The following is a 562,969-nucleotide window of genomic DNA, read 5'->3' as shown; positions in this document are numbered from 1 at the left end:
GAACTGGGAGCCATTCGGGAATGTTCAGCAGACGATTGTGGAGCCATGGAGGGAAGGTTCAGCCATGGCAGGAATTGTGGAGCAATGGAGGGAAGGTTCAGCCATGGCAGGAACTGTGGAGCAGCCTCCATCAGGTTGAGGAGCCCAGACTGCAGCTCTGGGCTGAGGAAAGGCAGCAGCCCTGAGGGAATCTGGCTGGATTGGGCAGCAGGGGCAGAGCTGGGGGCAGACCTGGCTGCCAGGGACTGCTCAGGAGTGAAGGAAAGGGTTTCTCACCGGGCCCATTAGCAAACATCTGGGCTCAGCAGTGCCCTGGAATGCGGCTGGGCAGCGGGGTGCTCCTCTCCTGCCCGGCCGGGAATGCAGCTCCTGCAGCTGCGACTCCAGCCAGCTGCTTCCTCTAATCCCATCAGCCCTGCCTTGCCCTGCCTTCCCCTCTGCAGAGAGTCCCATTCCTCCCCTGGTCACTGCCATTCATGGTTTCTCTCTAGCGCTGTGCCAATGCATTGCGGGGCCCTGGGGCAGAGTAAAAACCTTCCCCTCCCATCCCTGAGCGGGTCCAAGTGTGTTCAATCACTCCATTTCCCACCTTGCCCAAGCACTCCCCGCTCAGGCACTCCAGGCCCCTCCATCCCTCCCTCCTTTGCTTCCCCAGCAGCTCAGGCCGTGCAGAATCCTCCTCTCATTCACTTCATGTCTGCAGGGGCAGTTCTGAGCTGTTGGGCTTCATTTGCAGGTGCCCTCATCCCTACGAGTTCAAACAGCTTTTTTTCCTTTCTACTTCAAAAATAACCAGTTTCCTCCACCTCCATCACAACCAGTTAAATCCCCTCTGATAACCATCTTATTCTCTGCTGCACAACTTCCCCCTGCTGCAATCACTCAGGACCTCTTATTAAATTAATTATTTTTCTTGCAGCGCTGCCTGCAGGCCCCAGCCAAGCTCAGGCCTCCTCACAATAGGTGCTTGTGTGTGCTCAGAGACACTTCTGGCACCAAAGCTCCTCCAAACTGTCAACCAGCAGGACAAACTTAGAACATCCACATGTGTGCAGGGAACATTTTGCACATTACTGAAAGGAAACCAGCGCCCGCCTGAAACGGGGTGACTCACAGAGCAATATTGCACTGCTCCTGCATGGGAACAGCCTCATGCACAAACTCCCTGGCCTTGAAGAAAAGCACCCAAAATCACAGACCTTAAAGTGCCAGTTTTTCAAAATCCTCCTACAGCAAGCAGGATTTTGAAAAAATGTTGTTTAGAATTCTAAGTGTTGTTTAGAATTAGGATGACTAAGAAAAAAGAATATATCTGCATTTGTTAGCAGATTAAAGCCCTCAGCTCACAATCCCCCCCACCTTCCAAAATACAAATGTAAATACTATTCTTAAAGTGTGATTTTCATAATTTAAAGGGTCTGGTTCATAACATCAGAAATGTGGGACCCTGAGAAATCTGCGTATTGCATCCCTCTCCTCCTCCCCTGGAGCAGGATTGGGATTTTTGGTACCATAACTGCAGCTGATGAGGAATAAAATGAAAGTGGCCATGAGTTCTCAGCTTATCCCAGCTTTCCTGAACAGGCTGCGACATCTGTGTCAGACCAGCTTTGCATCATTCAGGTTTTAATTGTGGCAGCAGTGGCTGCTGCAGTGCACAACAAGAGTTAAATGAAATAATCGTGGGCTCATCCGGTGCTCGGAGGAGTCACAGTGACCTTGCCTCTATCTGCCAGCCTACCTCTATTTATACCTAATATGGATATAAAATCCATGACTCTGCAGATAGTAAACTGGAGCCTCCCACAAGCATGTGGCCTGCTAGGATGCTCCCAGAGATTTAAAGGAATTATTTCTCAGGCCTTAAAAGAACCCAGTGCAGTCACTTTGCCTGCCCAGCCTGTGTGCAAACAGCAGGACCATGTGGGCTTTCCCTGCAGCCATTCCAGCACCTCCACTCCCATCCCAATAACCCCTGCAGCTCCAGCCCCAGGCCTCCATCCATCATCCAAAAATGTATTTATTGACATATGAAATATTCATCTCTTGACAGATTATCTAGGGAACCATGGCATCTTCAGAGAGAACGAAACAGAAAATGGGCCCTGTGCCTGGAAAAAGGAGCGAGGGGAGCTCGCACCCTCAGCCATTCCCTCAAACAAACCCAAGGAAAACAGTCCAAAAGGGAGGAGCTGAGGAACAAAGCAGCAAGAACAGCACAGAAATAGGTTGTGCTCCCTCTGAGCTCCACAGCAGGGACATCTTCAGGGAGTGTCTAACAAGCAGGGTCCTCCAGCTAAAAACACTCTGCCTTTAGTTCAGATTTAGCCACGGGACAGAGAGCAGGAATTCTGCAGGCAACCTTTGTGGCCTTACAAGTTTCAGAGAATTTACGGCCAACAAACACAGTTGGATCATCAGATCTGGGTCCATGTGTGTTACAGCCATTTGATTTCACCCAGTCACTCCCAGGTGGAGCTCAATAATTTCCATTTAAGACCTTTGGAGTTGGAAAATCCTCCCATGGCTCTCCCAGCTCATCCCAGTCTGTAATTCGGTGCCTCACTGTTCATCTGCAGGGGTCAAGCCTCAGCCTCCAGCGCTTTCTTCTCACTGTGCTCTCCCTGTTTGCATCAATCCCTTCAGCTCCCAGGGCTCCATAATCTCTGAGGCAGTGCCATCTCCAGGTATTATCAGTGTTTGCTGCACCTGGATGCTGACCTTCACATCTGTCTGGGCCAAAACCTACATTGCCCCACTTTCTTTTCCACTTACACAGCATCCCAACCAATAGCAGTTATTTGTCTGCCACCCTTTTGTATTTACTTCCAGATAATTAGTTAAAATTACAAACACAGCCTGCTCTATTGCCTCCCCACCCTCACAGGGTAGAATTCCTTCCCAAGATCCCATCCAACCCTGCCCCCTTGTCCTGGCACTCCAGGCCCTTGCCCACAGTCTCTCCTCATCTTTCCTGTTGGCTCCTTCAGGCACTGGGAGGTCACACTTAGGTCACCCTGGAGCCTTCTCCAGGCTGAACAATCCCAGTTCTCCCAGCCTTTCCCCACACTGGAGCTGCTCCCTCCCTCTGGTACCCTGGGTGCCTCCTCTGGGCTCTCTCCAGCAGCTCCAGGTCCTCCAGTCCAAATCCAGAGGGAACGCAGAGCTCAGGGGGGCAGCCATGGGTTTGGGTTCAGCTGTTTATCACTGCTAACAACTTCAAGTGCAGCACTGAGGGGGAGGAAGAATATCCTCTAAAACCTCTAAAAAGAAACACACTCCTTTGCATGATTTATGAACTGAATTTGAACTGATCAGGGCGTGACCTTTTCCAGGAAGGGGCATCCACTCCTAACGCAGAGCTGGAGGCTTTACAAGCACCACCAATAAAGCCTGGAGATGAAGAGTGATTTATTAGTCACCAGCAACTTTCTAAGCATCTTTATAAGCTCCAGGAGTGGGTATCCAGCACCATGAGGAAAATGCAGCTCCAGCAGCCTGCAGTGCTGTACAGCAAAGTGCTGACAGCCAGAAGGCACAAGAGCACGGCCATCCACAGCTGAATTTCCATAAACTGTGCTCCCATTTAGCTTCAGTCTCAGGGAAGCATTTCGCTGTGGGTGGGCTATAGGCTGGACTCTCAGAGCACTACAGACACACTGCACATTGCATCCAGCTGCCTCCAGAGCTGCCATGCCAAAATTTGCACCAGTCCTACTTCCAAAGGCAGGAGTGGGGTGGGAGACAGGGAGAAAGTTTATTTCTTACAGGGGGTGTGTGTGGTGTGGGGGTAGGTACCAAACCCTGCCAGCTCAGAGTGAAAGAAGGGTCAGAACCTGCTGGGAAATGGGCTTTTCCCAGCAGGTCACTCATGGATCAGGGGTTCCCCAGCTCCACAAGCCTCTCCACAGCTGCAGCATCACCTCGTGGCACATCACCACCACAACAACCCGACACCTTCAGTCCACTTGTGCACCCACTGTTTGCATTTGCAAACCAGCACCTTTGTAATTTCTTTTGCATTGCTCCCAAGCTCAGAGGGAAAACCCAAGAAAAACAGGAAACCAATTCCTCCTCCTTTGGAGAACCATCCCTGTGAGCTCTCTGGAAGAGTTGGATCACTGCTCTGTTCCCACTGCTGGAGAGGGACTTTGGACACGGGCCTGGAGTGACAGGACAAGGGGAATGGTTTCAAACTGGAAGAGAGCAGGTTTAAATTGGATACTGGGTGAAATCCTTCCCTGGGAGGGTGGGCAGGCCCTGGCACAGGTGCCCAGAGCAGCTGTGGCTGCCCCTGGATCCCTGGCAGTGCCCAAGGCCAGGCTGGACAGGGTTTGGAACAACCTGGGACAGTGGAAGGTGTCCCTGCCATGGCAGGGGTGGCACTGAATGGGCTTTAAGGTCTCTTCCAGCCCCAACCACTCCATGATCCAATGGTACTGGAATGCTGCTGTCTCCTTGATCCTCCCTCTTTCTCAGTCTGTTGCCTAAATTCATATTTAATGTAGATTTACTAAGGCATTGACTTTCTCCTGTATTTATGTTCTGATAACACAGCAGTGTCCATGAGGCACAAAGGACTGGGAATACATTTCAGTATTTTCTCAGTTTATCAGATTCAGATTATCACCAAAGTCAATATTGAGGATCACAGTGGTTTACACCTACTGGTGATTCCATATCAGCCTCTGGACAGTAAAACATCGTTCCCAACTTTCTCAGGGATTTGCCAGTAAGAATTTGGGGCAATTTGAAAACAGCAAAGGGTGGCACAAACACTTTTGGAGTCTCCCAGTCTGTGAAGGGCAGCCTTCCCCTGAGACTCCACCACCACGTGAAAAACCAGTTGGGAAGGATGGGCAAGGATGGGCAAGGCTGGGCTGCTGGACTGCAGGCAGGGCCTGGCTGCACACCACATTCCCTGCACCACTTCTCCCTGACCTTGCCTACAGCTTCTCCCATCTCCAGAATGGGAATTCCAAACCCTCCTACCTCCCTGCAGCCCATCTGTTTGGTTTGTAAATTCTCCAGGGCAGAGGCTGGTTTTTATTTGTGTGTACAGCACCACATCCAGCCAGGTCCTGCTCTTGGCCACGGCTCCAGGCAGGACTGGAACACAAAGCAATGACGGTATCTTGATCAAACATGAACAACTCGGGTAAACAATACAAAAGCAGCTTGATATTTTTTTCCCCGCTGTCTCTGCTTTTCCGTGACTTGTTTATTCATCTCAAAGCCTCAGCAGACATCTAATCAAGCTGTTAAAGAGGCAGATTTGTGGTCAGTCGAGCACTTGGGGAGTTGTTAAACGTTCAAAACCAGTTCTAGTCAGCAAACAGCTTCTTTTTTTTTTCTCCCCTTCTCCTGGGTAGTGATTTGGTTTCCTTACTCACTGCAGACTCCAATTACAATTGGGATACAAGTTCTCTCCTAAAAGCTCTCATTAAGTCTGGGTAGGGACACCTGCCTTTTTCAGCCCTATCTTGTTTGCACTTTTTGGTCCTGATCCAAATCACGCCACAGATGAAGCAATGATTTCAGCAGGCTTAAGAAAGAAGGAAAAATGTGATAGTTTCCAGATGAGTGTATTATACTAAATTTAACATGCCTTTTGGTACTTAGAATTTCCACTTTTCCCCCTTCCATTTATGCAATTAGAAATTAAGAGGCAGGAAACCATTCCTACTCCAGCCTCAGCTGGGAAGGGCACAGGCTCCTTCCCACAGAAGGAAAAAGGAATATGAAAAATATGAATTTTGCACAGCTTACATGGACAGGTTCAAAAATGGGTTTGTGATAATACATCTTTAATTAAATAAAGCAAAATAAATACAGACTCTTCACGTGGTAGTTATATGTGCATATACATATATATATATATACATCAACACAGACAACAAGAAGCAAGGCAGCTGTGAAGAAAACCAAAAAGTTAAGCTTTTATCCTATTTAAAGAGCAATGACCAATTTAAATTCCACTTTTAGAATTGTGCATTTTTTCCACAATCACCCATGTTGACTTGATCACCTTTGCTCTGACTGTTCTCACTCTAGCAGTAAAGGACACACTGGGATTGATATCTGCCATGGGTATCTGTGAGTTCCAGGGCCTGCAGAACCACCTGCTCACAGGCCAGAGCAGCCCACAGCAAGAATTAACTCTGGGAAGTCACATTTGGGCTGGAGCAGAGCATGTAAGGGCAGGGTGACTCGTTACCAGGGACACCAAATAAAAACTGAACTCATCATCAGCCTGGAGGACAGAGCAGGAGCTGAGGTCTCTCTGCACACTGACAGTCACTGTGTGAGGTGCTGCCACCGCCTTTGGTTCTCCTGGGTCTTGCCCAGGCTGCTGCTCCTCTCTCCAGCTGATCCCACTGGCTTCCCAGGCTGCAGCACACACACAGAACTCAATAAAACCCCTTTCCAAACCACAGAGGAGCCATGGCTCCAAAGTACATAGCTCAAATTAAAAATTGGGGCTGGATAAAATGATTCAAAATTGGGAAGAAAGCAAGATATCCTGTTTTCAATAAGCTGTTTTGACCTGACTGATGAATGCAGTCCGGCAAGGGAGGAGGTGGAAAAACAAGGACATGCTGGAGCAATGGTCCTGGATGGTATCATGCTCTGACAATCTTAATGCTGCTCTGGCACTGGAGCTCTTTGATTTCACAAGTGCTTTGCTCCAGGCGAGCTCCTCAGTCTGTTGACTCTGGGCACAGCTCAGCACGTTCCTCAGAGCGCAGGGCCCAGAGCAGCGCCCAGGAGAGCTGGGGATGCAGGGCTGCAGCAGCACCCACACCTCAGGCTGGGAGATCAGGAGTTTCTCAAGCCCTCTGAACTCCAGCTTTCCCCTCAGTCCATCCCCTTCCTTTCCTGGCACGGTTTGAAAAACAACTATCACACAACTTGTTTTCCTTTCTCCCATTTGCTGTGCAAAACAGGAGGAGCTGCTCTGTCACTTTCCCATCTCTCAGCACAACAGGCTCTGAGTGCAGGGAGGTTCTGCACCAACCTACAGCACTGCCCTTCCCTCTGGAGACACACACTCACTCCTCGTGCTACATGGACAGCACACAGTGTGGGACAAAGAAAAGAGATCCTTGAGAGGATCTCCAGAGCTAGGAAATGGTGCTGAGCAAAGCAGTGCAGACAAGCTTGGAGCCAGGGGAAGAGCAGCAGAAATGTGCCAAAAAGGACTGGGGGGGATGTAAAGAAGGGAGTGCTTGGAGCAGTGTCTTTCCAAGGCAATGCAGAGCTTTAAGTAGTTGTGAGCCATTGCCAGACACCCAAACCTCTCTGCTGTCCCCCAGAAGAGGGGTGCAAAAACAATCAGCCTGAAGGGTAAGCTGAGAGCCAGATGGCACGAGGATGTGTTAACTCACCCACTGTCCTGGGGAGCTTCAAACAGGGTCACTCCATGACCCAAAGCTCCAAGAGACAGCAGGGCCTTGCTGCATCCGTCACACAGTTTGGATTCTGCCTCTTCTGAGAGGACAGAATTCCAATTTTAAAGGGCAACTGTACAAACAGGACATAGGAGTATTTATATTCCTCTCCAAACAGCGACACAAGCAGCAGGGGTCTAGTGGTGATTTATGAGGTGGGAATGCTTCTTTGAACTGGATGTGGATGGGGGTTGCTCTCAGGACTGGGAGGAGCAGGCCAGGCTGGCTTTGCTGAGGAGCTCTCCCAGTGGCCCAGGTGGTCCCAGCTGCTGGCCACTCCAAGTGAAGTTCTCTCCTTCCATTCTCCCTCTCTCTCACTCACATACAAAGTCAACACACCAGAGAAGGCCATTTTTCTTTTATTTATTTCCCAGAAGAGCTCTTCCTTGCACTTTTCAGACACGATACAAAACAAGCAACAGATCTTTGTTTCATAGACAGAAACAGTTTGTTGGAGTATAAAGAGTTACTGGTGATCGTTACTGAAGAATGTTGGCTTATTCCAGGGGCACTTCAGTATTCCTGAGGAATAATCATTGATTTCTCCTTCCTTCCCACTGGGATAGTCTTAGCCATTAGTCACTGTTCCTGTAAAGCAAGAAGGCTTAGATTATTAAAAAGCCATTTGGGTTCCTTACATGGAAGGTGCTGCAGGATGTATAGCAAGTCAGGGAGCTCTGAAACATTTCCAGAGGGTAAGGGAGAGTTTCACCCTTTGCTAAAGCAAGAGGTTGTACATGGAGGAATTAAGCAGCTGTTTTCATGCACAACCCTCCATTCTGATAAACTGGGTACTTTAAAAAACCCCACATTATTGGTCAGGTTAACTCTTCACAGGCTGAAGAGAAATCAGACTGAAATCAAAGCCACAAAGAGCAACAGGAAAGGCTGCAGTTGCCTTTTGTGTTCTTGCACATCAATATAAATCCACATTCCTATCAAAGCACAAGATGGTGAGGTTTGGGTGATAATACAGGCTAAATAACCTGAAAACAGGATATTCTCCATTTTGCAAGGAAATCTAGGCTGTGTAATTCACAGCCATAGCATTTTAAGCCTTGAAATAATTGTGACACGTTGATTTTAAATCCTGCTGAAGTCACAGTGAAAACCACTTGATCAAATTACTTAAAAAGCCTCAGAATATTCTGACCACAAATTAGAACTCTGCTGCACTCTTAAGTATTCTTTTGGTCTAGATGAATGGCTCCTGCACTGGGGCTGTGGTTTCATGGTGGAATTTCCAACCCAAAGGATGGGCAGTGTGATGACCCAAGTTACAACAGCTGCAAAGTCACTGTGACATCTCCTGAATATTCAGTATCTTGAATGTGCTCTGTCCTCTCTCATTCTGACTCAGAATTAAGAACTTTATCCTGAAGAATCAACAATCCCAGCTGAGTTACCTGCTCTGACCTCACAGCTAACCATGAGCTCCCTGAAGTCCTTTCCAACTCGAGTTCTCCTGTGATCCTGTGAACTTGACAGGCTCAGAAAACTACAAATCATTTTGACCAAGTTAATCCATGGTACATTTCCCTCTAATAAAGGCAATTTTCTTGCAGATTCTATCATTCTGTTCAAGTTAGCATTTGAACAGAACTCAGTTTTGTAAAGGAAATCCTACAAAGTTTAGTTATAGCAAATTTTTCTAGGGAAAAAACCAGATGAGTGATAATGCAACAATATCTTCCATGTTCCTAAGCGAGAGAAATGAAATAATTGTGTTGTAATAACCCTGGAGCCATTACCCATGACATGACATTTGGGAGGGAATTAATGACATTAACCATTAGATGGCTTCATCTTTGTGCCAGAGAAAGCCATGGAGACAGTGCACTGGAAACTGTTTGTCCTGTGCCATGCACATCCTTGCAGTTAGCTCATGCTTCCAAGGACCTCCCTGCTCCAGATTAATCCTTAATCCAGAAAAAATCCTTTCCTAGGGTGAGCAGACACTGTTTTGGGCTGCCCAGAACCTCCCTAGGAACAAGCATCCCTGAATGAGGCTCTCAGAACATGTGAGCAGTGCATTCAGCACTCACATGAAGCCACAGACTTGTCACTCCAGCTTTTTTTTTGGAGGCATAAACTGGAGGAACACCCTCAGGATGGTGTGCATTACTAACACATTTTAATGTTAACACATCCAGCCAGAAGAACTACAGATTTTTTTATTTTGGGCAGTAGCTGGCAATGCTGATCAGCTGCATCCAAGGCAGTTTCTCTACACTGCTCTCCAAGCATTTTATTTGTTGGAGAATCTCGTTACTGTTTCCCTTTAACAGGCAGCTGGAGAGAACATTTGCAAGCAGGTATTTCTGGTGGGGCTGCAGGAGGCTGGCCAAAGCTCATCTGCAAAAAAGTAAAAAAGAAGGACTGTAAAAAAAGTAAAAAAGCTTATCTACAAAAAAAGTGAATCAAGGAGGACTGGGCTCAACTTGAGCTCTACAAGCACCAGGAGAAGCCTGGAAATGCCTGGAGGCCTCCTGAGCAGGCAGAGGAGTCACACAGGAGGGGTTTCTGCACTCTGGGCCCTGCATGAGAAACACCTGGCACAATATTTTACCTTGGTACTTTCTGAAGTATCTTAAAGTTACTTGAAATAACTGTAAATATGTCCTGGTGATGCCCCTGCACCAGAGGCACTGAAAGCTTTTAACCAGGCCATGGCTCTGTGGATCCAAACCACAGACTCACACAGTCCTTTTGTTTCCAGGTGCCACAGGGATAAATTACCATGAGAACAGCCCCAGCTCTGACACATGAAGAAATTAAGAAAACACTAATGGAGTCAGTTTGTGGACTGGTGCACTGCAGCCAGTTTGTCACTGCACAAATGGTTCCAAATTAATCCATTCTTAAAAATTTGGTAAAATATTTTAAAACATTTTACTTCAGTGTTAATACTGAACTCATTGAAATGATTCTCTTCAAAACTGTACAACTACTGAGTTAATACTGAACTCATTGAAATGATTCTCTTCAAACCTGCTTACAGGGTACAACTACTACATTACTGTGCAGACAAACAAGCCACAGAACTTACAAGTGATCAGTGTCTTCATATTGAAAAAAACAAACCCAAAACCCAACAGAAGATCAAAGATCTGCTTCCACAGGCAGATCTACCTGACATGCCTGATGTGACTCTCAGTTTCTTCCCAGCTCATCTCTTTTAAGGTCTGAAGAACCTTAATACCAGTTTAGTTTTTCTGCTTTTCTGACATGTATTTTTATTGTGCTTTCAGGTTGTGGGAAAAGCTACCTGCAGGATCTGTTCAATTAATTCCATGTATTCAGTGTAGTAAATGCATTGTTAAACACAGCAGATATTAAAGACCAGGGGAACATTCCAGCTCTGGCAACACAAGTTTCTTCCCACCAGCACTGCTCTGGGAAAGGCAGAGGAACATCCCTGTCAATGGATAATCTGACCTGTAATAAAGCAGTCACCAAGCAATGGCAGCAGCACTGTGTGGTGGTTTTGCACAGCCTGGTTTGTGGCAGCACAGAGGTGGCTGCTGTGAGGAGCTGTGGAAGCTTCCAGCATGTCCAGCAGAGCCAGTCCCTGGTGGCTCTGAGGATGGACAGGCTGCTGGCCAGGGCTGGCCAAGGAGAGATGATGGGAATGCCTCTGTGGTAACAGACTTGAGAAAAACACAACAAAGGTGCACAGCTTTTCTTCTAGCCAGAGGAGAGGAGGAGGTGAGAACATGTGAGGGAAACAACACGGAGACACCAAGGTCCGTGGAGAAAGAGGGGGAGGAGGGGCCCCAGGGGCTGGAGCAGAGATTCCTCTGCAGCTGTGGTGAGGCCAGGCTGGAGCAGCTGTGCCCCTGGGGATCCAGGGGGGATGCAGAGATCCACCCACAGCCTGTGGGATCCAGGGGGGATGCAGAGATCCACCCACAGCCTGTGGGATCCAGGGGGGATGCAGAGATCCACAGGGGATGCAGAGATCCACTCATAGCCTGAGGGGATCCATAAGGAATGCAGAGATCCATCCCCAGGCCCTGGGGATCCCTGAGGGATGCAGAGATGCCCCCACAGCCCATGGGGATCCCTGAGGGATGCAGAGATCCACCCACAGCCTGTGGGATCCATGAGGGATGCAGAGATCCATGCACAGCCTGTGGGGATCCCTGAGGGATGCAGAGATGCCCCCACAGCCCGTGGGGATCCATGAGGGATTCAGAGATCCATGCACAGCCCATGAGTCCCCTGGGGGATGCAGAGATCCCCCCACAGCCCCTGGGGCTCCCCAGGGGATGCACAAATCCATGGGGGCCATGGGGACCCCTGGGGGATGTACAAATCCCGCCCAGCCCCTGGCAGAGGTGCCCACACTGCAGAGGGTGGGTGCCCGCAGGGGGCTGTGCCCATGGGGACAGGGCCCTGCTGCCAGGCTGGAGCTGCCTGTCCTTGCAGGGCTGCACCCATGGCAGTGAGCCAGGCTGCAGCAGGGCTGGGAGCACTGTGTGCCCATGGGAATGGATCCATGGAGAGGTTCATGGAGAAATGTCTCCTGTGGGAGGGACCCCAGGGTCTCACGGGGGAGGGGAAGGGAAGGGAAGCTCAGCTGATGAACTGACCAAGATCCCCACCCTCCTGCCCCCTGTGCTGTCAGTGGGAAGGAGGGGGGAGCTGGGGAAAAAAGGTGTTTCAAGGCCTCATTTTACTTCTCATTATCCTCCTCTAACTTTGTTAGTAATAAATTCACTTTGCAACTTGACTTGTTTTGCCCTTGAAGTGTTTTTCTCCCGGTCCTCATCTCAACTCATGAACCTTTTGTTATGTTTTTCTCTCTCCTCTGCCCAGCTGTGACAGGGGAGGGGAACCCAGGCTCTCCTGGGTGCCTGGCACTGGGCAGTGCCAAACCAGACACGCTGATACTTACTTTTACAAATTTACCATGGAGAAGATATGGAGACTGGAAGTCGTGTTGACAATTGGAATAAGCCATTCCTAACCCCATCCCTGACCCAAATGCAATAGGCCATGTCCTTCCTGTGGGAGAGGCAAGCACAGAGCAAAATGTGAAGTCAAGGAAAGCTGATTGTTATATATTGTTCTGTAAGCACCAAGAAAAAACAAATTACTAGAAGATGAATTCTAGTTCTAAAATCCTCCAAACCAGCCCACTAAGAAGAAGAGTAACAGTAACACATGTTTAGAATTTAACAGAAAGTAATGTGTGAATTCAAGGTATTACTGGAACTGATTCTGTTTAAAGCCCTGGTGAGGCTGGCACAAACTGATGTCTGGGCACAGCCCCAGTGATTTGGCTCAGGCCCAGCCATTCCAGGATCTGAGCTGAGCACAGGAGGAGCTCAGGGAGGTGCCACGGGTAACAACCCTGTTACACAACAGCCAGAGGTTTTGGGAACTCCATTTCAATGGGAAAGACAGGCCAAACAATGGCACAATTGGTCCAACAAGCTGATTAACTTCTATTAAGGCTCAAAGGCTTCTAGCTGGACCTGCAACAGATGGACAGAGGGAAGCCAGGCAGGCAAGATTAATGCAGGGTACTTACTCTTGAAGAAGATGACTGAGAAAACAATTCCTAGTCCAAATCCAGCACCTGTAAGAAGAAATGCAGCAGGTGAGGACAAAAATAAAGCAAAGTCATGGAAAAGGATTTAGTTCTTTACAGTAAGTCTTGATTCCAACTCAGGAATATCAGACTATGACTGTCCAGCTACATGTTATTTCAGCACACCCAACCAGAGAGTTCTTACATAACAAATCTGAAAAAAACAATTCTTGTTTTCTTAAGTAACTGTGAGCAGCTTTAGAATCCCACATATGTAATAAGTACATTATCAGAAATCCCAACATATGAATAAGTTCACATTAGAATCCCAACATATGTAATAAGTCCATAATGAGAAATAGCTGGGGAAAAAACCAGACTCTTATCCTAGAGAAAGTTCCTGAATTTCTGTCACCATCTCCAATGTGGAATTAAAATTTATTTGGCTCATTGTCAGCAAATGAGAAACACTTTAAATGAAAACTTATTGTGTCCTTGAGCTTCAGATTGTGCAGATGAATATCTCATTGTATTTGGTTTATCTCACTCCTTTAAGTGCTTCAATGTGTGTCCCCAGGGCAGCAGAACTTTGAAGCTTTGTGTTACCCTATACCTTACAAAGAAAGCTCCAGGCTGCTTATCTTTCACATCCCCAACATTCATTATGGAGCATATTTAAACACATTAGGAATGAATGACTTTTCACATCCTTATATTATACACAGAAAGAACTGCAGCGGTTCAAACAAAATTATTCAGCGCCACTAAAAAAACTCAGCATATTTAAAAATAATCTTTCACTTTCCTTGGAAGGTGAGGTAATGATTTTGTGTAAGATGTCAGGCAAGTCTGCAAAACTCCTCTCAGACCCAATAAATATCATAGGGAAAACTTGCAGCTGAGTGGGCAAATTCTACCTTTAATTATGTCCAGTGAAGAGAAGAATTTTAGATAAGGCACAGAAGTACAAAAGTTTGAAGAAAGAAAAAAAAAAACAGTCCTGCACATCCTCATTAAAAAAACAAACCAACAGCTTCAGGTTTATTGTGCAGCAAACACATCCTGTTAGAGGCTTCAACTCTCTCCTTTCAATACAAAAAATATTATGAGTTTGCTAATTAAAATACGTCATTTTTTTATATTCCTAAAAGCACATGGTGCTGTTGAATGCATTAGTCAGTGGGTTGAGTACAGAACAATGCCAAGGAATCCTGTACTCTCATGGCATATGGGATGCTGCTGCTTCTTTTTCTGTTTCCTTGTGCTCTTCAATTTTTTTTCCTTGTAAAAAGTACATTGATAGTTTCTAGTGAAGAACTAATTACTCAAAGAACACTTGACATCCTCAGTAATTAGGATGCACCACCTTGTACAATAACTAAGCATCCCACGGTTTTTGTTGATGATAAAGCTCTGAATATCAGGACAGAGGTAAGCAAACATGATCTGAGCAGAGCACCCCACGTTCACTCTGTTAGCACTGCACTCTGTATTTACTGAGAGCTGGAAAAAGGTTTGCAAACCCTTTTCATTTTACTACAGATCTGCAGCTGTGCCAGAGGGAACTGCTTTAGCAGGTCATGGCAGCTCTGGAGTAGCTCACAAAACACGCAGGGAGAGCTCTGAGTGCCTGCCCGGCAATCCTGACATAACCCCCCAACATCCCAGAGCCCAGCGCTGCACTGAAGGTCAGGCTTTCACCCCGATCACTGCACAGCTCAGGGAAACTCTGGGGTGCTCAGGTGTCTGCTCAGAGCCTGGGGGTTTGTGCCCCTCACCCAGCGAGGGACTCCTGGAGCAGCTCATTCATGGCCATGCACTGAGCAGTGCTCACCCTGGAACGGGCACCAGGCACAGCTCAGCCTCCAACCCAGCAGAGCCCTCCTGCCCTCCCTGTGCTGGCACTCCCAGTGGTTGTGCCACCCTCCAGGAGCCACCCTGCTTGGTGCCCTGCATCCTCTGCCAGCCCATCCCCACAGCCTGAGCTGGTTTGCTTTGGGCTGCTCAGAGATCCACAGGGGATCCTGTGATGAGGATCTGCTGGGGGATTCTCTGCTCACACAGCACCAGGACTGTCTGAAGTTCCCACCTCAGCTTTGGGTTGCTCAGAGCTGATGAGGATTTTCTGTGGGCATTCTCTCTGCTCGCACAGCACAGGACTGTTTGAAGTGCCCAGTTCAGTTTTGGGTTGCCCAGAGCTGATGAGAATTTGCTGAGGGATTCTCTCTGCTCACACAGCACCAGGAGTGTCTGAGGTGCCCAGCCCAGCTTTGGGATGCTCAGAGATCCACAGGGGATCCTCTGATGAGGATTTTCTGTGGGCATTCTCTCTGCTCACACAGCACCAGGCCTGTCTGAGGTGCCCAGCCCAGCTATGGGCTGCTCAGAGATCCACAGGGGGATTCTCTGCTCGCACAGCACAGGACTGTTTGAAGTTCCCACCTCAGCTTTGGGATGCTCAGAGATCCACAGGGGATCCTGTGATGAGGATTTCCTGGGGGGATTTCTCTGCCCACAAAGCACCAGGACTGTCTGAGGTGCCCAGCCCAGCTTTGGGTTGCTCAGAGCTGATGAGGATTTTCTGTGGGCATTCTCTCTGCTCACACAGCACCAGGACTGTCTGAAGTGCCCAGTTCAGTTTTGGGTTGCTCAGAGCTGATGAGGATTTTCTGTGGGCATTCTCTCTGCTCACACAGCACCAGGCCTGTCTGAGGTGCCCAGCCCAGCTTTGGGCTGCTCAGAGATCCACAGGGGATCCTGTGATGAGGATTTTCTGTGGGCATTCTCTCTGCTCACAGAACACCAGGACTGTCTGAAGTGCCCAGCTCAGCAGCCCTGCCATGAGGGAGCAATCCTTGTCCGACACTTCCCGTCCCTGCAGGATCCCCTCTGCCAATCCAAACAGCTTAGCTAATCAATGAGAAATGATTTACAGGATGACAAATCCTGCATCATCTCCATGCAGAGCCTGGGCAGTTTCTAATGTCACCACATTTTCCATGTCACCAGTCAAACCCACACTCTTCTCACCAGCCTGGTGCTGAACTGCTTCCTGTCTTGTCTTAACACAGCCCTGCACTAAGGAAGCAGCTATAATTAATACAGTTTATTTCCATTTACTTCCAGAAATTATCATTATCTTGTATTCTCTTCACCTCCTTCAGATGTTCTCTGACATTACAGCCCCTCACGTGCCATCAATGCTGCTTCCTGTTGGCCATGGGGGAAGCTACAGGATACACTTAAAAGGTGAAGAATTTATTATTTATGTCAACTGCAATTCAGACTAAGTCTAAAACACAAACTAGGCCTTCCCCCACACCAACACCACTGCTAAACAGATGTGGTCCAGCATGACTGGCTTAGGAAAAGCTACTCTGCCTTAAGGAAGCTTTTTCTGAAGCAGCTTGTTTGAAAGGATTGTTCTCCATGCAAATGCATTTTTGTGTAATTTTAGAGGCTATCGCTGCACTTTATTCCAGCTGTGAGGAGTCTACACCAACAATGAGTACCAAAAAATGATGGGAGGACAGCTAAGACCTTGCTTTAGGTAATGAAAATGCTACAGAGAAGTGAAGGAGGAGATCTGAGAGCTAATGGGTTCTGGCCTTCTGTGCAAGAGGGCAGCTTGAAAACAAAGGCAAAAAAGCACCTGAGCTTTCCTAAACTCACAGGCAGCTTGGGTCAGCCCTGTCCTGAGGCACAGCCTGTGATCACAACACCCTGGCCATGAGGGACACAGCCCTGCCCTCACACCTGGCACTGCATGCACAGCTTTTGCTCTTTTCTACTTGTGTTCAACAGTTAGGAGTTGGTTTTAACTTGAAACCAGAGCCTTCAGCTACATTTAATTCCTCAGCCTGTCTGGCTAAGAACCTCTTTCTGTGGGAAGTTTGTCACTCATCTTCATTCCACTAGAAAGTATTTGTGGTTATGTGGTCATTTCCTGTGTCTCCAAGACCAAGGGGGAGCAAAACCATCTTGCCTCGGGAGCAAAGTAATGCATTTCACTTTAATTCTATATAAAGTTACAGCAGAGATAAACAATGGCAGAGCTGCTGATGAGTTTTACAGGTTGAAGTTCTCACATGCTCCATTTCCTCTTAAAGAGGCAACATGTCTCTTCAAAGAGCCTCCCACCTGAGCAGGGGATGCTCCAGCTGTTCCTCCTAGAGATCAGCACCTCCAGGCCAGCCTTTAACTCCACAACAATAAAACATGAAAGGTTTATCTTACAGTAAAAACAAACGAACATGGCAAAGCAAAGGGCTTGATCCACGCCAGGCACATTTCCCTCCCTTTCTTGCCTGACAGACTCTTTGGAGGAAAAGGCCACAGGAAAGAGTACAAGCCATTTTTCACCTTCTCTGACAGTTTAAAATGTTTAACTAGAAAAACAGCCTCTTCCACCCCCCATTCATCACTGCAGCCTAAACTCATTTACAGTGTCAACAGGGGACAGGACACTTGTGTGGACACCTCAGCCCTGCTCCCCCCATGCAGCACAGCCACATTGAATTGGCATTAGGCAGCAAGCCCAGGCACCAAAACTTTTTCTTTCTCCTTTTTTGGCTCCTCCACCTTCCAAGAAAAACCTCCCAGTACCTCCAATCAATCTAACACGCAGGAGAGCACACGCTGTATACCCAACAGGACATCATAAAAGTGTCTCAGAGAGAAACACAAATCTTCAGGATGGGCTCCTGCCCCGTAAGAACATCTGGGAAAAGCTTTTTCTATAAATTTAATCAGCAGTCACTCCAGCAGTGATACTACACGGTTCTTCCCTAGGCTACCCAAGTAGCTGCAGGCTGAGGCAGCCACTAACACAGCCACACCTAGATGTACTTTGCTTCAATAGCCTGACACTTAAAATAGAAGGATTAAAATCTGCTCACTGACATCTGGCAGATGTGCTGCTGTTACTATAGCAGCTGGAAGCTTTTCAATTACTTAATCCCAAAATGAAAACTGTTCTTTTCCTTTGCCATTCCACACACACCAATACAAAAGTGAGAGCTTCAGCCTCCAATCCCACTCTGACAAGATCCAGAAAGAATTGCTTTGTAAAATGTGGAGGGAAGCTGCCTTCGTAACCAGGGCCCTCACAGGGCAGCACTTAGCACCAGTTAGAAATCCAAGACCATGAAATCACTTATTTACGGAGAGAATTCATTTTAAGCAGAGTCTCTGCAAGGTCTTAGTGGCAGGAATCAGATTTTCTTCAAACACCAACTCTGAAGCTTTCATTCCCATCTCCCCTGTGGTGTGGATTGTTTGCAGAGCAGACAGAAAAATGAGCATGGACACGAGAAGAAAACACAGTGAAATTATAAACCAAGTACCCAAGAAAGAAGCAGAAAAAAAGAGAGTTTTGTTTTATACCAGCAACTGACTGTAGTAACAGAGAAAAATTGGAATAACAAAATATTAATATCCAAATATCATTATAATCAAAAATCCCAAGTTGCTTTCTCCCTGAAGCACTCAGGGTCAGACCAAGTGCTGCTCAAAGGCAAACCCTGGGTAACAAACACCAGCACTGCTGCAGGGGCACAGGCAGCAGCACCACGGGACATCTGGGATGTCCCAAGGGACACCAGAACTCCAACCTCACCCCACAGGGACACCAGAAACTCCAACCTCACCCCACAGGGACACCAGAAACTCCAACCCCACCCCACAGGGACACCAGAAACTCCAACCTCACCCCACAGGACCCTGCACAGAAACTCAACCACACACAGACTCACCTCACCCCACAGTGACCAGAACTCCAACCACCCACAGGACACAGACATGTGACACAAATTTCTCCCTCCTTTAAAAGGGGAAGGGGACAGGAGTGCACTGCTCTCACCCAGGGCAGCTCCCTGTGAAGGTGGCACACATTTCCCAGAGAAGCTGGGACTGCCCCATCCCTGGAAGTGTCCAGGCCTGGGTTGGACTGGATGAGCTTTAGATGCCTCCCACCCCAAACCTTTCTGGGATTCTGTGATCAGTGATGCACCAAGCTTTTAGACAAATCACGGCTGTGCTTGCTTTAGAAGCTCCTGGATAAGAAATCAGCAATTTTCTCATAACACAGAAAATACTCCTCTGACAGGAACTTTACCTTATCTTACTGCAATCACATGTTCTGCTAATAAAAACAGCAACATTGCTGAACAGAAGGATTTAGCAGGAGTAAACTCCACTCTCAGGGCTTTTGCAGCCCAGCTGGGAGGGCTGGCAGTGCTGCTGCTTCACACCCACCCAGCACAGGCTGGCCAGCACTGACGTCTGCTGGCCCAGCTCAGAACAGAACTGGGAGCAAGGAGACTTTCAGGGGTGTCTCACTGGCAGGAGCGAAGGGAAAAGGAGCCTGATCCTTCTCAAACCTCCCCCTGATCATTTATTGGCACCAAGGATGTGCCAGCAGCCCTGAAAGGATTTTCTCAGAAAATTGTTTCTGATATAAAAAACAACAAAGTCTTGTTCCCACCTAGAGCTGTGAGTCCTCAAGGAGCAAACTCCAGGATATCACTTGGCTGCAGTCCCTGGTGTTGGAATTCATAAAATTCGAGGGTTTTTAAGAAATGCTTAAAAAAGAATAGGCTTCAGACTGAAGTTTTGTTAGCATTGCATGTCTCATGTCACTAGTCCAAACTGCCCTGTTCTGTCCATAATCAGACACAGTTGCCACAGCAAGTAAATTCCTCAGTAAGTGTAAAACATTTGACACCTGTCCCCTGGCACTGCCACTGCACGCCACCCCCACAAAGGGCACAGCTGGCACCTCACCAGTGCTGAGGTTCAGGAAGTTGGGGTGTTCTGGGCTCATTTCCCTGGAGCAGAGCTCAGGTTTGGGCTTTGCAGAGGCTGCAGGTGCATTGGCACAGCTCCAGGGCCACCCAGAGCAGGCTGGCACAGCTGGAGGGCACAGCCCAGCAGGGCACACCCAGAGCCAGCCAGGGCAACAGCAGGGCACAGCGCACTCAGGGGACACCTGGGCTCCTCAAGAGTCTCCTGTCCTTTCCTTCCAACAGGAGATAATTCCCTAATTTGTAAATGGACATTGCATTCAGAGCTCTGTAACAGCATTACTAAAAATTGCTGTCAGATTTTGGACTAAAAGCCTGTTCTCAGAACAGCACTGCCCACCTCTTCCAAGGAAAACATTTTTTATTGTCTGTGCTGCCTCCCTGCACAGCCTGAGCCATGAGCAGTTCATATTTACACTACTGGCTCTGCTGCAAGACACAACCAGCAGAGCTGGATCTTCTGTGAGAAAAGAAAAATAACTTGGGGTTCCACCAAAGCTCACCCAACAACGCAGCTGTGTGCTCACAGAATTTCCATGCTCTCCAGCAATACAACAAAACCCCACAGGAGTTTGGAACAAACCTTCTGGCCTGGTAGCCAAGACTGGATGGCCATGACACAATTGCCAAGCAAAAAAACACTTCAAAACAGGAATTTCAGGATTTTTGTATATTTAGACAAAGTCTAATCCAGTTTTCAGAAAGTGTAATCAAGTTTTATCATTATATAGACTGACTTTATCCTACTCATAACCATGGGAAGGATTATTTAAAAATACTGACATTACAATCCATACAATGATTCTTTCTGAAATATCCAATCTGTGCAATGACACAAACAATACAATTTCATCCCTGCCATTAACAGAACAGCTATTCAAGCAGACCAGATGATGAAAGGCAGAAGAAATCATGTTAACAGTTGCAGAATTCAAAGTGCCCTTTTCTTTTAAAAAAATCCCTATTAAATGGAAATTAGAAGCATTTTATTTTCAGATGTCAAAACAGAGGATTAGAGGAAAATGAAATCACTACACTGAGTTATTTACAAGCTTCCAGGCTGAATTCTGGTCAATCACAGACATACATCAAAACATTTCTGTCCTGAAAAAAAATGAATTTCAACACAGCAACTTCACACACACACAAGTCAAGAAGCAAACAGCTTCCCTAGGATTACCTCCAGTATCAGGAAAATTACAGCCTTCAACTCATTTAAAACAACAACAGCTTCAAAACAGACCAAGGCATGAGGGCACACAAACCTCCCTCTCTTCCACACTGCTCTTTATTGCCTCTCTGGCCCCTGGAAACAGCACATAATAATAATTTGTCCAAAATTACAGCCTTTCAACCAAAAAACACCTCTGTCAATCTTCTGGGAGTAATTGTCCTTCCAAAGAAACAGCCATGAACGATCAATCAGTTAAACAAACCAACCAACCCTTTGAACAGGGCTTGCAGCCTGCAGGGTGGAGGAAGACCATGGCAGTGTTTACTTCATCAGCCTCCTCTGCACAGCTCTGCTGAGGAAAAGGAAGAATTGGCTGTGAAGGCTGGAGAGGACACAGGGACTGAGGAAGGTTTGCAGGCTGGGAAGGAAAAGAAAGCCAGGCCAGTTCAAGTCTCTGTTCCCACCTGCCAAACAACCAGGTTTTCTGTTAGAAAGTAACAAGGAGTTTTCTGCATCAAAATCAGAATGACAAAAAGGACCAGAAAGTTAAATTATTTAAATGACTGCTGGGTGAAAAGCCCTGAGGATGGTGCAAAGGCAGCAGGACCTGGATTGGCTGTCAGAAACCCCTGGGTGAGCTAAGAAAGCTCAAACCAGCCCTCTGCACACAAACACCGAGCTCACAGCTGTCCGGTTTTCGGCTGTTTGAAGGGCCTGGAAAGGCCCGGGGTGGCCTTGGGGCAGCCCGCGTATCAAAGGACGAGAAGAGGCTTCAGTTCTTCTTTCGGTCTCTGTGTTTATTAATTGTTTATCTAAAAGATTTTCTTTCGGCCCGACAGAGCTCTGCTCAGCAGTCAGCCATGAGCACACTGTGTAGCCCTCCGGACAGTCACCTATCTTTATACCCATTGTTACGTGTACAATATTTATCATTTTTCCCCAATACCTTTTATTCTTATTGTCCGGTGCACTTTCAGTAATGACCAATCCCAAAGTGCCACCATCACCACAGAAGATGGAGGAGAAGAAGAAGAAGAAGAAGGACAGGACACGCCCCAATTCCTCCATCTTACTTCTCTAAACCCCCCTGTACAGAAATCCTAAACCCTGTGTTTCCCTCTCTAATTAACTGATCCCTTCACCATTCACCCCGGTGAAACCCTCCTATCCTCATACAGGTGTCGTCTCCCGTGTAGGGTCAAAGTCCAGCCACCAGACACTTCTGGCAACATTCCAGGACTCCCGAGCCCCCCAAGGGTGCTCTCGGTGGCTCGGCACCTCAGGACTGAGATGCTGAGATCCCACACACAGCTACCTCTGGAACGGCAGAGGAGCAAAACCCCCTGGATACAGCCTCATCATTAGCAAAACAAATAAATATCATGCTAATAAAAACGAGGTGACCACCAGCTCCATGTAACAATGGCTCAATGTTCTGAGCAGGCATCAAAAGGTTCAGCTCCTCTTTGAAATGAAATCCTGTCCTAACAACGCCTGACAACATCCTCTGTTTGGAGCTAACAGGAAAAAGTTAATGCTAAATTACAAAATCCACACAGGTAGTGACCAAGAACTCAAAACCATAATACAGCATTTCAAAAGATGCAACACAAGATAAATATTTATTTTGGAAGCTTTAGTGGCAGCAGATCAAGTTTTTTTCAGGAGCCTGGTCTCCAACTAAAACAGGATTGCACAACTCCAACCAGAGCTGAGGACAAACCCTGCCTTAGCCAGGGAATCCTGATGGGCTGAGGACAGGCAGCACAGCCCCAGCTGGAATTTAAAGCACATTTTTGCTTTAAAATAAAGCCAGCCTGGGAGCTCTGCCTCCCCTTCTCACCCTTTTCTGTTCCCCATGTCCCACCAGCCCTCAAACCAACCCACAGCTCTCACAGACACTGGGAAATGCTGTGCATGCACAGCTCCAGAAATGCAGTGATTTATTTAGAGGATCTGCAATGGGAAACACTGGGCTAATCACAATGTTTGTTTTTCCTCCCTGGCTGTGGCACTTGGGAAGGATGTAAAGGGGTGTTTGGGAAGGGAATTGTGGCCACCAAAGGGAAAAGGCTGACCAAGTTTACCAAGCACTGTAACAACTAAATCCTCAAGTAAAAAATTAATTTCTTTCCTTCCTTCTTTCCACCCTTGGTAATTTATATTGGAAACTCCAGCAAAGTTTGCAGTAATATTACAAAACCAATCAAGCCAACCACTCACAGTTTTAATGTCCCTGCAGAGAAAACAATCATTCCCACTGGGATGCCACAGAAAAATGTGTGTTGTCAGCACACCATTCATGCAGGAGGCTGCCAGCACAAATGCTGCAGCTACTGATCCATTGTAAAATCACACAAACCAGGAAAGTGCCCTGACACAGAAGAGAACCACGTGTGTGAGCCCACGAAATAAAGAAATAAAGAGATGCAGCACAGGTGACCCTTCTGGGCAGCCTGCTGGAAAACAGCAATTTCACTGAGATCTCTCCTCAGCATCCTCGTGATGCCAACACTGGGAATGCTCAGAGCAGAGCCCAGAGCACAAGGCAAAGCAGGTTCTCGTTCTTCTGCTGCCCCTTCAGGCTGGAGGAAAACACCAAATCCAAATGAAAGGCCACAGCAGAGCCAGGAGTGCAGGGACAGACACCAGGCTGAGGGCAGGGGACAGACACCAGGCTGAGAGCAGGGACAGACACCAGGCTGAGGGCAGGGACAGACACCAGGCTGAGAGCAGGGGACAGACACCAGGCTGAGAGCAGGGGACAGACACCAGGCTGAGGGCAGGGACAGACACCAGGCTGAGAGCAGGGGACAGACACCAGGCTGAGAGCAGGGGACAGACACCAGGCTGAGAGCAGGGGACAGACACCAGGCTGAGAACAGGGGACAGACACCAGGCTGAGGGCAGGGACAGCCACCAGGCTGAGGGCAGGGACAGACACCAGGCTGAGGGCAGGGACAGACACCAGGCTGAGGGCAGGGGACAGACACCAGGCTGAGGGCAGGGACAGACACCAGGCTGAGGGCAGGGACAGACACCAGGCTGAGGGCAGGGACAGACACCAGGCTGAGGGCAGGGACAGACACCAGGCTGAGGGCAGGGGACAGACACCAGGCTGAGGGCACGGGACAGACACCAGGCTGAGGGCAGGGACAGACACCAGGCTGAGGGCAGGGACAGACACCAGGCTGAGGGCAGGGGACAGACACCAGGCTGAGGACAGGGGACAGACACCAGGCTGAGGGCACGGGACAGACACCAGGCTGAGGGCAGGGGACAGACACCAGGCTGAGAGCAGGGGACAGACACCAGGCTGAGGCAGGGGACAGACACCAGGCTGAGGGCAGGGGACAGACACCAGGCTGAGGGCACGGGACAGACACCAGGCTGAGGGCAGGAGACAGACACCAGGCTGAGAGCAGGGACAGACACCAGGCTGAGGGCACGGGACAGACACCAGGCTGAGGGCACGAGACAGACACCAGGCTGAGGGCAGGGACAGACACCAGGCTGAGGGCAGGGACAGACACCAGGCTGAGGGCAGGGACAGACACCAGGCTGAGGGCTGCACACACCTGAAGGCCAGGGCTATGCAGAAGGAGCTGGGCAGGCTCCAGGAGGGGCCCACAGGAATCCCATGAGGAGGATTTCCCTGCAGGAGGGTCAGGACAGCCCCCAGGGCCAATCCAGGCTGAGGGATGAAGAGATCAGGAGCAGCCCAGAGAGGAGGAGCTGGGGGAGCTGTGGGTGAGAGCTGGGCACGACCCAGGCACAAACTCCCCGTGCCCTGGGTGAGCCCCCAGCGTGGGCAGCAGCAAAGGGGGTCCCTGCCCCTCTGCCCCACTCAGGGGAGGCCCCAGCCCTGGAAGGACCTGGAGCTGCTGCAGAGAGCCCAGAGGAGGCACCAGGATGAGCAGAGGGATGGAGCAGCTCTGCTGGGAGGAAAGGCTGAGAGAATTGAGATTGTTCAGCCTGGAAAAAAAGAAGGTTTTGGGGTGACCTCATTGCAGCCTTCCAGTACCTGAAGGGAGCTGCCAGCAAAGAGGGAAAGGAACCTTTTGCAAGGGTCTGGAGAGACAGGACAAGGGAAAATGGCTTCCCAGTGACAGAGGCAGGATATGGCTGGATAATGTGAAAAAATTCTTCCCTGTGAGGGTGGGCAGGCCCTGTGAGGATTTCCCCGAGCAGGCTCCCCTGGATCCCTGGCAGTGCCCAAGGCCAGGCTGGAAGGGGCTGGGAGCAGCCTGGGACAGTGGGAGGTGTCCCTGCCATGGCAGGGGTGGGACAAGATGAGTTGTAAGGTCCCTTCCAGCACAAACCACGCTGGGATTCTGTGAAATCAACCCTGCATCCACTTCCTTCAGCCTCCAGGGCAGAGGATGCACAGGATCCTGACATGTACAGCTGCGGCGTGGAACAAGTTCTTGTTTATAATTTGGCATACTTAATATTTTATGATAAAGCAACCAATGCTATGGAAACATAAACATGTCCAGATATGTTTGTCAGACAAACCTGAGTAGAATTTCATAAGGAAAAACACTGCTCCGGAGCACTTGACACTTTTCAAAGGTCTGCTATAAACAATGGAAGTTTCAGTTTACTTAAAATTATTAAACATCTTTTCTAATGGAAAAGTATTAGGCAACTAAAACCCCTGAGCTCCTCATCAGCTTTCAAGCACAAGGCCCCTGCAGCCTCAAGAAATAAACATTCACATTTCCCAGATATTATTTATGGTTTTAAAAGAGACATCTGCACCAGCATGGAACGACACGTTGTGTCAGACACTGCATTTGAAGATTTGGCTTTGTAAACACATTTTGTGAAGCCACAGGCTGTGCCTGGTGTCACTCTGCAGCCGGTCACAGGGTGAGCGTGGTGCTGCCACCACAGCCACCACCACCATCCCCGCACCTCACAGCGCTCAGGGAAACCTCGGCAGTGCTTTGCTGCAGACAGCTGAGGCACGTGCATAACTCTCACTTTAAGGACAAATAAATACGGGAAAAAACACCAGAACTGTTCCCCTGCTTGGCGAACAGGCAGAGCTACAGGGCTGGGACAGGGACGGCGCCTCTCAATGTCACACTCCACACGCTGTACAAGTGACACGTGCCAAAGCCCTCAGCGTGTCACGCTGCCTATTGCCTTCAATAAACGCAGCCCCTCGCACACGGAGCGGGGTGAGCAGCTCCGCACACACCGACCCAAACCCACCGGAGCGGGGGGAGCAGCTCCGCACACACCGACCCAAACCCACCGGCGCCGCAGAGCCGGAGCTCGGGCACGCCGGGAGCCGCGGGTGCCTGCCCGCCGCTCATTCATTCCGCCCAGATCTCCTCGGATCCCGAATTCCCGCGGACACCGCTCGCCCTCAGCACCGGGAGCGGCCCCAGGGCAGACCCGGCCGGAGCGCGGTAAGCCGGGGCCGGGCCGGGGCACAGCAATGGGAGCGGGCCCGCCAGGGGTCCGAGCCCGCGGCCAAGGTCACCTTGCCAGGCCCGCGGCCGCCGGCTCTGCCCGACGCCGGGGGCAGCCATGAGGGCGGATCCTCCGGACACCCCGAGCCCCTCGCGGGCTCACAACCGCCCTAAGGCGAACCTGGGGCGGCGGGGGACAGCGGGCCCCGCGCCGCGGGGACACGCCGGCGGCGGCTCTCCCAGGTTCGGGGAGCCCGGGGGGACCACCACCGCTCTTCCCCGGACCCTCCCGCTCCGCCGTGTCCGCACCGCCCTTACCCAGCTTGACGGCGGAGTCTGCCACACACCGGTCCCACTTCCTGCCCAGGTCGCCCTCCGACGCCATCTTGCCCGTCCCCTCACCTCCTCCCCCGCTCAACTCTCGCGAGAGCTCGTGCTCCACCTATCGGCCGCACCGGCAGATCTCGCGAGATTTCGCTGCCGCTGCCATGGTAACCAACCGGAGGGTGTCATGGCCGCCGCGCCCGACCTTGGGCTCGGCCCAAAATCCCCTTTTTCCCCGTAGGATCCGGCCCAAACGCCATTTGCCCCCGTAAGACCGGGCTCGCCACGTCCCCAGCTCCATCTCTCCGTCTAGAGCTCCCGCTGTGTCCTTGTTAGCCCTCGTCTCCCTCAGGCTATGGCAGCATCCCTCCCTCCTCGCAGGCGCCTGTGCTGGGCCCGCGCCCGCCGTGCCCCTGCCCGCAGGGCTCTCGCCTCAGCCATGGTAAGAGCCGGGCCGTGCTGCAGGGCCGGGTGTTCACTGCAGCGGTGGGTACAGCACTGCACACACACTCCCGGCAGGGGTTCCCTGTCCTGCACAGCTCCTGCGTCACCTCAGCAGGACAATGACACCCCGGGAGGGTGGCGGAGCTCCGGACAGGTGCGCAGGGAGCGGGGGAGTCTCCCTCGCTGGAGACATTCCAGGCCCACCTGGACGCATTCCTGTGTCACCTGCCCCAGGTGTGCCTGCCTTGGCAGGGAGGCAAAAATGAGTGATCTTCAGAAATCCCCTCCAGCCCTGATAATTCTGGGATTTTGACTCTCTGGCCTCGGCTGCTCTTCAGGGCCTGAAATGAGGTGCAGGTGTGTGACAGCTGGTGTCAATCCTATCAATATCCCAGGAAGAGCAATCCCCCACATTCTTGTTTATTTGAGAAAAGAAGCCAGATAATTTCAGGAAGATCATTCAGTCCCATTTAAGAAGTTATTCCACACGATAGGTTGATAATGAGAATCACAGAATTGCAGAGTGGTTTGGGTTCATCCAGTGCCACCCCCTGCCATGGCAGGGACACCTCCCACTGTCCCAGGTTGTTCCAAACCCTGTCCAGCCTGGCCTTGGGCACTGCCAGGGATCCAGGGGCAGCCACAGCTGCTCTGGGCACCTGTGCCAGGGCCTCAGCACCTTCACAGGGAAGAATTTCACCCTTAGGTACATTTTTATATTTTTAAATTTCACTCTCTAGGTATAAATACCTGTATATTTCCTAATAAGTGCCTAAATATTTCCTAATTTTGGGGGAGGAAGTTGTGGGAAGAGTTCCCACTGACCTCTGGGGCTTCAGCCCATCCTGTTACAGCTTTGTGGAGCCAGCAACAACTCTGGAAGTCTCTAAACCTCCTAAAGTGAATTCTTGTGTTGCAAATGGTGTGTAGGCTGCCTGGCAGGCTCCTCCAGAAGCCTTGTGAAAAAAACCCAGGGTGTTTGTTGAGTGCTGATGTCCCCATTCACACTGGGAGGCAATTTTTAGCTGTGATTACTTGTTTTGATTTCTGCAAGTTCAATTTTCTTTATGGAGGTGGAGGAGGCTCTGCTGCTTCATAAAACTGGAAGTTCTTTTGCAAGTCAATTACTGACTAAAGCCACAAACAGAAGTGAAAAATTCTTGAAGTTGGCAAAAATTTCATTAAGTTATTGTTGGTATAGGTCTAATTTATCTTAAAAGTACAACTGGTTTTGATCTAGGATGGAAAGGTTTTACTTTTCATTGGTTTGGTTCAATTCCTTCACATATCACAATCACAATTAACCAGTAAATTATTTTCTCTTCCTTCTAAAACCAAAATGGCTTTTATAAATTTATCTTTGATCGAGGATGGAAAGGCTTTACTTTTCATTGGTTTGGTTCAATTCCTTCACATATCACAATCACAATTAGCCATTATTTTCTCTTCCTTATAAAACCAAAATGGCTTTTATAAATTTATTTAAAGGCACTGTTTAAGTGAGCCCCTGGGGGTTCAGGGGGTTTCCCTGGAGAGGGCAGCCCTTGTTCTGCAAGGGGATCTTCCTTTTCTCTTCCTCCCCCTGCAATTTGCTGAAATCAATCTGCACTGCTGCATAGCTGGTATCCAAAATAGAACCACTCATCGAGTTCCTTATAAAAATACCAACATGATCCAGCAGTTTTTTTCCCCAAATAGCTCCAGAAGTGCTTTCTGAAGCCACTGCCCCAGCAGTGCCAGCTCCACCCTCCCGTTTCCAAACAGCTCTGGAAAATATCATCAGGGGAAAGATAACTTGAAGCCTCCAAAATAATTATTTCATTTGCATCCTGAAAATTAAATTCCAGAAGGCAGTGTTTAAAACCAGCCCAGAAATGTGGTCTTGTGTTGGCAAAAACAAATGCTCAGTGCAGGCCAGTGTAGTCTCACTTCACACTTACTCATTTTCAGGCTGCTGGGTCCCTGGAAAATGCAGATTTTTGGGCTGAAGGAAGTGGTGAGCAGCTGCATTGGGAGGCACTTCATAAAGGCTTGTGTTGCTGGGTCTCAGTGGATCCTGACAGCCTCACCTCAGGACCTGGTGCATTCAACCTTTCCAAGGGGATGCAATAGTTCAGGGTCATTGTTTTGAATGTTCAGCTTCCTTTGGAGAATTCACTCTGCTGCTTTTAAATCCCAGAGTGATCAGAGGGGGCTCTGGAAAACGTTATCCATGAAGGATCTAGAGCACATTCTCTGTACCCCTTCCCCACCCCAGGGACAAATTAAGGCAGGAGGGAATGTGTCCAAGGCCAGGCTTTTCTTTTCATTGCTATAGTTACTTGGCAGTGGGGCCCTTGCAGTGTAATATCAAGTATTTATTATTGTGGGACTCCAAGGTGATGTTTGGAACATGTGGTTTTGAAAAACCTTCCTTGCATTTTACAGCCCAGCATGGGCTGTCCCAGGATCCCTTCCCTCCCTTGTGCTCTCCTCTCCTTTCTTTCCAGTAAATAAGTGTAGGAATAAATGGAGGAAATGAAGCCAGAAAGGTTCAAAATGAGCCCTGGATTTCTCTGGTGGAAGTCACCTTCTGGTTGAAGCAGGTTCAGCCCTTGGATCCCCAGTTTAGTTAACAACACCTGGCTTAAGAACTGCTCACTGGGAGTTAGGCACAGGCTGGGTTTGCAGCAGAAGGCCATCAGATAAGGCAGAGGCAGCACTGGGGATCTCAGATGAATTAGCACCATTATTATTATTCAGATTGCTGTTTCCTTGGTGTCCTGTGGAAGATCCATGCAGAGGGATGCTGTGTCCAGTTCTGGGCCCTCACCACAGGAAGGACCTGGAGGGGCTGGAGCGTGTCCAGGGCAGGGAATGGAGCCCCAGGAGGGGCTGAGGGAGCTGGGCAGGGGCTCAGCCTGGAGCAAAGGAGGCTCAGGGGGCCCTTGTGGCTCTGCACAGCCCCTGACAGGAGGGGACAGCCCAGGGGTCGGGCTGTGCTCAGGGAACAGGGACAGGAGAGAGGGAACGGCCTCAGGCTGGGCCAGGGCAGCTCAGGGTGGGCACCAGGAGGAATTTTTGCATGGAAAGGGGGCTCAGGCCTTGGCACTGCCCAGGGAGGCTTGGAGTGCCCATCCCTGGAGGTGACCAAGGAACACCTGGAGGTGGCACTGAGTGCTCTGGGCTGGGGACAAGGTGGGGATTGTCACAGCATGGACTGGATGGTCTGGGAGGGCTTTTGCAGCCTCCATTGCTGCCTTGGAGGTGAGGAGCTCCTCTGGAACTGCACAGCTGGAATTCAAACCCTTTCCACAGAACAGATTTCCTTTCAACTCTTACCTCTGGCTTGTCCATAGGGCCGGATGAGTTTTTGTTACAAAAGTTCCCAGCAAGTTTCTTTTAAATCTTGAACCTTCCCCAGCATGAGAATATCACCTTTTATCCTATTTTTCAAGCATCCCTTGTGTCATTTCCCCACTGGATACCAACACACTCTTGCTCTCCTCTTTTCCAAAGAATACACATGCAGCTTCTCCCATAGATTTAAATAACATGAATCACCTCCCACACATCTATTTTTTATTTATTTTTCTGCCAAGATCTGCACGGGAAGGCAGCAGTGTAGGAGTTATCTGCTTGTAATGGTTGACACAGGCTCAGTGTGGGCCCCCACTCCCTGTTTCCTGTACTTCCAGAACAATTCTTTCGTGTTACACAGAGCTCAGACTGGGTGGGAACCTCCAGCTCTCAATCTCCACTCTGCTGTGCTGGGTTTTTCCTCCAAACATAAAGCACATTCACCAACAGACACTGATGCTTCTTTCTCTCTTTGAAAACCTTTTAGCTCTCTGAGCAACAAAAAAAGTCTGAGGAGAAAGAAACCCCTCCTGAGCAGGACTTTGCCCTGGGATGGGAAAGGTGCCAGCAACTCCATTAAGCCTCCTGTGCTGTCCTTATTGATTTTCTGTGGGCAGCACGTGGATGCTGTGGGGTGAGCAATGCTCTGAGGCTGAGCTGAGTGCATCAGCAGGGACAGCCTGTGCTGCAGTGCAACATCCCTCCTGTCACAGGCATCTTTATGGAAAATCCTTCCCTTAGGGTTTTTCCTCCTGAGTGCAGGAGCGTTGGGGGTGGGATGGTGGGGATGGATGGAGAGCAGAGATCTCTGCAGCCAGGTCAGGAACTTGGGGTTCATTGCAAAGGGCCAAGTGCAGGGCCCTGCTGGGAGCTGCCAAACACAGCTGGAGCAGGGCTGGGAGAAGAGAGGGAGAGAGGATGAGAGGGAAAGAGCAGCAAGAGAGGAAAAGGGGTAAGAGAATAAACAGGGTAAGAGGCAAGGGAGCAAAGATCCTGTTACAATACAATGAATTATCTTCTGTGTTGAATATTCTGATTCTCTCTAACCAATCTAGTACAAGATACAAATCTTACAGCATTTCCATACAGCCTATAAAAATCACTACATTGCCACACTGTGCTAAATTTTAAACCCTAAAAACTCCTCTTTGGGCCCCTTCTGCCAAGCTGTGGGGTCTGCTCTGACCCTTGGTCTTGCTTGCAAGCAGAGGGTGTTGTTCCATCAAAAGGGGATCACCTTCAGCTGGCTACACTATTGTTTTCCAGTTGTTCAGTAACTGAGGGATCTCAAATCTTGCTTTCATTTCAATCTTGGTAATAGTTTCTATATTCTCAAAATCTTTTACCAGAATAAGGATTTCCTGTTTCATCTTCCCCAACACTGAGAAGCTGAGAGGCCTCAGGAACAAAATGTAAACATTGATTATCTGCTGCTGTGGAATGCAACAGGTGCATCTGGGATTGGTCTCATGTGGTTGTTTCTAATTAATGGCCAATCACAGTCAGCTGGCTCAGACTCTGTCTGAGACAGAAGCTTTTGTTATCATTCTTTATTATTCTATTCTTAGCCGGCCTTCTGATGAAATCCTTTCTTCTATTCTTTTAGTATAGTTTTAATATAATATATATCATAATAAATCAAGCCTTCTGAAGCACGGAGTCAGATCCTCATCTCTCCCCTCATCCCCAGACCCCTGTGACACCGTCACACCCCCAGGCTTTGTTTGGGGCCACACCACGTCCATGAGCAGGGTCTGTGCTGCTGCTGCTGCATTCCCACCCCACTCTGTGGGACTGTGTGTGCGCTGCTGTTCCAGCTGTCAGGTGTGGCTGCTCGAAGCAGAACTTGGAGAAATGGGACAAGATGTGGCACAGCTCCTTGTGCTAATTCTGCTCCAGGCTGCTTTTGCTGTGAACATGAGCTTTGCCCCACAAAGCTCAGCAGGAGAGCACTTGCATGGAAACCCTGACCTGAGTTTTTGCCAGCTCTGAAATTCCAGGCAAAAGCAGTGCTCTGACATTTCATGTCTTTATTTTCTGTACTATTTTCTGATCATTTTTTAGAATAGTAGAAAGAGAAACCTTGTGCTGTATTGATGAGGTTTTCTAATGAATCAGCCCATGAACAAGTGCTGGGTTTTAGCCTTGCAGTATGTTTTTCCATTCTTCCATGTCTCTGGCTAATTCCACACAGATTCTAACTACTGAACCATGACCATTGTATTAAGAAAGAATCCAGGCAGGCCCTTACAATTCTTTTGGCTGGTATATTAGCAGGCTTCAAATGAACTGCAACGTGTCAAGGAAAAAGTAAGGGAATGGAAAGTTTTGTTTCTTTCTGCTGTGTTTAATCAGCTTCTCCTTGATTCTTTTTTAATGAAAAGCCACAGACATTATTGCTAGTTAATGACCAAGTTTGACAAGAATGCCCTCAATCCTCTCTTTGCTCAGGGTAAAGCCTGTGTCTGTCAACTTTTCTGAGCTGGAAATGCAAAGTTAAAGGAGCAGCTGCAAGAAGAGGAATGAGCAGTGTCCTGGGAGCTGCAGCTAAGCCAACCCTGCAGTCCTGCAGTGCTTGGACACCTTGGGTGCTGCTGGGTTTATCCTCTCCATTAACCAAAGGAGCAGATCTGCTTGGGTGCTGCTGGAGTGGAAAAAAGTCAGGTTCAACATTCTTAGTGCAGGGAGGGGAATGCCTCAAACCTCCCACCAAATGGGTGAGATGTTGTTTTTCATTCAACCTGGTATTTGCAGTTACTCATCAGTTCGTGCAGGAAATGGGGGAACTCTAAAAACTTTAAATTCCAAGAACACGCTCAGCAAAGCTGCTTTGGATTCAGGATTTTTTATTGTTTGTGTGCTATTTTGACACTGTGTACAGAGATCTCCATAGTGAGAACTATCTGTGGCTTGAACATAGAATTCCAAGACATTGGGTAGTGTTGGAGGTACCTTTTTCCTCTATTAGTTTCCAAGAAACACTTGGTTTTCAGCCTCAAACCAAGTGATGCTGCTGTTTTACTGACTCTGACTAATAAAACCCAGCAAGCTAAACTTTACCATTGCTGGAAGACTCTTGCAGCAATAAATTCAATTTATGAGAACTCCTAATAAAAGTTTACATATCTTTCAAGTGCCATGAAAGAAAATGGGCAATCTGACCAAAAAAAAAAAAAAGAAAAAAGTCAAGATGTTGCTTTTTTTATGACAAAAAATGATTATTCAGTGAAGCATGAAGGTTTTCTCTCAGACCCTGTTCCTCAGCATGTTCTCACAGTCACCCTTGGTCCTGGATAAATGCTGGAATAAACAAAATAAATAGCATTTCACCACACATGCAGGAGGATAAAATAAAAACCACATCGTGCTGGACCACAAATGCTTCAGGAAGTTCTGGCTGCATGTGAAAAGCACTTTGTAATGCTAATAAGTGTTTATCCTTTTGCTTCCTCGAATGTAATCAAACGTACAGGGAAAGCACATGGCTTTCAGAGCTGCTGATTGCAGGATCAAAAGCCTGGTTATTAATTGCACATGAATGTGATGTTGTGGGGCCGTTAAGATGTCATCTGACATCATTGTTTGCTTCCTTTGTTTAGGGACCCTCCTTCCAGAGAGGGCAGTGCCTGCAGAGCCCTTTGGGAGCTCTTTGCTGGAGTGGCTGATCCATCCCCAGCTCTGGGAATGCTTGAGGCACAGGGAACTCAGCTCACAGCTTGGATTATGGAATATCCCTGAATTTGCTGTCAACCCTCTATAAATCCCACAGAAAATGGGATGGGGTGACAGTCATGGACCTTCTTCCTGCTGGGATCCACTCCCCCCAGCAAACTGCAGCAGGCTGGCCCTACATCTTAATAAACAACAAAAAATCCCTGAAATTGGCCTGCTCTAAACAAGCAAAGCAAACAGCTGCTCCTCATTTGAAAAAAAAGATGTGACATCCATTTCCAAATGAATCTGCAGATCTTCTTAATGCAAATGTTTTTGGGAAAACAAAAAGCAGCTGTTTATTCTTCTTTATACCTATTAGCAGGAGAACAAAATCCAGGATGCTTGTGTTTCTTCCACTAAGAAAAACATCCTCTTGGCCTCTACATTCATTTAGAGCTCAAATTGTTTGAAATACACTGGGCTGCCTAACTCTGCTATTGCTGTGCTGCTCCAGCCAGCAGCTAGGAGCTGTTTGTGTTCAAACTAAAAGCTGCTACAAGTGGAGTTGTCATGGAGTACTTTGCATGAATTTTGTGACAGAAAGAGGGAATTTTAGAACAGGCATTTCCAAATTGATCAGTTCTGGCCTCCCAGCCCTGAGGAGCATTAGATGTGTGGATCCCTGGAAAAAGAATGAATAATTTGGCCTGTAATGAACAGGCCAGATTTGCTTTTCTGAATTACTGCTGGGAGGCAGCTCAGAGGGAATGCAAGGGCTGGAGGAGGATCTGGGAGCTGCAAAACAGGAGCCATTTGGGATTGCTCCATCTGACAAAGCAGAGTGAAGGAGGTTAGGCTGAGGAGTGGTGGCAAAGAGCTGAATTTGGACTCTGTTGAGCCCCCTGAGGTCATGGGGCTGCTCTCCCAGATGGGGAAGGATAATTTCCCACCTTTGGGGCTGTTTGGTTCTGGCTCTGGATGGAGTTTGATGTGCTTTTGTGTTTCTGTGCAGTAATACAGCTCCTGTTTTTCCTGCCATCGTTCTCCTGTTTTCTCTCCACCCTTCCGGGCTCGTTTTGTTGCTGCCACCCCTGAGAGCTGGTCTGTGTGCACGGGCTCCATTGTGGTGCAAATCCGTGTGTTGCAGGCCCGCCTCTGCCTTTGTAACCCGATCGGGGCCATCTGTGTGCTTCCCTGGGAACGGGGCTGCTGTGACACCCGGGGACAGGCTGTGTGACACCCCAGTCTGTGACAGCCAGGGGACAGGCTGTGTGACACCCCAGTGTGTGACACCAGGGGACAGCCCTGTGTGACACCCCAGTCTGTGACACCAGGGGACAGCCCTGTGTGACACCCCAGTCTGTGACACCCCAGTCTGTGACACCCAGGGGACAAGCTGTGTGACACCCCAGTCTGTGACACCCAGGGGACAGCCCTGTGTGACACCCCAGTGTTTGACACCAGGGGACAGGCTGTGTGACACCCCAGTCTGTGACAGCCAAGGGACAGCCCTGTGTGACACCCCAGTGTGTGACACCAGGGGACAGGCTGTGTGACACCCCAGACACCCAAGGGACAGCCCTGTGTGACACCCCAGTGTGTGACACCCAGGGGACAGGCTGTGTGACACCCCAGTGTGTGACACCAGGGGACAGCCCTGTGTGACACCCCAGTCTGTGACACCCAGGGACAGCCCTGTGTGACACCCCAGTGTTTGACACCAGGGGACAGGCTGTGTGACACCCCAGTCTGTGACACCAGGGGACAAGCTGTGTAACACCCCAGTCTGTGACAGCCAAGGGACAGCCCTGTGTGACACCCCAGTCTGTGACACCAGGGGACAAGCTGTGTGACACTGTCATGGTTTGAGCCTGGCACAGAGCCAGTGCCCCCCATGAAAATGCCTTCACCTTGGTGTCTGCTGTGAGATGTGACCAGGAATAAGCAAAACAGGCTCTAACTTAAACATAAAAAACCACTTTATTACCTAAACTACAGGGAAATAGGGAAAGACTATAAGGAAAAGAAAAAAAAGAAATTGAAAACCTTACAAAAAACTTTCCTCCTCCCCACTCCCTGACTTTCCCAATCCGATACATTCTCCCAAATCAACTGCCCAGCCTTGGCCCCACACTTTAGTATACTCAAACTGCAGTTCATGAAGAGGAAAGGAGTCCTTCTTGTTCCATAGGCTTCTGGAAACACACTGAAACCTCGTGTGCTTCCCTGTCACTTCGGCACCGCCCGGAAAAAGTCCTTTTGCCGCTTGTGACATCTTCCTTCCATGCCCAGTGCTCTCACCACTGACGCATGGACCAGAACTGCTTTTAGGGTTGTCTTTCAAGGATGCCTTGTCTCACTCCAAAAAGGCACAGTCTCTGCTTTTGGGACAACTGTCCCCCCCATATTTTTCCAACCCCCTGGGGCCGGGGGGTCCTCACGAATGAACCCTCCTGGTTTTGAGGCACTGCCTCCCCCTAAATGCAGTCTGTGTCACAGGAACAACTGAGTCCATGGCCACAAGAAAAGTCCAGCCAAAAGGCCACTCCAAATCATCTCTCCCCATCCAATCATCTCCACGTTCTTCGGGCCAGGTCCTTGTCTCATCTCATCTCTTATCTCCCTTCTTATTCAGCTTCGAGGAGGATTAGCATTTTTGCAAGGCCCCAATCATGAAAGAAAGGGTTAAAAGTTTTCAGTCTCTGTCTATCTCAGAATGCTGGTAGAATGCTGGTACTCCCACAGGTGCTGCTGCTGCTGCGGCCGGCTGGGCTGCGCCCTTCCCCCCCTTTCTCCTCCTGGGCCGGCTGCTATCACCGCCGACTCTCCCTCTCTCTCCCTCCTGGGGGGGGGGGAATGGCTGCCCGATGTCTCTTGGGGCTCCTCCACCCTTCCATCCTTGAAGGCTTTCTCACCCCCATCTCTGTCCAGGCCCCGGGCCTACCGCATGGCTGCCCCTCCCCCCGCCCAGCAGTAGAGGCTGGACGGGGGAAGAGATCTGACCTCTTCAAAGTGACGTCCCAAGAGAGAGTGCCAAGGCCAGTGCCCTGCTTTTTAACCCCTGTGTATTCTCGGAGGTGTGTCCAAACCCCACTGGCTACACCAGGTGTCAGTATGAAACTCAGAACATCCATTGGTTTGACCACAGCATCCCAGAATTCCCACTCCTTCCTGGTCAAACCACCACAGACACCCCAGTCTGTGACACCAGGGGACAAGCTGTGTGACACCCCAGTCTGTGACACCCCAGTCTGTGACAGCAGGGGACAAGGTCTGTGTGACACCCCAGTCTGTGACAGCCAAGGGACAGCCCTTTGTGACTGCTGTGTCTGTGACAGCCAAGGGACAGCCCTGTGTGACTCCTGTGTCTGTGACACCCAGGAGACAAGCTGTGTGACACCCCAGTCTGTGATATCCAGGAAAAGCCCTGTGTGACACCCCAGACACCCAAGGGACAGCCCTCTGTGACACCCCAGTGTTTGACAGCCAAGGGACAGCCCTGTGTGACACCCCAGTCTGTGACACCCAGGGGACAGCCCTGTGTGACACCCCAGTGTTTGACAGCCAAGGGACAGCCCTGTGTGACACCCCAGTCTGTGACAGCCAAGGGACAGCCCTGTGTGACACCCCAGTGTGTGACAGCCAAGGGACAGCCCTGTGTGACACCCCAGTCTGTGACACCCAAGGGACAGCCCTGTGTGACACCCCAGTCTGTGACAGCCAAGGGACAGCCCTGTGTGACACCCCAGTCTGTGACACCCAAGGGACAGCCCTGTGTGACTCCCCAGTCTGTGACAGCCAGGGGACAGCCCTGTGTGACACCCCAGTCTGTGACATCCACAAAAAGCTATTTTTCCACCCCATGTTGGCATTCCCAGCTCCTACATCAAACCCAGGGAAGGGCTTTTGGCTCCCCAGGGCCCATGTGCAGCACAGAGGCCCAATGGGGTTTTTTTGGGGTCCTGGCAATAAAACTGGGGTGAAACCCGGCCTGACCTGTTCCAAAAGAGGCTGCAGAGGAGCTGTTGGTGCTTAATGGATTTTTATGTTTTCCTGGGATCATTGTCTGGTGTAGCTCTGAGATTCCCATACTGAGGCCAGGTCAGGAGTCTGCAGTTGGGATGTCTTACCTGAAATCACTGTAGTGGGAATCACTCCAGTAAAAGGAAAAAACGCTTTATTTTGGGGCAGTCTGAGCAAAACAGAAATGTCTTACTAGTACATATACCCTGATTTTGCAGATCCTGCTTCAGGTCACCCCCAGGGGACTCTGCCTTGGTGGGGGTTGGATCAGATGTCCCCTGGGGTCCCTTTGTGCCCTGACAAATCTGAGATCCCGTTATCCCTGGCACAGCAGCCTGTGTCAGCACCTGCCTGCCGTCCAGCAGGCACCTCCCAACCAACACACATCCTTTTAGAAATAACTAATAATTTCTTTTAAAATAATTCATCATTTCCTTTTAAAATAATTAATAATTACCCCTGGCCTTAAGCAGCTGGAGGCTGCTCATTCTTCCACATCACTTCAGACCTGGCAGATGCATTACAAGCATGTAAAGTGCAGTTTACCTGTGTAAAACGCAGCTTTAGGGTTACGAATTTGCTACTCGTTACCTCTTCTGGGCGGCGTTTGCCGTGCAGCCCGCCTGCCTCGTGCTGCCTTTGGTTTAAACTTCAACAAGTGCGTTTAAGGGAGCGATGTTCCCGCGCAGAGGCTCCGGGACCGACTGAGGGCCGGGCCCGAGCTGCGGGCGCGCCCCCCGCAGGCCCCGCCCCCGGGCCGGCCCCCGGGCTCTGATTGGCCGCCGCGCTCACCCCCGCGCCGCAGTTGGTGCCGCCGTGCGCCGCGTCCCCCCCGCGCCAGTGGCGTGGTTCGCTCCGCCCCGCCCCCCGCCCCGCCGCCGCGCATCCATACTTGGCGATGGCCGGCGAGCCGCGCGCTGATTGGCGGGGAGCGGTGCGGGGGCGGGGCCGGCCGCGCTGACCCGGATGTTCACTGCCGGGCGGCGGCGGAAGCGGACGGGCCGCGGCGTCGAAGCGACAGGGACGGACCGGGAGGCGCCGCCGTTCTACCGCCCCGCGCACCCGCCCAGCCGACATGGTGAGAGCGGGCCGGCCCCGCGCCCCCGCCCGCGGCCCCCGCTCTTCCGCACCGCCCCCCGCGCCGGGCCCCGCGCCCACACCGCCCCCTCGCACCGGGGGGCCTCGCCCGGCCTCCTCCGGGCGGCGGGGACGGAGGGAGGGACGGCCCGAGCGGTGCCACCGGGACGCAGAGAGGGCTGACCCGGCTTGAGGGCGCTGCCGGGGGGGGCTGGGGCTGGAGGAGGCTCTGCCCGGCGCTCCGCAGGGCCCGGGGGCGGGGGGCTCGCCCGGGGCTGCGCTACCCGGTCACTGCCAGCCCCCCGGTGCCGGTACCGGGCGGTGCTTCCAGGGGGAGGGATGTGGAATGACACGGGCAGTGCTTCCGCTTTGGTGGAGAACGGTGCCGCCCGGGGCGCTGGGAGCGCTGGGCCGTGGCCGTGGCTCCCCTGCCCACAGCAGGGCTGTGGCTCCCGAGCCCGTGGCCGTGGTTCCCGTGGCCGATCCCAGACTGTGTCCCCCGGCGGGGCCGTGGTTCCCGTGGCCGAGCCCAGGCTGTGTCCCCGGCCCGTGGCCGTGGCTCCCGAGCCCGGGCTGTGTCCCCCGCCCGGAGCTGCCCCTGCCCTGCGTGTGCCGGGCTCGCAGAGGGGCTGCAGCCCTGGGTGCTGCTCCTCCACCGGGCTGCGAGCTTTCCCTTGCCCCGGAGAAGCCCCGGTTTGCTCAGCCGTGTGCACTGATCTGTCCCGCGGTGTTTCCTGAGTGGATTAGCCCGGGGCACGATCCCTCTCGATTCCCCTTTGGTGCTGTGCAGAGGGAGCAGCCTGCAGCCGCTGCCCGGGCCCTGCTCTGCTCCCTGCCTGGTGCTCAGGGGCTGTTCCCGAGCCTCCTCAGGCACTTGGAGGGAATCACATCACTTGGTGCTCATGGGGATTTGTGAGTCAGGGTTTCCAGCAGGACAATTCAGCAATGTTCAAATGTGTTTAGCTCACAAAGGAACAACCCAGAGCCTGGCTCTACAGCAGTTTAACCACACCAGTGTAATCCTTTACTTCTTGCCTTCATCCGTAGGAATTCCAGAGGCAATGCCTTATGTTCTTTCTCTGGAGCTGGAGCCAGCTGTGTCATGCAGGATAAAGATTTGAATGTCAGGTGAAAGGTGAAGAACAGTTATGATCAAAGTTCTGTTCCGTGTTGGTTCAGACAGGAGCAGGTGCTGCACCTGAGTCCTGGCAGCACAGAGCATCTCATTCCAGCTGTGGGCCTGATTTTAACCCACTGACCTCTGTGTGTGCAGGACCTGCCTTGGAATCTCAAACTGGGATTCCAGCAAACTCTCCTAACTTATGCCACTGCAAAAATTGTCACAGGAAAAGAGCTCGAAGAAAGCAAGGAGGCTTCCTGGAAAGTAACAACAGTGGTACCAACTTTGAAGGGGATATAAAAACATCCAGTCAGGGTTTAAATGTAACTGTGCCAGTTGTTTGGAGGAGGTACAGCACAAATCCTGTGGAAATTTCCTGAGTGTCATCAGGTTTTGCTGCCTTCTGGTTTTTTCCTATTTAATTGTGGAGACCACTGGGCAATAGGAGAAATTGGATCAGAACTTCCAACACTCTTGTGGTGGTTTCCAATGTTGAGTGGACTCCAGGGATGAACCTGCAGCCTCCAGTTTCAGCTCATGTGCAAACCCAGTGTTTGGGGTTCTTCCAGGAGCTTTGCTTTTGGTGGTCTGAGAGCAGGAGTGGAGCATTGAGAGGATGGAATGGCCCTTCCACTGCAGAGAGCAGGTGGTGTGGTGCAGGATATTGGGTGAAACACCTGCCTGGTACCTCAGGGTTACCAATATTTGTGTAGAGCAGAGCTGGGAGCCTCTGTCTCCTTGGAGAGCTCAGAGCTGTGCCCACATTTCAGTCAGGTGCTCAGGGAAACAGGGCAGGGCAGCACATGGAGCTTGGAAACTGCCTGGATGGATGGATGGATGGATGGATGGTGTCTCCTGTGCTAAAAATAAATGGAATGCACTGTTCAGGACAAAGCAGCACTTGGGAGAGTGGATCTGCTGAGATTTCTGGAATTGTGGGTTATGAATGGATGGGATCCAGTTACTCTTTGTAAAAATAAAACCCTTCATTTCCAGGTTATGTAAACTGGCCTGATCATGTTAGCAAGGATTTCTTCTGCTATGCAACTCTTGGGGAAAAGGAGGACAATTTTAGCAAAATTTATGATTTAATCATCCATAAATTCAGGCTGTTTAGTGCAGTGCTGGGTGGGCATCATCCATGTAGGATTTGTGAGGCAGATAAGGAGCAGTGAAGCCCAGCCCAGGCTGTGTGATGTGACAGTGACACCAACACAAACCTCCTGTGCTGCTCAGGGTCACTCAGATTTTCAGGACAGGAGTTGTTTGTCTGGAATCAGAGCCCATCTGTGACCTGGTCATGTCCTTTTTGGACCTCCACCATGTGCTGGGGGGGTGTGGGGATGTTTTCAGTACCCACAGCAAGTCCTGTGCACCTCGTGCCTTTGAGAAACACCAACTTCAGCTCTTTTGTAGAGTCTGTGTTGGATCAGGCAGCCAAGTGTGTGAGCTTAGCTCAGTGTTATCTTAAACTGCAAATACCCAAAATAATCAAGTCAGAGGGCATCTCTGGGAGGGGGAATGCTGCCCTTGCAGTGGTGCTTCAGCTGTGCTTTGCTGGGCAGGGGAAGCAGTCAGCAGCTGGAGTTGTTCAAACAGGATTTCCTCATATGGTAAATATACATGCTGATAGGGGACTAGTTCACATCTGGGAGTGAAACAAAATGAAAGTGCAGCTCAGCTCTTTTGGGGGACTATTTTTAGTCCTTGTTAGTGGAGTTGAGTTGAGAAATTACTTTCTTTGGAAAAGTGACAATGCTGCCCTTCTCCATTTCTGCTTCCACAGCTGTCAGCTTTGCTTTCCATCCATCCCTGCCTTCCCTGGTGAAGGATGGCTGGGGTGCTCATCATCATCATCATCATCCAGCACTGCCCAGTGCTCTCTGCTGCTCCAGTTTGCCATTGGGGCATCAGAGAATGTGGAATGGTTTGATGTGGGAGGGACCTTGAAGCCCATCCCAGTTCCATCCCTTCCACTGTCCCAGGCTGCTCCAGGCCCTGTCCCACCTGGACTTGGACCTTGGGCACTGCCAGGGGTCCAGGGGCTGCTCTGGGCACCTGTGCCAGGGCCTGCCCACCCTCACAAGGAACAATTCCTTCCTTCCCACCCATCCCTGCCCTCTGGCAGTGGAAGCCATTCCCTGTGTCCTGTCCTTGTCCATAGTCTGTCACCATCCTTCTCACAGCTCCTTCAGGCACTGGAAACCCCCAATCAGGTCACCCCAAAGCCTTAAAATTCAAATTTAGGCTCAGGATACTTCTGTAGCAGTATCCTGTGCCCCTGTTGGTCCTTGTGCCTGCCCTTTGTGGGGGTGTTTGGTCAAATCCAAGCAGCTCCTTACCCTGCAAAGTGAACTTGTAGAGAAATGTTTTGCTGCAATTTGAGCTGGTTCACACCCTGACAGACCCACCTCAAGGTAAAATAAAACTCTTCTCAGTGCCTGCTGAAGGGAGCAGCTTTACTGGGGGAATGTGAGGTTCTGAGAGGTGCCTGTGCCTGGTTTAGGGCTGTGGAATCCCAGGATAGTTTGGGTTGGAAGGACCTTTAAGGGCCATCTGGTCCAGGCTGCTCAGAGCCCTGTCCATGCTCAGCCCTATTTTACCCTGCTCTCATCCAATGTGCTTTACTAACCTTTCTTTCCAGGTGAAGGAGGTGATTGCACAAGTAGAAGATGCTCAAAGGAGATGCTGATCTTCTGTTTTTATCAATATGTTTTAGTCAATCACTTTCTAAAGTGATTCATAAACTGATTTTTAAAGTGCATGATAAAATTTCCTGCTTTCCCACTGATGCATGCTGAGAGTCCTGAAGAATTTCAAAAGCCTCAAGCAAACAAATCTTTGTGTCTCTCCTTAATGCAAGGAGAAAGGCCCAAAGCTTGTGGATGCTTCAGTTCTTCCTGAGCCTTTGCCATTTCCAGGAATAAGGGCAAAAAAACCTCACTTAAAAACGTGGGATTTCAAATTTGAATTTCTTTGCAGCTGAGGCTTCATCCCTGAAGGAGTAATTAATATATCTGACCAACACAAGCTTTTCCCAGACTTCCTGCTCTTTCTGGTTGGGCTTTAGCCCAAATTATGTTTGCTGATAGGTTGTGATAATTAAAAAGCTTCTCTAAGTTGAAGATCAGGAGCTCAGGCCAGTGCAGTGGGGGTGGGGCCACTTCATCTTTGGTGTGATGGCTTCTTAAATATTCAATAGTCTGTGACTGAGGGGTTCCTCTGAGCAGTGACCAAGTGCTGTAGTGGGAACCTGGTTAAGGTGTGAGTGAAGCACTGGGAGGGTGAGAAACTCTTGTGACTTGAGCTGAATAATTCAGGGGTCCTGGACCTGATCCAGGGGCCAAAATTCCCTTTTTAGTCCCTTGTCCTAAGGCAGGATGGGAGCAGATGTTGCAGACAGGCTGTGCTGGGGAGTTGCAGCTCTTGCCTGTGTGCTAGATGAGACATTTGAGACTTCCTTGGTGAGCACGAGGGGAAATGTGGTATTGAGGAAGTTTTAAAGCTCTGGTGGTTATCTGAGAGGGGTCATCGTTTGAGGAAGGAGCTTGGCTTGTTTCTCAGCTAAATCATTGTAATTCTCCCCTGAAATGGCAGATGCAGGGGAACCCTGTCCTTCTCTTGTGTTTTTGATGCAGTGAAGTTTTGAGTGAGGCTCTATTCTGTTGTTTTGTGCCCAAAATTATCTTCTATTTAGAATGACTTTAGTTGCATTAGGTACCACCTGGTGCTGTTTCCTGGAGTGGTGGTCTGAGCCTTGGCACCCAGCACCAGATTAATTTCCTTGTATTCTCTGGTGCTGCTGTTTTGCCCTCCCTCCCTCTCTGAGGCTTTAGAAGGAAATGTGCAGCTTGCTTTGAGCTCCTGCTCTTTGTGCCACACCTTCCAAGCTGGCCTGAAGAATTAGGAAATGGATTTGCAGGCACTTGACTTATCTGGCTGCCCTGCTCAGAAGTTGCCTTCTTTATTCCTGCTCTGTGCAGATTAAACCTCACTAAGTTCCTATTTCATCAGTGGAGCTGCATTATTCCAGTGCAGGGTTGCTTTGGGAGCCCTGGCTCTGGGTTTAACCCCTGGGGACAGGAGGGGCAGGGGTTGCTGCTCTGCTGCAGAGCCTCCCTGGCCATGAAGGGGACAGGACTGTCCCTCCCTGGCTCTGGAGGGGCTCTGTCCTTCCCTGGCTGTATTGGGGACTGTCCTGTCCCTCCCTGGCTCTGGAGGGGACAGGACTGTCCTTCCCTGGCTCTGGAGGGGACAGGACTGTCCCTCCCTGGCTCTGGAGGGGCTCTGTCCTTCCCTGGCTCTGGAGGGGACAGGACTGTCCCTCCCTGGCTCTGGAGGGGACAGGACTGTCCCTCCCTGGCTCTGGAGGGGACAGGACTGTCCCTCCCTGGCTCTGGAGGGGACAGGACTGTCCTTCCCTGGCCATGAAGGGGTTCTGTTCCTCCCTGGCTCTGAAAGGGACTGGACTGTCATTCTCTGATCTGCAGGGGACTGTCCTGTCCTTCTCTACCTCTGAAGGGAATTGTCTTTCTCTACCTCTGGAGGGGACAGGACTGTCTTTCCCTGGCCCTGGAGGGGCTCTGTCCCTCCCTGGCTCTGGAGGGGACTGGACTGTCCTTCCCTTTCTGTAGAGGGGACAGGACTGTCCTCCCTGGCTCTGGAGGGGACAGGACTGTCCTCTACCTCTGAAGGGAATTGTCCTTCCTTGGCTCTGAGGGGACTGTCCTGTCCTTCCCTAGCTCTGAAGGGGACAGGACTGTCCCTCTCTGGCTCTGGAAGGGACAGGACTGTCCTTCCCTGGCTCTGGAGGGGACTGTCCTTCCCTGATGTGTCCTTCCCTGGCCCTGAAGGGCTCTGGAGGGGACTGGACTGTCCCTCCCTGGCTCTAGAGGGGACTGCACTGTCCTTCCCTGGTTCTGAAGGGGACAGGACTGTCCCTCCCTGGCCCTGGAGGGGCTCTGTCCCTCCCTGGCTCTGAGGGGACAGTCCTGTCCTTCTCTACCTCTGAAGGGGACTGTCCTGTCCTTCCCTGAAGGGACATCCTCCTGACAGAGTGGAGCCCAGACCTTTCCTGCTGCTCTGCCTTGGAATTTCAGTCACGTCCTTGTTGCAGAGTGGGTGTGTTACGAGCCTGGGTGAAAGCAGAACTCAGGAGCTCTCAGTTTTAGCAGCATCAGCTGAAACAAGGCTGAAAACAGCACTTAAGTAAGAGGATTTTGTGAGGAAGGAGAAATGTTTGAGACTGCTCTAAAGGCAGAAGCTTAGTGGTTGCCTGAAGCCACCATAAATAAAATACTCTTTATTCTCTCAGGGAGTTCTGTTTGTGTTTCTTTAGGTGATACTTTTTCTCTTTTCCATTAGACAAACTGCTGAGTTTGACAGTGATGTCGTGTTACCTGCCTTCCCTGGACATTTTTGCCTTGGTAAATACCAGGATTTAAAAAGCTCCTGTCAGGCCTGGCTGCCAGCCTGGGCTTGCAACCTGAGACACCTCAGGAAACAAGAGCTGGGGCTTTTGGTGTTAATGCAAGGGAGGAGAGAGGCATGAAATGGAGGAATGAGGTACAATATCAGCTGCATTGTGCTGACTCCAGCTGTATTTATCCACCAGGTGCTGCCACCCCTCAGAGAGAGGTTTGGGTGTGATCTTGGCTCAGCATTGATGCTGCTCCTCTGGGTGGCCAAAAGCAGCTTCAGGTAGCCATGAGTCCAGGCAGGGCTAATGCAGAGCTTGGGAAGGTGCAGAGTGCCAGGTGGAATAACTGTTAACTTCAGCAAAAACCTGCTGGGGGTTGAAGCTGGCACGGGTGTGCCAGGTGGGCCCTGCTGCCACAGAAAGGGTCACCCTGCTGGGAATGGCCCCAGAGCCTGCTGGAGCTGGCTGCAGGTGGGCTCAGAAGTGATGAGGAAGGCATGAAAAAGCTGCAAGGATGGGCAGGTCTGGGAATTCCAGCCAAGGAAGGAATTGTGGCAGGTGTGAGTGTGTTGTTAGGTGTGATATTTCTATGGCTATAGGTGTGCAAAACCAGGAGCTTCCTGCTTTAAAGCTGGAATCCCCGGGGCAGAACTGGGCTGAGAATCCCTTTGCTGCAGCTGGGAAAGGCCCTCAGCTGACCCTGTGGAATATTTGGGGTGTCCTGAGGCTCTGACCCAGCAGAATCTTTTTCTCCCAGCTGGGAAGGGCCCTCAGCCAACCCTGCAGAATATCTGGGGAGTCCTGAGGCAGAATCCCCATTCCCCAGCTGGTCAGAGCCCTCAGCCCACCCTATGGAATATTTGGGGTGTCCTGAGGCAGAATCCCCTTTCCCCAGCTGGGAAGATCCCTCAGCCCACCCTATGGAATATTTGGGGTGTCCTGAGGCAGAATCCCCTTTCCCCAGCTGGGAAGAGCCCTCAGCCCACCCTGTGGAATATTTGGGGTGTCCTGAGGCAGAATCCCCTTTCCCCAGCTGGGCAGAGCCCTGCAGGGCACTCACTGAGGGATGCCATGTGTGGCCCAAGCACAAGGCATATTAACCTACTTTCCTGACCTTTGAGGAATGGCAGAACTTTGAGGGAAGAGGGCTAATGAGGGATCCTCTGTCCCCTGCCTGCCTTGCCAGGCATCCGGTTACTTGCCAGAGTTATCTCCTGAATTTACAACCCTGGCTGCAGCCTCCAGGAGCTGCAAAGTGCTGAGTTTGCACCTAAAGCCAGGCAGCTGTTGGCTCCACAGAGAGCTGGGATAGAGCAAATCCTGAATTTGGGATGTTGACACTGTTAGTTCTGCTGTCAGTAAGCACAGTCACCTTCAGACACAGTGCCTGCTCCATAGTGTGTATTTTCTCAAATGTTTTTGATGTGATTTCTCACCAAACTGCATTTAAGTTGCAGTTGACTGCAAGGAGAACCTGGATCTGCCAGGCCAAAACCAACTTGCCCAACTTTGCTCTTTCTGCACAACAAAAAAACTTCTCAATTTTAATTGAGCAGGTCTAAAACTTTTGTGACCAGCCTGATTGGAACATGAAGCAAACAGGAGTGCATAGAAGAAAAGAGCATTTGAAAAGGTCATTGAGCATTAGCAGGATTAAAAGAAAGCATCACAAATGACATGTTTGCACATGGTCAGGATGGCAAATGGCAGTGCTGAATCTCAGAGCTGCTGTATTTGTTGTAATTATGGTTTCAATTAAAAAAAAAATGAAAGAAGTGACCCCTGTAAAAATTAAGCAGCCCTTCTCTAGGGATGGACTGGGGCTCTTCCTCAGAAGATTTGAGTGGAAGGCAGGAAGACAGTGTGAAAAACAGGTCACCAGGCTTGTGAACTGACTCAGACCTACTGCATTGGGTGATTTCAAAACATTTTGGGGCACAAACACATTTGTGTTCATCTCTCCTGGTAGTGGAACCAGGTGTTGCAGCTGCCTCAGGAAGAGTTTGCAAAATCAGGCCAAGTTCTTTTCTCTCAGTGCTGTGCTGTAACAGGTTATTTGCATTTTGTTTAGCTAAGATTTCCTATCTCTAGTCAGAGCTAACAAAGAAAATGTTATTTTTGTGAAATCTAGACTTAAAATGGGGAAAATCCCCCAGTGTGCAGTAACATTAATCATAAAACCTGTTGGCAAAGTTGGTCAGTTCTACAGGCAACTTCAATGTCTTTAACCCATTTATTAGAAGTTTAGCATGGTTTTTATTGCAATCTGTGCAACTTTTATCTGCAGCCCCACTTTCCTCTTTCATGTGGGGCTGGCAGATTGCATAGTCACTCACTGCCACGATTTATGGGGAAGTGACTTTTTGCAAACTTTATGCTTCACAGGAATTCTTGGCACGAGATGAAAGCCAGTAAATTGCATTGTCATGTTCAATGACAAGTTTAATAAATAAAACATTGTTTCTGTTACCCAGAAGACAAATGCTAGTGCAGAAATCATTAGTGATCCTGGCAAAAGGTCGGGATGAGAAGCTGTTCCCAGAGAGCCTTGGTGCTGCTCCATCCTGCTCCTCTGGTGGTGTGTGATGGCACATGATGGAGACTTGTCCTGGATTTGTATAAACTAAAGGGATGCATTCGTTTTGAGAGTAGACCCAAGTTTGTGCCACCTGGAAATGCATCCTTGCTGGGAAGGAGGTGCCAAGGAATTGTTAATTTTTCTCTGTAGATGTGCTAACAGGAACTGCATCTGGTCAGAAAACACCTTCAGAAAACACCCACAGCTGCAGAATGTGCTCCTGGAGATGCCTGATCCTTACTGGTAACAGGGAATTGCAGACAAGTGCCCTGCTCCAGGCTCTCAGGGGTTGGAGTTCCTCCTCCCTGGGTGTAAAATGTTTTGAACATTATTATGGATTATTTAGAGGCTCACAGATGGGAGTGCCCTCAGTGTATTAGAACTCACTTGATGATTGTTTTAGAGTTGGGCTGGGGTGTTTGGGTTTGTCCTGTGGGCAGGGAGCTGGCCTGGTTTGGAGGTGGGGATGAGGAAGGGAAATCAGGCACGGGATGCTTGGAAGAGCTGCTGGAGCCTAAAGGGATCCCCAAGATTTGGCAAAACACTGATCCTTGAGCTTGTGTGAGGAGGAGGAGATCTCTGTGGTGGCTGCCCTGGGAGCCCATTGCTGCTCCTTTAATCTGTGCAGGACCTGCCCAGGCTGGGCTGGCAGCCTGGGATGGTGGGAAGTGTCCTGTGTCAGCAGCCCTGGTGCCAAAGACAGTGAAGCTGCCTTGCCTCCCTCCTGCCCATGGATTATTTTAGTTCCTCCTCACGAGGCTGCAGGGCAGATGTGTGAGCTTCTTGTTCCTAGAGAACCTCTTCAAAAAGGTCCCTCTTGTCCATCTGAATTTCACCTGAGTTCCATTCCTGGAGCAGTGGAGGACAAAAGCTGCTCAGTGTTTTTGTGGGTTTTTGGCTGTGTTTGCAGTGTCTGCAACACCAACACCTGAGCTCAGGGAACAAGTTGTGAGAGTGTGTTGTCATTAATCGGGGCTGGTGCTGCTCAGCTGTACTCAGAAGCTGGAGCACTGCAGAATGAGGTGAATAATGTGCAGGAGAGCATCTCCAAGGAGGATCTGCTGACTCAGGAGCTGTGACGTGACTGGTACAATTGCTCTGTAAATAAATACAGATTACAGGGGACCTGGGGCAGCCAGAGCACAGCAGCCTCTGCTAAAGCCTTCTGATCCATCACTTCTTGCTTTTATTTTAATCTCTAATCCTTCTCACTTGGTATTCCTGGGGCTGTTTGGGTTTGACCACAGCAAATTGGGCTGAGCTGGTTCCTGAGCATTCCATGTGCTCAGAAGTGTTGGAGATAATAAAAACCACTGCACACCCCAACCAAAACCAGACAAAGGCAAAAGTGGCTGGAGAGAAGGAGAATGAGGTCTGCATCAGTGTCTTGTTTTTTAATAATCTTTGACCTTTTATGACAGTCCACAGCAGAGTCTGTGTTCAGGTTTTATTACCTTTGATTGTTTCCTAACTGTGCTATTGCTGTTCCTCCCCAGCACACCTTGCTGTCACAGAGCTGTGATTTATGAGTCCATTACAAATGGTTTTAGATAGGATCTGCCAGAGGAGGGTTAATAGTCAAGGGAAAAGTCATATGGAAAACCAGATTGCGAGGAATATGTGCAGCTGATGGAAATGTCACGAGTGCAGAACTTCTCCGTGCTTTCCCAGGTCAGACAGTTCCCATCTAATATCCTAAAAAGTGAATGCTGACAGATGAGAAGGGAACCTTGCAACCTAACATACTACTGTGCTTTTTATTACCCAGGGGTTACAATAATTCAAGCCTTGCTGCAGCTTCCAGCACTAATGCTATCCTGTTGTGTCATTGGAAAAGGGAATCTTCTGCCCTTGCAGCTCTGCAGGTTGGCAGGGATTAAAATGACAAGCAGGAGGGGAAGCTGGGTATCTGTTTCAATTAAAAAAACTTAGTGCTGTAGTACCACAAAGCTGAGATATTAGTCAGACATTCCTGTTGGGAGAACTGACAGGAAATATGTGATTTACAATCCTGGGTATGTCTGCAGCTTGAGAGGAAGGAAAAAGTCATTTGCTGGTTGTGTCCTTCTGGCCCTGGATTAATTTACAGAGATATTTTGCCTGCAAACTGACCAGTGACCAGAGTGCTCTGATGTGTGGCTCCTTTCAGTTGCGTGGCACTGAGCAGATGTTCTGCTTGCTGTCTCTCATGGGGTTTTTACCTTCTATTTTTGCTGTCTGAACATTCAGATGCTGCTTGTACTTTGAATTTGGGTAACCTTTCAAATGCTGCTCTTGACTGGAACTTGGGTGTGAATTGTCCCAAGATGTTTGTCTGTCACATCAGGGGTGGGGCTTTTTCACTCGAGTAATTTCTGGGTCCCTCAGTTGTTCTCAGCTGATACCTGAGATGGAAAAGGGAGTTGGGAGCACCATCATGCCTGCAGCAGAAATGCTGTACTGGGTTTGCTGGTGGAAAAGATTAGGTGGCAACAATAATGATAATAATAATAATAAGATTAATAGATTATTAATAAATTAACAATATTTAGATATAATTATATAAATATATAATTATATAAAATTATATATTATATATAACACTAACTATTATATATAATATAATAAAATGATGGAATTATTATTATTATTACTACTACTGCTGCTATGCTGGTGGAAAAGATTTGGTGGCCCTAATAATAACAATAATAAATAATTAATGATAATAATTTATGTAGAATATAACAATTACATTACTATTACTATTATTATTATTATTGCTACTACTACTACTATGCTGGTGGAAAAGATTTGGTGGCCCTAATAATAACAATAATGTAATTGTTATATTCTACATAAATTATTATCATTATTATTATTATTATTATTATTATTATTATTATTATTACTACTACTACTGCTGCTATGCTGGTGGAAAAGATTTGGTGGCCCTAATAATAACAATAATAAATAATTAATGATAATAATTTATGTAGAATATAACAATTACATTATTATTATTATTATTATTATTATTATTATTATTATTATTATTATTATTATTATTATTATTGCTACTACTACTACTATGCTGGTGGAAAAGATTTGGTGGCCCTAATAATAATAATAATAATAATAATAATGTAATTGTTATATTCTACATAAATTATTATCATAAATTATTATTATTATTATTATTATTATTATTATTATTATTATTATTATTATTATTATTATTATTATTATTATTATTATTATTATTATTATTATTATTATTATTTTACTTTTTATTATTGTGGAAAATATTTGGTGGCCCAAATTATTATTTTTATTTTTATTTAATTAATTAATTTATTTCCCAGGAAGGGCTGAAGTGGGAGGAGCTCCCACTGCTGCAGCACTGGGCTGTCTCAGCTCTTGGCTCAGGGAGTTGCCAGTGGGGCTGGTACAGAAATAGAGCCCAGAAGTGAAGCCAGTCTGGGTTTTTGTTTGAAACCCCTGCCCAGCTCTGTCTGTGCTCAGCAGGCTCAGATGAGCAGGAGTGTCCCAGCAGAGGTGTGGAGGGAGATTCAGTCCTTTGTGATCAAGGGAGCAAATTCCTGCAGATTGCCAGGCCAGGAGCTTTAAATGAGTCTTGGAACGGCCTTGGGAGAGCTGCAGGTTTGTGTCAGCCCTCCTGGGAGGTGGAATATGGGTGAAGTTCAGGTAGCTGGCAGGGGAGAGCTGTCCATTGCCACACTTGGGGATGGAGCCTGTGGGTTTCTGTAAGTGTGTGCTGGCAAAAGCACTCGTAAAAATATTTCAGAAATGCAGAATACCTGCAGTGACTCAGCCAAGTGCTGGTGTCTGCTGTAAAGAGCAAACAGGTGAACACTTCAGGGAAGTGTGCCCGCTTCTGCTGGAGAGGCTCCGGGTGTGCCCCCTGGAGCAGGAGAGCTCCTTGGGCAGTGCCAGGGCTGTGCCAGGGCTGCAGGTCAGGGCTGCACGTCGGGGTTGGTGCCAGGGCTGTGCCAGGGCTGCAGGTCAGGGTTGGTGCCAGGGCTGTGCCAGGGCTGCAGGTTGGGTTTGGTGCCAGGGTTGGTGCCAGGGCTGCAGGTCAAGGTTGGTGCCAGGGCTGTGCCAGGGCTGCAGGTTGGGTTTGGTGCCAGGGTTGGTGCCAGGGCTGCAGGTCAAGGTTGGTGCCAGGGCTGTGCCAGGGCTGCAGGTTGGGTTTGGTGCCAAGGCTATGCCAGGGCTGCAGATCAGGGTTGGTGCCAGGGCTGTGCCAGGGCTGCAGGTCAGGTTTGGTGCCAGGGCTGCAGGTTAGGGTTTGGTGCCAGGGCTGCATGTCGGGGTTTGGTGCCAGGGCTGTGCCAGGGCTGCAGGTCGGGTTTGGTGCCAGGCTGCAGGTCAGGGTTTGTGCAGGCTGTCCAGGGCTGCGGTCGGGTTGTGCCAGGGCTGCAGGTCAGGGTTTGGTGCCAGGACTGTGCCAGGGCTGCAGATCAGGGTTGGTGCCAGGGCTGTGCCAGGGCTGCAGGTCAGGGTGGGTGCCAGGGCTGCACGTCAGGGTTGGTGCCAGGGCTGTGCCAGGGCTGCAGGTCAGGGTTGGTGCCAGGGCTGTGCCAGGGCTGCAGGTCGGGGTTGGTGCCAGGGCGGTGCCAGGGCTGCAGGTCAGGGTTGGTGCCAGGGCTGTGCCAGAGCTGCAGGTCAGGGTTGGTGCCAGGGCTGCAGGTCAGGGTTGGTGCCAGGGCTGTGCCAGGGCTGCAGGTCAGGGTTGGTGCCAGGGTTGGTGCCAGGGCTGCAGGTCGGGTTTGGTGCCAGGGCTGCAGGTCAGGGTTGGTGCCAGGGCTGTGCCAGGGCTGCAGGTCAGGGTTGGTGCCAGGGCTGTGCCAGGGCTGCAGGTCGGGGTTGGTGCCAGCAGCAGCTCTCTGCTCCCAGCTTTGGGAGGGTTTGCTCAGCTCCTGTTTGCTGGGGGTTCCAGCACACCCTGTGCCCAAGGAGCTCTGGCCTTTGGACATGGCAAGTGGGAGTCAAAAGGAGGTCCAGCCTGCTGCCTGTTTCATTTTTTGGGATTTCCATACCTGTAGTAACTACCTGGGATTTTTTATTTGTGTTTTCTGCACTGAATGACATCTGCCCACACTCAGCCTTTAAAATTAAGGTGCACAGCTGTGGCCCTTTACAACTGCACATTTATACAATTTTTTTTAAATTTTTCAGCACATTTGAGTTTTAACACACAGTGCCCAGATGACCTTGGCTGTTGTGAGAGGGTTTCCCTTTTGTAAATAAGCTAAATACAGCAAAGAGAGCAAACAGAAGAGGAGGTGCAGACAAAGGAAGCTGTAAAATAACCAGCACAGACATCCTCATAACCTTTTTCCCTGGGGCAGTGCCATGGGAATGCTGTAACAGGTGCTTAAGTGGAGATCCTAGATAGGCAAACATCTTTAAAGGAAACTTATTAAAGAGCTTTCATCTAAGCTAATATTTTTAGTCTTTTGAGATTCCTATGATCTCTAAATCCTTCAGTGACTTCAGCTGTAATAAAACCTCATTTGGAATTTCTGTCTGAACTCCCTGCTCCTCCCCAGGAGGGTCTGGGCTGGATGGAGCAGGAATGGTGCAAAGGGACCTCCTGTCAGGTGAACACTGAGCTCATGGAGCGCTGCAGGCTCAAGGGCTGCGCTGTGGGAGCAGCCTGGCTGATCCCTGCCCAGGGAGCTGCAGCCTCTCCTGGGGAAAGGCAGAAATTCCATGGAAATGTTCTGTCTGCAGGCCTGGTGAGAAACCTGGTCTTCATCAGCATGGGGTTTTACAGAAGAATTAAGCAAGTGGGAATCCAGGACAGGTGAAGTTGAGAGAAGTAGTGGGGTGTGGGGGTGTTTGTGGGTCTCAGGATGAGGGAAGAGATGAGAATATTGACTCAGAAGGATTATAATTATGTTATATTATAGTATAGCATAGTATAGTATAGTTTATTACATTATAGTATATTATAGTATATTATATTTCATATAATTTCATAACATTATATCAATAATATATCTATTATATCATATATCATTCATATCATTATCATATCATTCATCTATATTCTCATACTATATCATACTATATAATATCAGTCATATCATATCAATCATATATCAATCATATAATATAATTACTGTACTATATTATATATTATAATTATGTATTAAAACTGTACTAAAGAAAGAGAAAGTATTATATATTATATTATATAATAGGATATAATATAATAGTATGATATAAATATAATAACATAATATAACATAATATAACATAATATAAATAATATAATATAACATGATATGATTATATACTAAAACTGTACTAAAGAAAGAGAAAGGATTTCATCAGAAGGTTAGAAAAGAATGAATAATGAAATCTTGTGACTGTCCAGTGTCTTGACACAGCTGGACCATGATTGATCATCAAGTAAAAACAATCCACATGAGACCAACCAAAGAGGCACCTGTTGGTGAACCATCTGCAGACCACATCCCACAGCCATCAGAGTTATTGTTTGCATTTATTTTCTGAGGCTTCTCAGGAGAAGCATCCTAGTGAGAGGATTTTGTGTCAGTGACAGTGGGGTTTGACATGTCCAGAGTTCCCCAGAGCCCCTTCCTCTGCTGCTTGTGGGGGACTCTGGGGTTTCAGCTCCTCTGATCCAGTGCCACTGCCAGAGCTGCAGCACAGGCTGGGGTTTCACCCTCTGTGACACAGAGTGTCACTGTGGGCTGCTGGCACCTGATGTGCTCCCTGTCCCTGTGTGTCACTGCCTGCAGCTGGGCAGAGGCTGGGTGTGACCCCACTCCTGCCTTTAAATCCTCACCTACAGAGAAAGAACCAGAGCAGAGAACGGGTTCATTCCCTGCTCATTCTGAGCTGGGATGTACCCAAGGTACCCACTTGCTCTGTGATTGTCACTTGTGTTGCCTTTTTGACATTCCAGCTGGGTTATGCATGGATTAAATAATGGATTTAAGGACACAACTGCAGCAGAATGTCTTTATTTTGTGTCTTTAGGAGATCGCTGGCAAGCTGTTAATTGCCTGAATGCTCTGTGAGACTGGGAGTCTGTGCCTCAGCCTTGCTTTTCCCTCCTGGGATTTTCACCCTCTGTGACACCAGGAGCTGTGGGCTGCTGGCACCTGGGGTGTGCTCCCTGTCCCTGTGTGTCACTGCCTGCAGCTGGGCAGAGGCTGGGTGTGACCACACTCCTGCCTTTAAATCCTCACCTACAGAGAAGGAACCAGGAGCAGAGATCCTGGTTCATTCCCTGCTCAGTTCTGAGCTAGGATGTACCCCAAGGTACCACTTTGCTCTGTGATTTGTCAGCTTGTGTTGCCTTCCTGACCATTCCAGCTGGGTTTATGCTGGATTAAATCATGGATTTAAGGACACAACTGCAGCAGAACCTGTCTTTATTTTGGTGCTTTAGGAGATCTGCTGGCAAGCTGTTTAATTACCTGAATGCTCTGTGAGAAGCTGAGGAGTCCTGCTGCTACCAGGGAAATGCACTGTACCAGGCACTGTATGGGCCTGGATATTTTTGTTTTTCCATTGCACACAGCCATGGATGTCAGCTGTGTCTGAACCCCTTGGAGGATCTCTGCCTTAAACAATCCTGCTCGTGTCTTTTACAGCTGTTACTGAATATTTTGGGTAAAAATGGTCGCTGCAGGTTCTCTTGGTTAATCCATAAACACTGCAAGTGTGCATTCTCCTCCATGCTGTGTACTTTATTTTCAGTTTGCCTCCCTGTAAAATACTCACTCTGGGGTTGCAGCTTTAGTGGTGGTTTTTAACATCCTCCTCCAGGCTTTTTTGTCTTTTAAACAATTCCAGCTGGCAGAGGAGGGCAGAGCACTTCCCTGAGTGTGCCCATGATCCAAGTGAGGAGCAGGACCCTGTGGCAGTGTCTGTGGCAATGCGCCAGTGTCCTCGCTGGGTGAGGGGACAGCAGGAGGTGCAGACAGTGCCTGGGAAGGGAGATCCCTCCTGGCATGGCTGCACAGCTGGGCAGGCACAGGCCACCTCCAGAGCCTCTGTCCTTGTGGTCTGGGTGTTCAGGAGCTAAAAATTCCCTTCCCATGGCCATCTAATGAACAGCTTCCTAATGGATGTCCCCAAAATTCCCCCTTCCCTCATTCCACAGCTTTGCCTTAATTGCAGGAAACTTGGCTTCCTGTTTCTCCCTGTCCTGGGGGCTGCTCTGCTGGATAATGTGATAATGGAACTGTGTTAGTATTGGAGATGTTGTTAAATAAGACTTTGGGAGCTTGGCACAACACGGGAGGGTGAAATGAAACCTCAGCTGGTGGGATTTGGGTGGCTGGAAATGGCAAAGAGAAAAAGGAGGGGAGGAGCAGTGAGAGCAAACTGGTTGTGCTTCACCTGACCTGGGATCAAAGGAACTTGGGCAGGTTTTGGTGCTGTTAGGTCAGCAGGAAAGTGTCTGTTTGTGTCTGTTGGTGGAAAGGACAGCTAAAGGTTATGTCAGGACCATGGTTCAGCTCCTCAAGTGTCTGGGGCACATTTTATAACACTGAAGTGGAGTTTAAGGTCGTTCCTTTGTGTCAGAATTGGTGTGAGAGCAGCTACAGTGGGCCCTTTGCAGAAAGCTGCTGTGTTAGCTCTAAATAAATAACTGATATCCCTGATTTCTTAGATACAGGCAGCTCTTGGTGTGTGCTTTGTAGGAAGAAGGAAAGAACGGATAATGCTTTATGTACATATTTCACTCTGGTTTTCTGATAAAGCTGCAGGGCAGAGGGAGCTCTGTGGTGGAACAGAGTTTGTCTTGGATGCTGGTTATCTCAAGCTGATCAGTGCAAAGGAGGAAGTGTTAAACCTGCCTGGGGAGAAGGGACTTTCAGTTCTCTAACCCAGGTTATTATTGAGACAGTGTGGAAAAACAACACATTAAACACTTTCAGAAACATTGGACGGAGTTTGGTGAGGTAAAGACTGCCCTCCTTTCTATCAGCTGCACGGTGTTAAATTGCCAAGTCAATAATCCACAATCAAATGGAGTGAATTTTACTTGTATTAATGCAAAGCATGCTGCTGCTGGAGCTGTGTTGTGTTTCCTGCCCACCTTTGACCAAGGGCTCTTCTTTTCTTGTTCCTGCAGAGTGACCAGCAGCTGGATTGTGCCTTGGATTTGATGAGGCGCCTGCCTCCACAGCAGATAGAGAAGAATCTCAGTGACCTCATTGACTTGGTGAGTGCTGGCTGCTTCCCAGGGAGTGCCTGCTGACAAAGGCTTGGATGTAAAAACTTCTCTGGGGCATCTGGAAGGTCTGGTGTGGTATTTTCAGGGTCCCCAGGACGAAGGAGAAATTGAGAATCTGACTCCATGTTCTTAGAAGACGAATTTATTACTACATTATATCAATCACATTATATCAATCACATTATATCAATCACATTATATCAATCACATTATATCAATCACATTATATCAATCACATTATATCAATCACATTATATCAATCACATTATTATATCACATATCTGTCACATATCTATCCCATCATATCCCATCACATCTCATATTATATATTATTTGTCATATTATATATAATTATATATTATATTATGCTATATTATATTATACATCATATTATGTACTATATTATGCTATATTATATGTTATATATTACATTACGCTATATTATATTATGCTGTATAATGCTATATTATGCTATACTAAAACTATACTAAAGAATAGAGAAAGGATATTTACAGAAGGTTACAAAGAATGATCATGAAAACTCATGACTGCTGCCAGAGTCCCAACACAGCTGGCTGGGATTGGTCATTAAGTCAAAACAATTCACATGAAACCAATCAAACAGCCACCTGTTGGATAAACAATCTCCAACCACATTCCAAAGCAGCCAAACACAGGAGAAGCAATCAGATCATTGTTATTTTCATTTTTCTCTGAGGTTTCTCAGCTTCCCATGAGAAGAAATCCTGGCAAAGGGATTTTTCCAGAAAATATGGCAGTGGCAGTCTGGTGATTTGTCTGTCCCTTTGTCTTTGGGCAAGGCTGAGCAAACAACCACTGGCCAAGCAATGTCAGGAATGCAGGGGTTGTTGGGGCTGTGTGTGCAGGGACACTCAGTGAGTGTGAGCAGTCATTAGCAGCTCTCCTAATGAGCTCAGCCCAGGTGCCAGCTTGGAGGCTGCTGTTGGGATTTGGGACAGTGAGTGCAGGTGGGTGCAGGCCTTGCACCTGGGTGTTATCTCCTGATAAACAACGTGCTGTGTGCAGCTCTGGGAGCTGCAGTGGCTGTGCTGCCCCACAGGCTGCAGAGACACTGCTGAGAAGGGCTGGGCATCTGGAGAACACCCAAATCTATTTATAATTTGTGCTCTCTCAGATGTTCTGCAGTCTAGTGTCAAAAACCAAACCTGGCTGACCATTTTGTGTCTGATATCTTTTATTCTGGAACTTTTTGTTGTCCTTTACACGCTGCTAGGGAGGAATTCTGGTGTAAGAAGGATTTCTAGGCTCCTTACAAGTGGCCCATCCTGTGATGCACATTTGGGCTGTAATAACCTGGTCAGTGCCAAATGTCCCTTCAAACAGAGTGGGGCACAGTTGCCGCTGAGTAACTGAAGGTGTTACTGAAATTTGGATTTATTCTGTACAGAATCTGCTAGTGGGAAACCTGTATTCTATTGTCCAGTCCAAATACATTGCTTATTTCTAAGCTTCTAAATTTGTGCAGAAGAGCAGCTGCTCACCATGTAGAGGTTTGGTTGGGAAGTGCTTCTAAAGCTGGTGTTGGTAAGCTGTGGTCAAAAAGTTGTGGCTGACTTCAATTTATCAAACTCTAAACATTTCTTTTACTTATGTAAGCCAAGGTACAGGTAAGAGAGCTCTGGGGTCAGGAGAGAAATTATTCCCTGCAGGAAAGGATTATTTCTCTCTCTTGAAACCATTTAATAGTTGGCTACATCTGTGCCCCCAAAACCCTTGGCAACCTAAAGCATCATTTTTGTGGCTGTGGCTGGAGGTGGGACACAAGTAACTAAATCTGTGATCTGATCTGGTGTGACATGGTTGGTTTTGTGATGAAATTGGGAGCACTGAGCTGGTGTTGGGGTCTGAGCAGCTCCCAGGACCACTCCAAACAAGGAGTTGTTTGGTCAGCCATGGTAAGCTTGATGTGTAATTGGTCTGAGGTTTTTTAATGACTCAGAAAATTGCTGGGTACCTCCAAATGCTGGAATTACTTTTGGATGGTGCTCATTAGTGCTCTACATGCTTTCCATCAGCAACACACTCCCTGGGCTCCCTTTCACAGTGTAACATGAACCAGAGCAGGTTGGGGGCTGTTAGGAGGAGGGTCTGTGTCCCCCACATGAGGCATTGCAGCCCCTCCTCTGGGGCTGGGATGAAATCATTTATTAAATCCAGCACAGTTCCTTTATTGCTGAGACACCTGTGGAGCTGTTCTGCAGCCACTCTCAGCCTGAGCTCCTGGAGGGTGCCCTGGTTAGACAAGAGCAGTGTGTGCTCTGCCACCTGTAATGGCTCCAGGAACACCAGGAGCCAGACTGGAATAAATAGATTTTTGACCTTTTTTTGGCAAATTTCATCCCGACCTTGACATGTGTCATTTTGATTCTGCTGCCTGTGCCATTAGCAGGCAAGAACCTCCTTGAGGAGAAAGGGCAGACTCCAAATGCTCAATGAGCATGAGCAGGTTCATTAAACTGAGGGGAAGAGCTGTAAAACGTGGCACCCTGACTTCTTGGCTCCCTTGTGCTGGGTTTCTGTCTTGGTGTGGAAAAACAGGTGTCTGCTAAGGAAGGCAGGAGCCTCCCCTGAAATGGAGAATGTGAACCCTCCCCACCCCTCCAAATTGCTGTAAATGTTAAATTAAGGGGCTCTCAGGCAAATATATGGGAGCAGGAAATAACAGTTCTTTAATAGGGAAAAGATAAAAAAGATAAAATAAACAATGCAGTGCACTAGAACAACACTGACAGAGCCAGAACCCAACCTGACACCCTGTGGGTCAGGGTGTTGGTGGCAGTCCCATTGGAATTGTGGCTCAGCCCTCCTGCAGTGTCAGGGCTGGTTCTGCTGGAGCAGGGATCCTGTAGAGAAGGATGGATTCTTCCTCTGAAGATCCAGTGGAAGGAGAGGCAGCTGCTGTTCCTCTGGGGAATCCCGTGGAGAAGCCGTGCTGGTGTCTCAGAACCTCTGGATTATATCTGGGTAGCAATGCTTGGCTCCTCCCTCTGGATTATATCTGGGTAGCAATGCTTGGCTCCTCCCTCTGGATTATATCTGGGTAGCAATGCTTGGCTCCTCCCTCTGGATTATATCTGGGTAGCAATGCTTGGCTCCTCCCTCTGGGCTCACATCTCCCAATGGGATGTTGTAGTTCTTATCAGCCATGCAGTGACATTCAATAGTCTGTTATCAGCAATGTCCCCTCCCCAGGCAGGTGTGAATGTGGTCACTCCAAGAGAGAGATAAGGCAAACTGCCCACTTGACCAAGGTAATCTGCCATACAGATGGTAATGGAAAACAACTTGCATTGCAATCTTCAACAGTTTCCTTGCTCAGTCCACTGCCACAGTGCAGGAGGTGGGAAGCAGAGGCTCATGTCAATATTTGGGGTGAAGTTCAGGGTATTACTTGAAGTCTGAATGGGCTCAGTGTACCATGGTGTTTTCATAGGATTTAATCTCCGGACTGATGGTGGTTGATTGCTTAAGATCCACTGAAAGGAGAGAAGATGGCTCAGAGATGTCATTGTGTGTAAGGAGTTTCCCAAAACTGACACAGTAAGGAGCAGGCATCTCCCTCCCAGAGTCCCAGAATGGTTTGTGTTGGGAGGGACTTTAAAGCTCATCCAGTCCCACCCCATGCCATGGGCAGGGACCCCTTCCATGAGAGCACCTCGCTCCCAGCCCTGTCCAGCCTGGCCTTGGACACTCCAGGGATCCAGGGGCAGCCACAACATCTCTGTGCCAGACCCTCACAGGAAGGAATTCCTTCCCAGTATCCCATCTATCCCTGCCCTCTGGCAGTTTAAAATCACTCCTGGGCTGCTGTTCCTGCTGGGAAGGATAACCACACCAAGCTCCCTCCCTGAGGTCCCTCTTACTCCATCCATGTTCTGCTGCCTGTGGCTCATGCAGGAGCATCTTGGTACCCAGCTGAATTCATGGAGTACATCCAGGGCTGTCCATGACTGCCCCCAAGTGTCGTGCTGACAGGGAAATGGCCCAAACTTGAACAGAAGTAAAAGGGTGGGTGGAAAAAGAGAATTTTTGGGTCACTGGCCCTCATCAGCCCAGACACTTTTCATTCATTAGCAAAACAGTTTGTGGTTTGCCCTTTCACCACATCTGTTGTTGGGTTTTTCAGACTGCTGAGGCTTCAATTAGAGTTCATTAGGGACCTTGTCAATCACAGCCCTCAGAAGTCTGCCTGAAAGAAGCTGTGCATGGTGCTGGGAATGGGCCTTGGCATGGAGTGCTCTGCTAGGGGTTCAATTAGTCATTATTTGTAAATGCACTGCTCAGAGGCTGTCAGAATGTGCAAGAGGACTTCAGAATCTCTACAAAGTTTGCTGTGGGCACATGCCTTTTTAAGGACAACTAATTTAAACTGGAATAATTTTCCATGGAGCTCCTCTGGGAACTGGGAGCCTTGGAGCAGCTACCTGTGGGCCAAGTCCAAGCTGAAAGGAAGTTCCCAGAAGAGGAGAGAGGAAGGTGGTTGCCCTGCTCTTAAATGGGTTTGTTGTGAGGATGCTCCAGGTCAGAGGTTGGACTTGATGAACTTCAAGGTCTTTTCCAACCTAAATTATTCTGTGTGTAGTGACAGCACTTGGAGCATTAGTTCAGATGTTAAATGTGTCACAAAAATGCTGTGTCACCTCCTTGCTGCCTCACATTGTCCAGGAGCTGCTGATTCACTGTGCTCCCCAAGGAACCCTGCTGTGGATCACATCTGTTCTCAAAACCTGCTGGAAAGGGGACTCTGAGGTGTTCTCTGCTTGGAAATGCCCTGGGATCAGCTGAGGGAGGTTGGTGTGGCTCATGGAGTCACTGTGAGCTGTGAGGGAGGGAAATGGCCTGGGATCAGCTGAGGGAGGTTGGTGTGGCTCATGGAGTCACTGTGAGTGTCAGGAGCTGTGAGGGAGGGAAATGGCCTGGGATCAGCTGAGGGAGGTTGGTGTGGCTCATGGAGTCACTGTGAGAGAGGGGAATGTCCTGGGATCAGCTGAGGGAGGTTGGTGTGGCTCATGGAGTCACTGTGAGCTGTGAGGGAGGGGAATGGCCTGGGATCAGCTGAGGGAGGTTGGTGTGGCTCATGGAGTCACTGTGAGTGTCTGTGAGGGAGGGAAATGCCCTGGGATCAGCTGAGGGAGGTTGGTGTGGCTCATGGAGTCACTCTGAGCTGTGAGGGAGGGAAATGGCCTGGGATCAGCTGAGGGAGGTTGGTGTGGCTCATGGAGTCACTGTGAGCTGTGAGGGAGGGGAGCTGGTGGAGCTCACTTTGAGTGGCCAGCAGCTCACCCTGGAAGGTCAGAGCAGTCCATGGCAATTGCTCTCCTGCTTCCTTCCCTGAAGGTCAGCTGCACAGAAAGTCAGCCCTCTGTGCTTTTAGCTGGGCTCTTTCCAGGAGAAATCCCACAGAAGGATCAGCTGGGCAGTGCTGCCATGGAGGCTCCCTTGCTGGGACAGCCCAGGACAAGGTGGGTGAGGTTGTCTCCAGAGTCCTTTTGGGGTATTTTCTTCACACAGCTTCAGTGACATCTTTGAGGGCTGAGGTAGTAAAGGTGGAAGGAAAGTGGAATTGTTGTCCTCATGGGCCATGTGCAGCACATCACAGATCTGTGACAGGATTGCCTTGGGGCTTTGACTGGAGTGTGGAAGTGGATGCACTCTTTGTGATGGTGATCACAGGGGTCCGAGGATGAGGAAAGAGACAAGGATCTGACTCCATGTTTCAGAATGCTGATTTATTATTTTATGATATATATTACATTAAAACTATACTAAAAGAATAGAAGGATTTCATCAGAAGTCTAGCTAAGAATAGAATAAGAAGGAATAACAAAGATTTGTGGCTTGAACTCTCTGTCTGAGCCAGCTGACTGTGATTGGCCATTAATTAGAAACAACCACAAGACCAATCCCAGATGCACCTGTTGCATTCCACAGCAGCAGATAATCAATGTTTACATTTTGTTCCTGAGGCCTCTCAGCCTCTCAGGAGGAAAAATCCCAAGGAAAGGATTTTCCATAAAAGATGTCTGTGACACACTCTTAGTCTTGGTGAGAGTTAAGCAGGTTCCCTTAGCAAGTACAAATTTCCTGCTGAGTGTTTCATTTGGATGTTTGCCTGGGTGTGTATAATACAAATTAGATGGAGAATCTAGCTGACTCAGGAAAATCAGCTGCCTGGTATGAAGTGGGGACAGAAAATGATCCTCACAGGATGGACAGGCTGGCCAGGGGAAGGAGGGTGGGTTGCTCACAGCCACAGCTTCTCCCTCTCCTCCCCCAGTAAGCTGGTACTGGAGCAGCAGTCATTCCCAAAAGTGGAAGCTTTCCTGAAGAACAGAACCAAGCAATGCTGCCATTGAAGAATTAAAGTGAGAGCTCTTTAAAGACACAGCACTCATAACTTTGCTTTGGTTATTTTTGAAGGCTCTGTTTGTAATTAAAGATCTGGGAGGTGATCAGCTCTCCTTTCTCATCACAGGGGAATACTGAAGTGTTTTTAGTAGAATGTGTTACTTTTTAGAAAATCCTGGAGTGATGAATCTTAAAATGTATAAACTGATGATTTTGAAATATTTGAGCACAGTTCAGGCTGTTGCTTCATGCGAGCTCCAGGCAAGTCCCAAATCTGCTTGCATGCCTTCAGTCACTGAAGATATATGAAGCTACAGAACTTACCCCCAGGCAAACTGCACTGCTTGGGCTGCACACACCATAAAGAACATGAGAATGTGACTGGAGCTTTTTGTGTTTGGAGTCCAAGAGCCTGAGCACTGAGCAGCATTGCAGGGAGAGATAAAATAATTGGATGCAGATGGCCAGCTGAGCGTCTGGTGAGGCTGCAAGATGTTTTAAACAAAAAATCAGATCCAGTGAAAGCTGAAAAAGAGGTGGTGGAAGCAGAAGTGCTTTGACAGCCCTGTGGGCTCAAAGCTGAGTCTTTGACCTGCTGTTCTGCCTGGACTTGCTGACCTGTGGGATGAGCTCCCAGCAGCCAGGCAGGTTTCTAACACAAGGATTGTTGGCTAAAGAAAGGGGCTCTGGCTCTCTGAATAAATGTATGGTGGTTGAGAGCCAGTTTTTCCATTTGGTGAGTGGCTGTAAGCAGGAGCTTTTCCAGCCAGCAAAGATTACCTTGAATATCTTGATGGTAGTTGGAGATAGCAATTAATATATGTAAACTGTTAATGTGATGCTTGGCTTAGAGCTAGCAACCCCATTTCCTGGCATGAGATTGGAAAAGGGAATTGCAATTCTGGCCTTATATCACTTATTCTTTCTATTTTTAAGCCTTTTTGTCTTCCAGGCTCCTGCTGGTGTTAGAGACACTTAAAATATCAGTTTAAATATCATTGGAAGGGAGTGTGTGTGAAGATGGAAACCTCCCTAACCTCTCTGAAGGATGGAGGGGAAAGCTGGGATAGAGAAATACTCACTGCAAAGAGAATGTCCTGCATATCCCTGAATTGTTGCTGATGTCTGCAGCCCCAGCTGGACCCTTCACAAACACTCAGGACTTCCCAGGACACTGATACCCTGTGATGGCTCCTGGGGCTGGTAACAGGATCCAGGGGCTTCACCTGCAGGTCAAGGCACAGCCCAGGGCACTCAGCTGTGCCTGCCAGATGGCTGCCTTTGTTCCACAAGGGGGATCCAGCAAAAGCTCTGTTTTATCCTGCAAGGCACAGGAAGAAAGCCAGGGATCCTGTTTTATGAATGGTTCTCACCTTTTTAAATGGAGTTCCTTGAGCTGAATTAAAACATTGTGTAATTAATGTGATGTGTCTGCCATGACACAGTTAGCTGGACAAACCTGGATTTGCAACATCTGTCTTTCCAGAGAAGCTCATTTGGTTTGATTTTGGTTTTGCCAGTTCTTGCAGTGCTGGAATTCAATGCAAGGACATGAATAACACTGAGCTGTTTCCAGAATCAATTATATCTTGTCTGAACACAAAAGTCCATTTAAGTGTCATTTCCTAAACAAAGCTTGATGCTTGTGTGGCCTTTGGACCTGTGATGGATCCAATTAAGGTTTAGCACTGTGTGGATTTGTGGGAGTGACTTCACTGGTGGCGTCAGGCCCAGGATGAGTGGAGCCAGGCTTCCTTCTCGAGCTCCCACAGCATTCACTGGGCTGTGCCTGCCTTCTGCAGGAACAGGAAACTCTGGGGCTGTGCAAGGACTCTGAACCATCAGAATAATGCTGTATTAGAGGAAGGATCTGGGCTGGAGGTGTGCCAGAAGGGTTCTTTTGTGAGAGGGTCAGGGAGCTTCCACGGGCTCTTCTGTGTTTGAGTGGTTTCCCCAAATACAGGAGCAGCTCTTCTGACTTCCTTTAATGTTGAAAATTCACAAGTGATAAAAATCCTCACCTTCCTGCTGGGATGGGGCTTTCAGTTAAAAACTGCTCTCCTGACAGGCATGTTCAGATTCAAAACAGGATGGATCTGAGTGGCTCCTTAGCTAATTGAAGTTTGTCTCATCTTCTCAGAATTGTAGAAATGTTTGTGTTGGAAGGGTCCTTAAAGCTCACCCAGTGTCCTCCTGCCATGGCAGGGACACCTCCCACTGTCCCAGGCTGCTCCAAGCCCAATGTCCAGCCTGGCCTCGGGCACTGCCAGGGATCCAGGGGCACCCTGTGCCAGGGCCTGCCCACCCTCGCAGAGAATTTCTTTCTAATTTCCAAAGTAAACCTAATCTCTTTCAGTTTGAAGTCATTCCCTCTTGTTCCTTCAGCTTCTTTAAGGGAAATAATGTATAATTAATTTTGCTGCATTTAGCAGAGTTTTCCAGTGTGTAAGGCTCCTGTGGAGGTCAGTAAGGCTGACCTCTGAATAAACATGGGAAAATACTTTTTCTTAGGACTGGTACACCAGGAGTGTTCCTGTTTCAGTGCTGGATGTGGTACATTTCAGTCAGGGCTGCAGAAGAAAACAGCCCCTGGGTGTGCTCAACTGGAATGGACACAGCCAACATTGGCTGTCCTGAGTGTGTGAAGTGCAGAATTTGATGCAATTCAGTGTGGTCAAAGCAAGCATGGGGGCTGTGTGTCACACGTGCAGAGCTGAGGTATTACTCCTCTTTCCTCTTGGAATTTGTTTTTAGATATTGTTTAAAAATGCTTTTAAAAATAATGCAGAAGCAATTGTTTAATTGCTAATAAGCTCCTTGAACCATGAAGTGAGTTCAGAAGGAATGACTGAGCTTAGCTACTCCAAAAAGGGTATGGTTTCCATTTGGCACAAGTGATTATTTGTCTTGATAGCAGAGCAGTTGCCTTAATTAAAACACTGTCCACATACCTGGGCAGCTCTGCAGGAGAATTTGGTTTCACAGGACAACAGGATCCTTGTTCGACACGTTTCCCTCACTTTCTCATCCAGGTTTTCTTTCCTCTGCACTACACACCCTTTGTGTATCTCCTTGGAAAAAAATATCCCCCAAACACTGTGCCCTGTTCATTCTGAATGATGCTGCTGTTCTTCAGGCTGAGCCCCAATCTCCTTTTTTCCTTTCCAGTTTACCCTGAGGGTGGTCTCACTCCCTGAGTAGCCAGAGGAGATGGCTGAGAGCTGATCTGGGGGACAGGGGTGCCCTCGGGCCAGGTGACATTGATGCTGGCCTCTAGCTGCAGATACAAGGTGCAGATTGTGTTCTGCATGTGACCTTGCAGTGCCTGGAGTGGGAAGAGATTGTGTGAGAACAAAGGTGGGAGCCCAGGCTTTGCTTTAAAAGAACCTCAGCCTGCAGTGTTTGCAGCACAGTGACATTTATTTGTAGTGCAGTGATGAATGGAACCAGATCGCTGCTTTGCTGTTTCAGTTTGCCCTGAGCAGTGGCTTAATTGTGTTTCTAAATTGAAGTCAAAAATCCACAAGTAATGACTGTAGAGAAGTGCTCAGGCACCTGAGTGAGTTCTGGCTCTTCAGTTAACACAGAACAACCTTAACAAGAAAAATTAACAACACAAGTCCACTGTTTGAGCTTGAAAACTCAGAGCATCAGATGCCTTCCAAGCAGAGTTGCCTTTGCTGGGATCAGAAAATAAACTGAATCCTGCAAGGGTCTGAATGTGCACAACAGTAATTGAAATGTTTTAGTAAGATTCAGTTTAAATGTTTTGGCAAGATTCAGTTTAAATGTTTTGGTAAAATTCAGTTTAAATGTTGTAGTAAGATTCAGTTTAAATGTTTTAGTAAGATTCAACACTCGACATGGAAAAGAATCCAAAGGACCTAAATTCAGAAGGAATCATAATCTCATGAACATAAACCTGAAGTGTTTAAAGCTGCAAATTACCTTGTTCAAATTACTGCCTTTGCCTTGTAAGCAATTTTCAAGAGTAGAAGAGGAAAGGCAGTGTGCATAAATTGTAAATTCATTCTTGGGAAGTGCAGTTGATTTAATAAATGGTATAAAAATAACATTCTGAGGGTAACTGTACCACACTTGGGTGCTTTTGCAATAATTAGAATTACACTAATAGTTCCATCAGCTGGAATATCTGTTGTTTTTATAAATACTGTCAAAATTTTCTAATATTTCCAAACTAGATGAGTGGGTTTTCTGTGTTTTATTCTGAAAGATGAGAAGGGAAAAGAATAGATTGCCTGAAGTCCTGTGGAGTGTCTGTACCAAGGAGATGGGGTGTACAGCTTGCTTTACAGTGGAGGTTATAATACAGTGCAGTGTTATATTGCAGTAAGTGTGTGATATAATGCAGTCACTGTTATGGCTGCAGGAATAACCACAGCCCTCAGAAATTGGGAAAGACCCTGCTCACGAATATTTGTTACCAAATCATCCACAGATAAGTTCAGTTCAGTAGATTGCATCTTACAAAAACAATGGGTTACAAGTTCCTTCTAGTCAATATGGGATTGTGCTCTGAGCCCTGCAGAAACCCCACTCCAGGCATGTGCTGTTCTTAAAAGAGAGTTAAATCTAAAAGTTACTTGTTTTTTATAAGGGTTGTAAATTCAGCTTTTCTGCAGGGGAATCAGCTCAGCCTGGGGTTGGGGTTTTTGTGAGAGGCTTTGTGTGGGTATTTGGGGTTGGAGGAGTGCACAGTGAGGCTCTGCTGCTCCCTTAGCACACGTGGGGTGTGGGCTGTGCCCAAAGAACCAGAGGGGAAGCAGAGGCTGGGGAAAAGCCACTTCCCCCAGCTGTGTTTCCATCCCTGCTGCTCATGTCAAAGGCAGAATGTGCCCCTGGGCATGTCCCTGTGCTGGGGGCTGCTGGCCAAGGGATGTTCCACTGTCAGCTCTGCATCAGCTGCAGGGCTGGGCTCTGGCTGAGGCCAGGCAGCCACACTGGGATGCTCTCAGCCCAAAATGAATGGTCAGTGGGGAGGAGAGGGAAGGGACAGAGGGGATTCCACTGTGGGATCTCAGCACCTCAGGACTGAGGTGTCACCGAGAGCACCCTTGGGGGGCTCGGGAGTCCTGGAATGTTCCAGAAGTGTCTGGTGGCTGGACTTTGATCCTACACAGGAGACGACACCTGTATGAGGATAGGAGGGTTTCACCGGGGTGAATGGTGAAGGGATTAGTTAATTAGAGGGTGAGACACAGGGTTTAGGATTTCTGTACAGGGGGGTTTAGAGAAGTAAGATGGAGGAATTGGGGCGTGTCCTGTCCTTCTTCTTCTTCTTCTTCTCCTCCATCTTCTGTGGTGATGGTGGCACTTTGGGATTGGTCATTACTGAAAGTGCACCGGACAATAAAAATAAAAAGGATTGGGGAAAAATGATAAATATTGTACACGTAACCATGGGTATAAAGATAGGTGGCTGTCCGGAGGGCAGCACAGTGTGCTCATGGCTGGCTGCTGAGCAGAGCTCTGTCGGGCCGAGAGAAAATCTTTTAGATAAACAATTAATAAACATAAAAACCGAAAGAAGAACTGAAGCCTCTTCTCGTCCTTTGATACGCGGGCTGCCCCAAGGCCACCCCGGGCCTTTCCAGGCCCTTCAAACAGCCGAAAACCGGACATTCCACCAGGTGTGCTCACAGACACAGACTGATCATCTCACCTGCCTTGTGCCCACACTGCTGGTTTGGATCAGCCCCTGTTGGGGTTTCTGGTCTCAGGAAAAGGAAGAATTTCCCTAAAAGTTGCTGCTGCTGCTTGTCCACTTGTGTTTACCCAGGAATGTGTTGAGGGTTTGAGGCCTCATCAGCCAGGCCTGGTACCAAAGGAGGAGCTCTGAGAGCCCCGAGCTGGGTTAAACCCTGAACTGCCCTGGGCTCTGCAGGTCTCACTCAGGGCCATGTTACAGCCTGTGGAGACCAAAATAAAACACTCAGATGAATATTGCAGCTTTTCCAGCACTTTACCAACCATGTCTTGGTTTGCCTCTGATTTTTTGTGTGATTAAGGATTGATTGTGGGGTCAGGTGTTGCATCACTTGCTGGTCTCATCTTAGAGCCATGGAATGGTTTGGGTTGGAGGGACCTTAATGCCCATCCAGTGCCACCCCTGCCATGGCCAGGGACACCTTCCACTGTCCCAGGTTGATCCAGCCTGGCCTTGGACACTTCCAGGGATGAGGCAGCCACAGTTTGTTTTGTCATTTCCATTTAGGATTTTTAAAATTATTTTTCATAGTCACATTGGTTTATGTGTGTCCCTGCTCACTCTGCCATCCTCTGTGTGTTACTGCCTTGTACTTGGGGTTAGGAATGTTTTTGTTCCAGGCAGTTTGATCTCCTCTGTCCTGTCTGGTGCATTAAAATCATTTCGGGGCTGTTGCACCCCAAATTTGTTTTTTCTCCTCCAGGCTTCTTTCCTTTGAAATGGTGCTAAGCCATTCACTGAATCAGTGGCTTGAAGAGAAGAAAGCACATTTCCATGTTTTCTTTATTCCTCCCTCCCTCCCTTCCTCCCCTTTTCATTTCTTATGAGTTGTGAATTCATCACTCCATGATTAATTTTGCCCTTGATTGCCTTTTGTGCTCATCTCTCAGTCAGGTTTTCATCTCTATGATGCAGAGTGATCTGTAGAAGACATTCCACACTGCTTATTCATTTCTTGTTTTATTAGCAATAAATTGTTGTTTTATTGTTACCAATCTGTTCAGAAACTTACCAGTTGTGCTGTGGTGTCACAGACATCTTTTATGAAAAATCCTTTCCTTAGGATTTTTCCTCCTGAGAAGCTGAGAGGCCTCAGGAACAAAATGTAAACAATGGTTATCTGCTGCTGTGGAATGCAACAGGTGCATCTGTGATTGGTCTCATGTGGTTGTTTCTAATTAATGGCCAATCACAGTCAGCTGGCTCGGACTTTGTCTGAAACAGAAGCTTTTGTTATCATTCTTTCTTTTTCTATTCTTAGCCAGCCTTCTGATGAAATCCTTTCTTCTGTTCTTTCAGTATAGTTTTAATGTAATATATATCATAAAATAATAAATCAAACCTTCTGAAGCATGGAGTCAGATCCTCATCTCTCCCCTCATCCTCAGACCCCTGTGACACGGTCACACTGGTCCTGGTGTGTTGTTGGGAAGGGACATTTTGCTGCAGTTCATTTCCCTGGCAGTGAGATCTGGGCTGTGTTCCTGCAGGATTCACAGCTGCCCTGCCTGTTTGGGGGCAGCAGTGATGGGTGCTGGTCCCTGGGCTGGGGCACAGGGTGCACATGGCCTGAGCTGTGTGCAGGACAGGGAGCCCATGGCCCTGCAGGGCATCCCAGGCCCTGTGCCAGGCTGGGAGCAGAGCTTGTCTTTGTCCATGGGCAGGGCAGGGGGGCAGCTGCTCCTGGATGCATGGGGGGCTGTGTGGGATTTGACATGGGCACACACACACAGACATGTTCATTCTCCTTAGCCAGTCTGGTCATCCTTGGCTACGGGAAATGCTCTGAGAAATGGGAGATGAGCTTGGGGATGGTGGATTCCTTCAGCAGCTCCCTCGTTCCCACTGCTCTGTAAAGATTTACCTTTATCCACCAGCCCTGGACAGTCAGTGCCCTGGGTGCCTTGGCACAGAGTGAATTGGAGTGTGTGTGTGTGTGTCTGTGTGTCTGTCTGTGTGTGTGTGTGATTGTATCTGTGTCTGTGTGTGAGATTGTATGTCTGTGGGTGTGTGATTGTATGTGTGTGTCTGTGTGTGTGTGATTGTATGTGTGTGTGTGTGATTGTATGTGTGTATGTGTCTGTGTGTGAGTGTGTGTGATTGTATGTGTGTCTGTGTGTGTGTGATTGTGTGTGTGTGTGTGATTGTATGTGTGTGTGTGATTGTGTGTGTCTGTGTGTGTGATTGTATGTGTATGTGTCTGTGTGTGATTGTCTGTGTGTGTCTGTGTGTGTGTGATTGTCTGTGTGTGTCTGTGTGTGTGATTGTATGTGTGTGTGTGATTGTATGTGTGTCTGTGTGTGTGTCTGTGTGTGTGATTGTATGTGTGTGTGTGTGTGATTGTATGTCTGTGTCTGTCTGTGTGTGTGTCTGTGTGTGATTGTATGTGTGTGTGTGTGTGTGTGTGTGTGTGTGATTGTGTGTGTGTGTCTGTGTGTGTGTGTGATTGTATGTGTGTGTCTGTCTGTGTCTGTCTGTGTGTCTCTGTGTGTGTATGTCTGTGTGTGTGTGTGTGTCTCTGTGTGTATGCGTCATGTGCGTCTGTGTGTGTAATGTGTGTATCTGTATGTGTGTGTGTGTGTCTGTGTGTGTTCAGGTGTGCAGGGCCACACCAGTGCTTTGGTCATGACACCTGCAATTACTGGAGGTGGGAGCACATGGATATGTTGTGAAATGATTTCTTGAAGAGTTTTGGCTTTGGGACAGGTGTGGGCTGTAAATGACAGAATCTGTTCTTAGCGGTGCCAGTGCCTTCCAACGTTAACGTGCTGCCCTCTCTCCCCTCCCTCTGCCTGTCCCCTCCTGCAGGTCCCCAGCCTGTGTGAAGATCTCCTCTCCTCTGTGGATCAGCCCTTGAAGATTGCACGGGACAAGGTGGTGGGGAAGGATTATCTATTGTGTGACTACAACAGAGATGGGGACTCCTACAGGTGAGTACCCAGAGCTGGGGCTGCCTGCTGCCCTCTGAATGGCACCCATGGACAGGCCCTTCTCCCTCTTCTTTTCAGCCAAAAAAATATCAGTCATTTAAAGATTTACAGCCCCAAATGTGGTAAAGGGGGTGACTGATGGATTTCTCTTTGTTTTCTGTGTTCTGGATTGAAACCAGTCAATTCTCTAGCAGAAATGGCCTTGGTAGGAAATGAGACCATTGCAAAGTTATAAAATCTCTGGAATGGATAATGACAGAAAAGAGATGATGCAAGCTGTGGGTTTAAACAAAATCATCTTCAGCTTGTACAAAACAGGGTGGATTTGCCAGCTGGGAGAGGCTCTTTCACTCCATATTTTACAAGGAATTGACTGACTTTGGACTCAGTGTCATTAGTTCTGTTTGAAAATCTTGGCCCAAGTTTTTACCCAAGAAAAGGAATCCCCATCTACCAAAACAGCTGCTGTATTCTGAGCACTGGAGACAAAACCAATGGAAATACTTGAACCCTATGAGCTGTGTATAATTATAATTAATTTTGGAGCAGGAGGTGCTGCAGTACTGGAATGGTACAATCAGGTTTCAGTGTTTTGGCTGCCACTTTGAGCACAGTCTCTCTTTTAATGTGTTTTCCTCTACCTTGCCATTAGGATGATGATTTTCATTGATGTTAAAATCATCCCTTCCCTTTCTCACATTGCTGACTTTCCTTAATGGCTGTAGTGACACTGGCAGAGTTCCAGGTATTTAATATAAGAATAATGAGTTTACAGGCCAGAAACCTTTGTGACTCCTGCAGCACTTTTATTCTTCCCCTTAACAAAGGGTGCTGGGCTGTCAGGTAAGGACCCCACTCATCTCCTGCCCTGAATTACCAGCTCAGCCATCCTGCTGCTTCTGGGGATGATTCTCAGGCTTCCACTTGTCTCTCCTTTCATAATTTACATTTTAGTGCTTGGAATTATCTCCAGGAAGAATCTCACTTTGCTCTGTGTAGATTTGATGTGGTGTTTTACATTCATCTGGCCAGAATGTTTCAAGAATTGTGTTTCAAAGTGGAGATTCAGAAAATATTTTTTAACAAATCTTTTTTCTTTGGCTCAGCATCACTGCAGAAGCAGCTGAGCTTGCAGAGGATTTGAGATGAATTGGTTCAGTTGCTGAGAGTTGCAGGGAAGGTCCCTCTCTAATGTGAAGCACGTGTGTGTGGATGATTTACACAGAGAACATGCTGAGATACATTTTGTCCTGGAAACAAGAGATGGAGAATGGGAGTGGATGCAGAGTTTGACAGTGCCTCTGGATTGTGGCTGAGTGTAAATCCTATTGAGTTTTTAAAATATAACCTATTGCAGGGGGCCAGCCAGTGAGCAGGACCCAGAGGTGGAGTGTCACTCGTGTGCTTTAGGGCATGAATCTCATATTTAGAAACAATTCCAGCCTTCCACAGAAGAGCCTGGTGCCTTCTATAAAAGCATTTTGCATTAATTTTATGTGCCCCAGCTGTTAGATCCACATTAGCAGCCACTTGCATGTTATCAGTTCTGAATTAGTGAATAAAATCAGAATTCAGAGCTGCTGCCCCCCATGAGATGCACCCACAGCTGCAGCCCCTCTGGCAGATGCAGGAGGGGGAATTAAATCCTGAATTTCTTGCTGAAGCTGTGATGTTTCTCCCTGAAGCTGTGATGTTTCTTGCAGCCCCTTTGTGTCCTGCTCAGGCTGCTGATGTGGACACAGGAAAGGCACTGGTTAGACACTAATGGGACATTGTGCAATCACTAATGACCCCTGTGTTTAATTAGGGCACATGACAGCCCTTCCTCTAAGGTCAGTGTCACTCTTGCCTCTGAAATTTGCTCCATCTCTTTCTCAGAAGGTATTAAATAGCTGCAAGGAAGCAGGAGGAATTTGGGTTTTGAAATCACTTTGAAATTTTCGGGACTTATTAAGTAATGAGGTTTCAGAAAAGCTCTTTCATTTGTTCCTCCAGAACAGGCACCATGTGTTAATTGCTGGCAGGGAAGAATCCTGCTCCTAAGGCTTTTGATTCAGGCATTCTGGATTGAAGTGATTCTTCCTTCTGGAATTGATTGGTCCCAGCTCTGATTCATGGAGTAAATTCTTTCCTTCAGCACACAGCAGAGGCCTTTGAAACCCAGCAGCACTGCCCTGTGCATGTTAATCCCATCCTGTGCCTGTGTCCAGACACTGCTTCACCTCATCAGATCTGCACTTGTTACTGGGAAGTGCCTCTTACACTAATTTAATCAATTAGGCCAAGGTCTAGGAGGAGCTCACTGGGCTTTTAAAAGCTTTTGATATTCCCACAGCCATTTTCCAGAGCCACACGCTCGATTAGAAGTCCCAGGGAATGTTTTTCCCTGCCTGACACGTGCTGCATCCCCAGTTCCTGCACTCTCACAGCTGAACACCTTCCCTTCCTATTGGACAGATGGCTAATTGCATTTCTTTTAGCAAGAAATATTTTTAATCCAGGTATTTCCAAGCACTCCCTGGTCAGCTGAGCCTTGCTGTCCTTCAGCAGGAGAGGTGGGGCTGGGTGCTCAGACTTCCTCATGGGATTCCTGTTTTATAGGGCTGGCTTTTTCCAGTGCCTTTGCAATTTGCCTGGAAAAAAAGCTGCTGTAGGAAGTGACTATCCTAATGCTTAGCCCATCACAGTTTAGTCTTTCCTTATGTTTAGACAGACGTGGTTTGCTCCATGTCAAATGTGGATCAGACTAAAAGGTGGATTTTGGAGTCTCCTTGAATCTTCATAAATAGATAATTTTTATTTTCTTCATATTATTAAATCCTGCTTGTGGGAGTCTCACAGGTACTTCTGTGAGTGCTCCTGGAATAACAAAGGTTTCAAACAGTCATGGAATCCACATTGTGAAGGCAGAGCTTTTATTAATTTTATTTTTTTAATATTAGACTTCAAGGTCCCTGACTTTGTCCATACATTTCCACTCGAAGTGTGTTTGATCACTCTGTTAAATGGAATCCTTATGGGGAATTTGGGGCCAACAACACTGAAACCTGTTAGCTGAAACACAAACCATTCTCTTTTGGGGAAATTAGAGGTCTGACTTTTGAAATTTAAGTGCTTGTCCATCTGTCTTTCTTCAAATAGCCTCCAGTTAAGTGTTTAAATGTGTTGTGAGTGCATTTCCACCAAAATAAAAAATACAGGGCTGTGTTAGGAGGTTTTTTTGTTGGTAAAGCTGCTGCTGGCTCCAGCTGGAATGGGATGAAAATGCCACAAGCTGCTGGCTGGCAGGGTCTGTCCTGGCTGCCATTGTGCAGCCAGGGAAGAGTTTGGTGTTTGCACTTGGAGCATCTCCCAGGGGTTCTGCAGGAGCTCCTGCCCACCCTGTGCAGCACCAGGGGGGGTTTATGTGAATCTGCCCCAGATCTCAGAGATTTTAGGAGTGAAGAAAGGGCTGAGAAGGGAGCAGCTCATCCCTGTGGGTCCCTGTCTGCAGGGAGGGCTCTGAGCAGGCTCTGCTCCCTGGGACCAGAGGAACGGGCAGGGACTGATGCAGGGAGCTCCAGCTGAGCATGAGGAGCAGGAGCTTGGCACACTGTGGGCACAGTGCCCAGCGAGGCTGGGGCTGTCCCTGCCTGGGGATGTTCCAGACCCGTCTGGGCTCAATCCTGAGCTCTGGGCTGGCCCTGCTGGAGCAGGGAGCTGCCACCAGATGAGGCCCCGTGGGCCCTTCCAGCCTGACCCAGCTGGATCCTGTGGCTGGTGACTCCTCTCCAGAGCAGCCACGTTTTAAGCAGCTGTTTAAAATCACAAAACCCCAGAATTACTGAGGTTGGAAAACTCTCCGAAACCATTGAGTCCAACCTTGACCAGTCCCCAGCCCAGAGCACTCAGTGCCACCTCCAGGTGTTCCTTGGTCACCTCCAGGGATGGGCACTCCAAACCTCCCTGGGCAGTGCCAAGGCCTGAGCCCCCTTTCCATGGGGAAATTCCTGCTGTGCCCACCCTGAGCTGCCCTGGCCCAGCCTGAGGCCGTTCCCTCTCTCCTGTCCCTGTTCCCTGAGCACAGCCCGACCCCTGGGCTGTCCCCTCCTGTCAGGGGCTGTGCAGAGCCACAAGGGCCCCCTGAGCCTCCTTTGCTCCAGGCTGAGCCCCTGCCCAGCTCCCTCAGCCCCTCCTGGGGCTCCATTCCCTGCCCTGGACACGCTCCAGCCCCTCCAGGTCCTTCCTGTGGTGAGGGCCCAGAACTGGACACAGCCCTGAGATAGAGCCATGACCTGAAAGCATCACTTGGGTGGATGTGACACAACAGCTCCACTTTCCCTGGTGTCACCTTTCCTGTCAGGTGTGGTTGGCAGGAGTTGTGGCAGCAAAGCAGGGGCTGGGCTTTGTGCCTTGCACCACACAGGTGCCAGACCCCGCTGCCTTTCTGAGAAATGAGTGACAAAGAGAAAAAACCTTTCCCTGTGGCCAGCACTGGGAGCTGGTGCTGCAGCCAGGGGCTGGGAAAAGGCACAGAAAGGGTAGAGGAGCTTTTCTCTGAGCCAGCAGTGTGATGTGTAAGTTGGTTACTCCAAGGGGAAATGAAAAGCAAAATGCAGGTTTCTAGAATGGGAGTTATAAAAGCCTCAAGCAGATGGGCAAAGGGTTCCATTAATCTTTTAATACCAAATCTTTCATTAAGAACACAAAAATCTCTTCCACACCTGCAGAAATTGTAGTAAAACCTGCAGCTTTACAAACCCTGTTAAATCCTTCAAACTGTTCAAAGGGTTTCCTAATGTTATACTAAAGGTAGAGTTTATTTCAAAGCAGAGTAGTGGAGGAAAATGTGGACCTTAATCATAGCCAGCAGTGTTTGGCTCAAATGCTGTCAGATCCCAAATAAACTACACAATCGATTTGTATTTGCATGAAAACAGTTTTTAATATTTAATGTTCAACAGCTGAAGCCTTGTTGTTGAATAATATAAGAAGGAACAGATTGAAACCTGATTTTTTTAATATAGAAAACCTGAAGCCAGGGAATGGCCCCCAGGTGAGTTCTGAGGGCTCAGTTCCCCCTTTTTGCCAGTGTTGGAAATGGCTGTGGAGAGTGCAGCTCTTACAGGTAGATTGCTCTGGGCACATTTTGGGTTTTTGTGGAAGTTCAGCATCTGTGGATGAGCTCAGACCCACCAATATTAAACTTTCAGAGCCATGGCATACCCTGAGCTGGAAGGGACCCCCAAGGACCATCCAAGCCAACTCCTGACCCTGCACAGACACCCCAACAATCCCTGGGGGTGTTGTGCAGATGCTCCTGGCAGCTCTGGCAGCCTTGGGGCCATGAGCAGGCTCTGTCTCCTTGTCTCAGTTTGAACAGCCAGGTGTCTGCTGAGGAAGGCAGGGGCCTCCCCTGAAATGGAAAATGTAAACCCCCTCCTTCCAAATTATTATAATTTTGAAATTAGGGGACTCTCAGGTGAAAGATATGATGGCAGTAGGAATAACAGCTCTTCACTAGGAAAACTTAAAATACAAATGTTATAATACAAATAATAAAAAAAAACCTATTGTCAGAGTGAGAATCTGATCTGACAGCCCCATCCATGGGGGCTCAGCCCTCCTGCAGTGCCAGCTGTGGCTCTGCTGCAGCAGGGATCCTGCACAAGGGGGGAGTTTTCCTCTGCAGCTCCAGGGCTGCTGCAGATGGGCCTGGGCTCCCTCTGGCCATGCAGGGAGCACAAAGCTGCTCCTCTGGCAATGCAGGGGGCAAAGGCTGCCCTGGTGTCCCAAAGCTCAGATTGGATCCAGGTAGGAATGCTTGGCTCCTCCCCTGGGCGGAGCATCTCCCCATGGGATGCTGGGATTGGATCAGCCCTGCAGGGACACTCACTGGCCATGGACAGCAGAGATCTCCTGGAGGGAGGATGGGCTGTGGAAGAGATGAATTAAAACTGCCCAATGGACAGAAGATAACTGCCCCACAGATAGGAATGGAGCACACAGCTGCATTTCCAGCCTCAAACACTGCTGTCTGTTTTCCTGTCCCCTGGTGTGTCGCAGACATCTTTTCACTAAAAACCTTTCTTAGGATTTTTTCCATTCTGAGGAGCTGAGGCCTCAGAAACAAAATGTAAACAATGGTTATCTGCTGCTGTGGAATGCATCAGGTGCATCTGTGATTGGTCTCCTGTGGATGTTGGGATTTGGTGACCAGTCACAGCAGAGCTGGCTCTCACTCTCTGTCCGAGCCACAAACCTTTGTTATCATTCTTTTCCATTCTATTCTTAGCCAGCATGAAGCCTTCTGAACATGGAGTCAACATTCTCATCTCTCCCCTCATCCAAGACCCCCTGTGAGCACTGTCCCCTGTGTGACTGTCCCTGCCTTTGTCCCTGCAGGTCACCGTGGAGCAACAAGTACGACCCTCCCCTGGAGGACGGTGCCATGCCCTCGGCTCGCCTGCGCAAGCTGGAGGTGGAAGCCAACAATGCCTTCGACCAGTACAGAGACTTGTATGTCAGTCCTACCCTCTGGGCCCTGTCTGTCTGTCTGTCTGTGTCCCCTGGGGGGAGGCAGTGCTGGTTTGTGATGCCAGACGTGATGAAATCTGTCAGCTGGTGCTGAGGTGCTTTCCCACCTCCTTCCCCCTTGAACAGATTGATGCTGTCTCTGTCCTGGCATGACCTGGCTTCTCTTTGATCTCTAAGTTCTGGCTTAAACCATCTGCATTTTCCATTCCCTCAAGGCTGTACTCTTAAAAAATCTCTGTGTGCAGCAGCAGCTCTCACATGTCCCAGTGAAAGGACAGGCATGAAGGGCAGCAGCTGGGCAGGGATTGATGTGCCTCTGCTGCAGGGTGCTTGTTTCAGGCCCTGTCCTGTGAAAGAGGTGTAAAACAAAGGAATTAACAGAGCCTCTGTGGGGTCATTGTAGATTGGGCAGTGGCTTTTTAAAGCAGCACGAGGAAGCTGGCTGGGTGAGTTTTCACTTGAACAATTTTTCTGTAAATTGGGGCTGTGCTGGTCCTGCACTGCACTTACCTCCACATCCTTGGGATGGGATCAGGTTCACCCGTGGGCTCTGTGGTCTCCTGAGCTAGGGTGGAAAGTGATGCTAAAACTGCACAGCAAGTGAGTGTTGGAAAGCAAAATGAGCCAGTGTGTCCTTCACTGGGACACACTTAGGGAGGTGCCTAAAGCCCATGAAAAAAGTGAACAAACTTCATTGCTGCTCTTGTTGCCTGAAAAGGGAGATAAAACACAGCCTTAGGTGTAGTTCATCGTGTTACAGTGCTGACAGAAGCACATTAAAAGGGACTTTTCCTGCTGGGTTCTGTGGCTCAGTGTAAATGCAGCCTGTCCAAATGTGTTAAACATCACACTTCTGTTACAGGTATCAGATCTTTACTTTTCATGCATTATTTTCATAGCTCTCCAACTTCTCTTGTAAGTAACACTTGTTATTGGTATCTGAACTGAGTGGAAGAAAGGAATTTTGCATATTCAGCAAAGCCAAATTTGCAGTTACTCCCCTGATGCAGAACAGAGCAGGTACCAATAAGATTTTTAATACTCTGAGACAGAAATGGGGAGGTTTATGGAACCAAGGTTGTCTTTTTAAATCCCTCTCTGCTCAGATGACCATGAAGTCATGGCTGGATACAAAAACTTCTTTAAACAGCTTGGATTGGCTGAAAGGCAAGCACAGGGCAGGTTTGTGACTGAGGTGAATCTGCTGAGCCCTGCTCAGCGTGGGGTACAGCAATATAATCTCCATGTATTGTGTGGAAGGGAAAGGTGGGATTGTTCCAAATTCCATCTTTCTGTCTGTCAGTGCAGGTTTTACAGGCAGGGATGGCCACAGGGGGCCCAGGAGGGATCACAGCCAGGAGGACAGGTCAGACCATGGGCACAGGTGCCAGCACAGAACCCTTCAGTGCCTGTGGTGATCCCAAAAGTGGAGGAGGAAAAGAGGACAGGGGTGGATTAATGTTTGGCTGAGCAGTGTAAGAAAATTGTGGCATTTGTGGAAAGAATTTGCAAAGTTAAGGAAACTTAACTTCAGTGTCTGAAGGGTTTGTTGTGCTTAAAATCAGGATTTGTACCTTACCTCCAACAGAGATGTGGAAACAGGCTTTTGTTCTTGCAGTTGGGCACTGCAGGTTTCTGAACAAGACAATTGGATTTTTGTGTTTTGACAGCAGAAGCTTAATTTTTGCTTGGAGATCAGAGGGTGGAAATTCAGAGGTGACAACAAATGCCAGCTTCCCTCAGTGCTGCTCTTGCCAACAACACCTTGGGTTGGGAATGGCTGCAGCAATTCCTCATGGAGCAGTGCTGGAGCTGCCTGGTGGAGAGGTGGCAGTGGCAGGGATGTCACTCCTTGGGTGGCAGGGCTGGCAGTGGCAGGGATGTCACCCCATGGTGGCAGGGATGTCACCCCATGGTGGCAGGGATGTCACTCCATGGGTGGCAGGGATGTCACCCCATGGTGGCAGGGATGTCACCCCATGGTGGCAGGGATGTCACTCCATGTGTGGCAGGGATGTCACCCCATGGGTAGCAGGGATGTCACTCCATGAGTGGCAGGGATGTCATTCCCTGGGTGGCAGGGATGTCACCCCATGGGTGGCAGGGATGTCACTCCATGGGTGGCAGGGATGTCACCCCATGGTGGCAGGGATGTCACTCCATGGCTGCTGGAGCTGCTGGAGTAATCTTGGTTATCTGTTTTACCAAAATCCACCCTGGGCAGGGCCATGGTGGAGGGGTGGCAGTGGCAGGGGTCACTCAATGGGTGGCAGGGATGTCACTGCCTGGGCAGGGCTGGCAGTGGCAGTGGCAAGGATGTCACTCCATGGGTGGCAGGGATGTCACTCCATGGGTGGCAGGGATGTCACCCCATAGTGGCAGGGATGTCACCCCATGGGTGGCAGGGATGTCACTCCATGGGTGGCAGGGATGTCACCCCATGGGTGGCAGGGATGTCACTGCCTGGGCAGGGCTGGCATTGGCAGTGGCAGGGATGTCACCCCATGGGTGGCAGGGATGTCACTCCCTGGCTGCTGGAGCTGCTGGAGTAATCTTGGTTATCTGTTTTACCAAAATCTACCCTGGGCAGGGCCGTGGTGGAGGGGTGGCAGTGGCAGGGATGTCACTCCATGGGTGGCAGGGATGTCACCCCATAGTGGCAGGGATGTCATTCCCTGGATGGCAGGGGTGTCACTCCATGGGTGGCAGGGATGTCACCCCATGGGTGGCAGGGATGTCATTCCCTGTGTGGCAGGGATGTCACCCCATGGGTAGCAGGGATGTCATTCCATGGGTGGCAGGGATGTCACTCCATGGGTGGCAGGGATGTCACCCCATAGTGGCAGGGATGTCACTGCCTGGCTGCTGGAGCTGGCAGCTGCCCCTGTAGAGCAGCAGTGGGGCTGGGCCAGGCTGGGTCCATGGAGGTGTCCCTGCCCTGGCAGCTCCTGCAGCTGGGCAGGGAGGGCTCAGGGCATCCTGGGCCAATGTTCTCCTTCCCAGCTCCAGAGCCAGGCACAGCAGAGCTTCTCCAGCACGGGGAGATACTTCAGGCTCCTTGATGGATTGATCAAAGAGCTAAGCATGCTGGCAGCCCTCAGGACTGTGTTTTTTGTGGAAATTCTGGTTACTGTTAAATGGGGAGATCTGTGCCAGGTTCACCCTGCAGGAACAGGGATCAGTCTGTAGGCAGTGTGCAGAAAATCTACATTTTGACTTGACCTGCAGGGGCTTTCATTGTTTCTGCTCTCTCTGGTGAGGTTGCCTGCCCACACAGACCCTTCACAGGGGACACCAGGCTAATTGATACTTTACATTACAATTTTTTTTAAATACCAGTTTAAGTGCAGTGGCTGCAGATGAAGAGGATGAAAATGGTGCTGAGGGAGAAGCCTCACATCTGACACATGAGCTCCTCACCAGCAGTCCCTTAAGATCATCTTCTGTCCCTCTGTGGGGCAGAGAATGGTCCTGAGCTGCCTCTGTAGCCACAGCTGCTGTTTTATGAAAGAGAGGTAACAGTGAATACAGAATTAATCACAGCACTCACAGGGAGCACCAGATCCAGCCTGCCTGAATTTCCTGGGCTGTTCAGGCTTTTTATTCCTGTAATGAGAGTTTCTGCTGGGTTTTTCAGAGCAAGTAGTGCCTTTGTGTCCAGACTTGCTGGACACCTTCCACTGTCCCAGGCTGGTCCCAGCCCTGTCCATCCTGGCCTTGTGTGGGATCTCAGCAGCTCAGGACTGAGGTGTCACCGAGAGCACCCTTGGGGGGCTCGGGAGTCCTGGAATGTTCCAGAAGTGTCTGGGGGCTGGACTTTGATCCTACACAGGAGACGACACCTGTATGAGGATAGGAGGATTTCACCGGGGTGAATGGTGAAGGGATCAGTTAGTTAGAGGGTGAGACACAGGGTTTAGGATTTCTGTACAGGGGGGTTTAGAGAAGTAAGATGGAGGAATTGGGGCGTGTCCTGTCCTTCTTCTTCTTCTTCTTCTCCTCCATCTTCTGTGGTGATGGTGGCACTTTGGGATTGGTCATTACTGAAAGTGCACCGGACAATAAGAATAAATGGTATTGGGGAAAAATGATAAATATTGTACACGTAACCATGGGTATAAAGATAGGTGACCGCCCGGAGGGCAGCACAGTGTGCTCATGGCTGGCTGCTGAGCAGAGCTCTGTCGGGCCGAAAGAAAATCTTTTAGATAAACAATTAATAAACATAAAGACCGAAAGAAGAACTGAAGCCTCTTCTCGTCCTTTGATACGCGGGCTGCCCAAGGCCACCCCGGGCCTTTCCAGGCCCTTCAAACAGCCGAAAACCGGACAGCCTTGGGCACTGCCAGGGACCCAGGGGCAGCCACAGCTGCTCTGGGCACCCTGTGCCAGGGCCTGCCCACCCTCACAGAGAGGAATTCCTTCCCAATATCCCATCCAGCCCTGCCCTCTGGCAGTGGAAGCCATTCCCTCTTGTCCAAGGTGTCTCTCCATCTCTCCTGTTGGCCCCTTCAGGCCCTGCAGGGCCCCACTCAGGTCACCCCAGAGCTCCTCTCTCCAGGCTGAGCAGCCCCAGGTCTCTCAGCAGTTCCTCTGCACAGGGCTCACTTCCCTCCTGAGCTTCCAAACACGCCTGGTGCAGCTCATCCCGGCATCTGTAGATAAATGAGCATTTTGGGAACATCTCCATCCCACTCTGCTCTCCCCCTGTGGTCCCAGCCTCCCCTGGATCAGCTCCCCTTTAACACAGAAAGTGCTGATATCTCACGGAATTCATCTCAGGCCTCTCCCAGCACTTGAGATTGCTTCAGTTCTTCCTTGTGTCAGTCCCACTTGGCCCACACACCTTTCCTTTTTAGATTTCTCTTTTCATCAGGTGTGGTAAGTCTCCACCTACGTTCAGTGAGTCACTGCATTGTGTTTGCCATTTCCCAAGGGGCTGGCACCTGCTGCTGTGGGTGTTTTGAGGGAAACAGCCTGGTGTGGGTCTGTTAACAGTTTGTGTGCAATAATCCACTCAGATTTGCCTGCTAGAGACCTTAATATTCAATTTTGTCCCCAAAAGCTTACTGGCCACTGAGTGACTGCAGTGTGAGAATGAGTTTGGGGAAGTCTTGTTGTACTGCATGTAATAAAGTCATGAAAGATGGAGAATTATAATACTGCTGAACCTTCAGCTGTGAACCAGTGTTGAATTGGCCTTAAGTGTCTGTTTGAGTGTAGATACTACCTTTAGTATCTCTGGAGTTTCCCACCTTTCCTTTCTGGAGCTATTTGGTTTAAAGAGGAATTACACCAGGGTTCAGTTCCCTCTCTGTCCTCTGTGTTAAACAACAAGCATGTTTCTTGGTTATCTGTTTTACCAAAATCCATGTCACTTTCCCAAAAAACAACTGTTCCGTTTCCATCTCCTGCTGCCAGCTTTAACTCCAGCAGTGCCTGGAGCTAATGCTCTGGCATGTTTGTGTTCAGTAGGTTATTATTCCCAGATGGAAGTCTAATATCTTACACCACTCAGTTAGAGCCTTGGCTTTCCACTTCCAATATGGTGAAGATAATTTCTTCCAACACATGGTTGTAATTTATTGCCCTTTGCTTGACGTGTGTGTGCTTGATTGAAATCAAAGCATAATGAGGACCAGGGCAGCTGCTTAAATCTCTCTATTTTAGATTCTGCCTTCCCTTGTTTTGGGTTGGAGATAATCAGGCCTTTAATTAAGTAATCTAATGGCTCTTTGTTGTCTGGAAGAAATAATTTCTGAAGTGATTAAATAGACCTCCCCTGGGAAGGATGCTGCTGATCTGTCTGCAAACAGGATGAGTTTTGGCAACTTTGGACTGGTTTAGTGACTGACATACATTTAGAAAGCTATTCCTCCTTTTTTTCTGTGGCTTAAATTGGATTTATTGGTCTTTTGATTTTTAACAGCTTTAGAAAAAGATAAAACATCATCTTAATCATTCTGTTCCTGGAAAATGTTTGCATTGATTAAGATTTTGAGTTTCCTCAACAGAGTGAGAATGAAACCTTTTGAACTTCTGCTTCTGTCTGTGTTTTGATGTTGATCCATTTTCAGTTTGTTATATTAGAGCTCTGGACCAGGAATTTGGTAGGAGTGGAAGGAGGTCTGGGAGAGGATTGACCTCTGCAATGTCTTTGTTGTGTGTAATCCTTTTATTATTGAATTTTGATTGGAATCTGGTGCAGGACAGTTATTCCAGTTTTGGACAGGGTTAGCAGTGCTGAGGTGGCACCCAGGGCTGTGCTCTTTGCATGGGGATGGAACCCAGGGGTTCTGTGCAGCCAGGTGAGCTCCCAGAGCCTCTGCCTGCTCTGCAGGAGGAATTCCTGGGCCTCAGGAGTGTGTGGGTTTAGCAGTGATGTCCCAGTGACAGATGAGTTTGCCCTTTCGTTTCTAGAGTGCTCAGGGCTGAGTGTATTTTTTATTTTTATTACTGTGTTGAATCTTGTGGAACAACCTGGCTTTGCTGGGCTCAGGGCTGTCTCATTTTGTGCCATCATCTGCACTGAGCATGTTCAGATGTCCCATAAACTGCTGGATAGGGTAAAAGCAGCTAAAGAAAGTTGAACTTTTTCCTGGTTTATTTTGGATTGTGTGCCTGAACAGCCTCTGGCACTGCCTTAGTCCACTTGTCCTGATAGGAAAAAATGGAAACCTCTGTTAGTGCTGCCCTTGGGCTGTGGCTGTTCCTGAGATCTGCTGTGGTGCCATTGGAGCTCTCCTCCCTGACAGACCCCAGGATTCTCTCAGAGGAGCCCAGGCCAGCTCACCAATCCCTCTGCACTGCTCCCAGGGTTTGTGTGAGCTGCTGCATCCATCTGTGACCAGCTTGGCTGTGCTTTGTGCATGAGCAGCCCCAGCTCCACCAAGCAAAGAGCAGATGTAAGAGGTGTGAGCAGGGGTTCAGCACAGCCTGGCCTGGCACAGGGTGCCCAGAGAAGGAAACTGTGGCTGCCCAAGCGCTGGAAGTGTCCCAGGCCAGGCTGGAGCTCACTGTGAGCCCTTTGTGAGCCCTGTGCCTGTCTCAGATGCAAACCTGGGCTGCCTGAGCTGGAGCCCCTGCAAGGCTTTGAAGTGACTTTATTGCCATCAGCTCCCTGTTCCTCATTACTGCTGCAGCCTTTGTGCTGCCTTTCTCCTGGGCATGGCAGTTCCTGGGGCTTGCATTGAATCCAGATGGGTTTGTTGTGCATCCCAGCGCTGAGGAAACTGCCTGGGGATGTGCACCATGGGCTGGGGCAGCAGGGGAGATTCCTGCCTTGGGCCAGCCTAATAAGGGTGAGATGAAATCTCCTAAGACAGGTCTAAACCACCAAGACTTTCTCTGCTTTCATGTCTGTGTGCTTTTACAGTTACAGCCATGCTGTTTTCCCAAGGAAATTATTTTTCCTTGGGTTGGGATCCCCTCCTCAGCGTGCCCATGGGCAGCTCAGAGCAGAATTAATATTGAAGTTGTTGATAAATATTAGAGAATCTTCTTAGAAAGAGGGGAAAATTAAATGTACTGGCATGCTGGAAAACGAAATCAGTTGCTTTTCATCTGATTTTTCTTCTCTGGGAGTTCCATTTTGGAGCAGCTCTGCACACACTGCATTCTTATCTTCTGAATCCGAGATGTTGGGTGGAGGAGGAGTTTTTCCCTTGGGTTCCCAGGGTTCTCTGTAATTACATAAAAACTGAACACTTGGATTAGGAGGTCAGCACTGATGCAGCACTGTCCTCAAACACTGCTCTCTGAAGGCTTTAAATCCCTAGGAAGGAATGACTTACATTCAAAAAGGAGATGAAATTTTAAACTGTCAGTTTGTTGTGAGCTGGAATTTTTGAACGGGTTGTCTCTAATAATGAGACAAACAGTATTGTATTTGTATTGTGTGGACAGAAATTTACCTCATGCCCTCACAAATGTGCAGTTCTTTAATGGTGGAATTTGAGGACAGAGCAACTTAAACAGCAGCAGCCTTCTTGTGGCAGATCTGATAGAGGATTCCATCACAGAATTGATGCCACGTGAGATCTGCAGCCTCCAAAGATTTTGCCAGACTTAAACCACGACACAGAAGATTTCTGCTGTCTGTTGCCTGCTGTCCACGTTTGGGTTTCAGCAGACAGAGTGTGGGATGGGGCACACTGGGGCTGGGGGGCAGTGTCTGTGCTGCCCAGGTGTAGTAAACCCCTCAGGTTTAGCCAGGGCCCCTTGGAGAACAGAATGCTGACACAGCAGCAAAGAAGTTTCCTGTCTCCAGGGACATCCGCCTTGTACCTTATCCCTATAGCCATGGAAGGCAATATTGTGTTAAACCCTACTGTTGGTCACTTATGGTCACTCTAACACCTTTGCCATTGGTCAGGATTGGATCCAGGCCAAGGGTATAAAAGTAGCACACTGTACCCTTACTAACTCGGAAGAAGAAGAGCTGAGACCCTTCACGGACCCTACAATAAAGCCATACTCGTGGAACAGCCAGCGTCTTCTGCTTCTCCTCTCTCTGCCGTCTGCTGAAGCCTTAGGCCAAGGGAAAAGCTACCTAGCAAGCAAAGCTGAAATCACAAGAGCTGCCAAATCACTAAGAGCTGAATATCTCCCTGCTTGCTAGGGCTGACCCGCGGCCTTGGTCTGAGAGCGAGCTGGCTTCTGGCACCCAGTCCCCTTGGGGACTGAGCTCTGGAGCTGTAACAGCTTGCATAGGATACGACCAAGCAAGGCTCATTTACCCAGGGACGGCCATGGCAGAAGGGTTTGGGAGCAGGGGGAGATTCCTGCTGGTGATGGGCTCTCCCTCCTGTGGGCACGTCCAGAGTGACCCCTTGTCCTGCTCATGGAGCAGTTTCCAGGTGACTTCTCCAAAGGGATTTGCTCATTCATTTCCATCTGCCAGGAGCAGTGAGATGGGAAGGAAAACATGAGCAGTGCACATTCATTAAATAATGAAAGGTGCTAGAAAGCACAAACTGGGAACTTCTGGGAGACTTTTAGCCTTCAGGATCCCATTGTTTGGGTACTTTGTCCTTCCTTGCAGAGTTCCTGCACTTCACAGCTCTGCTGAGCACTTTGAGTCATCCCACCGTGGTCCAGATGTGCTTTTAAGTACAACTGGCATTGAAGTTACACATACCTAAGTGGATTGGTATGTTTGCTCCAGGGATTTTTGCACCTGTGTATGCTGGAAAGAATTCCTGTAAAATACCTGTACAGAGCCCCCAAGCATAATTTGGGCTGAGTTCATCAAGTGGGGTGCAGAACCCCTGGGCTGTGCACAGACATTTTACCTTCTTCATTTAATTTCTGGGTGGGATTGTGGAAAGGCTGCAGAGTTGTGCTCCTGGGGCCAGGGAAGGAGAGGGGAGCTGTAGATGCCCTGGGCTCCCAGCAGTGTCACATCCTGCTCATTCCTGTCCCCTCATTAAAGGATCCTGAGCCTCAGCACTCACAGCTGGATGGAGGCTACAATTACTGAGGGACAGCTGATCTCCTGAAGAATCTGTTCCTGCTCCTTGAATGTGAGCTTGCAGGGCATTTGTTGAACACCTGAGCAGTGCTTTGGGTTTGATGAAAGGTGGGTTGCTCAAATTTGCCACTTCCTTCATATTTCAGTTGTGATTCCTGTGCTGGCTGGAGGTGACAGGGTGGGAGTTGTCACTTGGCACTCCAGTTCCTGCTCCCAGGAGAGCTGGAATGTGCTTCCTCACCTCAGCATTTAGGAAATGTTTTGGGTTGCTGTGAGACACCAGCTGCTCACGCTGTGACTTCAGTCATTGTCACTCTTGTAAAAACATGTGAGCTGAATGCTCAGTATTTTCCTTTGGGGTAGGATTTTTAAATGCCAGTTTTCTTGGAAGTCTGTTGATGTAAATAGCTGGAGACTTTTCCCTTTCTGTGCTGAACTTCTGGAGCTGGAAGAAATAACTAGGTGACCTTTAGGGAATAAAAGAAAATATATTTTTCTGCTTTAAATAAGGCCAGTTTGAAACCCTGTGCAAGCTTTGGGAAGGTTTCAGAGCCAGGCTGAGGTTCCAGGTGCTGGTGCTTTGGCATCAGGGGGTTGGGAGAGCCATAAGCCACAGACTTTTTGTCTCTGGCTCTCAGCTGCTTACTGGAAAATACACAAATGTTTTTATGGATGAACGATTTGGTTCTGAGGTGTAATTGAAAGTCAGAGCTTGTTTTTATTGCTGTGTGGTGGAAAGTCATTTTCCCCACACAGTGGCCAGGATCTCCTGGTGAGGCTGGGAGGGAGGGATGTTACCAGGAGGGTCATGGGGCCTTGCTGGGCTGTCCTTCAGTGCCAACCCAGAGTGATTGATGTGCCCTCCTTCCCTGAGGGCTGTGCTGGCAGCTGGGGGTTTCCTCCCCTATCACATCCCTCTTGAAGCTGCAGCTTTGTTCTGGCCACAGCCTCTATTTCACGGGCCCAGCTCCTGCTCCTCAGACAAGTTTCCATCCTGTGTCTCCAACTTCAAACACTTCATAAAGCTTTGGATCACTCTTAGCTTAAATATTTTCTTTTATTCTTGCATTTGTAAAGTAGGTCAGTCTTAAGTGTGACATTTTTTGTATAAAACAGCTTTTTCCAGGAGTTCTGTGGTTGATGAGTAACAGATATAAAACCTCAGTGTTTGATCATGACATTAAAACTATAATTGATTTTGAGTGAACTGCTGTTCTGAATTCTGTGAAGAGAATGAATGATTACTTTGGGCCTTTTGCCTTTTAGTCACCTTCCTGGGCAGCCTTATAAAAAGTTATTTTCCCAGAGATGGAGCACTGGCTGTCCTCTCCAAGGACAGGGATGTCACTTGGTCTTGATCATCTTTTGAGGTCCTTCTAACTGAACCCAACTATGATATCATTTATCATAGTTATTAACTATGATATCAGCGTTTTTCTTGTTAACAAATGGATATGACAACCATAAAACAAATTTTCCATTGTTTTATAACAAAGTTTTGTCTGTAGGTGAAGCCTGATTGATCTTGATTGAAACACCCTGGGCTGATGGGTGTCCTTGGGCAGGGAGCAGTGATTGCTCTGCTCTGGAGCTGTCCTGTGAGAATGGTTTGTCCCTTGGGGTGTTTCTGAGGCACCCCAATAGGAATTGCTCCTACTTGAGGCCTCCTGAGCATCCCAAAAGCATCTGCTGGTTGTTTTGGGAGAGTCAGTGCATCCAGGTGGGGGTCGGTCTCTTCTCCCAGGGGATGAGAGGAAATGGCCTCCCAGCTTGTGCCAGCTCCTGGAGGTTTAAGTTGGGTATTAGGGAGAAAAATCAGAGAAAGGGCTGTAAAGCATTGGAGCAGGATGTCCAGGGCAGTGGTGGAGTCCCCACCCTGGAAGTGTTCAGAAAGCCTGTGGGGCTGTGGGTTGGTGCTGGGCTCAAGGTTGGGCTTGGTGACCTCAGAGGGCTTTTCCAGCCTCGAGGATTGTGTGATTGCAGCTCCCAAAGGAGACAGATTGCCTTCTCCAGGCACAGCTGTGCAGGAGGGTCAGGGCAGGGACATCTCAGCAGGACACTGAGGCAGGAGCTGTGTGTGACCCTGGGGCTGTGCTCTGCCTTCTCCATCTGTTTCTTTAACAGAGAAGGTCCCAGTTTGTGCCTTCCCGGGGCCTTTCCCAAGCTGGTTCCTCTCCTGCTTGGATTTTAGTGTGTGCTGCATTTCAGTCCATGGTGAAGGGGTTTCTTGGAGGAAGCCCAGCCCTCCTGTGGCAAATCCAAATCCACCAATGTCAATTTAAATTCCTCCCAATCTATCATCCCGTTTTCTATTATGGACCAATTAGCCTGTGGCACCTCTTTATTTTTATTTAAAAAAAAACAGGAATGTTCCCTCATATCCAGCTGTGACTTTCAGAGGTTCAGAAATCCCACTCCAGTGCTGTTTGAAGGTGAAAGGCAGCACAGTGATCAGTTCTATTTATTCCCTCCCCATGAAGGAGGAGGGGATTTGGGAGCCTTTGGATAATGCATCTCCTGGCGTGCCTTGGATTCAGTCACTGGCATTGTTGCTCCAGCCTCCAGTTCCTGGGCCTGGCCATGGCAGAGCAGCTTTATTGGAAGTGCATGTTGGTATTTAAAACAATATTAATTCTATATTTGATTCATTAGATCTCCAAAGGCACTGAAAGCGTTTCCATGTGTGCGCTGTTGGTTCTGGCGGGAGGTTCCTCACATGGCTTCATGTGGTTTCAGACAACATTTTAGCACATTCTTAAAATACCCACAAAAGCCTTTATGTAAAATCTCATAAAGGTGAACCACATAAAAATGATTTTTTTCCTGTTTCATGTCATTAGGATCAAAGTACAGTAGGTAAGAATAAATTTCCCAAAACCTTGTTTCGGTCCCTCTCTTAATTAATGTTTCATGCTCGTAGCAAGGTCATAAAGTGGGTAATGGGGAAACTGTCTGTGCACACTGCAATGTTCTCAGTGACTGCCAGCTCATTTGGAGTGAATTCACTGATTCTGTAGATGAAAAAGGATATATTATATATATTTTTTGAGAGCAATCTGCCTCTGAGAAGGGACAATAGCTGCTTCTCTCTGGCCTCTGATTCCCACTGCTGAAGGAAGGGTGGCTTAGGTTGGAGCTGAGGTTCACTGCAGGACTGGAATTTAACTGCATGAACCAGAATCCATTTGTGAATTCCCCAGGGGGTGTAAAGAGGCTGTTTGTTGGTTTGTTAGGTTGGAGTTGCCTGCTGGAAGCCTGGCTTCAGTGTGGCTGGGCTTTGCTTTCCCAGTGCTGTGTTACCAGTGCTTGGCAGTGCCCCAGGACAGTGGGTCCTGAGCTGCCTGGGCTGGGCTTGGCCAGGAGAGGCAGAGCCACCCTTTTATTTATTAGAAATAAAAGGCTGTGCTGAGTTTATAGGAAATTATTTACCTGCCCTGAGGTCAGCATTGGTTTGGGTAAAGGTTTGGGTGTCTGCAGTTAAAGGGAATTGGGGCTCTTGGGTGACTCTGCCCTCTGGAAGCAAGGGATTGAGCTGGTCTGTGGGTGCAGGGAATGTGCTGGAAGTGTCACTGGAGTTCACTTGCAGTGCCTTTTCTCCTGCCTGCTGGCAAGGGAGGGGTTGGTGTGCTGTAATCCATGTGCTTGGGGGTAATCCATGCACTCCCAATTGCACTCAGTTGCCTTTTAAGCACCAGTCCCACCTGGAAGGCCCAGGGTTAGGAAGGAGGAAGCCCAGAGTGGGAAGGGCTGATGATTTTTTCACGAGGGATGATTTCCTCTGTGGCAGAAGGAGTGATGGTCACTCCAGGTGTGTGTGACAGGCAGGATGCAGACAGGTTAATCTGCACTCCTGGCTGCTCCTCGTGCCTTTGGATAATGGGATTTTGCCCTCCTGCAGGCAATGAAAGTCTGACTACCAACATTTGGTGTTGTTGATGAAGTTTATGGAGTTTCCTCTCCCCCTTTCACATGATCCTTGTGTGCCATGGTCACCCCTGAGATGTGAGAGTTGTGTGCCATGAAGGAGTTTTTATTCTTCCCTTTTCCTTCATCCTCCTCATGGCTTTGCTAACTTGAGAATGGAAGGGATAAAATGCTGTGGTTGCAATTCCAGTTTTCTAGAAGACAGAATTCCTCCTCTCTTCCAACAGATGGGTTGTTTACCATTATTTTATGAAGTGCATTTCCATCTGCACCAGTGTCACCCAGAGGGAGTGGGGCTCTGCAGATCCCATTTTTCGTTGGTTTTCTGAGTTACTTTCAGCAAAAGACACCTGAGATTGAGGCAGTCTGGCTTTTCTCTAGTTCTCCATACCTGCTGCTGGAATAATAAAACCTCAACAGCATCTCTGCATTTCTGAGATCCTGCTTCCAGTTCAGCTCCCTTCGCAGTAAATCAGTGTCAGCTTCACACAGACTTTGGAGGCAGCAACATAAAGTTACTTACTTGCTCCCTTTTGTCTTAATTAGTGAACTTTGCTGTAAAGAACTTCCAGACTTTGCCAATAGCAAGGGAGAAGAGGGGAAAAAGACCAGATTGTAAAATAAAGCCTTACTCTGAGCCCACTTTGTAGCTCGTGCTTTTACCAGCTGTTGTAGGTAATTGGAATCAGAGGAATTGTTTGCTCAAGTCCTGTAGAAATCTGTAAATAGCTCTGGTTCTCCCCAGACCTTTATTCTCCTTCAGAGACATGTGCAGTTGTTTTGTAATTAAAGTCTGCATTATGAAGTGATTTGAAGTGCTGTGTTTCTGGGTGTGTAACTGGGAGAGTGTGCTGTCCTGAAAGAAAAAACAAATCTGGATTAGGACTTAGAAATTCTGCTTATTTAAGATGATTATTATTGATATCTGACTCTCCTGCTTGCTTTTAACTTGCCTCTGGGTTGCCTCCTGCAGGTATTTTGAAGGTGGAGTCTCCTCTGTCTACCTCTGGGATCTGGATCATGGCTTTGCTGGGGTGATCCTCATTAAGAAAGCTGGAGATGGATCAAAGAAGATTAAGGGATGCTGGGATTCCATCCACGTGGTGGAGGTTCAGGTACAGCCTCTGGGGAGCTGATACACCCCAGTGAAAACAAAACCCAGTTAATTCCAGACAATTAAGGAGCACAGGTGTTCCACTGAACAATGCAAGACTGTGTCAGGCCTGTAAACTTCTTTCCCTTGTTAATTTTTGAAAATGCCCCGAAGCAATTTGGACAGAGATAAGTCAGGGCTGTAATCAAAAAGAATCCCAGAAGAATTGGAAGTATGTTACTTTCTGTGCATGTGATCCCGAGATGTGGGGGTTTTTTTAACATAAAGAGCTACAGATAAATATCACTAATTAGGTAATAAAAACAAGGTATTAGGAGAGTGAATTGCTCTAACTAGATTTGCTTTTGAAAATTAGAGGAGTGAGCACACTTAGAATTGTCTGTAAGAGCCTGTGCTGCATGAGGGGGGTTAGACTTACCTGGCCTGTTGTTGTGGGGTGTGCCAGCCCCCATTTAGCTTTAGGGGGGATTGTAACCTCTGTCTCTGTCCCTCTTTGTGCCCTTGCACGTGCAGGAGAAGTCCAGTGGCCGCACTGCCCATTACAAGCTGACCTCCACAGTGATGCTGTGGCTGCAGACCAACAAAACTGGCTCTGGTACCATGAACCTGGGGGGGAGCCTCACCAGACAGGTAAGGCTGTGTCCTCCTCTCACCTGGGCAGGCACAGAGCCCTGCCTTTGGGAGGTGCTGCACAGACATCTCTGCAGCCCAGTGAGATGGGGAATGCAGTGGGTGATTGCCAGAGAGCCCCCTGAGCTGTGCTTCACACACAGGGGCTTGAAATTAAAAATACAAAACATCCAGCAGGAGTTCAGGCTTGCTGGTAAGTCTCAGTGTGTCTTTTGGTATTCCTGAGTTTTTATTCTTCCATGTGTGTTGCAGATTTTTTTATCTGTAAGATTTGCCCACTTTCTCACTGGAAGATTCCAGCAGGAATATAAAAATACAGGATGACTTCTTTTCTTACTCTCTTTTAAAAGCCAGCTAAACCACTGAGAACAAACCTGTATTTTGCACTGACAGTAAGATTTTTTTAAGGACATCAATTACATGATGTCTTCCTTTAGTGCTTTCTCCCTGCAGTACCAGAACGTTGATTTTAAAAAATCTAAAAAAGTAAGAGAAGTCTGTCCTGAACATCTGGGGGTTTTGTGCCAGCATTAATGGCTCTGTCTGCCTCCTGAGAGCTGCTTTGCAGCAGGGAGGTTTCAGCAGGCCCTGGCAGGCAGGATGTGCTGAGCTGGGTGCCTTGGCTGGGCTGCTCTGCCCTCACCTGCCAGGGCTTCTCCTCCCGCTGACGGGCTGGGCTTGCTCTGGGCTCTGCAGAGTAATAAATGTGCAGGACAGGAGGCACATTGTAAGGTCAGGAGTGACTGGAGAGATTGGCAGCAGCTGAAACTCCTTTATGAGCCTTCCCAGGGCAGGCTGGGGCTTTCCATACAAAGGACAATGCAGACTCTGTTCAAAACCTCCTGGTTCTGAGCAGCTTTGAGCCAGGTGAAGCCAAGGAGGGTCTGGGATTGCAGAGAGGGACTGAAGCTGGGTTAGTCTTGCACAGCTTGCCCCAGCCTGGGTGATTTTTCTTTCCATGTTGTTGACATTGAAGATGTTGATGGAAAAGCAAGTGAAGGAAAAAAGGCATCTGGAGACAGTTTTGAGCCTTTTGTTGACTCTTTTTGCAGTAATTACACCCGAGTTATGGTGACCCGGACAAATATTTAATCCCAGCCCTGCTGATGCTGGAAATGGGAGCTGTGAAGTGCAGGCCAAGGGCTTGACTCTGGCCATGGCCCTGAGCACAGCTGGGCCAAGGCAAACAAGGGCTGTGCACAGGGCTGTCCTCAGTGCACCTTGGCCTGAGTGCTGGCCCTGCTTTGCTTTGACTTTCCTGTCCAGGCTGCAGGGGGACATTGATGCCTCTGCCATCCTTCCACAGCAGAACCTTGGGTGCAGATGTGGTGCAGATGTGGCAGGAGCAGTGCTGGGGGAGGATGCACAAACAGGGGCCTGGGGCACATCCCAGCCTGGGCTCTGACAGGATCCTGCAGGGCACTGGGGACTGGAACTGCAGAAACTTCACCTTTCATTACCTGCAGAAACTTCACCTTTCATTACCTGCCCTCTCCACACTGCCTGCAGCTGTTCTGGGTGAGGAGGAGCTGTTTGTCCCCAGCTGAAGTTCACCTGCAGCTGGACTGAGCTCCTGAGTGCAGTGTCACCCTGGTTTTTTAAGATTTTCTAAGCCTTCTGATGTTGACATTCTTGTAGTGAACTTTCTCACTTTACACTTTCTGTAAATAACTCATTGGTTTGCATTCCTTTATGGAGGAGGAGAAAGTGGATGGAGTGTTGGTCTGTCCAGTGTCATTGGAGAGGTGGCACTGTCACCCTCCAATCCACTGTCACTCTTAGAAAACTCTAAATGTTAGAGTCAGAAAATAAACTTCCCTTTTTTCTTCACCTTGAGAACAGCAGTGTGGGCTTGTGTTCTCTCATGTCCTATAGTGACAGTGCAGGGTTTGGGCTTGGCTCTAAATCCAGTGTGCCACATCACCCATGCTCTGCAAGTTTTACTTCTCCTTTTCTGATCAGCCTTTCATGCAGCCTGCAGCAAAATGAGCCACCAAGAGTTGGTTTTAGTTTCCTCTTGAACTGTTGCAGTTTCACTATGACAGGTATCAGTGATGTTTTGATAAAACTTTGTCCATGATAAATTTACATCATGGTTTTGGTCACATCAGCATTTGCTTGGCCACCTTTGATCGTAACTGAGAGCAGCAGATGTGTCTGTGCTTGGGAGGAAGCTGTTGAGGTGTTGCTCACAGGGGATGGCACAGCAGCCTCAGGGCTCTGCTCAGAGCCAAAAGCTTTGGTTCCTCCACACCCCCTGTGGCCTCCTGGCTGCAGGCAGGGCATTGCTGGGTTTCCATCCAGTGCTGAGGGAGGATTGACTGGCCTGGTGGCCAGAGGAGCAGCTCAGGGGGTGCCACGTGCTGGGGCTGCGCTTGGAGCTGCAGTGGGGCTCTAGGAAAAGCTTTTCTGCAGGTGAGATTGCTGCCCTGCACCCACACAGGGGGTTCTGTTGCCTTTGTCAAGGCCATTTGGAAAAGCTCTGCCTGTAGGGCTCCACTTGGGCTGTTCCTAAATGTTGCACTCAGTTTTGAGAAGGATTTTTCCTCTCAGGGCCCTGTGTTGTTGCTGTGGCTGCCCCTGGATCCCCAGGGGTGCCCAGGCCAGCCTGGATGGGGTTTGGAGCAGCTGGGACAGGGAAAGGTGTCCCTGCCATGGCAGGGGTGGCACTGGATGGGATTTGATCCTTCAACCCAAACCATTCCAGGGATTCTCTTGGAGTGTTCCTGCTTGGGGCCCTGTGCTGGTCCCTCCTGGGCAGATACAGAGCTCACATCCCTGGCCTGTGTCTGCTTTATTTTATACACTGGGAGTTGACATCTCCCTTCCAGTGCCTTGAACTGCTTTCCCTTGATTTCCCCAGTTTTTGTCTGCTACAATAAGAGTTGTCTCTGTTTCTAGGAAGAAACAAACATTTTACATTTGTCAGTGGAGAGAATAAGGAAAGGGGGAGACATAGAGGATTCAGTTTTGGGAAGCTGAAAACTCCCCTTGGTGTAATTTTAATTTAGTTGACCTGGTGCATTTTGGAATTTCAGGCTTTGGCTGTATCAGTTCAATTACAGAATTTCAGATTCTGTCCTGATGCAGTAGAGCAGTGGGTCTTTATACACACACAGGGGTGTGCAGCACAAACCCTGGGTGCTGTCACATCCACTCCTTTGTACAATTTACCTGTATAAAGGTTGATACAGGTTTATACACACACAGGAGTGTGCAGCACAAACCCTGGGTGCTGTCACCTCCACTCCTTTGTACAATTACCTGTGTGCAGAATTGCTTCATGTGTGTGCAGGGATTCATTTACCTGCAGGGAGTGAGATCAGTTCTTAGCCAGCTCCAGGCACTCAGGATCCATGGATTGTAATTCTGCCCTGAAAACTTTGGGACAGTTAAAGCTGAGGTGACACTGGAAGCTCATTATGTCCTGGCTGCAGAGTGTGGCAGAGCCTCCCCTTTGCCCAGGGGGTTTGGCTGGAATTTTTAGGAAGAAATGTTGTTCTACATCAACAGTGCCAGAGAGGAGCAGGGCTTGCAGGGAAATGAAACGTGCCAGCAGCTTTTCAATTACCTTGCAGTTCTCTGGGGACTGCAGGTACCTCCCAGCCCTGCTGATTGAGGCCAGATGTGTGGCAGATGTTGTTCCCTGGCAGCTCTGTGTGTGCCTTGGAGCCGCTCGTGTCGCTCACACTCGGGGCTGTCCTTGGGCTGCCCTTTGTGGGGGCAGAGCAGCTGTGGGATCTGCTTGCCCTGTGCACAGGAGGTGGGGAGGGTCCCCTTTCCTGCAGGCTGGCAGCCCTGCACTGTGCTGAGGGCTCTGCAGCCCCTCCTGGCAGCAGCAGCCCCAGCAGGTGCCTCCCCAAGGTGTCCCTGCACAGAGCCTGGCTCTGAGTGTGTGAGCAGGACCTTGGCTCCATCCTGGAGTTTATTTACGTGGGGAGAGCTGGGAAAGGGAGGATGTAAAGTCACAGGGAACTCAATAGAGGAACTGAAAGAATCCATTCCTGAGGACGGTGATGATGAGGAGGAGGCTGATTCCTGATTGCTGGGATTTGGGATGGAGGCAGCACAGAGGTTGATTTTTGAACTTAGAACACTCTCTAGTGAGGGCAGAAGGTTTTGCAGAGCTGGATGAAGGCTGGACTGTGCAGACAGAGCAATCCCTGGCCTGGCATCTGCTGCTGCTCAGTGAAACCCCAGCAGAGCCATTCTCCATTTATCATCCAGGAAATCCCTGTGCTCAGCAATCAGGACATCCCACCGACTTCCAGATGTTGTAACTTTGTTTTTCCACCACTGGGATCTTCTTGTGATCCTTGAGCTCCCCCTCAGCAGCTGCAGTGCCCTGGAGTCTCTGTAGTGCAGGGACAGCAGGGATGTGCTGCCAGGGCCTGTCCAGGGAATTATTTCTGCTCACTTCTCCATCATGAGGGTGGGCAGGCCCTGGCACCCCCAGGCTGCCCCTGGATCCCTGGCAGTGCCCCAGGCAGGCTCAGAGCCACTGGGACAGGGGAAGGGGTCCCTGCCACGGCAGGGCTGGCACTGGGTGGGCTCTGAGCTCCCTGTGGATCTCACAGAGGTTCAGTTCTGTAATAAATGAGAGGAAGGGAGCAGAGCAGTGAGGGCAGGTGAGGTTGTGCAGCATGCCCAGGTTTGCCCATGGTTTTGCCTGGACAGATTGGCAAAGGGAATGGGAAATTTGGTTACACTGGTGAGAGCAGATCTCTCTGGAGGGGTGGGCTCAGTCCTCAGCTGATTCCTGCAAAGCTGCAAGCCCTGCAGAGATCACAGCCTGCACTGACTGCGTGTAGTTTGAAATGAGTGCTGGAGGGGCAGGCCACATTTTGCCTTACTGATATCCAAATAATTCCACATATTTTCCACCTGGAGCCTTCAGCCTGCCTGTGGCTTTGGGAGCCCTTGGCACACATTGCTGTTTGTGTTTCATTAAAGGGATTTTCACTCTGCTCCGTGGCCAGAGCAGCTGTGGGTGTTGTTGGCTTTCCAGAGCAAAATGAAGGATGAGTTCCCTTCTACCTTTGCTGGTATTTTCAGACACTTTCACAATGAAACAAAGTGTTTATCCAGCTTAAACGTCCCTCTTCATATTATTCCTCCAAATAATGTTTACAGAAAGCCCAGGCAGCTGCTTCATTCCGTGCAGGGAACATCCCAAGGGAGCAGGGAGCCCAGAGCAGTGAGATTAGTGAGGGTCCCTGTGGGTCAGCCTGGAGCAGAGGGCTGGGGCAGCCAGGAGAGGAACCAGGGCCTGGGGCTGCTGCAGGAGAGCTGGGACTGGGCTGGGATAGAGCTGGGACTGGGCTGGGACTGGGCTGGGATAGAGCTGGGACTGGGCTGGGATTGGGCTGGGACAGGGCTGGGATAGAGTTGGGACAGAGCTGGACTGGGCTGGGACTGGGGCTGGGCTGGGATAGAGCTGGGACTGAGCTGGAACTGGACTGGGATTGGGGCTGGACTGGGCTGGGACTGGGCTGGGACTGGGCTGGGACTGGGCTGGGACTGGGCTGGGACTGGGCTGGGACTGGGCTGGGACTGGGGCTGGGACTGAGCTGGGACTGGGCTGGGACTGAGCTGGGACTGGGCTGGGACTGGACTGGGATTGGGCTGGGACTGGGCTGGGACTGGGCTGGGATAGAGCTGGGACTGGCTGGGAGAGCTAGGGACTGGCTGGACTGGGCTGGGACTGGCTGGGACTGGGCTGGGACAGGGCTGGACTGGGCTGGGATGGCTGGGACTGGCTGGACTGGCTGGACTGGGCTGGACTGGGCTGGGACTGGGCTGGACTGGGCTGGGACTGGGCTGGACGGGCTGGACTGGCTGGACTGGGCTGGATTGGGCTGGGACGGGCTGGACTGGGCTGGGATAGAGCTGGGACTGGGCTGGAACTGGGCTTCTGCTGGGTTTGGCTGAGCCCAGCAGGCAGTGGGCAGTGCCAGAGGGAGGATGAGCTGATGTTCCTGGGAGGATGAGGATGAGCTGATGTTCCTGGGAGGATGAGCAGCTCCTGAACTCAGCCTGCAGAGGGAATTTCCCCTCAGAGCAAGCCCAGCTTTATTTAAGCAGCAGAAATGCTGCTGCTGCCTGAGCAGTGCCAGCCACAGGAAGGAACCTTTAAAAACCCCAACAACTCAACAAAACCCAACTGTTTGTAGGACATGGCTGATCCTGACTCTGCACTCCATTAAACAGCCTCTTGTAACATCTGGCCTTCCAGAGCACATAAAAATGTTTTCCTTCTGGCAGCAGTTTTTATGGAGATGTAATAATATACGGAGGTTTTTATTAAAAAAAAAAATCTATTTTCAGATTCTGCTCCTTAAGCAGAGCTGGGCCTGCCCAGGTGTGAGGAGGCAGGCAGGGAGCCCGTGGCAGTGCCTGCCCCTCTGCCCCAGACTGGGGCACTTTGCTGAGGGTTCCAGCTCCCCATGGGTGTGTTTGTGTGGGTCAGGTCTGCACTGTCCCTGCAGTGCTGCTGGAGCCTTCTCCAGGCAGTGTCTCCATTCCATGGAACAGTCTGAAGGCAGAATGAAACGTCCTGCTGCTCCTTCTCCCCCTCTCCCAGGTTACCCTTTGCCTTCAGGGGTCCAGTTAAATTACACGCTTCCCCAAGCCTGTTCCAGCCTTGGCTTATTAGAACAAACCCGTGGCTGGCCCAGGTTTTAAACTGTGCCCTGAGGGAGGGATAGGAGCAGATGGATGAGAGAATTCAGTGGGATTAGTGAAACCCTTTGAAGAGTGTTCTTCCCGCTGCATTTGTCTCCCAGTTTTGTTTTCTTGCTGTCTCAGCAAATCCTGCTGAGGTTCCTGATGTTCACAGTTCAGCACTTGGCTGTGTCCTGGCCACAGGGGCTGGGCAGGATGGACTGAGCACACTGAGGAAACCCAGAGCAGCACAGGAATATTTGTGTGTCTGTGTCCTGACCCCCAGGGCAGCACTGACTCTGACCCTCATCCATGGAGAAAGTCTCCCAGACTTCAAGATAGACTGGAATCCACAAAAGTGGGAAATAGGTTATAAAGAGCAGTGCAGGTGTATCACTGGGTGAGAAATTGAGGTTTTGGGGTTTTTAGTGTGTTGTGGATGGCAGCAAGATGGAGGGCACAGGGTGCTGTCCTGGGTTTCTTCTTCCTCCTTCTCCATGGGTTTGGGTGGCATTTTGTAATTGGGCAGAAAAGTTCCCACTGGGGGCTCTGTGGGATCAGTTATTGGGTTAAAAGGGAAAATAATCCAGGTGTCAGTTCTTAATTGGACAGTTTAGTCTTAAAAGCCCTTGTACCAAGAGATTGTTGGCCATTTTGTGCCTTCTAATGAAAAGCTGCTGAACTCACAGTACTGAGACTGTTTCACTGATCAGAAATTATAATAAACACCTGAGTGTGAACATGAATTACTGACCCAAGTGCCTTCAATGCAGAGGCAGGGAAGCCCAGCACTGGTGCCCCCAGAGCACACAGGCCATGGCAGGGCAGGGCTGGGGCTCCATCAGGCACAGCCAGAGGGAACCAAGGGGATGCAGCAGCTGCAGCTCCCAGTGCTGCTGTTGGGCTGGGAGATCTCAGCTGCCTCAGAGCTGGCTCCTGCACTGGGGCTGTGCTGTCTCTGCACTGCTGAGTTGTCCCAGCTCTGAATTTCCCCTGCAAAGGACACCTGGCTGTTCTGTGGTGGGGAGGGGGTGCCTCTTGTGGCCCTCTCTGCAGCAGGGGCTCTTTCCATTCCTGGCTTTCCATTCCCCACATCTCCCCTGCCAGCCTGTGCCTGTGGTGGGTGCTGGGGTTTCTCAGCCCCTTCTGCTGTGTGTGCACGTGGGGCAGGGGGTGATTCCCCTGTCCCAGCCCTGCCCTGCCCAGGTGCCTGTTCTGGATGGATCTGTGCTTTCCTTTGCAGATGGAGAAGGATGAGACCGTGAGTGACTCCTCCCCACACATAGCCAACATCGGCCGCTTGGTAGAGGTGAGTGCAGCTTCTCTGCCCACAGCTGCTCCCATTCCTTGAGTTTTGTTACTGATAACTTAGTGATTCCTGTTGTTGCTGGGTGTGTGGTGGCTCAGTGCTGCTCCTTCCATCCCCCCCAGCTGTCTGTGGGTACAAAGCCACCCCAAAGCCGCCCCTTGGCTCCTGCTCAGCCCTGCAGTGCTGAGAGAATGGGTGTTCCCTTCCTGAGCACCAGCGAACAACTTCCTGCCCTCACATTTGCTTTTGCAGCCACTTCTGGGGGGAATTGAGTCAGGTTGCTACAGCACTGTCCCTTGGGCTGGAAGTTCAGTGTGTGTCAAGTGCTTATGAATCCCCCTGGAACTGGTTTAGTTTTGGGTTTTGTGGCAGCTCTCAGCCCTGAAGCTCAGCACAAGGAGTGCTGAGAGCTGCTCACAGGGTGCAGCACCATTTGCTGTTTCACTGCCCTGTCCTGACTGAGGGTGTTCCAGATTTCCTTCATTGTTATGGCCAAGAAAGGAGGAAATTCTCAATTTTGATGCATTTATAAGGAACTGGGAAATTAAAGAAAGGCAGCTGCTTATTTTTTAATCCCTTTTTAAAATTGTTTGCTTGAGTGAAAGCAATGAAAAAAAAGCTGCTTTGTTACAAGATCTCTCTCAGAGCTTGTAAAGAACAAGTCAAGGATTCCGAGTCACCCTGAGCACAGAGCTCTGGGTTATCCTGGAGGACTGGCCGGGCTCCTGCAGCCGTGCAGGGCCAGGGCAGGCTGGGCTGCTGCATTTCCCTCTGCAGAGCTGGGCAGAAGCTGCCCTCTGGTGGTGCACGGAGCTCCCATCGCTGGGGAGAGCAGCAGCACAGCCCTGAGGGGTTTGCTGGGCCCCGGGACCAGGCAGGAATTGAGAATCTGACTCCATGTTCTTAGAAGGCTAATTCATTATTATATGATATATGATATGATATATTATATACTATATTATTACATTGTAATTATATTATATTATATTAATTATATTATATTATATTATATTATATTATATTATATTATATTATATTATATTATATTATATTATATTATATTATATATATCATATATCATATCATATTATATTGTGTTATATTGTATTGTATTATATGCTAAAACTATACTAAATAATAGAAAAAGGATACAGACAGAAGGTTACAAAGAATGATCATGAAAACTTGTGACTGTCTCCAGAGTCCTGACACAGGTGATGGTGATTGGTCATTAATTCAAAACAATTCACATGAAACCAATCAAACAGCACCTGTTGGATGAACAATCTCCAACCACATTCCAAAGCAGCCAAACACAGGAGAAGCAATCAGATCATTGTTATTTTCATTTTTCTCTGAGGTTTCTCAGCTTCCCAGGAGAAGGAATCCTGGCAAAGGGATTTTTCAGGAAATGTGGCAGTGAGAAATCCCCAGTGCTGGGATGGGAGCAGGGGCTGGGCCAGGGCTCTGTGGGCTCTGAGAGCTGGGATTGCTCAGAGTGACCCCGGTGCTGCAGCAGCCCAGACAGAAATCTGAGGGCACTGAAGAGCTGCTGTGCTGTTTTCTTTTCCAGGACATGGAAAACAAAATCAGAAGTACACTGAATGAGATTTATTTTGGAAAGACAAAGGACATCGTGAATGGGCTGAGGTAAGGGACCTGCAGTGGCTGGGGACCCTTTGCATCCCTGCAGGTTTTCCCCTCCCTGTGCTCTGGGACAGTTTTTGTTGTGTGGAGTTCAGGGAACTCTTCTGTTGCAGAAATCTGAAGCAATGTTTTAATCCCTTGTTTCCTCACCAGGAGCCAAACAGCCCAACTAACACTTGTATTTCTGGATTATTTTTCATTTGTTTTATTCTTCACAGTCCTTAAATTCTGTCTTCTCTTTCTACTGTCCTTAAAAATAGTCCCAGAATTAAGTCATGACACGAGTGGTTTGTGGTATTTAGAGTTTGTTTTAAATTCTGTCGTTCTCTCAACACCACTGGCCAAAATACAGTGTATGAGAAGAGATTAAATTCCCTGTGCCTTTCTGTGGGGAAACTGTGCTGTGCTGTTCAGCCCCTGCTCATTCCTGGACAGGAACTGGCCATGGAAATCCCAAGCTGGTGATTCTTATGCTCACAGAGGAAATCACTGTGATGCCAAATCACTTCATTCCAAAGTACAGAGAGAGCTCCCAGCACAGTGTGGTAATGTAGAATAACCAAAGGGCACAAATAAATAGGGCTCTGCTCTTCCCTCACACACTGAGATGTGGAAGAAGAGAGAAGAATGGTGTTAATTCAATACTGGTGCTGCTGTAGGGGCAGAGCAGGACCTGTGGGAAGGTTCTGGGCTCTGCCCCAAGCCCAGGTCAGACCAGCCTCAGTTTCCTTTGTGCTGAGCAGGGTTTAGCCAGGAAGCTTTAATCACACCAGAGGGAATCTGTGATGGAGCCTTTCTCTTGTGAGTGTTGCCTGGAGCTGCTGTGGTTGATCTCTGCTGTGTCCCCATCCCTGTGTGCAGGAGCCCCCAGAGCCCCTCCAGCCTTCCCTGCTCCTTCTCTCCTGTGTGTGTGTCCCCTTCTCCTCCCTGCAGCTTCCCAGGCCCCAGCTCTGTGTTACCAAGTTCTTCTGACTGTTCTTTTCCCTGTTTGCTCCCTGGTTTCCCACTGCTCTCTGTAGATCTATCGATGCTATTCCTGACAACCAAAAGTATAAGCAGTTGCAGAGGGAACTTTCTCAAGTGTTGACCCAGCGCCAGATCTACATCCAGCCTGATAACTAAACCAATCCAGGTACCCCTGCTGCCTGTGAGGTGTGAGCCAGCACTAAACCAGGACTCACCAGCCCAGCCCCTGCATGGTAACGGGAAGAACTAACCCCTAATCCCACAGGGAGCAGCCAGCCCGGCCTCCTGGGGCTGCCTCAGTGCTGGGCTCTGTTTTCCGTGTTTCCTCCTCCCTCATGGAATCCTCCTGGGGCTGCCTCAGTGCTGGGCTCTGTTTTCAGTGTTTTCTCCTCCCTCGTGGAATCCTCATGCTCGGAACTGGGGCAGGATTTCCCACTTTGGCCTCTGGCTTGGGAGCAGGAAAGGAGCACGTGGAGTGCTGTGGGATTGGGCTGATTCCATCCAGCATTCCCAGGCCTCTCTCCCTTGGGCACCAGCAGTTTTTACACCTGTGGTATTCCACTTCCATGAAGAAATTCCCTGTAATCCCAGTGTGCTCCCTGCAGAGTGAAATCCTGGGAGTGTCACAGTTTGGAAATAAAAAGATTCTGGTTCTTGCCATGAGTTCAGAGTAAAGGTGTGCTCACCCACACACCTTCCCCGTGAGCCTGCTGGGTTTGAGCTGCCCTGGAGCTCAGTCCTGCTCAGGCTCACTCGGCCATGGGCAGCCTCCCCTGCTCGTGCTGTGCTCGTTGCTCTGGAGCTCTGAGGGTCAGGGCAGTGACTAACCTGAGCCTCCTTAACCTTCCACTCCCATTCCTAACAGTTCCAGATGTTCTTTCATCTGACAAAGGGGGAAACTCACTATTTGTTGGTAGTGGCCAAGAACCACTTCTTCAGCCTGTGACAAATGCAAATATAAATGTCTATGGTTTTATTAAAGCAGCAGAAGTCTCCAGAGACAAGAGAATGGAAATACTGTTACAAAAATGGTTGGAAAATCACCACCACAAAGAGCAGCCTTGTTTACAGGAGACAGCAATCAGGGAAAAGGAGGTTGCTCTGAATCACAGAATCCCAGACTGGTTTGGGTTGGAAGGGCCCTTAAAGCCCATCCAGTTCCAGCCCCTGCCATGGGCAGGGACCCCTTCCACTCTCCCAGGTGCTGTAAAGGCTGTGAAATGTGATTTAGGTGGGGAGAAATCCTGCCCAGCTGCATCCTACCACTTCTCTGTGGTGGCCACTCTGGAAAAGTTTGGTCCTGGATAGAACCCATTCTATCAATTTATTTAAGAGGGGCCTTTTTAAAAGTGGAAATTTCTCATTGTCTTATTGAAATCAGAGGTTCCTCCACAGGCATCTCCCAGGGCAGCGATCCCAGGTGATTCCTGACAGGTGGAGCTGTTCCTCTGTACTTCAGGCAAAGGGAATCCCTGCAATAACCCTGTGCCAGTGTCTCTGTTCTTCTTCAGCTGCTTTGATCACTCATTCCTTGGGGAAGGTACAAACAAGGCAGATTTGAGAGCAGAAGCTCCAGCTGCCATTTCCAGCGGTGCAGAGGCTGCTGTGGGTTCTGGGGTGGCCCTGGGTGAACAGAAGGGTCAGAGCTCCCCAGCCTGGCCCCTCTCTGGCTGGGGCTGGGTTCCCCCTGGCCCTGGGGGCAGCAGGAGCTGTGACCCCGTGGCTGTGTGGGATGCTGGGCTCTGCAGGCTGGGACAGAACCGTGGGACTCTGCTGCGGCAGCCGGGGCTGAGCGGAGCTGCTGGGGCAGCCGTGGGTGCCTTCCCAGAGTGAGTTTGGCTTTGTGTTCCCAGTGCTCATTTCATCTCTGCTTCCCGGCTCCAGCAGGAGAGCTGAGCCTGGCTCAGGGGCTTCTCCTTCCTCCTGACTCCAGCTCTGCTCCCAGCCCTGCCCTGCCTCTGACCCCCTGTCCTTCCTCCCACAGGTCTGTGCAGACTTTTGCAGACAAATCAAAACAAGAAGCTCTTAAAAACGACCTGGTGGAGGCTTTGAAGAGGAAGCAGCAAAGTTAAAGTCCTGTCAGTGCTAACCAGCCATGCCATGCACTCGTTAGATTCCTTTCCTAGAGAATCATCCCTGCCCTTTTCTGTTGGTCACGTCACGATTTGCATCCAATACTCTCCATGCAGCGCCATCCTCTCCCCATGAATAAAGCTGTACAAACTTTTTCAGTCTCTGAGGCCTACTTTGCACCACATTTTACTATTAAACCTTAGGCTATGTTCCTGTAGAAGTCCATGTATTATTTTTTTTTTCTCCTCCCCCCTTTCCCACCCTCCCCCATTTATAAGCATCACCACAGATCACTGTCTGTCTTTTCCTCCCTCACCCCCTCCTGCCTTTTGTTACATTGGTGTAAAAAATGTAAAACAAAAATTTATTAAATACTGTGGTGTGTGAAAGAGGAAGAACTGGAAAAACAAAAAAAAAAAGAAAAAAAAAAAGAAAAATAATCTATTCCACGTATGTTTGGGGGCTGGGCACAGGGGCTGGCTGGAGGGAGGGAGGGAAGAGAGGCTGTTCTGGGGGTTGTACAATACTGAGTAACCCAGATGTGCAGGAGATGGTGATTTCGAGACCTGCTGAAAGTTCTGCTCTTCTATAGCCTGGTTCCAAGGCGCTTTTCTGTCAATTTTTATGGAATGCAAAAGGGGTTTTTGTTTTGATTTTTTGTTTTTTTTGTAAAGCTTAAATTGAATCTACATCTGATACTTGAGCCTCCATACTAAAAAATGGAAAAAAAATAAAAGGAAAAAAAAAAGACTAAAACAATAAAAACAACAAAAAAAATCCCAGGAAGATGTTTGTGTGATCGTGTCCTCTTTGTTTCTCTTTCCCTCCTTGTGGGGTTCCTTGGGGTTTGGTTTTTTGTCCCACTCCAGAAATGTTTGTGTGGAAGGGGGTGTGATGTCCCCTTCCACATGATGTTTATATTTATATATAAGTGTATATATAAACAAATTCTTCCTTATGGCAGAGATTTTTTGCCCAGGTTTAGGAAAAGCCAATATGTGATAATTATTCAGTGTTGTGAGTGGCAGAGATGAGGGATTTGCTCATGGTTTGGATTAAAACAGGATCTGAATTGTTCCACAGGACAGGAAATGCTGCTGCTCCAGGATGAGGTGAGCAGCCCCTGTGCCTGTGAATCTGGAGGGGCAGAATTGTGAATTCTTTTCTATTGCCAGGGCAAAACCATCCTGCAAACCCACTTTCAGTTTCAGCCAACTGAGTTACCTTGCTGCACTTTCTTGCTTTGGTTTTCAGTAATGTATATATAAATGTGGATAATTGGAAAAAGAATTAAAGGGGAGAAGTCTTACAAATTTCCTCAACACAGGACCCACATTTTGTTGTCCATCCTATGCAGCTGCCTGAGATAAAGGCTGTTTGCAAAGAGAGATGTGGGAAATGTGAGGTTTGCTGACTCTTGAGCAGGCCCATAGAAGTGCTTGAAATGTGAAGAGAAAATGCCCTGAAATGTCTGAAATCCTGCAGCAAACTGTTCCTGAATTTTGGAGGAATCTTTGGAAAAGTGCCATCTTCCTAGACTCTATCAGTCTCCTGGGGAACAATTTGGCCCTAAAACAGGAACAGCCCCTAACCCCAACACACGTGCTGGGGTGCAGGGTGGGTTTTTGGGATCCCAGCACCCAGCAGGGCATCCCCACCCAGAGCTCTCTCCCACCTGCCAGGTTTAGGAACTGGCTCACCTTTGGTCCAAGCTCATCCCCAGGAGCTGTGAATTAACCCAGTAAAAACTCACTCACTTGTTTCAAAGGGAGAGTGTAAAATCCATTTCCTTTCTGAAGACAGCTGGGTCAGCCCCAAGAACTGCCCAGTTTGTGTTTCCATGAAGCTGCAGCTGCAGCACTGAGCAGCTGAAATCCCATTTATGTGAGATCCATGGATTGGTGTCCTCAGTGTGAGGACAAGGCAGAGGAACTTCCTTGGGAAGGACAAATGGCATGGACTGGCTGAGCAATCATAAATTAATGATAAAGCCAAAAGGGACACAATGCTGGATATCAGGAGGGGAGCTGGAGGGGAAAGGGAAGCAAAAGGAAGAGCTGATAGGAACTGCAGGAAAAGGAAAGCTCTGGTTTTCACAAGCTGTGAATGTTTTCCTGAAGGGTCTCCAATCTTTGGTTGCTTTTCCTCATTTTCCCAGGGAGAATGAGCTGCTCATCCCCAGCAGAGGAGCTCAGCCCAGAGGGAGCCTGGCTACAGCTCCACTGTCTCCTGCTGGGCACACAGCTCCTCCCAGCCCTGCCCAGCCTGCTGACCTCCCCTGCTCCAGGAGGGAGCACTGGCTGAGCTCAGGGCCCCCAGAGGGGATAAACCCACCAGTGTTGCAGATAAACTCATCAGTGTTGCAGATAGACTCAACAGGTTGAGGATAAATTCATCAGAATGAAGAAAAATTTATCAGAATGAGGATAAACTCATCAGACTGAGGATAAATGTGTCAGGTTGATAAATTCATCAAGGATAGAGGGCAGGAACTGAAAAGCAGAGTGAGCAGCTCTGCTCTTCTGCTGGGGAACAGCAATGGAGCAACTTCCCCAAGGAATGCATGCAATTAAAACATGGGTGAGGCAAAGAATGAGAAGTCAGAGATGTGGGACTGTGAGACTCATTAGGAAAGAGGCAGGAGCTGCCAAGTAAAGCAGCAAAATGAAACCAAGGCAGGCAGGTGGGGAAAGATGTGTTTTATAGATGGGTGAGCCATGCTAATTAAAACAGGTGTGGACTGAAGACTTTGGTTCTGCTGCTCCTTCCCCACTGGATGCAGCCCTGTGTGTCTGCAGAAGGAGCTGAGGGGCAGCTGTGAGGCCGCAGGGCTGTGTCTGTGGCAGGTCAGTCACTCTGTCCCCTCCCCACGTTTTCCAGCACCAGGGAAGCTCCAGATCAGCCCTGGCAGACACAGCAGTGCCCAGGCTCAGCTGTGGGGCACTGCAGCAGCAAGGAGCAGCTGAGGTATCCAAAAATTCCCTTTTATCCTGAAAGCATCATTGGTATGCAAGAGGCACCAGGTGTCCCAGCAGCATCCTCTGCCACCGCCTTGGCAGCACAACGTGTCACCCAAGGCTCAGGGCCTCTTCTGCCAGGAGCCACCAGGATGGAGGGGCTGCTCTGGCCAGCCCTGAGGCACGTGCCTTCCTCATGTGCATCCTCCTCCTCCTCTCCATGCAGGGCAGGTCCCTCTGTCAGCTCTCTGGGCTCTCCTCAGGCTCCCCCAGCAGAGCCCCCCTCTCCTCGAGGCTGCCAGGCCGTCCTTTCCTGTAGGCCAGGAACTGGAAGGAGATCTGGGGAGAGGTCAAGGCTCTGCACACTCACAGGGGGAGCTGGGGATGCTCTGGGGGTCAGCACCCCGAGATTGTGCCAGGAGAGGTGGGAACAGCACAGGGAGCTCAGTGCAAAGCAGGGGCTGAGCATTTCCCAGCCAGAGCAGCAGCACAGATCCCCAGGGAGCAGCAGCACAGATCCCTAAAGAGCAGCAGCACAGATCCCCAGGGAGCAGCAGCACAGATCCCTGAGGGAGCAGCAGCACAGATCCCTGAGGAGCAGCAGCACAGATCCCTGAGGAGCAGCAGCACAGATCCCTGAGGAGCAGCAGCACAGATCCCTGAGGAGCAGCAGCACAGATCCCCAGGGAGCAGCAGCACAGATCCCTGAGGAGCAGCAGCACAGATCCCATGGGAGCAGCAGCACAGATCCCCAAGGAGCAGCAGCACAGATCCCTGAGGAGCAGCAGCACAGATCCCCAAGGAGCAGCAGCACAGATCCCTGAGGGAGCAGCAGCACAGATCCCTGAGGAGCAGCAGCACAGATCCCCAGGAGCAGCAGCACAGATCCCTGAGGGAGCAGCAGCACAGATCCCCAGGGAGCAGCAGCACAGATCCCTAAGGAGCAGCAGCACAGATCCCTAAGGAGCAGCAGCACAGATCCCTGAGGAGCAGCAGCACAGATCCCTGAGGAGCAGCAGCACAGATCCCTGAGGGAGCAGCAGCACAGATCCCTGAGGGAGCAGCAGCACAGATCCCAGGAGCAGCAGCACAGATCCCTGAGGAGCAGCAGCACAGATCCCTGAGGAGCAGCAGCAGATCCAGAGCAGCAGCACAGATCCCGAGGAGCAGCAGCACAGATCCCCAGGGAGCAGCAGCACAGATCCCTGAGGAGCAGCAGCACAGATCCCGAGGGAGCAGCAGCACAGATCCCTGAGGAGCAGCAGCACAGATCCCTAAGGAGCAGCAGCACAGATCCCCAGGGAGCAGCAGCACAGATCCCATGGGAGCAGCAGCACAGATCCCCAAGGAGCAGCAGCACAGATCCCTGAGGGAGCAGCAGCACAGATTCCCACCACCCTCAGCACCACCCTCCCTCCTGCCCAGCCCTAAATCCCACTCCCTGCAGGATGGATCCAGCCCAGGGGAAAGGATACAGCCACATCCAGGGCCAGCACGCCCAGGCTGCCCACCAGCCAGGGCAGGTGGTGCAGGATGTAATCACCTTGGCCCTGGCCTGGCTCTGGGTTCTTCAGCAGCACACTGAGCCCATACAGGGAATTGCCCAGCATCACCAGGGCAAAGAGAGAGTAGGACACCCCACTGGTGGATTTCCTCTTGTACTGGGAAAAGAGGGAGAGGAGAGGAGCTTGGGTGCAGCTCTCCTAAATCTCTCCACAACTATTAATTTAATCATGCTATTAATCATGCTCACCCCAGCAGTAAAAAAGAGAAGTGGTGACTCAGTGCTGGGAGTCTTTTAGTTCCCCTTTGGCTTGTAAATTAGACAAAATGAAAGCCCCACCCTCAGAATATTGCTAGGTTAAAGGGAGGGGAGAAAAATAAATACAGAGAAGTGGTCCCTTATGGAATGATCAGAGATGGGGCCTGGGACCTTGGAGCAGAGAGGAGAAAGGAGAACTTTCCCCAGGGAGAAAGGAGAGTCCCCAGCCCCCAGGGAGGGACGGGTGAGGAGCCCCAGGCTGGGCACTCACGTTGGTGCAGATCTGGGGCACTCGGGAGCACAGGTAGAGCACGGAGGAGACGGAGCCGATGGTAAATCCGATGATTTCAGTCCTGGAGAAAGGCTGCAAGGCAGGGGCGGGGACAGGGACAGGGACAGCCCCCGTGCTCAGAGCCCAGCACGGCCACTCCCACCCGCGTGTGCCCCGCTCCCCTCCTCTGACAGCCCCTGATAATTACAGCTGCTAATTAACATTTCACCGTGCCACAGGAAAACACCCAGGGCAGACTGTTATAACGGGAATTGGGTTTATTTGCTTTGCTCAGAATTGTGAATTCTTTTCTATTGCCAGAGCAAAACTATTCTACAAACCCACTTTCAGTTTCAGCCAATTGAGTTACCTTGCTGCACTTTCTTGCTTTGGTTTTCAGTAATGTATATATAAATGTGGATAATTGGAAAAAGAATTAAAGGGGAGAGGTCCTACAAATTTCCTCAACACAGGAACCACATTTGTTGGAGACTGTCTATCCTATGCAGCTGCCTGAGATAAAGGCTGTTTGCAAAGAGAGATGTGGGAAATGTGAGGTTTGCTGACTCTTGAGCAGGCCCATAGAAGTGCTTGAAGTTTGAAGTGAAAATGCCCTGAAATGTCTGAAATCCTGCAGCAAACTGTTCCTGAATTTTGGAGGAATCTTTGGAAAAGTGCCATCTTCCTAGACTCTATCAGTCTCCTGGAGAACAATTTGGCCCTAAAGCAGGAACAGCCCCTAACCCCAACACACGTGCTGGGGTGCAGGGTGGGTTTTTGGGATCCCAGCACCCAGCAGGGCATCCCCACCCAGAGCTCTCTCCCACCTGCCAGGTTTAGGAACTGGCTCACCTTTGGTCCAAGCTCATCCCCAGGAGCTGACAGCAGAGATCTCCCTTTGAAGGCCCCTGGAGCCTCGGGGCTGGCACTGCCCAGGAGGGAGAGGCTGGGCAGGGCCCCCACGGAGAGGAACACGAAGGCTGCATTGATGGGAGCAGGGACTGCAGAGAGCAAACAGAGCCTGCTCAGGGAGAGCCCAGCAACCCCAACAGCCCCGGGGCTGCCAGGACCCTCCTGGGCTGAAGAAACCTCCAAGCTCCCCCTTATCTCACCAGGGGACTGAGCCACCTCTGATCTCTCCCTTATCTCACCAGGGGATGGGGCAGTGGCTGCTGTGGGTGCTGGTGTGATTTATCTGCCAGGGATGTGCCCAATTTGTGCCTTATCAGGGAGGAAACTGCTCCTATCTTGGTTTCTTTGGGTTTAGGGCTCTATAGAATCATCCCCACTAGATGATTTCACTGTCTTAAATTCACTCTCAAATCCTTGCCAGAGCAGGGATTCATACTCCTAACCCTAGCAACAAATAAGCCCTGCTGTGGATTATTTGTTAGTAGCAATTTATTATTTTTCAGTAAATTTTAGTGATTATTTTCAAGCTCCCCAGCTTAACAAAACCATGTATCTGATGGGTCAAATACCAACTGGCAATAACTTTATATGTCTTTACTAAGTTAAACAATCACCCCAGTCCCAAGGAGCCTGTTTGAGGTTCAGCAGTGATGGAAAGGGGATTTTCTCTGTGTGTTTAAACCCTGCAAGAACTGCTCAGGTTCCCTTTTCACTCCAGTTGAACAGACAGGAACCTCCCTGTCAAGGCAGGAGCACTGACCCTGAAACAGTGGGAAAACTTCCCCATTCCCTTCCAGCACTGCCCGAGTCAGGAGTTCTGTGATTCCCAGCTCTGAGGTGGAATCACCACGTAACTGAGGGGGATTTATTTAATTCTGTGCCCCCTGAGGCTCAGGGGGGGTTGTTTGCAGCCTGGACACTGTGGGTGGGTGGGGGTTGCAGGGCCTGCAGAAGCCCCAGGCCCAGCCTGTAGGGGTTTGTTGGCTTTGCCTCTCCTAGGGGCTCAAATTATCCAAGGAGAAAAAGAAAAATAAAACCAAACCACCAACACAGCAAGCAACAAGAGGCATCATCTGCTGACTGTGCCTGGAATCTCCCAGGCTCCCAGAGAATCCCCCCTCTCTGCTCCCAGTGCCCAGGGGAACAGACCCCACCCCGTGCCCCAACTCACAGGCTCTGCCCCTGTTCTTCACCCGGTAGTAGCAGTACAGGGACAGCATGGCCAGGTCTGCCAGCACGTAGTAAATGGCCGTGTACACCTGTGGGGAGGGGAGGGGACAGGCTGGGGACACCCACGGGGAGCTGGGGGCTCCCACAGGGCTGCTCCCTGCCCTCCTGGGGTCCCTGGGGGAGAGGGGGCTGTCCTGGGGTGAAGGGAGAAACCCTGTGAGAGAAGGAGGTCCTGGGGTGGAGGGAGCAACTCCAGAGGCAGGGAAAGGAGGAACTCGGGGGTGAAGAAGGGAGCATCCCTGGGAGAGAAGGGAAAACACCAAGAGGGGGAAAAGGGAGCATCCCCAGGGAGGAAGGAGGGAGCAACCCCATGGGGGAAGGAAGGAGGGAGCATCCCTGGGGAGGAAGGAGGGAGCAACCCCAGGGAGAGAAGGGAAAACACCAAGAAGGGAGCATCCCTGTGAGAGAAGGGAAAACACCGAGAGGGGAAGGAGGGAGCATCCCTGGGAGGAACGAGGGAGCATCCCTGGGAGAAAAGGGAAAACACCAAGAAAGGAAGAAGGGAGCATCCCGGGGAGGAAGGAGGGAGCATCCCTGTGAGGGAAGGAGGGAGCATCCCTGGGAGAGAAGGGAAAACACTGAGAGGGGGAAAAGGGAGCATCCCTGTGAGAGAAGGGAAAACACCGAGAGGGGAAGGAGGGAGCATCCCCACAGGGCAAGGACGGAGCATCCCTGGGAGAGAATGGACCACACCCGGGGGAAAAGGGAGAAAGTCGAGGATGAGAGAGGGGAGCATTTCTAGGGGGCAGAGGGAGCATCCCCGGCAGTTTTGGCTCTGCTCTGGACACAGCAGCTGCCAGCCCCTCCCTCCTCCCTGGAGCTGGGCTGTTTGAGAGCCAGCCCCGGTACCTGCAGGGGCAGCTGATCGGCCAGGAAGGAGCCGATGAGGTTGAGGAGGTCTCCGCCCAGCCATCCCAGCAGGAAATAGATGGAGAGAGCCTGGTCCATGATGCCCGTTCGGCAGGCCTGGTAGAACTGCCTGCAGGGCATTGGGCAGGGGAACAAACATCACCTCAGAGCGCTACCTGGGAGCCATGCCCAGGATTCTGCGCATCCCAAAGCAGTCATGGGAGGAAAGGCAAGGTCACACGCTGCCCTGGCCCCAGGGACAACAACTGAGCCCCACTGAGAGCCCTGTGGGAGGAGCAGGAGGATGATCCCAGCTGCAGGATCCTCCCCTCCGGTTGCGAAAGAGCCGTGACTCCTCATGTGCCTGTCTGCCACCCCTGTGTCAGCACTTCCAAGCACCCCAGGGCTCCTGGGGACGGGACATTCCTCCCGCAGCGTGACCTGTCCTGCCGGCCCTGCACGTGCCTGACGTGGGACATTCGGGCACGGCGACAACACCGCGGCCACCGCGGGGCTCTGGGGCTGCGCTGCTCCGGGGCTGTGCTCCCCTCACCCTGCCGAGCCCTCGCTGCTTGTGCCGCGGGGATTCAATGATTGTGGCACCTTGTGCTTGCCAGAGGGTGTCTGCCATCCCCGGAAGGGCTGCCCGGAATGTGGGGGCGATACTCGGGGATTTGGGAGCGGCACTCGGGGATTTGGGACCCATACCCATAAATTCGGGAGCAATTCCCCATAAATTCGGGAGCGGTCCCCATAAATTCGAGAGTGATACTCAGGGATTTGAGAGCGATACCCAGGGGATTTGGGAGCGGTCCCCATAAATTCGAGAGTGATACTCAGGGATTTGAGAGCGGAACCCAGGGGATTCGGGAGCCTTAATCAGGGATTTGAGAGCGGTCCCCAGAAATTCGGGAGCGGCACTCAGGGATTCGGGACTGATACTCAGGGATTTGGGAGCGGTCCCCGGGGATTCGGGAGCAGTACTCGGGGATTTGGGAGCAGTCTCCATAAATTCGGGAGCAGTATCCAAGGGTTTGGGAGCGGCAACCATAAATTCGGGAGTGGTCCCATAAATTCGGGACTGATACTCAGGGATTTGAGAGCGATACCCAGGGGATTCGGGAGCCTTACCCTGGGATTTGAGAGCGGTCCCCATAAATTCGGGAGAGGTACTCAGGGATTCGGGAGCGGCACCCGTAAATTCGGGAGTGACACTCAGGGATTTGAGAGCAGTCCCCATAAATTCGGGAGCGGTACTCAGGGATTCGGGAGCGGTACTCAGGGATTCGGGAGCGGTACTCACGGGAAGGCTGCGGCGATGAAGCAGGCGATGGAGCCCAGCCCCAGGACGATGCTGGCGACATCCCGGCTGTCCTGGGCACACTCATGGAACACATCCATGATCCAGCGGGAGCCGTTGGGACAATCGGAAAGATTCCCCGAGGGGAGACCCCTCCAGCGCCGCGCAGCCATGGAACTGCCGGGATAACGCTGGGGAAAAGGGAATAACACAGGGAAAATTTAATAACAATGGGGAGCGAAAGATCTGCGGGAGGGACAGGTCTGGGGATGCTCCGGGTACTGGCTCATGTTGGAAAAATGCATCGTTAGTGGATAATTCACCTTTATTGGGTTTGCTGCCAGCATGGCAGCGTCTGGCCTCAAAGGAGAAACAGAAGAAATGAAAGAAGAAGAAATAAAGAAGAAAGGGGGAAAAAGGAGGAAAAGAAGGGGGGAAGGGGAAAAAATAGTAATAAAAAAGAAACAAAAAAGAAAAGAAAAAAATGAAAGGAAAAAAAGGAAGAAAAAAAAAAGAAGCAGAAGAAAAGGAGAAGTGAAAAAAAAGTGGGGGGAGAATAAATAAAAGAAGCTGAAATCCCAACCTGCCCCGCAGCACCGGCACTCGCCTCTTCACCGACGCGGTTCGAAACTGTATTTTTCCTTGAAAACCCGCTCTTTTTGAAACTTGGGCTGTTTTTCTTTGCGAATCCACAACTCCTCAGACACCCGCCGTGTTTCCTTCTCCGCTGTCCCAGACCCTCCCAGTTTCCTTCGCTGCTCTCTCAAACCCTGCCGGGTTTCCTTTAACGCTGTCCCAGACCCGCCGCTCCTCCGCCGCTTTCTCAGGAACCTGCCGCACACCGGCAATTTTTCACAGTGTGAAATCAGCGAGCCTTTTCACAAAGTTGCTGCATTTCCCCGCGGTTTCCCAGCCCTGCCTTTCCCAAAGTTGCTGTTTTTCCCCGATCTCGGTTAGCCCGGTCCCGGCCCCGCCGTGTGAGGGGCCGGGCGGGGCGGGGCCGCGCAGGCGCGATGGCGGTGCGGGCGGTGCGGGTGGCCCGGGCAGCGATGGCGGCGGTGGCGGGCGGCGGGGCCCGGCCCGCGGTGGTGCTGGGCGCGATGGAGATGGGCCGGCGAGCCGGGCCCGAGGCGAGCGCCGAGCTGCTCCGCGCCTTCCTGCGCCGCCGGTACCGCCTCGTCGACACTGCCTTCATGTACGCGGGCGGAGAGTCCGAGCGCATCCTGGGCACGCTGCTGGCCGGCGGCACCGAGCCCGGTAGGGCGGCGGAGGGCGGGCTGCCCTCGGGGGAGAGGGGCTGCCCTGAGGAGAAGGGGCTGCTGTGCCAGGCTGACACTGTCCTTGAGGAGAAGGGACTTTGCCAGGACTCCTTCTGTGAGGGGAGGGGTCTTTCCTGAGGAGAAGGGATTTCCCTGAGGAGAGGGGACTTGCTGGGAGCCGCGCCCTGAGGAGAGGGTCCTCCCTTGAGGAGAGGGGCTCATCTCTTCTGCCAGGCTGACACTGTCCTTGAGGAGACGAGCCTTGGCCAGGACTCGTTCCCTGAGGAGCAGGGTCTTCCCTGTTAGACTGTGCCCTCCCTGAGGAGATGGGACTTCCCTGGGTCTTCCCTGTCAGGCTGTGCCCTCCTTGAGGAGATGGCGCTTCCCTGGGCAAGGAGAAAGAGAAGGGTCTTCCCTGCCAGTCTGAGGCCGTTCCCAGCCACAAGGGCACTCCCCAGAGTCCATTCCCTGAGGAGAGGGATCTTCCCTGCCCGGCTGATTCCCTCGTCAAGGAAAATGGACTTGCCCCAGGCCCATTCCCTTAGGACATGGATTTTCCCTGCTGATGCCATGCCTGAGGGGAAGGGACCCCTGTGCTAGTGCTGACCCCCAGACCTTGAGGAGCAGACTTTCCCTGCCTGGGGCAGATCCTCAGTCCCTGCAGAGAAGAGCCCCCTCTGCCAGGCTGATGGGATTCCTGAGCAAAGGCACCTTCCCTGAAACCCCTCAAACACTTATGTCACTTATCCCCACTCCCCTCCTCAAGGTGGAAAGATCCTTGCTCATTCCTCCTCTCTCTGCCAGTGGAAGTGGCCACCAAGGCCAACCCGTGGGACGGGAAGACGCTGAAGGCGGAGAGCGTGCGCTCCCAGCTGGACACGTCCCTGGAGAGGCTGCAGAGGAAGAGTGTGGAGCTCTTCTACCTCCACGCTCCTGACCACGGCACCCCGGTGGAGGAAACCCTGCGTGCCTGCAACGAGCTGCACAAAGAGGTGAAGTGCAGAGTCCAAGGCTGGACAATCCTTGATTCCCTCCTTCCCACTGCTTTTTTTAAACCAGGGCTGCTTGTTGTGCCCATCTGAAGCTCTGGGTTTGTGCAGCTCTGAGAAGGGGAGCAGAGCTGAGCAGCCACTGTTCTTTGTGTGCTCACGTGGTGCACTTTGTTCCCAAGAGCTCTTGGAACATCTGGACTTTGCTTCCAGCCCTGTTAACAGTCTGGGTTAAGATTAGTGCTGGTAATGGGTAAAGAATTCCTGAGTTTTGTTTATCTGGTTATATCATTTAAACTAGAAGGTGTGAATTCCAAATGAACAGAAAATGGGGAATATTTTTGTCATGTCTTAATAATTCATGGTCTGTCAGAAAAGGTGGACAGGAATTAACCCTTCGGGACTAAAATTTGTGTCCTTTTCACTGTACCCATCTTGTGCTGTCTGGGTCCAGATGAACTTTGAAACACTGGCTGTGAATTCCCTTTTATTCCTCTGCAGGGGAAGTTTAAAGAGCTTGGCCTGTCAAACTACGCCTCATGGGAGGTGGCAGAAATCTGCACCATCTGCAAGTACAACAACTGGGTGATGCCAACTGTGTACCAGGTGAGGGAGCAGGGAGGCTTGGATCTGGGCTCCCCAAATCTGGCCCCAGTGTGTCAGATATAAACACAGAAGGAATCTGCTGCAGTTAGTCTGGGAAGTCACAGAGTCACTGAGGTTGGGAACGACCTCCAGTCCCAGCTGTGCCCAGTGCCCACCTTGTCACCCAACCCAGAGCTCTGAGTGCCACGTCCAGGCCTCCCTTTGACAACTCCAGGGGTGGGGACTCCAACACCTCCCTGGGCAGCCCCTTCAAGGCCTGAGCACCCTTTCAGTGAGGAAGTTCAGGAAGCTGAGCGAGGTCACTGCTCAGAAACAGCTCAGTGTGTTCATTGCTGGAGCCAGCAACTCCCCTGCCATGGAACTTCAATCATTGGCAGCCCTTCAGTGAGTCTGTTCCTAAACAAATCATCACCTTGTGGGACCTGAGGCCGCTCTCTGGGGTGGGCATTGCCAGGGAAGGGTGGGAAGGGGCAGCTGCTGTGCCCTGAGCTCTGTGTGAGGCCTCTCCCACCCCGTGCAGGGAATGTACAACGCGACCACGCGCCAGGTGGAGACCGAGCTGTTCCCCTGCCTCAGGCACTTCGGGCTGCGCTTCTACGCCTACAACCCACTGGCAGGTACAGGGCCAAGGCTTGGGACAGAGCTCTGAGGAGTGGGGGCTCTGCAGAGCCAGCCCAACCCCGAATCTGCTGCTCCCTTCCCTCCCAGGGGGGCTCCTCACCGGCAAGTACAAGTACGAGGACAAGGACACGCGCCAGCCCACCGGGAGGTTTTTTGGGAATGACTGGGCTCAGGCCTACAGGGACAGGTATGTCCTGAGCTGACAGACAAACAGCAGTGGCTGCATGAAAAAAACACTCTGATAGTCAGCTGAGAGGGAGCAGAATTGACCAAAGCTTGGGGTTGTGTCAGCACACGTGGTTGGGGCTGTGGTGTGACTGAGCTCTGCAGGGTGGGCTTTAGGCTCGGCTTCCTCACAGCTCCCAAGGGAGACTGCAGAAGTCCTCAGAGGCTACAAAGAGTTGTATGAGGCTTCTGAAAGCCTTTTGATTGGAATATAGATGTACCACTGACTGGAGATCCCAAGGGCAGTTACAATGATTTTTTTTTTGGCAGGTACTGGAAAAAACACAATTTTGAGGGAATTGCACTGGTAGAAAAAGCTCTGAAAGACGCTTATGGCTCCACTGCACCCAGCCTGGCCTCTGCTGCTCTGCGCTGGCTCTACCACCACTCCAAACTGCAGGTGAGAGCTTGGCTGGGCACTGCTGCCATGACCCACAAACAGGGAAATTTCAGCATAGGTGTCTTTTAATCCCATGGCATTGTGGCATTCCAGAGTGAATATTGCTGTACAGACCCTGCCGGGCAGCGGGAGTGAGGCAGCTCTGAGCTGGCAGCTCTGCCTTTTCCCATGTGATCAGAGCTGGAAGCTTCAAGTGGAAGATTTTAGGTGCCAGTTCCTGGGGTCTTGGCTTCCCTGCAAGGAGAGGACTCACCTTTCACTGGACTAGGAACCTCATGCTTAGAATTCCTGATGTTCCCTAAATGTTCCTGTAGCCCATCATAAAGTAGGATTTGGCAGCTTCTGAGGATTTGGGGTGCCTTGGGCATGTCCTGGCCTAGTGAGCAGAATTTGTGGTGTCAGTTGCTTAATTCCATCAGAGCACCCCACGGAGATGGGTGAGATCAGCTCCAAAACCCCACCCCAGGTTCCTGAGTGGGTTAATCTGAGCTGTTTCCACTGGAAAGGGAAGGCATTCTGCAGAAATCTGGGGGCTTTACTCAGCCTTTGAACAGCACAAGGACAGAAGGAGTTCTAGCCCCAGCCCAACAAGGACAAAGGTGTCCCTCAGTTTTCTCCAGCCCCAAATGCAGCTCTGTGTGTAGCAGTGTCCCTCAGGGATCCCAGCTGCACAGCAAACCCCAGCCTGGCCCTGCTGTACCTTTCTTCAGGAGTCCTTTAGTGGAAAGAAATGCTTTGTTTGGCCCACGGTACTCGGGAGATGAACTTCCTTTTGGGATCAGCAACCCTTGCCATGTGTTCCCAGGGTTCTCTCGGAGATGCAGTGATCATTGGCATGTCCAACATGGAGCAGCTGGAGCAGAACCTCAACTACAGCGAGGAGGGGCCCCTGCTGCCGGCCGTGGTGCAGGCGTTCGACCAGGCCTGGAACCTGAGCGCCCACGACTGCCCCAACTACTTCCGCTAGGGAGGGAGGGTGGCACACCTGGCACACCTGGCACAGGCTCAGGACAGCTCCTGCCCACCCTGCCCTCCCACCCACGGCTGGAGGGCTCTGGGGGTTTCCTCAATCAGTGAAGCTTTGTAGGATCCACGCCCGTGCCTTGTCCTCCCTGGCAGCCCCTCACTCGGCTCCCCCAGCACAGCCCGTGATTCAGGATGCAGCTGATCAGGAAAATGAACACCTGAACGAGGTGAAGCCCCTGTTCTGCTTTAATGTGAAATCTTAAATGATTACATAGAAGAATAAAATCTCTTTCTAGTGCACAACCCATCTCTGACCTGTGCCTGGAACCTGGCATCTCTTTGGCAGCACTTGGGACTTTGAATCACAGAATATCAGCAGGGTTTGGGTTGGACAGTCCCTAAATCTCACCTTGTTCCACCCCCTGCCAAGGGCAGGGACACCTTCCACTATCCCAGGGTGCTCCAAGCCCATCCAGCCTGGCCTTGGGCACTGCCAGGGAAAAGGCAAAATTCCAAGGGTTGAGCTAAGGATCTTCCTCCGTGTCAGAATAACAAACCTCAGCATCTTTCCCTTTGTGCTCTATCAAAATTCCATTTCATTTACACCCTTCCTGCCCAGTTTTCATGTCTGAGCTGGCATTTCCTCAGATCCCAGGCTCCACCATCACTAACAGGAGCAGCAACAACCAGCTGAAGTTTCACATAGATATTTATATAAATATAAAAAAAGCATAGGTAGGTCATTATAAAGATCATGCCAGTCCAGGTGTACCCAGGGAAGGGAAATATCCTCCTCTTCTTGTCCCTAAAATAGAACTGTCTGGTGACCAAGCTGTTAGTCCTCATTGCTGTCATCATCATCATCCTCCTCTTCTTCCTCCTCCTCTGCTGCATCTCCCACGAGCTTCTGGAAGTCTCCTGTCTCAGAATTCCACAGAAACTTCATGGTGACTTTAAATTCTGCCATCTCGTAGCCAAAGAGTTTCTAGGAGAGGACACAAATCCATCATTCCTGCTTTACTGTCTCTGTGCCCAGCCCAGCAAAACAGTAAATCCTGCTTCCAGGGGGGAAGTGGAGCAAAGCAGGAACCAAAATAATTGCTGCTGAGTTTTAGGAGATGTGTTAATGAATTATTTTGTGTCAGGGCTGCTGTGTTACTCACCAGCACTCGGGCCTGTTCTGGGGTGAGAACATCTCCTTCCTTGCACACTTCATAATCCGACAGCAGCGTCACCACTCCTGCAAGCAACACCCCTGAAATGGGACCCCAGGCACTGGGGGACCCCTGAAATGGGATCCAGGCACTGCTGGGGCTCCCCTGGAAATGGGACCCCAGGCACTGGGGGACCCCTGGAAATGGGACCCGAAATGGGTCCACTGCCCCGAAATGGGATCCAGCACTGGGGCTCCCCTGGAAATGGGGTCCCAGACACTGGGGCTCCCTTGGAAATGGGATCCCAGGCACTGGGGGACCCCTGGAAATGGGACCCCAGGAACTGGGGGATCCCTGGAAATTGCATCCCCTGGAAATGGGATCCCAGGAACTGGGGCTGCCCTGGAAATGGGGCTGCCCAGTCCCAGCACTGGGGCTCCCCTCTGGTGGAAATGGGATCCCATGGCACAGGCAGGGACCCCTGGAAATGGGACCCCAACCCCAGGCCAACTGGGTGCTCCTGGGGTCCCTGGAAATTGCATCCGGGCCATGGAAATGGGGTCCCAGGCACTGGGGCTCCCCAGGAACATGGGGCAGAGCCAGCAGTCCCTCCAGCACCACCCACCCCTTGGAGCTGACACCTTCCCATGCAGCATCAGAGCACCCCAAGGAGAGAGATCAGCTCCAAAACCCCACCCCTGGTTCCTGAGTGGGTTCTGAGCTGTTTCTGCTGGAATGGGAAGGCATTCTGCAGAAATCTGGGGGCTTTACTCAGCCTCTGACATGACTTTGGGAACAACAGCACAAGGACAGAAGGAGTTCTAGCCCCAGCCCAACAAGGACAAAGGTGTCCCTCAGTTTTCTCCAGCCCCAAAGCTGCTGTGTGTGTAGCAGTGTCCCTCAGTGTCCCCAGGAGCACAGCCACCCCAGCCTGGCCCTGCTGTACCTTTCTTCAGCGCCGTGGGCAGCCCCAGCTGCCGCAGCTGCGGCTCCATGGAGTGGGGGAACTGCTCCAGGGGCCCCGTGTCCAGGCTGACCCCGTAGGGAGCCTTGTTCCCAGCACGGGCAAAGTCCAGCTCCCGGAACCTGGAGAACCACCTGGGACACAGGGGGGCAACAGGAGCTTCAGCTGGGGCAGGAACAGCCCTGGGCTCACACAGGGACTGGGGCACAGCCTCCTGTGAGAGTCTGTCTGAATTTTCCCTCATCTGCCTCACGATTGTCATTGGGGCACCACTGAAGAGAAGACCCCTCCTGTCTAGAATATGTGGCTCTGAAGGAGAAAAGTCACACGCCAACAAGGCCCTGAGACCTGAAAGCTCAGTGTTGAGCTATTGTTTTCACAAGTGTTGTTTGCTGTATGCTAAGAAGGGGCACTGTGCCCTTTGTGCAACAGCAGCCTTGGGAGCTGTCCCACCTCTTGGCCTGGCTGGACTCTCCTGAGTTCCAGGTGGTCTCCCACAGAAGACCCTCACCTGTTTTACAACCACCGTGACAGACAGACTGGGATGTAAGGAGCCTCTCCATCAAGGACTGAGACATGAAATCCCTATGTGAAAAGGCCCCTCTGCTCCTTCCAAGGACTGGGACTGAAACCCCCAGCCCGGGGGAGGTGTGTGGGGGACCAAAGCTGACCAAAGCGAGATGTTGGCCTGCAGGCTGTGACCACTGGAGCAAGAAAACAATGGCTCTCACTCACTGCTGAGAACATGGACTACCTGTTACATCTGTCCCCTATTGTATCTGTTTCACCCCCCCTCATAATTTTCAGTAATAAAAACCTCTGAGTTAGCTAGAGCCTTTGAGATCTCCCCAGCGTAGCAGGCAGACCCTCGGCTGGACTGGACCAAAGGACTTTGTCTCTGCGTTGGTAGCTATATCCTCTCCCTCACTCTCTCTCCCTCTCTCTTTTTCTTTCCCTTAATCCCTCTATTGCATTTCTGCTGTGGCTATTTCAATAAAACTGCATTTGTTTTGATTATCACTGCAAACCCCCTTGTACCGTGTTGGTTTTTGCATTCTGAGATCACTCCTACAAACCATCAGGTCATCTGGTCACTAGGACAGACCCTGACACCTCCCCAGGGTCTGCTGCTGCTTAGGGAGGTTGTGCTGCCCCTGCATCCCTGGAAGTGCCCAGGGGGGTGGAATGAGATGAGCTTGAAGGTCCCTCCCAGCCCAAACCCTCCCATGGTTTCTGCTGTCACAGGAAGGGCTGGGAAAGGCCCATGAGAGCATCCCTGCTGTAAGGGAAGCAGCAGGGCTCATTGGGGTTTTGTGGCAATGAAAAGGCTGTGCCAGGCTGGTACTCACTCATCCACCTCGTCCCTGGTGCGGTTGGTGAAGAGCAGCCCCACCTCCCCTCTGAGGTGTTTGCTGACCTGGAAGAAAGGAGCATGCATGGGGACAGGAACAGCAGGGACTCACTGCAGGGCTCAGCCCTGCACTGCTGCACCCAACAGAGCCCTCCTGGCAGGGCATGGATGGACCCAGTTAACGCCCCCACAGAAAGGTGACCCCAGGATGTGATTCCAGGATGTTCCCCAGGATGGGGAATGCAGCAGGTGAAGCTCTGGGACACCCAGAGGAGCTCAGCAGGTACCTTGTGCAGGTTCTCCTTGTACTCGCTGCTCGGCTCCCGGCCCAGCGCCACCATCATCACCTTGTTCTTCCCGAAGAAGATCCTGCCCAGCAGGAGGAAGAGGAGGAGGAAGATCAGCCCTGGAGCTCCCCCCTTGGGCATCCCCACCCCGCAGCACCCCTGCCCACCTGCTGTGCTTCCAGGCGTTCCGCACATCCTTCAGCTTGTTGTTCCTCATGTTGGCCACCGAGAACACGAAGATGTACTTGTAGGTGTCCACACAGCGCCGCAGCTGCGGGGGAGCCGTTACCGGGACGGGCACAGGGCACGGGGGGAACGGGCAGGACAGGGGGAAGGGGACGGGGGAGAGGGCTCGGGGCCAGACTCACCTCGGCGATCAGCGCCTGCTTGGCTTCCAGCCCCTTGCGGGGCGTCCGCGTCAGGGACACTGCGGGGACAGGGGCGGAGAGAGCGTCAGGGATGGAGGGGGAATGGAGGATGAGAGAGGGGACCGGGAGGGGATGGTAATGGAGGAGGGAACGGAGATGGGCAAGGAGATAGGGATGGGGTAAAGGACAAGGGAAGGGGACGGGGAGAGGGAAGGGGGCGATGGATGGGGCCGAGACATGAGGAAACAACGGAGAAGGGGACGGTGAAGGGGGTGAGGAGAGGGATGGGGGAATCGAGGAATGAGAAAGCGACAGGAAAGGGGACAGGAGTAGGGCAGAGGACAGGAATGGGGAGGAGAGGGATGCGCCCCTCAGGGACTCGGTACAGCCCCGCTCCGGCCCCGCTCGCACCTTTGCGGTCCCGCTTGGACTTGGGCATGGCTCCGCCGTGCTCCGAGGTCCCCGCGCCGCGCGCGGGCTGCCGGGAGCGGCCCGGGCTGCCCCGCGCGCTGCCTGCGCGCTGCTTACTCGCTTCCTGCGGCGCTGGACGCCCTTTCCCCGCTCAGGCGGCGGCGCGGGCGGCCCCGCAGCTCAGAAGGCCCCCGGGCCGCTGTCATGGCGGCGGCGCTGCAGCCCGTCCTGCTCCTCTTACCTTTCCTGCTCCTGCTGCCCTTGGCCGCCGCCGTCTATGAGGACCAAGTGGGCAAGTTCGACTGGTGAGTGCCGGGCTCCTGCCGGGTTGGGTCCCCGCTCCCGCGGACAGGCCCCGCGCCCGCCGCGCCGCTCTCGTCCCTGTCCCATTTCAGCGTTGCTGCCGTTCCCTCTCGCAGGAGGCAGCAGTACGTGGGGAAGCTCAAGTTCGCCTCCTTGGAGGCCTCGCAGGGCTCGAAGAAGCTCGTTGTGGCTACGGAGGAGAACGTGGTGGCCGCCCTGAACTCGCGGAGCGGCGAAATCTGTGAGTGGCCGCTTTGAGGGTCCCTGCGGGTGCCGGTGTTTAACTCTGAGGGTCCCTGCGGGTGCCGGTGTTTAACTCTGAGGGTCACTGCGGTGCCGGTGTTTAACTCTGAGGGTCCCTGCGGTGCCGGTGTTTAACTCTGAGGGTCCCTGAGAGGTGCCGGTGTTTAACTCTGAGGGTCACTGCGGTGCCGGGGTTTAACTCAGGGTCCCTGTGGGTGCCTTTGGTTTAACGCTGCCGTGCGGCCCCGGCGGGCGGGAGGGCTCGCCCGCTGGCTCACAGCCCTGTCTGAGGGCCGGCTCCGTGGGCAGCCCGGTTTAATCCCTGTCTGAGGGCCGGCTCCGTGAGCAGCCCGGTTTAACCCCTGTCTGAGGGCCGGCTCCGTGAGCAGCCCGGTTTAACCCCTGTCTGAGGGCCGGCTCCGTGAGCAGCCCGGTTTAATCCCCGTCTGAGGGCCGGCTCCGTGGGCAGCCCGGTTTAACCCCGTCTGAGGGCCGGCTCCGTGAGCAACCCGGGTTTTACCCCGTCTGAGGGCCGGCTCCGTGGGCAACCCGGGTTTTACCCCGTCTGAGGGCCGGCTCCGTGGGCAGCCCGGTTTAATCCCCGTCTGAGGGCCGGCTCCGTGGGCAGCCCGGTTTTACCCCGTCTGAGGGCCGGCTCCGTGGGCAGCCCGGGTTTAACCCCTGTCGGCGAGGCAGGAACGCCTCTGCCGGCACAAACGCCTCTGCCCTGCTCTGTCTCTCGCAGTGTGGCGCCATGTGGACAAGGGCACCCCGGAAGGAGCCATCGATGCCATGCTGATCCACGGGCAGGGTAAGGCTGTGACAGATGAGTAGTGCCGTGATTGACGCTCACAATTAGCAGAGAAATGTCATGTATACATGCTAAGAAAAGTTTTATAGATTTATAGTTTTGCCTCTTCATGTGGTTATCAAGGGAGAGCTGGGTCTGGGACATTTTGGGGGGGGTTGTCACTATGGAACACCTGAACTCAGTCAGGATTTGAGGAAGAGATCTTCACCGCGGGACAGCAAGGAAGGGGTCGATGGACAGAACTTTGGGAGGGGTAAAAGGGTTAAAAAGCCAAACCCCCATTGTGTGGGTGAGCACACTGTGGGGAAAATCCTCTGCTCCCAGTGCTGTAACCTTTTCCCTATTCAGCCTTCTGTTGTATTTTTGATGAGGTTTAATGAACCTTTCTCGGTTTTTGCAAAGTGAGTGTCTGTTTCTCACAGTGCCAGGGCTGGGGGGGCTCCTGGGGTGTGGAGCCAACCTTGGAGCACAGGCTGGGCATGCAGAGCCCGTCCCTTTGCTGGTCCCTGCTGGGTGCCAGCCCCTGTTTGTCCCTCCCCTCCTCCCCAGATGCCATCACTGTGTCCAACGCTGGGCGGATTCTGCGCTCCTGGGAGACCAACATCGGGGGCTTGAACTGGGAAACCTCCCTGGACACGGGCAGGTGGGAGCTCCTGTCTGCAGGGTTTGCTCTCCTTGGAGGGCTGCTCTGGGAAGGAAAAAATGGGTCATGGACTCAATCTGGGCTTGCATTGTAGAGAAAGATTAGTCAGATGTAAAGGTTCCAGAACAAATTTTAGGTGAATTCTTTGTGAATGGCTGAACCTTGCAGGGAATCACTGAGGTGGGAAAAGCCCTCCCAGATCAAGTCCAAGCTGTGACAATCTCCACCTTGTCCCCAGCCCAGAGCACTCAGTGCCACGTCTAGGACACCTCCAGGGATGGGCACTCCAAGCCTCCCTGGGCAGTGCCAAGGCCTGAGCCCCCTTTCCATGCAAAAATTCCTCCTGGTGCCCACCCTGAGCTGCCCTGGCCCAGCCTGAGGCCGTTCCCTCTCTCCTGTCCCTGTTCCCTGAGCACAGCCCGACCCCTGGGCTGTCCCCTCCTGTCAGGGGCTGTGCAGAGCCACAAGGGCCCCCTGAGCCTCCTTTGCTCCAGGCTGAGCCCCTGCCCAGCTCCCTCAGCCCCTCCTGGGGCTCCAGCCCCTTCTCAAGGGTAAGATAGGAAAAGAATTCCCTAACTGCTGGTGCCTGTGCTCAGTTTCCAGGGGGCTGCCCTGGTGGGGCTCCCTGAGGCAGTGAAGTACGTGGCAGTGCTGAAGAAGGCAGCCCTGTCCCTGCACTACCTGTCCAACGGGCACCAGAAGTGGGTGGAACACCTGCCTGAAAGGTGAGAGCACCTCCAAGGAGAGCTGTGAGCCCCTGGCACGGGGCTGCACCTGCCTTGTGCTGCTGCAGTGTGAGTGGGAGGGGGATGCTTCATGGCTGCTCCTGTGTTGCAGTGAGAGCACTCAGTACGAGCTGCTGTACTCCCGTGGCACTGGAGTGATCCACGTGGTTGGCATCGTCCCCCAGAGCCACCTGAGCCTGCTGACCTTCAGTGTGGAGGATGGGGAAATCACCAGACAGGTAGGGGAGCCAGAATGCTGCATGTAGGGGGATAGAGTATAAGTAAATAAAGGTAGTATAGAAAGTAATCTTACCCCCTAAAGAGTTGCTGCTGGGTTAATTATTGAGGATTAGGAGCAGGCCTGATGTTAACAGGCCACAGCTGTAGCCAATAAAAGAGTGTTGTAAAAGAGTGGATTGGTTGGTTGAGGGGACTGGAATCAGTTTACTGTAGGGACAAGGAAGAGTCAGTGCCTAGAGGAGCTGCCTACAAGAAACATCAGGGAGGTGCAAAACTCTGGCAATGTGGAACCCTTGCAATGCAGTGACAATAGAACTCCTGCACTATAATGACAACAGCTGGATTTGATGTGAACAAATGCACTTCCAACCCTGTGGTGGGCAGAGAAATCAATTGTTGTGCCACAGAGACCCCTCCCTTCCCTGAGGCATTGCCTCCACACCAGGGATTCCATGGCTGACTGCCCTGGAAGCCAAACTGAGCCAGGCTGGCAGCTGTTAGCCAAGATTACCCACAACCCTCAGGCTGACAGGTAGCTTTTCTCAGCTGTGGCTAAAAATAACTGACTTGCCTTGCCTGTGTGTGCCCGTGGGTGCTGTGCAGGCTGTGTGCTGTGCAGGCTGTGTGCCCTGAGCTGGCTGTCTCTCTGCAGGTGAGGGTGGCAGCCCCGTGGCTGGGGGCTCTGCAGGGCCCCTGTGCCGTGGTGGGGGAGGCTGTGCTGGTGTGTGTGGACACAGCCACACGTTCCCTGCACGTCTGTGCCCTGGACACGGAGCAGGACATGAGGAGCATCCCCCTGCAGGTGAGCACTGCTGGCATTCCTGACCCAGCTGGAGCTGGTTCCCTGTGGTGACAGCCTGGTCACAGAGACACAAAGCTAGATAAATAAATAAGTTTTCCTGGAATCAGCCTGGGAAATGTGAGGGAGCTGGAGAGAGAGAATTCTAAACAATCTACACCTGGTGTTTGTAATAAGCTGTATTGCCCATAGGTTTGTTCACCAAAGGGTGGCTTCTTCCCATTAGCTAATGGGATGGTTTTTTGATTAAAGGACCAATCAGGTCCACCTGTACGAATTAGGATATAAAAAGCACTGGGTTTCTTAATAAAGTGAATTACCCTTTTGTGAATGTCTTGAGAGTCTCTGTCACTCTTTACCTGGTCCTGACCCGTTATGGTGGCATCTCCCCAGTCTGTTGGTGAACTGGGGGGTGATTGGAGGTGGGGGATCATGCTCTGTAAATTGAGGGAGGGTGGGAAAGCTTTTTGTCTGTTCTTCCTTCTGGATCAATGTCTTCTGAGCTTTGCTCCAATGGAGCCTCAGCCTTCCCTGCTCCTGCTCTGCCCCCTGACTCAGGGCATCTCTGCCTGCTGCTGAGGGGAGGGAGCTGTTGGTCCCACTGCAGGATGGCTCCCCAGCAATGTGCTTGTCTCCCCTGCAGTCCCTGGAGCTGGAGTTTGCAGATGACTTCCAGGCCAGGATCTTGGCCACTCAGCCCAGCGTGAGCGGCGCCTCACGGACTCAGTTCTTCCTGCAGCTGTCCCCAAGCCACTTCTCCCTGCTGCAGTACAAGCAGGGGCTGCTCAGCCACCTCCGGGACTTCCAGCAGGTGAGAGATGGACCAGGGACAGGGCCAGGGGCAGCTGAGCATCCTTCACCCTGCTGGGCCAGAGGGCAGGTTCTGCAGGTCTCAGGAACTCTGGGCACCATGGCTCAAAAACCTTTAGCAGGTTTTTGCTCCCATCTTTAGGAGAAGTAAGGTTTTTCCTGTATATACAATTTTAAATTTGGCTGTGACAGTTCACCTGCTTTTAATTTCACTATGATTTTATTTACTTCACAAGTACTTTTTCATGAGGTTTAGGGGTTTCTTGAGGGTGTTTTTTAATGATTTCTTTCATTTTTTTCCTTTTCCAGGCAGCTCTAGTGAGTTTTGCAACGACTGGGGAGAAGACAGTGGCTGCTGTGCTGACATGCAGGAATGAACTGGTGAGCACAATTCCTGTCCTCTGGGAGCAGCCCAGCTCTGGGGCTGGGCTCCACTGGGGTTTCACAGGCCCAGGGATGGGGAGCCCCTTGAGGAAGAGGAGGAGTTGATAAGTTTCAGTGATAACACAGGGCTCGATTATGTCCAGCTGAGGCTGTGCCTGGCTCAGTGAATATCCTGTGGAAGGTGGGGAAGTGCCAAGGAATTGGCTTTCCTGCTCCACAGAGGATTTCATTTCTTGGGGATATCAAACATACTTTATTTTTATCAGGACAGGCCAGAGCTGTTTCCTGCCTGATATCACAGGCAAGCTGAGATTTGTCAGGCAGTTGGAAACCTAATTTTTTTATCCTTTACTGGTGTCTGAAGCCGTGTTACATTTCCTCTCATCCTCATTTCAGAAACCTGGACTCTCTGATGGCCTCCAAGCTGGCAGCACTCTGGAGGATGCCCGCAGGCAGGTATGGGGTGCTCTTGTTCCCAACTTCTTGTCAGTCCATTTTATTCCTTCACCTGCAGGAGCAGAATGACAGAGCTCTTACACCACCTGTACAGCCTAAAAGCACAGCCTAAAAATATCCTGAAGCCCCAGTTTTTGGTGGGGATGGAATCCTGCTGCAGGATTTGGTGTGGTGTGGGTGTAACCCCTGTTTTCTGCCCACTGCTACAGGATTCCTTAACCTGCTCCAATCAAACCTACAACATAAACCTCTACCTGGTTGAGACTGGGCAAAGATTGTTGGACACCACAATCACCTTCAGCCTGGAGCAAGGAGGGGCCAAGCCACAGCAGGTGAGCAGGGAGGGGTTATTGCAGTGCTCCCCCTTCCCTGCTTTGGCAGCCAAGGGGAAAAGCATTCCAGGGATCTTGGAATTTTTCCAAGGCAAAAAGCATTCCAGCATTCCAGCATCTCTTTGCTCTGGTTTCACCTGATTTCTGCTGTCTTCAAGGAGATGATGTGATCATTAATTTTGCTGTTTCTTTGCCTTTGTTTTGTTTTGTTTCTTTCCCAGCTGTACATCCAAGTTTTCCTGAAGAAGGATGACTCCGTGGGCTATCGAGCCTTGGTGCAGACTGAGGACCACATGCTCATGTTCCTCCAGCAGCCAGGTGACTCCCAAAAACAGCTTCCCCTCTTTGTAACAGTCACCAGGAGAAAATTCTGTGTTCTCAAGGATTGTATTTCATCATTACTTTCCTTGGAAGCTGAAAAAAATCATTTAACTCTCCTGAGTCCCACAAAAGACACAGGAGACTCTTTCACCCTCACCTGGACAGACAATTCTGCACTGCTTTGTGTGGGCAGAGCCTTTGGATTTCAGGGGTTTCTGCAAATTTCAAAACTCTTTTTGTAGGATGAGAGTGTAAGTTCTGTTGTGGATCTTCCTCAGAGATTTTCAGAAATCTCATGGCAAAAATGTTAATTTGCAGAAAGGATTGAAAGTCTCATCTCAGTGACAGGAATTTTGTGGGGCTCTAAAGGAATCCAGGGGTTCACACTGTGAATCTCTTGTTCTAAATAGACTCAGTGACTGAACCCTTTTAAAGCACCAGATTGCTTTCACTGATCCTGAGGTTTTCTTCCTACAAGTGGCTCCTGTTGCATGAAGTATTTATCTTTTATGAAATAATTAAGTTAATTATAGTAGATATTAATACACTTTTTGCATTTTATTTCGAGGTGATTGCATTTCAGGGTTGCACTGAAAGATACTCTAATACTGAGTGAGTCGATTCCCAAATATTGAGTTGATTTTTCCAATATTCTGCTCTTATTTCTTGGCAGGAAAAGTTGTGTGGAGTAGAGAGGAGTCACTGGCAGAGGTGGTGAGCTTGGAGATGGTGGATCTGCCTCTGACAGGAGCACAGGCTGAGCTGGAGGGAGAATTTGGAAAAAAAGCAGGTGAGTTTAACAGAATTACCTCTGTGAGTTTGCTTTCCTTCCTAAATAAATGTGTTTATTGTTTTTTGTTTACTCTGAGCTGAGAGATTAATTTAAATCTCTACTGATGCCAATTAAAATGAGCAGAAATAAACCCTTTTCTGTGTAAACTTTGGAAATCCAACCCAGATAACATGAATATATTACATTGTTACATTTAAAAAAAAATCAGCAGCAGTAGGAGGGATTTTTGGTCATGTCTCCTGACTGTTTTTTGTGGCTCTTTCTGGAAGATTTGTTTCCAATAGGTTTTTTTTTGCTTTCTTTTGTCTTTCCTTGCTATCCTGGATGCAGCCATCCAAGGTAACCCCACCCTGCATGGAGTGTGCTCTGCTCCTGCCCAAAGCTTCTGGTGCCACTGCTCCCCTCTGCTTGCTCTCCTCAGGGGCTGAAACAGAGTTGGAATCTGGTGTTTTGGTTAAGACTTTGAATACAAACCCTGACTGGGCAGAATTAAGGATTTTTAATTGCTCAGAGGGATTTCTGTAGAGGTGGGGGAGCTGTAGGTGGGCACAGTGAGAAGGAACACAAAATCCTCTGCATGAAGGTTTGCTTTCAGTTGATCAGGGCATGTTTTGGAATGAGTGTGGAGTGGGAAAGGTTGGTAAATGCCAGAATCTGTGACAGAAATGGCAACTGTAACTCAGTGCAGAGGGGGAGGCCAGGAGCCAGCCCAGGTCTGTGCATGGCAGCGTTTGACAGCACAGTTTCAGCTCTGGGGTGGGGTGGGTGTGATTTCCCTCCTGCTCTCACTGTGCTGCCCCTTGCAGATGGTTTGCTGGGAATGTTCCTGAAAAGACTCTCATCCCAGCTCATCCTGCTGCAAGCCTGGACTGCCCATCTCTGGAAGATGTTCTACGATGCCAGGAAGCCCCGGAGCCAGATTAAAAACGAGATTAACATTGACAATTTGGCCAGAGACGAGTTCAACCTCCAGAAGATGATGGTGATGGTCACTGCCTCGGGCAAGGTGAGGAGGCCAGGGCAGGAATCTGTTTCCAGGCTGGAGCAAAGCTCTGAGTTGGGCAGAAATGATGGGAAGATGCACAGGATGTTTGTGGTGGCTTTAAAGGGAGACCAAGGCTCAGCTTTCTTTGGGATATGACAGAGAAGGATGTCATGCTTGAATGGGAGAGATGTTTCCTAAACTTTGGCTTTCCTGTGTTTCCCATGTGTTTTTCCTCAGCTTTTTGGCATTGAGAGCAGTTCTGGCACCATCCTGTGGAAGCAGTACCTGAGGAATGTGAGACCAGGCTCCTCCTTCAAGCTGATGGTGCAGAGAACAACAGCCCATTTCCCCCACCCTCCACAGTGCACTCTGCTTGTCAAGGACAAGGTGAGGCCCTTTCCTGCCCCTCCATGGGCATGGACAGGGCAATAAAACCATCTTCTTGGGCATCACCTGCTTGTCAGGGATGTGGGGATGGCAGGGGAGAAAGATCTGGAGGGAAGCAGACACAGAAGCCTTGGTATGATCGTGGCTGTTGTGGACAAATACAGGATAAATGTTTGGACAAATGTGTGTTTCCAAACAGAATATTTTCAGGATGGAGTAGCTGAACACAGAGTATGAATAGTCAACAACACTAGCAAGTAACAGTTAAAAAACTACTCTTTTTTTGGTCTTAAAAAGAGGCAAAACTTGCCCTGTTTTTCAGGAAACCAAGATGAGTTTTCTGTACGTCTTTAACCCCATCTTTGGCAAGAGAAGCCAGGTAGCTCCTCCTGTTCTGAAACGTCCCATCCTCCAGACTTTGCTTCTGCCCATTATGGATCAAGACTATGCCAAAGTGCTGCTGCTGATTGATGATGAGTACAAGGTAAATTGCTTTGCCTGGAGGCAGTTTTCTTTGCATTCAGGTTAATTATTCCTTTCCCTTTTGGAACACGATGGAAAAAAATGCCATTGAGCCACATTTCACACAAAACTATGAGGTTATTCTGGTAAGACAGACCTTATCTTGATAAACACGTTAGAAATGATCTTTCTGGTTCATTCTGGGGTGGGGACTTTGTCTGTATCAGTTGTTTTTAACTTAGTTTTTCTTTTCCAGGTTACACCTTTCCCAGCCACTAAAAACGTCCTTCGCCAGCTGGAAGAAATAGCCCATTCCATCTATTTTTACTTAGTTGATGCTGAGCAAGGAAAACTCTCTGGATTCAGGCTGAAAAAGGTATGGGAGGCCCCTTGCACTCACTTCCCTGAATGCCCTGTGGATAATGGCAGATCTCAGTTCCCTTCGTGGAGCTTTGCTCAGCTGAACCTTCAGCCTCAAAACACACCAAAGGAATTGGGAAATCCCAAAGCAAGGGGAAATCTGCATCCTGCTGGTGGAGATGGTGTCCTTGGGAGGTGAGATCCAAGCTCCCACATGCTTTTCCCCTGCAGGACCTGAGCACAGAGGAGAGCTGGGAGGTGGCCATCCCCACGGAGGTGCAGAGGATCGTGGCTGTCAAGGGGAAGAGGTCCAACGAGCACGTGCACTCCCAGGGCCGCGTGATGGGCGACCGCAGCGTCCTCTACAAGGTGCTGCTGGCTTTGTGTTGGGGGTTTATCCCATGGGAGGATCCCAGTACCATTCCCTACATTGGGATGAGCTGCCCTGTGGTAAATGAGCCTTGCTTGGTCGTATCCTGTGCAAGCTGTTCCAGCTCCAGAGCTCAGTCCCCAAGGGCACTGGGTGCCAGAAGCCAGCTCGCTCTCAGACCAAGGCCGCGGGTCAGCCCCTAGCAAGCAGGGAGATATTCAGCTCTTAGTGATCAGGCAGCTCTTGTGATTTCAGCTTTGCTTGCTAGGTAGCTTTTCCCTTGGCCTAAGGCTCCAGCAGACGGTAGAGAGAGGAGAAGCAGCAGACGCTGGCTGTTCCACGAGTGTGGCTTTATTGGAGGGTCCGTGAAGGGTCTCAGCTCTTCTTCTTCCGAGTCAGCAGGGGTACAGTATGTTACTTTTATACCCTTGGCCTGGATCCAATCCTGACCAATGGCAAAGGTGTTAGAGTGACCATAAGTGACCAATGGTAGGGTTTAACACAATATTGCCTTACATGGCTATAGGGATAAGGTACAAGGCGGATGTCCCTGGAGACAGGAAACTTCTTTGCCGCTGTGTCAGCATTCTATTCTCCAAGGGGCCCTGGCTAAACCTGAGGGGTTTACTACACTGTGGTGCCAGTTTTCTTTCTGGGCAGCAATGTCTCTGTGGAAGAACGCTCACTTTGATATTTTAATGCAGCAGTTAAGTCAGTCAAAGTCTGAAATTGTGGAAATAGCAGCTTGATTTCTTGAGGTGATTTATGCTAATTGGTTCACAACGTGCCCAGTGCCAGATGAAGAGAAGGAAGGAGGTGTCTGTGGCACTGACAGGGGGTCTCAGCTGTTTCTCCTCCATCCCTAGTCCCTGAACCCCAACCTGCTGGCCGTGGTGACCGAGAGCACGGACACGCACCACGAGCGCACCTTCATCGGGATCTACCTCATGGACGGGGTCACGGGCAGGATCATCCACTCCTCCGTGCAGAAAAAGGCCAAGGGGCCCGTGCACATGGTGCACTCTGAGAACTGGGTGGTGGTAAGCTGCTGCTTCTTTGGGGTGCCCCTAAAATCACCTGCTGGACAATGGTAGGGTGATAAAAAGCAGTGACCTGTAATGAAGGTGCTTCATGGTGCAAATATGACAAAATATAATGGCAGATCTGACAGTTCTGTAAGTTTAACAAATTAGTATGCTGTCACAGTTTGACACTGGCACAATGCCAGTGCCCCCATGGAAATGCATTCTCCCTGGTGTCTGCTGTGAGATGTGACCAGGAATAGAGCAAAGCAGGCTCCAGCTTAGGAATGAAGAAAAAAACTTTATTAATCTACAACTATATGTAAAAAGAAACACACAGAAGAATATTCAAATCTGAGCACCTATTGGTTTGACCACTGCATCCCAAAAAACTCACTTCCTCTCAAACCAGGACACATACTTAAAAATCATCCAGTTAGAGGGACAGTGAATGAAGTAATCCCTCCCTTTCAATTCTGCCCCCTCTAAAGCCCCCCTTAGCTTCTAGCTCCCCATTTATTATGGCTGTGATAGAGAAATGAGATGTCCTTGGTTCACAATGTAGCAAAGACTAAATAAGATTCCAGCAAGATTTGCTTATTGTTCTAAAATCTAAGGGAGGGGTAGGAAGGTGCAACAGTTACTTAAGGAGCTATGTAACTATATAATAATAATCTACAGAGCTACAAATCCATGGAAAACATATAAAAAGCAAAAATCTTTGTGGCATGGAGGCAGTTTAATGTGATTATTGGATATTCCCTGATCCCCCTGGAACTCCTGCTTGCAGTACCAGTACTGGAACACCAAGGCCCGGCGCAACGAGTTCACGGTGCTGGAGCTCTACGAGGGCACAGAGCAGTACAATGCCACAGCCTTCAGCTCCCTGGACCGCCCCATCCTGCCCCAGGTGCTGCAGCAATCCTACATTTTCCCCTCTGCCATCAGTGCCATGGAGGCCACCATCACTGAGAGGGGCATCACCAGCCGCCACCTGCTCGGTGAGTGCCTGCTCGGGGACAGGGGAGCTCTGAAATCCAGCAGAATGCACTCTGCTGCCACAAAGTCCTGCTTGGAGTTGTGCTGGACTCATGGAAGGGCAGGGATGAGCACCAGGAGTGTGTCTGTGTTGGCTGTCAGAAAATGCTGGCAGGAATGGCCAGAAACTAAAACCCAGTGAGCTTCACCCCAACACAAGGAACAGCTTTTCCTTGGGGGTGGCAGAGCAGTGGCACAGGTGCCCAGGGAGGATCTGGAGCCATTCCAAACCCACCTGGATGCATTCCTGAGTCACCTGCTCCTGGTCACCCTGCCTGGGTGATCCCTAGAAGGCCCTTCCAACCCTGGCTTTTCTGGCATTCTGTGATTTTTGAGATGCTTTTACTTTAATGCACAGTTGGGCTTCCCTCTGGGGCCATCCTGTCCCTTCCCAAGGCCCTGCTGGACCCTCGGCGCCCGGAGATCCCCACGGAGCAGAGCAGGTAGGGAGGGATGGGAACCTTCTGGGCTCTGGGGAGGGATGAGAACCTTCTGGGCTCTGGGGGAATGAGAATCGGTGGAGGAGAAACGTTCTGGGCCTGGGGAGGGATGGGAACCTTCTGGGCTCTGGGAGGAGGGAACTCTGCTCTGAGATTGAACCTCTTCTTTTCTGGGCTCTGGGGAGGAATGAGAACCTTCTGGGCTCTGGGGAGGGATGGGAACCTTCTGGGCTCTGGAGAGGAATGAGAACCTGCTCTGTGGGATGAACCTTCGGGTTGAGGGGATGGGAACCTTCTGGGCTCTGGGGAGGATTGAGAACCTTTTCTCTTGCTCGGAGGGTGAGAATTTTCTGGGCTGCAGGGGATGGGAACCTTCTGGGCTCTGGGGAGGGATGAGAACCTTCTGGGCTCTGGGGAGGGATGAGAACCTTCTGGGCTCTGAGAGGGATGAGAACCTTCTGGGCTCTGGGGAGGGATGAGAACCTTCTGGGCTCTGGAGAGGGATGAGAACCTTCTGGGCTCTGGGGAGGGATGGGACCTTGGATGGAAGAGATGAACTTCTGGGCTCTGGAGGGGGATGAGACTGTGGGCTTGGAGGGATGAAACCTCTGGCTCTGGAGGGGATGAGAACTTCGGTCTGGAAGGTGAGAACTTCTGGGCTCTGGAGGTTGAGACGGGTGGAGGGATGAGAACCTTCTGGGCTCTGGGGAGGGATGGGAACCTTCTGGGCTCTGGGGGGGATGAGAACCTTCTGGGCTCTGGGGGGGAATGAGAACCTTCTGGGCTCTGGAGGGAGCTGGATTTGTGTGAAAAGGAACAACCTGTCCTGCCTGGACTCAGAGGAGTCTTGGCACAGAATGAAGGGAAGCTCCTTCAGCTCAGAGGTTGGATTTGATGATCTTGGAGGTCTTTCCCAACCTGAAGGATTCTTTGTTTCTGTCCCCAGTCTGTGGTGATGGTTTGCATTTGTCTGTGTTACAGCAGGTCAGTGGTTAAACCAGCCTGGTGTCTGTATTCTCAGGGAGGAGCACTCAGAGGAAATGGATTTTTGAGTTACACTTACTTGTAAAACTTAACCTGATACATCTGATTTTCATCATGCAGCAGTAGTGTATCTGCACTGGGAAAAGCTCCCAGATTTGCTGGTTTAGGGTAGCTTTTGGTAATCAGGAGACAGTGGTGGCCTAGCTGGGGTTTGATGTCTGGTGGTGCCTTGCAGGGAGGAGAACCTGATCCCCTACTCACCAGACGTGCAGATCCACGCTGAGAGGTTCATCAACTACAACCAGACCATCTCCAGGATGAGGGGCATTTACACAGCCCCCTCTGGCCTCGAGTCCACCTGCTTGGTGAGTGCAGGGGGAGGGAAGGTGCAATTTGGGGGTGATCTGAATTCTGTAACTCACATATAACCATCACTCCTTCCTGTTCTGTCACCCTGAGGGGATCATTTGGGGTTTTATGCTCCAAGCTGCACTCCCAACTCCTGCTCTCCCCTCTGCAGGTTGTGGCCTATGGGCTGGACATCTTCCAGACCCGGGTGTACCCCTCCAAGCAGTTTGATGTGCTCAAGGATGACTATGACTACGTGCTCATCAGCAGTGTCCTCTTTGGGCTGGTCTTTGCCACCATGATCACCAAGAGACTGGCCCAGGTGAAGCTGCTCAACAGGGCCTGGCGCTGAGGGAGGGATCCCAGCCCCCCCAGGGATGGACCCACAGGCCTCTGCTCCACTGGGCTGGAAGAGATTTGTGAGGAAAAGAGATTTGTGAGGAAAAGCTGCTGGAGGAACGAAACCCACGCTGCCCACGTGTGTCCTGCAAGGAGAAACGGAAGAGATGAAAAACAGAGACTTTTTAAATCTGGTCTGACTGAAAAAGGAGCTCCCAAACCTCCCTGAAAGCCCCTAAATCAGTGTCTCCCTGGTGTTGGTGAAGAGAACCCTGAGGATGTGTGTGCTGCTCATTCTCAGCTCTCCCTTGCTGCCAGCTGTGCCCCACATCTGGCAGAGAGAGGAGGGTTGTTTGTGCCAGCTGTGCCCCAGATCTGGCAGAGAGAGGAGAGTTGTTTGTGCCAGCTGTGCCCCACATCTGGCAGCAAGGAGAGTTGCTCCTGCTGTGAGGAACAACCTTGGGTGATTTCTGTAGGAAAATGTTGGAATTTGGGTGTCTGGCACTGGGAAACAACCTCGTGGAGCCAATGACAAAGCGGCAGAGCAAGGGGAAGATTTTGTAAAAGCCTCTCCATGTTCTTTATTTATTATGACAACATCAGCGCCTTCCCATTTGTTTCTGAATTTTCCTGCATTTTTTTGCGTCCAGAAATGATGTTAAGGTGGGGTGGTTCGGGGGCAGGAGCCTCTCAGCGTTTCCATCGGGATCACAGCTCTGAGCACTGTAAATTTTAGTTGTTAAGGTCCAGTTTAACATCGAGTTTGTCCCCGGGAGTGGCCGTGCCCCCCGCACCCCCAGGGTCCAGATCCCAAAATAAAGCTGCGGAGCAGGGAGCGGGCTTGGGCTGCTGAAGTGTTTCTTGGGCTATTTGAGGGGTTCGGGGGCTGTTTAAGTGGGCATTTGTGGCTTTTTGCGTGGGTTTGGGGGATATTTAGGTGTTTTTTAGGGATTACTTAGGTGAGATTTTGTGGGGATGTTTAGGTGGGGGTTGGGGGTTACTTAGGTGGATTTTGGGGATATTCAGGTGGGTCTTGGGGAGCTGTTGAGGTGTTTTTTGGGGACCATTGAGGTGGGTATTGGGGCTGTTAAGTGGTTTTATGGGGCTATCTCGGTGGGTTTTGAGCTACTTAAGTGGAGACTTTTGACTGTTTAAGTGAGGTTTTTTAGGTATTTACGTGGGGAGGGAGTATGTCCTTATTTAAGTGTTTTGGGGGACTCCTGAAGCGGGTGTGTTTCGCTATTCGCTGTTTTGGGGGTTTTTGGACGATCCCTGAGGCCGCTCCGAGCCCTCCCTGCCCCGGGGCAGCCGCGGGGGCGGGGCGCGCGCACTACGCATGCGCGGAGCCCAACCCCGCCTTCCCCCCGCCGCGCACGCGCCGCGCGCCAAAAGTTGCTGACTCACGCAGTGCGCACGCGCCCGCGCCGCGGGCCAATGGGGCGGCGCGACGTTGCGCGGTCGCCGCCCCGCCGGCAGGGGGCGCTGTGCGCGCCGCGGCCCCCGGCCCAGCGCAGCCCAAGATGGCGGCGGGCGGCGCGGGGGCCGCGGCCGGGCCCGGCTGGGACGTGGCCGTGCGGCCGCTGCTCTCCGCGTCCTACTCGGCCTTCGACATGAAGGAGCTGCCGCAGCTGCTCGCCTCGGTCATCGAGAGGTGAGCGAGCGCGGGCGGGGGCTGCCGCCCCTCGGGGTCGCCCGCTCGGGGGCAGCGCCGGGGGTGCCGCTGCGGGAGCGGCTGAGGGGCGGCTGAGGCGGGGCCCGGCCGGTGTGAGGGGTCTGGTGCTCGGTGCCCGGTGCCCGGCGGGGCTGCGGCTGCCCGGGCAGAGCCCCGAGCTCCGTCCCCGGCTCCTCCCGCTGTCCTGGGGCCGGCGTTCCCGGAGGTGCCCTCGGGCCCCATAACGGGCTCAGGGTGCTCGCCCGGCCGCAGCACCTCGGACCGGCGCCCGCCGAGAGGCTTCGGGACTGTTCTTGTGGTTTTGCTTTTGTCCAGGCGTGTCACGGTTTGCCCGCTTGGGCCGGGGGAAGTGTTGGCTCACCGGGCTCGGGGGTGACCAGACTTCCCTCTGAGTCTTTTCCACTGCAGTGCTTCTCCTGTTTTAAGTCGAAATAAAGCAGAACCAAATCAAGTCTGCCTTGTCTTAACCGCACAGGTTGGAGTCAGTGCATACGAGTACCCACTGCAGTACTTAATTCAACTTACAGCTTGTTTTATGAGCTAAAACACGAGATGCGAGTGCCACAGCACCATGCTCAGTTACAGAGATATAACCCCGGCCACAATAAGTTGTTAGAAAACATAAAATAACCAGTCCACTGAGGAAGGTGGTAAAATAACGCCTTGAGGTGTTTTGTTTGATGCACAATGGCTGAGTGTGCAGTGGGTGATGCTTCAGGTTCAGAGCGCGTTGCAGGAGTTCTGTGCCTGCGCACAGAGCAGTTGTTCCCCCGGGAGCTGCACCCTCGGTGTCGATGGTTTGGGCAGTTCTTTGGTCATTCTTTGCTTTAGGGACCATTCCAGTGTCACTTTTCCCCGGCAGCTCTGCTGTCCCTGTGCCTGAAGCTCATCAGTGGAGTGTTCCATCCGAGTATCCCAGGGACACTGGAGTGGATCCACTTGAGTTCTGGGAGAGGGCTGTTTCCTCCTTCAGAGGCAGCCTTGGCTCTGTTTTCCACTTGAGACAGCAGTTTGTGCCTCCAGGCAGCTCTGCCTGGGGTTGGGGTTGTGTGTCTGGTGGTCTGGCAGGATTTGGATGGTATTTTCTGTTTAATGCCTTGGTGGGGTATGCTAAATGACAAAGGAATAAATACAACTCTTCTGGAGCTCTGCCTTTCTGTGCTGAACAAGAATCTATCTTTAGATTTCTCACAGAAAATCTTTTATGTGCTCAAGTTATTTTTAGGAGGCAGTTGTTCAGCTCTTGATGGTGTCAGCCAACCCAAAGTGGCTGGATTTCCCCTTAAATAAACTTGGTGCAATGACAGGGAAATCACCAGTGTTACTCTTTTCAAAATAAACAATAAACTCCTTTTTTAACTACTCTGGTATTTCATTTATAAGTTTAGGCACCATGGAGTTAGCAGGTGTTATCAAGGAGGAATTACCAGTTAGAAGGTGTTACTAACTGGCAGAAATTTGGCCCTTATTTGACATAAATGATGGAAATTCTGGCTTGGAAAGGTGCAGTGGAGGGGAGCTGCAGGTCTGTGAAGTCTCTCCAGGCTGGTTTTTGGGGAAGGGGGAACTCACCTGGAGCAGTGCCTTCCTGAGGAGGAGGAGAGGAGGCTGCTTTGTGCCCCCTGCCCCAAGGACAGGCTGTGTGTGGGGCTGTCAGGGCTGGGGACAGGCTGTGTGTGGGAATGGGGACAGGCTGTGTGTGTGTGGGGCCGGGCTGTGTGTGGGGATGGGGCAGGCCGTGTTGTGTGGGGACAGGTGGTGGGCGGACAGGCGTGTGACTGGGATGGGGACAGGCGTGTGTGGGGCTGGGGACAGGCTGTGTGTGGGGATGGGGACAGGCGTGTGTGGGGATGGGGACAGGCCGTGTGTGGGGCTGGGGACAGGCTGTGTGATGGGGATGGGGAAGGCTGTGTGTGGGGCTGGGGACGGGCTGTGTGTGGGGAGGGGGCCAGGCTGTGTGTGGGGATGGGGACAGGCTGTGTGTGGGGATGGGACAGGCTGTGTGTGGGCTGGGGACAGGCCGTGTGTGGGGATGGGACAGGCTGTGTGTGGGGTGGGGACAGGCTGTGTGTGGGGATGGGACGGCTGTGTTGGGGATGGGGACAGGCTGTGTGTGGGGATGGGGACAGGCTGTGTGTGGGGATGGGGACAGGCTGTGTGTGTGGGGCTGGGGACAGGCTGTGTGTGGGGATGGGGCCAGGCCGTGTGTGTGGGGATGGGACAGGCTGTGTGTGGGGATGGGGACAGGCTGTGTGTGGGGATGGGGACAGGCTGTGTGTGGGGCATGGGACAGGCTGTGGTGGGGGCTGGGGCCGGGCGTGTGATTGGGGATGGGACAGGCTGTGTGTGGGGATGGGGACAGGCTGTGTGTGTGGGGATGGGGCCAGGCCGTGTGTGTGGGGATGGGGACAGGCTGTGTGTGGGGCTGTCAGGATTTGGGCCAGGCTGTGTGTGTGGGGCTGGGGACAGGCTCTATTTGGGGCTGTCAGGGCTGGGGACAGGCTCCATGTGGGGCTGTCAGGATTTGGGCCAGGCTGTGTGTGGGGATGGGGCCGGGCTGTGTGTGGGGCTGGGTGCAGGCTGTGTGGGGATGGGGACAGGCTGTGTGTGGGGCTGGGGACAGGCTGTGTGTGGGGCTGGAGACAGGCTCCACGTGGGGCTGTCAGGATTTGGGACAGGCTGTGTGTGGGGCTGTCAGGGCTGGGGAGCAGAGCTGGGAGCTGATTAACGTGTACAGTGACACTGAGACTTCTCTCACTTCTTCCCTGGGAAGCAAAACCCCTCCAAGCAATAAAGCACAGTCCAGAGGCTGAAAAGTCATCATTAAAGCTCACGTGTGCTCAGAATAACACTCCAGCACATCCCAGATTGAGCTGTTATCTTCTGTCCATGGTTATTTGCAAGGATTGATGGTGACTTGACTGCTGCCTTCCACTTTGCATTATCATAACATCCACAGTGTGTTTAACTCCAGCCTCCATTGCCCAATCCCTATCTGGTGCTGGATTCTGCACCTCTGTGTTCTTTACACCCTCTGGGCACTGTGTGGTGCACAGCTTGACCTGTGCAGTAATTTAGGAGCTGTCAGCCTCTGCTGTACTCTGTTATTCCCAAATTGTTCTCATTTGTTCTCCTGACAATGCTTACATACATCTGCTGCTGCCTTGGAGCTGGGCTGAGAGGAGGCTGAGCACAATGAGTGTGTGAACAGAGAGAGCAGAGGCTGCTTTGCATGATCAGAGCCTGGGCTCCTTCCTCACCAGGGCACTTCTGGCAGGGAGGGTGAGCTCAGGCCTGAGGTGTTGGAACTCGTGTGTGACTCTGCTGAATATATTCCACTAAAGCCTCTCTTCATTTTTTTATTTTTCTGTTTGTATCTCAGCCTTTTAGGCAGACTAAATAAAAACTCAGACCTAGGAAATCAAGCTGCAGCTGACAAGTATTTATTTCTGCTCGTTTTTGTGGAGAAGTGGTTCTGATCCAGAGTTGTTTCTGTTGTAGCTGCACCTCCTGTTCCAGCTGGGAACCATGGCTTAGGGTGCATGAAGGGAAGGTGACTGGGCATAAACTGGGCTTTGTTCAGGTCAGCAGGGAATGGTGAAATCGTGGCTGGAGCTGGGTACAGCCTGTGCCAGGGGCTGCTGCCCTCCAGCAATCACCTTTGGCCTGGAGGGAGAGAAGCCTGGCTGGGCTTGGAGAGGGAAAGTGACTCTGATAGTCTGTTCTTGCAGCCTGCTTGTTTCACTGCGTGAAAATGTGAAAGAAAGTAAATGGATTGATTAGGAGGCACATATGCACATCCCATAGTCTTGTCACAGGAGAAACAAGAGCGAAAAGTAGGTGAGGGTGCAGAGCAGTTTGTGTTGTGTGTCTGTGCAGCTGGGATGTGGTGGGACACCGTGAAGTGTCACCTCTGCCATGGAGGGCTGATCTCTGAGGGCAGGGGCTGTAGCTGAGAAGCCTCAGGGACTCTGCCTTACCTGCCCAGATTGCCCAGCTGCTGCCAGGTGCTGTGTGTGTGTGTGTGTGTGCTGTGGGTGTGTGTGCTGTGTGTGTGTGTGTGTGCTGTGTGTGTGTGTGTGCTGTGTGTGCTGTGTGTGCTGTGTGTGTGTGTGTGCTGTGCTGTGTGTGTGTGCTGTGTGTGCTGTGTGTGTGCTGTGTGTGTGTTGTGCTGTGTGTTGCTGTGTGTGCGTGTGTGTGCGTTGTTGTGTGTGTGTGTGCTGTGGGGTGCGCTGTGTGTGTGCGCTGTGTGTGTGCGTGTGTGTGTGTGCTGTCGTGTGTGTGTGTGCCTGTGTGTGTGTGCGTGCTGTGTGTGTGTGTGGTTGTGCTGTGTGGTGTGCTGTGTGTGCTGCTGTGTGTGTGTGTGCTGTTTGTGTGTGTGTGTGCTTGTTGTGTGTGCGTGTGTGTGTGGTTGCTGTGTGTGTGCGCTGTGTGTGTGCTGTGTGTGTGCGCTGTGGTGTGTGTGTGTGTGTGCTGTGTGTGTGCTGTGTGTGTGTGCTGTGTGCTGTGTGTGCGCTGTGTGTGGCTGTGTGTGTGCGCTGTGTGTGTGTGCCTGTGTGTGTGCGCTGTGTGTGGTGTGTGTGTGTGTGCTGTGTGGCTGTGTGTGCGCTGTGTGTGCGCTGTGTGTGCGCTGTGTGTGTGTGCGCTGTGTGGTGTGTGCTGTGTGTGTGCTGTGTGTGTGTGTGTGTGTGTGTGTGTCGCTGTGTGTGTGTGTGTGTGTGTGTGTGCGTGTGTGTGTGCGCTGTGTGTGTGTCGCTGTGTGTGTGTCGCTGTGTGTGTGGCGCTGTGTGTGTGTGCTGTGTGTGTGTGTGTGTTGCGCTGTGTGTGTGGCTGTGTGGTGTGCTGTGTCTGTGTGTGTGCTGTGTGTGCGCTGTGTGTGTTGCGCTGTGTGTGCGCTGTGTTGCGCTGTGTGTGGCTGTGTGTGTGTGCTGTGTGTGCTGTGTGTGTGCGCTGTGTGTGTGCGCTGTGTGTGTGCGCTGTGTGTGTGCGCTGTGTGTGTGTGCTGTGTGTGTGTGTGTGCGTGTGTGTGTGCTGTGTGTGTGTGTGCTGTGTGTGTGTGTGCGCTGTGTGTGTGTGTGCGCTGTGTGTGTGCTGTGTGTGTGTGTGTGTGCGCTGTGTGTGTGCGCTGTGTGTGTGTGTGTGTGTGTGTGTGTGTGTGTGTGTGTGCTGTGTGTGCTCTGTGTGTGTGCTGTGTGTGTGCTGTGTGTGTGTGTGTGTGTGCTGTGTGTGTGTGTGTGTGCTCTGTGTGTGTGTGTGCTCTGTCTGTGTGTGCTGTGTGTGCCGTGTATGCTGTGTTTGTGCTGTGGTTCTGCTCTGACCCCTCTGATCTTCAGCCCTGCCCAAGCTGCAGTTGGTGCCATGCTGGGGAGGGCATTCCTGTGCTCCTGGCCTGGCAATTCCTGCCAGCCTGAGCAGAACACTCAGTCCAGGCTCTCTGGGCAGCTGAGTTTAGAAAAACTGAAAGGTTAATGAGCCTCTGGCAGGGAGTGTGGCTGGCGGAGCCTGACCTGTTGGTGCTGTGGAGGAGAAGCACTGGCAGCACAATATTTCCTTCCAGTTCCTCTGTGGGCAGGGGTGCCCGTGCCGTGGTGTGGCTGCTGCTGGAGCACTCAGCCCTGGGGACACGAGGGTTGTGTTCCCAGAGCTGTCACCTTGCCCTGCCCCTGTCATGGGGCACATTGGGGTGCTGGGTGCTGCTGCTGCTCTGCTGGGTCCTGCTGACCTCTGTCCCCTTCTCCCTTGCAGTGAATCTGAGATCCTGCACCACGACAAGCAGTATGAGCCTTTCTACTCCTCCTTCGTTGCACTTTCCACACACTACATCACTACTGTGTGTGGCCTCAGTAAGTGTTCCTTTGCTTCTCTTGCTCCTGTAAAATGACTGGATGCAGTAAAAGTAAATCAGAACTGTTGATTTTTGTATTTGTTTTTTACCCTCTTGCTGAATCAGACCTTAGGGCCAGCATTGCTGCCTTTTGTACCATGAAATGTCAGCTCTGATGGAGAGGGAAGCTTGTTGATGGGAGTGTTTGGCCACCAACTCCTGGACAGCTTTGCCTTTTTGGCTGCTTATTCATTGACCTGACTGAAGTTTTGGCCAAGTGTTTAAATCAGTGTTCAGGCATTTTAGATTATCCTTCAGCAGTTAGAACACTGCCATGGTTATTTGCAATCCCTGGAAATGTCCAAGGGTGGGTTGGATGGGGCTTGGGACAACCTGATCAAGTGGAAGATGTCCCTGGCCATGGCAGGGGGTGGGACAGGATGGGATTTAAGGTCCCTTCCAACCCAAACCATTCTGTAGTTACGTTACTGTGTTGGAGTTAATGATCAAAACATTGTGACTCCAAATATTTTCTGTTATTTTGGCTGACAATTTAGCAATTTCAACAAAAAAATGGGCTTTGTGAACTTGTTTCATGTTCCTCAGAGCTTCTGTCAGCATTAAATAATGTTGCTGGGGAAACTGCTTTATCTGTCTGCATTCCCCTGTCTGGGAGTAGGAATTATCCTCACTTTGCTGACATTTCTTGGGTTACATTGTAATGAGGCTGAGTTTGTATTGCATCTGTGTTAGGCAGGAGAGATTGAGTGTGTACCCACACTGCAGAGCATCCTGCTTTATTGACACCATTGGGAGCTTATTACACTGGGCTGGTTTACAACTTACTGTGACTACAAGGATGTGCTTTTTGCAGTCCCCAGGAACCAGCTGCAGTCAGTGGCAGCTGCCTGTAAAGTCCTGATTGAGTTCTCCCTGCTGCGGCTTGAGAACCCAGACGAAGCTTGTGCTGTTTCACAGGTGAGACAGGGCTGGGCCTCAGTGGGAGATGGACTTTGGGCTCCAATTCTGAAATACCTGCTCTGATGTTGAATGCATAAAGCAAAATTAATGAAACTCTTAAAGTAAGGTGTACACTTTGGTAGACTCTGATTCCTGCCCCTCTGCATTCTATGAATGCAAAGCTGTGAATCAAAGCTCGCACACAACTCGAAATAAAGGTGACCTGAAGCCTTGGTTAATTCAGTTTGTTTCCTGCACTCTGGTTTGGTTTTGTGCAACAGCCTGGGTCACAGCTATCTGTAGAGTTTTTAAAGATGTTTTTTGCCTGCTTGTATCTCTGTCTTGTGGGAAAGCTTAAATATATTTGAAAGAGGGAAGACCTGTGAGGAGTGTTCCCATAATGTTGTGTCACAGCAGAGAGAGCTGTTCCAGGTGTTTCCCATGGAACACAGGCATGTCAGTGACCTGGATTACCTGCAGTCAGGGATGTGTGTCCATCCTCGAGGGAGATCAGAGTGGCTCAGAGCTGTTGCAGTGGCCTCACCAGCTGAAGTTGCATTACTCTTAATCCATCTGCTTAGAGTAAATGATATGGAGGAGGGATTGGAATTGGGAGAGTTTAAATGGTCCTTGATGTCTCTGTTTTCTGCAGAAACACCTCATTCTGCTGATCAAGGGGCTGTGCACGGGCTGCAGCCGCCTGGACCGCACAGAAATCATCACCTTCACAGCGATGATGAAATCAGCCAAGCTGCCTCAGACTGTCAAAACCCTCTCTGATGGTAGGGAGGGGCCTCAGCTGTGTGTGTTTCACTGCAGCACTGGAGTGGGGCACAGAAAATCTGAGGTTTGCTCTCTGAAATGGGGGTTGGTGTTTTCCCTGCAGTTGAGGACCAGAAGGAATTGGCCTCCCCAGTGAGCCCAGAGCTGAGACAGAAGGAAGTGCAGATGAACTTCCTCAACCAATTGACATCAGTCTTTAACCCCAGAGTCTCTTCATCACCATCAATCACAACAGAGACACAGGTAAAAAAACCTCTTAAAACAGAAGCAGTCTGAATTTCAACATTATTAACACAGTGCAGGGAAGGACAGAGGGCTCTAAGTAGTGCTTTTCAATACAGGTGTAAAGAGAACCTTCCTTAAGTACATAAATCCTGCTTGCATGGGATAAATGGCAAACAACCAAATACTGTTTGTGCTGCATTGGCAATACTGGATTTGTTTCCTCATGGAATGCAGCATTCAGTGACATCCATGGTTGTTTGGAGTTGTGCTGCTGATACACCTTCATTCTGTATCAGAGACTTGGAGAAATACTTAGAGAAATTAAGATTACTTAAAGAAATGCTGTGTATTTTTAGTGCTTCCATAATATATTTAGTATGTGCTTGCTTTAGGTGGAAGGAGAGAGCGAGGATCAAGCTGCCACAGATCAAACCTCTGCAACAAAGACCAAGAGCATATTCATTGCTCAGAATGTGGCCAGCCTGCAAGAACTTGGTGAGAATCAGCTTTCTAGCTTGAGGCCAAAAATGTACTGCAAAAATATCTCTCCAGTGTTACATCTCACAGCTCTGAGTGGGAATAAACTCTCTGAACTAAAGGGTTCCCTGAGTTGCTTAGTCACTCACCAAGGGAGGTTGTGGCTGGAAGGGAGTTTTTATTGCAGTGTATTTGTGTTTGGAGGGGTAAATTAGGTGGACAGTATGAAATACCTTATGGGATGGATTGAGTAGATGTGGATTAGAATCACAGGATTCTTAGAGACCTTTGGGGTCGTCGAGTCTGTGGACAGTGTCAAGTGTGGGCTGCAAACTTCAGCAGCTGCTGTCGCAAAGCACTCTGTCCTATTCCCTGACCTCCAGTGGCATTTTCTCACCCCCAAGAGCTATTAAGTCAGTGACTGAGGGCCCTTAGGGCTGGCTGAAGCAGTGACAGCCCCTGTTCTTGGCAGGTGGCTCTGAGAAGCTGCTGCGCGTGTGCCTGAACCTGCCCTACTTCCTGCGCTACATCAACCGCTTCCAGGACGCCGTGTCCGCCAACTCCTTCTTCATCATGCCGGCCACCGTGGCCGATGCCACGGCCGTGCGCAACGGGTCAGTGCCACCCTGCCTGGGCTGTCCCCTCGTGCCAGGGGGAGCTCACTGGCTCTGCCCAGGGCTCACCCTGTGTCCTGCCCGCAGGTTCCACTCGCTGGTCATCGATGTCACCATGGCTCTGGATACGCTGTCCCTGCCCGTGCTGGAGCCCCTGACGCCCACACGCCTTCAGGATGTGACTGTTCTTGCTCTTAGCTGTCTCTATGCAGGTGAGTGGATCTCCAGAAGTTTTTTGAAGCTTTTGGCTGTGCTTTGTTACCTGCATGTTCAAGGCTCAGCCCACAAGCAGCCTTTATTTCTCATGAATTTGAAGCTCTGCAGCACAGTGTGGTGATCGGGTTAATACTGAAGCTGTTACTGATGTGTTCTGCCCCTGTTCCTGTCAGGATCTAAGAAACGACTGAAAGAATGACTGTTCCTGTCAGTATCTAAGAAAGACTGACTCAACATTTTCTTAACAGCCTGTAATTTCTGCTCTTTCTTATTATATTCAGAGCATAATACATTTTTACTTTAGGCTTCAGCTTCATTTGTCATAGCCCCAAATCAGCCTTGTTTCCCAGGAGTGGTTTAAGCACACCAGAATCCTGAGTGTTTAATTAGTATGGGGGAGACTTTAAGGAGCTGTGGCACTCGAGTCTAACAATTGTCTTAGAAATGGTATTGAACTACATGGTAAAACATTACCTCCTTTAACTGCTCCCTTGTGTTTCTGTAGGGGAAAACTTCACTCTTTTGAGGGTACTAAAGATTTTTTATTCTTTTGCTGTAATACTGAGCATTCCCTGCTCCATCAAGTTGATGGACACGTTCAATACACGTCTTAATGTGCTAAGTAGGAACATTTTGTGCCAAGACTGGCTCTTCCTAAGAATGTCCCTGCACTTGTTTTCCCTGAGGTGTGAGCGTGGCCACCTGCATGGCCATCCTGCACGTGGGCAGCACCCAGCAGGTACGAACCGGGTCAACGAGCTCCAAAGAAGAAGATTATGAAAATGATGCTGCTACTATTGTACAGAAATGTGTAAGTGAACCACAGGGTGTTCATTGTTTTCCTCCTCAGCAAGTGAAGAGCACAGAATTTGTGTTTATTTGCATTGCAATACACAGCTATGATTTTGGGACATAGCCATTGCTGGTAAAGGAGTTAAAGGGGTAGAGGATAAAATACAATTGCATTTGGAGTTTTTATTTTTGTTGCTGTCTGGTGAGGTGCCTTACTATGGGTTTGGCTTTATTTGCAGCTTGAAATCTATGAAATGATTGGACAAGCCATCAGCAATTCACGCCGTGCAGGGGGGGAGGTAAGATTTCCATCTCAGTACCTTTTTCACCCTTTTTGTGCTGGTGTCCTTTGGATTGATGGTGTTTTGTCTTTTTGGTGCTTTTTTCTCCCCGCTTCCCCACGACTTTGGGCACGATAGCATTATCAGAACTTCCAGCTGCTCGGGGCTTGGTGTTTGCTGAACAGCCTCTTCCTCATCTTGAACCTCAGCCCCACGGCCTTGGCTGATAAGGGGAAGGAGAAGGATCCCTTGGCTGCTCTTCGAGTCAGAGACATCATTGCTCGCACTAAGGAGGGCGTGGGGTCTCCCAAGCTGGGACCTGGCAAAGGGTGAGTGACTCCCCTGCAGGGAGCACTGGCCAGGGGTCTGACCAGCCCCAGCAAGCAGCTACTGCAGGCTCTTGTTGGTCTTGTGAAGTTTTACCTCTATTTGCAATTCAAGTGACGTGTCTTGGAAAGAAGAGAAATTGTTGTCTCCAGTTTAGCAAAACAGTCACTTTATTGAATATTTATAATTTTCCCCCTGAAATGACATTCTGTCCTTTCTGTCTCTGCAGGCATCAAGGGTTTGGGGTGCTGTCAGTGGTGCTGGCAAACCATGCCATCAAATTGCTGTCATCTCTTTTCCAAGATCTGCAGGTGGAGGCGTTGCACAAGGTATGCAGGTAGCACAGACATTGTCCTGACACATTCTGCCTTCTCCACTTATGCACACTTGGAATTCTCCTACCAATTTATTTTTCTGTCAATTCAATTTGAAATTCTGTCCTCCAGGGCTGGGAGAGTGATGGCCCTCCAGCAGTGCTGGATATCATGGCTCAGAGCACGTCCATCCAGAGGATCCAGCGGCTCATAGACTCTGTGCCACTCACGAATCTGCTGCTGACTCTGCTCTCCACTTCCTACAGAAAGGTAGGAACTGGCACACAGCTAGAGAGCTTCTGGAGCTGAGCCACTCCAGATGGTCAGCACTTAACAAATGGGCTGTGCTGAGGACATCAAATTCTGCTTTCAAAAGTCATCAGCCAGGGCCTTTCTCTTTCCTCTTTTCAGAGATGTAAATTTGGCAAACTTGTGCTAGTGGAAATGCACTTTTTTGTAAGTTCAGTGGTACTGGTGGTTTTAGTGGGAAGATGAAAAGGCTGCATTGGTAACAGATAATTTTGCATTAGAGCTGTTACTTCAAGTGTTGCTTATAAGCTTGGTGTGGATTGTTTATTTTCAACCATCCTGTGTATTTTTTAGTACAACTTAAACCTTGAAAAACTCTTAATAAACTAGTTGAGACAGATTTGCTAGAAGAAACTTAAAAGGCACGAGGAAGTTACTCTTATTTTCAAATGACTCTATGTTATAATCCCAGACTTGTGCTGGTTGTGCTGTTCTTTAGGCCTGTGTCCTGCAGCGCCAGAGGAAGGGCTCCATGAGCAGCGATGCCAGTGCCTCCACTGACTCCAACACTTACTATGAGGATGATTTCAGCAGCACTGAGGAGGACAGCAGCCAAGGTAGGAGAGTTTGCAGCAGCTCAGGATTTTACACTGCTTTTCACAGTTAATGGAATGTGAAAAGCAATGTGCTGTTGCCTTCTCAGACTCTGACCTGCAACACTGAGAATCCAGAGCAGTTTGTAAGGTCTGTGTGCAGGAGTAGTGCTGACTGCACTCTTTTGTGTAAACTGAGGCCTGAGTGGCTGGGATTTGACAGTATTTGCTTAAGAGGAGAGTGGAAATAATTTCATTGTGTAAATTCCTGCTGGACCTCTGTGAAAGGGCTTTGCCTTGTGATTTGGACAGAAGAAATGAAGCAAGCAGACACCTTAAGGCTGCTCAGTGAAATTCTGTTTTAGGCCTTTCTCAGGCTGGGTAATTTTGTGAAATATTTGCTTATAACAGTATGGGTTTGTTGTTCCTGCCCTGTGTGCCAGATGACGACAGTGAGCCAATCCTGGGGCAGTGGTTTGAAGAGACAATCTCTCCCAGCAAGGAGAAAGTGGCCCCACCACCACCCCCTCCACCCCCTCCTTTGGAGAGCTCGCCGAGGGTGAAGAGCCCCAACAAGCAGAGTGCTGGGGAGAACGGGAACATCCTGGCCAGCCGCAAGGACCCCGAGCTGGTACGGCCACAGCCTGCCCTGGGGCTGGGGGCACTGCTGGGCTGGGCACCCTGCTGCTGCTGGGCACTGCTGGGCTGGGCACCCTGCTCCTGCTGGGCACTGCTGGGCTGGGCACCCTGCTCCTGCCAGGCACTGCTGGGCTGGGCACCCTGCTCCTGCTGGGCTGGGCACCCTGCTCCTGCTGGGCACTGCTGGGCTGGGCACCCTGCTCCTGCCAGGGACTGCTGGGCTGGGCACCCTGCTCCTGCTGGGCTGGGCACCCTGCTCCTGCTGGGCACTGTGGGCTGGGCACCCTGCTCCTGCCAGGCACTGCTGGGCTGGCACCCTGCTGCTGCCGGCACTGCTGGGCTGGGCACCCTGCTCCTGCGGGCACTGCTGGGCTGGGCACCCTGCTCCTGCTGGGCACTGCTGGGCTGGGCACCCTGCTCCTGCCAGGGATTGCTGGGCTGGGCACCCTGCTCCTGCCAGGGACTGACTGCCCTGGCACCCTGCTCCTGCCAGGCACTGCTGGGCTGGGCACCCTGCTCCTGCCAGGGACTGCCCCTGGCACCCTGCTCCTGCCAGGGACTGCTGGGCTGGGCACCCTGCTCCTGCCAGGCACTGCTGGGCTGGGCACCCTGCTGCTGCAGGCACTGCTGGGCTGGGCACCCTGCTCCTGCCAGGCACTGCTGGGCTGGGCACCCTGCTCCTGCCGGGCACTGCTGGGCTGGGCACCCTGCTCCTGCCAGGCACTGCTGGGCTGGGCACCCTGCTCCTGCTGGGCACTGCTGGGCTGGGCACCCTGCTCCTGCCAGGGACTGACTGCCCTGGCACCCTGCTCCTGCCAGGGACTGCTGGGCTGGGCACCCTGCTCCTGCCAGGGACTGACTGCCCTGGCACCCTGCTCCTGCCAGGGACTGCTGGGCTGGGCACCCTGCTCCTGCCAGGGACTGCCCCTGGCACCCTGCTCCTGCCAGGCACTGCTGGGCTGGAACCAGCAGGGGCTTCTGCACTGCTCAGGGGAATCGGGGCATTGTGGCTGTGGAGAAGGATCCCTCTCCCCTCTCCCCTCTCCCTCTCCCCGGGAGTATCTCAGCAGTTTTGCTGCCAGGGAAGCAGAGGCTGGAGATTGTCTCTGTTTGGGTTACAAAGGGAGAGGGAAAATGGGGGCATTCCATTGCTGATGGAATGCTTTTAGCTCCACCTCCATTGGGTAAAGACAAAAATAAGAACTACAGTGGAGAAGTTGGAGGCCTCCAACCTTCTCAGAGAGTTCTGAAGTCAGTCCTGGTGCAGACCATGGTGCAGGGAGCTGGATTGCCATGAGTGCACCTTTCCTCCTCTGCAGGGGGGTGAGCTTTAAGGGGCTTGATTTATTTTGCTGATGGTTTAGTTTATGTTTAATATTGTCCCTCTGCTTTTGTTGTTTCTATAGTGTGTTTCTCTTTTCTTTTCAGTTTTTGAGCCTAGCTTCAAACATTTTGAACTTTATCACTTCTTCTATGCTGAACTCCAGGAATAACTTCATTCGCAACTACCTGAGCGTGTCCCTGTCGGAGCAGCACATGGCCACGCTGGCCAGCATCATCAAGGAGGTGGACAAGGATGGCCTCAAGGGTGAGTGAGCAAACCTAGCTCTGGTATAGCCCACAGGTGTCTCTTTTTTTTTAGTTTCATGTCAAAGTTTTAGATACTGGAGAGCAAAGGTGGTAAGGGCTCTCGATCCCTGTCTTACAGGCACGTCAGATGAGGAGTTTGCTGCTGCTCTGTATCACTTCAACCATTCCTTGGTGACCTCAGATCTTCAGTCCCCTGCCCTGCAGGTGAGCTGGGGTTGAATGCATAAATAAAATGAAGAAGTGTTGGTGTCTGTTTATGCCTCTATATGGATTCTCCACACCCTGAGTAGTGTGTTGGTTGTTCCATTTGGCCTTGAGTATATTCTGCAAAAACAGGTTGGAGTATCTTGAGTCCCATGATTTGAATGACCTTTGCAGTCATCCAGCACAAAACATCCTGCACAGTGTAAACTTAACATTTATAATTCAGACGAATCCACTGGACTTTGAAGGTGATGAAAGCTGAGAAGGAAAAGAGTTTGTGTATTTTGTCTTGTAGAGTTGCCTCTATCCATGAGTTTATCAAGAGACATTCCTACAGATTTGCTCTGATGTCAGGACTCATGCCAAAAGGCCTTGGAATTTCTCAGGAGAGAATCAACTTAATTCTTTTGCTTTCATGTGCTAACTTTGTAGCCTCTAGGTTTCTTTGCTGGGTCATGGGCTGACCTGAGTTAACCCTGTCGTGGAGGTTATGAATCTGCTTCACCATCACTGAATTCAACCCATATACTTTGTGGGCTGTTTTCTACTGCATTAAAAACACTCTGTTGTTTGTTAATTTTTAAAAGCAGTTGGACTTTTCATCCATCTGCCTTTTTATTACATTTGAAAAGAAGCAAATGTTGCTGTGATCAGCCAAAGGGCTGTTTTTGCAGATTTACAGGTTCTGAACACAGTAGCATAGTCCCTCCTGCTCTGATATTGCAGTGAATGAGAAAAACTCATTAATACCATTTTTCTGCCTTGGTGTTGAGGCTTTGTTGTGTTTGAAGTGACAGCTTTGGGTGTCTCTCAGCAGCTCTGCCCTGTGTCTGAGACAGGAGAGGCATTGCTGTGTGAGCAGAGCTGAGAGCCCTGCTGTTTACTGTCAGCTGTGTGCTCAGATCATACTTATAATTAATTAAAGCATCAGACAGGACTTGCCCCTTTCCAACAAGCCTGTTTTGTTCCAGAGCACCCTTCTCCAGCAGCTGGGAGTTGCCCCTTTTTCTGAAGGTCCGTGGCCTCTCTACATCCACCCTCAAAGTCTGTCTGTGCTGTCCCGACTGCTCCTGATCTGGCAGCATAAAGCCTCTGCCCAGGGAGATCCTGATGTTCCAGAGTGCCTTAAAGTCTGGGAAAGGTGAGATCATTTCATGTTAAGCTGGAAATCACTCATCTCTTACCTCTCATTTCCTGTCAAGTGAGAATTCTCTGGCCCCAGCATTCCAAGTGAGTGTGTTCACTGATCTGGGATCCCTGGGGGGAGCAGAGGGTCAGTCTGCTGTGCTGGGAATCCTTCACCCAGAGCCCAGGAAATGATTCCTGCACTCAGGAGCTTGGTGGGAGGAGGCTGAACTGCAGCAAGGCTGGCTGTAAAAAGGGAAGGAGGATCTCTTACTTTTCAGCAGGTTTCTGATGGGTCCTGTTAGGAGGGTGCTGAGATTGTTCCCCTCTGCCATTACCTGGCTTTCACTGATAGGGTTTAGGTGGTTTAAAGCTCTAATGAACAGGTTTGATTCACCCCTTCTCCATTTGAGTGATTGTTCCTGTTCTCCACTAAATATATTTGCCACTGATTTCATTTCTGTAGGTTTTACTGCTCACACAGTCTCATTCCAATACATAATTTGTGAAATTGCCAGTATTAGAACAGTCAGCAGACAAACAAAATTATTTCTAGTTAAAGAGATTTTAAAGAGGGATCTAAACTTGGCAAACTTCCTCTCCTGTTGCCAGGTTTGTGGGCACCCTGAAGCAGAACGCCTTGCAGGGCACTCTCCCCGGTGACACAGAGGATCTGAATGTGGAGCATCTCCAGCTGCTGCTGCTCATTTTCCACAATTTCTCCGAGAGGGGCCGCAGGTCCATCATGATGCTCTGTATCCAGACCATCGTGGAGCTGACAGCAAACATGGAGAGCCAGCAGTGCTCTGTGCCCCTCCTGGTGGCACGGCTGCTGCTGGTGTTTGACTACCTGCTGCACCAGTACTCCAAGGCCCCCGTGTACCTGTTTGAGCAGGTGAGGCTTTGACAGCTGGGTATTGAACTGCTCACCCAGCAGGGATCTGTGATGGGCACTCATTTGGTGTGTTCCCTCCATGACCCTTGTGGGTAAATCAGTTTTGATGTTGTTACCAACCCTCAGAGTTCAATGAATGGTTAATTAAGTTCCTAGCAGCAGGTTCAGTTGGAGTGTAAATTCCTGGTGTGATTGGTGTCTTAATAAATCCTAGCAAGGATAAGATGATTGTCCCACCATATCTTTAATATTTGGCTGTTTATTTCATTAATACCTTTTGTAGTTTCTTTGGTTTGATGTTTGACCATGGAGGTTTTTGGGACTGTCCTCATTAATGGGACAATATGGTGCTTTGTGCCTGGCTTTTCCAGCTGTGGGAAGCTTGGCCATGGATTTAAACTGCTCAGTCCAGAATAAAAACCATCAGGGAGGGTCCAGGGCTTCCCCCAGGAGAGGGGAATATTGTGTTTTGAGTAGGACTGTTTCTATTTTGTGTTTCTTTCCCTGTGGGTGGTGTTTTCCCCCTGCCCCTCAGTGACAAGGATGCCATGGGTGAGTTTTTGTTTGGTTTTTAAATTCAGGTACAATATAATTTGCTGACTCCACCCATTGGCTGGGTGAGTGGATCCCAGGACAGCAGCAGACGAACATCTGTCCCACTTTATCATGGCTTTAAAGAAGTGGAAGAAAACTGGACCAAACACTGTTCATCAGGTAAGAAGGAAAATGTAAGGAATTTTTTATTGCAAGATTTGCTTTTATAAATAAATGAGATCCTTTTCTGTGCCTTGGTTTGGGCATCTTTTCCTGCTTTTAGTGGCCATAGTTACAATAAAAATACATGTCATAATGCAAGAATTGTTTTATTAAACAAAATTCAAAGTTGTTCTCTCCTAGGAGTATGCAACAAGTAATTAAAAATAAGTGTGTGTTAATTTTGCCAGGATTGTGGGAGTAGGAAAGCTTTGGCTGCCTATCCCACAGCTTAGAGCACCAATAATGGGTCATGGAACTCACCTGGGACCTGCTAGGGGTCATACAATGGTTGTGGGCATGGAGGAGAGGCTGTAACACAGTGTGGCCTGTTGAAACTGCCACTTGAAGGTTATCTTTTGTTCTCACATTGCAGACTCTGCTCCACAGCCCAGGTTCTACTGCATCCTGTCTCCAGAAGCTTCTGAGGATGATCTGAACCGTCTGGATAGCACGGTATGGCACTGCTGGCAGAGACTTTCTGCTGTGGTGTGTTCTTAAGTTTGTTAGTTTGCTCCCCCATTTTCTGTATTAAATGGTTTCTTCCTTTCCCAGGACCCTGCCAGTTAGGTTGCTATGGAAATGAAACTGCTCTCCCTGTTTCTCTTATAAAGTGAAAGTTGTTTCCTCCTTGGGCTCAGTCAATCACTCCTTTTCTCCTCCAGGTTTCGAGAATTTTCTTTTCTCTGGGAGTTATGGTTGGCTGTAGCCCCGGAGCCCTTCCTATGATTTATAACAGTTGGTTACTTTAGTATATCAGTTATGTTTCGTACCTCCAAATATGTATTCCTATTGGATAGCCGGGTTTCCCTGCCTTCTTCCCCCCTTTTCCTTAAAACCCTCTCCTGCCCCTGTTCGGGCCATTTGCTGGGTGTTTCCCCTCCTTGTTGGTTCTTCTGTAATAAACCCACAGTTTACCCCAGCAAGCGGTCGCCTCCTAATTCTCTCTCACCGCGCTGCTCCGAGCTATCCCCAGCTCAGCCCGAGGCCAAGCCGCCGAGGGGGGCTGTTTTCTGATGCGCAGGGGCCCTGGCCTTCGCCCCTCACCAGACAGCCGGATTCCAGGGCCGTGGTCGCCCCCGCGCAACTTTCTGCTGGGCCATGGGGGTTTGCCAAGTGCCAGGGAAAGCAGACAAGAAGGGAAGACTTGATTAAAAAGAGGGACCAGGAATCTTTCACTGAATGTGTAAAAGAAGAGTGGCCACATAAGATGACATGGGATTCCTTCTTACCCCTAGCTGGATGTCAGAGCAGTCACTGTGCAAAATCTGTGAAGATCTGTTGTAGTACTTGCAGGAATGTTTGGGATTCAGACAAAGACACATTTAGAGTTGTTTTCTCATCACTACTCCAGCTTCTCCCTGGGTTTTGTTGCCATCAGGGTTCTGGGCTCTCCTGCCTGCTCCTTATCCCCAGTCCATTGATCCTCAGTCCCAACAGAACCTCTCTCTGAACTTTATTTTGCAAGATTTTGGGCTGTGGGTGTTCTGAATGCTTAAAGAGCTTTGCAAAGCAGGGTCCTGGTTTCTCATCTCTGCAGGTGTGTGAGGTGCTTTTCTCCAGGGCTACGAAGTACGACGAGCTCTACGCAGCCCTCACCTCATTGCTGGCTGCTGGCTCCCAGTTTGATACACTCAGGAGGAGGGAGAACAAAAATGTCACTGCACTGGTAAGACTGTCTGGCTGCCTGTGTGGAAGAATAACAAGTTTTTAAACTTTGTGTTTTCAAGCAAAGTATTTAACCGAAGTATTTTGGACTGTGCTTGGAGTAACGAGGAATTTAAAAATCTCATAGCTGACCATAGTGTTTGTGGTGGCTGCACATCTCTTGAGCTTTTAATTCATAATGTGCTTCAGACTTGCTATAAGTCTGTGGTAATTCCAGGAGGTGTGGCTAGAACATGATTAAAAAGGAGAAAAGTGTATAATTTTTCCTTTCTCTTTTCTCACTCCTGTGTTGCATATTTTATTGTTTAATATGTCAGAAACTCAGTCCAGAATGTGTTCATCTGGTTTGGCACATCTGCAGGAGTGTGGAGCCCCTGAGGAGATATTTCAGTAGCTGTAATGATGCAGACTGCAATCTTTCTGTACTAATTTTTCTGCTTGTTCCTCTGTTTAGGAAGCCTGTGCCCTTCAGTACTACTTCCTGATCCTGTGGCGCATCCTGGGGATTTTGCCTCCCTCCAGAAGCTACATGCACCATCTGGCCATGAACACCCCTGAGATGAGTGACTGTGACCTCCTGCACACCCTGCGCTGGTCCTCCCGCCTGCAGATCCCCTCCTACGTGGTGTGGATCAAGGTACAGCCTCAGCTCATGGGCTGGTGACAGTGACAGTGACAGTGACACTGACTGCACGTGGGATTTCTTCTGGGGGCACTTGTTCCTGTCTTTTCTAAACTGGTTCGTTCCAGAGCACTGCTCAGGTGTGATGGATCTGGGTTTTGGCATTTGTAGGATCACCTTATCAAGCAGGGCATGAAGGCTGAGCATGCTACTCCTCTCATTGAGCTGACCTCCAGCAAGTGCATCTCAGTGAAGTACGACGTGGAAATAGCAGAGGAATACTTTGCTCGACAGGTGAGGTGTGGGAGTGCAGCTGGACCTGCAAACTTCTGTTTCTGTGGGATGATCTGCACTTACTGCTCCATCTTCTGTGTTTGCAGATCTCTTCTTTCTGTGCTGTTGACTGCACAACCATTCTCCAGCTGCACGAAGTCCCCAGTTTACAATCCATTTACACCCTTGATGCTGCCATCTCCAAGATCCAGGTTTCTCTAGATGAGCACTTTTCCAAGTCAGCTGCAGAAACTGATCCCCAGAAGTCCTCAGAGATAACCAAGAACCTCCTCCCTGCTACACTGCAGCTCATTGACACTTATGCTACTTTTACCAGGTACAGTCCTTGGGATTTCCAGCAGCAGTACAATTTCCTGCTGTGCTTTGGGCTTCCTCTGCATTTTGTGTGTTGTTTTCTTAGAAGTGCCTGGGAGTTTTATGGTCTGAAGTAATTACTTTGTGTCCTCTAGAGAGTCCATTGCTTTAAAAGAAGAATAGCAAGTAGCTTCTCAAGCCATGCATGGGACTTTGTTGTTTCTGAGTAGCCTCCTTGTCTGATCTTCCAAGGCTTCCTTGCAAGTTTGCAAAACCAGTTTTTCCTCCAAAGATAAAAACCACCTTCTAGGATAGTGCTACTTAAGGTTATTTCTCTGGCATAGTACTGAGTGCTGTCAGACCATCAAGAAAGAGAAGGGGGAGTTAATTCTTACATTAAAAAAAATCTAAATTCTTCTAAACTCTCGTTAGAACCTGTGTAGAAGAAAGCAAAAGTAAATCAGCTTTTTCTTTTTGGGCACTTCTCCTGCTAAGTAGCTTAGAGGGGATAAAAGCTCACAAGTCCCTTAATGGTGTGAGATGAAGTGGGGGGCAGAACTTGAGAAATTTGTGTTTTATCTGTCACTCCAGTGACACACTGAGCTGTGAGCTGCAGAGCTGAGGTGAATCTCTCCCTCCCTCCCTCCTGCAGGTCCTACCTGCTGCGGAGCCTCTCGGAGGAGGCGAACTCGGACAGCAGGGGCTGCGAGGAGAAGCTGCGGGGCTACGCTGCCGTGCTGGCCATCGGCTCCGGCCGCTGCAAGGCCAACACTCTGGGTGAGGGCTGGGCACCCCGTGGGGGAATCTTCCATTGTCCGGTTTTCGGCTGTTTGAAGGGCCTGGAAAGGCCCGGAGTGGCCTTGGGGCAGCCCGCGTATCGAAGGACGAGAAGAGGCTTCAGTTCTTCTTTCGGTTTTTATGTTTATTAATTGTTTATCTAAAAGATTTTCTTTCAGCCCGACAGAGCTCTGCTCAGCAGTCAGCCATGGCACACTGTGCGCCCTCCGTACAGACACCTATCTTTATACCCATGGTTACGTGTACAATATTTATCATTTTTCCCCAATACCATTTATTCTTATTGCTGGGTGCACTTTTAGTAATGGCCAATCTCAAAGTGCCACCATCACCACAGAAGATGGAGGAGAAGAAGAAGAAGAAGAAGGACAGGACACGCCCCAATTCCTCCATCTTACTTCTCTAAACCCCCCTGTACAGAAATCCTAAACCCTGTGTCTCACTCTCTAACTAATCCCTTCACCATTCACTCCGGTGAAACCCTCCTGTCCTCATACAGGTGTCGTCTCCTGTGTAGGATCAAAGTCCAGCCACCAGACACTTCTGGAACATTCCAGGACTCCCGAGCCCCCCAAGGGTGGTCTCGGTGTCTCGGCATCTCAGGACTCAGATCCTGAGATCCCACATTCCATCACTCTACAGCCACCCCCAAACAGACATAGAATTAACCCCAGAACTGCCTCCCACCAAAAAAACCCAAACAAAAATACAAACCGTGATGATAAATCATCGACCAACCCCCCAGCAAATTTTACGTTCTTGTAGCTTATAGAAAGCGTGACGCTGAAGATGTCAAGATGGCTGCCACACGCACCCAAGGACAAAAGACAGTCCTAACCTTACTGTTAGTTTTTGCTAGGTATATACAAAGCACACTGCAAAGTCTCTTCAGTATCCTACCAGCTGAACAGTTGGGCAAACCTTGAAAGGATCATTATATTGTGAGCTCCTCTGGATCAGTGAAATGTTTTTGTAACCATATTGGAGCTGGTGGCATGGAATAACAAGGGGAACTAGGAAATGGTGGTGTGCTGAAGACTTCTGTGAATTAGTATTTGTGCCATGTTTTCTGCAGTTTTAATGAAGTGAATGAAGCTGGGATGCTCTTAAACACTTAGGGATGATTTTTACTTGTAAGCTTTTGAATTTATTCAGTGCCTGATCGTTCTGTGTAACTGCAGGTCCGACCCTTGTCCAGAACTTGCCATCAGCTGTGCAGACCCTGTGTGAGTCCTGGAACAACATCCACACCAACGAGTTCCCCAACATCGGTTCGTGGGTGAGTCCATGCTCAGGGCCTGCTGTGGTGTGAGTGCAGCTGCAGGCACTGCTGGGCCTGGGGGCAGTGTGTGTGCCCCTGTCCCAGCTCCAGGCTCTGATCTCTGTGTGTGTGTGTGTGTGTGTGTGTGTGTGTGTGTGTGTGTGTGTGTCCCTCCCCAGCGCAACGCCTTTGCCAACGACACCATCCCTGCCGAGAGCTACATCAGCGCCGTGCAGGCTGCTCACCTGGGCACCCTCTGCAGCCAGAGCCTGCCCCTGGCAGCCTCCCTCAAGCACACCCTGCTGTCCCTGGTCAGGCTCACCGGGGATCTCATCATGTAAGTCAGGCCTTGTGTTACCCTGGCTGTTCCTCCCACTGCTGGGTGCTTTGCTCTGTGTCTGTGCAACACTTACTGACATCAACCTTCCAGTTCACAGCTCCAAATACCAAATGAGTGACAGACAGTCTTTCTGTCTTCTATGGTATCTCCAAAAGTCCAGCTCTCTGAGAGAAACCTTTTTGTCAAATATGGACTTGAAGAAAGGGGGATATAAACTGACACGATAGGGATCTAACTAATTCATTTGTGTTTTTTTATCATTCACTTGTGTGAAGTTTTTCGTGTTTAAGGAAAAGTAAAATGCCATTTTTTTTTCCAGGGACTTAATCTAAAGTACTCTGAAACCAAAAAGTAATTGTTGACACTGCAGGCAAGCCCCAAAGCCAGGATATATAATAGTGAGACTGTCTAGGCACATGCTGTAACTGTATATATGCGAAAGTAACATGTAGAATTTTCCAAAGAGTGACTTTTTTTCTGAGGGGGAAAATAGCTGGGCCAGTTTTTTTATCCCACCTTTCATCACCAACTTCCATCCAGAGTTGTGCCTCACGTAATGTGAATTCTGGTTTCCAGCAGGGATGATCTGTGCTACACCATGCAGAGAATTAACTTGTGTCCTTTTCTTTTCAAGCTGGTCAGATGATCCCAACCCACCGCAGGTGATCCATTCCCTGCTGCCCCTCCTTCTGGAGAGCAGCACAGAGAGTGTGGCAGAAATCAGCAGCAACTCCCTGGAAAGGATCCTGGGCCCAGCAGACTCTGACGAGTTCCTGGCCCGTGTTTATGAGAAGTTGATCACAGGGTGCTATAACATACTGGCCCATCACTCTGACCCAAACAGGTAACAAAGCTGTGTGCAGAGATTGGCTACAGCAGGGATGCTTCTGGAACAGAAAAAATCAGCTGGTTTTTATCTGTTGAAAGCTTCTGTACTTGTATACTTTAAATATGAGATATTTCTTTCACATTATCAGAACTGTGGAGTGGGGGTGAGAGCTAGAGAGAATGGGGAGGAGTAACAGTAGAAGAGACTTAAAGTGTAAAAGGAGCAGCTCTTTATAGGAATTTGTGTGTGAGGTATCAGAAAGGTCTGGGTTATTTTAGGTTTCTGACTGGGACTTGCTTTACAGCATCATTTGTCCCTTTGTTCTAACTTGGTGGATTTGTTGGTGTTTATGTAAAGTTGTTCATCAATTGTTTTTCTCCTGTCTGTTGGAAGAATTGTTCCACTTTCAATTAGTGGAACAATTACTGGAATTGTAATGGCAAATAGATCACTTCTGGCCTCTCAGAACTGTTGTGATTGTTGAAATTGTTTTTAGATGTTCTTTTTTCATCCTCATGTATTTGATCCTTATCTATTCCTCTTTTAATCCTCAGTGGCCTGGATGAGTCCATCTTGGAGGAGTGTTTGCAGCACCTGGAGAAACAGCTGGAGAGCAGCCAGGCCAGAAAAGCCATGGAGGAATTCTTTTCAGAAAGGTGAAGTCACCATAGAAGTTGTATTCCAAGGACTTCATTTCTCATCCTTGCTCTGTTAGCTTGTCAGTGTAGAGACCAAGGTGATGTTAATGCCATTGTGCAGGAAAATACAGACTCTGTAGAGCCAGGATATCCTTCAGGCAGTTCAGGAGAGTGGGAAGAGACTCTGAGGGGGAGAGGACTTGGATCTTTGTCCAAATGAAATACTCAGTGAGGCCTCACAGTATTATCGGTGGGGAATCTTAGAGGATGGTTGTTCTGCCAGAGCAGCTTTCTGAGGGATGCTGCTCCAAGCTGCAAAATCCCAAATTCTCTCAGTGCTTCTGTGGGGCTACAGGTTGATAATTTTAAGAGTGGGGAGGGAGGTTAGAACCATAAAGATAAATTGTGCTGGCAGCAGCCTAGAACAACTGTGATAGAAACAGCCTAGCACAACCACAGAGTTCTGAATGTGAGGTGAGTAAGAGGAAGGGCTTTCTCCATCAGAAAGGTGACCATTGCGTGGTTTTTCTCTCTACCTGTTGAACAGTTCAGAATGAAAGCAGCCTGGTGGCTGTACATTGTTAGTATGGAAGGGAAAGATAAGCAAGAAGGTCTTTTGAAGCCAGTTCTTTTGTGACTGGATATGTAGAGAACACTGAGGTGCTACTGAGGAGCCCATTTCTGAGTTTTGATCTGGGCTGGGTTTGCTCTTTGCCTGAAAGCAGTTTCTGTGGTTTGGCTGCTGAGCAGTGCTAACACAAACTCCTGCCAGTCTGAAACGTGAGGGTGGAGAGAAGTGGAGCCAGTGGGAAAGGGGAATGGGCTGCTCTTTATAAAGCTGATTTAATCCTCCCCTCTGTACAGTGGAGAGCTGGTGCAGATCATGATGGCGACGGCCAACGAGAACCTCTCAGCCAAGTTCTGTAACAGGGTGCTGAAATTCTTCACCAAGCTCTTCCAGCTGAGTAAGTGCCAGTAGGATCCCCTCCCTGCTGCCTTTTCCACTTCACACTGTTCTTGTATTGCCTGAGCTTGGAGGTGCTTGGAAGAAAATCTGTGGGAGGGAGTGGGATCACAGCTTCACGCTTTCAAGGAAAGCCATTTCCACACGTGTTCCTTGGAGCATCTGTCAGTGACAGTCCCTTTCCCCCCAGCTGAGAAGAGCCCCAACCCCAGCCTGCTGCGCCTCTGCGGCTCCCTGGCCCAGCTGGCCTGTGTGGAGCCCGTCAGGCTGCAGGCCTGGCTCACCAGGATGACCATGTCCCCACCCAAGGACTCGGACCAGCTGGACGTGGTGCAGGAGAACAGGCAGCTGCTGCAGCTCCTCACCACGTACATTGTGCGGGAGAACAGGTAAAGCACAGCTCTGGTCCTGTCCTGTGTGAGCTCTGAGCTCCTCTTGCTCTCCAGAACAATCTCGTGTGAGTTGTTGCTGGTTCTTGGTGGGACCTGTGTGAAACTCTCCTGTTTTTGCTCAGCCAAGTGGGGGAAGGCGTGTGCACTGTTCTGCTCAGCACTCTGATTCCAATGGCAACGGAGATGTTGGCCAATGGGGACGGCACGGGCTTTCCTGAGCTGATGGTCGTCATGGCAACTTTGGCCAGTGCAGGACAAGGGGCAGGACACCTCCAGCTCCATGGGGCTGCTGTGGACTGGCTGGGCAGATGGTAAGAGTGAGCTCTGTACTGCTGAGGCTTCATTTGTGGGGGGGTTTTATTTCTTTTCTGGTGTTTTGGGGACAGAAGTTTGCATTTACAGATAATCCCTTCTCTCTTAGTTTATTGCTCGTTGTTTGGGATACAAAGTGTCTGAGGGAGGCAGATCTGTGTCCATCTGTTCCAAACAATCACATTTTGTTTCTTTACTCTGGATGGTTTAGTTACTGCAATTATACATTCCCTGTTGTTAATCTAAAGCAAACTGAATGCTTGAAGCAGTTGGTCAGGAGTGAGTTTATACTTCCCAAAGGCTGGCAGCTGGAGTGAGGGGTTTTGGACTCCCCATCCCAGGAAGTGTTCCAGGCCATGTTGGACCGTGCTTGGTCCAGCCTGGGATAGTGGAAGCTGTCCTGGCCCATGGCAGGGGTGGGATGAGATGGGCTTTAGTCCAGCCTGGGATAGTGGAAGCTGTCCTGGCCCGTGGCAGGGGTGGGATGAGATGGGATTTGGTCCAGCCTGGGATAGTGGAAGCTGTCCTGGCCCGTGGCAGGGGTGGGATGAGATGGGCTTTAGTCCAGCCTGGGATAGTGGAAGGTGTCCTGGCCCATGGCAGGGGTGGGATGAGATGGGCTTTAGGATCCCTTCCATCCTGAACCATTCTGTAGTAATTCCCAGTGTTGTGTGTTGCAGCAAGAAATACCTGTCTCAAAAGAACGTGGTAGAGAAAATGAATGCCAACGTCATGCAGGGCAAGGTAAGGCCTGTGCTGGTGCTGTGCTTGCAGTAAGGACTCCCAGGCCTGGGTTCAGCTGTCCTGGCTTGGTGGGACAAAACCTGGTGGGAATTTTAAAGCAATTTGCCCAGGGGGTGTCTGTAGTAAACCCCTCAGGTTTAGCCAGGGACATCCGCCTTGTACCTTATCCCTATAGCCATGTAAGGCAATATTGTGTTAAACCCTACCATTGGTCACTTATGGTCACTCTAACACCTTTGCCATTGGTCAGGATTGGATCCAGGCCAAGGGTATAAAAGTAGCACACTGTAGCCCTACTAACTCGGAAGAAGAAGAGCTGAGACCCTTCACAGACCCTCCAATAAAGCCATATACATGGAACAGCCAGCGTCTTCTGCTTCTCCTCTCTCTACCGTCTGCTGGAGCCTTAGGCCAAGGGAAAAGCTACCTAGCAAGCAAAGCTGAAATCACAAGAGCTGCCAAATCACTAAGAGCTGAATATCTCCCTGCTTGCTAGGGGCTGACCCGCGGCCTTGGTCTGAGAGCGAGCTGGCTTCTGGCACCCAGTCCCCTTGGGGACTGAGCTCTGGAGCTGGAACAGCTTGCACAGGATACGACCAAGCAAGGCTCATTTAGGTGTCTGTCCTGTATTCATGCCCTGTAGCAGCTGCTGTGAGCTCTGTGGGCTGATTTTCCTTGCCTTTGCTCCCTAGCACGTGACAATCCTGGAGTGCACGTGCCACATCGTGTCCTACCTGGCCGACGTCACCAACGCCCTGAGCCAGAGCGGCGGGCAGGGCCCCAGCCACCTGTCTGTGGACGGCGAGGAGCGCGCCATCGAGGTGGACTCGGACTGGGTGGAGGAGCTGGCCGTGGAGGAGGAGGACTCCCAGGCTGAGGACTCGGTGGGCAGCAGGCACAGGGGGTGTGCAGAGGACAGGAGGGCTTGTTTGGCACCTCCCAAATCACTCAGTTTATCAGCTGAGAGTTTGTGTTCACTGAGCCAAGGACCCAGCGTGTCAGGTCTGGAGGAGAGAGAGGATCTGTCCTCCCTGACTGGATGTGTTGGCTTCGGGATGTCAACAAAAATTTAATATTTATTTTATAAGTATTATGTATTTTATTTCATTAATATATTATTTATTATATATAATGAACATATATATTTGAATAATTTATATTATTATATTATATTATAATTATATATTAATATATAGTATAATAAAAATTAATATATTATATTATAATTTATATATAATATTATATAGTATATAAATTATAATATTATATATAAATTATAATATTATATATGAATTATAGCATAATATAGAATATAATATAATATTGTGTAATATAGTATAATATAGTATAATATACTATAATATAATATAATATAATATAATATAATATAATATACTATAATATACTATAATATAATTTAATATAATATAATATAATATAATATGGTGTATGATATAATATATATTATAATATAATATGATACAATGTATAATAATATATATAAACCACATATATTTATAAATATTATATATTTATTTTCAAGAATATTCATAAATTTTATTTATTTAAATAATAGTTGTAAATATTATTTATTTAATTTTTAATTAAGTGGAAGAAATTTAATAAAATGGGTTTGTTCCTACTGGTTGGCTGGCAGTTACTAGTTTTTCTATCAGCGAGCAGCTTTGATTAGTACTTTAAGTGCTGTTGGCTGGGGAAAAATAGCTGTTAGGATATGTTTGTTTTTTTTTTTTAATCAATATTTCTATTACTGTTTCTTTTTCTTGTTAACCATTTCACATTACTACAATGTGTCTCCTCTCTCCATGTGGTTTGATACCAGCTGCTTTCTAGCTCTGTTGCTAAAATTTGCTGTTAAAATGTACCTTTGGTTTCCTGGGAATTTATTCTGTCCATGTACTTCACTGTAGCTGCCGTTATGACACCTTCCTAAAACAGTTTTCTTCTGGATAGGATGAAGATTCTCTCTGTAACAAACTGTGTACCTTCACCATCACACAGAAAGAATTCATGAATCAACACTGGTAAGAATCTCAAGCTTGTGTTGAGAGTTTCAGCCTGGTATTTCTGGCCATTGGGAGGGAAAGCAGTGTAGTTTGTGAGCCTCAGGGCACTGCCTGTCAAAACTCACCTGGCTTATTTTGGGCAGGTACCACTGTCACACTTGCAAGATGGTTGATGGGGTTGGTGTTTGCACAGTTTGTGCTAAAGTTTGTCACAAGGATCATGAGATTTCTTACGCCAAGTACGGATCCTTCTTCTGTGACTGTGGAGCCAAGGAGGATGGCAGCTGCCTGGTAAATTCTTTATGTCTTCAGATTTTCAAGTCCTTTTCCATTCTGCAGTAAGTTATGTCAGGATTTATGTATGCAGGAGTGTTAAGACTTGAAGGCTTTGACTTTATGATGAACCCTCAGAATTTACAGCTTGCCTGGAAATTAATTTTTTTGCACCAAATAAGAGCATTGGTAAATCTGTGTCCTAGTGACTCCTGGGATTCCACCTGCCTTTACAGAATTTGCTGCACAGCAAAGAACACATTTTCCCGTGTTTTCCACTAGCAGCAAATGAAATCATTATATCTTAAATATGGAAAGTTTTTAATCCTTGGGTGGAGAGTCACATGCAGGATGTTATTTCTTTAGAACTGTGCTCAAATTGCTGCTCTTACAATCTGTGTTCACTTCATCAGTAGCCAGGTTGAGCCTGGTTTGGGATTTTAGTGCTCCTGTGTCCTTCCCAGGCGCTGGTGAAGAGAACTCCCAGCAGTGGGATGAGCTCCACCATGAAGGAATCAGCGTTCCAGAGCGAGCCCCGCGTGCCCGAGAGCGTCATCCGGCACGCGAGCACGTCCCCAGCTGAGAAGGCCAAGGTCACCATCAGCGAGGGCAAGGGCCCTGATGAGGAGAAGCCCAAGAAGAGCAGCCTGTGCAGAAACGTGGAGGGCTGTCGAGAGGAGCTGCAGTCCCAGGTATAATTGTCAGCTGCTAAACAGGGATGGGTTATCATGAGGAGCTGGGACAGGCTGGGTTGGCTGTGAGCTGAGATGAGAGGGTCACAAAGGGGTGTCAGGCTTTAAAAAGCAGTTTATGTGCAGCTCCCATCAGGAGCATCTTGTTCCTCATTTGTCTGATCTGTTTCTTGTAGGCCAACTTCTCCTTTGCACCTTTGGTGCTGGAGATGCTGAATTTCCTGATGGATGCCATCCAGGTGAACTTCCAGCAGGCTTCAGCCATGGGGAGCAGCAGCCGTGCCCAGCAGGCTCTCAGCGAGCTCCACACCTTGGACAAATCAGTAGAAATGACGGATCAGCTGATGGTATGAACAAAAGGAATTAACAGAGTGTGGATGGGGGGAGTGGCTTTGGAACAGAGACACTGCAGTGACACCCTGTGGATGCTTTCCCTGGCTCAGGTCCCCACGCTGGGCTCGCAGGAAGGCGCCTTTGAGAACGTGCGCATGAACTACAGCGGGGACCAGGGCCAGACCATCCGGCAGCTGATCAGCGCGCACGTGCTGCGCCGCGTGGCCATGTGCGTGCTGTCCTCGCCCCACGGCCGCCGCCAGCACCTGGCTGTCAGCCACGAGAAGGGCAAGGTGAGCCAGGGGAGCCCTGGGCTCCTCCTGAGGGAGGGGAACCATGCTGGGGCTGCTGGGCTCCCATGGGACATGGAGCAGTGCTGGGGCTGCTGGGCTCTTGAGGGAATGGGAGCAGTGCTGGAGCTGCTGGGCTCTTGAGGGAAATGGAGCAGTGCTGGGGCTGCTGAGCTCACATGGGAAATGGAGCAGTGCTGGGGCTGCTGGGCTCTTGAGGGAAATGGAGCAGTGCTGGGGCTGCTGGGCTCCCACAGGGAATGGAGCAGTGCTGGAGCTGCTGGGCTCCCACAGGGAATGGAGCAGTGCTGGAGCTGCTGGGCTCCCACAGGGAATGGAGCAGTGCTGGAGCTGCTGGGCTCTTGAGGGAAGGGGAGCAGTGCTGGAGCTGCTGGGCTCTTGAGGGAAATGGAGCAGTGCTGGGGCTGCTGGGCTCCCACAGGGAATGGAGCAGTGCTGGGGCTGCTGGGCTCCCAGGGGAAATGGAGCAGTGCTGGGGCTGCTGGGCTCTTGAGGGAAATGGAGCAGTGCTGGAGCTGCTGGGCTCTTGAGGGAAATGGAGCAGTGCTGGGGCTGCTGGGCTCTTGAGGGAATGGAGCAGTGCTGGGGCTGCTGGGCTCCCGCAGGGAATGGAGCAGTGCTGGGGCTGCTGGGCTCTTGAGAGAAGGGGAGCAGTGCTGGAGCTGCTGGGCTCCCATGGGACATGGAGCAGTGCTGGATGCATCAGATTCCCAGGGAAAAGGAGCAGTGCTGGGGCTGCTGGGCTCTTGAGGGAAATGGAGCAGTGCTGGGGCTGCTGGGCTCCCACGGGAAATGGAGCAGTGCTGGGGCTGCTGGGCTCCCATGGGAATTGGAGCGGTGCTGGAGCTGCTGGGTTCCCACGGGACGTGGAGCAGTGCTGGATGCACCAGATTGCCAGGGGAAATGAAGCAGGGCTGGAGCTGCTGGGCTCCTGAGGGAAGGGGAACGGTGCTGGAGCTGCTGGGATCCCACAGGGAATGGAGCAGTGCTGGATGCACCAGGTTCCCAGGGGAAATGGAGCAGTGCTGGGCTCCCAGGGGAAATGGAGGAGTCCTGGAGCGCCTGAGAGAAGGGGAACAGTGCTGGATCCACTGGATTCCCAGGGAAAGGGAACAGTGCTGGGTTCCCAAGAGAAATGGAGCAGTGCTGGATCCCAGGGTTCCCAGGGGAAATGGAACAGTGCTGGATCCTGGGATTTCCAAGGAAAATGGAGCAGTGCTGGATCTGCTGGGCTCTCAGGGAAATGGAACCGCACTGGGTTCCCAGGGAAATGGAGAAGTGCTGGATCCTGGGGTTCCTGAGGGAAGTGGAGCAGTGTTGGAGCTGCTGGGTTCCCAGGGAAAAGGAACAATGCTGGATCCTGGGGTTCCCAAGGGAAGTAGAACAGTGCTGGGTTTCCAGAGAAATGGAACAGTGCTGGATGCACTGGATTCCCAGGGAAAGGAAGCAGTGCTGGATCCTGGGGTCCCCAAGGGAAGTGGAACAGTGCTGGATGCGCTGGGTTCCCAGGGAAAGGGAACAGTGCTGAGGAACAGGCAGGGCTGTGGTTTGTTCTATGCATCTTGAGATCTGGTGTGAAGTGTTGTGTAGCTATGGAGAACCTCTTGTAGGGAAAATCGTTAAGGAAAAAGAGTTGCTGCAGCAGGAACAGTGAGAACAGCTCACTGCCATCAGCCACCTCACTGCAGCCACCTGAGAGGAGGCTGGAGTCAGGTGGGGGGCCATGATTCAGCAAAAGGACAAGAGGAAATGACCTTAAGGTGCACCAAGGGAGGTTCCAATTAGTTACTATAAACAAAAATTTGTCTGCAGGAGTGGTTGGTTAGACATTGGAATAAGTTCCCCAGACAGGTGGTGGAGTCACCAGCTCTGGAAGTGTTCAGGAGGTGTCTGGACATGGCACTTGGGGATGTGGTTCAGGGGTGGTTATGGTGGTGCTGGGGTGATGGCTGGACTCAGTGATCTCATGGATCCCTTCCAGCCTTGATGATTCTGTGGTTCTGATTCAGAATCAACTGAATAACTGAAATGCCTGACTCCCTTCAGTTACAGACAGATAACCAAGTTCAGTCTGTGGTTCTGGTTCTGGAACTGGGATCTGGAACTGGAATGCCTGACTCCCCCCAGTTACAGAGTCAGATAACCGAGTTCAGTCTGTGGTTCTGGTTCTGGAACTGGAATGCCTGACTCCCCCCAGTTGCAGTCAGATAACCAAGTTCAGTCTGTGGTTCTGGTTCTGGAACTGGAATGCCTGACTCCCCCCAGTTACAGAGTCAGATAACCGAGTTCAGTCTGTGGTTCTGGTTCTGGAACTGTGGGATCTGGAACTGGAATGCCTGACTCTCCCCAGTTACAGAGTTAGATAACCAAGTTCAGTCTGTGGTTCTGGTTCTGGAACTGGGATCTGGAACTGGAATGCCTGACTCCCCCCAGTTGCAGTCAGGTAACTGAGCTCATTCTGTGGTGCAGATCACAGTGCTCCAGCTCTCAGCCCTGCTGAAACAAGCTGACTCCAGCAAAAGGAAGCTGACCCTCACCCGCCTGGCATCGGCGCCCGTCCCGTTCACTGTGCTGAGCCTGACTGGGAATCCCTGCAAGGAGGATTACCTGGCTGTGTGTGGGCTGAAGGTGAGTGCCTGCCTAGCCCTGTTCCAGGGAGCTGCAAACATCAGCTGAAAGCCAGCTGTGTGTGTTTCCTCTGAGGAGTTAGCACGGAGCTGCCTCTGTCTGTCACTAATTCAGCTCCTGATCCACTTTCCTACTAGACAGATAAGGTAAAAGAAGCAGGACCTGGATGAACAATATAAGTAATGAGACAGTGCCTCAAAATAGTATTTCTTCCCCTCAAAATATTATTTCTTCCCCAAAATAGTATTTCATCCTCTCCCATGTATTTAAGCTGATTTTGTTTTAAGACAAGAGCCAATCTGTAACAATTAGTGTTCTTTGGCAAAGACTCCTCTTTTTTGTATTTCCCCAATTTTAGATTCAGTTTTCCCAGTGCAGAATCTACAGATGTGTTATTTAACTGAGAAAAAGCTGGGCTCTCTGTGGCTTTTTCTTTTCAAATCTTCATGTTATTTATCTTCGCTGCCGGAAATTGAGATTTAAATTCTCTGAATCATTATTTGCTGTAAGAGAAATGCTGAGTTTTAACTCCATTCTTGGCTTAAATATTTGTGAACACTTTGTTTTAATATTTAACCAATTTTCTCCATTACTCCAGGATTGCCATGTGTTAACATTCAGCAGCTCTGGATCAGTCTCTGATCATTTGGTGCTTCATCCCCAACTGGCCACTGGGAATTTCATCATCAAAGCCGTGTGGCTGCCAGGATCCCAAACAGAGCTGGCCATTGTCACTGCAGACTTTGTGAAGGTATGTCTGGCCATGAGCTGCTGATGATACAGCTTCTGGCAGGCATCAGGGTCTGGATCCTCAGGGAGTTGCATGTGGGAGAATGTGGTGTTATTCTTAGAAATGAATTGGAAATATAAATTTGGGATATTTCTTGCCAGGAAAAGCAAACCCAAAGTACTTAAAGAGAAAAAAAGCCCCAAACTATAACATGTCATGGGGATTCCCTCATCTCAGCTCTTGTTCATTTGCACTGTTTTGTATCATAGCAGTTAATTACTGCCTTGATAATCATTGTGGTTAATTATTTCCTTGGTTCTTCCCACAGATTTATGACCTCTCAGTAGACGCCTTGAGCCCAACTTTCTACTTCCTCCTGCCCAGTTCCAAAATCAGGGATGTCACGTTCCTGTTCAACGAGGAGGGGAAGAACATCATTGTGATCATGTCCTCTGCTGGCTACATCTACACACAGCTCATGGAGGAGGCCAGCAGTGCCCAGCACGGGCCCTTCTATGTCACCAACGTGCTGGAAGTCAACCACGAGGACCTGAAGGTGCTGGTGACTTCCCTTTCTCTCTTTTTTTGCATCTTCCATTTGGAGGCAGAAGTTTCCTTCTTTTTTTCCTTCTCCTTTTAAGCCCCCTGATCTAGATCAAGGAGCTTTCTCATTCCTCTAAAGAGAGAAATATCCTTACAGTAAAAGGAGGTGGGGGTGAAAATTAAACCCCTTGATCCTTTCATCTAGAAAATGGAGCATGTTTTCCATGGCTGGCTCTGAAGTCATGCCCAGCAGGATTTCTCAGCAGGGAGATGGCTTCAGAGCAGTGCTGTTCTCAGAGCAAGGCACTCCAAAGGTGCAGGAGCAGAAGGGATAAATCACCATGGCTGGGGCTGGAGAGCTGCAGTCAGCTTTTGTTTCTTCTCTCGAGGATGACCTTTAAAATCTCTCCAGTGTTTTTACCCTAGCCTGCTTCAAAACAGGAATAGATGAGAAGGAGGCTCTCAGGAAGGTCTTTTATGAGCTGGGCATCCAGGGGATGCTCCATGTGACACTGTCACACAGAGCTGAGGCTCACAGCTGCAGGAGCTCAGGGTGTTACCTACAGCCTCCGGGTGTGCAGGCTCAGCATCCCCTCCCAGAGCCTTTGAAGTGTCTGATGGATGAGTTCACCCAGGAGTTCAGCTTAGAAAATTGTCATTTAGGGCTCTGTTCTCTCACTGCTGGGGAGGAGGGGCGGCTTTGGGAATAATTCCATCGCAAATGTAAAAGCCTGACAGAGTGTGTGGGGATATTTGTGTTTGTGTTAAATGTTGGCATTTCTCTGCATCCCCCAGGACAGCAATGGCCAGGTGGCAGGAGGGGGGGTGTCAGTCTATTACTCCCACGTGCTGCAGATGTTGTTCTTCAGCTACTGCCAAGGCAAATCCTTCGCAGCCACCATCAGCCGGGCCAGCCTGGAGGTGCAGCGCCTCTTCCCAATAAACATCAAGAGGTGAGGATCCTGGGGAACACTCCCTGCATTTTTACTGCTTTCTTTTTATAATAAATACTGCTTATTATTAAACATCCCAGCTCTGAATGGCCAAACTGTGTGGTGAAAATTCCCTGCTGGCTGATGATTTCTTGCTACTTTTCATGGTCCTTTTGTCCTAATGGACTTGGATGATCCTTGTGGGTCAGGAATTCCATGATATCCCAGTTGCAGGATAATTAGAAACCAAAGCTGGCTGTTTCAGCAGTGGGCCATGCATGCATTTTGTCCTGCCAGCAGGATTTCAGAGCAGAAAGGTGTCTGCAGAGCAGTGGAGCTGCCCAGAGCGAGCTGCCCGAGGTGCAGCGCTGGAACCGATGGGATTATCCCGAGGAGGGAGCCTTTGTTTCCTTTCAGCACCACTGCTGCAGTGCACCTTGTGCATTGTGCATGTTAAGGCTGATTTTCAGACTCCCTTGAGGGAAACCCATCTCTTACTCTATGAATGTGGCAAGAAAAAAACAGTTCTATTGTGTGTTCTGCTATGCAGTGCTGGGCACTCAGGCCACAGACTCTCCACTGGCCTGGCACAAAGCCACTGTCACGAGTGGGCTCTGAAGGAGGTCAGGTTCCAAGAGCTCCTGAACTCCAGTTGAGTTTGGCTTAGTCTTTTTGCAGCTCTGTTTCCACTTTTTCCAGTGAGCAGACACTTACTCTCCTGCACTGATCTTTGCTTATTGCTGCTGGGTGTGTTGAAACAGGAAACTGTTCATCCATTCAGATAAAAACATTGCTGAAAGCCATTTATAAATTGCCTCCTTGATTTGCGGCATAAAATGCAACTCTGAGCCAGTTTTTCGTTGAGTTTGCAGGGTAGGGATCAGTGCTGAGGACTGGGGTGCTCGTGGTTTCTGCCCACTGTGGTGACTGTTTCAGGTTGCTCACCTGTAAACCAGACACTGTTCATTGATGCAGTGCTTGAGCCCTGCTCAGGACAAAGCTTGAACTGATTTGAGCACAATGAAATTTGTGTGGTTTTCCTTGTGCTGCTCCTGAAATGAATGCCATTGTGCCCTTTGTCTCTCACAGTTCCAATGGTGGCAGTAAGACTTCTCCAGCCCTGTGTCAGTGGTCTGAGGTGATGAACCACCCTGGCCTGGTGTGCTGTGTCCAGCAGACCACGGGTGTCCCACTGGTGGTGATGGTGAAGCCAGACACCTTCCTCATCCAGGAGATCAAGACCTTGCCAGCCAAAGCAAAGGTTAGTCAGGGTTCCCTGTATTTCTGACTCTTAAAATTTGGTGTCTTGTTGTTCTATCAACCAGATCTCCAGTCTTGGCAGCTTTTCTAATACAAAGAGTTTGTTCCTCCAAGGGAGAGTTGCCAAGCCCTTGCCTTGCCTTGCAGATCCAGGACATGGTGGCCATCCGTCACACGGCCTGCAACGAGCAGCAGAGGACCACCATGATCCTGCTGTGTGAGGATGGCAGCCTGAGGATCTACATGGCCAACGTGGAGAACACGTCCTACTGGCTGCAGCCCTCCCTGCAGCCCAGCAGCGTCATCAGCATCATGAAACCCGTGCGCAAGCGCAAGGCGGCCGCCATCAGTAAGGGCTCCTCACATCTCCTGTGTCACTCCCTGTCCTGACTGCAGGATAAGTGTGTGCTCTGCCTGCCAGCTGTTAGAGGTGTGGCAGTTAGCTCCTGGTAACAGAGCAGGATCAAGGCACCAAAATCTGTCTTGGGTTGAAAAGACAGGTGTGTGCTGAGGAAGGCAGGAGCCTCCCCTGAAATGGAAAATGTGAACCCCTCCCACTCTGAATTGTTATAATTTTGAAATTTGCTCTCAGGCAAAGATATGGGAGCAGGAATAACAGTTCTTTATTAGGGAAGGAAATAAAAAATAATAAAATAAACAATACAGTAATACAAAACAATACTGACAGAGTCAGAACAGGATCTGACCCCATGTGAAACCCTCCCCCCTCTGAGTTATTATGATTTTGAAATTAAGGGGCTCTCAGGCAAAGATATGGGAGCAGGAATAACAGTTATTAGAGAGAATAAAATAAAAAATAATAAAATAAACATTGCAGTAATACAAAACAATACTGACAGAGTCAGAACAAGACCTGACACCCTGTGGGTCAGGGTGGTGGCACAGTCCCATTCCATGGTGGCTCAGCCCTCCTGCAGTGCCAGGGGTGGTTCTGCTGGAGCAGGGATCCTGTAGAAGGGTGGAGTCTTCCTCTGAAGATTCAGTGATTACATTACATTACATTACATTACATTAGATGGGTCTGGTCATCCTCTGGCAATGCAGGGGGCAAAGGCTGCCCTGGTGTCCCAAAGCTCAGATTGGATCCAGGTAGGAATGCTTGGCTCCTCCCCTGGGCGGAGCATCTCCCCATGGGATGCTGGGATTGGATCAGCCCTGCAGGGACACTCACTGGCCATGGACAGCAGAGATCTCCTGGAGGGAGGATTGGCTGTGGGAGAGATAAAGAAAACTGCCCAATGAAAAGAAGATAACTGCCCCACCTCTAACAGATGGCAAATAGAATACACACTTATCTTGCAATCCAGGGCACTAATGGAGATGTAAAGATTGATCTACATCATCTAAATACTTACAACACTCATTCTGACAATTACTTAAGTACTGGCTAAGTGGATAAAATGTTTCCATAGATGGATGTTGGAACCCTGGTTACTGAGAATTTTCAGCTTTCTGCATTGATAGGCACTGACCCTCAAGAGAACACTACATTTGACCTGAAATCATAGAGAAAGCTTCCAAAATTAAATAATAAAATTAAGATTATTAGTGCATAGTTTAAGTAAAAGTGTGTTATTCGTATAGTAGAAAATTTAGAGTTTAAAGTTTTAAAATTCAGTAATATATATAAACAAGATAGAAGTTTTAAGACAGAGACTAGCCCTTCTTTTTCACCTTCTTCTTCATAAGTTTGAGTAGTGAAAAATCCAATAGATGCATACAGAAATACTTTCCAGAGGAGGCAAGTTGTTTCTGCAGGTTTTTTACCACAACTTTGCCTGTTCAGAACATCTTTTGTCATAAAGATCTCTTTCCCCTTCCAGCAACTCGCACATCCAGCCAGGTGAACTTCCCCATTGACTTCTTTGAGCACAACCAGCAGCTGACAGACGTGGAGTTCGGGGGCAATGACCTGCTGCAGGTGTACAATGCCCAGCAGATCAAGCACCGCCTCAACTCCACGGGCATGTACGTGGCCAACACCAAGGTGAGTGGGGCAGTCTGGGGACTCTCTTGGGCTCCTGGTGACATCACTGTTCATGTTGTCACCGTGCCTTGCCTTAAGGAGTCTGCTTTGTTCAAATGACCCCGCACATGTGCTGTACCTGGGGGTGCTGGGTGACAACAGACTGAGCATGGGCCAGCAGTGTGCCCTGGTGGCCAAGAAGGCCACTGGCATCCTGGCCTGCATCAGGAATGGTGTGGCCAGCAGGAGCAGGGGGCTCATTCTGCCCTTGTACTGTGTCCAGTTCTGGGCCCTCAGTTTGGGAAGGACGTTGAGACACATCCAGAGGAGGCAACGAGGCTGGAGAGGGGCTTGGAACACAAACCCTGTGAGGAACAACTGAGGGAGCTGGGGGTGCTCAGCCTGGAGAAAAGGAGACTCAGGGGTGACCTTATCACTCTCTGTAACTCCCTGAAAGGTGGTTATAGTCTGGTGGGGTTGGTCTCTTTCTCCAGGCAGCACTGACAGAACCAGAGGACACCGTCTCAAGCTATATTGGGGAAATATAGGTTGGATATTAGAAAAAAGTTTTTCACAGAAAGAGTGATAAAATATTGGAATGGTCTGCCTGGGGAGGTGGTGGAGTCACCATCTCTGCATATGTTCAAAAAAAGCCTGGATGTGGCACTGGGTGCCAGGGTTTAGTTGAGGTGTTTAGGGCATGGGTTGGACTTGGTGATCTTTAAGGTCTCCTCCAACCTGGTGATTCTGTAGATCGGTAAACAGTGGGGTCACCTGTCCGGTTTTCGGCTGGTTGGAGGGCCTGGGAAGGCCCGGAGTGGCCTTGGGCAGCCCGCGTATCAAAGGAACAGAAGAGGCTTCAGTTCTTTTCTCGGTCTCGGTGTTTATTAATTGTTTATCTAAAAGATTTTCTCTCGGCCTGACAGAGCTCTGCTCAGCAGCCAGCCATGAGCACACTGTGCTGCCCTCCGGACAGTCACCTATCTTTATACCCATGGTTACGTGTACAATATTTATCATTTTTCCCCAATACCTTTCACCCTTATTGTCCGGTGCACTTTTAGTAATGACCAATCCCAAAGTGCCACCATCACCACAGAAGATGGAGGAGAAGGAGAAGAAGAAGAAGGACAGGACACGCCCCAATTCCTCATCTTACTTCTCTAAACCCCCCTGTACAGAAATCCTAAACCCTGTGTTTCCCTCTCTAATTAACCAATCCCTTCACCATTCACCCGGTGAAACCCTCCTATCCTCATACAGGTGTCGTCTCCTGTGTAGGATCAAAATCCAGCCACCAGACACTTCTGGAACATTCCAGGACTCCCGAGCCCCCCAAGGGTGGTCTCGGTGACTCGGCACCTCAGTCCTGAGGTGCTGAGATCCCACAGTCACCTCTGTACGGTGTCCTTGGCTTCAGAGGCAGTTTTTGAGGTGTGCTTTGTTCTCTGCAGCCCGGGGGTTTCACCATCGAGGTGACCAACAACAACAGCACCATGGTGATGACGGGCATGCGCATCCAGATCGGCACGCAGGCCATCGAGCGAGCGCCCTCCTACCTGGAGATCTTCGGGCGCACCATGCAGCTCAACATGACCCGCGCCCGCTGGTTCGACTTCCCCTTCACCCGCGAGGAGGCCCTGCAGGCTGACAAGAAGCTCACCATCTTCAGTAAGGCCGGGTGCCCTGCTTGCTCTGAGCAGCTGTGGGCTGCTGTGGGTGGGATGGAGCTGCTGCACCTCACAGCTGGGAGCTGCCACAATCCATTCCTTTGTCCTGACTGTGAACCCAGTCTGAGGCGGGAGCCCTGAGCATTTGGTAACTTTATTTATGGCCCAGTTTTGTGCTGCTGTGAGTGAATGTTCAGTAGTTCAACTCTATGATTTTTGCTGAGGTGAGAGAAGGAAAGTGGCCTTGCAAAGGAGATGGCACTGTCTGTGCTGGTGTTCACAGGGGTCTGAGGGTGAGGGAAGAGACGAGGATCTGACTCCATGTTTCAGAAGGCTGATTTATTATTTTATGATATATATTATATTAAAACTATACTAAAAGAATAGAAGAAAGGATTTCATCAGAAGGCTGGCTAAGAATAGAAAAGGAAGGAATAACAAAGGCTTGTAGTCTTGGAAAAAGAGTCCGAGCCAGCTGACTGTGATTGGCCATTAATTAGAAACAACCACATGACACCAATCCCAGATGCACCTGTTGCATTCCACAGCAGCAGATAATCAGTGTTTACATTTTGTTCCTGAGGCCTGTCAGCCTCTCAGGAGGAAAAATCCTAAGGAAAGGATTTTACATAAAATGTGTCTGTGACAACTGTCAGTGGCTGTGTATTAATGGCAGTGTAATTGCTGTCCTGGTCCTGTGAAACGAGGCTGGTTTGTATCCAAAAGCATCAGTTCTCTCAGTTTTTAAGAAATTTCTCTCATCACTACAGTTGGAGCTTCTGTGGATCCTGCTGGAGTCACCATGATGGATTCCATCAAAATCTATGGCAAAACCAAGGAGCAGTTTGGCTGGCCTGACGAGCCCCCCGAGGATTTCCCGTCCGCTTCCGTGAGCAACGTGTGTCCCCCAAACCTCAACCAGGGCAATGGCACTGGGGACACCGAGTCAGCTGCCCCTGCTGCTGCCAGTGGGACTGTCCTGGAGAGGTATTTCCACAGTCTTTCCCTTAATTCTCCTTGGAAATGGGTTCTTGTTGTTGTTGTGGTGGGCACTTGGGTGCACTTGTGTGCTTTTCCTGACTTGGACAACTGGAGGGAATTAGTGAGTTGTTCTCACTGCCTTACACAGCAACAGCTGAAAACAGGGGTTGATGATCTTGGTAGGAGGGTTTGTGGTGGCTCTTGGTTGATGTGGTGCAGTAGCTGGGTAGATCTGTGTGCTTGCTTGTGCTGCCTAGTTCATGTTTCAGCAGTGTTGAGGAGCTCAAAGCAATTCCTGCTGCCCTGGGACATTCTCTCATTTCAGCTTGGCCCTTTTGTGGTCTCTGGAGCTCACAAAGGTCAGGCCTCTCTGAAGCTGAGCTCAGTTTTGAGGAGGGCTTTGAGTGTGACCCTGCTTTAGGCTTGTGGCTCCCACAACTCACCTTGTAGCCCACGTGCCTCAGGCTGAACTGTTGTGCTGGGGAAGGTGTTGGGCTTTCCCCTTATCCCTGCTGAGAGCCAAACCCCAAGGGTGACCTGGACATAAATTTAGTGAATAAACAGAACTTGTGTTCTTTCTGATGTCCATGCTGTGTTTCCTTTGAACTGATACAGTCTGTATCTTAAGGGTTGTAAAAACAGCAAGGACAGGAGGGAAGCAGCTCAAAGAGGAAGTGGTACTGCTGAAAAATGAGCATTTCAGAGGAAACAATCACTGCTCAGCTGTGAGGAAGTGCTGGTTAAGTTTGTCTGACTGAAATTCTCTGGTAGAGGCTCAGGGCTTGAAGTGCCACTTAGGCCCAGTTGAAGGACCTGTTCAGCCATCCTTTAATATTTTGTCTAATAGTTCATGGGATTTTTTCCTGTGTTTATTTCCCTCTCCTTCCCTCCTCTGCTGTGACATCCCCACAAGATGTCCCTCTCAGCACAGACACGCTCTCTGGTTTTTCAGAGCAGTGGGATTATATTCTAAATATTCAGATACGAAAAAAAAATATTCTTCCTATTTGCTGTTACTTTCTGAAGGGCCTCTGGAGTAGGAACAGCTGATGGCAGGCAGGAGGCAGCTTTTCTGTCCAAGTGTGGTGTCTGCACTCCAATTTAAGCCTGGGTGGTGCTTTAAGTGGTGCTTGGCTTCTCTGTGTGAGGTGACCTGGCTCATCTCTGTCTGTGTTTTGCTCCAGAGCAGTGTGTGCTGCCCAGGCAGAGACCCTGCTTAGACTGACGCTCCCCCGGCTTCCTGATTTCCCCATTTAATTTGCCTTTTGCTTAGAATGTGTTCTAGGGAGTTTTTCTGTGAGCTTTACACATTTTTATTTTTTTTTCCTTTTTCTTTGCTCCCCCAAAGTTCTGACACTGAGTCCCTAACCACCCTGGACCGGTTAGTATGGCATCCTTTTCTCTGCACGAGTGAGTGTGTGTCAGAGACAGAACACATGGTGTGGCTTTTGGTGACTGGGGTTTTTTTTTGTTTTCCAAGTGACATTTGCTTCTTTACATTCTGGTCATTGCATGGCAGATGGTTTAGCAAATGTAAAGATGAGGTGGTTTGCAGATTTTTGCTGTACACAGCATAACTGTTGCTTATTTGACAGATTCCTCTCTGCTTTGTTCCTTCCTTGTGCCTTCTTATCCCACTTCTGTTCCCTCCAAGCTTTATGAGGGTGCCTGTGGGGAGGGGGATGTTATTTATCACCACCAGACCAGACAATTGTTCCTTCTGCCTTCCAATCCTACACTGCTATTTTTCCCCTTAATGCTCTCTCTTCCCTGCTTTTTCCTGTATCTTCCTGCTCCTTCTGGTGTGTCAGATGGCATTTCAGGTAGTTCCACCTGGGGGCATGGAGTGCTGCTGCAGGGACTTTGCTGCCACTTGTAAATCAGGTTTTCCCTGGGGACAAGTGTTTTCCCAGCCTGCTTGAAACCTCAGCATCCCTCGCTTGGGGGTCACACCCAGTGCTCTGAGTTAATTCTCCTCTGGAATATTTTGTGCTGAAACTCCAAATTGGAAAGAGCAACCTGTGTGAAAATAGCAAGCGAGTAGAGCGTTGCTCCCTGAGCAAAGTCGGTTCCGCTTTTTCCCATGTGTCATAGCCAGCCTTGATCTGCAGTCATCTGTACGTCTGGGGGCCATGGTGAATTGGGACTGTCAAGACAATCCAAGTTATCCCTGCTGCAGGCTGCGTAAGGAAATGTTTTATCCTCTTTGGGAGAGAAAAGCCCCTGTCTTTCAGCTGTGGATTATTAAAGCAGTCCTAAGTTTGTCTGTGAGCGTGAGCCAGGTTTAACTCTGGTCTGTAACACAATGAAATGATATGCATGGTGCCTGTGGCAGGTTTTATCATGCTTTGATTTTGTACTTGGCATTCGTTAGCTGTCTCTGAGCTACTCATGACTGTAGCCCGCATAAAGCAGAGTGCTAAGGAGAGAGAAGGGTTGCTGTACTCAAGCCTGCTTTCCTCTCTCCCTCCAGGCTAGTTGTGAGTTCTTTAGAAGCGCTGGAAAGCTGCTTTGCTGTGGGACCAGTCAACGAGAAGGCAAGTAACTTTCTGAATACATTGCTGAGCTTTGGAGCCGGGGGAGGAGGGGCCAGCTCAGCTCTACCTCCTGCAGCCCCGGGGGCCTGATAGGAGCAGAGCCGCATCCCTTTTGCTCAGAGCACTGATCTGAAAGTTGCCTTAGCCAAAAGCGTTTGAAACTAGTTTAGGATGACAATTGGCATTTGCATTTAGCGCTGGTGGGCTTTTTGTGCTGCGGGAGTGACCTCGTTTACAGAAACAGCAGGGTGGGAGCCCATAAATCTCAAAGGGGCTTTTCTTGTGGAGACATGTGAAGTGTTCCCTAAATGTCAATAGTAAATGGAGGGAGGCCATCAAAAGGGTATTGAGGGAGGGGAGCTGTAGGTACACTGGGTGATGGTAAATATACTGAATAATGAGGTTTGTCTGTTCTTAGGAGAAGAATAAGATTGCAGCTCAAGAACTGGCTACAGTGCTGCTGTCCATGCCAGCCCCTTCCAGCGTGCAGCAGCAGACCAAGAGCCTGCTGGCCAGCCTGCACACCAGCCGTTCAGCCTACCACAACCACAAGGTACTGCCCAGGCCATGGAGCTGGGGCTCCTGCAACCTGCCAGGCCATGGCTGAGGTGCAGCAGGGCCCTGGAGAGCCCTTCCTCCATGCAGCACAATCCTCCAGTCTCATCTCCCTTTATCTCCTGCTGCCTGCCCTGCACCAGGGTTGTGTGATTCTGTCACCCTTTAGCATTGGTTGCCCTTCCTTAGATGAGGAGTGCTGGATTTCCCCAGGATCTGAGCCCTGGTTGTGCTTCAGCTGCTTTCAGTGCTGCAATCAGTTGTTTTTCTTTGTCTGTGTTATCTCTCACTTTACAGGATCAAGCACTGCTAAGCAAAGCCATTCAGTATTTGACCTCCTCAACCAAAGAAGGGAAGGACCTCGATCCTGAGGTGTTCCAGAGGCTGGTCATCACTGCTCGCTCCATTGCTATCATGAGACCCAACAATCTGGTGCACTACACAGAATCAAAGCTGCCACAGCTGGAAACAGGTAGATAAGTCTGTAATTTTCTCTAAGTTTCTGTTGTGGTAATTGGAGCTGTGCTGGGGTGTTGGGTTCAGAGTGGCAGAGACTGTATGTGACACATTTGGTAGGTGTGTGATATCCTGCTGATGAGAACATCAAAGCCTCTGGAAAAAGCCATTTCAAATAAACTTGCTGTTACCCTCATTAAGGTTTTCCCCTGCACATTTCTGAGAGGTGTTTTTTAATCTGTGCAGAGAGTGAAGAAGGGCAGGAGGCCCAGAAACACGTGGAAGGAGAGGGCTGCACCTTCATTACCCAGCTGGTGAACCACTTCTGGAAGCTCCACGCATCAAAACCCAAGAACGCCTTCCTGGCCCCTGCCTGCCTGCCAGGTGGGAGAGCTCTTCCTTTGCTGTTGGCAAGCCTGTGGCTTCTGAAGGGGCCTGTTTAAGTTTGTAAGCAGAGAATGTGACTTTTCAATGCTGCTGCTGCACTGAGGGCTCTGTGATGTGCAGATTCTGCTTCAAAGCTTCTGTTCAGGGCCACGTGTATTGTGCCAGGAAGAAGGGACTGATGATTGATTTACCCACATTTGTCCTTGTGGGTGGTGTTAGAGGATATTCAGTGGTGCTGCTGTATGGAGTTCACAATATTCCATCAGACAGACAAGACTGGCTCAGTCTGGATTGAAAATCAATGTGTTTGTGCTGTTAACATTGTGCCTTGAAGTCTGCAAACAAAAGATGCTTCCTGCAGTGCCTCACTCTGTGCTGAAATACAGAGAGAGCTGATTTCAGTCCTGCTTTTATTCCTGCCAGGTCTCACTCATGTTGAAGCCACAGTCAATGCTTTGGTGGATATTATCCATGGCTACTGCACGTGTGAGCTGGACTGCATCCATACTGCTTCCAAGATCTACATGCAGATGTTACTTTGCCCAGTATGTCACCTTGTTCTTCTCTGCCTCAGCCTCCAGTTGCACCAGGGGAGGTTTAGGGTGGGCATCTGGAAACATTTCTTTGTGGAAGGAGTGTTCCAGCTTGCCACAGGCTGCCTAGAAGTGTGGCTGTGCCACCTGGGGACATGGGTTAGGGGGATTGGCAGTGTTGGGTTTGTGGTTGGACTTGATCTCAGAGGGCTTTTTCAACCTAAATATTTCTATGATTCTACAGTGGGGAAAAAATGAAATGTGGGCAGAATGGGAATACATAGCACAGATACAAAACACAGCCAAAACCACCCAGCCAGAAGTGAATGAAGGAGAATTCTCCCTCGTGTTCTAGTGATGTTTGTCACGTGCTGCATGTGGAATTACAAGTGTTGCCTTGTGGGAGGTGACTCGTGTCCTACATGAACCATGACTGACCAGAGTCACAAGTGGATTTTTGGCCATTTTTCCAAATGCTGTGTAAAAGGACCTAGAGCTGAAGGAGTGTAATGCTGAACTGTTCACCCTGCAGGACCCAGCAGTGAGCTTTTCCTGCAAGCAAGCTTTGATCAGGGTGCTGAGACCCCGGAACAAGCGGCGCCACGTGACCCTGCCCTCGTCCCCCCGCAGCAACACCCCCATGGGTACGCCAGGGACCCTGCTGAAACCAGCAGGGCCTTCTCCACTGGGCAGAAAGGACAGGAAAATAAAGTGGTCTTGAGGAACAGAGACTAAAAAAGACTAAAATCAGCCTTTTTCCTTTCTTTTGCTCTCCCTTGCCCCCTAAATCCCTTTTATTTAATAAACTCTCACCTTTTGGTTGATATTTGTGAATCCCAAAAGGAAATCTCTCTGATGTATTCCCTTTCAATGACAGGAAAATCTGATCATTTTATCTAGAGAGTAGTAATCTAGCATTAGTATTTCTATGCATGTTTTCAGGTTCTAATAAATTAGTCAAAGATGTGTGCACATCAAAATCATCAGAGCACCATCCAAGAGAGGTTTTGAAGTAAATTGTAGGTGTCAGGAGTTCTTGGTAACTGAGGGTAGTTTGGGTTTTTTCCCAGCATTAGCAGCCTGGTTTGGGATGGGGTGAGGAGCTGTGCATTTATGAACTCGTGCTTTGCCACTCAGGAGATAAGGATGATGATGATGATGACGATGCAGAAGACAAGCTGCAGAGCTCTGGGATAGCAAATGGAGAGCACATCCGACAGGAGAGCCAGGAGCAGAGCGAGGTGGATCACGGGGACTTCGAGATGGTGGTGAGTCCTGAGCTTCTCCTTGGAGCCTTTCAAGTGTGCCAGGACTTAATTTAGTTCTGATGAACCTTGCAGTGCTCCCTTAGTGATGATGATGGTCTGGGGAAAGCTCTCACTGTGTTTCCTCTCCACAGTCTGAATCCATGGTTCTGGAGACTTCTGAGAACGTGAATAATGGGAATCCTTCTCCTCTGGAGGCTCTCCTGGCTGGGGCAGAGGGATTCCCTCCGATGCTGGATATCCCTCCAGATGCAGATGATGAGACAATGGTGGAGTTGGCTATTGCCCTGAGCCTGCAACAAGATCAGCAAGGTCAGATGTGGGCACTGTTGGCAGGCAAAGCGGGGATGGAAACTGGGAAAGAAATGAGGCAAAGCTGTTGGTGTCATCACCAATGAACCAAAGATAGCAGAACTATGAAATGTACAGAAAATGCCAGAGTTCACTTATTCTCTCAGAGAAACATGCCCCTAAGTTGTTCTCTGCTTGCAGGGAGCAGCAGCAGTGCCCTTGGGCTGCAGAGCTTGGGGCTGTCGGGCCAAGCTCCCAGCTCCTCCTCTCTGGATGCTGGAACACTCTCGGACACAACAGCATCAGGTAACTGTTCACTGCAAGGCAGCTTCTTTCTCACATTCTGACCTAAGTAATGCCTTAAAATCGGTTTGGAAGAGCCAGTTGTTACTAATGGCTTCTTGTATATTTGAGAGTGTACTTACAGCTTTTTCCTGCTTTGATTGACTCTCACTGTAGACTTCTAAGGAAGTCATTTCTGCTCTTTAAACTAAAGCAGACACAACAAAGCATGTGCTGTATTTCCCTTGCATTTATAAACAACCAGACATGGTTCTTTAAGTAACTGTGCATGCCTGTGTGTTTGATAGAGAAACTTTCCTCTCGGGATATCTCCCCTGCACTGCTTTAACTGTCCTGCTGGCCACCCCAAGCTCCCTTTCCCTTTGTAGCCATCCCCAAGCCCAGTCCCTGCAGCCTTTCCCTGGTAGCGACAGCGTCGTTTGCAGTTGTTCCCAGGCAGTGTTTTTACTTGTAACAGCTCTCTTTATTCTCTTAGCTCCAGCCTCTGACGACGAGGGCAGCACGGCGGCCACGGACGGCTCCACGCTGCGGACATCGCCCGCCGAGCACGGCGGCAGCGTGGGCTCCGAGAGCGGCGGCAGCGCCGTGGACTCGGTGGCCGGGGAGCACAGCGGTGAGTGAGCCCTGCTGCAGCCTGCCTGCTGCATTGCCTGCTGCATTGCCTGCTGCATTCCCTGCTGCATTGCCTGCTGCATTCCCTGCTGCATTGCCTGCTGCATTCCCTGCTGCATTCCCTGCTGCATTGCCTGCTGCATTCCCTGCTGCATTCCCTGCTGCATTCCCTGCTGCATTCCCTGCTGCATTCCCTGCTGCATTGCCTGCTGCACCCTTCCTGCTGCACCCTTCCTGCTGCATTGCCTGCTGCATTCCCTGCTGCAGCCTTCCTGCTGCATTGCCTGCTGCAGCCTGCCTGCTGCATTGCCTGCTGCATTCCCTGCTGCATTCCCTGCTGCATTGCCTGCTGCATTCCCTGCTGCACCCTTCCTGCTGCAGCCTGCCTGCTGCATTCCCTGCTGCACCCTTCCTGCTGCATTGCCTGCTGCATTCCCTGCTGCACCCTTCCTGCTGCATTCCCTGCTGCATTCCCTGCTGCAGCCTTCCTGCTGCATTGCCTGCTGCACCCTTCCTGCTGCATTCCCTGCTGCATTCCCTGCTGCATTGCCTGCTGCATTGCCTGCTGCACCCTTCCTGCTGCATTCCCTGCTGCAGCCTTCCTGCTGCATTCCCTGCTGCATTGCCTGCTGCACCCTTCTTGCTGCACCCCCTGCTGCAGCCTTCCTGCTGCATTCCCTGCTGCATTGCCTGCTGCATCCTTCCTGCTGCATTCCCTGCTGCATTGCCTGCTGCAGCCTTCCTGCTGCATTGCCTGCTGTACCCCTGCTGCACCCTTCCTGCTGCATTCCCTGCTGCATCCTTCTTGCTGCATTGCCTGCTGCACCCCTGCTCCTTCTCTGCTGCACCCCATCCTGCACTCTTCCTGCTGCATCCTTCCTGCTGCATTCCCTGCTGCACCCTTCCTGCTGCACCCCTGCTGCACCCCTGCTCCCTCTCTGCTGCACCCCTACTGCAACCCCTCCTGCAGCCCCTGCTCCCTCTGTGCTGCATCTCCTGCTGCATCCCCTGCTCCTTCCCTACTGCATTCCCTGCTGCAGCCCCTGTGTGACGGTGTTCACAGGGATTCTTGGATGAGGGAAGAGACGAGCATCTGACTCCGTGTTTCAGAAGGCTGATTTATTATTTTATGATATATATTACATTAAAACTATACTAAAAGAATAGAAGAAAGGATTTCATCAGAAGGCCAGCTAAGAATAGAAAGGAATGATAACAAAACCTTGTGTCTGAGACAGAGAGTCCGAGCCAGCTGACTGTGATTGGCCATTAATTAGAAACAACCACATGAGACCAATCCCAGATGCACCTGTTGCATTCCACAGCAGCAGATAACCATTGTTTACATTTTGTTCCTGAGGCTTCTCAGCTTCTCAGGAGGAAAAATCCTTAGGAAATGATTTTTCATGGAAAGATGTCTGTGACACCCCCACTGCCCCTCTGTTCCTGCCCTGCTGCACCCCCTCCTGCACTGCTGCTGCACCCCCTGCTCCCTCCCTGCTGCCTCAGCCTTGCCCACCATGGCAGCACGTGGGTGACCCCTGGCACTGAGGGAATCTCAGTTCCCAGTGGTTGCTGCCATCTCTCATTTCATGGGTTCTGCCCCAGTGCCCACAGATGGGATGTTGTCTGCTTTTTGTGGTTCTCTGGAAGTGTGGAACGTGCAGCAGATTTTGCTGGGCTGTAATAACAGAATCATTGAATCCCAGAATGGTTTGGGTTGGAAGGGACCTTAAAGATCATCCTGTACTGACCCCAAGGCAGGGACACCTTCCACGACCCCAAGCCCTGTCCAGCCTGGCCTTGGGCACTGCCAGGGATGGGGCAGCCACAGCTTCTCTGGACAACCTGTGCCAGGGCTTCACCACCCTCTGAGTAAAGAATTTCTTCCTAATATCCCATCTAATCCTGTCCTTGCTCAGTTTAAAGCCACTGCCCTGGTCCTGTCAGTCTCTCCCCATATAACACAGTCCCTCTCCCTGCTTTTCATAAGTACCATGAGTACCCAGTACTCTGTAAGATATGGGAGGCCACAGCAGGGTCTCCCCAGAGAATGCCTAGAGCAAACTGAGACAATTCACTATGCTGCTGGTAAAGTTTGAATGAAATAGGATTAATTGCACTCTTTTTGGTTCGGGACTGATACCCAGGTAAAATAATCACAGACTCTTATTTAAAAAAGTTGTCTGACTGTCCACACTGCCCATCCAAGCATTGTCTGACTGAGTTTGAATAACTGCTGTGGGACCAGTTCAGTTTGGGCCACAGAGATGAGGGTGGCAAAGAAAAGATTTCTACAAAAGCACCTTCAGCCTCTCTGTGGCTTTCAGAAGAGAACCAAAGCCAGCATTTCCTTTGAACCACAATTCATTCCAAAGTGCAGCTCAGCTGGGCTGGTGGATATGAAGGAGGCAAAGTGGCAAAGTGCCTGTTGGGTTGCTGAGGTTGTGTGTGTTTCCCTGTTGAATCACTGAGGCTGTGTGTGTTTCCTGTTGAATCACTGAGGCTGTGTGTGTTTCCTGTTGAATCACTGAGGCTGTGTGTGTTTCCTGTTGAATCACTGAGGCTGTGTGTGTTTCCCTGTTGGGTTGCTGAGGCTGTGTGTGTTTCCCTGTTGAATTACTGAGGTTGTGTTTCCCTGTTGAATTACTGAGGCTGTGTGTGTTTCCCTGTAGAATTGCTGAGGCTGTGTGTGTTTCCCTGTTGAGTTACTGAGGCTGTGTGTGTTTCCCTGTTGAATTGCTGAGGCTGTGTGTGTTTCCCTGTTGAATTACTGAGGTTGTGTTTCCCTGTTGAGTTGCTGAGGCTGTGTGTGTTTCCCTGTTGGGTTGTGAGGCTGTGTGTGTTTCCCTGTTGAATTACTGAGGTTTTGTGTTTCCCTGTAGCGTTGCTGAGGCTGTGTGTGTTTCCCTGTTGAATCACTGAGGCTGTGTGTGTTTCCCTGTTGAATTACCGAGGCTGTGTGTGTTTCCCTGTTGAATTACCGAGGCTGTGTGTGTTTCCCTGTTGAATCACCGAGGCTGTGTGTGTTTCCTGTTGAATTACTGAGGCTGTGTGTGTTTCCCTGTTGAATTACCGAGGCTGTGTGTGTTTCCCTGTTGAATTACCGAGGCTGTGTGTGTTTCCCTGTTGAATTACCGAGGCTGTGTGTGTTTCCCTGTTGAATTACCGAGGCTGTGTGTGTTTCCTGTTGAATCACTGAGGTTTGGTGTTCCCCTGTTCCCCTGTGTCCCCAGTGTCCGGCCGGAGCAGCGCCTACGGGGACACGGCGGCCGAGGGCCACGCGGCGGGGCCGGGCAGCGTCAGCTCCAGCACGGGAGCCATCAGCACCACCACGGGCCAGCAGGAGGGAGAGGGCTCCGAGGGGGAAGGGGAGGCGGAGGGGGACGTCCACACCAGCAACAGGCAAGAGACTTTGCTTCCTCTTGAGGTAGAACAGCTCTGTGCTCTGGGGATGGTGGCAGAGGAGGGGGCTGCAGTGTGGGAGTGGGATTTGTGACTGCTGGGTAACCAGAGTGGGAAGTCAGAAACACAGACTAGAGCAAGCTGCCATTGCAAAATCATGGAGTGTCCTGAGGTGGAAGGGACCCACAAATGGCATCCAGTCCAGCCCCTGGCCCTGCACAGACATCCCAGCAATCCCACCCTCTGCACCCCAGTGTTGTCCAAACACTCCTGGAGCTCTGGCAAGCCTCAGGGCTGTGCCTGTTCCCTGGGGAGCCTGGGCAGTGCCCAGCACCCTCTGTGCAATCATCATGTGGTGTGATAAACACACCCAGTGTGTGTCCCACAAAACTGCTGCCTCTAGGAAGTGATGAAAAAATGCTGCATGAGTCTAGTTAACACGGAATCACTGAAATCTTGGGAGCCTGTGAAATTCACTGTTAGGACAAAAGCATGTGCCAGTGTCCTTTGGGAACATGGGCACTTTTCATTGTGTGGGAGCAGGTGCTCAGTCCCCTCTCCAAGCAGTGTGGGGCTGATTTGCAGGGTGTTCCCATGCAGTTGCAATCCCAGGTGGCCAGGCTGGGCAGTGTGGCTCCATTGTCAGACATGCTCTGCATCTTTGGCTTCTCTCCCCTGTGAGGTCTGAGCCAGTCCTGTCCCCCCTGGGAGGATTGGATGGCTTAGGGTTTGTGGGGCAGATTGCAGTGCTCTGCTGGGGACCCTGCTGGCTGTGGGGTGTTGTGGGCTGGCTCTGATTGCTGATCACTGGCTCCCCAGGCTGCACATGGTCAGGCTGATGCTGCTGGAGAGGCTGCTGCAGAACCTGCCCCAGCTGAGGAACGTGGGGGGGGTCCGGGCCATCCCTTACATGCAGGTGAGTGAGGAGGGCTCACAGTTAAGCCCAAATCAAAAACAGTTCAATCACTGATTTCTATTTGCATGTGCTTTTCTCCTTCCTGCCCAGTCACAGTGTGAGTCCATCTGTTGCACAGCATTCTTTACCCACAGGTTTTTGGACTTGTGCCCTTTCTCAGTGTGACTTTACAGCTGACTGAGGAGCCTGAGGGCTCCAATCCTTGTGTTTGGGAAGGTCTTGTGGGTTTATGCTGAATGTTCATATTAGGATGTGAGGCACAGGCTGGATTTGGGAAAGAGCACATATAAATCAAGATAAAATCAGTGCTGTTTCATGAAAGATAAATTGTTATCTTGATAATGTGGAACCTGCCCTCTAATAATTCTCTGACTGCTTTTCCCAGGTTATTCTGATGCTCACAACAGACCTAGATGGGGAGGATGAGAAAGACAAGGGAGCTTTGGATAACCTTCTGTCCCAGCTGATTGCAGAGCTGGGCATGGACAAAAAGGTAAAGTGCAGTGTGGGCTCATGCTCTGAGTTTGCTCCTTCTCAGCAGAGTTTATTTCCTTGGAGGAGTTAAATGCTTGGGAGTCACAGAAACATTGCTGTGTGCATGTGGTCAGGCAGTTCATTCCTCTTGCCTCCTTTCACATAAGGTGGAAAATGACATGAGTGGAACTCCCACTGTTTCCTGGGTCTGACATCCACAAGTGAGCATGAAAATTTGTTTTGCTGGAATTAAACTCTGAGAAGAGCCATGATCAGTAAATGCATGATTGGCATATGTGGCTTTTCATTTGTGTGGGACTGTTCTCTGGCAGCCAGGCCACTGCCTACCCTCCTGTTGAGGCATTTGTGCTGCTTTTTCAGTCTTACTGCTTGAGCTTAAATTAGAAATGCTTCCTGAGGATCAGAGCACTGAACTTGAGAGGCCTGGGGTGCTGCTCAGCTCAGGGTTGAGCAGCAGGATGTGTCTTTGCCTGCAGGATGTGTCCAAGAAGAACGAGCGCTCCCCTGTGAACGAGGTGCACCTGGTGGTGATGAGGCTGCTCAGTGTCTTCATGTCCAGGACCAAGTCAGGATCCAAGACTTCCATTTGTGAGGTACATTCTCCAATTTGCTTTGTCAGGGCATGATTTTCTCCCCCTTTACTCAGCTCTCACAAGGTCCCACGTGAAGCACTCACACACAATTCCAACTCATGGAATTGTTGGAACAAGGGCAGAGCAGGCCACGGAGAGGACTTGAGCACCTCCCCTATGGAGACAGGCTGGGACATTGGGAATGCTCAGCCTGGAGAGGAGAAGGTTGTGAGGAGACCCCACAACACCTTCTATGGTGTAAAATTGACTGCAGGAAAGCCAGAGAGGGACTTTTCATCAGGAGCTGGAGTGACAGGACAAGGGGGAAAGGGTCAGGCTGAAAGAGGGGAAATTTAGATCAGATATTGGGAAGAAATCCTTCCCTGTAAGGGTGGAGATTGCCCAGAGCAGCTGTGGCTGCCCCTGGATCCCTGGCAGTGCCCAAGGCCAGGTTGGACAGGGCTTGGAGCAAAGTGGGACAGTAGAAAATGTCCCTGCCCATGGCAGAGGGTGGAATGGGTTGAACTTGAAGGTCTCTTCCAACCCAAACCATTCTGGGATTCCATGATGTGCTTGGGGGCTTTTGTTCATCAAAAACAAAGCTGCTCACTGAAATAACAAGTGTAAAACTGAAACATCCTTGAGAGGGCTTTGGTAAAATTTATAGGGAACCTGTAGTGTTACTGAACTCTTGTGGAAAAAGAGTTTTGAAACTGGGGCTGGAGGAAGCAGCCGTGGAAAGACAATTGGATGCTCTTGTTTTGTGCATGGTTCCAGACTGAGCTCAGGGCAGCACATTAATGATGGTGCTTAAAACGGTCTGGCTGATTTCTCCCTTGCATCTCACCAGTGCTGAAGGGGTTAAAGAGGATTTGTAATGTGATTATTGGAAAGCAATATGCTGCTGTGTCAACGTAAAAGTCGCTAAGAGGATTCCTTAGATATTTGTTGCTAAAAGGTACAGTAATAAGGCATAAAAAGCAGTATGTGTGGTGGGAAGGAGATTAATAAAAAAGCATAGAGGTTAAAAAATTTAGTCTGAACTGCATCAAATTTTAATGAGCTTATGAGCTGTGGGGTTTGTTTGGATTTACAGGGCTGCTTTAATAGTTTTATTTACAGTAGCTTTTTCTCCAGCCTTTGTTACTCACTTGAGCTTCCCACAGAAATCAAAGCTGCTCGTCTTGCAGAATGCAGGTGGAGCAATACCTGGGTGGAGCAGAGCCTGTGAGAGGCAGCTGCAACAGGGACTCTTTCTCTACCAGGATTCACGCCCAGCTGGCCAAATCCCAGATAAACAAATAGAAATCCCAACTTAAAACCAAAAAAAAGAAGGGGGAAAAAAAGAAGGGAAGAAAGCCCTAGCCGTCTAATCCACAGCAGAGTGGCCTCTGGCACATGTGTCGAGGGGAGATTAGACTTAAGAGGAGATTTTATTTGTTTTCCTTTACTAAGCACTTGTTCAAAAGAGTCTCTGTAAATATTTGAGTTGCTTTTTATAAACGCACAAAAAAAAAACAAACCAAAAAACCCCAACCTCAAACAAACCCCAAACTTAAAAGCTGCCTGCAAAGTTTCATCCAGACCTGCTCTCTTGCCCACACTGTCAGCAGGTGCTCAGGGCTCTCCCAGGTGTGTTCCTGATCCAGCTCCTTCCCTCTGTTCCAGGCTTCCTCCCTGATCTCCAGTGCCACAGCAGCTGCCTTGCTGAGCTCTGGTGCTGTTGATTACTGTCTGCACGTGCTCAAGTCCCTGCTGGAGTACTGGAAGAGCCAGCAGAACGACGAGGAGCCCGTGGCCACCAGCCAGCTGCTGAAGCCTCACACCACCTCCTCTCCCCCTGACATGAGCCCCTTTTTCCTCCGCCAGTACGTGAAGGTGAGTCCTGCCCTGTGCTGGCAGCTGGGCAGGGCCTGCACTCAGGGGAGGCTGCATGGAAAGCAGCCCTGCACCACGAGTTTGCCCTTAGAAGAGCAACCAAAATCCATCTTGTGGCACAGAGTTACAGCTGGGAGTGCTCAGAGTTCTCTGGGCAGCCCAGCTCCTCTCCCATCTCTCCCTGCATCCCTTGGTGCACTCCTAACCAGGAGTTCTCTGGAGCTGTTCTGGAGGAATTGTTAATCATGCTGAAGGGAAGCTGCTCCAGCCCGTGACTCCTGTGCTTGGCAGGCAGAATTCCTGAACTTAGTGTGCCAAGGTGTCACAGAGAAAATGGGCCTTTGCTGGGGAAGCCATTTGTTGGTGAGGGGAGACTCAGACACTCAATATGAGTGATAAGCAAATTCCGTTTATTGAAGAGAGCATCAGACACTTATACAGCAAATATTAAGCTTATGAATATTCTGTAAGCCAAGCAATCTATTGGTTAAACTATACCATGAACTCTTCCTCATTCCTTAGGGGTTACATCTCTCTTTTCTCATGTCTCTTTCACTGTTTGTTATCCTACCACAGCTAGGCCCAAGGACATACTATCAACACAGATACAGGACTTGGAATTAGCCATGGTTTTGTACTTTTCCATTTTCTAGCAGCTAAATTCCCAACACCAAGGAAGTGGAATGGTGGATGGGAGTTTCCACAGTAATTCCCAGGCTTGTGGTGCCATTATGCCATGGTTTGGTGTTGGCACAGGTGCAGTGCAAAATGATTGAATGTAAGAATGTCTGCTAAGCTGAAAGCTCCTGAGTTGAGCTGCATTATCACTCCAGACTAGCTTAGTGCACCCTCACAGCTGCCCTGCAGTTCAAGGCCTTGTGCTGGTTCTTATTCATCATCTGGGAGCATTCTTTGTGCTGCAAAGGGGCAGAAATCCCTTGTTTTTATAAAATCAGCAAAAGCACCCTGTCATTCATCATGGCACCACGCTGGGTGTGCTCAGAGCCTGAGGGATTGATTTCTCTTGCTGCCAGGGTCACGCTGCAGATGTTTTTGAGGCCTACACTCAGCTCCTGACAGAGATGGTGCTGCGCCTGCCCTACCAGATCAAGAAGATTGCAGACACCAACTCCCGCATCCCCCCGCCCATCTTTGATCACTCCTGGTTCTACTTTTTGTCTGAGGTAAGCAAGAGCATGATACACCTGCAGATTTCCACAGGAAAACTCCAATAATGATTTCTTGCATGGGAGAGATGAGCTTTTGCAGAGCTGATCTCAGCTCCATCTTGTATTTTTAATCCCCTTGAAAGAAGGTGAACTGTTGGCTTTGTGCATTCCTGTTGAACTGGAATCTGTAGGAAAACATACATGAAAAATGAGGTTGCTGTTATTTCTTGGAACTCAGTGGTTGCTGCCACAAAGCTTAGAGAGAAAACCTGCTGTGAGATGGAAAATAATGTAACATCATGCTCAGCTGTTGGTACTTGGGCCTTAAAAAAGAAATCAGGAAGATATTTGGTGTTTGTCTTCTCAGTCTGCTTCCTACTTTACATAACAAGTTATCTTACATTTACACAAGTATGAGTTGGGATTTCTTAATTAGCCTTGCTTGGGTGTTTATTTGAGGTTGGAGATGATTTCCAGCAAGTGGTGCAGTGCTGCTGTGCAGTGTCTGTTCTGCCTGGGACTACAGGATTAAAGCTGGGTGAACTCATCTCCTATCTGTTTGCCTTTTGGAAGAAAACTCTCATTTTTGGTGCTGATCTCACTGTGCCCTGCAGTACCTGATGATCCAGCAGACGCCGTTCGTGCGGCGCCAGGTGCGCAAGCTGCTGCTGTTCATCTGCGGCTCCAAGGACAAGTACCGGCAGCTGCGGGACCTGCACACGCTGGACTCGCACGTGAGAGGCATCAAGAAGCTCCTGGAGGAGCAGGGCATCTTCCTCAGGGCCAGCGTGGTGACAGCCAGCTCAGGCTCTGCCCTGCAGTACGACACCCTGATCTCCCTGGTAAGGGCAGCAGCAGGGAAAGGCCTCGGGGCGCTGTTGGTGTGACAGGAGTGCTCTGATCCCACTCTGATCCCATCCCTTTGTGCCTGCAGATGGAGCATCTGAAGGCTTGTGCAGAGATTGCCACGCAGAGAACAGTGAACTGGCAGAAATTCTGCATCAAGGATGACTGTGAGTTCTGTCTCCCAGGGTTTGGGGAGCAGTGCTGTCGTGGTTGGGATGGAGGTGGCTCAGATGGGGAAGCTCAGCACAGATGAGGGTTTTGATAGGACTGAACTGATTCCAGTACTCATTATCCCAGTGCCCTAATTGCATCTGGTCCTTGGCTAAAGAGCAAGATGTGGTGTCATGGATAACTTAGAGGAACAGGAGATCTGTGTTCTCTTGCTTGTGCTGCCATTGTGCCAGGGAGTCATTGGGGATGAGCCACTGCACCTGGTGTACCCCAGTGTTAGGCTTCTGTGGTCCAGGGACAGGACAGTTCTGGGAGTTTCCTTCTTGTGTACAAAGGCTTTTGGTTTAGGCTGGGTGGTTTTTTTTCTTTTTTTTTTTTTTTTTCTTTTTTAATTCAGGTTTAGTGGCATGGAGCTGTGTCAGGGCAGGGTTAGGTTGGATATCAGGGAAAGGCTCTTCCCCAGAGGGTGCTGGCCCTGCCCAGGCTCCCCAGGGAATGGGCACAGCCCTGAGGCTGCCAGAGCTCCAGGAGCATTTGGACAATGCTCTCAGGATGCTCAGGGTGGGATTGTTGGGGTGTCTGTGCAGGACCTGGGTTGGATTCAATCCCTCTGAGCCTTTTCCAGCTCAGGACATCCCATGATTGTGTGATTCAAACATTTTCCCCTTTCCTCTACAGCTGTTCTCTACTTCCTGCTCCAAGTCAGCTTCCTGGTAGACGAAGGAGTGTCCCCAGTTCTCCTGCAGCTGTTGTCTTGTGCTCTGTGTGGCAGCAAAGTGCTGTCTGTGGCTTCATCCTCTGGAGCTTCCAGCACCTCTTCCAGCTCTGCTCCTGCAGCATCAGGCTCGGGGCAGGCGGCGGCGCAGAGCAAATCCTCCACCAAAAAGAGCAAGAAGGAGGAAAAGGAGAAGGAGCGAGAGGGTGAGGGGCAGCTGGGCCCTGGCCTGTGGTTTTAGGAGCAAGTTTGCTCCTCACATGTTGGAGTGTCGGGGGTGGGATGGTGGGGATGGATGGAGAGCAGAGATCTCTGCAGCCAGGTCTGGAACTTGGGGTTCATTGCAAAGGGCCAAGTGCAGGGCCCTGCTGGGAGCTGCCAAACACAGCTGGAGCAGGGCTGAGAGGAGAGGGGCAGAGAGGATGAGAGGGTAAGAGAGTAAAAGGGGTAAGAGAGTGAGGTTCCCATCACAATACAATAAATCTTCTGTGTTGAATATTCTAATTCTCACTAACCAGTCTAGCACAAGATACAAATCCTACAGCATTTCCATACAGCCTATAAGAATCATTACATTACCACACTGTGTTACATTTTAAACCCTAAAAACTCCTCTTTGGGCCCTTCTGCCAAGCTGCAGGGTCTGCTCTGAGCCTTGGGCCTGTCTGCAAGCAGAGGGTGTTGTTCCATCAAAAGGGGATCACCTTCAGCAGCCACACCATTGTTTTCCAGTTGTTCAGTAACTGAGGGATCTCAAAGCTTGCTTTCACTTCAATCTCACTTATAGTTTCTATATTCTCAAAATCTTTTGCCAGCCAATCATATTTATAAGGCTTTCCTGTTTCATCTTCCCCAACACTCACAGCCTTTCTTACTCTGTTCAGAAAGAGCTGGATGATAAATCCTGCTGTTGGGAAAGGGTCATGGCTCATGGCAAGGGCACCCACAGCCACAGTCAGGAGAGAGGAACAGTTTTCCCATGTGCAGAGGGGACTCAGGTGAAGCAGAGTGTCCTGAGAGTTGGGCTGAAGCCACGTGCTGAGAACATCCCAAACTCACTGTGTTTATTGCCTTGAGTGGCTTTGAAGTTGTCTAATGGTGTTACCTAACCTAGTGATGAAGCAGCTTCCACTTAACTTGCCTGTCCTGGGTTGTAGGAGGCTGAAAGGCTCACGAGGATTAAAACAAGTCCTGGGGATGCACACCCAGTTAGCTGTGCTCTGCAGTGATTGTGTTCAGACTTGTTTCCTCTGGCTGCCTTGGAAGCTCTGCTGGAGCCAGAGCTGCTGCTTAATGAATATCCACAGTCCTGGGAAAGTAATTAAGCTTCCCTATAAAAGTCACGGGCATAAATTCTCTCTTGGCTTTCCTTCAAGGAGCCGCTTTGGCTTTCACCATCAGATGGTTCTCTGTGAGGCTTTTCATTGCCTCATGGTCAGTCCTTTCTTTTTATCAGGATGTGTAGCACATTTCTCACGTCCTCACTGGCAAGCTTTCCTGCAGTTTTTTTCCTGTTAGTCAGGAGTGCTGGGTTATATTTCTGAAAAAGACAGGAATATTAAACTTCCTTGTTACCTGAAACATAATAATTTGTCCCCATGATCCTGACTCTTTGAAATAGGAGGGTAGCCTGCCTGTGAGGTGCTGCATTTATCTTGCCCCTAAAGCCTTGCCTGTGTCCCTAGGGGAGGGTTCAGGCAGCCAGGAGGACCAGCTGTGCACGGCCCTGGTGAACCAGCTGAACAAGTTTGCTGACAAGGAGACCCTCATCCAGTTCCTGCGCTGCTTCCTGCTGGAATCCAACTCCTCCTCAGTGAGGTGGCAGGCCCACTGCCTGGCCCTGCACATCTACAGGTGAGCCTGGGCTGCCTCAGGCCCTGAAGGACTCTGGAGCCTGCAGGTGTTGGGTTCCCCTGGAATTGCCCTTGTGGTTTGCATTACTGGGCTGGAGGTGAAGTTGTGACTTACCCATGGTCCATCTCAGTTGTCACCTGCAAGGAACTCTTCATTTCTGCCTGCAAAATCTCACTCCTGTCATGGCCAGGAGCCAGTGTTTGTGGGCAGAGTGAATTTCTGAGGAAATCACAGAAATTCAGATCCAGACTCCCACTGTGAAAAGTTGGGAGCTGTGTGGGGAGAGGAGTGCTTTAGGGAGCTGGGCTACTTCAGAGCTCTGTTCAGCTATTGCAGGACAGCTGCTTTTGTTTTGGAGTGCTGGAAAACAGAACTGTGCTGGTGGGATTCAGCTCTGTGAGCTCTGCAAGGTGATGGTTTCCCACTTTGGTGCACTGGAGCTTGTTCTCCTTGTGCACAAGAGCCCTGATTGTCTGTAATCCACCCGACAGGAACTCCAACAAGTCCCAGCAGGAGCTGCTGCTGGATCTCATGTGGTCCATCTGGCCAGAGCTGCCAGCCTATGGAAGGAAGGCTGCCCAGTTTGTGGATCTCCTGGGATACTTCTCCCTGAAAACACAGCAGACTGAGAAAAAGGTACAGTGACATTCCAGAAGGGAGGTACAGCATCCCACGTGCTCATTTATGATACAGCTGGCACAGATGAGCTTCTGCTGGAAATTTCTCATGTTATTAGAACTTCAATGTTAAAAAAAGCAGGATCCTTAAAGAATTTGGAAGTGTGGATTTTTGTTTTATTGTTTTGGGGGTGAAATTGTGCTGGTGAGTTTATTTATTGAGAAAAATACCTCTTTCCCACAGGAGGCTTTTGTGGATCTGGCAGCTCCAGTTTTTAGATTTTTGATATTGCAACTCCTAGAAATCTTTTGTAACCATGATTTTTGAACAAAGGAAGCTGTGGCCTCTTTTAGGGGATCAGTGGGATTGAGAACAAATAATTTAGACCCATTGATACTTGCATGAGTATGTTTAAAGAGTGGGGCATGCTGTACAAATCTTGGCAGACATCTGCTGGGATTGACTGAGAAACAGCACTTATTGTGTCAATCTCAAATTTTAGGATCAATTACAGTCCTGGGTAATGATTTAAACATAAATTCCTGTGGGTGTGGTGTGTACTTCTTTTGGGGCACCTGGAACACCACAAGATGAGGATATTTGTGTCTGTGTAGCAATAAAAGCATTGTTTTGAAGACTGACTTTGCCTGGTTTTATTTCAGCTGAAGGAATATTCCCAAAAGGCCGTGGAGATCCTCCGGACCCAAAACCACATTCTCACCAACCACCCCAACTCCAACATCTACAAGTGAGTCTTTGTGCCTTGGATCCAGGGCTCTGCAGGGCCCTCCAGCTGAGCTCCATCCATGGTGCTGGGGATGGGCCCTGCTGAGGTTTGTGCCTGCTGGGCTTGGGAGAGCAGCAGAATCCTCCTGCCAATGCAAGCCTGGCTTTGGGCTCTACCAGCAGAGCTTGGCTTGAGCTCTTCTGCTCAATAAATGTTATAAAATCTTAGGCCCAGCTGGAAAATAGAGATTTGCAGTTTTGAGTGTTCTTGGTCCCACCTTGGCCATTGATAATTAGAATAAAAGTGCTTAATTAAAAGCTGTTATTTCCAGTGTGATTTACACTGTAACAGTTCTGTTACACACTGGGACTGGGAAATGGGGGAAGTTAAAGTGATTCTGGTTGAATGGCTGAGTTTAAAGCAGCAAATGCCCAGATCCATGTGTCAGTGTTGTTCCCTCATTCCAGCACATTGTCTGGGCTCGTGGAATTTGATGGCTACTACCTGGAGAGTGATCCTTGCCTTGTGTGCAACAACCCCGAGGTGCCTTTCTGTGTAAGTAACCCTGGAATCACACAGCCATGGAATGTCCTGGGCTGGAAAGGGCCCACAGGGATCAAATCCAGCCCTGGCTCTGCACAGACATCCCAGCAATGTCCTGGGTGTCACCTGGAGCTCTGGCAGCCTCAGGGCTGTGCCCATTCCTGGGCAGCCTGGGCAGGGCCTGCACCCTCTGGGGGAAGAACCTTTCCTGAAATCCAGCCTGACCCTCCTGACACAGCTCCAGCTGCTCTGCATGACACCAGCACTGACTGCAGTTATTAAGTCCTTTCCAGTGGTGGGATCCCAACCCTTTCCAGATGTGGTTTCCTGTACCCCTGAGGTTTTGGGGTGCCCTTGCTTTGTCTCCCCAGTACCTCAGGGATCTCATTCCTTGGTTTCCTGTACCCCTGAGGTTTTGGGGTGCCCTCAGACAGGCACTGCTCCCTTGCTTTGTCTCCCCAGTACAGCAGGGATCCCAGCCCTTGGTTTCCCCTGTCCCTGAGGTTTTGGGGTGCCCCCAGACGGTCAGGGTGACCTTTCCTTTGTCTCCCCAGTACATCAAGCTGTCGTCCATCAAAGTGGACACGCGCTACACGACCACGCAGCAGGTGGTGAAGCTCATTGGCAGCCACACCATCAGCAAGGTGACAGTGAAGATTGGGGACCTGAAACGAACCAAGATGGTGAGAACCATCAACCTCTACTACAACAACAGGACCGTGCAGGCCATCGTGGAGCTGAAGAACAAGTATGTTCATCAAGTTTTGTGTGCAGTCTCTGAATCAGATTCGTTCCCTTGGCTTCTTGTTTTTCCCCAAGGTTCCTCCTTAGACTGTTACTCATCGCTCTCAGCCCACATTGGGTGGGATTGTTCTGAATCCCCTACAGTTGTTGAAGCAAAGATCCAGATTTCCTCTGAAGCTTGAAGAATGTCTATAAAATTTGTGGATTCTGATTTTGTCCAGGCTCGCTTTAAAGCACCTGACTTAATTGTGTGGGAACCAGCAGTAATTCCGAGAGCACTTCATGGGTAGTTTGACTCCAAAAGGGATTTGGACTTTGCAGCATGTCCAGGAATGCTGAAAGCATTAACATTGTTTCTTTGAAGCCATAGAGTAGAATTAAAATTAGAAGTTGGATGGTCTCACTCTCAGCTCTGCTTTACCTACCAGAAATGGCTCCTTTTCAACACACTGCTCAGTCTGGAGCCAGTCCTGCTTATGTGCTTCCCCTTCTCACTTCTTGAGATGTTCTCACCAGAATCAGATCTCTCTGGCTTAGGGATTAATCTGTGCCTGCCGCTTATTGCTTATTTGAAGTCTTAATCCTCTGTGACATCACAAGTGGCTGCTGTGGAGAGGATTATGATGTCACAAAGAGAGGATTCTGACTTCAGGTTGAGAATAAGCAGTGGGAGCAGATGAGATCTTTAAGAAATAAATATCCTGTTTTCATGCAAATGTCCTTACTAATAAAAAAATGGAGGTGAAAATCCCTAGAAAATGTCTGTAGAATTAAAGTTTTTCCATGAGGCATCAACAGCTCTTTAATCCCAAACAGTCTCTCTCTATGAAGAGGATAAAGGCTTAAAATGTATTTCTGGCTACATATCATGTCAATACAGAAGCTAAGGAAACGAATCCTAGAACTGCTCCCCATTCATCCCAGTTAAAGGAGATTTGGAGCCGAGACGGTTGCATTTGGCTTTTCCTCACACGTGGGTGGGGAGGGAACTTCCCTCTGGAAAACCTTTCTTTCCTTTCCCATCCTTTCCCATCCTTTCCTTTCCCATCCTTTTCCTTTTCCTTTTCCTTTTCCTTTTCCTTTTCCTTTTCCTTTTCCTTTTCCTTTTCCTTTTCCTTTCTCCTTTCCTTTCTTTCCTTTCCTTTCCTTTCCTTTCCTTTCCTTTCCTTTCCTTTCCTTTCCTTTCCTTTTCCTTTTCCTTTCCTTTCCTTTCCTTTCCTTTCCCTTTCCCTTTCCTTTTCCTTTTCCTTTCCTTTTCCTTTTCCTTTTCCTTTTCCTTTTCCTTTTCCTTTTCCTTTTCCTTTTCCTTTTCCTTTCCTTTTCCTTTCCTTTCCTTTCCTTTCCCTTTCCCTTTCCCTTCCCTTCCTTCCCTTCCTTTCCCTTCCCTTTCCCTTTCCCTTCCCTTCCCCTTCCCAAACCTTCCCAAACCTTCCCTTCCCAAACTTCCCAAACCTTCCCTTCCCTTCCCAAACCTTCCCTTCCCAAACCTTCCCTTCCCAAACCTTCCCAAACCTTCCCTTCCCTTTCCCTTTCCCTTTCCCTTTCCCTTTCCCTTTCCTTTCCCTTTCCCTTTCCCTTTCCCTTTCCCTTTCCCTTCTCCCTTCCCCTTCCCCTTCCCCTTTCCCTTTCCCCTTTCCCCTTTCCCCTTTCCCCTTCCCCTCCTTTCCCCTTCCCCTTCCCCTTCCCTTTCCCTTTCCCATCCTTTCCTTTCCCTTCCCTCCCCTCCCCTTCCCAAACCTTCCCTTCCCAAACCTTCCCAAACCTTTTTCCTTCCCTTCCCAAACCTTCTCTTCCCGTTCCCTTTCCCACCCTTCCCCTCCGTCCCTGCAGGCCGGCTCGCTGGCACAAGGCCAAGAAGGTGCAGCTGACGCCGGGGCAGACGGAGGTGAAGATCGATCTGCCCCTGCCCATCGTGGCCTCCAACCTGATGATCGAGTTCGCCGACTTCTACGAGAATTACCAGGCATCGACCGAGACCCTGCAGTGCCCGCGCTGCAGCGCCTCGGTGCCCGCCAACCCCGGCGTGTGCGGCAACTGCGGCGAGAACGTCTACCAGTGCCACAAGTGCAGGTGTGTGTCACTGTGTCACTGTGTGTGCCCCCAGAAAGGCTACCAGTGCCACAAGTGCAGGTGTGTGTCACTGTGTCACTGTGTGTGCCCCCAGAGCCACTGGGTGTGCCCACAGAACGGCTACCAGTGCCACAAGTGCAGGTGTGTGTCACTGTGTCACTGTGTGTGCCCCCAGAACAGCTACCAGTGCCACAAGTGCAGGTGTGTGTCACTGTGTGTGTGCCCACAGAACGGCTACCAGTGCCACAAGTGCAGGTGTGTGTCACTGTGTGTGCCCCCAGAAAGGCTACCAGTGCCACAAGTGCAGGTGTGTGTCACTGTGTGTGCCCCCAGAGCCACTGGGTGTGCCCACAGAGCCACTGTGTGTGCCCAGAACGTCTACCAGTGCCACAAGTGCAGGTGTGTGTCACTGTGTGTGCCCTGAGTCACTGTGTGTGCCCCCACAACCACTGTGTGTGCCCCCACAACGTCTACCAGTGCCACAAGTGCAGGTGTGTGTCACTGTGTCACTGGTGTGCCCCCAGAACGGCTACCAGGGCCACAAGTGCAGGTTTGTGTGTCCCCAGTGTCCCCAAAATCACTGTGTGTGCCCCCAGAGCCACTGGCTGTGCCCCCAGAACGGCTACCAGTGCCACAAGTGCAGGTCAGGGTATCACTGTGTCACTGTGTGTGCCCCCAGATTCACTATGTGTGTCCCTAGTGTCACTGTGTGTGCCCCCAGAACATCTACCAGGGCCACAAGTGCAGGTCTGTGTGTCCCCAATGTCCCCAAAATCACAGAGTGTGTCCCCAGAGTCACTGAGTGTACCCCCAGAGTCACTGTGTGTGCCCAGGGTATCACTGTGTGTGCCCCCAGAACGTCTACCAGTGCCACAAGTGCAGGTCTATGTGTCACTGAGTGTCCCTGTGTGTGTCCCAATGTCCCCACAGTCATTGAGCGTGCCCCCAGAGCATCTACCAGTGCCACAAGTGCAGCTCTGTGGTGTGTCCCCAGTGTGTCATTGTGTGTATCCCCAGGGTGTCATTGTGTGTGTCCCCAGTGTCCCCAGAGCATGTAACAGTGCCACAAGTGCAGCTCTGTGGGTGTCCCCAGTGTCACTGTGTGTGTCCCCAGAGTCCCTGTGTCCCCAGAACATCTACCAGTGCCCCAGGTGCAGCTCTGTGGGTGTCCCCCTGTGTCCCCAGTGTGCAGCAGTGCCCCAGGTGCAGCTCTGTGAGTGTCCCTGTGTGTCCCCATTGTGCAGCAGTGCCCAGGTGCAGGTGTATGTCCTGTGTGTCCCCAGTGTGTAGCATGCCCCAAGTGTAGCTCGTGGTGTCCCTGTGTGTCCCCAGTGTTAGCAGTGCCCCAAGTGTAGCTCTGTGGGTGCCTGTGTGTCCCCAGTGTGTACATGCCCCAGTGCATGTGGTGTCCTGTGTGCCCAGTGTGCACAGTGCCCCAGTGCATGTGTGGTGTCCCTGTGTGTCCCCAGTGTGCAGCAGTGCCCAAGTGCAGTGTGAGGTCCCTGTGTGTCCCCAGTGTGTACCAATAACCGTGAGGTGAGTGTCCCCCTGTGTCCCCAGTGTGCAGCAGTGCCCCAGGTGCAGGTGTGAGTGTCCCTGTGTGTCCCCAGTGTGCAGCAGTGCCCCAGGTGCAGGTGTGAGTGTCCCTGTGTGTCCCCAGTGTGCAGCAGTGCCCCAGGTGCAGGTGTGAGTGTCCCTGTGTGTCCCCATTGTGCAGCAGTGCCCCAGGTGCAGGTGTGAGTGTCCCTGTGTGTCCCCAGTGTGCAGCAGTGCCCCAGGTGCAGGTGTGAGTGTCCCCCAGAGCCCTCCCGGGTGCCCCACACCCCCTGCCATGTAAATCCCCCATTCTGGTTAATACAAGCACACAATCAAATTAGTGGGGAAGTATAAAACAGGCTTACAGGGATTTAATGTAATGCAGGCTAACAAAGGGAGCCTGGGAGCACAATTCTCAGCCAGCTGAAGTTTCACATCCAGCCTCGAAGTTCACAGCACAGAATTCCCTGGAGCTGGTTATTTTTGGCCTGCCTGGGCTGGAGGCTGGAGTTCAGCTGGGGGATTGCAGGGCTTCCCCCAGGATCCCTGCCTGGGCTGGACAGACAGTTCCATTCATGGCTTTGTTGTGCTCTGCTCATTCAGAGCAGGCTCAGGGGTAATTTACTGTGTGCTATTCACACTTCTACTACAGCCTTAGAAATCCTTCTCTTTTGTCACTTTTGTCTCCTTATCTGATATCTCTTTCCCCTTATTGTTGTCCCTATTCCTCTGTAATTCTCATGGGATTCGAGGTGTTTGGGAGGCTCTTTCCTGGTGATTGCTGGTGTGTGGAAAGGTTTCCACATCCCTTCTGGAGCTCTGGGAGCCATAAATCAGTTCTGTCTGCTGCCCTGCTCTGCAGTGGGGAGAAGTGCAGTCAGTCCCAGTGCAAAGGCCAAACCCTACAAACCAGAACAGTTCCTTCATCTTTGTTCTCCTAAAGGACACAGTGCCCCAGCCTGACTTTCTGCTGGGAATTACTGTCATTAAAGTGGAAGTGTTAGGAACAATTTGCTGCTTTTTCCAGCCAGAACATGGCACTGCTGGGAGGACTTTCTTTATTGCCTGATCTGTAGGTTTTGATTCTCAAGTATTTCCCTTCCCCAGAGCAGTCTGGTCACCGAGGTGTTTTAAGTCACCCAGTCTGTTCAGTTTGTTCCATTGCCTGGAGCTGCAGGTTTTGAGCTGCTGCCTTCCTTGCAGGTCCATCAATTATGATGAGAAGGATCCTTTCCTGTGCAATGCCTGTGGCTTCTGTAAATACGCCCGCTTCGACTTCATGCTCTACGCCAAGCCCTGCTGCGCCGTGGACCCCATCGAGAACGAGGAGGATCGCAAGAAGGTGGGGCTGGCAGGGCATCCTGGGGCTCTGGGACACTGTGGGGACAGCAGGGCTCCATCTCCTCTGTGGGCACAGCAGGGCTCCATCCCTGTCAAAATCAGGGCTCCATCCCCTGTCAAAATCAGGGCTCCATCCCCTGTTAAAATCAGGGCTCCATCCCCTGTCAAAATCAGGGCTCCATCCCTGTCAAAATCAGGGCTCCATCCCCTGTCAGAATCAGGGCTCCATCCCTGTCAGAATCAGGGCTCCATCCCTGTCAAAATCAGGGCTCCATCCCCTGTCAAAATCAGGGCTCCATCCCTGTCAAAATCAGGGCTCCATCCCCTGTCAGAATCAGGGCTCCATCCCCTGTCAGAATCAGGGCTCCATCCCTGTCAAAATCAGGGCTCCATCCCCTGTTAAAATCGGGGCCCCATCCCCTGTCAGAATCAGGGCTCCATCCCCTGTCAAAATCAGGGCTCCAACCCTGTCAAAATCAGGGCTCCATCCCTGTCAAAATCAGGGCTCCTTACCCTGTCAAAATCAGGGCTCCAACCCTGTCAAAATCAGGGCTCCATCCCTGTCAGAATCAGGGCTCCATCCCTGTCAAAATCAGGGCTCCAACCCTGTCAACATCAGGGCTCCAACCCTGTCAAAATCAGGGCTCCATCCCCTGTCAGAATCAGGGCTCCATCCCCTGTCAAAATCAGGGCTCCATCCCTGTCAAAATCAGGGCTCCATCCCTGCCAGAATCAGGACTCCATCCCTGTCAAAATCAGGGCTCCATCCCTGTCAAAATCAGAGCTCCATCCCTGTCAGAATCAGGGCTCCATCCCTGTCAGAATCAGGGCTCCATCCCTGTTAAAATCAGGGCTCATCCCCTGTCAAAATCAGGGCTCCATCCCTGTCAAAATCAGGGCTCACCCCATTCAGAATCAGGGCATACTGTCAAAATCAGGGCTCCATGCCTGCAAAATCAGGGCTCCATCCCTGTCAAATCAGGGCTCCATCCCTGTCAAATCAGGGCTCCATCCCTGTCAGAATCAGGGCTCCACCCTGTCAAATAAGGGCTCCATCCCCTGTCAAAATCAGGGCTCCATCCCCTGTCAAATCAGGGCTCCATCCCTGTCAAATCAGGGCTCCAACCCTGTCAAAATCAGGGCTCCATCCCTGTCAGAATCAGGGCTCCAATCCCTGTCAGAATCAGGGCTCCATCCCCTGTCAAATCAGGGCTCCTTACCCTGTCAAATCAGGGCTCCAACCCTGTCAAAATCAGGGCTCCATCCCCTTGCTCAGAAATCAGGGCTCCATCCCCTGTCAAAATCAGGGCTCCATCCGCCAGGGCTCCATCCCTGTCAAATCAGGCTCCTCCTGTCAAAATCAGGGCTCCATCCCTGTCAAAATCAGGGCTCCATCCCTGTCAGAATCAGGGCTTCATCCCTGTCAAATCAGGGCTCCATCCCCTGCCAGAATCAGGGCTCCATCCCCTGTCAGAATCAGGGCTCCATCCCTGTCAGAATCAGGGCTCCATCCCTGTCAGAATCAGGGCTCCATCCCTGTCAAAATCAGGGCTCCATCCCTGTCAAAATCAGGGCTCCATCCCTGTCAGAATCAGGGCTCCATCCCTGTCAAAATCAGGGCTCCATCCCTGTCAGAATCAGGGCTTCTCCACTATCCCCTGTCAAATCAGGGCTCCATCCCTGTCAAATCAGGGCTCCATCCCCTGTCAAATCAGGGCTCCTACCCTGTCAGAATCAGGGCTCCAATCCCCTGTCAGAATCAGGGCTCCAACCCTGTCAAAATCAGGGCTCCATCCCCTGTCAGAATCAGGGCTCCATCCCTGTCAGAATCAGGGCTCCAACCCCTGTCAAAATCAGGGCTCCATCCCCTGTCAGAATCAGGGCTCCATCCCTGTCAGAATCAGGGCTCCATCCCTGTCAAAATCAGGGCTCCATCCCTGTCAAAATCAGGGCTCCATCCCCTGTCAGAATCAGGGCTCCATCCCTGTCAGAATCAGGGCTCCATCCCTGTCAAAATCAGGGCTCCATCCCTGTCAGAATCAGGGCTCCTTCAAGGCTCCTCACTGACCGATGCATTCTGAGTTTGCCTCCTGCTCCACCAGACAAGTAATTCTTCCAAAGGCATCATTCAGTGCCTCACTTATGAGCTGACTGCATCTCCTTGCCTTGCTGTACAAGGGAATGGATTTGGGTTCTTCTGTTGGCTCAGTGTAGTACACAGGGTGTGCTCGGTGTAGTACCACAGGGTGTGCTCAGTGTAGTACCACAGGGTGTGCTCGGTGTAGTACCACAGGTGTGCTCAGTGTAGTGTCACAGGGTGTGCTCAGTGTAGTACCACAGGGTGTGCTCACTGTAGTACCACAGGTGTGCTCGGTGTAGTACCACAGGGTCTGCTCGGTGTAGTACCACAGGGTCTGCTCGGTGTAGTACCACAGGATCTGCTCGGTGTAGTACCACAGGGTGTGCTCAGTGTAGTACCACAGGGTGTGCTCGTTAGTACCCAGGGTGCTAATGTAGTACCACAGGTTGTCGGACTCAGGGTGCTCGGTGTAGTACCCCAGGTGTGCTCAGTGTAGTACCACAGGGTGTGCTCAGTGTAGTACCACAGGGTGTGCTCGGTGTAGTACCACAGGGTGTGCTCGGTGTAGTACCACAGGTGTGCTCAGTGTAGTACCACAGGTGTGCTCGGTGTAGTACCACAGGGTGTGCTCGGTGTAGTACCACAGGTGTGCTCGGTGTAGTACCACAGGGTGTGCTCAGTGTAGTACCACAGGATGTGCTTGGTGTAGTACCACAGGGTGTGCTCAGTGTAGTACCACAGGTGTGCTCAGTGTAGTACCACAGGATGTGCTCGTGTAGTACTACAGGGTTGCTCATGTAGTACCACAGGTGTGCTCGTGTAGTACCACAGGTTGCTCAGTGTAGTACCACAGGTGTGCTCGGTGTAGTACCACAGCTTGTGCTCATGTAGTCACAGGTGTGCTCAGTGTAGTACCACAGGTGTGCTCGGTGTAGTACCCCAGGGTGTGCTCAGTGTAGTACCACAGGGTGTGCTCGGTGTAGTGTCACAGGGTGTGCTCGGTGTAGTACCCCAGGTGTGCTCGGTGTAGTACCACAGTTGCTCATGTAGTACCACAGGTGTGCTCGGTGTAGTACCACAGGTGTGCTCAGTGTAGTCACAGTTGCTCAGTGTAGTACCACAGGTGTGCTCAGTGTAGTCACAGGTGTGCTCGTGTAGTACCACAGGTGTGCTCATGTAGTGTCACAGGGTGTGCTCAGTGTAGTGTCACAGGTGTGCTCAATGTAGTACCCACAGGGTGTGCTCGGTGTAGTACCACAGGTGTGCTCGGTGTAGTACCACAGGGTGTGCTCGGTGTAGTACCACAGGTGTGCTCAGTGTAGTACCACAGGATGTGCTCGGTGTAGTACCACAGGGTGTGCTCAGTGTAGTACCACAGGGTGTGCTCGGTGTAGTACACAGGGTGTGCTCAGTGTAGTACCACAGGTGTGCTCAGTGTAGTACCACAGGTGTGCTCAGTGTAGTACCACAGGGTGTGCTCAGTGTAGTACCACAGGTGTGCTCAGTGTAGTACCACAGGTGTGCTCAGTGTAGTACCACAGGGTGTGCTCAGTGTAGTACCACAGGTGTGCTCAGTGTAGTGTCACAGGGTGTGCTCGGTGTAGTACCACAGGTGTGCTCGGTGTAGTACCACAGGATCTGCTCGGTGTAGTACCACAGGTGTGCTCGGTGCAATGTCACCTGGTGTGCTCATTAGTGTCACCACAGTGCTTCTCAGGGCAGAACCAGCTGCAGGGTCACAATTTAGTGATTTCCCCCCCCAAAAAAGGCAAAGGACAAGACTTGGAGCTTGGTGGTTGCGGTTCTGAAAATGCAATGAGTTTCCTTTCCTTTTCTTTGCCTGGGTAGGCAGTGACAAACATCAACACTCTGCTGGACAAGGCTGACAGGGTGTATCACCAGCTGATGGGACACCGACCGCAGCTGGAGAACCTGCTGTGCAAGGTGAACGAGGCAGCCCCTGAGAAGCCCAGGTACAGGGGGGTGCAGTGCCAGAGCTCAGGTGGGCACACTGCCAGGGTAGTCCTTGCTTGGTGCTGGCAGCTTGCCTTGCTCTGCTGTCACAGATACCAGGCCTTGTCGGGGATGAGCACGTTGTCGGTGAGGGCACTAGGACACTCAGTATGAGTGATGAGCAAATTCGTTATGTAAGAGAGCATCGACACTTATACACAAATAATAAGCTTATGAATATTCTGTAAGCCAAGCAGTTACTGGTTATAACTACATGAACTCTTCCTCATTCCTTAAGGGTTAATCTCTCTTTCTCATGCCTCTTTACTGTTGTATCTACTACAGCTAGGCCAGGTAACGCTATCTAGCAGGTGCAGGGCTTGGAATTAGCCACAGCTTTGTAATTTTCCATTCTCTAGCAGCTAAATTCCCAACATCTGCCCAGGGCAGTCCTTGCCTGGGTGCTGCTCTGCTGTTGTCATTTTTGTGTGGAGCCTCCCTTTGTGACTCCTCTTTGCTTTCCCCTTCCAGGACGAGTCTGGCAGCAGTGGAGGGATCAGTTCTACCTCAGCCAGTGTGAACAGGTACATCCTGCAGTTAGCCCAGGAGTACTGTGGGGACTGCAAGAACTCCTTCGATGAGCTGTCCAAAATCATCCAGGTACAATGGCTTTGCTTTGGATTTGGGCCAGGTCTTTATTGGGAAAGAAAACCCCCAAGATGTTGCCATTCTTCATTTAATGATATCATTAACAGCAGGTGATCAGCTGCATGTTTTCAGGGAAATAATAATAATTTCTAAAAGCTAGGTATTAATTACTAAAATTTCAGCTAGCTTGTGAAACTGTTTTTCTCAGCAGCTCCATCATGAATAGCAGGAGACTGAACAGATGGTTAATTAAAGAGAATTGAATTTTTGCATGTATCAAGTGTTTGAAAACACACCAGTCTGAAGGGTGACCTAGAGAAGTGTTTTATAAATTAAATATGTTTATGTGTGCTCAACAAGTCACATAAACACTGGGAAACCTGCTACATCATGAATGTCCTTTTGGCTGTGATATTTAAGCATATTAAATAATTAGTTCTCTCTATAAATAATAATTTACTCTGACTTCCTCTGCCAGTATTAATAGTAGTTAATACTATGGATTTATCACATTCCCAGCGTTACATTGCATGTAGTGTGAACAGCAGAGAGGATGAAGTGATAAAGTTCTGGAATGTTCTGCCTGGGGAGGTGGTGGAGTCCCCATCCCTGGGTGTGTTTAACAAAGCCTGGATGTGGCACTGGGGGCCAGGGTTCAGTTGAGGTGTTGGGCTGGGTTGGACTCGATGATCTTTAAGGTCTCTTCCAGCCTGGGGATTCTGTGAATTCTGTGATAAATGAGAGTTAGGCTGATATTCCTCATGGATTTCCCAAGTCTTCTCTTGCCATGAAGGATTTCAAGTTTGGAAACACTTGGTTGAAAATGTCAGGAAAATTAATCCACAAACACCAGAGGTTTATGTCTAAAAAAGAGACAGAAGAATCCTTTTAGTTAATTCAAATAAAGGGAGAGGCCATGGGGCACTCACCTGGGACCTCTCCAATTTTTGGAGGATGCAGCCTCCTTTATATCCTAACTTCTCTTCTCTCTTTCCCTATTTCTGAGATACTTGAGAGGTTCAGGCTTCCCAAAATGCCTGATCCCAAAGATTCCCCTCTAATGTATAACCCTTCCTTTTAATTTTTAATTCTTACAGAATTTAGGGGCTTTTCTTTCCCACTGTTTATTTCATCTTTCAATATCCAATTTCATTGGATAAAGTTTATTTGTAGAAACAAATATCTTTTTCCAATCAGTAGAATCCTTCCCATTGTTTCTTTTATCTCTCAGTGCTGGTTTTATCTACCAGCTTGTTTATAAAGACAAATCCCTCATTCCTCCTAAAAACATTTCTCCCCAAAATACTCAATGAAAATGTTAGGAAAATTAATCCACAAACACCAGAGGTTTATGTCCAAAAAGGGGACAGAGAAGTCCTTTTACTTACTTTGAATAAAGGGAGAGGCCATGGGGCATTCCTCAGATTTGTGGAGGACCCAGCCTCCTTTTTATCCCAATTTCCCAGCTGCATTTCCCTTCTCTCTTTCCCCATTTCTGAGATACTTGAGAGGTTCAGACTTCCCAAAATGCCTGATACCAAAGATTTCCTTCTAGTGTATAACCCTCTCTTTTAATTTTTAATTCTTACGGAATTTAGGGGTTTTCCCCATTGTTTCTTTATCTTTCAGTATCCATTTTCATTTATCAGCAAACGTAAAATTTATTTGTAAAAGCAAATATATTTTACCATTGATAAATCAGTGGAATCCTTCCCATTGTTTCCATGATGTCTCAGTGCTAGTTTACCTACCAGCTTGTTTGTAAAGACAAATCCCTCATTCCTCTCAAAAATATTTCTCCCTGAAATACTCAGTAAAAATGTCAGGAAAATTAATCCACAAACACCAGAGGTTTATGTCCAAAAAGGAGACAGAGGAATTCTTTTTGGCTGTATTTGAATAAAGGGAGAGGCCATGGGGCATTCCCCTGGGGTCTCTCCAATTTTTGGAGGATGCAGCCTCCTTTATATCCTAATTTCTCTTCTCTCTTTCCCTATTTCTGAGGTACTTGAGAGGTTCAGACTTCCCAGAATGCCTGATACCAAAGATTTCCTTCTAGTGTATAACCCTCTCTTTTAATTTTTAATTCTTTTTCCAATCAGTAGAATTGTTTCTTTGTTTCCATGATGTCTCAGTGCTAGTTTACCTACCACCTTGCTTGTAAAGACAAATCCCTCATTCCTCTCAAAAGCATTTCTCCCCACAATACTCAGTGAGGATAAGCTGTGCCTGGTGGTGGCATTGTGCTGGCTGACAGTCCCCCTGTGTGTCCCCAGAAAGTGTTTGCCTCTCGGAAGGAGCTGCTGGAGTACGACCTGCAGCAGCGCGAGGCGGCCACCAAGTCGTCGCGGAGCTCGGCGCTGCCCACGTTCACGGCCAGCCAGTACCGGGCGCTGTCGGTGCTGGGCTGCGGCCACACCTCGTCCACCAAGTGCTACGGCTGCGCCTCGGCCGTCACCGAGCACTGCATCACCCTGCTGCGGGCGCTGGCCACCAACGGCGCCATCCGCCACATCCTGGTGGCGCAGGGGCTCATCCGCGAGCTCTTCGACTACAACCTGCGGCGCGGCGCCGCCGCCATGCGCGAGGAGGTGCGGCAGCTGATGTGCCTGCTGACCAGGTGAGAGCTGCTCCGGGCAGCGCCGTGCTTGGGGTGCTGCCTGAGGGCTCCAGCTTTTGTGTTTGCTGTGTATTTTCCATGGATTTGTGACCTCCAAACCCCACACGCAGTGCCAGCTGCTGTTCTCCCGTTTTGGGCACACACAGCAATTCCTCTCCATCCTGGCAATCAAGGACACCTCACTGCCTCAGGATTTCATATATTCTTTATTATTTGTATTTAGAATTTGTAATTTGTAATACAACCTTGCAGTTCTTTAGTGTACAACTCCAGACTCCACACACAGTGTCAGCTGCTGTTGGGGCAGACACAGCAATTCCTCTCCAGGCCTGTTAATCAAAGACACCTCACTGCCTCAGGATTCCATATATTCATTTGATATATTCTTTATTATTTGTATTTAGAATTTGTAATTGGTAATATAACCTTGCAGTTCATTAGTGTGTAACTCCACACAGCTGTTCTCCCGTTTGGGGCAGACACAGCAATTCCTCTCCAGGCCTGGCACCCAAGGGTGTGACAGTGTCACAGGGGTTTGAGGATGAGGGAAGAGATGAGGATCTGACTCCATGTTTCAGAAGGCTGATTTATTATTTTATTATATATATTACATTAAAACTATACTAAAAGAAAAGAAGAAAGGATTTCATCAGAAGGCTGGCTAAGAATAGAAGAAGAAAGAATGATAACAAAAGTTTCTGTCTCAAACAGAGAGTCCAAGCCAGCTGACTGTGATTGGCCATTAATTAGAAACAACCACATGAGACCAATCACAGATGCACCTGTTGCATTCCACAGCAGCAGATAACCATTGTTTACATTTTGTTCCTGAGGCCTCTGAGCTTCTCAGGAGAAAAAATCCTAAGGAAAGGATTTTTCATAAAAGATGTCTGTGACACAAGGACACAGCTTCAGGATTTCATATGTTCATTTAATACATTTTTTATTATTTGTATTTGCAGTTTGTAATTTGTACTATAACCCTGCATTTCTTTAGTGTGTAACTCCAGACCCCACACGCAGTGCCAGCTGCTGCTCTCCCGTTTGGGGCAGACACAGCAATTCCTCTCCAATTCCTCAAGGAGCCCTCACTGCCTCAGGCCCCCAGAGATTCAACAAAAGGGAGCTGGGGGAGCAAACTTGGGCTAAATGACTTCATTAGCTGAAGCTGGAATTGGAGGATTAACCCCCAATATGCAAATGGACCAAAGTTATAAAAGTGTGAAAACCCGTGGCCCGTTTTTGTGTGCAGCCCCTGGGGGGCTTCATCTGCCCGAGATATACCTGAGGGCCCTTCACTAAATACTTATTATTCCCTTAGTTTTGTCTGGCCTGTATTTTAGGGTAGTCCCAAAAGGCATCAGGAAAGGCCCCTAAGGAAGGGAAAGCCTCACAGGGAGAGTTACCTTAGAATCTCAAATTGGTCTGGGTTGGAGGGACCTGAGTCCCTCCCCTGCCATGGGTGTGTTGGACAGCAGCAAAGTGTAGCCCCCAACTCCCTGTGCCTTGGTACCAGCTGAGCTGGAATCCCAGGAGCTTTTGGCATTTAGTACAAGCTGAACATAACAGTGTTGTCTTTTTCCTCCTGGAATCAGGGACAATCCAGAGGCCACACAGCAAATGAATGATTTAATCATTGGGAAGGTTTCTGCAGCTCTGAAGGGACACTGGGCAAATCCAGACTTGGTGAGACACTCCAGTGTTTTCTTGTTTCTTTGTTCTGCTTCTCTAATCATTGCATCTTCTCTCTCATGGTCTGTTTGTATGAAAAAAATTGAGTTTCAATAGGAAGTTATGGGGAAGGGGGATACCAGTCATTGGTTTTTTCTGGGTCTGGATTGAAGGCACTGGAGACAGTAGCTCATATTCACACTCAGGTGTTTATTATTTCTGAAACAGTCTCATTACTGTGAGTTCAGCAGCTCTTCATTAGAAGGCACAAAATGGCCAACAATCTCTTGGTACAAGGGCTTTTAAGACTAAACTATCCAATTAAGAGCTGACACCTGGATTATTTTCTCTTTTAACCCAATAACTGATCCCAAAGAGCTGCAATGGGGACTTTTCTGCCCAATTACAAAATGCCACCCAAACCCATGGAGAAGAAGGAAGAAGAAGCATGGAGAAGAAACCCAAAACAACACCCTGTGCCCTCCATCTTGCTGCCATCCACAACACACTAAAAACCCCAAAACCTCAATTTCTCACCCAGTGACCCACCTACACTACTCTCTATAACCTATTTCCCACTTTTGTGGATTCCAGTCTACCTTGCAGTCTGGGAGACTTTCTCCATGGATGAGGGTCAGAGTCAGTGCTGCCCTGGGGGTCAGGACACAGACACAGCAGACACAGAAATATTCCTGTGCCCTGGGTTTGCACAGGAAATGACATAAATGTCAGAATGCAGCACAGAATTTTGTGCACAGTCCCTGCTGAAGCTTCCTCAGGCAGTTCCCTGCCTCGGCTTTGCCTGTACCTCTCCAGCAGGTCACGTCCCCCCAGTGTGCATGGCACTAAGCTAACCTAGATCCATGTGTTTTGCACCTGAGTTGGTTAAAGCTGGGAGGGCAGCAGGGAGTGGGGCAGCCCAGGAGCTGGAGCTGTGTGTGTTGCAGGCCAGCAGCCTGCAGTACGAGATGCTGCTGCTGACAGACTCCATCTCCAAGGAGGACAGCTGCTGGGAGCTGCGCCTGCGCTGCGGTGAGTGTGGGCACCAGCACGGGCAGCATTGCCCCTCTGAACCCCCCTCAGTGCTGCCCAGAGCTCTGCCAGGATAATGAACAGCCCTCTCTTGCAGCTCTCAGCCTCTTCCTGATGGCAGTGAACATCAAGACCCCGGTGGTTGTTGAGAACATCACCCTCATGTGCCTGCGCATCCTGCAGAAGCTCATCAAGCCACCTGCTCCAACCAGCAAGAAAAACAAGGTACTGCCCTGAGGCTGAGCAAAACCTTGAGAATTTGCTGATTGGAGTGTGGCACGCTGATCTCAGTGAGGAATTGGTTTGTGAGGAAGGCAGGACTTGATTTTCTTGGTCACTGTTCTAGGGAAGCACGAGCCCTGTGACTGTTCATTACACACTGCAAATTACAGATGACTACTTTCTGTTTTTCACTGGGTTTTGGTGACTTTGACCACAGCTGTTGAGGGTTTACTGTTTTCCCCTCAGATCTGAGGGGGATAGACCTACTTCAAAGCCACAGCTTAGTTATTTTGGGCAGGCTTTAGGCTTTCAGCAGCTTTGTAGAATCGAGTACCTAAATGTGAAAGAATTAAGTACTTTTGACTCAGATTTTTAAATACAGAGCTACAGTTCTCATTAAAATATATTGATTGATGGCTGTTGATTTTCATTTAGGGTTAGATTTGCAGGAGAGAAGGTATTTTTCTGCTTTGATCTGCCTGTCTGATAATCACAGATGGATGTCAGTGATGGGTTTATTGATATTTCAGTAGGAATTGGAATATCTCTCTTAGTTCACCATTAACAGACACTGCATTACCCTGCTGCTGTCCAAGAGCTGCATTTGCCTGTCCCAGCCCCAGGGGTTGCTCTTTGGGAGCAGACTGTGGCTTTCTGAAGAATCACTGAGCTTTTTTTATTTGTTAGGATGTGCCCATGGATGCTCTCACCACTGTGAAGCCTTACAGCAATGAAATCCATGCACAGGCTCAGCTGTGGCTCAAGAGGGACCCCAAGGCATCCTATGAAGCTTGGAAGAAGTGCCTCCCTGCCAGAGGTGAGCCCTGTGCCCAGATTTAATAGGAATATTAATTTAATAAATCTGTGTGTCCCCAGATTTAATAAGGAATCTGCTTCTGTGGAGTTGTGTTGGCTTCTGTCCTGTGACATCTGATTCCATCCTCACATTTAGTCCTTAGAGCTGTAGCACTGACTTTTCTGGGCTGTGTGCCTCAAACCCTAAACAGAAAATGCTCTGTGCCCAAAGAGAATCAGGGACTGTAAAAAATGAAACTTGTTGCTTACTTAAATTGATAGCAGCCAGCTGGAAAGCTGATGGGATTCCTTGAGAGAGGCTCTGGGATTTTCATGAGGTTTGGAACTGAGCATGGCTCTACAGGAGTGCAAATGGCAGCAGGAGGAGATGGGGAGCACTCAGTTCCCAGCTGGAGTTTGGCGAGTTCCAGTAGGAAGACTGGAATAAATAAAATGAAAATCCTCTGGCAGTTTGCAGCTCATGACTGCTGACAGCTCTCTTGGGCTCTGCTCAACATTGCAGGTGCAGATGCCAACGGGAAAACTCCCAGCAAAGCTGAGCTTCACCAGCTCTACTTGTCAGAAAAATACGTCTGGAAGTGGAAGCAGTTCATGAGCCGCCGTGGGAAGAGAACTTGTCCTCTGGATCTCAAGCTGGGACACAACAATTGGCTGAGACAGGTAAAGGTGGGGAGGGCTCAGTCACACACTGTGGGTGTTTGCTGTCTGGGGAGGCTGGCACTCACTGCCTCTGTTCCCAAGTCAGCTTTGCAGCTGTGCTCCCTCAGAAATGCTGCACCAACGCTGATCTGGGAGTCTGTGGGTTCTTAAACTCTGGGCCTTTGATTGCCATGGTGCTCCTGTGCCTGATGAGCTGCCCCTCTGAGGGTCCTGCAGCAAAGCTTTGCTTCCTGTGTGTGTGCACCGGCAGCTCCGTGCACTCTTGAACACTTTGGTGCTGAGCAGAGCAGGAATTGTCACAGAACCAAGAAAGCGCTGCCACCATGTCACCCAACAGCCCCTGTGTTGTCCCTTCCTGTGAGCTGTCACAAGTTCATCTGTGCCCATGGGTCTGACCTGGCTTTTCCTGCCCCTGGCCCAGGTGCTGTTCACTCCTGCCACCCAGGCTGCCCGGCAGGCTGCCTGCACCATCGTGGAGGCCCTGGCCACCATCCCCAGCAGGAAGCAGCAGGTCCTGGATCTCCTCACCAGGTACTCCTGTGCTGCCACTCCTGGCAGCTCCACCAGTGTTTGTCTTCAGTTCCCAGCAGAATCTCTCCCTTCTTGCAGCTTTTCTCACACCTCTCCCTGTATACCTGCAGTTCAGGGCTCTTTTCGAGCTGGATTTTTTACCTTAATTAGTTGGGAGGGTCTGGATTTAGGGAGAGTTGGGGTTTGCTGCCTGGCAATGAGCTCTTGCAGTCTGTACCTTTTCCAGAAGTAAGGATCAGCTGTTCAGCTCTGTGGCCAACATTTCCCCCTCTTCAATGGCAGAATAATGAGTGAACTCTGTTCCAGCTGCTGTGACATAACTTACCCAGCTCAGGCTGATGGCACAGTCAGCTCCTTTTGGGGACAAATACTGATTTAGCCAGCAAGTGATGAATATCAGTGATGCTGTTAGCAAGGAGACCTCAGTGCCTCAGGAGGGGATGGATGGATGGATGGATGGATGGATGGATGGATGGATGGATGGATGGATGGATGGATGGATGGATGGATGGATGGAATGGATGGATGGATGGATGGATGGATGGATGGATGGATGGATGGATGGATGGATGGATGGATGGATGGAATCCATGGATGGATGGATGGATGGATGGATGGATGGATGGATGGATGGATGGATGGATGGATGGATGGATGGAATCCATGGATGGATGGATGGAATCCATGGATGGATGGAATCCATGGATGGATGATGGATGGATGGATGGATGGATGGATGGATGGATGGATGGATGGATGGAATCCATGGATGGATGGATGGATGGATGGATGGATGATGGATGGATGGATGGATGGATGGATGGATGGATGGATGGATGGATGGATGGATGGAATCCATGGATGGATGGATGATGGATGGATGGAATCCATGGATGGATGGATGGATGGATGGATGGATGGATGGATGGATTGATTGATTTCTGGAGGCTTTTTCTTCCTTTCCACACTGTCCTTAGGCTGGAATGTCAGCTGTGTTTCTCTTTGGGTTGTCAGCCTGTGTTTCTCTCTCCCAGCTACCTGGATGAGCTGAGCATTGCTGGTGAATGTGCTGCTGAGTACCTGGCCCTGTACCAGAAGCTCATCAAACCTGCCCACTGGAAGGTCTACCTGGCAGCCAGAGGGGTTCTGCCCTACATTGGCAGCCTCATCACCAAGGTATGGGTTTGTGTGCAGGAAATGACCTGTTAGCTTGGCTTTTTTTTGCTTTTGAAATTCCATCCCTTTGTTCTGTGCCCTGTTGCTGACCCTGCCAAGGCTCTCAAGTTCACACTTCAGTGCTGGCACCTCTGAACAGAGGGAGCCACGGGGGTTTTAGCCCCAGCTGGAGAATTCTTTAATTCTTTAACACTTTAATTAACTGCTCTGGGATTGTCAATATTGCTGCACTGCCTTGGCACTGTTGTGCAGCTCCCAGGCTGGGCTCTGAGGGCCCCTGGGGACAGAGAAGGATCAGGTGTGCTGCCATTGCTGGAGAAATGGAATTACAGCCTTTGGAGGAGCAGCACTCTGGGTTTACAGTGTTCAGAGTGGTGGGATTTTCTGTGGGGGTCCCTGCACTCCAGAGGGGCAGGTGGCTCTCTCCATGTCAGTGGTGGCTCTGAGTGCTCCTGGAGGGCCACTAGAGCCAAGCAGTGCCAGCAGGGAGAAAATGAAGGGATATTTGTGGCAGCTTTCCTCTCTTTTTCCCTTTTCCTCCCTGCTGTTGCAGTTGTGCTTTCATTTTCTGAGTTCTTTGCACTCTGTGTTAGACACCCCAAAGGTTATTGGCATTGCAGGGCCATCTTGGCCTAACAGGCTGTTAATGATTTTAATTATTTGCAGGAAATAGCTCGTTTGCTGGCCTTGGAGGAAGCAACTCTGAGCACGGATTTGCAGCAGGGATATGCCCTGAAGAGCCTCACAGGTATTCAGTGGGCCTGCAGCAGGGTTAGAGCTGGGGATCATTGTTCTCTAACAGCTGTGGCAGAATTTCAGAGAGATCTCATTCAGCTGTGTTGCCATTGTCAGCACTGGATTTTTGCCATCGATTTAGCACTTAATCTCTAAATGGATTTTTCCATAATTTTTTTGTGGTCAGTAAGAGTTTTTAGCTGAACTGTGGTAACACACCAGGCAAGCTTCATCATTTCACTTTATTACATAATCCCTGGCACCACTGTAAACACTGCTGCTTTATTCCTACCTGTTGTTCTTGCCTCCCAGTTCTATGGGAGCTTTGCTTTTATCTTCTAGGGTGTACACCCTTTTACAAAAATGTGTTGGAAATGGAAATACCTCATGAACTAGATCATTGTTTTTTGTATCCTCTTTCACATTCTTCAGCCATTAGTGGGTGAATCCATAAAGCCTGGCTTCTTGCAAGAAGCAGCATGTTGATCAGTGTGTCATGGGAAAGAATCCTTGTGTTTGCTGATTCTTTGCTTTATTGTAGGAGTGACCAGTTTGCTGATGTCACTGATAACTCATTTCACATCACCAGAGGTATTAGAAGTATGACAAGAGGAGCAGTCATCTGCTTTTGGAATAGCTTGTGACAGGAAAATGCCAGAGAGTGCAGAATTTTGCATCAAGCACACAGGAAACTCCTTAGGCTCTTTCCTCATTCCCAAACTGGTTTTCATGTGTTACAATTTGCAAGCCAAGCCAAGGCTTTTGCCTGCAACCACCCAGTTCACAGGAATGAGCATTAAACCCCAGAGTGATGGGAGCTGGAACAAGCCATTTTTGTGATACTGTGCCCTGTTTGCTGCTTTGAAATTTAGAAATCAGATTCTCTCCCACCTGCCTTGTGGGGGTCCCAGTTTCAGGGTACCAGTTGTGGGTTTCCCCAGGTCTGGATTGAAAGCACTGGAGACAGTAATTCATGTTTGGACTCAGGTGTTTATTGTTTCTTATCAGTAAAACAGTCTCACTACTGTGAGTTGGGCAGCTTTTCATCAGAAGGCACAAAATGGCCAACAGCCTCTTGTTACAAGGTCTTTTAAGACTGAACTATCCAATTAAGAACTGACACCTGGATTATTTTCTCTTTTAACCCAATAACTGATCCCAAAGAGCTGCAATGGGGACTTTTCTACCCAATTACAAAATGCCATCCAAACCCATGGAGAAGAAGGAAGAAGAAGCATGGAGAATAAACCCAGGACAACACCCTGTGCCCTCCATCTTGCTTCCATCCACAACATACAATTTCTCACCCAGTGATACACCTACACTGCTCTCTATAATTTATTTCCCACTTTTGTGGATTCCAGTCTATCTTGAAGTCTGGGAAACTTTCTCCATGAATGAGGGTCAGAGTCAGTGCTGCCCTGGGGGTCAGGGCACCCCAGAACAGACACAGAAATATTCCCAGTGCCCTGGGTTTGCACACTGCCTGAATTTCTGTGTCTTTCCAGGTCTCCTCTCTTCCTTTGTGGAGGTGGAGTCCATCAAGAGGCACTTCAAGAGCCGCCTGGTGGGCACGGTGCTCAACGGGTACCTGTGCCTGAGGAAGCTGGTGGTGCAGAGGACAAAGCTGATTGATGAGACCCAGGACATGCTGCTGGAGATGCTGGAGGACATGACAACAGGTAAAACCACCTCTGTTCCATAAATCCAGCTTTAGGATACACCAAGGTGGAAAAGCAGAGCAGCCGCACAAAGAACTTGTCTAAATGACTGCTGTGATCAGGGGGGTTTATGGCTTCCAGTATTTTCTGTTGGCACAGAGCAGTTGAACAGCATTCCTGGTCACCTCTTATCTTCCAGGAATCTCAGCCTCCTCATTTTTATGGGGCTGTTTTACTGCAGCCCAGCCATGCAGAGTAACCCTACCAAAGAAATACCTTCCATCTTTCACAGAGTGGATTCACAAAAGGAGAGAGCACCAAATTGTGGGGCTGGCTGCAGAAGGGTTTACTGCATGTGCTGAGTTAAAGGGGAATCTATAAAATTGACTGCAGTGTCCATTCTAAAGCTTCCTTTTGTTGGCAGGCACAGAGTCAGAGACCAAGGCGTTCATGGCTGTGTGCATAGAGACTGCCAAGCGCTACAGCCTCGACGACTACAGGACCCCAGTGTTCATCTTTGAGAGGCTCTGCAGCATCATCTACCCTGTGAGTGGGGCAGGGGCACACTGCCCACACTGCCTGAGCACAGCCCTGAAATGCTTTGGGAAGGGGCTTCAGGATTGTCCATGGCAGGGACACCTTCCATGATCCCAGGGTGCTCCCAGCCCAGCCGTGGGCATTGCAGGGGTCCAGGGGCAGCCACAGCTTCTCTGGGCACCTGTGCCAGGGCCTGCCCACTCTTCCCAATATCTGACCTAAATTTCTCCTTTTTCAGTTTGAACCCATTCCCCCTTGTCCTGTCACTCCAGCTCCTGATGAAAAGTCCCTCTCTGGCTTTCCTGCAGTCAGTTTTACACCATAGAAGGTGTTGTGGTGTCTCCACACAACCTTCTCCTCTCCAGGCTGAACATTCCCAATGTCCCAGCCTGTCTCCATAGGGGAGGTGCTCCAGTCCCCTCCATGGCCTGCTCTGCCCTTGCTCCAACAATTCCCTGAGTTCTCATGTTGAGAACACCAGAACTGTGTGCAGTGCTCCAGGTGGGGTCCCATGATAGAGGAGGAGAATCAGCACCAAGCACCTCTAGCACCCCAGGATCTGGTTCCTTTTCCCAGGAGCAGCTGTGTCTGCAGTCATGATTCACCATTAGCCAGTGGAGAGCTGTGCCCCAGTGATTCCCTTGGGGGGGTTCAGGTTCCCTGAGGAATTTGGTTGCTCAGTGATCCTGGCCATCCTCAGTGTGGCATGCAGAGCAGATGCACCAGTGGGGAAAGGACTGAAGGTTTAGGAACATTCTCCCATTAAAATGCAGCAATGGGAGCATGGCTAGGGAAAAACTGACTCACTGTGTGTCTGCTGCTGCTCTTTAGGAGGAGAATGAAGTCACTGAGTTCTTTGTCACCCTGGAGAAAGATCCCCAGCAGGAAGATTTCCTGCAGGGCAGGATGCCAGGGAATCCCTACAGCAGTAACGAGCCTGGCATCGGGCCCCTCATGAGGGACATCAAGAACAAGATCTGCCAGGACTGTGACCTGGTGGCTCTGCTGGAGGATGACAGTGGCATGGAGGTGAGAATTTCTGGAGGTGGGGATTGCTTGCACAGACCTGTGGGATGCTGGTTTTGGGCAGCTGGTGGTTGCTGGGGTGGTGATGTAACAACCTGAGCTTGTTCTTGACTTGTTCTTCTCTCCCTTTCAGCTGTTGGTGAACAACAAGATCATCAGTCTGGATCTGCCTGTGGCTGAGGTCTACAAGAAGGTGTGGTGTCCCACAAACGAGGTGTGTGTTACCTTTGTTCAAGTTAACAGCACAGAGCAGCTGTCCTTCACATCAACAAAAAAAATGAGGAAAAATCAAAACCACACGCGTCAGGATTTATTTCCTGGCATATAATTTATTGGGTGTAACTGCTCAGCAACTTTTGGTGCTCTGTTAGGACAGATTGTGCATGGCCCTGCAACGTGAGTGATTGCAGAGCACTGCCCCAGGTGAGCTGTGTCCTGTGTCACTCGTGACTCTTCGTGAGGAGCAGCTCTCCCTGTGCTCCCCTGGGGAGAGCTGAGCCTTTCAGTGCCTTTCAGAGCACATTTCACACTCCATCTGCACACAAAAGTTTTGTGTGTGTGCACACAAGGACACCAGACTGCTCCCTCAGTCTGTGCTTTGGGGGTGAGCCCAAGTTATTTATGCACAGAGCATCCAGTGCTTCTCCATATTTGCACTTCTGCTCTCATGTTTTTCATCAGGATCTCAAGCACTTGGCAGATTCATCCTTTTTTTGTTTTTCATTGTATGTGTTGTGTGTTTTTCACATGAATGGACCCAGCAGAATGGGTCCAGTCCACCATGTCATCCTGAGCTTGTTCCAGAGGTGGATGTGTCCAGATCAAGCTCTTCCCTTCTTTCCTTGTGACCATTCCAATAACTCCCACTGAGACCATCAGGCTCAAGCCTGCCCACTGCAAATATATTTTTAGAGGCACTTGAGATCATAAAACGAGACTGATTTGTCCAGCATTTCTTGGTCATTCCTCATTTCCTCCTGGCCTCAGATCACCTTTGAAACCTCCATTTCTGAAGCCATTTGTGGGAACTACTCAAACAAAGTGCCAGTTAGCAGTGAATGATGATAAAATGGGTCTCATTAAGCTTTATTTCAGGAACAAAGCCTGCAAAATCAAGCCCAAACCTTGTGACAGTGATAATTTTTTAACTTGGAAAGGGGGACGAGGTGCTGGTGTTAATCTGTGAGCTCTGATTTGAATCCTGACCGAGTGCTGGTGGGATGCTCCCCATGCTGCCCCTGGAGGAGCTGTTCCCGTGGGATGCCGTGCAGCTCTCCCGGAGGGAGGCAGCTCAGCTGCTGAAAGGCAGAGTTTGCTCAGCATTCCTGGGGATGAACAGCTTTCATCTGTCTTCCTTTGTGAGCACCTCCTGGAGCCGCAGCTCCCGTTCCCTGGGAGCGACAGGCTCACAAGAAACGCAACCTCAGGCCCCTTTTTGTTTCCCTTGTCTCTCAGTGGCTTTTTTTGTTCATCTGCCGTTTTACCAGGGCCCCTGTGGTGTTAATTGCTGGTCGCCAGCGTGGCCTTTGAGCAGATCTTCCCCCCGGGGCTTTCCCTGTGCTTATGTATTTGCTGTGACATTAAGCACTGCTTATTCCACATTAGGCTTAGCACGATCCCTGACAGGTTTTCTCTTGCAAGGTCTCCTGCTCCCAAATCTGGGATTTTTCTTTTCTGCTTTTTATTCAGACCTATGGATTAAAAATGGAAAGTTTCATGATATGCTGTCAGTATTTCCAGCTGGAAATGCATCTGGAAAAGTGTCCCTTTCTCAGGGTAACAGCACAGCTTCTTGGCTGTATCAGTGATGTACTGTCTTACTGAAAGCTCATTAAATTGCCTTTTACTCCTCTTCCATTTGCCATCACTGCAGATTTTATCTCTTTGAAAGCTTTCATCCAATTAGCCTGTCCTGCTTCATTTCCTGGGCTGTGCCTGTTCCCTGGATTTCCCAGGTATGCTGTGCCATAGCCCAGAGGAGAGGTTGCCATGGAAAGCAGGTGAACCCATTTTCCATGGCTGCATCTTTCACTGGTGCTGAAGGAAAGCTGGAGGAGATGGAAGAGACTGTTTATCACCAGTCTGTCAATTAACTGGCAGTGCCAAGAAAAGCTGGGCAGACCAAGGGATGAGTTACTGATGTTTTTGCAGGTGGCTCTGTTGTTTTTAATTCATCTCAGGAACAGGAAAATGAGGGAGTGAAAGATTTCCCCGTGCTACCATCAGCAGGTGGAACAGCACGAGGGAGAGCTGGGGCTGGAGTGTCTGCACACACTGGAACCAGAGCCAGGCTTGTGTCCAAGTGGCCAGAGACAGAATGAATAAAAAGCTGTGCTCTTGCAGGGGGAGCCCATGAGGATCATTTACCGCATGCGGGGCTTACTGGGAGATGCCACGGAGGAATTCATCGAGTCCCTCGACTCCACCACCGGTAATGCATTTGTCTGCTGAAAGCTGGGATTAGATTTGAAATCTGAGGTTTGCTGCAGAGCAATGACATTATTATCCTCACAGCAGTGAGCTTAAAGTTGATTGACGTTGCTTTTGCTGCTTTTACCTGCTTCACCTCGAGTGAAGGAGGATTTTACCAGCGCTTTAAAGCTGTGCTTCAGATGTGAGCACTTGCTTGGCACGGGGACCATTCTGCCCAGCCCTTCTTCATATCTCTGCTCTTAATTCTTTTTGAATTCAATACAAGTGAAGTGCCTGGAATTGCTGGGAAATGTGTGCTGCTCTGCTCTGCATTTCTGCGTGTCCCGCTGTGGCTGCTCCTGTCCTCACCACTGTGTCTGTCCTGCAGATGAGGAGGAGGATGAGGAAGAGGTGTATAAGATGGCAGGGGTGATGGCCCCATGTGGAGGCCTGGAGTGCATGCTCAACAGACTGACTGGCATCAAGGACTTCAAACAGGGCCGGCACCTCTTAACTGTGAGTGTCCCTTTGGCACTGGGGTCAGGAGTTATGGGGAGGAAAATTCCACAGACATCCCTGAGGTTCAGACAATCTCCCTTGAGCTGGAACAGCTCTTTTCCTCTCCTGTTCTTTTTGGGTAACAATTGCTTACAAGACTTGAAATGTCTAGAGCCTGAGGAGTTGGTAAGACTAAATCCTGTCTTGCTGGAGGAATTGTTTTCTGCCTTGGCCATATCTGAAAACCAAAGTTGTGCTAAGAGATATATATACACATATATATTTATGTGAAAATCTGGGGGTACTGTATCCCAGCAGTCTGCATATCAGGTCTATTATTATATTAAACTATTACTTCAGTTTCAGCAAAATCTCCCCTCGTTGTGAAGTCCCACAGAGAATCCCTTTGTGTATTTTGCAGGTGCTGTTAAAACTCTTCAGTTACTGTGTGAAGGTGAAAATCAACCGGCAGCAGCTGGTCAAGCCAGAGATGAACACTTTGAATGTCATGCTGGGGACTCTCAACTTGGTAAGGACAGCCTTGACTTCCACAAGTGGTTTTTCCATGGATTCCAGTGAGTTTAAGCTACTTCTGCCTGCCCTGCTGCCTTGTGACAGCTACAGGAGATGGGAAACATTGCTGTGCTGGCACTGCTAATTATCCTTTGGACATTCCTTATCTGTTATGGGTGGGAGTGTGGGGCAGTTAAACCAGCTGGTGTCCCAGTGCCCCTTCCCACTTTAAACCAGTGACTGCTGGTGTTCCAGTGCCCATCTCAAACCAGTGACTGCTGGTGTCCCAGTGCCCCTTCCCACCTCAAACCAGTGACTGCTGGTGTCCCAGTGCCCACCTCAAACCAGTGACTGCTGGTGCTCCAGTGCCCCTTCCCACCTCAAACCAGTGACTGCTGGTGTCCCAGTGCCCCTTCCCACTTCAAACCAGTTACTGCTGGTGTTCCAGTGCCCACCTCAAACCAGTGACTGCTGGTGTTCCAGTGCCCCTTCCCACTTCAAACCAGTGACTGCTGGTGTTCCAGTGCCCCTTCCCACTTCAAACCAGTGACTGCTGGTGCTCCAGTGCCCCTTCTCACTTTATACCAGTGACTGCTGGTGCTCCAGTGCCCCTTCCCACTTTAAACCAGTTACTGCTGGTGCTCCAGTGCCCCTTCCCACCTCAAACCAGTGACTGCTGGTGTCCCAGTGCCCACCTCAAACCAGTGACTGCTGGTGTCCCAGTGCCCACCTCAAACCAGTGACTGCTGGTGTCCCAGTGCCCACCTCAGACCAGTGACTGCTGGTGCTCCAGTGCCCCTTCCCACCCCAAACCAGTGACTGCTGCTGTTCCCTGAGCACTGCCATGTCTTGCAGGCTCTGGTGGCTGAGCAGGAGAGCAAGGACAGCGGGGGAGCAGCAGTGGCAGAGCAGGTGCTCAGCATCATGGAGATCATTCTGGATGAATCCAACGCGGAGCCCCTGAGCGAGGACAAGGTGAGTGGCTCCTTTCCCTGGATTCAGGCCTTGCACAGCCCTGCTCACAGGGATGCTGAGCTGAGGAGCTGGAGGGGAGTGCTGCTGGAGTCTGACCCTCGTTCCACTTCTGGCAGGTCTTGGCAGGCCCTGGGGAAGGGCTCGAGGAGGGCCCTGAACCAAAAGCACAGCGAGGCTGCGTCAGGATGAGTCTTGCATGGTTGGGTGAGGGTTGTTAGGCACTGCTTGGATCCTTTCCTGCCTGTTTTGGGCCACGGGCCAGTGAGAGACAAGAAAAGACACAGCTTGGCCTTGTTTTTTGGAGTGTTTTTGTATGTGTTGAAAACATGATTGATTTTCCAGCTAATTGAGAATAAAACTGTTTCTCATCTAGAGAACAAGAAGAGCTTCTCACTCATCTTTTGAAGCTGTGGGTGAACAGGAATCTGGTGTGCTTCGGGTTGGAATTATTAGACTTTTGGCTGGAAAATGCTTTAACAGCACGTGGAATAAGCCAGGAGTTGGTGCAGCCATTCCACGAGACCTCTGGGAACGAGACTAAATTTTATTTTTATCAGTGACCACCCCTTCACAACAGGAGCGGCCCACCAGCTCCCAGAGCGAGAATTTCCTTGTAGATTTATTGACTATAAATCCTGCTGCTTTTGCTTCACAGGGCAACCTCCTCCTGACAGGGGACAAGGACCAGCTGGTGATGCTGCTGGACCAGATCAACAGCACCTTTGTGCGCTCCAACCTGAGCGTGCTGCAGGGGCTGCTGCGCATCATCCCCTACCTGAGCTTCGGCGAGATGGAGAAGATGCAGATCCTGGTGGATCGCTTCAAGCCCTACTGCAACTTTGATAAGTATGTTGGCACAGCTCAGCTAAAAGCACCTGAAATGGTTTTAGTGACACATCTCTGCCTTCATCTCCTCGTTGGTGCTACTCCAGTCTAATGCCAGGTGTCGGGTGCAGGGAAAACTCGGGGCTTAATATCAGTTATTAGCAAGTTCTGTTTATTGAAGAGAGCATTAGACACTTATACAGCAAGTAATAAGCTCATGAATATTCTGTAATTTACACTGTTTATTGGTTACACTACAACATTAGCTCTTCTCTGTTCTTTAGGGGTTACATCTCTCTTTTCTCATGTCTCCTTCACTATTTGCTATCATACTACAGCTAGGTTTCAGGACATGCTATCTAGCAAGTGCAAAACTCAAAATAAGCTACAGCTTTGTACTTTTCCAATCTCTAGTCAACTAAAATTCCAACAGCCAGGCTTCAGCTTCATTTCCTCTTTCACTTCTGAGCCATTTTTGAAAGAAATGTGTGAGCTCTAGCTTGAGAAATGGGTCTTTAGAGATTATTTTGAGGTGACAGGGGCCTGAATAGCTTTTTGAGCTGGGGCAGGTACACCATTCAGTGAGAATTGCAGGCACAGTTACCATCTCTTCTCTTTGTTCAGGTATGATGAGGAGCACAGTGGAGATGATAAAGTTTTCCTGGACTGCTTCTGTAAAATAGCAGCAGGAATAAAGAACAACAGCAACGGCCATCAGCTGAAAGATCTCATCCTGCAGAAGGGGATTACACAGAATGCCCTGGATTACATGAAAAAGCACATTCCAAGTGCAAAGAAGTAAGAGTCACTATTTAATGTGTGTGGTTAATGTGTGTGACTGCCCTGGACATCCTCCTCATCCCATCACCACAATCTCCCAAGAAACCCATGAACAAGGGAGCATTCAGAGCTGTGATGCAGAGTTCTGGTGAGGCAGTGCACGTATAGGGATGACCTAAAAACCCTGAAATCTTCCCATTTGATACCCATCCAAGCTGATTTCTTGGATATCTCAATCCTTGTGTTTCCTGCCTGTCCCCTCCTGTTGCACAGCAACAGAGTTTGTGCTGTTGGTAGCCAGCTCATGAACACAAATCCCCAGGCTCAGAGCTGGCACCGTGGCCGTGCACAGCGTGGGAGTGGGAGTGTGACTGTCCCTTCATTAATGGGCTGAGCAGGGACACGGGGGAGGGAGCCATGCTGCTGGCTGGGACACTCCCCCAGCTGCTGCCTCTTGTGTTCCATGCAGTTTGGATGCAGACATATGGAAGAGGTTCTTATCTCGACCTGCACTTCCTTTTATCCTGCGCCTGCTCCGAGGCCTCGCGACGCAGCACCCTGCAACACAGGTGAGCCCAGGGCCCTGGCACTCTGCTCTGGGGCTGCAGCTCAGCAGAAACTCCTCTAAGAGTTGGCTCTACACTCATTTTTGATGGGTTTTGTTTTGCCATCCTCATCACAGTTGGAACAGTTTTGCTCACAACTTTTTTCCGCCGGAAGGTTTTGGTTCTGGTCTGAAGGGAATTCTGTTTGGGGGATAAAGCAGAGAGAAGATCCAGTTCTCCTGGGCTTACCTCTTATAAGAATGTGAAATTCTTATAAGAATTGTTAATTCTGTTTGGAATCTCAAAGTAGGCATAGGTGTGGAAGCTGTTCAAGTATTCCCTGGGCAAGTTCTGCCTTTGTAGAGCATCCTCTGGGTTTTTTGTGTCACATGACAAGATTGGGAACATGACTCTGTGTCTTTGTCTTGGTGCCTTGAGCCTCTGCTGGGCAGCTTCAGGCATCATCTGGAAAAGTCAGAGATTCTGATTTGAATATTTCCTCCTGCTGTGTGGTGTGAGATTGACACACCAGTGTGAAGAGAAGGTAATTATTGATAAGCTCCCCAGGATGTGATTGTTGGTGTTTGAAGGCATCAATACAGTGTCTTACACAAAATAAACATTTTATCCAACATCCCCATCTGAGCTGGTAATGACCAGTGCAGAGGCAAATTGCCCCAGACTGACACACAGTTTTTAGGGCCCAGGAGCATTAAAAAAGGAAGGAACAGTGGTTGCAGCTCAGTGCTGTGCCCAGCTGTCCCTGCAGGATTAGGGGGGACAGTCACTGTCCCGAGTCCCCTCCTCCTGAGCAGTGCTGTGCTCCCACCCCCCAGGTGCTAATAGGAACAGACTCCATCTCCAACCTGCACAAACTGGAGCAGGTGTCGAGTGATGAAGGCATTGGGACGTTGGCAGAGAACCTCCTGGAGGCTCTGAGGGAGCACCCCGAGGTGAACAAGAAGATCGACGCCGCGCGGAAGGAGACGCGCGCTGAGAAGAAGAGGATGGCCATGGCCATGAGGCAGAAGGCCCTGGGCACCCTGGGCATGACGGTAATGGCTGGGGGCTCTGCTCCTTTCCTCCAGGGGCTTTCCTTCCTGCCCTGCTCAGGCTGCCTCAGCAGGAAATGTGTGATTTATTGATGGATATTGCACAGCTCCAGCCTCCCCGTTTGCCTGGTGCTGCCAGGAGGGAACAGAGGAGATGGGATGGGCATTCCAGTGCCAGTGGTGGGCATGGTGTGGTTTGTCATTGTTTTTAACCTGCTTGAGCTTTTCTGTCTTCCAGACAAACGAGAAGGGCCAGGTGGTGACCAAGACTGCGCTGCTTAAACAGATGGAGGAGCTGATAGAGGAGCCAGGACTGACCTGCTGCATCTGCCGGGAGGGATACAAGTTCCAGGTACTGGGACCTAAAAGTTCTGCATAGTGGGAGCTAAAAGTTCCAGGTACTGGGAGCTAAAACTTCCAGGTCATGGGAACTAAGAGTTCCAGGTCATGGGAACTAAGAGTTCCAGGTAATGGGAGCTAAAAGTTCTGCATAGTGGGAGCTAAAAGTTCCAGGTACTGGGAGCTAAGAGTTCCAGGTAATGGTGATGGGAGATTGAAGTTCCAGGTGAGGGGAGACACATTTTCAGAGCCCTCTCAGCTCCTAAGGGGACTTGCCACTCTCTGGTTGCACAAGTGCTGGCACTGGAGGATCAGGAAGTCTCAGGGCTGGTTCTTCAGATCAGTAATTGCAGAGGTGGCTGGGGAAGGGAAGTGTGTTTTCAGTGAAAGCTGAAAAAACACAGGGCCAGTTTAAGTTTGAGGTTGGTATCAATGCAAGGAACCCCAAAATGGGGACTAGCATGCTCTGACTCTGTGATTCAGTTGAACAAATGCTTTATTAAGCTATATAATATTATACTACATACTATACTATACTAAAGAAAAACCTGTGACCCTTTCCAGCAGTCACGACACAGCTTTGACCTAATTGGTCAATCAGTCAAAACAACCATCACCAGTGTCCAATTAACAAATCCCTTTTCAGCAAACAATCTGCATAACACATTCCCACATGTGCCAAACAACAGATGCAGCAAGTGAAGATAAGAATTGTTTTCTTCTTTCTCTGAGCTTCCTCCAGCAAAAATCTTGGGAGAGAGAATTATGTCTCTGTTCAAAGAATGTGTGAATACGACAAGGTTGGGAGTGGAAGAGGTTCAATTCAGTGTGGGGTGGAAAGAGCAGGAGAGTTGCAGAGCTTGCTAAGGGAGCTGTGGGGTGGAAAGAGCAGGAGATGAGTAGCAGAGCTTGCTAATGGAGCTGTGGGGTGGAAAGAGCAGGAGAGTTGCAGAGCTTGCTAAGGGAGCTGTGGGGTGGAAAGAGCAGGAGATGAGTAGCAGAGCTTGCTAAGGGAGCTGTGGGGTGGAAAGAGCAGGAGATGAGTAGCAGAGCTTGCTAAGGCAGCTGTGGGGTGGAAAGAGCAGGAGATGAGTAGCAGAGCTTGCTAAGGCAGCTGTGTGTCCTTGCAGCCCACCAAGGTGCTGGGGATTTACACCTTCACCAAGCGCGTGGCGCTCGAGGAGTTTGAGAACAAGCCCCGCAAGCAGCAGGGCTACAGCACCGTGTCCCACTTCAACATTGTGCACTATGACTGCCACCTGGCAGCTGTCAGGTATGTGCCCACAGCCACACAGCCCCTCTCCAGGGCTGGAGGCCTTTCCAGGTGCTTTGGGATCGCTGTGGGACTCTGGGTGGGCTGGGTTGGGTTGTTGATCGCTTTGCAGGGCTTCTCCATCTCCATGCCTGCTTTAACACTGCTCAGCCCTGGACTCTGCCAGGTCCAGCATTGAGAGAAGCTGTGGAATTGTCATTTTGGGGGTGTTTCCTTAGACAAAAGCTTGCATCCTGCTGACTTGCCTGGTGTGCTCTGTCTCTTTGTGCAGGCTCGCTCGGGGCCGCGAGGAGTGGGAGAGTGCAGCCCTGCAGAATGCCAACACCAAGTGCAATGGGCTCCTGCCAGTGTGGGGGCCCCACGTGCCAGAGTCTGCTTTTGCCACGTGCTTGGCACGGTGAGTACAGACAGGTTCTTCCCCAGCTGGTTGCATCTGGCTGAGTCAGATCCTTGCCACACACTCCCCTGAAATCCTGGGATCAGAGGTGGTGCAGCTGAATCTTGGTGAAACGGAGCCATTTCAGGTTCTACCATCTCCTAAAAAAGTGCAGGTGTCTGTTTGCTCCTTGGCTTCATGTAAATAATGTCAGAGCCTCCTTAGCCCCCAGTCACAGCTGAAGATGCAGTGTTGATTCATTTGTGCCCAGTGAGCCCCTACTGTACAAAAGAAACCTTCTGACACAGTGGATTCCCTGGTGTAGATTTCCAGACTTCTCTTGGATGGTACTGAGGTAATTGGGCACCTGTCTGGAGCAGATGGAGATGCTGATGTCAGGATTCTGCTTTACCTTGTGCTGGGTTTGTAATGTCATATTAGAAATTTTAAACCTGACAAGGGGTAGATTTAGATCAGATATTGGGAAGAAAGTCTTCCCTGTGAAGGGAAGGCAAGATGCTCAGAGAGGTTATGGGTGCCCCATATCTGGAAGTGTCCAAGGCCAGGGTGAGTGGGGTTTGGAACAACCTGGGACAGTGGAAGGTGTCCCTGCCATGGAAGGGGTTGGGACTGGATAATCTTTATTGTCCCCAACTGAAACCATTCTGTGGAATCAACAGTGGCAACATCCTGGAAGCATTTCAGCCAGGAGCTGTATCCCAGGTCCTGGGCATGGGAAAACAGTATTGATGTGTGGACAGATATCTGCAGCTGGAATTGGATTTGAGTGAGCTGAAAGCCTCCCTTTGGGGAGGTTACTCCAAGGTAGCAGGGCTGCCTGTGTGAGTTTCTGTGCCATGCTGGCTGTGCTGGGGCAGCAGCAGCTCTCTGAAATCCCCCTGGGTTTTTCAGCCCAACACAAACCTGCAGGAGGGGCTGTGCTGTGGCAGGAGCAGCTCTGAAATCCCCCTGGTGTTTTCAGCCCAACACAAACCTGCAGGAGGGGCTGTGCTGGGGCAGGAGCAGCTCTCTGAAATCCCCCTGGTATTTTCTAGCCCAACACAAACCTGCAGGAGGGGCTGTGCCCTGGCAGGAGCAGCTCTCTGCAATCCCCCTGGGTTTTGCAGCCCAACACAAACCTGCAGGAGGGGCTGTGCCGTGGCAGGAGCAGCTCTGAAATCCCCCTGGTGTTTTCAAGCCCAACACAAACCTGCAGGAGGGGCTGTGCTGTGGCAGGAGCAGCTCTCTGAAGGCCCCCTGGGTTTTGCAGCCCAACACAAACCTGCAGGAGGGGCTGTGCCCTGGCAGGAGCAGCTCTGAAATCCCCCTGGTGTTTTCAAGCCCAACACAAACCTGCAGGAGGGGCTGTGCTGTGGCAGCAGCAGCTCTCTGAAGGCCCCCTGGTGTTTTTCAGGCACAACACGTACCTGCAGGAGTGCACGGGGCAGAGGGAGCCCACGTACCAGCTGAACGTGCACGACATCAAGCTGCTGTTCCTGCGCTTCGCCATGGAGCAGTCGTTCAGCATCGACACCGGGGGCGGCGGCCGCGAGAGCAACATCCACCTCATCCCCTACATCATCCACACCGTGCTCTACGTGCTCAACACGTCAGTGCCACCCCTGCCACCCTCCCCCAGCTCTGCACGGGCCAGCACAGATGGGAAATCACATCCAGTTTTGGGAGGGTTGCGCATCCTGAGCGGGTTGTTAAGGATTTGCATTGTTGGGAGTGAAGCCTGGACATGCCGGATAACAGGGAACCTATTGAGTAAAAGCAATTGGGAATTAGCTTCTCTTTCCATTCTAGATGTAATTATTACCTCTGGGGTGAGCAACAGGGTTATTACATTAAAGAAACTCTGCCAGCTTAATTTTCTCCTGAGCAGGCAGAAGAGACACTGCGATGAAATAATTGTTAGTTGAAAACTTAACCCTGATACAGTTTTATTCAGTGTTCAAATAACACAGGTTTGTTTCCAGATTTGACATCCTGGAGGAGGGTTCAGGTCCACCAGATTTTCCTGATATTTTCAATTTTTTTGGGAGGTTACCATTATTATTTTTGCCAATCAACAGCAGTGCATTGGCACTGCACTGAGGCTGTGTGGCCACATCCATGGGCACCCAGATGCTTTGGAATACATGAGCTGGTTCAGATCCTGCAGAAATGGGCTGCCCATGTCTATCCTCTACTGGAGGAGTTAGATATTAGTAAGTAATACTAATTAGATGAGGATATAAATATTAAAATACACACCAAGGTCACTCCAAATGCAGTGCAGTGAAATCCCTCTCACTTTCCCGCCTGGAACTAATCAAGGTTTTGGCTGTAATACAATTTGTCTTTTGTTTTTAATATCTATCTCCAGATCCCTGTGCTATTGTTTTCCCAATCCTTTGGGAGACAAATAAATGGAACTATTTGTTTCATCTTGTTAGGCTGCTGTTGGCACCACAGAGCCCAGAACCCGCTGGGCAGACGTGGAAAAAAAAGCCTTCTGTACTTCCCAGACAGAATTTTTAATATTAAATGGAGAAAATAAAGAGCTACTACTTGGCTCCCAGCTGCATCTTTTAGCAGATGAAAAGGTCACACAGCCCTGACAGCTTCATCTGCTGGGATGCTGCTTGATGCCTGACAGGGAGGGTTTATCTCACTGCAGAGTCACAGGTCTGGCCTGGCTGGCGGCCTCTGCCTGCTGCAGGAGAGCCACACATGTGGCAAAGGGTGATGCAGCTTCCCAAAGTCTCCTGTGACACGTGCTTTGCACTGTCACCCCTGGGCTGTCAGGACTCCTGGGGCACTGGAGCTCTGAGGGAAAGGAGGAAAAGGATAAAATATTTATATAAGCTGGCAGTAAAGTGCAGTGTCTTTAGGTTTGAATTTGGCCTGTGTCTTCCCTGGGGTTGCTTTTGCAGTAGAGGAATTTTATAAATGGATCCAGGTGTGGCTGCAGGAGCTGCAGTGGCTGTGGGGTGTCCCATGGGAGTTGGCACCACTCATCTTTTTCTCAGAAAAGGGGAAATATTCCTCTACAGTGGTGTTACCTTCCATGGGGCACTGGCAGCTGTTTGGCAAACCTTTAGTGCCACCCACAACTCCAAGGAAAATGTGTTTGCTTCACTGGGAAAAGGTCCTCAGCCAGGGAGGAGTTTGGAGGAAGCTGGTGGTGCCCACTGGGAGAAAATCTTTAACCAGGGGAAGAATTTAGGAAAAGCTGGTGGTGCCCACTGAGAGAAAATCTTTAACCAGGGGAAGAATTTAGGAAGAGCTGGTGGTGCCCACTGGGAGCAAATCAACCAGGGATGAGTTTGGAGGAAGCTGGTGGTGCCCATTGGGAGAAAATCCTCAGCCAGGGGAAGAATTTGGGAAAAGCTGGTGGTGCCCACTGAGAGAAAATCTTTAACCAGGGGAAGAATTTAGGAAAAGCTGGTGGTGCCCACTGGGAACAAAGCCTTAGCCAGGGGGTGGATTTGGGGTAAGCTGGTGGTGCCCAGCTGTCTGCCTGTGCAGGGGCAGCACCCAGGGCTCCAGGGGGGCAGAGGCTGAGCCCCTGGAGCTGAGCCCAGGCTGAGCCCCTGGAGCTGAGCAGAGGCTGAGCCCCCTGGAGCTGGGGAGCACAGGCTGAGCCCCTGGAGCTGGAGCTGAGCCCCTGGAGCTGAGCCCCTGGAGCTGGAGCTGAGCCCCTGGAGCTGGAGCTGGGGAGCACAGGCTGAGCCCCTGGAGCTGGAGCTGAGCCCCTGGAGCTGAGCAGCCTCTGAGGCTCTCTGTGTGTTGCAGGACCCGGGCGACGTCGCGGGAGGAGAAGAACCTGCAGAGCTTCCTGGAGCAGCCCCGGGAGAAGTGGGTGGAGAGCGCCTTCGAGGTGGACGGGCCCCACTACTACACCGTGCTGGCCCTGCACGTGTGTCCCCCCGAGCGCTGGCGCGCCATCCGCGGGGACATCCTGCGCCGCCTGCTCGTCACCGCCCACGCGCGCGTGGTGTCCCCGGGAGGGGCCAGCAGGTCAGTGCCACCCCGGCTGGGCACAGCACGGAGCACCATGGGCACTGGAACAGGCACAGAGCCACTGGGGTCACTGTCACAGAGCCACTCGTGTCACTGTCACAGAGCCACTGGGGTCACTGTCACAGAGCACCATGGGCACTGGAACAGGCACAGAGCCACTGGGGTCACTGTCACAGAGCTGCTCGTGTCACTGGCACAGGGCTTATGTCACTGGCACAGGCACAGAGCCACTCGTGTCACTGTCACAGAGCCATTGGGGTCACTGGCACAGAGCCACTCGTGTCACTGTCACAGAGCCATTGGGGTCACTGGCACAGAGCTGCTCATGTCACTGTCACAGAGCCCCATGGGGCACAGGCACACAGCTTGTGTCACTCAGAGCCACTCATGTCACTGGCACTGGCACAGAGCCACTCGTGTCACTGTCACAGAGCCCCACAGGCCACTGGCACTGTCACAGAGCCACTGGGGTCACTGGCACTGCCACAGAGCCACTCGTGTTATTGTTACACCTGCCCATGTCACCGTCACAGAGCCCCACGGGGCACAGGCACAGAGCCACTCATGACACTGACACACCCACTCATGTCACCGTCAGAGAGCCACTTGTGTCATTGTCACACCCACTTGCGTCATGTCGCACCCACTCATGTCACTGTTACAGAGCCACTGGGTCACTGTCAGAGAGCCACTTGTGTCACCATCACAGAGCCACTGGGGTCACTGTCACACCCACTCCTGCCATTGTCACAGAGCCACTTGTGTTACTTTCACAGAGCCACTCGTGTCACTGTCACATTCACTGGTGTCACTGTCCCACCTGTTCATGTCACAGCCCCACTCACAGCCGATGGAGTGTGTGTAGTTTACACCAGGTTTTAGCCCCTCTGAGTAACCTTTGCACTCAGGGTTGTGGAGCTGCACAGTCCCAGCCTGGCTTGGCTTGGGAGGGACCCTGAAACCCCCTCAGTGCCACCCCCTGCCATGGCCTGGGGACACCCCCAGAGCCCAGGGACACCCCAACAGCCCAGGGACACCAGCACAGCCCAGGGACACCCCAACAGCCCAGGGACACCCCAACAGCCCAGGGACACCCAGCACAGCCCAGGGACACCCCAACAGCCCAGGGACACCCCCAGCACAGCCCAGGGACATCCCAACAGCCCAGGGACATCCCCAGCACAGCCCAGGTTGCTCCCATCCCTGCCCAGCCTGGCCCTGAGTGGCTGCAGCTGCCCCCCAGGGCTGCTCTGAGCAGGAGATTTCCTTCTGGAGTGGATCAATGAGCTGATCCATGGAAATGAAGCTTTTCCCTCTTCCTCCCCCAGCTCAGCACTCAGCCATGAGCTGTCTGAGCTGTGCCTCATCCCTGTTTGCCTCCCTAAGGAAGCTCCTTCTGGGCCCTTTTGATCAGTGCTCCAGCCTCCCTCAAATAGAAAAATAGAAATAGAAGTCAAATGGCATTGCTTTTTAAAAAGAAAAAAATCAATAGCAGCTGTCAGGCACTTGAAGCACAAGAATAAGTGTCTGTGCCTGCCTGACAAAGGCACAATATTGCCAGAGAGGGAAAGGGAATTCCAGTTTCTGAAAGGATGATTTGAAATAGCTGTCATAATTAGGAATCAATTCATTATTATTCTAAGTCGCCTTAAAGGGCATTTCTATGCTGATGACATTAATTAGGTGTTTGATAAAGTCATTCCATTGTAGTTGCACAAACCCAGCATGAACCAGTGCTCGTGGAAAAGGCAGAGAGCCCTGGAAGGGCTCCTCCATTGATCCCTGTGCTGCTTTCAGCCTCCCCTGGCTGCTGTTTCCCATTTCCTGGGGGTCTGACAGAGCCAGGGCATGGCCTGGAGCCTCAGGGGGTGCAGCAGAGCTAAGGCCAGGGTGGGTTTGCTGCTTTTTAAACCTCCCTGGATGTTCTGTTCCTTCCCCAAGCACAGGTGCTGCAATAAAAGCACACTGGAACAGGCAGAGCCTGGAACTTCCAGCTAAAGCATCCAATGTCTGGAATTTCAGGGGAGCACACTCAGAAACAGTGCTCAGGAATTATGTCAAGGTTTATTCAAGGGCTTTCTTTAATCTCTGCAGACTAAGGGAGCACAAAGCCTCCCTCTGATAAAGCCTCTCAGAAACAGCAATATGGCAGTTCTGATTTCCAAGCTCTGTGCTTATTTATTCTTGTGGAAAATCAGGAAGAGGGTGATGGATGGTGAAAGGCTCTGCAGATAAGTGCCAATATCTTGAATTTGTAGGCTGAGGCAGAGAGGAAGCCACTGCTCTGACACCAGGGTAATGTCTGCATGCAAAGCATTAAAATTAGCATTCCATGTTCAGGGTGTTGGCTGGGAGCAGCTCCATTCCCAGAGCACTGGGGTGAGGGCTGGGGACACCCAAGGACTCACTGCTACCTGTGCATCTTAAAAAGGGACAGGAACCACTGCAGGAACCCCAGAGCATCTTAAAAAGGGACAGGAACCACTGCAGGAACCCCCAGTGCATCTTAAAAAGGGACAGGAACCACTGCAGGAACCCCAGAGCATCTTAAAAAGGGACAGGAACCACTGCAGGAACCCCCAGTGCTTCTCCAAAAAGCTGAGGATCTGCTGATCTGAACCCTCCTGTAAATCCTGGGAAAGGCAGGAAGGCTCTCGTTCCCTCATCCCAAGGCAGCAAATCCCACCCCTGGGGAGGTGCCCATGCAGCTCCTCAGCTGGGCCAGCCAGGGTCACAGATTTGGGGAGAATTGAGCCAAAAAGGGCTTCTGGCTCTGCCAGGAGGGTGGAACCACAGGAACCAGGGGGAGATGTTCAGCACCTCCCTTGTTTTGGAAATACTTCCTATTTAAACCCAAAGATGAAATTCCCAGAATGGATCCCAGTTCTGGGATTTTGTAAATACAATTTACAGATCCCAAAGAAGTGATTCATGCATTTATTGTTACTGAACCACAAATTCTAGCTAAAAAATGCTGGTTTTCAGTGTAGCTTTCATCTGGAATTGGGAGGAAAAGCCCATTTTGGTTGTTTTCCCTTTGCTCCCCACTGTGCCCTCTCTCACACACCCCAGAGGGAAGGCAGGCTTGCCCAGAGTGTGGCTTTGTCTTTGTCCTGTCCAGCTGCAGGAGTGAACCCAGCAGCTCCTGCATGGAGCAGCTGCTCCTCAAGGTAACTCCCAGCCCTAACCCACAAGGGCCTTTTAGTTTTCAATTAAAGGAGCAGACTGCAATTAGATCAAACCCATTGACATGAAAGGAGAAGTCTGGCTTGCAGGATTTGGGAGGCCAGAATTAGCCTCGCTCAGAATTCTCTTCATCCCGTGGAAATTTAGTCACCTTTACTAATTGGTTTTCCTTTAAATAATTAAGCTGAGCTGCCTGAGCAGGCTGCCACCTACTCAGATGTCTGTTTTAAGGCACACACACACAAACTGAGCCTTTTAATAAGAGCAGCACAGTGTTCATTTTTTCCCCTGGAAGAGCCCAGGCTGGGGCAGTTGCAGTGGGAGCTCCTGTTTGTGTTGTGACTCCTGCGTGCACAAAAAATGGATTTTTGTTTTTCCAAAGCTCTGGAGTGTTGAGCAGGAAGCAGCACATGATGGGGCAGATGTACCTGAGCAGCACAGGCACAGAAATTCCAAAGCCATGAGAGCTGCTGGCAGGAGGCTCCTCCTTGCCAGAACCTGTTTGTGATTAATCCTGCAGACTTTGGGAGCTGCTGTCCCAGCACAGCTCTGCACCTTTTAGGGCATTCCTGCTGCTCCAAACCCAGGTGCTGGATTTCCAGAAGTCCTTTCCTGGCAGGAGAATAACCAAGGATATATTAAATGGAAAATCCTCCATTTCTTCTAGGACAAGAGATTTCCCTCAGAGTCTTGCAGAAATGCTTTTATGAGTTGGAAGCACAAAGCTGTTGTGTCATTGCTACCCCCTGGATTTGGTCATTCCTTCAGGAATCTGCTGCAGTGACACACAAACAAGGGCTGTACATTGTTTTTTCCCATTTTGCTGTTGATTTCCTGTGTAGTCTCAGCCCTTCAGTTCCTCTGTGCTCGTTTCCCTGCTTGGAAGGGGGTTTGGCTGGCAGAGCTGCCCTGGAGCAGAGGGGGAGCCCAGAGAGCCCCAGGTGCCCAAAGCTGCCTGGAACACCCAGCCAGGCTCACTGAGAGCCCTCCCTGCTGTCACTGCTGGGCTCTGGCTGCTCCAGGGGGTACCAAAGCCCCATGAGCTTGGGTTTGTTGTTGCTGGAATGGCTCCCAATGTATTAGAAAGTCTCTTTTTCCCAGCCCCATGCTCAAAGAAAAAGTCGAGATTCCTCAGCTCTGCTTTTCAAGGTTGTTTATTTTCTCTTATCTGTTCCATTCTTTCTCTGACCTGCTGAGATCTGTCCAGCAGGTCAGTTTGTGGCACAGTGACACCCTTGTGGTGGTGTTGGCTTTTTATACTAAGAACTACATGTACTTAATTTACAATAATTTTCCAATACCTATCACCTATGTTAGACAGTCTGTCTCTATTCTAAACAAATCAATCAGTGTCACCATCCCAGCAGAAGATGGAGGACAAGAAGAAAAAGGAGAAAGACAGGACATGCCCACATCCCTCCATCTTGCCTCCTGAACCCCCATTCTAAATCCCACAAAATTCTATTTTTTCACCCTGTGATAAACTCACTATCATTCTACTCAGAGTCTTGTGGCTTGTAACTCCTCACACAAAGTTGGTGATTGTTTCCATGGGCTAAAACCAAAGGCACGGGTGTTTGTGACTCTGTGCCAAGGTCTCTGAGCCCCTGCCAGGGTCTGGAGCCTCCAGGGCAGCCAGAGGGGTGCCCTGGGTTCCCCACCATGACAGAATGGTTATCTGAGTGATAACTGGCCTGCTTTCCCTCCCCAGGCTGACAGACAAGGCAGTGAAGGAATACGCCACGTACCGCTCGGGGCTGCTCTTCTGGGCCCTCGTGGATCTCATCTACAACATGTTCAAGGTAAGGAGAGCCTGCAGCTCCTCTGCAGCACCTCCAGCTCAGCCCCACTTCAGCCTTCCTACCTGAGCCATGCCATGAGCTTGGAATAGAAATCAAAATTTGAAACTCTGTTCTCCAAGGTCCTTGGGAACGAAACTTCACAGGATCCCAGCATGGTTTGGGTGGGAAGGGACCTTAAAGCCCATCCAGTGCCACCCCTGCCATGGCAGGGACACCCCCACTGTCCCAGGCTGCTCCCAGCCCTGCCCAGCCTGGCCTTGGGCACTGCCAGGGATCCAGGGGCAGCCCCAGCTGCTCTGGGCACCTGTGCCAGGGCTGCCCACCCTGCCAGGGAAGGGTTTTTCCTTCTTTTCCTTCTGCACCTTGTAAAAGCAGAAAGGCCACCAGAAGCTGCCTGTGCTCATTGCAGCCCTTGCAGTTCAGTAGCTGAAGAACTGAGAGGCTCCTCCAGCTGGCAGCACTCCTGTTCTGTGTATTTATTTACTTTTCCTGTTCATTGTTTATGGAAGGAAGGACATTCCAGGCCGTGCCAAGGTAATGGGTGAGAAGGGAGCCAGGGACAGACAGAAACCTGCAGCTCGCAGAGAGGGCTCAGTGCTGAGGGTGAGAGAATGCCTGGGACCTTGTTTCATCCTGCAGAAAAGGATCATGAAGTTGCAGTCGGGGAATTTCCTCCTCTCTTGGTTGTTTGCAGGAGCCAGGGATGGAAATCCAGGAGCAATGAGAGAAGGCACCAGGGTTTGCAGTAATTCTTTTTTTAATTAACTCATTCTTTTGGCCTGATTTGGTGTGTTTGTGCCCTGCCAGAAGGTGCCTACCAGTAACACAGAGGGAGGCTGGTCCTTCTCTCTGGCTGAGTTCATCAGACACAACGACATGCCCATCCACGAGGCTGCAGACAAGGCCCTGAAAACCTTCCAGGAGGAGTTCATGCCAGTGGAAACGTTTTCTGAGTTTTTGGATGTGGCTGGTGAGTGTTTGCCTGACCTTTTATAGGCTGCCTTGTGCAGCTGGTGAGTGCAGCCAGCAGCATTCCTGACACTGCTGCAGCTGCTGGGGAGGGGAAGGGAGAGGAGGATCAGGGTCCCAAACTGCTGGGACACACACCTGAGGCAGGAGAACCTCCCCCTGCCCTGTGACACATCTGGAGCACAGCTGGAGGCTGGTTTGGGGGTTCTGGGGCTGCTGAGCAGATGGGACCTGCAGCAGGTGGGTGCAGCCAGAGCTGCTCCCCCTGGCTTTTGGTGCCTCCGGGAGTCAGGAGATGCTGAAAACCTGCAGGGAAGCTGGAGCTGCTCTTGCCTCTCTCACAACCTGCCCCAGGCCAGTCTGTCACTGCCCAGCACAGGGAGCAGAGCTGGGGAGCCCCAGAGCAGCTCCACGTGGATTCAGTGCTTGATTCAATTCACATTTCAGTCCCTCCTGCTCGTGCACCCAGCAGGGTCTGCCCTGCTCGTGTCCAGCCCTAAAATAACCCTGCAGCTGTCAGTGCCTCACACAGGGCCCAGCACAGATCCCTGGGCAGGACCAACAGGGGCTGATCCTTCTCTTTTGCCTTCTTCTGTTCAAAGGACTCTTGTCAGAAATCAATGACCCCGACAGCTTCCTGCAGGACCTCCTGAACTCCATCCCCTGAGCTGCCAGCACGGAGAAGCTTTGGGCACTGCTTGCCTTCCACCCTCTGTGTCCCTCCTCGTGCAGTCTGTCCCTTTCCCAAGGAGTGCTGCAGTTTTTTGTTGGAATATTTTTTGTTTTGTTTTCCTTTTTTTTGTTTTGTTTTGTTTTTTATTTTCTACAATTTTTTCTTCATGGAGTGATTTGAAATTTAGATTTGTTTTATCTTGTGTTTCAGCGCTTCTATCTGTAAAGCCTTGTGCATTCAAAGCTGTTTGAAAGAACTTGTACAGAGAGGAATCCAAACCAGTAAATCCTAATGCTTTAGTGTGCACCTCTTTGAAGTTAAATAAACAGAACAAATGGGTAAGATGGGCTTGAGTAGTGCTTGAACCAGGAGTGTCAAGGTGTTCCTCACATTTCCCTGCAGAGCTGCTGCTCTGTCCAGCCCTGGGAGCCCCAGGGAGCAGCTGGGCACTGCCTGCAGCCCTGGCAGGGTCTGAGTGGGGCTGGAGCCTCAGGGCTCTGCAAGGAGCCTTCCCTTCCCTTCCCTTCCCTTCCCTTCCCTTCCCTTCCCTTCCCTTCCCTTCCCTTCCCTTCCCTTCCCTTCCCTTCCCTTCCCTTCCCTTCCCTTCCCTTCCCTTCCCAAACCTTCCCAAACCTTCCCAAACCTTCCCAAACCTTCCCAAACCTTCCCAAACCTTCCCTTCCCAAACCTTCCCAAACCTTCCCAAACCTTCCCAAACCTTCCCTTCCCAAACCTTCCCAAACCTTCCCTTCCCAAACCTTCCCAAACCTTCCCAAACCTTCCCAAACCTTCCCAAACCTTCCCTTCCCAAACCTTCCCAAACCTTCCCAAACCTTCCCAAACCTTCCCTTCCCAAACCTTCCAAACCTTCCCTTCCCAAACCTTCCCAAACCTTCCCAAACCTTCCCAAACCTTCCCAAACCTTCCCAAACCTTCCCTTCCCAAACCTTCCCTTCCCAAACCTTCCCTTCCCTTCCCTTCCCAAACCTTCCCTTCCCAAACCTTCCCTTCCCAAACCTTCCCAAACCTTCCCAAACCTTCCCAAACCTTCCCTTCCCAAACCTTCCCTTCCCAAACCTTCCCAAACCTTCCCTTCCTCAGTTCTGCTGACACCTGGTGAGGCTGCAATCCAATAAAGCTTCCCTGGCTTCCTCATCTCTGTTTGAACTTGAATTCCCCAGCACAGCCCTAGCCCAGAAATAACAATAATAACAATGATAATAATAATTTAGAGGCTGAACAACTCCCCAGCCCTTTGGTGCCTGGTGTTGGTGCTGGGATTGGCAATTAGCAGAGGGGTGAAGGTGCAGTGTTTGTGTTCTCACCTCTGGGCTGGTGTCACCCCTGGCAGCTGCAGCTGGGCAGGAACTGCCCCAGGGCTCTGCTTGGTGCCCACAGGGGCTGGGGCAGGGCAGGAACTGCCCCAGGGCTCTGCTTGGTGCCCCAGAGGGGCTGGGGCAGGGCAGGAACTGCCCCAGGGCTCTGCTTGGTGCCCCAGAGGGGCTGGGGCAGGGCAGGAACTGCCCCAAGGGCTCTGCTTGGTGCCCAGAGGGGCTGGGGCAGGGCAGGAACTGCCCCAAGGGCTCTGCTTGGTGCCCACAGGGGCTGGGCAGGGCAGGAACTGCCCCAGGGGCTCTGCTTGGTGCCCACAGGGGCTGGGGCAGGGCAGGAACTGCCCCAGGGCTCTGCTTGGTGCCCCACAAGGGCTGGGGCAGGGCAGGAACTGCCCCAGGGGCTTTGCTCAGTGCCCCAGAGGGGCTGGGGCAGGGCAGGAACTGCCCCAAGGGCTCTGCTTGGTGCCCACAGGGGCTGGGCAGGAACTGCCCCAGGGGCTTTGCTCAGTGCCCCAGAGGGGCTGGGGCAGGGCAGGAACTGCCCCAGGGCTCTGCTTGGTGCCCACAGGGGCTGGGCAGGAACTGCCCCAGGGCTCTGCTTGGTGCCCGCAGGGGCTGGGCAGGAACTGCCCCAGGGCTTTGCTCAGTGCCCCACAGGGGCTGGCAGGGCTGGAACTGCCCCAGGGGCTTTGCTCAGTGCCCCACAGGGGCTGGGCAGGGCAGGAACTGCCCCAGGGGCTTTGCTCAGTGCCCCAGAGGGGCTGGGGCAGGGCAGGAACTGCCCCAGGGCTCTGCTTGGTGCCCCAGAGGGGCTGGGGCAGGGCAGGAACTGCCCCAAGGGCTCTGCTTGGTGCCCACAGGGGCTGGGCTGGGCAGGAACTGCCCCAAGGGCTTTGCTCAGTGCCCCACAGGGGCTGGGGCAGGGCTGGTGCCTCTGCCTGGCCCTGGGAGTGCAGGAGGGGCTGCTGTGGATTTGGCTCTTGGAGCAGCAGCCCTGCCCCTCTGCTGCCCTGAAGCACAGCAGAGAGCAGGCACAGCTCTGGGGGAGCCCTGCAGAGCCAACAGAACCTGCTCCAAACCGAGCTGGGCTGCTCAGGGTGGCTGGGACAGCGTCACTGGGGCAGCCTGGGCAGTGCCAAAGCCCCCAGAGGTGCCCCCGTGCTGGGAGCAGCCCCCAGAGCCTGGGCTGTGGGGCTCTGCTGCCCAGGGCTCTCAGCACGGTCAGGACTGAGCCCTCACCGTGTTCTGGCTCTGCCGTTTGTGGAACAGGGCTGGGGAAGGTGTGGGAGCTGCAGGAGCACCAGGCTGCCTTCCTGCCTCCCTTCCTTCCTGCCAGAGCGGCTCTGGTGCCTGCAGCCACAGTCTGGGGGTGCCCAGGGCAGCTGGGTTGGCTCCCTTGGCTCCTGCCAAAGGAAACCCCCTGAGCAGCCCAGGGGCTTTGGCACTGCCCAGGCTGCCCCAGTGATGCTGTCCCAGCCACCCTGAGCAGCCCAGCTCGGTTTGGAGCAGGTTCTGTTGGCTCTGCAGGGCTCCCCCAGAGCTGTGCCTGCTCTCTGCTGTGCTTCAGGGCAGCAGAGGGGCAGGGCTGCTGCTCCAAGAGCCAAATCCACAGCAGCCCCTCCTGCACTCCCAGGGCCAGGCAGGGAGCCCAGCACAGCCCAGGCTGGGAATCCACTTGTGGCTGTGCCCTCTTGTGCTGGCCCAGATCTCCTGTCGGATTCAGGAGCTGCAGGAGCTCCCAGCAGGCAAACCCAGGGTTCCTCCCTCAGCTGGGGCAGAGCCTCAGAGCTCCCAGCAGCACAACCTGGGCCCTGCTCAGCATCAGGGACACTGAGGAGGCAGCACCTCAGAGGCAGCTTTGGAACTGCTCTTGCCAAAGCTCCCCAGAGCTGTCCTGGGTGCTCTGCAGAGGCCCACAGATGGATTTTGGATAATAAATGGATAATAAAGGTGGTGCAAGCAGTGGCTCCCTGCCCAGGGCTGTGGTTTAGGGCTGGAGAGAAGGAGGGAACATCCTGAGAGTGCTGGGGAGCAGAAGGGGCTGGGAGGGACTGAGGGTGACAATAACGCCCCCAGCACAGGTGGGGAGGGACGAGAACAAAGGGAAGTGCTCTGGGAAGTTCAGCTGGTCCAGGCCACACTGAGAGGCTCCAACGTTCTCAGTGCTGCACAAAGGCTCCAAAATCCCCTGGGCTGGGGCTGCGAGGTCAGCAAAGACTTTGGGGAGTTTGTGACTTTAATTAGGAATAAGAATACTGAGGGGAAATGCCTCAGAATGGGTGAAATTACTCAAAGTGATGAGCTGAGCAATGAGCTGAACAACAGAGAGTCAACCCCCTCTCCAAAAAAATTAATTTATTTGCCAGAGACATTATATGGGGGAAAGAAGCCCTTGGTGGTGCAGGAGAGGCTGGGTGAGCTGTGGGGTTGCTTTGAACCTGACTGTGGGCAGCAGCTCCCCGAATTTCTGACATCCCTGCGCTGGGTTGGGCTCCAGCATTTAATTAATGGGGGCTTAATTAACCGTGGGGAGAGCAGGGACCTGCTGCCCCCCCAGCTGCTGAGGTGACACAGAGCCCTGAGCTCCCCTGGCTGCTTTCCCTGCCCTGAAATTCCCTTTCCCAGCTCAGAGCCTGCCCTGCCCCTCTGCCCTCCAAACTCTCCTGTTTGTCTCTGCAATTCCCCAGAAATGTTTTCAGACCAGCAGGGCTGGAGCTGCTGCCCATAAACACAGCGAGTTCCAGTGCCACCAAACATCCCCTGGGCTTTTTCCAGTGGAGGAAAAGGAATTTCCTCCCTGGACCTGAGTCTGTGGCACCTTCCAGGACACAGCAGGACTCGAGTGGGGACGCAGTGGGGACATCCTGCAGTGCCCCAGCCCTGGATGGAATCCCACATTTTCCTCCAGGTTCTGCAGGATTGATTGATGGGCTGGCCGTGCTGCAGGAGCCTGCAGGCCCTGGGTGCACACAGGGAATCCTGCAGGGTGAATCCTGAAGGGAAATCCTGCAAGGTGAATCCTGCATGGCTCCCTTCTCTCAGGTTTTTGGTTGTTCATTGCTGCCCCCAGATGTGCAGGGTGTCTCTGTTTCTGTCTTTGTTTCAGCCTGCACAGCTGAAGAACGAGTCTGGACTCTTCACTTTTCTGTCTTGAAGTTGTTTATTAATTTTATCTATAAAATTTTCTTTCTGCCCAGCTGAGATCTGCTCAGCCAGGCAGCCACAGGCACTCTGTGTTGTCCTTTTATACTACAAACTACCTATAACATATTTACACTTAATTCCCAATACCTATCACCTATGTTAGACAGTGAGCTTCTACTCTAGACCAATCCCAAAGTGCCAACATCACTGCAGAAAATGGAGAACAAGAAGAAGGAGAAAGGCTGGACATGCCCAAGTTCCTCCATCTTGTCCCCATAACCCCCATACCAAAAATCCTAAAATCTACATTTTCACCCTGTGATCATTTTGTTATTATTCTGTTCAAACCTGTGTGACTTTCAGGTCCTCATACAAAGCTGGTAATTTGCTCCAGGGGTCACAATCACATCCCCAGGTGCTCTGGGCTGTGTGCCAGGGTCTCTGAGCCCCCCAGTGGGGTCCTGGACACCCAGAGGGATGCACTGAGCTCTGACCCCTCCCTTTGGGGCAGCCCAGGGCTGTTCCTGCTCAGCTCCCAGCCCAGGGACCCTCCAGGGACACAAAGGAGCTCAAAGGCCCCAACTCCAGGCTCCCGAATTCACTCCTGCGGTGCCCAGGCAGGTCTGGAGCTGCTCTGGGGAGCCCCCATGAGAGCCCCCCTGCAGCCCCAGGAGGCTCCCCAGGCACCCAGAGACCTGCTGAGGTTGGAAGGAGCCAGCCCTGGTCACGTTTCTGTTCCATGGGAGGAAAATCAGATTGGCCTCGACTCGTTTGCTGCACGGCCCCGTTCCCATCCAGGTGGGGCTGAGTCACAGCTCAGGTGTGAGCGATCAAGGATTGGGGATAAACAGCTCTGAGCTCACAGGAGGGCTGGAAAAGAGTCCTTGGTGCATTGAGGACAAAATCACCTCAGGGACGTCACCCCTGGCTCTCCAGGTTGGTGGGGAAATCCAGGGGCAGCCACCTGAGCCTCCAGGAATGGTCACTCCCTTCTTTCCAATAGGGAAAAATAATGATTAAATCCCTGTTTGCAGACTTCTGTTCAGGATTGATCCCAGCCCTTCACATCAGCAGCTGGGGAGGAACCAGCTCCAGCCCTTTATCCAAACCCTGGGATCAGCAGGGATCCCCCCCTCTCCCAGTCTGTCAGCAGGAGAAGCTTTTGGGGAAAATTCCCCATCAAATGGTGCAAAGCACACGTGGAGGGGAGGCCCCTGTGCTGTGCTTTCACCCCAGGCAGGTTGGGGACCTTCAGGCATTGTCCCCACAGAGGTTCTGGGGTGTGTGAGGAGCTCTGGATGTGCCTCTGGGAGGGTTTTATTTTCCTGGTGCTTGTTAAACTTTCCTGAGCAGGATCCTCCCGTGCTCGGTGCTGTTCCTGCAGGTCCCGGTGTGGAGTGGGAATCACAACCTCCCTCCTGTCCCACGGGGATTTTCTCCCTCACCCACAGAGCCCAGGGGGGATCAGACACGTTCCTGATCCTCACTCCTGGATGCTGCAGAGCCTTCCTGCCCCTTCCCTTCCCCCTGGGAGCACCAGGAGCTCACAGGGCTCCAAAATGCAGAGTTTTCCTTCTGGGAAGGAGGAAAGGAATCCCCGCCCCGGCGCTCCTCAGCCTGACTCAGGCTGGTCCCTTCCCTTGGGAACTCAGCCCTGTGTGGGTGAATCACGGGGTGCAGAGCCCAGGCAAGGCTGGAGCAGCCCTGGGGGACCCAGAGGTGTCCCTGGAGCTGAGGAGAGCTGGGAATGGAGGGAGAGCCCGGCCCTGCCCCTGCTGGCGCTGCTGCAGAGGGGAATGCGCTGGAATTGCTCTGCCCTGGAGAATCAGGGTAACACTGCCCTGCAGCCCTGCTCCAGTGGGTGTGTGGCATTAATCAGGGCAAATATTGAGTAGAAATTGGAAAAATTCAGGTGTTTGTGCTTTAAGCTCAGCTTTGACTTATGGAGAGAGGCTGAGCTTTAAAAATAAATAAACATCAAGAACATCATGTTTAGTCTTGGCTGCTCCTGCCAGGGATGTTGGGTCTGACTCCTTCCCCACCTTTCCCTGCAGTGCTTCCCCAAGGGAAAAAATGATAAAAAATTAAAACAAAAAATGATAAAAAATTATAGAAAATTAAAGGGAAAGGGAAAAATAATAAAAAATGAACCCAAAACTCAGCTGGATTTTCCACGGGGAAATGCTGCTGACCACGGGGCTCTGCAGGAGGATGAAGGAGATGTTTGGATTTGGGGCAGGGCAGGGACAGCCTCTCATTAAAGGGCTCTGGGCCCGAGTGCCTCAGAGGGAGATCCCTGCCCTAACGAAGATAACCCGATAATTGCTGTCATTAACCACAGCCCCGCTGGTGCTTTCCCAGGTGTGGTGCCAGCAGCGCCTCAGCCACCCCAGCACCTGCCCTGGGCACAGTCAGGGCTGGGATGGGGAATTGGGATGGGGATCGGGTTGGGGGATCGGGATGGGGGATCGGGATGGGGATGGGGGATTGAGATTGGGGATCGGGATGGGGAATTGGGATGGGGAATTGGGATGGGAAAGGGCTCAGGGTGGAGCCTGGAGCCCTCTGGGCTCGGCCCCAGTGACAGCCCCGTGCTCATCCCGTGCTCAGCCCGGGTGGGTTCGGGGCTGTCCCTGCGTGTCCCGGCCCGGAGCAGTTCGAGTTTCCCAGCTCGGTGTCCGTGTTTGGGACTCCCCGGGGCTCCATCCCCGCGGCTTCTCCCGGCCGCTCTTTTTAATCCCATTTAACGAGCGGACCCAGCAGCATCCTGTAATTATCGCTGGCGCTTGATGGGCAGCCAGCCCATGGCCAGGGGTGACACCGGGCACCGAGGGTGGCACCGGAGCCCCGCTCGCCGCCCCGGCCCCTCCTGCAGCCGCCTCTGCAGCTCCGGCCGGGGCTGCACCCGAGCTCCGACCCCGCGGAACCAGAGCGGGGAGCCGGGAAAGGCGGGAGGGAACCGCGGGAGGAACCGCTCCAAAGCGCCGGGACACACGGCAGGGACACCGCGGGGACGGGCGGAGCATCCCCGGGCCGGGGGGAAACCGAGAGCTCCAGGGGAGATGTGTCCATGTCCCTGTGGGTGCTCCAGGTGAGATGTCACCCCTCGGGACAACCCGGTTTGGTGTCCCTGTGTGGTGTCCCAGGTGTAGATGTCGCCCCTCAGGACAACCCTGTGTCCCGTGAATGCTCCTGTGTGTCCTACACAGTGTCCCTGTGGGTGCCCAGGGGTGTGTACCTGGCAGTGTCACTGTGGGTGCTCCAGGTGTGCTGTCCCCACTCAGGACAAACCCTGGTGTCCCTGTGAATGCTCCAGGTGTGCTGTCCCCCCTCGGGACAAATCCCAGTGTCCCTGTGAGTGCCCCAGTGGTGCTGTCCCCTCTCAGGGCAGGTCCCCGTGTCACTGTGGGTGCTCCAGGTGTGCTGTCCCCACTCAGGACAGACCCTGGTGTCCCTGTGAGTGCCCCAGGTAAAATGTCCTGGTGTCCCTGTGAGTGCCCCAGGTGTGCTGTCCCCCTCAGGAGTCCCGTGTCCTGTGTCTCAGATGTCCTGGTGTCTGTGAGTCGGATGTCCCTGCCTGTGGTGCCAGGAGATGTTCCCCAGGACAGACCGGTGTCCTGTGGTGCTCCAGGGATGTCCCACAGAAGGTCTGGTGTCTGTGAGTCTCCCCCTCGGACAATCCCTTTTTGGTGTCCCTTGTGACATGTCCCATGCTGATGTGATGTCCCCTCCCACAGACAGGTCCTGGTGTCCCTGTGAATGCTCCAGGTGCGAGTGGGTCTGTGGGTGCTCGGGTCGCCTTCGGGACAAATCCTCCAAAATAGTGTTGTTGAATATGTCCCTAGCAGACGTGTCCCTGTGGGTGCTCCAGATGTGCTGTCCCCGTGTCCCCTCCCCGGGCCAGCCCCGCTGTCCCTGCCGGGGACAGGAGGGGACAGACGGAGGTGCCGGGGACGCTCGGGCAGCCCCAGCCCCGCATTCCCGATCACGCCCCGATCCCTCACGGCTCCCACCGGGAAGTTTTCCTTCTCCCCGTGTCCTGCAAAACCCGTCAGGCTAAAACCCCAAGCCAGGAACAGAACCAGCCAATGGCTTCTGGAGGAGAGGCTTGGACAGGGAGTTAAAAATAAATCCCAATTCAACTTAGTGATCGGAGCTTTGGGCGCCGCTCAATCCAGCAAAGTTTGGGGTAACAACGAGACAGGAATCATTTATTCTGTTAATTTAAAACCATCCTGCAGCTGAGTTAATCCGTCCATGCTCCTGCAGAACGCGGAGTTGGAGCGTTTGGGGCTGGGCACGCCCGGATCCCGCAGCGCATCCCCGGCCGGTCCCGGAGCCGCTGCCGGAGCGATCCCGCCCGGGGCACCCCCGGGCCGCCTGTCCGGGCCCGTCCCGCATATTTGCCGCGTTACTCAGGGCGGGTGAAGTGTTTGGTTCCTAAGGAAGCAGAGAGCGCTGTCTCCAGGGAAACTGCGGCGCGCCCCGAGCGCGGATGCTCCGCGGCGCCTTCATCCCCTCCTTCATCCCCTCCTTCACCTCCTCCTCCATCCCCTCCGCCCTCCGGGGCTGCACCCGCGGCTTTGTTTGCCAAACACTGACAGCTCTCCATGGAGGAGATCAGCCGGGCCGGGCCGGGCCGGGCCGGTCCCTCCCGCGCATCCCCGGCCCTGGGCTGTGCCGGAGCATCCTCCCTCCTATTGCTGGGTCTGTTTGTGCTGCTGACCCCCACAAACCCCCAAATGCCGGTAAATGAGGGTTTGTGAGTGCAGGAACCAGCATGTTGCCCTGATTTTTTAAGATTTTCTAAGCCTTCTGATATTTACATTCTTGTAACAAACTTTCTCACACATTTTCTGTAAATAACTCATTGTTTTGCATTCTTTTATGGAAGAAGAGAAAGTTGATAGACTGTGATTATCCAGCGTCATTGGAGAGGTGGCACTGTCACCCTCCAATCCACTGTCACTCTTAGAAAACTCTAAATGTTAGAGTCAGAAAATAAACTTCGCTTTTTCTTCACCTTGAGAACAGCAGTGTAAGCTTGTGTTCTTTCGTGTCCTATAGTGACACAGGTACGAACCCGTCCCACTGATTTTTTAATTTTTTCTAAGCCTTCTGATGTTCACATTATTGTAACAAACTTTCTGTAAATAACTCATTGTCTTGCATTCCTTTATAGAAGAGAAAGTTGATAGACTGTTAGTCTGTCCAGTGTCATTGGAGAGGTGGCACTGTCACCCTCCAATCCACTGTCACTTTTAGAAATCTATAAATGTTAGAGTCAGAAAACAAACTTCCCTTTTTTGCCTTGAACAGCGGTGTGTGCACATCGCGTCATTTCGTGTCCTGCAGTGACAATGGCAGGAGGTGCCGGGTTTGGGTTTCGGCAGCGGCTCCTCTGTCCCTGAGCTGCCGGGACAGGGAGGGGACAAAGCCGGGGAGCAAACACGGCCTGGGGAGGAGAAACCTCCTTTAAAGGCAGAAAGGTGCGGGAGGAGGAGAAGCTGCTGCCCTGTGGGACTCATCCCTCCCGCGCACCGCCGGCGGCACAAACGCCTCCGAGCCCGGGTGGGGATCCCGGCACCATCCAAAGGCTCCTGAGCGGCACCGCCCGGGGCTCACCCGGGTCACCCTTCCCGGCCGGTGACACCCGGAGGGCCCGGCCCTGGTGGCACCATCGGGGTTTCGGTGCCGCTGAGTCAGCGCGGAGCTGTGCCCGGCTCTGCCCACCCAGAGCTCCGGGGCTGTGCCCGGCTCTGTGCCCACCCAGAGCTCCGGGGCTGTGCCCGGCTCTGTGCCCGGCTCTGTGCCCAGCTCTGTGCCCACCCAGAGACTCCGGGGCTGTGCCCGGCTCTGTGCCCGGCTCTGTGCCCGGCTCTGTGCCCAGCTCTGTGCCCACCAGAGGCTTCAGGTCTGTGCCCGGCTCTGTGCCCGGCTCTGCCCATCCAGAGCTCCGGGGCTGTGCCCGGCTCTGTGCCCGGCTCTGTGCCCGGCTCTGTGCCCAGCTCTGTGCCCATCCAGAGCTCCGGGGCTGTGCCAGGCTCTGTGCCCGGCTCTGTGCCCACCCAGAGCTCCGGGGCTGTGCCCGGCTCTGTGCCCGGCTCTGTGCCCACCCAGAGCTCCGGGGCTGTGCCCGGCTCTGTGCCCACCCAGAGCTCCGGGGCTGTGCCCAGCTCTGTGCCCGGCTCTGTGCCCGGCTCTGTGCCCACCCAGAGCTCCGGGGCTGTGCCCGGCTCTGTGCCCGGCTCTGCCCATCGTGCCCGGGCACGGCAGGGCAGCTCCTGCCCCCTTCCCACCGGAGCTGCTGGGCTGGGAGAGGCTTTGCTGCCAAAATCCCAACCGGGATGGGACTGATGCCACCCCCTGTGACCGTGTTCACAGAAATCCGAAGATGAGGGAAGAGATGAGGATCTGACTCCATGTTTCAGAAGGCTTGATTTATTATTTTATGATATATATTATATTAAAACTATACTAAAAGAATAGAAGAAAGGATTTCTTCAGAAGGCTGGCTAAGAATAGAAAAAGAAAGAATGATAACAAAAGCTTCTGTCTCGGACAGAGAGTCCGAGCCAGCTGACTGTGATTGGCCATTAATTAGAAACAACCACATGAGACCAATCACAGATGCACCTGTTGCATTCCACAGCAGCAGATAATCAATGTTTACATTTTGTTCCTGAGGCCTCTCAGGAGGAAAAATCCTAAGGAAAGGATTTTTCATGAAAAGATGTCTGTGACAACCCCCTGCTGATTCTCGTGCCCCATCACAGGCTCTGCACTAGAACCCAACCATTTTGGGGTGGGCTGTTAAGGATTCTGGTGCTTTCAGACAAACAAACACCCTGAGAGGTGCGAGGTGAGAGCCCCGGGGGAGCCACCCCAGCCCTGCTGGGTGTCACAGAGCAGCACTGAGGTGGAGCTGATGCCTCAGCATTTCATATATTCATTTGAAATATTCTTTATTATTTGTATCTACAATTTGTAATTTGTACAATAACCCTGCAGTTCTTTAGTGTGTAACTCCAAACCCCACACGCAGTGCCAGCTGCTGTTCTCCCGTTTTGGGCACACACAGCAATTCCTCTCCAGGCCTGGTAATCAAAGACACCTCACTGCCTCAGAATTTCATATATTCTTTATTATTTGTATTTAGAATTTGTAATTTGTAATATAACCTTGCAGTTCTTTAGTGTGTAACTCCAAACCCCACACGCAGTGCCAGCTGCTGTTGGGGCACACACAACAATTCCTCTCCAGGCCTGGTAATCAAAGACACCTCACTGCCTCAGGATTTCATATATTCATTTGATATATTCTTTATTATTTGTATTTAGAATTTGTAATTTGTAATATAACCTTGCAGTTCTTTAGTGTGTAACTCCAAACCCCACACGCAGTGCCAGCTGCTGTTCTCCCGTTTGGGGCAGACACAGCAATTCCTCTCCAATTCCTCAAGGAGCCCTCACTGCCTCAGGCCCCCAGAGATTCAACAAAAGGGAGCAAACCTGGGGTGAATGACTTCATTAGCTGAAGCTGGAATTGGAGGATTAACCCCCAATATGCAAATGGACCAAAGTTATAAAAGTGTGAAAACCCGTGAGTGAGCCGTGGTTCATTTTTGGGTGCGGCCCCTGGGGCTTCCTGAGATGTGCCTGAAACCCCTTCAATAAATAAATAATTTGCTTTGATTTTGTCTGGCTCTGTTTTCAGGCAGTCCCACAGGCCCAGGGAGGGTCAGGGGCTGCAGCCTCACCTGAAGTGAGAAATGAGGAAATGATGAGAAAATCCCGGCCCAGCAGGAGCCCCTGCAGTCACTGAGGGCACTTTGGGGGCCTGGGGAGTTCTGTGGGGGCTGAACCAGAGGAATTTTGCTCGTTTCAGAGGGAAGTTTGTGCAAACTGACACAAACCAACCCTGGTGATGCCACCAGCCCTGGGAGCAGCATCTGTGACACCCTGGGGTGGGTTTGGGTTGCTGTCCTGGTTTGGGGCAAATCTGGGGGAAAACCTCCAAAGGGGCTCCTCTAGAAAAGCAGATTCCAGCAGCCCCTCCTCTGGCTGGTTTGGGAAAAGATTTCCTTGGAGAAAAGTGGAAAAAACCTTTTTATTTAACAGGCAGAGCATTCACCAGCACAAAAAATGGACAACATTAAACTATAGAACCTCTCGGTGCTCTGAAGAGATGGCAAACTCAGAAAGTCCCTCGGTGGGCGTGGGCTGTGGCTCAGCTCGCTCAGTCCCTTATCAGTCCTTTATCAGTCCCTTATCAGTCCCTCCAGGCCCAGGTGGCCACAGCTCCCTGTGCTCTTTGGGGTGCAGAGCAGGTTCAAAATGTCCAAAGAAAAAGAAAAATCACAGTCCAGGGAACTCCTGTGCCTCAGAGAGCTGAAAACCAACTAAAAGCAATGAGAGCTCTGTCCTGCTGTCTGTCTGTCTGTCTGTGCTGCAGACAGCCCAGCCCAGGACAGGGATGTGGGGGAGCAAATGCAGTTTCTGAAAAGCTCTCAGAGCCAGTCTTACAGTGGAAAATTAATTTCTGGGCTAAACAGACAAACGGGGATACAAGTATCATAAAGTCACCCCAGGACACTCGGTTGGACTGGAAAATGGTGATTTTACCAAGGAAAAAATAACTTTCCATGAGTGCCAGGCTAACAGAGCCTCAAAGGATGCAGCCAGCCCCAGGAAAATTCACATTAAAAATCGGAGCCCATTTTTAGAGAGCAGCCCTGAAAACGGTCACCGAGGCTGGGGAGTGCAGGGAGCTGCCACAGGGAAAAGAAAATGAGTGTAAAACAAAAAAAAAAAAAGGGGGCAAAACCAAAAAAAATGAGTGCAAAACCAAATCCAAGGGCCTGGATACCCCAATCCCTGCTCCAGCCTGGGTTTGGGTGGAGCAGCTGGGAGCAAACCCATCAAACAAAGAAACAGAAACCCAAAGAAACAAACAAATGTGTGTTGTTATCATGGGTGGCATCGTCAGGGTGGCCATTCCCACCTCCCCCTGCCAGGGTTAATTAATTAATTAATTAATTAATTAATGTCATTAATTCAGGGGGACCCTGGGGGTGACCGTGGCCGTCCCAGGGAGGGGCTGGAGCTCATTAGGGAAAGGATTAATTGGATTTAATGACATTGGGATGGGTGCTGGTGGATCCAGGGAGCTGCAGGAACCAAACCCTTCATTGCTGGTTTGTGCCCCCTCGGGGGCTTTCCTGCTTCCCCAAGGGAGAAAATGATAAAAAATGAAACCAAAAAATGATAAAAAATGATAAAAAATTATAGGGAAGGAAAAAATGATCAAAAAATTATAAAAAATGCTAAAAAATTAAAGGGAAGGGAAAAATGGTAAAAAATGAAACCAAAACTCATCTGCTGACCACGGGGCTCTGCAATCCCCCAGCTCCTTCCAGCACCACCAGTGAGGTGCCAAACCCAGGGAAATCCATAAAATCCTGCAGGGTTTGGGCTGGAAGGGACCTTGAATTCCATCCCATCCCATTTCCAGGTGGTTCCAAGCCTTGGAATTTCCCAAATCTGGACAAACCCACCCTGGCCAGCGCTGCCCCAAACTCTGCTCCCATTCTGGGCAGTTTGAGCCAATTTTTGCCTTTTCTGGGTGTTTTTGTGGCTCTGCAGGGCGGCCCAGGGCACAGACAAATCCTTCAGGTGCTGCTCTGAGTCACTCCCTTAATGAGGCACCTCCACCCAGCACTTTTATTTTATTTTTTTTTTCCAGGAGGTGCTGGCAAAACACAGGTTAGTGACACATGAAATAACAGGGCCCTTTGAAGAGCCCTGGTTTCGGTGCTGAGCGTGGCTGGAGGTGCTGCTGGAGTTTCAGCAAGTGGGGTTAAATAAATATAAATATAAATATAAATATAAATATAAATATAAATATAAATATAAATATAAATATAAAATGATGCAAATCTATAAACGTGTATTTATATATTAAAATATAAATCTAAATATATATGGTATTTCAAAATATAGAAATATAAAAACAAATTAAAATATTAACATACAAAATAGAAAATGTAAAATATTAAATAAATCTAAATATAAATCTAACTATAAACTAAATAAATATAAATACATTCTAAGTATATATAAGATGTATATGAATCTGAATATATATATAAGTATATAATCTATATATATAATCTATATATAATCTATATATAAATATATAATATAAACCTAAATAGAGATAAGATATATCAAAATATAGAAATCTAAATGCAAAAATTAAAAATTACATATAAAATATAAAAAATTAAACAACAAAATATGAATATATATATTAGATATATTAAAATATAGAAATATAAACATAAATGCAAAAATAATATATAAATATATAAAAATAAAAATATTTTTAAGCTAAATATATATATAAAATATATATATAATATACATATGAATACATAAATATAAATACAACCAGCAAGTCCCACGGTTTTATTTCAGAATTGAGCATTTGGGTGTTCCTGCAGCTTTGCACCATCCTGACAGAGCTGTCCCCGTGTTTCCCTTGCATCACTGCCAGCAGAGCAATGATCACATCATTCAATTAAACAATATCCTTTGATTGCCCAGAGGTCTGGGAGCAACAGTTGGGAAACGTTCATTTAATAACTTAATTATTATAATATCAGCGTTATTTAGCACTTAGGCAGGGCTCTGCTGCGGGATAACAAAACCCAGGGTTTGTAATTGAGTCCGATCTGACCTGACCGTGGGATCACAGGGTTGGAATGGACCTGAAGGATTTTCTGTCCCCAGCCCTGCCATGGATGGGGACAATTCCAACCCCACCCTCCCGCTGCTCCAGGCCCTGCCCAGCCTGCCCTGAGCTGGCACAGCTGGGGCAGCCACGGCTCTGTGTGCCCCTGTGCCAGCTGTGCCACCCCACAGGCTGCCACAGACCCACAATTGCATTGTGCCCAAAATCCACAATTGCATTGTGCCCAATATCCACAATTGCATTGCTGCCCAATATCCAAAATTATATTGCAGCCCAAAATCCAAAATTATATTGGTGCCCAATATCCAAAATTATATTGCTGCCCAAAATCCAAAATTATATTTGCTGCTCAAAATCCACAATTATATTTTGCCCAATATCCACAATTATATTGGTACCCAATATCCACAATTGCGGTGCTGCCCAATATCCACAATGGCGGTGCTGCCCAATATCCACAATTGCATTGCTGCGCAATATTCAAAATTATATTGCTGCCCAAAATCCAAAATTGTATTGCTGCCTGATATCCACAATTATATTGTGCCCAATACCCACAATTACATTCCTGCCCAATATCCACAATTATACTGGTGCCCAATATCCAAAATTGCATTGCTGCCCGATATCCAAAATTATATTGGTGCCCAATACCCACAGTTGTATTGCTGCTTGATATCCACAATTATATTGCTGCCTGATATCCACACTTATATTGGTGCCCAATATCCAAATTGCATTGCTGCCCAATATCCACAATCATATTGGTGCGCAATATCCAACATTATATTTTTGCCTAATATCCACAATTATATTGCTGCCCAATATCCAAAATTGCATTGCTGCCCAATATCCTCAATTGCATTGCTGCCCAATACCCAAAATTTCTCTCCTTCCATTTCTACCCGTTCCCCCCTGTCCGGCCAGCCCAGCTCCCGAGGCAGCTCCTCCTGCGGGCTCCCTCCATCCTTTGCATCCCCCGAGGAGCTGCGGTGTCCCCGCATCCCTTCTCCTCCCCGGGGGGATCATTCATTCTCCAAGGGACATTCCCGCTCTCCCGCCCGGCTCCAGCCCAATGCGGGGACCCCGCGGGATCCCCAAAATTCACCGAACCCGCGGACACGTGGCGGGAGCGGCTGCGGCACCGCGGGGCGGGGCCATGCAAATGAGATGTATTGTAATAATGAGGGGCGTGGTTATGGGACCGTACAGGGATACGGCAACGGGGCGTGGCTATGGAAATGAGACACTGCATATGGAGATACGGGGCGTGGTTATGGAAATGACAGGGTGTATATGGAAATAGGGGGCGTGGTTTAAGGGTATGGGCGGTGCCTCGGCCGCGGCGCGGGCGGTGGAGGCGGGGCCGGTCCCGCCCCGCGCTCCCGCCCAGAGCCCTCAGAGCCCCCGGAGCGCGGCGGCGGCCGCAGAGACAGCGGCGGCACCCGCGCGGCCGCTCCGCACCGCCGGCCCCGTCCATCTCCGCCGGCCCCTCCGCCACCGCCAGCCCGTCCATCACCGCCGGACCCTCCGTCACCGCCCCTCCGCCATGAACTCGCTGCTCTTTGGGGAGATGGCCCGCGCCTTCTCCCCCACCGCCGCCGCCGCCGCCGCCTCCTCCTGCCCGCTGGGCCCCGGCGGCGGCGGCCCCGCGGCGGCCGGGGGGGGCCCGCCGGTGACGGCGGCGCTGCGGAACGACCTGGGCTCCAACATCCACCTGCTCAAGGGGCTGAACGTGCGGTTCCGCTGCTTCCTGGCCAAGGTGCACGAGCTGGAGCGGCGGAACCGGCTGCTGGAGAAGCAGCTGGCGGCCCAGCAGAGCGAGCGTGACCGCCGGCTGCGCTACAAGACCTTCTCCCGGGACCAGGCGGTGCAGACGGACGGCGGGACCCCGCCGCTGGTGCCGCCGCCGGGCCCCGGGCACGGGCCGCTGCCGTCGCCGCCGCACTACGGGCGCCTGCCCGGCACCATCTGGAGCTACACCCAGGTGCGGCGCACCGGCGGCGGCGGCCTGGAGACCGTGCAGGGCCCCGGCGTGTCCTGGGTGCACCCGGACGGCGTCGGGGTGCAGATCGACACCATCACGCCCGAGATCCGCGCCCTCTACAACGTGCTGGCCAAAGTCAAGCGGGAGCGCGACGAGTACAAGAGGAAGTGAGTGATGGGGGATGCGGGCGGTCCGCGCTGCACTGCGGGGAAACGGGGCCAGCCCTCCCCGGGAGCGCCCGGGGACAGCGGGCACCGGCTCCCCCTGCCCGGGGCTCGCTGCGTCCCCGGGGTCCTGGGGGGGGTTTTTCCCCCGGGGGTTTGGGGGTTGAACATCCTTTGATACCCAGAAAACTGTGGGATGCATCCCTGCGGGGATGGAGAGCGTGGATCTTGCAAGGAAAATTGTCAGCTTAACTTAAAAACCAATATATATATATATATGTATACACGTATATATATTTTTTGTTTAGAGGGGAAATAATCCAATATTGCATCGCATAGTTGCTCCTAAATTTAGCTCGCTTTCTTTTTTTTTTTTTTTTTTTGGTCTGATTACTCCAGTAGTCGCCGGTGTGTGCCAGCTCCCTGAAATGAGCTCAGCGCTGCAATATTTGGGTTGCAAATACTGCAGGGCAGGGTTTGCACTCCGAGATGTTGCTCGGAATTGGCCCAAACAAAAGCCTTTGTAAGGCCGGCGGGTCTGGAGGTGTCCCCTGGCCTGTGGATGGGGTGGAATGGTGATGGATGGCGTTCCCTTGCATCGCTGTCTGTGTGGCAGAGATGGAGGCCACAGGGGAAAAAAAAATGTACTTGGGCTTCTGCAGGAGATTCCTGCATTGTGTGCGGAGCTGCTGCCCTTCGGGGCTGCCGTGCGCTCTCCCGGCTGCAGTTTGGGCGGGTTTAGCCTCAAAATGCATTTCCTGCTCTCGGGGCCGGGGTTTTCCCTGCAGAGCCCCCCGGATCCGGCCTCATTTCCCGCATTATTTCCCGGCTCCGTGGCCTGCGGAGCGGGGCCGGGTCCCTGTGCCCGGCTTTGCAGACTGCAGTGAGCTCAGGGCAGCTTTTGTAACAGCCTGGAATCGGCTCTAGGTGAGGTCTCCATCAATGCAATGCAATGGATTTCTTGCACACCTCTGTCCCGTATGCTGCTTCTCCATTGCCTTCCCCCAGACCCTTTTTCTATGTGGCCCTTACACATAGATGTAGTTTTTGTCTAACAACATTTTCAGGCCCTCTAGTTCCTTTTTTGTGACAAATCCAAACAAATTTTCCCCTGTCCCCATTTCCCAGGCCATTCATGCTGTTGTAAACCTCTCGCATCTATCTCCCATTTGACTTCTAGACTGAGGAATCCCATTCAGTCTTAATGTAGAAGCTGCTCTGTATTTAATCATTCCTTTGTCCCTTTTTTATTTGATTTGCAATGCTCCAGCTTGGTTTGTCAGATCAGAACAATATGAAATATCCCAAGACTGATGTGGCTGTGGGTTTGGGCAGGGAGGTGATAACATTTGGACAGGGAGGTGATAACATTTGGACAGGGAGGTGATAACATTTCCTGTGAGGGTTTGGTGCCCCAGTGGGTCCTGGGCCGGTGCCTCGGGTGCTCTGTCCCTGCTGTGGCTGGAGAAAGGAGCTGCTCTCTGTTTTCCAGCCCGCTGCTGTGGTGGCTCGGGCTGGTTTTGGTTTCTGTGGCCGGTCCCGAGGAATGGGAGGAGCAGGGAGCACAAAAAGTGGTGCTGGATGGGGAAAAGGGATCCCACAGCGTGTGGGTTTTGTCACCAAAACTTGGGGCTGCTTCTCCTTTTTCCATGGATGCTTCATTTATTCCTGCTTCTGGGGGAAGAGGAGACTTGTGGGCCTTCAGGTTCAGGTTTACTGCTTTTACTGACTTGTGTAAAGCACATTTTCCCCCCAGTCTTTCTTGCACACTCAAGGGTTGCACAAACCAGATAAATTCAGCAGAGCAAAGGGGAGCCTCAGATCTTATTCCTGCCCTTGGAAGGTGTTTTCCTTGTGGGGAAAACAAAAGTAATTAACAGGAATCAACACGTCCCACCCCACGCTGGTGCTGTTGTGTCTGCAGCGTGGGTTGGATGGGTGCTCGTTTCTCTGGAGCTGGTTCTGTGACCTTCAGTCCCACAGGGACAGCACACCCTTGGTTTGGGGGGTTTGGTTTTTTCCTCAGGGCTTTGAGGTGCCTTGGGGGAGCTCAGGGAGCAGGACTGAGCTGGGACAATTCCTCCTGGGCTCCCTGCTCGGGGTGCTGCAGGGCTGGGCTGCCCTGGCCCCTCTCTGTGTGTGTGTGTGCACTAAATGCCCTCTCTGGGGTTCCCTCACCCTGCTGGGATCCCTTGGGTGCTCTGGCTTTATTTAGGGAGCCCAAAGAGCTCCCGGTGGGACAGGAGGAGCCTTGTGCCTGTCTGGGGTTTATGGAGAGCTGGGCACCAGCACAGGCTCCCAGCCCAGGTGTGTGAGCAGGGAAAGGAAGGAAGGAAAAAGAAATGGAAAGAAAAGGAAAAGAACTTCTTATTGCTCAGTCTGAGAGCCAGCAGAGCCCCCAGCCTCTGTGGAGCAGCCAGGCCTTGCCACCTCAGCCAGCAGCCCCCAGCCCATAGCCACACACCCTTAAGCAGATATTGATAATTCCATTTATCTCCTGGGACAAAGGAGGCTTTTCCCCCTTTCCAGGGTGGCCGCTTGGCCCAGGGGGTTGTGGCCACCAAAGGTTTGTGGTTTGAAGTGTTTGGCTGTGAGGAGAAGCCAGGCAGGGATCAGAGGGACACCAGGGCAGTGCTGGGTGTGCAGGCTCACCTGGGATGTCTCACATGTCCCACCTGGGAGCTGGTGCAACCCAGAGGGGAAATAATCCCTTTTGTTTCCTTTCTTTTAAAGGAAAAGCAGCCTTGCTGCTGTAAAACCACAGTGGGACATCATCCAGGATGTTCCTGCCAATGGAATTGTGCCTGTGCAGTTTGTGGGATTAGCAATGGCTTCATTTGGAGGAAATTTGGTTCATTTCTTTGTTCTGTTCCCTCAAATAATTTTCCTTGGACGTTGTAACACAACAAACTGGAGCTCTGAGAGGGCACAGTCAGTCGAGCACACTGATCATATTTTACCCTGGCTTTTGTTTGTGTTTGAGGCAAAATGAGGAACCCAGCAGATATTTCAGTCCAAAACTGCTTTTTCTTTTTTCTCCAGGTGATGAAATTTTACTCAAATGATGTATAAATTTGAGTAAATTTGCACATTTGCACAAAGTAGAAAATTTGCACATTTTCTACTCATTGTGCTGCCTTAATCTCTTATTTTTTTTTAGCAATGATCATGATTTTACACAAGACTATGACTTAAGTGAAGGAGTCAACAACTGGAGGAGTTTTAGAGGGGCAATGAAGTTAAATTAATATTCTTTATTTTTTTTTTCCAGCTATGCTTGCATTTAGAAGAGCTTTTGGATATAGATCTGACTCCCAGTCAGATAATTTGTAAATTTTACCTCTTTGTTACCCTTTTAGCAGGAAAAAGCAAAATTGTGTTTCTGCAAGATTGCACTTTTGCAGTCAAGGCAGCTCAATAAAAAAACATTTTCAGGGACAGCTAATTGAAAACAGAGCAGAGTCACATTTTGAAATTTAAAACACTGAGGTGAAATGATTTTTTTTTCTAGACAGAATACTAATACTAATAATAAAAATGATAATAATAATAAAAATAATCAGCTGTGGTGCTTCAGGTGCTCGGCGGTGAGCCCGAGCAGGGCTGGGATCCAGGCTCTGTATCCCTGGGTTTGGGGTTGGTCCCCTCAGGTTATTCAGGAGAAAATTCTGTTTTTATCTTTATCTGCCTTTGGGGGAGCAGCTGGGGCGAGCCCAGCCCTGGCCGGGCTCCTTTGGGGATCTTTGTCCCCATTTGGGGACACTCGGGAGCCTCAGCAGCCCCGGGGCACCGCAGGGAGGGCCTGGGGAGAGTGAGTGGGATTTTCCCCTAATTAATTAATTATTGTTAATCACTGACCGAGGGGGCTCTGCCGTGACACATGCAAGGTGTGGCAGTGATGGCCCAGCTCCCCAGGCTGAACTGTCACCGTCCCGAGATCCTGGGGGAGCCGGCACAGCCCTGAGAGAGCGCGGGGACAGCGGCGGTGACAGGGACAGTGGTGATGGTGCTGTGATGGGGACAGTGCAGGTGTGACAGGGACAGTGGTGATGGTGCTGTGATGGGGACAGTGCAGGTGTGACAGTGACAATGGTGATGGTGACAGTGCAGGTGTGACAGGGACAATGGTGATGGTGCTGTGATGGGGACAGTGCAGGTGTGACAGTGACAGTGGTGATGGTGCTGTGATGGGGACAGTGCAGGTGTGACAGGGACAGTGGTGATGGTGCTGTGATGGGGACAGTGCAGGTGTGACAGGGACAGTGGTGATGGTGCTGTGATGGTGACAGTGCAGGTGTGACAGGGACAGTGGTGATGGTGTTGTGCTGGTGGTGATGGTGCTGAGACAGTGACAGTGGTGGTGCTGCTGTGACAGCAGCAGTACAGGTGTGACAGTGACGGTACTGCTGTGATGGTGACAGCGGTGGTGAAGCTGTGACAGTGGCAGTGCAGATGTCACAGTGATGGTACTGCTGTGATGGTGACAGTGGCAGTGCAGCTGTGACAGTGGTGGTGACAGCAGCAGTACAGGTGTGACCGTGACAGTACTGCTGTAATGGTGGCAGTGGCAGTACAGGTGTGACATTGACAGTATTGCTGTAATGTGACCGTGTGCAGTGCAGGATGTGACAGTGTGATGACAGCCCCATGCAGATGTCCCAGTGATGTAGTGCGTGAGCGGACAGTGGCAGTGCAGCGTGACAGGTGGTGGTGACAGGGGCAGTGAGGTGTGACCGGTGACAGATGCTGTAATGGTGGCAGTGGCAGTACAGGTGTGACAGTACTGCAGTAATGGTGACGGTGGCAGTGCAGCTGTGACAGTGGTGGTGACAGCAGCAGTGCAGGTGTGACAGTGACGGTACTGCTGTGATGGTGACAGCGGCGGTGCAGCTGTGGCAGCAGCTGTGCTGCTGTGACAGTGACAATGGCAATGTCCCTGTGAGAGTGGCGGTGCAGGTGTGACAGTGGTATGGTAGTACCTGTGCTTGGGCAATGACAGTGCAGGTGTGACAGTGACAGTACTGTTGTGAAAGTGGCAGTGCCCCTGTGACAGAGGCAGTGACAATGACAGTACTGCTGTGACAGTGAGAGTGGCTGTGCAGGTGTGACAATGACAGTGCCCCTGTGACAGTGGCAGTGACAGTGCAGGTGTAACAGTGGCAGTGCCCCAGTGCCAGTGCAGGTGTGACAGTGCCCCAGTGGAGTGATGCAGTCTGCTATGACAGTGACAGTGCCCCAGTGGCAGTGACAGTGCAGGTGTGACAGTGACAGTGCCCCTGTGCCAGTGGCAGTGACAGTACTGCTATGACAGTGGCAGTAGCCCAATGGCAGTGTCCCTGTGCAGTGGAGGGCCAGGTGTGATACAGTGCCCCAGTGGCAGTACAGGTGTGACATGGCAGTGCCCCAGTGGCAGTGCAGGTGTGACAGTGCCCCAGTGACAGTGACAGTACTGCTATGACAGTGGCAGTACCCCAATGACAGTGTCCCTGTGCCAGTGGCAGTGTCCCTGTGCCAGTGGCAGTGTCCCTGCGTGTGGCCAGCCCAGCTGCCTGCAGCCGTTCCCTCCTTTGGTGGCTGTCCCCATGCCCAGCCCAGCCCACATTTGTACATTTCTGGTTCCACCATTCCCCGTAATTGCTGCAGATATTGAGTCTGCCAGATGTTGCTTGTCTTTCCCAGCACGGGCTTAGCTGGCACTCAGAGCTGAACTGGAAATAATTGTTTTACCTCAGGATGGTATTTCACTGGCAAGATTAATAAAGTCCACTTGGAAAAGAGATTATCTTAAATTTGCTGCAGCTGGGAAGGACAAAGATTATCATTGTCAAAGGCAGCGCGCGTCAAAACTCACTGCAGCTTGTTTTTTTTTAGAGAGGGGGAACTTAATAAAAATGTGCTTAAGATAAGCCCTGGAGGAATGTCTGAGAACTTTTAAGGCTAAAATATCAGCAGTAACAAGATGCAAATGTTCTGCATAGAGCCAATCAAAAACAAATAATTTTTTCATCCCCCTGGAGGGATGTGAGCAGCGTGGCAGACCTGTCCCTGCCTCGATTGGTCACAGGGCTGGCAGGAGCAATCTCTGTGCAAAGCCACCTCTTTAATTCTGCTATTGCTGCTTTTCTTGTTCTGTTTTAGAGGGATAATTATTTTTCAATGTGGCTTTTCACAGAAATTCCGGATTTTCCACCGCTTCCAGAGTAGTGGAAAATCCCTGGTCTGGGGGATTTTTGGCTGCCTCTTACAAGATGTGAAGTTTGATATTAAATGCTGGCTCTGCTGAAACCTGAGACTCGGGCTTGAAAAGCCCCTTTTTCCCTGGCCTGGGAGAACATCAGTTTTCCTTGTGGAGAAAGGATAAAATTGCCTGATGTGAAAAACCCTTGGCTGTGTGGCACAAATATCCAGTTGTAATTGCTGGGTGGAAAGTGGCTCTGCTTGGAGCTGTGCAAGTGAAGCCCCATAAGAGTAAAATTTCCTTAAATAATTCCATCTTTTATTCTAAAATGCTGCTGCAGAGACACACATTTAGGCTACACATGGTATCTCTCACAAATCTCAGGTTTATTTCTTTTTTTCAAGCTGGAAACTGGGATTTCTGGGCTGGAGGGATGCAGGAGAAGGTTTGTGGGGAGGGTGTTTCTCTTTGATCCTGATTTTTCCACACTGGGATTGGGGCTGTGCTTGGAAAATTTAATAGACAAAGAAACCTCTGTGTGTGCCTTCTGCTGGTTTGTGATGGGAGGGCTGAGTGTGTTATGAGTGACTTGGAGGAGCTGCTGTTGTTCTGAACTTTGTCTTTAAATTAGAATTAACATAATGAGTTTGTAGATGAACTCAGCGAGGAGAAAAATCCACCCCCCTCCCTCGTGTTGTGGTTGGAGTTTTAAATGAAAAAACTTCTCCTTGTTTCTCAAGCAGCTTCCCCTGCTGCAGGAGAACCACAGGACTGTGTGTGTGTATTTAGAATTTACCTTTTGATTCCTGCTGTGACTCACTCTGGGCTTTCTGAAGGCAATAAAACCTCAGATTTCAGCTCAGCTCTGAGGGAGCAAACCCCTCACACAGCTCAGATTCTAAACCCAAAGAATCTCCCCAGGTGCTGCAATGTGGGCTGGGGTGGAGGCAAACACAGGCACTAGTGATACCCAGTGAATTCCAGCTTTTCTCCTGGGGCTTTGGGGCAGAGATGCCTCTGGAGTGCTGGATTTGGGGCCAGGGAGGGCTCTGAGCCTCCTCAGCTCAGCAGCTGCTGTTTTGTGGCTCAGCCTTTGTGCTGCTGCTCTGCCAGCCCTCAGCTTGGTTTCCTGCATCTGCTTTTCTCTGGCTAAATTTACTTTTTTTTTTTTTTTTCTGTGCTAGAAATACTCACAGGATGTTGTGTTTTGGTCCTGCAGGGGCCCTGTGGGTCCTTTCTAGCTTGGGATATTCTGATTCTAAATCACCATCTTGGTGTTTAAACCCAGCTCCTTTAAACCCAGCCTTTTAAACCCATCCTTTTAAACCCAGCCCTTTTAAAATCATCTCTTTTAAAACCAGCTCTTTTTTGTGTGTGTGGTTGTATGAGAAAGGAAGAGATTTCTTCCAGGTTTTTTTTTGAAGTTTAAAAGCTTTCACAGTGTCTGTGTGTGCATTGTTCAGAGTGGCTGAAACTCCTGCACAGCCTTGTGACCTGTTCCTATTAAAAATTACCTTGCTCCAAGAAGCCTGGAGGGATTAGTGAGAAGTGATAATAAAAGGCAATAAATGATAAGAAATGGCATGAGACTGGGTGGGGGAACAGGGAAATAATGGAATAATGGTGGTTTGGGGTGGAAGAGCCCTTAAAATCCCATTCCAAACCCTGTGCCATGGCAGGGACACGTCCCTCTGTGCCAGCCCTGTCCAGCCTGGCCCTGGGCACTGCCAGGGATCCAGGGCAGCCACAGCTGAGTTTGTTTTTCTCACATTTCTAACCTTGAACCTCCCTCTCTTACATCTGAAGGGAAGCAATTTGCCTCCACTTTGTGATAAATTTGGAATAAGGGACAAAAATATGATTGTAGTAGGGCAATAGCCTGGGCACACTGAGAGCTTCTTGAATTTCAAATTTATTGTCAAAAATGCCTTAATTTGGGTCAGGCTCTTCTCCCAGGGAGCACTGAGAGGAAACAGCCTTGTGTGGCACCAGCAGAGGTTTGGATTGGGTAGAGGGAAAATTTCCTCATGGAAAATTCAGAAATGGTGTGGATGTGGCACTGGGGATGTTGTGGGTGCCTGCTGATGCTGAAGGGGCCGTGTGGGGTGGGGGGATCTGGTTTTGATGCCAGAGAAATCAAGAACTTGTCTGGTGTTTCCTAAGCCCTGGTGTCACCTTGTCCAGGGGCTCTTCTGGTCCTGGATCATCAGATTATCAGATTATCAGATTATCCTGATTATCAGATCATCCTGCTTCAAATTAAACCTGGATTTTTCCAGGTGATTTGCCTGACTTCAGGAAACTTAGGAAAGGTTCCCTGACACTCTGCAGAGCTGTGGCAGCTGGGGCACACACACATTTTTACGAGCACTGAATTACCAAGCTGCTGTGTTTGGAAAATTACAAACGTTAAAAATTTTTTATTTTCAGGGAACTTGGGAAAGGTTCCCTGACATTGTCCAGTGCTGTGGCACACACACACACATTTTTACCACCACAGCATTGCGAAGGTGCTGTGTTTGGAAAATTACAAATGTTAAAATTTTTAATTTTCAGGGAACTTCAGAAAGGTTTCCTGACATTCTGCAGAGCTGTGGCAGCTGGGGCACACACACGTTTTTACCACCACAACATTACCAAGGTGTTGTGTTTAAAAATTTTTAACATTTTTAATTTTCCAATTTTCAGGGAACTTGGGAAAGGTTCCCTGACATTCTGCAGAGCTGTGGCAGCTGGGGCACACACACACATCTTTACCAGCAGTGCATTACCACAGTGCTGTGTTTGGAAAATTAAAAATATGAAAAATTTTTAATTTTCAGGAAAGTTGGGAAAGGTTCCCTGACATTCTGCAGAGCTGTGGCAGCTGGGGCACACACACACATTTTACCAGCAGTGCATTACCACAGTGCTGTGTTTGGAAAATTAAAAATGTGAAAAATGGAATCCTCAGCCGTGGCTTTGAGGGGAGGCTGTCCCGTGTCCCTGCTCCCTGTGCAGGGTGACATCAGCTGTGGCTCTGTGCTGCAGGAGGGCAGGCTGGCACAGAACGGAGCTCTGTGCCCGCTAACGAAGTGCCCAGCTCGTTAGGGAGCCAGGCCGGGCTGCAATCCCAGCAGAGTCCCTGCAGCCCTTTGTCCTGCATGCAGCCCTGCTCCGTGTGACTCCCCGTGCCCCACTTCCCCAAACCTGGCTCCTCTGGGACTCACCCGATCCCCTCAGCTCGTTGTGCTGCTCCTTCCCGCTGGGGACACCTTCAGGGGTCCCTGTTGTGGCTTTTCCTGCCTGGGAGCAGCACCATTCCTTGCTCTGAGGTGGGATTGCCCTGTGTGTGATCAGAGCCTTGCGTTTAATCCTCAATGTGCTGCTCATTTCAGGGGGTTTGTTGTGAATTTGCACTGAAATCCAGTCAGAAACAAGGCTTGGTGTTCCAGCCTGCACCTCAGCTCCGTGTAACTTCCCAAATCTCTTGGTTCGGTGGGCAAACAACTTAAAATTTCCCACTCTTCAGGGTTTGGTGAGCTTCATCCAGAGCTGTGGGGTTTCCCTTTGGGGGTTTCCCTTTGTGGGGTTCTCTCTGTGGGGTTCTCTCTGTGGGGTTCTCTCTGTGGGGTTCTCTCTGTGGGGTTCTCTCTGTGGGGTCTCCCTTTGGGGTCTCTCTCTGGGGTTTCTCTCTGTGGGGTTTCCCTCTGGGGTTTCCCTTTGGGGGTTTCTCTCTGGGGTTTCTCTCTGGGATCTCCCTTTGGGGTTTTTCTCTGGGGTTTCTCTCTCTGGGGTTTCTCTCTCTGGGGTCTCCATTTGGGGTCTCCCTTTGGGCTTTCTCTCTGGGGTCTCTCTCTGGGATCTCTCTCTGGGGTTTCTCTCTCTGGGGTTTCTCTCTCTGGGGTTTCTCTCTCTGGGGTTTCTCTCTTTGGGGTCTCTCTCTGGGCTTTCTCTCTGGGCTTTCTCTCTGGGGTCTCTCTCTGGGGTTTCCCTTTGGGGGTTTCTCTCTGGGATCTCCCTTTGGGGTTTCTCTCTCTGGGGTTTCTCTCTCTGGGTCTCTCTCTGGGGTCTCCCTTTGGGCTTTCTCTCTGGGCTTTCTCTCTGGGGTCTCTCTCTGGGGTTTCTCTTTGGTGCTTTGGGCCCTCAGGGGTGCCTGGCTTTGTTGGCTGTGTGTGCACAGACATCAGAGCTGGAAAAGCTGACAGCTCCACGATCCTGGACTAAAAAGAGGAGGAATTAACTCTCTGCTCTTCATGTGGGCAAGGGGAGTTGGTAATTTGCAGTGGCTCACTCAGGGAATGCTGAAGGAAGTGATGATTTCCAGCATCCCCCTTCCCTTCAGTGCAGTGACTCAGGCTGGGAGCTGAGATCAAAGGGACCCTGCCCCAGGACTGGTTCCAGATCTGGGGTTCCACTGCAGGAGTCTCTGCCTGTGCATTCTTACAGGTAAAATCTGTCTCTGAGGGGAGAAAATACAACCGTGCCATTTTTATTTATTTTTTGTAAATGGAGCTCCCTCTGCCACAGAGCACAGAGTGGAATTGAGCAGGCCCATGGCAGATCAGGCACAGAACGTGACCCTGCCCAGTCACATCTGGCTAAAGAGAAAACCAGGCTCTGGTGGAAATTCACTGAATTCCATACATTGGCAGGGGGGCATTAATGTTGAATTGCAATGGGGATATTTTAATGTCAAGATTTAATATTTCAAACAGCTGCTGTCATTAAAACTGCTACAAGAAATCCCCCCTCTCACAGGCAGAAGAGAAATCTTCATTTCCTTCTCTTCCATATGCTGAAGAGAATATTTTCCCAACTCTTTTATCCAATGTTTCCCCCAAATGTCTATGCCAAAATCACCTCACTTTTGGCCCTTTCTGCATTTTTCATTTATTTAATTATTTATTTATTTTTTTCCCCTCTCTTTTTTACTATTTTATTTCAAGAAAGGGAGCAATGGGGATACTTAAATATCAATATTAATATTAAAACAGCTTGTCATAAACGTACACGAATCCCCTCGCAGCAAGAAAATTTCATTCCTTCTCTTCCAGCTGAAGGATATTCCAACTTTATCAATTCCAAATGTCTACAGAACACCACCATTGGCTCTTCGCATTCATATTATTATTTAATTATTCCTCTTTATATTATTTCAAGAAAGACAAGGGGATACTTAAATACTATAAATCAGCTCGTCATTAATGCTACAAAAACCCTCTCAAGCAGAAGAATCTTTATTTCCCTCTCCTCTATATGCTGAAGCATTGGGCAGTCTGGAATATTTTCCTAACTCTTTTATCAAATTTTTCCCTCAAATGACTATGCCAGAATCACCTCACCTTTGGCTCTTTCTGCATTTTTTATTTATTTATTTATTTATTTATTTTCAAATTTTTCCCCTCTCTTTTTTATTATTTTATTTCAAGAAAGGGAGCAATGGGGATACTTAAATATCAATATTAAATATTTCAAACAGCTGCTGTCATTAAAACTGCTACAAAAAAATCCCCCCCTCACAGGCAGAAGAGAAATCTTCATTTCCTTCTCTTCCATATGCTGAAGAGAATATTTTCCCAACTCTTTTATCAAATGTTTCCCTCAAATGTCTATGCCAGAATCACCTCACCATTGGCTCTTTCTGCAATCTTTATTTATTTATTTTACCTTTTTTTTTATACTTTTCATTTTTTTTTATTTTTAAATTTTCCCCCTTTCTTTTTTTTAATTATTCTGTTTCAAGAAAGGCAGAAATATGGAGTGCAGAGCAGTTAAAAAATTCCCTAATGCCCTGGCAAATGTGTTGCTGCTAATCTGTATTCCCCCTGGCACAGAGCTGGCAGCAGGAGAGCAGCTTTCCCTTCCCTTCCCTGTCCCTGTCCCTGTGCAGGGACAAAGTCACCCTGGGAACGCTGTCCCACACGCAGCCTCCCCTGGGGCAGCACTGAGAAATCTCAAATAAACCCCTTTCCTTTGTTATTGCATCGAGGATGGGTGAATTTGATAACTAAAAAAACAAATAAAAGTGATTTAGGAAGTCTCAGAAGGTGAAGCGTTGAGTTTATTAGAAACCACACATTCTTTTATAGATAGCTATGATAAAAGTGAATTTGGTTGGTCTTTAATCACTACTTTTTATATTATTGCTTAATTAGGAGCAACACCCTTCTTGTAAATATCTTAAAATTAACAAACACACTGCCTGTGGGGTCTCTCTTTGGGGTCTCTCTTTGGGGTTTCTCTCTGGGATTTCTCTCTGGGGTTTCTCTATGGGGTTTCTCTTTTTATATTATTGGGGTTTTTTTTATATTATTGCTTAATTAGGAGCAACACCCTTCTTGTAAATATCTTAAAATTAACAAACACACTGCCTGTGGGGTCTCTCTTTGGGGTCTCTCTTTGGGGTCTCTTTTGGGGTTTCCCTTTGGGGTCTCTCTTTGGGGTCTCTCTTTGGGGTCTCTTTTTGGGGTCTCTCTTTGGGGTCTCTCTTTGGGGGTCTCTCTTTGGGGTTTCTCTTTGGGATCCTCTTTGGGGGTCTCCTTTGGGGTTCCTTTTGGGGTCTCTCTCTGGGGTCTCCCTTTGGGGTTTCCCTTAGGGCCAGGGGATCCCTCTCTCAGTGCATGTCCAATGCACGCAGGCTCTTCCCTGCTCCCTTTTGGTGGCTGAAAAAAGGAATTCAGTGTTTTCCCCCTTATTATTTAACGGAGGGGAGGGTGGGAGCCTGGTGTGGAGCAGCACTGAGCTGCTCTGGGTTTGTCTCAGCCCTCCCCTGTTTCCAAAGGCAGAGCCTTTTCCTTTGCCCAGCCTTCAGTGGAGCATTCATTCCAGTTTGTTCTTTCTTTCTCCTGTGAAATTCATTCCAGTGTTTTCTCTTGAATCTTCATTTGCTCTTTCTCCTGTGAATTCATTCAGTTCCTCTCCCTGTCAATCCAGAGAGCCGGCGCTGCTGTGGGCAGGGATGGATTCCCCGGGGGGGCTGTGCTTTGCTTTGGGGGGTGGGTCCGTGACTCAGCTCCTGTAATTGTGGGGCAGGGGAATGAGGTCACCGCCTCCCTCACTCCCTGCAGCCCTGCTACAGTGGGAGAGCTGGGATTGTTCATCCTGGAGAAGCTCTGCCCTGACCTAATTGTGGCCTTTCCGTGCCCGAGGGAGCTGCAGGAAGTGTGGAGAGGGATTGTTTACAAGGGATGGAGGGGCAGGACAGGAAATGGTTTTAAACAAAGAGAGGACAGTTTAGATGGGATTTTGGGCAGGAATCCTTCCCTGTGAGTGCCCACAGCAGCTGGGGCTGCCCCTGGATCCCTGGCAGTGCCCAAGGCCAGGCTGGAGCACCCTGGGACAGGGGAGGTGTCTCTGCCATGGCAGGGGTGGCACTGGATCAGCTTTAAGCTCCCAGTCTGGTTTTCCATGAAAACCAAGTCTGAACTGGAACTCTGCTGCTGCCCATCCCTTCCCCTCTACAAACACCCCAGGGCTGCCCCTGCCCTGGCTGTTTATGTCCCCCTGTGCTAAAAATTCAAGCACTGAACAGCTCCAGTTGTTGGAGATCTGTGCAACTGGGGCAGCAAAAGCACCTGGTTTGTTTGTGTGAGTTGGAGATTGTTCTGCCTTTATGTAAATATTTAAAAATGCCTCATCTTGAATTTTATACCCATGCTGTCACCTTTATTCATATGCTTCCCTCTCAATGGCAGAGTGCTGTGGATTAATGGCAATTCTGGAGTGCCCATGATTTACTGGAAGCCCTGGAGGTGATGAGGGCAGCCTGGGCAGGGGCACATTCTGTGCCTGGGTGGGTGTTCAGGTGCCACTGCAGCCCCAGGAACACTTTGTTTCTTACCTTGTGTTAACATTTGTGTTGTTACCATTGTGGCACTGCATATTAAATGTCTTTACCTTTGTGAAGGCAGTAAAACTCTTTAAATAAAGATATTGGAGTGGATCTATAGGAGCTCTGCACTAGGGAGCTCCTGGGTGTTCCTCAAGGCCATGGGAGCCCTTGAAGAGCAGTTTATTTCTCACTCTCTGTTAACATTTGTGTTGTTACAATTGTGGCACTGCACATTAAATGTCTGTACCTTTGTGAGGGCAGTAGAACTCTTTAAATGCAGATTTAAAACTCTTTAAATGCAACTCTTCCCATGCAGATGTGGGGATGGATCTGTAGGAGCTGTGCAGGGGTGCTGGGTGTTCCTCAAGGCCATGGGAGCCCTTGAAGAACAGTTTATTTCTTACCTTCTGTTAACATTTGTGTTGTTCCAATTGTGGCACTGCACATTAAATGTTTTTACCTTTGTGAAGGCAGTAAAACTCTTTAAATAAAGATATGGGGATGGATCTATAGGAGCTCTGCACTATAGAGCTCCTGGGTGTTCCTCAAGGCTGTGGGAGCCCTTGAAGATCAGTTTATTTCCCACCCTCTGTTAACATTTGTGTTGTTCCAATTGTGGCACTGCACATTAAATATCTTTACCAAAACACTTTAAATAAATATATGGGAATGGATCTATAGGAGCTCTGCACTATAGAGCTCCTGGGTGTTCCTCAAGGCCATGGGAGCCCTTGAAGATCAGTTTATTTCTCACCCTCTGTTAACATTTGTGTTGTTACAATTGTGGCACAGCACATTAAATGTTTTTACCTTTGTGAAGGCAGTAAAACTCTTTAAATAAAGATATGGGGATGGATCTATAGGAGCTCTGCACTATAGAGCTCCTGGGTGTTCCTCAAGGCCATGGGAGCCCTCGATGAACAGTTCATTTCTTACCTTGTGTTAACATTTGTGTTGTTACAGTCTTGGCACTGCACAGAAAATATGTTTACATTTTCAAAGGTAATCAAGCTCTTCAAATGCAGATAAGGGAATGGATCCACAGGAGCACTCTTGGGAGTGTTGTGTGTTCCTCAAGTGTCTTCGGAGCCCTTGAAGAGCTTTTTATTTCTTCCCTTGGTTAATCCTCATGTTCTTACAGCCCTGACACTGCACATGAAAGCTACCCTTCAATATATTTCCATTTTCAAAGGCAATAAAACTCTGGGAATGCAGATAATGGATCCATAGGAGCTCTGTAGGAGTGCTGTGCATTCCCTCCAGTGGCAGCGGAGCCCTTGAAGAAAAGTTTATTTCTTTTGAGGTCAGAACCTCCACAATGCACATAAAAGCTGCACTTAAATATATTTACTTTTCCAAAGGTCATAAAGCTCTTCACACAGAGATAATGCATGTGTAGGGCAGTGTTGGGGGCTTTGCTGTGCCCTAGGTGTGTATTCCTGTGCTCCTGACTCCTGGGAGCAGATAAGCTTTATCTCATTGTTTTCTTTGTTCTGTAGTAGGTTCAGTACAAGTATTTAGGGCTGGGACAGAGATTAGGGTGAGCTGAGCTCTGAGATTTGAGTTTGGCTCTGATTTGAGGCTGGTTCTTAAAGGATGTGGTGAAGAGGGAGATAAACCCAAAGACAAGGTGAGGAGGGCATGGGCACTCCATTATTTTTGCTGCTTCAGGCTGAAGAGCTGCAGAGGAGAATGAAAATGAATTCCAGCAGGTTCCTTTCCACAGAAGGGTGATCCTGATCTATTATCACTTGGTCTTATCAGGGCCTTTCCCAGTGACTGAGGTGATAACAGCAGTGTGGCTGGGCAGGGAGGGCTATTTATAGACAGCATTTACTCAGGGAATCAGAAAGTAAATAAAGCCTTTTATGAGAGAGGATGTGGAGCCCCAGCGTTCTGAGCCTTGTGCAGGTTCCATGCTGAGGGCTGAGCTCAGCCCGTGCACGTTTCATGGCACAGATCAGTGCTGCACAACAGGATGGATCAGCCTTTCCCAAAAATGGGGAATTGTCTGGGTGCTGGGGGCAGGAGATGGAGCATCCCTGGGTTCAGGTGTTCCAGCAGGTGCTGGTGGGGGGCTGGCCTGGGGGGCTTGGGTAGGGGAGCATTGGGGGGTGGGATGGATGGAGATGGGAGATCTCTGCAGCCAGGTCTGGAACTTGGGGTTCATTGCAAAGGGCCAAGTGCAGGGCCCTGCTGGGAGCTGCCAAACACAGCTGGAGAGGGGGAGAGAGGATGAGAGGGAAAGAGAATAAAGGTAAGAGAGTAAAAGGGTAAGAGAGCAAAAGCATAAGAGAGCGAGGTTCCCATTCCAATACCATAAATCTTCTTCTGTGTTGAATATTCTATTTCTCTCTAACCAGTCTAGTACAAGATACAAATCCTACAGCATTTCCATACAGCCTATAAAAATCATTACATTACCACACTGTGTTACATTTTAAACCCTAAAAACTCCTCTTTGGGCCCTTCTGCCAAGCTGTGGGGTCTGCTCTGAGCCTTGGGCCTGTCTGCAAGCAGAGGGTGTTGTTCCATCAAAAGGGGGATGTAGCTATAGGACATGAGAGAACACAAGCTCACTCCGCTGTTCTCAAGGTGAATTAAAAAGGGAAGTTTATTTTCTGACCAACATTTATAGTTTTCTAAGAGTGACAGTGGATTGGAAGGTGACAGTGCCACCTCTCCAATGACACTGGACAGACTAACTTCTCTTCTTCCATAAAGGAATGCAAAACAATGAGTTATTTACAGAAAGTGTGTGAGAAAGTTCACTACAAGAATGTCAACATCAGAAGGCTTAGAAAATCTTAAAAGAACAGGGTGACAGGGCATGGCCATACCATGGCCTTCAGCTGGCCATGCCATTGTTTTCCCATTGTTCAGTAACTGAGGGATCTCAGAGCTTGCTTTCACTTCAATCTCACTTATAGTTTCCATATTCTCAAAATCTTTTCCCAGACAATCATATTTATAAGGCTTTCCTGTTTCATCTTCCTCGACAGGTTTGTGCCATCCCAGGGTGTCACAGACATCTTTTATGAAAAATCCTTTCCTTAGGATTTTTCCTCCTGAGAGGCTGAGAGGCCTCAGGAACAAAATGTAAACAATGGTTATCTGCTGCTGTGGAATGCAACAGGTGCATCTGGGATTGGTCTCGTGTGGTTGTTTCTAATTAATGGCCAATCACAGCCAGCTGGCTCGGACAGAGAGTCCAAGCCACAAATCTTTGTTATGGTTATTTCTTTTTCTGTTCTTAGCTAGGTTTCTGATGAAATCCTGCCTTCTATTCTTTTAGTATTGTTTTAATATAATATATATCATAAAATTATAAATCAAGCCTTCTGAAACATGGAGTCAGATCCTCCTCTCTTCCCTCACCCTCAGACCCCTGTGATCACGGTCACACCAGGGATTTCTTTCCTCTCTTTCAGGTGTGTGTCCCTCAGAGCAATCCTTAGGAAGGCTGCCAGCCTGGCTGGGATGGATTTCCAGGTGTGGCAGCCCTGGTTTGGTGCCAGGGTGACACTGAGGCCTGTCCTGGCTCACCATCCTCACCACAGACCTTGGTGGGAGCAATTCCAGTGCCAGGGAATGCCAGCTCTGCCTGGAGAGCAGGAGCCCCACAGCCCCCAAACATTCCCCTCTTGTTCGGTTATCTCGGCTGTTTGAGGGGCCTGGAAAGGCCCGGGGTGGCCTTGGGGCAGCCCGCGTATCGAAGGACGAGAAGAGGCTTCAGTTCTTCTTTCGGTCTTTATGTTTATTAATTGTTTATCTAAAAGATTTTCTTTCGGCCCGACAGAGCTCTGCTCAGCAGTCAGCCATGAGCACACTGTGCCGCCCTCCGTACAGACACCTATCTTTATACCCATGGTTACATGTACAATATTTATCATTTTTCCCCAATACCATTTATTCTTATAACTCGGTGCACTCACAGTAATAACCAATCCAAAGGTGCCACCGTGGCCAAAGAAGATGGAGGAGAAGAGGAAGAAGAAGGAGGGCAGGACACACCCCAATTCCTCCATCTTACTCCTCTAAACCCCCCTGTACATAAATCCTAAACCCTGTGTCTCACCCTCTAATTAACTCATCCCTTCACCATTCACCCCGGTGAGGTCCTCTTATCTTCATACAGGTGTCGTCTCCCGTGTAGGGTCAAAGTCCAGCCACCAGACACTTCTGGCAACATTCCAGGACTCCTGGGCCCCCCAAGGGTGGTCTCGGAGGCCCGGCATCCCAGGACTCAGATCCTGAGATCCCACATCCTCTCCACCAGCCAGCCCTGCAGTCCCGAGGCAGCGAAACAAAACGAGTTGTGAAACAAAACAATCCTCACCCTACATGGGCAAGCTTTCCTGTTAGCCACAGTGCTGGGGGCTGTGATGGAGGAGCCTTGCCCAGAGTCATGTGCAGCAGCTGAGGGAATGCTCTGTGCTGCCTTGGCAGCCTCCAGCACAGCTTCCACGGGCTGTTTATAGGGCAGGGAAAGGAAAAACATGCCACACAAGTTTGCCTGGACTTTCCGACAGCTTAGACCTTATTATGGCCTGAAATCCCTGCTGGAGCTGCTTGTGTGAGCTGCCAGAGCTTTGGCCAAGTCTCAGTGCTTCAGTGGCAGTAGGAGGTGAGAAATGACAAAGGAAATGTCCTGAGCACCATAAAAACACAAATGTATTTTTAAAAGGGTGATGCTGTATGTTGGAGCACGCTCTTAGGTCGCTCCTCAGAGTGGCTGCCAGGCTGGAGCAGGGGGGGATTATTCTGTTTTGTTACAGCGTGTTCTTCATTAGGATTTCAAACCTGGCTTGTTGTGGGGTTTGTTTCTCTCGTTCTTTGTGCTCCTGCCCAAGATCCCTCCCCTGTGCTGATGTTTGTGTCAGCTCTGGAAGTCTCCTGCAGTCTGGGGATTAAAAACAAAACACAAACCAGAAAAAGGAACTGAGAATTCAGGGTAAAAGAAGAAGGGAAGGTGAGAGAAGGGGAAATACAGGTAGATGTGGAAAAATATGGGTTCTTCTCATGCTACTTAGAGAGGCGAGGGAGAGCCTTGAAAATCAAGCCAAGTTTTGTGTTCTGGATTTTATTTCAAAGCTCTTGGGGTGCTTGGCCTCTGAGGTGAGTCCTGCCAAGGCTTCTGGTGCTGGCAGTGCCCCTCAGGGCCTGTGGGATGGATTTTTGGGTATTTTATGTTCCCCTAAGATTATGATCCCCTAAGATTATGATCCCCTAAGATTCATGGTCTGAAGGGGGGGTGAAGGAAGAAGAGTTTGCAGTGGGGGGAGATGGAGCAGGGTGGGACCCCTGCTCTGGGAGCTCAGGGCATGGGGCAGTCACGTCCCCAGGGCAGGGGGCTCCAGCTCATGTTTGGGGGCAGCTGGCAAAGAGATTTTATTCCCTACAAACATTTGCTTAACACCAGGTTCCAGGGCACGGAGGGCAAACCCTGCATCTTAGCAAATTATCAAAGCTCTGTTGGAGGCTGGGATAAGATTTTTGTAATGTTTTTATTAATTTTTTAAATTCCAATTTCTTTCCTATTACACTTAGTGCAGGCATGCCTGTGCCCATCTCCTGCTGGTTTATTCCATTTCAATAACCAAGGAGCACGGGGCAGTTTCCAAATGTCCCCAAACAAAGGCTGGATTTTGCAGCCATTATCCCGTGACTCAGCCAGATCCCCCTTCCTAGAGATCCCCATTCCCAGAGATCCCCCATTCCCATAGATCCCATTCCCAGAGATCCCCATTCCCAGAGATCCCATTCCCAAGATCCCCATTCCCAGAGATCCCTTCCAGAGATCCCATTCCAGAGATCCCCATTCCCAGAGATCCCCCATTCCCAGATCCCCAACCCATTCCCAAGATCCCATCCAGATCCCGAGATCCCCATTCCAGATCCCCATTCCCAGAGATCCCCATTCCAGAGATCCCATTCCCAGATCCCATTCCAGAGTCCCATTCCCAGAGTCCATTCCCAGATCCCATTCCCAGAGATCCCCCATTCCAGATCCCCCATTCCCAGATCCCCATTCCCAGAGATCCCATTCCAGATCCCATTCCCATTCAGATCCCCATTCCCAGAGATCCTCCCAGAGATCCCATTCCCAGATCCCCCATTCCCAGATCTCCCATTCCCAGAGATCCCATTCCCAGATCTCCCATTCCCAGAGATCCCATTCCCAGAGATCCCATTCCCATAAATCCCATTCCCAGAGATCCCCCATTCCCATAAATCCCCATTCCCAGAGATCCCATTCCCATAGATCCCATTCCCAGATCTCCCATTCCCAGAGATCCCATTCCCAGAGATCCCATTCCCAGAGATCCCATTCCCAGAGATCCCCCATTCCCAGAGATCCCATTCCCAGAGATCCCCATTCCCAGAGATCCCCCATTCCCATAGATCCCATTCCCAGAGATCCCATTCCCAGAGATCCCATTCCCAGAGACCCCCATTCCCAAGATCCCCATTCCAAATCCCATTCCCAGAATCCCATTCCCAGAGATCCCCATTCCAGAGATCCCCATTCCCAGAGATCCCATTCCCAGAATCCCATTCCCAGAATCCCAGATCCCCCATTCCCAGAGATCCCATTCCCAGATTCCCCATTCCCAGATCCCCTTCCCAGAGATCCCATTCCCAAAATCCCCATTCCATAATCCCCATTCCCAGAGATCCCCATTCCAGATCCCATTCCCAGATCTCCCATTCCCAGAGATCCCATTCCCAGAGATCCCATTCCCAGAGATCCCATTCCCAGAGATCTCCCCATCCAAGCACTGCTCCAGTTCTGCTGGGAGCTGCCTTGTAAACAACGTGTGCTGTGCTGTGCCATGCTGTGCCATGCTGTACTGTGCCATTCTGTGCCATGCACTTCTGTGATCCCATTCCTGTCCATCATGCCATTCGTTGTCATTCTGTGCCTGCCATGTGCTGTGCTATTCTGTGCCATGCTGTGCCATGCTGTGCTGTGCCATTCTGTGCCATGCCATTCTGTGCTATTCTGTCCATGCTGTGCTGCTGTCCTGCTGTGCATTCTGTGCCATTCTGTGCTGTGCCATTCTGTGCCATTCTGTGCCATGCCATTCTGTGCTATTCTGTGCCATGCTGTGCTGTGCCATTCTGTGCCATGCTGTACTGTGCCATTCTGTGCCATTCTGTGCTATTCTGTGCCATTCTGTGCTGTGCCATTCTGTGCCATGCTGTGCTGTGCTTTGCCATTCTGTGCCATGCTGTGCTGTGCCATTCTGTACCATGCTGTGCTGTGCCATGCTTGCTGTGCTGTACCATGCTGTGCTATGCCATGCTGTGCCATTCTGTGCCATGCTGTGCTGTGCCATTCTGTGCCATTCTGTGCCATGCTGTGCTATGCCATGCTGTGCCATTCTGTGCCATGCTGTGCTGGGCTTTGCCATTCTGTGCCATGCTGTGCTGTGCCATTCTGTACCATGCTGTGCTGCCATTGCTGTGCTACCATGCTGTGCTTGCATGCTGTGCCATGTGCTGGCTGTGCATTCTGTGCCATGCTGTGCTACTGTGCCATTTTGTACCATGCTCTACCATGCTGTGCTGTGCCATTCTGTGCCATTCTGTGCTATTCTGTGCCATTCTGTGCCATTCTGTACCATGCTGTGCCATTCTGTGCCATTCTGTACCATGTTGTGCTGGGCTTTGCCATTCTGTGCCATTCTGTGCCATGTTGTGCTGGGCTTTGCCATTCTGTGCCATGCTGTGGACTTCATCACCTGAAGCTGTAATTGGAGCATTAACCCCTGATATGCAAATGGGGATAAAAATTTATAATTGTCTGAAAAACTCGTGCCCATCATCCATTTTGGGTGTAGCCCTGGAGGCCTCTGACTGCCCAAGGTGTATCTGGGGAAGGCCTTTCATAAATATTCACTTTTATTCTCTTAATCTTGCTTAGCCTCTGTTCTAGGCAGCCATCCCAAGCATCACATGAGTGAAATGGGATTTAAAAGCAGTGGATGGGCTTCTTCTTCCTGCCCTGCTCTTCAGGGTTGGCAGGAAAACTCCTTCAAGGCATCCAACTCCTGCCTCTGGTTTGTTTGGGGCTGCCTGGGCCTCACAGTGAAATTTAACCCCTGCATGCCATGGAGAGAAACACAGAGCACCTTCTCAGGAGCAGGGAATGGCTGGGTTTGGGACTTCTGCAGGAAGTTAAAAAATATTGGCTTAAATCAATGTTTTCTTCAGGCTCAGCAGAGAATAGCTGGGTTTGGGACTTCTGCAGGAAGTTTAAAAATATTTACTTAAATCAGTGCTTTCTTCAGGTTCAGCAGAGAATAGCTGGGTTTGATTTGCAGGAGTAAATATTATTAAATCATGTTTTTCAGGTCAGCAGAGAATAGCTGGTTTGGGACTTCTGTGGAATTTAAAAATATTGGCTTAAATCAATGTTCTTCAGCTCAGCAGGAATAGCTGGGTTGGGATTCTGTGGAGTTAAAATATTACTTAATCAGTGCTTCAGCTCAGCATCTTCTTTGCTGAAGTTTTGTAGGAGTCCAGGATCCTCTGCAGCTTTAATGATTCTAAGGCATTGCTGCTGAGGTTTGGTAGTATTTTCTTCAAGGAGCTTGGTCATCAGTGAGTTTATTCAGCTGAATTTTCCCAGCAGTTTTTGCTGTTTGCCTGTGCCACAGTGTTGGGACAAAACACCTGAATGCACCCACACTAAATCCCATGGAATTGCAGCTTGTCAAGAGGCAGAGCTGTAAAAGAAATGTAAATAAATGTGTGTTAATGCAGGGGGTTTTCTTGGGGAGAAGTTTGATCAGAGTGTGGTGCAGAGGCTGCTGGGGCTCTGCAAAAATGGGATTTCTTCCCAGTTTTAGTTGAGTTCTGTGGAACTTCCCCTCTCCCTTCCATGCAGGGTTGGAGTAAAGGGTCTTTAAGGTGCCATCCAACCCAAACCATTTTCCTTTCCCTCTCTGTTCCCCACTTGTTCCCAGCACAGGAGAAAGCCTTGGAAATGTGATAAATGTGATGCCATCCTCCCAGCCTGAACCCAGGATGTGCCCAGTTTAAGTTTGCCTTTTGCTGTTAGCCAAAGTCTGTATAGAGAAAGGGAAAAAATAATTGGCTAATTCAGATTTTTGGCAGCTCACGTGTCCCTGGGGTGCTGCAAGGCTGTCTCAAACAAACGAGGGGCAGTCTCAGAAATTAAGAGTTTAAAGTTCATCACCATATTTCCCTTTTTTTTTAACTTTTTAGGGGTATCTGGCTTTGGAGAGCTTCCTCTTCTCTGTGCTGCCCATTTTCCCCTTCCCCAGTGATGTTTTTGTCCAGCGTTCCCATTGATGTTTTTCTCATTGTGGCCTTGTTTGTGCTTGTTCTCTTGGCTGCTTTTCCCTGATTTCCCAGGGATTTCCCTCTCCCCCAAGCAGAGGCCCTGCAGACCTTTCCCAGGCTGCTCTTTCCCACCAGGTTCTTTTGCTGGGAGCAGTTCTGGGTTGCTGCAGTCCCAGGAAATGGCTGGCAATGGATAAATCCCTCTCCCCTTCCCTGGCAGCTCTGCCTCCCCAAACCTGCATTTCAGCTGTCAGGAACTGCAGCAGAGCCCACTGCAGAATGATTTGTTCGTGCTTAAGAGCCATGCATTTGTTCAGGGCTTGTAAACACTGTCAGCAAGGTTTTGACAGCAGTGAAAAATGAATTTAAGTCGCTGGTGCAGAGGGAAAATAAAAACCAGGCTTGGCTCTGCCTGCAGCCTGCCAGGGGTAAAATAGAGGGGAAAAGTCGTTCCCTGGGAGGCCCTGGCACAGGTTCCAGAGAGGCTGAGGATTCCTGGTCCCTGAAGTGTCCAAGGCTGGGCTGAACGGGGCTTGGAGCAGCCTGGGGCAGTGGGAGATGGGATTGGAACTGCATCAGCTCTCAGGTCCCATGGCACAGACATCTTTTCATTAAAATCCTTTCTTTAAGGTTCTTTCCCCCCTCCTGAGAAGCTGCCTCAGCAACAAAGTGCAAACAATGGTTATCTGCTGCTGTGGAATGCAACAGGTGCACCTGGGATTGGTCTTGAGTGAATTTTAGATTTACTGACCACTCACGGCACAGCTGGGTCTCGCTCTCTGCTGAGACACAGATCTTTGTTATTCATCCTTTTCTATTCTTAGCTTAGCTAGCTTCTGAGAGCTTTTCCTTCTATTCCTTTTAGCATAATAAGAATGTAATATATATCATAAAATAATAAATCAAGCCTTCTGAACATGAAGTCAACCTTCTCGCCCCTCTCTTCATCCTGCAACCCTTGCAAGCTCTGTAACAGTCCCTCCCAGCCCAAACCATGCTGGGATTCTGGGAAATCCAATCCAGCCTGGTCTGTTATTTCTTGTGGTTCAGGGTGGGCACAGATGTGCAGGGAAGGGACAGAAAGCAGAGTTCAGCTCTCATTGTGTCTCTGTTCTGTTCCCTTATCACAAATTCCAGCCTGAGCCTTTCTGCACACCTGGGGTGCCTTTTCAGGCAGAGCAGTTTGTGCCTAACCCCAGATCCTCTCTCTGCAGGAAACTCTGTGTTCCTGCCATGGCACAGCGGTGGGAGGTGTGATAAAATGTACTTTTAATTACACTCCAGTTTCTTGAGCGTGGATATTTTATTTATAAAGACTGCACAGGCAGAGGCCTTTTGTGGTTTTGCTCCTAGGATGGAGCAGCACAAGGGCCAGGCTGCAGTGCACAGGTGCTGTGAGCTTCCATGAAACCTTGGGAAGGAACTAACTAAGGAATTAATATCCATGGTTCTCCTCAGGAGTGTGCCCTCCTGGCCATCGTGGGTGGGAGTTGTGGCTTTGGACAATCCTCATGGTAAACAATGTTAAAAATCATTTACAGCTGCGGAGTAGGAACATCAGTGATGATAATCAGGCTGGGTTCTGTTGCCTTCACCCTGATTTTTCTCTCCAGGACAGTAAGGAATGGGATTAGGAAGGGAAGAAAGAAGAAGCTGAAATGAACAAAACTTTTTTGTCCAGACTTCTACTTGCAGAAGCTGTGGACTCTCCTGTGGAATGGCTTTGACACCAGGACAGTGATCAGATTTTCCTTCCCTTGGCTGGGTGTGAGACTGAGCAAACCTCAATTCCCCATCAGCAGCTCTGTGCAAGGCCAGGGGATCTCCTGGGGGTTTCCTCCCTTGTGTGGTGTCAGAGCTCAGCTCATCCCTCTGGGTGTCCAGAGTGGCCAGGACCCCTCTGGGGGGCTCAGAGACCCTGGCACACAGCCCAGAGCACCTGGGGATGTGATTGTGACCCCTGGAGCAAGGTGCCAGCTTTGTATGAGGATGTGAAAGTCACAGGGGTTCGAATAGTATAACAATAAAATGATCACAGGGTGAAAATGTAGATTTTAGGATTTTTGGTATGGGAGTTATGGGGACAAGATGGAGGAATCTGAGTGTGTCCAGCCTTTCTTCTTCTTCTTCTTGTTCTCCATTTTCTGCAGTGATGTTGGCACTTTGGGATTGGTTTAGAGTAGAAGTGCACTGTCCAACACAGGTGATGGGTATTGGGAATTCAGTGTAAATATGTTATAGGTAGTTTGTAGTATAAAAGGACAACACAGAGTGCCTGTGGCTGCCCTGCTGAGCAGATCCTGGCTGGGCAGAAAGAAAATTTTATAGATAAGAATTAATAAACAACTTCAAGACAGAAAAGTGAAGAGTCCAGACTCGTTCTTCAGCTGTGCAGGCTGAAACAGAGACAGAAACAGAGACACCCTGCACATCTCAGGGCAGCAATTACCAACCAAAACCCCAGAGTGTGGAGCACACTGGGACCCCAGAGCAGCCTCACCTCTGTGCTGGGCAGGTGTTGGGGTCTCTGCTGCTCACAGTGACCCCAAGATAAGTTCCAAAGTCTCTTTTCCCAGCCTGGCGCTTGAAGAAGCAGTCAGAGCTCTTCATTTCTCGGTCTCAAGGTTGTTTATTGTATCTTATCTATAAAATTCTTTCTCCTGTCCTGCCCAGGTCCATCCAGCAGGGCAGTCCCAGGCACTCTGCCTGCCCCCAGGGCAGTGTTATCTTTTTATACTAAAAACTACATGTACAATATTTACAATTACTTTCCAATACCTATCACCTGTGTTAGACAGTGAGCTTCTACTCTAAACCAATCTGTCAGTGCCAACATCCCAGCAGAAGATGGAGGCCAAGAAGAAGAAGGAGAAAGGCTGGACATGCCCAGATCCCTCCATCTTTCCTCCTGAACCCCCATACCAGAAACCCCAAATTCTACTTTTCCACCCTGTGATAAATTCACTATTATTCTGCCTAAACTGTTGTGGCTTGCAGATCTTTATATAACGTTGGTAATTTGCTCCACGGGTCATAATCAAACCCAGAGGTGTTCTGGGCTCTGCCAGGGGCTCTGGGGTCCTGGACAGCCAGAGGGATGTGCTGGGTTCCAAGGCAGGGGCTGAGGGAGCTCCTCGTGTCCCTGGGGATGCATTCCTGGGCAAGGGGCTGGCCAGAGGGATCCTGAGCTGCTGCAGGGCTCAGAGGGCTCTGCAGCACTGCCCTCCTGCAGGAGTGACAGAGGGTAGGACAGTGGGGACAGACGGACACGAGAGAGCTCTGCAGTCGGGAACTTGGGGTTCATTGCAAAGGGCCAAGTGCAGGGCCCTGCTGGGAGCTGCCAAACACAGCTGGAGCAGGGAGTAAGAGGGTAAGAGAGCGAAGTTCTCGTTCCAATACAATAAATCACTTTCTGTGTTGAATATTCTGATTTTCTCTAACCAACCTAGTACAACATACAAATCTTACAGCATTTACATACAGCCTATAAGAATCATTACATTACCACACTGTGTTACATTTTAAACCCTAAAAACTCCTCTTTGGGCCCTTCTGCCAAACTGCAGGGTCTGCTCTGAGCCTTGGGCCTGTCTGCAAGCAGAGGGTGTTGTTCCATCAAAAGGGGATCACCTTCAGCAGCCACACCATTGTTTTCCAGTTGTTCAGTGACTGAGGGATCTCAAAGCTTGCTTTCATTTCAATCTCACTTATAATTTCCATATGCTCAAAATCTTTTCCCAGACCATCTATTTCTGAGGCTTTCCTGTTCCCCGTTCCCCAGCAGCCTGGCAGGCTCTGTGGCGCAGGGATGGCTCACACAGGAGCGGTGACTCTGCAGGGTGGCACTGCCCCTGTGCCTCCTCCTGCTCTGCTCACAGCCCCATAATTTTCCCTCTGCAGGAATGCAGGCACAGCTGCTGCTTTTACTTGATGTTGGTGTCATTAAAGGTGGGTTTGTTTGAACAGCCCGTGTGGGCAGGAGGAGACACAAAGGAACCTGCAGAGGATTTTTATTGTGGTTCCACTGACAGGCTGCAGCATCTGCCTCGCTGGCTGTAATCAGGGGCTGTAATTAGGCAATGTTTCCCTCTGGAGTAACTCCTTTTTGCAATTTTCTTCACAAGGAAATGCTGTTCAAAGGTTTGCTTGCTGCTTTAAGTAGAGCCCAGCTCTGGAGGAAGGCTTTAATATTAAACCTCTGCTTTATGGGGAAACACCCCACAGGAGCAGAGCAAAGGGGGCAGGTTCTGCTGGGCAGGGATTTGGTGTCTCACCACAGAGAGTCAGGGATGAACTCCTCCATGGCTTGGATGTTTGGGAATTTTTGCTCTGCAGAGATTTGGTGTCTCACAATAAAGACTGAGGGACGAACTCTCCTATGGCTCTGATATTTGGGAAGTTCTGGTCTGCAAAGATTTGATTTCTCACAATAAACTCAGGGATGAAATCTCCCGTGGCTCTGATGTTTGAGAATTTATTCTGCAAAGATTTGATGCCTCACAATAAAGATTCAGGGATGAACTCTCCCATATCTCTGATATTTGGGAAGTTCTGCTGGGCAGAGATTTAATGTCTCACCACAGAGATTCAGGGACAAACTCCCCCATGGCTCTGCTGTTTGGGGATTTTTGCTCTGCAAAGATTTGAGTCTCACCACAGACTCAGGGATAAACTCCCCCATGGTTCTGATGTTTGGGAAGTTCTGCTCGGCAGAGATTTGGTGTCTCACAGTAAAGACCGAGGGACGAACTCTCCCATGGCTCTGAAATTTGGGAATTTTTGCTCTGCAGAGATTTGGTGTCTCACAGTAAACTCAGGGATGAAATCCCCCATGGCTCTGATATTTGGGAAGTTCTGGTCTGCAAAGATTTGATGTCTCACAATAAAGATTCAGGGATGAACTCTCCCATGGCTCTGATATTTGGGAATTTTTGCTCTGCAAAGATTTGAGTGTCACCACAAAGTCAGGGATAAACTCCCTAATGGCTCTGGTATTTGGGAAGTTCTGCTCTACAGTAAAGATTCAGGGATTCCTATGGCTTTGATATTTGGTAAGATTTGCTCTGCAGAGATTTGATTTCTCACCACAGAGAGTCAGAAATGAACTCCTCCATGGCTCTGATGTTTGGGAAATTTTACTCTGCAGGGATTTGGTGCCCCACAGTAAAGACTGAGGGACGAACTCTCCCATGGCTCTGCTGTTTGGGAATTTTTGCTCTGCAGAGATTTGATTTCTCTGCAGAGATAGATTCAATGGATTCAGGATAAACTCCCCCATGTCTCTGATATTTGGGAAATTTTACTCTGCAGGGATTTGGTGTCCTACAGTAAAGACTGAGGGATGAACTCTCACATGGCTGTTTGGGAAGTTTTGCTGTGCAGAGATTCAATGTCCCACAGTAAAGATTCAGGGATCAACTCTCCCATGGCTGTGATGTTTAGGAAGTTCTGCTGGGCAGAGATTTGATTTCTCACCACAAACTCAGGGACAAACTCCACCATGGCTCTGCTGTTTGGGAAGTTCTGCTGGGCAGAGTTTTAATGTCTCACAGTAAAGAGTCAGGGATGAACTCCTCCATGGCTTGGATGTTTGGGAATTTTTGCTCTGCAGAGATTTGGTGTCTCACAATAAACTCAGGGATGAAATCCCGTATGGATCTGGTATTTGGGAAGTTTTGCTCTGCAAAGATTTGAGTCTCACCACAGACTCAGGGATAAACTCTCCCATGGCTCTGATATTTGGGAAATTTTACTCTGCAGGGATTTGGTGTCCTACAGTAAAGACTGAGGGATGAACTCTCACATGGCTGTTTAGGAAGTTCTGCTCTGCAGAGATTTGATTTCTCACAACAAGGCTCAGGATAAACTTCCCCATGGCTCTGATATTTGGGAAGTTCTGCTCTGTAGAAATTTGATGTCCCACAGTAAAGACTCAGGGATGAACTCTCCCATGGCTCTGATATTTGGGAAGTTCTGATCTGCAAAGATTTGATTTCTTACCACAGACTCAGGGACAAACTCCCCCATGGCTCTGATATTTGGGAAATTTTACTCTGCAGAGATTTGGTGTCCTACAGTAAAGACTGAGGGATGAACTCTCACATGGCTGTTTAGGAAGTTTTGCTGTGCAGAGATTCAATGTCCCACAGTAAAGATTCAGGGATCAACTCTCCCATGGCTGTGATGTTTAGGAAGTTCTGCTGGGCAGAGATTTGATTTCTCACCACAAACTCAGGGACAAACTCCACCATGGCTCTGCTGTTTGGGAAGTTCTGGTCTGCAAAGATTTGATGCATCACAATAAAGATTCAGGGATGAAATCTCCCATTGCTCTGATATTTGGGAAGTTCTGCTGGGCAGAGATTTAATGTCCCACAGTAAAGACCGAGGGATGAACTCTCCCATGGCTCTGAAGTTTGGGAATTTTTGCTCTGCAGAGATTTGGTGTCTCACAATAAACTCAGGGATGAAATCCCCCATGGCTCTGATATTTGGGAAGTTCTGATCTGCAAAGATTTGATTTCTTACCACAGACTCAGGGACAAACTCCCCCATGGCTCTGATGTTTGGGAAGTTCTGATCTGCAAAGATTTGATGCCTCACAATAAAGATTCAGGGATGAAATCTCCCATATCTCTGATGTTTGGGAAGTTCTGCTGGGCAGAGATTTGATTTCTCGGCAGAGATAGACTCAATAGATTCAGGATAAACTCCCCCATGGCTCTGATATTTGGGAAGTTCTGCTCTGCAGAGATTTGATTTCTCACCACAATCTCAGGGATAAACTCCCCCATAACTCTGGTGTTTGGGAAGTTCTGATCTGCAAAGATTTGAGTCTCACCACAGACTCAGGGATAAACTCCCCCATGGCTCTGATATTTGGGAAATTTTACTCTGCAGGGATTTGGTGTCCTACAGTAAAGACTGAGGGATGAACTCTCACATGGCTGTTTGGGAAGTTTTGCTGTGCAGAGATTCAATGTCCCACAGTAAAGATTCAGGGATGAACTTTCCCATGGCTCTGAAATTTGGGAATTTTTGCTCTGCAGAGATTTGGTGTCTCACAGTAAACTCAGGGATGAAATCCCCCATGGCTCTGATATTTGAGAAGTTTATTCTGCAAAGATTTGAGTCTCACCACAGACTCAGGGATAAACTCCCCCACAGCTCTGGTATTTGGGAATTTGGATGCTTGGAATGGTTTTTGGCAAAAGATCTTCAGTGAGAGGGTGTTGCAACAGGCAGCACCACAACTTCCCTGAGCGCTGCATCCTCTGTGGCAGCCAGGCTCTAATGGAATCAGCCCTTGCCATTAAATTAATCTGTTCTCCATGGAGCCCATCAAGCAACATTTCATTTGCCTCAACGAGCTTGGGCATGTGGGATCAGCCTGATCAGTGCTTGGGATAATCAGGAGCAATCCCTGTGCTGTGCAGCATCCTCAAAATGCTCGTTTAGACAGAGGTAGCAATTGGGAAGGATCTAATTGGTTGGTGCAGTTTTATGTTTAATTTAGTGCAAAATGAAAACTGGGAGGAAAATGATCTCTTGGGCAAGGATTCTAAAATCAGAGAATGGTGAATTGTTCATTTATTTTGATTTTTTTTTTTTTTTGTTTATTGGGGTTTTTTTTGGGTTTTTTTTTGGTGTGTTTTTTGTGGGTTTTGTTTTTTTTTTTTTGGGTCTCTTGTTTTATTTAACAAGAGCCAGGAGTTTGTGGTTGCCCTGTGCCTGGCAGTGCCCAATGCCAGCTGGACAGGGCATGGAGCACCCTGGGGTGATGGAAGGTGTCCGTGCCCGTGGCAGGGGGTGCCATGGGATGATCTTTGAGCTCCTTCCAACCCAAACCACTCTGGGATTCCATGGGAAGTAAAGAGGCCTTCAGAGAGTTCTTTATTTAAAATGAAATCCAGTTCAGGTCACACAGTGCCAGTGTGGGCACTCAGTGCCATGTGGGTCACACAGTGCCAGTTCAGGTCACACAGTGCCAGTTCAGGTCACACAGTGCCAGTGTGGGTCACACAGTGCCAGTGTGGGCACACAGTGCCAGTGTGGGCACACAGTGCCATGTGGGTCACACAGTGCCAGTTCAGGTCACACAGTGCCATGTGGGTCACACAGTGCCAGTTCAGGTCACACAGTGCCATGTGGGTCACTCAGTGCCAGTTCAGGTCACACAGTGCCAGTGTGGGTCACACAGTGCCAGTGTGGGCACACAGTGCCAGTTCAGGTCACACAGTGCCATGTGGGTCACACAGTGCCAGTGTGGGTCACACAGTGCCAGTTCAGGTCACACAGTGCCAGTGTGGGTCACACAGTGCCATGTGGGTCACACAGTGCCAGTGTGGGTCACACAGTGCCAGTTCAGGTCACACAGTGCCAGTGTGGGTCACACAGTGCCAGTGTGGGTCACACAGTGCCAGCGTGGGTCACACAGTGCCAGTGTGGGTCACACAGTGCCAGTGTGGGCACACAGTGCCATGTGGGTCACACAGTGCCAGTTCAGGTCACACAGTGCCAGTTCAGGTCACACAGTGCCAGTTCAGGTCACACAGTGCCAGTGTGGGCACACAGTGCCAGTTCAGGTCACACAGTGCCAGTGTGGGTCACACAGTGCCAGTTCAGGTCACACAGTGCCAGTGTGGGTCACACAGTGCCAGTGTGGGTCACACAGTGCCAGTTCAGGTCACACAGTGCCAGTGTGGGTCACACAGTGCCATGTGGGTCACACAGTGCCAGTGTGGGTCACACAGTGCCAGTGTGGGTCACACAGTGCCAGTTCAGGTCACACAGTGCCAGGGTGGGTCACACAGTGCCATGTGGGTCACACAGTGCCAGTGTGGGTCACACGGTGCCAGCGCAGCGTAGGGTCAGGTGGTGCCAGCGTGGGCACAGCTTCATGCTCAGGGCTCCTGTGAGTGCCACAGGGTGCCAGCGTGGGCATGGCCTCATGTGGGCACAGCCTCATGCTTGGGGCTCCTGTGGGTGCCATGTGGTGCCAGCACAAAGAGGGCTTTGTGCTCAGTCTCCTGTGTGTGCCACACTGTGCCAGTGCCGGCATGGCCTCGTGTGGGCATGGCCTCATGGGGCTCCCTGAGTGCCACACAGTGCCAGCACGGATGTGGCCTCATGCTCAGGCTCCTCTGAGTGCCAGCCAGAGCCATTGTGGGCACAGCCCCGTGCTCAGCTCCTGTGGGTGCCACGTGGTGCCAGCACAAAGAGGGCTTTGTGCTTGAGGCCATGTGTGCCAGTGCAGGCATGGCCTCATGGGGCTCCCTGTGTGCCACACGGTGCCATTGTGGGCACAGCCTCATGCCTGGGGCTTCTGTGGGTGCCACGTGGTGCTAGCACAAAGAGGGCTTTGTGCTTGAGGCCATTGTGCCACATGGTGCCAGTGTAGGCATGGCCTCATGCTCAGGGATCCTGTGAGTGCCCCCCGGTGCCATTGTGGGCACAGCCCCGTGCTCAGCTCCTGTGGGTGCCCCCGGGCCCTGGAGCAGCCCAGCCCCACTGGGGAGGGTGGGAGCACAAGGCTGGTCCTGGGGCAGGGCACGGCCTTGGGGGCATCCATGCTGTGCCCAGGAGAGCAGGGCTGGGGGCAGCTGGTGCCACGCTGGGGTGGGCAGGGAATTGCAATGGTTCAGTTCTGGGGTGCTCAATGATCTGGGGGTTGGTGTTTGGGAGCTGTTCCTGTCTCCATGGGCAGTTCATGGGTACTGCTCAAACCAGCGCTTCAGTTTCCCCTTGTGGACTTAAACCTGAAAGCTCTGGAGCCTTCCCTTCCCTTCCCTTCCCTTCCCTTCCCTTCCCTTCCCTTCCCTTCCTTCCCTTCCCTTCTCCCTTCCCTTCCTTCCTCTTCCCTTCCCTTCCCTTCTCCCTTCCCTCCTTCCCTTCCCCTTCCCTTCCCTTCCCTTTTCCCTTCCCCTTCCCTTCCTTCCCTCCCTTCCCTTCCCTTCCTTCCTTCCCTTCCCTTCCCTTCCTCCCTTCCCTTCCCTTCCTCTCCTTCCCCTTCCCTTCCTTCCCTTCCTCCCTCCTCCCTCCCATCCTCCTCCCCCTCCCTCCCTCCCTCCTCCCCTCCCCTCCCCTCCCCTCCCCTCCCATCCCATCCCATCCCATCCCATCCCATCCCATCCCATCCCATCCCATCCCATCCCATCCCATCCCATCCCTCTTTTTGGGGATTTTCTTCCCTCCACAACCCTACAAAAAAGGGTCTTCCTGAAGAGTTTACTTATGGAATAAATACTTTGTCATTAGGATGACTTGCTGAATGGTTTATTCCTTGAGGGAGGGATATTTTTAATGCAGGAATAATGCAGCCGATACCATCGGGTGTCATTAGCGCTCAGCCGCTCTGTTTGTGCCTTTCTGCCTTGAGCAAACCCATTCTGAGCCCGGCGTGTTGGTACCCGGTGCCTCCTGTGAGCGCCTCGTTCCTTGGTTAAATCAACCCAGGCGTGTCAGATCCCTGCAAAAGGCAATTACTGAGCAGCTCTCTGCAAGGCTGACTTGTCTGCAGCTATCTGCTGTTCCACAGGGGTTTTTGGGAATCTGCTGCCCTTCCCTGGGCTGTGTTCCTGTGTGGGATCTCAGCACCTCAGGACTGAGGTGCCGAGTCACCGAGACCACCCTTGGGGGGCTCGGGAGTCCTGGAATGTTCCAGAAGTGTCTGGTGGCTGGACTTTGATCCTACACAGGAGACGACACCTGTATGAGGATAGGAGGGTTTCACCGGGGTGAATGGTGAAGGGATTGGTTAATTAGAGGGTGAGACACAGGGTTTAGGATTTCTGTACAGGGGGGTTTAGAGAAGTAAGATGGAGGAATTGGGGCGTGTCCTGTCCTTCTTCTTCTTCTTCTTCTCCTCCATCTTCTGTGGTGATGGTGGCACTTTGGGATTGGTCATTACTAAAAGTGCACTGGTTAATAAGGGTAAAAGGTATTGGGGAAAAATGATAAATATTGTATTTATCATTATGTAACTTTGGGTATAAAGATAGGTGACCACCCCAGAGGGCAGGGAGTGTGCTCATGGCTGGCTGCTGAGCAGAGCTCTGTCGGGCCGAGAGAAAATCTTTTAGATAAACAATTAATAAACACAGAGACCAAAAGAAGAACTGAAGCCTCTTCTCGTCCTTTGAAGCGCGGGCTGCCCCAAGGCCACCCCGGGCCTTTCCAGGCCCTCCAAACAGCCGAAAACCGGACATTCCTGAGCTGCACATGGCACTCAGAAACAAAGAGGATCCCGTTCCTTGAGAGGGCTTTTGAGGCACTGCTGGTGCCTTGGGAAGGCTGAGCTACAACAGAGACTGGACAGAGCTGAAGGATAAAATAGGGATTTATTGAAAGGATCTCTGTCGCAGACATCTTTTATGAACAATCCTTTCTTTAGGATTTTTCCTCCTGAGAAGCTGAGAGGCCTCAGGAACAAAATGTAAACAATGGTTATCTGCTGCTGTGGAATGCAACAGGTAGATCTTTGATTAACCCATGCTAATTGTTTCTAATTAATGGCCAATCACAGCCCAGCTGGCTTGGACAGAGTACGAGCCACAAACCTTTGTTATCATTCCTTCTTTTTCTATTCTTAGCCAGCCTTCTGATGAAATCCTTACTTCTATTCTTTTAGTATAGTTTTAATATAATATATATCATAAAATAATAAATCAAACCTTCTGAAACATGGAGTCAGATCCTCGTCTCTTCCCTCATCCTCAAACCCCTGTGAGCACCGTCACAGATCTCCTCAGTGAATCCACCTTGGGCAGCACAAGAGCCCAGCCAGGGCTGCACCCAGGATGAACCAAAATGGCACAAAATGAACCCAAGATGAACCAAAATGGCACAAAATGAACCCAAAATGTCACAAAATGAGTCCAAGATGAACACAAAATGGTACAAAATGAACCAAAATCCTCACAAAATGCACAACCACTCATGGGGTCTCTCACTTTTATAAATTCTGCTCCATTTGCATATTGGACTTCATTGTCCCATTCCAGCTTTACCCCATGCAGTCCCATCCTTGTTTTTCTCTCTCCATTCCACGGGGTTTGTGCTCCTGGGCTGAGATTTTGATCATTTGTCCTTGGTGCCAGCAGAGCAGGAATTGTTTTGTCTCCCTGCTCTGTGCACAGAGCTCACCATGCCCTGATGGGAGCCCAGACCCGCACACTAAAGCAGCACAGAGTGTGAAAAGCAGAAAATTTAAACCTGAGGCATCGGCACAGAATGTGAAACATAGAAAAGCTGAACCTGAGATATCAGCACAGAATGTGAAGCATAGAAAAGCTGAACCTGAGATATCAGCACAGAATCTGAAAAAAACAGAAAATCTAAACCCGAGGCATCGGTGGCAAAGCGTTTTGGGGCTGGTGCCAGCCCAGAGCTCGGTGCAATCCCATGCACACCGAGGCTGGAGAAGCCGGGGAAGATTTCAGGGTTATCCCGAGGTGTGTCCATCTCTGTGCAGAGCTGTGCTGTGACTCAGCTGTACAAGGGCACTGCTTGGAGCCCTGCTAATCCTGCCTGCTCCGGGGGTTTGTTTGCCCCGTGTCCTTGCCGGGCTCCCTTTGTTCTCCTCTCAGACAGCGAGGCAGGGCTGAAGGAGTGACGGAATGGCCCTGGAATGTGAGAATGTGATGTGTCACATCTGGGAAAAAAAGGGCTTCAGAGAAAAGTCAGGCTTGCCCTTTATTTGTGGCTGGATGGGACTGACACGTCCTTGGAAGGTGGGAAAGAAGGGGGGAAAAAAAAATAAAAAAGCCTGGCTTAGGCATGAACAAATTCATGTCGCTGAGCTTTTTTTAGAAGAAAGAACTAAAAATGTAATAAAAAGCCTCAAAGTCTGGGAGCTTTGGACGGCAGCGTTTCTGAGTCAGAAGAGGATTTTTGGTTGCAGCTGGAAACCATTGCAATTGCTGCAGGCGAGCCAAGAAATGAAGCGTGCTTGGGGAGCAGCAGCAGCAGCTCAGCCCCTGCTGCTTCCCAGGAATTTGGCTATTGCAGAACTGTGGGATCTGGGGGCTCCTGGGCTGGAAGGGACCCTCGGGGATCAGGGAGCTCCTGCTGAGCAGAGCTGGAGGTGCTCCCGTCTCCTTTGGGATGGGAGTGATTCCCTCTCCTTTGGGATGGATTTGCTCCCCTCTCCTTTGGGATTGGGGGTGCTCCCTTGGGATGGAGATGCTCCTTTGGGATGGAGGTGCTCCCCTTTTCCTTGGGATGGAGGTGCTCCCCTCTCCCTTGGAATTGGGGGTGCTCACCTGTCCTTTGGGATTCGGGGTGCTCCCCTCTCCCTTGGAACTGGAGGTGCTCCCCAATCCCTTTGGAATTGTGAGTGCTCCCCTCTGTCTTGTAATTGGAGGTGCTCCCCTTTCCCTTGGAACTGGAGGTGCTCCACTCTCCTTTGGAACTGGAGGTGCTCCCCTTTCCCTTGGGATTGGAGGTGCTCCCTTAGGATGGAGATGCTCCTTTGGGATGGAGGTGCTCCCCAGTCCCTTGGGATGGAGGTGCTTCCCTCTCCTGTGGGATGGATTTGCTCCTCTCTCCCTTGGGATGGATTTGCTCCCCTCTCCCTTGGAATTGGGGGGTCTCCTCTCTCCTTTGGGATGGAGGTGCTCCCCAATCCCTTGGAATTGGATTTGCTCCCCTCTCCTTTGGAATTGGGGGTGCACCCTTGGGATGGAGGTGCTCCTTTGGGATGGAGGTGCTCCTTTGGGAGCATCTTTGGAGGTGCTCCCCTTTTGCTTGGGACTGGAGGTGCCCCTCTCTCCCTTGGGATGGAGGCAGCTCCTGGAGATTGGGGCTGCTCCCCTGTCCCTTGGAATTGGGGGTGCTCCCCTCTCCTTTGAGATTGGGGGTGCTCCCCTCTCCCTTTGGGATGGAGGTGCTCTCTTTTTCCTTGGGATGGATTTGCTCCCCTCTCCCTTGGAATTGGGGGTCTCCCCTCTCCTTTGGGATGAGGTGCTCCCCTCCCTTGGTATTGGAGATGCTCCCCTCTCCCTTTGGAATTGTGGGTGCTCCCCTCTTTCTTGGAACTGGAGGTGCTCCCCTTTCCCTTGGGATTGGGGGTGCTCCTCTCTCCTTTGGAATTGGGGGTGCTCCCTTGGGATGGAGATGCTCCTTTGGGATTGGAGGTTCTCCCCTCTCCCTTGGAACTGGAGGTGCTGCCCTCTCCTTTGGGATGGAGGCAGCTCCTGGAGATTGGGGCTGCTCCCCTCTCCCTTGGAATTGGGGGTGCTCCCCTTTCCCTTGGGATGGAGGTGCTCCCCAGTCCATTGGAATTGGATGTGCTCCCCTCTCCTTTGGAATTGGGGGTGCACCCTTGGGATGGAGGTGCTCCTTTGGGATGGAGGTGCTCCCGTCTCCCTTGGGATTGGAGTGATTCCCTCTCCTTTGGGATTGGGGGTGCTCTCCTCTCCCCTGGAATTGGAGATGCTCCCCTCTCTCTTGGAATTGGGGATGCTGCCCTCTCCCATGGGATTGGAGGTGCTCCCTTGGGATTAGAGGTGCTCCCCTCTCCTTTGAGACTGGGGGTGCTCCCCTCTCCCTTGGGATGGAGGCAGCTCCTGGAGATTGGAGGTGCTCCCCTCTCCCTTGGAATTGGGGGTGCTCCCCTCTCCTTTGGGATGGAGGTGCTCCCCTCTCCCTTGGTATGGAGGTGCTCCCCTCTCCCTTGGGATGGATTTGCTCCCCTCTCCCTTGGGTTGAAGGCAGCTCCTGAGCTGTTGGGTCCCTCTGTGGCATTTTTGGGCTGCACCCCCGGTTCTGTGTGCCAGGGAGCAGCACAGGGGCACCCACAGCCTGCTGGGGTTACAGATGGTAGCTGAGGAGAGAAATACTGATTATTAATGTAAATGACCAGGGGAATCATGGAGTGTGGTGAATAATAAAGGCAGCAGAGCCATAATTAGCATCCTCTCAGTGCCCTGGCTTCTGGGTTTTGGGAATGTGCAGCAGCACAGCTGCCAAGGTCCCTTTAAAGTCGGCTGTGCTGCAGCAAACACAGGATGATCACAGAATGAGCAATCTTGTTATTGTCTCACCTCCCTGGAAGTTGAGATGCACAATTAATCCTCCTCTCCATTGTCACCCCCTGCCTGGCTCCGTCCTCTCCTCACTGGGAATATTCTCCCGAGGTTTAAGTGTGAGGGGAAAGTAAGATTGGCATTTTGAGCTGGTAAATGAGGTTAATCAGCTTGGTGGTGGGTGGGAGGAATGTGCTCTGGGGTTAAGAATTTGATATTAATGGTTAGCAGGACCCTCCTTGCCAGACCTGGGAAAATTCCCTTCAGTCAGGCAGGAACTTTTAAAAAAACTGGTTAAAAACTGTTTGGAACTGATTAAAAATCACTGATGGTTTTGTTGTTGCTGTAATTAAGAGAAAGACAGGGATTGGGGAGTGTGGAAGGTGGCACTTTCCCCCTGTCCTGAAGGAGGCACTGCTTTGGGTTTGCTGGGCAGGAATTAGAGCTGTAAACCTCTGCAAAAAGCACCAAGTGATGAAATGGAGCTGCTGGGCTGCCTGCAGGATGGGGGAGGTTGGGATGTGTAATTGTGGCAGCTGCCCTGGCTGGGGAGGAACTCAAATCCCTTCTCCTTGCCAGACCTGGGAAAATTCCCTTCAGTCAGGCAGGAAATTTTAAAAAATCTGGTTAAAAACTGTTTGGAACTGATTGAAAATCACTGATGGTTTTATTGTTGCTGTAATTAAGAGAAACACAGGGACTGTGGAAGGTGGCACTTTCCCCCTGTCCTGAAGAAGGCACTGCTTTGGGTTTGCTGGGCAGGAATTAGAGCTGTAAATCTCTACAAGAAGCACCAAGGAAAGAAGGCTGGGCTGCCTGCAGGATGGGGGAGGTTGGGATGTGTAATTGTGGCAGCTGCCCTGGCTGGGGAGGAACTCAAAGAGGAACTCAAATCCCTTCTGCTGCCTTTTGGCAGAGTCAGGGAAAACACAGAGGTGACGTTCTCCAAAAATCCCTCTCTCCCTCCGCAGAAGGCAGGAATTCAGCAGGAGGGCTGCCTGCAGCCAGCATCCCTCCCTCCTGCCAGGAGTTCAACCCTTGAGAAGCAGCAGATCAATTTTTGCAGCGTCTGCTCCACTCCCATCCACTGGCAGCAGAGGCAGGAGGGATGATTGCCCTGGAACAGGACAGGCAGCTCACTCATTGCCAATATAATTGCCTGCTTTAATTAATTTCACCTTCTTGCCTCTGATATTAGAAAGGCAAAGTTGCTATTTTTATAGCAATGTGCATTAATTAGTACAAACCCACCCAGGGCACGGAAATCCGAGCTGCAACGTTTGGTGACAAATGCAAATTGCAGCCTAAATATTTTCCCCTGCTTGGCAGTGAATCCATGCTGGTAAAAAGATGCACAACAAGTCCTGCTGTGTAAGAGCCTGAATGAGAGATGCGGGACTCCAGGTGGGTGTCCAAAATGCAGTTTATTGTATCCAAAATGCAGTTTATTGTATCCAAAATGCAGTTTATTGTATCCAAAATGCAGTTTATTGTACCCAAGAGGTTCCAGCAGTCCAGGGTTGTGGGTGACAGAGCTGTGCCCGCAGCTGTCAGCTCCAGCTGCAGGCAGGCCTGGACACCTTAATTTTAATTTAAACTTTAAAGTTTAATTTAAACTTAATTTTAGTTACAATCAATTATATACTTTGCTGAGCATCTTAGTACAGTAGAACCAATCTATACCTTAACTATTATCTATAGCCCATCATAACTACTGTAATCACCATATTCATGTTACTGTTCTCCAGTCACTAAAAGTTAGTACATTACAGTTTAAGCTAGAAGTTGTTTTTTAGTTTTCTTGCAGTGGAAAATTCTGAGACCTTTTTTCTACTTGCCACATTGGCTGACTTGTTTGCCTGTGCTGTCTTTCTGCTTGGTAAAAACATCTTTTTTTTGAGGTGGGTTTATCCTTTGCTCTAAGCCATAAAAACTCCTTCTAACCAACACACCCTTTGCCTCCTTGGTTATCCAGTAAGACTGGCTCACAATTCTTTTCTTCTATATCAAAACTTGCTCCTATCTCTATTCTTTCATCAGACTCAACATTTAAAAATCTTTCTGCCAAGCACACACATATCTGTGAGGCTGGTGCCTGTTCAAAGAGGGGCACACGCTTGGCTTTCCCTCTCCTACCAGACTCAAACCATGCCCATGTCTGTGGAGGTGTATCAGCGTTTTCCCAGAATGTTTCCAGTTAAAATTGTCACATTTGGGGTTTGCTGTAAAGGGTTTCAGTGCTTGAAAACAGAATTTTAAAAACCCCAAACAATACAATACAATACAATACAATGCAATACAATACAATACAATGCAATGCAATGCAATACAATACAATACAATATAAAAATACAATATAAAATACAATTATAAAAATAATTGTAGGACCCCATAAGGATTTGGGTTGGCAACAGCCTTAAAGTCATTTTATTTCACTCCCTTTCATAGACCAGGCTGCTCAGAGCCCCATGATGACCTCAGCCACTTTAATGAAACAATTTCAGCTCTGTCTCCTTCCCTGGCACCCCCAGCACTCAGGGACTTGTTGGAGTGTTCTCCTGGCAGCTGGAGGGCTGGGAAGAGGCAGGGACATGGAGCTCAGTGAGGATTTGGATACAGAAGGCACAGAAACACATGGACTGCTTGGACTGAAGTGGGAAATCCTAACACTTTTGATTGACATAACTTCCCTGATTCTTCCTGGACCAAAAACTTCCCACCTCGTTTGCAGCCAAATATCAAATGAACTGAAAGAGGGGAAATTTAGGTTGGAAATGAGGAAGGAATTGTTCCTGTGAGGGTGGGGCTGGCACAGGCTGCCCCGAGGCTGCCCCTGGATCCCTGGCAGTGTCCAAGGCCAGGCTGGAACACCCTGGGACAGTGGAAGGTGATTTTTGAGGGGTTGGATCCCTGGGATGGGATCTTTGAGGGGCTGGATCCCTGGAATGGGATCTTTGAGGGGCTGGATCCCTGGGATGGGATCTTTGAGGGGTTGGATCCCTGGAATGGGATCTTTGAGGGGCTGGATCCCTGGAATGGGATCTTTGAGGGTTGGATCCCTGGAATGGGATCTTTGAGGGGTTGGACTCCTGGAATGAGATCTTTGAGGGGCTGGATCCCTGGGATGGGATCTTTGAGGGGCTGGATCCCTGGAATGGGATCTGTGAGGGGCTGGATCCCTGGAATGGGATCTTTGAGGGGTTGGACCCCTGGAATGGGATCTTTGAGGGGCTGGATCCCTGGGATGGGATCTTTGAGGGGTTGGACCCCTGGAATGGGATCTTTGAGGGGCTGGATCCCTGGGATGGGATCTTTGAGGGGCTGGATCCCTGGGATGGGATCTTTGAGGGGCTGGATCCCTGGAATGGGATCTGTGAGGGGCTGGATCCCTGGGATGGGATCTTTGAGGGGCTGGATCCCTGGGATGGGATCTTTGAGGGGCTGGACCCCTGGAATGGGATATTTGAGGGGTTGGATCCCTGGGATGGGATCTTTGAGGGGTTGGACCCCTGGGATGGGATCTTTGAGGGGTTGGATCCCTGGGATGGGATCTTTGAGGGGCTGGATCCCTGGGATGGGATCTTTGAGGGGTTGGATCCCTGGAATGGGATCTTTGAGGGGCTGGACCCCTGGAATGGGATATTTGAGGGGTTGGATCCCTGGAATGGGATCTCCCAGCCCAGAGCTCTGTGGTTCCCTGGTTCTGCTGGAGGAATGCTGGTCCCAGTAAAAGCGGAGACAGCTTTGCTTCCCTCACAGACTCCCCGCTCTGTCTGAGGGAGCCCATCTGCTCTGCATTTCCAGAAACTGTCACATCTCCTCCCACAGCCATCAGAACTTGTCATTCTGAGGGGAAAAGCTGCTTTTCTCTGTAGTTAACCCTTTGCACCTCTTGTCTTTCAGATGGGAAGAGGAGCTGACCAGGAGGATGAGCCTGGAATCCATGGTGGAAACCTTGAGAGAGGTGAGGTGTGGGCAGTGTGGGGGGAAAGGTGCAGCTCTCCTCATGCTGTTCAGCATTTTCTTTGTCTTTTAATTAAAAATTTGCCCTCTGGCTAGAGCAGCTGTGCTGCTGTAAAGGATAGTGCTAATGCTGGGAAGCTGGAGCAGGAAATGACGAAGTTTGTGACTAAGTTTGTGACAAAGTGGGAGGAGGGAGTGGAATTTACAACAGAGGGTAACAATTAAATTTCACTAAAGAATGAAGTTCCATCCTAAGCCCCTTTTTAGCCGCCTGCTCAGCTGAGTGGGGGTCAGGGCTGGGCTCTCACCCCCGGCTGTTTCCCCTGCAGGAGGCCCAGGAAGCAGAAGCTCTGCAGGAGGAGCTGAATGAGAAGATCGAGAGGCTGAAGGCAGAGCTGGTGGTGTTCAAGGGTCTGATGAGTGATGTAAGTACAGAGGGCCCTCTGTGGGAGCGTGCCCTGCACATGGCTTCACCCCCAGCCAGGTGATTAGCGAGTGCTGCTGTGTAATTAGCGAGTGCTGCTGTGTAATTAGCGATGGCTGCTGGGATCCAATGCATCAGACAGATCCCCCTCCCCTGCTTCCTGTCTGGTCTGTGTGGAGATGCATTAACTGCTGCTTGCCCATCACCAGGACTCTGCCCTCCCTCCCTCCCCACAGCTGCTGGGAGAAAAGGGCTGGAAAAGTCCCAGCCTGGGAGCAGCCCCAGCCCTGGGCGGCTCCAGCTGCTGCTGGCACGGGGACTTTGCCTGGAGCCACGCAGGAACAAATCCTGCTCCAAATCCTGTTCCTAAAGGAGCACTTTGTATGGAATCATGGGCTGGTTTGTGCTGGAAGGAGCCTAAAGATCATCCTGTTCCAGCCCTGGCATGGCAGGGACACCTTCCCCTGGCGCAGGGATCCAGGGGCAGCCACAGCTCCCCTGGGCACCTCTGCCAGGGCCTCAGCACCCTCACAGGGAGGAGTAGGTATTTCCCATCTCCCTCAATGAACTCTGAAAAGATGAATCCTGGTTCAGGTATTGGCTTTGCTTGCAGGGCTGGTTCAACCAATTCATCTTTTCAGAGTTCATTAAGGGAGATGGGAAACAGTTTATTCCTCCCTGGGAGGGTGGGCAGGCCCAGGCAGCCACGGCTTCCCTGGGCACCTCTGCCAGGGCCTCACAGGGAGGAATAGGTGTTCCCATCTCCCTCAATGAACTCTGAAAAGATGAATCCTGGTTCAGGTATTGGCTGTGCTTCCAGGGCTGGTTCAACCTCATGGCTTATTTAAAAAAACCCAAAAAAACAAAAAAGTCTTGTTTTCTCAGGAATTTCCTCATGTCTCATTAGATACTGAGCTCTCTTCAAAGCCAGAGGATCTTTTAGGCCCTGAGTGCATAAAATTCTTTTATTTAGAAGTGAGATCATGCAGGTATCTGGAAAGATAAGCCAGGTGAACATTAAGGTGCCTTTCTCAGTAAGTCCGAGGCAGTGCTGAAGCCATTTGTGTGAGGAATAAACCCTGTTACGCTGATTTACTCCGTAATTTTTGCACACAAACAGCCTTCTCCTGACTTCACAGAAACCTGCAGAACCCGCTCCCAGGTGTCAAATCCATTCTCTCAGGGCCACTAGATCTGCTCATGGGAAATTTGGCAATTAGCTGTGTGTCCTTGTGTGGTTAATGAGGGGTGGCTGTGCTGGGTTAGAGCCTGCAGGGGCTGGGCCTGGCTCCATTCACCAGGAGCTGCTGTGTGTGCACACAGGGAGGTGCTGCTGCAGGCAAACATCTCCGGGCCAGGGAAAGTGCTCTGAGGGATCAGGGAGCCCAGGGAAAGCACTGGGAGTGCTTCCTCTGAGCCTCACCGGGCAAATATTTAGAATTGGGAAGTGCAAAAATGTTGGCACGTGGCTCTTTGCTTCCTGCAGATAAGGATCAGCAGCTCAGCAAGTGAGATTGTGTCAGTGTTGAGAGATTTATTTTGCTCTGAGTGTCTGGAAAACACAAATCTCCAAAGGTGATTCGCAGAGGCTGGAGAAGACTGTGTAAAAAATTAATCCAAAAAACCTCAAACTCTAAAGGTGCTTCACAGGGGCTGGAGAAGAGTCTGTGTAAAAATTTAAATTAAAAAAATCTCAAACTCTAAAGGTGCTTCACAGGAGCTGAAGAAGAGTCTGTGTAAAAATCTAAAACAACAATCTCAGACTTTAAAGGTGCTTCACATGGCCTGAAGAAAACTTGTGTAAAGATTTAAAACAACAATATCAGACTTTAATGGTGGTTCACAGGGGCTGGAGAAGAGTCTGTGTAAAAATTTAACCCAAAAAACCTCAGACTCTAAAGGTGATTCACAGGGGCTGGAGAAGACTCTGTGTAAAAATTTAAAAAAAAAATCTCAAACTCTAAAGGTGCTTCACAGGGGCCGGAGAAAACTTGTGTAAAAAATTAATCCAAATAACCTCAAATTCTAAAGGTGATTTTCAGGGGCTGGAGAAGACTCTGTGTAAAAATTTAAACTAAAAAACCTTCAAACTCTAAAGGTGGTTTACAAGGGCTGGAGAAGACTGTGTAAAAAATTAAACCAAAAAAACCTCAGACTGTAAAGGTGGTTCACAGGGGCTGGAGAAGACTCTATGTAAAAAGTTAAACCAAAAAAATCACAAACTCTAAAGGTGGTTCACAGGGGCTGGAGAAGAGTCTGTGTAAAAATTTAACCCAAAAAACCTCAGACTCTAAAGTTGGTTCACAGGGGCTGGAGAAGACTCTGTATAAGAATCTAAAACAACAATCTCAGACTTTAAAGGTGTTCACAGGGGCTGGAGAAGAGTCTGTGTAAAAATTAAACAAAAAAACCTCAGACTGTAAAGGTGCTCCACAGGGGCTGGAGAAGTAAAAATGTGTAAAAATTTAAACTAAAAAACCTCAGACTCTAAAGGTGGTTTACAAGGGCTGGAGAAGACTGTGTAAAAATCTAAATAAAAAAAAACCTCAGACTGTAAAGGTGGTTCACAGGGACTGGAGAAGACTCTATGTAAAAAGTTAAACCAAAAAAATCACAAACTCTAAAGTTGGTTCACAGGGGCTGGAGAAGAGTCTGTGTAAAAATTTAACCCAAAAAACCTCAGACTCTAAAGGTGGTTTACAAGGGCTGGAGAAGACTGTGTAAAAAATTAAACCAAAAACCCTGAAACTCTAAAGGTGCTTCACAGGGGCCGGAGAAAACTTGTGTAAAAAATTAATCCAAAAAACCTCAAACTCTAAAGGAGCTTCACAGGGGCTGGGGAAGACTCTATGTAAAAAATTAAACCAAAAAAATCACAAACTCTAAAGGTGGTTCACAGGGGCTGGAGAAGAGTCTGTGTAAAAATTTAAACCAAAAAAAATCTCAAACTCTAAAGGGCCTGGAGAGGACTCTGTGTAAAAATTTAAAACAACAATATCAGATTTTGAAGGTGGTTCACAGGGCCTGGAGAAGAGTCTGTAATAATTTAAAACTCAAAATGGTGGGGAAAAGCAAATCAAACCAACAAAAAGCACAGAGCTTTTTCTTAGAAAGGGATTTGTTGTTTAAGAATGATCTGCAAAGGGTTTTTGCACTTTTGTGTCCCAGGTGGAAGCATTGCTGAGGAGTGGAGCTGTCCAGGAGAGCAAGTCTCAGCTAGGATGGAAAATGTGCTTTGGGTTTTTTTAATGTTTCTCCCTTCACAAGGAGCCAGATTTCTGTCTGAGTGGGAGGATCTCAGAAATCAGAGCTACTCCCAGGCAGTGTTTTTACACAGAAATTTTCCTGCAGAGCTTTAGCTGGGCTGGAAGCCAGGTCAGTGCCAGTGAGGGGTGATCTCTGTGCCAAGGTTTTCATGGATCTCCTTGGATCCACTCAGGATTTGCTGTCCCACGCTCTGTGTGCAGTTCCTGTGCATTCTGGTTTTTCAGCAGCTCCTCTGTGCAGGCACAACTTTTGTGTGTGCAAGAGGGGAAGTGTTGGATCCTCACCAGGATTCACATTTCACTCTGCTCTGCTACACAGGGGGTGCTCTCCATTTTTAAAGGGTTGTTTGTGGAATCCCAGAGTGGTTTGGGATGGAAGGGACCTTCAGGACAATCCAGTCTCCTTCCACTGTCCCAGGTGCTCCAAGCCCAGCTTGAGCATTTCCAGGGCTGGGGCATCCTCATTTCTGTGGGCATTGCATTGTCCTGCCCTGTTCCTGACCCACCGAGGCTCCCCGTCCTCACTGAGCAGTTTTGGGGTGGGTACAGGGTTTTTTTTCAGTGTCAAATCCCTCTGAGCTGGAATTTGTTAGAATCAGGGCTGAGCTTCCTCAGACTGCCCCAATGGGAGATTTGTTCCCTGGAACAAAGGAAATTCCTCCATGGAATAAAGGTTCTGTGGAGATTCCTTCATGGAATAAAGGTTCTGTGGAAATTCCTCCATGGAATAAAAGCTCTGTGGAAATTCCTCCATGGAATAAAGGTTCTGTGGAAATTCCTCCATGGAATAAAGGTTCTGTGGAAATTCCTTCATGGAATAAAGGTTTTCTGGAAATTTCCTCCCTAGAACAAAGGCTCTGTGTAAATTCCTTCATGGGATAAAAGTTCTGTGGAAATTCCTTCATGGAATAAAGGCTCTGTGTAAATTCCTTAATGGAATAAAGGTTTCCTGGAAATTCCTCCCTAGAACAAAGGCTCTGTGGAAATTCCTCCATGGAATAAAGGTTCTGTGGAAATTCCTCCATGGAATAAAGGTTCTGTGGAAATTCCTCCCTAGAACAAAGGCTCTGTGTAAATTCCTCCATGGAATAAAGGTTCTGTGGAAATTCCTCCATGGAATAAAGGCTCTGTGGAAATTCCTCCCTAGAACAAAGGTTCTGTGGAAATTCCTCCATGGAATAAAGGTTCTGGAAATTCCTCCATGGAATAAAGGCTCTCTGGAAATTCCTCCATGGAATAAAGGTTCTGTGGAAATTCCTTCATGGAATAAAGGTTCTATGGAAATTCCTCCATGGAATAAAGGCTCTGGAAGTTCCTCCATGGAATTAAGGCTCTCTGGAAAGGTTTCCTGTCGGTTCCTTGCTGGGGTTCTGTTCTGGAGGCCGCGCCTGTGGTGGTGGCAGGAGAGGGAGAGTTCTGTCCCTGCTCTGTGCCCCAGAGCAGGGTGTGAGGTTTAGCTCTGGGGTTCCAGAGATACTGTGGGGCATCTCCTCTTGCCTGAACTGTCTAATAATAGAAGATAATCCCTGCTGTCCTTCCTGCAGCCCATGACAGACCTGGACACAAAGATCCAAGAAAAGGCCATGAAGGTGGACATGGACATCTGCCGCCGAATCGATATCACGGCCAAGCTGTGCGATGTCGCGCAGCAGCGCAACTCGGAAGACGTTTCCAAGATTTTCCAGGTGATTAGGCCCTGAATTCCCCACAGGGCAGGGCAGGGCAGGAGGGAGCAGTGCTGAGCAGTGTGGTCCAGCTCATTTGCCTTTTCTTGAACTCTCTCTCTCTCTGGCTGTGTTTCCCCCGCTGGCTGTCAGGGCAGCTCTGCTGCAGCACCAGGAGCACAAAGTGCACAGAGTTGGACAAAAAGACAGTCCCAGGATGATCTTTAAGCTGTGCTGTGAGCCTGATGTTAGCCTGTACTGAATGCAGGGGAAAAAAGCAGTGTTACAGGTTTAGGTTTGTGTAATTCCTCCCTCCCATTTGCTCCCTTCACAAGTGACAGGTTTTAAGCTCATGGAGCTGTCATCTGCATGTTCTTATTTCTGGCTCGAGCTCTGTGGCCAGAAATAACATTTGTGTGATGGTGAGCTCTGGCTGCTCCAGTTGCTTTCCTTGGAGCTCCTTGGGGCTCGAAGGAAAGTCCTTCAATTTGCTCCCAAAGGAGCAGTGGCAGCTCTGCTGGACCAGGGCTGTCCCTCCCAGTGCAGCTGGTCTTGTCACAGCTGCAGCTCCAGCTCTGACTAACCCACCTTCCTTCTGCTTCCATCTCACTGTGTCTTGCTCAGGCTTGCAGTAAATCTGATGCTTTTTCTGTGTGTAGTGATAGCACACAGTGTGCTAAGCGCTGTCAGAAACACTGTAAAAGATCCTTGTGGGCTCTGCTGGTGAAGCTGTGAAATGTTTGATGGTTTTCCCCCTTGTGTTCCCCAAAAGACTCAAACCTCCTCAGAGGAGAATTATTTCTCAGGCAAGTTGAGCCACTGTGTGGTGCCAGTGCCTTCTCCTTGTCTCTGGGGGGAATTGCTGAGCCTTTGTGCTCAGAGGTGAGTGCAGAGCACACTCCTGCCCAGGCCTGCAGGGTTAAAATGACCCGGAGAGCAAGGCCAGCAAGGGATGGTCTGTGTGCCAAGGAGAGGGAAAACTGCTGTAGGGTGGGAGGGGATTGTGTGTTGGAGGTTCTGGCACCAGCTGTGCATCCTGTGTGTTCCCATCCCTCTGGGATCCTCTGGGATCATCCTGTGTGTTCCCAAACCTCTGGGATCCTCTGGGATCATCCTGTGTGTTCCCATCCCTTTAGGATCTGGATCATTCTGTGTGTTCCCAAACCTCTGGGATCCTCTGGGATCATCCTGTGTGTTCCCATCCCTTTAGGATCTGGATCATTCTGTGTGTTCCCAAACCTCTGGGAGCATTCTGTGTGTTCCCATCCCTCTGGGATCATCCTGTGTGTTCCCATCCCTCTGGGATCCTCTGGGATCATCCTGTGTGTTCCCAACCCTTTGGGATCCTCTGGGATCATCCTGTGTGTTCCCATCCCTCTGGGATCCTCTGGGATCTGGGATCATTCTGTGGGTTCCCAATCCTCTGGGATCTGGGATCATCCTGTGTGTTCCCATTTCTCTGGGATCATCCTGTGGGTTCCCAATCCTCTGGGATCTGGGATCATCCTGTGTGTTCCCATCCCTCTGGGATCCTCTGGGATCATCCTGTGTGTTCCCATCCCTCTGGGAGCATCCTGTGTGTTCCCAACTCTCTGGGATCATCCTGTGTGTTCCCATCCCTTTGGGATCCTCTGGGATCATTCTGTGTGTTCCCATCCCTCTGGGAGCATCCTGTGTGTTCCCAACTCTCTGGGATCATCCTGTGTGTTCCCATCCCTTTGGGATCCTCTGGGACCATTCTGTGTGTTCCCATCCCTCTGGGATCATCCTGTGTGTCCCCATTTCTCTGGGATCATCCTGTGTGTCCCCATTTCTCTGGGATCATCCTGTGTGTTCCCTCTGTGCCCCTTGCAGGGCTGTCCCTCGAGTTCCCTGAACTTCATTTCTTGGGGGCTCTCCAGGCTTTTCCATGGCTCAGCCAACCCTTCCTGTGTGCTGAGGATCCTCAATCTGCTGCTGCTGCTGCTGCTGGGGTGGGAAATTCATTCCCTGGAACAAAGGGTTCTCTGGAAATTCCTCTGTGGAAATTCTTCCCTGGAATAAAATCTCACTGGAAATTCCTGTCTGGAAATTCCTCTCTGGAAGTTCTTCCGTGGAAATTCCTCCCTGGAAGTTCCTCCATGGAATAAAGGCTCTCTGGAAATTCCTTCCTGGAAGTTCCTCCATGGAATAAAGGCTCTTTGGAAGCTCCTATCTGGAATTAAGGCTCTCTGGGTGTTCCTTTCTGGAATTAAGGCTCTCTGGGTGTTCCTCTCTGGAATTAAGGCTCTCTGGGTGTTCCTCTCTGGAATAAAGGCTCTCTGGAATTAAGGCTCTCTGGGTGTTCCTCTCTGGAATTAAGGCTCCCTGGGTGTTCCTTTCTGGAATTAAGGCTCCCTGGGTGTTCCTTTCTGGAATTAAGGCTCTCTGGGTGTTCCTCTCTGGAATTAAGGCTCTCTGGGTGTTCCTCTCTGGAATTAAGGCTCTCTGGGTGTTCCTCTCTGGAATTAAGGCTCTCTGGGTGTTCCTCTCTGGAATTAAGGCTCTCTGGGTGTTCCTCTCTGGAATTAAGGCTCTCTGGGTGTTCCTCTCTGGAATTAAGGCTCTCGGAGGGGTTTCCTGTCGGTTCCTTGCTGGGGTTCTGCTCTGGAGGCCGCGCCTGTGGCGGTGGCAGGAGAGGGAGAGTTCTGTCCCTGCTCTGTGCCCGGGCCCTGCTGCCCCTCGTGCTTTGCCCTGGCTCATCCCAGCCTCTCGCTGGCTGCCCCCAGGCTGTGCATGGCCCCTGGCAGGTGCCAGCCGGTGCCAGGCTGGCTCAGTGCCACCCCCGGAGCTCTGGCAGCGCCCTCAGCTCGCTTTGCTCTCCTCAGCCGCTTCCTGTGCTCCGTGCGCGCTGCTCGGGCCGGGCGGGGGATCGGCCACAGCCCAGGCTCAGCCCTCGCCCCCCTGCTCCCCCTGCACCCCAATTCCCTGCCCAGCCCTGGCTCAGCGCTGTCTGTGCCCCCCAGGTGGCTTCCAAGAAGAAGGAGAGGAAGCTGCCGTCGGACGAGGAGCTGTCGGAGCAGGACGCCGACAACGGGCGGTTCTCGGATGACGAGGTCAGCTGCTCCCTCAACATCACAGACGAGATGAAGAGGATGTTCAACCAGCTGTGAGTATTGGAATATGAATCCCAATATAACCAGTTAGATGGTGCCTGGGTCAGTGTGACCCTCGCTGCTGGGCCAAAGGCGGCACTGTGGTGTTTTACCCCAGAGATTCCTCGGCTGCTGCAGATTGCAGCAGGACACTGGTGCAAGTCCAGGCTTGTCAGGAACTCCGTTTACCTCAGGAGAGAGAGCTTCTGGCGATGGTGAAGAGAAAAAGGAGAGGATTCTGCTGGAGGGTTATATCCAGATGTTTATTCCATGGTTACAGAGGTCTGAACCGGGCAATTCCTCCAACAGAATGCCGGCCGCATGGTCTGATTAACCTTTTAAGCTCAGGGACAGGGGAAGGGGAGGGGACAGGTGAGCCACCAACCAGGTGAAAGGGGCAGGGTCTCAAGGGACTGGGGACACCTATACGGGCCAATGTCCCCCAGGCCTGAGGAGCATCCTTTGAAATCGACCAACCACACAACGTCTTGCTGGAATGTCAGCCTGATTGACAGGGCACACTCAGCAAGGGGCGAGGGGGAAGGGAGAAGGGAATATCGGCACACCTGGGAAGGGACCCGGAAGCTAAAAACACACCACAACATGTGAGTACCCTGAGAGCTGCTCCTGCACTCTCTGAGCTGGCAGCATGGAGGTTTGGGGAAGCTCAAATGAAATTATCGGATTTCTGCTCCTCCCTTGAGTAGGAGGAATGACAGAGATATAAAAGATACAAACTGGTTTTGCTGTTCTGGGCTGCTGCAAAAGAGGAAAAAAATGCAACAAAAAAAGAGTCAAAACCAGGAGTCTGTTCTGCATCTTAGGCTGAATATTTGATATCTGCAGTTTGCTGCGGCTTGGCTGGGTAGAATTTGACCTGAAAGCTCAGCTTGGGGTGGCACAAACCCCTCAGGGTTTTTGGGAGGTTTTTCAGTTGGGCTGCAGGCAAAAGGGAGTGGTGGATGTGTCTGGAAGATCAGTGGACAACAATTTATAGACGCCAGGAATGTTGGTGCTGTCAGCTGTTGCTGCAAAGTCCAATCTCCCACACTGGAGTTTATTTTGCCTAAGAAGAACTGGAGTTTATTTTACTTAAAACTTTGCCCCTGAATGAAATATTTTTGCCTAAAGCTTTCCCCCAAACCACATTCCTGCCAGGAAGGAGGTTTGGAGCAGCCCAGGAGGGGCTCTGAGCACGTGGTGCTGTCTGAGCAGTTCAGGGAAGTGCCTGGAGTTGTGCCTTGTGTCCCCTTCTCCCATCAGGGCCAGGGTAGGGACCCCCAAAACCCCCTAAAATACTCCTAAAACCCCCCAAAACATCCCCTAACCCCACTCTGGGACCCCCAAACCTCCTGAGAGCCTCAAAATGCAGGTGGGGACCCCCAAAATACTCCTCAAATACTCCCAAATATCCCCAAATTCCACCCTGGGAGCCTCAAAATGCAGGTGGGGACCCCCAAAATACTCCTCAAATATGCCCAAATACTCCCAAATATCCCCAAATTCCACCCTGGGAGCCTCAAAATGCAGGTGAGGACCCCCCAAACCCTCCCAAAATACTCCTCAAATCCCGTCAAATACCCCCAAATATTCCTTAATTCCGTCTTGGGAGCCTCAAAATGCATGTGGGGATCCCCAAAATCCCCCAAAATATCCTCAAATATCCCCAAATATCCCCTAACCCCAGTCTGAGATCTCCTGGGACCCCCAACCCCCCCCCAAATCCTTCTCAAACACCCCCAAATATCCTCAAATTCCACCCTGGGAGCCTCAAAATGCAGGTGAGGACCCCCAAAACCCCCCAAATACTCCCAAATATTCCCAAATACCCCCAAATATCCCCTAACCCCAGTCTGGGATCTCCTGGGATCCCTAAAATCCTTCTCAAACGCCCCCAAATATCCCCAAATTCCACCCTGGGAGCCTCAAAACGCAGGTGGGGACCCCCAAACCCTCCCAAAATATCCTCAAATATCCCCAAATATCCCCTAACCCCAGCCTGGGATCTCCTGGGATCCCTAAAATCCTTCTCAAACACCCCCAAATATCCTCAAATTCCACCCTGGGAGCCTCAAAACACAGGTGGGGACCCCCAAAATCCCCCAAAATACTCGTAAAACACCCCATAATATCCACAAATACAGGCTGGTGAGGCTTTTTGGAGTTCTGGTTGAGGGGAGCATTTCCTCCTTTCTGCCTGAATCCCCTGTGTGTGAGGGCTGGGTTTTGCCAAAGCTCTGATGATTCCCCTTGTTAGGGCTCCTGTCAGATGTCTTTAGGCCCTCAGTAATAATCAGTGTAATAAATACAGATTTTTGACTTTTCCACTGTTAAATTCAGTGTGTGGATTTTTTTAAAAAGCAAGAAGTTAAGGTTGGTCATGAATTTAGGTTTTAATTTTGTTCCCAACCCTGTGATACCCAGTTGGTTTTGGTCCTGCTGATGAAATCCTTGTCTCCATGCCCTATTACCTGTGGCACAAAGTGCTGCAGGAGCCTGGTTCTGTCAAGCTGGGGTGAAAATGTTGGTGGGGATGGGCCTGGGGTCTTTGTGAAGCTTAGAAATAGATAGAGGAGCTGGTATCACTAACAGAACCAAACCAACTTGCTTTTCAGCTGTAATGAACTGAATTTTTAAGAATTAAGTAGCACCAAATCAGAACTGAAGTGGATCTTGGAAAAAGAAAAAAATTTGAAGAGGTGGAATGGCAAAAGGCACAATCAGGAGTGTCCAAGTGTTTAAAATGACATTTTTACAGTGCTGCTGATCCAGACAAACCTCCTGGCCCTTGGGACAGCATCAGGCTCCTTGCTGAGATGTTATCAGCTCCGAGGAAGTGAGCTAAAGCCATAAAAATGCATCAGCCTGGAATCCAGGCTGCTCAGGGAGGAATTCCAGCTCTTTGTCAGGGCTCCTTAACCCCCATGGGAGCAGCTACTGCTGTGTGCTCTGCAGCTTCCCTTCATTGCTGTGTGCTCTGCAGCTTCCCTTCATTGCACCAGGTCAGGGCAGATAAGGCTGTGAAAGGCCGCTCCCTCAGCGGCTGTGCTGCTCTGCACATCTCCGGGGCTCGGCCTTTTCATCCTTCTTCCTTCCACCTCTTGTTCCTTCAGCCCTTGTTCCTTCCATCCCTTGTTCCTTCCAGCTTTTGTTTCTTCCATCCCTGGTTCCTTCCAGCCCTGGTTCCTTCCAGCTTTTGTTCCTTCCTGCTCTTGTTCCTTCCGGCCTTGGTGGTTCCTTCCAGCCCTGCTTCCTTCAGCTCTTGTTCCTTCCAGATCTTGTTCCTTCCAGCCCTGGTTCCTTCTATCCCTTGTTCCTTCCAGCTTTTGTTCCTTCCCTCCCTTGTTCCTTCCAGCCCTGCTTGCTTCAGCTTTTGTTCCTTCCATCTCTTGTTCCTTCCATCCCTTGTTCCTTCCATCCCTTGTTCCTTCCATTCCTTGTTCCTTCCAAATCTTGTTCCTTCCAGCCCTGGTTCCTTCTATCCTTTGTTCCTTCCAGCTTTTGTTCCTTCCATCCTTGTTCCTTCCATCCCTTGTTCCTTCCAGCCCTTGTTCCTTCCAGCCCTGCTTCCTTCAGCTTTTGTTCCTTCCAGCCCTTTTTCTTTCCAGCCCTTGTTCCTTCCATCCCTTGTTCCTTCCAGCCCTGCTTCCTTCAGCTTTTGTTCCTTTCAGCCCTGGTTTCTTCCATCCCTGATTCATTCCATCCCTTGTTCCTTCCTTCCTTTGTTCCTTCAGCTCTTGTTCCTTCCATCCCTTGTTCCTTCAGCCCTGCTTCCTTCAGCTTTTGTTCCTTCCATCCCTGATTCCTTCTATCCCATGTTCCTTCCAGCTTTTGTTCCTTCCATCCCTTGTTCCTTCCAGCCCTGCTTGCTTCAGCTTTTGTTCCTTCCATCCCTTGTTCCTTCCATCCCTTGTTCCTTCCATCCCTTGTTCCTTCCATCCCTATTCATTCCATCCCTTGTTCCTTCAGCCCTGGTTCCTTCAGCTTTTGTTCCTTCCAGCCCTTGTTCCTTCCATTCCTTGTTCCTTCCATCCCTTGTTCCTTCAGCTCTTTCTCCTTCCATCCCTTGTTCCTTCCATCCCTTGTTCCTTCCATCCCTTGTTCCTTCAGCCCTGCTTCCTTCCATCCCTGCTGTGTTCCAAGGCTGCAGGGGAGCCCTTGGCTGAGCTCCCCCATGAAATCCTTGTGGGTTCTGAGCCCCGTGACACCCCCTGAGCTGTGTTTGGGCTCCTTTCCTTTGGAGCCAAGAACAGCTCCAGACATTTCTGTGCTTTTGCAGGCAGGGGAAGCTCCTGTGCAGCTCCATCTGCAGGGCAGAGCCAGGCTGGAGCTTTTGCTGAGCCCTGGGGTGGCAGGGAGCCCAGCAGAGAGGCCCTGGCAGTGCCACAGGCTGTTGGTACAAGCTGTGAGGATTTCCAGGCTGCACTGTGCCCCATTCAGCTCTCATAGCCCATTTTCTAGACAATGAATTAGAGGACTGAGGCGGTGGGGCTGCAGTGATGGCTCTTTGCTCTCCCAGCCGCGAGACCTTTGATTTCGATGACGACTGTGACAGTTTAACGTGGGAGGAGAACGAGGAGACGCTGCTGCTCTGGGAGGACTTCACCAACTGCAACCCCTCCATCGACCTCCAAGGAGAGGTGAGTTCATTCTCGTTGTTTTCTCCAACTCTTCCCTGCACAAACTCTCCCTCAGCCACTCCTTTACGCCATTTGAGCCTGTGGGTGTTGCACTGGTGATCTAGTTTGCCACACAGACTGACTTTGATTTTAAAATCCTCTTAGTGCTTCCTCTCTGTGGCTGATTTGCAGTCTGTGCAATCACTTTATTGGCCAAACTTTACTTCCTTGGCTCCTTCAGAGTGAGTGTTTAAAATACTGAGGGAGAGGTGAGGATCCAAGGTGTCTGTTCCAGGCCCATCAGGGAATTTGTCACCCTTTAGAGCACCTCTAAAGCTCTGGGCTGACAGGAGGGTGGTTTAGATTTGATTTTAGGGAAAAATCCTTCCCTAAAGGATTAGGGTGGAGGGTGTGAGAGGCTCTGCACAGCATTCCCAGAGCAGCTGTGGCTGCCCCTGGATCCCTGGCAGTGCCCAAGGCCAGGCTGGATGGGCTGGGAGCAGCCTGGGACAGTGGAAGGTGTCCCTGCCCATTGATGGGGTGGAATTGAGTGAACTTTAAGCTCCTTCCAGCCCAAACCAGTCTGGGATTCTGTGATTTTCCACAGCACCTCACTTTCTATCTGAATTATCATTCACACTTGGTTATGATAACATGTGGAGTGCAGGGCATGGGGTTGCACAGCTGTTCCTGTGGGGAGCTGAGCAACCTCAGCCTGGTCTGGGGAGGTGTTGAGGGGTGTAAATCCCATCCCAGACACAGAACCTGTGGGTGCAGGACCACAAAAAGCCCCAGGGATCCTCTGGACCTGTGAATCTTGGGCTTCCCTCTGCCCAGGCAGTGGGGATCTGCTGGCAGTGCTGGATAATGAACAGCTTCCTTTTAATCCTGAAATCCCAGGGAAAGGCAGCTAATCCAGGCACTGCAGAGCCTCCTGAAACCAGCCTGGAGAGGGCTGGGAATGACAGGGAATGGCTGGGGATGGGCTGGGAATGGCAGGGAATGGCTGGGGATGGATGGGAATGGCAGGGAATGGGCTGGGAATAGCTGGGAAGGGATGGGAATGGGCTGGGGATGGCAGGGAATGGGCTGGGAATGGGCTGGAAATGACAGGGAATATTTGGAAAGGGGCTGGGAATAGCTGGGAATGGCTGAGAATAGCAGGAAATGGCTGGGGACGGGCTGGGAATGGCAGGAAACAGTCTGGGAATAGCTGGAAAGGGATGGGAATGGGTCTGGGAATAGCTGGGGATGGCCTGGAAATGGGGCTGGGAATGGGCTGGGGATGGGCTGGGAATGGCTGGGAATGACAGGGAATGGCTGAGGATGGCTGGGAATGGCAGGGAACAGTCTGGGAATAGCTGGGAATGGACTGGGAACAGCTGGGACTGGCAGGGAATGGGCTGGAAATAGCTGGGAATGACAGGGAATGGGGCTGGGAATGGCTGGGGAGGGGATGGGGCTGGGAATGGCTGGGAGTTGCTGGGACTGGCCTGGGAATGGGCTGGGAATGGCTGGGAATGGCAGGGAAACAGCTTGGGAATGGCAGGGAAAAGCCTGGGAATGGCTGGGAATGACAGGGAATGGGCTGGGAATGGCTGGGAATGGCAGGGAAACAGCTTAGGAATGGCAGGAAATGGCTGGGGATGGCTGGAATGGCAGGGAACATCTGGAATAGCTGGGAAGGGATGGAATGGGCTGGGAGTGGCAGGGAATGGGGCTGGGAATAGCTGGGAATGATGGAATGGTTGGGAATGGCAGGGAACAGCCTGGGAATGGCTGGGGATGGGGCTGGAGATGATGGAATGGCAGGGAACAGCCTGGGAATGGGTTGGGAACAGGCTGGGAACAGGTTGGGAATTGCTGGAACTGGCCTGGGAATGGGGCTGGGGATGGCTGGGAATGGAGCTGGGAATAGCTGGGAATGATGGAATGGCAGGGAATGGCAGGGAACAGCCTGGGAATGATGGAATGGCAGGAATGCAGGGAACAGCCTGGGAATTGGGCTGGGAATGCTGGAGTTGCTGACTGCTGGAATGGGCTGGAATGCTGGAATCGCTGGAATGGCTGGGAGGCTGGGAATGGCAGGAACAATCTGGGCATAACTGGGAAAGGATGGAATGGGCTAGTGTGGCAGGGAATGGCTGGAAAGGTCTGGAATAGCTGGCTGGGAATGGACTGGGAATTGCTGGCTGGGATGATGATGCAGGGAACAGCCTGGGAATGATGGAATGGCAGGGAATGGCAGGGAACAGCCTGGGAATGATGGAATGGCTGGGAATGGCCGTGTTACACCCTCCTGAGCAGCACAGGGCGGGCGGTGGGAGATGGTCCCTCCCAGGCAGGGAAGATGCTGAGGCTGCAGCCTGGGCATGTCTGGCTGTGTTCCTGCTCCACCTCCTGCTCCTGATCATCCATCCAGAGCTCAGGGAGCCTCCGGGGATTACCGGGAACTGCTGGGGCTGCAGAAACCACGGGGAGGGGCACAGGGATAACAGAGAGTGGCACAGGGATAACAGAGAGGGGCACAGGGATAACAGAGTGGCACAGGGATAACAGAGTGGCACAGGGATAACAGAGAGGGGCACAGGGATAGCAGAGAGTGGCACAGGGATAGCACAGAGTGGCACAGGGATAACAGAGTGGCACAGGGATAACAGAGTGGCACAGGGATAGCAGAGAGGGGCACAGGGATAACAGAGAGTGGCACAGGGATAACAGGGACAGAGTGGCACAGGGATAACGGGAGCAGAGAGTGGCACAGGGATAGCAGAGTGGGGCACAGGGATAACAGGGACAGAGTGGCACAGGGATAGCACAGAGTGGCACAGGGATAACAGAGAGGGGCACAGGGATAGCAGCAGAGTGCACAGGAAGCAGAGAGTGGCACAGGGATAACGAGCATAATGGCACAGGGATAATGGCTGGACAGTGGCACAGGGATAACAGAGAGTGGCACAGGGATAACAGGAGCACAGAGTGGCACAGGGATAACAGAGAGTGGCACAGGGATAACAGAGAGTGGCACCATAAGGATAACAGGGACAGAGAGTGGCACAGGGATAACGAGCACAGATGGCACAGGATAGCAGACGAGTGGCACAGGATAATGGCTGGACAGTGGCACAGGGATTACAGGAGCACAGAGTGGCACAGGGATAACAGAGTGGCACAGGGATAACAGGGACAGAGTGGCACAGGGACAGAGTGGCACAGGGATAACGGGCACAGAGTAGCACAGGGATAACGGGCACAGAGTGGCACAGGGATAACGGGCACAGAGTGGCACAGGGATAACGGGCACAGAGTGGCACAGGGATAACGGGCACAGGGTGGCACAGGGCTAACAGAGGGTGGCACAGGGATAACAGAGTGGCACAGGGATAACAGGGACAAAGCAGCAGCATGGCAGCGATAACGAGCAGAAGGAGAGTGGCAGGGTGATAACGAGCAGGAATTAATGACGGCTGATTTGCATAGCCGGGCGTGCCCGCCTAAGCGCTGCAATAGCGCCGAGCCCGGGCCCCGCGCCGGGGAAACTCTAAAGATTTTAAGAAGCTTAAATCCTTCTAAATGAAAATTATACAAGGAAAGGGTAGATTTGGCTTGTAGATGGAGGTTCAGAATAAAGGCTGCTCCGGCTGTGCCTGCTCTTTAACATGTGCTTTACATGCCTGAATCTTCCTTCCGTGGGTTTTATTCCTTTCAAGTTCTTACACGCTGCCCTCACCACCTTCTTTTGTGACCTTCCTCCTTAAAGCTCTTCTGCATATAAAAGGATCAGAGGGATGATTCTTGTAACTCCAGGCTGGATAGCCTGGTGTGGGTACCAGCAATGAGCCCTGTAAATCTGCCACCCCATTAACACTCATTGCTGCAGCTGTGCTAAATTGGGAATCATTTTTTAATGGAAAACTGAGGCGGTTGAAGGCTTGAAAGAGGGAACAGTGACATTGTGGTGCCTTTTTGGGCAGCACCAAGGAGCCCAGGCTGTGCTGTCAGTCCAAAGGAGGAGCTTCCCTGTGGGACAGCATCTGTTCCTGCTTCATCCAGGAATTCCAGTGGGAATCTCTGTGTGCACTGCAGAGTGATGAGATGGAACTGGAAAATGAGAATTCCAGCGCAAAGCTGGGAGTAGCAGCGTGGTCAGTGCAGGGAAAATGAAAAGTTTCATGGCTGGAGAGCAAATCCAGTCTGTCCAAGTGAGATCAGGCTGTGAAAGGCTCAGGAAAATCCAGGGGGTTGGTGCTTGGAATGCAGCAGGTGCAGGGGTTTAATTGATCAGACCTGGCCTTTGTGTGCCCAGAGCTGTGGGCATGGCACAGAAATGTGTCTGCCTGCTGTTCCAGACTGAAGAATATTCCTGGTCTGTGAAACAGTGCCTTTCAAAAATCAGTGCAGGAACAACACAAGAACCTGCATTTCCAGGGAGGTTAAATAAAATTGTCAGTTCTGTCCTGAATTCCTTCATTTCCTTGCTGATTTTTGTGTCCTCCTCTCCCCTGCAGGAAGAAAACCTGGGAAACTTGATCCACGAGACAGAGTCTTTCTTCAAAACGAGAGACAAGGAATACCAGGAGACAATAGGGCAGATAGAGGTGAGGGAGCTGTTCCTGAGGGATGGACACAGCACAGAGCTGTCCCAGAGGGAAGCAGGAATGTCCACACATCCAGCAATGCAAAGGCATTTCCCTCTGGCGTGCCCTGGGGATTTTTCTGAATGCCACTCTCTGGGTTATTATTGCTCCGTGTTTCAGCACTGAGCATAAATCTGAGGCTGGTGGAGAGAGAACCTGCAGAACAAAGGGAATAAAACACGTTATTTTTCTTTTTCCTTCCTTTGTTCTGCATGTCCACCCTCACCCTGGGAAATGCTTCCCCTGATGTGGCCTCACAGGTGGCCAGAAACAGCAGCTGGAGCTTCTCAAAGGCTCTGTCCTGCTTGGAGCTGCTTTCATTAATGACAAGGTGCCAAGAGCAGGAAAAGCCCTCCAGGGTGATATATGGGTTTTTTTGAGCTAGTCTTATAAGCTCTTGGAGATCTATATTACACTTAAGATAGTTCAGCTACTTTAAAAGCAATAAAATCAGCAGGATGGCTTTTGTGGTAGTGTTAGAAACAGAAAAGTTTTAATAAAAAGCCAAACCAGGGCTGTTCAGAGCCAGTGTGGAGCTGTGATTGCCCTTCCTGAGCTCATGGGTGCATTGGCAGCCAGGGGCAGTGAGGGAAATGGGCACTGTGGGGTGTGTGGGGGCTCTGGGCAGCTGAGGCACTGTGAGGAGTACAGGGAAAGGAAAGAAATGCAGGAAAAGTGGGATTGCTCCTGCCCTGAAGCCGATTCTTTGCCCTTCAGCTGGAACTGGCCACGGCCAAGAGCGACATGAACCGGCACCTGCACGAGTACATGGAGATGTGCAGCATGAAACGGGGCCTGGACGTGCAGATGGAAACCTGCAGGAGGTCACAGGCTCATGAAGTAGGGTCCTTGTCCCATCTTCCCCTCCTGTCTTCGCTCTGCCTCTCTTCCTCCTTCCTCTCTTCTCTGTCCTCCTCTCTTCTCTCTCCTGCCCTTCTTCTGTCCCTCTTCTCCTCTTCTCCTCTCTCTTTCTCCTCTCTTCTCTCCTCCCTCTTCCTCTTTCTTTCTTCCTTCTTTCTCCTCTCTTTGCTCTGCCCCTTCTCTCGCTCCTTCCCTCTGCCTCCTGCCCTCCTCTCTCTCTCTCTCCTCATCATTCCTGCTGCTCCTTTCCCTCAGCTGTCCTTCCTTCTCTTCCTCTCCTTCCTGCTCCTTCCTGCTCCTTCCTGCTCCTTCCTGCTCCCTCCTGCTCCTTCCTGCTCCCTCCTTCTCCTTCCTGCTCCTTCCTTCTCCTTCCTTCTTCCTTCCTTCTCCTTCCTGCTCCTTCCTTCTCCTTCCTGCTCCCTCCTGCTCCTTCCTGCTCCTTCCTTCTCCTTCCTTCTCCTTCCTTCTCCTTCTCCTTCCATCTCCTTCCATCTCCTTCCTGCTCCCTCCTTCTCCTTCCTGCTCCCTTCCTGCTCCTCCTCCTCCTTCCCTCTGCTCCTTCCTGCTCCTTCCTTCTCCCTCCTGCTCCCTCCTTCCTTCTCCTTCCTTGCTCCTCCTCTCCTCCTTCTCCCTCCTGTCTCCTTCCTTCTCCTTCCTGCTCCTTCCTGCTCCTTCCTGCTCCTTCCTGCTCCTTCCTGCTCCCTCCTGCTCCTTCCTGCTCCTTCCTGCTCCTTCCTGCTCCTTCCTTCTCCTTCCTGCTCCTTCCTGCTCCTTCCTGCTCCCTCCTGCTCCTTCTTTCTCCCTCCTTCTCCTTCCTTCTCCTTCCTTCTCCCTCCTTCTCCTTCCTTCTCCTTCCTTCTCCTTCCTTCTCCTTCCTTCTCCTCCTGCTCCTTCCTCTCCTTCTCTCCTCCTGCTCTCTTCCTGCCTCCTTCCTTCTCTCCTTCCTTCTCCTCCTGCTCTTCCTCTCCTTCCTCTCTCCTCCTGCTCTCCTTCCTTCTCCTCCTTCCTTCTCCTCCTTCCTTCTCCTCCTTCCTTCTCCTCCTTCCTTCTCCTCCTTCTCCTTCCCCTCCTCCTTCTCCTTCCTGCTCCCTCCTTCTCCTTCCTGCTCCCTCCTGCTCCCTCCTGCTCCCTCCTGCATGCTGATATTTTCAGCCTTTCTGTGCTGCCGGGCACTGCCCCCAGGAGAACCCTGCATTGACCTGAGGCCGTGGGGAAGCTTCCAGAATTGATTGATAACACTGGGATTGTGGGTGTGGAGTTGATTGGAAATGTGTAATATCACAGAGTGGAAAACTCAGAGTTTGGGGTTTTAGAATGTAATAATAAATATAGAGCAAGGTGGAGGTTTTAGGGTGGAGGATGCTCCATTTTCTTCACCTTCTTTACCTTCTCCACCTTCTTTACCTTCTTCACCTTTTTTACCTTCTTCTTCACCTTCTTCACCTTCTTCTTCCTTCTTCTCCATGTGTTTCAGTGATATTTTCTAACTGGACAGAAAAGTCTGCATTGCAGACTTTGAGGGATCAATTATTGGGTTAAAAGTAAAAATAATTCAGGTGTCATTTCTTCCTTGGATAGTTTAGCCTTAAAAGATCTTGTAGCAAAAGTTTGTTGGCCTTTTAGAGCTTTGTTGGTGAAGAGCTGCAGAACTCACTGCTGTGAGTCTGTAACACTGATGAGAAATTAATAAATTAATAAATTCACCTAAATGTGAACACAAACTGTCAAGTGCCTTCAATCCTGACCTCAACAGAGGTATAAAAAGAAGCTGAAAACCAGCACAGCCTTCCTGGGTCTGATGCTGGAGAGGGCACCTAGAGCAGAGGCTGGAAATGTTACAGGAATAAAGTAGGGATTTATTAAAAGTAGGGATTTATTAAATATGTAAAAAAAAGTATAGCAATTAATTAAAAATATGAAATATAAAAAAGTAGGGATTAATAAATATATGAAGGCCTTTTAATAAATCCCTACTTCATTTAAATAAAGTAGGGATTTATTAAAAGGCCTTCAAAGATACACCTTGGGCAGTGCAAGAGCCTGGCCCAGGCTACACCCAGGATGGACCATGGGGGATCAGTTTTCACACTTTTATAAGTTTATTCCATTTGCATATTGTGGGTTAATTGTTCAATTACAGCTGCAGGTAATGAAATCACATTGTCCCAGTTTGCTTCCCCCCAATTCATTTTTGTTTGCACTTTTTGGGCCTGAAGCTGCAATAGTTCCCCGTGGTTGTGGGGCGGGAAAATGATTGTTTTGTGTGACTAAACTGTGAGGAGAACTTGCTAACACTCTGTGTGAAGGTCAGAGTTATACAGGAACACAGCACAGAATCTGAGAAATATGAAAGCTAAAACTTAAAGCATCAATTCCTGCCAGCCTGGGCTAAAGGCAGCACTGCCACTTGCTGGCATTGTCCTTTGGAGATGTTGTGTCCCAGCCCAGCCCTGGAAGGGGGAATTTGGGGTCCCCAAGGGCTCAGCAGCTGCTCCTGAGCACAGGGAGCTCCAGCTCAGCTGGACTTCAGCATTTAACATCTCAGATTTACAACTTAAAGCCCCAAATTAAATCTCGACTCTGGACTTACATGAAGAACTTGTTTTTTAATCTTCTCATGTGTTAAGAACCTTACACTATGAGGGATTTCTCTTATCTCTTGCTCAACCCCAGTAGAACAAGATGATAAAGTTTCAATTTTCAGGGCTCTGGGTATTAGGGATGCTGAGAGTCTTTGCTCTCCATTTCCCCATCAGCAAACGTGGGACAGCCTCTGTGTTTGAGCTGGCATGGCTGGGGTGGCACCTTGATTTTTGTACTGATATTTCCTGTTTAACCAAAGTTTGGTGTTATTAAAGGGGGTTTTTGAATAGCTTGGGGAAATTCCAATATTTAATGTTATTAAAGGGGGTTTTTGAATAGCTTGGGAAATTCCAACGTTTAATGTTAATAAAGGGGTTTTTAATGGTACTGTGAAGGGAAAGTGATTGTTTTCTTGTAAGACATTTTTTTCTTCCTTCAGTCATGGATATTTGACTTTTTGGCTGTACTTTTCCCTGTGTTTCCCTGCAGGAATTCTCCATCCCCCAGCTCTGTAGCCAGCAGTGACTCAGGAAACACAGATGAAATTCAGGACGATTTGGACAGAGAGACGGACGTGGAGCCCATGGTCAGCTGATAGCAAAGGCAGCATTCCAGCCAAGGGGGAGATGGAGAGACAGGAAAAATTCCAAACCAATTGCTGGGGGAAAGGTGAAAGACTCGAGAGCCCCTGCAGGGGGACTCTGAGGACTCATTCCCACACGCACCCCCTCCAGCCAAGGATTGGTGCTGTACATTTCTATTGTTCTACAAACCATAAATGCAGAGTCCTGTAGGAAAACACGGTGTTTTAATTGTGCCTTTGCCCCAAGCTGAGCCACTTTGAGCTCCAGTGGAATATTAATAGCAGGTGTTTTTATAAAATATATTATTTAAAAAAGAAACACAACCAACCAAAGCTGTTGGCAGCAGAGGATGGTGCTGCAGAGGCTCTGGGTACTTCAATAAGCTGCTGGTTTTATTGAGCTGCTGCACTGATTGGCAAAAGCAACATTGGCAAAAAGAGCAGCAAAACCAAGACAATTGTGGTGCAATTACAAATGTCTGGCACAAGAAAAACAACAAAAAAAAAAGAATTGCCTCCAAATTGAACTGCAAATGTTTAAAAACAACAGTGGGTTTGGAGACAGCTTGTAGTAAAATTCAGAGGGTTTTCTCCATCCCACCTTCTGGGGTGAGGGAGCCTTTGGGATGTGTCCAAGGTTTCCTCTGGACTCCAGGAGCTGGAGGAGCAGGACTCAGCTCGGTGGCAAAGCAGGGGGGCACAGGAGGGGGCACTGGGGGGGGACTATCACTGAGTAACTTCTATGCAAAAACAACAAAAAAAAAAGCTCGCCTTATTTATATGGAATGTTTGGTCCCTGCTGGGCTGCAGTTATCCCTTGGGGAAAGGAAAGCTAAACCCACATTTGCACACTTAGATGTCTGTAGAGCTTCTTTTGAGGTGGAATGTTGTATCACAATGCCTTTGTTTCCAGTGGTTGGGTTAGGAGGGGAGTCAGCCCTGGTTTGTGTCTTTTTTCGGGGTTTTTTTTTTTTAGTGTTTGCAGATTTTCCTTTGCAGACAGAGAGATAACTCCATTTTATGCTGCTTCCATGATGTGCAGGTGAAGCATCAGGATAAACTGACCTAGGTGTGGGCTGCAGACAGGACTTTGGGGAGCTCCTGCCCACTGTTCTTGGGGAAAGCTGAGCACTGGGAAATGCTGTCACCCTTTTTAGGGTGTAGCAAACTGAACCCCAAAGCGCTGCTGCCCTGGAACTGGGGAGGAACAGCCATGTGCTTTCTCTGTGAGAAAGTGACAGGACCTTGGCTTTGCCCATCTTTCTGCATTTTTACCCAGGAGAAGCAGCATCAGAGCTGGATCACACAGTGGTGGCTGAGCAAACTCCAGCCCCACTGAGCTCTTCACGGTTAGAATGGGAATTGTAGCACCTCAGCCAGGTAAAAACAGGGTATAAACCTCAGCCAATAACTTCCTGTTTGTTTTTAAACCAAGATTGAGAGCGTCGTTGGTACTGCCCAAAGCCAGCTGTGGGGTTAAGCAGTGCTTGGAACTCAGAGTAAATTCCAGATGTGTTTGTTCTGCCTGCCAGGATGTGCTGTGCAGGAGCAGTGCTGGGGCTGGGCAGGGAAAATCCTGATTTCTGCAGCCTCTCAGTGTTAGGGAAAGGCAAAATGGCCAATCCTGTGAGCTTCCAGAGTGCTGTGCCCAAGGCTCTGCATCTCTGGGATTTCACTGCAAGCAAGCAGCCAGTGAAGATCCATTCCAGAGAGCACAGGTGTCCTGGAAAATGGCTCATTCCTGGCTGGAACCCCTCAGTTTGGCATGGCCACGGAGAGGGCAGGGCCTGGGGTGTTCCTGGGGGAACTGTGGGCACAGGAATGTTCCCGTCCTGGACATGGAGCAGCTTTGAGGCCACGGGGGTCAGAGGAGCTCCCTGAGGTTTCCAGGCTGGGAAAGAGAGACCAGGCCGATCCCTCAGCATCCACAGAGTGCAGGGCCACAGCTGATGGATTCTGTCCAAGCCCAAGGATATTCCTGATGGGGGAGATCAAACAGGAAAGCCTTATAAATATGATTGTTGTGGTGGATCCAGGGATATCCCTGTGGTGGATCCAGGGATATCCCTGTGGTGGATCCAAGGATATCCCTGTGGTGGATCCAGAGTTATCCCTGTGGTGGATCCAGGGATATTCCTGTGGTGGATCCAAGGTTATCCCTGTGGTGGATCCAAGGATATCCCTGTGGTGGATCCAGGGATATCCCTGTGGTGGATCCAAGGTTATTCCTGTGGTGGATCCAGAGATATTCCTGTGGTGGATCCAAGGTTATCCCTGTGGTGGATCCAAGGATATTCCTGTGGTGGATCCAGGGATGTTCCTGTGGTGGATCCAGGGATATCCCTGTGGTGGATCCAGGGATATCCCTGTGGTGGATCCAGGGATGTTCCTGTGGTGGATCCAGGGATATCCCTGTGGTGGATCCAAGGTTATTCCTGTGGTGGATCCAGGGATATCCCTGTGGTGGATCCAGGGATATCCCTGTGGTGGATCCAGGGATATCCCTGTGGTGGATCCAAGGATATTCCTGTGGTGGATCCAAGGATATCCCTGTGGTGGATCCAGGGATATCCCTGTGGTGGATCCAGGGATATCCCTGTGGTGGATCCAGGGATATCCCTGTGGTGGATCCAGGGATATCCCTGTGGTGGATCCAGGGATATCCCTGTGGTGGATCCAGGGATATCCCTGTGGTGGATCCAAGGATATCCCTGTGATGGATCCAAAGTTATCCCTGTGGTGGATCCAGAGTTATCCCTGTGGTGGATCCAAGGATATCCCTGTGGTGGATCCAGGGATATCCCTGTGGTGGATCCAGGGATATTCCTGTGGTGGATCCAAGGTTATCCCTGTGGTGGATCCAGGGATATTCCTGTGCTGTCCTTTCTGGTGGCAATGCTCAGTGCAGAGTAGGTGACAACTCCTTGGCTCCTGGAGTGAGGGGCTTTCCAAAGCCTGGTCTGTCCTGTAAATAACTTTTCTCTGGAAGAGAAACCTCATTCCAAAGTGCTCATTCCTGTTATTTCATAGGTGGCCAAAGTGGTAAATGTGATGTTCACTAGGGCTGCAAGCTGGGAGGTGGGTAGGGGGGGGATTTGGGGTATTTTTTGGGCTGGGACTGCACGTTTGAAAAGGGTTTTGGAGGGTTTTGAACTTCAGCTGCTCCCGAGGAGCCTCTCCCGAGGCTGAGGCAGCGCCTGCCAAGTCTGGATGTCTGTGATGCTTCAGTGGCTGGGGCAGGCATTGCTCAGCACAGTGAATCAGCTCCTGGAGCCCGCCCCGGCTCCTTTCCTGGCTCCTTTCCTGGCTCCCTTCCTGCCGGGAATGCTCCTGGAGCTGCTCCTGGTTCTTCTCACCCCAGAAACGCTCCTGGAGCTGCCCCTGGCTCTGCCCTCACCCGGGAACAATCCCAGAGCTGCCCCTGGCCCCCTCACCCAGAAATGCTCCTGGAGCTGCCCCTGGCTCTGCCCTCACCCAGGAACAATCCCAGAGCTGCCCCTGGCTCTGCCCTCACCCCATGAATGCTCCTGGAGCTGCCCCTGGCCCCCTCACCCCAAAATGCTCCTGGCATTTTACTGTCCAGCAAATGCTGTCCTTCTGCCCCTAGGTTTGTTATTTTTCCCTAAAACTGAGTGTCCCGGTAGGAAAAAGGCTGAGTGTTTCCAAAGGCAGGAGCTGCTGTGCTGAGGGCAGGATTCCAAATCAGATGGGGTGTGGGGGCAGGAACACCCACAGTGGGAATTTCCAAATCAGGATTGGGTGTGGGTGGCAGTGGTGCTGAGAGAATTCCCTTATCAGGATTGGGGTGTGGGTGGGCAGGAACACCACACTGGATGTGAGGAATTCCATATCAGATTTGGGGTGTGGATGGCAGGCACCACAGTGGGTGCTGAGGAATTCTCATATCAGGAATTGGGTGTGAGATGGTCAGTGGGTGTGAAGGAATCCCAAATCAGGAATGGGTGTGGGGTGGGCAGGAACATCCACAATGGGAATCCCTATCAGGAATTGGGTGTAGGTGGGCAGGAACAACCCACAGGAGTGCTGAGGAATCCCAAGCAGGAATGGGGTGTGGGGTGAGAGAGCCCCAGTGTGAATTCCAATCAGGAATGGGTGTAGGGTGGGCAGTGGGTGCTGAGGAATTCCCATATCAGGAATTGGGTGTGAGATGGGCAGACACCCAGAGTGCTGAGGAATTCCCAAGCAGGAATTGGATGTGGGGTGAGAGGAGCACCCAGTGGGAATTCCCTATCAGAGTTGGGGTGGGATGGACAGGAGCACCCACAGTGGATGCTGAGGGAATTCCCTTATCAGGAACACAGAGGGGTGAGTGAGGGAATTACAATATCAGGATTTGGGGTGTGGGATGGGCAGGAGAACCCACAGTGGGTGCTGAGGGAATTCCCAAACAGGAATTGGGGTGTGGGATGGAAAGGGCACCCACGTGGGAATCCCAAGCAGGAATTGGGGTGGGGTAGGCAGTTGGTGCTGAGGAATTCCTATCAGGAATTGGGGTTAGGTGGCAGGAGCCCTGCAGTAGGTTCTGAGGAATTCCCCACAGGAATTGGGGTGTAGAGTGGGGAAGGGCACCACGTGGGAATTCCCTTATCAGAATTGGGTGTGGATGGGCAGGAGCACCCACAGTGGATGCTGAGGGAATTCCCTTATCAGGAATTGGGGTGTGGGGTGAGAGGAGCACCCACAGTGGGAATTCCCTTATCAGGAATTGGGGTGTGGGGTGGGCAGGAGCACTCACAGAGGGGTGAGTGAGAGAATTCTAATATCAGAAATTGGGGTGTGGGATAGGCAGGAGCACCCACAGTGGGTGCTGAGGGAATTCCCTTATCAAGAATTGGGGTGTGGGGTGGGCAGGAGCCCCTGCAGTAGGTCTGAGGGAATTCCCAAATCAGGAATTGGGGTGTGGGGTGGGGAAGCGGCACCCACAGTGGGAATTCCCTTATCAGGAATTGGGGTGTGGGGTGGGCAGGAACACCCACAGTGGATGCTGAGGGAATTCCCATAGCAGGAATTGGGGTGTGGGATGGGCAGGAGCACCCACAATGGGAATTCCCTTATCAGGAATTGGGGTGTGGGGTGGGCAGTGGGTGCTGAGGGAATTCCCACAACAGGAATTGGGGTGTGGTTGGGAAGGGCACCACAGTGGAATTCCCATATCAGGAATTGGGGTGTGGGGTGGGCAGTGGGTGCTGAGGGAATTCCCATATCAGGAATTGGGGTGTGGGATGGGCAGGAGCACCCACAGTGGATGCTGAGGGAATTCCAATATCAGGAATTGGGGTGTGAGATGGGCAGGAGCACCCACAGTGGGAATTCCCTTATCAAGAATTGGGGTGTGGGGTGGGCAGTGGATGCTGTGGGAATTCCCTTATCAGGAATTGGGGTGTGGGGTGAGAGGAGCACCCACAGTGGGAATTCCCTTATCAGGAATTGGGGTGTGTGGTGGGCAGGAGCCCCTACAGTGGGTGCTGAGGGAATTCCCACAACAGGAATTGGGGTGTAGAGTGGGGAAGGGGCACCCACAGTGGGAATTCCCATATCAGGAATTGGGGTGTGGGATGGGAAAGGGGCACCCACAGTGGGAATTCCCAAACAGGAGTTGGGGTGTGGGGTGAGAAGCAGCACCCACAGTGGGGTGTGTGAGGGGGCTGTGGGTGCAGCAGAGGGTGCGGAGCTCACGGGCACGGTGGTGATGTGTGTAGGACAGCAGAGGTTCCCATGGGTGTCGGGGTGTTTCTGTAACCACATTTAATCCATTTCTAAAGCAAAAAAGGTGTTTTCATGCTCGGGGTTTGTGTTCATTTAGGCTGGGCCAGCCCTTTGGGGCAGCTGGGGTTGGTCCTTGGGGGTTTTGTGTCCAAGTCCAGCCGTGCTGCTGCTCCTGCTCCGTGTGTGTGGCACCAGATCAAAGCTTGCCAGAGGAAAAAAAAAAAAAAATTAAAAAAAAGGAATTTAATTGTAAAAATGCTGGAAATGATTTTGATGACCTCTTTCTTTTTTTCCTTTGTAAAGCTGTAAATACTTTATTTTTGTTTTCTATTCTTAATGCGGTGTCATATTGACACTTTTTTAGATTTCCAGTCAGAAAATCCTCCTCATCGTTTCTCATTTTTTAAAAGGGGATTTCAAGGAAGCAAATTTTTTTGCTCGCTAGCAGTGTAATAATAGATCAAATTCCTAAACTGGGTTTGTACAAAAAAATGTTTTCAGTAAACAAATGGCAGTTTGTGGATGCATGTTGTTCAAAAATGTCCAAAGAATAATGTGGTACAAATGTTTTAAAGAATAATGTGGTACAAACATGTTTTTCAAAGATTTAGTGATGATCATCTTAGTTCACACAAGGAAAAAAAGCAAAATTCTTTTGAAAAAAAAAAAAGTTTGGGGGGGAATGTAATGAAACTCATCTAAGCTAAATGTGTAATCTATTTATAAAAACACAGTATATATTCTATTTTTATCAGAGGTTTTTAAAGTGCAAACAGATTTCTGTTGGCAGATGCAATTGTTCCCTTGTAAAGTCTCTCCTGCTCTGATGGGACCCCCAAACTCTCTGATGGTTCCAGGAATCAACGTGGGAATAACCAGGGCAGGTTTGGCTGTGGAGCGCTCACAGTGGCGTCCTGCAGGGGAGGCTGCAGCTCCAGCATCTCCTCTGCAGAATTGCTGCTGGGATTTTATTCCCTTCCCTGCGATTTTGTTCCCTTCCCCTGACTGGGAGGATGCTCCTGGAAAGGGTCAGCACCTCCTGGATCCCGGGAGCGTGGCAGGACAGGGGTTAAACTCTGCCTGGGTAATAAAAAAATTAAATTATAAATTCAATTTGTACCTGTAGAAATCGGGATTAACTCAAACAAAACAGAACAGCAGATGGGAGTCGTGCCTGAATCCGCATCCAGAGCTGCTCCTAAAGTGAGATTATATTAATTTTCCTTTCCATGATCATTCCTGCCAGCAAAAACAGGGGCTGGCTGTGGCAGGGCCGTGGTGCTCCCAGAGCTGCTCCTGGTGTTTCCCTTGGCTCTGGGAACAGGGGAAGGATGTTTGTGTTGGAAGAGCTGCAGAGCTGGGCGGTTTCACGTTGGAGTGCCTCATTTTAGAGCTGAGTGTTTAAGGAATGATTTATCCCGGTTGAATTGAGACATCCCAGCGCTTGCTCGAGGCAGGGACACTCAGTGAGGATTTCCCACCCTCGGCCTCAGGAATTTTGGGGTTTTTGTCCTCCTGCTGGGCTGCAGGGGAGCACACAGCCCTCAGAGCTCTTTGCCTCTGGGGCTGCCACCCAGACCTGGATTTTGGGGTTTTTAGTGGGATGTAATTTGTGTTTTAAGCGAGAAATAAAATTACCGAGGAGGCAGCAGGCGCTGTCCTGGTGGGAATGGCAGCAGAGGGGAGCTGAGTGAGAATTCCAGTGCTGGGAATTCTCCATGGGAGTGGGATCCCAGCCCCTCTCCCTGCACAGGGAACGCTCAGGGCCGGGCCAGGCCCTTGGCAGAGCACGAGCAAACACCTGAGCCTTCCCTCCTGTGTGTTCTGGGGTGAATTCAGTGTCCTCAGACCCTTCTGCGCTTGCAGGAGCCTTTCAGAGCTTCTCTTTTGAAGGAGCAGCGAATTGTGTTTAAGTGTGGGTGTTGGATTGCAGAAATCACGATTCCCCCTAATCTGAGGCACTCCGACAGTGAAGCACTCGGTGAGGGGGTGCTTGTGGGTCTGGCCAGCTCCCTTTTTGGGAAATAATGATGTTAATGCCTAAAACACCCCTGGGGTGGCTCCAGACCGGTGCCATCGCTGTGGCAGCACAGCCCAGAGCACCACGGTGCCACCAACCCGGTGGAGCTGCCCAGACTGCCACCCCCAAACCCCAAATTTCTGTTCATTGGAGAGGGTTTGAGGGCGGTCCAACCTCACTAAAACACTCCTGTGTGTTTCACCAAAAAACTCACAAACCAGTCCCTAAAACACCTCCCTGTGGTTAATGTTAATGTAGCGACCTTCTGCCAAAAAAGATTATTTATTATTTATCGTGTTCGAGCGGGAGGCATTGATGCCTCTTCCCTCCTGCTGTGTCACTTCTTGTCGGTTCCTCTTTAGGTCACCCGAGATTTTCTGTTATCCCCGTGACAATGAACTACTGATGGTGTGGGAACGCCCCTGGTTACCGTCCCCTGTAAATACCGTGCTTTATATTCTGTATATTAGCTCATTTGAACAGAAAAGACTGCACTGATGATGCTGTCGGGTGGGGAAAGGCCGGAGGATTCTCCTGGGGCTGGAATGGGACACCACCAGTGGATCTGGGACCACGAAACGCTTCGAGAATCCAATCCACGGCAGGAGGAGCCCTGAGAAGCACCCAATCTCCTCTGAGCTCGGCGGATTTGCTCCATTTTCCCTTTTTTTAGTGCCAAAACCGAGCCCACCATCCCCTCCCAGGTGTGCTGGTGTCCATCCCACCCCTCCGTCCAGCCCCGGCCGGAGCTCAGCCCCCGGTACCGGCCCTGCCCATGGAACAGGTGCCAGTCGGTCTCTGGTGACGATGAAAAACCACAAAAAACTATAAAATAAACACCAAACTCCTGGTTGAACGGCTCCGCGTGTTCATTCTTGGGGTGGAGAACGCCTCCACAGCAGAAGGATTTGGGTCTGGGGAGGGAAGGAGCATCCTCGGGTCTGGAAATCCGCCCAGCCCAGGGGATTTGGGAACATAAAATAGCTCGAAATCCCCTCAAAATTAGCGTCCTTCAGCTGCAGCTCTTGAAACATGGCTCTGCATGGAAATTAAAGCATCCCACAGCCTCCTCCTGGCCCTATACCCCAGACAGGCCCCTCCTTTGGGTTAAAATCATCAAATTTTCGGTAATTTTCAGTTCCCAAAGGGATTCTCAGTTGCTTTTCTCTTTCTCCCCGCTCATGTCCTCTCGGGCAGCTCGGGCCCGCGGAGCTCCGGGCACAGTCCCAGCCGCTGCCTCTCCTCGGGCCGCTTTTGTTGTTGTTTGTCCCGAATTTCCCTTTTTTAAAGGATTTTTGGCTCCTTCCCGCGCCCCGCCCCCTCCCACGTGCCGCGCGCGCCACCGCCCCCCGCTCCGGCCGCAACCATCCCCGCGCGGGGGGGGGGACACACACCAATGTGGACACCCCACGGACACCCCACCGGCGGGGGGGGTGACAGGGCCAGCACCCTCACACACAGCGAGCGGCGGGAGCGGGGCAGCCCCTCCAGACTGCCGCCCTCGGGGGTTTATTAATTTATTAATTAATAGATGGTTGCGTCTCCTCCCCGCCCCTCCCTCCCCCCGCGCGGTGGGTGGTGGCGGCCGCGGGCCGGGAGCGCGGCGGGGCCGGGATGTGGCGGCGGCTGCGGGCGCTGAGGGGCTGCGGGTAAGTGAGGGCTCCTGCCTTCCCTTCCCTTCCCTTCCCTTCCCTTCCCTTCCCTTCCCTTCCCTTGTCCCCTTCCAACGCGTGGGGCGGGCTCGGGCTCCGCTGCCGCTCCTGCCATCCCCGGGCACTCTCCCGCTGCCAGCTGCGGGCACTGCCAGCCCTCAGTTCCCCTTGTTCCTCCCTCCTTCTTCCTTTTTCTGCCCTTGTTTCCCTCGTTTTTCCCTTTTGTTTTCTCCTTTCATACCCGCTTTCCACAGTTTACCCCTTATTTTCCCTTTTACCCTTGTTTCCACCTGTTTTCTGCTGCTTCCTATTGGTTTTCTTCCTTTATCCCCCTTGCTTTCCCCCTTTTCTCCCTTGTCTTCTCCTTTTCTCCTTGTTTGCTCTTTTTCCTCCCCCTTTCCCCTTCGTTTTCCCCCTTTTCCCCTCGTTTATCCCCTTTTATCCTCGTGTCTCCCCTTTTCCCGTCGTTTTTCCCCTTTCCCCCTCGTTTCCCCCCTTTCCCCTCTAGTTTCCCCCCTTTCCCTTCGTTTCCCCCCTTTTCCCGTCGTTTTTCCCCTTTTCCCCTCGTTTCTCCCCATTTCCCTCTCGTTTCTCCCTTTTTCTCCTCGTTTCTCCCCATTCCCTCTCGTTTCTCCCTTTTTCTCCTCGTTTCTCCCCTTTTCCCTCTCGTTTCTCCCCTTTCCCTCTCGTTTCCCCCCCTTTTCCCTTCGTTTTTCGCCTTTTCCCTTCGTTTTTTTTCCCCTTTTCCCTTCATTTCCCCCTCCTTTTCCTCCCATTTCCCGTTTTTCCGGGCGTTATCGCTGATGTGGTCAGCGTATCCCGTTCCTGTGGCTGGTCAGTGCCAAGGTCCGGTGACCGGGGGCAGCTCAGGGTGCCCGTCCGGCTTTTGCCCCCTGGACTTTGCCAGGGGCCGCCGGAGCAGCCCGGATCGATCCGCAGCTCTTTCCTTAAAAATCGATCCTGTTTCTTTTCCCTTAAAAATCCACCCCGTGCCTCGTTCCTTAAAAATTGATCCCGTGCCTTTTTCTTTAAAAATCCATCCTGTGCCTCGTTCCTTAAAAGTGCCTGTCCCAGCGCTGAGGGGGAGAAGGGGTGCTGGGCTGGGGGTGAGGGCCAGGCTCGGCCCGCGGCTCTGGCATCGCCATCCAGCGGGAGGGATGGAGCAGGGGTTGGTTTGGGGGGCAGCCCGGGATTGAGGTGTCCCCCGTGACTGGTTGAAGTGTCCCCGGATCGAGGTGTCCCCTGGCTTTGTGTTCCCCGTGATGGAGGTGTCCCCCAGCACTGAGGTGTTCCCCGTGGTGGACCTGTCCCCAGGACCGAGGTGTCCCTCGGAGATTGAAGTGTCCCCGGGTTGAGGTGTCCCCGTGAAGTGTCCCCGGCCCTGAGATGTTCCCTGGGATCGAGGTGTCCCCCAAATCAAGCTGTCCCCCGGGGCCAAGGTGTCCCTGGCACTGACGTGTTCCGGGGATTGAGGTGTCCCTTGGGCTGGAGGTGTCCCCCATGATTGAAGTGTTCTCAGGACCGAAGTGTCCCTGGCACTGAGGTGTTCCCCGTGGTGGAGCTGTCCCTGGGACCAAGGTGTCCCTCGGGGATTGAGATGTCTCCCATGATTGAAGTGTCCCAGGGTTGAGGTGTCCCCTGGCACTGAGGTGTCCCCTGGCATCGAGGTGTCTCCCTGGGACTGAGGTGTCCCTTGGGGATTGAGATGTCCCCCGTGATTGAAGTGTCCCTGGGTCGAGGTGTCCCTGGCACTGAGGTGTTCCCCGGGATCGAGGTGTCCCCGTGATGGAGGTGTCCCCAGGACTGAGGTGTCCCTCAGGGATTGAAGTGTCCCCGTGAAGTGTCCCTGGGCCCGAGGTGTCCCTGGGGGATTGAGGTGTCCCCAGGACCGAGGTGTCCCTGGCACTGAGCTGTTCTCTGGGATCGAGGTGTCCCCAGGGCTGAGCTGTCCCCGGTGCTGGGGAAGGAGGGAAGGGCAGCATTGCAGCGATTCCTGTCCCGCCCTGTCGCAGGCGGCGATGGCAGCACGGCCCGGCCATCCAGGTGACCAACGAGCCCATCCTGGAGTTCAAGCCGGGGAGCCCCGAGCGAGAGGCGCTCCAGAAGGTACCGGTGCCCGGATTTGGGGGGTTTGGGGGCTGGGGGGGCCCTGGGCTGTGCTGACCCCAGGCTCTCCCTGCTGTGACAGCCCCATCCTGCCCTGCCCTGTGCCCACAGAACTGGGAACCTGTTCCCAGTTCCCTGTGCCCGTGGGGAGGGGGATGGAGGGCAGCTGGAGGGGCTGGGAGCTGCTCCCACCATGTTCTCCTCTCTGCCAGGCCCTGGCTGACCTGAAGGACAAGACTGAGGACATCCCGTGTGTGATTGGGGGGGAGGAGGTGTGGACCCCCACGGTGAGGTACCAGGTGTCGGTGAGTCAGGGGGGTCTCACTGAATGGGGGAGAGCAGAGCAGGGGGGGCCCTGCAGGAGGAGCCTGGGACTGGTTCCTACAGAGCTGCTTCTTCTCTCCCCAGCCCTTTAACCATGCACACAAGGTGGCCAAGTACTGCTATGCCAACAAGGTGAGTGCACTCTCTGTCCCCCCTCTTCCTGGCTGTTTTCTTGCCCTTGGTTTAACAAGTGCATTTTGTGAGCAGAGAGGCTCCAGGAGCCTTTCCAAGCTCCAGGGATCCTGGAACAAACCCACCTTGGGGTTGTGATGGCACCAGTGGTCTGTGCCTGGGGTGGGTGACCCCTCACTTTTCCCTGTGATCTGGTGGTAGGCAGTGTTGTTCTGGTTTTTTAAGATTTTCTAAGCCTTCTGATCTTGACATTCTTGTAGCAAACTTTCTCACACACTTCCTGTAAATAACTCATCGTTTTACATTCCTTTACAGGAGAAGAAAAAGTTGATAGACTGTTAGTGTGTCCGGTGTCATTGGAGAGGTGGCACTGTCACCCTCCAATCCACTGTCAAATGTTAGAGTCAGAAAATAAACTTCCCTTTTTTCCTTCACCTTGAGAACAGTGGTGTGAGCTTGTTGCAGACATCTTCTTATGAAAATGTCTGTTGTTCCAGACATCTTTTTATGAAAAATCCTTTCCTTAGGATTTTTCCTCCTGAGAGGCCTCAGGAACAACATGTAAACATTGATTATCTGCTGCTGTGGAATGCAACAGGTGCATCTGGGATTGGTCTCATGTGGTTGTTTCTAATTAATGGCCAATCACAGTCAGCTGGCTCAGACTCTCTGTCCCAGCCACAAACCTTTGTTATCATTCCTTTCTATTCTTAGCTTAGCTAGCCTGCTAATGAAACCTTTTCTTCTATTCTTTTAGTATAGTTTTAATGTAATATATATAATAAAATAATAAATCAGCCTTCTGAAACATGGAGTCAGATCCTCGTCTCTTCCCTCATCCTGAGACCCCTGTGAACACCCCCACAGTGTTCTTTCATGCCCTGTGAAAGCCTGCAGAGGCTCCTCCTTGCTGCCTTTTCCCCTTTGCCTCCACAGGAGCTCATTAACAAGGCCATTAACGCTGCCCTGGCAGCCAGGAAGGAGTGGGACCTGAAGCCTGTGCAGGATCGAGCCCAGATCTTCCTGAAGGCAGCTGACATGCTGAGCGGCCCGAGGAGAGCAGAAGTGCTGGCCAAGACCATGGTGGGACAGGTAGGGATGGGCTGGTGCCAAGCCAGGTGTCTGCTGAGGAAGGCAGGAGCCTCCCCTGAAATGGAAAATGTAAACCCCCTTCCCTCTGAATTGTTGTAAATTTGAAATGAAAGGGCTCTTAGATAAAGATATGGGAGCAGGAATAGCAGTTCTTTACTGGGAAAATTAAAATTTCAAATGTAGTAGTACAAACAAAAAAAAGCCAACAAAAATCCTTTGTCAGAGTGAGAATCTGATCTGACAGCCCCATCCATGGGGGCTCAGCCCTCCTGCAGTGCCAGCTGTGGCTCTGCTGCAGCAGGGATCCTGCACAAGGGGGGAGTTTTCCTCTGCAGCTCCAGGGCTGCTGCAGATGGGCCTGGGCTCCCTCTGGCCATGCAGGGAGGCACAAAGCTCCCCTCTGGCAATGCAGGGGGCAAAGGCAGCCCTGGTGTCCCAAAATCTCAGATTGGATCCAGGTAGGAATGCTTGGCTCCTCCCCTGGGCGGAGCATCTCCCCATGGGATGCTGGGATTGGATCAGCCCTGCAGGGACACTCACTGGCCATGGACAGAAGGTATTTCCTAGAGGGAAGATTGGTTGTGGAAGAGATAAAGCAAACTGCCCAATGAACAGAATATCCTGAATATCCCTCAGACCTCCTGTGGATGGGAGAGGGAGTTGGGAATGCTCCCAGCTCATCCCTGTGTCTTAGGTCAGACACAGGAGTGTGTGTTCTGTTCCTATCAGTTATCTGCTGTTCCTTGGGCAGTTATCTGTGGGGTTTTGCCCCTCCTCTGACAGTTGGGAATAGAATACACACCCCCATTTCCAGCCTAAGACAGGGGTGCTGCAGAAGCTGGGCTGGGCAGGAGGGGCTGCCAGGGTGGTTTTGGGCAGTGGGAATGGCTGGAGGTGTTCTGGGGGGGATCCAGGCTGATCCTCACTCCTTGCAGCTCCTGGGAGCAGGATCAGCCTGAGGCAGTGCAGGAGGCCCATCCTTGGGAACTGAGCTCCACATTTCTCTTCACAGAGAAAAGCAAGGCACAGCTCTTCCCAAGAATATTTCTGGGTTTCACATTCTCTGAACCTCAGAGAAAGGAAAAACAATTCATATAATTTGCTGTGCCTGTGTTTGGGCAAAAGTAGAATGCAACATGGAGATTGTTTACCCGCAGTGATGGTGGTTTGTTTCCTTGGCCTGTCAGGGCCAGGTGTGTGTGTGTGTGGGGACTGTTGGGGGACAGTCACGAGATTCAGAGCAGGGTGTGCAGAGTTGAGTGCTGGGCAGATTCAGTTTAGATGCAATGTAATACAGTGTAATATAATATAGAATAATATAGTGTAATAAAGTAATTAATTAGGCTTCTGATAAGATGGAGTCAGATGCATCATTCCTCTTTCATCGGGGGCGTCCTGATTCGATAGAGAAGGGCACCCCACAGCCAGCACTGCACCATTGCTGCATCCCCATGCACCACTGCTGCATTCCCCCACACACCCATTCCCCCATGCCATCCGTCTGATATGCATTCCACCACTGCTCATATGCCACGCTTATCCCATCCCCATGCACCCATCATTACTGCATTCCCCTCCATGCACCATGCTGCTGCATTCCCCCATTGCCCCACTTGCCCCGCATTCCCTCCCATACCACCCATTTCCCCCATGCCCCATTGCTGCATTCCGGCCACTGTCACATCTCTGCTCCCTGTGCATTCTCCCCCATGCCCCATTGCTGCATTCCCCCATGCCCCATTGCTGCATTCCCCATTTCACATTGCTGCATTTCCCATGCACCCATCCCCAATGCCCCATAGCTGCATTCCCCATTCACATTGCTGCATTCCCCATCGCTTGCTGCATTCCCCCATTGCTGCATCCCCCATTCACCCTTGCTGCATTCCCCATTGCTGCATCCCCTCCCTGTCCCCGCAGGCCAAGACCGTGATCCAGGCTGAGATCGACGCCGCGGGCGAGCTCATCGACTTCTTCCGCTTCAACGCCAAGTACGCGCTGGAGCTGGAGCAGAGCCAGCCCCTGAGCGTGGACATCAGCACCAACTCCATGGTCTACCGGGGGCTGGAGGTGAGCTGGGGCCCTGGGGACAGCAGGGTCCCCATGTCCCTGTGCTCCATGGGGGCTGGAGGTGAGCTGGGCCCCTGGGGACAGCAGGGTCCCCGTGTCCCTGTGCTCCATGGGGGCTGGAGGTGAGCTGGGCACCCTGTCCCTTGGGGTCACCCTGGGGGACAGCAGGGTCCCCGTGTCCCTGTGCTCCATGGGGGCTGGAGGTGAGCTGGCACCCTGCAGGACAGCAGGGTCCCCTGTCCCTGTGCTCCATGGGGGCTGGAGGTGAGCTGGCACCCTGGGGACAGCAGGGTCCCCTGTCCCTGTGCTCCATGGGGGCTGGAGGTGAGCTGGGCCCCTGGGGGACAGCAGGGTCCCCGTGTCCCTGTGCTCCATGGGGGCTGGAGGTGAGCTGGCACCCTGGGGGACAGCAGGGTCCCCATGTCCCTGTGCTCCATGGGGGCTGGAGGTGAGCTGGTCACCCTGGGGGACAGCAGGGTCCCCATGTCCCTGTCCCTGTGTCCCCGCAGGGCTTCGTGGCTGCCGTGTCCCCCTTCAACTTCACGGCCATCGGCGGCAACCTGGCAGGGGCTCCTGCGCTGATGGTGAGTGCTGGGGGACAGGAGGATGGGACAGAGGGACAGGGGTGCAGGAAATGGGGATGGGGGACAGGACAGAGGGCATGGGGACAGGGCAGGGTTACAGGACAAGGGGACAGGGCAGGGGGACAAGGGGACAGGACAAGGGGCAATGGGACAGGAAATGGGGGACAGAAAATGAGGCAGGATGGGGACAGGAAATGGCGGTAGGGCAGGGGGACAGGACAGGGGCATATGCAGGGGAGTGGGACAGGAGAACAGGACAGGGGACAAGGAGACAGGACAGGGGACAGAATGGGGGGGCAGGGGGATGGGGACAGGGTAGTATCAGAGGACAGGGTGGCAGGGCAGGGATGCAGGACCCAGGGACAGGACAGGGGGGCAGGGCAGGGGGACAAGGGGACAGGACAGGGTCACAGGATGGGGGACAGGACGGCGAGTAGGGTGGCAGGGCAGAACAGGACATGGGGACAAGGGGGCAGGACAGGAGGGAGGTCACAGGGGACAGGTCAGGGGAACAAGGGGACAGGGCAGAGGGGCAGGACGGGGGACAGGACATGGGGACAGGGCAGGGTCACAGTACAAGGTCACTGGATGGGTGGTCAGGACAGGGGGGACAGGGTGGTAGGACACAGAGACAGGGCAGGGTGGCAGGACAGAGGGACAAGGGGACAGGGCAGGGGACAGGACAGTCCAAGGAAAGGCTGGGACAGGATCCCAGCCCTCAGGTTCAGCTGGGCTGGGGTGGGCAGGGAGGGAGCTGGGCCCCCCTGGGGCTGTTGGACCCCTTGACCCAATCAGCATTCAGGCTTTAATTAAACACCCAGGGTCTGCATTTCCAGTGTGCTGGAGGAAGTGCTGGAAAAGCACAAACTGCCCAGACCTGCCCTCCTGGGGTTTTTGCTCTGAACCAAGTGATCTTTTCCTTCCCAGCTGGCTTTGGGATCTGGGAATTACCACAGCAGGGTTTGATTCCTACCTGGGCTCGGGGTGCTGTCGGGACATGACAGTGTAACCAGTGTGGAGCTGCCCACATTCCTCTGGGATGACACTTCTGGGTGCACTGGGTGTGTTAGGGGCATGGCTCTGCCATTGAGCTCTGGACTGGCAGACAGGAGAGCCCAGAAAGTCTGAAAATATATATATAAAAAAAAAAAAGTATTGGTAAAAAGCATTTCTGCACATTCCCATTTGTGTCCCAGCCCATGGAGCACAGCAGCTCCTGCCCTCTGCAGGGTGGATTTTGGGGAAAGACTGTAATAACCTGGTGAATTTGGGCCAGCAATAATTAATTTATTGTTGTACTGGGATAGAAAAAAAAAAACCAAAACAGCAAGTTGTCACAGCTCTTTGCTAATCAGGCTCAGATTTCCTGCTGGCCCCAAAGAGGCTGGGGAGCTTTTAATTTGGGAACATCACATTTAAAGCCATATTTGAGTGAAACATTTGAACAACCTGTCACTGGGGCAGGAGTGGGGGGACAAGGAGAGGGTGAAGCCACCATGGAGCTGGGAGGATTTCTGGGGAGAGAAGACCCCAAAACCTGGGGAGGGAGGTGCCCAGGACCTGAAGGACCCCCTTGGCTTTGGGGAATTTGGGCATGAGCTCATCCCAGAGTGAGTGAGCCCTGCTGGGATGGCACAAACCCCTGCTGGCAGCTCTGAGTGACACTGGGGACATCCCATGGCAGTGAATTCCCCTGGGGTGCTGCAGGGGGATGGATCCCTGCCCTGGCTGGGGACAGGGGGCAGCAGGACACCAGCAGTGCCTTGGGAATCAGCAGCGGGGGCACCCGCAGTGACAGTGAGGAGAAAACGCTGATTAACAGGGGAGGGTTAATTACAGACCCAGGGAAAACAATGCTTAATAGGGGAGTGTTAATTACAGACCCAGGGAAAACAATGCTTAATAGGGGATGTTAATTTGAGTCCCAGAGTTTCTGTCCCCACAGGGGGTTGGACACTGGAGAGGTGCAGCAGTCATGGGAATCCCATGGGAATGGGATTTCCTTGGGATCAGAGCAATCCAGGCTGCTGGGAATGCTGTGCCCAGCCTGGCATGGATTTCCCAACTGCTGCAGGGCTCTGGCAGGGTTGGGAGTGGGGGATTGGAGGAGCTGTGCCCAGGAGCTGTGCCCATGGGAGAGCTGTGCCCATGAGCTGTGCCCAGGGGAGTTTTCCTGCCCAGCAAATCCCTGGGAAGCAGCAGCCAGGAGTGCAAAGCTGTGACGGTGCTCACAGGGGTCTGAGGGTGAGGGAAGAGATGAGGATCTGACTCCATGTTTCAGAGGGCTGATTTATTATTTTATGATATATATTATATTAAAACTATACTAAAGAATAGAAGAAAGGATTTCATCAGAAGGCTGGCTAGGAATAGAATAGGAAAGAATGATAACAAAGGTTTGTGGCTCAGAGAGTCTGAGCCAGCTGACTGTGATTGGCCATTAATTAGAAACAACCACATGGCACCAATCCCAGATGCACCTGTTGCATTCCACAGCAGCAGATAATCAATGTTTACATTTTGTTCCTGAGGCCTCTCAGCTTCTCAGGAGGAAAAATCCTAAGGAAAGGATTTTTCATAAAAGATGTCTGTGACACAAAGCTCCTGTGCAGGGCAGTGACCCGTGCAGGGGAGGCTGAGCCGTGTGACACGGGGACAGGGGACACGGGGCGGTCACAGGGCTGGGGTGGCACAGGGCCAAGGGGGTGGCACCAGTGGAGTTCTCCAGCTCCTTTGTCTGATTAATCCAGCAGGAGCTTTGGTTTCACTGCCCAGGGCTGGTGGCACTGCTGGTGACAGTGCTGGTGACGTTCCTGTGGCCTGGTTTCCACCTCCTCTTGGGGAAGGCTGGCACAGGCACCTGGTGAGAGGAAAGGGGAGGATTTGTGCCCTCAGCTGAGCAGGGCACCCCCAGCCCTGCCCAAACAGCGCTGGGGTGAAGGTGGTGCTGCCACCCTGGAAATGAAACTGGGGATGATTCCAGTAAAAGAGCAGATCTTTATTTGAAGGCCTTCAGGGACAGTGATGGACAGATGTCCACAAGAGCCCACCCCAAAGGGATGAGAACATTTTTACAGATTTTAGGAAATCAGCAAAATTGATAAAAAGCACCAATTAGGAGGATAAGTAGTGATGCAGCCCCCCTGGTCTGGAGCACCCCTCAGCACTGGCTGTGCTCTGTCCATGAAATAATATCATATTTATGTATAAACATAATAATATCCCAAGAGTTGTTCTCACCTTTGGTTCCCAGGAATGAGCACTGAGCTCTTGTACCCCTGGGGCTTGGAGTTTTGGGATTTTTGTCTTTGTGCCTTGGAAAAGCACTGGGAAATGCAGTTACTAATCCAACAGAGCTGTGTGTGTGTGTGTGGAGGATATATGGAATAATAGGGAGCACAGAAAAGAAATAAAGGCTGAGTGTCCATGAAATACCCAAGAGTTGTTCTCACCTTTGGTTCCCAGGAAGAACCAGGACAGCTCTGGGGCCTTGTACCGCTGGGGCTTTGGGATTTTGGGATTTTTGTCTTTCTGCCTCAGGAAAGGCCATGGAAAAGTACTGGGAAATGCAGTCACTAATCCAACAGAGCCACGTGTGTGTGTGTGGAGGATATATGGAATAATAAGGAATACAGAAAGGAAATAAAGGCTGAGTGTCCATGAAATATCCCAAGAGTTGTTCTCACCTTTGGTTCCCAGGCAGAACCAAGGAAGAACCAACTCCGCTGGCTTGGAGTTTTGGGATTTTTGTCTTTGTGCCTTGGGAAAGGCCATGGAAAAGTACTGGGAGTTGCAGTCACTAATCCAACAGGTTACAGAGCCACACGTATGTGTGGAGAATATATGGAATAATAGGGGACCACAGAAAAGAAATAAAGGCTGAGTGTCCCTGAGGTGCCACCACTCTGGGACAGTTTTCAGGGAATTCTGATGGCCCTGCTGTGTCGCAGACATTTTTTCATAGAAATCCTTTCTTTCACATTTATCCATCTTCTGGGAAGCAGAGCCCCAGAAGAAGAATGCAAACAATTGTTATCAGCTGCTGTGAAATGTAGCAGTGTCCCTGTGATTGGCTCATCTTCCCTGTGTACCATTAAAGGCCAATCACAGGAGCAGCTCAGGGACAGATTCCCTGCACACAGAACTTTGTTATTCATTCTTGCTATTCTATTCTTAGCTGAGCTGCTCTCTGCAACTTCTCTTCTTTTTCTTTTGAGTATAGTTATAATGTATTATATATCATATATCAATAAATCAAGCCTTCTGATCAAGAAACAAAATTCTCGTCCTTCTCTCGCCCCAGTGACCGTCTAAGGTCACTGCAATACTGCTGAGGTGTTGTGTGTCCCCGGGGGAACGTGGTGCTCTGGAAGCCTGGTGACACTGCTGAGGTGTTGTGTCCCCAGTGACATGACCCTGCTGGGGTGTTTTGTGTGTCCCCAGGGGAATGTGGTGCTCTGGAAGCCCAGTGACACAGTGACACTGCTGAGGTGTTTTTGGTGTGTCCCCAGTGACACAGCCCTGCTCAGAATTCTCTGTGTCCCCAGGGTAACATGGTGCTCTGGAAGCCCAGTGACACTGCTGAGGTGTTTGTGGTGTGTCCCCAGTGACACAGCTGGGATGTTCTGTGTGTCCCCAGGGGAACGTGGTGCTCTGGAAGCCCAGTGACACAGTGACACTGCCATGCTCTGTGTGTCCCCAGGGTAATGTGGTGCTCTGGAAGCCCAGTGACACAGCTGGGATGTTCTCTGTGTCCCCAGGGGAACGTGGTGCTCTGGAAGCCCAGTGACACAGTGAGTGATGGCCCTGCTGTGGGTGTTTTGCAGTGTGTTGGTCCCCAGTGACATTTGCCATGCTCAGTTTGTGTGTCCCAGGGTAGTGTGGTGCTCTGGAAGCCCAGTGACACAGTGACAGCAGTGGGTGTTCTCTGTGTCCCCAAGGGTAATGTGGTGCTCTGGAAGCCCAGTGACACAGTGACATTGCCATGCTCTGTGTGTCCCCAGGGTAGTGTGGTGCTCTGGAAGCCCAGTGACACAGTGACACAGTGACACTGCCATGCTCTGTGTGTCCCCAGGGGAACGTGGTGCTCTGGAAGCCCAGTGACACAGTGACATTGCCATGCTCAGTGTTGTGTGTGTCCCAGTGACACAGTGACAGTGCCATGCTCTGTGTGTCCCCAGGGGAACGTGGTGCTCTGGAAGCCCAGTGACACGGCCATGCTCTCCAGCTACGCCGTCTATAAGATCCTGCTGGAGGCGGGGCTGCCGCCCAACGTGGTGCAGTTCGTGCCCTCGGACGGGCCCGAGTTTGGGGACACCGTCACCAGCTCCGAGCACTTCTGCGGCCTCAACTTCACCGGCAGCGTGCCGTACGTGGGGGACAGGGGACAGCGAGGGGCTGGGGGCTCCAAAGGGAACTGGGGACAGGGGGAACAGGGAGGGGCTGGGGGCTCCATTGGGAACTGGGGACAGCGAGGGGCTGGGGGGGACACGGGGACAGGGAGAGGCTGGGGGGGACAGGGAGGGGCTGGGGGCTCCACTGGGGACAGGGGCAGGGAGGGGCTGGGGGCTCCAATGGGAACTGGGAGGGGCTGGGGGGGACACGGGGACAGGGAGGGGCTGGGGGCTCCATTGGGGACATGGGGGCAGCGAGGGGCTGGGGGGGACACGGGGACAGGGAGGGGCTGGGGACTCCATTGGGGACATGGGGAGGGGACAGGGAGGGGCTGGGGGCTCCAGTGGGAACTGGGGGACACAGGGAAGGGCTGGGGGGACAGGGAGAGAATGGGGGCTCCAATGGAAGCTGGGGACAGGAGGGAGGGGCTGGGGGCTCCTCTGGGGCATGGGGAGGGCACAGGGAGGGCTTGGGGGTTCCAATGGGGACAGGGGGAGGGCAGGGAAGGGCTGGGGGCTCCACTGGGAACTGGTGGGGACAGGGAGGAGCTGGGGGCTGCAGTGGGGATGGGGGGGACAGGGAGGGGCTGGGGATTCAATGGGACAGGAAGGGGTGGGAGCTCCCTGAGGGCAGGGGGGAACAGGAGGGGGACTGGGGGCTCCAGTGGGGACAAGAGGGGGACTGGGGGCTCCAATGGGACATGGGGAGGGCACAGGGAGGGCTTGGGGGTTCCAATGGGGACAGGGGGAGGGCAGGGAAGGGCTGGGGGCTCCACTGGGAACTGGTGGGGACAGGGAGGAGCTGGGGGCTGCAATGGGGATGGGAGGGGCTGGGGGCTGCAATGGGAACTGGGGTCATTGGGGACAGGGAGGGGCTGGGGATTCAATGGGGATGGAGGAGGGCAGGGAGGGGCTGGGGATTCAATGGGGACAGGGGACAGGAGGGAGGGGCTGGGGCTCAATGGGGACATGGGAGGGGACAGGGAGGGGCGGGGGGACACGGGGACAGGGGGGGACAGGGGAGGGCAGGGAAGGGCTGGGGGCTCCACTGGGAACTGGTGGGGACAGGGAGGAGCTGGGGGCTGCAGTGGGGATGGGGGGACAGAGAGGGGCTGGCGACTCCAATGGGGACAGGAAGGGAGTGGGAGCTCCCTGAGGGCAGGGGGGAACAGGAGGGGACTGGGGGCTCCAATGGGGACAGGGGACAGGAGGGAGGGGCTGGGGGCTCCAATGGGGACATGGGGAGGGGACAGGGGGAGGGCAGGGAGGGGCTGGGGGCTTCACTGGGAACTGGTGGGGACAGGGAGGAGCTGGGGGCTGCAATGGGGATGGGAGGGGCTGGGGGCTGCAATGGGAACTGGGGACATTGGGGGCAGCGGGGGGCTGGGGGCTGCAATGGGGATGGGGGATGGCAGGGAGGGGCTGGGGATTCACTGGGGACAGGCGGATCTGGGGGCTCCAGTGGGAACTGGCGACATTGGGGACAGCAAGGGGCTGGGGGCTCCAATGGCAACAGAGGGGGGACAGTGAGAGGCTGGGGGCTCCTCTGGGAACTGGGGACAGAGGAGGGGCAGGGAGGGGCTGGGGGCTCCAGTGGGGGCAGGAGGGGGACTGGGGACTCCAATGGGGACAAGAAGGGGGTGGGAGCTCCCTGAGGGCAGGGGGGAACAGGGAGGGGCTGGGGGCTGCAATGGGGACAGAGAGGGGCTGGGAGCTCCATTGGGAACTGGGGACAGGGACAGGAAGGGGCTGGGGGCTCCAATGGGGACAGGGACAGGGCTGGGGGCTCCTCCTGGCCCTGGGAAGGGCTGCAGCAGCTGACAGGGCATGGCTGCACAGTTACATCCAAACAGGGGGTTCACAGTGGTGACCAAAAGGGGCTGAGCAGGATTTTGGTGCTTGGGGGAAGTGGTTTTAGCTCTGGGCCTGAGCTCAGGGCACAGGAACAGCCGGAGTGGCAGGGACACTCCCAGGGGTGCTGTGGGTGGGTTTGCACACCTTGGGTGGGTTTGCACCTTGGATGGGTTTTGTTTGCCCTCAGGTGGGTTGGGTTTGCATCCCAGGGTGGGGTTTGTACCCCAGTTAGCTTTGATTTTCCCCCCTGGGTGGGTTTGGTTTTTCCCCCAGGTGGATTTGATTTGCCCCCAGGTAGGTTTGGTTTGCCCCTTGGTGGGTTTGTACCCCAGTTATGTTTGATTTGCCCCCTGGTGGGTTTGGTTTGCCCCTTGGTGGGTTTGTGCCCCAGTGGGTTTGGTTTGTGCCCCAGGTGGGTTTGTACCCCAGTTATGTTTGATTTGCCCCCAGGTGGGTTTTGTACCCCAACTGGGTTTGGTTTTCCCCCCAGGTAGGTTTGGTTTGCCCCTTGGTGGGTTTTGTATCCCAGGTGGGTTTGGTTTGTGCCCCAGGTGGGTTTTGTACCCCAATTAGATTTGATTTGCCCCGTGGTGGGTTTGGTTTTTCCCCCAGGTGGATTTGATTTGCCCCCAGGTAGGTTTGGTTTGCCCCTTGGTGGGTTTGTACCCCAGGTGGGTTTGGTTTGTGCCCCAGGTGGGTTTGGTTTGTACCCCAGTTATGTTTGATTTGCCCCCAGGTGGGTTTGGTGCTGGGTTTGTACCCCAGTTATGTCTGGTTTGCCCCCAGGTGGGTTTGTACCCAGTTATGTTTGATTTGCCCCCAGTTATGTTTGGTTTGCCCCCAGGTGGGTTTGGTTTGTACCCCAGTTATGTTTGATTTGCCCTCAGGTGGGTTTGTACCCCAGTTATGTTTGGTTTGCCCCCAGGTAGGTTTGGTTTGCCCCTTGGTGGGTTTGTACCCCAGTTATGTTTGATTTGTGCCCCAGGTGAGTTTGGTTTGCCCCTTGGTGGGTTTGTGCCCCAGGTGGGTTTGGTTTGTGCCCCAGGTGGGTTTGTACCCCAGTTATGTTTGATTTGTGCCCCAGGTGAGTTTGGTTTGCCCCTTGGTGGGTTCTGTACCCCAGTTACGTTTGATTTGCCCCCAGGTGGGTTTGGTTTGTACCCCAGGTGGGTTTGTACCCCAGTTATGTTTGATTTGCCCCCAGTTATGTTTGATTTGCCCCCAGGTGGGTTTGATTTGCCCCCAGGTGGGTTTGCACCCCAGTTATGTTTGATTTGCCCCCAGGTGGGTTTGGTTTGTACCCCAGTTATGTTTGATTTGCCCCCAGTTATGTTTGATTTGCCCCCAGGTGGGTTTGTACCCCAGTTATGTTTGGTTTGCCCCCAGGTGGGTTCCCCCAGCTGGCTTTGCTCCCTGGGCCCTGCTGTGTCCATGGGCTCTCAGAGGAGCTGGGGGGTCCCTGCAGGGGCTGTCAGAGCCCAGGACCCCTCCCCAGGCCGGGCCACGCTCGGCTGAGCAGGGGCTGCCCGGGTGGGGGCTCCCAGCTCTGCTGTGTTGTGGCTGAGCCTCCTGCTGCGAGCCCATTTCCATTTTTATTGTTTTCCAGCCCAGGGGTTCGTCACAGCCAGGCCTGGAGGGAAGGGGGGAGAGGGGAGGAACAGAAACTTCTGGATGCTCACTGTGTGCCCTTTCCCTGCAACAGTTCATTTATGTAGCTGTGGAGCTGCTGTGTGCAGCCTTTGTTTGGTACCTGTGCTCCAGTCCCACTGCCCTGTGCAGGGCAGCCCTTTTTGGGGGAGCTTTCCCATCGGGGCATCCCTTTTATTGGGGTGTTCCACATCAGGGCATCCCTTTTTTGGGTGATTTTTCATCACAGCATCCCTTTTTTTAGGGTGTTCCACATCAGGGCATCCCTTTTTTGGGGGATGCCCAATGGGGGGTTTCCCACTAAGGCATTCCTTTTATTAGGGGTTTTCCTATTAGGGCTTCACTTTTTTTGGGTGATTTCCCATTGAGGCATCCCTTTTTTTAGAGTGGGTAGGGGGTTCCCATCCTTCTTTTTTATGGAGTTTCCCATTGGGGCATCCCTTTTTGGTGGGATTTTTTCCTATCAGGACATCCCTTTTTTGGAGGGGTTGGGTTTCCTATCAGGCCATCCCTCTTTTTGGGGGACTTCCCATCCCTTGTTCTGGAGCGTTTCCCATTGGAGCATCCCTTTTTTAGGAGATTTCCCATCAGAGCATCCTTTTTTTCAGGGGGGTTTCTCATCAGGGCATCCCTTTTTTTGGGAAGCTTTCCAATCGGAGCATCCCTTTTTTTGGGGGGGTGTGTTTCCCATCAGGGCATCCTTCTTTTTGGGGGGCTTCCCATCCCTCTTTTTTGTGGAGTTTCCCATCAGGGCATCCCTTTTTTGGGTGATTTCCATCACAGCATCCCTTTTTTTAGGGTGTTCCACATCGGGGTATCCCTTTTTTTGGATGGTTTCCTATTAGGGCTTCACTTTTTTTGGAGGGTTTCCCATTGGGGCATCCCTTTTTGGGGTTATTTTCTATCAGGGCATCCCTTTTTTGGGTGATTTTCCATCACAGCATCCCTTTTTTTAGGGTGTTCCACATCTGGGCATCCATTTTTTGGGGGGGTTTCCCATTAAGGCATCCCTTTTATTAGGGGGTTTCCTATTAGGGCTTCACTTTTTTTGGATGGTTTCCCATTAGGGCATCCCTTTTTTGGGTTATTTCCCATCAGGGCATCCCTTTTTGGTGGGATTTTTCCCTATCAGGACATCCCTTTTTTGGAGGGGTTGGGTTTCCTATCAGGGCATCCCTTTTTTTGGGGGACTTCCCATCCCTTTTTTTGGAGCATTTCCCATTGGAGCATCCCTTTTTTAGGAGATTTCCCATCAGAGCATCCTTTTTTTCAGGGGGGTTTCTCATCAGGGCATCCCTTTTTTGGGAGGCTTTCCAATCGGAGCATCCCTTTTTTTGGGGGGGGGGTTCCCATCAGGGCATCCTTCTTTTTGGGGGGCTTCCCATCCCTCTTTTTTGGGGAGTTTCCCGTCAGGGCAGCCCTTTTTGGGGGAGCTTTCCCATCAGGGCATCCCTTTTATTGGGGTGTTCCACATCAGGGTATCCCTTTTTTGGGTGATTTCCATCACAGCATCCCTTTTATTAGGGTGTTCCATGTCGGGGTATCCCTTTTTTTGGAGGGTTTCCTATTAGGGCTTCACTTTTTTTGGATGGTTTCCCATTAGGGCATCCCTTTTTTGGGTGATTTCCCATTGGGGCATCCCTTTTTGGTGGGATTTTTCCCTATCAGGACATCCCTTTTTTGGAGGGGTTGGGTTTCCTATCAGGGCATCCCTTTTATTAGGGGGTTTCCCATCAGGGCATCCCTCTTTTTGGGGGACTTCCCATCCCTTTTTTTGGAGCGTTTCCCATTGGAGCATCTCTTTTTTAGGAGATTTCCCATCAGGGCATCCTTTTTTCAGGGGGGTTTCTCATCAGGGCATCCCTTTTTTTGGGAGGCTTTCCAATCGGAGCATCCCTGTTTTTTGGGGGGGGGATGCCCCATCAGGGCATCCTTCTTTTTGGGGGGCTTCCCATCCCTCTTTTTTGTGGAGTTTCCCATCAGGGCAGCCCTTTTTGGGGGAGCTTTCCCATCAGGGCATCCCTTTTATTGGGGTGTTCCACATCAGGGTATCCCTTTTTTGGGTGATTTCCATCACAGCATCCCTTTTATTAGGGTGTTCCACATTGGGGTATCCCTTTTTTTGGAGGGTTTCCTATTAGGGCTTCACTTTTTTTGGATGGTTTCCCATTAGGGCATCCCTTTTTTGGGTGATTTCCCATTGAGGCATCCCTTTTTTAGAGTGGGTAGGGGTTCCCATCCTTCTTTTTTATGGAGTTTCCCATTGGGGCATCCCTTTTTTGTGTTATTTCCCATCAGAGCATCCCTTTTTTTAGGGTGTTTCACATCAGGGCATCCCTTTTTTTGGATGGTTTCCCATTAGGGCATCCCTTTTTGGTGGGATTTTTCCCTATCAGGACATCCCTTTTTTGGAGGGGTTGGGTTTCCTATCAGGGCATCCCTCTTTTTGGGGGGGTTCCAATGAGGGCATCTCTTTTTTGGAGGGTTTCCTATCAGGCCATCCCTCTTTTTGGGAGGCTTTCCAATTGGAGCATCCCTTTTTTGGGGGGGGATGCCCCATCAGGGCATCCTTCTTTTTGGGGGGCTTCCCATCCCTCTTTTTTGTGGAGTTTCCCATCAGGGCATCCCTTTATTGGGGTGTTCCACATCAGGGCATCCCTTTTTTGGGTGATTTTCCATCACAGCATCCCTTTTATTAGGGTGTTCCATGTCGGGCATCCATTTTTTGGGGGGTTTCCATTAGGCATCCCTTTTATTAGGGGTTTTCCTATTAGGGCTTCACTTTTTTAGGAGATTTCCCATCAGGGCATCCCTTTTTTAGGAGATTTCCCATCAGGGCATCCCTTTTTGGTGGATTTTTCCCTATCAGGACATCCCTTTTTTGGAGGGGTTGGGTTTCCTATCAGGGCATCCCTCTTTTTGGGGGTTCCAATGAGGGCATCTCTTTTTGGAGGTTTCCTATCAGGGCATCCGTTTTTGGTGGGATTTTTCCCTATCAGGGCATCCCTTTTTTTGGGAAGCTTTCCAATTGGAGCATCCCTTTTTTTGGGGGGGTGTGTTTCCCATCAGGGCATCCTTCTTTTTGGGGGCCTTCCCATCCCTCTTTTTTATGGAGTTTCCCATCAGGGCATCCCTTTATTGGGGGGCTTTCTCATCAGGGGATCCCTTTTATTAGGGGGTTTCTCATTAGGGAATCCCTGTTTTTAGTGGGCTTTCCCATCGGGCCATCCCTTTTTCCGGAGAATTTCCCATCCCTTTTTTCAGGAGATTTCCCATCAGGGCATCTCTTCTTTGGGGGTATTTCCCGTTTGTTTTCGAGGGTTTCCCATCCCCGTGTGTGCCTCTCCCTGAGCAGCCTGTCGCTGTGTTCCAGAACGTTCCGCCGGCTCTGGAAGCAGGTCTCAGAGAACCTGGAGCGCTACCGCAACTTCCCGCGCCTGGCTGGAGGTACCAGCCCCCCCTGCCCCCCTTTTTTTGTGTTTTCTTTGCTTCATAAAATCACAGAATATTTTGGAAGGGACCCACAAGGATCAGCAAACTCCTGTTTCTGCCCAGGCCAGTCCCAAGAAGCCTCCCTGTTCCTGAGAGCAGCCTCCAAACCCTTCCTGAGCTCCGTGCTGTGCCCATGCCCTGGGAGCTCCCTGCCACCCTCTCTGGGTGAAAAACCTTGAAAATCCAACCCAAACCTGCCCTGGTACAGCTCCAGGCCATTCCCTCGGGTCACCAGAGAGGGGATCAGGCTCAGTGCCTGCCCCTCCCCTTGCCCTCATGAGGAAGCTGCAGTGAGGTCTCCCTTCAGTCTCCTCCTTTCCAGGCTGAAAAAACCAAGGGACCTCAGCCTCTCCTCATCCAGATTCCCCTCTAAACCTTTCCCTCCTCATCCAGATTCCCCTCTAAACCTTTCATTCCTCATCCAGATTCCCCTCTAAACCTTTCCCTCCTCATCCAGATTCCCCTCTAAACCTTTCATTCCTCATCCAGATTCCCCTCTAAACCTTTCATTCCTCATCAGCTTCCCCTCTAGAGCTTTCACTCCTCATCCAGATTCCCCTCTAAACCTTTCATTCCTCATCCAGATTCCCCTCTAAACTTTTCATTCCTCATCAGCTTCCCCTCTAAACCTTTCACTCCTCATCCAGATTCCCCTCTAAACTTTTCCCTCCTCATCCAGATTCCCCTCTAAACCTTTCACTCCTCATCCAGATTCCCCTCTAAACCTTTCATTCCTCATCCAGATTCCCCTCTAAACCTTTCCCTCCTCATCCAGATTCCCCTCTAAACCTTTCCCTCCTCATCCAGATTCCCCTCTAAACCTTTCATTCCCCATCCAGATTCCCCTCTAGAGCTTTCACTCCTCATCCAGATTCCCCTCTAAACCTTTCACTCCTCATCAGCTTCCCCTCTAAACCTTTCATTCCTCATCCAGATTCCCCTCTAGAGCTTTCAATCCTCATCCAGATTCCCCTCTAGAGCTTTCACTCCTCATCCAGATTCCCCTCTAGAGCTTTCAATCCTCATCCAGATTCCCCTCTAAACCTTTCATTCCTCATCCAGATTCCCCTCTAGACCTTTCACTACCTTTGCAGCCCTCCTTGGGATGCTATCTAATAGATTTATATTCTTTTGGGGCACCCAAATCTGCCCCCAGGATTGAAATGCTGCCCCTCTCCTGTGCCTGGGGAGGAAAGGGCAGCATTCCCATCCCTGAGGGCAGGAAATCCCTGGATATTCAGAGCTGTGGGGGTGGGATTTTAGGGTGGAGAGGTGGTGGTTGGACCCCAGTGTTTGGGGTGCCAGAGTTTGGGAATTGAGGTTGGTCCCTTTAGGAATTGAGGTCGGTCCCTTTGGGAATTGAGGTCGATCCCTTTGGGAATTGAGATCGGTCCCTTTAGGAATTGAGGTTGATCCCTTTGGGAATTGAGGTCGGTCCCTTTGGGAATTGAGTTGATCCCTTTAGGAATTGAGGTCGGTCCCTTTGGGAATTGAGGTCGGTCCCTTTGGGAATTGAGGTCGGTCCCTTTAGGAATTGAGGTTGATCCCTTTGGGAATTGAGGTTGATCCCTTTGGGAATTGAGGTCGGTCCCTTTGGGAATTGAGGTTGATCCCTTTGGGAATTGAGGTTGATCCCTTTGGGAATTGAGGTCGGTCCCTTTGGGAATTGAGGTTGGTCCCTTTGGGAATTGAGGTCGGTCCCTTTAGGAATTGAGGTTGATCCCTTTAGGAATTGAGGTTGATCCCTTTAGGAATTGAGGTTGATCCCTTTGGGAATTGAGGTCGGTCCCTTTGGGAATTGAGGTTGGTCCCTTTGGGAATTGAGGTCGGTCCCTTTGGTCCCTTTTCCATGGGTTTTATCCAGCTGCTCCATGGCTGTGTCCCTGTGGTCACAGCTCTCCCTGTCCTGATGCCTTTTGGGGCTGCCTAAAAACAGAGCCAGACAAAATTAGGGGAATTAAAAGCAGGTGGATTTATTTATTGAAGAGCCCTCAGGTACATCCCAGGCAGGGCTGTACCCAAAAATGGACCATGGCTCATGGGTTATCACACTTTTGGAGGGTTTCCCATTGGAGTATCCCTTTTTTAGGGGATAACTTTGGTCCATTTGCATATTGGGGGTTAATCCTCCAATTACAGCTTCAGCTAATGAAGTCATTCACCCCAAGTTTGCTCCCTTTTGTTGAATCTCTGGGGGCCTGAGGCAGTGAGGGCTCCTTGAGGAATTGGAGAGGAATTGCTGTGTCTGCCCCAAACGGGAGAACAGCAGCTGGCACTGCGTGTGGGGTTTGGAGTTACACACTAAAGAACTGCAGGGTCACAAATACATGGAAAATATAAAATATATTTAATATAGAATATATTTTATTATATAATATATAAACATAATTATGTATATATAATTATACATAAACATATATATATAGACATCAGTTTCCCTCTAATTATATATATAGGTATAGATATAAATATATATATCATATAATATTAGAACATGATATATTTAAATATATAGAGATATAATTATATATAAACATATCTAGACATCAGTTCCCTTCTTATATATAATAGAATAGAATAGTATATAATAGTATATAATAGTATAGTATATATAAACATCATTATATATACATATATATATTAATATTTATAGATATTATATATAAACATCAGTTCCCCTCTAATTATATGTAGATATATAAAATGTATATAATATATTTATATATTAATATAATGTTATATTATATTATATTATATTATATTATATTATATAATATATGTTATATTATATTATATTATATTATATTATATTATATTATATTATATTATATTATATTATATTATATTATATTATATTATATTATATTATATTATATTATATTATATTATATATTTAATTAAATATAAACATATATAGACATCCGTTTCCCTCTAACTATATAATATATATAATATATAATATATAATATATAATATATAATATATAATATATAATATATAATATATAATATATAATATATAATATATAATATATAATATGTAATATAAAATATGTAATATAAAGACTTCAATATACAGAATATAATATAAACATAATTATATGTTTATATATAATATTATATTGTATATAGACGGCATTATTTATTTATATATTTATAGATAGCATTAGATATAAACATGTATACACATCAATTCCTAATATAATATAATGTAATATAATATAATATATTCGTATTTATATTTAATTAAATATAAACATATATAGGCATCCATTTCCCTCTAATTATATAATATATAAAATATATTATATATATAATATATAATGCATAATAGTATATATATAATATTATTATATATAATATATAATATTATATATATAATATAATATAATATAATATAATATATATAATATCATTATATATTATATGTATTATAATATACATATATATATGTAATATACATATATATGTAATATGTAATATAAAGACTAATATATAGAATATAATATGAACATAATTATATGTTTATATATATTATATTGTCTATAGACGTCATTATTTATTTATATATTTATAGATAGCATTAGATATAAAGATATATACACACAGTTGTATATATTGTATATATATCAATGTGACTATATATATACTTATAATATCTATATAAGTACATTTATAGTCACATTGATATTATTTATATCTATGATCTTTATTTATATGTAACGCCATACAAACCCCTGTATCGCCATCAGTTGCCGTGTCCCCGCGGGGCGGGCAGCCCCCAGCCCCGCCCCGCCCCGGCAGCTCCTCCCGTTTCCTTCGTGTCCCGCAGAGTGCGGCGGGAAGAACTTCCACGTGCTGCACCGCTCGGCGGACGTGGGCAGCGCGGTGAACGGCACGCTGCGCTCGGCCTTCGAGTACGGCGGGCAGAAATGCTCCGCCTGCTCGCGCCTCTACGCGCCCGCCTCGCTGTGGCCCCACATCAAAGAGAAGCTGCTGGAGGAGCACGGCAAGATCAAAGTGGGAGATGTGAGCCGAGCTGCCGGGCTGCTGAAGGGCTTTGCGGCTCAGCGGGAGCCTGATGGGATTAGGGGCTGCGGGCACCGGCTGCTAATTCCCATTGAAGGCAGCTTTTCATCCCCCCTCCGCCCCGCAGCTCCTGGCCCTGATTAGAAATTAACTTGTAGCCGCTCCTAGGGGAGGGCTGGGCCGGCTCTGCCCGGGCTCCCGGGATGGGTTTGGGGAGCTGAGGGAGCTCTGGGGTGCAGGGTGAGCTCTCATCTGCCCCTGGAGCTCTGGGGTGCAGGGTGAGCTCTCATCCCTTCATTTCTGTCTGCCCCTGGTGCTGAGGGAACTCTGGGGTGCAGGGTGAGCTCTCATCCGCCTGGTGCTCTGGGGTGCAGGTGAGCTTCATCCCTCATTTCTGCCTGCCCTGGTGCTGAGGGAGCTCTGGGGTGCAGGGTGAGCTCTCATTGCCCCTGGTGCTCTGGGGTGCAGGGTGAGCTCTCATCCCCTCCTTTCTGTCTGCCCCTGGAGCTCTGGGGTGCAGGGTGAGCTCGCAGCCCCTGGTGCTGAGGGAGCTCTGGGGTGCAGGGTGAGCTCTCATCCCCTCTTTTCTACCAGCCCCTGGTGCTCTGGGGTGCAGGGTCTGCTTCATCCCCTCTTTCTACCAGCCCTGGAGCTTTGGGTGCAGGGTGAGCTCTCATCCCCTCCTTTCTGCCTGCCCCTGGTGCTGAGGGAGCTCTGGGGTGCAGGGTGAGCTCTCATTCCCTCTTTTCTACCAGCCCCTGGTGCTCTGGGGTGCAGGGTGAGCTCTCATCCCCTCCTTTCTGCCAGCCCCTGGTGCTGAGGGAGCTCTGGGGTGCAGGCTCTGCTTCATCCCCTCCTTTCTGCCTCCCACAGCCCACCCAGGACTTTGGCACTTTCTTCTCAGCTGTGATCGATGACAAGGTGAGCTCAGAGCAGCCCCAGGTGTGGGGTTTGCTGCAGAAATGGGGACAGGGTGAGCCCAGAGCAGCCCCAGATGGGGTCAGAAGTAAGGACAGGATGAGCCCAGAGCAGCCCCAAGCTGGGGGAAAAGTGGGGAGAGGGATCAGGATGAGCAGCCCCAGGTGGGGTTTGCTGCAGAAATGGGGTCAGGGTGAGCCCAGAGCAGCCCCAGGTGGGATTTGCTGCACAGGTGGGGATGGGGATCAAGGTGAGCCCAGAGCAGCTCCAGGTTGGGGCAAAAGTAGGGACAGGGATCAGGGTGAGCAGCCCCAGGTTGGGTTTGATGCAGAAATGGGAACAGGGTGAGCCCAGAGCAGCCCCAGGTTGGGATTTGCTGCACAGATGAGGACAGGGATCAGCTGGAGCTGCCTGTGGCTGAGTGTTGGGTGCCCTGCTGGTGAAAATTCTGGGATTTCTGGCAATTTCCCCAAGAAATTGTCCTGGCCTGAGGGATTTCTGTGCAATCCCTGCTCCTGCTCCTGAGCCAGGAGGGCACCGAGAGCAGAGTGTCCTGAGAGGAGTGACCCAGAAAACAGACCCCAAAACCCCCTTTTAAATCCCCAAACCCCCTCCCAGACCCAAAAATGCCCTTCCAGACCCCCAAACCCACTCTTTACCTGTAATTCCTTACCCAGACCCACAAAGCCCCTTTCAGACCTTAAACCCCCCAAACCCCTCTTCCAGATCCCCAAACTCCCTTTTAAACCCCCAAACCTCCTTGCAGACCCCCAAACCCCCTCATTTCCTGTCAGTCCCAACCCAGACCCCAACCCCCCTTTTAAACCCTAAAACCGCCTTGCAGACCCCAAACCCCCCTTAAGCCCCCAAACCCCTCTTCCAGACCCAAACCACCCTTTTAAACCCCCAGACTCCCCTTTTAATCCCGCAACCCCCCTTTTAAGCCCCCCGACCCCTCTTCCAGACCCCCAAACCCCCTTTAAAACCTCCAACCCCCCCTTGCAGACCCCAAACCCCCTTTAAAACCCCCAAACCCCTGTTATTAGCCCCCAAACTCCCCTTTTACACCCCCAGACCACCTTCCAAACCCCAAACCCCCTTTTAAGCCCCCAAACCCCCTTTTAAGCCCCCAAACCCCCTTTTTAAGCCCCCAAACCCCCCTTTTAAGCCCCCAGACCCCCTTTTTAAGCCCCCAAACCCCCTTTTAAGCCCCCAAACTCCCCTTTTAACCCCCAGACCCCCCTTTTAAGCCCCCAAATCCCCCTTTTTAAGCCCCCAAACCCCCCTTTTAAGCCCCCAGACCCCATTTTTAAGCCCTCAAACTCCCCTTTTAACCCCCAGACCCCCCTTTTAAGCCCCCAGACCCCTCTTCCAGACCCCCAAACCCCCTTTAAAACCTCCAGCTCCCCTTGCAGACTCCAAACCCCCTTTAAAACCCCCAAACCCCTGTTATTAGCCCCCAAACCCCTCTTTTAAGCCCCAAACTCCCCTTTTACACCCCCATATCACCTTCCAAACCCCTCTTTTTAAGCCCCCAAACCCCCTTTTAAATCTCCAAACCCCCCTTTTGATCCCCCAAACCCCCTTTTAAGTTCCCAGACCCCCCCTTGCAGACCCCAAACCCCGCTTTTAAGCCCCCAAACCCCCTTTTTAAGCCTCCAAACTCCCCTTTTTAAGCCCCCAGACCCCCTTTTAAGCCCCCAGACCCCATTTTTAAGCTCCCAAACTCCCCTTTTTAAGCTCCCACACCCCCTTTTTAAGCCCTCAAACTCCCCTTTTAAACCCCCAGTCCCCCTTTTAAGCTCCTAAACCCCCCCTTGCAGACCCCAAACCCCCCTTCTAAACCCCAAGACCCCTCTTCCAGACCCCCAAACCCCCTTTAAAACCCCTAAACCCCTGTTATTAGCCCCCAAACTCCCCTTTTACACCCCCAGACCACCTTCCAAACCCCCCTTTTAAGCCCCCCAACCGTGTCGTGTCCGTCCCCAGTCCTTTGCCAGGATCAAGAGCTGGCTCCAGCACGCCCACAGCTCCCCCAACCTGACGGTGCTGGCGGGCGGCGGCTGCGACGACAGCGTGGGCTTCTACGTGGAGCCCTGCATCGTGGAGAGCAGGGACCCCCGGGACCCCATCATGAGAGAGGTGAGGGGCACCCACCCCAAATCCCCCTGGGACCCCCGGGACCCCATCATGAGAGAGGTGAGGGGCACCCACCCCAAATCCCTGTGGGACTCCTGGGACCCCATAATGAGAGAGGTGAGGGGCACCCCCCCAAATCCCTGTGGGACCCCCGGGACCCCATCATGAGAGAGGTGAGGGGCACCCACCCCAAATCCCACCCCAAATCCCCCTGGGCCCCCCGGGACCCCGCCCCAAATCACTGTGGGACCCCCAGGACCCCATCATGAGAGAGGTGAGGGCCACCCACCCCAAATCCCACCCCAAATCCCCCTGGGACCCCATCATGAGAGAGCTGAGGGGGACCCATCCCAAATCCCACCCCAAATCCCCCTGGGACCCCCGGGACCCCACCCCAAATCCCTGTGGGGAAACCTGGGACCCCATCCCAAATACCCCTGGGGCCCCTGGGACCCCATCATGAGAGAGGTGAGGGGGACCCACCCCAAATCCCCCCCCCCCAAATCCTCCTGGGACCCCCAGGACCCCATCATGAGAGAACTGAGGGGGATCCTTGTCCCAAATCCCTGTGGGACCCCCGGGACCCCATCATGAGAGAGGTGAGGGGCACCCCCAAATCCCTGTGGGGAAACCTGGGACCCCATCCCAAATCCCTGGGACCCCATCATGAGAGAGGTGGGCACCTGACCCTAACCCCATCCCAAATCCCCCTGGGACCCCATCCCAAATCCCTGTGGTACAACCTGGGACCCCATCCCAAATCCCTGTGGGACCCCATCCCAAATCCCTGTGGGACCCCATCCCAAATCTCTGTGTCAGCCCCTGGACTCCACCCCAAATCCTTGTAGGAACCCCTGGGACCCCATAATGAGAGAGGTGTGGGGGATCTCCATCCCAAATCCCTGCAGGGATCGCATCCCAAATCCTTGTGGGACCCCCAGCACCCCATCATGAGAGAGGTGTGTGGGACCCCATCCCAAATCCCTGTGGGATCCCCAGGACCCCACCCCCAATCCCTGTGGGATCCCATCCTAAATCTCTGTGGGACCCCATCCCAAATCCCTGTGGGGAAACCTGGGACCCCACCCCAGATCCCTGCAGGGACCCCATCATGAGAGAGGTGAGGACCCCATCCCAAATCCCTGCAGGGACCCCATCCCAAATCCTTATAGGAACCCCTGGGACCCCATCATGAGAGAAGTGTAGGGGGATCCCCATCCCAAATCTCTGTGGGACCCCATCCTTTATCCCTGTGGTACAACCTGGGACCCCATCCCAAATCCCTGCAGACCCCATAAAGAAAGAGGTGTAGGGGGATCCCCATCCCAAATCCCTGTGGGGAAACCTGGGACCCCACCCCAAATCCCTGTGGGACCCCATCCCAAATCCTTGTGGGAACCCGTGGGACCCCATCATGAGAGAGGTGTAGGGGGATCCCCATCCCAAATCCCTGCATGGACCCCGTCCTAAATCTCTGTGGGATCCCACCCCAAGTCCCTGTGGGATCCCCAGGACCCCATCCCAAATCCCTGTGGGGCATCCTGGGACCCCATCCCAAATCCCAGATCCCATCACATGAGAGGTAGGAATCCCACCCCAAATCCCTGTGGGGCAACATGGGACCCCATAATGAGGGAGGTGGGGAATCCCACCCCAAATCCCTGTGGGACCCCATCCCAAATCTCTGTGTCAGCTCCTGGACCCACCCCAAATCCCTGTGGGATCCTATCCTAAATCTTGTGGGACCCCACCCCAAATCCCTGTGGGACCCCATAATGAGGGAGGTGGGGAATCCCACCCCAAATCCCTGTGGGACCCCAGCCCCAATCCTTGCTCTGGGCAATGGGTTCCTGTGTTGGGGTCGGGCTCTTTGGGGTGGGGCAGCTCCTGCTCCTTCCTGGGGCCGATCCCAAACTTTGGGCTGAGATTTTGGGACATCTTGGGGCCACTCTGGGAGAGTTTGGGGTTGATCCTCAATGGGGTGTGTTGGTTTTTGGGCTCCCAGGGGATTTTGGGGCCAATCCTCACAGGTTTTGTTGTTTTTTGGGGCTGATCCTTATGGGATGTGTACTGAATTTGGGGCTATAAGGGAAATTTTGGCTCTGATCCTCATGCCTTGTGCTGCTGTTTTTTGGGGTGATCCTACAGAGTGTGTTGCTTTTTGGGCTGCACAGGAGATTTTCAAGCCAATCCTCATTGGTTTCTTGGCTTTTTTGGGGGAATCCTGACAGGATGTGTGGGTTTTGGGGCCCATCCTGATGGTGTGTATGGGTTTTTTGGGGCCAGTCCTGATGGTTTTTGGTACTTTCTGCATTCCCAGGAGATTTTGGGGCCAATCCTGATGGTTTTTATGGGTTTTTTTGGGGCCAATCCTGATGGTTTGTGGCGTTTCCTGCATTCCCAGGAGATTTTCAGGCTGATCCTGACAGTGTGTATGGGTTTTTTTGGGGCCAATCCTGATGGTTTTTATGTTTTTTTTGGGGCCAATCCTGACAGTTTGTGGTGTTTCCTGCATTCCCAGGAGATTTTGGGGCCCATCCTGACAGGGTGTGTGGGTTTTGGGGTTGATCCTAATGGTTTGTATGGCTTTTTTTGGGGCCAATCCTCATGGTTTGTGTTGTTCTTTGGGTTCCCAGGAGATTTCGGGGTCAATCCTGACAGTGTGTATGGGTTTTTTGGGGCCAATCCTGATGGTTTTTATGGGATTTTTGGGACTAATTCTGATGGTTTTGGTACTTCCTGCATTCCCAGTTGATTTTGGGCCAATCCTGATGGTTTTTATGGTTTTTTTGGGGCCAATCCTGACAGTTTGTGGTGTTTCCTGCATTCCCAGGAGATCTTCAGGCTCATGCTGATGATTTTTAATGGGTTTTTTGGGGCCAATTCTGATGGGTTTTGGTACTTTCTGCATTCCCAGGAGATTTTGGGGCCCATCCTGACAGGGTGTGTGGGTTTTGGGGTTGATCCTAATGGTTTATATGGCTTTTTACTGGGGCCAATCCTCATGGTTTGTATTGTTCTTTGTGTTCCCAGGAGATTTTGGGGCCAATCCTGACATGCTATATGGGTTTTTTGGGGCCAATCCTGATGGTTTTTATGGTTTTTTTGGTGCCAATTCTGACGGGTTTTGGTACTTTCTGCATTCCCAGGAGATTTTGGGGCCAATCCTGATGGTTTTTATGGTTTTTTTGGGGGCCAATCCTGATGGTTTTTGGTACTTTCTGCATTCCCAGGAGATTTTGGGGCCAATCCTGATGGTTTTTATGGGTTTTTTTGGGGCCAATCCTGATGGTTTTTATGTTTTTTTTGGGGCCAATCCTGACAGTTTGTGGTGTTTCCTGCATTCCCAGGAGATTTTCAGGCTCATGCTGATGATTTTTAATGGGTTTTTTGGGCCAGTCCTGATGGTTTTTATGGGTTTTTTGGGGCCAATTCTGACAGGTTTTGGTACTTTTCTGCATTCCCAGGAGATTTTCAGGCCCTGACAGTGTATGTGGGTTTTGGGGCCCGTCCTGACGGTGTGTGTGGGGTTTTTGGGGTCAGTCCTGACAGTCTGTGGTGTTTCCTGCCTCCCCAGGAGATCTTCGGGCCCATCCTGACGGTGTTCGTGTACCCCGAGTATCAGTACCGGGAGGTGCTGGAGCTCATCGACAGCTCCACCCCGTACGGCCTCACGGGGGCGATCTTTGCTCAGGATAAGTGAGTCCCAAAACTGCCGAAAATTCCCCCAAAAAGCGGCTGGGGGTGCTTTTCCCATCGGCACTGAGCCACGGATCTTCCTTCTTATCTTCCTATTATCTTATTCCTCCTTCCTCCTTCTTCCTTATTCTCTTTTCCTTTTCTTTTCCTTTATCTCTTTCCTTTTCCCTTTTCCTTTCCCTTTCCCTTTCCCCCTTTCCTTTCCTCTCCTTCCCCTTTTCCTTTCCTTCCCCTTTTCCTTCCTTCCCCTTTTCCTCTCCTTCCCTTTTCTCTCCTTCCCTTTCCTCCCTTACCCCTTTTCCTCTCCTTCCCCTTTTCCTCTCCTTCCCCTTTTCCTTTCCTTTCCTTTCCTTTCCTTTCCTTTCCTTTCCTTCCCCTCCCCTTCCTTTCTTTCCTTTTGCTCCTCCTCCTGCAAGAAAGGAAAAGGATGGTTTGGAAGTTTACCTTAGTTAGTTTTTTTGGGGTTTCTTAGCCCAAAATAAGCTTTTTTCAGTAAGGAATTATCCCAAAGGAATGTTTGGAGCACGTGGGGGTGAGCCCCTGGTGTCACCTCAGAGAGAGTGACCCAAAATTGTCACAGAATTCTGGGCTGGAGGGGCCTTGGAGCTGATCCAGGGTCACCTCCCACTGTCCCAGGGAGCTCCAGCCTGGCCTGGGGCACTGCCAGGGGTGGGGCAGCCACAGCTGCTCTGGACAGTGAGGGAGAACAACCCATGCAATGTAAACAGAGAAAGAAACTGTAAAAAAACCTCAAAGGAGGGAAAATGCAGGGGCTGTGTGTGTGTGTGTGTGTGTGTGTGTGAAACTCCTGAGGGCAGGAACTGAGCACGAGGGGACCCAAACCCCTGGAAGGGACCCAAACCCCTCTGGAGGGAGCACAAACCCTGATGGAGGGAGCACAAACCCTGATGAAGGGCTCAAAACCCCTCTGGAGGTGGCACAAGCCCCTCTGGAGGAGGAACAAATCCTGATGGAGGGGACACCAGTCCCTCTGGAGGGGACCCAAACCCCTTTGGAGGGGCCACAAACCCCCCTGGAGGGAACACAAACTCCTCTAGAAGAGACTCAAACCCTTCTGGAGGGTGCACAGACCCATCTGGAGGGGGCACAAACCCCTCTGGAGGGGACCCCAGCCCCTCTTTGTGCAGTCTGGTAGCTCTGCAGCCCCTGGGCTGTGCTCAGGTGTGACGGTGTCACAGGGGTCTGAGGATGAGGGAAGAGATGAGGATCTGACTCCATGGTTCAGAAGGCTGATTTATTATTTTATGATATATATCACATTAAAACTATACTAAAAGAATAGAAGCAAGGATTTCATCAGAAGGCTGGCTAAGAATAGAATAGGAAGGAATGATAACAAAGGTTTGTGGCTCAGAGAGTCTGAGCCAGCTGACTGTGATTGGCCATTAATTAAAAACAACCACATGAGCCCAATCCCAGATGCACCTGTTGCATTCCACAGCAGCAGATAATCATTGTTTACATTTTGTTCCTGAGGCCTCTCAGCCTCTCAGGAGGAAAAATCCTAAGGAAAGGGTTTTCCATGAAAGGTGTCAGTGACACTCAGCCTGTCGCTGTCGCTGTCCCTGGCAGGGCTGCCATCGAGGAGTCCCTGAGGCTGCTGCGCCACGCCGCCGGCAACGTCTACATCAACGACAAATCCACGGGGGCCGTGGTGGCCCAGCAGCCCTTCGGGGGAGCCCGCATCTCAGGTGACACCAGCGCTGCTGGACAGCCCCCCTGTGGCCCTCCTGTCCCTCCTGTGCTCTGTGTCTCATGTCCTCCTGTCCCTCCATGTCCTTCCTTGTCCCCATCCTTCTGTGCCCCCCTCCTGTCCCTCCATGTCCTTCCTTGTCCCCATCCTCCATGTCCCTTCTGTCCTCTGTGTCTCTCCTGTCCCTGCCATCCTCCATGTCCTTCCATGTCCCTGTCCCGTGTCACTCCCATCCCTGTGTCCCTCCATGTCCTCCCTGTCCTCCATATGCCTCTGTATCCCCTCTGTCCCTGTGCATCCCTCCTGCCCCTCCTTGTCCTTCCATTTCCCTCCTGTTCTCTGTGTCCTTCCCTTCCCTCCATGTCTCTCCCATTCCTTGTGTCTTGTGTCCCTTCCATCCTCCATGTCCCTCAGTGTCCTACCCGTCCCTCTATGTTCCTCCTGTGCTCCTTGTCCTTCTGTGTCCCTCCCATCCTCCATGTCCCCCTCCTCTGTGTTGGTGTCCCTCCCATCCCTCCGTGTCCCCCATGTCCCTCTGTGTCCTTCCCATCCTTCCATGTCCCTCCCATCTCTCTGTATCCCTCTTGTGCTCTGTACCCCTTGTTCTCTGTGTCCCTCCTGTCCCTGTGTACCTTCTGTACCCCATGGCCCTCCATGTCCCCATCCTTCTGTGTCCCTCCATGTCCCTCCTGTCCCTCCCGTCCTTCTGTGTCTCTCCCATCCCTCCCTGTCCCTCCTGTTCCCTGTATGTCCCTCCTGTCCCTGTGTCCCTCCCATCTCTCCCTGTCCCTCTTTGTCCCTTCTGTACCCCATGTCCCTTCTATTCCTCCGTGTCCCTCTGTGTCCCTCCAGTCCCTCCTGTCATTCCATGTCCCCATCCCTTCGTGTCCCTCTGTGTCCTTCGCATCCCTCTGTGTCCCTCCATGTCCCCCCTGTACCTCCTGTTCCTGTGTCCCTCCTGTCCCTCCTGTCTTTCTGTGTCTCTCCCATCCCTCTCTGTTCCTCCTGTTCCCTGTATGTCCCTCCATGTCCCTCTTGTGCCCTGCATCCCTCCATGTCCCCATCCTCCTTGTCCCTCCATGTCCCTTGTGTCCCTCCATGTATCTCCCGTCCTTCTGTGTCCCTCCCATCCTTCTGTGTCCCTCCTGTGCCCTGTGTCCTTCTGTGTCCCCATCCTCTGTGTCCCTCCCATCCCTCCATGTCCCTCGTGTTTCCTCTGTGTCCCTCCTGTATCTCCTGTCCTTCCGTGTCCCTCCATGTCCCTCCTGTCCCTGTGTCCCTCCCATGTCTCCTGTCCCTCTTGTCCTTCTGTACCCCCATGTCCCTCCTGTTCCTTGTGTCCTCTTGTCCCATCTTGTGCCCTGCTCCCTCCATGTCCCCATCCTCTGTGTCCCTCCATGTCCCTCCTGTCCATGTCCTTCTGTCTGTCCCTCTGTCCCCGTGTCCCTCCATGTGTCTCCCATCCTCCTGTCCCTCCATGTCCCTCTGTCCCTCTGTCTCCTCTGTGTCCTCCCATCCCTCCTGTTCCTCTTGTTCCCTGTGTCCCTCCATGTCCCTTGTGTCCCCATGTGTCCTCCCATCTTCTCCTGTCCCCTGTTGTTCCCTCTGTACCCCATGTCCCTCCTGTGCCCTATGTCCTTCTGTGTCCCCATCCTTTGTGTCCCTCCCATCCCTCCATGTCCCTCCTGTGCCCTCTGTGTCCCTCCATGTCCCTCCTGTCCATGTCCCTCTTGTGCCCCGTGTCCCTCCATGTGCTCCCATCCCTCTGTGTCCCTCCATGTCCCTGCCACCCCCCTGGTGTCACCACCCCTGTGTGTCCCCACAGGCACCAATGACAAGCCCGGGGGTCCCCATTACCTGCTGCGCTGGACGTCCCCCCAGGCCATCAAGGAGACGCACGTGCCGCTGGGGGACTGGCGCTACGCCTACATGCAGTGACCTGGGGACAGCCTGGGGACAGCCTGGGGACACGGCCACCCCCCCGCTGCACTCACACTACTGACCCCGACCCCCCTCCCCTCATGGGAATTCTTTAAAAAAGGAAAAAACTAAAAAAAAACAAAGCGTTGTTCAATGGTGAAGCTCAGAGCTCCTGTGTGTCCTGGGTCGGGTGGCACTTGGGGACACGAGGGTGATGTGGCAGTGGTTGGATTTGGTGGCTTTAAAGGTTTTGTCCAACCTCAGTGGTTCTGTGTGAGCATGCTTAATTAGCTCATTAATTAAGGGGTGGCTGCAGAGGCACAGCTGGACCCAGCTCCCTTTTCCTCCCTTTTCCTCGTGGTCTCCCATGCCCAGGGCAGTTCCCTCTCCAAGGGGCTGAGCAGCAGCTGGGACTGTCCCTGTCACCTGTCCCCAGCCATGTCCCTCCCTGTCCCCAGCAGCCCCAGTCCCTGGGTGTGCAGGGCAGCCAGGCTGGTTCTGTGCCCTGGGCTGGGCTTTGAGCCCAACCTGAGCCCCCTCAGCCCTGGGCTGGGCAGGAGCCTCGAGCCAGGAGAGGCTGAGAGGGCAGCTCTGGTGCTGCCTGGAACGAGCCCCAGTGCCTTATCCCAGTTCCCATCCCATTCCCAGCCCCATTTCCAGCCCCATCTCAGCCCCATTCCCATTGCATCCCCATCCCAGCCCCATCCCCATCCCAGCCTTTTTACCATTCCCAGTTCCCATCCCAGCCCCATCCCCAGCCTTATCTCAGCCTTATCCCATCCCAACCCCATCCCTGCCTTACCCCAGCCCCATTCCCATCCCCATTTCCAGCCCTATCCCCATCCCAGCCCCATTCCCAGCCTCATCCCATCCCCATTCCCATCCATCCACATTCCCATCCCGTCCCCATTTCAGCCCCATCCCATCCCAGCCTCCTCAGCCCCATTCATCCCATTCCCCATCCCATCCCATCCCATCCCCATCCCCATCCCATCCTATCCCTCAGCCCTCCCGGCTGGGCTCAGGCTGGCCCAGGGCAGCCTCACCCCCTCTCTGTGCCCAGCTTTGCCCCTGGTGCCAAGGCCAGGCTGGCCCTGCTCTCCCATCCCTGGGTGTGCCCTGGCAGGGGTGGGAGAGCTGCTGGGATTGGGCATCAGGGAATGTCCAGGGACTGTCCTGCTCCAGCTGCTGGGGAGGGGGAACCTTCCCTGCCCACCCTGTCAGGGGCTGGGGCTGCAGGGGCTCTGGGAGCTGCAGGAAATGCAGGAGCTGCAGGAAATGCAGGGGCTGCAGGAAATGCAGGAGCTGCAGCCCTCCCACCCTGGGAGCTGCCATCCCACCCAAACCCAGCCCCAGGGCTCTGCCAGCTGCCAAGACCAAGCCTTAACCCAGCCCTCATACCAGGCCTTAAACCCGGAGTTAAAATTAAACCAGGCCTTAAAGCAAGAGTTAAATCAGGCGTTAAACCAGGAAATAAATCAAGCCTTAAACCAGGAGATAAACCAGGTGTTAAACCAGGAGTTAAAATTAAAGCAGGAGATAAACCAAGTGTTAAAGCAGGAGTTAAATCAGGCCTCAAATCAGGACTTAAACCAGGAGATAAGCCAATAGATAAACCAGGCAATAAACCAGGCCTTAAACCAGGATTTAAAATTGAGTCAGGAGGTAAACCAGGCCTTAAACCAGGAGTTAAATCAGGTCTCAAGTCAGGACTTAAAATTAAACCAGGAGATAAACCAGGTGTTAAACCAGGAGTTAAATCAGGCCTAAAGTCCAGACTTAAACCAGGAGATAAATCAATAGAGAAACCAGGCATTAAATCAAGAGTTTAAATTAAACCAGTCTTTAAATCAGGCCTAAAATCAGGACATAAACCAGAACATAAACCAGGAATTAAATCAGACCTAAAATCAGGACTTAAACCAGGAGATAAACCAATAGATAAACGAGGTGTTAAACCAGGACTTAAACCAGGAGTGGAAATTAAACCAGTCCTTAAGTCAGGCCTAAAATCAGGAGTTAAACCAGGCCTCAAATGACCAGGCCTTAAATGTAGAGTTAAACCAGGCCTTAAATGAGGAGTTAAAATTAAACCAGGCCTTAAATGAGGAGTTAGACCGGGCCTTAAATGAGGAGTTAAAATGAAACCAGGCCTTAAATGAGGATTTAAAATTGAACCAGGCCTTAAATGAGGATTTAAAATGAAACCAGGCCTTAAATGAGGATTTAAAATTGAACCAGGCCTAACTGCAGAGTTAGAGCAGGCCTGACCCGGCTGGGCTGGGAGCTGCAGTGGGAGCAGAAGGCTCTGGACCCAGCCCTGCTCCTCCAGCTCAGCTCTAATTCACAGAACTGTTTGTTTCTAACCCCCAGCATTAATTACTGCCCAATTACCTGCTCAATTAGCGGCCCCTGGCAGGTGAGCCCTGGCTGTGCGGGGCTGCAGGAGAGGCTGGGGCTGCTCTGCATCCTGGCTCAGCAGCAAAAACGTGCAATAAATTCATTTTCAAGGCTCTTTGTGCTGATTTGTGAGTGATTTCTGTGGGTTACTGTCAGATAAAGAGCGAGGTGGGGTCAGGATTTGGGACCTTTCAGTAAAACCAACCCAGGTTTGCATTTCTGCTGAAATGGGGCTCCCCTGCCTGCGGAGAGAGGCAGGAAAAGGAGGGGCCTGGTTCAGAATCCCGGCATGGTTTGGGTGGGAGGGAGCTTAAAGCTCGTCCAGTGTCACCCCTGCCATGGCAGGGACACCTTCCCACTGTCCCAGGGTGGCACTGGGCACTGCCAGGGATCCAGGGGCAGCCACAGCTGCTCTGGGCACCTGTGCCAGGGCCTGCCCACCCTCACAGCCAGGAATTCCTGCCCCAAATCCCATCCTACCCTGCCCCTTTCAGCTTTAACCACCCCCCGTTTTTCTCATTGGTGTCACTCCAAATCTGGGCACTGCCTGCTGGGAGGGCATGAGGGAGCCCAGCCCTGCCCCAAACCCACCCCAAATCCGCCCCAAACCACAGCAGAGCAGAGAGAGCGCCCCAAATCCACCCCAAACCCCGGCAGGGAGAACCCCAAACCCGCCCCAAATTCTGGCAGGGAAGAGAGAACCCCAAACCCCAGGCAGGGAGAGAGAATCCCACACCCTGGGAGGGAGAAGAACACCCCAAACCCCAGCAGGGAGGAGAGAACCCCAAACCTGCCCCAAACCCCAGCAGGGAGGAGAGAACCCCAAACCCACCCCAAAGCCCCAGGAGGGAGGAGAGAACCCCAAATCCACCCCAAACCCTGGAAAGGAGAACCCCAAACCCCAGCAGAGTGGAGAGAGCCCCAAACCCTGGAAGAGAGAATTCCAGACCCACCCCAAAGCCACAGGAGGGAGGAGAGAGCCCCAAATCTCCCCCTAACCCCCAACCCAAACCGTGGCAGGGAGGAGAGAGTGTCTCAAATCCACCCCAAACACTGGAAGGGAGAACCCCAAACTCCCAAGAGGGAGGAGAGACCCCCAAATCCACCCCAAACCCTGGAAAGGAGAAGCCCAAACCCACCCCAAACCATGGCAGGGAGGAGAGAGGGTCCCAAATCCACCCCAAACCTCGGCAGAGAGGAGAGAGAACCCCACACCCTGGGAGGGAGAAGAACACCCCAAATCCTCAGCAGGCAGGAGAGAGCCCCAAACCCACCCCAAACCACAGCAGGGCAGAGAGAGAGCCCCAAATCTACCCCAAACCCTGGAAGGGAGAACCCCAAAACCTGGAAAGGAGAACCTCAAACCCCAGGAGGGAGGAGAGAGCCCCAAATCCACCCCAAACCCTGGAAAGGAGAACCCCAAATTCACCCCAAACCCCTGTCAGGGAGGAGAGAGCCCCAAATCCACCCCAAACCTTGGAAGAGAGAATTCCAAACCCACCCTAAACCCCCAGCAGGGAGCAGAGAACCCCAAATCCACTCCAAAACCTGGCAGGGAGGAGAGAGAACCTCAAACCCCCAACCCAAACCGTGGCAGGGAAGAGACAGAGTGTCTCAAATGCACCCCAAAACCTGGCAGGGAGAGAGAATCCCACACCCTGGGAGGGAGAAGAACACCCCAAATCCTCAGCAGGCAGGAGAGAGCCCCAAACCCTGTCAGGGAGGAGAGAGAGCCCCAAATGTACCCCAAACCCACCCGAGAGCCACCCCAAAACCTGGAAAGGAGAACCTCAAACCCCAGGAGGGAGGAGAGAGCCCCAAATTTATTGACCCTGGGTGGTCAATAAATGAGCTCTCAATCCATCCCAAACCCCGGCAGGGAGGAGAGAGGGCCCCAAATCCACCCCAAACCCCAGCAGGGAGAGCCCCAAATCCACCCTAAACCACCAGGAGGGAGGAGAGAACCCCAAATTCACCCTGAACCCTGTCAGGGAGGAGAGAGAACCTCAAATCTACCTCAGACCCTGTCAGAGAGGAGAGAGAGTGTCCCAAACCCACCCCAAACCCTGGAAGGGAGAACCCCAAACTCCCAAGAGGGAGGAGAGAGCCCCAAAGCCGCCCCAAACCCCAGAAGGGAGAACCCCAAACCCACCCGAGAGCCACCCCAAACCCTGGAAAAGGAGAACCTCAAACCCCAGGAGGGAGGAGAGAGCCCCAAATCCACCCCAAACCCTGGAAAGGAGAACCCCAAAGCAACCCCAAACCCTGTCAGGGAGGAGAGAGAGTCCCAAATCCACTCCAAACCTTGGAAGAGAGAATTCCAAACCCACCCTAAACCCCCAGGAGGGAGGAGAGAACCCCAAATCTCCCCCAAACCCCTGCAGAGAGGAAAGAGAACCCCAAACCCCCAACCCAAACCGTGGCAGGGAGGAGAGAGGGCCCCAAATCCACCCCAAACCCCAGAAGGGAGAACCCCAAACCCACCCGAGAGCCACCCCAAACCCTGGAAAAGGAGAACCTCAAACCCCAGCAGGGAGGAGAGAGTGCCCCAAATCCACCCCAAACCTTGGAAGAGAGAACCCCAAACCCACCCTAAACCCCCAGGAGGGAGGAGAGAACCCCAAATTCACCCTAAACCCTGTCAGGGAGGAGAGAGAACCTCAAATCTACCTCAAACCCTGTCAGAGAGGAGAGAGTGTCCCAAACCCACCCCAAACCCTGGAAGGGAGAACCCCAAACCCACCCTAAACCCCCAGAAGGGGGGAGAGAACCCCAAACCCACCCCAAACCCCGGCAGGGAGGAAAGAGAACCCCAAACCCCCAACCCAAACCGTGGCAGGGAGGAGAGAGTGCCCCAAATCCACCCCAAACCCTGGAAGGGAGAACCCCAAACTCCCCAGAGGGAGGAGAGACCCCCAAATCCACCCCAAACCCTGGAAAAGGGAATCCCAAAGCAACACCAAACCCCTGTCAGGGAGGAGAGAGTGCCCCAAATCCACCCCAAACCCAGGAAGGGAGAACCCCAAACCCCAGGAGGGAGGAGAGAGCCCCAAATCCACCCCAAACCCTGGAAAGGAGAACCCCAAAGCAACCCCAAACCCTGTCAGGGAGGAGAGAGGGTCCCAAATCCACCCCAAACCTTGGAAGAGAGAACCCCAACCCCACCTCAAACCCCATCAGGGATGACAGAGCCCTGCCCTGGCTGCCGGGATTGTCCCCAAACCATCCCCCAGGCGGGGTCCCAGCCCTGTCCCCTCCTGTCCCCCAGTTTGGGACCGGCCCCTCCCGACCCTTCCCAGCTCCTTTCACGCCTCAGGCCCGGGTGTCAAGTGGATTTTTGAGCCTGAACTCGGAATTTCACGGCTTTTGTGGCTCCACATCAGCCCCTGGTGCCGTTCAAACCTCGGCTTTTCCACGCCAGGGTGGGTGTGGGGACAGGGGGGGCTCCAGGGACCCCCAAAATGAGCAGAGCAGGGTTGGGGTGCCCAGCAGGGCTCCAGCCCCATTCCCTGGCTCTCAGCATTCCCAGGCACATCCTGGAGTCAGGAGCAGGGCAGGGCTTGGCTGGGGAGGGGTAGAATTTCTCTGCAATAGTGGCAGATTTTCCCTGGAAAAGTGGCAAATTTTCCATGTATGAGTGGCAGATTTTCCCTCAAAAAACCGTCAGATTTTTCCCTGGATGAGTGGAAGGTTTTCCCTGGATGAATGGCAGATTTTCCCAGGAAAACTGGCAAATTTTCCCTGCAAAAGTGGCAGGTTTTCCTTGGATGAGTGGCAGGTTTTCCCTTGGAAGCGAGTTGGGGCAGGTTTTCCTGCGTGGAAGCGGCAGATTTTTCCCTGGAAAAAGGCAGGTTTTCCCTGGGATAAAGGGCAGATTTTCCCTGGGAAGTGGGCAAATTTTCTTTGGAAAACTGGCAATTTTTCCTGGAAAAGTGACAGGTTTTCCCGATAAAGGACACATTTTTTCAGGAAGTGGCAGATTTCCTCAGAAAACTGGCAATTTTCCTGATAAATGCGATTTTCCGAACAGCAACAGATTTTCCCAGGATAAAGGACAAGTTTTTTCTGGGAAGTGGCAGATTTCCCGGAAAATGGATTTCCCTGAAAATGGCAGATTTTTCCCTGGAAAGTGATAGATTTTCCCAGGATAAGGCAGATTTCCCTGGATGTAGATTTTCCCTGGAAAGGCAGGTTTTCCTGGATAAAGGCAGATTTTCCCTGGAAAAGTGGCAGATTTTCTGTGGAAAAGTGGCAAAATTTCTGTGTATGAGTGGCAGATTTTCCCTGGATAAAGGGTAGGTTTTCCCTCAAAAACTGGCAGATTTTTCCCTGGAAAAGTGATAGATTTTCCCAGGATAAAGGGCAAGTTTTCCCTGGAAAAATGGTCTTTTCCCTGGCAAGTGGGAGATTTTCCCTTGGTAAGTGGTGGATTTTTCCCTCGATAAATGACAGCTTTTCCCTGGATGAGTCGCTGGTTTTTCCCTGGAAGTGGCAGAATTTCCCTGGATGAGTGGCAGATTTTCCTTCAAAACCTGGCAGATTTTTCCCTGGATAGGTGACAGATTTTCCCAGGATAAAGGGCAAGTTTTCCCTGGGAAGTGGCCAATTTTCCATATATGAGTGGCAGATTTTCCTCTCAAAAACTGTCCGATTTTTCCCTGGGATAAGTGGCAGAATTCCCCTGGATTTTTTAAATTTAAATTTTCCATCTTTAAAATTTTTATTTTTATTTTTTTAAGGGAAATGCTTCACTTCAAGGGCAATTCCTGCAGCTCAGGCCAGGCCATGGGGCTGGAAACCCCTGGGGTGTGGGGACAACCCTGGGCACAGAACAGGGACACCAAGGCAGGCGGGGAACTGGGGGGTCCCCAAATGTGACAGGGGGTCCCCAGTGGGACAAGGGGTTCCCAAATGAGACAGGTGACCCCCATTGGGTGTCCCCAATGGGCAGGGGTGTCACCAGTGGACAGAGGGGTCCCTGATGGGGCAGGGAGTGTTTCAATGGGGCAGGGGAGGTCCTTGATGGGGGACAGGGGGTCCCCAATGAGGATGGGGGGGCCCAATTGAATGGGGGGTTCCTGATGGAACAGGGGTGTCCCTGATGGGACAGAGGAGTCCCCAGTGGGGCAGGGGGTGTCCCTGATGGGGCAGGAGGATCCCAAATGGGGTATGGGGTGTCCCCAATAGGTAGGGGGGTCACCAATGGGGCAGGGGGTGTCCTTGATGGGACAGAGGGGTCCCAATGTGACAGGGGGTCCCCAGTGGGGCAGGGGTGTCCCCAATGGGACAGGGGATGTCCTCGATGGGGTAGAGGAGTCCCTGATGGAGCAAAGGGTGACCCCAATGGGCAGGGGGGTCCCCAGTTGGACGGGGTTTCCCTGATGGGGCAGCGAGTGACCTCGATGGGACAGGAGGGTCCCTGATGGGGTAGGGGGTGTCCCCAATAGGTAGGGGGGTCACCAGTGGGGCAGGGGGTGTCCTTGATGGGACAGAGGGGTCCCAATGTGACAGGGGGTCCCCAGCTGGGCAGGGGTGTCCCCAATGGGACAGAGAGCTCCCCAATGGAGCAGGAGTGTCCCCAACAGGACAGAGGGGTCCCCAATGGGGCAGAGGGGTCCCTGATGGGACAGGGGTGTCCTCGATGGGACAGGAGTGTCCCTGATGGGGCAGGGGGTGTCCTCGATGTGACAGGAGGTCCCCAATTGGATGGGGGGGATCCCAGATGGAGCAGGGGCGTCCCTGATGGGACAGGCGTGTCCCCAGTGGGCAGTGAGGTCCCTGATGGGACAGAGGGTGTTCCAATGGGGCAGGGGAGGCCCTTGATGGGTCAGGGGGTCCCCAATGGGACAGAGGCCTCCCCAGTGGGGCAGGGTGTCCCTGATGTGACAGGGAGGTCCCCAATGGGACAGGGGGTGTCCCCAGTGGGGCAGGGGTGTCCCCGATGGCTTTTGTCTCAGGGGTGTCAGAGGAGCCCCTGAGGGGTCACTAAATGAGCTCTCAATCCCTGCCCTGCCAGCAGAGGCACCCAGATGGGAGCTGGCACCAAATTTGGGGTTTTTTCTGTGTAATTTTTGCTTTCTGTGCCCCGGGACAGGTCGGGGTCCCTGCAGAGCTCCCCTGGGAGCCCCAGCCTGGGGACCCCCCCCCCACACCCCAAACTGCTCTGGGGGATCCTCAGGGCTCCCTCCTCTCCCAACCTGCCTGATTTCCCCCTAAAACCCCCAAATCCGGGGTCCTGGGGTGGATTCAGGAAAAGGGGGCATCCCACAGGATGGGCAAAAAAGGGAATATCCCACAGGATTGGGGATGAAGGTAACAGGATGTGGGGAAAAGGGAATATCCCAGAGCATGGGGGAAAAAGGAACATCCCACAGGATTTGGGATAAGGAACATCCCACAATATGCGGGAAGGGCCGGGCTGTGGGATAAAGGGAATATTCCACAGGATGCAGGAAAAAAGAACATCCCAGAAAAAAAGGGAACATCCCACAGGATATGGGAAAAGGGAAATATCCCAGAGGATTCGGGATGAAGGGAACATCCCAAAGGACTCCGGATAAGGAACATCCCACAAGATTTGGGATGAAGGGAACATCCCAGAGGATGAGGGGAAACAGGATAACCCACAGGATGCAGGGGAAAGGGAATATCCCACAGGATTTGGGAAGGGCCGGGCTGCAGGAAAATGCATGATCCCACAGGATTTGGGATAAGGAACATCCCACAAGATGCGGGGAAAGGGGAACATCCCAGAGGATTCAGGAAAAAGGGAATATCCCAGAAGATGGAGGGGAAAAAGGGATAACCCACAGGGTGCACCAAAAAGGGAATATCCCAGAGGATGAGGGAAGGGCTAGGCTGCGGGAAAAGGGAATATCTCAGAGGATGAGGAGGAAAAGGGATAACCCACAGGATGCAAGAAAAAGGGAGCATCCCAGAGGATGGGGGGAAAAGGGATAACCCACAGGATGCAAGAAAAAGGGAACATCCCCGAGGATTCAGGATTAAGGAACATCCTAGCGAATTCGGGATGAAGGGAACATCCCACAGGATGGGGGAAGAAGGAACATCTCAGAGGATGAGGGAAGGGCCAGGCTGCGGGAAAAAGGGAATATCCCGTAGGATTCGGGATGAAGGGAACATCCCACAAGATGCGGGATAAGGAACATCCCACAGGATCTGGAGGAAAGGGAACATCCCAGAGGACGCAGGAAGGCCTGGGCTGAGGGATGAAGGGAACATCCCACAGGATTTGAGGAAGGGCTGGGCTGTGGAAAAAATGAGCATCCCACTGGATACAGGATAAGGAATATGCCACAGGATTTGAGGAAAAGGAACATCCCAGACGGTGCAGGAAAAAAGGGAACATCCCACAGGATTCGGGATAAGGAACATCCCAGAAGATGGAGGGAAACAGGGATAACCCACAGGATTTGGGGGAAAGGGAACACCCCAGAGGATTTGGGATAAGGAACATTCCCGAGGATGCAGCTCCCGCTGCTGGGCAAGGGGGCACAGAGTGAGACGCCCCCCCAAAATCAATCCCAAATCCATCCCTCTGTCCCTTCCCAGCGCTGCCAGGGATTCCTGGGATATTTTATTAAAGAATGAAAAGGAGAAAAGAGCCACGGGAGGGAGGGAAGGCACAGCAGAGGGAAAAACGCGGGGGGATCCAGGAGCGCCGAGCTCATCCCGGGGTTTCCAGGGATAAAATCCCCCCCGAGCTGGATTTCCTCCCTTTCTGCCCCGTTTTGTTTCTGCTCTCGCCGTTTCTGCCCTGGGATCTCCCCTCTGGGGGGGTTTGGGGAACGGAGCGGCCCCGGGAGGGGAGGAGGCAGAGGGAGATCGGGATCCCGATCTGAGCGGGGAAATTGGGGAAAAAAGGGGGGAAAATGGGAAAAAACCCGGGGAAGAAGCGGGGGAAAAAGCAGGGGAAACGGGGAAAATGAGGAAAAAAAAGGGGGCGGGGGGGAAACCAGGGAAAAAGCGGGGGGAAAAAAACCGCAGGGGAAAAAACGAGGGGGAAAAAAGGGAAAAGAGCGGAAAAAAAAGGGAAAAGAGGGAAAAGCAGCGGCTCCCTCCGAGCTCATTTTGAGACATTTTGGGTTCATTTTGTGCCACTTTGGGTTCATCTTGGGCTCATTTTATGACCATTTTGGGTACATTTTGGGACCATTTTGGGCTCATCATCCCGGTGTCTCCTTGCTGACTGCAGAGCCTCCAGCCCTTCCCAGGCTCGCTCCCGGTGATCAAAATGCCCCCGGTCCCGGGGCTGTCCCCGGTGGGAGCAGGGCTCTCTCCCCGAGGTTTCCAAGGCTTGGATGGTAAAAGACTCAGGGGATGCTTGAGGTGCTCCCACCCCTCATTTTCCAGGTTTTCCCCTGCCCCGAGGTGGGGTCACGGCTCCTCGCCGCTCAGCCCGGGGATGTGAATCCCTCTTTATTTGTTTTAGCTGGAAGCTGACATCCTGCTGCATTCTCATGACTCCGGGACCCGCGGCTTTAACAAAAATGTTAAATATTAGCAGCCTCTCGGTGATTTCGCAGCGTTTCTGGAGGGGAAGGGGAGTGCAGGCACTTGCTCCTAAACCCCCGGTTTGTTTGTGGAGCGGGGACGACGCCCCCGAAGCCGCTCCCCTGTCCCGGCCTCCTCCCACCCTCCCTGTGGGAAAATCGGGATCCGGAGCTGAACCCTGCGGTTCTCCCTTCCCTTCCCTTCCCTTCCCTTCCCTTCCCTTCCCTTCCCTTCCCTTCCCTTCCCTTCCCTTCCCTTCCCAAACCTTCCCAAACCTTCCCAAACCTTCCCTTCCCTTCCCAAACCTTCCCTTCCCTTCCCTTCCCTTCCCTTCCCTTCCCTTCCCTTCCCTTCCCTTCCCTTCCCTTCCCTTCCCTTCCCTTCCCTTCCCTTCCCTTCCCTTCCTCTCCCTTCCCTTCCCTTCCCTTCCCTTCCCTTCCCTTCCTTCCCTTCCCTTCCCTTCCCTTCCCTTCCCTTCCCTTCCCTTCCCTTCCCTTCCCTTCCCTTCCCTTCCCTTCCCTTCCCTTCCCTTCCCTTCCCTTCCCTTCCCTGTTTAAGATGTATCAGCGCTCCCATCTCAGCTCTGGTTTCCATCCCTTCCCGATAAGGGATCTGCGCGTTCCCAGCTCCGCTCCTTCCCTCCGGGCCCGATTTTCCGCACCCTCCCAGCGGCGGCCCCGCTCTGCCCTTGTTGGTTTTGGGGAGATTTTTCTCCCCCCGCGGCTCCCATCGGTTCCGAGCCCGGTGCTGGCAGAGCTGAGATCGCAGCGCTGACATTGGGGCAGAGCCGAGCGGGCAGGGCCGCGGGGACAATCGGGAACAATCGGGAACAATCGGGGATAATGAGGGACAATGGAGACAATCGATTCTCCCCGCTCCGAACCATCCCGGCCACGGGAGATCAGCCCCGGCCGCGGCTCCTGCTCCCCTCGGGGGGAACGGGGCACCCAAAAACCGGGAATGAACGGGGCGCCCCAAAAATCGGGAATGCTTCTGGAATGGGGAACCCCAAAAACCGGGAACGGGGCACCCCAAAACCCGGGAATAGTCCTGGAACGGGGCGCCCCAAAAATCAGGAATGCTCCTGGAACGGAGCATCTCAAAACCGGGCTACTGGAACGGGGCACCCCAAAAAAATCCGGAATGCTCCTGGAACGGGGCACCCCAAAAATCGGGAATGAACGGGGCACCCCAAAAACCGGGAATGCTTCTGGAATAGAGCACCCCAAAAACCGGGAATGGTCCCGAAACGGGGCACCCCAAAACTGGGAACGCTCCTGGAGCCTGGCAGGAGCGGCCGGGAAGGGAGGGGAGGGAAGGAAAAGGGAAAAGAGAAAAGGGGAAGGAAAAGGAGAAAGAAGGAGAAGGAGAAGGAGAAGGAGAAGGAGAAGGAGGAGAAGGAGAAGGAGAAGGAGAAGGAGAAGGAGAAGGAGAAGGAGAAGGAGAAGGAGAAGGAGAAGGAGAAGGAGAAGGAAAAGGAGAAAGAAGGAGAAGGAGAAGGAGGAGAAGGGGAAAGGGAAAAGGGGAAAGGGGACCTGGAGCAGCCCAGAGCAGGGAAAGCCGTGCCCTCTGCAGGGCAAACTGGGCTGTGCTGGGATGGCCAACTGGGACCAGTCTAGAGCAGGAATTGTTTTGTCTCCCTGCTCTGTGCAGAGCTCACCGTGCCCTGATGTGAAGCCCAGAGCCGCGCACTAAAGCAGCACAGAATCTGAAAAATAGAAAAGCCAAAACCTGAGGCATCAGAATGAGTCACAAATGACAGAACCATGGGATGGTTTGGGATGGAGGGACCTCAGATCCCAAGTGCCCCCTCTGCCATGGCAGGGACGCCTTCCCCTGCCCCAGGGTGCCCCAATCCCTGCCCAGCCTGGCCTTGGGCCCTGCCCGGGATCCAGGGGCACTCCCGGGGTTAGGGTGGCATGGGAGCTCTGGGAACAGCCGGAATGCCGAGGGTGACACCTCCCCGCGCTGGTGGCACCTCAGTGCCCTCCCTGCTCTGTCCCGCGGGCTCCGGAGCAGCTGCGGGAGCGGAGGAGGAGCCGGGGAGGGCTCAGAGCCCACCCTGGGCCAGGAATGCGGCCCCAGCCCGGCTGGAGGGACGATCGGGGACAGCTGTGCCCGGTGACATCACCCGGAGCTCCGGGGAAAGGAGGGGAGGGAGCCCCCGATGCCCTTAACCCTCCCCATGCCGGGATCCGGGCAGCGCTGGGGTGGCTGATCCAGCCCCTGGAGGGATCACTGGGATTGCTGGGATCACTGATCCCCCCTGGATCACTGATCACTGATTCCCCACTGGAAGGATCGCTGGGATCACTGATCCAAGTCCTGGGAAGATCATTGGGATCACTGATCCCCCCTGGGAAGGTCATTGGGATCACTGATCCCACCCCTGGAAGGATCGCTGGGATCACTGATCCCCCCTGGAAGGATCGCTGGGATCACTGATCCCCCCTGGGAAGATCACTGGGATCACTGATCCAAGTCCTGGGAAGATCATTGGGATCACTGATCCCCCCTGGAAGGATCGCTGGGATCACTGATTCTCCCCTGGAAGGATCACTGGGATCACTGATCCAAGTCCTGGAAGGATCACTGGGATCACTGATCCCCCCTGGGAAGATCATTGGGATCACTGATCCCACCCCTGGAAGGATCACTGGGATCACTGATCCCCCCTGGGAAGATCACTGGGATCACTGATCCAAGTCCTGGGAAGATCATTGGGATCACTGATCCCACCCCTGGAAGGAAGGTCCCGAATGGGTTCGAGCCCCTTGGAGGACTCGGAGCGCCCGCCCAGCCCCTCGGGAGCCGCTCGCTGTCCCATTCCCGGAGCGAACCCTGTCCCCGAGGATGAGGAGGGGCGATGCGGAGCCGCGACAATTCCCCGCTCATTCCCACCCGCACTCCCAGCCCGCCCTGCCCCTGTCAGCTCCTTTGGGGCGCTGAGAGCTCGCCGGGGCTGGGCAGTGCGGGGAGCAGCTGCTGCCGGCCAGGGCGGCTCTCGGCTCTCGGCTCTCATCCTTCCAGCCCGGAACCTTCCCCGGCTCCCGATTGCAGCGGCAGCGCCGCGGCTCCGGCACCGCCTCAGCCCCGGCCGGGGGCACCAGTGCGGCTCCTGCTCAGCCTGGGAAAGCGTTCAGGGCTCCGGTTTGCCCCCAGAGAGCTGAAATCCAAGCGGCCGCAGCTCCGCTTCCCCCCTCCACCCTTCTCCGGCTCATTTTCCACCCCCCTTTTCTCAGCCCAAACTCATGGACCTCGTGGAAAATCCAGAACTCGTCCCCATCTCGTCCCATCCCAGAACCCCGACTGATCCCACCCTCCCCTCCCTAAATGAATTAACCCCTTCCCTCCCTGTCGGGTGATTCTGTGATGGTGTCACAGGGGTCCGAGGATGAGGGAAGAGATGAGGATCTGACTCCATGTTTCAGACGGCTGATTTATTATTTTATGATATATATTACATTAAAACTACACTAAAAGAATAGAAGAAAGGATTTCATCAGAAGGCTGGCTAAGAATAGAAAAATAAAGAATCATAACAAAGGTTTGTGGCTCAGAGACCCCGAGCCAGCTGACTGTGATTAGCCATTAATTAGAAACAACCACATGACACCAATCCCAGATGCACCTGTTGCATTCCACAGCAGCAGATAATCATTGTTTACATTTTGTTCCTGAGGCCTCCCAGCTTCTCAGGAGGAAAAAATCCCAAGAAAAGGATTTTTCATTAAAGATGTCTGTGACATTGATTTCACCCAGTAATTCCAGCCATTCCAAGATACTCCCTGCAGCTACACCCTCGTTTTCCAGCTTCCTCTGCTCGGTCAGGGAATATTTTCCTGTGCTTTTCCAGCTCCCAGACACAGAACCTGCAGGAAGAACCTCCCAGTGAATGATGAGCTCCACCCATGCCCCTCATCCTGCAGCTGGGAATGTGCTGATCCCTGTTCGGGAGGAGGAATTCAGATCCAAAGGGGTTCCCCAAGATTCCCACCCTGGATTCTCCTCCCTGTTTGACAGGAGGAATTCAGATCCAGAGGGGTTCCACAGATTCCCATGCTGTTTGATAGAGAAGGAATTAAAATCCAGATCCAAAAGGGTTCTGCAGATTCCCATCCCTGTTTGATAAAAGAGGAATTCAGATTTAAAGGGTTCTGCAGATTCCTGCCCTGGATTTCCATCCCTGTTTGACAGGAGAAATTCAGATCCCAAGGGGTTCCAGAGAATTCCATCCCTGTGTGATAGAGGAGAAATTCAGATCCAAATCTGAAGGGGTTCTGCAGATTCCCAGCCCAGATTCCCATCCCTGTTTAATAGACGAGGAATTCAGATCCAAAGGAATTCCAGAGATTCCCATGTTGTTTGATAGAGGAGGAATTCAAATCCAAATCCAAATCCAAATCCAAAGGTGTTCTGCAGATTCCCATCCCTGTTTGAGGGAGGAGGAATTCAGATCCCAAGGTGTTCCAGAAATTCCCAGCCTAGATTCCCATCCTGTTTGACAGGAGGAATTCAGATCCCAGGGGGTTCTGCAGATTCCCAGCCCAGCACAGTGGACACAGACAGAATTCCCACAGATCCCCAGGACTCCTGTTTTGGGAAGTTTATCCCAGTTTCGCCAGGAGGAGCTCCCCAGCAGCAATTCCTGCTAAGAGCCACCAGTTTTCCTCAGCAGGGAGCTGGGGCACAGCCAGAGCTGCTGGATTTTCAGTGGATGTCTTGGGGGTCTGGGTGCAGCCTGGTGTCCTCATCCCAGGGGTTTGGGTACAGCTTGGTGTCCCCATCTCCATCCCCATCCCAGGATTTTGGGTTCAGCCTGATGCTCCCATCTTCATTCCCATCCCCATCTCCATCCTAGGGGGTTTGGGTGCACCTTGGTGTCCCCATCCCCATCCCAGGACTTTGGGTTCAGCCTGGTGCCCCCATCTCCATCCCCATCCTGGGGGTTTGGGTGCAGCCTGGCGTCCCTGTATCCATCTGCATCCCCATCTCCATATCCATTCCAGGGGTTTGGGTGTACCTTGGTGCCCCCATTCCCATCCCAGGGGGTTTGGGTGCAATCTGATGTCCCTGTCCCCATCTCCATCTCCATCTCCATCTCCATCCCCATCCCAGGGGTCTGAGTGAAAGCTGGTGTTCCCATCTCAGGGGGTTTGGGTGTAGCTTGGTGCCCCCATCCCCAACCCCATCCCCATTTCAGGGGGGTTTGGCTACAGCCTGGTGTCCCCATCCCCTTCTCCATCTGGGGCACAGCTTGGTGTCCCCATCCCGGGGGTCTGGGTTCAGCCTAGTGTCCCCATCTCCATCTCCATCCCAGGGGTTTGGGTACAGTTTGGTGTCCCCATCCCGGGGTTTGGGTGCAGCCTGGTGTCCCCATTCCTATCTCCATCCCCATCCTGGGGAGTTTGGGTGCAGCCTGGTCCCCCAACCCCATCTCCGTCTCCATCCTAGGGAGTTTGAGTGCACCTTGGTATCCCCATCCCAGGACTTTGAGTTGAGTGCCCTCATCTCCATCTTCATCTCCATCCCAGGGGGTTTGGGTGCAGCCTGGTGTCCCTGTCCCCATCTCCATCTCCATCTCCATCTCCATCTCCATCCCAGGGGGTTTGGGTGTGCCTTGGTGCCCCCATCCCCATCCTGGGAGGGTTTGGCTACAGTCTGGTGTCCCCATCCCCATCTCCATATGGGATGGGTTGGGTTCAGCCTGGTGTCCCCATCTCCATCTCCATCCTAGGGGGTTTGGGTGCACCTTGGTGTCCCCATCCCAGGATTTACGGGTTCAGCCTGGTGCCCCCATTCCCATCCCCACCCTCATCCCCATCCCGGGGGTCTGGGTTCATCCTGGTGTCCCCGTCCCCACCCCGGGATCTCTCCCAGCCCCCGGAGCGCGGGGACAGGCGGCAGCGGTGACAAACAAGGCAGAACAGCGCTTGTGACGCTCCTGAATTAATCAGCAGCGGGGCCGCGGGCTGGGCAGACAAGGCTGGAATCGCGTCCCGGCCTTGATTAAATTAGAGCCGAGCCCTGACACAAACAGCCGCGGTAAACAGGGAACGAACGGGGCGGGAACCGGGCCGGGAGAGGCGGGGAGGGACCGGCAGGGACTGGGGATGGGATTGGGGAAGGGATTGGGGCTGAGAATGGGGCTGGGATTGGGGATGGGGATGGAGCAGGGGCTGGGACTGGGAAAGGGATTGGGGCTGAGATTGAGGAAGGGATTGGGACCTGGACTGGGGCTGGGACTGGGGAAGGATTTGGGGCAGGGACTGGGACAGGGATTGGGGCTGGGACAAGGGCAGGGATTGGAGCAAGGATTGGGGCAGGGATTGAGGCAAGGGAACGGATTTGGGCCTGGGGCAGTGATTTGGGCAGGAATATGGGAAGGGAATTGGGCAGGGGCAGGGATTTGAGCCAGGATTTGGGCAGCAATTTGGTCAAGGGCACAGATTTGGGCAGGGGTATGGGCAGGGAATTGGGCAGGGATTTGGGCAAGGGCAGGGATTTGAGCAGGGGTCTGGGCAGAGATTTGGGCAGGGGCAGGGAACTGGGCAGGGATTTGGGCAGCAATTTGGGCTGGGATCTGGGTAGGGGCAGGGATTTGGGCACTATGAAAGAGAGAGGGAGGCACGGCCAGACAGGAACAGGGACAGGGAAGGGCTGGAGGGGGACAAGGGGAAGGCGATTTTCCATCCCTGAAAAGCCGAGGTGCAAAGGAAGGGTTTTCTGTGAATGAGGAGAGAACAGCACAGCTTCAAAAGTCACCAGCGAGGGCACTGGGGGAAGGCAGCGTGACAGCTTTTCCTGCCTGAGGAAGGTGCAGGAACCCACGAGGCTGTGACGGATCCAGGAACAGCTCCAGGAACAGCTCCAGAAAAGCTCCAGGCACAGCTCTAGAACCGATCCAAAACTGATCCAGGACCATCTTCTTGACCAGCTCCAGAACAGCTCCATGAACAGCTCCAGGAGAGATCCAGAACTGATCCATGAACAGCTCCAGGACCAGTTCCAGCCTGGCTGAGCTCCAGAGGGGCCAAGCCCAGCCCTGGCAGAGGCTGAGCCCTGACCTGGCTGAGCTATGGATGGAACCTGAGGAGCTGGGATTTGGCACCAGGCTGGTTCTGCTGCCCTGGCAGTGCCAGGCTCCCTCCTCACACCCTGCCCTGCCCCTCGTGGGCAGCTCCTCCCCAGCATCTCATTTATCTCATTGGGATGGGAATCCCGGGATCAATCAGGAATGAGCTGAGGGTGCTGGAGGTGCATGGAGGGTGTGGGAGCAGAACCACCCAGCCCCTTCTCCTCCCCCCCAGATAAAATCAATCATTTCTGAAAGCCTGGGCCCTCCCCGGTGCCCAGCCCAAACCTATCAGACATAGGATGCCCCAAAAATGAGAAAATCTTGGAGAAAATCTCCAAGAGCAGCTGGAGTACAGCTGGGAGTGAGGAAGGGACTGGGGAGAAGAAGTGAATGAGGTGGGTCTGGGGTGGGTTGAGGGAGGGTGGGAGGGATGAGGATTTCCATAGGAAATGTGGCTGTGGCAGGGATCCTGCAGCCCTGCAAAAACTGCTCATGGCAAACTGCTCACCAGCCCCAGGGAGCTGAGGGGGCACCCCAAACCTGCACCGGGCTTGGGGTGGGATTGGGGATGAGACAAAGGAGGTGCTCTGCACACACCTGGTGGAGCACGGGGAGAGCTGTGAGATGGAGCAGAGCCCATGAATTCCTTCCTTCCTTCCTTCCTTCCTTCCTTCCTTCCTTCCTTCCTTCCTTCCTTCCTTCCTTCCTTCCTTCCTTCCTTCCTTCCTTCCGCCACTTCCGCCACTTCCGCCACTTCCGCCACTTCCGCCACTTCCGCCACTTCCGCCACTTCCTTCCTTCCGCCACTTCCTTCCGCCACTTCCTTCCGCCACTTCCTTCCGCCACTTCCTTCCGCCACTTCCTTCCGCCACTTCCTTCCGCCACTTCCTTCCTTCCTTCCTTCCTTCCTTCCTTCCTTCCTTCCTTCCTTCCTTCCTTCCTTCCTTCCTTCCTTCCTTCCTTCCTTCCTTCCTTCCTTCCTTCCTTCCTTCCTTCCTTCCTTCCTTCCGCCACTTCCTTCCGCCACTTCCTTCCGCCACTTCCTTCCGCCACTTCCTTCCGCCACTTCCTTCCGCCACTTCCTTCCGCCACTTCCTTCCGCCACTTCCTTCCTTCCGCCACTTCCTTCCTTCCCTTTTGCTCTCTTTTCTTTCTCTCTCATTCTTTCTTTCTTTCTCTCTTTTAATCTTTCTCCCTTCATCTCTTTTTTCTCTCATTTTTCCTATCTTCCCCACTTCCCCATTTTCTTCCTTCCTTCCTTCCTTCCTCTCCCCCTTTTCCCTCCTTTTTTTCTTCTTCTCTCCTTCCTTCCTCCTCCTTCTCTTCTTCTCCTTTCTCTCTTCTCTTTCTCTCATTCTTTTTCTTTCTTTCTCTTTTAATCTTTCTCCCTCCATCCCTTCATCTCTTTTTTTCTCTCTCTTTCTCTCTCCTTCCTCATTTTTTCTCACTCTTATCTTTCTCTTTCTCATTCTTTCTTTTTTCTTTCTCTTTCTCTCTCTTTTAATCTTTCTCCCTACATTCCTGTATCTCTTTTTTTCTCTCTCTTTCTCTCTCCCTTCTTCTCTTTCTCTTTCTCCCTTTTTCTCTCCCTTCTCTCTCTCTTTCTCTCCCCCGGTTTCTCCCTTTTTTTTTTTTTCTTTTTTCTCTCTTTCTCTCTCTCTCCCTTCCCTCTCTCTCCCTGCCCGCAGATCCGCAGCCGGTCCCGGTCCCTTCCCCGCCCTCCCAGCCCGGCTGCGGCAGCGAATTTCCAATTTTCAGCTCATCTCAAGGTCGTGCCAAGAGGCGCAGAGGCCCTGGTAGGACATAATGGCAGAAGAATTGTAAATGTCGCTTTTAGTGAATGCGGAATGAGGCAGGGCCAAGGAGGGGAAATTTTCCATCCGGAGAAGGGAATGCATTTTCTGCCGCCCGCGCCGCATTAGATTTCCAGAGGTGCCCGGCACCAGGTACATGTCATTAGTAACACTTTGCGTGGTAATGAATCCTTTTATTTCCCTTCCACACAGCTCATGAATACATAAAGAGCCGCTCTGAGCCGCATCTGCCTCAGCTGCGGGAGCCTCTCAGAACTTAATTCCGCATCCTCTGCAGCGAGCGCAGCTGGGGCCGCCCTTAAAGGCGCAGGTGATGCCTTGGGGCCGCCTAAAAACAGAGCCGGACGGAATTTTGGGGTTAAAAGCGTTTATATTTATTGTAAGTATTTATTGCCTCAGGTACATCACAGGCAGGGGCTGCACACAAAAATGGACCATGGCTCACTCACGGGTTTTTGCACTTTTATAACTTTGGTCCATTTGCATATTGGGGGTTAATCCTCCAATTCCAGCTTCAGCTAATGAAGTCATTCACCCCAGGTTTGCTCCCCCAGCTCCCTTTTGTTGAATCTCTGGGGGCCTGAGGCAGTGAGGGCTCCTTGAGGAATTGGAGAGGAATTGCTGTGTCTGCCCCAAACGGGAGAACAGCAGCTGGCACTGCGTGTGGGGTTTGGAGTTACACACTGAAGAACTGCAGGGTTATATTACAAATTGTAAATACAAATAATAAAAAATATATTAAATGAATATATGAAATCCTGAGGCAGTGAGGTGTCCTTGTGTCTCACAGACATCTTTCATGAAAAATCCTTTCCTTAGGATTTTTCCTCCTGAGAAGCTGAGAGAGCAAAATGTAAACAATGGTTATCTGCTGCTGTGGAATGCAACAGGTGCATCTGTGATTAATCTCATTAAGTTGTTTCTAATTAATGGCCAATCACAGTCAGCTGGCTCAGACTCTGTGTCCAAGACAGAAACTTTTGTTATCATTCCCTTATGACAGGAAATTAGTGGGAAGGAATGATAAAAATAAAATAAATAAATAATAAATAATAAAATTAAAATTTGAAAGAATAATAAAATAATTAAAATTTCAAAATAAAAAATTTAAAATAAAATAATAAAAATGCGAATAAAATTAATAAATAATACAAAGGTAGTGGTGACGATGGTGATGGTGATGACGATGATGGTGATGGTGGTGATAATAATGATGATGATGATGGTGATGATGATAATACCTCAACCTTCGGTGAGTTTGGAGATGGGAAATTGATGGGAAGTAATAATTAAAGTAAAAATAAAATTAATAAATAATACAAAGACAGTGATGATGGTGATGGTAATGATGATGATGGTGGTGTGATGATGGTGGTGATGATGGTGATGATGATGGTATGATGATGATAATATCCCAACCTCTGGTGCCTTTGGAGATGGGAAATTGATGGGAAGTAATAATTAAAATAAAAATAAAATTAATAAATTCTACAAAGACAGTGATGATGATGATGGTGATGCTAGTGATGGTGGTGATGATGATGATGGTGGTGATGGTGATGATGATAATGGTGGTGATAATGATGGTATGATGATGATGATGATGATAATAGCCCAACCTCCGGTGCTTTGGAGACGGGAAATTGATGGGAAGTAAAAATTAAAATAAAAATAAAATTAATAAATTCTACAAAGACAGTGATGATGATGATGGTGGTGATGATGATGGTATGATGATGATGATGGTAATAGCCCAACCTCCAGTGCTTTGGTGCTTTTGGAGACAGGAAATTGATGGGAAGTAATAATTAAAATAAAAATAAAATTAATAAATAATACAAAGACAGTGATGGTGATGATGATTGTGATGATGATGGTGGTGATGATAGTGGTGATGATGATGGTTAGGATGATGATGGTGATGATGATGGTGGTGGTGATGGTGATGATGACGGTGATGATGGTTATGGTGATGATGGTGGTGATGATGATGATGATGATGATGATGATGGTGATGATGGTGATGGTGGTGGTGATGATGATGGTGATGATGGTGGTGATGATGATGGTGATGGTGGTGGTGATGATGATGATGATGGTGATGATGGTGGTGATGATGATGGTGATGGTGGTGGTGATGATGGTGGTGGTGATGGTGATGATGATGATGATGATGGTGATGATAGTGATGGTGGTGGTGATGATGATGGTGATGGTGATGATGATGGTGATGATGATGGTGATGATGGTGGTGATGATGTTGGTGATGATGATAATGGTGGTGAGGATGACAGTGGTGGTGATGATGATGATGATGATGGTACCTCAACCCCCAGTGCTTTTGGCTTTCCGTGCCCCCTCCCCTCGGGGCCCAGCCCCTGCAGGAGCTGTCAGCGCATTCCCGACCATCCCGGGGCTGTGCCTGGAGATGAAACCCAGCCCCGAGCCCCAGCCCAGCCCGGCTCGGTCCCAGGGACCCTCCCTGGGGCTCCGGAGCCTCCCTGCAAAGCCATTCCCATCCCGGGGCAGCCCCGGAGCATTCCCGGCTGGGAGGAGAGGCTGGGAAGGGTTTGGAGATTCCCAGGTGGGGACCAGGGAGCTGCAGGCAGCCCAGAAATGGGGGATTTAGGGAATGGGAGATTTGGGGAATGGGAGATTTGGGAAATGGGGGACTTGGGAAAGGGGAGATTTGGGAAAGGGGAGGGTTGGGAAATGGAAAGATTGGGAAATGGAAGGATTGGGAAATGGAGGATTTGGGAAATGGGAGAGTTGGGAAATGGGAGATTTGGGAAATGAAGGTTCAGGAAATGGGAGGGTTGGGAAATGGGAGGGTCAGGAAATGCGGGATTTGGGAAATGGGAGGGTTGGAAATGGAAGATCTGGGAAATGGGGAATTTGGGAAATTGGAAGGGTAGGGAAACGAGAGGTTCAGGAAATGGGAGGGTTGGCAAATGGGGGATTTGGTAGATGGGAGATTTGAGAAATGGGAAATTTGGGAATGGGAAGGTTGGGAAATGGAAGGTTCGGGAAATGGAAGTTTCAGGAAATGGGGGATTTGGGAAATGGGAGAGTTGGGAAATGGGTGGGTTGGGAAATGGAAGGTTCAGGAAATGAGAGATTTGGGAAATGGAAGGTTCAGGAAATGAGAGGGTTGGGAAATGGGATGTTCAGGAAGGAGCCGGCTCTGGGAAGCCCCAGCTCTTCCCAGCCCAGCCAGGAGTGAGCTCCAGGGACCATTGCCCACCTGGAGCATGGGCTGACACCCGGCATTCCGGGCATTCCCAGACCCTGAGGGCCCAGCAGGGTCAGGATGGATCCTCCCAGCCCTGGGAATCCCTTGGGAAGCGTCAGGGGGTCCCGAGCAGGGCTGGGGATGGCTCTGAGCTCCGGAGCCGTTCGGGAAGGGCTCTGGAATGGGGACAGCTCTGGGGCTGGGGACAGGGACAGCCTGGCTGGGGACAGCTCTGGTGTTTGGGACAGCTCTGGGGCCGGGCAGGGAGAAGCAGCTCCCAAAATGTCCAACAACCAAAGTGAAAGCAAAACCCACACTAAAACAAACATAACATTCGAAACAAGAAACCCAGCAGAAAATGGACGGCCAATCTGGGATGCAGCAGAGTATCCCAAAAAGAAAGGAAATCAGATTGCAAACAAAGGAAATCAGATTGCAAACACTAGTCCCAGCCCAGAGTGGACCTGGATCTGCTTTTCCTGTGTCCCATCCCAAGGGGAGTCTGGGTCCTGGGAGCAACTCAATGGAGACACATCTGAGTTAATTTGGGTCAAAATCTGGTGAGAATGGGAATGGGAAATGTTCCTGGTGAGGCCTCTTCATCTGCAGTTTGGGGTAAAGGAACGAACTCTGGGGAAATAAACCCCAAACACCAATAAAATACCAAACCCCAATAAAAACCCCAAAGCTGAGCCCCAGCCCCACCCATGGCCCCAGGGAGGGCTGCCCTGGGACCAGAGCTACCTGGGGATGCTCTCAGTGTGCTCCAGCCTCTCCTGGAACTCATTCCCAGATTCCCAGCATGGATAAAGAAGGATCTCCCCATCCCCATCTTGATCCCCATCCCATCCCATCCCATCCCATCCCGTCCCATCCCATCCCATCCCATCCATCCCATCCCATCCATCCCATCCCATCCCATCCATCCCATCCCATCCCATTCCCCATCCCATCCCCATCCCCATCCCATCCCATCCCATCCCATCCCATCCCATCCCATCCCATCCCATCCCATCCCATCCCATCCCATCCCATCCCATCCCATCCCCTGCCCTCTCCTCCTTCCCTGCCTGACTCCTCCTCTCCTCCTTTTTCAGAAAAAAACCCACAATATTTTTTTTATTTTATTTACTCCGTGCAGACCAAGCAGCTCCAACTCAGCTAAAAACCTTTTTTTCTTCCCAAATTCTGAATAATTTCTCAGCTGAAATTATCGATCGCCTTAAAGGCGCTGCTCAGCTCTGCTCTGCCCTGTGCAGCTCTCCAGCCCAAAATCAATATCTGTTACTGGAAACCAGGAGCTGAGAGGCTTTCGAGATGAAGACAGTGAAAGTTGAAAGAATACATAAATAAAAAATTAATTCTAGTGAGGGCTGATAAATAAAATTATTCATATAACTATATATTATATATATATATATATATGAATGATAAAATTTTATATTTAATAATTTATTTTTAAATTAAAGAATTATTTATAGCAGGGGCCGATTCCAAGGCTGCTCCATTGCTTCTGTCCAGGGCTATGAGAATCCACAGGAAATCATTCCCTGAGAGCCTCCAAGCACTGAACACCAGGATTTCCTCATGGGCAGCTCACAAGAATTCCAGATTTTGGTAAAAAATCCAGGAGCTGTGCCAGCCCAGCAGCCACAGGAGCCACTCAAAGCGACCAAAAATTGATTTTTCCTACAAAACTCCTCTAAATTCCCAAACTGCAATGGGATTAATCCTTGCCATCCCTGCTTGGTATGCTGCTGAGCAGGACACGGATCCCAGAGCACGAATTTGGAGTGAAAGCTGCAAATTTTGGGAGTAGAAGCTCAGGAATGGGGATGGAGGTCAATAAACCTTGAGGAAGCCAAGGCTGGAGCCATTCCAGTGAAATCCCCAATTCCTGCAGGGACACAGCAGGCAGGGACAGGTTTGGGGAGGAGGAGGAGGGATGGAAATCATGGGAAAAGGGATTTTATCCCATGGAAAACAAGGATTGGGAGCTGCTGCTCAGGAGAAACCTGCCTGAACATCCCTGGATTCCTGGAGGAGGATGGGACCCAGCCGGGAGGAATTGACCAAACCCCACCCGAGCTTTCCCAAAATCCAGCAGAAAAACCTGGGAATGTTGGAGCAAGGAGGAAAGGGACAAACCCCACCTGAGCTTTCCTAAATCCATCAGAAAAACCTGGGAATGTTGGAGCCAGGAGGAAAGGGACAAATCCCATCTGAGCTTTCCTAAATCCAGCACAAAATCCTGGGAATGTTGGAGCCAGGAGGAAAGGGACAAACCCCACCTGAGCTTTCCCCAAAATCTGACACAAAAACCTGGGAATGTTGGAGCCAGAAGAAAAGGGCCAAACCCCACCTGAACTTTCCCATATTTGGCCCAAAAACCTGGGAATGTTGGAGCCAGGAGGAAAGGGACAAACACAATCTGAGCTTTCCCAAATTACACACAAAAACTCAGGAATGTGGGAGCCAGAAGGAAAGGGACAAACCTCACCTGAGCTTTCCCAAAATCCATCAGAAAAACCTGGGAATGTTGGAGCCAGGAGGAAAGGGATAAACACAATCTGAGCTTTTCCAAAATCCACACAAAAAACCTGGGAATGTTGGAGCCAGGAGGAATCGACCAAACCCCACCTGAACTTTCCCAAATCCAGCACAAAAACCTGGGAATGTTTGAGCCAAGAGCAAAGGGCCAAATCTCACCTGAGCTTTCCCAAAATCCATCACAAAATCCTGGGAATGTTGGAGCCAGGAGGACAGGGATAAACACAATCTGAGCTTTCCCAAATTGCACACAAAAACCCAGGAATATGGGAGCCAGGAGGAAAGGGATAAACACCAACTGAGCTTTCCCAAAATGCTCACAAAAACCTGGGAATGTTGGAGCTAAGAGCAAAGGGACAAACCCCACCTGAACTTTCCCAAACCCAGCACAAAAACCTGGGAATGTTGGAGCTAAGAGCAAAGGGACAAACCCCACCTGAACTTTCCCATATTTGGCCCAAAAACCTGGGAATGTTGGAGCTGGGCCCAAAATCCGGGATTATCCCGCCCCACTCCAGGAGAATGGATTGGAATGGAGGCAGGTTTTAAACTTAGGCTCACCCCAGAGGGAAAAATAAACTCCCCAGCCCCATCCTCCCAGTCTGGAATCCCAGGGAAAACACAGAAAATCCTGGAAAAATCCTGGAAAAATCCTGGAAAAATCCTGGAATGGCTTGGCTTGGAAGGGCCTGGAAGCCCATCCAGTGCCACCCTTGGGCAGGGCCACCAGCCCTGTCCCAACGTGTCCCTTGGACACTGCCAGGCATCCAGGGGATTCTCTGGGAATTCCAGAGAATTTCCATGCTCTGGGAATTGCAGCCCAGCCGGGAATTCCTTCCCAAAATCCCACCCAAACCCCTCTACCCAGGTGTTTTATGGAGGAGCTGGAAAAGGCCAAGTTTGCACCACCAGACCCTGCCTGTCCTCCTGATCCAGGTTTATTTTTAAGATTCCCTAAAAAAAATGGGGAGACAAATGGCCAGAGCCATCCTGGGATGTGCAACCAGGATGGGCTGGGGAAAACTCACTGGAGGGTTCTCAAAAATGATGTTTTACTCCAAAAATTCCCCCTCTAATTTCTGTATTTTACCCTGAAAATCCCCCCAATTATTTCTGTATTTACTCTCCAAATTCCCCTTCTAATTTCTGTATTTTACCCCAAAAATTCACCCTGCCATTTCTGTATTTTACCTCCAAATTTGCCCCTCTAATTATTGTATTTTAGCCCCAAAAGTCACCTTATCTTTTCCATGTTTTACTCCCAAAATGCCCCCAATAATTTCCATATTTCCCCTTAAAATTGCCCTTATTATTTCCATATTTTCCCCTGAAACTTCCCCCTATTATGTCTGTATTTTACCCCCAAAATTCCCCCTCTCATTTCTGTATTTTCCTCCAAAAATTCCCCCTATAATTTCTGTATATTCCCCCAAATTCCTCCTTATTATTTCTATATTTTCCCCCGAAAATTCCCCCAATTATTTCTGTATTTTCTCCCCCAAATTCCCCCTATTATTTCTATATTTCCCCCAACATCCCCCCAGTCATTTCTGTGTTTTGCCCTGAAGATCCCCCCTATAATTTCTGTATATTATCCCAAATTTCTCCTTTTATTTCTGTATTTTCCCCTGAAATTCCCCCTGTCATTTCCATCTCTTACCCCCAAAATTCCCCCTATTATTTCTATATTTTCCCCCAAGGTTCCCCCTGTCATTTTTGTGTTTTACCCCAAAATTTCCCCCTATAATTTCTGTATATTACCCCAAATTCCCCCATTATTTCTATATTTTCCCCCAAAATTCCCCCTGTAATTTCTATGTTTTACCCCCAAAATATCCCAAATCATTTCTATATTTCCCCCAACATCTCCCCAATCATTTCTGTATTTTCCCCTGAAGATCCCCCCTATAATTTCTGTATATTCCTCCAATTTCCCCCAATAATTTCTGTATTTCCCCCAAAATTCCCCCAATCATTTCTATATTTTCCCCTTAAGATCCCCCCTATAATTTCTGTATATTCCCCCACATTCTCCCTTTTATTTCTGTATTTCCCCCTAAAATTCCCCCAATCATTTCCACACTTTCCCCCCCAAAATTCCCCCTCTCCCTCCTTTCCAAGCCTCACTCCTCCCGCTGCTCCCAGTGGATTTTCCCGGATAACCATGGGGGTCAAACCCCCCTCCCCAAATTCCATCTCCTCCCGCATTTCCCAGCCCCATCCTTCCCCTCCATCCCTCCCTGCCCGGCTCGGGGTCAGCGCCCCTCTGATCCCCCCTTGTAGCCGCACCGGGGCCAGAGGAACATAATGGAAAAATAATTAAAAAATAAAAGGATGGGAATCGGGGAGGGGCGGGGGGCGATGCGCGGAGCCGGCAGATAACGGGCAGATGTGATTTTTGCAGATAAGCGTAGTAATTTAGATAAATCTCGAGGCTTTAGAGCCTTTCGCTTGCGTCCCTTTTCTTTCTGTCTGATTTTTTTTATTTTTCAATTTTATCTCGCGAGTCAAGAGGAGGAGGGAGAGGAGGAGGAGGAGGAGGAGGGGGGGTTTAATCTTTGGGGAGTTTTTCTTTTCTTTTTAATGTGTTTTTCCCCAGAAGGTGGGATAATGGGAGCCGCTCTCCCCCCCACGCACGCTCACACACACACACGCGCGAGCGTGAGCCCGGGCTGTGTTTTTTTTTTTTTTAAAAGCAGCGGACAAAAATCAAAATATTTGAAAATGTATTTCATGGTAATTATGTCATATTTCATGGGCTGATGCCACTACTGAAAGAGAGCCTGAATGCCTTAATTTGTATAGAAATTGTAATCATTTGTTCATTTCAAGGTGAAAATTGCATTTTTTAATTTAAATTGTATCCTGCGTGATAGTCTATTATCTAGTAAAATTGTCTCCATGTCTGAATGCCTTATATGCAGCTGCAATGCTTGTTACAAATCCAGTTATATTCATAAAAGCTTTGTCCATGTCTCGGGAAATGTGAACAGTTTCTTCTGGGTTTCTTCTCTCCCTTTTTTCCTTTTTTCCCCCCCTCTCCCCTCCCATCCTCGTCCTCCCCCTTCTTCCCCCTCGGATTTTTTTTAAAGTTTTTATTTTTTTTTTTATTTTTTGTTCTCCTGGTTGAAATAAACCCAAATCTGCCATTAATAATAATTAGCCTGGCTCTGTACAAAAGGCAGTCCTGGGTGGAATTCGGGGTGAGGGACGTGCAGGAATCAGCCAGCATTCCTGGATATTTTAATTATTTATTTATTTATCTTTATTTATTTATTTCCCAGTCAGGGGAAAATATAAACAGGGATAAGAGGAGGGAAAAGAAAGAGGAGAGAAAGGTGGGGATGAGGGGAGAGATCCAGCACGGGGAACTCGATCCCAAAGGAGCTGAGAGAGGGATTGAAGTCAAATTTTGGGATTTGTGAGGGAGAAGGGAGTTTTGCTTCCAGCTCCTGCCTGTAGGAGAATATTCCCGATATTTTCCTCTCCTGCCCCTGGATCTGTTCCCTGGTGGATTTTTGGGGATGTTCAGGGGGTGCTGAGGGAAAGCAGAGCCTGAGGAGGGGATTGGGGTGTCAGGGATCCCTCAGCCCCAGGAAAATGGGATTTCCTCCCCGCCTGGGTCCTGCCCCGCTCACGGTGAATTCCGAGGGGGAATTGGGATGGGGGGAACCACAGACACCCCAACCTGGGCCTGCTGCACCCCTGAGGGGGACCTGGGGGGATAACTCCTGCTCCTCCAGGATTCTTTTTGCCAGAAATGTGGATTTGGGAATGTTACACTTTACCCCGCTCCCCCCAGACTGCTTATTCCGAGAAATGTGGATTTAGGAATGCTGCACCTCACCGTGCTCCCCCAGGCTGTTTATTCCCAGAAATGTGGATTTGGGATCTCTGCAGCTCACCCTGCTCCCCCAGGCTGCTTTTACCTAGAAATTGAGATTTGGGAATTCTGCACCTCACCCTGCTCCCCCCAGGCTGTTTATTCCCAGAAATGTGGATTTGGGAATGCTGCACTTTACCCTGCTGCTCTCAGGCTGCTTTTCCCCAGAAATGTGGATTTGGGAATGCTGCACCTCACCCTGCTCCCCTCCCCTCCTCTAGCACCTCTTTTCCAGGAAAACTCTCCCAGAAGGAATTTTCCCAGCCTGCAGCAGAAAATGGGAATGCTGGCACGGGGATGAGGGAAGAGAATGCTCTGGGAATGCAGGATGAGCCGAGCTGAGCTCCCACGCTGGAATTGTTAAAATTGTTAAAATTCCGAGCTGCTCTGCACCAGGTGAGCACGAGCCCAGACCGGGATCTTAATTACAATTAATCCCTAAAAAAGAAAGGAGCGGGCCTGGCGTGGAAATCCTCCCTGAGGGATTTAATTCCCTCCCGTGTCCCTGGCCCTGCTTGGAACTCCCTGATTTTATGCAGGGCCACAGCCCGGTTTAATCAGCCCAGAGCTGGAACCGCTCGGGAAACGCCGAGAGCTCCACACGGGGGGAGCAGAATCCCTGGGATCAGGAATGGGAATGTGGGCAGGACATGGATGTGGGGCAGGGAAACATCCCTGGGGCTGGGGAACTGGATATGGGGCAGGACCCAGATATGGGGCAGGAAAACATTCCTGGGATGGGGAGGGTAGATGCCAGGGAACCTGGGAACAGATACCGGGGCAGGGAAACATCCCAAGATCAGGAACCTGGATATGGGGCAGGACATGGATTGGGGCAGGAAAGCATCCCTGGGATCAGCAATGGCAGATATGGGGCAGGGAAACATCCCTGGGATCAGGAATAGGGACCTGGATGTGGGGCAAGGAAACATCCCTGGTTCTGTCAAGGATATGAGGCAGGACTGGATATGGGCAGGGAAATATCGGCCTGATATGGGGCAGGGAAACATCCCTGGGATCAGGAATAGGGACCTGGATGTGGGGCAAGGAAACATCCCTGGGTTCTGTCAAGGGATATGGGGCAGGACCTGGATATGGGGCAGGGAAACATCCCTGGGATGGGGGATCTGGATGTGGGACAGGGAAACATCCCTGGGATCAACAATGGGGGATACGGGGCAGAGAAACCTCCCTGGGAACAGGAACCTGGATGTGGGCAGGAAACATCCCGTCAAGGGATATGAGGCAGGACCTGGAATGTGGGACAGGGAAACATCCCTGGGATCAACAATGGGGGATACGGGGCAGAGAAACCTCCCTGGGAACAGGAACCTGGATGTGGGGCAGGGAAACATCCCTGGGATTGGGGACCTGGATATGGGGCAGGAAAACATCCCTGGGATCAGGAATAGGGACCTGGATGTGGAGCAAGGAAACATTCCTGGGATCAGCAATGGGGATATGGGGCAGGGAAACATCCCTGGGATTGGGGACCTGGATATGGGGCAGGGAAACATCCCTGGGATTGGGGACCTGGATATGGGGCAGGGAAGCATCGCTGGGAACAGGAACCTGGATATGGGGCAGGGAAACATCCATGGGATTGGGGACCTGGATATGGGGCAGGGAAAACATGGCTGGGTTCAGCCATGGGATATGGGGCAAGATCTGGATATGAGGCAGGGAATCATCCCTGGGATTGGGGACCTGGATGTGGGGCAGGGAAACATCCCCAAGATCAACCACGGGGAATATGGAATCAGCAACCTGGATATGGGGCAGGGAAACATCCCTGGGATTGGGGACTTGGATATGGGACAGGAAAGCATCCCTGGGATTGGGGACCTGGATATGGGGCAGGGAAACACCCCTGGGATCAGGAATAGGGAGCTGGAAATGGGGTGGGAGCTGGGAATGACCCTGGGCTGTGGAATCAGGAACAGGGAGCTGGATATAGGGCAGGGAAACATCCCTGGGATGGGGGACCTGGATATGGGGCGGGAAAACAACGTGGGATCAGGAACAGGGAGCTGGGTATGGGCAGGAGCTGGGACTGGCCCTGGGCTATGGGATCAGCGGGATCAGTGGGATCAGTGGGATCAGCGGGATCAGTGGGATCAGTGGGATCAGTGGGATCAGTGGGATCAGTGGGATCAGCGGGATCAGCGGGATCAGTGGGATCAGTGGGATCAGTGGGATCAGTGGGATCAGTGGGACCAGGTACAGGGAGCTGGATATGGGCAGGAGCTGGGAATGACCCTGAGCTGTGGGCTCAGTGGGATCAGGGGGATCAGTGGGCTCAGTGGGATCAGTGGGATCAGTGGGCTCAGTGGGATCAGTGGGATCAGCGGGATCAGTGGGATCAGTGGGATCAGCGGGATCAGTGGGATCAGTGGGCTCAGTGGGATCAGCGGGATCAGTGGGATCAGTGGGATCAGTGGGCTCAGTGGGATCAGTGGGATCAGTGGGATCAGTGGGATCAGTGGGATCAGTGGGATCAGTGGGATCAGCGGGATCAGTGGGCATCAGTGGGATCAGTGGGATCATGTAGGGCTCAGTGGGATCAGCGGATCAGCGGGATCAGTGGGCTCAGTGGGATCAGTGGGATCAGCAGGATCAGTGGGATCAGTGGGATCAGCGGGATCAGTGGGATCAGCGGGATCAGTGGGATCAGCGGGATCAGTGGGATCAGCGGGATCAGCGGGATCAGTGGGATCAGTGGGATCAGTGGGCTCAGTGGGATCAGTGGGATCAGTGGGATCAGCGGGATCAGCGGGATCAGTGGGATCAGTGGGATCAGTGGGCTCAGTGGGATCAGTGGGATCAGCAGGATCAGTGGGATCAGTGGGATCAGTGGGATCAGCGGGATCAGTGGGATCAGTGGGATCAGTGGGATCAGTGGGCTCAGTGGGATCAGTGGGATCAGCGGGATCAGTGGGATCAGTGGGATCAGTGGGATCAGTGGGATCAGCGGGATCAGTGGGATCAGTGGGATCAGTGGGACCAGGTACAGGGGGCTGGATATGGGCAGGAGCTGGGAGTGACTGTGGGCTGCCATAAACATCCCCAGGATCAGGGATTGGGAACCGGATCTGGCCTGGCTTGGGCGCGTTCCCAGTGGGATTTGCTGGAATGTGGCTCCACTCAGAACCAGAGGTTTGGGAGCTGGGAGTGGCTGGGTTTGGGGTTATTGACCCAAAATATTTACCCACAATAATATTGAGAAAATACCTAAAATAATACCCACAATAATACCTAAATTAAATATCTTAATAACATACCTAGCTAAAATACCTAAGTAACACATCTAAAATTATACCTAAATAAAATACCAAAATAAAATAACTAAACAACAAACCTAAAATAACACTTAAATAAGTACTGAAAAAACCCTTGAAAACCCCTAAAATAATACCTAAATAAAATACCTAATACCTAAATAAAATACCTAAATAGCATATCTAAATAAGTACCCAGAAAGAAGTACCTAATAAGTACCCTAAAATACCTAAAATAATACCTGAATAAAATCCCTGAATAAAAGCCCTAAGAAAATACCTACATAAAACAGCTAAAAACCACCCAAAATAGGTTTTTGCTCCTCCTCCATCCCCAAGGAATTGTGATCCCAAAAAGGGGCTCCAGGCATTCCCAAATGGCTGTTCCTGATCCCCACAAAACTTTGGGATTAATTCAGCTCCGGTGCCTGAGCCAGAGGGAAAGGGCTTTTCCCAGGGGTTGGGATTCCCACTGGAATGGGAATGGGGATGGGATGGGAATGGGAATGGGAATGGGGATGGGAATGGGAATGGGAATGGGAATGGGAATGGGAATGGGAATGGGAATGGGAGGATGGGAATGGATGGAATGGGAATGGGAACGGGAATGGGAATGGAATGGAATGGGAATGGGAATGGGAATGGGAATGGGAATGGGAATGGGAATGGGAATGGGATGGGAATGGGAATGGGAATGGGAATGGGAATGGGAATGGGAATGGGAATGGGAATGGGAATGGGAATGGGAATGGGAATGGGAATGGGAATGGGAATGGGAATGGGAATGGGAATGGGAATGGGAATGGGAATGGGATGGGGATGGGATGGGATGAGATGGGATGGGATGGGAATGGGAATGGGAATGGGAATGGGATGGGATGGGATGGGATGGGAATGGGAATGGGAATGGGAATGGGGAATGGGAATGGGAATGGGAATGGGAATGGGAATGGGATGGGATGGGATGGGATGGGATGGGATGGGATGGGAATGGGATGGGATGGGAATGGGAATGGGGACGGGGAGGGGAATGGGAATGGACCCCTTCCAGCCCAGCATATTCCATGGTTTATAACCCTACATTTTCATGATTCCATAATCCTACAATTCCATGATTTTGTAATCCTATAGTTCTGTGATTCTATAAACACACAATTCCCACAATTCAGGGAATTGCGGAGTTATAGAACCGTGGAATTGTAGGATTATGGAATCATGGATTTGCAGGGTTATAGAATCACAGAAATACAGGATTATAGCATCATGAAACTGTGGGTTTATGGAATTATAGAACTATAGGATTATAGAATCAGGGAATTGTAGGATTATGGAATCATGGCATTGCAGGGTTATGGAATCATGGAATTGTAGGATCAGGGAATCATGGAATTGTGGGTTTATAGAATCACAGAACTATAGGATTATAGGGGGTTGTAAAATTATGGAATCATGGAATTGCAGGACTGTAGAATCATGGAACTGTAGGATTATGGAATCATGAAATTATAGGATTATAAACCACGGAATCATGGAATTGTAGGGTCATGGAATCATAGACTTTCAGGTTTATAGAATCACAGAAATATCGGATTACGGAATCATGAAATTGTGGGTTTATAGAATCACAGCGATAGAGGATTACAGGGGATTGTAGGATTATGGAATCATGGAATTGCAGGTTTATAGAATTGTGAAATTGCAAGATTATACAACCATGGAATAATGGAACTGTAGGATCAGGGAATTGCAAGCTTATAGAATCGCAGAATTATAGGATTACAGAATCATGGAATTGCAGGATCAGACAATCATGGGACTGTAGGATTACAGAGCCATGGAATTGTAGGATTCTAGAATCAGGGAATCATGGAAATGTAGGCTCAGAGAACCAAGGATTTGCAGGATTATAAAATCACAGAATCGTGGAATTGCAGGATTGTAGAGTCATAGAATTGTAGGATTATGGAATAATCTAATTATAGGATTATAGAATCAGAGACTCATGTAATTGCAGGATGATGGAATCATGCAAGTGCAGGATTAAAGAGCAACAGAGTTATAGGATTGTAGGATCATGGAATCATAGGATCAGAGAATCATGGAATTGTTGGATTATAGAATCACAGAATAATGAAATAATGGAATTATTGGATTATAGGATCATGAAAATGTAAAATCAGAGAACCAAATATTTGAATGATAATAAAATCACAAAATCATGGAATAATGGAATTGTAGGATCAGGGAATAATGGAATTGCAGGATTAAGGGATCACAGAAATATAGGATTATGGAATAATGGAATTGTGGGTCTATAGAATCATAGAACTAATGGGTTACAGAATCATGGGATTGTAGGATTATGGAATCATGGAATTGCAGGGTTATGGAATCATGGAATTGTAGGATTATAAATAATTAATTGTAGGATTATAATTGTAGGATTATAATTGTAGGATTATCATGGAGTCATGGAATATGTGGGGCTGGAAGGGATCCATCAGGATCATCGAGTCCAAGAGTGAGAATATCCAGGAAAACAATGGGAATATTCAACTCTTTTTGGATGTGAAGTTGAAAAGGGAAGTGTGAGCTGCTCCTCTGGGGGTTCCTGCCCTGCAGAACTGCAGACCCAGGATGTCATTGTTGGTATTTGGGGATTTTCCTGTGCTTGGGGTCTCTCAGGCTTGGAATTCCCTCTGGCAAGGGCAGCAAATAATGGGATTCCAGGGGAATATCGGGATTCCAGGGTAACTTCCAGTGGGAGGGTCAGAGGAGGCTGCAGGGGACACAGAGGTCCTGGGGGCCAGAGGGAAGAGCTGTGACTCCCAGATAATAAAAACAAACAAACAAACAAATGAATAAAAAAAAAAACAAAAGAAAATCAAAATATAAAATACATAAACAAAAATTTGAAACCAGTTAAACAGGGAAAATATAAACAGTAAATAAATACAATAAATGAAAATAATAAATAAAAGTAATAGAGAAAAATAATAAAGGAATAAATAATAAATTAAAGGAATAAATAAAAATAATAAATAAAAATTAAATTAATAAAAATAATAATTTAAAAAAATACAGGGAAGGACCAGATTTTGCCTCTCCAGGACACATGGACAGACCCTGCCTTGGCCTCGGGTCTCGCAGGAGCCGAGTTGTCACCTCCGCCTGTGCCAGGCCCAGCAGAGCTGTCACCCGGGCTGGGAGCTGATTTAGAGGCACCTTATCAGCTCCTTATCAGAGCCTTATCAGCGTTTTATCAGCGGATTAACGCCGCCTGGCTCCCCCGGGGCTCCGGGAACGCGGGGCGGGAAGGGCCGGGATGGGGCTGGGACCGGGACCGGGCAGCGGAGAGGGTCTGAAAACGGGGATGGAGCCGGGAATAACGGGGCCGTGTTCGTAATGGTACCGTGTTCTGGCGTCACCGCGTTCCTAATGCCACCCCGTTTTGGTGTCACCATGGTTACAGTGTCACCGTGTTTGTAATGTCACCCTGTTTTTAACGTCGTCCTGTTTTGATGTCACCGTGGTTATAGTGTCACTGTGTTTTTAATGTCACCCCGTTTTAGTGTCACCAGGTTTACAGTGCTACCGTGATTTTTATGTCACCCTGTTTGGTGTCACCTTGTTTATGGTGTCACCCTGATTTTGATGTCACCTACTTTTAGTGTCACCCTATTTTAGTGTCACTGTGTTTATAGGGTCAACATGTTTATAGTGTCACCGTGTTTATAGTGTCACCCTGTTTTGGTGTCACCATATTTACAGTGTCACCATGTTTTAAATGTCACCCCATTTTAGTCTCACCATGTTTGTGGTTCCTGTGCAAACGAGGTCCCTTCCCTGACACCCCAGGTGTGACCCCATGGTGCAGAGGGCTCGGAGCTGCCCTCAGCAGCAGCTCCTGATTTTCCCACCTGGAAAAATCCAGCGGGTCCTGGTGGGACACAACTCCTCAAAGGTGCCTGTGCTCAGGTGGGGTCGGGCTGCTTCTCCAGCAGCACTGGCAGAACCAGAGGACACAGCCTCAAGCATCAAGGGAAATACAGGGTGGATATTAGGAAAAAGTTTTTTCCAGAAAGAGTGATAAGGTTCTGGAATGTTCTGCCTGGGGAGGTGGTGGAGTCCCCATCCCTGGGTGTGTTTAACAAAGCCTGGATGTGGCACTGGGTGCCAGGGTTCAGTTGAGGTGTTGGGCTGGGTTGGAATCCATGATCTTGTAGGTCTCTTCCAACCTGGGGATTCTGTGAACACTGTGTGATTCTGTGAAATCGGGAATTCTGTGAATTCTGTGTGATTCTGTGAATTCTGTGATTCTCTGAATGTGTTTCCAATCCCACAGCTGGTGTTCCCCACACCACATTTGATGTTTCCAATCCCACATTTGGTGTTTCCAATCCCACACTTGGTGTTTCCCACCCCACAGTTGGTTTTTCCCACCCCACAGTTGATGTCTCCTATCCCACATTTGGTGTTTCCAATCCTACATTTGATGTTGCCTACCCCACATTTGATGTTTCCAGTCCCACATTTGATGTTTCCAGTCCCACAATTGGTGTTTCCCACCCCACAACTGGTGTTTCCTGTCCCACAGTTGGTGTTTCCAGTCCCACATTTGATATTTCCAATCCCACATCTGGTGTTCCCCACCCCACACTTGGTGTTTCCAATCCCACATTTGGTGTTTCCCATCCCACAAGTGGTGTTTCCCATCCCACATTTGGTGTTTTCAATCCCACATTTGATGTTTCCAATTCCACATTTGATATTTCCCATCCCACAATTGGTGTTTCCCATCCCGCACTTGCTGTTTCCAATCCTACACTTGGTACTTCCCACTGGACATTCGGTGTTTCCAGTCCTGCACTTGGTGTTTCCAATCCCACATTTGGTGTTTCCAATCCCACATTTGGTGTTTCCAATCCCACATCTGTTATTTCCCACCCCACATCTGGTGTTTCCCATCCCACACTTGGTGTTTCCGATCCAACAGTTGATGATTCCCACCCCAAATTTGATGTTTCCAATCCCACAGTTGATGTTCCCCACCCCACACTTGGTGTTTCCAATTCCACTTTGATGTTTCCCATCCTGCAGTTGATGTTTCCCACCCCACAGTGGGCATTTCCCATCTCACAGTTGATGTTTCCCACCCCACAGTTGGTGTTTCCCATCCCACATCTGATGTTTCCAATTCCACATTTGATCTTTCCCATCCCACAGTTGGTGTTTTCCATCCCACAGTTGATGTTTCCCATCCTAGAGTTGATGTTTCCCACCCTACACTTGGTGTTTCCAATCCCACACTTGATGTTTCCCACTCCGCTCTTGGTGTTTCCAATCCAACAGTTGATGTTTCCCATCCCACATTTGATGTTTCCAATCCCACATTTGATGTTTCCAATTCCACATTTGATGTTTCCCATCCCACACTTGGTGTTTCCCATCCCGGGGTGACCCCTCCAAGGTGGGACAGCCTCAAACGCCCCCAGGACTGCTCGTGTCCCCTCCACCCGCGGGGCCTGGCTGGAGATCAGCTCCTGTTCCCGGGATCCAGAACCTCTCTGGGCTCATTCCTGACCCCAGGGCTTTGTTCCCAAGGTCTGTTCCCAGCCCTGCACCCTGTCTGCACTTTGGGAATATTTTTCTGCTTGTTGGCCCCGGTGTTTACCCCGAGCCAGGTGCCCACAGTGCTCGGAATCGATGGAGAAAGGCTCAGCAGTGCTGTGGGCAGGCCGGGGAATCGTCCCCACCCCACGCAGAGCCACGGTGAAATTCAAGGTTTTATTTATTTTCCCAGCTTCTCCACCTTGCTGGCAACCAGAGCCGTGTTTTGCCAGGTTTTTGAGGGAAAACAGCTGAAATTTGCCTGCTTTGTGTGTTGGATATCCCCGAGGCTCTCCCACCTCTCTCTGCCATGCAAACAACCCAAAGCCACTTGGACTCAATATTTTTTTTTCCTTTTTTTTCCTTTTTTTTTAATGTATAACAGTTATGCCTGAGTTACAGAAAGACACCTACAGGCAGCAGGTAGTTAAAGCAAAACCAGTTTCTCTTCCTACTAAATCTACTCCATATAGCTGAATAAATTATGGTGCGGTTCCGTATTTACACACTCGGCCCGGAGCGGGTGGGATGAGGCGAACACCGAAGCGAGGATCCCGCAGGGATGGGGACAGGGGACACCCCACAGCCTGGGGGGACCCACGGGCACTGGGGAGGGTGGGTTAGAAGCGTTAAATACACAAAGGAGCCAAAGAGCCAAAGGAGCCGATCTGCTGTGCTGGCCAGGCCCAGTCCGGCCGTGCTGGGGTGGGATGGGGCTGGTGGGGCCAAAGGAGACCCTCGGGGTCACTGCTGTGCCCCAGGGTGGACAGGGGTCACCAGCAGGCCTGGGAGAGCCGTGGAGCTGGGAGAGCATCCCTGGATGTGTCCATCTCTGCTGTGTCCATCTCTGCTGTGTCCATCTCTGGAGTGTGTCCATCTCTGGAATGTCTCAATCTCTGGCCATGTCTATCTCTGATGTGTCCATGTCTGGAATGTGTCCATGTCTGGAATGTGTCCATCTCTGCTGTGTCCATCTCTGCTGTGTCCATCCTTCATGTGTCCATCTCTGATGTGTTAATCTCTGGAGTGTGTTCGTCTCTGGAGTGTGTCCATCTCTGGAATGTCTCAATCTCTGGCCATGTCCATCTCTGGAATATGTCCATCTCTGGAACATGTCTATCTCTAGCCACGTCCATTTCTGACGTGTCCACAACTGGCCATGTCCATCTCTGGAGTGTGTCCATCTCTGGAATGTCTCAATCTCTGGCCATGTCCGTCTCTGATGCATCCATCTCTGGCCATGTCCCTTGGTCACTGTTGCTCTGGTTTTTGGGTGATTTTTGGTCCCCCAGAGTCAGCAGCAGCTGAGGATCTGCTTGGTCGCTGCTGGGTGGCCCCAGGTGGCCACAGCCAGGTTCCTGCTGTCCATCTCTGTCCAGCTCTCCAGGTTTGGTCCCCGTTGGTGGCCCCGGGTAACTACAGCCAGGTTCCTGATGTCCAGCTCTCTGAGCTTGGTCCATGTTGGTGGCCTCAGGTGGCTGCAGGTGGCCACAGTGAGGTTTCTGTTGTCGAGCTCTCCAGGCTTGGTCCTTGTTGGTGGCCCCAGGTGGCCACAGCCAGGTTTCTGCTGTCCAGCTCTGTCCAGCTCTCTGAGCTTGGTCCCCATTGGTGGCCTCAGGTGGCTGCAGGTGGCCACAGCCAGGCTCCTGCTGTCCAGTTCTCCAGGCTTGGTCCTTCTTGGTGGCCCCAGGTAACTACAGCCAGGTTCCTGCTGTCCAGCTCTCTGAGCTTGGTCCCCATTGGTGGCCCCAGGTGGCTGCAGGTGGCCCCAGCCAGGTTCCTGTTGTCCAGCTCTCCAGGTTTTGTCCCCGTTGGTGGCCCCAGGTAACTACAGCCAGGTTTCTGCTGTCCATCTCTGTCCAGCTCTCCGAGTTTGGTCCCCATTGGTGGCCCCAGGTGGCTGCAGGTGGCCACAGCCAGGTTCCTGCTGTCCAATTCTCCAGGTTTGGTCCTTCTTGGTGACCCCGGGTAACTACAGCCAGGTTCCTGCTGTTCATCTCTGTCCAGCTCTCCAGTCTCAGTCCCCGTTGGTGGCCCCAGGTGGCCCCAGCCAGGTTCCTGCTGTCCCACTGTTCACGCTCTGTCCTGTCCCAGCTCCAGGCCCTCCCCCGCCGTGTCCCCTCCCCGTCACTCCCACCCCCCGAGTTTGTCTCTCGTCAGCAGAGCTGAGGTTGGCAATCCATGAAACAAAACTGAACCAACAGAACAAAACCAAAAGTTACTTTTGACTTTCATACATGAACAAAAGGAAGAAACGAAACAAAACAAAAAGCAAAAAAAAAAAAAAAAAAATCCCAAGCCCGAAATCAACCCCATCCCACCCCGAAGATTCTGGAATGTCTTTTGAAAACACACAATAGGCAAATTTCTACAGTTCATCCCCCCATCCCCTTTTTTTCTTGTTTTTAATTTTTTTTTACATTTTTCTTTTTTTTTCCTTTTTTTTTTCTTTTTTAGCTATCACGGCACTCACTGTGGATTTTTTTTTTTCTTAGTATATAAAAAAAAAAAGAGTCAACTTCCTATAAACATACAGCACATGACCAAATTTCCCAACTAAATGTACAAAGTGCGACCACGAGGGGAAGGTCAGAGAAGAGCTATTTTGTTCCTCTAGGAATTCTATTTACAGCAGTGCCCAGCTGCCCACGGACGTTCTGGGGAAGGGGATTGGCAGGGAGGTTTCTGCAGCGCTCCCTCTTTCGAATTTCGGGGTTTTTTTGGAGGTCCTGCCCTCGGGTGAGGTGGCCAGGCCCGGCTGTCCATGGGGGAGGTGACAGAGGAGGGAGGAGCAGGAGCAGCAGAGAAGGATTCCTTGGAATGGTGGAGCCTTTCCTTGTGGCTGGGCAGGCAGCGAGGAGGGCGCTGGGAAGGGAATTCCAGCGGCACGGAGGAGGAGGGATTGGCACGGGATGGAATTCCAGCAGCAAGGATGAGGGATCGGCATGGGATGGAATTGGGATTGGCACAGGAGGGAATTCCAGCACTGAGGAGGAGGGATGGGCATGGGATGGAATTGGTGTTGGCATGGGATGGAATTCCAGTGGCAAAGAGGTGGGATGGACATGGGATGGAATTCCAGCGGTTAGGAGGAGGGATCGGCACAGGATGGAATTGGGATTGGCATAGGATGGAATTCCAGCAGCAAAGAGGAGGGATGGTCATGGGATGGAATTGTGCAGATGGAACCAGCAGAAGAGGAGGATTGGCAGGGATGGAATTGTGCATGGGGTTGCACGGGATGGAATTGGGATCGGCATGGGATGAAATTCCAGTGGTGAGGAGGAGGGGTTGGCAGGGGATGGAATTGGGATTGGCACGGGATGGAATTTGGATCAGCATGGGATGGAATTCCAGCAGTGAGGAGGAAGAGGGATCGGCACAGGATGGAATTCCGGTGGCACAGAGGAGGGATTGGCACAGGGTGGAATTGGGATTGGCACAGGATGGAATTCCAGTGGCACGGCACGGAATTCCAGTGGCAAAGAGGAGGGATTGGCGTGGGATGGAATTGGGATCAGCATGGGATGGAATTCCACCAGTTAGGAGGAGGGAGTGGTACAGGATGGAATTCCAGTGGCAAAAAGGAGGGCACAGGTGGGAAGGTGCTCCCAGCTGGGGATGGTCAGAAATGTTGTTGAATATCAGGAAATCTCCAATTTTAGCACTTGCTGTGAGTGGTGCCGAGAGAAATTCCAGCAGGTGCTTCCACCGCTGCCTGGAGATGCCCCAATCCCTTTGGGGCTCCTGCTGGGAATGACATTTCAGCCAGGCCTGGAATTCCACAGGGTTTTCCTTTCCTCCAGAGCTCTGAAGTGCAAACACCATGAACAGCAGAGGCTTCGCTGCTCCCCGAGATCTCTGGAGTGGAGCAGGGAGAGGCCTCGGGGTCACCTGAAGAGTCCAGGGTTACTCTGTCCCCTCTGGGAATTGTGTCCCCTCCTTGTCCCTTCGGCATCACTGGCTGCCCCAGGAGAGGAGGTGGGAATGGAATTGCTCCCAAACTCTGTGATCCAGGGAATGTTTGGGCTCCACGTGTGACACGAGGATTTCTGGAGCACCGAGCCTCTGGGTTGGTGCAGCTCCTGCATGGGAGAGGTGCAGGGAAATCCCTCTGGGAATGTGGAGCCAGCTCTGCCAGAGGTGGGAGCCATGTGGGCTCTGGTGGGACACTGGAATCCAGGACAGGTGAGCTGGTCCAGGTGGCTGCAGGGACAGTGGGACAGTGGCCTGGTGGCTCGTGGTGAATGGGGAGGGGGCCAGGCAGGGGAAGAGCCCAGGGAGATGTTCCAGCTGCCAGAACATTCCAGCTGCTTCGGGATGGGTGGGAGAGGGGAGAACCAGGGAACCTCCTTCAGCAACCTGGAGTGGCCACGGGGTCCCTCAGTGCACAAAGGCAGAAAATTGCGTGAAAGCAGAGATCTGAGGGGCTCAGGGCATCACAAACCCTGACAGTCCATGGGGGACACTGAACTGTGTCTGTGGGGGACACTGCTCTGCTTGTGGGGGACACAGCTCTGTCTGTGAGGGACACCAAACTCTGTGGGGGACACTGAACTCTGCCTATGGGGGATGCAAATTCTGCCTGTAGGGGACACCAAAGTGTGAGGGACACCAAAGTTTGCTTGTGGGGGACACGAAACTCTGCCTGTGGGGACACAGCTCTGCCCATAGGGGACACCAAACTCTGCCCATAGGGGATATTAAACTCTGTCTGTGGGGGACACCAAACTCTGCCCGTGGGGGACACAACTCTGCTTGTAAGGGACACCAAACTCTGACCATGAGGGACACAGCTCTGCTTGTGGGGGACACTGAAGCCTGCCCATAGGGGACACCAAACTCTGTCTGTGGGGAGACGAAACTCTGCTTGTGGAGCATACAACTCTGCCTGTGAGGGACACAAACTCGGCTTGTGGGGGACACCAAACTTTGTCTGTGGGGGACAAAACTCTGTCCATACAGGACACCAAACTCTGCCCATGGGGACACAACTCTGCTTGTGAGGGACACCAAACACTTCTCATGGGGTTCATCAAAATCTGCCCATAGGGGACACCAAACTCTGCTTGTGAGGGACAAAACTCTGCCCGTGGGGGACACAACTCTGCCCATGGCCAGCACGCCTCTCACATCTCAGCTCCTGCCTCATCCCAGGCCAGGATTCCTGACCATCTCCAGGCCAAACCTCCTGACCCCACATGGGGAGGTGAGGGGTGGCCTCTGTCCCACTGGGAATGCTCAGGGATCACCAAGGGGCATCACCCCAGCCAAAAGGGAAATGTGTCACCCACGGGAGGGCGGTGCCTCAGCAGTGACCTGGGGGGGCTGGCTGGGCTTGTCCGAGTGGGGACAGGAGGGGACACAAAGGCAAGAGAGGGGAAAAGTGGGGGGAGAAATCCAAGGAACAGGATCTGGCTTAGAGGTGGGAGGAGAGAGAGAGAGAGAGACTCCAGCAGAAGAGGAAGGGACTGTGGGACTGGGCTGGATGGATGGATGGATGGATGGATGGATGGATGGATGATGGATGGATGGATGATGGATGGATGATGGATGGAGCAAAGCTTTGTCCCGTCAGTGAGAACAGGAAATGCCTCAGGGAGACAAATCCCATCCCTGCAGTGTGGAGAGGGGCAGCAGGGAGCCCCTTCCCATCCTGGCTGCTGCAGAAACCCCTCAGCTCCTCTGTCCTGGCTCCACATCCTGGGCAGGGCAGCACCTCCAGGCCCAGCTCTGTTCCCTTCCAGGCCACTCCCGTGGCAGAACCCGGCTCTGCTCAGCACATTCCCGGCCCTGCCTTCTTGTCCTTGCTCCCGTGGCCAGCTCAGGGACAGCAGGGCCACCAGGAGCCCTGCCCCGTGTCCCCGGGGGGTGTTGGCAGCCCCTCCTCGTGCCAGGCCAGCGCTGTCCCCGCTGCTGCTGTTCTGCTGCCATGTCCTGGTGGTGACACTCGGCTCTGGATTGTCCCTCAGAGGAGCAGTGAGTGTCACCTGTGCCTGTCCTCTCCACTCCTCCTGCAGCCATTCACGTTTTCCAAAGGTCCCAGGCTGGCTGGAATTCCTCCCCAGCCCTGCTTAGCAGTGATCTGGGGAGCCACCGGTGAGAAGGGAAGGTAGGCTGGGCTGGGGAAATTTGCTGTCCATTGAATAAATGTTTTTCTGCTTTCATTTGTCTTTGCAGTTTGTTTGTTTGTTTGTTTTTTAAACAAGTCCTTATTTTTTGGTCCATAGGTCTTCTGTGGTCCCGATTTACATCACCCTTAATGCTCAGCTGGGTTATTCCTTCCTATACAACATTCACCAAATTTACAGCAACGGAAAGAAAAGGAAACAAAATGAAACTTTTTCTTTTTCCTTTACAAAGAAAAAAAACCCCAAAGCGCTCAATTTGGCTTTGACTATGCCAGCTACCTAGGGAAGTAATGGCAAGTCCTGGAGTGTGGGAATGTCGTGGCCAGGGGCTTTGGAGGGAGGGCTGGATTGAGGTTGATGAATGCACCCAGCCCGTGGTCTCTGGCCACAGGAGGAGTCAGGCCCAGAGGCTGGACCTGCCTCTGGAATGTTCTGGAGGAGCTGGATCCTGGGAGAGCTCCCCCCTTTCCCATCTCCTCGGCAGCTGGGGTGGAACGGGGCAGGGAGGGTCCCTGGGGTCCCCAGAGGTGCCTGGCCTTGGCTCTCCAGGGCTCCCTGGCGTGGGCTCTCAGTAGGCCTGGCCCGTCTCCACCGGCAGCAGCCCCAGCACGGCCGAGTGCTCGCCCAGCTTCATGCGGCGCTGCGTGGACAGGCTGACGTTCTTGGCCAGGTAATCCACGGCGGCTGCGGGGGAAAGGGACAGTGAGGACAGTGAGGACACGGGGGACACGCAGGGAGAAGGATTTCAGCCCTGCAGGGCAGCACCAGGGGCCTCCTGATCTCCTGGGAAGGGGGTCAGACCCAGGATGGGGCTGACAGGAGGAGGACAGGTCCTGCAGGGCAGCAGGGACAGCCCAGAGCTGTCACACACACCAGGGACCTCCTGATCTTTTGGGAAGGGTTTCAGAGTGAGGATGGAACTGCCAGGAGCAGGACAGGTCCTGCAGGGCAGCAGGGAGAGCCCAGAGCTGTCACACACAGCAGGGACTTCCTGGTCTTTTGGGAAGGGTCTCAGAGCAGGGCTGGGACTGTCACACAGAGCAGGGACCTCCTGCTCTCCCAGGAAGGGGTTCAGAGCCAGGATGGGGCTATCACACACACCAGGGACCTCCTGTTTTCCTGGGAAGGGCTCAGAGCTGGGCTGGGACTGTCACACACACCAGGGACCTCCTGCTCTCTCAGGAAGGGTTCAGAGCCAAGCTAGAACTGCCAGGAGCTGCCGTGGGGCTCAGCACAGCCGAGGGGAAGGGAGACCCTCAACTCTCCCCATGAACACCTGAAAGGAGCTGAAATTCCGCATGGGAAAGGGGGGTTCTGAGGGAGTTTCATCACTCCCGGTGATGCTGCTGGATGTGATTCCAGAGGTTTCGCTGGAGCCTGCCCAGCCCTGGGCTCGCACCTGCCTCCCCCGCTGCTGCGGGCCCTGCCTGCCTTCCTCCACCCCACCGAAAACTCTTCCCTCGCTCCCATCCGGGAAGGGAGAGCAGCCCCAGCCCCGGGGGGACGGCAGGACCCCGGGGTGAGGGGACAGGGCTGGCACAGGACGGTGACACCGCTCATTAGCCGGCCTTCAGTCACAGTCCCCCCCCCCGCCCCGCGCCTCTAATGGCCCCAATTAGATTAATCAGGAGCTGGCAGGAGCTGCCCGATCGCTGCCAATGAGTAAACAAATCTGAGCCATCACCGTCCTGTCAGCGGCGGGCCCCAGAGGAGCCCCTTCCACGCACCAATCCTGATTAGACTTGGCAGATCCATTAGAATTCCCTTCATGCTCCCGCGTTCCATCACCGGCATCATTAACACGGCCCCGGCCGCTGGGAGCGGCGGATCCGCCGGCCCCGATCCTTGCAGGGCGGGATGGAACGGGTCTGGAGCGGGACAGACCTGGGATAACCCAGTGGGAGCGGGAGAGACCCGGGATAACCCACCGGGCGCGATCCCGGGATAACCCACAGGGAGTGGGAGGGATCTGGGATAACCCAGGGGAAGCAATCTCGGGATAAACCTCCAGGAGTGGGAGAGACCCGGGATAACACACTGGGAGTAGGAGAGACCCGGGATAACCCAGCCGGAGCAGGAGGGATCCCGTGATAACCCACGGGGAGCGGGAGAGACCCGGGATAATCCACTAGGAGCTGGAGGGATCTCGGGATAACCCAGCGGGGCCGATCCCGGGATCACCCACCAGGAGTGGGAGAGATCCTGGGGTAACCCACCGGGAGCGATTCCGGGATAATCCACCGGCAGCGGGAGGAATCCCGGATAACCCACGGGGAGTGGGAGGGACCCGAGATAACCCACCGGGAGCAGGAGGGATCCCGGGATGACCCACCAGGAGGGATCCGGGATAACCCACCAGGAGCGGGAGAGACCTGGGATAACCCATTGGGAGCGATCCCCGGATAAACCACAGGGAGCAGGAAGGATACGGGATAACCCAGCTGGAGAGACCCGGAATAATCCACCGGAGAGATCCGGAGATAACCCAGCAGGAGCGATCCCGGGATAACCCACAGGGAGTGAACCCGGGATAACCCGCCGGGAGCGGGTTATCCCAGGATAACCCACGGGGACGACCCCGGGATAACTCACAGGGAACGGGAGCAATCCCGGGATAACCCCCCGGGAGCAGCAGCAGCCCGGGAGTGCTGGGTGCACCCCTCTGCCTGCCACGGGCTCCGTACCGCAGCTCCCATCCAGAACTTTCCCGGGTATTTCAGGGGTTCCACCGCTCCGGTGTGAGGTGTGGCCCTGTCCCCTGGGTGGCCCTGGGGGAAAGAGGGGGGAGCAGGTGGAGCCCCCAAAATCCTGGAATGGTCAGGGAGTCTGGAAAAACTCCCTGAGATCACCGAGTCCAGACCTCAGCCCAGCACTGCCCGTCCCAAACGCTGCCTCCGAGCACTGGATCCAATTTTGGGGACAATCCCAGGACTGGCATCTCCCCTGGCAGCCCTGAGACCCTTTCCATGCAGGAATCTCCCCCAAAATCCAACCTGAGCCTCCCTCGGTGCTGTTTGAGGCTTTTGTCCAGTCCCGTTCCCTGCGAGCAGAGCCCGACCTCCCCCAGCTCCAACCCCCTGCCAGGCTGGGAATTCCATGGCAATTCCATCCTCCCAAAAACCCCAAACATTCCTTGCTGTGCCCGTGGGAGGAACCCAAAGGCACCAGGGGATGCCAGGCCAGAAATCAAGGGTGGGGTTTGTTTGTTTAACGGGGCAGAAGCCAAAATAAACCCAGAAATTTCCGGAAGGTGTTTGTTTGTTTGTTTAAGTGAGAGGGAAAGTGAGGCTGGGTTTGTTTGTGTAAAAATGGGGATAAGGAGAAGTGGGAGGAGAGGGATTCTCTGATTCCCAAATCCTGGGTTTGTCCCCTGTCACACAGAGCCTGCTCCAACCCCATAACCCCCATTCCTATAATATCATTTACATAAATTAAATTATATAAATGATATAATTTATATTATGTTATATCCTATATAATAATATATTTATATCATATAATAATATAAATATATAATAATATATTTCTATATATTTATATATTTTATATATCATATATAGCAATATAAAAGTAATATATTTATATTATAGCCTATAATAATTTAATGTAATATATAGTATATAATATATATTATATGTAACATCATATTGATACTATTATATTATATCCTATATAATAGATTTATATCCTATAATAATATAAATATATAATAATATATTTGTGTATTATTTATATAATTTATATGTAATATGTATAGCAATATAAAATAATATATTTATATTATATCCTATAATAATGTAATATAATATATAGTATATAATATATATTATATATAACATTATTTAGATACTATTATAGCATTTTCATTAATTATATACCATTAATTACATAATATTATCTCCACCATGACATTATATATAATCCAAATGATACTTTGTGTTATGCAATTAATATATTTAAGCACCTAAAAATAGTTTTTGATGCTTTTATGGCGCAGCAGAGAAGGAAGCAGCACCTGATGTGAATAAATGACCCCGCGGGGTCACCTCACGCCGACGGGCGTTAAAACAGAATTTGAAGGGAAGTGAAGAACCCAAAAATAGGAGGAGGAATCGGAATTATCTGCGAAGCACAAGAGGCACCGGGAAAGGCAGGAAAAAAATCTCCTTATTCCAAGGTCAACAGCACGTGAGGGCAGCGCTAATTACCGAGGCGAACTGCGGAGAGCTCGGCACCAACGGGGTGACAGAAACGGGCACGGGGGGCCGGGAAACGACACAAACCGTGCGAGCAAAAAATTCCTGCAGCAAAACCAGACAAACCCTCCTTTCTCCTTCCCCCTCTCCGCCGAGCGCTGCTCGCCCTCCTTATTTTATTTTTTACACACATGGGTGTGACTAACGCCTCGCCCAAGGGAATCTTTATTGGAAATACATGGTATCGGAATTTGTTTAAGATTTTTATCAATAGCACGTGTGTCCAGCCCCGCATCCAGAAGCGAGGGGAAGGTCGAGGGGTCACAGATCAAACTCCCGACAAACAAAAAGAGGAGGGGCGGGGGGGCCGCTATTGATCCCGTCTGCCGCCACAGCCGGTTCTCATTGAGGCCGCGCGTTAAGGACATTAAAGGGCTGTGACAGAGCGGGGCCGGAGCCGCGGCCGAGGGAGGAAAGGTCAGCGAGGACACGCTGGGGCAGCCCGCAGGAAGAGGATGCACCTTTAACCCTCGCGGGTCAGCGGCGCTGCGAGAGCCCCGCGGCCGGGACAGCGCGGCAGGTGACAACAGTGACAACAGCCCGGCCGCGGGGATGTGCCTGTCACCCTGCCGGGTTGTGCCTGTCACCTGGCTGGGGTGTCCTTGTCACCCTGCCAGGATGTGCCTGTCACCCTGCCGGTGTGCCTGTCACCCTGCCGGGATGTGCTTGTCACTGTGCCGGGCAGTGCCTGTCACCCGACTGGGCTGCCCCTGTCACCCAGCCAGGGTGTGCCTGTCACCCTGCTGGGGTGTCCTTGTCACTCGGCTGGGATGTGCCTGTCATCCTGCCAGGCTGTGCCTATCACCTGGTTGGGGTGTCCCTGTCACCCTGCTGGGGTGTGCCTGTCACCTCCAACCAGGCAGTGCCTGTCACCAGGCTGGGGTGTGCCTGTCACCCAGCTGGGGTGTCCCTGTCACCCTGCCAGGGTGTCCTTGTCACCCAGCTGGGCTGTCCCTGTCACCCCGCCAGGGTGTCCCTTTCACCTGGCTGGGGTGTCCCTGCCACCCCCTGACCAGGCTGCCTCTGTCCCCTCCAGCCAGGCTGTCCCTGTCACCCAACAGGGACATCTCCCACTGGCCAGGCAGTGCCAGTCGTCCAGCCAGAACAGCACCCCATGACTGGGGTGTCCCTGTCACCCAAAAGGAGCAACCAGGTTGTTCCTGTCACCCAGCCAGAACAGCATCCCATAACTGGGCTGTCCCTGTCACCTCCAGCCAGGCTGTTCCTGTCACCCAGTGGGGACAACACCCCCTAGCTGGGCTGTCCTTGTCACCCAGCCAGAACAGCATCTCCTGACCAGGGTGTTCCTGTCACCCCTTGACCAGACTGTCCCTGTCGCCCAAAAGGGACACCACCCCCCTGACCAGGCTGTCCTTGTCACCCCCTGGTCAGGCTGTCCCTGTCACCCAGCAGGGCCAACACCCGGGCCACACTGTCCCTGTCCCAGGGCAGCTCAGGATTCCAAGCCCAGCTGTCCCACAGCCCCAGCCCTGGTGACAAACGCGTTCTGCAGGGAGAGCTCCCAGCCCCGGCCTGGGGAGGGCAGGGCAGGCTCAGCTCAGCCCAGCTCGGCTTTACAAAGCCCAGCTTTCCTCAGGCTGAGCAGGATGAGCCAATCCGGGTGATTTTGGGGAAGGAGAAGGCGCTGGGAGCTGCCCTTTGCTGACAGAAAGCTTCACCTAAAACATTTCCCTGGGGGCTTTTGATTCACAACCCATGAGCGGATCTCACTTCAAGCAGGACAAACTTCCAGGGGTCTCCCACCCAAAAAAGGCAGAATTTGGGTGCATAAACCCAACCTCCACTCCCTCCCTCACTCCTGCCCTTCCCATGAAGGGGGAATCGCTCCCAGCACTTACTCTGCCCGTACTGGCCGTACTGGTATCCGGCCACGGGGTCCACGCTGTAGCTGGTGGTGCTGTAGGTGGGGGGACAGTAGGACTGCGAGGTCGGGAGGCTCTCCACGGACTTGATGGAGTCGCTGCGCTGGCTGCAGCTGGCCGAGATGGAGTTGGTGCTGTCCAGGCCGCCGTGGAGGGGAGAGATGGAGAAATCGGCCTGGGGCTGAGGCGGGACCCCGCTGGGGTTGCTCAGGATGCTCATCACCTGCAGAGACACCGAGGCATCGTCAGGGGCCGGCAGGGAAGGAAACTGCCCCGAAAACGGCCCCGAAAACAGCCCCAAGACGGCTGCAAGATGGCCCCGAAAACGGCCTCAAAACGGTCCCCGAAAACAGCCCCAAAAACGGCCCCGAAAATGACCTCGAATGGCCCCAAAAGCACCCCCAAAACCGGCCCGAAAATGGCCCCCAAAACGGCCCCGAAAACGGCCCGAAAAGCAGCCCGAAAAACGGCCCCAAAAGCGACCCCAAAAACGGCCCCAAAACGGGCCCAGAAACCGCCCCAAAAATGGCTCCAAAACCGACCCCAAAATCAGCCCCGAAAGCGGCCCGAAAAACGGGCCTGAAAAACGGCCCTGAAAACGGCCCCGAAAACGACCCCAAAAGGGCCCCAAAAAGGCCCCAAAAGCAGCTCCAAAATCAGCCCCAAAAGCAGCTCCAAAACGGCCCCAAAATGGCCCCAAAACCAGCCCCAAAACGGCCCCAAAACAGCCCCAAAAGCACCCCCAAAACGGCCCCACAAACGGCGCTTTGGGATGGACAGCACCCACACGGGAGAGCCGAGCTCTGCTCCCCCAAACCCCGCCGGGGCTCCCCTTGGAGCCCTGAACAAGGAGAATGCAACAATTCCACTCAGCCCACTCGGGTTTTTGGGGATATTTTGCTGCCCCTGCCAGGGATGAGCAGAGGGGTCATGGAAAACCAGGAGAAAAATCCCGATTTTCCCAAAGGGACGGTGAGGAAAAAAATCTTCCCGTTGTTGGGAAGTCAGGTTTGCAAAGGTCCCCGAGCAGAGCAGGTCAAAGCCTCGCTGCCTTTGATGCAGCTCCAGGGGCTGAAACGTCCGAGGTCTCTTTGGCCCCAAAAGTTAAAGGGTAACAGGTCCTGGTCCGGCTCCTTTCAGTGGAAAATGTAATTGAATTTGCACACAAAAAATCTTCCTGCTTTGAGACCCGAACCAGATGAACTAATTGGGTTTTTGTTGGTGTTTTTTTTTTTTTTTCTCCTTTTTTTTTTTTAACAAAAATGCCAGATTTGTTCCCGGGGCTGAGCTGGGGGTGATGCTCTGCCCTTCACACGGGGACCCCGCTCCCGCCAGGGATCAGCGCAATTTCCCCGGGGTAATTCCGAGTTAAGGGTGGAAAGGGCCGGCAGGGGAAGGGCCGGGGGTTCCTCAATCCCCTCGGTCGTGTCGGGGGGAGCGGGGACAGGGGACGGTCACCTCGGGGGGCCCGCCCTGCGCTCAGATGCCGAGCGGCTCCAAATCTCCGAATTTAGCATAACCTTATTGACATCAATTAAAGTGGCAAATTGGAAATATTTGGAGCCTGGCAAGTGGTAAAATGAGCCCTTTATCCGCCAGCAGCGGCCTGGTGAGCTTTTGTGCCGGGGCTGCATTCTCGGCAAGGACACTGGGGGGGGGGTTATGGGGCCGAGGTTCCCCTTCCTGCTCACCCCGACACCTTCCCGGCCCCTCCACCGTGCCCCAGCGGGGTGAATGCCCAGCCACGAGCTGGCCTCTGCTTTCTAAAGCATCTCCTCCTCCCCCCGGAAGGGCTCGGCAGCGCTGCAAAGGCGCTTTGCCTGCATGGAAAATCCGCTCCCGGCTCCGCTCCGCCAGGAGAATTTGTCCGGGAGGGGAACTGGGCAGCGGGGGGTGGAGGGGGTTGGGTAAAACGCTGGAAAATCCATCTGACCCCGAGCGCGGGGCTGGGCTGGCTGTGGGGCTGGGGCACGGCAGTGAGGTTTGAGAGAGGGGAGGGCTCGTTCCCCCCATCCCTCACTACCTGCCCCCCATTCCGAACTCGTTATCCCTCATCTATTGCTCATTTCCCCCATCCCTGGCTCCTTCCCCTCCACCCGGGGCGCTTTTCCCCCATCCATGGCTCTTTCCCTCTCATCCTGGGCTCATTTCCCCCCAGTCGGGGCTCTTTCCCCCCCATCTCGGGCTCGTTCCCTCCCATCCCTGTCTTATTCCCGCCCATCCCGGGCTGGTTTCCCCCATCCCTGTTCCTCCCCCCCATCTCTGGCTCATTCCCCCCATTCTGGGCTCATTGCCCCCCATCCGTGTCTCCTTCCCCCCCAGCCCAGGCTCGTTCCCCTCATCCCTGGCTCCTTTCCCCCCACCATCCATGGCTCGTCCCTGCTGTTCCGAGCTCTTTCCCCTCCATCCCTGGCTTCTTCCCCCCCATTTCTGATTTGTTACCCCCAAGCCTTGTCTCATTCCCCCATCCCTGGCTCACTCTCCCCCATCCCAGTCTCGTTCCCCCCCTATCCGAGGCTCGTTATCCCCCATCCATTGCTCATCCCCCCCCATCTCGGGCTTGTTTCCCCCCATCTCTTGTTCATTCTCCCCATCCCTGGCTCATTTCCTCCTCGTTCCCAGTCTCGTTCCCCCATCCCTGACTCTTTCCCCCCATTCTGGGCTCATTCCCCCCATCCCGGGCTCATTCCCCCCATCCCTGGCTCATTTTCCCCCATCTCTGGCTCCTTCCCCCCATCCCTGACTGGTTCCTCCCATCCATAGCTTGTTCCCCCCATTTCAGGCTCATTCTCCCCCATCCCAGACTCTTTCCCCCACCATCCCGGGCTCCTTCCCCCCCATCCTGAGCTCATTCCCCCCATCCCAGGCTTGTTGCCCCCCATCCCTGACTCGTTCCCCCCATTTCAGGCTCATTCTCCCCCATCCCAGACTCTTTCCCCCCCCATTCCAGTCTCATTGCCCCCATCCCTGCCTCGCTGACCCCTCCTCCTCCTCCTCCAGGCTTTCCACCCTGCCTCAAGCTCAGACCTCTCTGCTGCTCCCCCAGAGTTAAACCCGGCTCAGCTGCCCCTACATCGAGCTCAGCAGAGCCTGGATCGGCTCTCCAGAGCCTCCTGGCAGGGATTAAACCCCCGAGGTGCTTCCAGGGAAAATGTTCAGCCCTAAAAACATCCCCGAGGGTCTCCCCAGCCCAAGGATTCGATATGAAGAGAGGAAAATGCATTCAACACTCAGGAGGGTGGGTTAATCCAGGACTGGGGTGCTGAGCAGTTCTGGGGGTGCCACACGGACCCCCTGAGGCTCTGCAGAGTGGGGAAATCACGGGAGGGCAGCCTCAGAGTTAATTGTGGGCTCTCCCTAAAGCCCACAACCCCTGATCTGGTTCAGCCCCAATCCCCTCTGGGCTGCAGGAGCTGGGGCTGTGCCCTGAGGGACACCCAGGACCCTCACACAGACACGGCTGGAGTGAACTCAAGAGCAGAATCCGCCGTTTAAAACAACAAACACGCAGAAAACACAGACTTTGGGGCTGTGAGTTATTTCTGGAAGCTCTGCCCTCTCTCCCTGCCCTGGCTGAGCTGTCCAGGCCCGGCAGTGCTGCCTGGATGGGGCTCGGAGCCCGCCCAGCCCCGCAGGTGCAGGGAGGATTTCAGGCATCGCTCAGGGAGCTGCGGGGTTTGTGCTGCTCTGCTCCGCTCCCTCCCGGCCCCAGCTGCTCCTGATTACCCCCAGAAAAGAACCCGAGGCTCCCCAAGGCGGGGAGAGCCACATTAACACTTCCTCTTAGGAAAAAAAAGGGGGATGTAAAGCAAGGCTGGCAAATGAAACCCAGATTCACACTCCAGATTCAGGCAGCGGGGCAGATGCTTCCACGAATCCCGCGAAAAAAAGGAATTGGCGTCAATTGGTGGGAATCAGGAGCGGGGCCTGAGCTCAGCTCTGCCCCCGGGGCCTCTCCAGGACGGCCTTGGCTCCAGCAGCCTCGGATCTGGGAGATCCCGATCCCTGATCCCCCTCTGGGATCCCTGCAGGGACATTGTCCCAACGAGGGACAGCTCAGGGGGTTTCATCTGGAATCCACCGACCCGGGATTCATCTCTGTCATGGCAACATGCCCACTGAGGAGCTCAGGGGCTGAATTTCCCTCTGGGAATCCATCAGGACACCGGGATTCACTCTCAGCCCTGTTCCAATTCCTGTTCTCCCTGCAGGGACACTGCCCCACTGAGGGACGGCTCAGGGGCTGAATTTCCCTCTGGGAATCCATCAGGATGCTGGGATTCGCTCCCATCCTTGCTGAATTCCCAATTCCTGTTCCCCTTCCAGAACCCCTGCAGGGACACTGCCCTGACGAGGGACAGCTCAGGGGGATGAATTTCTCTCTGGAAATCCATCAGGATGCTGGGATTCTCTCCCAGCCCCATGCCAATTCCTGTTGTCCCTCCAGGATCCCTATAGGGACACTGTCCCATCGAGGGACAACTCAGGGGGCTGAATTTCATCCATCAGGAATCCATCAGGACACCGGGATTCACTCCCATCCCTGCAGAGTTCCCAATTCCTGCTCCCCCTCCGGAATCCCTGCAGGGACACTGCCCCACCGAGGGACAGCTCAGGGGCTGAATTTCCTTCTGGGAATCCACCAGGACACTGGGATTCTCTCCCAGCCCTGTTCCAATCCCTGCTCTCCCTGCGGGATCCCTGCAGGGACACTGTCCTGCCAAGGGACAGCTCAGGGGGACAAATTTCCATCTGGGAATCCACCAGGATGCCGGGATTCGCTCCCAACACTGCAGAGTTCCCAATTCCTGCTCCCCTTCCAGAACCCCTGCAGGGACACTGCCCTGCTGAGGGACAGCTCAGTTCAGCCCGAAAAAGGACAGGAAGGGCTGAATTTCCCTTTGGAATTCCATGAGGGAACATCTGGACACCAGGATTCACTCCCAGCCCTGCTGAATTCCCAATTCCTGCTCCCCTTCGGGAACCATGCAGGTTGCCCTGCCGAGGGACAGCTCAGGGGCTGAATTTCACTCTGGGAGCGCACCAGCACATCAGGATTCACTCCCAGCCCTGCCGGGATGGGGAATGGCTGCCTCTGGGATTGGGGATTCATCCCAGCTGGATGTTCCTGTGGATCTGGGGTGGCCGAGGGGACCCTGACAGCTCAGCTGAGCCCCAAAACTCTCCGGTCCCTCTCCAAGAACGCTGGCCATGGGAAGCCCCTTGGACAGGCTGAGCGGAATTTGGGGCTGGAGTTCCCTTCCCACACAGGCTGAGGGATATTTGGGGCTGGGATTCCTCTTTCTGGATGGGCTGAGGGGAATCTGGGGTGGAGAATCTCCTTCCCAGACAGACTGAGAGGGATTCGGGGTGGAGAAGCTTCTTCCAGGACAGGCTGAGAAGGATTTGGGGCTGAGAATTCCCTTCCCACACAGGCTGAGGGGGATTTGGGACTGGGATTCCTCTTCCCAGATGGGCTGAGGGGGATTTGGAGCTGAGAATTCCCTTCCCAGCCAGGCTGAGGGGATTCTAGAGGCGAGAATCCCCTTCCCAAGCAGGCTGAAGGGGATTTGGGGCTCCCTGAGCTCTGCACAGGTTCAGTCGAGGGCAGATCTGCCTTTCCCCACCCCAGGACACAAAGAGATTTGGAATATTGAGAGGTTCCCATTCCCTCCTTCCACCCAGCACAGCAAACCCTGCAGAGCCCTCCTGCGTCCCCGGCCTTCTCCTTCCAGCTGCAGAAACTCATTTTCCAGGCCACTTTTGAACTCTGGATCCCCTCCTCAAGAATGCAAAGTCCTTCTCCCTTCCCTCTCTGACCTTGCTGCCTGCTAATTTATGACTTCTTGGTGCATTATCATCCCTGACTAAAAATCAATGCCCGCTCCACATCTGCCAGGGTTTATCTGCAGGGGGATCTGCTCGCTGTCCATCAGCGGGACTGACAGCAGGACTGTCCCTCTCCCTCCCTGCCATCCTCATCCTCTCCCTTCCCTGGCCCAAATCCATCCTTGAGCTCGCATTTAGGGCTGAGTCTTGCCTCAGGCTTCATCCCTGCCTTTCTTGGGGTTGGGATGAGCAGGGAGAGCTCCTGGGGTGTGGGGTTGATGCACAAAGACCCTCCTGGATGAAAGCAGCAGCTCCCCCCTCACCTCCTGCTGCTGCTGCCTCCCTCCCCACCCTCCTCAGCAGCTCCCCCCGGGACGTTTCATCGCTCTCTCCCCTGCTATAAAAGGAGGGGAGTTAAAAAAATGTAATTAATTCCCTCCATTTCTGAGCTGGCCCTCGGGGCCTGTGGCCGCGGAAGCTGCGGCGGGGGAAATGTGCACCCTTTATGATAAAGGAGCGGCTCTGGGGAGGGGAGAGCAGGGAGGACCTTCCAGCTGGGCAGTCAGGAGCTGCTTTTGGGGCGCAGGGGGCCGCAGGGGACCCGAGTGATGGGGACAGATAATGCAGGGACAAGGGCAGGGCAGCAGCGGGGGCTGGTGCCAGCCTGGCCATGGCAGACCTGGGGTGGCTCTGTGGTGGCTGCTGAGAGCCAAGGGACAGCCCTGGAGTGACCATGGTGCCTTCTCTGTGGGATATCCTGGAGTGACCACAGCTCCTGCCCTGAAACAGCCCCGGAGTGACCACAGTGCCTTCTCTGTGGGACATCCCAGAGTGACCATGGCTCCTGACCCAAAATATCCCTGGAGTGACCACAGCTCCTGCCTGGAAACATCACCAGAGTGACCATGGTTCCTTCCCTAAATAGCCCCAGAGTGACCACGGCTCCTGCCCTGAAACAGCCCTGGAGTGATCACGGATCCTGCCCTGTGGGACAATCCCAGAGTGACCACAGCTCCTGCCCTGAAACATCATCAGAGTGACCATGGTTCCTTCCCTAAAACAGCCCAGAGTGACCATGGTTCCTGCCCTAAATAGCCCCAGAGTGACCACAGCTCCTGCCCTGTGGGATATCCTGGAGTGACCACAGCTTCTGTCTCTACAGGACAACCCCAGAGTGACCTCGACTCCTGCCCTAAACCAGTCCTGGAGTGACGGCAACTCCTGACCTAAAACATCCCCAGAGTGACCATGGCTTCTTCCCTATGGGATATCCTGGAGTGACCACGGCTCCTGCCCTACAACATCCCCAGAGTGACCATGGCTTCTTCCCTATGGGATATCCTGGAGTGACCACGGCTCCTGCCTTAAAACAGCCCCAGAGTGACCACAGCTCCTGCCCTGTGGGACATTCTGGAGTGACCACGGCTCCTGCCCTGTGGGACAACCCCAGAGTGACCACAGCTCCTGCCCGGAAACGCCCCAGAGTGACCACAGCTCCTGCCCTATCCCAGGAGTTCCCCAGGATCCCCAGGTGACCCCTGTCAGCTCCTGGATCCTGCGGGGACACATCCAGGGACATCCAGGGACACACCTGGGGACATCCATGGACATCCAGGGACACGCCAGAAGGGCTCCTGGCCCTGTGATTCTTGGGGCTGTGGTGCTGCTCTCCTGAGAATGGGGACAAATGGGGACAAATCCTCCCAGGCTGGCAATGAATGGGATCTGTTGCACTTTTCGGGGCCACACCAGGCAAGAAGCCCCAGGAGATTCCCTGCAGGGGAAGCTGAAATCTCTCCTGGGCTGTTCCCACCTCCCGTCCCAGGCACAGCAAACCATCCTGCCAGGAAACCCTCTGGATTTAGGGAGAACAAAGCTCTCCCAGCTCCTCCTGGGGAAGGTCCTGGGGTCACCTCCACCCCTGGGGTCACCTCCACCCCTGGGTGCTCCAGCTCCTCTCCAGGTCCTGCCCGGCCATCCCAGGCAGTTTTGGGGGGACCCATCTCCATCCTTGCCATCTTTCCCTCTCACCCTGCTCGTGGCAGAAGGAAAAACCCTTCCCCACATTAAAGCTTTTTGATCTCTGTGGATTCATTTCCACTTGGCGGGAAGAGGAAGAGTCGATTATTCCACACATACATTAAATGGGAACAAAATGAAGAGGTGACTGTAGGACGGCTGAAAGCCGAAGAAAGAGTTAGGAGGAGATAAATACACTTTCCCCAAAGATCTCCACTTGAAAGGAGGATAAATATATGCAAATATGCCCCTAGGTAGGACTAAAATGACTTGTGTAGCAATCGCTAACACTGCACTCACAAAACCAAGCAATTAATTTCCAATATTTTCTAAATCACCGCAGCCAGCTGAGCAGGATCCCAGCATTCCAAACCCACCGAGCACCCCCTGAATTTGCTTTGCAGATCCAGAGGGTGCTTCACCCTTCCTGCACCGGGAAAATCCCCGATCCTGTCACTGCAGCTCCGTGCATACAGCCAGGCAGGGTTTGGAGCAAACTGGAGCCCGTGGTGGGGTTTGGGTGCTCTGAGGACCCTGCAGGTGTTTCCCAAGCCCAGCAATTCCCTCTGCAGTGACCTCGAGCTCAGCCCTGCCTCTCTCGGGTGTGATCGAAGCCTCCACTCAGATTTTGGGGGATTCAAGGTTGGCAAACCCAGGGCTGATCCCCAGCCTCACCCTTTGGGTGTTTATCCCCCTCCAGGAGCTGAGGGGAGCAGTGGAGGAGCCCCCACGGCTCCTCCTGACCCAGACATGGCTCCAGAGCTGCTGCTGGGGAGCTGCTTCACCCTTCCTGCACCAGGAGAATCCCCGATCCTGTCACTGCAGCTCCGTGCATACAGCCAGGCAGGGTTTGGAGCAAACTGGAGCCCGTGGTGGGGTTTGGGTGCTCCTGAGGACCCTGCAGGTGTTTCCCAAGCCCAGCGATTCCCTCTGCAGTGACCTCGAGCTCAGCCCTGCCTCTCTCGGGTGTGATCGAAGCCTCCACTTGGATTTTGGGCGATTCAAGGTTGGCAAACCCAGGGCTGATCCCTGACCTCGCTCCCTTGGGTGTTCATCCTCTCTCCAGGAGGGAGAGGAGCAGTGGAGGAGCCCCCACAACCCCACGGTATCTCCTGATACGAGCTGACTCCAGAGCTGCAAAATCCCAATTTCCAACCCCAAACGTCAGCTGAAAGAGGTGTGGAGAGCTGGGAACGGAACATGACGCACCTGAATCCCACTTCCTTTGCACTCCTGGGACACCAGACCAGCCCCAAACAGCAACCAAGCAACCCTGGCCCGACACTGGCGCTTCCCGAGGCTCCGGAGCCCCGAGGGACGCTCGGGCACCGTGGGGACGGCTCGGGGACACGGCAGGTGACATGGAGATGAGCGCTGTGCCCTACAATGGCCCTGCTCCCGCCACACACCGACGATGGAGAGGTGCCAGGGGTGGGATGGAGCCGGGGATGCGATGATGGAGCTGCAGGGGCTGCGAGGGACGAGGAGGAGGAGGAGGAGTGGGGGTGGGAGGTTGTTACCTGATTGTTCAGGGCTATGGTGAGGTTCCAGCGGGAGCACTGCATCTTGTTTTGGGCACCCTGCTTCTGTAGGGATGTACAAATCACAGACAAGGTCTGAGGACAGGCGCTGAGCTACGCGCAAAGGGCTCGGCGCGAGGGGAGAGGGGCGGCTGCTGCTCCGGGGGATCCCACGAGGGAATCGGGAGCACCACGGGGTCAAATGTTCACTGAGGGCTCTGAGAAACCCCATGGGAGAAGCAGGACAGGGAGGGGAAGAGCGGGAATTCAATTAAAAGCTGCTTGGTGTGGGGACGTGACACAGTCCCTGGATTGGAACACCAAAATCTGCCTTGGGACACCAAAATTTGCTCTGGGACACCAGAATCTGCCTTGGGACACCAAAATCTGCTGTGGTACATCAAAATCTGCCTTGGGACACCAAACTCGGCTCAGAAACATGAGCCACAGTCCCTGGCTTTGGGACTCCAGACTTTGCTCTGGGACACCAAAATCTGCTCTGGGGCACCAAACTCTTCCTTGGGACACCAAACTCTCCTCCAAAACATGAGCCATTGTCCCTGGCTTGGGACACCAAAATCTTCTTTGGGACACCTAACTCTGCTCTGGGACACCAAAACTTGCTGTGGGACACCAGGCTCTGCCTTGGGACACCAGGCTCTACTTTGAGACACCAAAATCAGTCTTGGGACACCAAAATCTGCTCTGGGACACCAGACTCTGCTCCAAAACACGAGCCATTGTCCCCGGCTTTGGGACACCAAAATCTGCATACAAACATGAGCCACAGTCCCTGACTTGGGACTCCAGACTCTGATTTGGGACACCACACTCTACTCTGATACACAAAACTCTACTCCAAAACACCAGCCATTGTTCCCATCCTTGGGACACCAAACTGCTCCAAAACACAAGCCATGGTCCCTGGCTTTGGGACACCAAACTCTGCCTTGGGACACCAGACTCTGCTTTAAGACATGAGCCATTGTCCCTGGGTTGGGACACCAAACTCTGCTCTGGGACACCAAAATCTGCTTTGGGACACCAAATTCTGCTCCGAAACACAAGCCATGGTCCCTGGCTTTGGGACACCAAACTCTGATTTGGGACACCAATCTCTGCTCACAAACATGAGCCATGGTCCCTGGCTTGGGACACCAAACTCTGCTCTGGGACACCAAACTCTGCTCAAAAACATGATCCATGGTCCCTGACTTAGGACACCGGACTCTGCTCCTAAACATGAGCCATGGTCCTTGGCTTTGGGACACCAGACTCTGCTTTGGGACATAAAACTCTGCTCTGGGACACCAAATTCTGCTCTGGGACACCAAGCTCAGTTTTGGGACACCAGACTCTGCTTTGGGACATAAAACTCTGTTCTGGGACACCAAAATCTGCTGTGGGACACCAAATTCTGCTCTGGGACAACAAAATCTGCTCTGAAACACGAACCATTGTCCCTGGCTTTGGGACGCCAATCTCTGCTCTGAGACACCAAACTCTGCTCTGGAACACCAAACTCTGCCCTGGGACACCAAAATCTGCTCTGAAACACAAAACTCTGCTCAAAAACATGATCCATGGTCCCTGACTTAGGACACCGGACTCAGCTTTGGGGCACCAAAATCTGCTCCTAAACATGAGCCACGATCCCTGGCTTTGGGGACACCAAATTCCGCTCTGGGACACCAAAATCTTCTCTGGGACACCAAACTCTGCTATTCCCCAGGGAAAAGCAGGAAGCAAAGGCTTGGCCAGGCTGGGTCACCAGGGAGGAACACAAAGGGGTTTTGTGGAGTGGGGCTGGGGGAGGCCAGAGGGATCCCAGGTTCTGGACACCAATTTCACCGACCAGGAAACACCAGGAGAGGCTGGAGCCAAGGGGAGAAGGAGCCCCTCCACACCCCCAACCCCTACAGGGTTCTGATTTCCAGGGACAGGTCCCCTCGGGGAAGGAGCAATTTGTGCTTTACACCCATCAGCACCGAGCGTTTTCCCTGATTTCATCGGGATTCTGAGACATTTGATAGAGAAAACCCAGGATGGAGCCCGGGCTGCCCCGATGTGCTGCTCAGCATGATAATATAGGAATAAAATATTTCTAAAATCATGGTATATTCAGGGGAGCTAGAAAGAAAGTTAGGCCCTGGGAAATGTTAGACCTTGTGTTTGCTGCATCATATGAAATTCTACCTGTGTAACCAGGATATGATAAATGACATAATTGTTAGATGTGATGATTGATTAGTAATTAGAGATAATTATTTTTTTAATTGTAAAAAGAATCATGAGAAATTAGGCTCAAGGGTTTGAGGGGCATCACAAGAAACCCATGCTTGGATGAATCAATGTATACAACAGAACAATGTAAGTTTAATAATTAATATGTAGTTATATAATGATAGAATATAAAACATGTTCATCCCAAACCCATGGCAGAGTCAGATTTGGGTCTGTGTGCCCCTGACACCCAGAGCTCTTCAATAAAAGCATTTGCATAGAATCTTTCCATAATTATGTGTTCCTGAATGCTAACAAACAAACGGAGCTGCCCCAACCTCCTGATTTTGAGTCACCACGAGCAAACTCCATCCTGGTGCTGCTTCCACCCTGTGTGTGTTTAACCTCACATTTCTCTGTGAATATTTCAGAAGGGAGAAATTTTCTGGGTGGGAAAATCCCCCTGCTGGAACGGGGAAACGTCTCTGGGACGATTCACCCTGAGTATCGGGGGTGGGAACACAAATCCCTGCTCGTGGAATTTTGGGACAAAGTCGCCTGGGAGAGAAAGCAGGAAGGCAGAACCATGGAAAACTGGAATTCCCAAACGCTTCCAATGGAAGGACTCGGGGTAGGTTTGGGGTTGGGAATGGGTCGGGCTTTTGGCTTTTGTTGTGTATTTTTGGGTAAGCTCAGACCTGCTGGGAGAAGGAGGAGCTCTGGGGGCTTGGTGAGGGATACAAAATGCCAAGAAAGGAACAAACACACCCAAGTTTCCCCGTAAAACAGCCCAAAACCTGCGGCACCGAGGGGTCTCAGCAAATTCCAGCTGCTTTAGGAACTTCTCTGACAAAGCGAGACCCAAACAAATCCACGGCAAGGTCTCCTCTTCACCTCCTCCCTGTCCTTCCTCTCCCTCGCTCCATTCCCAATCCCGATCCCGACAGTGCAGCCCCCGGACTCCCTGATGGAGCTTCCAAAGGAGATTTCCTGGGATGCTCTGGGCGCGGGGAGTGCGGGGGAAGGAGCTGCACCACAAAGAATCCCCCGCGGGGCTCCCGGCCCCGGGCGAGGCTGCTCCGTGTGTTGATAGTCCTGTGTGCTGAATGATACCCTCGTGGGCTCACTGATAGCCCTATGGGCTTAATGATAGTTTTGTGTGCTGATAGTCCTGTGGGCTCATTCGCCGTGGGCTGATAGCTCGGTGAACTGATAGTTCCATGTGCTGATAGCCCCGTGGGCTCACTGATATCCCCGTGTGCTTATTGATAGTCCCAGTCCTGCCCCGGCCCTGTTCTGGGCTCCTCGCACTGATAGTGATGCCTTAGGATTTTAACTTTTATATTTTCCATGTATTTGTGACCCTGCAGTTCTTTAGTGTGTAACTCCAAACCCCACACGCAGTGCCAGCTGCTGTTCTCCCGTTTGGGGCAGACACAGCAATTCCTCAAAGAGCCCTCACTGCCTCAGGCCCCCAGAGATTCAACAAAAGGGAGCTGGGGGAGCAAACTTGGGGTGAATGACTTCATTATCTGAAGCTGGAATTGGAGGATTAACCCCCAATATGCAAATGGACCAAAGATATAAAAGTGTAAAAACCCGTGAGCCATGGTTCATTTCTGGGTGCAGCCCCTGGCGGACTTGGTCTGCCCGAGACGTACCTGAGGGCCCTTCAGTAAACACAAACACTTTTTATTTCTTTAATTTTATTCCCTTAATTCTATTCCCTTAATTCTATTCCCTTCATTTTGTCTGGCTCTGTTTTCAGGCAGCCCCAAAAGGCATCAATAGCCCCAAAGGCATGGATAGCCCAGCCCTGCCCAGGGCTCCTCTGTGCCTGCCCCGCTCTGTCTCTGATCTATCGAGGGCTGTAATCAGTTAAGCCTGGTTTAAGCGCGGTGTAAGAGACCCCGCTCGGCCCGGGCAGGTCACGGCGCTGCTGGGCCCGGCAAGTGCAGCGGGACCGAGCACCGAGCAGCCCCAGAAAAGGGAAAATCAGCGGTGCCGAGCTCCCTGCCCGCTCCCTTTCCCCATTCCCGGCCGGTTTTAGGGGAGGGTTTTGAGGCTGGCAAGGGGGGTTATTCACAGACACGAACGGGACGGGGCTGCTGCTGAAAGCGCCTTGAGCTGTTTTATTTTTCAGCATCAGTCTCATTATGTGATTATGAGAATGGGAAGATGCCAGCAGCTCACATCCCAAGAACTTAATGTTACAACTTGCTTTATAAGCTTCTTGACCAATCACACAAAGCAAAAGCATATTGACAGTAGTTCTATCCAACCACTATAAGCACACGTACCTTTGGTTAAAACAATGTTTGCTTATTTCAAATACAATACCTGCCCGTAAGCCTTAAAACACAACGCACAGAGCTCCATTATTAAGCTTCAACCTTCCTAATATCTTGCTAGATAAACTTTCTGTAGTTTAGAGAGTTATTCTAGACAAGCGTTAATACACAGATCATTGTTCTATTTGCCCTTGCTTTTCTACAGTTTAAATAATTTTTCTGCTGACCAATCTCATGGCTGCTGCTTAGCTCTAATCATAGTTCTGCTGTGTCTGAAGCCTGCATCTTGCACCTTTCCCAAAACCTTCTAATTTTGAAGATTCCCACAGGTTTCTCTTCCCAGCCCGCCCCAAAGCCTGAGCAGGATCCCGGGAGATCCCGGCTGAACATCGGCTCCTGGTGGATTTTCTGGGGCTGCCAAGGGAGGAGGATTTTTAAAGTCAGGGCCCCTTTTCCTTCACCCAAAGGAAAATCCCAGCTCCCGAACGCAAGGAAATGCCGATCCCAGCCTCCCGAACCCTCTCTGCTCCTGGGGTTTCAGGAGCCACTGAAACACCACCAAACATGAGCCTCCAAAGACTCCCAGAAAAGCGGGAATCGGCGATGGAGGAGCTGCATCCACCGCGGGATCGCTAAAAGGGATCGTTAAAATCCCTTCCAAAAATCCTGCAGGCACAAGCCCTGAGGAACACCCAGAATTTGTGGGGTTTTCTCCTTCCCAGAGCAGCCCTGACACACCCCGGCCTGGTCACCCACTCCTGAATTCTCCCTGAAGGATCCCAAATCCCCTCTGGGCTATTGAAGGATCCCAAATCCCTTCCCGGCTGCCAAAGGATCCCAAATCCCATCTCAACTGCCAAAGGATCCCAAATCCCCTCCTGGCTGCCGAAGGATCCCAAATCCATGCAGTGGGGAATGAAGCAGGATCGGCACTGAAATCCAGGCTAAAGGAGCACCGATATTTCAGCTCCACACCTCCCCTGCCCCCTTTTCCCTTCCCTCCAGGAAGGGCCATTCCCGGGAATGCTGCAGGGAAAAGGAGCCCTTTGTGTGCCCCGTTTGTCACCGTCCCGCCGTGCCGGGTCCCAACAGCCCCGATTCCATCCCGGGAGAGCCGCAGGGAATCTCTGGGCAGGAGCGGCATCACGCGAAGCGATGTCTGAAATCCCAGAGCTCATTCCTGTCCCACAGATGGGAGAAACCCGGCAGCATTGGCTGCCCTCAGCCCAAATTCCACCTGGCCCTAATCCCAAACTCCGGGCTCCGAACACCCCCGGATCGAAATGGGAGCGGGATGGGATCGGGATAGAGAGGGATGGGATTGGGATCGGGATCCCATCAGGAATCGCCGATTTTGGGAATAAAACCCGGCAGGGTTGATTAGAAACGGCGCAGGCACACAAAGAGCAGAACAGAATCTCCCCCCGCAGCCTGAGAAAGACCCGAGGGCTTGGGTTTGGATGCGATCCCTCCCCGGCTCCTCCAGCTCTCCCAAACCGCTCGGGTGGGGTTTTCCTGCCCAGCTCGGGTGCTGATTTCAGCAGGGGATGGGATTAATCCCTCCCCGGGTATCTCGGCTCTGCCGTGCCTGGGCTGGCCGCAAACCCCGCACAATTCCCGGTGATTTTTTATTTTTGTGTGCTCATCACAAACGGGGAAGCCTCGGAACAGCGAGGGAGAAAAGCAGAAGCTCCCGGGTTAACTCCTCACTCGCCCGCCTTTGAGGGCACAATTTGAATTTTTGGGCACCTCTGAAGGTGCTACGAATTAAAATATCTTTTAGAATGACAAAGCAAAGCCACCACGGAGCGATCTGGATCATCAGAGCAACAAAACGCCTCTTTTTAAACCCTTTTTTTCCCCATTTTTTTTGGTTCTTTTTTTGGTGGGTTGATTTTTGTTTGGTTTTTTGTTTTTGTTTTCCTCACGGACGCCATGGATGGCCTGGAACCCGGAGATGTTTTTGAGGGGAAGAAGATGCTCTGATGGAAAGCGGGCAGAGCTGAGCCTGTGCCAGGGCTCTGCCTCACCGAAATCCAACCTTTTCCAAGGAAAACAGCCCCGCATCCACCGCGCGGGACCCGCAGCGCATCCCTCGCCCTCCCGCACCAACGCGACAACTTCATTCCTTAACCCCACAACTCCCGGCCGAGCCACGAGGTGTTTTTAATGAGAATATCTCGATCCAAAACCTGCGAAAAGCGGCAAATCCTCGCTCTGTGCCCGTGCTGGCTGCGGTGCCAGGGGCGGGAGCGCGGCTGCCGCTCGAGCGGAGTTTTGGAGCATCTCCTGCCGCAGAAGTTTAAAAAGCACACAAGGCTCTGCTGATGCCGAGATAACGGCTGGAAAAGGGATTAGAGATACTTAGCGGAGGAGAGGGAAGACTCAGGAAGGGCTGATCATTTCCAAGATATGACTATTTAAAGATAATGATTGCATAAATTTAATTAATGCATTTTCATGCCGCAAATGGCCGTTTTGTAATTAATGTATCTGGCCTCGCTAAGCATGGGAGATCACATCTCCCGCCCCCTCCCCTCGCGAGCCCCCCTCCGCCTCCCGTTTAATGAAAGACAGAGAGCAGATGACAGAAACAATTTGTCAGCCCGCGCGGGTGTCAGATGCCTAATTGGTTGCGCTGAGTTAGTGGGAAGTGAAGGGGGAGAGGGTCGGGGCTGGCGGGGCTCCTTTCCCTCTTTATCCCCAGCTCCGGGCCGGGTGTCCGCGCCGGGGGCGGGGGGAGCGAGGGGCGAGAGTGTTTCGTGTTAATTGATGGCGATTAGGACGCAGATTGGCTGTGGCAGGCGCTGGGCAGTGACAAGCGGGGGACACAGCGCACAGCTGGCACATGTCACCGCTGCCGGCAGCACGGACGGCGCCCGCGCTCCCGGCCCGCCCGCTCGCTGCCGTCTCGCTCCCATCTCCATCCCATCTCGATTCCATCCCGATCCTATCTCGATCCCATCCCGCTTTCATAGCGATCCTATCCCAATCCTATCCCTCTCTATCCCGATCCTACCTCGATCCCGTCCCGCTTTCATCGCGATCCTATCCCAATCCTATCCCTCTCTATCTCCATCCCATCTCGATCCTATCTCGATTCCATCCCTCTCTATCCCGCTGCCGTCCCGCTCCCATCTTGCTCCCATCCCGATCCTATCTCGATCCCATCCCTCTTTCACAGCGATCCTATCCCAATCCCATCCCTCTCTATCCCGGCTCCGTCCCGCTCCCATATCGATCCCATCCTCATCCTTATCTCCGATCCCATCCATCCCACCCTTCCATCTCGCCTATTTCATCCCGATCCCAATCCCATCCCTCATCCACATCCTGCTCCCATCTCGATCCTACCCCGCTCCCATCCCGCTTCATCCCGATCCCAGATCCCATCCCGCTCCCATTCCGGTCCCATCCCGATCCCATTCTGCTCCCATCTCAATCCCGCTCCCATCCCTCTCTATCTCACTCCCATTCTGCTTCCATCCCAATCCCAATCCCACTCCTCTCTATCCCGATCCCATCCCTCTCTATCCCGTTCCAATCCCGCTCCCAGCTCTGCTCCCACCCTCCGGCTCAGCGAGGAACCGGCACCTTGGCACGGGCTTTGGGGCTCTGGGCAAAAGCTGAACCCCCCAAAACCAGAGCCCAGCCCGGGTTTTATCCTCGCTGAGCCCTTCCAGGGACAACCTCCGTGTCCCGCCTGCTCTTGTCCCTGCCTCACTACGAGCCGGTTTTAAAGCCGAGATTAAGGCAGGGCGGAGTTAATGCACGGACCAGCTGCTGCACAAGGTTTGGGACTGCGGGGAAGAGCTGAACACCAAAAATCAGAATTCAGCTCAGGTTTTATCTGCCCTTAGTCCTGCCAGGGACAATCTCCGTGTTCCGCCTGCTCCCGTCCCTGCCTCACTACAAACCAGTTTTAAACCCGAGATTAGGGCAGGGCAGAGTTAATGTATAGACCAGCTGCTGCCGGGGCTTTTGCACAAGGTTTGGGACGGCGGGGAAGAGCTGAACCCCAAAAAATCAGAGCCCAGCTCGGGCTTTACCTGCCCTGAGCCCTGCCAGCCTTTACACCTGAGAGATCCTGGGAAATTCTCCGTGTCCCGCCTGCTCCCTCACTAGGAGCCGGTTTTAAAGCCGAGATTAAGGCAGAGCGGAGTTAATGTATGGACCAGCTGCTGCCGGGGCTTTGCGGGTGCCCGCGGGTCAGCGGCAGTAAAGCCTCGCCTGATTAATTCTGCCCTGGTCATTATGCGGAGGAGAAAAACCTCCTGTCCGCACAAAAACCGGGAATCTGGAGCTTCCTGGGCAGAGAGACCCCGCACCCCGCCAGGACACAGCGCACACTGCCTGAAATCCTGCCAGGAGCAGGAATCGGCCTCGTTTCTGGAATGTTCTGTGATTTTCCGGGGCTCTGAGCTGGTCACAGCGCTCAGCAGCAGCGGCAGGCGCGGCAGGGCTTGGCTTGGCCCTGCCCACAGGAAAAACAGCCCAAGAAAGGCCAAAACTCGAGCCCAAAAAGGCCAAAACTCAAACCCAGGAAGGCCAAAACTCCAGCCCAAAAAAAGGCCAAAATTCAAACCCAGGAAGGCCAAAACTCCAGCCCAATAAAAGATAAAACTCGAGCCCAAAAAAGGCTAAAACTTGAGCCCAAGGAAGGCCAAGACTTGGGCCCAAGAAAGGCTAAAATTCAAGCCAAATAAAAGCTAAAACCTGAGCCAAAGAAAGGCTAAAACTCGAGCCCCAAAAGGCCAAAACTCGAGCCCAAGAAAGGCCAAAACTCAAACCCAGGAAGGCCACAACTCAAGCCCAATAAAAGATAAAAACTCAAGCCCAAGAAAGGCCAAAACTCAAACCCAGGAAGGCCAAAACTCAAGCCCAATAAAAGATAAAAACTCGAGCCCAAAAAAGGCTAAAACTTGAGCCCAAGGAAGGCCAAGACTTGAGCCCAAGAATGGCTAAAATTCAAGCCCAATAAAAGCTAAAACTCGAGTAAAAATATAAGATAGAACTTGAGCCCAAGAAAGGCAAAAGCTTGAGCCCAATAAAAGCTAAAACCTGAGCCCAAGAAAGGCCAAAACTCGAGTGCAGGAAAGGCCAAAACTTGAGCCCTAGAAGCTAAAACTTGAGCACAGGGAAGACCAAAACTCGAGCCCAAGGAAGGCCAAAACTCAAACCCAGGAAGGCCAAAATTCAAACCTAGGAAGGCCAAAACTTGAGCCAAATAAAAGATAAAACTTGAGCCCATAAAAGGCTAAAAATTGAGCCCAAGAAAGGCCAAAACTCTAGTGCAGGAAAGACCAAAACCTGAACCTTTAAAAGCTAAAACTCAAGCACAGGAAAAGCCAAAACTCGAGCCCAAAAATGTAAACCTCAAGCCTGAGAAAGGCCAAAACTCAAGCCCAAAAAGAGTAGAACTTGAGCCCAAGAAAGGCTAAAACTCGGGATTTATTGGGGAGCAGGAATTTGAGCATCCCAAATGCTGGCAGGCTCGCACCAGCCAGCCTTGGGATAAGCCAAGCTTAGCAAAGAGATCTTCAGAACACGGGGTGGTTTGGGGTCTCCCTCGGCCCATCCCTGGGTGATGTAAGAGAGGCTGATAAGGTTTGATAAGGTTTGATAAGGTTTTATCAGCTTTGTTTCAGTGCCACGCTCAGGAATGGGTTGGGGAGGAGGAGCTGAGAACAGAAAATGTGGGATTTCCACGCTGGGCCCTGATTTAAACCCACACAAAAAGAGAAGCTCCGGCTTTAAATCCCAGCTGCTCCTGGAAAAGGTTGACAAAGGGTCAGCAGGTGAGGGATGAACGCTGCGGGAAGGATAAACAGAATTTTCATCCAGAGGAAAAAAGCCTTTCCATCGGCATCCATGGAAATGGGAACGGGTGAGGGATTCAGGCGCAGGCAAACATCGAGGCAGAAGCCAAAATGAGGCAAAACGCCGCGATTTGGGGCAAAGCACGAGGAAATTAATGAATTAATGACCCACTCAGGATCATTTCTGTTTTTTTGTTTACAAAGAGGGAAAACCAAACTCTCCAGGCTGCGCTGAAGGAAACGACCCCGTTTTGGTCTCCCCATCATCCCTGGCCCTCCTGATGATCCCTTTGCCTTTGGGATGGGGTTTAGGTGCACAGCAGGACCCCTCTCGCTGTTTGTTTGTGTCACCTGCACACAAAGAGGGAAAAACCCCCAAAATCCCGAATATTCCACACCTGGGCCTGCCCTTCTCCCCTCAGGCCCGGTTCTGACCCTTCCCCAGGAAGCAAATCCAGGAGAAAAGAGGGAGAAAGCCCCAAATTCCTGAACCCTTCCCTGCAAAGCCAAGTCTGGTCCAACCCTAAGAATGACAAAAAGTGGGGCTGGAAGTGCTGTGGGTAAAACAGAGGGATCGTTAAAATCCCTTCCAAAAATCCAGCAGGCCAAACCCTGAGGAACACCCAGAATTTGTGGGGTTTTCTCCTTCCCAGAGCAGCCCCGACACACCCTGGCCTGGTCACCCACTCCTGAATTCTCCCTGAAGGATCCCAAATTCTCTCTGGGCTGCCAAAGGATCCCAAATCCTCTCTGGGCTGATGAATGATCCCAAATCCCTTCCTGTCTTCCAAAGGATCCCAAATCCCCTCCGGGCTGGGCTGGGCTGTGCCTGTCACGTCCCCATCACCCCACGGCAAACCAGCCCCGATGCACAACCGGGATTTATTAAATGACATCAACAACTGCCTCATTAAATCAGGGCTCGGGCGCAGGGCGGAAATCTTAATTTAAAGTGTCACCAACAATCAGGTGGTTGGGGCAGGCAGAGAAAGGGAAAAACGGGGCTCAAAAAGTCAAAACCAGAGCCCAGTTTGGGGCAGGGGGTGATTTTTGCTCTGCTTGGGCCAGAGGTTGGGAGAATCTTTGGATTTTTGTGAGCCAGGGGTTGGGAAAATCTTCGGATTTTTGTGATTTTGTAGGCTAGAGGTTGGGAAAATCTTTGGGTTTTTGTGGGCCAGAGGTTGGGAAAATCTTTGGATTTTTGTGATTTTTGTGGGCCAGAGGTTGGGATAATCTTTGGATTTTTGTGGGCCAGAGGTTGGGAAAATCTTTGGATTTTTGTGGGCCAGAGGTTGGGAAAATCTTTGGATTTTTGTGGGCCAGAGGTTGGGAAAATCTTTGGATTTTTGTGATTTTTGTGGGCCAGAGGTTGGGATAATCTTTGGATTTTTGTGGGCCAGAGGTTGGGAAAATCTTCGGATTTTTGTGATTTTTGTGGACCAGTGGTTGGGAAAATAATTGGATTTTTGTGATTTTTGTGGGCCAGAGGTTGGGAAAATCTTCGGATTTTTGTGGGCCAGAGGTTGGGAAAATCTTTGTTGTGCGTTTGCTTTCGCAGGGTCCCCGCCGTGAACGCTCGAGCACCTTTGGGGTGTTTGAGATGCAGCGAAGGTTGAGGCCGAGATTGCCTCGCAATTGAAAACGCGGCCAGCGGTAAATTCGGTTTGTTCGCACCGGGAACGCTTCGGCAGCCGGGCAGGGGCGGGAGCCGCTCCCCGAGCCCCGGCCAAAATTAAATTTCAAAGTTTAATGAGTTGCGAAGGGCGCGGGATTAAAGCAGCGCGGTGCCCGCAGCGGAGCGGGGCCGAGAGGAGGGAGCGGGAGAGGAGAGGCAGCGGAAAAATCCCACCCAGCCCCGAACGTCAGGGAACAGAGCGAGTGAAAAATGTCAGGGCAAATTGCTCTTGACAGTGTTAATATCTGCACCTCATAGCAATAATTACATGTAAATAAATAGTGAAATAGCTCTCAGCTGGAGGCGCGCAGATGCCACTCACAGCCAGCTGGGGACCTTTCGCTCCTCCGCGTCCCCCCTCTCTCCCTCCTTCCCTCCTTGCCTCCCTCCCTCTCCGCTTTCAGCCGTGCCAGAGCCGCCACAGCGAGCGCTGCCGGCCGCAGCTCGGAGCTCAGCCCGCTCCCAGCGCTCCTTCCCTCCCCAAATCCCGGGAAAACGGCGCCGCTCCAGCCCCTGGGATCGGCGGGGAAAAACGGCTTTGAACCCACGGGAGTGGCGTGGGGGAAATGCGGGATGGGATGGGAATAGGGATGGGGATGGGATGGGATGGGATGGGATGGGATGGGATGGGAATAGGGATGGGGATGGGGATGGGGATGATGATGGGGATGGGGAGAGGAATGGGGATGGGATGGGAGAGGAATGGGGATGGGGATGGGATGGGATGGAATGCAATGAGATGGGATGGGAGGGGATGGGATGGGATGGGAATGGGAACAGGGATGGGGATGAGATGGGGATGGGGATGGGAACAGGAATAGGGATGGGGATGGGATGGAATGGGGATGATGATGGGGATGGGGTTGGGATGGGGAGGGGGATGGGGATGGGGATGGGATGGGATGGGATGGGATGGGATGGAATGCGATGAGATGGGATGGGGAGGGGGATGGATGGGGATGGGAATGGGGATGGGATGGGATGGGATGGGATGGGATGGGGATGGGGATGGGGATGGGGATGGGATGGGATGGGATGGGATGGGATGGGATGGGATGGGATGGGGATAGGGAGGGGGATGGGATGGGGATGATGTGGCCATCCCTTCCCTCTCTGCAGGCTCCCAGGAGTGCCAGGGGGGCAGTGACATGCCAGCACTGGGATTGCCCTGCTCTGTTCACCAAGCCTGGCTCTGGCTGTGAAAGACACCAGGGAATGTTGGGGTCGGCAGCAGGACCAGCAGAACCAGCGGGATCAGTGAGGAGAGGCCTCATTTCCCTTGGAGATCCATCCCAAGGGCATCCCCAGGGATTAACTGCCTGTCCTTGTGCACCCCAAAATCACCTCTACAATCCTGCCGAGGAGTCACTGCAGAACCGCCCGGCCATGAGGGGACAGAGCCACGGCCCTGTCACCAGTGGGGGCAGCTGGCCCCGTTCCAGCCCCATGGCAGGCTGGAAACACCAGGAATGACAGGGAAGGCGATTTAGGGTGGCTGCTCATGGTCCCTGCCAGGAGGAGCCCGGGATGGGGGAAAGGTGACACAGGGAGCAAACAGAGCAGGGCCACCACAGCCTGAGGAGTGCCTGCCAGGACAGAGAGGGATGCCGGGACCATGGGTGGAACAGGAAATGGGATCAGAGATTGGAACAGTGGGATGGAACAGGAGATGGGATAAAGGCTTGGAAGAGCAGGATGGAACAGGAGATGGGATAAGAGGTTGAACAAGAGATGGGATAAAGGCTTGGAAGAGCAGGATGGAACAGGAGATGGGATAAGAGGTTGAACAAGAGATGGGATAAAGGCTTGGAAGAGCAGGATGGAACAGGAGTGGAAGAGGAGATGGGATAAGAGAATGGAAAAGCAGGATGTAATGTGAGATGGGATAAGAGGTTGGAAGAGGAGATAGGTCAAGGGCTTTGAAGAGGAGATGAGATAACAGCTTGAAGAGCAGAATGGAACAGGAGATGGGATTAGAGCTTGGAACAGGAGATGGGATGAGAGATTGCAAAAGTGGGATGGAACAGGAGATGAGACAAGATCTTGGAAGAATGGACTGAAACAGGAGATGGGATAACTGGTTGGAAGAACGGGATGGAACAGGAGATGGGATTAGAGACTGGAAAAATGGGATGGAGCAGGAGATGGAATAAGAGCTTGGAAGAGGAGATGGGATGAGAGATTGGAAGAGTAGGATGGAATGGGAGATGGAATAAAGGCTTGGAAGAACAGGATGGAATAGGAGATGGGAAAAGAGGTTAGAACAGGAGATGGGATAAGAGCTTGGAAGAACAGGATGGAACAGGAGATGGGATAAGAACTTGGAAAAATGGAATGGAACAGGAGATGGGATAAGAACTTGGAAGAGGAGATGGGATATGGGCTTGGAAGAACAGGATGGAATAGGAAATGGGATTAGAGCCTGGAAGAGCAGCCCAGGCAGGATGAGCAGGTGAAGCTCCTTTGTTCCAGGACATCCCCTGAGCTAGACAGCAAGAGGCCAGGGCCTGGCTCCTGATCCTTGCGAGGGATGGTGCCTGTCACTGTCCCCAGGCTCCTGGCAGCTCCGAGGGGACAATTCCCGTAATTCCCATGGGTTTGGCTGACACAGCCCAAGGCCTGAGTGGTGATAGAGGGAGGGAGTGCCCCGAAGGACTGAAACAAACACAGGCTGCAGGAACCTGGAACTGCAGAGCTCCTGCAGAGAAGGGGCTTGGGGCCAGCACAGACCCTTGGCAAAGCCTCAGGGCCCCAGTCTAACATTTAAATGGGATAAAATCCCTGAGCCCCCATTCCTGGCCTGGGAATCAGCACCTTCCCCCATGGTACTGTGAGGAGAAACATCCTGGGGAGGAGATCCTTGGATGAGACACGGAAAGGTTTGGGGAAAGGCAAGATTTCATTTTAGAACTATTCTTCTCCTTTTGGACAAAATCTCCCTCTACACCCTCCTCAATCCCAGCCCTACAGCCCAGCTCTGACTGGGAATTGTGGGATTCTTACTGGGAATTGTGGGGCTCTGACTGGGAATTGTGGGGCTCTGACTGGGAATTGTGAGATTTAGACAGGGAATTGTGGGGTTCCAACTGGGAACTTTGGAGTTCTGACTGGGAAATGTGAGATTTAGACAGGGAATTGTGAGGTTCTGACTGGGAGTTTTGGGGTTCTGACTGGGAGCGGTGGGGTTCTGCTGACGCCTCACAGAGGGGTTATTCCTAAATACACCCAGCTGTTAGTCCCAAATAAACCCAAAGATGTTCTCCACCAGCAAACCCCTGCTCAGCAGCGAAACCTCAAACCCAAGACCCCAAACTCTGAGAGGAGGGAGAGGCTCCTACACAGCACATCCCAAACCCAAAAAGAGGGGGAAGCTCCTGCTGTACCACATCTCAAACCCTGATAGGAAGGAGAAGCTCCTGCACACCTCATCCCAAACCCCAAAAAAAGGAGAGGCTACTGCAGCACATCCCAAACTGAGAGCAGAGAAAGGCTCCTGCACCCCACATCCCAAACCCCAACAGGAGGAAGAGGCTCCTGCTGTACCACATCCCAAACTGAGAGGAGGGAGAGGCTCCTGCACAGCACATCCTAAACCCCAAAAGAGAGAAAGGCTTCTGCTGTGCCACAAACCCAAACCCTGAGAGGAGGGAGAAGCTTGGGCACTTCACATCCTAAACCCCAACAAGACGAAGAGGCTCTTGCTGTACCAGAAACCCAAACCCCAAAAGAGCAGGGAGAGGCTCCTGCACACCACAAACCCAAACCCTGAGAACAGGGAGAAGCTCCTGCACACCTCATCCCAAACTGAGAGCAAGCAGAGCCTCCTGCACCTCATCCCAAACGCCAAAACCCTGAGAAGAGGGAGAGGCTCCTGCTGCACCTTATCCCAAGCTGAGAGCAAGCAGAGGCTCCTACACAGCACATCCCAAACCCCCAAAGAGGGAGAGGCTCCTGCACCTCATCCCAAACCCTGAGAGGAGGGAGAAGGTCCTGCACACCTCATCTCAAACCCCAACAGGAGGAAGAGGCTCCTCCACACCTCATCTCAAATCCCAACAGCAGGGAGAGGCTCCTGCACAGCACATCCTAAACCCCAGAAGAGGAAGAGGCTCCTGCACAGCACAATCCCAAACCTCAGAAAAGGAGAGAGAAGCTCCTGCTGCACCTCATCCCAAACTGAGAGCAAGGAGAGGCTCCTGCTGTACCACAAACCCCAACCCCAACAGGAGGGAGAGACTCCTGCGCCCCACATCCCAAACCCCAAAAAAGAGAGTCTCCTCCTGCACAGCACGTCCCAAACCCCAAAAGAGGGACAGGATCCTGCACATCACAAACCCAAACCCTGAGAGCAGGGAGAGGCTCCTACACAGCACATCCCAAACCCCAAGAGAAGGCAGAAGCTGCTGCACCTCATCCCAAACACCAAAAGAGGAGGGAGAAGCTCCTGCTGCACCTCATCCCAAACTGAGAACATGGAGGGGCTCCTGCTATACCACAAACCCAAACCCTTAAAGAGGAGGGAGAGGCTCCTGCACACCTCATCCCAAACCCCAAAAGAGGGAGAGGCTCCTGCTGCCCCTTATTCCAAACGGAGAGCATGGAGAGGCTCCTGCACCTCATCCCAAACCCTGAGAGGAGGGAGAAGCTCCTGCACACCACAAACCCAAACCCCAAAAAAAGGAGAGGCTCCTGCACACCTCATCCCAAACCCCAAAAGAGGAGGGAGAGGCTCCTGCTGCACCTCGTCCCAAATCCTGAGAGGAGGGAGAAGCTCCTGCTGTACCACAAACCCAAACCCCAAAGCAGGGAGAGGCTCCTGCACCCCACATCCCACATCCCAAACTCTGCCAGGAGAGAGAAGCTCCTGCTGTACCACAAACCCAAACCCCAAAAGAGGGAGAGCTGTGCTCCTGCACAGCACAAACCCAAACCCTGAGAGCAGGATGGAGCCTCCACACCTCATCCCAAACCCCAAAAGAGGGAGAGGCTCCTACACCTCATCCCAAACCCCAAAAGGAGAAGCTCCTGCACAGCACATCCCAAACCCTAAAAGGAGGGAGAGGCCCCTCCACACCTCACCCCCGTGCAAGGCAGGAGAGCTCGGGGGCCTCTCCTTTGGGGTAATGAAATTCCCCCCACTGCACCGAGCCACAAACACAGCTCCATTCTTTGGAAAACAAATATGTTCTTTAGAGCTTCCTGCTTGTCAAACACCTTTTTGTTTAGCTCAACAACTAATCCACTTATCAGAGGATAAAGCTGCCAGTGAATCACCAGGATGATAAAAGCATGCACAAAATTAGCAAAAATTTGCCTATGGCTCCTGCACATTTAACAAACAGCAGCCAAGAGAAAAAATTATTCTTTTTTTTTTTCTTTTTTCTTTTTTTTTTTTTTTTAATAACTGAGATCCCCAGGAGAGATTCTGTCAGATAGCAGCTTTTTATTTTGCTCACAGTTTTTTTTTCCCCTCTCTCTCTCTCTCTCTCTCTTCCCACATAACCCAAGCACTGAGATGCTGGGAGCTGATATGAGATCCACGGAAATTGGCACTGTTTGAATAAGCAGGAGATGCAGCCGGGAGAAATTTTAATAAGTTGATTTTTTTTTTTTCTTTTTTTTTTTTTTTTTAACATAAATGTTCATGCATTGGCTGCTTCTCTCCAACCTTGGTGCTGCTCAGGAGGCTGCAGCACCTCAGAGGAGCCTGGGTTTGTCCTTCCCTGCTCCTCAGGGTGCCCCTTTGGGGGTTTCATCTCCACATTCCTGCAGGGGGGATCCACCCTGATAAAGGGATGGGGAAAATCCCCCGGGGTTTGTCAGGGTTGGGGCTGGGAGTGACCTGAGCAGGAAATCTCCTTCCCTGCCTCTGCTGAGCCCTGGAACTCCCTCAGCATCCGGGGGTAACTGGGATTTACCTTTGAGACCCATCAGCACCCATGGGTAACTGCTCCTGCCCCCCATCCCAAACCCCAAAAGAGGAGGGAGAAGGTCCCTCCTGCTGGGGTTAGGGCTTTACCTCTGGGACCCCTCATCTCCAATGGGTAACTGGGATTTACCTCCCCTGGAACCCCCCAGCGCTCTGGGGTAACTGGGATTTACCTCTGAAACCCTTCAGCACCCTGGGGTAACTGGGATTTACTTCCCTTCAAAGCTCCCCTCAAACCCTGGGGTAATTGGGATTTACCTCCCTTTGAAACTCCCCAATTCTCATGGATAACTGGGATTTTCCTGCCCTGGAACCCCAGCTCATTGGGGTAACTGGGATTTACCTCTGAAACCCTTCAGCACCCTGGGGTAACTGGGATTTACCTCCCCTCAGATCCCCCAGCTCATTGGGGTAACTGGGATTTACCTCCCTTTGAAACTCCCCAATTCTCATGGATAACTGGGATTTTCCTGCCCTGGAACCCCAGCTCATTGGGGTAACTGGGATTTTCCTCCCCTCTGGAACACCCTCAGCTCTCATGGGGTAATTGGGATTTACCTCTCCTCAAACACTCCTCATCTCCCATGAATAACTGGGATTTACCTCCCCTGGAACCCCCTGCAGCACTCCGGGGTAACTGGGATTTACCTCCCTTCTGAAACCCCCCAGTACTCATGGAGTAACTGGGATTTACTTCCCTTTGAACTCCTTCAGCTCTTGTGGGTCACTGAGATTTACCTCCCCTCTGAACCCCCTCATCTCCCATGGGTAACTGGAATTTTCTTCCCTTTGAACCCCCCCAGTTCTCATGGGTAACTGGAATTTTCTTCCCTTTGAACCCCCCCAGTTCTCATGGGTAATTGGGATTTACCTCCCCTCAAACCTCCCCTTAAACCCCAGAGTAATTGGAATTTACCTCCCTTTGAAACCCCCCAGCTCTTTGGGGTAACTGGGATTTACCTCCCTCTGAACCCCCCCAGTTTTCATGGGTAACTGGGATTTTCTTCCCCTCTGGAACATCCTCAGCTCTCTGGGGTAACTGAGATTTACCTCCCTTTGAACCCCCTCAGCACCCATGGGTAACTGGGATTTATTTCCCCTCAGAACTCCCCAGTTCTCATGGGTAACTGGCATTTATCTCCCCTCAAACCCCGGAGTAACTGGGATTTTCCTCCCCTCAAACACCCTCATCTCCCATGGGTAACTGGGATTTTCCTCTCCTCCGAACCCCTCCTCCCTCAGCTCCGTAAACCTCAGGAATTTCCCTGCTCGGACATGCACAGAGGTTCTGGGGTGAAACCAGCAGGTTTTGGGCCATGTTCTGGAGCAGAGTGGGGATTTCTGGCATTTCTGGACACCCAGAATGTGAAAAGGGGTTGAGGAAGAGGCACAGAACTCCTGAGGCTCTGGCTCCACAGATGTGTCCAAAAAATACAAAAAACCCCAAATCTCACCATGGGCCAGGGCAGCACCAGAAGGATTCAGCTTTCCTGAGCTCTGACTCGTTCTCTGGGGGTCTCTGGGAGTCTCTGAGGCTCTCTAGAGCTCTTTGGGGGACTCATGGGGTCTCTGGGGGTCTCTGGGAGTCTCTGGGGGTGTCAGGGGCTCTCTGGGGTCTCGGGAGGTCTCAGGGGGTCTCTGAGGGCCTCAGGGGCTCTTAGGGATTCTCAGGGGGTCTCTGAGGGACTCATGGGGTCTCTGGGGGTTTCTGGGGCTCTCAGAAGCTCTCAAGGTTCTCTGTGAGTCTCTGGGGGTCTCAGGGGCTCTCTGGGGCTCTCAGGGGGTCCCAGGGGGTCTCTGAGGGTCTCATGGGCTCTTAGAGATTCTCAGGGGTTCTCTGGGGATCTCTGAGGGTCTCTGGGGTCTCAGGAGCTTTCTTGGTGACTCAGAGGGTCTCTGGGTTTCTCTGAGGGTCTCTGGGGTTCTCTGGGAGTCTCAGGGGCTCTTTGGGGATCTCTGAGGGTCTCAGGGGGTCTCTGGGAGTCTCAGGAGGTCTCTTGGAGACTCTGGGGGTCTCTGGGATCTCTGGGGGTCTCTGGGGCTCTATGGGGATCTCAGGGGGTCTCTGGGAGTCTCTGGGTTTTTGGGGACTCTCTGAGCATCTCTGAGGGCTCTCAGAAATTCTCTGGGGCTCTCAGGAGATCTCTGGGGGACTCATGGGGTCTCTGGGGGTCTCTGGGATCTCTGGGTTCTCTGGGGGGGGCTCTCTGGGGGGAGAAATGGGAGAACTGGGAGAACTGGAGAAACTGGGACAAGTGGGACAAATGTGACAAATGGGAGAACTGGGAAGTCTGGGATCTCCTGGCCGTGCCTCCCACCCAAGCACCCTCTCTGGGACGTGCTGGAGGTGCAACCCTGGAGGGACAGAAACACCCCCCCACAATTCCCAGAGCTTCCCCCCAAATTTTGGCCGGGCTGGGGTGGGGCCGGGAGCCCGGGTGCTTTTAGGGGAGCTGGGAATTCATCAAGAGGCGCCCACCTGTCAGGCTGGCATCTGGAACTAAAGGGAAACACTCGCGGGGGCCTGACCTCGCTGCCCCGGGCGGGATCGGGGAAAAACCTCGGCCAGCCCCGGGACGGAACGGAATGGAATGGGATGGAATGGAATGGAATGGGATGGAATGGAATGGAATGGAATGGAATGGAACGGGATGGAACAGAATGGAATGGAACGGGATGGGATGGGATGGAATGGAATGGAATGGGATGGAACAGAATGGAACAGAACAGAGTGGAATGGAATGGAATGGAATGGAATGGAATGGAATGGAATGGAATGGAATGGAATGGGATGGAACGGAATGGAACGGGATGGAATGGAATGGAATGCAAAGGAACAGAATGGAATGGAATGGAATGGAATGGAATGGAATGGAATGGAATGGAATGGGATGGAACGGAATGGAACGGGATGGAACGGGATGGAATGGAATGGAATGGAAAGGAATGGAATGGAATGGAATGGAATGGAATGGAATGGAATGGAATGGAATGGAATGGGGTGGGATGGAACAGAATGGAACATAATGGAATAGAATGGGGTGGGATGGAACGGAATGGAATGAAATGGAATGGGATGGGATGGAACAGAATGGAACGGAATGGAACGGAACAGAATGGAGCGGAATGGATTGGAATGGAATGGAATGGAATGGAATGGAATGGAATGGAACAGAATGGAACAGAATGGGATGGAATGGAATGGAATGGAATGGAATGGAATGGAATGGAATGGAATGGAATGGAATGGAATGGAATGGAATGGAATGGAATGGAATGGAGCCTGGGGCCGTGCAGGAGGGAGTGGGAATGCTGGGAATGCTGGCACAGCAGCAGGGACCCCAGCGGGGATGGGTTGGGGGCAGCAGGGCTGGAGCTGCCCGGGCTGGGGGCAAGGAACAGCCCTGGAGGCAAAAACCAGGGGAGATTGCACAGAATTCACAGAATTCACAAAATTCACAGAATTCACAGAATTTGCAGAATTGACAGAATTGACAGAATTCACAGAATTCACAGAATTCACAGAATTCGCTGAATTCGCAGAATTCACTGAGCCAAACACCCCTGGGAGCTCCCCTGTGTGGGATTTGGGTGTGTTTGACCCCTCCGAGCAGGCCAGCCCAGCCCTCAGGGGTAATTCAGCCTTGCTGACCCCAGTTCAGCATTTCCAGCCCCAGTTCAGCCTTACCAACCCCAATTCATCTTTTCCAACCCCAATTCAGCCTTTCCAGCCCCAATTCAGCCTTTCCTGTGGGATTTGGCTGCTGAGGGATGGGTTTGGTGTTGCAGAACTCCTTTGGATTTTTTTGGGAATTACTCCTGTTGCCAGCACAACTGTGATGCTGCCAAAGGCATCCATTCCACGCCTTCTTCCTCCTCACCCCAAATAAATCTCTGTCCCCCGCATTCTCAGTACTGTCCCCAGCACCCCCTGGCACTCCCAGCCCTGGCCCCAGCATTCCCAGCTTGATCCCAGCACCCCCTGGCATTCCCAGCCCTGTCCCCAGCACTCCCAGATCTGTACCCACCACTCCCCAGCTCTCCCAGTCTCATCCCCAGCACTCCCAGCCCTGTTTCCAGGGCTCCCAGACTGGTCCCCAACATTCCCAGCCCTGTCTCCAGCGCTCCCCAGCACTCCCAGCCCTGTCCCCAGCTCTCCCAGCTCTGTCCCCACCGCTCCCCAGATCTCTCATCTCTGTCCCCCGCATTCTCAGTCCTGTCCCCAGCGCTCCCTGGCCCTCCCCAGTGCTCCCAGCCCTGTCCTCAGCATTCCCAGCTCGATCCCCAGCTCTGTCCCCAGCTCTCCCAGCCCTGTCCCCAGCTCTCCCAGCCCTGTCCCCTGCACTCCCCAGCTCTCCCAGCTCTGTCCTCGGCATTCTCAGAGCTGTCCCCAGCTCTCCCAGCCCTGTCCCCAGCACTCCCTGGCACTCCCAACTCTGTCCCCGGCACTCCTAGCCCTGTCCCCAGCACTTCCTGGCACTCCCAGACCCCTCCCCAGCTCTTCCAGCCCCCTCCCCAGCACTCCCCAGCACACCTAGCCCTGTCCCCAGCTCTCCTAGTCCTGTCCCCAGCACTCTCAGATCTGTCCCCAGCACTCCCCAGCACTCCCAGCCCTGTCCCCAGCTCTCCCAGCCCTGTCCCCAGCACTCCCTGGCACTCCCAGCTCTGTCCCCGGCACTCCCTGGCACTCCCAGCCCCCTCCCCAGCTCTTCCAGCCCCCTCCCCAGCGCTCCCTGGCACACCTAGCCCTGTCCCCAGCTCCCAGCTCTGTCCCCAGCACTCCCAGATCTGTGCCCTGCACTCCCCAGCTCTCCCAGCCCTGTCCCCAGCTCTCCCAGGTCTGTGCCCTGCACTCCCCAGCTCTCCTAGCTCTGTCCTCAGCACTCCCCGGCACTTCCAACTCCCTCCCCAGCTCTTCCCAGCTCTGCCCAGAGCTCCCAGCGCTGTCCCCAGTTCTGCCAGATCTGTCCCCAGCACTCCCAGCCCCCTCCCCAGCGCTCCCGGCTGTTTCTCCCCTCAGCAGGAACCCCACACAATGCTCCTCTCCTCCTCCCTCCCTCACAGGCAGCCCCCAAAGATTTCTTGCTTCTCCCTTCTCCTTCATTCTTTTTGCTTTCTTTTCTTTTCTTCTCTTCTCTTTTTTTTCCTTTTCTTTTTTTCTTTCCTTTTTTTTTTTTTTTAAGGAAAAATGTTATTTTGTGCCTCCTGAGCCTTTGCCGGCTGCGCTCGGCGTCTGTATCAGCTGGAGGAGCTTATGAGCTTCGTCTCCTCGGATTTAGACTGAAATTTTGATTTTCTGCCGCGCTCAGATAATGTGGAAATCCTGTTCCCCGATATTTGCTGTTTATCAGCGCGGTGCAGCGCGGTTCTGGGGGGAAGGGACCCTCGCCCCCCGCCGCCCCCCGGCCCCGCCGCTAATGGAGTTTCACTCCGGAGCGGAGCCGCCACAAAAGGCTCATTACGGGAGCCAGGGGGAGAGGAACGGCCCGGCCGAGGGGTTCTGGGGGGCTGGGAGGGGCTCGGGGCCTCTGGCTCAGGGTTTGGGGGGGCCCAGGGGAGGCTCGGAGCTGCCCGGGATGGTGGGAGAGAAGAGAGAGGGGCCCATGTCCACTGGAGGGGTCCGTGCCCATGGAAAGGGGTCCGTGCCCATGGAAAGGGATCCATGCCCATGGAAAGGGATCCGTGCCCATGGAAAGGGATCCATGCCCATGGAAAGGGATCCGTGCCCATGGAAAGGGATCCGTGCCCATGGGAGGGGTCCCTGCCCACGGAAAGGTCTCTGTGCCCATGGAAAGGGGTCCATGCCTGCTGGAGAGGTCTCTGCCCACAGAAAGGGGTCCCTGCCCACAAGAGGGGCCTGAGCCCATGACAAGGTCTGTGACCACGGAAATGGATCCATGCCCATGGAAAGGATTCCTGCCCATGGGAGGGGTCCCTGCCCATGGAAAGGTGTCCATGCCCACAGAGAGGAGTCCTTGCCCATGGAAAGGGATCCGTGCCCATGGGAGGGGCTGGAAGGATGAGAACTCCAAGGTCTCTTCCAGCCCAACCCTTCCATGATTCCCCAGTCCCTGTCCCCACCCCTGAGCGTGGCTCTGTCCCATGTCCTGAAAGGGAACTCCGAGGCCAGGCTGGGTCACCCGAGGTGCCCTGCAGGGCTGGGATGGAGCAGTCTGGGGTTTGGGATCCACCCTGAGTCCATCCATTGGGGACATCCTGAATCCATCCATTGGGGATCCACCCTGAATGCATCCATTGGGGATCCACCCTGAATCCATCCATTGGGGATCCATCCTGAATGCATCCATTGGGGATCCACCCTGAATGCATCCATTGGGGATCCACCCTGAATGCATCCATTGGGGATCCACCCTGAATGCATCCATTGGGGATCCACCCTGAATCCATCCATTGGGAATCCACCCTGAATGCATCCATTGGGAATCCACCCTGAATGCATCCATTGGGGATCCATCCTGAATTCATCCATTGGGAATCCACCCTGAATGCATCCATTGGGGATCCACCCTGAATCCATCCATTGGGGATCCACCCTGAATGCATCCATTGGGGATCCATCCTGAATCCATCCATTGGGAATCCACCCTGAATGCATCCATTGGGAATCCACCCTGAATGCATCCATTGGGGGTCCATCCTGAATCCAACCATTGGGGACACCCTGAATCCATCCATTTGGGATCCATCCTGAATCCATCCATTGGGGATCCACCCTGAATCCATCCATTGGGAATCCACCCTGAATGCATCCATTGGGGATCCACCCTGAATCCATCCATCCATCCATTGGGGATCCACCCTGAATGCATCCATTGGGGATCCACCCTGAATCCATCCATCCATCCATTGGGGATCCATCCTGAATCCATCCATTGGGAATCCACCCTCCATTGGGGATCCATCCTGAATGCATCCATTGGGGATGCACCCTAAATGCATCCATTGGGCATCCATCCTGAATGCATCCATCGGGATCCATCCTGAATCCATCCATTGGGGGTCCACCCTGAATGCATCCATTGGGGATTAACCCTGCATTCCCGCAGCTCCTCACGGCTGCAGTGGCCCTGTCCCCCTGTGTCCCCGTGTCCCCTGAGCCATCTCCCTGTCCCCTCCATGTGCTGTTTGTCCCAGAGCGATCCCCGCGTTTGGGATCCCAACCCCATTCCCTGTTCCCACACCTCCTGCACCCTCTAGTGTCGCACACCGCACCCCGGAGCCACCTGGCCAAGGGTGGAGGGGACATTCCCTGCGTGACACGAGCCTGGCAAAACGAAATTAAAGAATCCCAAAGAAAATTCCGGGGCTCAGCAGCGGGGGAGCAGCTCCGAGCGCCGCTTAAGTGGCCAGCGGTGGGTAAAGCCCGGCTCCTAATGAGGCCGCCCCCCTCTCCTGAAAGGGCTGCTCATTGTCACACAATGGCTCTCGGTGTCCCCTGGAGCCCCTCGCGGGGACAGCTGGCTCGGAATAATGTCCTGGGATTGCTCAGCGACACGGGCGGCACCGGGGAAAGGCAAACGGGGGAAAAGAGGGGGTTTTAGGGGAAAAAGAAATAAAATTAAATTTAAAAAAAAGAAGGAGTGGGAAAGGAGACATAAAGCTCTGCTCTGTGCTCGGCTCCTCTCCGCTGCTCCTCTGGTTTAAAGTGACTCTGCTTCTTATGGAAACGGAGAGGCGGTATTAGAAGAGGAGAAAAAAAAAATAAAAAAACCACCAAGACACAGAGAGCTTCCTTATCTCATGGAGACAGTTGTCAGGAATCACTTTGACTGAGTCGTTTTGTCTCCATGCTTTTTTTCGCTGTCAAGCAGGCCTCAGGACATGGATCAAAGGAGAGGCGCCGAGCGCTCGCTGAAACTTCTGATCCCTTCTCGGAACAGACGCGCGAGTGGCAGAGCAGACAGAGCAGGCAGAGCGGAGACAGCTCCCCGGCACATCAATGGGGACAGAGGAGAGAGGAGAGGGAGCGCAGGCACCGCGCGGGGACAGCGAGAGCTGCGACACAGAGCCGAGGATGCTCCGGGCTCCCGGGGCCGCTCGGAGCGCGGGCGAGGCTGGGCAGCCTCGATGTGTCCCCACGGGATGTCCCCCGTTTGTGTCCCCATCGGGAGTGACCCCCTTTTGTGTCCCCATAGGCAGCGTCCTCTTTTTCTGTCTCCATGGGGAGCATTCCCTGTCTGTGTCCCCGTGGGGAGTGTCCCCCTTTTGTGTCCCCATCGGGAGTGTCCGCTCTGTGTCCCCATGGGCAGTGTCCCCTCTCTGTGTCTCCATCGCGGCTGTCCCCCCTGTGTCCCCTCTCTGTGTCCACATGGGGAGCGTCCATGTGTCCCCATCGGGAGAGTCCCCTCGCTGTGTCCTCATCGGGAGTTTCACCTCTCTGTATCCCCATGGGGAGAGTCCCCTCGCTGTGTCCCCACAGGCAGAGTCCCCTCGCTGTGTCCCCATGGGCAGTGTCCCCCGTTTGTGCCCCCATCGGCAAAGTCCCCCTTGTGTCCTCATCGGGAGAGTCCCCCCTCTGTGTCCCCACTGCGAGTGTCCCTTTTCTGTGTCCCCCATGTGGACACAGAAAAGGGACACTCGCAATGGGAGCATCCCTCCTCTGTGTCCCCATCGGGAGTGTCCCCTCTCTGTGTCCTCATCGGGAATGTCACCTCTCTGTCCCCATGGAGAGCGTCCCCTCTGTGTCCCCATAGGCAGTATCCCCTCTCTGTGTCCCCATAGGCAGTGCCCCCTCTCTGTGTCCTCCTTGGGTGTCCCCCCTCCGTGTCCCCATGGCCAGTGTCCCCATCGCGAGTGTCCCCTCCCTGTGTTCACATGGGGAACATCCTCCCTCTGTGTCCCCATAGGCAGCGTCCCTCTTTTGTGTCCCCATCGGGAGTGTCCCCTCTCTGTGACCCCCATCAGGAGTGTCCCCTTTTGCGTCCCTATGGGAGTGTCTCCTCCCTGTGTCCTCCTGGGGAGCGTCCCCTCTCTGTGTCCTCATCGGGAGTGTCCCCCACTGTAAGAGGACAGCGCGGTGCCGCCTCAGCCCTGGCCGGAGCCGTGAATTCCCTCCCGAAACTCATCGGTTTGGCCTCTTTCCCCCCAATCCCCCGAACCGCTCCCTGTGATTTCCCCAAACAGCCCCTCCGCGGCTGGATTCCCTCTTTCCCTCTCCCAAATTCCCCGTGATTTCCCCAAACAGCCCCTCCATCTCTGCATTCCCTCTTTCCCTTCAATCCCGCAAACCACTGATTTCCCGTGATTTTCCTTAAGACTCCTCAAAACAACCCCTCCATGCCTGCATTCCCTCTTTCCTCAAAACCCCACAGCCGGGCTAATTTCCCAAATTCCCTGTAATTTCCCAGAACAACTCCTCCATTCCCTCTTTCCTCCCGGCCCCACCGCCAGCCCCGTGATTTCCCTGGATGTGCCTGCCCGGCTCCCCGCCCCGCGAGGCTCCCGATGGCCTTTCAGGAGCTCATTCCCTGAAATCAGATCCCCCACATTTACAAACTCGATGGGTTTAAGGGCAGCCCGGAGCTGAGAGCGGCGAGCCGGGACCCCGCGCACCTTTGATCCCCTCGCCTCCAGCCCCGCCGGGATTTGTTATCTCCAGCTCTGAGATCGGTGACCCCCATGCCCCGGGGATTGTGATCTCCAGCTCCCGGGGTTTGTGATCTCCAGCTCTGAGATTTGTGATCCCCAGCCCCGTCCGGGTTTGTGATTCCCAGCCCCGGAGTTTGTGATTCCCATCCCCGGGGGATTGTGATCTCCGACTCCCGGGGTTTGTGATCTCCAGCCCTGAGATTTGTGATCCCCAGCCCCGACGGGGTTTGTGAACCCCATCTCCCGGAACTGATGATCTCCAGCCCCCGGGCTTTGTGATCTCCATCTCCCGGAGTTTGTGATCCCCAGCCCCCAAATTGGTGATCCCCAGCCCTGCCGGGGTTTGTGATCTCCATCCCCGCCCTAAACTGATCCCGGGCAAGCTGGAGGAGGCAGAGGTGGCTTTGGGCAGCAGAGCTCCCGCGGCACTCGGAGATGTCCCCGCACATGCCGCGCCATGCTGGGGGGGACCCCGGCCTGGAACGGACCCCGCAGCGGGGAGTGCGTGTGGCATTCCCTGCGGCTCCTGCAGCTCCTCCCTCTGCACCTCCCGGGGCACCGGCGGCTCCTGCACGGCCCTGGCACCCCGAACTGTCGGAGCCCATAGCACAGAGCCGTTCCCTGGCACCCCGAACTGTCCGAGCCCACAGCACAGAGCCGTTCCCTGGCACCCCAAACTGTCCGAGCCCACAGCACAGAGCCGTTCCCTGGCACCCCAAACTGTCCGAGCCCACAGCACAGAGCCGTTCCCTGGCACCCCAAAGTGTCTGAGCAATGTCCGTGCTCAGACCTGCCACCTCAAACTGGCTGAGCCCACCTTGCAGAGCCATTTCTCGGCACCCCAAACCGTCTGGGCACACATTTCACAGCCATTTCCTGACCAGCCCGGGCACCCCGAGCTGGCCGAGCCCACAGCACAGAGCCATCCCCTGGCACCCCAAAGTGTCTGAGCAATGTCCCTGCTCCTGCCCGGCCCTGGCACCCCGAACTATCCGAACACACACAGTAGAGCCATTCCCAGCTCCTGCCCAGCCCTGGCACCCCAAAATGTCTGAGCAATGTCTGTGCTCAGCCCTGGTACCACAAACTTTCCAAGCCCACCCTGCAGAGTCGTTCCCTGGCACCCCAAACTCTCTGAGCCCACCCTGCAGAGCAATGTCCGTGATCCTGCTCAGCCCTGGCACCACAAACTGTCCAAGCCCATTCTGCAGAGCAATGTCCTTGCTCCTGCTAAGCCCTGGCACTCCAAACTTTCCAAGCCCACCCTGCAGAGCCGTTCCTTGGCACCCCAAACCCGCCAAGCCCACCCTGCAGAGCCGTTCCCTGCTCCTGCTCAGCCCTGGCACCCCAAACTTTCCAAGCGCACTTTGCGGAGCCATTCCCTGGCACCCCAAACTCTCCAAGCCCACCCTGCAGAGACATTCCCTGGCACCACAAACTTCCAAGCCCACCCTGCAGAGCCGTTCCCTGGCACCCCAAACTGGCCAAGCCCACCCTGCAGAGCCATTCCCTGGCACCCCAAACCCTCCGAGCCCACCCTTCAGGGCCGTTCCCTGCTCCTGCTCCACCCCTGGGGCACTGGGAAGGTCGCTCAGGACACTCTGGAAGCTGACGCGGCCCCCAAACTCTCCCCCACCTCACACCAAAGCTCAGCCCAGCATCCTTTTGGGATTTATCTCATCCCATTATCCTCCCCTGAGGCTTTGGGACTGCACAGCCTGATCCTCCCGAGCAGCTCCCCGGGATGCTCCAGGGATGGACACAGCCCCAAAGTCCTGCAGCCTCCCCAGCTGGGACGGGAGGCAACGGGAGTTTCTCTTTTCCTTAACGCATGGGATGGGAAGCAAAGGGAAACCCAACCCCACACCGAGTCCTGACCCTCTCACACATCCCGGCAGAGCCGCGCACAGAGAGGGGACTCACAACTCCCTGTCCATCCTCCCCGGGCTGGAATCCCGCCAGGAGTGATAGCAAAACGTTTTAAAATCATAAAATCTGGAGAATTAGAAAGAAGCTAGACTTAGTGGGGCCCCGGAAAAATGTTAAAAATAGACTCTGAAAATGTCAGGCTTTGTGTTTGCCAGATCATGTGAAATTGCACCTGCCTAAGCAGTATATGATAAATGATATAATTGTTAGACGTGATGATTGTTTAGCAATTAAATATAATTATTGTTGAATCGTAAGAAGAATCATGAGAAACTATGTTAGAAGTTTGAGGTGGACCACGAGGAGCCTATGCTTGGATGAAATCTATGTATACAATAGAAGAATATAAGTTTAATAATTAACATGAAAGTTATCTAACGATAGCATATAAAAACGTGCATGTCCCTGCGAGGGGCAAACAGCTCGGGGCTGGATCCCTGCCCGCTGTGGGTTTTTCCTGCTCTCCCCAGGCGGGGCACAGCTGGAGCACAGCTGGATGGAGCAGGCACAGCTGGAACGCGCACCCCGGGAATGCGCCGCGTGCCCCCGCCCCCAAATCCCGATTATTTCTTCTTTTCGTTGCATTCCTGGCTTTTAAGCGTCCCCTCTGCCTCGCTGCCCCCTCTCCGGGGCTGCCTCTGCCCCCGATCCATCGCGGCACGGAGGGAGCGCCGGGCAGCGGCTGCGGCGTTAATTGCTGATGGCGTTAATTGCTGATGGCGTTAATTGCTAATGGCTCATTTTCCCTCCGTGCCCGGCCCGAGCTCCCTCAGTAATCAGCGCTCGGATCCTCCCGGCCGAGCCCCTGCTCCCTCCCCAGGAGCCGGAGGAGGGGAGGTGAAGGAATCCAGGAATCCAGGAATTCAGGAATTCAGGGATTCCCGTTCCACCCACCCTGCTCCGCCTGGGGACCGAGATTTGAAGATTTTGGGGACAGATTTCTGTGTCTCAGCCCTTAAATTCGACATTTGGGGGTTTTTCAGGCGCTTCCACACCTCCCCGAGCTTCTCCTTCCTGCTGCCATCGCTCTTGTTCTTCTCCTCAGGTTTCCCCCCAGTTTTCTTCTCCAATTTATTCCTTTTTCCTCCCCAATTTGTGTCCTGCTGCTCCCTGAGCTTGCAGTGCCCTGGGGGCCGATCCTGAGCGCACCAAAGGCAGCGCCAAACTCCCATGGGATTCCAGCCTCGGGAATCGACGGTTTGTTCCCAAATCCTTCCGTGTTCCCAACATTTTCTTATCAGTAAAACACGCAGGGAAAAACCTGCAGAGTGGGAATCCCAAATCCTTCCATTTTCCTATCTCAGTAACACACACATGGAGAAACCTCTGGAGTGGGAATCTCAAATCCTTTCGTGTTCCCAACATTTTCCTCTCAGTAATACACACAGGGAACAACCTCGGACTGGGAATCCCAAATCCTTCCGTGTTCCCAACATTTTCGTGTCTCAGTAAAACACTCAGGGAGAAACCTCCGGAGTGGGAATCCCAAATATTTTCGTGCTCCAAACATTTTCCTTTCAGTAACACAGGCAGGGAAAAACCTCCGGAGTGGGAATCCCAAGTCCTTCCATTTTCCTATCTCAGTAACACACACAGGGAACAACCCCTGAAGCGGGAATCCCAAATCTTTTCACGTTCCTAACATTTTCCTATCTCAGTAAAACACTCAAGGAACAGCCTCTGGAGTGGGAATCCCAAATCCTTCCAAGTTCCTCTCTCAGTAACACACACAAGGAGCAACCTCTGGAGTGGGAATCTCAAATCCTTCAAATTTCCTATCTCAGTTACACACAAAGGGAGAAACCTCCATAGTGGGAATCCCAAATCTTTTCATGATTCCAACATTTTCCTCAGAAAAACATGCAGGAACAACCTCTGGAGTGGGAATCCCAAATCCTTCCATTTTCCTCTCAGTAAAACACTCAGGGAAAAACCTCCGGAGTGGGAATCCCAAAACCTTTCATTTTCCTCTCAGTAACACACACAGGGAGGTACCTCTGGAGTGGGAATCCCAAATCCTTCCGAGTTCCCAACATTTTCCTGTCTCAGAGGGAACAACCTCTGGGAATCACACAGGGATTAACTCAGAATTTGGGTTAAGGGAATACAATCCTGCCTTTTTTGCTCCCGATGGGTTTCCAGCGGGATGGGAGCGCCCCAATCGATCGAGGGAACCCACGGAACTCGGCAGGGAGAGCGGAGAGGCCCCATGGCTGTGAATTCCCCCCTTCCCACCCTCCTCGGAGCCGGAGTCACCGGGAATCAGGCAGAGAAGGACGGATCTGTTTTCACACGGGAAGAATGTTCCCTTCTCCCCCGCTCCCGGTGCCGGCAGCAGAGGCGTCAAACTGACAAGAGCAGATGGGCTTTGTTGGGTGAAACATATCCGCAAAAATGCCAGAAACTTTAGTGGAAAACAGGGCATGGGCAGGTTAAAAGTTTAGGGAGACGAAGACGAGGTGGAGCCGCTTTTCCCAGAGGAGCCCGGAGCTGCCGGGTCCCGTTCCCGAATCCCGGGGAGGGAAGGAGGCGGAATTAGGAGGGAAGGAGAGAAGGAGGGAAGGTTTGGAGCTCCCTGGGACAGTGGGAGGAGTCCCTGCCCTGCCAGGGGGGCCCTGGATCAGCTCTAAGGCCCCTCCAGCTCAGAATTCTGTGACAATTTTGGGTCATTCTCTCTGAGGTGACACCAGGGGCTCACCCCCACGTGCTCCAAACATTCCTTTGGGATAATTCCTTACTGAAAAAAAGTTTTTTTGGGCTAAGAAACCCAAAATAATGAACTAAGCTAAACTTCCAAACCATCCCTTTCCCTTCTTGCAGGAGGAGCAGCAAAAGGAAGGAAAAGGGGGAAGGAAAAGGGGGAAGGAAGGAAAAGGGGAAGGCAGGAAGAAGGAAGGGAGGGAGGAGGGGAGGAAGAAGTGGCGGAAGAAAGTGGCGGAAGAAGTGGCGGAAGAAGGAAGGAAGTGGGGAAGGAAGAAGTGGTGGAAGGAAGTGCGGAAGGAAGTGGCGGAAGGAAGTGGCGGAAGAGTGCGGAAGAAGTGGAAGGGCGAGTGCGAATGGCGGAAGAGGAAGGAAGGAAGAAGGAAGGAGAAGGAAGGAAGGAAGGAAGGAGAGGAAGAAGGAAAGGAAGGGCGGAAGGAAGTGGCGGAAGGAAGGAGTGGCGGAAGGAGGGGAAGGGGAAGGAAGGGAGGAAGAAGGGAGGAGGGGAGGAGGAGGAAGGGGAAGAAGGAAGGGGAGGAAGGAAGGGAAGGAAGGAAGGAAGAGGAAGGAAGGAAGTGGGAAGGAAGGAAGGAAGGAAGGAAGGAAGGAAGGAAGGGAAGGGAAGGAAAAAGGAAGGAAGGAAGGAAGGAAGGAGGAAGAGGAAGGAAGGAAGGAATGGGAAGGAGGAAGGAAGGAAGGAAGTGGCGGAAGGAAGGCGGAAGGAAGGGGAAGGAAGTGAAGGAAGGAAGGAAGGAAGGAGGAAGGAAGGAAGGAAGGAAGGAAGGAAGGAGAGGAAGAAGGGGAAGGAAGGAAGGAAGGGAAGGAAGGAAGTGGCGGAAGGAAGTGGCGAAGAAGGAAGGAAGGAAGGAAGGAAGGAATGGAAGGAAGGAAGGAAGGAAGGAAGGGAAGGAAGAGTGGCGAAGGAAGGAAGGGAGAGGAAGGAAGGAAGGAAGGAAGGGGAAGGAAGGAAGGAAGGAAGGAAGGAAGGAAGTGGAAGGAAGGGAAGGAAGGGAAAGGGGGAAGAAGTGGCGGAAGGAAGGAAGTGGCGAAGAAGGAAGGGAAGGAAGGAAGTGGGAAGGAAGGGAAAGGGGAGGAAGGAAGAAGAATGGCGGAAAAGGAAGTGGGAAGGAAGAAGGGAAGGAAGGAAGTGCGGAAGGAAGGAAGTGGGGAGGAAGGAATCGGAAGGAAGGAAGGAAGGAAGGGGAAGGAAGGAAGGAAGGAAGGAGTGCAAGGAAGGAAGGGAAGGAAGGAAGGAAGGAAGGAAGGAAGGAAGGAAGGAAGGAAGGAAGAGGAAGGAAGGAAGGAAGGAAGGAAGGAAGGAAGGAAGGAAGGAAGGAAGGAAGGAAGGAAGGAAGGAAGGAAGGAAGGAAGGAAGGAAGGAAGGAAGGAGAGAGCTCAGCATCCACGGGAATGATGGCGAAGCCTGGAGGGAGAAGGAGAAGGAGAGAGGGGAAGGGAAGGCCCCGGTGTTGAGGGGGGCGTTAAGGGATGAGGCAGAACACGGCCCTACACCCGGCTAAGCCGGGAAATGAATCCTGATCCGGCCAAAACCCAGCCTGGAAAATTCGAGCGGGAGAAGGGTCTCCTTTCAGGGAAACGGGGAATCCTTAATGCTTCCTCCCTCAGCAACTGTAATGCCAGGATGTTCCCAATCTGCTTTGAGGGATGGAAAGATTAAGAATAATAAAAAAATTGCAATAAAATATGTGTGAACGAGGGGGTAATTGTGGACAAATGCAGCATTCAAATTCATTTTTCAGCTCTTTTACACACCATTTCAATCTTATTTTCTGCTTGTTAATGAGATCTTGTTGGTTGGGGTGGGCACGGCTGCCCAGTATCGCTCGGGTAATTGCACATAATTTTCTCTCTACCAGTGATTTGCATCAGATTTTTTTTTTCCTAATTCTTTGCTATTTAAAACCCCTCCTCCTTTTCCCCCTTCCCCAAATCCCCCCCCCCCCACCCTCAACCCCCCCAAATCTCATCCTCTCCTCCCCTTCTTTCTTCCCCTCCCCTTTCTCCTGGCCCAGCAAGACTCATTTTGAATGCTTATTACAGGCACAGTGTCTCCGACAAAAAAAAAAAAAAAAAAGAAAAAGGAAAAAAAAAGGCACCAGACGGAGAAAGGGATTGGTGGCACTGAGGGAAGGGAGACAGAGCGGCCTCTCCAGAGCCAGGAGGGTCCCTGGAAATCAGGGAAGGAATTCACAGAGCCAGAAGGATCCTTGGAAATCAGGGAAAGAATTCCCAGAGCCAGGAGGATCCTTGGAAATCAGGGAAAGAATTCCCAGAGCCAGAGAAAGAATTCCCAGAGCCAGAAGGGCTCCCTGGAACTGAGGAAAAGAATTCCTAGAGTCAGGAGGGATCCGTGGAAATCAGGGAAGGAATTCCCAGAGGATCCATGGAACTGAGGGAAGGAATTCCAAGAGCCAGGAGGATCCTCAGAAATCAGGGAAGGAGTTCCCAGAGGATCCATGGAAATCAGGATCAGGGAAGGAATTCCTAGAGCGAGGAGGATCTCTGGAACTGAGGGAAAGAATTTCCAGAGCCAGGAGCACTTGGTTTTCCATTATTATTAATATTACTGTTACTGTTACTAATACTATTACTGTTACTGTTACTGTTATTAATATAATAATTCTTTAATAACAATAAATAAATATATCAATATAATAAATAATAATATAATAAAATAATATATAACAACAAAAACCAAATACAATGACTATAATAAATGAATGTATTAATATATTATCATTAGTATTTTGTTTATATAATGAATATAGATAAATATAGAAATATAACAATAAAATAGGATAAAATTAATAAATACAAATAATAAATGAATATACATATAATTATCATTATTATAATTATCACTGTATTTTACTTCATTCTCAATTATTGTACTCTCCTTATCTCAACACACAAACACACAATTTTTATTTTTTTTTACTTTTTTTTTCCCATTCCAGGGCTGGAAGTGATAAACAAGGCCTGGACAAGGAGCTGGATCAAGTTTAATTTCCAGCTGGGCTTAACCCCTCACCAGCTCAGCCCAGCCAAGCCGGTGTTTTTGGGTGAAGCGTCACAGAATCCATCGGGATTTTTGTGACATCCATTGGGATTTTGTGACATTTCACCCGGGATGAAGTCATGGGAGCCAAAATTCCCAGCTGAGCTCTGGGATGGAGGCGGAGCAGCCTGGGAAAGCCGGGAGGCTCCAGCGGCTGAGCTGGGCTTTGTGTGGCTGAAAAACAAAACCGGGACTAAACAAATCCTGAGTGAGGGTTGGGCAGGGCTCCTGCAGGATCTGACCCGGAGAGGGAGCACGGCCAGGGATGGACCCGCGGTGGGCACCCGAAATCCCCATCTAGGAATGGGAATGGGAATGCCACCCCAAATTCCTGTTTGGGAATGGGAATGCTGCAGTGGCCATCCCAAATCCTTGCTTTCTGTTTGGGAATGGGAAAACCACAGTGGCCACCCCAAATCCCTGTTTGGGAATGGGAACACCTTGGTGGCCACCCCAAATCCCTGTTTGGGAATGGGAATGGGAATGGGAATGGGAATGGCAACCCAAATCCCTGTTTGGGACTGGGAATGGGAATGTCACAGTGGGCACCCCAAATCCCCATTTGGGAATGGGAACACCACAGTGGCCACCCCAAATCCCTGTTTGGGAATGGGAATGGGAATGAGAATGCCACAGTGGGCACCCCAAATCCCTGTTTGGGAATGGGAACACCTTGGTGGCCACCCCAAATCCCTGTTTGGGAATGGGAATGGGAATGGGAATGGCAACCCAAATCCCTGTTTGGGACTGGGAATGGGAATGTCACAGTGGGCACCCCAAATCCCCATTTGGGAATGGGAATGAGAATGGCACAGTGGCCACCCCAAATCTCTGTTTGGGACTGGGAACACCGCAGTGGTCTCCCTAAATCCCCATTTTCTCTTTGGTAATGGGAACACGGCAGTGACCATCTCAAATCCCCACTTTCTGTTTGGGAATGGGAAAACCACAGTGGCCACCCCAAATCCCTGTTTGGGAATGGGAATGTCACACTGGCCATCCCAAATCCCTGTTTTCTGTTTGGGAATGGGAATGCCACAGTGGCCACCCCAAATCCCCATTTGAGAGTGGGAATGTTGCAGTGGCCACCACAAATCCCTGTTTGGGAATGCCACAGTGGCCAATCCAAATCCCCATTTTCTCTTTTGGGAACAGGAATGCCACAGTGGCCACACAAAACGTCCTCATTTCCTGTTTGGGAATGGGAATGCCACAGTAGCCACACCAAATTCCCGTTTTCTGTTTGGGAATGGGGACGGCACAGTGGCCATCCCAAATCCCTGTTTGGGAGTGGGAATGTCACAGTGGCCATCCCAAATCCCCATTTTGTCTTTGGGAACAGGAATGTCACAGTAGTCACACCAAAGCCCCGTTTTCTGTTTGGGATTGGGAACAGCATGGTGGCCACTCCAATCCTCATTTTCTGTTTGGGAATGCTGCAGTGGCCACTCCAAATCCCCATTTTCTCTTTCAGAAAGGGAACGCCATGTTGGCCACCCCAAATCCCTGTTTTCTCTTTTGGAGCAGGAACACTATGGTGGCCATCCCAAATCCCCATTTTCTCTTTGGGAACAGGAACACCTAAATCCCCATTTTCTCTTTTGGAATGGGAACACTGCAGTGCCCATCCCAAATCCCCATTTTCTCTTTTGGATCAGGAACACCGTGGTGGCCATCCCAAATCCCCAATTTTTTCTCTTTGGGAATGGGAACGCTCTGTTTCTCCTCCCAGACTCCAGCTGCCAGCAGAGCCCGTGGATTCCAGCCAGGACACCCAATCCCGGGGTAACTGGATAGGGAGCAAAAGCTGGGAGCTCCTGGGCCCCTCTCCCTGTCTGAAGTGCCAAGAAATCCCCTCCTGCTGCTGCTGCCGCCATGGGGGAAACGGGAAACCCGGCCAGAGACAAATCACCATCACCCTCAGCTCCCAGTGTGGGGTTTCCAACCTCCTGAACTCCCTCTTCATCATCTTCTGAACTCCCTATTTCCCACCCCCTGAACCCCCTCTTTTCCTATTCCTGAGCTTACTCTTTTCCCCTCCTGAACCCCGTCTTTCTTTCCCTCATCGTGAGCCCCCTCTTTCCAACCTCCTGAACTCCCTCTTTTTCCTCCTGATTTCCCTCTTTCCCACCTCCTGAATTCCCCTCCCCCCCCTTTTTCCTCCGCCCCCCCCAACCCTGACTCCTTTTTCCTGCTCCTGAAGCCCCTCTTTCCAACTTTCTGAACCCCTCTTTCCCCTCTGACCCTTCTTTCTTCCCCTCTCCTGAACTCCCTCTTTCCCACCTCCTGAGCTCCCTTTTCCCCCTTCCTGAACCCCCTCTTTTCCCCCTCCTGATTTTCCCCTCCTGAGTTCCCTCTTTCCCCTCTCCACAATCCCCTCTCTTTCCACCTCCTGAACCTCCTCTTTCTTTCCCCCTCCTGAACTCCCAAATTTTTTCTCCGTTCCTGAACCCCCTCTCTCCCCCATCCTCAACCCCCTGTTTTTCCTCTCCTGGATCCCCTCTTTCCAACCTCCTGAATCCCCTCTTTCCCATCTCCTGAGCCCTCTCTTTTCCCCCTTCTGAACCCCCTCTTTCTCACCTCCTGAACCCTCTCTTTTCAACCTCCAGAATCCCCTCTCTCCCATTTCCTGAGTTCCCTCTTTTTCCCCCTCCTAAACCCTCTCTTTTCCCCCTCCTGAACCCCCTTTTTCCAACCCCCTGAACTCCCGTTTTCCCACCATCTGAACCCCCTCTTTCTTTTCTCCCTCCTGGGCTCCCTCTTTCCCACATGAACTCTTTCTTTCTCCCCTCCTGGACCCCCTCTTTCCCCCCCCTGAACCTCCTCTTTCTTTCCTCCTCCTGAACTCCCAAATTCTTTCTTCCCTCCTGAACCTCTTCTTTTCCATGTCCTATGCTCCCTCTTTTTTCCTTCCTGAACCCCCTATTTCCAGCCTCTTTCCCTCCTCCTGAGCTTCTTTTTCCCCTCCTGAGTTCCCTCTTTCCCCCCTCCAGAATCCCCTCTCCCATCTTCTGAGCTCCCTCTTTTTCCCCTCCTGAACCCCCTCTTTCCAATCCTCCTATCTCCTTCTTTCTTTCCCACTCCTGAACCCCCTCTTTCCCACTCTATGCCCCTTTTTCTTTCCCTCTACGAACCCCTTTTTCTTTCCCCCCCTGAATTCACCCTCGGGCAGCTGAGAGGGTGGAATTTTCCCGGCATTTCCCTGGAATACCCCGGATTTCCTGGATTGCCCGCCAACCGATACTCACTCACCCATAAAGAACCCCCATAAAAACCCCCAAAAACCACAAAGGACAAATCCAGGAATTCTTCATCCTGCTGGGAGCATTTCTCATCTCCTTCCACTAGGAACAGCAGAGGGCTTGGAAAGCGAGGAATTTTTTGATCAGGGAATGTAAAGCAGTCGGGAAATAACCTGGGTTAGGCTCTCAGCACACAAAGGCAACAGACGAATTTCCACACCGATATCTTGGCCCTCACATGATTAAAAGCTCTGGGAAAATGGGAATCTCCTCTTCCTGGGGGTGCAAAGCTCTCTTTTCTTCAGGCCTGCCAGATAAAGGCTCCTCTCTTTCCCATACAAAGGGCTTATGGGCTCAGGGATATCTGTCCCCAGCCTGAGCCTGGGGGCAGGGGAATTTGGGATTGGGATAAGCAGAGGAAAAGCCATGGTCTGGTCCTTTCAAGGAGCCCCTGATTCTGCAGGACTGGGCAGGAGAGGATGAAGGGAAATGGAAATTGCAGGATGGCCTTCTCTGAGCCTGGGGCTCATCCCAGGCATCTCATCCCCGCCTTATTCCGTGGGGATAAATTGCACTTGGGATCATCTGAGTTAATCCTGGGCCCTGGCCCAGCTAACCCAGGCCTGCCTTTCAATCCCAGGCTGTATCCTCTGAGCCTGAGCCCAGTGCTCTCAGAAATCCCTTGTCAGAGGGATATCTGCCTATTCCCCCACGAATGTCCCTGTTTGGAGCAATAGCCAGCCCTGTGCCAGTCACATTTCAGTATTTTCCCATGCAGCCCCATCCCAGGCACATTTCAGCATTTTTTCATCCAGCCCCATACCAGTCACATTTCCATATTTTCCCATCCAGCCCCATGCCAGTCAATATTTTAATATTTTCCCATCCAGCCCCATACCAGTCACATTTCAATATTTTCCCATCCAGCCCTGTGCCAGTCACATTTCAGTATTTTCCTATCTAGTCCCATGCCAGTCAATATTTTAATATTTTTCCATCCAGCCCATCCAGTCATCATTTTCATATTTTCCATTCAGCCCTGTGCGCATTTTAATATTTCACACCATATTTCCCATCCAACCCCATTGCCAGTCATATTTCAGTATTTTCCTATCTAGTCCCATGCCAGTCAATATTTTAATATTTTTCCATCCAGCTTTGTGCCTGTCAATATTTTAATATTTTCCCATCCAGCCCCATACCAGTCACATTTCAGTATTTTCCCATCCAGCCCTGTGCCAGTCACATTTCAGTATTTTCCTATCTAGTCCCATGCCAGTCAATATTTTAATATTTTTCCATCCAGCTGTGTGCCTGTCAATATTTTAATATTTTCTCATCCAGCCCCATGCCATTCAATATTTCAGCATTTTCCCATCCAGCCCTGTGCCAGTCAACATTTCCATATTTTCCCATCCAAACTTGTGCCAGCCACATTTCAGTATTTTCCCATCCAGCCCCACACCAGCCACATTTCAATATTTTCCCATCCAACCCCATGCCAGTCAATATTTTGATATTTTCCCATCCAGCCCCATGCCAGTCACATTTCAATATTTCCCTATCCAGCCCTGTGCCATTCAATACTTCAATATTTTCCCATGTAGCCCCATGGCAGTCAATATTTTCATATTTTTCCCATCCAGCCCCATACCAGTCACATTTCAATATTTTCCCATCCAGCCCCATACCAGTCACATTTCAATATTTTCCCATCCAGCCCCATGCCAGCCACATTTCAACATTTTCCCACTCTGCCTTGTGCCAGTCAATATTTTAATATTTTCCCATCCTGTCCTGTGCCAGTCACAGTTTTCCCACTCAAAGCCGAGAGTGGGGGATTTGAACCATTCCAGAGAAGCTGCAAAGTTTCCCCTTTCACTGACACTCCGTGTTTGTTTTCACACCCAGACTGCTGGAGCATTACTTCCACATCCCCTGGTGTCCCTGTTTGTTGGACTCCAAACCTCTGCAGCTTTTCCACTCCAGGTGCCCACCTCGTTTCTCCTCCTCATCCCAAATTATTTCGGTTTCCCATCCTAAATAAATTGATCCCTCTGAAACACCTGCTGCCCTTCACACAGCTCCATATCCCATGAGTGACCAAGAGTGGAAAAAATGGGATTTGGTGTCCCTCAGGATAAGGACAAGTCCTAGCTGCTCATTTTCAGCTCCACTTGATAACAAAGGTGAGCTTGGACACTCCTTTCCCCCTCCACAGCTCACCAGGATTGTCTGCGGGAGTTTTCCCAAATCAAACCCCAAATCTCCATCTCTGAGCTCAGCTCCGTGTCCAGCCAGGCCTGGAGGAGCTCCAGGTTGTGCCTAAATCAGCAGCCAGGATGAGCTGTGGAGTCCACCCAAGGTGTGCTGTCCTTGGGGTCACCGCCAGCACCACAGGGCCCCCCCTGCTCCGGGGTGGTTTTGGGGGTGCTCCAGGTGTTGGGGTTCTGTCACAGACATCTTTTATGAAAAATCCTTTCCTTAGGGTTTTTCCTCCTGAGAAGCTGGGAGGCCTCAGGAACCAAATGTAAACAATGGTTATCTGCTGCTGTGGAATGCAACAGGTGCATCTGGGATTGGCTTCATGTGGTTGTTTCTAATTAATGGCCAATGACAGCCCAGCTGGCTTGAAGAGAGAGTCTGAGATAGAGCCTTTGTTATCATTCTTTATGATTCTATTCTTAGCTTAGCCAGCCTTCTGATGAAAACCTTTTCTTCTATTCTTTTAGTATAGTTTTAATGTAATATATATCATAAAATAATAAATCAAGCCTTCTGAAACATGGAGTCAGATCCTCATCTCTTCCTTCAACCCCTGTGAGCACCATCAACACAGGGATCCCCTCACCCCAACCTGGCTGTGGGAACGACCAGCAGGACAGAGCTGCTGCTCATTAACAAACCAACTAATTGCTCTGCCCGCAGGAATTCCTGAGCACAACAACAACCACCACAACAACAACCTCACCAACCCCAACTCCAACACCAACCCAAACAACCGCGGTGCCAGTTCATCACAGACATCTTTTGTGAAAATCCTTTCCTTAGGATTTTTCCTGCTGAGAAGCCGAGAAGCTACAGCAACAAAATGCAAACACTGGTTATCTGCTGCTGTGGAATGCATCAGGTGCATCTGTGATTGGCCCATCTTGGATGTTTACAGTTAATGGCCAACCACAGACCTGATAGCTTGGACTCCCTGTCCGAGGCACAGATCTTTGTTATTGATTCCATTCTATTCTTTGTTAGCCTTCTGAGACGAAACCTTTCCTTCTATTTCTTTTTAGTATAGCTATAATGTAATATATATATATCATAAAATAATAAATCAAGCCTTCTGAACATGGAGCCAACATTCTCGCCTCTTCCCTCACCCAAGAACCCCTGTGACCACTGTCACACCGGCTCGCCACCACATCCCGGAGCTGTCGGAACGCGCAGAAGGCTGGAAAGGGGCACCTACCTGCGGGGAGAGGCCGTTGCTGACGGGGTTCATGTGGTTGGCGGGCGCTGCGGCGTTCATGAAGCTCTCGGAGTAGCTGGAGAAGCTGTGCCGGGCGCCGTAGGCAGAGCCGGAGTCGGCGGCGGCGGCCAGGCCGCCCTGGTGCATGGTGGAGGGCGGCAGCGGCTGCGGCCGGTGCACGGTGCTGCCGCCGTCTGCGGGGACACAGGGACACACACGGGCTGGGGTCACCGCGGGAAACCCCGGGACACCCCCAGGAGATTCCTGGGAAACCCCAGGAAACCCTTGGGAAACCCCCAGGAGACCCCTGGGACACCCCCCGGGAAGCCCCAGAAAACCCCCGGGAAACCCCTAGGAGATCCTTGAGAGACCCCAAGAAAACCCCCAGGAGATGCCCCAGGAAACCCCTGGGAGACCCCTGGGAAACCGCTGGGAGACCCCTGAGATACCCCCAGGAGACCCCCAGGAGACCCCTGGGAGACCCCCAGGAAACCCTTGGGAAACCCCCAGAAGACCCCTGGGACACCCCCAGGAAAGCTCCGAAAAACCCCCGGGAGATCCCTGGGAGACCCCTGGGAGATCCTCTTGGGAAACCCCCAGGAAATCATTGGGAAACCCCCAGGAGACCCCTGGGAAACCCTGGAACACCCCTGGGAGACCCCTGGGAAATTTCTGTGAGACTCTGGAGATACCCCCAGGAAACCCCCAGGAGATACCTCAGGAGACCCCCAGGAGACCCCTGGGAGACCCCCAGGAAACCCTTGGGGAACCCCCAGGAGATGTCCCAGGAAAACCTCAGGAGACCCCCGGGAAACCCCAAGGAAACCCCAGGAAACAGCCAGGAGAACCCCAGGAAACCCAGCAATGGTGGCTTGGCCATCGTGGGACCCAGCAGCTCCATGCTTGGTGAAGTCTGGGTTTTGACTTTGTTTTCTCCCCCCAAAAAGAGCCATGAATTCCTTGGGAAAGGCCAAAGGCAGCTGGAACTAACAATGTTCCTTACACTGGAATATTCCTGCTGCTGAACCCCATAATGGAGATTTATCCACAATGACGTAAATCCCACACAACCCTCAATTTACAAGGCAGCTCGAATGAACAATATTACTTCCACTGGAATACTCTCATCACTGAACCCCAAATGAGGTAAATCCCATGCAGTTTGAGTAAATAATAAATAACAAATTGGGTAAATGCCCAATTTACAAGGTAACTAAATAACAATACTTCTTTCACTGGAATATTCTCACCACTGAACCCCAGATTGGAGATTTACCCACCATGAGGTAAATCCCACATAATTTGGGTAAATAATAAGTAATAAATTAGGTAAATCCCCAATTTACAAAGTAACTAACTAATTGAAAATATTCCTTCCACTGGAATATTCCTGCTGCTGAGCCCCAGATTGGAGATTTACCCACAATGAGATAAATCCCACACAATTTGGGAAAATAATAAATAACAAATTGGGTAAATCCCCAATTTACAAGACATCTGGAATGAACAATATTCCTTCCACTGGAATATTCCTGCTGCTGAACTCCAGAATAGAGATTTGCCCAAAATGAGATAAATCCCACACAATTTGGGTAAATAATAAATAATAAATTGGGTAAATCCCCAATTTACAAGGCAGCTGGAATTAGCAATATTTCTTCCACTGGAATACTCTTACCACTGAACTCCAGATTGGAGATTTATCCACAATGACGTAAATCCCACACATTTTGAGTAAATAATAAATGATAAACTCGGTAAAAGCCCAATTTATGAGGTAACTAATTAAAAATATTCCTTCCACTGGCATATTCCCACTGCTGAACCCCAGAATGGAGATTTATCCACAATGAGGGGTCACCCACACAACCCTCAATTTACAAGGTAACTAATTAACAATACTCCTTCCACTGGAATATTCCCACTGCCGAACCCCATTAACGGAGATTTATCCAGAATAAGGCAAATCCCACACAATTTGGGTGAATAATAAATAATAAATCGGGTAAATCCCCAATTTACAAGGCAGCTAGAATGAACAATATTCCTTCCACTGGAATACTCTCACCACTGAATTCCATATTGGAGATTTACCCACAGTGAGGTAAATTTACCCAGTGAGGTAAAATTCCACACAATTTGGGAAAATAATAAGTAATAAATTGGGTAAATGCCCAATTTACAAGGTAGCTAATTAACAATATTTCTTCCACTGGAATATTCACACTGTTGAACTCCAGAACAGAGATTTACCCACAATGAGGTAAATCCCACACAACCCCCAATTTACAAGGCAGCTGGAATTAACAATGTTCCTTCCACTGGAATATTCCCACTGTTGAACCCCATTAATGGAGATTTACCCACAATGAGGCAAATCCCACACAATTTGGGTGAATAATAAATAATAAATTGGGTAAATCCCCAATTTACAAGGTAACTAATTAACAATATTCCTTCCACTCCAATATTCCTGCTGCTGAACCCCATAACAGAGATTTACCCAGAATGAGATAAATACCACAAAATTTGGGTAAATAATAAATAAAAAATTGGGTAAATCCCCAATTTACAAGGCAGAGGGAATTAGCAATATTCCTACTACTGAACCCAAGACTGGAGATTTACCCACAATGAGGGGTCACCCACACAACCCCAATTTACTGGGATGTGCTCCACATCCAAAACTCCATGGGGACATGGGGACACAGCAGAAGGGATGTGGGACAGAGAACAGAAGAACTTCCATTGACTTGAGGAAAAACCCCAATTTTCCCAACAAAACAAACCCACAAAGGCTCCCAGCTGTGCCAGCATGTCCCAGCCCAGAGCGGCCCAAGGAGAGAACTGGGGGTGGTTTGGAGGGGACCCCAAAAAAGCCCTCAGTGAAGGGGGGCAGGGGAACAGGGGGCTCACCTTGGGAGATGGTGGTGCTGGGGTAGGACGAGTCGGGCAGCTGGTACGGGGGCAGCGCCGGCATCCCCGTGGGCGGGAAGCCCCCCGGCAGCAGGTGGTTGAAGGCTGCCAGCTGGTTGGCTCCGGCCTGCTTGCGCCAGCGCGCCCGCCGGTTGCTGAACCACACCTGGGGGGACAGAGAACACCTGAGCAACGCCTGACACACCTGGGTGTCAGAAAACACCCTGTGGGTGACACCTGAGCAATGTATGTCACACATGGGGGACAGAGAACACCCTGTGGGTGACACCCGAGCAATGCCTGGCACACCTGGGGGACAGAGAACACCTGAGCAATGCCTGGCACACCTGGGTGTCAGAAAACACCCTGTGGGTGACACCTGAACAATGTATGTCACACATGGGGGACAGAGAACACCCTGTGGGTGACACCCGAGCAATGCCTGGCACACCTGGGGGACAGAGAACACCCCATGGGTGACACCTTAGCAATGTCTGGTACACCTGGAGGACAGGAAAAGCCACACCTGGAGGGACAGAGAACACCCGTGGGTGACACCTGAGCAATGTATGTCATATCTAGTGGGATAGAAAACACACCATGGGTGACACCTGAGCAATGTATGTCACACCTGGGGGTCAGAAAACACCCCGTGGGTGGCACCTGAGCAATGCTTGTCACACCTGAGCAATGTATGTGACACCTGGGGGGATGGAGAACACCCCTTAGTGACTCCTGAGCAATGCATGTTACACATGGGGGGAGAGAGAACAACACGTGGGTGACACCTGAGCAATGTGTGTCACACCCGGGGAACAGAGAACACAGAGCCCACTCCATAGGTCACACCTGAGCAATGCCTGGCACACATGGGGGATGGGAAACATCCCACAGGTGACATTTGAGCAATGTCTGTCACACCTGGGGGACAGAGAACACCCCATGGGTGACACCTTAGCAATGTCTGGTACACCTGGAGGACAGGAAAAGCCACGCCTGGAGGGACAGAGAACACCCATGGATGACATCTGAGCAATGTATGTCAATCTGTGGGATAGAAAACACCCCGTGGGTGGCACCTGAGCAATGTTGTCACACCTGAGCAATGTATGTACACCTGGGGGAAAACACCCCAGTGACCCTGAGCAATGCTTGTACACTGGAGAGAGAACAACACGTGGGTGACTGTGTGTGTCACCCCCTGGGGACAGAGAACATCCCATGGTCACACCTGAGCAATGTCTGGCACACATGGGGGAGGAGAACACCCTAGGTGACATGAGTAATGTCTGTCAAACTGGGGGACAGAGACCCCAAGGACACCTTAGGTTGACACCTGAACAGGCTAGTCCACACCGGGAGGGACAGACAACACCCTATGAGTGACACCTGAGCAATGTCTGTCACACCTGGGGGACAGAGAACACCCGTGGGTGACACCTGAGTAATGCCTGTCATACCTGGGGGGACAAGAAAAGCCACACCTGTAGGATAGAGAACACTCTGTGGGTGACACCTGAGTAATGTATATCACACCTGGGGGACAGAGAGCACCCTGTAGGTGGCACCTGAGCAATGCCTGTCACACCTGGGGAACAGGGAACACCCCTGTGAGTGACACCTGAGCTGTGCCTGTCACACCTGGGGGACATGAAACACCCCGTGGGTGACACCTGAGCAATGTCTGTCAACCATGGGGGAAGAGAAACACCCGTGGTGACACTGAGTAATGTGTACATCCTGGGGACAGAAAACACTGTGGTGGTTGACACCTGAGTAATGCATGTTACACATGGGGGACAGAGAACACCCCGTGGGTGACACCTTAGCAATGTCTGGCACACCTGGGGGACAGAGAACACCCCGTGAGTGACACCCGAGCAATGTTTGTCACACCTGGGGGATAGAAAACACCCCACAGGTGACACCGGAGTAATGCCTGGCACACCTGGGGGGATGGGAAACATCCCACAGCTGACACGTGAGCAAAGTATGTCACACCTGGGAGATAGAGAACACAGAGAACACTCCATGGGTGACACCTGAGCTGTGCCTGTCACACCTGGGGACAGGAAAAGCCACTCCTGAGGGGACAGGAAACACACCGTGGGTGACACGTGAGCAAAGTATGTCACACCTGGGAGACAGAGAACACAGAGAACACTCCATGGGTGACACCTGAGCTGTGCCTGTCACACCTGGGGGACAGAGAACACCCCATGGGTGACACCTGAGCTCTCCCTGTCACACCTGGGGGACAGGACCCTGCAGGTCACACCTGAACTCTGCCTGTCACACCCACCAGCAGCACCTTCTGACCAAAGCCAAGCCCAGGCTCGAGCTGCTCCTGGACCATGGTAGGTCCTTCACCCTGGAGTGTGGAGGTGAATGCTCACCAACCCTCCTCACTTCCCTCTCCTGGCTGACCCCAAATCCCCGTCCCTGTCCCCCCCAGGATTTTGGGTGGATCCTCCCAGGATTTTGGGTGGACCCCCCCAGGATTTTGGGTGGATGCTGCTCCCAGCTGTGGGGGTGGACAGGGATTCACAGAACGACCAGGTTGGAAGAGACCTTCAGGATCATCGAGTCCAACCCAGCCCAACACCTCAACTCAACCCTGGCACCCAGTGTCACATCCAGGGATGGTGACTCCACCACCTCCCCGGTTCCTGGAATCCTCAAAATTCAGAGAATTCACAGAATTCCCTCAAATTCTCAGAATCACCAGGTTGGAAGAGACCTCCAAGATCATGGAGTCCAACCCAGCCCAGCACCTTGACTAAACCCTGGCACCCAAAGCCACATCCAGGCTTTGTTAAACACACCCAGGGATGGTGATTCCATCACCTCCGCTGGCAGAACATTCCAGAACTTTATCACTTTATCCTTCCATAAAAAACTTTTCCTAATTTCCAATCTATATTTCCCTTGGTGCAGCTTGAGGCTGTGTCCTCTGTTTCTGTCAGTGCTGCCTGGAGAAAGCGCCCAACCCCACCTGCTTACAACCACCTTTCAGAAAGTTCTAGAGAGTGATAAGGTCACCCCTGAGTCTCCTTTTCTCCAGGCTGAGCATCCCCAGCTCCCTCAGCTGTTCCTCACAGGATTTGTGCTCCCAGCCCCTCTCCAGCCTCGTTGCCTCCTCTGGATGCACTCAAGCATCTCAAGGTCCTTCCCAAACTGAGGTCCCACACCCACAGTGGGGTTTGTGCCTTCCCGAAAAGTCCATCCCAGGGAGATGCCCCGCTGCCACCTGGCCCTCCCGGTTATCTGCGAGGCTGGGAATTCTGCCGGAGGATTAAGGACCATAATAGCGGCACTGTTAGGAGGGATCAATGGCCAGATTAGCATCGTGCTCGCGGTGTTAGACAAGCTCGAGAGATAGACCCGCCCTGCAGGGAGATCGGGGCTGGCTCCTCTCAGAGCCCTGCCCTGCCTGCAATGATGCCTCAGGTTCAGATTTTATATTTTTCAGGTCCTGTTCTGCTTTAGTGTGTGGGTCTGGGCTTTATTTTAGGGATGGGAAGTAAGGACACGGGGCAAGCAAACCCCCGGAGCAGGCAGGGTTAGCAGGGCTGCAAGCAGTGCCCTTGTACAGCTGAGTCACAGCACAGCTCTGCACAGAGATGGACACACCTCGGGATAACAGCCCTGAAAGCTTCCCCAGCTTCTCCAGCCTCGGTGTGCATGGGATTGCACCGAGCTCTGTGCTGGCACCAGCCCCAAAACGCTTTGCCACCGATGCCTCAGGTTTAGATTTTCTAAATTTTTCTAGATTTTTAGTTTTTCAAATTCTGTGCTGATATTTCAGGTTCAGCTTTTCTATGTTTCACATTCTGTGCTGATATCTCAGGTTTAAATTTTCTGCTTTTCACATTCTGTGCTGTTTTAGTGTGCGGGTCTGGGCTCCCATCAGGGCATGGTGAGCTCTGCACAGAGCAGGGAGACAAAACAATTCCTGCTCTGCTGGCACCAAGGACAAATGATCCAAATCTCAGCCCAGGAGCACAAACACCGTGGGATGGAGGGAGAAACAAGGATGGGACTGCATGGGGTAAAGCTGGAATGGGACAATGAACTGCAAGATGCAAATGGAGCAGAACTTATAAAAGTGAGAGACCCCATGAGTGGTCGTGCATTTTGTGACGATATTGGTTCATTTTGTACCATTTTGTGTTCATCTTGGACTCATTTTGTGACATTTTGGGTCCATTTTGTGACCATTTTGGTTCATCTTGAGTTCATTTTGTGACCATTTTGGGTTCATTCTGTACCATTTTGGTTCATCCTGGGTGCAGCCCTGGCTGGGCTCTTGTGCTGCCCAAGGTGGACCCCTTGAGGAGATCCTTTCAATAAATCCCTATTTTATTTTTCAGCTCTGTCCAGTCTCTGTTCTAGCTCAGCCTTCCCAAGGCATCACCAAGAGTTCTGCAGCCAGCCCAGAACGGTGCTGCAACCTCTGCATTAAAATAAACCCAGCCTAAACACCAGGGCAAAGCTGAGCTCAGCTCTGCTGCTTCACCTGCGAGGCTCCAGAGGAGCTTTTGCAATTCCTGCTGCTGAACCCCAGAACGGAGATTTACCCAGAATTTGGGGTAACTCACACAACCCCCGATTTATGGGATGTGCTCTTAGGGGTTTGGCATTCCTGGTGGGTTTTGCTGGGGGAAATCTGCATTTCTGCAGGGTAAAAAAGGTTTCCAAAATGTTTTATTGGGGGAAATCCCATTTCTGCAGGGTTAAAAGGGATTCACAAGGGTTTTACTGGGGGGAAATCCCTTTTCTACAGGGTAAGAAGGGTTTCCTAAGTGTTTTTTTGGGGAAATCTCCTTTCTGTAGGGTAAAAAGAGTTTCCCAAGTGTTTTATTGGGGGAAATTAATTTTCTGCAGGGTAAAAAGGGTTTCCTAAATGTTTTACTGGGAGCAATCCCATTTCTGCAGGATAAAAAGAGATTCCTAAGCATTTTATCGAGGGAAATCTCCTTCTGCAGAGCAAAAGGGGTTTCCCAAGTGTTTCACTGGGGAAATCTCCTTTCTGCAGGGTAAAAAGGGTTTCCTAAATGTTTTATTGGGAGCAATCCCATTTCTGCAGGGTAAAAAGAGTTTCCTAAATGTTTCACTGGGGAAATCTCCTTTCTGCAGGTAAAAAGGGTTTCCCAAGTGTTTCACTGGAGAAATCTCCTTTCTGCAGGATAAAAAGAGATTCCCAAGTGTTTTATCAGGGGAAATAATTTTTCTGCAGGGAAAAAAGGGTTTCCTCAGCATTTCATTGGGGAAATCTCCTTTCTGAGGGTAAAAAGGGTTTCCCAAATGTTTTATCAGGAGCAATCCCATTTCTGCATGGTAAAAAGGGTTTATCAAGTGTTTTACTGGGGGAAATCCCATTTCTGTGGGATAAAAAGAAATTCCCGAGTATTTTATTGAGGGAAATCTCCTTCTGCAGAGCAATAAGGGTTTCCCAAGTGTTTAATGGGGAAAATCTCCTTTCTGTAGGGTAAAAGGGGCTGCCCAAGTGTTTTACCAGGGGAAATCCCTTTTCTGCAGAGCAAAAAGGGTTTCCCAAATGTTTTATTGGGGAAATCTCCTTTTATAGGGTAAAAAGTGATTCCCAATATTTTACCAGGGGAAATCTCTTTTCTGCAGGGTAAAAAGGGTTTCCCAAGTGTTTTATTGGGGGAAGTCTCCTTTCTGCAGGGTAAAAAGTGTTTCCTGAGTGTTTTATCGAGGAAAATCTCCTTTCTGCAGAGCAAAAAGAGCTGCCCAAGCTGCCTGGTGGGCTGGGTTTGCTCCATTTCAGCACAGAGAGCTCTCAGGTCTGTTCTGTTCGGGGTTCACGAGGATAAGCTTTCAGGCCAGATGAGAACACAGCTGCTGGGCTCTGGGAGGCCTCAAGAGCTGCAAAACACGATTGAATTTCACAGCAATGGGAAAAAACTGAGCAAAAATCAGGAGTGGGGGAAACCTTCCCCCCTTCCATCAGGTTCCCAAGCTGCTCAGCCTCAGAACAGGAGCTGGGCTACAAAAGGGTTCCCACACCTTGGGGGCCAACCCAAAACTCTCTTCCCAAATCCTGCAGAACCAACCCCAAACTCCCTTCCCAAATCCTGCAGAACTAAACTCAAACTCCCTTCCCAAATCCTACTGAAAAAACCCCAAACTCCCTTCCCAAATCCTGCAGAGAAAACCCCAAAATCTCTTCCCCAGGTGCTGCAGAACCAAACCCAAACTCCTTTCCTCAAATCCTGCAGAACCAAACCCAAAATTCATTCCAAAATCCTGCAGAACCAGCCCCCAAACTCTCTTCCCCAACTGCAGCAGAACCAACTCCAAACTCCCTTCTTCAAATACTGCTGAAAAACCCCCAAACTCCCTTCCCCAAATTCTGCAGAACAAACCCCAAACTCCCCTAAATCTGCAGAACCAACCCCAAACTCCCTTCCCAAATCCTGCAGAACCAACCCCAAACATCCTTCTTCAAATCCTGCTGAAAAAAACCCAAGCTCTCTTCACCAAATCCTGCAGAATCAACCCCAAACCCCCTTCTCCAGATGCTGCAGAACCAACCCCAAAGTCCGTTCCCAAATCCTACTGAAAAAACCCCAAACTCCCTTCCCCAATCCTGCAGGGCCAACCCCAAATTCCCTTCTCCAAACACTGCACAGACACCTCCAAACTCCCCCAAATCTTGCTGAAAAAAACCCCAAACTCCCTTCCCAAATCCTGCAGAACCAACCCCAAACTCCCTTCCCAGACGCCACAGAACCGCGGTCCCACAAGCCCCAAACAGGATCCCAATCTCAAAGTGGGCACTTTTCTATCAAGTTCCCTACAAACAGTTCCCCATTCCTGGGCATTGTTCTTACAGGAAAAGGCAAATTTCAGCCAGGGCATTCTGCCTCCCCTTCCTGCCTGCTGGGGAGGGTCCTCTGAGCTTCCCCTCAGGGTTGGTTTGGGGTCCCTGGATCTGTTCCCCCTTTCTGGGGTGCTGTGGAGGCTGTTTGATCAAACCCCATTTGTGGGGTTGCTCTGGGGTTCCCTGGACCTGTTCCCCATTTCTGGAGCCGCTCTGGGGTTTCTCTGGGGTTTCTGGATCTGTTCCCCATTTCTAGAGAGCTCTGGGGTTGTTCGGGGTTGTTCTGGGGTTCCCTGTGGGGCTGCTCTGGGGTTCCTGGATCTGTTTCCTGTTCCTGGTGTTGCTCTGGGGTTCTTGGACCTGTTCCCCATTCCTGGGGTTGCTCTGGGGTTATTGAGGTGTTCCCTGTGGGGTTTCTGGATCTTCTCCCCATTTCTGGGATGCTCTAGGGTTCCCTGGATTTGTTCCTGGTTTCTGGGGTTGCTCTGGGGTTCTCTGGATCTGTTCCCCATTCCTGGGGTTGCTCTGGCATTACTTGGGGGTTCCCTGTGTGATTGCTGTGGGGTTTCTGGATCTGTTCTCTGTTCCTGGGTAGCTCTGGGGTTCCCCAGATCTGTTCCCTGTTTGTGGTGTCACTCTGAGGTTGCTCTGGGGTTCCTGGAATCTGTTTCCTGTTTCTGGGCTTGCTGCGGGTTTGCTGTGGGGCTCCCTGGATCTGTTCCTCATTCCTGGTGTTGCTCTGGGGTTCCTGTGGTGCTCTGGGGACACTCTGGGGTTGCTCTGGGATTGCTTTGGGGTTCCCTGTGAGATCACTTTGGGGTTGCTCTGGGGTTTCTGAGGTTGCTGTGGGGTTCCTGGGCCGCTCTGGGGTCACTGTGGGGTTCCTGGGGTTGCTTTTGGGTCACTCTGGGGTTCCTGGGCTGCTCTGGGGTCACTCTGGGGTTCCTGGGCTGCTCTGGGATCACTTTGGGATCACTCTGGGGTTCCTGAGGTTGCTGTGGGGTTCCTGAGGTTGCTCTGGGGTTCCTGTGGTGCTCTGGGGTCACTCTGGGGTTGCTCTGGGATTGCTTTGGGGTTCCCTGTGAGATCACTTTGGGGTTGCTCTGGGGTTTCTGAGGTTGCTGTGGGGTTCCTGGGCCGCTCTGGCGTCACTCTGGGGTTCCTGGGGTTGCTTTTGGGTCACTCTGGGGCTCCTGGGCTGCTCTGGGATCACTCAGGGGTTCATGAGGTTGCTCTGGGATCACTCTGGGGTTCCTGGGCTGCTCTGGGATCACTTTGGGATCACTCTGGGGTTCCTGAGGTTGCTGTGGGGTTCCTGGGCTGCTCTGGGGTCACTGTGGGGTTCCTGGGGTTGCTCTGGGGTTCCTGGGCTGCTCTGGCCCCATTTTACCAAGCCCCTCTCCGGGCCCACGGTGCCTCAGGCAGGCCCCAGGCCCGGCCAGGCCCCATTTCCCGCTGCCTTTCAGACCACGAACACCAGAGCCCCCCGGCTCCCTTCGTGGTGCCAGTGAGCTCTGGGAGGTTTGTGGGGCCCTGGCAGGTCCTTGGCACCCAGCCCTGCCTGCCCAGAGCCCTCAGAGGGTGACAGAAATGGGTCACCCCCATCCTGCGAGCTCCGGGCCAGCGGGGCCAGCGGGGCCGCGGCTCCTGGCACCCAAACACCCCAAATCTGGGACAGGGCTGAGGGGACAGCCCTGAATGGACCCCGAGCACTTTGCATTCATCCAGCCCTGTCCATGGAAGGTTCTGGGAGCGGGGAGCAGCACAAAGGAATAAAGGAATAACCTAAATAACCTTTTGTGTGCCCTGGTCATGCAAAGAGGATCCCCCGGGTCTTTTTTGGTCCTGCATGGGTGGAAATTCCAGTGTGGAATTGGGGCTGTGGGACTGCTCTGCTCCTGAACTGTCACTGCCTTCCACTGCCACAGCTTGGGGATTTCTGGTGCTTAGGAGAGAAATAAACCTTGTCTTTGCAGAGGAAAAGGAGAGACATAAACCTTGTATTTGGAGAGGAGAAGGAGAGGAATAAACCTTGTCTTTGGAGTAAAAGGAGAGAAATAATCCTTGTCTTTGGAGAGGAAAATGGGAGAAAGAAACCTCTTTGAAAAGGAAAAGAGGAGAAATAAACTTGATCTTTGCAGAGGAAAAGGAGAGAAATGTTCTCCTTGCAGAGGAAAAGGAGAGAAAGAAACCTCTTTGAAAAGGAAAAAAGGAGAAAAACATTGTCTTAGCAGAGGAAAAGGAGAGAAAGAAACCTCTTTGAAGGGCAAAGAGAGGAATAAATCTCCTTGCAGAGGAAAAGGAGAGGAAGAAATGTTCTCCTTGCAAAGAAAAAGAAAGAAAGACGCCTCTTTGAAGAGGAAAAGGAGAGAAACAAACTTTGCTTTTGCAGAGAAGGAGAGCAAGGAACTCCTTGAAGAGGAAAAGAGAGAAATAAACCTCCTTGCAGAAGAAAAAGAGAGAAAGGAACCTCTGAAGAGGAAAAGGAGAGAAAGAAATCTTGTCTTTGCAGAGGAAAAAGGGAGAAAGGAACCTCCTTGAAGAGGAAAAGAGGAGAAATAAACTTTGTAGAGGAGAAGGAGAAAAACAAATCTTGCAGAGGAAAAGGAGGAGAAATCTTCCCTTTGCAGAGGAAAAGGGGGGGAATAAACCTTGTCTTTGAAGAGAAGAAGGAAAGAAAGGGAACTCTTTGAAGAGGAAAAGAGGAGAAATAAATTTTGTCTTTGCAGAGGAAAAGGAGAGAAAGAAATCATGTCTTTGCAGAGGAAAAAGAGAGAAAGGGACCTCCTGAAGAGGAAAAGACAGGAATGAACCTCCTTGTAGAGAAAAAGAGAGAAAAATACCTCTGAAGAGGAAAAGGAGAGAAACAAACCTTGTCTATGCAGAGAAGAAGGAGAGAAAGAAACCTCTTTGAAGAGGAAAAGAGGAGAAATAAACTTTGTTTTTGCAGAGGAAAAGGAGAGAAAGAAACCCCCTTGCAGAGGAAAACAAGAGAAATAAATCTTTTAGATGAGAAGGAGAGAAATGTTCTCTTTGCAGAGGAAAAGGAGAGGAATAAACCTTTCTTTGCAGAGGAAGAGGAGAGGAATAAACCTTTCTTTGCAGAGGAAAAAAGAGGAATAAACCTTTCTTTGCAGAGGAAAAGGCTGGGGCAGGAAGAGCCACCCCACAAAGATCAAGATCCCAGTGCAGAGATCAGCACATCAAAATCCAGCACCTGAAGCAAAACCAGGGCCAAGATCCGAATCCAGGCACAGAGAGAGGAAGAGGAAGGCACCAAAGCCACCCCAGCGATTTCTGACCTCCCCAAGGGTGGGAAAGTTCTTTTCCTTTTCCCAACCAAGAGCCAGAGACTGCAAATGCAGCTGGGATGAGGTGGGAGAAGATGTGGAGTGAGATGTTCTAAGGTGGGACAGGAGGATTTGGCTGCCCTGGGGTCTGATTTGTGTGATCAAAACACAGCTCGGAACAGATTTGTGCCGTTTCATGCCCCGTGTGAGGGGATTTTTGTCTCATTTACGCTTTCAATCTGTTCGGGATTAAAATCCACCTGTGCGAGAGCGGCGCCTCCCGCCCTGCCTCCCCCACCCGGTGTCATTCCTTTGTTTTATCGGAGATAAAAGGATCCTCGGGATCCCTTTACAGCCAGGTAGAGCCACCCTGGGGATGAGCCTTTTTGCTCTGCAGTGTTGGAGAAGAAAGGGAAGATAAACTCCAAGGGAGAGGATTATCAGCCAGGAAATCCAGTTCCTAATTACGCTCCTCCTGTGACTCCAGGAAAACTGTTGCTTTTGGGATTGAAATCAGCCAATTTGAGTCCTTACACAGGTTAAACTGAGGATAAAGCCCCTATTTTTTCACGTTTTGGGCCATTTCCACACTCAGCCAGCTGAGATTCACTACGGAAGGTGCCAGAGTCAGTGCAAGACCTTGGTGTTTGCTGGAGCCAAACAAATGAAAAATTATAACATTAAAAAATCCACCTGCACCAAAAGAGGTTCCCAGGAGGTGAAAGCAGCTCTTCCCACCGAGCCTGGCTGGAGACTGCAGCCCCACGAGCATGTGCCATATTGTTAATAAATTATATCAATATATCATTATATTCTATATTATATTCTGTATTCTATTCTATATTTTTATATCTTATAAATAGATTATTTTATTATTTTATTTATTGTTAATAAGGTATTTTAATATTATTATAGATAATCTATATTATGATTTATTATAAATATTTTATTATTTTATTTATTGTTAACAAAGTATTTTAATATTATTATAGATAATCTATGTTATTATATATTATAAATATTTTATTTCATTTATTTTAATAAAGTAGTTTAATGTTGCTATATATAATATATATATTATTATACATAATAAGTGTTTTATTATTTAATTTATTGTTAATAAATTAAATTTTAGTTTTTCATTTTATCGCCTAAACAGGCCCATTCTGCCCCTCATTCCTAACCCCGAGAAGAAAAAGCAGAGCCTCTGCAGCTAATGACGTTTGCAATTCCTTCCCTTCCCCCAGCTCAAAGGTGGCTGGGGCCTTTTATGCTCATAAATCATTTTATTGGTGGTTGAAATCCCGAGGCTGGAGCAGCTCGCTGTAATGCGAGGTGCACTTCAAAGGGAACCTGCCTTCAGTTCCCGCCTGCTCGGGGTTTATCAGCCCCGAAAGATTCCCTGCCACGGGATCCTGTTACACCATGGCGAGCCTGGCGTGGAGCCTGGCCCGCCGCAGCCGCACGGAGGAGGGAGAGGAGGGAGAGGAGGAAGGCTGGGAGCTGCCGGGGAGGTTTCTCTGAGGCTCTGCTTAGAGAAGGGTTCCCACACCTTGGGGGCCAACACCAAACTCCCTTCCCAAATCCTGCAGAGACAACCCCAAAATCTCTTCCCCAGACACTGCAGAACCAAACCCAAAACCCTTTCCTCAAATCTGCAGAAACAGCCCCAAACTCCCTTCTGCAAATCCTGCAGAACCAACACCAAAATCTCTTCCCCAGACACTGCAGAACCAACCCCAAACTCCTTTTCTCAAATCCTGCAGAACCAACCCCAAACTCCTTTCCTCAAATGCTGCAGAACCAACCCCAAAATCCTTTCCTCAAATCTGCAGAAACAGCCCCAAACTCCCTTCCCAAATCCTGCAGAGCCAACGCCAAAATCTCTTCCCCAGACACTGCAGAACCAAACCCAAAGTCCTGTCCTCAAATGCTGCAGAACCAAACCCAAAATCCCTTCCAAAATCTTGCTGAAAACCCCCAAACTCTCTTCCCCAACTGCAGCAGAACCAACCCCAAAATCCTTTCCTCAAATCTGCAGAAACAGCCCCAAACTCCCTTCTGCAAATCCTGCAGAACCAACACCAAAATCTCTTCCCCAGACACTGCAGAACCAACCCCAAACTACTTTCCTCAAATCCTGCAGAACGAGCCCCAAATTCCCTTCCCCAAATCCTGCAGAACCAACCCCAAACTCCTGTCCTCAAATCCTTCAGAACCAAACCCAAAATCCCTTCCAAAATCTTGCTGAAAACCCCCAAACTCTCTTCCCCATCTGCAGCAGAACCAACCCCAAAATCCTTTCCTCAAATCTGCAGAAACAGCCCCAAACTCCCTTCCCCAAATCCTGCAGGGCTACCCCAAATTCCCTTCCCCAAATCCTGCAGAACAAAACCCAAAATCTCTCTCCAAAATCCTGCAGAACCAACCCCAAACTCCCTTCCCAAATCCTGCAGAACCAACCCCACACTTCCTCCCCAAATCCTACTGAAAAAACCCCAAACTCCCTTCACCAGATGCTGCAGAAACAACCCCAAAATCTCTTCCCCAAATCCTGCAGAGCAACCCCAAAATCTCTTCCCCAAATCCTGCAGAGCCAACCCCAAAATCTCTTCCCCAGACACTGCAGAGCCAACCCCAAAATCTCTTCCCCAGACACTGCAGGACCAACCCCAAACTCCTTTCCCCAAATCCTGCAGAACCAACCCCAAATTCCTTTCTCAAATCGTACTGAAAAAACCCCAAACTCCCTTCCCAGACCCTACAGAACCAATCCAGAATTTGGGGCCAGCGCTTGGGGAAAGGGCTGGGGGAAGAATCAGCAGCAGGAAAATCAGCAGCTGCTGGTTCTTCCTAAGAGCAGAGGAGCTGTACCTGCTGCTTTCGGGGTTTTCCCCATGGATCAGTTCCCAAATAATGCCTTAAAGAAAGAAATATGTCCTAGAAACCACCTGGCATTGCTGAGGGGGAGCAGAGATCAGATGGAAAAATCTGGGATGGAGATACCCAAGGAGTCCTTGTGCCACTGCACCTTGCTCAGACATGCTCCTGAATATCCTAAATATCCTGGATATCCTGAATATCCTGAATACCCTGGATAGCCCCCAGGCCACCCATCTCTGTGTCTTAGGCTGGAAATGGGGCTGTGTGTTCTATTCCCATCTGTGGGGCAGTTAAATTCTATAATTGGGTAGTTTTCTTTATCTCTTCCACAACCAATCCTCCAGGAGATCTCTGCTGTCCATGGCCAGTGAGTGTCCCTGCAGGGCTGATCCAATCCCAGCATCCCATGGGGAGATGCTCCGCCCAGGGGAGGAGCCAAGCATTCCTCCCTGGATATAATCTGAGATTTTGGGACACCAGGGCAGCCTTTGCCCCCTGCATTGCCAGAGGAGCAGCTTTGTGCTCCCTGCATGGCCAGAGGGAGCCCAGGCCCATCTGCAGCAGCCCTGGAGCTGCAGAGGAAAACTCCACCCTTCTCCAGTGTCACAGATATCTTTTATGAAAAATTGTTTTTAAAAGATTTTTCCTCCTGAGAAGCTGAGAGGCCTCAGGAACAAAATGTAAACAATGATTATCTGCTGCTGTGGAATGCAACAGGTGCATCTGGGATTGGTCTCATGTGGTTGTTTCCAATTAATGGCCAATCACAGTCAGCTGGTGGGGACAGAGAGTCCGAGCCACAAACCTTTGTTATCATTCTTTCCTTTTCTATTCTTAGCCAGCCTTCTGATGAAATCCTTGCTTCTATTCTTTTAGTATAGTTTTAATATAATATATATAATAAAATAATCAATCAGCCGTCTGAAACATGGAGTCAGATCCTCATCTCTTCCCTCATCCTCAGAGCCCTGTGAACACGGTCACACCCCAGGATCCCTGCTCCAGCAGAACCACAGCTGGCACTGCAGGGTGGGCTGAGCCACCATGGGATGGGACTGTGCCACCACCCTGACACACAGCTCCTGTTCTGACTCTGTCAGTGTTGTTTTGTATTATTACATTGGTTTTTAATTTGTTTTTGTTTCGTTTGTTTTAAAATTTTTCTTCTCTAGTAAAGAACTGTTATTCCTGTTCTCATATCTTTACCTGAGAGCCTCTTAATTTCAAATTTATAACAGTTCAGAGGGGGAGAGGGTTCACATTTTCCATTTCAGGGGACCTTCCTGCCTTCCTCAGCACACACCTGTCTTTTCAAACCCAGACACCCTGCTGGAGCAGCTGCCTGCCAGGATGGGGCTGGAGCGAATTATCCCAGCTCTGGGTCAGCTCCCACAATTTGTCAGACAAGGAGAGGAAAGGAAGGTCAAAAAGAGCCTCCTGTGGGAGGGGAAAAAAAAACCCTGTTGTGCTCCTGCTCAGCCTAATCAGGACTTGATGTGGGAGAAAGATGGATGGGGTGGATGAGGAAATAAATGGAAACAGGGCTGGGAAAGCCAAGGAGCTGCAGCACCTGTTTGTGCTCAGGGGCTGCAGGAACCAGGTGGGAAAGGCTCTTTTATGGCCTCAGCACACCCAGAATGTTCCATGGGGTCAGCTGAGGGCTCTTCCCAGCTGGGGAAGGGGATTCTGCTGGGTCAGGGCCTCAACATATCCCAAATATTCCAAAAGGTCAGCTGAGGGCCTTTCCCAGCTGGGGAAAGGGGATTCTGCTGGGTCAGGGGATCAGGACACCCCAAATATTCCACAGGTTTGGCTGAGGGCCTTTCCCGGCTGGGAAAGGGGATTCTGCTGGGTATGGGGATCAGGACACCCCAAATATTCCACAGGTTTGGCTGAGGGCCTTTCCCGGCTGGGGAAAGGGGATTCTGCTGGGTCAGGGGATCAGGACACCCCAAATATTCCACAGGTTTGGCTGAGGGCCTTTCCCGGCTGGGAAAGGGGATTCTGCTGGGTATGGGGATCAAGACACCCCAAATATTTCATAGGGTGGGCTGAGGGCCCTTCCCAGCTGGAAAAAGGGGATTCTGCCTCAGGGCACCCCAAATATTCCATAGGATCAGCTGAGGGCCTTTGCCAGGTGAAACAAAGGGATTCTCCCAGCCCAGGGCCTCAGGACACCCCAAATATTCCACAGGGTTGGCTGAGAACATTCCCAGTTGGAGAAAGGGGATTCTGCTGGGTATGGGGATCAAGACACCCCAAATATTCCATAGGGTGGGCCGAGAGCCCTTCCCAGGTGGAACAAGGGATTCTGCTGGGTATGGGGATCAAGACACCCCAAATGTTCCATAGGGTGGGCCGAGAGCCCTTCCCAGCTGGGGAAAGGGGATTCTGCCTCAGGACACCCCAAATATTCTATAGGAACAGTTGAGGGTCTTTCCCAGCTGGAAAAAGGGGATTCTGCTGGGTCAGAATACCCCAAATATTCCATGGGGGATTCCAAGGGGATTTTGCCAGGTCAGGGCCTCTCCCAAAACAGAGCAGGGCGTTGTCCATCTTACCAAAATCTGGAATTCAGGGGATACAGGGGAGTTTTAGGGAGGAGCTGGGGAGACCCCAAGGATATTCCCTGCTCCACCCTTCCATGTGGGATCCCCTAAATCCCATAAAACCACAGTGGGGACATTTCCTGTGCTGGCTGTGACACCAGGGACGTGGGAGCATCACCAAGGCCACTGAGATGATTCCTGAGAGAACAGGAAAAAAGTTCCCAGCAGGACACCCAGATTTGGGAACCCTTTGGGTTTTTTCTGCTGTCCCTGCTCTGGTTCAGTGCTGAGCCTCCTCCTCTGGTGGGTGATGTGGTGGAGATAAATAATATGAAATATTCCATTCTAAACCAGGTTAGTGGAGCAGAACAAATGGCTCCTCACAAATGAGATTATCCAGGGAATTCAGCCTGAATTTCTGCCGGCACATCCCAGCTCCTGGAGGTGGCAGCTGTTTGTAGGATTGCAGTGAACAGGTGAGGAGGGGTTTTTTGGGGAAACCACCTGGTTTTGGTTAAACAAACTCTTGTGAGCAAGGAAATATTTCATTGGGACATTGGTTTCTCTAGGGCTGCAGTGTTGCTTAAAAATTTCCTCAAGGGAATGGGATAAGGGGGAAGGGGATAGGGGGGACTGGGATAGAGGGGAGTAGGATAGGGGGGAATGGGATAGAAAGAAATGGGGTTGAGGGGAATGGGATAACAGGGAATGGGATAGGGGAGAGTGGGATAGAGGGGAATGAGATTAGAGGGAATGGGATAACAGGGATTGACAGGGGAATGGGATAGGATGGTAAAGGGATGGGAGGGATGGGATAGAGGGATTGGATGGGGGGAGTGGGATAGAAAGGATAGAATGGGATAAAGGGAGAGGGAATGGGATAAAAGGGAATGGGATAGAAGGGAATGGGATGGGGGGAGTGAGATAGAGGTAATGGGATAAAAGGGAATGGGATGAGGGAATGGGAGAGGAATGGGGTAGGTAGGAGGGATAAGGGATGGGATTGAGGGAATGGGATAGAGGGATGGATAGAGGGGAATGGAATAGGGGGAAATGGGATAACAGGGAATGGGATAAAGAGAATGGGATAGAGGGAATGGGACAGAGGGAATGGGATAGAGGGAATGGGATGGAGGGGAATGGGATGGAGGGGAATGGGATAGGGTTATGCCATTCCGCACTGAAAGGTATTCGTTAACCATGCTTTTATAAAATGTCTAGGTTATCCCATTCCCCCTCTCCCCTCTATCCCATCCTTATCCCATTCCTCTATCCCACCCCTTTCCATTCCCTCTATCCCTCCCTATCCCATTCCCTCTATCCCACTCCCCTCCATCCCATTACCCTCTATCCCATTCCCTGTTATCCCATTCCCTGCGATAACAGGGAATAGAGGGAATAGTGGGATAGAGCAAAGTGGAATAACAGGGAATGGGATGAGGGGAATGGGATAGAGGTTCCACTTCCACATGAGCCATCCTAAAGCCAGGCCAAATCTCCCAGCCCCAAACCCTGCCTTGCCCAGCTTTACCCCTCAGCACAGAATTAATAATATTTATAAATAAAATAATATTGCCAGGGAACAAAGCAGCTTTTGGCCACTGTTTGCCATCTGTGTTTTCCAGCTCCACATTTTACAAGTTCTGTTTGCCAGGGGTGATTTCAGCTGGCAGAGGAGATGCTGCTAAAATCAAATATAAACTTCATATAAATTATTATAATTTATATTAAATATAATTAAATATAAACTTTAAGTCCATCTCTGTGTTTTGCTTCCCTGATTATCCCTGTCTAACCCTGTAAAGAAATAAAAAAGTATTCTAAAAATTTAATCACTTCTTGCCAAGGGTGGCTTCAGCTGGCAGAGGAGATGCCGCTAAAATCAAATATAAACTTTATATAAATTGTTATAATTTTTATTAAATTCAAATAAAATATAAACTTTAAAAACATCCCTATGTTTTGCTTCCCTGATTATCCCAGTCTAACCGTGGATCTGAGCACACCTCAGACCATGTAATGTAAGGAAACAAAAAAGCACTCTAAAAATTGTCCTCTAATTCTTATTACTCTTCCTTTTAATTACTGTTAATAAATTTTTCTAGATACCCTTTTAAAACTTTAAGCCTACTTTACATTTCTCCTAATCCTACCTCACAACAAAAAAATAAATACATTGGTAATCACTCCCTTGGCAGGAGTGATTTCAGCTGGCAGAGGAGATGCTGCTAAACTCAAATATAAACTTTCTATAAATTATTATAATTTATTTATATACAATATAAATAAAATGTTGTATTAAATAGAAATAAAATTTTAACTTTATAGAAATTATTATAATTTATATTAAATATTATTAAATATAAACTTTAAGCCCTTCCCTGTGTTTGCTTCCCTGATTATCCCTGGGTCTGAGCTAGCACTTGGGGAAGGTGACAAACAACCAGGAAGGGCTGGGTGCTGTGAGAAAATTGCAATATTTTAGAAAAATTATTAAATATATTAAAAATCTATTTCTACATATATAATATATAATATATAATATATAATATAGATATTATTAAATATATAAAAATATATTTATCTTAAATAAATATTTCATCAGTATTTTTCTCCTGGCAGCCCAACCTGGATGCTTTAAGAGCTGCATTGGAACATTTCGGGGCCAGCTTTGTTGCTGGCACCCCTGGGAGCTGCAGGAGGTGCCAGGGGCAGATTCTGCTGCTTCCTGGCTCAGCCAGGCCGGGTTTAGCAGCACCTCCATCCATCAGAGGATCCTCCATCCACCAAAGGATGAGGATCAGGCTCCAGGGAGCATTTTCTGCTGTGAAATTCTCCCCTTGGGTCGTGGATTCCCTGCCCTAAATAAGCCGGCCCTACAGACCCTCAGGATGATCCCATTCCCATTTCCACGCTTCCCACCAGCCCAGGGTGCTCCAAGCTGCCTTGGGCACTTCCAGGGATCTCCAGCTGCTCTCCCAGGGCCTCCCCAGCTCTCAGCCAGGAACTTCCTCCCAAAATCCCACCTAAACCTTCCTCCCTCCAGGGAATTCCCATTCCCCATTCCCATTCTCCATTCCCATTCCTGTTCCCATTCCCCATTCCCATTCCCCATTCCCCATTCCCATTCCTGTTCCCATTCACCATTCCCCATTCCTCATTCCCATTCCCCATTCCCCATTCCCATTCCCCATTCTCCATTCCCATTGCCCATTCCCATTCCTATCCACATTCTCTTCCATTCCCATTCCCATTCCCATTCCCATTCCTCGTTCCCATTCCCCATTCCTCATTCCCATTCCCCATTTCCCATTCTCATTCCTATCCCCATTCCCCATTCCTCATTCCCATTGCCATTCCTGTCCACATTCTTATTCCCATTCCCATTGCCATTCCCATTCCCCATTCCCATTTCCATTCCCATTCCCATTTCCATTCCCATTCCTTCCCCATTCCCATTCCCATTCCTCCATTCCCGTTCCCCATTCCCATTCCCATTCCCCATTCCCATTCCCCATTTCCCATTCCCATTCCCATTCCCATTCGTATTCCCATTCCCATTCCCATTTTCCCCATTCCCATTTTCCCATTCCCCATTCCCATTCCCCATTCCCATTCCCCATTCCCATTCCCATTCCCATTTCCCATTCCCATTCCCATTCCCATTCCCATTCCCATTCCCATTCCCGTCCCCATTTCCCATTCCCCATTCCCATCATTCCCATTCCCACATTCCCACCATTCTCATTCCCATTCCCATTCCCATTATTCCCAATCCCATTCCCATTCCCATTCCCGCATTCCCATTCCATTCCCATTCCATTCCCATTCCCATTCCCATTCCCATTCCCTTCCATTCCCATTCCCATTCCCCCTTCCCACCCATTCCCTTCACATTCCAATTCCAATTCATCCTTCCTGCAACCAGGCTTGCAAAAAGATTCAATTCAGGCATGCATCCTCTGGGAAAGATTTCTGCTGATCTTTGCCCTTCCCATGGAAAAGGGAATTTCTCGGTGTGGTGAATGTAAATGCAAATGGAATGTTAAGAAACAAAAAAGGTATTCTAAAAATTTCATCCTAATTCTTATTGCTCTTTCTTTTAATTACTAAATAATAAATTCATTAATTTATTAAATTTAAAATAATTTATTAATTTAATAATAAATAGTTTTATAATTTATTAATTTAATTTTAAAACCTATTTTACCTTTCTCCTAATCCTACCTCACAGCAAAAAATAAATACATTTGTAATTAACCAATACTGAAGCCACCCATGGAATTCCTTTTGTGGGGCCGAGGTGCTGCTGAATGAAATATCCCCAAAAATCCACATTTCTGTGGAATGCTCCCAGATCCCAGAATTGCTCCAAGGCTTTTTATCACCCCAGGTGAAGCTGAGGAGCCAAAAACACTCTCTGGGGGCTTTTGGGAGGAGAAATCTGATTTTTTGGGTGTAAAATTTTCAATCTCTGGCTCAATCACAGCACTGGGAGAAGAAGGAGAATATTTGGAAATATTTCCTCTGCACGAGGGAATATTGCCAATAGAGAAATCTCCAAGTCAGAAGTGGAAAACATTCCCAATGGAGAAATCTCCAAGTTAGAGGTGGATAATTTGGACAGTTTTGTTTTACTTCCCATTTCTTCCTGCCGGTGAAATAACAGCAATAGGCAGCAAGCGTTGTTGGTAACCCACTCTAAAAATGGAACAGCTTTGGGAAAACCACTCCACAACTGGGATTGTCCAGGACAGGGATTAATTCCAGCTCCCCAGCCCCATGGCTGCCAGCCCTGGTGGCTTTTGTGACACTGACATCGCTTGGAGAGGTCATTTCTACACCTACAGAAGAATCTCCTGCCAAAAGGATTTTCCTGGTGGATTCCACCCCACAAACAAATTCCCCGTTGTTTATGGGAAATGGATTGTTCTGGGAAAAAGTCCCTCCACCAGGAATGCCAGAGAGAAAAGCTTCAAAGTTGTCACAAAATCCCTTTTAAGAATTTTGGGGTTTTTTTCCCCCACATCAAAACTTTGACATCATCCGTGAGATAATCACAAAAACGGGTGAAAAATCCCAGAAAACACCCAAGATCAAAATCAAAGCTCCCGCTAAATGAACGGAGAGAATTCCTGTTAATTCCCTAATGCCCGGGACATTCTCGGGTTGTTTTCTGGCAGGGAGGGCGGCAAGGGGAGCTCACAGATGGGTGAGAATTCCTCCAGGACATTCCCTGAGTCAGGACAGCGACAAATCCCTGGAATTCGCACGGAAATCCGCTCGGGCTCATCCCTGGCTCGGCTCAGCCCGGGATTAACCCGTTCACACTGGAAGGCTGGGCTGGAATGCGCGTCCCCAACACCCAAACACCCAAACGCAGCCGTGACCCGGCCGGAACCCCGCGGGAAACCGGAGCCGCCGCGGCTGCCCCGGCCCCGTCCGGCTCGGGGGGTTTAGGAGCTGTCAGCGCGTCGGGGCTCCGGTTATCCCGACAGCTCCGCTTATCCCGACAGCTGCCGGGACGGGCGGACACCGCCTGCGGCTCCCCCGAACGGAACGGAACGGAACGGGAATGGGAAAGGAAGCGGGAGCGGGAAAATGGGAGTGGGAGCGAGAATGGGAATGAGAATGGGAGCGGGAGCGGGAACGGGAATTGGAACGAGTACGGGAGTGGGAGTGGGAATGGGAATGAGAATGGGAGCGGGAACGGGAATTGGAACGAGTACGGGAGCGGGAGTGGGAGTGGGAATGGGGAACGGGAATAGGAATAGGAATAGGAATAGGAATAGGAATAGGAATAGGAATAGGAATAGGAATAGGAATAGGAATAGGAATAGGAATAGGAATGGAAATGGGAACGGGAATGGGAATGGGAAGGGGAACGGGAAGGGAACGGGAGTGGGCATGGGAACAGGAACAGGAATGGGAACGGGAATGGGAACGGGAGCAGGAACGGGAACTGGAACTGGAATGGGAATGGGAACGGGAACGGGAATAGGAATAGGAATAGGAATAGGAATAGGAATAGGAATAGGAATAGGAATAGGAATAGGAATAGGAATAGGAATAGGAATGCAAATGGGAAGACGAAGAGGAAGAGAAATAGGAATGGGAGTGGGAATGGAAATAGGAATAGGAATAGGTATTGGATGCAGGAAGAAGAATAGGAACAGGAATAGGAAGAGGGATAGGTGCAGGAATAGGATGTAGGAATAGGAATTGGAATAGGAACAGGAAGGAATAAGAATAGGAATTGGATACAGGAATAGGAACAGGGACAGGAATAGGAATAGGAATAGGAATAGGAATAGGAATAGGATACAGGAATAGGAACAGGGACAGGAATAGGAATAGGAATAGGAATTTGATGCAGGAAGAAAGCCACAGCCTCGGCCGTGATTCAGGGGATGAGTGGAACAAGGACCAGATGAGGGGCAGCTGCTCTCCTGTCCCTCTTTGGGGTCACAAACCCCTCTGTGCCTCTGCCCCCACCTCACACGTGGAGCTCAGGGATGAGGAGGATGGGCAGACGTTGGCGAGGCCCTTCATGGAATCATGGAATGAATCATGGAATGAGTCATGGAATGAATAACAGAATGAATCCCGGGGTGGTTTGGCTTGGAGGGACCTCAAAGCCCCTCCTGTGCCACCCCTGCCATGGCAGGGACACCTTCCACTGTCCCAGGCTGCTCCCAGCCCCATCCAGCCTGGCCTTGGGCACTGCCAGGGATCCAGGGGCAGCCCCAGCTGCTCTGGGAATGCTGTGCCAGGGCCTGCCCACCCTCCCAGGGAGGAATTTCTGCCAGATATCTCATCTGAACTGTTCCTCTTTTAATTTAGAGCCATTCCCTGTGTCCTGTCCCTCCATGCCTCATAAACAACCCCTGCTCTGAGCTGGCCCTGCTGCACTGGAGCCATTTTTAATCCAAAACTCAATTCTTGGCTTAAAAACTCAATCAAGACAGCAGAGAGCCCCCGAGGTGGGGGAAGCTTCCCTGCTGGATGTGCCCATGTGGGTTTATCTTTGTGTGGAGCTATTATTTTAAATTTTTTTGCACAAGATCTTGGCTGAGCGATGTTTGCAGATCCCAAGGGGCGGCGGAAGATCAGCCCTGATATCCAGAAAATCAGGTGGTGGGAAGGAGGCGCCCGTGCCAGGCTGCTGGAATGAGCAAGGCAGCAGGAATGTGCCTCAGAGAGCAGCTGCTGCACAGCCCTGGCAGGAGCCTCCTCACCCAGGGAGATCCCAGCTTGGGACAGGGAAAAAGGGCATTTTAAAATTAATTAATGGGTTTTTGTAGTTTTTTTTGGTTGTCCTTCTTCCCTTCGTTCTCCCAGATCCTTGGGAAATGTTTGCGCTCTCCCTGGTGCTTTGGGGCTCTTCCCTTCCTCCTCATCATCCTTCATGCTCCATCCCATGGTGTTCCCTAAACTCTGCTCTCCCTCAAAATCCCACTTTTTCCATTATTTACCACAGGAACACCCATTTTCTATCCCCTGCTCAACAGCTTGTGCCCACCTACACAATCAGGGCTAAAACATGCAAAACAAAACGGGGGGAATTCACACATTCCAACCCTGGGTGGCTTCATTCCCTTAATGAGCCACTTTCCCAGGCTCCAAACATCCCTGATCCTACACGGCCACCAAATCCACACTTCTGAACTCCCTGGGCCAAGATCAAAGTCAAACCAGCCTAAGTTGTGCTGGATTTCCTTCTCCAGTCTCCACAGCCAAGTCTAGAGGGATGGTGGCTCCAGGAAAATCCAGGATTTCCCAGGAGGAAGCTGCAGGGAGGTGACAGCACCTGCCACAGTACTGGAAGTCCTGGATAATTTTTTGGGAAAAATCCTTAACGAGAAGTAAGGGACACCCCCATTCCCAGGTGGGGAAAACCCAAAACCCCAAAACATCAGAGGGGAAAACCTCAAAACTCTAAGGCAGTTCCTGGGTGAGCACATTCTTATCCTGACACCTCCAGGAAAACCCAGCATAGTTTCCTTTGGAAAAGTCATATTTTCCTTCAGAAAAGCTAATTTTCTTTTGGAAAACCCCTTTTTCCTTTGGAAATGTTCATTTTCCCTTGGAAATGCTCATTTCCCTCTGGAAAAGCCCATTTTCCTTTGGAAGACCCCATTTTCCTTTGGAAAACTCCCTTTTCGTTTGGAAATGCTCATTTTCCTTTGGAAAAGCCCATTTTCCTTTGGAAAACCCCATTTTCCTTTGGAAATGCTCATTTTCCTTTGGAAAACTCCATTTTCCTTTGGAAATGCTCATTTTCCTTTGGAAAACTCCGTTTTCATTTGGAAATGTTAATTTTCCTTTGGAAATGCTCATTTTACATTGGAAAAGCCCATTTTCCAATGGAAAAGCTCATTTTCCTTTGGAAAACTCCCTTTTCGTTTGGAAATGCTCATTTTCCTTTGGAAATGCCCATTTTCCTTTGGAAACCCCCATTTTCCTTTGGAAATGCTCATTTTCCTTTGGAAAACTCCATTTTCCTTTGGAAATGTTCATTTTCCTTTGGAAAACTCTGTTTTCATTTGGAAATGTTCATTTTGCATTGGAAAAGCCCATTTTTCTTTGGAAAAGCCCATTTTCCTTTGGAAAACCCCCTTTTCCTTTGGAAAAGCTAATTTTCCTTAGGAAATGTTCATTTTCCTTTGGAAAACTCATTCCAGGAGTGTTTCTCCATCAGGAGAGAGCCTGGAGAGCCTTTCCCTGCTCCCACAGTGCCCAGGATTCCTGCTGGGAGCATGGACTGTGGGGGTCCCCATCTCACTGCTGTGACCCTCCCAGACCCCAATCCCCAATTCCCAATCCCTAATCCTCAATCCCTGCCCCTTCCCGAGGGATCCCATTATCCCCGATCCTGATCCCGGTGCTGTTTGCACACACCACTGACCCAGCTTTATGTGGGACACATCAGGGGCTCTGTGTGCCGCTCCCACCAGGGCCATTCATCGTGTCCATGTCAGAATTCCCGGCTCCAAACCCTCCCTTTCCCGCTCCTCCCATCTCCTGCTCTCCCTCCCCCCCAGCCCTTGTTGTGCTCCCCGGAGATCCAAGGAGGGGGGAAAAGAAAAAAATCCCCCAAACTTGTCTGAAAATTCACACGCGGAACTTGCAAACGTCGCGGAATCCGATCTGCGTCGCGGGGCCAGGCTGGGAAATGTGGGATTGCTCCAGCAGGGAATAACACCCCCCTGAGCCTCCTAGGGATGGCCTCCAAGAGAAAATGCCAAACTTTTGCTGCCAGTCCCAACGGGGACGCAAACCCTGCAGCTGGTACCGCTGCAGGGGCCAAATCCAGAGGGCCTCCCCGAATCCGTGGGAATGCACAGGAGTTGGACACGACCCCAGAGGCAGAGCTGGGTTTGACCTCGGCTCCCACCTTGGAGCTGCCTCATTCCCAGCTCCTCTCCAAGGGGACGTGATGCCTAAAAATCATTTTCCCCATGATTTGTAGCTCTGTGGGGCACCATCCCAGAGTTACATAGCTCCTGGTGGTTTTCCTACATTTCCCCAAGATTTTAGGACAATGATTAACCTCCTGACGCATCCCTAAAACTGCCGAGCCATATTTCCAAGGAGAACATTTTGTTTTCCAACCACAATCTGAGAAGAAAATGGGGCCAAGAAGCCCTTGGGGCTGACATGGGGTGAACTCCTGGGACAAGTGAACACCCTATTGTACCAGTCAGAAATCCTAATTAATCACCCTTATCAAATTGCAGGAATCCCATGACTGGGTGTGTCCCTGCCCAGCTGGAAGCCTCCAGTACAAATCTGCTTTAATTTGATTGTTTGAACCCCGCTCAAGGAAAGGTTTTGCTCTGTTAAGACGAGGCAGAGAAGGAACAGCCACGTTCTGGGTGGGGAGAGTGGGATTAGGCTGGGCTGTGCAGGGTTAGGCCAGGAAGAGCAGGGTTAGGCTGGGCTGTGCAGGGTTAGGCCAAGGAGAGTGGGGTTAGCTGAGCTGTGTGGGGTTAGGCCAGGGAGAGCTGAATTAGGCTGGGCTGCACAGGGTTAGGCCAGGAAGAGCGAGGTTAGACCAGGGAGAGTGGGGTTAGGCCAGGGAGACGTGGTTAGGCTGGGCTGTGCGGGGTTAGGCCAGGGAGAGCAGGGTTAGGGTGGATTGAGCAGGATTAGGCCAGGGAGAGTGGGGTTAGGCCAGGGAGAGCAGGGTTAGGCCAGGGAGAGTGGGGTTAGGCTGGGGTGAGCAGGGTTAGGCCAGGAAGAGCGAGGTTAGACCAGGGAGAGTGGGATTAGGCCAGGGAGACGTGGTTAGGCTGGGCTGTGCGGGGTTAGGCCAGGGAGAGCAGGGTTAGGGTGAGTTGAGCAGGATTAGGCCAGGAAGAGTGGGGTTAGGCTGGGGTGAGCAGGGTTAGGCCAGGGAGAGTGGGGTTAGGCCAGGGAGAGCAGGATTAGGCTGGGCTGCACAGGGTTAGGCCAGGAAGAATGAGGTTAGACCAGGGAGAGTGGGGTTAGGCTGGGGTGAGCAGGGTAAGGCTGGGGATTGCAGGATTAGGTTGGGGTACACACGGTTAGGCTGGGGAGACTGAGGTTAGGCTGGAGAGTGTGGGGTTAGGCTGGGATGTACACATTAGGCTGGGGAGCCTGAGATTAGGCTGGGATGCATGGGGTTAGGCCAGGCTGTGCGGGGTTAGGCAGAGGGGCCCAGGGTTAGGCCTGGGAGCGTGGGGTTAGGCTGGGCTGTGTAGGGTTAGGCTAGGGAGACTGGGGTTAGGTCAGGATGCATGGGGTTAGGCTGGGCTCTGCAGGGTTAGGCTGAGGTGCACAAGGTTAGGCCAGGGAGTACAGAATTAGGGTGAGGTGCCCAGGGTTAGGCTGGGGAGAGTGGGGTTAGGCTGAGGAGTGCGGGGTTAGGCTGGAGTGCACAGGGTTAGGCTGAGTGGCACAGGGTAAACCAGAATATGCAGGATTAAGCCGGAGTGCACAGAGTTACTCCGGGGAACACGCGGGCTTAGACCTTAGACCCTAAGACTAGGCCGCACGCGGTTAGGCCGGGCCTTACCTGCACGCGGGCCTCGGTGAGCTTGGTGCGCTGGGCCAGCTCCTCACGGGTGTAGATGTCGGGGTAGTGGGTCCTCTCGAAGGCCTTCTCCAGCTCCTCCAGCTGCTCCGCCGTGAACGTGGTGCGGCTGCGGCGCTGCTTCCGCTTCAGCGGCAGGTCCGGCTCCGACTCCACATCCGAGCCCTCGTCCAGGCGGTTCCCTGAGGAGAGGGGGAAAACGGGCATCAGGAGAGGGGGCTCAGTCCCACAGGGAAAAATATTGTGTTTATCTGAGTAATAAATCATTCTTAGCCCCAAACCGGTCCCATTCCTTCATTAATAGCAGCAATAATAATCTAATTTGGGATAGAAAGGCCTCGAAATCCACCCAGTGCCATCCCTGCCGTGGGCACGGACACTTCCCACCATCCCAGGTATCTCTGGGAAATCCATTCCAGGGAGAAATTTCTTCCCAATATCTAAGAAAAGGAGTCCCTCAATTCCACAGCCATGGCAATCCTGGAATCCCAGTCCCTCAATTCCACAGCCATGACAATCCTGGAATCCCAGTCCCTGTTTCCACAGCCATGGGAACCCTGGAATCCCAGTACCTCAATTCCTCAGCCATGGGAATCCTGGAACACCACAGCTATGGGAGTTCTGGAATCCCAGTCCCTCAATGCCACAGCCATGGGAATCCTGGAATCCCAGTCCCTCAATGCCACAGCCATGGCAATCCTGGAATCCCAGTCCCTGTCCCCACAGCCATGGGAATCCTGGAATCCCAGTCCCTCAATCCCACAGCCATGGGAACCCTGGAATCCCAGTCCCTCAATGCCACAGCCATGGGAATCCTGGAATCCCAGTCCCTGTTTCCACAGCCATGGGAATCCTGGAATCCCAGTACCTCAATTCCTCAGCCATGGGAATCCTGGAACCCCACAGCTATGGGAATTCTGGAATCCCAGTCCCTGTCCTCACAGCCATGACAATCCTGGAATCCCAGTCCCTCAATCCCGCAGCCATGGGAACCCTGGAATCCCAGTCCCTGTCTCCACAGCCACGGGAATCCTGGAACGCCACAGCTATGGGAATTCTGGAATTCCAGTCCCTGTCCCCACAGCCATGGGAATCCTGGAATCCCAGTCCCTCAATTCCACAGCCATGACAAACCTGGAATCCCAGACTGGTTTGGGCTGGGAGGGACCCTACATCCCATCCCATTCCACCCAGTCCATAGGGACACCTTCCACTATCCCAGGTTGTTCCAAGCCCTGTCCAGCCTGGCCTTGGGCACTCCCAGGGATGAGGAATTTCCAGTTTCTCCGTCCCATGGACAGAACATCCACTCCTTTTATGCTGTTTATGGAATTTACTACCTTAATTTTCCCCCACATTGCAAAGAAAACCTTGGGAAATCAAAACTTCTCACAGGAAAAGGGGAACCCATAGTCCCTGATTCAAACTGTTACAGAGAAAAGAACTGTCAGTGTTTGGCTTATTTCAAGGAATTTCCATTTTTCCCTGGAAATTCCTCTTTCAGAGTTGCCCATTTTGCCCCGAAAAAGGCAAGAACTGAAATGCCGTCAACAAATTCTGTGCTGCCCAATTTCCTCCTGTGTTTTATCAAGGATTGGCTTGAAGATTTCAGTTTTTAAAACTGAGGAAGGAAAAGAAAGAGGAACAACTGGGGGTTTTTACAGATGGGAAAAACCCTTCCAGCTCAGCTTTCCTGGAATTTGGGCTGTCCACAGGAGACAACTCAGCTCTTCAGCTCCCAAATTTCCTACGGAATTCAGGCACCATCCAGTCCTTTCCCAATGTTTAATCAATCATTTATTCCTCCACCTAGACCTTTCCCTTTCCCTTCTCCCTGTCTTGATCCCAGCACCAGGCACTCCTGAGGCTCTGGTGAACCCAGCTGGAATAAATAAACCCAGTTTTGCCCCATTTTTGGTTGGAGATCAAGCAGAAAGCCCCCCATGGATATCCCCCAGGTCCTCAGCAGCTTTTGGAGGAGCTGGAACTCCAATGTTGTCTCTCCTGGAGCAATCCCGAGCTCCAGAGATGTTCCATGTGGGGGTTATGGGTTCCCTGAGGGGTGCAGATGTTGATTTTGGAGGGTCTCAGCCAGGCCACTGTCACAGACATCTTTTATGGAAAATCCTTAAGATTTTTCCTCCTGAGAAGCTGAGAGGCCTCAGGAACAAAATGTAAACAATGATTATCTGCTGCTGTGGAATGCAACAAGTAAATCTTTGATTAACCCTCGTTAGATGTTTGCAATTAATGGCCAATCACAGCCCAGCTGGCTCGGACAGAAAGCCGAGCCACAAACTTTTGTTATCATTCTTTCTTTTTCTATTCTTAGCCAGCTTTCTGATGAAATCCTTTCTTCTATTCTTTTAGTATAGTTTTAATATAATATATATCATAAAATAATAAATCAAGCCTTCTGAAACATGGAGTCAGATCCTCATCTCTTCCCTCATCCTCAGACCCCTGTGAACACGGTCACAAGCCACAAAATGTGCCCCCAGTCCATGGAAGCAAAGAAGGGACAATGTGACACAGGAAACCTCCGAGCTGGGGACAGCTCTGGCCCTGCCACCTCTTCCTTCTTTCCCAGTAAAACAGAGGATTCACTGCATTAATTGATTTTTTTCCCTTCCCGAGCCTGGCTGTTGTTTTCCACAGGAACCACCCAGCCTCGCTGAGAGCCAGAACCAAATCGTGCTCACAGCAAAGTCCCTTTTTCTTCCAGGCGAACCTTTGCTAATTTAGGATTAAAGCAGGGCTTACATAAGCTCTGCTTGACCGTAAAGTTCCCTGAAGTCTCTAACCGTGTTTTCCAGCCTGGTTTTTTCCCCCTTTTTTGTTCGGCTCCTATATTATCATCACCCAAAAATCTGCTTTTCTTCTTGGCAGCGCTGGGAGCTGCAGCTGTGGCTGCCGACAGCTGCTGGGGGGTTTGGGAGGCTCAGATCCCCCCGGGGCCGCCTCGTTTGTACTGAGATCACCACAAAAAGCCTCTGCATTCCTGACAAAATTCCTTTTATGTCCCGGGGCTTGTGGGACCTCGGAGAAGGTGCTGGATGCAGGGGAGCTCTGCTCCAGGGGTTGTTTTTGGAGGAAAAAACATCCCTTGGAGAGGTTTTCCCTCCTTTCCCTCCATCCCATTAAATGCCTTAAACATGTTCAGCTTTTAGATCCAACCCCTTCAACTTCTGAATTTCTTCCCCCAAAATCAGTGAGAAATTCCCTGATGGCTTCAGAGGGGCAGAAACTGTCCCATGTTTTAAAAATACTAAAGAAAAAATCCTAAAAAATTCCAAGTTCTCCCACACGTGGCCAGAATTTGTTTCTAAACGAGATTTTTGGGATTTGGCCACTTCTAGGGAAGCTCTGGGGTCTCCAGGAGAAGGAACATCTGTGCTTGAGGACAGCAGGGCTGCACATCTGGGCCCCAGATGATGCGGGGCAGGTAGGAGCCCGCACATCTGGGCCTTGGAGGAGCAAAGGCACATCTGGAAAGCTCCAGCACGTTCCCTGAAGCTCCTCCGTGGAGCTGCTCCATCCTGAAGGAGCTTGGCTGCTCCTCCCATCCCACTCCTGGGATCCAGAGCTCCCAGGGGCAGCAAAAACCACCCAGGAAAGGATCTGGGCCAAATTCCACCTGGGAAGGGAAACCTCATTGTTGCCACTTTTCTCTTCATAGAGAAAAGCAAGGCACAATTCTTCCCAAGAATATTTCTGGGTTCCACATTGTCTGAACCTCAGATAAAGGAAAAATAATTCTTATTTACTGCTCCTGTGTCTGTTCACAAGTGGAATTGTGTACAAACATTGTGGAAGATTGTTTACCTGAAGGGAATTGATCAATTACCTGAAGGGAATTGATAACTGGATTCTGGGTGAATATTTTGATTCACTGATCAATTGAATCCAGGTGTGTGTGAGTTGGGACTGTTGGCTGAGAGTCGTGAGATTCAGAGCAGTTGCGTGCAGAGTTGAGTTCTTGGCAGATTCAGTTTACATGTAATGTAATATAGTGTAATATAATATAGAATAATATTGTGTAATAAAGTTATTAATTAGCCTTCTGACAAGATGGAGTCCTCCTTGTCATTTCCTCCTTTGTCAGGAGCAAAAATATCCACTGTCCCCACCCAGCTCTTGCTAAAGGATCCCTGATTTGTCCATGAGGTTTTGGGAGAGGATTGTCACCGTGGTGCTGATTCTGGGGTGAAAAGGGCCGAGATAACCGATACCAAGGTCAGGATCAGCCTCTCCATCCATTCCCAAGCTTCCCAACGTCTCCTGCCAGGCGCTATCCCCATTTTCCAGCCGTGCCAGAGCCAGCAGGAGCCACCCCCCACCCCAGTGACCCCGGGGGCCGGGAAGGGCTGGGAACAGCAGCCACAGCTCCCGGTGCCAAGTGCCCGGCTCCAAGAGCCCGACCTCAAAGCTGGAACCGAGGAAAACTCCCAGGGAATGGCTGGGAACAGCTGCTCCCAGCCCGAGCAGCTGCTGCTGTCAGGCAGGGATGTGGGGAAGGACAGGGAATGTTTTCCAGCTGGGATGGGATCCCGGCACATCCAGCACGCCCCACGAGCAGCTCCCTCAGCTCCCAGCCCCACAGGTCGCTCCCATTCCCAACCAGCTGCAATATCCAGGACAATCCATTCCCACGTTCTCCCCAAAGCTCCTGTATTGTATTTGCAGGGAATGCAAATACAAGATACAAAATAATACAAAATAATACAAAATAATACAATATACCAAAAAATACAAAACCATTCCTGCCATGACGAAGGCAGGAATGGTGCATCTAACTCCATGTTCTCAGAAAGCTAATTCATTCATTATTCATATTCTCAGAAAGGTAATTTATTACTTTATAATGCTATATTATATTAAAGAATTCTACAGTAACCATACTAACTAAAGAATACAGAAAGGATATATATATATATATATATATATATATATATATATAAAGATAATAATGAAAACTCGTGACTCTTTCCAGAGTCCTCACACGGCTTGACACTCATTGACCAAAGAGTGAAAACAGCTCACACCAGAATCCAATGAAACAGGAATATTTCACTGGATTCAGAATCCAATGGAACAATCACCTGTGGGTAAACAATCTCCAAACACATTCCACATGAGCAAAACAGAGGAGAAGCAAATGAGATAAAAATTGTTTTCCTTTTCTCTGAGGCTTCTCAGCTTCCCAGGAGAAAAATCCTGGGCGAAGGAATTTTTTCAGATTCTCTTTTGGATTCTCCAAAGCTGTGGAGAATCCCAAGCTGAGGATTCACCCCAAACTCAAACCCTTCATTTTTCCCAACCCATCCCTGTGTGAGCAGTGGCTGCCAGCAGCAGGAGCAGAGGGACACCCGAATTTTCCACCCAAATTTTTCACCCAAATTTTTCACCCAAATTTTTCATCCAAATTTCCAGAGATTTTTGCTTCAGGAATGCCCTGGTGGTGTTTTAGCCTTGCTCAGCCTGCAAAGGGGAAGGTGCAGAAATTTCCAGCGCTCTCTGGGTGAGGATGAAGGTGGAAGGGGGGCCCGGGCAGTCCCAGGGAGCTCCATCCCGGGAAGATTGACTGGGAAATCAGGCTGGGTGGCGGAGGGAAACTCCACAGGACAAGCAGGGAAAAGATAACTGAGGAAAGGAAAACAAAGGGAAACTGAAGAGGAAAGGGAAAACAAGGGAAAGGGGGAAACTGAAAAGGGAAAACAAAAGGGAAAACTGAAGAGAAAAGGGAAAACTGAAGAGAAGAGGGAAAACTGAAGAGAGAAGGTAAAACTGAAGAGAAAAGGGAAAACTGAAAAGGAAACAAAGGGAAAACTGAAGGGAAAAGGGAAAACTGAAGAGAGAAGGGAAAACTGAAGAGAAGAGGGAAAACTGAAGAGAGAAGGGAAAACTGAAGAGAAAAGGGAAAACAAAAGGGAAAACTGAAGGGAAAAGGGAAAACTGAGGGGAAAGGGAAAACTGAAAAGGGAAAACTGAAGGGAAAAGGGAAAACTGAAGAGAAGAGGGAAAACAAAAGTGAAAACTGAAGAGAAAAGGGAAAACAAGGGAAAGGGGGAAACTGAAAAGGGAAAAATGAAGAGAAAAAGGAAAAGTTAAAAGAAAAGGAAAAACTGGAGGGAAAAGAGAAAACTGAAAAGGGAAATCTGAAAAGGGAAAACTGAAGACAAAAGGGAAAACAAAGGAGAAAACCAAAGGGAAAAGTGAAAACCAGAAGAGAAGGGAAAGCCAGGAGAGAAGGGAATGCCAGGAGAGAAGCATGTGGGTTACAGGACTGACACTCATCCTGCTGTATTTGGGTTTTTTAGGAATAATTCCATTGTTTTTTCATCTGTTTTTCAGAGTAACTGCTCTGCAGCTCAGAATGAAAAGCCCAAACTGCCCAAATCTCTTTGCTTTTCGAAAGAAATGGTAATTTCAGGAATAAAAAGGCAGAGGCTTCATCCTGGGATGCAGTGGGAAGCTCTTCCCGCTGCTCCGAGGGGGATATTCCAATGTCTGGACAATTTTGGGGAGCCAAGGGGAGCAGTGGCCCTGTGGAGGGACCTGCTGAGGGTTTGTGTGGGGCACTGCCGAGTCCTGCACCTTCAGGAAGAGCTGGGAACGGGAATAAATCCCCTTGGAGCAGCCGGGGAAAGACGACAAAGGGAAGTCTGGCCTTGTCCCGGGGCTCATTCAGCGTGAGGAAATGTGGGAATTACAGCCCCAAACTCCATTCCTGAGGAAAGCCTGGGTTCAACTTGGGGAGGAACGAGCAGGAGCCCTTTGTGGGGCTTGGAAGGGGCAGGAGAAGGCTGGAACTGCATGAGGGCACCAGGAAAAGCCGTCTGCAGTCGGCGCTGGCCGTGTCCCCGTCCCCATTCCAGTCTCCTCCGCCTCCCTCCTCTCCAGCCGCAGCTCCTGGGCTCCTCTTGGCCCAGCCGGAGTTAAATTAATCAGCAGGATTAGGAGCAGCCGGCCCCAGCGAGGCCCTCCAGGCTCAGCCTGAGCCCGGGATGCTCCACAAGGAGCCGCAGCCGGTGCGGGGAGCGGGATGGCAGCGCCGGGCGTGGGGGCGCATTCATTACGGGGATGGGGCGAGGGGAGCGGGGGCTGCTCGCCAGCCCCGGCCCTGCCCTCCCCTCCCTGTCCCTGCCAGCTGTGCTGCCCTAAAAATGAGCTGGGAGAGGTGGGGAGGGAGCAGGATTGGGATTGGAGAGGGAGCGGCACTGGGGACAAAATGGGATTGGGGAGGGAGCAGGATTGGGGAGGGAATGGGATTGGGGATGAAATGGGATTGGGGACAAAATGGGATTGGGAACAAAATGGGATTGGGGACAAAATGGGATTGGGGAGGGAATGGGATTGGGAACAAAATGGGATTGGGAACAAAATGGGATTGGGGACAGAGTGGGACTGGGGACAGAGTGGGATTGGGGACAAAATGGGATTGGGGACAGAATGGGATTGGGAACAAAATGGGATTGGGGACAGAGTGGGACTGGGGACAGAGTGGGATTGGGGACAAAATGGGATTGGAGAGGGAGCAGGACTGGGGATGTAGTGGGACTGGGGACAAAGTGGGATTGGGGAAGGAGGGGAATTGGGGATGGAACGGGATTGAGGGCAAAGTGGAACAGGGGATGGAGTGGGACTGGGGACAAAATGGGATTGGGGGATGAAGTGGGATTAGGGAGGGAGCAGGACTGCGGACAGAGCAGGATTGGGGAGGTAGCAGGATTGGGGATAAAATGGTACAGGGGAGGGAGTGGGACTGGGGACAGAGTGGCATTGGGGATGAAGTGGCATTGAAGATGGAGTGGGATTAGGGATGGAGTGGGATTGGGGTTGGCAGGGCTGTGGCTGCACCTCTTGTGCTTCACTTAGCTGCAGCAAATTCCCCTGCCACAGAGGGATTTAGGTGGGATATTGGGAAGGAATTCTTGGCTGTGAGGGTTGGCAGGCCCTGGCACAGGGTGCCCAGAGCAGCTGTGGCTGCCCCTGGATCCCTGGCAGTGCCCAAGGCCAGGCTGGGCAGGGCTGAGATCAGCCTGGGATGGTGGAAGGAGTCACTGCCCATGGCAGGAGGATGGAGCTGGATCCATTTTAAGCTAGTCCCAAACCAACACAAGTCAAGCCAACCCAAGTTAAGCCAAGCCAAGCCAGACCAACCTAGCCCAACTCAATTCAACTCAACTCAACCCGACTCAACCCAGCCCAGTCCAACTCAACTCAACTCAACTCAACTCAACTCAACTCAACTCAACCAAACCCAACCCAACCCAACTCAACCCAACGCAGCTCAACCCAATGCAACCCAACCCAACTCAACCCAAGCCAATCCAACTCAACTCAACACAACCCAACCCAACGCGACACAACCTAACACAACCCAGCCCATCCCATCCCATGATTACAGCCAAGATCCTGCCCTGGGCCTCGCCTGTGGGGCAGGAAGGAGGAATCTTTGGGATTCAGGCATGCAGGGATCCCTGGATCCACCATCCCAAGCTGTGCCTGTGGGGTTGGAGAGGTGGGAGGGCACAGCCCGAGCTTTGGGCTGCCCCAGGAGGGCATGGATTGGGCCAGGATCAGTGAGATTTATCCTCTCCTGAGCTGGGCCTGCCACCAGCAGCTCCAGAAGCTGGAATTGGAGCTCTCCCGGCCTTCCCAGCTTCTCTTTCCAGGGCAGGAGCAAACCGACCCCATCCAGGTGCAAACGGGGCCTCGAGGAGCCCAAAAAGGCAGCGCAGAATTGTCCTGCTGTGATTTTTTTGTTCCCAGCACTGTGGTAGATACATATTATAATATTGGCTTTTCACAAATATTAAAATGGATTTTATATGTGTAGTGTTGAAGTGACTTTGTTGTAAAGACATCGTTTTTATTTCTCTTGTTAATTAAGCTTAATGAAATAGCTTAGTTTATATATATACTTTAATATAAGTATATTAAAATACCTGCTTAGATAAGATAACATCCAATAAAGATATAAAAATATTTCAGACAGAATTTTCCTTTGGTTAAAGGTTCAATTTGGGATCCACAGGGCTGATCTGATCCCATACCAGATCCCAGAGGATCCCTGTGAGAACAGTGGGATCCATGGGGCTAATCTGATCCCAAATGGGATCCCAGAGGATCCCTGTGGGAACAGCAGGATCCATGGGGGTGATCGGATCCCAGGTGGGATCCCAGAGGCTCCATGTGGGAATAGTGGGATCCACAGGGCTGATCTGATCCCAGAGAATCCCTGTGGGAACAGCAGGATCCACAGGGCTGATGTGATCCCAGAGAATCCCTGTGGGAACAGCGGGATCCATGGGGCTGATCTGATCCTAAATGGGATCCTGTGGGAACAGCGGGATCCATGAGGCTGATCCGATCCCAGAGAATCCCTGTGGGAACCGCGATCCAGGGCTGATTGATCCTAATGGACTGTGGAACGCAGGTCAAGCTGATCCGATCCCAGATGAGATCCCAGAGAACAGTGAGATCCACAAGGCTGATCCTGAGGCTCTGCCCCACTGCCCTGTCCCCACACCCATCACGAACCCCAAAACTTTCCTCTCCTTCCAGAGGGGAACAAACCCGACCCATCCCGACCGTTCGGCGGCAGCCCAGGAGGGAGGGAGGGAGGGAGGGAGGGCAGACAGGGAGCCACGTCCTTTGTGAATGCCCTGGCCACAAACAGATGGAATATCCATCAACTCCAGCCCTCTTTTCTTCGCTTTCAACTTTTTCCTGCTCCTCGCCTCCCTGCCCCCTCCGCCCCTCGCCCTCGCTCTCGGGGCTTTTGTTCGGCCTTTTCAAGCGGCCCGAGGTGATGGGGCCGGCCCCGAGTCCCGGCACATCTGTGGGCTCCATAAAAGGCCCCTCTGGCACTTCAATATTCATGGCCTCGTGCCTATGGCAGGCGCAGGATCCAGCCCGGACAGAGGGAGGTGTTATAGATATCATATTTTATAATGTAATACATATTATACAATAGATATTTAATTTATATATATGTAAATATATATATATAAAATTCTATTATTTATATATTATATAAATAGATATATCATTATTATATTATATTATATTATATTATATTATATTATATTATATTCCATTATATTCTATTATATTATATTATATTACATTACATTACATTACATTATATTATTTATATATTATATTATATTATTTATATATTATAAATAAAAATTATATTATATATAATTATAATATATAATTATATTAAAAATACAATATTGTTTATATGTAGTATTGATGGTTCTATTACTTCTATAATATGAAATTATATAATATATTCTTTCTAATTCTATTATTTATATAATGATATAAAATATATTATATTTTATAATATATGGTAATATATTAATATATATGATTATACTGTGTATGAATATATTATATATTATAATATGTGAATGTATTAGATCATATGATATTCTTGGCTTTTCGAAATATTAAAGTCAATTTTATATGCATAGTGTTAAAGTAACTTTGTTATAAAGAATATGGTTTTTGTTTCTGATGTTAATTAAGCTTAAACATAGTAGTAAACGATTGTTTTGTGTTTAAATATTGTGTTTATATTGTGTTTTATATATATTCATGTTTAAATGCCTGCTTGGATGGGACAACATCCAATGAACACAAGAGGAAGACACCTGTACAGATCTGCCAACTATCAACACTCACCATCTAAAAACAGTGAGGACCAAGACCCAAAACCAGGAGATGATAAAAAATTACTAAAAAATGACTAAAACCACAACCAAGGAATACCCATGCTCTAAAAACCTGACCCAAGGAGGAGCCAGGCTAAACTGTTCTTAAAACATATAAACTGGTTTAGAGAAAAAGTTGACTCTGCATAAATGTCTATGAAAATACAACAGACTGATGTAATAGAAAAATTATTTAAAGAGTATCCCTGAAGATAACAGTGCAGTTGTAATAGCCTTTGCTCTGTGGTGCTTGTCTCCTGTTGTCCTTTATTAAACTTTTTACACTTTCACAGGAGAGTGAACGTGGTTTTCACAGAGGGAAGAAGAGCAATGCTTTAGGATTTAACTTTTCTATTTTTCAGCCCCTGCACTGCCTCAGTGTAGAGCTCCAAACCCCACAGCCTGTTCTCTCAGCTGCTGCTCTCCTGTTTTATTCAGACACAACAATTCCTCTGGGCCTGAAACTCAAGGACACCCTCCAGCCTCAGGGCCCAAAAGTACAAACAAAATGAGTTGGGGGGCAGCAAACTTGGGGCAAATGACTTCATCACCTGCAGCTGTAATTGGAGCATTAACCCCTGATATGCAAATGGGGATAAAAATCTATAATTTTCTAAAAAACTCGTTCCCATTGTCCATTTTGGGTGTAGACCTGGAGGCTTCTGACTGCCCAAGATGTATCTGGGTTTACAGGGATCGGATCTGATCTGATCCTGGATAATCCCTGGATTTACAGAGATCCAATCCCAGAGAATCCCTGAATTTACAGGGATGTGATCCCGGAGAATCCCTGGATTTACAGGGATCTGATCCCGGAGGATCCTTGGATTTACAGGGAAGGGCAGCAGAGATGGGAGATCTCATCCTGAATAACCCCTGGATTTACAGGGATCTAATTACAAAGAATCCCTGGATTTACAAGGATCTGATCCCAGAGAATCTCTGAATTTACAGGGATGTGATCCCAGATAACCCCTGGATTTACAGGGATGTGATACCAGAGAATCCCTGGATTTACAGGGATGTGATCCCAGAGAATCCCTGGATTTACATGGTAAAGCAGCAGAGATGGGAGATCTGATCCTGAATAACCCCTGGATTTACAGGGATCCCATCCCAGATAACCCCTGGATTTACAGGGATCTGATCCTGGAGAATCCTTGGATTTACAGGGTAGGGCAGCAGGGATGGGAGAACTGATTCCAGATAACCCTTGGATTTACAGGGATCCCATCCCAGAGAATTCCTGGATTTACAGGGATCTGATCCTAGGGAATTCCTGGATTTACAGGGATCCAATCTCAGACAATCCCTGGATTTACAGGGATCCCATCCCAGACAATCCCTAGATTTACAGGGATCTGATTAGAGGGAATTCCTGGATTTACAGGGTAGGGATCCCAGACAATCCCTAGATTTACAGGGATCTGATCCCAGACAATTTCTGGATTTACAGAGATCTGATCTCAGACAATCCCTGGATTTACAGGGATCTGATCCTGGATAACTGCTGGATTTACAGGGATCTGATCCCAGCCCTGATCCCAGCCTGCAGGGGACACTGCCAGGCACCAGGGGACCAGCATGGCTGTGGCACCGGGGGGTTGGGACATTGGTGGGAAGGACCAGAGGGGACATTCCCTGTCCATGTTTGTCCCCACGGCTCCTCTGGGCCCTGGGGCAGCTCCGTGGGCTGGGCCTGGCTGCTCCTCCTCATCCTCAGCCCCAGTTTGGGGCTGGGATTCACCCAATCCATGCCACTGCTGACAGGGACAGGGACAGGGACAGGAACACCCTGGAGATGCTCACCTCCAGTCTGGGGCTGGGATCCATCAATCAGTGCCACTCCTGGCAGGGACAGGGACAGGGACAGGGACAGGGACAGGAACACCCTGGAGATGCTCACCTCCAGTCTGGGGCTGGGATCCATCAATCAGTGCCACTCCTGGCAGGAACAGGGACAGGGAAAGGGACAGGGACAGGAACAGGGACACCAGGAATGCTCAGCTCTTTGGGGCTGGGATTCACCCAATCTGTGCCACTCCTGGCAGGAACAGGGACAGGGACAGGGAAAGGGACAGGGACAGGGAAAGGGACAGGAACAGGAACAAGGACACCAGGAATGCTCAGCTCTTTGGGGCTGGGATTCACCCAATCCATGCCACTGCTGACAGGGACAGGGACAGGGACAGGGACAGGGACAGGAACAGGGACACCAGGAATGCTCAGCTCTTTGGGGCTGGGATTCACCCAATCTGTGCCACTCCTGGCAGGGACAGGGACAGGGACAGGGACAGGGACAGGGACAGGGAAAGGGACAGGGACAGGAACAAGGACACCCTGGGAATTCTCAGCTCCAGTTTGGGGCTAGGATCCACCCAATCTGTGCCACTCCTGGGCAGGGACAGGGACAGGGACAGGGTCACCGTGGAGATGCTCAGTTCAGTTTGGGGCTGGGTTTCACCCAATCCATGCCACTCCTGGACTGGGATTTGGCTCCAGCCAGGGACAGGGACACCCTGGAGATGCCCAGCTCACTGGGATCCATCAATTTCGTGCCACTCCTGACAGGGACAGGGGACAGGGACAGGGTAACGCTGGGGGTGCCCAACTCACTAGGATCCCACCCTGAGCTCCAGCCTGTTGGATCCCTGATATCTGAGAATTTCAGACTCTCTGTGCTGACCCCCAAAGGAACACTGCATGTAACCTTGACCCATACAGAAAACTTCCAAAATGAAATACTAAAACTAAGATAATTAGTGTACGATTTAAATAAAAGTGTATAATATCACATAATAGAAAACTTAGAGTTTAAGGTTATGGATTATAGCAATATATATAAAACAAGATAGAAGTTTTAGGACAAAAACTAGTCCTTCTTCTTCACCTTCTTCCTCATAAATTTAAGTAATATTGTGTAATTAGATTTTAAAAAATCTACATTACAAGGCACAAGTTACTAAGTTAAAAGTAAAAAATTTAAGCACCATTTGTTATTGAAACAATTTATCCTTAAAAAGCCTTATAAAGAAGAAGATACAGCTCCATTTTTAGTTTGTTAAAGTACTGTCAAACTCACAGTTTGTGAGCCTGTAACACAGATAAAAACTGATAAACACCTTAATCCAAACAAGAAACACTGAATCACACATTTCATCCCAACTCCAACACAAAAGAAGAGGAAAACTCAACACCAGCCCTGCTTGTTTTCCATGTTTTCCCAGACCCCAGTGCCGGGGAGAGATCCCTAATCCAGGGACAGATCCTGGTCCCAGGCACAAATCCCAGTGCCAGGGACAGATCCCAATTCCAGGGAAAGATCCCAGTGCCAGGCACAGATCCCTGATCCAGAGAGAGATCCCATTGCCAGGGAGAGATCCCAGTGCCATGAACAAATCCCAATGCCAGGGACAGATCCCAGTGGCCCCAAGCCACCTCTTCCCTTCCCTCTCCTCATGTTCCAGCTGGGAAATCAGGGATGCAGCAAAACTCACAGAGGATTTTTGGAAAATCTCATTTTTTTTATCCCCCACCCGCTCACTGTGTCCCTGTGAGCTTTGATTTGGGTATTAATTTTACCTACTACTAATGTTCTATACACTTTCTAGATATTTATATATTTATAAATAGATTTTTATACAGAAATAGATTTTTATATAGAAATGTATCTATATGTGGATATTCACCCCCTCCTGCCTCGCCACAAGCTCCACTTTCCCTCCCGCGTTTCTCCCACCTCCTCTCTCTTTCTCTCCACGTTTTCCCCCCTCCCCTGCCCGCTTTTCCCCCCAAAAATCGCTCCCAGCTCTCCATTGATGTCAGGAAGCCCCGGGACGCCCCGGGATGCGCCGGCAGCGGGGCTGTGACATTCGCCCGCGATTGAACCCCCGCGCCCGGCCCTGCCGCGGCCGCCAGAAGAAAGAGAAGAAAGGGAAACGCAGGGAGGAGAGAATGCGAGTGACAGAAAGAAGGATTGAATGAAGGAGCGCGAAGAAAGGAAGATATCCCTGCGCCGCGCTCCTTTATCAGCGCTGTCATCTGGAGCAGGGCCCTGCCCGCATTGTCTCACCTTGGGCAGAACAAAAAAAGGGATTTTTTTTTTTTTGTGTGCGGATTCCTTTAGAGCTGCCAGGACCCGCACCTTAGGGGGTCGCGGGAGGCTGAATGTGCAGCTGACAGCCCCGAGCGGCCCCGGGTGATATCAATAAACCCCGACACCCGGCTCTTCAGCACTGCTCATGTGGAAGGTACGGCCTGAATATTAAAACCCCCGGGAAGGAGCCCGGGATGCCGCGGGGGGAGGGAGGGAGGGAGGCCCGGAGGGGTCGGGCCGGGGGATGCGGCGGCGCCGGCCCGGGCAGGGCAGCGGAACGAGGGGAGGGATGGAGCGGCTCCCACCGCGCTCCCCGAGCTGCTCGGGGCCACCAGCCGGTGCCTCGGGGTTTAATTTTTATATTTTCTGTGTATTTGTGACCCTGCAGTTCTTTAGTGCGGAACTCCAAACCCCACACGCAGTGCCAGCTGCTGTTCTCACATTTGGGGCAGGCGCAGCAATTCCTCTCCAGGCTTGGCAGTCAAAGACACCTCACTGCCTCAGGATTTCATATATTCCTTTAATATCTTTTTTATTATTTGTATTTACAATTTGTAATTTGTAATATAACCCTGCAGTTCATTAGTGTACAACTCCAAACCCCACACGCAGTGCCAGCTGCTGCTCTCCCGTTTGGGGCAGACACAGCAATTCCTCTCCAGGCCTGGCACCCAAGGGTGTGACCGTGTCACAGGGGTTTGAGGATGAGGGAAGAGATGAGGATCTGACTCCATGTTTCAGAAGGCTGATTTATTATTTTATTATATATTACATTAAAACTATACTAAAAGAAAAGAAAAAAGGATTTCATCAGAAGGCTGGCTAAGAATAGCAAAAGAAAGAATGATAACAAAAGTTTCGGTCTCGGACTCTCTGTCCAAGCCAGCTGACTGTGATTGGCCATTAATTACAAACAACTTTATGAGATTAATCACAGATGCACCTGTTGCATTCCACAGCAGCAGATAATCATTGTTTACATTTTGTTCCTGAGGCCTCTGAGCTTCTCAGGAGAAAAAATCCTAAGGAAAGGATTTTTCAAAAAGATGTCTGTGATACAAGGACACCTCACTGCTTCAGGCCCCCAGAGATTAAACAAAAGGGAGTTGGGGGAGGCAAACTTGGGGTAAATGACTTCATTAGCTGAAGCTGTAATTGGAGGATTAACCCCCAATATGCAAATGGACCAAAGTTATAAAAGTGTGAAAACCTGTGATTGACCTGTGATCCATTTTTGGGTGTAGCCCCTGCCTGGGATGTACCTGAGGACCCTTCAATAAATAAATACACCTGCTTTTTATTCCCTTCATTTTGTCTGGCTCTGTTTTTAGGCAGCCCCAAAAGGCATCACAGCCAGGGCAGAAGGAATAAAGGATGGGGTGGCAGCTTCTCCCACAGCTGCTGGAATTGGGATTCTCCTCCAGGAGCCCAACAGCAACCCTAGAATCACATCCTGCTCCCATGGAACCACTCCCACCCTGCTCTGCCCAAAAATCATCTCGGTCAGGTGATGAAAAATCAGATTTTTTATCCAAAAATGGGTATCCATCCATGGAAAAGGCCAGGTTGCCTCATGGGATGGAGCTCCCCTTCCTCCTGGGATGGAGTTCCCATTCCTCATGGATGGATCTCCCATTCCTCATGGGATGGAACTCGCATTCCTCATGGGATGGAGCTCCCATTCCTCATGGGATGGAGTTCCCATTGCTCATGGATGGATCTCCCATTCCTCATGGGATGGAGCTCCCGTTCCTTGTAGAATGGAACTCACATTTCTTATGGAATGGAGCTCACATTCTTCCTGGGATGGAGTTCCCATTCCTTATAGGATGGAACTCACATTTCTTATAGGACGGAGCTTCCATTCCTCATGGATGGAGCTCCCAGCCCCAGGTGGGGACAGAGCCCAGCTGTGCCAGCTCCCAGGCTGGGGACAAGGCAGGAATCCCAAATTCCTCCTGCTCTGGGTTCCTGAGGCCCAGCAGGGAATTCCCAGCCACCACATCCAAGTGCTTGGGCACGGAGCTGGTGCAGCACCACCAGGAAAGAACCTGGGATTTTTCCTGGCTTTTGGCACAAAATATTCCCTTCCCAGCTTGGATTCTGCAGGAACAACAGCAGGAGGGGCCCATCCATGGGAACCCTGAGCCTCCTCTCACACCAGGGCCAGCCCTGCAGCCCCATTTCTGCAGGAAATTGCCCCAATTTATCCCTCGAGGTCTCGAACATCAATTCCACAAAAGGACAGGGGGACAAATCCCACCCTGGGCTGTCCTGGGCAAGGGGAGGACACAGCTGTTCCCAAGGCCACCATCCAGGAGGAGTTTCCAGGACACAGGACACAGATGTTACCAAGGCCACCAGCCACTAGGAGCTTGCAGGACACAGGACACGGATGTCCCCAAGGCCACCAGCCAGCAGGAGTTTCCAAGGACACAGGAATGGATGTCCCCAAGGCCATCGTCCAGGAGTTTCCAGGACACAGATGTCCTCAAGGCCACCACTCAAGAGGAAACTCCCAAGGAGTTTTCCAGGACACAGGACATGGATGTCCCCATGGCAGGAGCTCCCAAGGAGTTTCCCAGGACACAGGACATGCCTGTCCGCAAGGCCACCACCCAAGAGGAAATTCCAAGGAGTTTTCCAGGACATGGGACATGGATGTCCCCAAGGCTGGGGATCCCAAGGAGTTTCCCAGGACACAGATGTCCCCAAGGCCACCAGCCAGGAGGAAACTCCCAAGGACACAGAGCATGGATGTCCCCAAGGCCATCACCCAGGAGGAAATTCCCAAAGAGTTTCCCAGGGCAGAGGACATGGATGTCTCCAAGGCCACCAGCCAGTTGGAAACTCCCAACGAGTTTTCCAGGACAGAGGACATGGATGTCCCCATGGCAGGAGCTCCCAAGGAGTTTCACAAGACAGAGGACACAGATGTCCCCAGGGCCACCCCCAGCAGGAGTTTCCAAGGACACAGGACACAGATGTCCCCAAGGCCATCAAACAGGAGAAAATTCCGAAAGAGTTTCCCAGGACAGAGGACATGGATGTCCCCAAGGCCACCCCAGGAGGAGACTCCCAAGGAGTTTTCCAGAACAGAGGACACAGATGTCCCCAAGGCCACCCCCAGCAGGAGTTTCCAAGGACACAGGACACAGATGTCCCCAAGGCCATCAAAAGGAGAAAATTCCGAAAGAGTTTCCCAGGACAGAGGACATGGATGTCCCCAAGGCCACCCCAGGAGGAGACTCCCAAGGAGTTTTCTAGGACATGGGACATGGATGCCCCCAAGGCTGGAGCTCCCAAGGGGTTTCCCAGGACACAGATGTCCCCAAGGCCACCAGCCAGGAGGAAACTCCCAAGGACACAGAGCATGGATGTCCCCAAGGCCATCACCCAGGAGGAAATTCCCAAAGAGTTTCCCAGGGCAGAGGACATGGATGTCTCCAAGGCCACCAGCCAGTTGGAAACTCCCAACGAGTTTTCCAGGACAGAGGACATGGATGTCCCCATGGCAGGAGCTCCCAAGGAGTTTCACAAGACAGAGGACACAGATGTCCCCAGGGCCACCCCCAGCAGGAGTTTCCAAGGACACAAGATACAGATGTCCCCAAGGCCACCAGCCAGGAGGAAACTCCCAAGGAGTTTTCCAGAACAGAGGACACAGATGTCCCCAAGGCCACCCCCAGGAGGAGTTTCCAAGGACACAGGACACAGATGTCCCCAAGGCCATCAAAAGGAGAAAATTCCGAAAGAGTTTCCCAGGACAGAGGACACGGATGTCCCCAAGGCCACCACCCAGGAGGAATCTCCCAAGCTTTCAGTCCCACAGGAGTTGGGACTTTGCTATCCAAGGATTGGCTCTTGACATCAAATTTTTGGTTACCCTGGGACCACAGCAGCTCCAAAGGGATGGGAATTTTGTGCTTGGATCCAGGTGGGATCTCTGGGATCCCTGTGGACACTCAGCCTCCTGGGCAGGAGCTGGGTCTGGCACTCAGCATCTCTGGAACCATCATGGGATGGCACCAAACCTGTTCTGAGCTAAACCACCAACAGAGCAGATCCTAAAGGCTGGGAAAAGGGTCAGAAACCCCAAGGAAACTCCTGGAATGGCTGGGAATGAGTGAGAATAAGTGGGAATGGTTTAGAATGAGTGGGAATGGCTGGGAGTGCCTGGGGATGGTTGGGAGTGACTGGGAATGGCTGGGAATGGTTGGAAATGGGCTGGAAACAGGCTGGGAATGGCTGGGAATGGCTGGAGATGGTTGGGAATGACTGGAGATGGTTGGGAATGGCTGGGAATGGCTGGAGATGGTTGGGAATGACTGGAGATGGTTGGGAATTGGCTGGGAATGGCTGAGAATTACTGGGAATTACTGGGGTTGAGTGGGAATCTCTGAGAATGACAGAATTCCCTGCCATTCCATTCCCAGCCATTCCAGAGCCATGGAAACCCTGGAAGTTCCCAATCCACAGGCAAAGAACCTGAAATCCATCAAAATTCCAACACCCAGCTCCAAACCCTCCCCACTCGGGCTCAGTCCAGTTTACCACAACCACAAATCCATAAATTATCCTCATTGTGATAAATCCATAAATTATCCCAGAATTCCCATGGGAATTCCCTCCAAGAAGCCAAATTCCACCTTTCTATCCTTTCCCACTCCCACGGAACAGCTCTTGGATCCATTTCGTTCCCACAGCAGCCAAGTTCCCCTTCCAAACCCTCAAAATTCCATCAGAACCATGGAAAAGGTCGGATCAGGGGCCTCGTTTTACATATTTTAAAAATTCCTAAAATCTGGAATTTTTAACACAGCACTGAGGTTTAGATCTAAAACATTCCCACAGCAAACTCATGAAAGGAATTCCTTTTTATCCCAAATCCCTTTTCCCACAACCCAACGTTCTTCCTTGGAATTTCAGGCCATTCCTCAGGATTTTTAGGCTCCTTTGGATTTTCCCAAGTTTTGCTGGCAGCATTCCGGGTGTTTCCCAATATTCCCCAATCCTGCACAATGTCACCCTCTGCTGACGCCTTCCCAGAGGAGTTTCCTCACCAAAAAGGGCCAATTTTATCCCAAATCCTGCCCCTGGCAGCTCCCAAGGCTGGGATCCATTGGATCCCTTCCCAATGGAAACTTGGGATACTCTGGGATTGCCCAAGGGGATCTTCCCAGGGCTGGGAATTCCTGGCTGCTGCTGCTGCCAAAAGCTGGAAGAGTTGTTTTTTTTTCCCATAAAAATCTGATATTTGATCCCTAGGATCAAATTCTGCAGGGGTTGGAATTTGTGGCTGGAAAAGCATCCAAGGAAACACCAGGATTGGGATCGGAACGATCTTTGTGCACAGAAAGAGGAGGGGAAAGCCCCAAATTTTCATTTTTTCTGCCAGCAAAATTCCAGACTGGGATCTGCAAATCTGGGAGGATGTAAAAATAATCTCTGTCAGGTAATGAAAAATCTGATTTTTGTATCCAAAAATGGGGTTTTATCCATGGAAAATCTTGATTTCCTCATGACCTTCACTACCTCATGGAATTGTTTCTCCTTAAAAAGGGTTTGGCCCTTTTGGAGCCTTTCCTTGAGTTTTATGGGGAAACAGCTCCAGCTGGGATTTATTGTGTCCCAAAGAAATGGGAAATGGAAATAAATGGAAATAAATTGGAATAAATGGAAATTCAGGTGAGTTCCTGGCAAGGTTCACACCTGGACATAGGTGGGGAGAATCCCAGGAAAGACAAACATCCCTATAAAAATAATATCTGGGATTTATGGGTTTATAAAAATTCATGTGATACCAAAGTCATGGAGGAGATGGAGAACAGACCCGGGAAAAATGGGATAAATATCAATGATTAATGAATAATTAATTAATCCGTTATTAAATAGAAATGTGCATTGTTGGATCTAAATGTGAGTTATTAAATATGAATGTGAATTGTTAAATAAAAATGGGAATTATTAAATCTGAATTACAGCCTTGGGAATGGTGGGGTTGGGAGCAGGGAAGGGGAATTTTATCTGGATCAATAAATATTGATCTGGATCAATAAAGGGTGAAAAAGTGGGGGAAGGAGGAAAAGGGGAAAAAGTGGGGGAAAAGAGAGGGAAAGGGAAAAAAGGGGGAAAAGGGGAAAAAGGAGGAAAAATGGGGAAAAGGGAAAAAAGGGGAAAAAGGGGGAAAAGGGAAAAGGGGGAAGGGGGAAAAATGGGGAAAAAAGGGGGAAAATGGGGAGGAAAAAGGGAGGAAAAATGGGGGGAAAAAGGGAAGGTGGAAGGTTTGGAGGGAAGGTTTGAGGAAAGGTTTGGGAAGGTTTGGGAAGAGGGAAGGAAAATTTGAGGATAAGAAGGTTGTAAGAAGGGTTTGGCTTGGAAGCGTTGGAGAAGGGGGGAAGGAAGGGAAGGGAAGAAGGGAAAAGGAATGAAGGAATGGAAGGGAAGGAAGGGAAGGGAAGGAAGGGATAGGGAAGGGAAGGAAGGGAAGGGAAGGATGGGAAGGGAAGGAAGGAAGGGAAGGGAAGGAGGAAGGGAAGGGAAGGGAAGGGAAGGGATAGGGAAGGGAAGGGAAGGGAAGGGAAGGTTTGGAAGGTTATGGAAGAAGGTGTGGAAGGTTGGGAAGTTGGAGTTAGGGAAGGAAGGAAGAAGGAATGGGAAGGAGGGAAGGGAAGGGAAGGGAAGTGGATAGGAAGTGGATAGTTGGGAAGGTGGAAGTGGGAAGGGGAAGGGGAAGTTATGGGAAGTGGGAAATGTGGAAGAAGGTGAAGGAAGTGGAAGGGAAGAGGAAGGGAAAAGAGGGGAAGGGAAGGGAAGGGAAGGGAAGGGAAGGGAAGGAAGGGAGGGAAGAAGATGGGAGGGAAGGGAAGGGAGGAAAAGGGAAGGGAAGGGAAAAGGGAAGGAAGGGAAAGGGAAGGGAAGAAGAGGGAAGGGAAGGAAGGGAAGGGAAAGGAAGGGAAGGAATGGGAAGGGAAGGGGGAAGGATGGGAGAAGGGAAGGTTTGAAGGGAAGGTTTGGGAAGGGAAGGGAAGGTTGGGAAGGGAAGGTGGAAGGGAAGGTAGGGAAGGGAAGGAAGGGAAGGGAAGGGAAGGGAAGGAATGGGAAGGGGAAGGGGAAGGTTTGGAAGGGAAGGGAGGGAAGGTTTGGGAAGGGAGGGAAGGGAAGGGAAGGGAAGGGAAGGGAAGGGAAGGGAAGGGAAGGGAAGGGAAGGGAAGGGAAGGGAAGGGAAGGGGAAAGGGAAGGGAAGGGAAGGGAAGGGAAGGGAAGGGAGGGAAGGGAAGGGAAGGGAAGGGAAGGGAAGGGAAGGGAAGGGGAAGGGAAGGGAAGGGAAGGGATAAAAGCCCCTTAGGAATAAAAACCCCTTCAGACTTAAACTAAGGAATAAAAACCCCTCAGGAATAAAAACCCCTTAGAAGTAAAAAACCCCTTAGGAATAAAAATCCCTAAGGAATAAAAACCCCTTAGAAGTAAAAAACCCCTTAGGAATGAAAACCCCTCAGGATGAGCCCTTAGGAGGTCACCCCTGCCCCCGCAGCCACACCACGCTGCTCCTGCCAGCAGGAATTTTCCTCTTTAAATCCCAGCACTTCATTCTCCAGTGTCCAAATGCCAGAGAGGGAAATCCGGACAGGCCTCAGCTAAGTCCTAAAAATCTCCTTTTTTTATTTTATTTTTTTTTCCTCTTCTCCCTGCTCCTATTTGTTTGGATTCCAACAAAGCTCGGAGCACGAGGCTGTGCTCAGAGCTGGGCTCAGAGGTCACCGGGGGTGGCTGTCCCTGCTCCAGCTGGCCCTGGCTTGGGGACACGCCAGGATGGCCCCGTGGGACCGGCTCAGGGATGAGCCCAATGGGAGAAGTGGGGCTGGAATTGAATTTGGGATGAGCTGTTCAGCCCTGAGGTCCTGGAAAGGGCTCTGGGTGCCCCAGGACAGCTTGGCCCCAAAATTGTCCCCACAGGGACAGCCCAGGCGGTGTCACATGAACTGGGATATGAACTGGGAGCTCTGCAGAGAGCCTGGAGCTGATTCATGGGGCTGATCCCCAAAATCATCCCCACAGGGACAGCCCAGGCAGTGTCACACGAACTGAGGGCTGTCCCCAGCTCTGCAGAGAGCCTGGAGCTGATTTATGGGGCTGATCCCCAAAATCATCCCCACAGGGACAGCCCAGGCAGTGTCACATGGACTGAGGGCTGTCCCCAGCTCTGCAGAGAGCCTGGAGCTGATTTAAGGGCTGATGCCCAAAACTGTCCCCACAGGAACAGCCCAAGTGGTGTCACAGCACTGGGACAGGAAATGGGAGCTGTCCCCAGCTCTGCAGACAGCCTGGGATTGATTTGTGGGGCTGATCCCCAAAATTGTCCCCACAAGGACAGCCCAGGTGGTGTCACAGCACTGGGACGTGAACTGGGAGCTCTGCAGAGAGCCTGGGCCCAGATTTGTGGGGCTGATCCCCAAAATTGTCCCCACAAGGACAGCCCAGGTGGTGTCACAGCACTGGACATGAACTGGAGCTCTGCAGACAGCCTGGGCCCAGATTTGTGGGGTGATCCAAACTGCCACAAGGACAGCCCACGTGGTGTACAGCATGGACGTGAAGAGAGCTGCCCCAGCTCTGCAGACAGCCCAGGCCTGGATTTTTCCCCCCAAATCTGAGGAAAGCAGCACTCAACTGCCAAAACCCCAAAACCCAAACCCCAAAATCCAAAAACCCAAAACCCCAAACCCCAAAACCCCAAAACCCCAAACCCAAAACCTTCTCTCAGGCTGTGAGGGACAGAACAAAACCTCTTCAGATCTTCTCCTCACTCCACACTGAGCTCTTTCTCCCAGCATTTCTTTCTCCCAGTTTAACCAGTACAGGCCGCTTTAAACCAAAACAAACCCCCCCAAAAAACCCCAAAAATTCAGGAAAACTCCCTGAAGGCTCCACACTTCCCCCAGGAGCTCCTGCCACCACAAGCTGCCTTTCCAGGGCGGAATTCCCACTGTTCTCCCTCTCCCTGCCCCGATCCCGGTGACTTCCAAGGGCCCCGATCAATCTCGGGCCCCTTCCCCCGCCCGCTCCCGGCCGTTCCCAGGGAAAAAGGCGCCTTCGCCCGGGAAGGTGGTGGAAAAAATGTGGACAAATTTCTGATTTGCAACACTCTGGGCACGGGCTGATTGCCATTGTTGGAGTGCAAATGTAGAAATAAAGCAAAACGAAGATTCCGGGGTGAGGCCGATGAAAAGCAGAAAACGAGGAATTTTATGGCCATAAGTGGCGTGGGCTAATGGGGATTTTTGAGGCACTGGACCATGGTGGTTCCTTAGCTCCGGGATTGCTGCGAGAGGCGCTCAGTTCTTAATTGCTGCCATGTCTGGTTGTGGCTGTCACTGCCAGGGATGTGTGGGCACAGGGAGTGGTCCCAAAAACCCCAAACTGGCCCCAAAAATCCCAAACCAATCTAGAAAAACCCAATCCAGCCATGAAAATCCCAAGCCAGCACAGAAAATTGCAAACTAGTCCAGAAAATCCCAAACCAGTCCCAAGAATCCCAAATCAGCCCTGAAAATCCCAAACTAGCCCTGCAGAATCCAAACCAGGCCTGAAAATCCCAAACCAGGCCTGAAAATCCCAAACCGGCCCTTAAAATCCCAAACCAACTCTTAAAATATCAATCGAGCCCTGAAAATCCCAAACCAGGTCTGAAAACCCAAAACCAGCCCTGAAAACCCAAAACCAGCCCTTAAAATCCCAAATCAGCCCTGAAAATATCAATCCAGCCCAGAAAAACCCAATCCAGCCCTAAAAATCCCAAACCAGCCCTGAAAATATCAATCCAGCCCAGAAAAAACCAATCCAGCCCTAAAAATCCAACCCAACCCTAAAAAGCTCAAACCAGCCTCAAAAATCCCAAACCAGCCTTGAAAAACTCCAATCCAGCCCTGAAAATCTCAATCCAGCCCCAAAAAACCCAAACCCATGCCAAAAATCCCAAACCGGCTCTGGAAAACCCATCCACCCACAAAAAAGCCAAGACAGCCCAAAAAAATCACAAATTGGCCCTGAAAACCTCAAATCAGCCCTAAAAATCCCAATTCAGCCCTGAAAATCCCAAACTAGCCCTGCATAATCCAAACCAGCCCTGAAAATTCCAAACCAATCCAGAAAATCCCAAACCAATCCAGAAAATCCCAAACCAGCCCTGCATAATCCAAAACCAGTCCTGAAAAATCCCAAACCAGACCTGAAAATCCCGATCAGCCCTGAAAATTCCAATACAGCCATGAAAATCACAAATCAGCTCCAAAAACCCCAAACCAGCCTCAAAAGTCCCAAACCAGCCTTGAAAAACTCCAAACCAGCCCCAAAATCCCAATCCAACCCTAAAAGATCCAGTCTAGCCCTAAAAATCCCAAACCAACCCTAAAAAGCTCAAACCAGCACCGAAAATCCCAATCCAGCCCAGTTTCCCCAGTGCCAGGGGCTGGGATTGAAGGATTTTCCTTGTAGGGGCTCTGGGCAAAGGCAAAGCTTTGGGGACACTGAGCCCTTTGGGGACACTGAGCCCCAACACCTTTGGGGACACTGAGAGCCCTTTGGGGACACTGAGCCCTTTGGGGACACCAGGTCACAACAGCTTTGGGGACACTGAGAGCACTCTGGGGACACTGGAAGCCCTTTAGGGACACCAAGCACTTTGGGGACATCAAACCCTTTGGGGACACTGAGCCTCAACAGCTTTGGGGACACCGAGAGCCCTTTGGAGTCACTGAGAGCACTTTGGGGACACCAAGTCACAACAGCTTTGGGGACACTGAGCCCTTTGGGGACACTGAACCCCAACACCTTTGGGGACACTGAGAGCCCTTTGGGGACACCAAGTCACAACAGCTTTGGGGACACTGAGAGCACTCTGGGGACACTGAGCTCCAACACCTTTGGGGACATTGAGAGCCCTTTGGGGACACTGAGTCACAACACCTTTGGGGACACTGAGCCCTTTGGGGACACCAAGTCACAACAGCTTTGGGGACACTGAGAGCACTCTGGGGACACTGGAAGCCCTTTAGGGACACCAAGCACTTTGGGGACATCAAACCCTTTGGGGACACTGAGCCTCAACAGCTTTGGGGACACTGAGAGCCCTTTGGGGACACTGAGCTCCAACACCTTTGGGGACACTGAGCCCTTTGGGGACACTGAGTTCCAACACCTTTGGGGACACTGAGAGCCCCAACACCTTTGGGGACACTGAGAGCCCTTTGGGGACACCAAGTCACAACAACTTTGGGGACATCGAGAGCCCTTTGGGGACACTGAGCCCTTTGGGGACACTGAGTCACAAGAGCTTTGGGGACACTGAGAGCACTCTGGGGACACTGAGAGCACTCTGGGGACACTGGAAGCCCTTTAGGGACACCAAGCACTTTGGGGACATCAAACCCTTTGAGGACACTGAGCCTCAACAGCTTTGGGGACATCCAGAGCCCTTTGGGGACACTGAGCCCTTTGGGGACACCGAGTCACAACAACTTTGGGGACACTGAGACCCCTTTGGGGACACTGAGCTCCAACACCTTTGGGGACATCGAGAGCCCTTTGGGGGCACAGCCCTTTGGGGACACCAAGTCACAAGAGCTTTGGGGACACTGAGCCCTTTGGAGTCACTGAGAGCACTTTGGGGACACTGAGAGCACTCTGGGGACACTGAGTTCCAACACCTTTGGGGACATCGAGAGCCCTTTGGGGACACCGAGTCACAACAACTTTGGGGACACTGAGAACTTTGGGGACACCAAGTCACAACAGCTTTGGGGACACTGAGAGCACTCTGGGGACACTGGAAGCCCTTTAGGGACACTAAGCACTTTGGGGACATCAAATTCTTTGGGGACACCAAGTCACAACAGCTTTGGGGACACGGAGAGCCCTTTAGAGTCACTGAGAACTTTGGGGACACCAAGAGCCCTGGCCACAGCCCAGGCAGGGTTTGGGGTTGGGGTCTCCTCCCCTGGGGACAGGAGCTGCCACCACCGGCCCTGGTGTCACACTGGGGACTGGGAAGGGAAGGAAGGGGAATTGCCCAGGTCAAGGAATCACAGGTTTGGGGTGCATCACACAAATCCCAAAGGTTTGGGGTGGATCACCCAAATCCCAAAGGTTTGGGATGGATCGCACAAATTCCACAGGTTTGGGTCACACAAATGCCATAGCTTTGGGATGGACCACACAAATTCCATAGGTTTGAATCACACAAATCCCAAAGGTTTTGACGGAGCAAATTCCCTAGGTTTGGGATGGATCACGCAAATCCCAAAGGTTTGGGGTGGATCACACAAATTCCATAGGTTTGGGTCACACAAATTCCATAGCCTTGGATTGACCACAGAAATTCCATAGGTTTGAATCACACAAATCCCAAAGGTTTTGATTGAGCGAATTCTCTAGGGGTGAGGATGCATCACACAAATCCCAAAGGTTTGGGATGGATCACGCAAATCCCAAAGGTTTGGGGTGGATCACACAAATCCCAAAAGTTTCAGATGGATTGTGCAAATTCCACAGGTTTGGGATGGATTGTGCAAATCCCAAAGGTTTGGGGTGGATCACACAAATCCCAAAGATTTGGGATGGATCACACAAATCCCAAAGGTTTGGGATGGATCACACAAATTCCATAGGTTTGGATTGTGCAAATTCCACAGGTTTCGGATGGATTGTGCAAATCCCAAAGGTTTGGGGTGGATTGTGCAAATCCCAAAGGTTTGGGATGGATCACACAAATCCCAAAGGTTTCAGATGGATTGTGAAAATCCCAAAGGTTTGGGATGGATTGTGCAAATTCCGCAGGTCTGGGTCACACAAATTCCATAGCTTTGGGATGGACCACACAAATTCCATAGGTTTGAATCACACAAATCCCAAAGGTTTTGACTGAGCAAATTCCCTAGGTTTGGGATGGATCACGCAAATCCCAAAGGTTTGGGATGGATCACACAAATTCCATAGGTTTGGATTGTGCAAATTCCATAGGTTTCGGATGGATTGTGAAATTCCACAGGTTTGGGATGGATTGTGCAAATCCCAAAGGTTTGGGGTGGATCACACAAATCCCAAAGGTTTGGGATGGATCACACAAATCCCAAATGTTTCAGATGGATTGTGAAAATCCCAAAGGTTTGGGGTGGATCACACAAATTCCATAGGTTTGGATTGTGCAAATTCCATAGGTTTCGGATGGATTGTGCAAATCCCAAAGGTTTGGGATGGATCACACAAATCCCAAATGTTTCAGATGGATTGTGAAAATCCCAAAGGTTTGGGGTGGATCACACAAATCCCAAAGGTTTGGGATGGATCACACAAATTCCACAGGTTTGGGATGGATCACACAAATTCCATAGGTTTGGATTGTGCAAATTCCATAGGTTTCAGATGGATTGTGCAAATTCCACAGGTTTGGAATGGATTGTGTAAATTCCATAGGTTTGGATTGCACAGATTCCCTAGGTTTGGGAGGGATCACACAAATTCCACAGGTTTGGGATGGATCACACAAATTCCATGGGTTTGGATCACACAACTCCCCCAGCTCTGGGCTGGATCCCACAGCTTCCCTCAGGATTCCCAGAAGGATCTTCTCTGGGGTTAATGCATCCCATGGGACGATCCTGCCCCATTCCCAGAATGGACCAGCGAATGGGGGAATTCTGGAATCACAGCCAGGGAATCCCCCAAAGCTGAATTTTCCCTGGATATCCCATTTGGGATGAACTTTGAGCCCATTCATGGGGTGTTAATGAGGATCTTTCCCAATTAACACCCAAATTCCAGCTCTCCTGCACAAGCACTGGAAGGGGATTTGGGATATGGGACCAGTCAGATAAAATATGGGATAAATCTTGGCAGATTTGGGATATGGGACCAGTCAGAAGATGAAATACGGGACAAATATTGACAGATTTGGGATATGGCACCACTCAGAAGATGAAATGTGAGATAAATCATGATGGATTTGGGATATGGGACTACTCAGAAGATGAAATTTGGAATAAATCATGGCGGATTTGGGATATGGATCAACTCAGAAGAAATATCTGATAAATCATGGCAAATTTGGGATTTTGGACCCCAAGGACCAAAGGCTACCAATCAGATTTTAGGGGTAATAACTAACGGGGATCTCCAACCTCATCCCTGTTTCCAGGTCATGGTGAAGAATTCCCAATTCCACCTTTAAGGCTCCTTCCACCCCAAAGCATTCCCTGATTTTCTGGTGGCAGCCTCAGAACATTCCAGCTATCCCGGGCTGCTCCAAGCCCCGTCCAGCCCGGCTTTGGACTTGGGAATTGTGGAACATTCCAGATTTTCAGCCCTCAAAGCCATGACTCAGTTTCGTATTTTTTAGGGAAAATAGAGGGAATGCAGGGAGCAGGGTGGGGTTTGGAGTTAGGGATTGGATTTGGGATGAAATAACCCGGGAATGGGGAAAAATCAGGGATTTTCAAATCCATATCTGGAGTTAAGAGATGAAATTCCTTAAATTCCATAAATCCCCTGCTTATGGCAAAATCCCTCCTGCGTGAGCTCTGCTCTGGGATTATCCAAGGAGATCCCAAATCCGGGGAAAGGCTGATTCCCACTGAGCCAACAATCCTAAATTCAGGGAAAGACCAATTCCCACTGAGCCAACGATCCCAAATCCAGGGAAAGGGTGATTCCCAATTAGACAAGGATCCAAAATCCAGGGAAAGGCCGATACCCACTGAGCCAATGATCCCAAAGGCTGATTCCCACTGAACCAACGATCCCAAATCCAGGGAAAGGCAGATTCCCACTAAATCAATGATCCCAAATCCAGGAAAGGCTGATTCCCACTGAACCAACGATCCCAAATCCAGGGAAAGGCCAATTCCCACTAAATCAATGATCCCAAATCCAGGAAAGGCTGATTCCCACTGAACCAACAATCCCAAATCCAAGGAAAAGCAGATTTCCACTGAGCCAACAATCCCAAATCCAGGAAAGGCCGATTCCCACTAAACTAATGATCCCAAATCCAAGGAAAGCAGATTTCCACTGAGCCAACAATCCTAAATTCAGGGAAAGACCAATTCCCACTGAGCCAGTGATCCCAAATCCAGGGAAAGGTTGATTCCCACTGAACCAATGATCCCAAATCCAGGGAAAAGCAGATTCCCACTGAGACAAGGATCCCAAATCCAGGGAAAGGGTGATTCCCACAGAGCAACAATCCCAAAACCAGGAAAGGGTGATTCCCAATTAGACAAGGATCCAAATCCAGGGAAAGGCTGATACCCACTGAGCCAATGATCCCAAAGGCTGATTCCCACTGAACCACGATCCAAATCCAGGGAAAGGGATTCCCACTAAACTAATGATCCCAAATCCAGGGAAAGGCTGATTCCCACTAAACTAATGATCCCAAATCCAGGGAAAGGCAGATTTCCACTGAGACAAGGATCCCAAATCCAGGGAAAGGCTGATTCCCACTAAACTAATGATCCCAAATCCAAGGAAAAGCAGATTTCCACTGAACCAACAATCCCAAATCCAGGGAAAGGCCGATTCCCACTCCCCTTTCCCAGCTGTTCCCAGCTTTCCAGGAGGTGGGAGTGGAAGGATCTCCTGGTTCTCCCACCGTGGGGCCTCTCAGATGGAGGGAATTAAGCCAGGCCTAAGCGGTTGCAGGTTTGGGAGCCGAGACAATCGGCAGCGAATTTCCAGTGGGGAATTCCCGGCCCCCAGGAGCGCACGGATTAATCGGGAGATGCGGTTGTGAGCGCCGGCCTTTTCCTGCGCCCCAGGAAAACACAAACCCATTTTCCATGGATCAACCCCAATGAATCCCAGACCAGAAAGGCAGGGATGTGGGAAGGGGGGGCAGGAACCGATCCCTGCTCTGATCCATGGAAATCTCCCATGGAATATCCCGCGTTCCCTGCAGGGAATTCAGGGATTTCTCCACCATCCGCGAGAACTTAGAGATGGGAAAGGAAGGGAATCACTTCCCAAATAAAATCCCAGAAGGTGCAGAACTTGTGGATTCTCAGATCCCAAATCCCTCCAGCTCCTCCTCAAATTCCTCCTCCATTTCCAAAATTCCCCAAAGCGAACCTGAACCCGTTTCTCGCCCTTTGATCCCTGAGACTCCGCTCAAAGTTGGGTTGGGAATGTGGAGGAATTCCAGGAGACACAAAACTCCTTCCAGGGGACACGAAATTCCTTCCAGGAGACACAGAATTCCTTCCAGGAGTCACAATTCCTTCTGGAACTGGGAGCTCCCAGTGGGACATGAGGTGGCACCTCCAAGTTTTCATTCCCTCCCATACAAAAATCCCGATTATTTTTCCCTTTTTCTGGGGTGCAGAGCCCCAAACCCCACTGAGGATGCGCTGTCGATGTTCCCAGATTTTCCAGCTGCCCCCATTTCCCTGGAACCCTTCCCAAAATCTTTCCTTTCTGCCCCAAACCACAAATTGCTCAATCCCAGGTGGAATAAACCCAGGAATATCTGCCCCAGAGATTCCCAGTGGTGCCAGCAGCCTTCAATCCCGTTTTTTGGGTTAACTGGGATGTGGCCTGGAGCTCTTTGGGGCCCTTTTCCAGCATCAAAGCTCACGTTTGTGATGCTGAACCTGGAAAGCTTCAAAACATTTTTGTACATTAAAATTTTGGGGGGATAAAAAAGAGAAAAAAGGAGATACCAAAAGCTCTGAAGTTTTTGAGGCATTTTTTTGGGAATGTGCTTTGATTTTGGGGTTTAATGGAAATAAAATTCCCTCCTCCTCCTCCTCTCTGCACCCCCGATGGAATTTTTGCTGCCAACAGGAGCTGGGAGAAGCAAACTTGGCATAAATTGCCCCAGAAAACAAGTAAATAATGGCCCTGTGCTCTTCCCACTGGGAATGCTGGCTGGAGCTGGGAATGGCTTTATGGCAGGGCCCCGTCCCCTCCCCGGGAGCAGAGGTGAGCCCTCAATTGTGTCTTTAATTAATTAATTAAGGGCAGAGCGAGCCGAGCTTTGCTCGGAGCGCTGGAACCCAGCTGGGGGCAGCAGCCTCTTGTTTGATGCCAGGAATATTCAGGAATGAGCTCCAGGCCCTGCTTGGAAACCCCCAAATCATCCCGAAAAATCCCAATTTTGGGGAGTTCGGCACCTTCCATTTTCCTGAGATTTTGGTTCTTCCTGGTGCCACTTTGGGAGCTGATTCCTGGAATTCTTAGCAGGCTGCCTCAATCCCTAAAATGCTGCTTACACCAGGAATCCTCTCAGGGACAGGATGGGATGGGGATCCTTGGGATAAAGCCGCCCACAGAGCTGCCTTGGCAGGCTGGGCTTTATTCCTGGGCTTTCCCTGTGAGCTGATTTTCCTCCCAAATTTCCAGGCCGGTGTCCCACCTTTGAGTAAATCTCTTGTGGGTGCCATGGCAATTTGGGAATTTGGGAATTTAGGAATTTGGGAATTTGGGAATTTGCTGCTCTAAATGTACCAGGCTTTGGAAGGGAATGAAAAGCCAGGGACGGGGCTGTGCTTCAGGGATTCCTGCATGAGGAAAACCTTGGGAAAGCAGTTTCCCTTGGATCATCTCCGGCTCTTCCCTGCTCTTGGACATCCCATAAATCCAGGGAATTTCAGCCCCAAAATCCAGGGAATTTCCATCCATCCATGGATCCATCCATTCACTCATGGATTCCATCCATCCATCCATCCATCCATGGATTCCATCCCTCCATCCATGGATTCCATCCATCCATCCATCCATCCATCCATCCATCCATCCATCCTCTCCCAGTGCAAAACCACGGATTTATTCCCTCTGCTTTTTGTCTAAAATGGGAATTTCTGAGCTGAAGGCAGCGGGATTTAATGCCTGGAGATTCCATCATTTTTGTGGATTGGAATCTCTATTTTCCCCCTCATTCCCAGGATTTTTCCATGGCCAGGAATTTCCATAACCAGGGAATTTAATGGATCTACTTTAGCTTGTGCTGAATAAGGAATTCCATGCTAACTCCAGATACTGATTTTTTTCATTAAAAATCCTGATTTTTCCCCATCCCCGGGTTATTTAATCCCTAATTTAGTCCAGGATCTTCTGGCCTGGCCAGGATTCCAGGCCAGGAATGTGGTCCTGGATAAATCCCAGCCATCAGGAAGAGCTGACAGCACCTGCTGGGCTGGGATGGGCAACAAGTGAAAACCCCTGGAGCAGCAAAACGGGATCCAGGATCAGGGAATTGGCCTGGAAAACGCTCCTTGGCTTTGTGGGAATTCCTGTTTCATTTTTAGGGGTTTTTTTTCCCTCTGGGAGTAAAAACGACCCCAAATCTGGGGATTTTTCATCACCTCAGCACAGCAAAATGAGATTCAGGGTCAGGGAATCAGCCTGGAAAACACTCCTTGGATTTGTGGGGAGTTCCTGTTTCATTTTTAGGTTTGTTTTTTTTTTCTCTCTCTCTGGGAGAGAGAATTACCCCAAATCATCCCTGGGAAATGATCCCAAAAAATCCCTCCCTGTGGGGAGATCACACCCCCGAGTGCCAGCAGGGTCCTCTGGAATGGGATCCATGGGATTGGATGGGATCCATGGGATGGGATTAATGGGATGGGATGGGATGGGATGGGATGGGATCAGTGGGATGGGATGGGATGGGATGGGATGGGATGGGATGGGATGGGGATGGGATGGGATCAGTGATGGGATCAATGGATGGGATCATGGTGGATCAATGGATGGGATGGGATCAATGGGATCAATGAGATCCATGGGATGGGATGGGATCCATTGGATGGGATTAATGAGATCAGTGGGATGAGATTAATAGGATGGGATCAATGGGATGGGATGGGATGGGATCAATGGGATCCATGGGATAGGATCAATGGGATGGGATCAATGGGATCAGTGGGATGGGATTAATGGGATGGGATCAACGGGATGCAATTAATGAGATGGCATGGAATGGCATGGGATTAATAGGATGGAGTCAATGGGTTGGCATGGGATGGGATGGGATGGGATGGGATGGGATGGGATGGGATGGGATGGGATGGGATGGGATGAATGGGATCCATTGGATGGGATTGATGAGATCAGTGGGATGAGATTATTGGGATAGGATAGGATCAATGGGATTGATAGGATAGGATCAATGGGATGGGATCAATGAGATCAATGGGATGGGATCAATGGGTGAATCCATGGATGGATGGATCAATGTGATGGACAATGGATAGGATGGGAGCAATGGGATGGGATCAATGGGATAGGATGGGATCCATGGGATTAGATCCGTGGAATGGGATGGGATCCATAGGATGGGATCCATGGGATGGGATGCATGGGATGGAATGGGAACATGGGGACTGAGGGGTTTGTCTGTGGGAATTGCACTGGGAATTCTCTGCCCTCAACCTCACAATTCCCTCCCTGCCCGGGTGTTTTTTGGGATCTGCACCCCTGGAAGTTGTTCCAAGGGACAAGGATGTGACAAAGTCACCCTTTCCCTGCTTTTCCCACTCTCCAGACAACAAAATCCCCCCCAAATCCCAAATCTGAGCCCCACCACTGCAAACACTGATAAAACACCTCTCCTCCCCAAAACTTGGTCATTTTTGGCTGAATTAAATCAAATTAATTAAATTTTGTCTGAGGTGCTCACGCAGCTCCTGGGAGTTTTCTGGGAGAAGCCAAAACTGCTCAGTTCCACCCAAATTTGTTCCCTCCATCTGGGACAGGGTCTGGAGGGGCAAAATGAGGGGAACCAAACAGGATTTGGGGACTTTTCCAGGTTTTCCATCCCCTGCCCCTCTCCATGGGATGCTCAGGGAGTTTTTCCCTCACATCCCCTCATCCTGACAGCACAGGGCCAAGATCCAGGGAAAGGAGAGGGAAAAGTAAAATAAAGTAAATCCTAAAATAAAATAAACCCTAAAATAAAATAAATCCTAAAATCAAATAAATCCATCAAAGCCTATTAAGGGGAATTGCTCTGTGCAAACCTAATTGACCACAAGGGATCTCCGGGACAGGCAGGGCCATAAATTGTGAAATGGGAAAAGGGGAAGGGGAGAAGGGAAAGGGATGGAGGAAAAGGGATGGAGGGGAAGGAAAAAGGGGAGGAAAATGGTCAGGGGAAGGAAAATGGAAAAGGTAGGGGAAGAAAATGGAAAGGGGGAAGGAAAGGGAAGAGAGAGGGAAGGAAAAGAAAAAGGGGAGGAAAAGGGAGAGAGGGGAAGGAAAAGGGATGAAAATGTCAGGGGAAGGAAAGGAAAAGGGAGGAGGAAGGAAAAGGGAGAGGGGGAAAGAAAAGGGAAAGGGAAGGAGAAGCAGGAGGAAAGGAAAGAGAAGAAAGGAGAGGGGAAGAGAAGGCGAAGGAGTGGAAGGAAGTGGGAAGAAGGAAGGGGAAGGAAGTGGCGGAAGGAAGTGGCGGAAGGAAGTGGCGGAAGGAAGGAAGTGCGGAAGGAAGTGGCGGAAGGAAGGAAGGAAGGAAGTGGCGGAAGGAAGGAAGTGGCGGAAGGAAGGAAGGAAGGAAGGAAGTGGCGAAGGAAGGAAGGAAGGAAGGGCGGAAGGAAGGAAGGAAGTGGCGAAGGAAGGAAGGAAGGAAGGGCGGAAGGAAGTGGCGGAAGGAAGTGGCGGAAGGAAGTGGCGGAAGGAAGTGGCGGAAGGAAGTGCGAAGGAAGTGGCGAAGGAAGTGGCGGAAGGAAGTGGCGGAAGGAAGGAAGGAAGGAAGGAAGGAAGGAAGGAAGGAAGGAAGGAAGGAAGGAAGGAAGGAAGGAAGGAAGGAAGGAAGGAAGGAAGGAAGGAAGGAAGGAAGGAAGGAAGGAAGGAAGGAAGGAAGGAAGGAAGGAAGGAAGGGAAGGAAAAGGAGAAAAGGGAAGGAAAAGGAGAGTGAGAAGGAAAAGGGACAGAGGAAGGAAAGGAGAAGAGGAAGGAAAAGGAGAGAAAGGAAGGAAAAGGGAGAGGGGGAAAGGAAAAGGAGAAGGAGAGAGGAGAAGCAAAAGCAGGGAGGAAAAGGAAAGACGAGAAAGAGAAGGAGAGAAGGGAAGGGAAATGAGAGAAGGGGAGGGATGGAAAAAGAGAAAAGGAAGGAAGAAAAAGGAGAACGAAAAGGAATGAAGGGAAGGAAAAGGAAAGAAGGAAAGGAGAATAAGAGAAGGGAAGGAAACTGAGAGAGGGAAGAAAAAGGGACAGGAGGGAAGGAAAAGGAGAGAAAGGGAAAGGAAAAGGAGAGAAGGAAGGGAAGTTTGGGGTTTGTGGGGCTCGCCCGCTGCCCAGAAGGAGCCGAGCGCAGCATATGGCGCAGAGAGCCGGGCCGGGGGGGCCACAGCAGCCCCCCCGGGCGCCGGTGCTGTAAGGAGCTATTTATTCCTCCCCCTGCAGATGTCCGTGAATGCGGCAGGAGCAGGGGGAGCAGATCTTTGGGCTCGGGGAGGGAGAAGCAGCGCTCCTTCCTTTTACCATGCTGTTGTCTGGCTTGATCTTGTCACTCCAAAGGGCCCCATTCAGAGGTATTCATGCATCTGCCTCGGGGGGACAATGGCAGCTCAGTTTATAAACTGTCTGTCCAGTTGCCTGCGGCCTTTAGTCCTTTTGTTTTCGCCCCTCTTAATAAACTTTTTGGGGGAGTTCATCAATACGCTTGAATAGCTGATGTTCTCATTCTCAGGGAGGGGAAGAACAGAAGGGCTCGAAGGGGTTTTTTTTTTTATTTTTAACAGAGGTGGGGGTGGAGGATTTTTGCCCCTTAAAGGAGAAGCGAGGCTTGAAAAGCATCAGAATAAACCCGTTAAAATAAAAACAAAAAACAAGACGCAAACCCACAAAAAAAATTCGGAGTCCACCCCAAACAAAACCGCTATTGAAAAGGGACGGGGAAGTTCACAACATTTAATTGCCCCCCAAAGCAATTTTAGTAGGGCCGGCAGAATTGAGACGATCCCCGACTAATTTTACAGCTCTGCCAATATCGCGGGCAGGGGGATTGGGAAGGAATTTCGGAGAGCAGCCTCATTTCCAGGGGATTTAGGGCCGGGAGCCGCCTCTGCCCTTTCCCCCTCCCGTCCCCCCTTCCCCCGGCGCTCGCAGGAATCGCAGCCCGGCCGATCCATCCCCTCCCCAAGCCCCCAAATCTCCGCGAAGATCCCAAACCCCGAATCCCCTCCGGAGCCCTCCCCTCGCCCGGCGCCTCCTTTGTAGCCGAGCCCGGGGCAGGGGGGGCGCGGGGCCGCCCCCATTTCCAAGGCACGGCCCCCTCCCCGTGCCGGCTCCCTCTGTCCTCCCTTGATTTCTCTTTTAAGGGGTTGATTTTCCTGGCAGCGCCTTCTCCGTGCCCGCCGAGCCGCCCCCTCCCCAGCGCTGCCTTCCCCGGCGGCTCCCGCTCAGCGCTTCAAGGCCCTAATGAGTGTTGACAAGTTTAATGAGTTTGTTTTAAAGAGGAAAAAACTGGTCAAGTCGAGATTTCCGAGTCAAATCCATTAGGGGGGATCCCATTGAAACCTCTCTCATGGCCAGCGGAGGGGGGGCAGCCCCCCAAAACGGAGACCCCGAGGAGGATGGTGAGGGGGGGGAAAAAAAATCAAATCATCCCATAAAACCCCAAAGGAAGCCGAAGGGGAGCAGAACCTGGCGGAACCTCCTCCTTTTTCTGGAGGAAATTTCATTAAAGCCCCCGCTGCGCCCCCCGCCCCCTTTTTCCCCCCTTTTCCCCCCGGTTCCCGTGCGCGAACAGCCCCGCGGAGGTCACGGCGAGTCAGGCAGTCTGACTCGGTGAACTCTGAGCCGGGGAGGGAGGGAGAGAAGGGGAGGGGGGGGTTCTCCTTTTTCAATTTCGCCACTTCCTAGGTCTCTCCATTGTTCCAATTCCAAACAGCTGCTGGTGCTAATCTTGCGCTTATTTGCAATCGGGGAGGAAGAAATACCCGAGATTGGCGCTGCCCGCCGAGCCCCGCGCCCGGGGGGGGACAAAGGGGAGCCGGGTGTTGAACTCTCTTTGACTCGGAGCCCTTCGGCTCCCCCAAAACCCCCAAAAATCCAAAAACCGGGCTCGCAGGTAGCACCGCGCCCCTCAAAGCCCGACCCGAGGGGGTTTTTTATTCTCCCCAAAGGTTAAACTCCTCCGTGCGCTCCGAGTCTGGGGGGAAAAGCCGAGCTGGGAGCCAAAGGAGCGGCCACAAAAGCCCGGTTGGAGGCGAACCCGGGGAGCTGCGCCCGCCAGGCCTTGGCTCGAGCTGGCTCCGGAGGATTTTATTATTTTTGAGCCGTTATTAAGAGGGGATGGAGAAATTAAAGGGCTGCAGGAACCTCGTGCCAGAGGAACCATCCCGCTGGCACGTGTGGAGGTGGGGGAGCCCTGCCCCGCTCGGCCGGCGGGGGATCCTCTTTAACTCATTTATTGCCCTAATTAACAGGGCCAGGGGTGCCGGGAAAGCATTCCGGGCCCCTGGGCACCCCGAGGGAGGGCAGGGAATCACCCCTGACCAGCAGAACCCCCCCGGAAACCCAAATCTCTGCCAAGAACCTCCAAAGCCGGACTCCCCAAATTGCCGGGGGCGGCGCCACGCGTGTCGGGGCCGGTTTTTGGGGGGAGCCCATGAGCCGCGGCTGGTCCTGCCCGGCCCGCAGCCTCTCGGGGCCTTTATTGGTTTACCGAGGTGTTAATCCGCTCACAATCGAGTTGTCTGACCACGGAGCCCCGTCTCTATTCTTGTTTACATCTAATTACGGCGCTGGAACGCCACTTCCCTTCCCACCCTCCCTCTCCCGCAGCTCCCAGCTCCCATCCCAGCCCTTTCCAGCAGGTAAAGCCCCCTCGGAGGGTGATTCCGGCCGCCTGGAATTTCCCAGAGCTGGGAAAAGAGACTTGGGAAGAGCACGAAGGGGTTTGGGCACCCAAAAATTCCTCATCACCCCCCAGAGGAGCCGGGTTTGGGGGCACCTCGTGGCTGCCGGTGTCAGCGGCATCCCCGAGCTCCCCTTAATGAAATTAACTCAATTAAAGGCCGTCACCCCAGGAAAGGGCCAGAGCCGCGCTAACAAAGAGCTTTTGAGCGTGGGGACCCCGCGTGTCCCCCGCACCGGCGGCTCCGGGGTTAAACCCGCAGCGAGCTCCGCGCCTTGGCTGCGATAGCGTCTCAGCCCTGGGGCCATTCCTCTAAATCAATTTTCAAAACAATCAGTTTAGGGGCTTTTAATTAAGCTTTAAACCGGCGGTTAAAAATAGCAGTTTACTTCTTTGGGATGCAAACGAGGCGAGCGTAAAAATAAATCAGAGAGAGAGAGAGACGGGGCCCGCTGCCTTTTGGGATTCGGGGAGACGCAGATTAAACACGTCCCAAGATTACAAGGATTTTTTTTTTTTCTCCCCCTTTTCTTTTAACACTTATTCTCTCTCGCAGCAGCTGCTCTTTCCCTGCCAGGCACCGAAGTGTCCGCGGCACCGGGAACGCGGCGCCTTTTCCCAAAAGCAAAGGTGCAAAACCCAAAGCTCCGCAGCCCCATCCCAGCTCAGCCTCTTGCTGAGGTTCAGCACCATGAAACGCAAATAATATTTAATTTTGAAAAATTTTAAATCATTAAACTCGGCTCCGTTGATGGCAAGGAGGAAAATCCTCCGAGCGCGGAGATGCGAACACCACAAACCCAACGCGCTTCCCACCAGGATGAATTTCGCTTAAAAAGCTGAATTTAGGCTCTTTTGTAGCTTTCGAGCGGGTGATGCAGGTTCTGCCCTCCCCAGTGCCTCTCCCTTTGTCTCGGATCCTCCCGGCCCGGCCCCGGCACCTTTAAACCCCTTAAACCGGAGCGGTTTTGGGGCAGCCGGGCCCGGAGCTCCTAAACCGCTGATTTTAGCCCCAAAAGCGGCTCCTGCAAGGCCCCGCTGCGCCGCCTTGATTAAAGATTAATTAAGAGCCGCGGGATTCCTTCGGTGCGGATTTCTCCGCAGGTGACCCCGGCATCGCTCCGGGCCGGGCTGAGCGGGTCCTGTTGGGCCTGGAAGGAGCGCTGGGGGCGAATTTTCCTCCCTGCGGCCCCTCTGGGGGTCTCACCCCTTCCCCTGGCTCCAAACCCCCAATTCCCATCCCAAATTTCACCGAATCCAAGACCGAGACCTTGACACGGTTTGGGGACAAAATTGGGGTCCGGGTGTGCTCCAGCAGCGAGGCTGGGGCGGGGATTTTCCCCCGAGCCCCCAAACTTTGGGGTGAGGCTCTGATGGGGTCGCGGTGGGGACTCCTGCACCATCCCCGTGCCCCCAAGGAGCGGTTTGGGGTTTTCTTTTTTGGGGTTTTCCTTTTTTGGGGTTTTCCTTTTTCGGGGTTTTCCTTTTTCGGGGTTTTCCTTTTTTGGGATTTTCCTTTTTCGAGGTTTTCCTTTTTTGGGGTTTTCCTTTTTCCCCCTCTCCCAACGGGAGGAAAGCGCCGAATTCCTCGTGGGGACGGGTGGGGAAGATCTTTTAAAAAATCTAAATGGCACCATCAGGGAGAAAAAATTAAATTAAAATAAAAATGGACGGGGGGTGAGAGAGACAGAGCGGGATGGGAAGGAAGAAAAACCTTTCCCAGATGGATCCAACCCTCCCCAAGCTCTCTCCCGTCCCTTCCGCGCTACTTTCAGGCACTTTCCGCCGCTTTTTTCCGCCGCCGCTTCCCCGAGCATCCATTCCCCCCCTGCTCCCGGAGCGCCTTCCCCCCCTTCAGATCTCAGCGTGTTTGCTCTTGACTTCATCCACTAAGTCAATAGTTTGGAGATGCCCTCATCCTCAGAGGCCCGAGCCCCCCGTGTCCCCTCCCTGTTTTCTGCGGCGGATAATGGCAGCCTTTTGTCGTGTAATCAAGCTCCCGAGGGGTTGGGAGACAGATATAGATTCTTGGCATTTGTCGGTGAAAATGAAAGCTGGATTAGGCAGAGGCGGCTGCACACTCCATGGTAAAGGACAACAACTATTCCCCCATTGAAAGTCCCATTCTGGTTTGGTTATTTTATCTCTAAAAGTTGTTTGTATTTCTAAAGTGGCCATTGAGGCACTTAGAAAGTGTAGCAAGCTGTAAAGCCGCGCTCGCCATGAAAGGCGGGCGCACAAAAAGGAGCGGGGTTAAGGGGAGAAAACAGAGCGGGGAGAGAGAAAAAAAAAAATAAAATAAAATAGAGGGGAGAGAGGAGGAGGGGAGAGCGGCAAAAGAGTTTAAAAAGATCAAATTCGAGCGGGGGAAAAGTTTAAAATTACCCAGAAAACACGCGGGGTTCGCTCAGAGGAGCGAGGCTGTGGCGCCGCTTTTCCCTTCCCAGCCGGGCAGGGGGGAAAATCACCCCAATATTTGGGGTTCCCTGAGGATTTGGGGGTGCAGGGATGGTTTTGGCTCCTCGTGGTTGGGCCCCGAGCCCGGCCCTGGGGTTGTTTTATCCCTTGGGATCGATCCCAAGCGAGGAATTCCCACTTTACTCCCCGGCTGAGCCGGGCAAAAGTTGGGGAAATTTCTCCCTCTCCGCTCCGTGAACCTGGGAACGTTTTCCCTCAGGAATGGCGAGAATTCAGGAGTTATTTTTTAGTTATCTTTATATAATTTCACCCAAAAACATCCCTTGCGTTTCACCCCCCGAGGTTGCGCCGGCTCTTCCTCTTTCTAACCCCCATGCTGTGAATTTGGGACTGCAAAAAACCGCCTGGATGGGTTTGTTTATTTAAACAACCCAAAAAAAAAAAAAAAAAAAAAAAAAAGAAAATCAACAAACCGGCAAAACAAACCGTCTGTCAAAGCCCGCAAACTTTCCTCCTCCTTTTGCCGAAGTTTTCGGGCGTGGAAATCGCCGCGATCCCGCTGCGAGCCCCGCGCGGGGGAGGGTTGGAGGCTGGAAGGAGATTAAGGGGAAAAAACTCCGGGGAAAAAAAAAAAAACAAAAAAGCAGAAAAAAAGCAGCGGAGCAGCCAGGTACAGCCCAAATATCCGCATTCCCGGGGAAGGGAAGGAAAGGAGGGGGAAAAAAAGCTTCAAATAGCTCAATTTGCTGCTTTTCAGCATCAAACGGCATCATCTGCGGGAGTGGGGACGGAATTTCAAAATAATTAAGTCGCCGCATGGGGAAAAAAAAAAAAAAAATCACGAATCCCTCTGGAAAACACCGGCCTGGCGCGGAAAGCGAGATAAAAAAGTGCAAATAAACAGAAATATTTCTAAAATCAGCACGGTTGCGGCTCCCGGATCATTTAGGGCAGTTTTTGGTCATTCAAGAGAGGTTTTGGTCATTAATTGAGGCCCCTCAGGGCAGTGAGATTTTTTTGCCCCATCCCATGTGCGAGGCCCGATTTAAACATCGCTGTCCCCTGAGTGTCCCCTGAATGTCCCCCGACACTGAGGTGCCCTTTGCATCCCCATCCTCTCCTTCCTAACTTTAAAAATTCCAAAAAAACCACCCAAATTAATCGCGATTAAAGCCCCCACGAGTCTCCCCGCGGGTTCCAGGATTTTTCTCCTGGAAAAACCCAAATCCTGCGGAGCTCTGGAAGTTCCCCGGGTGGTTTCAGGAGCTTTCCCCCAACTCCGAGCCAGCCCAGAAGCAGCCGGGTGCTCCCAGCTCCTGTCCGAAAGGAGCCGCTCCAAAAGCGGCTGCTGGAATCAACTTTCGCCCCTTAATTCCCAATAAAAATGCAAATCGGCGCGGGAATATAAAATAAATTAAATAAATTCAATGAAGGACGGGGTGGCCCGGCGCGGCCGAGCTGGGGAGGGCAGCGGGGCAGGGGCGCTTTGGAAAATCGGAAAATCGGAAAAATCGCTGCTTTATTTTCCCCCCCTCGGGTTTGGGCACGGCGGTTCCACCCCCGCCCCCTCTCGCGGAGATGTCCCCGGGTCGCTTTGATCCGGGCTGGGGACAAAGGCGGCTCCGAGGGTCGGGGCCGGGGCTCCCCCGGGGCCGGGCAGCGCTGCCCGGGGTCAGCCGGGGGCTCCTTCCAATTTTAGCACCAAGAAACCCCGGAGGGGAGCGCGGCGAAAACCGAGAAGGGATTTTCCTTTTCCTTTTCCTTTTCCTTTTCCTTTTCCTTTTTTCCTTTTCCTTTTCCTTTTCCTTTTCCTTTTCCTTTTTTCCTTTTCCTTTTCCTTTTCCTTTTCCTTTTCCTTTTCTTTTTTCCTTTTCCTTTTCCTTTTTCCTTTTCTTTCCTTTTCCTTTTCCTTTTCTTTTCCTTCCCTTTTCCTTCCCTTTCCCTTTTCTTTTCCTTTTCCTTTTCCTTTTCTTTTCCTTCCCTTTTCCTTTTCTTCCCCTTTCCCTTTTCTTTTCCTTTTCCTTTTCCTTTTCCTTTTCCTTCCCCTTTCCTTTTCCTTCCCCTTTCCTTTTCTTTTCCTTTCCTTTTCTTTTCCTTTTCCTTTTCCTTTTCCTTTTCCTTTTCCTTTTCCTTTTCCTTTTCCTTTTCCTTTTCCTTTTCCTTTTCCTTTTCCTTTTCCTTTTCCTTTTCCTTTTCCTTTTCCTTTTCCTTTTCCTTTTCCTTTTCCTTTTCCTTTTCCTTTTCCTTTCCTTTCCTTTCCCTTTCCCTTTCCTTTTCCCTTTTCCCTTTTCCCTTTCCCTTTCCCTCCCTCGGTCTGGCAGGGCCGGGCCCGGGCCAGGGGCGGTGGGAAAGGGGAGGAGAAGGGAAGGGGGGTAAAAAATAGCACGGAGCCCCCCAGAAACATCCCAGGGGTGAGGGAGCATCCTATGGGATCAGGGAGTGTCCTTTGGGATCAGGGATCATTCCATGGGATCAAGGAGTGTCCTTTGGGATCAGGGAGGGCCGTTTGGGGGCAGAGAAAATCCTTTGGGATCAGGGAGAGTCACTTGGGGCAGAGAGCGCTCTTTGGGATCAGGGAGTGCCTTTTGGGATCAGGGAGTTCCCTATGGGATCAGGGAGTGCCTTTTGGGATCAGGGAGCATCCTTCAGGATCAGGGAGAATCCTTTGGAATCAGGGAACGCCCTTTGGGATCAGGGAGTGCCCTTTGGGATCAGGGAGAATCCTTTGGGATCAGGGAGTGTCCTTTGGGATCAGGGAGTGTCCTTTGGGATGAGGGAGAATCATTTGGGGCAGGGAGCGCTCTTTGGAATCAGGAAGTGTCCTTTGGGATCAGAGAGCGCCCTTTGGGATCGGGGAGCACCCTATGGGATCAGGGAGTGCCCTTTGGGATCAAGGAGTGTCCTTTGGGATCAAGGAGTGTCCTCTGGGACCAGAGAGTGTCCTATGTGATCAGGGAGCATCCTTTGGGATCAGGGAGCGTCCTTTGGGATCAGGGAGCGCCCTTGGAGGGGCAGAGCAGAATCCCTCAGTGGGGCACAGGAGGATCCTTTTGGGGCAGAGGATGAGCCCTCAGTGGGGCAAGGGAACCTCAGCTTGTGGGGCAGCAGCGGGACATCCCACAGAGGGGCAGGGGACACCCCATATGGGGCAGGGGACACTCTTCTGTCTATGGGACAGGGGACATTCCCTATGGGACAGGGGACACCTCTCTCTATGGGGTAGGGGACACTCCCAGTGGGGCAGGACAGAGACAGGGGACACTTCTGTGGGGCAGGGGACATCTCCCTCTATGGGGCAGGTGACAGCCCCTATGGGACAGGGGACAACTCACTCGGCGGGGTAGGGGACCCTCCCTGTGGGGCAGGACAGAGACAGGGGGGACACCTCTCTATGGGACAGGGGACATCTCTCCAGGGCAGGGGACACCTCTATGGGGCAGGGGACAGCCCCTATGGGACAGAGGACCCTTCTATGGGGCAGGGGACAGCCCCAATGAGACAGGACAGGGACAGGGGACACCTCTATGGGACAGAGGACACCTCTCTGTGGGACAGTGACAGCCCCTATGGGACAGGGAGAGGGGACACTCCCATTCTGGCCCTATGGAACCCCATCTTTCCCTCGGTTCCCAGGATCCCCCTGGGATCCCTCCCGGCACAGGGGGAGGCGGAGGAGCATCCCTGGGCAGGGACATTCCCACCCTCGCTCCATCCCAAACTCTCCCGAGGAAAACCTGGCTGGGCTTTTTGGGAATTCTTTCCCAACATTTTCCTGGGAAAAGCCAAAAGCCAACGCTCCCAAAACCTCCGTGAGCCCAAAAGCTCTGGGTGGCAGCAGATTTAATGAAGCAGTGAGACCCACCCTGCCACACCCTGCCACACCATGCCACACCCTGCCACACCCTGCCCTGCCCTGTCCTGCCCAGGCCCACAGAAGCAGAGATACAGAAATTCCAAATTATATCCCACATGATATCCCAACACTATTCCCAATGCTATCCCAACGCTATCCCTGTGATAGTCCCAATGCTATCCCAATGTTTTTTATTGCCAACGCGGCTTGCAGTTATATCCCACATGATATCCCAACACTATTCCCAATGCTATTCCCGGTGCTATCCCAATGATATCCCAGAGCTACCCCAATGCTATCCCAGTGCTATTCCCAACACTATCCCCGGTGATATACCAATGGTATCCCACCTCTATTCCCAATGCTATCCCAGCACTATTCCCAACGCTATCCCAATGCTATCTCAAGGTTATCCCAGTGCTATCCCAGCATTATCCCAACACTATCCCAATGCTATCCCAATTATATCCCAGTGCTATCCCAGCATTATCCCAACACTACCCCAGTGCTATCCCAGTTACATCCCAATGCTATCCCAATTGGGAATAGTATTCCAAATACTATTCCCAATGTTCTGAATACCATTCGCAATGCTATTCCCAATGATATTCCAAAGCTACTCCCAGTGCTATCCCAATGCTATTCCCAGTGGTATTCCCAATGCTATCCCAGTTATATCCTAAAGCTACTCCTAACACTCTTCCCAATCCTATTCCCAGTGCTATCCCAATGCTATTCCCAGTGCCATCCCAATGGCATTCCAATGCTATCCCAGTTATATCCCAATGCCATTCCAAATACTATTCCCAATGCTATTCCCAATGATATCCCAGCAATACTCCAGTGCTGTTCCCAGTGACATTCCCAATGCTATCCCAGTTATATCCCAATGCTATTCCTAACGCAATCCCACCACTATTCCCAATGCTATCCCACCACTATTCCCAATGCTATTCCCAGTGCTATTTATTCCCAATGCTACTCCCAGTGCTATTCCCAGTGCTATCCCAGTGTTATCCCAATGATATCCCAGTGCTATTCCCAATGCTATTCCCGATATTATCCCAATGATATCCCAGTGCTATTCCCAACACTATCCCCAATGCTATTCCCAATATTATCCCAATGATATCCCAGTGCTATTCACAACGCTATTCCCAGTCCTATCCCCAATGTTATCCCAATGCTATCTCAGCGCTATTCCCAACACTGTCCCCAGGGATATCCCGGTGTTTTCCTAATGGTATCCCTGTGCTATCTCAGCACTATTCTAAGTGCTATCCCAATGCTATTCCCAACACTATTCCCAGTCCTATCCCCAGCACTATTCCCAATCCTATTCCCAGCTCTATCCCAGCGCAATTCCCTAGGGAGAAGCCGCCCCCCGGCCCGCTCCCATTCCCGTTCATTCCCGGAGCCAGCCAAGCACGAAACGCGCCCTCAGATCGCGCGGTCCCGCCAGAGCCGCGGCCGCTAATTAACGGCGCGAGCCGCTGTAATGTGATGAACTTCCCTTTGTGGGGGAGCGCTCCCGATAAGGGAGAGCAGCCGCGATCAAAGGCTCGCAGCGGCTCCATTTCCTGCAGCCGCCGCCGCTTTCCCTCGCCCGCCTCGGCTTTCCCTCGCCCTTGCGTTCTGCTCCCGGCCTCCGCTCGCTCTGCCCTCGCCAGAGCGTCCCGAGGGGATGCGGCTCCTCCCGAGAGCTTCCAACCCTCCCCGGGGAGCTCCAACCCCTTCCCGAGGAGCTCCAGACCCTCCCTGAGGAGCTCCAAACCCTCCCTGAGGAGCTCCAAACTACCCTGGGGAGCTCCAGACCCCTTCCCGAGGAGCTCCAAACACCCTCCAAGGAGTTCCCAACTATCCCGAGGAGCTCCAGACCCTCCCTGAGGTGCTCCAAACTACCCCGAGATCTTCCAACCCCTTCCCGAGGAGCTCCAAACCCTCTCCAAGGAGTTCCAAACTACCCCGAGGATCTGCAAACTCTCCCCGAGGAGCTCCAACCCCTTTTCGAGGAGCTTCAAACCTTCCCTGAGGAGCTCCAAACCCTCCCTGAGGATCTCCAAACTACCCCAAGGAACTCCAACCTCTTTCCGAGGAGCTCCAAACCCCCTCTGAGGAGTTCCAAGGGAATGCAGCTCCCCACGAGGAGCTCCAACCCTCCCCAAAGAGCTCCAAACCCTTCCCGAAGAGCTCCAAACCTTCCCTGACGAGTCCCAAACCCCCTCCGAAGAGCTCCAAGCCCCTTTCGAGGAGCTCCAAACCCTCCTTGAGGAACTCCAGGCCCTCTCCAAGGGGATGCGGCTTCCCCCGAATATTTCCAAATCCTTTTCGAGAAGTTCCGAATCCTTTCCGAGGAGCTCCAAACCCTCTCCAAGGAGCTCCCACCTCCACCCCGAGGAGCTCCAGGTCCCCCCTGTTCCTCCTCACAGCCCCGAGGGCCGTTCAAGTGCACGGGTCAGTCCCAGGCGGTGCCCCCGAGTTATCGCCACCACCATCATCACCATCATCATCATCATCACCACCACCATCATCCTCCTCATCCCCTGCCCCTCTCACACCCCGCTCCGCTGGCGGCTCCCGCCCTCCCCGACCCTTCCTTCCCCCCGTTGTCCCCAACTGCGGGTGACAAATGTCTTTATAAAGTGGCATTAGTGACATCCAAGTCCTTTTGTGGCGCGGCCCTGCCGAGCGCCAGCCTCGGGATGAGCCGGGAATGAGGAGGAGGAGGAGGAGGAGGAGGAGGAGGGGTTTTGGGGAGGGGGATACCCCGAGCCTCCCTCTGCCCTGCGAAGCCGCATCCCCATCCCAACTCTGCTCCCTCCCGGAGCTGCACCTGCGCTTCCCAACTCCTCCATCCCTGATTTTCCTGGGATGAAGGGGCAGAAGGGGAGGAGGAAACCCCCAAACCCCCAAATCTGGGGGTCTGCCTCCCTCCCTGCCCCCTCAGCGCTCCCAGCCAGCATTCCCTCAGATCCCTCCTTTCTGACCCTCTCCTCGCCCCCCAAAAACCCCAGAGCCCAAACCAGCCTGAAGTTCCGACTTAATACAAAATAAAATCAAATCCATTTCAAAAGCGATGAAAACCGCGTGGGGAAGAGGAGAGAAAAGTGGCAGCAGATTGAAACGGGCTTTTTTCCCCCGCTTCTTTTTAAGAATAATGCCCATAAATACAGAATATCCGCAAAGCCAGGTCTGCAGCAGAGGGGCCCTGATTCGCTTTTTTTCTTTTTTTTTTTTTTTTTTTTCCTCTCTCTTTTATGGCAAACGCAATTTTCCCAAAGATCCTTCACCCTAATGCCGGAGTCCCTCCCCGCTGTTCTGTGCGCTTTAAAACCCCGCCGAGGAAATTCCCCTGAAAAAAATTTGGAAAAAATCTTCTCGTGGGGGTGGAATTTGGGGAGTTTGGGGGGGCTGTGAAACGGCGGCGGGGGAGGGGGAGGAAGGGGAGGTTAATCCGGGTTTAACGCCGTGATGCAGTCGCAGGACCAGGGCTCGGCTGATTGTGTTATCTCTCCCCAACATTTGGGTCTCCCATATTTCACCCAGCCAAATAGCTGCGAGGGAAAAGTGCGTATGGAGGCACTCCTGACGCCTCAGGAAAATATGTTATTAATATCTAAATAACTTCCCAATACTGTCTCTAAATCTCCCCTTCGCCACTCCAGATGATGAATTCGTTTGAAGTGTTCTCCCGTCTCATCTTCGCTCTCTCTCTCTTTCTCCCCCCGCTTTTTTTTTTTTTTTCCTTTTTTTTTTTTTTTTTTTCCATACCCAGGCTTATTTCAAACTGGTAAATATCTAATTCCTTTAACCACGCTGCAGACACGCGCAATTCCCGCTTGGAAAAATCCTCCACGGGAGAGCGAGACCCCAGCGCGGCCTGCGGCTGCTCCTTGAGATGATTTCGGGTTAAAAGCGGCGTTTTTTGGGGGAGATCTGTTTGTTTGCAGCAAGCCCTGGATCGCGCGTTCCCCTCTCAGCCTCTCCTGCCTTAATTCCGGCTCTGCCCCCTCCGTCCCGGCCCAATTAGGGCCCAAACCTGGGATTAGGACGGGACCTCCCCTCTTCCTTCTTGTGCTGCTCTATCGCGGCTCCTTCTCCCCGCTTCGCCCCAAATCTGCTTCCCACCTCCAAATTCAACATTAAAACCTCTCCTATCCACCTGGCTAATGGAATCACCCCAAATTATTAACTATTTAATAAACCCCTCCAACGTCTCCTACCCACCTTGGGTTGGGTAATGGAATCACCTCCAAATATTCACATTGAAACACATCATCGTTACCTCGGAACCCTACGTGGTAATGGGATCACCCCAAATTCTCATTAAAACCTCTCCCCCCTAGGTCCTCACTTCTGCTTACCTGGGTAATGGATCACCCCCAAATTCCACATTAAAACATCTCCTATCCATCCTGGGTAATGGAATCACCCCCAAATTCCTCATTAAAATCTCTCCTATCTGCCCTGGGTAATGGAATCACCCCCAAATTCCTCATTAAAACCTCTCCTATTCACCCTGGGTAATCGGATCACCCCCAAATTCCACGTTAAACGTCTCTGCCACCTGGTAATGGAATACCCTCCAAATCCCTCATTTAAAACCCCAATTCTCTATCTCGCCCCCTTTGGGTAATGGAAATCACCCCCAATATTTCCATGTTAAACGTCTCCTATCCATCCTGGGTAATGGAATCACCCCCAAATTCTGCATTAAAACCTCTCCTACCCTCTCTGGGTAATGGAATCACCCCCAAAATCTGCATTAAAACTTCTCCTATCCACCCTGGGTAATGGAATCACCCCCAAATTCCGCATTAAAACCTCTCCTACGTGCCCTGGGTAATGGAATCACCCCAAAATTCTGCATTAAAACCTGTCCTACCCACCCTGGGTAATGGGATCACCCCCAAATCCCACATTAAAACGTCTCCAACGCGTTTCCTCTCCCGGCCGGGTTTCCCCACCTGCCTCTGACCCCAAGATTTCCCTCCCTGTTCTTCTTGCCCCTCCTTTTCTTCTCCCCAAAAAGGGGGGGGGAAGAGGGAAAAAACCCCAACCCCAGCCGAGCCCCGGCTCCCCAACATCTCCCCGCTATTCCCTCGCTCCCTGCCGCACAACCGAGCCCCGCTCGCCGCATCCCTGTCTCAAGTTTGTTTTTTCAAACGCCTCGTGTTCGATGATTCCCGTTTATTCCCCTCTCCAGCCTTATCTCTCCCTCCTCTCTTCTCTCCTCCCCGTCACACTCGATTTAGGCAGGAGTTTATCTTGCGAACATTTGCCGACTTTGTTTATGTAGCCCAGGTTCCCGTTCCCAAAAGCCACTGTTTGCCTTTGTAATTGTTATCTGTGTTTATTGTTGTACCTCATTTGTCTCAGCTTTTTTTGTGACATGTAAGCTCCGTGTGCGCCCGCATCCAGCCCCCCCTTTCCTCCCTCTCCCTCTCCCTTCTCCCTGCGTTTTTTCTTTTTTTTTTTATTCCTCTTCCCCTCTCTTCCCTCTCCTCTCGGCCTGAAATATGCACAGAATAACTCAGCCTAAAGCCAATGAATTGCTTGACACCTCCCTATCTCTTCTCCTGCCCCCCATTATTAGAGCTGATCCCGCTCGCAACACTCACAAATCCCGCCTGGGCTCTGTTTGATTAGATTGCCAACCTTTGGTAATCCCTTGATTTGATGAAGTGTCTGCTCGCGGCCCCCCCCGCGCTTCTAAACACACATTTACCGAGCAGGAGCCGCGTGTTGGTTTTTAAACCCAGCGCCGATTGTTCGCCGATAAATCGGCCCCGCAGCCCCGCTCGGCTCTCCCGGCTCCGGGAACAAAGCGCGGCCCAGCTCGGGGGGTTCCCCCGGCTCTTTCTGCTCCTCCCGAGCTCCCGAAAATCGGGCGGGACTCTCTAAACACCCCCAAACCCGGCGGGAGCAGCTCCTGGATGGAATTGTCCCTGTCCCCCCATCCCGCACTGTCACCAGCCACGGAATCCCGACCCCGCTGCTGTTCCCCCAAAATCGGAGCACCCATCCCGACGTTGTTCCCCCAAATCGGAACCCCAATCCCACCTCTTTTCCCCCCCAAATCGGAACCTAGATCCAGCCTCTTTCCCCCCAAAACAGAGCCCAAATCCAGCTGTTCCCCCCAAATCGGAACCCAGATCCTGCCACTGTTCCCCCAAAATCGGAACCCCGATCCCAACACTTTTCCCCCCAAAATCGGAACCCCGATCCTGCCTCTTTTCCCCCAAAATCAGAACCCCCATCCTGCCTCTTTTCCCCTCAAAACAGGAGCCCCGATCCCTCCTCTTTTCGCCCAAAATCGGAGCCCCGATCCAGCCTCTTTTCCCCCAAAAACAGAGCTCAAATCCCGCTGTTCCCCCCAAATCGGAACCCAGATCCCAACTCTTTCCCCCCCAAAATCAGAGCCCCGATACAGCCTCTTTTCCCCCAAAATGGAGCCCTAAATCCCGCTGTTCCCCTCAAAATCAGAACCCAGATCCCGCCATTGTTACCCCAAAATCGGAACCCCTATCCTGCCCCTCTCCAGCTGTTCCCCCAAATTCGGAGCCCCGATCCCGCTTTTCCCCCCAAATCAGCCAAAGGCACAAACTTGGGGTGCACAGTGAGAAGAGGAGAGGGGAAGATTCCCTAAAAATCCGCATTTACACCCCAAAAACAAAACCCGGGGGTCCCTGCGAGCATCCCCCACACCCCGTGGGGCTCCGGGGGGGGCAGCCCTTGGGGGGACAGACCCGGGATGGGGGGACAGGTCCGAAATGAGGGGGACACACCAGAGAACCCCCAGATCTGGTCTCAATCAATTCTGTCCCCCCCATCTCCCGAGCGACGCCCCCCGAAATTTGGGGGTGCCCAAACTCTGCCCCCCCAGCGAGGTAGAGAGCAGCGCATCCCCTCCCTAACAAATAACAACAAATAATAATTATAATTATAATTATTATAATAAACAGCAACAACAACTCGCTCTTAACAAGGAGATATAAATATATATATAAAAATAAACATATATTAAAAAAAAATAAAAAAATTTTTAAAAAAACCAAAGTGAAGCCTCATGAATATCCGCCCAGGGCTAGCTGGAGTGAGCCGTTTAAAGATGAAAGTGCAAAGAAATAAAGGCTCAATTTAATCTGCCTTAAAACCCTTCAACTTAACGTTTGTGCTGGGAACTCAGAGAGTGAGTACTGATTGGGGATAAATACATTTCTTAGCATGCCTTGGAGCTATTACACCCTTCTCCAACACAGCTCCCTATTCAACAGCCACAGTTTTCATTACCAGCTCTAATAAGTCTTAACATTATTAAATGCCAAGCAGACGATAGAAAGAAACAGGCGCAGGGTGGAAGCTTTCTTTCCCACTTAAAAAGAGAGAGCATTTAGGGCTGTCTTCCCCCGGCTCCCCGCGAGGAGAACCCGCCACGGAGCGCTTGGAAAAAAAAAATAAAAAAGATTAAAAATAATAAAAAAAAAAAGCAAAACCAAAGTTTTTTTCGCCCCTTTTCCCCCCGCAGCTCTCCGAGGGAAAAGTCGCGTTGGGCGCAGGAATGGAGAAAAAATTTTCCCCCCTCTCTTTCCCTCAAGCAGTGCGAGGTTGGGTTGGTTTTAGTGGGAACCACCTGGAAATGGGAATTGGGTGGTGGGAGAAACAGCTCGGAAGGGGTTTTAATTGCGGGATGGAAAATCGCGGTGTTTTCCCGCAAAAATTGAGAGTTTTTCTAGCAAAAATAGCGCGATTTTCGTGCAAAATTCGCGAGTTTTTCGAGCAGAGATCGCGGGTTTTACGAGCAGAAATTGAGGTTTTTTCGAGCAGAAATTCCGATTTTTTCCCCCATCAGAAATCGCGGCGTTTCCCAGCGCGCAGCCGCCGCCTGCCAATGCTTTACAAGCGGCCTCATCAATTATCTTAATTGGGGCCATTAAAACTTTCCCAGGCGTTAAAATCCGCCGGGGCAGCGGGAAATTCGGAATTTCGGACGCTCCTCTTGGAGATGCGCAGGAACCCCCCAAAAAAAACCCCAAAATTCACGGGGTTTTTAGGGGGGATTTCTGCTCGGCGCGGCCATAAAAACCCGGGAATTGCGGAGAAATTGGGATTTCTGCGCTCTCGGAGGGAGCGCGGCGCTCCACAGGCTCCGGCCGCGGGAATTTGCCCAAATTAGCCCCCTTTCATCCAGGAACGGGGGCTCGTGTTTGATTTGTCCGCGGCCTCACCCATGAAGGCAGAAGGGAGCGTTTTGTTTTGCCTCTTGACACGCAATTCTTGCGTGCTAATCAGGGATAAAAAGCTCCCCGCTCCTTCATTCTTATTTTTTTTTTATTTTCTTTTTGTTGTTGTTTTAGGGGTGGCGACAGCGAAACCGCGAGGACAGGAGAAAAAAAAAAAAAAAAAAACCCAACCCGCGCTTTCAAAAATAAAGATATTTTTCCCGAGCGGCGAGCCTGGATGAAAACACAACTTAAACCCCCCCAAATCTCCTTTTTCCTCCTCTAATAAAATCAAAAACACCCCGAAAGTGAGCGGGGGGAGCTTCTGGCCGACACAATGGCCCCGATTTGCAAATGAGCATCGCCCCTCTCCCAAATCACAGCAACATTTTGCAGCGTCCAACGGCTCTGCCTTTCTGCAGCAGCCGCTCCGATAATATTACAAAACTATCTAACAGCAGGGAGTTTTGAATAATTTATCTCCCTTTCTTCCCGTCCTCGGCCCTTTGTCCAAAAGTTTTTCTCCTCCTCGCGGAATTTTGAATGAGAATGGACGCGCCCTCCCTCCCCCATCCCTTTACTCCATTTTTAAGGCAGCCTCGGGTTTTTCCCCCTTTTCCCCCCCTTTCTTTTTTTTTTTTTTTCTCCTTTTTCTTTCTTTTTTTTTTTTTCTTTCTTTTTTTTTTTTTTTTTCTCCGCTGTTTGCTTTTGTGGTCAGGAATCTTTTCCTTATAAAGCTTCAATAGACCCCAAGGTCTTTGTAAGTGAAGTTCATCTTCAAGGTTGGGGAAAAAAAAAATAAAGGGGGGGGGGGGGATCGGATCCTTAAAAAAAAAAATCAACAAAATCCCTTTTGTCACCTCCATTTCCAACTCCACTGATGGGGGCTCGGGGGAGCGTTTTTACCCCAAAATCCCCCCCAAGTGTCCCAAACTGGGGGAAATTCGGGATTGGGGGTGAATCCCGTTCACCCCGACAGCGGCGACGCCACAAATCCCCCAAAATCCCAACTCCGGCTCAAGCCCTGCCCGTCCTCGCTTTGCACCAAATCGGGAGAAAATTGGGAAATCTCAACTCCCCTCTGCCGGGGATTCCCAAAAATCGCCGTTTTCCCCTCAGAAATCGCCATTTTCCCCTAAAAATCGCCGTTTTCCCCGAAAATCGCCGTTTGCCCCCCAAAAAACGCTCTCGTTTTATGCCCTACCAGAGCTGCTCCAGCTCCCCCTTTTTCCCTGCCGGATCTCACGGCTGCTCCCCCAAAACTCCACCTTTTCATTTTGTTGTTGTTTTTAGGAACCACGGCGCTGCCCGCGCTCCGATTCCCACCCCCAAGCCCGCATTCCCAGCTGGGAAAAGTTGGAATTTTCCTGGCAGCGAGAGAGAAAACGCCGCGTTTGGGAGGTGATAACAGAACCCGGCCACCGGCCTGGCTCGGAGCCTTTCCCCGCCTGTGCCGGGAGGATTTCCCTGGATGGATTTCCCTGGATGGATTTCCCTGGATCGTTTCCTCGGGATGGTTTTCCCTGGATCATTTCCCCTGGATGTTTTTCCCAGGATAATTTTTCCCAGGATAATTGGGGGGTGCGGCGCCGCTCCGGGGACCCCCCCGCCCCCTTCCCCGTGTGTCCCCTCGTCCCTTAATTGATATTGATCGGCGCCATCGGTCACCTGTCAGCCCCGGTTCCAGGGGACCACTTAGGCGAAATCTGTTTAACAAATTCATTTACGAGGTGCCTCTCCCCCCCTCCGGCCATTCCCGGCCCTTTTTTTATGGATAATTGATCCCGAGCAAAGCACCGACAGCTCTTCCTCCTCCTGCCAGCCCCGCTCCCCGCAGGGAATTTTGTTTTTTGGGAAGAGCCAAACGCGGCGGCTCTGGAGCCACCCCCGGCGGGCAGGGGGTGTCCCCGCTGTCCCCGCTGTCCCCCCCCGGCGCTGCGGTACCTTTGTCGCCCAGGATGCCGTCGATGCTGTGCTTGGCCTTCTTGTCGCCGTCCTCCTCCTTCTTGTCGCAGTCGTCGTCCTCCTCCTTCTTGCCGAATTTGATGCGGAGCACGCGGCTAATCGAACTCACTAAACCTCGGACAGTCAAAGGCAGAAAGGCGAGTATAAGCTGCCTGCGAGGAGTGGGAATGGCCGGGAATTCTGCTCTTCCCGTGGGAATGCACCTGCCACCATCGCCGAGCCCCCCGAATTCCCCAGTTTGGGCATTCCCAAATTGACATTGCGACCCGAGAGGCATTGGGATGTCCCAAAGTCCCGGGATGGGCCATCCCCAGGTCACCACACAATTCCCAAATTCCTCCTCCAGTTCCCAAAAGGATGGAGCTCCAGGCCTGCTCTGGCCCCAAAACCCGCAGGGACCCCACAGCAGAGCCCCCAGACCCCAAACACGGCCCTGCAGGCAGAACTTTGGGGTGCAGCCTTGCTGCCCGTGGATCTCGGGATCTTTTGGGATATCCTGGATCTCAGGATTTCATGGATCCCTGGATCTAACACATCTCAGGGTCTCTTGGGACCTCCTGGATCCCGGAATCTCAGGTCCACATGGATCTCTGGGTTCATGGATCTAATGGATGTCTGGGGATCTCCCGGATCTCTAAATCTCATGGATACCTCAGGATCTTTAAATCTCATGGATATCCCAGGATCTCTAAATCTCATGGATCTCTAAATGTCTTGGCATCTCCTGGATCTCAGGATCTCATGGGCCTACAGATCTCATGGATCTCTGAGTGTTTTGGGATCTCCTGGATCTCAGGATCTCCTGGAATCTCTGGGTCTCCTGGAATCTCTGCCCCAGCGGGACCAACGGGGCTCCCCTTTCCCCTTGGATTTGGGGGGCACCTCTAGGGGTCTCCCCCTTCTCCCTGGATTTGGGGGGCTCCTCTGGGGATCTCCCCTGCCCCATCATCCCCTCGGCTTTCCAGGGAGCTGGAAAAACCTGGAAAAAGCGCTTGGTTTGGGGTCGGTTTTGCAGCACAAATCCCCCCCCAATCCCGGGCTTTGCTCGGGGTGATTTTCCCCGCTCCATCCAAGCAGAGCCTGGAGGGTGTTTGGATGCTCTGGAAAACCTTTCCCGCTGGATAACAATTCCCTCGGAGCCCGGGGAGTGTGGCCAAGCTGCCTTCTCACCTGAGGGCACCGTGCTGCGGTCGCAGTGGCCGTCCTTGAGCAGCCGGTCGCGGATCTCCCAGCTGAACATCCCGGGGTTCTCCCGCTTGTATTCCTCGATTTTCTTCTCCACGTCGGGAGTCGCGACCTGCTTTTGTGCCCAAGGGGCGCCGGGGTGTCCCCGCGGGGATGGAGGGAGGGAGGGAGAGCAGGGGAAAAGCGCTTTTAATTCAAAAGAAGCAGCGCAGCTCAGCCATGCCCGGCCGGGCTGCGGGGTTTGGGGTGGAAAATGGGAATTGGGAGCGGGAAAAAGAGGGAAATAAAGCTGGGAAAAGACCCTGCTCCCCTAAATCCTACAAGCGGGATAAGTAGGGAAATAAAGCTGGGGAAAGGCCCTGCTCCCCGGAATCCTAAAAGCAGGGAAAGAGGGAAATAAAGCGGGGAAAAGCCCTGTTCCCCCAAATCCTAAAAGCGGGATAAGGAGGGAAATTAAGCTGGAAAAAGCCCTGTTCCCCCAAATCCTACAAGCGGGGAAAGCAGGGAAATAAAGCTGAGAAAAGGCCCTGCTCCCCCAAATCTTAAAATCGGGGTCTCCGAGAACCGGGAGAGCCGGCAGGATGGGATTACCCTGAGCTCTGGGGAGGTGGTGCAGGGGACACTTTTTGGGGATTTTATGCGATTTCCTATTCCCAAAGATTCCCGGATTCCCTGCTCCCCACACCCCGCCGGGATCTCTCCAACGCGCACCACTTGTTGCACGTGGAAACCACAAAATAAAAACCACTTTAATCCATCACCACCTCCAGCTCGGGCCTCGCTTTCTCCCCCACCAAAAACCGCAACTTTATTAAAACCTTTTCTCCCCTAAAAAAAAAAAACCCAAAACCACTGGGGAAACTCGGGCTGCTCCCCAAAACAAGGCGGAATTTTGAGTTTCTCCCCTTCAAAAACCGCCGGGGAAACTCGCGCTGCTCCCCAAAACAAGGCGGAATTTTGAGTTTCTCCCCTTCAAAAACCACTGGGAAAACTCGCGCTGCTCCCCAAAACAAGGCGGAATTTTGAGTTTGTCCCCTTCAAAAACCACTGGGGAAACTCGCGCTGCTCCCCAAAACAAGGCGGAATTTTGAGTTTCTCTCCTTCATAAACCATTGGGAAAACTCGGGCTGCTCCCCAAAGCAAGGAGGAATTTTGAGTTTGTCCCCTCAAAACAACTGGGGAAACTCTCGCTGCTCCCCGAAACACGGCGGAATTTTGGGGCGCGGTGCCCGCAGCGCACTCACCCTGGGCTTGCTGCCGCCGATGGCCCCGGGCCGGATGGATCCGGTCTCTTGGTAGCGGCAGAGGATTTTGGAGACGCAGCCGTGGGAGACGCGGAGCTGCCGGGAGATCACGCAGGGCCGGATGCCGTGGTGCGCCATCTCCACGATCTTGTGGCGGATGTGGTTGGGCAGCGGGCGCCCGTTGATGAAAACCCCTCCGAGCTGGTTCACCCTGCCCTGGCCCAGCGGGGTGGACACTGCGAGGGACGAGGGGGGAAAAAACCCGACCCAAAAAAACCGGGGAAAAGTTAAATTAGAGGGGGAAAATCCGGCGCGTCTTTCCCCGCACATCGCGCTTCTCTCCCGGGGTTTGGAGGTTTGAAAGAAGGGGGAAAGTCTCGCCCGTGTCCTGCGCTCTGTGCTTATCCCGGTGTTTATCCCACTGTTTGTTTTTCCCACTGTTTGTTTATCCCGGTGTTTGTTTATCCCGGCACCACGCGTGAGATTTTCCCATGGAAAGTGAGAAAATAAAAATCCCCCCCGAGCCGCGCTCCCATCCCCGAGACACCCCCCGTGTGTGTCCATCCCTGGAAATTCGTCCGCATTTGGGATTTCGCACCTTGGTTTGAAACCATTCCGCGAGCAGATCCAAACCCGCACAACAAAACGCTCCCAAAACTTCTCCTTTCTGCCCCAAAAAATCTCGCCTCGATTTCCAGAGCTCCGCTCTCAAACAAACTTTTTGACATCACCTCTGGAACACCCTCGGGGAGCTTTTTTGGGGGTTTTTTTTGGTGATTTTGGTGGGGATTTTACCCCGCGGCCGCTTCGCCGCCGCCTCTCCGGGCTCCTTCGCCCCCTCCCCAATTTATCGAACACCTCGCGCCGCAGATCTCGCAGATTAATACGATTTCACAGGCTGGAAATTAAAGCGAAAAGGAGGGGAGGCAGCGCGGGAGGGGGCAGAACTCAGCTGGGTAATTTGCGCCAGGCGAGGCGAAGGGGGGAGGATTTTTATTTCTTATTTTTTTTTTATATATAATTTTTTTTCCCTCCCCTTCTCTCGCTACAAAGAAAAGTCGATTCCAGAAATTGCCTGGCGATTTAGCGAGAATCATGCACCGCTAATTCCGAGTCACTTTGGCCGGCGCTCCCTGGATGTATCATTATCGACAGATAACACTCGAGTGGCCAATTTTACATTCAAGAGCCGCTAAAAGCGCCGGCCGCTCTCTCCTTTCATTATTCCCAGTCATGTTGTGCAAATATTGTTGTAATCCTTTGATCCTTTCCCTTGCCGTCTGTTTTACTTCATTTGCTACAGAAAAGCACTTCAGCAAATCCCCGCGCCCTGTGTGTTTTGCAGCCTGCGTGGTTTTCCGCGGGTTTGCGATTCGCCACTTGAGCACGGGCGGGATGAAATTTTCTCCGCTTTTAATAAATGCGGCCAGAGGGGTCCTGGATAGAAAATTTGCCTTTTTTTTTCCTTTTCTTTTTTTTTTTTTTTTTTTCTTTTTTTTTCTTTTTTTTTTTTTTTTTTTGGGAGCGTGTGTGCCTGGAAATAATCGCCCCCCTCGTGACAAAGGCACGGCGGAGGGAGGATGGGTGACACTCGGCGAGGTGACAGCTCCCGAGTCCCCCGCTTCGCCAGCCCCGGCCAAGGACATCATCCCGGCTTCCCCGCTGCTCCCCGGATCAAGGTTTTTATTCCTATTTTCCCCCTCCGAAAAGTTAAATCCCGTCAGTTTGGTTGTTTTCCCTCCCGTTTTGACACGGGGACGTTAAAAAATCGACCCAACGGCCCCAAAAAAACCCCAAAGCGGGAGAAGCTGCCCCAAAAATCCTGCGGGATGCCTGGGAATGCTGAAAACACGGGAATTCGCGGGGAGAGCGGAGGGAAGGGGCTGGATAAGGGGTGAGAAGTTGGGAGAATTTCGGGAACCCCCCAGGAGCGGAGCTCAGCCGCTCCCTCTGCCCCCGCGGGTGATTCCGGAGGGATGGAGCGGAGATTTTAGGGATGGAGCGGCGCTTTCGCAGAGCTGAGAGCCCCCCCAGGTTATTCCAGGGGATGGAGCGGAGATTTTCCGGACTCTGGGCCCCCCTCGGGTGATTCCAGAGGGATGGAGCAGCGCTTTGCCAGAGTTAAAAGCCCCCCCGTAATTCCGGAGGGATGGAACAGCGTTTTTCCAGATCTAGGGCCCCCCCAGGTTATTCCAGAGGGATGGAGTGGAGCTTTTCCAGATCTAGGGCCCCCCCAGGGTTATTCCGGAGGGATGGAGCGGAGATTTTCCAAACCTAAGAGCCCCCCCTCGAAATTCCAGAGGGATGGAGCGAAGGTTTTCCACACCTAAAAGAACCCCCAGGGTTATTCCGGAGGGATGGAGCCGAGATTTTCCAAACCTAAGAACCCCCCCCGTAATTCCAGAGGGATGGAGCATCGTGTTCCCCAACCTAAGAGCCCCCCTTGGGTTATTCCAGAGGGATGGAGCGAAGATTTTCCAAACCTAAAAGACCCCCCAGGTTATTCCAGAGGGATGGAGCAGCGCTTTTCCAGACCTACGAGCCCCCCCAATAATTCCAGAGTGATGGAACAGCGTTTTTCCAGATCTAGGCCCCCCCAGGTTATTCCAGAGGGATGGAGGAGAAATTTTCCAAACCTAAGAACCCCCCCAGAATTCCAGAAGGATGGAGTTGCGTTTTTCCAGTCCTAGCCCCCCGTGGGTGATTCCAGAGCGCTTTTCCAGCTTTCCCAGACCTACCTTCCAGCGGGAAGCCGGTGCGGGGGTAGTTCTGCCCCGGCGCCGGGCGCATCATCCGCGGCACCGTCCCGGGCAGCGCTGCCATGGTCGGGGGGCGGCCGAGGGGGCTCCGGTGCGGACCGGGGCTGGACCGGGGCGGGGGAACACCGGGCACAACCGGGGGGGCTGCGGAGCCGCCTCCTCCTCCGACCTTCCCAGCCCTTCCAGCGGCTGCAAAACAAGGGAGAAATCTGGGCTCCGAGCGAGGGGGAAAAAAACCCCCCAAAAATGATAAAAAAAAACCCCCGAGAACGATTCAAAAAAAAAAAAAAATCAGCGGAAAAATCAAAACGCTACAACGCTGGGGATGAAAGGGGTGGGGGATGAAAGGATGAAAAGGGGGGGGGATCACCCACCAGAAATTGCCGGGAAAGTTTGGGGGCTGTGTCTCCCGAGCGGCCGCTCCGCTGGAATGTCACCCGGGAGGAGCAGGCACGGCCAAAGTTGCCAAAGGGAGCTGGGCTGGGCTTGGGGCTGGTTTGGGGCTGGTTTAGGGCTGGCTCGGGGGGCAGAGCGGGGGGAGCCGCGGCCCCCCGGATTCGCTCCGTGCGCTGCGGTTCTTCCTCCTCGCGGCGCGGCTGTGGCAGCGCTGGAGGAGGAGGAGGAGGAGGAGGAGGAGGAGGAGGAGGAGGAGGCTGGAAGTTGCTCCGGCGGGGAAGTTGGGGCGGTGGGAAGGACGGGCGGGCTCTGATAGGCTCCGGCTCCTTTCTTTTATGGGAAGGGGGATCCGCGCCCGGCGCCGGCACCAATGGGAGCGCAGCCCCGCGCTCCTTCCCAGAGCGTTTTTTTTGGGATGTTTTTGGTCATTCTCAGGCTCCTCGTGGAAAGATGGGGTGATGGAGCGGCTGGGAAAGATTTGGGGTGGAACAGAGCAGGGGGAATCAGGAATTGCGGGAGTTTGGGGGTTTTTTAGTGGGTTTTGGGGCATTTTTTAGGGATTTTTTTCCCCCCCTAAGCGGATTCCAGGAGGGGAAAAGCGGGCGGGGCACGGCGTCAGGGTGGGGGAATTGCGGCGTGGATTGAAAAATATAGCAAAATTTAAAAATGCAAATTAAAAAAAAAAGGAAATAAAATAAGATTTTAATAAATTAATAAAAAAATTAAAAACAAATTAAAATTTAAAATTCATGGCAGTTAAGTGGAATAGAAATCAAAGCAAATAACGACTTCAAAAAGTTGAAGCTAAAAAGTTGAAATTCAAATATTTAAAAAGTATTTTGAGAAATTAAAAAGAAACATAAATGAAATAAGAAATAAATGGAGTAATAAGAAATAAATGGAATAAAAATAAATAAATAAATAAATAAATAAATAAATAAATAAAATGCTCTCCATCTCCAAGGTTTGGAGCCGCTTTTCCCATCCCTCCATCCCTCCCTGGGGGGTGTCAAAGTCCCACCCCGACGCCCCCCAAGTCTGTGGGGCCTCCCCAGCGCCCCCACACCTTCCCCATCCCAGGTGCCGCCCTCATTAATTAACAACCGCGTTAATTACGGGGCGGGCTCGGGGCCGGGCGGAGAATTCCCGATTTTGCCCCAAAAGCTGCGGGAGCCT

General features: G+C 51.2%; 10 protein-coding genes across 22 annotated transcripts; 6 read left to right on the top strand and 4 right to left on the bottom strand.

Moving 5' to 3' along the window:
• Positions 1-7,794: 7,794 nt before the first annotated feature.
• On the bottom strand, positions 7,795-26,829 carry MICOS10 (mitochondrial contact site and cristae organizing system subunit 10). 2 transcript variants are annotated; one of them, XM_064730639.1, is made up of 4 exons: positions 26,712-26,829; positions 12,991-13,038; positions 12,352-12,461; positions 7,795-8,039 (listed from the first exon to the last, which is right to left on the bottom strand). In XM_064730639.1, the coding sequence occupies exons 1-4, from the start codon at positions 26,776-26,778 to the stop codon at positions 8,031-8,033; spliced, it is 234 nt and encodes a 77-aa protein (XP_064586709.1). In that variant the 5' UTR covers positions 26,779-26,829; the 3' UTR covers positions 7,795-8,030. The 2 variants fall into 2 exon arrangements, with proteins under 2 accessions (XP_064586709.1, XP_064586708.1); XM_064730638.1 differs by lacking the exon at positions 7,795-8,039 and adding an exon at positions 8,853-9,806.
• A 12,299-nt stretch (positions 26,830-39,128) lies between these two features.
• Positions 39,129-107,745, top strand: CAPZB (capping actin protein of muscle Z-line subunit beta). 2 transcript variants are annotated; one of them, XM_064730490.1, is made up of 10 exons: positions 39,129-39,255; positions 57,496-57,585; positions 72,524-72,645; positions 79,030-79,143; positions 93,531-93,672; positions 94,185-94,301; positions 102,208-102,273; positions 103,847-103,923; positions 104,940-105,052; positions 106,871-107,114. In XM_064730490.1, exons 1-9 carry the CDS (start codon positions 39,253-39,255, stop codon positions 105,040-105,042), a joined length of 834 nt encoding a protein of 277 aa, XP_064586560.1. In that variant the 5' UTR covers positions 39,129-39,252; the 3' UTR covers positions 105,043-105,052; positions 106,871-107,114. The 2 variants fall into 2 exon arrangements, with proteins under 2 accessions (XP_064586560.1, XP_064586562.1); XM_064730492.1 differs by lacking the exon at positions 104,940-105,052 and having other exon boundaries at positions 106,871-107,745.
• Positions 107,746-109,641: 1,896 nt separating this feature from the next.
• Positions 109,642-117,246, bottom strand: SLC66A1 (solute carrier family 66 member 1). The gene is made up of 8 exons (XM_064730489.1): positions 116,824-117,246; positions 116,244-116,431; positions 114,941-115,070; positions 114,033-114,120; positions 112,802-112,950; positions 111,950-112,042; positions 111,392-111,577; positions 109,642-110,255 (listed from the first exon to the last, which is right to left on the bottom strand). Exons 2-8 carry the CDS (start codon positions 116,411-116,413, stop codon positions 110,157-110,159), a joined length of 915 nt encoding a protein of 304 aa, XP_064586559.1. The 5' UTR covers positions 116,414-116,431; positions 116,824-117,246; the 3' UTR covers positions 109,642-110,156.
• Positions 117,247-117,268: 22 nt separating this feature from the next.
• AKR7A2 (aldo-keto reductase family 7 member A2) lies at positions 117,269-121,620 on the top strand. Its single transcript, XM_064730487.1, has 7 exons — positions 117,269-117,497; positions 118,304-118,491; positions 118,990-119,094; positions 119,615-119,711; positions 119,803-119,902; positions 120,211-120,340; positions 121,146-121,620. The coding sequence occupies exons 1-7, from the start codon at positions 117,290-117,292 to the stop codon at positions 121,305-121,307; spliced, it is 990 nt and encodes a 329-aa protein (XP_064586557.1). The 5' UTR covers positions 117,269-117,289; the 3' UTR covers positions 121,308-121,620.
• A 377-nt stretch (positions 121,621-121,997) lies between these two features.
• Positions 121,998-125,970, bottom strand: MRTO4 (MRT4 homolog, ribosome maturation factor). Its single transcript, XM_064730488.1, has 8 exons — positions 125,842-125,970; positions 125,431-125,489; positions 125,230-125,333; positions 125,063-125,144; positions 124,774-124,841; positions 123,407-123,558; positions 122,470-122,546; positions 121,998-122,291 (listed from the first exon to the last, which is right to left on the bottom strand). Exons 1-8 carry the CDS (start codon positions 125,867-125,869, stop codon positions 122,142-122,144), a joined length of 720 nt encoding a protein of 239 aa, XP_064586558.1. The 5' UTR covers positions 125,870-125,970; the 3' UTR covers positions 121,998-122,141.
• Positions 125,971-126,013: 43 nt separating this feature from the next.
• EMC1 (ER membrane protein complex subunit 1) lies at positions 126,014-140,276 on the top strand. Its single transcript, XM_064730486.1, has 23 exons — positions 126,014-126,146; positions 126,261-126,385; positions 127,133-127,198; positions 127,748-127,841; positions 128,438-128,566; positions 128,679-128,805; positions 129,459-129,608; positions 130,249-130,416; positions 130,725-130,796; positions 131,196-131,255; positions 131,465-131,587; positions 131,809-131,905; positions 132,582-132,698; positions 133,508-133,707; positions 133,924-134,073; positions 134,396-134,557; positions 134,792-134,911; positions 135,127-135,264; positions 136,132-136,305; positions 137,078-137,288; positions 137,684-137,768; positions 138,985-139,114; positions 139,270-140,276. Exons 1-23 carry the CDS (start codon positions 126,046-126,048, stop codon positions 139,447-139,449), a joined length of 2,979 nt encoding a protein of 992 aa, XP_064586556.1. The 5' UTR covers positions 126,014-126,045; the 3' UTR covers positions 139,450-140,276.
• A 672-nt stretch (positions 140,277-140,948) lies between these two features.
• Positions 140,949-245,970, top strand: UBR4 (ubiquitin protein ligase E3 component n-recognin 4). 5 transcript variants are annotated; one of them, XM_064730774.1, is made up of 107 exons: positions 140,949-141,087; positions 146,854-146,951; positions 147,807-147,910; positions 148,545-148,674; positions 148,779-148,918; positions 149,293-149,395; positions 149,850-149,991; positions 150,079-150,203; positions 150,894-151,018; positions 151,239-151,298; positions 151,419-151,609; positions 151,837-151,936; positions 152,054-152,191; positions 152,670-152,787; positions 153,207-153,394; positions 154,831-154,990; positions 155,111-155,196; positions 156,168-156,337; positions 156,934-157,216; positions 157,798-157,930; positions 158,346-158,425; positions 159,510-159,638; positions 160,092-160,274; positions 160,431-160,553; positions 160,640-160,869; positions 161,500-161,624; positions 162,827-162,924; positions 163,086-163,243; positions 163,881-164,090; positions 164,630-164,731; positions 165,578-165,678; positions 165,868-166,066; positions 166,192-166,380; positions 167,062-167,125; positions 167,818-168,009; positions 169,100-169,170; positions 169,296-169,443; positions 169,890-170,117; positions 170,294-170,464; positions 170,561-170,743; positions 173,231-173,389; positions 173,988-174,140; positions 174,448-174,675; positions 175,458-175,615; positions 176,684-176,855; positions 177,002-177,203; positions 178,699-178,862; positions 180,296-180,512; positions 181,282-181,498; positions 182,841-182,873; positions 183,966-184,029; positions 184,448-184,582; positions 184,882-185,056; positions 185,287-185,424; positions 185,851-185,972; positions 186,493-186,604; positions 187,098-187,228; positions 187,360-187,537; positions 187,718-187,822; positions 188,301-188,432; positions 191,668-191,836; positions 192,656-192,752; positions 193,138-193,245; positions 193,724-193,840; positions 195,488-195,697; positions 196,732-196,881; positions 197,481-197,708; positions 197,801-197,879; positions 198,562-198,804; positions 200,284-200,452; positions 200,944-201,088; positions 201,733-201,818; positions 202,265-202,352; positions 202,895-203,088; positions 204,915-205,154; positions 207,894-208,032; positions 211,960-212,082; positions 212,593-212,724; positions 214,989-215,332; positions 216,928-217,018; positions 217,951-218,035; positions 218,133-218,260; positions 218,945-219,074; positions 219,576-219,733; positions 220,155-220,264; positions 221,299-221,440; positions 222,107-222,188; positions 223,684-223,857; positions 224,261-224,382; positions 225,205-225,402; positions 225,533-225,613; positions 227,743-227,830; positions 228,200-228,327; positions 228,731-228,838; positions 229,678-229,797; positions 230,453-230,643; positions 231,247-231,420; positions 231,872-231,971; positions 232,784-233,002; positions 233,238-233,351; positions 234,469-234,611; positions 234,883-235,008; positions 236,402-236,596; positions 238,771-238,995; positions 243,896-243,986; positions 244,794-244,956; positions 245,558-245,970. In XM_064730774.1, the coding sequence occupies exons 1-107, from the start codon at positions 140,957-140,959 to the stop codon at positions 245,620-245,622; spliced, it is 15,516 nt and encodes a 5,171-aa protein (XP_064586844.1). In that variant the 5' UTR covers positions 140,949-140,956; the 3' UTR covers positions 245,623-245,970. The 5 variants fall into 5 exon arrangements, with proteins under 5 accessions (XP_064586844.1, XP_064586843.1, XP_064586842.1 ...); XM_064730773.1 differs by having other exon boundaries at positions 188,295-188,432; XM_064730772.1 differs by having other exon boundaries at positions 188,277-188,432.
• Positions 245,971-262,303: 16,333 nt separating this feature from the next.
• Positions 262,304-327,069, top strand: IFFO2 (intermediate filament family orphan 2). The gene is made up of 9 exons (XM_064730919.1): positions 262,304-263,015; positions 305,248-305,308; positions 305,637-305,732; positions 310,542-310,682; positions 313,646-313,788; positions 318,294-318,414; positions 322,902-322,991; positions 323,748-323,854; positions 326,964-327,069. The coding sequence occupies exons 1-9, from the start codon at positions 262,411-262,413 to the stop codon at positions 327,067-327,069; spliced, it is 1,470 nt and encodes a 489-aa protein (XP_064586989.1). The 5' UTR covers positions 262,304-262,410.
• A 9,243-nt stretch (positions 327,070-336,312) lies between these two features.
• Positions 336,313-369,831, top strand: ALDH4A1 (aldehyde dehydrogenase 4 family member A1). Its single transcript, XM_064730679.1, has 15 exons — positions 336,313-336,453; positions 338,469-338,562; positions 338,775-338,867; positions 338,971-339,018; positions 339,955-340,110; positions 342,031-342,180; positions 342,690-342,764; positions 347,945-348,132; positions 355,032-355,105; positions 358,982-359,178; positions 360,052-360,099; positions 362,086-362,238; positions 365,813-365,934; positions 367,528-367,646; positions 369,474-369,831. The coding sequence occupies exons 1-15, from the start codon at positions 336,419-336,421 to the stop codon at positions 369,584-369,586; spliced, it is 1,665 nt and encodes a 554-aa protein (XP_064586749.1). The 5' UTR covers positions 336,313-336,418; the 3' UTR covers positions 369,587-369,831.
• A 43,079-nt stretch (positions 369,832-412,910) lies between these two features.
• On the bottom strand, positions 412,911-561,904 carry PAX7 (paired box 7). Of its 7 annotated transcripts, none has more exons than XM_064730688.1 (11): positions 561,772-561,904; positions 561,377-561,586; positions 558,639-558,874; positions 557,380-557,509; positions 556,189-556,323; positions 501,057-501,256; positions 474,444-474,609; positions 471,528-471,721; positions 429,566-429,631; positions 420,174-420,420; positions 412,911-414,742 (listed from the first exon to the last, which is right to left on the bottom strand). In XM_064730688.1, the coding sequence occupies exons 2-11, from the start codon at positions 561,459-561,461 to the stop codon at positions 414,627-414,629; spliced, it is 1,575 nt and encodes a 524-aa protein (XP_064586758.1). In that variant the 5' UTR covers positions 561,462-561,586; positions 561,772-561,904; the 3' UTR covers positions 412,911-414,626. The 7 variants fall into 7 exon arrangements, with proteins under 7 accessions (XP_064586758.1, XP_064586759.1, XP_064586761.1 ...); XM_064730689.1 differs by having other exon boundaries at positions 556,189-556,317; XM_064730691.1 differs by having other exon boundaries at positions 556,189-556,317; positions 557,380-557,506.
• Between the last annotated feature and the right edge of the window lie 1,065 nt (positions 561,905-562,969).

This window comes from Zonotrichia leucophrys, chromosome 21, assembly GCF_028769735.1.
Source record: "Zonotrichia leucophrys gambelii isolate GWCS_2022_RI chromosome 21, RI_Zleu_2.0, whole genome shotgun sequence".
Classification (NCBI taxonomy): domain Eukaryota; kingdom Metazoa; phylum Chordata; class Aves; order Passeriformes; family Passerellidae; genus Zonotrichia; species Zonotrichia leucophrys.
Note: the sequence above shows the minus strand (reverse complement) of the source record. Positions and strands in the feature narration are given on the sequence as shown.

Bases quoted from the DNA above. Each gene is read 5' to 3' on its own strand.
- UBR4 (XM_064730772.1), top strand. From the start codon at position 140,957: ATGGCGGCGGGCGGCGCGGGGGCCGCGGCCGGGCCCGGCTGGGACGTG. The intron at 154,991-155,110 runs GTGAGTGAGCAA...CCTGTCTTACAG, and splicing joins GGACAAGGATGGCCTCAAGG to GCACGTCAGATGAGGAGTTT. The intron at 205,155-207,893 runs GTGTGTGTCACT...CCTTCCTTGCAG, and splicing joins TACCAGTGCCACAAGTGCAG to GTCCATCAATTATGATGAGA.
- PAX7 (XM_064730688.1), bottom strand. From the start codon at position 561,461: ATGGCAGCGCTGCCCGGGACGGTGCCGCGGATGATGCGCCCGGCGCCG. The intron at 558,875-561,376 runs GTAGGTCTGGGA...CGTCCCTCGCAG, and splicing joins CACCGGCTTCCCGCTGGAAG to TGTCCACCCCGCTGGGCCAG. The intron at 414,743-420,173 runs GTAAGTGCTGGG...TTTCCCCCGCAG, and splicing joins GTACGGCCAGTACGGGCAGA to CCGCCGTGGATTACCTGGCC.
- SLC66A1 (XM_064730489.1), bottom strand. From the start codon at position 116,413: ATGGCTGCGCGGCGCTGGAGGGGTCTCCCCTCGGGGAATCTTTCCGAT. The intron at 112,951-114,032 runs GTGAGTTGGGGC...TGCTCTCTGCAG, and splicing joins GAAGAACAGGGGCAGAGCCT to TCCCTGCTCCCATCAATGCA. The intron at 110,256-111,391 runs GTATCCTTTCCC...ACCTCTCCCCAG, and splicing joins TGCTGGCCCTGGATGTGGCT to ATCTCCTTCCAGTTCCTGGC.
- EMC1 (XM_064730486.1), top strand. From the start codon at position 126,046: ATGGCGGCGGCGCTGCAGCCCGTCCTGCTCCTCTTACCTTTCCTGCTC. The intron at 131,256-131,464 runs GTATGGGGTGCT...CCACTGCTACAG, and splicing joins TGGAGGATGCCCGCAGGCAG to GATTCCTTAACCTGCTCCAA. The intron at 133,708-133,923 runs GTGAGGAGGCCA...GTTTTTCCTCAG, and splicing joins TGGTCACTGCCTCGGGCAAG to CTTTTTGGCATTGAGAGCAG.
- MICOS10 (XM_064730638.1), bottom strand. From the start codon at position 26,778: ATGGCGTCGGAGGGCGACCTGGGCAGGAAGTGGGACCGGTGTGTGGCA. The intron at 13,039-26,711 runs GTAAGGGCGGTG...TTCTTCTTACAG, and splicing joins AGACTCCGCCGTCAAGCTGG to GTGCTGGATTTGGACTAGGA. The intron at 9,807-12,351 runs GTAAGTATCAGC...ACTTTTTTGCAG, and splicing joins TCCATGGTAAATTTGTAAAA to ATGAGCTTTGGCCAGCCTCC.
- AKR7A2 (XM_064730487.1), top strand. From the start codon at position 117,290: ATGGCGGCGGTGGCGGGCGGCGGGGCCCGGCCCGCGGTGGTGCTGGGC. The intron at 119,712-119,802 runs GTACAGGGCCAA...CTTCCCTCCCAG, and splicing joins CGCCTACAACCCACTGGCAG to GGGGGCTCCTCACCGGCAAG. The intron at 120,341-121,145 runs GTGAGAGCTTGG...ATGTGTTCCCAG, and splicing joins ACCACCACTCCAAACTGCAG to GGTTCTCTCGGAGATGCAGT.
- CAPZB (XM_064730490.1), top strand. The intron at 57,586-72,523 runs GTGAGTGCTGGC...CCCCTCCTGCAG, and splicing joins TCAGTGACCTCATTGACTTG to GTCCCCAGCCTGTGTGAAGA. The intron at 103,924-104,939 runs GTAAGGGACCTG...TGCTCTCTGTAG, and splicing joins GACATCGTGAATGGGCTGAG to ATCTATCGATGCTATTCCTG.
- MRTO4 (XM_064730488.1), bottom strand. From the start codon at position 125,869: ATGCCCAAGTCCAAGCGGGACCGCAAAG. The intron at 123,559-124,773 runs GTGAGTACCAGC...CCTGTGTCCCAG, and splicing joins ACCAGGGACGAGGTGGATGA to GTGGTTCTCCAGGTTCCGGG. The intron at 122,547-123,406 runs GTACAGCAGGGC...TGTTGCTTGCAG, and splicing joins GCCCACGGCGCTGAAGAAAG to GAGTGGTGACGCTGCTGTCG.
- IFFO2 (XM_064730919.1), top strand. From the start codon at position 262,411: ATGAACTCGCTGCTCTTTGGGGAGATGGCCCGCGCCTTCTCCCCCACC. The intron at 310,683-313,645 runs GTGATTAGGCCC...TGTGCCCCCCAG, and splicing joins ACGTTTCCAAGATTTTCCAG to GTGGCTTCCAAGAAGAAGGA. The intron at 318,415-322,901 runs GTGAGTTCATTC...TCTCCCCTGCAG, and splicing joins CCATCGACCTCCAAGGAGAG to GAAGAAAACCTGGGAAACTT.
- ALDH4A1 (XM_064730679.1), top strand. From the start codon at position 336,419: ATGTGGCGGCGGCTGCGGGCGCTGAGGGGCTGCGG. The intron at 338,868-338,970 runs GTGAGTCAGGGG...TTCTCTCCCCAG, and splicing joins CGGTGAGGTACCAGGTGTCG to CCCTTTAACCATGCACACAA. The intron at 342,181-342,689 runs GTGAGCTGGGGC...GTGTCCCCGCAG, and splicing joins TGGTCTACCGGGGGCTGGAG to GGCTTCGTGGCTGCCGTGTC.